General features: G+C 44.9%; 3 protein-coding genes across 22 annotated transcripts; 2 read left to right on the top strand and 1 right to left on the bottom strand.

Moving 5' to 3' along the window:
• The first annotated feature begins 26,907 nt into the window (after positions 1-26,907).
• Positions 26,908-33,203, top strand: LOC119974538 (gap junction delta-2 protein). Of its 3 annotated transcripts, XM_038813514.1 has the most exons (4): positions 26,908-27,047; positions 27,473-27,527; positions 27,727-27,899; positions 29,315-33,203. In XM_038813514.1, exon 4 carries the CDS (start codon positions 29,322-29,324, stop codon positions 30,402-30,404), a length of 1,083 nt encoding a protein of 360 aa, XP_038669442.1. In that variant the 5' UTR covers positions 26,908-27,047; positions 27,473-27,527; positions 27,727-27,899; positions 29,315-29,321; the 3' UTR covers positions 30,405-33,203. The 3 variants fall into 3 exon arrangements, with proteins under 3 accessions (XP_038669442.1, XP_038669443.1, XP_038669444.1); XM_038813515.1 differs by lacking the exon at positions 27,727-27,899 and having other exon boundaries at positions 27,473-27,550; XM_038813516.1 differs by lacking the exons at positions 26,908-27,047; positions 27,473-27,527 and having other exon boundaries at positions 27,694-27,899.
• Positions 33,204-70,568: 37,365 nt separating this feature from the next.
• Positions 70,569-370,051, top strand: myo18ab (myosin XVIIIAb). Of its 18 annotated transcripts, none has more exons than XM_038814283.1 (48): positions 70,569-70,733; positions 80,003-81,152; positions 163,691-164,359; positions 165,023-165,115; positions 166,902-166,976; positions 169,801-169,923; positions 172,444-172,512; positions 176,832-176,919; positions 192,190-192,302; positions 193,344-193,520; positions 197,942-198,152; positions 200,950-201,092; positions 205,509-205,609; positions 207,534-207,597; positions 209,119-209,263; positions 219,009-219,020; positions 232,085-232,258; positions 237,847-237,937; positions 240,059-240,251; positions 241,272-241,358; positions 241,876-242,017; positions 242,248-242,407; positions 242,610-242,796; positions 249,312-249,552; positions 254,080-254,189; positions 257,421-257,486; positions 272,448-272,576; positions 274,634-274,777; positions 276,411-276,500; positions 277,529-277,648; positions 287,257-287,368; positions 289,459-289,586; positions 292,966-293,120; positions 298,333-298,456; positions 303,470-303,670; positions 316,345-316,455; positions 320,047-320,151; positions 322,287-322,433; positions 327,048-327,161; positions 330,405-330,521; positions 332,592-332,675; positions 334,008-334,145; positions 344,527-344,712; positions 345,938-346,077; positions 349,725-349,769; positions 362,900-363,022; positions 363,438-364,831; positions 368,107-370,051. In XM_038814283.1, the coding sequence occupies exons 2-47, from the start codon at positions 80,145-80,147 to the stop codon at positions 364,825-364,827; spliced, it is 8,445 nt and encodes a 2,814-aa protein (XP_038670211.1). In that variant the 5' UTR covers positions 70,569-70,733; positions 80,003-80,144; the 3' UTR covers positions 364,828-364,831; positions 368,107-370,051. The 18 variants fall into 18 exon arrangements, with proteins under 18 accessions (XP_038670211.1, XP_038670214.1, XP_038670213.1 ...); XM_038814290.1 differs by lacking the exons at positions 70,569-70,733; positions 80,003-81,152; positions 368,107-370,051 and adding exons at positions 140,365-140,490; positions 160,416-160,621; positions 161,467-161,562 and having other exon boundaries at positions 363,438-364,827; XM_038814286.1 differs by lacking the exon at positions 349,725-349,769.
• Positions 370,052-404,322: 34,271 nt separating this feature from the next.
• On the bottom strand, positions 404,323-529,133 carry pipox (pipecolic acid oxidase). The gene is made up of 9 exons (XM_038814279.1): positions 529,048-529,133; positions 486,926-487,074; positions 468,771-468,919; positions 456,401-456,614; positions 440,354-440,536; positions 429,426-429,575; positions 418,569-418,724; positions 415,795-415,870; positions 404,323-405,507 (listed from the first exon to the last, which is right to left on the bottom strand). The coding sequence occupies exons 1-9, from the start codon at positions 529,130-529,132 to the stop codon at positions 405,377-405,379; spliced, it is 1,293 nt and encodes a 430-aa protein (XP_038670207.1). The 5' UTR covers position 529,133; the 3' UTR covers positions 404,323-405,376.
• Between the last annotated feature and the right edge of the window lie 7,209 nt (positions 529,134-536,342).

Genomic DNA, 536,342 nt, shown 5'->3' with positions numbered 1-536,342 from the left:
ATTAATTGTTGGGAATTAATATTGAGGAAGGTTCCACAAACAGCAATGAGATTAATGAGCAGAATATCTCTTTTAGAAATTGTTAAGAAGAGAAATACAACTATTTGTGTACTTCACTCTCCCACTCTTGAGAAACTAGGGGGAGATTCTTGGAGTTTCAAACAAAGCCTTTATTATGAGCTATAGGAAGGGCACCAGTGCTCCAACCTGTGGCACACTAGAGAGTTTTGATCAAGAATTACACAGTTCAACTAGGATCAACTACAAGAAATGAGCATATACCAATTAAAGGTTTACATTTGTTACTAGTTCTCTATGTCCTATCATGACTAATGATTAAGTTTACACCGTGCAAAATATGAGTACTATTGATCAATTGCAGTGTGTGCACAGCCACTCGATTATAATATCGAATCAGTGCAAAGACATGTACATGTTGTCTAACAAATTATTTATATCACTTGTATGTTATCTGGCTTGTGCATATCAACCAACCTCCCTTGTCTGGTTCTCCTGGTATTTAATGGCTTCTCTCAAGGTAATGGGGCGCGATTCTCCGCTCTCACGCCGGTTCGGAGAATAGCGAGCCGCGCAGATTTTCACGGCGACGCCGGTCCAACGCCTCCCGCTATTCTCCGAACACTGCACAAACTACACGTCGGCATTCCTGGCAAAGGCCTCGAAAGACCCCCCCCGGCACGACCAGAATCCCGACTTTTTGGCCCACCGCTATTCTCCGGCCTGGATGGGCTGAAGTCCCGACGTCATCACGCCATGTTTTCACGCCGGCCAACACACCTGCTTTTGAAGTTTGTCAACCAGTCATGCTGGCTGACGAGAGCTTCGAGGAGGTGAGCGCACCGCTCAGCGCACTGCTCAGCGCACTGCTGGAGTCTGGCCACAATGGGGAAGGCACCTCTGAGAACGGGAGGGGGGTCCAGAGCGGGGGGGAGTGTGGGAGACGGAGGGGGGGAGTGTGGGAGATGGAGGGGGTAGTGGGGGAGACGGAGGGGGGGGGTTGTGTGGGAGACTGAGGGGGGGAGTGTGGGAGACGGAGGGGGGCGTGGGGGAGACTGAAGGGGGGAGTGGGGGAGACGGAGGGGGGAGTGGGGAGACTGAGGGGGGAGTGGGGGAGACTGAGGGGGGAGTGGGGGAGACTGAGGGGGGAGTGTGGGAGACGGAGGGGGGAGTGGGGGAGACTGAGGGGGGAGTGTGGGAGACGGAGGGGGGAGTGTGGGAGACGGAGGGGGGAGTGGGGGAGACGGAGGGGGGAGTGGGGGAGACGGAGGGAGGGAGTGGGAGTGGGGGAGACGGAGGGGGGAGTGGGGGAGACGGAGGGAGGGAGTGGGAGTGGGGGGGGGGGGTAGGGAGAGAGTGAGCGAGTGACTCGTCCAACCCCGGTTACAAAATGTCTGCCACCATGCCATGGTGTGCCGGTCACGAGTACACGGCCGCTGGTTGCCCTGTGGCTTACAGCCACAGGCCACTGACGCACCGGTGAAGAGGACGTAGTTAACTGCCCGTTGGATGCAGAAAGTGACCAGGGGTTAGGCTGCCCGCGTGTCAGCAGCGCGACCAGGCCACCGGGACACACAGGTATCCCGTGGCAGGCGGCTGCCGAGGTGTCGACTAACCTCCGTCTAACATGTCCCGTTTCTCCGCCCCCCACCACCCTTCTGTAGGTTAGCACAATGTATGTGAACAGAATGGCTATGTTCTGCGCAGTGGTTGGGGCCGCTGCACTGCATTTGGAGATGGAGCAGCATCCACAGCCACAACCCGCAGTGGATGCAGGGCCAGCTGCAGCAGCAGAGAGAAGGGCCGAGGAGTTGCCAGTCGTCGAGCAGCATGGGGGGGGAGGAGGATAGAGTGAGGGTGCAGCCACGGACCCAGAGGCGACGACCAAGGCCGAGGGTATACCGTGTCCGGATCGCTTTCCAGACAATGACGGACATCACCTGCAGGAGAAGACTCCGGCTGAGTAGGGGGACGGTGATACATATCTGTCACCTCGTGGCGCACCTCGCCCCACGTGGAACGGGGGGAGGACACGCGATCCCAGTTGCCATCAAGGTGACGGTCGCTCTTAACTTCTATGCGACCGGCTCCTTCCAGTCTCCGAGCGGGGACCTTTCCGGGATCTCCCGGTCATCAGTCCACAAGCGCATCCGGGATGTGACCGACGCCCTCTATGCCATCGCGGACCGCTACATCACCTTTCCCGAGGACCGAGCAAGTCAAGATTCACAAGCTCGTGGATTTGCCAGCGTGGCCGGGATACCGATGGTGCAGGGGGTAATCGATTGTGTTCACGTCCCCATGCGCCTGCCTGCAGGGGACAGGGAGGTGTTCACAAACAGGAGGGGGACATACTCCATGAATATCCAGCTGGTATGTGACCACCACATGACGTTCATGAAGGTCTGTGCAAGGTTCCCAGGGAGTGTGCATGACTCCTACATACTGGCACAGTCGTACATCCCTACGATGTTTGAGGGACGTCCTCCCCGGCTGAGGGGCTGGTTGCTAGGCGACAGGGGTTATCCGCTGAGGTCTTGGCTGATGACGCCTATACGGAGGCCTCAGACCAATGCGGAAACCCTATACAACGAGGCCCATGCAGCAACCAGGGGTGTGGTGGAGCGCTGCCTTGGCCTCCTGAAGATGAGATTCAGGTGCCTGGACCGCTCCGGAGGGGCCCTGCAGTACCAGCCCGATAGGGTCGCTCGCATTGTTGTGGTCTGCTGTGCGCTGCACAACATCGCGATGCAGAGGGGAGATGACCTGCTGCAGGAGGCGGAGGGAGAAGCCAGTGGCAGTGGTGCCAGCACAGAGGAGGAGGAGGAGGAGAGGGAGGAAGAGGAGGCTGGCGGAGTGGCGGGCGCAGCACGCAGACACGACCCAGGTGCTGGTGATGTCCAGGAGGCGGCACGACGGACCCAGCGAGGATGGCGAGCACGCGACGCCTTGGTGGCAGCACGGTTCACGCGTCGCATGCGACGTCCCCGCTGAACACCAAACCACCACCTGCATCGCTAGTTGTGCAGAGGGTCAACACACAACTGCCACCACCACAACCCACCCCCCCCTCTCAGTGTACACTGCTCCACTTCGACATCACCCTTACCACTGGGTCCAGACGGTATGGCACAACATTGATGGCTGTGTCAGCGGGTGTGATCAGTGCCATGTGGAATGATGACAGCCCGCTCTGCGATGAGCTGTGAGCTCAGAATCGTTAGAGAGAGTCTGACCCATAGCAATAGCTGAACCATCCACCTTGGTGGCCGCTGAGTTCGTCACGGACACTCCATCACGTGCCCGCGTGGGGTAGCTGTGGGAGGGGGTGGGGGGAGGGGAAGGGACGGCACACCCGGCACCAAAGTTTCACCGCTCGTCAACCCCAGCGACACTCGGTCACCATCATGATTCCTGTGGCCGTGGAACAATCACATGGTATTACAAGTAAGGTGGAAAAGTGCGTTTAATGTTAACAATAATTTACAGATGCCCTAGCCCCTACAACTAAACTGTGCCCTTCACCCGTGCCAACTTACTCAGTGTCTCTCTTTGTTGCCTTACGGGCCCTACCACTACGTCTAAGTGATTCCCCAGATGATACAGCAGGAGTGGAGGAGGACTGCTGCGAATCGCCCCCTTCGACTTGTTTCTCCTTCGGCAAGCGTTTCCTGGGGCGACCCGGCCTTGATGGGCCAGGCTGCTCTGCGGGCGTCTCGGGTGACATTGTGCCACCCTGCTCTGCCTGCTGCCCACCCGATGCACCAGGGATGGGACGGGGGGAGGCCGAGAATTCCGGGACGTCCCGTAATAGAGTTAATGGGACGGGCCCCGAAACCTCCTCCTCCCTCGGGGAGCCCGATGGCCCCCGGGCCTCACTTTGGGACAGAGGTGCGAGCGGGAAGGTGCCCCGTCGCGCCACCGACACCTGGCGCTGCCAGTCCTGGAGGCCTACAACGGTATCCACCAGGATCCAAAGCTTTGCAGAGAGTCCAGGGAGTTAGACATTCCCGCCAGGGACTGAGCGATCTCAACCTGTGAGTGCACGACGCCATCCAGCACGTGTGTCAGGCGGTTGATGCTCTCCGTGACTGACTGCTGGGACTGTGCCATTGACTGCTGTGACTGTGCCATGTCGTGCTGCGACTGGGCCATGACCTGCTGAGACTCGGCCAAGGCCCGCAACGCGCCGGCAATGTTGTGTTGACTCTGGCGCATTGCTGCCTGTGAGAGGGCAACCCTGTCCAGGGCCGAGGATGACGCGTGCACATTAAGCCCAACGCCTTGCATAACCTGACCCATTGCCTCCACCGCGGATGCCACCCTGGTGCGGTGTCGGCCTGGGTTGCTGCCATGAGCGGCACCACTCCCTGCTCCTGGACGCGGTTCGACTCCTCTAATAGCGTCTGCAGAGTCTGGAAGACAGCCCTCATCCCGTCATTGTGTCCCTGGGTTTCTTGATGCATCGGCTGTGCGGGTGGGTTGAGAAACTCCAGGAACTCGGAAAACATCTGTGAGCCAGCTGGATGCTGGGCCTGGCCTGCCCTCCGCCAGTCCGGGCCCTCGGCTGCTCCGACCTCCACCTGCTGTACCTGCTCAGCTATGATGTGCGACCCAGACTGTGACCCAGGAGCCTCATCACTAAATAGGCCAACCGGGGTGAGTGTCTCTGGGATGGTGGATGGTGTGGGAGAAAGCTGTGCCGCAAGCTCGAGGTCGTCTTGGGTGCACGCCTCCTCTATGTCATCGGCCCGCTGAGAGGCCGCAGGGCGTTCGCGGGCCATTTCTCTCTCTTTCTCTCTCGCCGCCCTCTGGGCGTCCTGCTCCACAGATTCTGTTGGGGAGGATGAGACTCCCCGCTGATCAGGCACCCTCTGTCGTGCGGCCCTGGGTGCGGTGGGGGCAGATGCCTGTGTCCGCCTGGAGGCAGACGGCCCTGGTCGTTCGGCATCACGTCCTAGGGAAGAGAATGAAACGGGTTATTTAGAGACGCTCGGCCGGGCGCTGGACGGTCCCAGTGGGCAGGGTGTGAAGGGACAGAGGATGGGGGAGGTGTTCCAGTGGGCAGGGTGTGTGAAGGGACAGAGGATGGGGGAGGTGTTCCAGTGGGCAGGGTGTGTGAAGGGACAGAGGATGGGGGAGGTGTTCAAGTGGGCAGGGTGTGTGAAGGGACAGAGGATGGGGGAGGTGTTCCAGTGGGCAGGGTGTGTGAAGGGACAGAGGATGGGGGAGGTGTCCAAGTGGGCAGGGTGTGTGAAGGGACAGAGGATGGGGGAGGTGTCCAAGTGGGCAAGGTGTGAAGGGACAGAGGATGGGGGAGGTGTCCAAGTGGGCAGGGTGTGAAGGGACAGAGGATGGGGGAGGTGTTCCAGTGGGCAGGGTGTGAAGGGACAGAGGATGGGGGATGTGTTCCAGTGGGCAGGGTGTGAAGGGACAGAGGATGGGGAGGTGTCCAAGTGGGCAGGGTGTGAAGGGACAGAGGATGGGGGAGGTGTCCAAGTGGGCAGAGTGTGAAGGGACAGAGGATGGGGGAGGGGGGGTGTTTGTCATGCAGGGTTGTCTCACTTGTTGCAGCTCCGCCAACCTCGCATTGCGCGATCTCCCGGGTGGCAAATCCCCCAACAAGGTCCAGTGCCCTCTGCTCAAACGTGGTGAGGGGGTGCAGGATGGACGAACCGACTCCAGTCTTGTTCCGCTCACGAGTGTTGTGAGCGGTCTTGTCCTGTTGGGGGAGGGGGCATAGGTAGATCATTATAATACGGCAGGTATCAGCAGTCCGTTCAGATACTGGCACAGTTTGGGGGTCAAGTTGTAATAAGACCATTGCATCTCTCCGCGGGGGCCAGAGCGCTGGGTCTGTGACAACTTTGTGAACCACCCTCAACTCACTCTGCCCCAATCCCCCTCCACCCCCCGTGCCGGGGGAGGGGGGGGGGGTGGGTGATTAAGTAAAGGGGGAGGGATGGTTGTGACCCGGGGGCACCCTCTTGGCACTTACCCTGGCAGCCCTGGTGAGGTCGTGCATCTTCTTCCGACATTGCTCTGCAGAGCGAGGGGTCTGCCCCACAGCACTGATGGCAGCAGCCACCTCATGCCAGGCCTGGCGCACCACGCTGGCAAGGTGGCGATGCCCTCTACGCGGGCAGATGATGCCCCTCCTCTGCTCGAATTGAATCCAGCAGCGTCTCGACGCCAGCCTCCAAGAATCGTGGGGCTGCTCTCCTTTGCTCCGACATCCTGGCCTACAGTTTCTGTGCTCGCCCGTGCCTTTTTACGGCGTCGGGCGGCCTCACGTGGGCGTGTTCGTGTCGTCGTCACGTTCCGGCGTCATCGCGCACGTGATTTACGCGGCCCTGTTCCTAGCCCATTTCCCGGACGTGAATACGTCGGGAACTGGGCCGTGTCGGGCCGTCGCAAAAGTCGGCCGTTTTCACGGCCAACTTCGCGATTTTCCGCGGGTGCGGAGAATCGCGCCCATGATGTCTCAATAGTAAACAGCTTTGTGTGATAATTGCTTCCCTCTGTCATCTCCAGATAGTTTGGCAGCAGAGAAAATGGTGCAAGATCGCACAATGTTATTGCATTGAGAGTTACCATCTGTGGCAGCCCATTTCTGAGAACCAACCATTAGCAGTTTGTTCCCTTGGAGGTTTCCATACAGCTGGCAGCTTTTGCTTCACAGATCAAACTGAAGATTTTAACTCTTTCAGGAACTGAAGATTCAGGAACTGTGGACGGTACGGTAGCACAGTGGGTAGCACTGTTGCTTCACAGCGCTAGGGTCCCAGGTTTGATTCCAGGCTTGGGTCACTGTCTGTGCGGAGTCTGCACGTTCTGCCTGTGCGTGGGTTTCCTCCGGGCGCTCCGGTTTCCTCCCACAAGACCCAAAAGACGTGCTGTTAGGTGAATTCGATATTCTGAATTCTCCCTTTGTGTACCCGAACAGGCACCAGAATGTGGCAACTAGGGGCTTTTCACAGTAACTTCATCGCAGTGTTAATGTAAACCTACTTGTGTCAATAAAGATTATTATTATTAAGATGTTCAAGACATATGACTAGATCTTTAAAACTAATTCCAATATAATCTATAAAACTGACTCCCTTCAGTAAAGGTGGTTAAGGATAAATATTAATCAGATGAACAGGAGAATTCTAATGCTCTTTGATTGGTGCTGTGACAACTCTTGTGCATCTGAGAGAGAGAGATCGGGGCTGTCGTGAAAACTGTGGTCTTTTACGGCAGGAAAACTGGCGTCAAAAGGCCAACGATTCCCCGTTTTGCTGGGGGCTAGCAGGCAGCCGTCGTGGAGCTCGCAACTCTAGCTGCCGATACGGCCCCATGCACTTCCGGTTCAGAGGCTGCGCATGCACACGGCAATGGTCTGCAGCGGCCACACCGTGCTCCATGGCGGACTCAGCCCGTGGACCTGGACCGCCAAAGTAGTGCTCTGCATCGCCTGCTTACACGCCCCGGATCGCATTCCCACATGGCTCCCTGCCCCAAATGAAGCCTCCCCTGACCACCGTTCGGTCCTGCTCCAACTGTGGCGGCCCTGGACTGGGTCCGCAGCCACGCGAGGATCCCGGATGATGTGAGCACACGTAAGCCACTGCTGTCGGGAATTCTGCCGGTCAGAGATGGAGCATCGCAGGGCGGGCCTCAGGCAATGGCCGGAGGCGGTGGATAATCGGTGCGGCGTACTCCTCGAGTACACCGATTTTCAGGGGGGCGGAGAATTTTAAAACCGATGCCATTCCTGATTTTGGCGGCAAAACGGATTGTCCACCCCTTTGCCGAATGCGATTTTGGTGTCGGGGAGCAGAGAATCCAGCTCCATGGCTTTGGGTTTAATATGTCTTCTCAAGGTTGAAACCTATGATGGTGTGACACTAAAGTATCACACTAGATTATAGGCTCAAGTCTCTGCATAAGGGCTGGTACCCACAGCCTTCAAGAGTGCTACCACTAAGCCAAGGTAGAGTATCCATCTGAAGTAACATTGGCACGATACAACCAAGCTCACTAAAGGTATGATATACAAAACCACTCCAGAAAACTGTTTGACACATGTTTGCAGGATAAATCCATGCTTTCTGATACCTTTTTAAGTCTCTATCCTTCTTGCAAAATGTACATCATATTGCAAAATGTATGTCAGATTTATGTATTTAGTACAGTTCTGTCCACTCAACTAGTCTGTCTATGTCCTCCTAGAGTCTCCCATGTTCTTTCAGAGTTGGCCATGCCTCTCAGCTTGGTACCATCAGTAAGTTCTGATAACTCTCCAAGAAAACTCCAAATAGATCCCTGGCTACACTGCAAGCTTCTCCTGCCAACCAAACTTTCTATCCATTCTGTCACTTTACCTTTAGGGCATGCCTAAATCTTTGTAACAAAGATTATGCAATGTTCATTTCCATGATCTAGGTTACAATTCAGCCCAGATTAAACAGACAAAAGTCATTTTTATTTGCTTATTCTAAAGATTTTTCGCGTCTTTCTTGACGATATTGATTGCTTGCTTATGTTATGGATAGTAGAGAAACTGCCCTGATTTTCCCCCTCTCCGCCCATCGTAAACAAAAAGGTGTTTTGATTGATTTTCAAATCACAAATGGTAGTGCGCTTCCCAGCCACTCGGTTTTGAGGTGATTCGAATAAGCCCACAGCAAATTTAAGAGATAATTAATTTCGAGGGATAATTTTGTTTGAACACACAGACGCTGGAGGAGGGCTTCTTTTTCACTCGTACTATAAAAAGGGGGGAATAGAGAAAAAGATTTACAGGGCAAAGTTCACATATGTCCAGAGTCCAGAATCAAAGTCCAATGGGGTATTCCTTCAGTGGTCGGCAGGCTGAACTCAGACAGGATAATTCACTTTTCTAGTGGCAGGGACTTCCATGCTTAGATAGGCACACAGAGATTAATCAGTCTTGTAGGCAATGGTACAGAAGTTCCAATAGAAAGTGTAGATGGGGCTTGGCATTCAAAGCTGGACTGTGCTGCTGCGTGGTAGATTGGAAGATGGCAGACTGAGCTTTGCAGATCACATGGCAAGATTACAGGTTACACCATTTGGGGGGGGTTCATGACACATGACTCCCGCCTCTCTACCTTGGCTTGAACAAAGGGTTCATAGCTCTTTATCTGGGTTCCTGAGGTTGTTAAGGTTCCAACTATTGCGAATTTGAAAAGAAGGTTGCATGGCTCTTTGTCCCAGCAGACTACTCATCTCCAGTTGGCCGGCCTGGGTTCTGAAGTGCAGATGACTTTGGTATAGTTCCGTTTAACTCACTGGGCTAAATCGCTGGCTTTGAAAGCAGACCAAGCTGGCCAGCAGCACGTACCAGCCTCCCCGGGCAGGCGCCGGAATGTGGTACTAGGGGCTTTTCACAGTAACTTCATTAAAGCCTACTCGTGACAATAAGCGATTTTCTTTTTTTTTTCATTTTTCAATTTGGTGTCTGCAGCCCACGGGGGCCATTAATGCATTGTTATGGGTCTAGACCAGAACCCCCAATCTGTTTTGGGATTCCAGACGGGAACCCAACATTTTACTTTGGAAAATTGTGAGGAAATGTTACTTCTCCGCAGGAGTGATAACACTGATCAGCAAACAGCTTTTATGGGAAAACTAAGTGTAATTTAAACACAGAAATAGCATCAAAGTACCATCTTTCATTTAACAGTCACAACATTCTACTTACTTTCTCACCCCGACGATATATATTTTCCAATTAAGCAAACCAACATATCTTGAATACCACTCATTAATAAAAGTTAATCAACCAGGGGTTTTCATGCTAATATTGGTGTACAACATTGTAGGGAGAGATTTCTTCAGAACCAAATTGAACCATGTTGGTCCAGCTTGGTGTTTTAGAAGCAACTCACTAACATGGACCCTCCCATTAACTATGGCCTCTGCAATCTAAATGCACACCACATTCTTGTGTCTTGTTACAAAAGGTTACATTGCCCCAGCAAAAAGCAAATGATTCTGTCCCTTTGTGATCACAGCAAACAAAATCTGAAAATTTCTCATGTTCATGACACTATCTTCAGAGATAATGAGGCAGGAGCTTGTGTGATTCTGCTAAAAAGCTCTCATTGTTCAAGGGTCACATCCAGACATTGTTCCAGGTCATTTTAAAAGGTATTGTCCTGTTTTAAAATTTTAGAGATTAGCCGTGATGACATATATGAAAATAAAGGGGGATCTTATAGAAACATATAAAATTATGAAGGGAATAGATAGGATAGATGCGGGCAGGTTGTTTCCACTGGCAGGTGAAAGCAGAACTAGGGGGAATCGCCTCAAAAAATGGGGAAGTAGATTTAGGACTGAGTTTAGGAGGAACTTCTTCACCCAAAGGGTTGTGAATCTATGGAATTCCTTGCCCAGTGAAGCAGTTGAGGCTCCTTCATTAAATATTTTTAAGGTAAAGATAGATAGTTTTTTGAAGAATAAAGGGATTAAGGGTTATGGTGTTCGGGCCAAAAAGTGGAGCTGAGTCCACAAAAGATCAGCCATGATCTCATTGAATGGTGGAGCAGGCTCGAGGGGCCAGATGGCCTACTCCTGCTCCTAGTTCTTATGTTCTTATGTTCTTATCTCAGCCCAGTTACAACAGCATAAAATTTGTTGAGTTTTGAGGACACGCCGGTTTCTTACCCAAGTGCATTTATTTATTGCTGACCCATGATAATAATTATCAGCAACCTATTTGACTGTAAGAGGGTATGGAGTCAAACAGAATCCTTGTCTTTGTGCCTTCCATGTCCCACATTTGAAGGATATGGGCAGCAGTTCATGGGAACACTACCACCTGCAAGCTCCCCTCCAGGCCACACTTCATCTTGACTGGGAATTATATAATCATTCCGTCACTGCCGCTGAGTGAGTGATGGAACTCCCTTGTGAACAGTCCTATGGGTGTACCTAGTCGACATGGACATCACCATTTAAGAACATTACCATCTTTTCAAGGACAATAACATTGCACAAATGAACAAGAAAATTAATCACGGCCAATTTCTCTCTTCCTAACCCAGGGTATCAATGAAAATTATATTGTCGCACCTGCTGCCCCCAATGTGACGAGCTAATTCAGCAGAGACTGGGAATCAAAGTAGAGATGTTCCTGAGTTTTAAAGCTTAGCTACTCACTGGTTGAACTCACTGAGTCAGTTAAATATTTCACAAATAAACTTAGAAGTATATTGTTACATGTAACTCCATAAAAATACATTGGTAAATGTGTCTAAAGTACCCACACACTGAGAAATTTCACAATATTTTCTTACAAACAGATCTAGCAATTATTCATTTCCTCAAGATGAACTAATATGGAGACAGTTAACATCGTGAAAATAGTACACCAGCTGCTTAAAGGAACAAAAGAATAATCTGATGCTAAAATTGAGGTAATCCAAGTATGTTGTTACACTATCGCTTTATGCAGCAACACAAAGGCTGGAGATTTCCAAGGAAAGCATTAAACTATTACTGACAATTTTAGAGAAAGGAGTAGAAATAAAAAAAGAAAACTAGATGTCACTATGACAGTATGGAGATGATTTTAATCCACACTGTCTGGGTGAGACATAGGGCTGGAATTTCATCGAGAGAGTCGGGTATCTTCCCAACCCAACAATCCTCCCTCCATCCTGGAAGTGCTCACCTGCCCTATTGCCCACCCTATATTCATGTCAAAAAGGCAGGCATGGTTAGGAAATGTTACTCACACCCACACAAGTTGGTGAACTGAAAACAAAAACTCAGCTGCTGGTCCAAGTTTATTGACTTTGTTCACAGTCAACACAACACCCGCCCACCAGTGTCCCAGCTATCCCCATTTATAGATTTACAAATACCCATTGTTATATTACCACTTGTGGTAATATTTTGTGTTCTTTGTCTTTTCTTCCAGAATGATCCGATGTGTTGACAAAGAATCCACCAATCAAAAGATTGAAACAAAACTATTTTATTATAATACTATTAATTAAATGAAGTTCGCACACTCTACTGAGCTACAGATAATAATTAAGTAATATTGAATCTGTCTAGCAGTACTCAATAATCTAAATAGTCACTAACTACACTATGGTCTAACCTTGTGTTAACTCTGTCTAATCTAATCTTCTAATGCTTTCTCCTTCTGCTACTCCCAGAATTCCCTCAGGGTCTGACTTAAATACAGAGAAGTGGTAGCGCCCTCTCGTGTTTGATTTACACAGACATGTAATAACTAACCCTTAACTAACCTGACTATATACATATCATTACACCCATCACCTGTTTAACAATGTAGTTGCAATTAACCTTAACATGATTATCATTAAAACTGAACAATAGGGTTGCCATTAAACCTTAACAATATAATTAATGAGACATTGACAGATTTCTTTCAAATGAGAACCTTCAAAAACTTAGGAGCAAACTTTCAAACTAATCAAAAAGAAAATGATTTTTCTATGGGTATTAAATTATAACCAATAGATCCCACATTCTCCTAACATCTTTTTTTCCCTCACATATAAATAATTACAAAGCAATCGAAAAAAACATTAGTTTTCCCATATCCTCAGTATGACACTCTCCCAGTACATAAAAGCAACACTCTTTATAAAAGTTTGCGCAATTGGTGACTTGCATCCACTCATTTTATTTCTGAAATCTCTCTATTTTCCAACATCAATACTCAACCTTTTTTCAGTGTCAAATGAATATTGTCTGAAAGAGAATGTTTATTCTCATAGCATTCTATGGGCAAACGTTTCTCAGATTGCCCTTTGTATAGTACTTTCTTGAGTATATTAGACAGGTACACCCACATACCTTTGCTTCTACTAACACCAGTGTTTTAGCAGCTAAGATGCTTTTAACTACCCCCTATATTTTTCACTTCCTGGGCCAATGGAAAGCATTTGTTACCCTTTCCCACCAAGAATATGATGAACCCTGCTCTGCCAGAACATACATCTAGAATATTAGAATCACTAAAAATGACTAATCTCATATTTCCTGGATCACCCAAGGCTAGAAACCAGAGGGTGCATTTTCTCAGAATTTAATGCCTTCAATGTTTTATTTGCTGTCAGAAATTCCTCAACTGCTGCGTGTTTCAGCAGGTCCAATACATCATCATAAGTATCTGGTCTAGTCTGAGCACACAACCAGTTCAACTGTCCAATCATACTTCTTAATTTGTCTGTTCCTCTTTTTGTCAGAACCTGGAACAATTTATTAGCATACAATTAATGTTTTTTGAACAAGACTCTTGATTCAAGGTCATTCCCAACTTATTTTGCTTAATATCTAACCATATTTTTTAAAGACCTTCAAAGCCGGACTTCCAACTTTAAATTCCTTCTTTATTTTATCAATCACACAATGCTCAAATTTTGCTGAACCTCCCCACAGAAAATCATCAACATGCAATATAAAATGCCTGCGAGTTTTTCAATAGAAGATTGCAGAGTATACCTTTAGCTGAATACAACGTGTTTTCAAAAGGACACACCTAATAGAGAAATCTTGGGCTGGATTCTCTGTTTTTGGGATTAGGTCCCTGCGCCGCCGTAAAACTAGCAGCTTCTGCTGCAGATACAGGCCCCCACACTTCTGGGTCGGAGGCCGCGCATGTGCACGGCGGCGGCCTACAGCGGCCGCACCGTGCTCCATGGCGGACTCAGACCACGGAGCTGGACATTAAAAATAGACCCCCTCAATTGGCTGCACGCCCGACCCTGACTGCCCACCCAAACATTGCTCAGTCACGTGTAAGGACCCCCCGCTGTCCGATCGGCCCGCCCCCAACCAGGGCAGCTGCAGACTGAGTCTGCAGCTGCCATGCTAGTAACCCAACCGGCAGGACCATGTTAGATCCACGCTGTCGGGACTTCGGCCGGACGGGGGCAGAGAATGGCGGAGCGGGCCTGTAGCAATGGCCGCAGGTAGGTGATATGAGACGCGCCTTACTCTCCGATTATGCCACTTTTCGGGGCCCGTGATTTCGCCGTTGGGGTGTGGAGAATCCAGCCCACTATACTTGTAGTAGTTATCCCCTTAGTAATTAGCCGCCGAAGGGTCATGTGACCCGCTCATTCATTCGGTAATAAGAGAGTGGGAATTACCAAGCAAGAGTGTGGGATTTTGCTCAGTTTGGCCCAGGAGGCAGACTGGCAGTATCGTGTCGGCACTGCTCTGGAAAGACCATGTTGTGTAAATAAACATTTGTTGTTTATACCTAACTGGCGGATTCAGGTTACTACATCTGTTGCTGAGGTAAAAGAAAGCAGCAAGTGTGCTTGCGAGCTAATCAGCTCAGTACCTAGTTCAGTCAAAGTCAGGCTTGCGAAGTAGAAGGTAGCAGCAGACATGCCTGTCTTTGGAAAAGTGGATCCTTTCGATGCCTGAGCTGAAGATTAGTGGTAGTACGTTGAGCGACTAGAGCTTTTCATCAGAGCAAACAAAGTTGAGAAGGAGGGGAAGAAGAAGGCGACATTGTTAAGCGGATGCAGCACCCAAACTTATTATTTGGTTCATAGCCTTATATCCCCAAATGCATCCGATGCAAAGCTCGTTTATAGAGATTGTGAAATTAGTAAAAGGGCACTGTGAAAATGAAATGAAAATCGCTTATTGTCACGAGTAGGCTTCAATGAAGTTACTGTGAAAAGCCCCTAGTCGCCACATTCCGGCGCCTGTCCGGGGAGGCTGATACGGGAATCGAACCGTGCTGCTGGCCTGCTTGGTCTGCTTTAAAAGCCAGCGACTTAGCCCAATGAGCTAAATCAGCCCCTTCTATCACCCAAAGCCCTCCGTGATCTTGCAACAATTCAAATCCAATTCCACGGGAAGAGTCCCAGGGTAGACCATTGCAACATTCATAGCAAGGCTTAGGAAAATTGCAGAACACTGACTTTGGGACAACACTAAATGATATGCTGAGTATCTGATTGGTTTGTGGAGTTAATCATGAGGCCATACAGAGGAAGTTGCTGGCAGAAACAGATAAATTTTTAAAAAGTGTTGAGTATACACGCTTGCCTTTCAATGTTTCATCAGTTTGCGCCATATTTCAAAGAACCACGGACAGCTTATCACGGGGCTTGCTGTGTGTCAATGTATATTTGGATGACGTATTGGTTACTGGCGCAACCGGAGAAGAAATACTGAGGTTTCAGGAGACGGGAGTTCACCCAAAAGGCAAAAGGGGCACTTTCCTAGCCAGCGAAGTAGCTTACCTCAGTTACTGTGTGGATGCCCAGGGACTGAAGCCCATAGAGGACAAGGTAAGGGCAATAAAAGAGGCACCAGCACCTAGGAACACCTTGGAGCTTAAATCATTCCTAGGGATAATTAATTATTCTGGACATTTCCTTTCAAATCTGTCAACACTATTAGTCCCATTTACATGTGTTCCTGAAGAAAATACAGGGATGATTCTGGAAAGCACCACAGAGAGAAACATTCAATAAGTTCAAGCACCAATACATTCAGTTTGCCTACTGATACATTTTGACCTGTGTCACATCTCCATAAGGGTAGTTTTCTCTCAGAACGGATGATAGGTCCGAGAGGTCTATTGCATGTCAAAAACCCTTTCATCGGTAGAAAAAGAGCAGCTGTCTGTTGCATGTGGAGTGAGAAACTTTCACCTGTATTTCTATGGAAGACATTTTATTGTGGTAAAGGACCACAAACCACTGTTGAGTGTTTTCAAAGAGTACAAGGCTATTCTGCCAATTGCAGCGGCCAGGATTCAGTGCTGGGCATTGATCTTGTATTGTTCTTTGATTATGCTAATGTTGAATCTTGATGTGGTAATGTTAACAAAGAACATTAGACTTTGTGTTACAACAAAACTATTTATTACTAACATTACTCTAAAGGATTACCAGAATGTCTAAAATTAATACAGTTGAAAATAATGATCTCACACTAACTTACACTAAGATACTACAGAGCTACTCTAATATGCGACAGCTATCAACTCCTTACTTGCATCCTGTCCCGGAACACATGGTGCAACCGGGTCATGTGCCTGCATAATCGCACTGCCTGCTGGTCGGATGCTAGAACTACAACAGTAAAACATATAACTTATAATACACATATAGATAATGATAATTTCGTAGATTTCATAGAATTTACAGTGCAGAAGGAGGCCATTTGGCCCATCGAGTCTGCACCGGCTCCTAGAAAGAGCACTCTACCCAAGATTAACACGTCCACCCTACCCCCATAACCCAGTAACCCCACCCAACACTAAGGGCAATTTTGGACACTAAGGGCAATTTATCATGGCCAATCCACCTAACCTGCACATCTTTGGACTGTGGGAGGAAACCGGAGCACCCGGAGAAACCCCACGCACACACGGGGAGGATGTGCAGACTCCGCACAGACAGTGACCCAAGCTGGAATCGAACCTGGGACGCTGGAGCTGTGAAGCGATTGTGCTATCCACAATGCTACCATGCTGCCCCTTATGATCTACTCATATTATATACAGATGATAGTCTACTATCATCACACTTATCAGCTTATGAATAAACATTTGAACATGAACCATGGACACAGATAGCCAACGCTGCCAGAGAGTACATCATCCCGCTCCCCAGAGCCACAAGAAATCATGATGGTAATGAATTTTCTACACACTTTGCTAGTGGCAGCACAGAAAATGAAATTGTGGACCAGCAGAGACCTGCTGTTATCAAAGAGAAGACATACGATATTAGTAGGTTGGCAGAATGAGAGGATTCTGAAGATCTGAAGCAAAACCATGTTAGGAAAGATGAGCTAAGCTGTGAGCACAGCATCCTCCAATGGGGAGCAAGTGTAATTGTCCCAGGGCAGGGGTGGGAATTCCTCCTTACAGAGTCGCATAGTGCCCATCTGGGCGTGACAAAAATGAAGATATAGAACATAGAACAGTACAGCACAGAACAGGCCCTTCGGCCCTCGATGTTGTGCCGAGCAATGATCACCCTACTCAAACCCACGTATCCACCCTATACCCGTAATCCAACAACCCCCCCCCCCCCTTAACCTTACTTTTTAGGACACTACGGGCAATTTAGCATGGCCAATCCACCTAACCCGCACATCTTTTGACTGTGGGAGGAAACCGGAGCACCCGGAGGAAACCCACGCACACACGGGGAGGACGTGCAGACTCCACATAGACAGTGACCCAGCCGGGAATCAAACCTGGGACCCTGGAGCTGTGAAGCATTTATGCTAACCACCATGCTACCGTGCTGCCCCTAGCATGAAGATATGTTTGGTGGCTAGGCATCAACGGCGATCGAGAGATTGGTGAAGCACTGCGGTCAGTGCCAGTTACAGAGAAGCTACTTGCTGCCAGCCCCTTTGCATCCATGGGAATGGTCAGGTCGGCCAAGAGTGCCAGCTCATGGATTATGTAGGACCATGTTTTGGCAAGATATTTCCTGCTATTGGTAAACACCAACTCCAAATGGTTGGAAGTATTTGAGATGAGTTCCGCAACCACACACTCCACAGTCCAGAAGCTTCGCCAGTGCTTCGCGCTTCCTGGCTTACCTGAAGTGCTCTTGTCAGATAATGGAAAAGCTTCCACAAGTATCAAATTTCAAAGTTTCATGTCTTCTAATGAGACAAAACACTTCAGAACTGTGCCATATCATCCCTCATCAAATGGAGTCACTAAGTGGGCAGTCCAAACTTTCAAGGCCGGCTCAAAGAAACAGCCATCTGAGTCATTGGAAACAAAAGGCATCTCCCCTCCTCTTGGTGTACAGGACCATCTCTCATTCAACCACGGGTATATTTCCAGCAAAGCTATCGACAGTTAAGGACCTGGCCAAGCCTGAGGTTCCCAAATTTAATTGGGAGGCTAGTGGCAAAACAGTGCAACCAAAAGAGGAACCATGATTCAATCAGAATGCAAAATCTTTGGAATTAGATGACTCAGTCTATGTGAGGAATTTCGGGAGTGGCCCATGCTGGGTTCCAGAAATTGTTGTGGCCAAGACAGGATGGTTATCTTATGAAGTGTGTGTACAGGGCAGCACCTTGAGGAAACACGTGGACCATCTGTGCGGGCGAGAGCCATCCTTGGTGCCAGTGTTACAGCCTCAATCATTGTTGCCAGCTGGAGGTGCTGTTGGCTGCCCGAGAAATGAAATTTCCAACATGGCTGTGACAGGCAAGAGATTGGTTTCAACCAAAACAAAAGAGGTTGAAGCATCAGTTCCAGAAGAGAGATCAAGGGCGCGATCTTCCCAAAAGGGAGCAAAGTCCTCTCACGAGCGCGGTTTAGCCGTGTGTTTCCCGGCACTCGCAGTGTCGAGCGACATGTGACTCATGGCGACATGTGGCATTCAATGCTACTCATGCTCTGCTCGTTGTAGCGAGAAATCGGGACGCCAGTTAAAAATGGTGTCCCGATCTACCAGGACCACAAATAAAATCCCCGACCTTCCCCAGATTGAATGCAAAATGGGAAGGTCCCCTGGTCCACTGCACCCTCTAATACCCCTGGTGGCCGATTCTAGCCCAATCGCAGGTGCGCAAAAAATGCCAGCTTGGCACTGCCAACCTGGCACCTTGGCAGTGCCCCTGCCAGCTGGAAGTGCCACCTGAGCACCTTACTGCCTCGCTCTAATATGTAGATTTGCCAAAAGGTGATCCCACCCATTGTGGGCGGGATTCTCTTAGCAACGTCTCGCGAGAGTGTGTTGAATTCCCGTTGCTGGTCCTCAACAGAATGGAGGATCCTTGCTGTGCAGTCATATTATGTACCAGTCTCTGTCCATGACCCTCCATTGCAGAGGCCTTCCTACATGGCCTAATTTCATCAGAACCAAAGCCTGGTATCACATGGTCCACTGGCATTCAGGGTGCAGCAAAACAGCCTTGACGTCCAGCGTATTTGACTCGCGGTGATGAGCTAGTCGACACGCTCGCAATAAAATCACCAGCAAGCTGCAAAAGCAACTCTTCAACACCTTAATCAAGTTGCTTATTTGGATCAACCTGCCACTCTCTCCCCCTCTTGCTGCTCCCAGGAGTAGACTCCTCAGCAGTGGAAAATTGCACTGGCCCATAGCGTACCAGAAAAAAGAAAGAGCTCACCTTCCCCTTCTCCAGCCCAGGCAACAGGTCATCTTCCCATCCTCCCTTTCCCTACTCCAGGCTGCAGAAAAAGAAGGAATCAGCAGGAGCAACAGCCTCTAGGCGTTTGCAGTCACAAGCAGCAGCAAGTAGCAATCACAACCTGCAGCACCACTTGAGAGCTGTTGTGCTCAAATAACTAACAATGCCAAATCCTTATCAGCAATAGCCTTTAGCTGTGCAGCCGGAGGCTGCTCACAGTCAAAGGGAGTTAAAGTGGCCTTCATTGTATAACCATGAACACGGTTCATTCCTGGAAACGTTAGGCAGGGCAGACATGAAGCAGCTGTAGCTGCCCTGTTACAGGCATATACAATTCAGAGGATAGCCTGTGGGACCTGCAGGCACTGAGCTCCTCACCTCCTCAGCCCAGGGCCGAAGGCGGCTAATTCCCTGACCAGGCTGTGCCCCAGGGCTGCATGCCCAAAAATGAAGATGGTTACTCACCTCCCTCCGATCCCCCCAGCAGCCATCGCTCCATGGGTGGGATTCTCCCGCACTTGGCGCAATGGCCCAACGCCGACGCCAAGAATGGTGCGAACCACTCCCGTGTCGGACCACCCGGAAGTTGCGGAATCCATCGCACTTCCGGGGGCTAGGCCGGCGCCGGAGGGGTTGCCGCCGTGGTCCCACGAATGTGCAGAAACACCGCCGTGTTCTGGCGCATGAGCAGGACCGCCGGCGTGTTCTTGCCCATGTGCAGGGAGTTCCTTCTCCGCGCCGGCCATGGTGGAACCCTACAGAGGCTGGCGCAGAAAGAATGAGTGGCCCCATGGCACAGGCCTTCCCGCAGATCGGTGGGCTCCAATCGCGGGCCAGGCCACCGTGGGAGCCCGCCCTGGGGCCAGATCCCCCCGCAACCCCCCAAGGACTCCACTAGACGGCCGACAAGCCAGGTCCCGCCGTGATGGACCATGTCCATTTCACGTCAGCGGGACTGGCCAGGAAACGACGGCCGCTCAGCCCATCAGGGCCCGGAGGATTGCCGGGGGGGGGGGGGCGAGCTGTCAACGGCCCCAGACCAGCGCGGCATAAACCCCACCCCCTCCCGCAAACCGGTGCCGGAGAATACGACAGCCAGCGTCGGAGCCGCGGGGCGGGATTCATGCCCCCTGATGGAACCATCAATTCAGCGAACACGTGTAGTTGGATCTGAACAGAGGCTTTAATACACTTACAACAGAGCCAGCCAGTGGCAGAAGGTTTCTTTCGCCTCTGCATCCTGCGGATCGAGTTCTAGACGTCCTGGTTTTAGAGCGGATTCCATGCTTTACTTCGGCAGCTTCTTAAGTGTATTAAATTGATGGAACCACCAATTCAGCGAACATGTATAGTTGGATCTGAACAGAGGCTTTAATACACTTACAACAGAGCCAGCCTATTCGTCATTGAACTCCAGATGACTGCAGGCTGGCTCTAAGGCACTGATCTTTATACATCGGTCCCAGGGGGAGGAGTCCTGGGCGGAGCCAAGGGAGGAGCCCAGTACAAACTCTTGCGTACTCCCAGAGCGACTCCCCTGGTGGTCGGATAGTGCAACTGCACTTACAATGGTGGATAGTGAACATATATACACGGAGTTGTATTGGCAACTATACACAGCATTGATCTTACAAAGGGTAGATACCGAACATATATACATGGAGTGATATTGGCAACTATATATAGTGTGAATCACATTCACCACATTCACCCCCTGTTAAAAAAACCAAGTCCGGCGGGGGTGATGGCTCAAAGAGTCAGTCTGTCCAGTGGACGAATTGTCCGTTTTGATCTGCGGAGCACCGGGGTTGCAGCCTCTTGCGGTGGCTGGGCGGGCGTCGAGGTCTGGGGTATGGTTGCTGGCTCCGGGGCGAGCCTTGTCCGAGCCTCATACACCTCCTGGTCGAATGGAGACGGGGCGGGGGGGGCGGGATGGTGCTGGCGCTCGGGACTGGTGGGGTGAGCTCGCAGAAACGGGGGCGCAAGGGGGCGGCCGCTAGGGAACGGGGAAAGGAGTTCCTCGGTGGGGGTAGATGGGGGGCTGGATCCAGCGGGTGCCAGGTCCCGGAGGGATACTGTGTCCTGGCAACCGTCCGGGAACTCAACAAATGCGTACTGTGGGTTTGAATGAAGCCGGCGCACCTTTTCAACAATGGGGTCGGTTTGGTGCGCCCTGACGTGCTTCCTTAGGAGAACCGGGCCTGGCGTCCTCAGCCACGCCGGAAGTGAGACCCCTGTGGTAGTGCCCCTGGAAAAAATGAAGAGCCGCTTGTGGGGGGTTTGGTTCGTAGCTGTACACAGGACGGATCTAATTGCGTGGAGCGCGTCAGGGAGGACTTCCTGTCATTGGGAAATTTGGAGCTTTCTGGACCTGAGGGTCAGTAGGACGGTCTTCCAGACCGTCGCGTTCTCCCTCTCCACCTGGGGTTGTAACTGGTAGTCCTGCTCGAGGCGATGCCCTTGTCGAGCAGGTACTGACGCAGCTCGTCAGTCATAAAGGACGCACCCCGGTCGCTGTGCACGTAGCTGGGGAAACCGAACAGGGTGAAGACACTATGCAGGGCCCTAATGATTGTGTGGGAGGTCATATCGGGGCATGGGATGGCGAAGGGGAATCGGAAGAACTCGTCAATAATGTTAAGGAAGTAAATGTTTTTGTTAGTGGAGGGGAGAGGCCCTTTGAAATCGATCGCAATGCGTTCAAAGAAGCCTTGACCAGGTGGGCCCTGTCTGGTCTATAGAAGTGTGGTTTGCACTCTGCACAGATCGGGCAGTCCCTGGTGACCGCTTTTACCTCCTCGTTGGAGAAAGGCAGGTTTCGGGCTCTAATGTAGTGGACGAGCTGGGTGACCCCTGGGTGGCAGAGGTCATCGTTGATGGCTTTTAGGCGGCTGATTTGCGCGCTGGCGCATGTCCCGCGGGATAGGGCATCCGAGGGCTCGTTGAGCTTCCCCAGTCGATATTTGATATCGAAATTGTAGGTGGAGAGTTCAATCCTCCACTGAAGAATTTTGTCATTTTTAATTTTGCCCCTTTGCGAGTTGTCGAACGTGAAGGCGACCGACCGTTGGTCGGTAATGAGGGTGAACCTCCTACCTGCGAGGTAGTGCCTCCAGTGTCGGATAGCCTCCACGATGGCTTGTGCTTCCTTCTCGACTGAGGAGTGTCGGAGTTCTGAAGCGGAGCGGGTACGGGAGAAAAATGTAACGGGCCGCCCTGCTTGGTTTAAAGTGGCTGCTAGCGCTACCTCTGAGGCATCGCTCTCAACCTGAAAGGGAGTGGATTCATCCACCGCCCGCATGGCTGCTTTGGCGATGTCGTCCCTGATGCAGCTGAAAGCCTGGCGCGCCTCAGCAGACAGGGGAAATAGTGTGGCCTTGAAGAGTGGGCGGGCTTTGTCCGCATATTGGGGGACCCACTGGGCGTAGTACGAAAAGAGCCCCAAGCACCGTTTGAGGGCCTTGGGGTCATGGGGGAGGGGGAGTTCTAAGGGGCGCATGCGGTCCGGGTCTGGGCCCAGGACTCCGTTCTCCACGACGTAGCCGAGGATGGCTAGTCTGTTTGTGTGGAACACGCATTTCTCCTTGTTATATGTAAGGTTTAATTTTTGGGCCGTCTGGAGAAAACGGTGGAGGTTGGCGTCGTGGTCTTGTGGTCATGGCCGCAGATGGTAACATTATCCAGATACGGAAAAGTGGCCCGCAGCCCGTACTGGTCTACCATTCGGTCCATTGCTCGTTGAAACACCGAAACCCCGTTAGTGATGCCGAAGGGAACCCGGAGGAAATGGAAGAGGCAGCCATCGGCCTCGAACGCCGTGTAGTGGCGGTCCTCCAGGCGGATTGGGAGCTGGTGGTATGCAGACTTCAGATCCACCGTGGAAAATACCCGATATTGGGCGATCTGGTTTACTATGTCTGCAATTCTGGGGAGGGGATACCCGTCTAGGAGCGTAAAGCAATTGATGGTCTGGCTATAATCGACGACCATGCGGAATTTTTCCCCCGGTCTTGACGACCACCACCTGAGCTCTCCAGGGACTGTTACTGGCCTCTATGGTCCCCTCACTGAGCAGCCTTCGGACCGCCGTTCTGATAAATACCCTATCCTGCAGGCTGTACCGCCTGCTGCGGGTGGCTACCGGTTTGCAATCCGGGGTGAGGTTGGCGAAGAGAGGAGGGGGGCGATGCGCAGCGTGGCGAGGCTGCAGATAGTGAGTGGGGGCAGGGGCCTGCTGAAGCTGAGGGTGAGACTCTTGAGATTACATTGGAAATGAAAGCCTAAGAGGAGTGGCGCGCAGAGGTCGGGCAAGACATACAGTTTAAATTTGGAATAGCTCGCGCCTCGAATCGTTAGCGTTGCTGTAGTGCGGCCTTGGATTTGGATGGAATGGGAGCCCGAAGCGAGGGCGATAGTTTGGTTGACGGGATAACTAGGGAGGGAACAGCGTCTTACCAGCTCTGGGTGTATGAAGCTCTCTGTGCTCCCACAGTCGAAGAGGCATGACGTGTTGTACCCGTTGATCTGGACCTCCGTCATCGAATTTCTCAGATGCTTGGGGCGAGATTGGTCGAGGGTGACCGTGTTGAGTTGTGGGCCGCGTGGTGGGTGCCCGGGGGAGTCGAATTCTTCCGATCGGGCGTCCTGTCGAGTAGATGCCGCTGCGTTCTGGCGAGCTTGATGCAGGAACACTGCGCTGAGTTGCGGGCCATGTGGTGACTGCCCGGGGAGGTCGTACTCCTCCGATGAGCTGTTTGAGCCTGGGGATGCAGCTAGGGCCCGTGGATTGCATGTGGAGGGTGGTGATGAAGATGGCGTCCAAGATGGCGGCCCCCATGAATCGCACGTGGCCGGCCACATGGTGGAGATTTGCCAAGATGGCGGCCCCATGGATGGCACGTGGCAGGAGGGGGTGGAGCCTGAGCGTAGGCCACAGCGTTTCAGGCCCCGCGGGCCTGCTGATGCTGGGGGTGATGTTTTTGGACTGTTGGGGTGTTGAGGGCTGGGGCCCTTCTGCCGAGGCACACTCTAGCATAGTGGCCTTTCTTCCCGCAGCTGCTGCAGGTCGCGGATCGGGCTGAACAGTGCTGCCGCGGGTGCTGACTTTGTCCACAGAAGTGGCAGGCTGGAGTAGTTGAATAACTGGTTTGGGGAGCTGAATAGTGGCAGGCTGGAGCAGTTGAATAACTGGTTTGGGGAGCTGAATAGTGGAAGGCTGGAGCAGTTGAATAACTGGTTTGGCGAGCTGAGTAGCTGGCTGGGGGAGTTGAGTAATTATCTGGAGCAGCTGGATAGCTTGAGTAGTTGACTGGGACAGTAGGGCGACCGGCTGTGGCAGCACGATAGCTGGGGGGCCTTGCGGCACAGGCTTGAGGGGGTCCTCAGGTCGGGGGCCCATGCGGGGTTAGCGGGGTCCGTGGGAAACGAGTTGAGGCTGCGGAAGGAAACTTCCATTGTGATAGCAGCCTCTACGGTAGTCTCTAAGCCCTGGGCCCCATTTTCTAATAGTCTCTGGCGTATATAGTTAGATCGAAGGCCCGCTACAAAAACGTCCTGCACAGCAAGCTCCCTATGTTCGGCCGTGGTTACAGCCTGGTAATTGCAGTCATTTGAGAGAGTGTTCAACTTGCGTGCAAATTCAGCTAAAGTTTCAGTCGACCATTGTCGGTGAGTCGTGAGCACATGGCGGGCAAAGACCGTGTTCATGGGCCTAATATACATTGTGTCCAAAATCGCCAGCGCTGCGGTGTAGGAACCGGCTGGATTTAGTTGTGTCGAAATTCTGTGGCTTACCCTCGCGTGCAGTAGGCTGAGCTTTTGTTCCTCCGTAGTTTCAGCGGTGCTGATCTCGGCCAGGTAGGCCTTAAAACATTTCAGCCAGTGGCAGAAGGTTTCTTTCGCCTCTGCATCCTGCGGATCGAGTTCTAGACGTCCTGGTTTTAGAGCGGATTCCATGCTTTACTTCGGCAGCTTCTTAAGTGTATGGAACCACCAATTCAGCGAACATGTGTAGTTGGATCTGAACAGAGGCTTTAATACACTTACAACAGAGCCAGCCTATTTGTCATTGAACTCCAGATGACTGCAGGCTGGCTCTAAGGCACTGATCTTTATACATCGGTCCCAGGGGTAGGAATCCTGGGCGGAGCCAAGGGAGGAGCCCAGTACAAACTCTCGCGTACTCCCAGAGCGACTCCCCCTGGTGGTCGGATAGTGCAACTGCACTTACAATGGTGGATAGTGAACATATATACACGGAGTTATATTGGCAACTATATACAGCATTGATCTTACAACGGGTGATATTGGCAACTATATATAGTGTGAATCATATTCACCACACCCCCCTCCCGGGGGTTCCCTGACCCAGCGGGAGGTCGGAGAATCCCGCCCCATGTTCCTGTTTTTAAATAGGAGAGCTAAACGGCGCTCGCGTGAACTCTTGCTGGAGAGCAGGCCATTAGAGAGGATGTCCATCTCGTTAATTTGATGGAGATTGCCCTTAATGGGTGATAATCAGTGTCTCACCACGCCTAAGCGGGATCTAGAACTCACAAATGGGAGCGAACTGGTTAGATCACAAACTGATCAGCGCTCGGCGTGGATCATGTTTCAGCCTCTCCCGTGATTTAATCGCCGCATCTGGACCGTAACTGTGTGCAAGGCGGCCATTAAATCACGTCCATAATGTTAAATCAGGGTCAAGATTAACAAATTAGAACAAAGCAACCTCTTTCCTCAGGAAAGCTGATTTCATATTTTCAGATAGAAACATTTTTGAGAATAAAAATATTACAAAGTGTATATTTAAGGCATCAGATTGATTAAATTAAGAAAACAGAGGTTAGAGATTAATACAATCACAGGCATTTTGTGGCATCACTCATTAAATCAAATGGACTGACCAATTGCATGCATGGATTGACTAACATTCCAACCACGATATGTAATCCCTCCTTTCAGCACTTCAATTTAACCAAACAATTAAAACTCAGACTGGCAGATTGTATACACATGTTTCTGCAGCAACCTCTGATATTGTTAAAACAAAATAGCTGAGATTCCAGTACAAAACTCGAGAAAACTTTGACATTGTTTTTCTGGCTATTCTTTATTATTATTCATTACATCCATATTTATGTTCCTTGTAAACAAGATACATCTGTGCAAAAATAGAAACATGTAAATGGCATCCATGATTTTCAGTAGGCATACACAGTACATATTCAATAAAAAATATGCTGGATATTTTGGGCAGAATAAGTCCCTCAAACAAGTGGATTTTACATAATTGCCATTCATTGAATTCTGAATATAGACAGAAAGTCCTATCCAGAGAATAGCAAACTACTTTGGTTCTTTATTGTTCAATTGTCTGCCTTATTGTTTTGAAATAAAATTCAATGCGATGGGAATGCATATATTTGTTCATACATGCTATTTGTACAAATGTTTACATGATCCAATATGTTCTGTTGCAGTAAAATTGATGAAATGAGAAAAAGCCATCATGTTAATCATAGATGCAAATGGTATAGTGTTTTGCAACACTCCAGAGAGCACATTTGCTGCTTTTAATCATTTCCAGAACATTCTTTGTTTTCAGCTGTGAATGGTTCAACAGAGAAGTTGTACAATTCATCCTGGATTATCTGTAAACACTTTTTTGTCATTTACAATACAGTAACAGTTTTCGGGACAGTTTTAGTTTGACCTATGTAATGTCAGCCCAGACCAATCATCAAAAGCCCAAACGGTATCATCGAAACAGCAGTGTTTCTGGCTCTACTACTGCCAGCCAACTTGGCTCTTTTTAAACTCTTTCTGGACATTTGGAGAAGCTAGAGCAAAACGTAATTCCTATCCAGGTGAGACAATTTTGGTCAGCTGTAAATTCGAAAAAGGCAAACTTGGAAGTAGCCTGTATTTGCAGTTTAAAAATAATCTATGTTCTGACTATTCAACAGTAATATTGTTGTAAGTTAACATATATCCTGCACTAGCTTCCTTTTATCATGCTACACGTGATTATATTTAGTGATTTAAAAGCAACTGATACTAATTATCCAAATGTTAGTACATCATTTCAAATACATTGCAGTAGAGTAACATTTATCTTATGTAATGCAATCCAGCAGTTTATACTATGTTTAAAAAAATTAAGCTTACTATGTTGCAAAGAAATGTTAGTCTAAATGTACCAAATGTATTCTCAACTATTTTATTTAAGTCTGCAATGTCTATTTCATGTTTATAATGTTTTGGGCTGCTGTGTTTTCCTATATTACAACAGTGACTACAATTCAAAAGATCTTCATTGGCTGTAAAGCACTTTGGGACATCCTAAGGTCGGGAAAGGCGCTGTTTAAATGCAAGTTTTTCTTTTTTTTGGTGTGGTTATATGAAGTGCATTGGATCTGTTCTAGTGTTTCATAAGGGACTGTCTGGGTGCTTGAAGTTGTACTACCAGTTTTAATCATTTAAATATTGATTTCCCTTTTAATTATTTGTTCACCCAAACTGCCTTTCCCGACTGACTGCGGGTAGGCAACCTGGATAACTTACAGCACCTGGCCTCCATGCTACACCTCGCCTCCATTCCAGACAGCTTGACAGGACTTCCTATTTGTGGAATCCAAATAAATATGCAAAGAAAGGAAAAATGGAAGTCTGAAATGAAAAAAAGCAGGTAGTTCAAAGTCTGGAAACAGAAAAGACAGGTAAATGTTTGGCAAATGATCTAAACCTGAAATGTCAATCTGTCTTTTCTCTTTTCTGATGTTAATAGACTGTGTATTTGCATAATTCCCTGCTTTTAATTCCCGTTAATACACCTTTGTATTCTCTATATTGTCATATAGGAACATTTGTAGAGCTAATCTTCCAAGTACAACTGTTATGTTTCACTGTACAAGGTTTTCCAGGGATCATTTTCCTTGGCACCTCATCAAAGGAACCCATTGTAAATGAGAACAAATCCAGTTACTGTTTACCATCAATATTTTGCATGTGCCATTTGCAGTCAAATTTATTTGGGGTATAAATTTCAAAATGTTTAAAAATAAATCCAAGGAGATAATGTTCATGAGGAAGCAACAATTTGGGTGGACGTACCTGATTGAAAAATTACAATTTCGAATACTCCAACCAGAAATGTAAAATATATTATACTGTCTACACAGGCAAAGTCATTGTACTAACTTTATCTGTTTATTTTTTGAATTTGCCATTTTATGATGCAAACTGGTTTGGTATCATTCATCGCCTGGGCATTTTAACAACTTAGCAGTAGTACATGTAAAACTGCATTATGGGTTTGTTTTGGGTGGTGCTTTGTGTCGGGCGGTGTTTTGTGTCTAGGTAAGCAAATGCATACATGGAAGCCTTGATTTTAAAAATATTATAGTGAAGCAAATTGAGTGTGTTGTAATGGAAGTGCTGACATTATTCATCATGTTATTTGTATGATTGCTTCTAATAGCATTATTCATAGAATTTTATAGAATTTACAGTACAGAAGGAGGCCATTCGGCCCATCGCGTCTGTACCGGCTCCTGGAAAAGCACCCTACCCAAGGTTAACACCTCCACCCTATCCCCATAACCCAGTAACCCCACTCAACACTAAGGGCAATTTTGGACACTAAGGGCAATTTAACATGGCCAATCTACCTAACCTGCACATCTTTGGACTGTGGGAGGAAACCGGAGCACCCGGAGGAAACCCACGCACACACGGGGAGGATGTGCAGACTCCACACAGACAGTGACCCAAGCCGGAATCGAACCTGGGACCCTGGAGCTGTGAAGCTATTGTGCTATCCACAATGCTACCGTGCTGCCATGATTCATATCATTCGTGAACTCAGTTGAAAATAATATTGTGCAGTCATTTCCATTACCATGGCACTAAGCTATATGGATATTTTTTTAAACCACCTTAAATTTTTGATGATTAGCGTTACCAAAAACTCAAATGTCCGTGACATAGTACTCTTGAGTTAACATAATTAATAACTTAATGAAGGGCATTTGCAAATAAAAGTTTATCTGCAGTCACTCAAGTAATGTTGTGTAAAATTAATATTGTACCACCATTTGGCTGATGTCAATATGTCCTTCTTTCTTGCCCACAGATAGAAAATGGGTGATTGGTCATTACTTGACCGTCTCCTAAATGAAGTTCAGAATCATTCTACAGTGGTTGGGAAGATCTGGTTGACAATGTTGCTAATCTTTCGTATTCTGCTGGTCACACTAGTGGGTGATGCAGTGTACAGTGACGAGCAGTCCAAATTCACTTGTAACACCCGCCAGCCAGGCTGTAACAACGTCTGCTACGACACCTTTGCACCCATCTCTCACCTGCGGTTCTGGGTTTTTCAAATTGTCCTGGTTTCAACACCATCCATTTTCTACATAGTGTATGTCCTGCACAAGATAGCAAAAGATGAAAAACATGAAATGGAAAAAGTGAATCCACTGGAATCAGCAAACAATCTTATAACAAGAGGACACCTTCCGGAAGATGATACTTTGAATCAAAAATCTCTTGTCAGCAACTCTCAGGAAATTGAGTTTTACCGGAGTGATGGAGATGATGAAGTTGAACATATTAAGAGCATTAGAGACAGTGACCCAATCTATCTATCAAATAAGGTTTTAACTGTGTATGTTATACACGTGATTCTGAGGGCAGTTATGGAGATAACATTTTTGCTGGGACAGTACTATCTGTATGGATTCAATGTTCCTTGTTTGTTTGTGTGTTGGACCTATCCATGTCCAACCAAAACAGACTGCTTCATATCGAGAGCAACAGAAAAGACGATCTTTTTGAATTTTATGTTTGGTGTCAGTCTTGCGTGCTTCTTGCTGAACATTGTTGAGCTCCATTATTTGGGTTGGGTCTACATTGCTCGTGTGTTGTGCACTACCTGTTCGCCGTGCTGCAAGAAGAAGAAGCAAAGGGAAGCAATATGTCAGTATTCACAGCAAAACCCTCTTATATTAGCACTAAAAGATTCATTTTATGACAACCTCATACTAAAATCATCAGCAGAATTACTGGAGCAGAGACCAGACTTTCTCCCAAGTCAAGCAGCAATATCATTTGAATCTAAATCAGTGGAAAGCACAAAAATGTATTGTGATGAAAAAGAATGTGGCAAGTTGCAACATGGAGATCCTGATAAGCCCAGGACAAGCAAGGAGGCTTGGCTTTAAAACGAAAAGAGATTTTGGAAACAAATGTACCTACATTCTGAAATTAATGTTTAAATTCAATTACATTCAAAACAGTAACAGGTGGTTTTCTAGCAAATATCATCAGGGCTGCACGGTGGTGCTGTGGTTAGCACTGGTGCCTCATGGCGCCGAGGTTCCGGGTTCGATCCCGGCTCTGGGTCAATGACCGTGTGGAATTTCCACATTCTCCTCGTGTTTGCATAGGTTTCGCCCCCACAACCCAAAGATGTGCAGGTTAGGTGGATTGGCCATGCTAAATTGCCCCTTAATTGGAAAAAATGAATTGGGTACTCTAAATTTTTTTAAATATGCAACAGCGTGCCCCTGAAAAGTAGTAATTGGTAGTCAAAGTAGCTAAATCTGAAGTCTGATCTGATATTGGAATACACCGTCATGTTGTTGCAAAAAGCAGTTCAGCTAATCAGAATGAAGGAAAATATTCTCATTTGAACATACTTCTAAAATCTAAGTAAAATTGTCATCCTGTGTTAATTTCGCACTTGCCCCTGGTGTATGACAAGCAGTAATGCCCTTAAACACCTAAATTACCACTTTGTTGGCTTTGCTGAACAGGAAAGTTGTAACTCAATCATTTCTAATTGTAAGGTTTCTAATTCCCCTTTTAAAAAAAAAAATTAGAGTACCCAATTCTATTTTTCCAATTCAGCGGGTAGTACAATGTAGCCAATCCACCTCCCTGCACATCCTTTTTGGTTTTGTGGGGGTGAGATCCATGCAGATATGGGGAGAATGTACAAACTCCACACAGACAGTGACCCAGGGTTGGATCGAACCTGGGTGTTTGGAGCCATGATGCAGCAGTGCTAACCATTGCACCATCGTGCTGTCACCCTTCTAGTTCCATTTTGCAATTACTCAGTATGGATACAGCTGGGAATTCTTCCCGCCATGTCAATTCTTGGATAAGGATAAAATGCCCTTTATAACCCTATTACTCATCTGCATCCAACTTCAACAAGCCATTGTATCTGTAATGGTAAAATACTAAAAATCAATACCAAATATTTAAAGGTGGTGGTTGGCATATCTCATCATTAAAACGATCTGATGATATATAGTTATAGGAAAGTAAGCCGTGAAGAGGATGAAATCTGCAAAGAGATGAAGGAGGTTAAGTGAGTGAGCCAAAATTTGGCAGATGGAGTATGATGTGGGATAATGTGAAATTGTCCACTTGGGCAAGGAAAATAGAAAAGCAGCATTTTGCTGAAACAGAGAGAGATTACGGAACTCTAAGGTACAGAAGCATCTGGGTGTCCTGGCATATGTATCGCAAAGAGTTAGTATGCAGGTATAGCAAATGATTAGGAAGGCAAATGGAATGTTGTTGTTTATTGCAAGGGAAATGGAATATAAAAGTAGGGATGATTTGCTACAGTTGTACAGGGCATTGGTGAGACCACATCTGGAGTACTGTGTTCAGTTTTGGTCTCCTTATTTAAAAAAGGATATACAAAAAAGGAAGCAGTTGAAAGAAAGTTTACTCGACTGATACCTGCCTGTGATGGGGAGGTTATCTTATGTGGAAAGGTTGAGCAGGTGAGTTGAGAGTGATTTTCCTTGACATCAAGGCAGCTTTTGATTGAGTATGGCAGCAAGGAGCCCTAGCAAAAGTGGAATCAATGGGAATCAGGGGGGAAACTAGCACAAAGGAATATGGTTGTTGGAGGTCAGTCATCACAGCCCCAGGACATCGCTGCAGGAGTTCCTTAGGGTAGTGTCCTGGTAGATTAAAGGAGTCAAAGGTTATTGGGGGGTAGAACGGAATGTGGAACTGAGTCCAAAATCAAATCAGCATGATCTTATTGTAAGACAGAGCAGGTCAGAATGGTGAGGGGACAAATGCCTGACTCCTTCTCCTAATTCATATGTTGATATATATGTTTTACTTACCTCACTATACTGCAACTCTAATAACAATGTTCTTTTATATGTTTCTAATTCTAGATATGCCAATTAACGTCCTAAACAAATGGCCAGTTCCTAAAGAGATCCAAATTATTTTTCAAAGATTGACTGCATTTAGCATAGCCAGCACCAAGTATCTATGTGGGAAATTTATTATGAAAACCAATAAGCATATTCTATTCATATTTTAACTAGGCAGATTAAGGGATGATCTAATTGAAGTGTTTAAAATGATTAAAGGATTTGAATTGGAAATAGGGATAAACTATTTGGTCTGCTGCACGCAGTCCAGAACAAAGACCATAGCCTGAAAATTAGGGTTAGGCTATTCAAGGTTGAGGGTGAGATCTACTGGCTGTGTCGCACTGAAACAGAAGAGTGGCGCGGCCTATAGTTGCCGGGTGAAGCCTCCCACGGGCTTTCTGGCAGTCACTACACCTCGCGGAGTTTACCAAGCCCTGCGAGGCGTCGAGATCAGGGACCCGCCCACAATGGCTGTGGCCAAGCCGCGCTCGCGTATGTAGGCTCTTAAACATAGAAAGGCCTACTCACCTGGAACCCTCTGGCCTTCCGTCATCTAATGGCCTTCCCAGGGAGTTTCCAGCTGGGAGCCGTTCAGTACTGATTCACACAAACGCGGACCAGGTGCAACAGCACCCAGGAGGCCTCCCAAGCAATCGGAGGCCCCTGCATGGTAAGGGATAGGGCAGGGTGGTCCCCTCATCCTCTCCCTGGAACATGGGTGCTTTGGCACTGCCCAGCTGGTACCTTGGCATTGTCACCCAGGGATTGCCAAGGTGCCTTGGTGGCCCGGCCAAGCTGGCAGTAGCATTGCCAGGGTGTCAGGGTAGAAGTGCAAGGGTGCCCAGGTGCCCATGAAAGGAAGGTGGAGGGATGATGTGGAGGTTGGGGTGGTTGCAGGGCAAGTAAGACAGGGCATCTGGGAGGTTGGGGGGGGGGGTGATGGGTGGGGGATGGAAGGGGGGGCCTGTAAAGGTGATAGTTTAATTCAGATATGCAGTTTGCTGAGGTAACCAAGGCATTGTGATCCAACTCCTTCACTTTGGAAACCTTAGGCCAATGGCATTCAATTGGTCTCCATGAACAGGACCAGTTGAAAGGCACTCGTGGGTGTCTCCCAGGGGATTAGAGACCCTCAGCTGATTGCTCATTGGGCTGTGTGGCACCCTTGCATTGCTGGTGACAGCTGGGCACTCTGTCAGTGCCGCCTTGGCGCTCTGGAAGTGCCAAGGTGCCTGGGTGGCACTGCCAGCTGTGGCACTAGCAGGGTGCCAAGATACAAGTGCCAAGCTGACATTTTTTGCACAGCAGTGATCAGGCACAGGCTGCCCTGTCCATGTGAGGTGGGGTGCGGGTGGGGTGAGTTGAGCTTTTGGGGAGTTTTGGGGGTCCGTGCCCAGGGGGGTCAAGAGATTGGGACGCCATTTTTAAAATTTCTTTCCAATCTCTCCATGCCCTGATGGAGTTTCAGCAAGTGGGCCTCCTCAGTGCAGGAAATGGGACCAAGTACGACCTCGTCCATGCATGCCCCACTGAGGCCCCCTATCTAATTGGAGTTGCATTAGATAGCATTGTGATTCTGAGCGCTGTGAGCGCCAGGAAACACGTGGCTAAATGTACTCGCTATGGGACATAGCTCACATCGGTTTGATCGCGCCCGATGTGTGGGCTAAACCGGTGAGAAACTACCCAGGGCTCAAAAAAGTGACAAAGTGTCGTTAGATAGTGGTGATGAACTCACAGCTGGCGGGAAACCTCCAGCAAAACCTGTCACAAATGACATTTAGAAACTTTCTGGTTAGATCACACCCTTAATGTCTGGAAACACTTCTTCACACAAAGGGTAGTAGAAATTTGAACCTCTTCCCCAAAAAACTTTTGATGCTAATTGAACAGAAAATTATAAAACTGAGTAGGCCATTAGGTAAGGGTATGCTAAAAGACAGATTAATCATGATCTGATTTAATAGGAAAACAAGCTTGAGGGGCTGAATGGCCTACTGCTCTTCCTATGTTCCTTTTCCATCTCCGGCCTTAGGTTTTTGGATGACAAATGATAGCAATGTCTGAGAAAAAGGTTCAAACCAACCATTTAAAGTTTTTATTAGTGGGCGGCATGGTGGCGCAGTGGTCAGCACTGCTACCTCACAGCACTGAGGACACGGGTTCGATCCCAGCCCCGGGTCATGATCCGTGTGGAGTTTGCACATTCTCCCCGTGTCTGCGTGGGTCTCACCCCCATAACCCAATGATGCGCAATTAGATGGACTGGCCATGCTAAAATTGCCCCTCAATTGGGAATAAAAAAGAATTGGGCACTTTAAATTTAAAAAAATAAAGTTTTTGTTAGTTAGCACACTATTATTTTGACTGTGGGATCTTGGGCGAAATTCTCCGACCCCCCGCAGAGTCGGAGAATCGCCCGGGACCGGCAAAAGTCCCGCTGTGGCCGGAATTCTCCGCCACCTGGGAATTGGCGGGAGCGGAAATCGTGTTGCACCTATCGGTGTGTCCTCCGCGCCAATCGGCGAGCCCCTTACGACGAATCTCCGGCCCGCGATGGGCCGAAATCCCGCCGCTGACAAGCCAATCCCGCTGCTGTGGTTTCGACCACCTCTGGTGGCGGCGGGATTGGCAGCGCAAGCGGGCCCCCGGTGTCCTGGGGGGGCCCTGATCGCGGGCCTGGCCACCATGGGGGCCCCCCGGGGTCCGATCGCCCCATGATCAGGGCCCACCGATCAGCGGGTGGGCCTGTGCCGTGGGGGCACTCTTTTTCTTCCGCTGCCGCCACGGCCTCCACCATGGCGGAGGCGGAAGAGAACTCCCCTACCGTGCATGCGCCGGTGGTGACGTCAGCGGCCACTGACGCACCAGCGCATGCGCGAACCGGCGAAGGCCTTTCGGCCAGCTCTGACGCCGGCCGGGGGGCTTCAAAGGCCGTTGGCACCGGTTTTAGCGCCAGTTGGCGTGGTGCCAACCACTTCGCCGCGGGCCTAGCCCCCAAAGGTGCGGAGAATTCCGCATCTTTGGGGAGGCACACGCCAGAGTGGTTGGCGCCACTCCGCTACGCCGGGACCCCCCGCCCCGCCGGGTAGGGGAGAATCCCAGCCCTTAGCTTTAATCCAGCCATTATTGGTAAGTATCCATCTGAAATTAGTTTTGGGCTGTCACAATGTACTTCCATGTCATTTAAATCTGCGGTACAATATTGTATATAATTTGACACAAAATTTGTATCGGCAGGACGAAAAATGGTATGTGTCAGAAAGCTGTAACAATGTAGTGTTGAGGGTCAGCAAATATCCGGTGTTTTACTCAATAATTGCTATACCCGAACTAGGAATTCCTTTCTATGTTGACAAAGCTCGAGCCTTGTGTCCAGTTCCAGCCACCATTTTTCAGGAAAGATGTGTGGGTATTGGAGTGAATGCAGAAAGGATTCAAGAAAATTATTCCAGAAATGAGGAACTGCATTATGTTTTCTTTGGGGAATTGAAGGCCGACAGGAGGTCTGATAGAGGTATTCAAGATCATAAGGGATATGGATAGAGTAAATTGGGGAAAATTGTTCTCACGTGTGAAAGGATCGAGAACGAGAAGGTACAGATTTAAGGTAATTGCTGAACAAAGCAACAGTAACATGAGGAGGAGGTTTTTCACACATCGAGTGGTTAAGGTCTGGAATGCACTGCCTGAGAATGCGGTGGGGCAGGTTCAACCGAGCGAATTAGACTCTTATCTGAAAAGGGAGAATGTACAGAGTTACTGGGAGAAGGCGGGTGAATGGGGCTAGGTATATTGCTCATTGGGAGAGCTGGTTTAGACACGATGGGTTGAACAGTTCCGTGATTCTGTGACAGCTGACACCCAAAGTATTCCACTCCCTTGCTCTTGTCTTTCTCATTTTGATACAATTGAATTAATAATCTTTATTGTCACAAGTAGGCTCATATTGCAATGAAGTTACTGTGAAAAGCCCCGAGTCGCCACATTCCGGCGCCTGTTCAGGTACACTGAGGGAGAATTCAGAATGTCCAAATTACCTAACTGCACGTCTTTTGGGACTAGTGGGAGGAAACCGGAGCACCCGGAGGAAACCCACGCAGACATGGGGAGATTGTGTAGACTCCGCACAAACAGTGACCCAACCTGGAATCGAACCTGGGACCCTGGCGCTGTGAAGCCACAGTGCTAACCACTGTGCTGCTATATATACTGAAAAGAATCAAAATAGTCATCACAAGAGAATAATGCCAATTAAAATCACCAATTAAAATAAGAAATAAGAAATGTCAGCAATTGCAATCTTTCAACCTTTGATCCATCTGTGGGTGTTTAAAGCTGAAAATGAATTGGAAACAAACAAATCAATATAAGCTAGAAAGAAATTAAAATTATTGGTAACATTTGATACATTTCTCGACTTGTTTCTTTGTTGTATTGTTGCATCAAAAATCTTTTATTATTATATGAGTTTACACTCATTCATCAATGTAGAAAATTCAGGTAACGAGAAGGAGCTTGCATTCATATAGCGCCTTTCATGATCACAGGGCATCACGAAACATTGTACAGCCAATTCAATACTCTGGAAGCATCATTGTTGCAATGGAGGGAATCTCTGTAACATCCCATCTGCAACGTAGATTGTATTCTGGTCACTAGACTGGGCCTTGAATGCATGATCTTCTGACTCTGAGATGCAGGAGTGTTACTACTGGGCTAAAACTGCATCAAAGCCATTACTTTTTTTTAATGATGATCAGACTTTTTGAACTCAATTTCTTCCTTTGTACTTTTCCTCTTTTTCCAAGGTAATTTTTCTTCACATGTACTTTTGGATGAGAATGTAGCAAGGAATAATTGAACAAGTAATGCAGAAAGTTATCATGCAGGTGCAGCAAACCATTAGGAAGGTAAACAGCTGTTATTGTAAAGGGATAGGAGTAAAGGAATAAAGATTCTTTGATGCAATTGGATAAAGTTTTGGTGAGAAGCATCCAAGGACTTTGAAGGAAGTGAGAATGGAAATTGCGGGGGCGCTGGTCATGATTTTCCAGTCTTCTCTTGATTCAGGGAAGGTGCCAGAGGACTGGAGAATGCAAATGTTATGCTCTTGTTCAAAAAAAGTTGTATCGATAGCCCCAGCAATTACAGGCCAGTTGATTTAACATGAGTGGCGGGCAATCTTCTAGAAACAATTATTTGGGATAGAATTAGTAGTCATATGGGAAAATGTGGACTGATTAGGAAGACCAGTATGGATTTCTAAAGGGGAAATTGTTTTTAACTAACTTTCTGGAGTTTTTTCATGACATATTAGAAAGGCTGGATGAGGGTAATGCTGTTGATGTGATGTACATGGACTTTCACAAGGCATTCAATACAGTGTCACACTACAGACTTGTGAGTAAAATTATAGTTCATGGAATAGAAGGAAAGGGAGCAGCGTGGATACAAAATTGGCTGAATAATAGGAAACAGAGAATAATGGTTAATGGATACTTTTTGGGCTGTAAGAAGGTTTGTAGTCGTGTTCCCCAGGGATCAGTATTAGGACCCTTACTTTTCCTGATATCTATTAATGATCTAGATCTTGGTGTACAGGAGAAAATGTCAAAGTTTGTGGATGGTACAAAACCTAGAAATATTGTAAGATGAACAACATAGAACTTCAAAAGGACATAGAGAAGTGTCCGTGTTTTACTTAAAATTCATCTTACGGGCATCCCTGGCTAGGCCAGCATTTACTGCTCATCACTAGTTGCCCTTCAGAAGATGGTGGTGATCTGCATTCTTGAACCGCTGCAGTCCCTAAGGCGTAGGTACATCCAAAGTGCTGTTAGGGAGGGAATTCAAGGATTTTGACCCAGCGACAGTGAAAGAATGGCGATATATTTCCAAGTTAGGTTCATGAATGATTGAGGGCCCCTTGGAGTGGAATCTCCACGCGGTGGTTTCCCAGATATCTGCTCCTCTTGCCTTTCTAGGTGGTAGTGGTCGTGGGTTTGGAAGGTACTGCCTGAGAAACCTTGGTGAATTCCTGCAGTGCATCTTGTAGGTGGTACTCACGGATTCAAGTTAGTGTTACTGCTGGACAGGAAGATTCCAGAATGGAACCCTGCTCAAAATATCGTAACTTTTATTGTTTTTTTAAGAAAAGATAGAGGAACAGAGTCACAGGGCCACTAATTATTAAACATGAAAAGTTTGATCATGTTACAGTACTCCTTTAGTCACCTTTTAGCTTCACAAATATATATATATTGCGTGATTTATCAGCCTCGTCCTGCCCAACCCGTGACGTGATAATGCCTGTAAATTTATTGGTCTCGTTACACCTCGTGAGATCTCGCGAGGCATCACGATTTGGATCCTGCCCATTAATGTCTGGATTCAAATTTGCAAATTCGAGTGAGTAGTTAGTCTCATTTGAATATGTCTACACCAGATCTCCCCAGCACCCGGGATCAAATGGCCTCTCCTCGGAGACCCCGAGTGGGCGCCATTTAGTATTGGTTTCCATAAACATGGACCAGGTGTACTGGCACTTGGGGGGAGGTCTCCCTAGTGATCAAGGGCCCCAGGGTGGTCTGGGCAGAGTGGTACCCTGGCACCCCTGATGCCACCTGGGTGCCACCCTGGCACTGCCAGGATGCCCAAGTGGCACTGCCAGGCTGGCAAGGGCACTGCCATGGTGCCAGCCTGGTAGTGCCAAGATGCCCAGGTGGCATCTTGTCCTTTCCGGGGACCAGGCATGGAGGTGCCTTCCCTTTTGAGGTGGAGTGCAGGGGGCTCACTGGCCTCCTAATTGGTGAGTTAGGGCATGGTGGGGGGAGGGTGGGTGGGTCCGAAGGCTGTGGTGGGGTGTCTAGAGATTGGGGAGGCATTTTGAAATGACACCCGATATGTTCCTGCATTGGTGAGCAGAGTGTAAACGTGGCCTCTGTGGAGCGTTCCTCGCCCGAGGCACAGAAATGAAGCAGAGTCCCATTTTATAGCAGGGCCATTCTCAGCATTGCAAGCGTTGGGAAACACCCAGCTGAACGTGCCCGACATGGGACTCTTTTTCATTTCCGTTAAATCGCACCCATAGTTTTCAAAGGTAACAGCCCACTTTGAAATCAAATGCCTGATGCCACTCAAGTTATCTTCTGCGTTTTTCTCTCATAATACCCCCAGGTGATTGTAACATGAGAGTTTCCAAATTTCACTCTCAAAAAGACAAGCTAAAAAATCTTCTTTCAAACCATGCTTTGTATCAGCTGTTTGTATTAAAAATCCATTCCACGTTTTCCAAACTATCCTTTCAACCAAAGCTTCCACTCCACTTTTAACAAGAAATCCAGCACCAGGTTTACCTTCTCTCCTTTCAGGTTTCTTTTCTCTTAAATGCTTTTACACAAACTCTGAGATCCATTCACCTATTTCCATAGCCATTTCAACTCACATTCCATGGGCTGTAGTAAAACTCATGAAACTAAAAAATCACATCAGGTATCTTTCTGGCTTCTTAGCCTGCTTCTCTGCTCTGTCTGTCTTTACTGAACAGTTCTCTGTTCTAGGACCGGTTTCCTCTTTTCCTTTAACCTCAGACTTCTTGGAAACATCTCTTCATTTCTTTAGTTTCTGTAACTAGCTGTTCTTTAGGTTTCCTGCACTAGTTTTCTTAACCATTACTCCATGGTATGGCTTTTCTTCTGACAAAGCTGAGAGAAATGTTCCCTCTCTAGCCGGCTATAACCAACTGCGATAAAATCAGCTAAAGCTATGCTCAAAAAGCATTTCTGCACTAAAGGTGCCCCGGTTGTTAAGCAACAGCTTGCTATTTCTCCTGGCTTGTTTACTTTTCATGCCGTAACCCTCTCGAAGCACAATAGAAGTACAGTTGTAGCTGAAACCAAAACCCCCGAGATGCAAACACCTTTGTCTATCATTAATCTAACTATAGGTTTACATTTCCTGACACACCAACATTAAATTAAACGTATTTAAAACTATACCTTATTTCCAATATTTAACATTACAAATATAGATCACTTAAAACTACTTCTATTTTCCTGACAGCAGAGAGATGGCAGATGCCGCTCAATGTAGAGAAGTGTGAGCTAATGCATTTTGGAAGGAAGAACATGGTGAGGCAATATAAAATAAGGGGTATAATTCTTAAGGGGATGCAGGATCAGAGGGACCTGGGTGTATATATGCATCGATCATTGAAGGTGGCAGGACAGGTGGGGAGAGCAGCTAAAAAAGCATATGGTATCCTGGGTTTTAGTAATAGGGACAAAGAGCATAAGAGCAATTAGGTTATGCTGAACTTATACAAGACATTAGTTATAGCTCAGCTGGAGTATTGTGCACAGTCCTGGACACCACACTATAGGAAGGATGCGAACGCATTGGAGGGAATGCAGAAGAGCTTTACAAGATTGGTTCCAGGGTTAAGAAACTTGTTATGAGGAAACAATGTGAGGCTAAAGAAATTGGACCTATATTTTCTGGCGTTTAGAAGAATAGGAGACAATTTCATAGAAATCTACAAAATTCAGAAGAGGCTTGATGGCTAGATGATGAGAGATGGTTTCCACTTGCCAGTGAATGTAAAATACATGGGCACAGTCTCAGGATAAGGGGACAAGCATTTAGGACTGGGATGAAGAGATATTACCTCATTCAATGGGTTGTGAATCTTTGGAATTCTCAATCCCAGAGGGTTATGGAGGCCTCATTTTGAATACATTTAAGGATGGAATAGACAGAATGAAGGGATATGAAAAGCAGGTGCAGCCCAAGGTCAGCTATGATCATGTTGAATTGTGATGCAAGTTCATCAGACCAAATGGTCGACTCCTGGTCCTAGTTCTTGTGATTGCTTTGTCATAAGTGATCTCAAGCTTCTTGAATGTTGTTGGAACCACACTCATCCAGGCAAGTGGAAAATATTCCATCACACCCAGGACTTGTGCCTTTGAGATGGTGGGCAGGCTATGGGGAGTTGGGAGACTGAGTTACTTGCTGCAGAATTCCCAGTTTCTAAATTACCCTTATTGCCACAAAATCTTTATGGCGGTCCAGTTATGTTTCTGGTCAATGGTAATGCCCTGGATGTTAATCCTGGGATGCCTGCAATGGCAATGCTATTGAAAGTCAAGGGTAGTTGGTTTGACTCCCTCCTGTTGGAGATGATCATTGTTTTGCAATTGTGAGGTATGAATGTTTCTTCTCACGTATCAGCCCAAGTCTGAATGTTTCAAAGTGTTGCTGCATATACTGATGGACTGCTTTAGTATCTGAGGAATTATGAATGGGTGAATGGTACTGAACACTGGGCAATCATCAGCAAACATCCCCACTTCTGACCTTATCATGGAAGGACCTCAGGGGGAGGTCAAGATGGATCATCCACTTGGCACTTCTGACTGAAGATGGTTGCTGAAGCAAGTGAGGAATTCTATGTTTTTGATAAACCTGCATCTTTGAGAAGCTAGTCAGAGATACTGACATCAAAAGACATGTTGCGTCCTGACGTCTTTTGTCAATCTTGACCCTTTCACAGACCTCCTTTTTGGTTCTAAAAATTGACATTTCTATCTTTGTTCAGTTCTGATGATACGTCACCTCGACCTGAAGTGTTGGCCAAAGTTTTGCAGAGTCATGGAGATGCCAAATCTGAAAGTCCTGCCCCCCATTTCCAACACATTATTTTTTGCTGGGGGCCGGGGAGGGGCAGGAGAGGACTCAGGCAGGGACAGGATGTGATTCATACATGGGGGAAAACCAACCTCAAAAGGGTCATTTGAACTCAGTACAGAGTTTGAATAGATCCCATTTTTGGCTTGAACAAGGTCAGTTTCCCATAATGTATGATTATTTTTTTAAGAATACATGTGAATATGGATAAAAGGTGGAATAGGGTTTTGAACTGTCAATCTATCAGAATTTTTAAATTTTGAAAAAACCTGCTGTATCTCTGAGTTGGAAAGAAATGATACCTGCAGTTTCAACAGCTGTTTGTTGACATATACCTGAGAGCTGTTAATATAGTATTAGTACTGGTTGACATAGACCTGTGTTGTGGGCCAGGGTTTAGAGAATCCCAAAGTGTCTCATGGAGTTCACCTGACCCACAACTTTTAATAGATTGTGGTATGGGGAGCACACGGCTCACTCTACAGGTATGGTATAGCAGAAAATGGACCAGTGGGTTTTTAAAACAATACAATGTTTATTCTATGAACTCAAGTTAACCTTTTTAAAACAAACAATGAATATCTTAGCAACCAGTAAATCAAATACACCTCCCAAAGAATACAGCACTAAATAACCCGTATGCTGTTCTTTTAACATCCAAAAGACTTAACAAACCTTCAAACAGGAGCACATTAGATTTATATTCAATACTGAGACCATTTTACAATTCTGAGTTCACCCAAATGATCCATAGATAGTCTTTTGATGGCAGAGATCAATAGCAGTGCAGCTCACTTTTAACTTCAGATTCAGCTCACTGAAAAACACACCCACCCAAGCTTTCTCAAACTGAAACCCAAAAAAAGCAGAAGTAGAGCCCAACTCCACCCACACTCTGACATCACACCAGTAACATGAGCAGCTCCATTTCTTAAAGGTGCATTTCTTAAACACCCATTTCTTAAAGGGTACTCTCACGTGACACCTGAGAGCTATCAATATGGTATTAGTACTGGTTGACTGCTTTCACAACCTTTCATTTAAATTCATGGTTTGATTGACAACTCCAAGAGTTTATTAAGGGATTAGCTGTCTTTGATATGGGGTTGTGAATGCAAATGTTTGTTTATATAGTGGATGAAGTACATGGAAGAATTTAAATGTATTGAGTGGACTTTATCAATTAGTAAATTGTAAAATCTGTAATAGATAATTAGAAGCATATTTTATTTAATCTCAGCATGGTTCTGAGGTCTGCCCATGGTGGATACTGGGTGAGTTAGCATGAAGGGTATGAGGGCAAATAGTGAAGGGTGGGGCATGGGTTGGCATAAGTTGGCACAAATTGATACGGTGCTATAAGGAACCGTGGGAGACATGGATAGGCATGGAAGACGAAGGATTGGGATGGGACATAAGTTGTCATGGATGGGGAATGGGTGAAGAACGTAAGTTGGCTTGAGGGATGAGGTGTAGAGGGTCAGTTTACATTTTATTACAACTGGAGCACTGAGGCGGTCCTTTTAACCAGCCAGCCTTGGCACTTGGCAGTCTTGTGACTGCCTCCACACTGTTACCAGGTGCAGAGGGTCAGATTCTAGCATACACCCACTCTCCTGGAACAAAGATTCCATTATTTGGGGCTGGTTTCCCTGAGGTGGCTGTGCCGAGCCAGGAAATTCCCTGAAACTATGCACTCATTTGGCGAGTGAAAATTGGACGATTGCCCTTCAGGCCTCCAAGCCTGTACTGGTCATGATAACAACCTTGGCCAAAACCCTCAGCATCCCTCTATATCCACCCTATCAATGAATTTGTCATATCCCTCTATACCCACCCTATCCATGTATTTGTCAAGATGCCTTTTGAATGCTGTTAATGTATCCGGAGGCACAAAGTGTTTGAAGGTGGTGGCCGCTTTCACAGCCACTGGCAATACATGACACCTTGAGCAGGAAACAGTTATTCTTCTCGGAATCTATAGCTATCAGCCAATCACAATCCACAGAAGCAACATCTTCCAAGATGTCTCAGAAGTAGAACCTCTGCTTGCACACTGTGCTATGAAGATACTGCATCCTGCCAGTTTGACCCTTATATTGCTCCCCTTTCTCTTGCTCCCCTCTCTGCTTATCATCCACAGGTTTTATCAGACTGCTGCTGCTGATGATCATCTTGCCACTCATCCAAAGTCCAACCTAACGCATCCAAGTCACCACCAACCCTGATTCGAGTTTCAAAAGTTCTAAAACATAGGAACTAACCTCTCATCACAAGTACTCTGAACAAATCCTTTCTCAGTGGAGCTAAGAAAACAATTGTGAACATTGAACGCTTGCTTGTAATATTATTTGCCTTTTAATGAGACCTATGAGTTACCATTGTGTTCTTGCTTGGTTCCATCTTAAGTTCAGAAAGCCCAGGAAACCCATTGATGTACCTCTAAATTCAACATTACATTGAAATATCACTCTAATGCAGCTAATGTGAAGCCAAAGTATTTTGAGAGTAGCTCCTTGGACTTATTTCAATCTCAAGCTGCTTGTCTAAATTTGAACTTCTCATCCAAGGTCCTTTATCAATTTGCCTCAATCCTAAGTTGATATTGTAGCCATCTAAGATGGACACTGGGCTACAAAATGGAGAACTGCTAAGACTGCAGGGAAAAACAGTCATAGTGAGGACAAACAGCTTGCAGAAGACTGTTTTGCATTCTGCACGTACAGAAATCAGTTTCTGGCCAGGTGCAGAGTTTCAGCCAAAGGTGCAAATGGGAAACAGATCTGCATAGTAATGAGGTGATCCAGATCCAGACCCCGGACAATAGAAACATTTAAGGATCAATGGATACTTGTCCATAGATGCCCAGACAGAATGGCGCCAAAGCAACCAACACAAAGAGCCGTAGGAACCACCCCACCCATCGAGGAACGACCCTCAGATTGGGGGAGTTTGAAAGATATCGATTGGGAAAGACCCAATCGATACCTAGCAGGTGAAAGAACCCGCCCCCAAGGGGCACGGACTTCTAGGACCTATAAGAATAGATCCCGCACATGGTTCGGTCTGTTTTGCTCCGGCCCAGACCTGTTACATCGCATCCTGACTCCAGTTTCATCACCGGCCGTTGAGCATCAGCCATCGAACTGTAAGTGCCAACACAACGATCGCTACGTGATCCAGACCTTGCTAGCCTTGACAACTTTGCGAATCAGAAAGTTACAGACCAAGAACGGGACGAAGGCCTTGCTCCCTGACCTTGCCTGTTCCTGTCTAGATAAGTATTTAGTTGTTTAGTATTAGAAGTAAGTTAGTCTCTTTAGCGTGTGCATGTGTATTTATTATATTTGTTATAATAAACACCAATCGTTTGGACTTACTAATCGGTGTACGGATTTATTACTTTGAACCTGACCTTGATATACTTGTGACGGTGTCTTAATACGGCACCTGGCGACTCAGAGCATAATTACAAATACAGAGCCATAGTAATGTTAAGCACACGGCCTTTAAACGGAGGCGTGTTAATCACACTCCAGTAAAACGAGCAACAATATCCAATTTGCATTCATTATTTGTAGATGAATAAAAATAGAATATGGTGTTTTTCTTGACAGAATATATAAAACAGTAGCTTATTTTGAAGATGAAAAGTTGCAAGTTGCTTACTATAGATTTATGTACATATTGAACCTCCTACTATTTGCAGGGACAAATTCGTCAAAGAACACAACCGGTTGACAGCTATCGAAACACTCTACTGCCACAGGACCTCAAAAATCGCAACACACTTTTCTGAAATCCTGTACTCCCTACTGGAACACATTCCACACCCTCAAATCGGATGACAGCCTCACCAATTGATGGTGCTCCTCCTGGGTTAACTGTAAACATCAGCAACTGCAACCTGGCAACTTAACCCAAGTGGTGAAGTCCCAGGTTTTAAGCTTCCATGGAAAAAATGCACAATCATCAATCGGTTGGGCCAGGGCCGAGGTGGGCAATTGTTCCACAAGTGGAACTTGAGGTGTAGCTCAAATTGTGACCGTGGCCATCCAAGTCAGGCCATCGTTCATTCACTGAACTTTTGCCCTGAAAGATCCATTTCTCTGACTTTGCAACCATTCACACTGGATCCATGGAGCAATTGATTGGATTGATAAACTCAACATTGAAATATAACTGTTTCCCTAGCTAGATGAGCAAAATAAAAATGAAAAGAGAGAGCATGCATTGAAGGAAAATAGGGATTCCTGTCCTAATCAAATCAAAATACCAGAGAGGATAGAATTCTGAAACAAAAAAAATCTGGAAGCACTCAACAGTTCAGTTGGCACTTGTAGAGAGAACAGAATATTCAATATTTGAGGTTAGAGAATTCACTCTTTCCACAGATGTTGTGATGTTCTTGCCTTACACAATTTATGGGAGTAAAGCCCACCCCTCCATTTGAACAAAATCAAGCATTCTACCTTTCTGGGATGACATTAAATTAACTCAGTAATTTAGGCTCTCGATAACTTTCTTAGACCTGCAGTGATACCATAAGGATAAAGTTAATAAAGAATAAAAGCAAATTACTGCGGATTCTGGAATCTGAAACCAAAGAGAAAATGTTGGAAAATCTCAGCAGGTCTGGTAGCATCTGCAGGGAGAGAAAAGAGCTAACGTTTCGAGTCCAGGTGACCCTTTGTCAAAGTTAATGAAGAAGTTTGTTATATTAACCAAGTTTTTCCTTGAAAGTAAGAATATTCAGCTCACATATTATGTAATTAAAGCAAAAACATTAATAAAGAAAGAATGTGAGGAGAAAGGTTAGAACATAGAACAGTACAGCACAGAACAGGCCCTTCATCCCTCGATGTTGTGCCGAGCATTGTCCAAAACCAAGATCAAGCAATCCAACTCCCTGTCATTCTGGTGTGCTCCATGTGCCTATCCAATAACCGCTCGAAAGTTCCTAAAGTGTCCGACTCCACTATCACAGCAGGCAGTCCATTCCAGACCCTAACCACTCTCTGAGTAAAGAACCTACCTCGGATATCCCTCCTATATCTCCCACCCTGAATCTTATAGTTATGCCCCTTGCAACAGCTACATCCACCTGAGGAAATAGTCTCTGAACGTCCACTCTATCTATCCCCCTCATCATCTTATAAACCTCTATTAAGTCGCCTCTCATCCTCCTCCGCTCCAAAGAAAAAAGCCCTAGCTCCCTCAACCTTTCCTCATAAGACCTATCCTGCAAACGTTAGCATTTCATAGAATTTATCAGAACAGACAAAGGACGATATCCAAAACATTAACATAAGTTTTTAAACATTAGCCTGTCTCTTGGTTTCAGATGTTAATGTGTTACTGAAATAGCTACTTGCCATGTTAAAACCTGCCTTTTACCGTGCAGCATAAACATAAAAAAAGATTAAATAGTGATATGCTGTTTGTGCTTTCCTTATATTTACCTCACTGTGGGGATTTCTTGGAAATTTTAAACTATACATGCATTTGTTAATAAACAGAATTCAAAAACAACACAACCCCAATATACTTCTGTCATATTAGGGTTGCCATCCTTTCAATAGTCTAAATTTACCAATATTTTAGTGAAATGATAAATTATTATGACAATTTTCAAATACATTTACTTGCAAAGAACGAATCTATTATCCTTCGTAACTTGGTATTTAGAAACTGTAAAACATAACCATTTATAAATAAGACAGAAAAATGTGCAAAATCAGTTTTGTTTTCTGTTGAAGAAGCCACATTAATTGTAATAAACAAGTTGATTCTTCAATTTTGTCATTTATTCCGTTTCCTGTCTTTAGACCTCAATGGAAAAAAGCATAAAACCATCCTAGAGTAAGCACACTAGTGCTATAATACTGTATAACTGGGTGCAAGAGAACAACTTGAATTGACGGGCTCACTGATATTCTTATTCTAATGGCACAGTCAAAATTGTGAATTTGCAATTTGGGGCCATGCAGAGTCCATGACCCTGTACGAGTGGCCAGCTGTTCAAAGGCATTTATTTTTACATTCAAAGATTAAAGACATCTTCTGTAGTCTTGTAGATCAGCATCAGACTATCTTATCAAGATTCCTGGATCAATCATAATCCATGCAACTCTATGGTTTAAAAGATGATTTAATCACATCTGTCTTGACTGAGTGCCATGGAAGTACTTCATGTTGCATGCTATTTAAAATTGCAGAATTTACAGACACATATTTAAGGAATTGTTTCAAAATGGTTTAAAATGTTATATGAAAAAGTTAATTTTAATGAAGTTTAAAAACTGGTCGTTGACAAATTATTATGCATTTGATCAAAATACTATGGTAAAACATATGTTGTTTCTAAATTTTATGGCACAAAAATGTATTTCCACAAAATTGAGTCAAAGAGTACAAAAGGAGGCCAGGCAGCCCATATATCTGTGCTGTACATTTGAAGGATCTTTTCACATCTCTGCTCTTCCAGACAGGTCTGCAGATTTTCTTTTCAATACACATTTTTAAGAACGTTTCAAGTTCAATTTTGAAAATTACTATTGAATCTGCTTCCACCACCCTTCCAGATAACGTATTTTAGCTCACCTCTGCTATGTAAACAAATTCTCCTAATTTGCTCCATCCTTCTTTTGCCAATTATTTTAAAGCTTTGACTTTTGATTATGACCCTCCTGCTGATGAAAACAATTTATCTTTATTTATTCTATCAAAATAAGTGGCAACATGTTAAATCTCCCTTTAACCTTCTCTGCTCTAAGTAGAGCAATCCTGGGCTGGATTCTCCGCTGGCGGGATGTTCCATTTTGCCGACAGCCCGGGGGTTTCCCAATGGCGTGGGGCTGCCCCACAATGGGAAACCCCATTTATTGGCCGGCATAACGGAGCGTCGCGCCGGCGGGGTGAAACGGAAATGTGGCGCGGCGGGGCATAGAATCCAGCCCTCTGATTTCTCTCCACATAACTGAAGTCTCTCATCCCTGGTATCAATCGAGTAAATCTCCTCTGCACTCTTTCCATGCTGCCTTTACATCCTTCTGTAATTTGGTGCCCAAGATGAGATTGAAATTGTAAGAAGTTTACCATAAATTACTTGCTTTTAAATTTGATATCTCTTTATACTAAACCCACTATGGTGGAGAAGATGGTGTAATAGTATTGTTGAAATTCATCCTAATTCTCCGGTGTCATGGGTTTAAATTCCGCCATGGCAGCTTGTGAAATTTCAACTTAGTTAATAAATCCGCAATTGAAAGCAGTAAAGGTGACAATGACAACTATCATCGATTGTTGTAAAAAATCTATCGGCTTCACCAACGCCCTTTAGGGAAGGAAACCTATCCTTACCTGGTCTAGCCAACATATGACTCCAGATGCCCAGCAATGTGATTGACTCTAAACTGCTCCCTGCAATGGCCTCACAAGCCACTCAGTTCGAGGGAATTGAAGGATGGGCAACAAATGCAGGCCTTTCCATTAATGCCCACATCCCTTGAAAACAAAGAAAATTTAGCCTGTATGCTCTTTGACAACTTTATCAACTTAAAGTTTCCTTCAAAGGTTAGTGTTTGTGAACTGCCAGGCTTCTGTTCATGCAACCCCTATTGAATTATATCATTCATTTTATATTACCACTCCTCAGTCTTTCTCCCAAAACGCGTCCCTTCACACTTCTACATATAGTACAGTAAATAACAACTTAAATTGTAATAAGAACGAGTAAGTTTCAAGCTGGAAGCATCTTCCACCAGGGGGTGCTAGGTTTTTCTAATTTTATAACAGCTGGCATTTCTGACTGTGCAACCAGCATTTTAATGTAACATATTCTTCATTGTACAATACATCACCTATTCTGGAGAAATATTTTTTTAAAATTTAGAGTACCTAATTATTTTTTTTCCAATTAAGGGGCAATTTAGCGTGGCCAATCCACCTAACCTGCACATCTTTGGGTTGTGGGGGTGAAACCCACACAGACACAGGGAGAATGTGCAAACTCCACATGGACAGTGACCCAGAGCCGGGATTTGAACCCGGGTCCTCAGCGCCTAGGCAGCAATGCTAACCATTATGACACGTGCCGCCCATATTCTGGAGAAATCTGACCTGCAAGTCTTGATTCTATTCGAACTCTATAAATGTTGCCAATTGAGTGAAGTTCAATTTCCTAATTCCAAACTTGATTTTACTGACCAACATATTCAACAGTTCATGTGTGTATACTTCCGCCTTTCGTAAGAGCTAATATGAATAGTGATATATCTTCAATTCACCGAGAGGCAGAGAGAGTGAGTGAACATTAGGCTTTATTAATCATGAACTTGCCTAGCCAGAGTCAGTTGTACAGATGAATGCCGCCCACAGGTGGCCGGTCTATATATGGCCCCGGTGAGGACGGAGCCAGAGGCGGAGCCCACCGGGGTTACAGTACAGTACCTGGAAGCAGCTTGTATCACCACTTCTAGGTCATAGGTCATAGGTTACAGTATCATACATGCATGAGGTGAATACATCCACCACAAATAGCTAATCATCTCTTTGCAAAAACAAACATTGTAGCTTGTTTTGAACTCTCTTCAATTGCCAGGAAAGAAGTGGAAGAGCGGTCAAAGTGGGGCATCTCCATTTTGTATTGCGTTTCGCTGCTCTGCAATTTTTACACAGTTGGTTTTGGCATCAGATGAAACTCCCGTTGAACTTTGGAAGGAACCTCATTAAAAAATGAATTAAATTCCATCAAAGTTCAGTGAAATAATTGGGCCTCTAATGTAACTTTAACTCAGTCCTGAGTGGATGCCAACTGAAGTCACCCCTGACTCCCACTCCCATGTGAGGTTACTATTTGCTTCTGATGGCTATCCGCCAGGAGTTAATATCAGCCCTTCTGTCGTCAACCTAATATTTTTGGTAACCTAACTAAGTAAACAGTCTTTGTTTACCTCAGCAATTGGAGGTTAGAATGGACACAAAATTTACCAGCATTATTTCAGTACTCTGAATTGGTCCCAGGATAAATTAAAGCAAGCCATTTATATAGTGTCACTTATGAAATAAAACATTCCACAGCACTTCATGTAAGTCACATCAAATAAAATTTTATTCTAAGCCACATAATATTTAGGTCAGATGACCAAACGCTTAGCGGAGAGGTTTAGGAAGAGAATTCCAAACCTTTAGAACCACAGCAGCTGAAGGAATAGCAGCCAATAGTGGTAGAATTAAAATCAAGGATGTGCATGAACTGGACGAGCACAGATATCTTGGAGAGTTGTAGGGATGGAGACAATACAGACAGGTGAGGCCATGGAGGGAACTAAAACATGTATCAGGGCAGCACGGTGGCGCAGTGGGTTAGCACTGCTGCTTCACGGCGCTGAGGTCCCAGGTTCCATCTCGGCTCTGGGTCTCTTCTCCATGTGGAGTTTGCACATTCTCCCCGTGTTTGCATGGGTTTGGCCCCCACAACCCAAAAATGTGCAGGCTAGGTGGATTGGCCATGCTAAATTGCCCCTTAATTGGAAAAAAAATGAATTGGGTACTCCAAATTTAAAAAATAAAAAAATAAATAAAAAAACATGTATGACAGTTTTAAAATTGAGGCATTGCTTGACTAGGAGCCAATGTAGAACAACAAGCCCAAGGTGATAGGTGAACAGGATTTGGTGCAAGTTAGGATACTGTTCTGGTCAGGGTGGGGAGAGAACTGAAACCTTTGTACCTTTTTGGTGTTGGTGCAGACTTGATGGGCCGAAGGGCTCTTCTGCACTTTATTTTCTATGATTCTGTGATTTCCCATACTGAGTGGAATCTGTATATTTTTGGAAAGGAAGATGTATATCTTTCTCAATGCCTGAGTGGGCAGTCGATTTTCAGACAATCAGCAGCAAGCGTTATTTCGCTTAAATAAAGAGTATTATTTATTCACACCTTTCCCCCAAAAGTCTAAACAATATTGTCACTCACTCACATACGCTCAAGAAAGATACAATTCAACAGAATGATACAGTTTTACAAGTTGTAAACAAAAGAATAGTTCACAGTTCCTGTGTTTGGCTTGTTGGAGGAAAAGCAGCCATTGTGGGCCGGTCAAAGAAGGTGATTCATTCCGAAAAAGTAGTCTAGATGGCTGGGTGTTGTATATCAGCATTGTTGCAGCATTCCCATGAAGACTTTTTCAGCAGATCACAAAATTGATTGCTTGTGGGTTTTGTTTTACCAGGAGGACAAGTTTCTGATCTGGTGGATATGGAAATAGGAACCACTTGGAAGACCTTTAAAATGCACCAGTCTCTTTTTAAAAAAAAACATTGGTGATATTGTCTTGGTTTGCAGGTGCTGTTCTGCAATTGGATTTCATTGGTTTTTGCACTAGAGCGCTGAACTTGTGGCATTTGAGTGCGACAGTGAGTTTGGTGACTGAGGGAGTATAAGGGTTCATTTTTATTTAAAGTCTAGTATTTCTTTTATTTAGTTAATTAACTTAAAAGTTGCTGTTTGGTCTATAAGAAGGTGAATATTTGAATCAGCTTTAAACAAGGTTCTACTTGTACTTACTTGCAGCTGGAGCTTGTTAATTAGTTAATTGCATTAGGCCACTTTTCAGAGGCTAGAGGCACAGCATAAATAGGAGCTAGTCACAGTGCAGACTTTGTTTGCACTAGAGTGCTGAACTTGTGGCAGTTGAGTGCGACAGTGAGAGTTTGGTGACTGAGGGAGTGCTGAACTTGTGGCAGTTGAGTGCGACAGTGAGAGTTTGGTGACTGAGGGAGTGCTGAGCTTGTGGCAGTTGAGTGCGACAGTGAGAGTTTGGTGACTGAGGGAGTTAGGTGAGGAGGGAGTAAGGTGCTCCTGACATTTAATTTCCTATATCTATCAAAGAGCGTGAAGGGAGCCAGGAGTTTAGAGTACAACTGACTGGAAGCAGAGTCAGTGGGCAGAGGTCCAGGGCAGCTAATTCTGTAAAATAAGAGGGGATGGAGGCTAGGGCAGTTGTATGCTCCTCCTGTAGGATGTGGGTGGTGAGGGATACTGCTGGTGTCCCCGCTGACTATACCTGCGGGAAGTGCACCCAGCTCCAGCTCCTCAGAGACCGTGTTAAGGTACTGGAGCTGGATGAACTTTGGATCATCCGGGAGGCAGAGGGGGTTATCGAGAAGAGTTACAGGGAGGTAGCCACACCAAAGGTACTGGACAAGAGTAGCTGGGTTACAGTCAGGGGAAAGAAAACTAACAGGCAGACAGTGCAGGGATCCCTTGTTGCCGTTCCCCTTCAAAACAAGTATACCATTTTGGATGCTGTTGGGGGGGATGACCTACCGGGGGAAGGCCCCAGCGGCCAGGTCTCTGGCACTGAGTCTGGCTCTGGGGCTCAGAAGGGAAGGGGGGAGCACAGAAAAGCAATAGTAATAAGAGATTCAATGGTTAGGGGAATAGATAGGAGATTCTGTGGTCGCGAGCGAGACTCCCAAAAGGTATGTTGCCTCCCGAGTGCCAGGGCCAGGGATGTCTCGGATCGTGTCTTCAGGATCCTGAAGGGGGAGGGTGAGCAGCCAGAAGTCGGGGTGCACATTGGTACCAACGACGTAGGTAGGAAAAAGGGTGTGGAGGTAATAAACAAGTTTAGGGAGTTAGGCTGGAAGTTAAAGGCCAGGACAGACAGAGTTGTCATCTCTGGTTTGTTGCCAGTGCCACGTGATAGCGAGGCTAGGAATTGGGAGAGAGTGCAGTTGAATGCGTGGCTGCAGGAATGGTGTAGGAGGGAGGGCTTCAGGTATTTGGATAGTTGGAGTGCATTCTGGGGAAGATGGGACCTGTACAAGCAGGACGGGTTGCATCTGAACCAGAGGGGCACCAATATCCTGGGGGGGAGGTTTTCTAGTACTCTTCGGGAGGGTTTAAACTAATTTGGCAGGGGAATGGGAACCAGATCTGCAGTCCAGCAACTAAGGAAGCTGATATTCAGGACGCCAAAGCACGCAGTGATGCAGTGGGGAAGGTAACACTGACAAAGGAGAGTACTTGCAGGCAAGGAGATGGGTTGAAGTTTGTATACTTTAATGCAAGAAGCATCAGGAATAAGGTGGGTGAACTTAAGGCATGGATCGGTACTTGGGACTATGATGTGGTGGCCATCACGGAAACTTGGATAGAAGAGGGGCAGAAATGGTTGTTGGAGGTCCCTGGTTATAGATGTTTCAACAAGATTAGGGAGGATGGTAAAAGAGGTGGGGGGGGGGGGGGGGGGTGGCATTGTTAATTAGAGATAGTATAACAGCTGCAGAAAGGCAGTTCGAGGGGGATCTGCCTACTGAGGTAATAGGGGTTGAAGTCAGAAATAGGAAAGGAGCAGTCACCTTGTTGGGAGTTTTCTATAGGCCCCCCAATAGCAGTAGAGATGTGGAGGAACAGATTGGGAAACAGATTTTGGAAAGGTGCAGAAGTCACAGGGTAGTAGTCATCGGTGACTTCAACTTCCCAAACATTGAGTGGAAACTCTTTAGATCAAACAGTTTGGATGGGGTAGTGTTTGTGCAGTGTGTCCAGGAAACTTTTCTAACACAGTATGTAGATTGTCCGACCAGAGGGGAGGCCATATTGGATTTAGTACTTGGTAATGAACCAGGGCAGGTGATAGATTTATTAGTGGGGGAGCATTTTGGAGGTAGTGACCACAATTCTGTGACTTTCACTTTAGTTATGGAGAGGGATAGGTGCGTGCAACAGGGCAAGGTTTATAATTGGGGGAAGGGTAAATACAATGCTGTCAGACAAGAATTGAAGTGTAGAAGTTGGGAACATAGGCTGTCAGGGAAGGACACAAGTGAAATGTGGAACTTGTTCAAGGAACAGGTACTGCGTGTCTTTGATATGTATGTCCCTGTCAGGCAGGGAAGAGATGGTCAAGTGAGGGAACCATGGTTGACAAGAGAGGTTGAATGTCTTGTTAAGAGGAAGAAGGAGACTTATGTAAGGCTGAAGAAACAAGGCTCAGACAGGGCGCTGGAGGGATACAAGATAGCCAGGAGGGAACTGAAGAAAGGGATTAGGAGAGCTAAGAGAGGGCATGAAAAATCTTTGGCAGGTAGGATCAAGGAAAACCCCAAGGCCTTTTACACATATGTGAGAAATATGAGAATGACTAGAGCGAGGGTAGGTCCGATCAAGGACAGTAGCGGGAGATTGTGTATTGAGTCTGAAGAGACAGGAGAGGTCTTGAACAAGTATTTTTCTTCAGTATTTACAAACGAGAGGGGCCATATTGTTGGAGAGGACAGTGTGAAACAGACTGATAAGCTCGAGGAGATACTTGTCAGGAAGGAAGATGTGTTGCGCGTTTTGAAAAACTTGAGGATAGACAAGTCCCCCGGGCCTGACGGGATATATCCAAGGATTCTATGGGAAGCAAGAAATGAAATTGCAGAGCCGTTGGCAATGATCTTTTCGTCCTCGCTGTCAAAAGGGGTGGTACCAGAGGATTGGAGAGTGGCGAATGTCGTGCCCCTGTTCAAAAAAGAGAATAGGGATAACCCTGGGAATTACAGGCCATTTAGTCTTACTTCGGTGTAGGCAAAGTAATGGAAAGGGTACTGAGGGATAGGATTTCTGAGCATCTGGAAAGGAACTGCTTGATTAGGGATAGTCAGCACGGATTTGTGAGGGGTAGGTCTTGCCTTACAAGTCTTATTGACTTCTTTGAGGAGGTGACCAAGCATGTGGATGAAGGTAAAGCAGTGGATGTAGTGTTCATGGATTTTAGTAAGGCATTTGATAAGGTTCCCCATTGTAGGCTTGTGCAGAAAGTAAGGAGGCATGGGATAGTGGGAAATTTGGCCAGTTGGATAACAAACTGGCTAACCGATAGAAGTCAGAGAGTGGTGGTGGATGGCAAATATTCAGCCTGGAGCCCAGTTATCAGTGGCGTACCGCAGGGATCAGTTCTGGGTCTTCTGCTGTTTGTGATTTTCATTAACGACTTGGATGAGGGAGTTGAAGGGTGGGTCAGTAAATTTGCAGATGATACGAAGATTGGTGGAGTTGTGGATAGTGAGGAGGGCTGTTGTCGGCTTCAAAGAGACATAGATAGAATGCAGAGCTGGGCTGAGAAGTGGCAGATGGAGTTTAACCCTGACAAGTGTGAGGTCGTCCATTTTGGAAGGACAAATATGAATGCGGAATACAGGGTTAACGTTGGGGTTCTTGGAAATTGGAGGAGCAAAGAGATCTTGGGGTCTATGTTCATAGATCTTTGAAAGTTGCCACTCAAATGGATAGAGCTGTGAAGAAGGCCTATGGTGTGCGAGCGTTCATTAGCAGAGGGATTGAATTTAAGAGCCGTGAGGTGATGATGCAGCGGTACAAAACCTTGGTCAGGCCACATTTGGAGTACTGTGTGCAGTTCTGGTCGCCTCATTTTAGGAAGGATGTGGAAGCTTTGGAAAAGGTGCAAAGGAGATTTACCAGGATGTTGCCTGGAATGGAGAGTAGGTCATACGGGGAAAGGTTGAGGGTGCTAGGCCTTTTCTCATTAGAACGGAGAAGGATGAGGGGCAACTTGATAGAGGTTTATAAGATGATTAGGGGAATAGATAGAGTAGACAGTCAGAGACTTTTTCCCCAGGTGGAACACACCATTACAAGAGGACATAAATTTAAGATAAATGGTGGAAGATATAGAGGGGATGTCAGAGGTAGGTTCTTTACCCAGAGAGTAGTGGGGGCATGGAATGCACTGCCTGTTGAAGTAGTTGAGTCGGAAACGTTAGGGACCTTCAAGCGGCTATTGGATAGGTACATGGATTAGGGTAGAATAATGGAGTGTAGGTTAACTTCTTAAGGGCAGCACGGTAGCATTGTGGATAGTACAATTGCTTCACAGCTCCAGGGTCCCAAGTTCGATTTCGACTTGGGTCACTGTCTGTGTGGAGTCTGCACATCCTCCCCGTGACTGCGTGGGTTTCCTCCGGGTTCTCCGGTTTCCTCCCACAGTCCAAAGATGTGCAGGTTGGGTGGATTGGCCATGAAAAATTGTCCAAAATTCTTTGATTAACCTAGGACAAAAGTTCGGCGCAACATCGTGGGCCGAAGGGCCTGTTCTGTGCTGTATTTCTCTATATTGCAAACTGCCTGGTTTCTATTTGGTTCTTGGGATTTGTTATCTGCAGCCGGTTTCAGTCAAGTCTCAGTATATTCCATTGTCTACATAATGGCTTGGAACCAGAGAGATTGATATGGGAAAATGATTGAAAATACATCAACATTTTACAATGATTAGTTAACTGGAATTTTAGTATGTTATCCTCATGACTCAGTTGCATCTGACAGCCATTGTTTGTTAGATTGTTTCCACTGAGCTGTCACTTTGCACCTGATAAAACCTTTCGAGAACTTTCCAGAAGCATTTTCAGAAATGAGTTAATCCTTTGTCTAGAAATAGCAACATCATCTAGCCCTTGGCAGCCATCTTAGCCACCTTATTAGAGTCCATTATTAAATAAAATACAGTTCCAGAAAATTATAGACAGAATGCTGTCCATGTTTAAAGATATAGGACATGCCTTCACCGGATGTATGTTAGGGATTGGGGAAATTTAAGATTAACAAATGAAATTGGGATAACATAAAATAAAACAGGAAGTTGATAAGGGTAGCTGTCTGAAGAGATTTTGAGGTGTGAATTAGCATATCAGTGAGAAAAGCAAGTGTTTACCTATGTGACCAGAGGAAAACAATATGGTATAGAAGAGGTAACTTAAAAAGTGGAGAGATAAGGAAATTGACACGTACATGCTAAAAGCCTACTCCACTGGGTGGATAACATCAAAGGGAAAGATTGATATATCCATAGCATAATGACTGAAGAAAGGAGACATAGTAGTGGTTACCATCACAGCCACACACAGCTGTAGAAACAGGCTCCCGTAAAGAAGTTATTGCTAAACAGTCATCGGTTAAGTTCCTAAACTCGAACCAAACAGATTTCGCCCTCACTGAAACGGAATTTTCCCAAATGTGGCCACATAACCTGTGTGTGGTCATAATTTGTTGGACTTAGCTCCTGGTGTTATATAGTATTGGATGCTGCTTGGGAACAAAGGTGCATCTCAGAGTTCAGGGAACACAGGTAGTTGGGAATCAACAGGGCAACTTCATGCAACACTGTCTATGAATAGCCATCAGTGTAATTAAGTTCTGTAGCATATTATAGCCTTCTTGTCATATGTTTTTTCTTTTCAGTTATTAAATATTCTTTGTTAGTTGTTCACACAACTGACTTTTCCCTCACTGGTTCGTGTATTTTTTCACACAGCATACCAAATTGAAAATATACACCACTAAGAAACAGTGTTCCATGTTACCCTTCTGGATTTTAAGATAGTTGTTAATACCAGCAGGGTCTTAACAAAACTCGAGGCCCGTTTGCAATTTTGAAAAGCATAATTCTTTGGGTGGAGGGGAATTTGTGACTTTTAAACATAATGAGTGTGAAGAACGCATGGAACCAAGTGAGGAGGTGTGTAATTTAAAATAATGACTCTTGAAATGGCTGAGGCCTTTCTAAAGATGGAAGATGTAACTCTGTCTGGTATACAGAAAGTAGCCAAACTCAATTAACTCAATTGGCAGATAAATTGGAATAGCAATTACCTACAGAGGTAAAGAAACCTGAGATTATTGAAAACATAGCAAAATATTAAAATTGCAGGAATTCCCAGTTCTCCAAAAGGAGAGACAATTGAATTACTAAAATTCAATTGTAATAAGAAATAGAAATTAAGAAATTAGACATGCAGGAAAAGGAAAAAACAAATTTAAAAACTTGAACTAGAGATGCAGCGAAAGGAAAGAGACAAAGAGTGAACTTTTCAAAGGGAGTTGGAAGTGGAAAGGTTGGCAATGGCAGAAAAGGAAAAAAGAAAGGGAACAGTTCAACTTAACAGGCTGGAAGTGTGAGCAGAGACACGAGAGCATGGGGAGGGAGGGGTTAGGCCTAAACATGAAGCTAGGGGGAGATGTAGGGGAGATTTGTACAGTTGCCTCCAAAATGTGATGAAAAAGATGTTGAAGCATTTTAAAATGTATTTGTGAAAATAGCGAGACAAGTGAAATGATAACAAAGATATTTTGACAGAGCTCTTACAGAGTAAATTTGTAGGTCGGGCTAGTAAAGTCTATGTGTTTTTGTCAGAAGAAATGATCGGGAGTAAAATAAAGCAAACAATGCTTTATTGAGTGCTTTTGAGTAGTACCGAAGGCTTACAGACAAAAGTTTTGAAATGTACAAAAACAGTCTGGACAGGCTTATATTGAATTTGAAAGGGTTAAACAAAGTAATTTTGATAGGTGGGTGAGAGAATAAAAATAGAAGAAACCCAATGAGACATTTAGAGAAATAATTTTGTTGGAAGAATTCAAAGATTCGCTGCCAGCAGTGATAAGAACTCATATGGAGGAACAAAGAGTTAAAATTGTGAGGCAAACTGTGGAGCTTGCTGATGACGATGAACTGATTCATAGGTGAAATCCTTTTTTTTCAATATACTTTCAAATCTATAAAAGGTAGAACATTGGAAGGTGTAGACAATTAACCAGGAGAGGGAGTGGTTGAAAATTCCAAGGAGACTTTATCTCAAAGTAAAAAAGATGGTGTTGATGGAATGGAATGAGAGATATGAGGAAAGGTAGATACTTTTATTGTAATAAACTGGGCCACACCAAATAATTATGCTGGGTGTTAAATGGAATGCCGGCTGTAGTTATAAATGAAAAAAAATGTCAAATCAGAGCTGGAGAACAAGAGAAGCTGGTAGAATTTGTACACAGAGAAGAACAAACAACAGGAGTGAATAAAGGGTGGAAATGTGTATAAAACCTCTACAGAGGCAGAGGCTGATTTGTTTAAGAATTTTGTGTGTGAAGGTGAAGTCCTTTCACGTTTACCGAATGGAATGAAGAAAGATAGTCAAACTTTAAGAGATACAGGAGCAAGTCAATCCCGATTTGTTCTGCAGAAGGGATATTGAAGGAAGAGTTCTGGTCAGCATAGTCATGGCAAGATGAAAAAGATTCCTCTGGTAAAAATAAACTTAAGGAGTAGCTTGAAGATGGGAGAAGTGGTTTTAGGAATGTTAGAAACATTGCCCATTGTCGGGATTCAAATCATTCTCGGGAACAATATAGCACATAGTAAAAAAAAATACAATAAAAAATAAAATAGAATAACTGGTAGGGTATTGTGCACCAGCTTGGCAGCGGCAGCTCTATACACCTGCCAAAATTATTTACAATGTTCCGGGGAGATAATTAAAGTGTGCGATACTTGGCTGTGTTTCTTGTTGTTGTCGCCTGCTTCTCCTGGGGCATTGGGACCGGTTCTGGGGGAGGTGGGACCAGTACAAACCGGACGGTCTGCACCTGGGCAGGACTGGAACCGATGTCCTAGGGGGGACCTAGGGGGTCCTAGGGGGAACCGGTGCTCTAGTGTTTGCTAGAGCTGTTGGGGAGGGTTTAAACTAATGTGGCGGGGGATGGGAACCGATGCAGGAAGTTGGAAGGTAGTAAAACAGGGACAGAAGCAAAAGGAAGTAAGGGGGAAAGTGCAAAACAGAGAAGACATAGTCAAAAATCAAAAAGGGTGACAGTACAAGGTACAGTGACAGAGGGAAGCTCAGTGAATAGGCCCAGTAATACTAAGAGGAGTAAAACTGGAGATGTTAAGATTCAAAACAGAGGTAAAAAAACCAACATAAGTGTACTTTCTCTGAATGCTCATAGTATTCGGAATAAAGTAAATGAGTTGATGGCGCAAATCATCGTGAATGACTATGATTTAGTGGCCATTACTGAAACATGGTTAAAGGATGGTCACGACTGGGAGTTAAATATCCGAGGGTATCAAACTATTCGGAAGGACAGAGTGGATGGTAAGGGAGGTGGTGTAGCTCTGTTATTTAAGGATGACATCCGGGCAATAGTTAGGGATGATATCGGTGCTATGGAGGATAAGGTTGAATCCATTTGGGTGGAAATCATGAATAGTAAGGCGAAAAAGTCACTGATAGGAGTAGTCTATCGGCCACCAAATAGTAACGTTATGGTGGGGCAGGCAATAAACAAAGAGATAACTGATGCATGTAGAAATAGTACAGCAGTTATCATGGGGGATTTTAATCTACATGTCGATTGGTTTAACCAGGTCGGTCGAGGCAACCTTGAGGAGGAGTTTATAGAATGTATCCGCGATAGTTTCCTAGAACAGTATGTAATGGAACCTACGAGGGAACAAGCGGTCCTAGATCTTGTCCTGTGTAATGAGACAGGATTGATTCATAATCTCATAGTTAGGGATCCTCTCGGAAGGAGCGATCACAATATGGTGGAATTTAAAATACAGATGGAGGGTGAGAAGGTAAAATCAAATACTAGTGTTTTGTGTTTAAACAAAAGAGATTACAATGGGATGAGAGAAGAACTAGCTAAGGTAGACTGGGAGCAAAGACTTTATGGTGGAACAGTTGAGGAACAGTGGAGAACCTTCCAAGCGATTTTTCACAGTGCTCAGCAAACGTTTATATCAACAGAAAGGAAGGACGGTAGAAAGAGGGAAAATCGACCATGGATATCTAAGGAAATAAGGGAGAGTATCAAATTGAAGGAAAAAGCATACAAAGTGGCAAAGATTGGTGGGAGACTAGAGGACTGGGAAATCTTTAGGAGGCAACAGAAAGCTACTAAAAAAGCTATAAAGAAGATTAAGATAGAGTATGAGAGTAAACATGCTCAGAATATAAAAGCAGACAGTAAAAGTTTTTACAAATATATAAAACAAAAAAGAGTGGTTAAGGTAAATATTGGTCCTTTAGAGGATGAGAAGGGAGTTTTAATAATGGGAGATGAGGAAATGGCTGAGGAACTGAACAAGTTTTTTGGGTCGGTCTTCACAGTGGAAGACACAAATAACATGCCAGTGACTGATAGAAAAGAGGCTGTGACAGTTGAGGACCTTGAGAGGATTGTTATCACTAAGGAGGTAGTGATGGGCAAGCTAATGGGGCTAAAGGTAGACAAGTCTCCTGGCCCTGATGGAATGCACCCCAGAGTGCTAAAAGAGATGGCTAGGGAAATTGCAGATGCAGTAGTGATGATTTAACAAAATTCACTAGACTCTGGGGTGGTCCCGGTGGATTGGAAATTAGCAAACGTGACACCACTGTTTAAAAAACAGGTAGGCAGAGAGCTTAACTTCGGTAGTAGGGAAGGTGCTGGAATCTATCATCAAGGAAGAAATAGCGAGGCATCTGGATAGAAGACTGACATTGGGCAGACGCAGCATGGGTTCGTAAAGGGCAGGTCGTGCCTAACTAATTTAGTGGAAATTTTTGAGGACATAACAGTGCAGTAGATAACGGGGAGCCAATGGATGTGGTATATCTGGATTTCCAGAAAGCCTTTGACAAGGTGCCACACAAAAGGTTGCTGCATAAGATAAAGATGCATGGCATTAAGGGTAAAGTAGTAGCATGGATAGAGGATTGGTTAATTAATAGAAAGCAAAGAGTGGGGATTAATGGGTGTTTCTCTGGTTGGCAATCAGTAGCTAGTGGTGTCCCTCAGGGATCCGTGTTGGGCCCACAATTGTTCACAATTTACATAGATGATTTGGAGTTGGGGACCAAGGGCAATGTGTCCGAGTTTGCAGACGACACTAAGATGAGTGGTAAAGCAAAAAGTGCAGAGGATACTGGAAGTCTGCAGAGGGATTTGGATAGGTTAAGTGAATGGGCTAGGGTCTGGCAGATGGAATACAATGTTGACAAATGTAAAGTTATCCATTTTGGTAGGAATAATAGCAAACGGGATTATTATTTAAACGATAAAATATTAAAGCATGCTGCTGTGCAGAGAGACCTGGGTGTGCTAGTGCATGAGTCACAAAAAGTTGTTTTACAGGTGCAACAGGTGATTAAGAAGGCAAATGGAATTTTGTCCTTCATTGATAGAGGGATGGAGTTTAAGACTAGGGAGGTTATGTTGCAATTGTATAAGGTGTTAGTGAGGCCATACCTGGAGTATTGTATTCAGTTTTGGTCTCCTTACTTGAGAAAGGACATACTGGCACTGGAGGGTGTACAGAGGAGATTCACTAGGTTAATCCCAGAGTTGAAGGGGTTAGATTACGAGGAGAGGTTGATTAGACTGGGACTGTACTCGTTGGAATTTAGAAGGATGAGGGGGGATCTTATAGAAACATATAAAATTATGAAGGGAATAGATAGGATAGATGCGGGCAGGTTGTTTCCACTGGCGGGTGAAAGCAGAACTCGGGGGCACAGCCTCAAAATAAAGGAAAGTAGATTTAGGACTGATCTTAGGAGGAACTTCTTCACCGAAAGGGTTGTGAATCTATGGAATTCCTTGCCCAGTGAAGCAGTTGAGGCTCCTTCATTAAATGTTTTTAAGGTAAAGATAGATAGTTTTTTGAAGAATAAAGGGATTAAGGGTTATGGTGTTCGGGCCGGAAAGTGGAGCTGAGTCCACAAAAGATCAGCCATGATCTCATTGAATGGTGGAGCAGGCTCGAGGGGCCAGATGGCCTACTCCTGCTCCTAGTTCTTATGTTCTTATGTTCTTATTAGTCGATGCGTCGCTATGTCTGGGATTTCTGCCATGGTCTTCTTGATGAAGGTCATGTCGTCCCAGTTTGGTTCGTACACATTAACTAGTACTACCGGTGCCCGATCCAGGGCCCCGCTGACAATGACGTACCGTCCCCCCGGGTCCGTAACCGTCTTTGTCACCCTAAACATCGTGCTCTTGCCGATCAATATCGCCTGGGCGAAGCTAGCGCCCTTGCCCTTGTCCCATAGCAGGAATGGTAGGCTTGTCCCACCCAGCGCTTTCTTACCCGCAGTCGGTCCTGCTCTCTCAGGTGTGTCTCTTTGAGGAAGACTATGTCGGCCCTCATATTTCTTAGGTGGGTGAGGACTCAGGATCTCTTCACTGGGCCGTTGAGTCCTCTTACGTTCCAGGTGACTATCCTGGTGGGGGGGCTTCTGCCCCCTTGCTCCTGTGGGATTAACCATACTTATCTGGTGGGCGCGCCCCTGCCCTCCGGGGTTTCCCTTTGTTAGGGGGCCGACCAGGATGGCCGCTGTCGCTGCTCTCTCCATGCGGTCGGGTCCCTGCGCTCCGGGGTTTCCCTTTGTCCCGGGGGCACCCTCCATGGCCGCCCACTGTGCGTCCGCCACGCGGGTAGTCCCCTGCACTCTGGGGTCTTCCTTCGCCCAGAGGCCGTACTGGGTGGGTGCTTGCAGCGGTTCCTTGTTTCGAGCCCTTGGTTGTGGCACTTTGTAGCCCTGTTCCTTTTCTAGCCTCGTTTGTCCCTCCTTCCCTGCATCCCCCCTCCCCGGTCTCTCGCTCCCTGTGTACCCCCCGCCCCCGGTCTCTCCCTTTTCCCTCCTCCCCCGTATACCCCTCCTTTGTCCCTCTTTCCCCTGTTCCTGTCCCCGTTTGCTCTCCCGACTCTGATGGGTGGTCCCCCCCATCCCCTGCCTGGCGCCTTCCCCACTGTTGGGGGCACGCTGCGGCCCTGCTTTGTTGTGTGCCCCTGGCGCTAGCTTTCCTGCTAGTACGGTTGCCCCCCTCTCGGGAGTTACTGTCTCGCTTCTCCCCTGCCTGGCCTCTGCGGTTTTCTGCCTGCTCTTCCCCCATCCTACCCTGCACCCCTCTTGCTTGCTCTCCCTTCTCCACTACTCTCGTTCCCTTGTGCTGGGGCCTGGCCTCCCACCTGGAGCTGTCCCTCGGGCAGTGGTTTGCTCTTTGCTCAGGGTGCTCTTGCTGTGGCGGGGTCGGGGGGCCTGGCATTGCCTCACCCCTCCCCACCCCCCCACCCCCCGTCGGCGTATTGTTGCCCCTTGCCGGGGGCCCCTCATCCCTACCCTCACTGGTGGTTTTCCAGCCCGTGTTCCTCAACAAACTTGTTTGATTCAGCGGGGGCTGTAAAGAAGTATTCTCTTTCTTGGTATGTGACCCAGAGTTTCGCTGGGTACAGCATACCAAAACGAACATTGCTCCTGTGAAGAGCTGCTTTCGCTCTATTGAACTCGGCCCGTCTCCTGGCTAAATCTGCCCCAATGTCCTCATAAATTCTAATGGCATGTCCTTCCCAATTGCAGGCTCTATTTTTCCTTAGCCCAGCACAGGATTGTTTCCCTATCCTGGTACCGGTGCAGTTTAGCTATGACTGCTCTTGGGTGGTCTCCTGCCTTGGGCTTCGGGCGCAGCGACCGGTGTGCTCTGTCCATTTCTGGTGGGTTGGGAAAGGTTTTCCTCCCCACTAAGTTGCCCAGCATCTCGACCACGTATGCTGTGCGGTTTCTACCCTCGATCCCCTCTGGCAGGCCCACTATCCTGACATTTTGCCTTCTCGAGTGGTTTTCCTGGTTGTCTACTCTGCCCTTCAGGCTCCCCTGTGTTGTACCCAGTCTCGTCACCTCCCTCTCCAGGGCCGTGATCCGGTCGCTCATGTCAGTTGCTGCTGTCTCCAGCTCCTGAATGGTCGCCTCATGGGCTTCCAGTTTCTCCCCTTGGGCATCCAATTTCTCCTCATATCTGGCCAGGGCCTGCTGCACCTCTGTCAGGGCCATGGCCACTGCCGCTGCTGCTGCCGCCGGATCGCTCCGCTGCCGAGGGCCCAGTTCCCCTGCCACCGATTTTCCGGGACTTAGAATTTTTTTTCCCCCTTCCCGCCTCCTCCCGTTGTGGAGAGACCCCCTGAAAAAAGCCCCGACTTCGTTGTCCTGTGGGAGCCCCTTTTTTTTGCGGCCGCTCCGCTCGCGAACCGGAAGTCGTCCGTGTTTTATACAATTTTAACATTATATCCTTACTTTTATATTCTGTACCTCTGCCAATGAAGGAGAGCATTCCAAATGCTTTCTTTACAACCTTGTCTACTTGAACTGCAGCATTTAGGGTTCTGTATACCTCTTATTTCATCTAACCCTCTTAGTATGTTCCCATTTATTGTGCACTCGCTATAATTCTTTGACCTCCCTAAATGCATGACCTCACACATCTCTGTGTTAAATTCCATCTGCCATTTTGCCGCTACCTCACCAACTATACCATTTTTGAGATTATATTGTCCTCTACACTGTCTACCACTTGGCCAATCTTTGTGTTGTCTGCAAATTTCCCAATTATGCACTCCATGTACACTTCCAAATCATTAATAAATAACACAAACAGTAAGGGTTCAAACATGTGGAACACCACTTGAAACAACTTCCCAATTGCAAAGGTAGCCATCAACCATTATCCTTTGTTTCCTGGTACTAAGCCGACTTTTTAGCCAGTTTGCCACATTTCCTTGTATCCTATGGGCTTTCACTTTCTTGACCAATCTGTCATGTGGTACTTTTTCAAACACCTTGCTAAAATCCATGTACACAACATCCACTGAACTACCTTCATCAACCATTCTTGTCACTTCCTCAAAGAATTCACTCTAATTTGTGAGGCAAGACCTTCCTTTAACAAATAGATGCCGGCTATCGCTGACTAATCCATGCCTTTCTATGTGACGGTTAATCCTATCACTAAGGATTGATTCTACTAATTTGCCCACCACCAATTTAAGACTAACTGGCTGATAATTGTTTGGAATTTCTTTCAATCCCTTTGTAAACAATGGAACTACGTTTGCATTTCTCCAGTCCTCTGGTATCTTCCCTGGGCAGCACGGTAGCACAGTGGTTAGCACTGACGCTTCACAGCACCAGGGGCCCCGGGTTCGATTCCAGACTTCGGTCACTGTCTATGTGGAGTCTGCACGCTCTTCCCTTGTCTCCGTGGCTTTCCTACGGGTGTTCCGGTTTCCTCCCACAGGCCCTGAAAGACCTGCTGTTAGGTGAATTGGACATTCTGAAATCTCCCTCTGTGTACCTGAACAAATACCTGAGTGTGGCGACTGGGGGATTTGCACAGGAACCTCATTGCAGTGTTAATGCATACCTACCTGTAACACTAATAAAGATTATTCTTATTAGTGAGGATTGGAAAATCATACTCAGAGCATCTTCTATCTCCTCCCTGACCTCCTTCAGTAGCCTTGGAAAAACTCCATCTGGCCCTGCCGACTTATCAACTTTCAGGAATTGCAACCCTTCGAGTACTTCCTCTCTCTTTATGATTCTCCCATCCAATGTTTCACAGTGTTCCTCCTGGACTACATTATCTGCATCATCCATTTCCTTTGCAAACACAGAAACAAAATATTCATTTGAAACCTTTCCCACAGTCTCTACATCTACACACAGGTCCCCTTCTTCATCTCTGATAGGTCCCACTTTTTCCTTAACTAATCTTTTACCATTAATATATTGGTAAAACATCTTTGGGTTTTCTTTAATTTTACTTGCTAAACATTTTTCATGGCCTTTTTTTGAGAGACCTAGGTACCTAGGTAGAGATCAATCTCGTTATGCCTCAAGTAGCTCAGATAAAGGGATGTAGTCAGTGGTTGAGGAACAGAATTTGTGGTGAAGGTCAAGGACAATGGCTTCAGTCTTTCCAATAATTAGTTGAAGGGTATTTCTGCTGATTATATACTGGATCCGGACAAGCAGTTTGACAATTTACAGAAAGCAGAGAGATGAAGAGAGGTAGTGGTGAGGCCGAGCTGGTTGTTGTCTGCATACATGTGGAAAAAATTGTATAAATTAAAGCATAACGAAGTAATGAAATATAATGATTTTGAATTTTCAATGATAACTTGACCATTGGGTGAATAGGACACAGTAAAGAACAGGATATGGGTGTTGGATATGGGTGAAAATATTAAGTATGTACTGAATGAGTATTTAAACCATTCTATTCAAAATATTGCTTGGCACACTCCAACAAGGTGTAACTTTGCGAGTATACAACTTACATATTTATTGGTGTGTGACTCACAGCCCAATTTCACAACCATTGTGAAATGAAAATCTCTAAGTCACTCAACGTAATGTCTTGTGCTAAGGAGTGGTTAGATCTGTGTTCATACCCGTGATTCCCCACAAAATGAGCTCATAATCTAGCCTTTTACATCGACAGAATGGTATTGACTGAAGCATAGATGTTTTCCCTGCAGTGGGGAAGAAAAATGCCAGAGGACAAGTCACCCTTTACTGTTTGTGACTGGCTCAAGAACAAAACTTGGAACAGCTGTTCTCTCAGCTGGAAATAGAGGGAACAATAAAACAATCCTTATTTTATTTTCCTCCCTCACTATTTTCAGAGACATTAACAATGCACACCATTATATACTAATGGTTCCAACTTGCACTGTCCAATGAAGTGTTTTGAATATCAGATTTGGCCTAGATATTGCCATGCGAGTCAAAACCTAAATCTCTAATTCTGTGCGTTATTCTTTTGACTTCATTCATCTTGCCTCACTTTCAACATGTACTTTCCTTCCTGTTGCGGTTGGACACCTGGCATTCCTGTACTAGGAGGCCAAGTGAAAAGCTCCTTCTGTTTGCCAAACTTTGTCCAAAATTGGGCATTAGGAAGTGCTGAGGCCTGAGGGTAGTCTACGTTATCTTGTTTTCCTTCTGCTATTTGTTGCCTTCTTTACTTGTAACTCTTCCTGGCAGGATTTTCAACATTCCCAAGATTATCCCAAATTCACTCAGAATTAAACATTACACTCCTGGACACTGCTGTGAACAACCTAGGAGAAAGGTCGTCGGGAGAATTTTTTAATCAGCTTTCTTTGTTTCATTTTGTTTTTTTTTATAAATTTAGATTACCCAATTATTTTTTCTATTAAGGGGCAATTTAGCGTGGCCAATCCACCTACTCTGCACATTTTTGGGTTGTGGGGGCGAAACCCACGCAGACACGGGGAGAATGTGCAAACTCCACACGGACAGTGACCCAGAGCCGGGATCGAACCTGGGACCTCAGCGCCATGAGGCGGTTGTGCTAACCACGAGGCCACCGTGTTGTTTCATTTTCTAAGGGCACTATTATTTATTATACACACATTGGAGGTGGTTAAAAACAGCAGGCGAGATGGGAAACCTCCAGGAATATGTCCAACCCTACTTTTTGACAGCACATTTTAGTACAGCAATTTGCCCTGTGGGGAACAGAGCCGGTGAAATGGAAATAATGTAAAATTCCTTCCCATTGCAAAATTAACTCCACAATTCGGTGATATTGTATTGCATTAGTACCAAACGTGCAGCATAATTTAGGCACCATTTGAAACAGGTAGATCTGCTGAAAACACTAAATTTATCTTAAGTGCGAGAATAAAAAAACTTAAATATAGAAGTAATTGACCCAGATTCAGTAATTGTTTCACAGCTTATCTCTGAAATCCTTGTCAAGATATGATATTGCTCAAGAGTGGAATCCCTAGTTTGACTGGAAGAACGCCAAATAATTTTAAGACAGGCTGTGCCTCACTGATTCTGAAATGCATTTTCGCTACATTGAGCTCTTAAGGATACATCCCCCATACAGGAGTTGAATTTTAATTTGTGGAGTGACAGGCTTTAAATCAAGATGGAAGACATCAGTATCTATCTAATATCCGCCTCATGAGTCGTTTGACGTCTTTTAATTTGAAGGCAGCAGCATTTTTGACAACTATTGATGGCACCAAATCCATCTGCTGACAGATCTGCTTATATTGCCAGGGAATCTTTCGACCGACCAACTATCTATCTCTGTATCTGCGACCACCTATTCCCAACGCCTCTTTTGCTGCCGAGTATTGTTTTCACTGCTACTTCAGAAATAAGAACTTCCCTTTGTCACCATCTGCTTAAAGCGATAGTCACCACCTGCTTAAAGTGACAGGCACCATCTGTTTAAAGGGACAATCATTGTATGCTTGTGGCACATGCTACCACATAATCTGAAGGTATTTTGTGATTTCAACAGCACGGTTCTCTACTGTCATGTCGCATCAATTTCTGATTTCTCACTCCAGGGCTACCTTTGGCGCGATGGGATGGGTTCTCGTTCAAAGAGGTTGGGTGGGGTCATGGGGGTGGGACAAGGGTGTGGACCTAGGCAGGATGCTCTTTTGGAGGGTGGGTGTCCACTCGATGGGCCAAATGGGATGAACACTCCAGGCGGGGTCATTGCTGTCTGTGCGCTAATTCATTCTTTGCAATAAAAGCAAAAACTTTTCTCTCCCTACAGATGCTGCCAGACCTGCTGAGATGTTCCAGCATTTTCTCTTTGGTAATTAATTATTTGGGTCAGGTAGAGAGAGAGAGAGAGAGGGAGTGGACTGGCATGGATTCAGGGTGGGCCGAACGTCCCCCTTCCGCCTTGGTTTTGTGTGGAGGGAGGGAGGCGGGGCGACGCATAGTCTCGAGCTGCCTGGGCGCCGGGGGATCGACTCGATGCGCTGTCCAAGGAGGGGCGCGTGGCCTCAGCCGGCAGCTGCGCGCGCGTTCGCGCGTATGTTGACGGGGCGCTCCCTCCCTCGCCCAAGCCGGCGGTGCTTCGAGCGAGCGCGCGCACGCACGCACGCAGCGCCATTTTAACCGTCTCGGAGTCGCGCGACGCTGGCCGGACAGAGGCTCGCGCTGTCAACGGCTGCCCAGCAGCGAGACCCGCAAATAATGCACGCTCCTGTTCCCCTTGGTGAGTCTCGCTCGTTGCTTTCAATTCAGCTGGCCCCCACCCCGTCCACCGACTCTTATTTTATTCCTAGTATTTTTTTCCTACCCTATCTCTCTGTCGGTTCCATTCCAAAGAGTGTCTGCCATTATTAACACATTTTTCAATGATGTGTATGTGTTTGCTCCCCTCCTTCCCCACCCCACGTTGGGTTCTTTTTGTGGATGGAGGGGAGGTTCGAGTTTTCAGGAAGCGAATGCCAAGCGTTTCATGGAGGATCCAGCAAAATCGGGGGGAAAAAAGGGGTGGCGAGAGGGGGCAAAGACACCGATGAAGCTGCGACCCACCAGGGAAATTAAAGCCCCTGCTTCGACCGATTTGACACACGCACAAACAAAAAAAACTCGTGCTTTTTTTTGGTGTGTGCAGATCTTTCCCTATTGTTTGTGGAATGCATCTATTGTGTCACTGATTTCGATTGTAGGCCAAGCTCAGTACTGCATCTCCAGCCTTCCTTTCTATCTGGGAATGGGAATTTCGCAAGGTAAAAGGTACAAATCGAGCTCGACCTTTAAAGGCACAGTGCACTGCAAGGGAAGACTGTCGCCAACAAATGCGACCGATTTTCTGTCCACATTGCATTGTTTACCCCTGCATTGTTTGCATACATTGCAAATTACGTCGCCTCGTTTCCCCTTTTAATGCCAAGACTAAAAATTGAGTATCTGCAAACATCTGTGGCGAATTTGACGTATTGGTGATTGATTTGTTTTCGAGCCATAAGGTCCATCGTTTGTTTTTAACCAAAGAACACAACTTGGGTTTGCCACCACCCAAGGAGTGGTGTTAGATTGCCCTGTACTGGCGAGTACGCTTTGCATGGGCAACCGTGCGGATTACTCCTTCAGTTTATTTAAAATTGTGTTGAGTTATCTTTCTCCAGGACATTGTACTGTAGATGAATGGCAGTTATGTCAATTTTCCTCAGTTTCCTTCTTTAAACATGTGTTGTGTTTTTTTTTGTCAGACATTTGAGAATTATTGTTTTGAGTTCCTTTTTATATTACATACAGAATTTACAGTTTTTGTCCATTAACTTGTAACAAATGAAATGGGGGGAAAAAAAATAAAAATTGCTTATTGTCACAAGAGGCTTCAAATGAAGTTACTTTGAAAAGCCCCGAGTCGCCACATTCCAGTGCCTGTTAGGGGAAGCTGGTACAGGAATTGAACCCGTGCTGCTGGTCTGCCTTGGTCTGCTTTAAAAGCCAGCTATTTAGCCCTGTGCTAAACCAACCCCATAATGTTAATACTGCAAAATGCCATTTCGGTTGAGAAATAGATTAAGTTTGAACTTTGCTGTTCAATGCTCAAAGCACTGAGACAAGGTTGCACTTTGTCGCAACATAAATCCATATTACAAATAATTTGATATTTATTGGCTAGTTAATTTGCTACTCCTTGCCCACACTTTCAAACTTTTGTTTCCAACTGTTATAATTACTAAATGTATAATAGTTTTGGGATTCCCCTTTTTCATTTATACAACCATTGCAACACTAGTGGACATCTCTAGTTTTCACCACTTAATCTTCAATACACACTTAGGTGTGACATTCTTTTTAGTGATAAATGTGAGAACATATTTTTCTTCATAATTAATGATCTGCTGACAAAATAAAATGTTCATCCAGAATTTTTTATATTGAAGATACTTGTTATAGAAAAACTTAAGTTGGATACTGATTTAAATGAGGTGCAGCAATGTTTTACTGTCTTCATCAGTCAAATTTGTGTTTAGTTATGTAACTTGCTTTTATTGCTGATTTGCACCAGAACATAAACACTGTTCACAAAGTAACTTTTTATTGAGCTACAGATATGAGTCGGTGTTCATGTCTGTAACAAAGTTTTTCTATGTTTTATTATTGATGCTCCCTTTTGAAATATTGTTACATTGCAGTGTTCTGCAATGACAAAACTTTTAGACATTTTGGTCCCCTTTTGAAAATGTGTTGTGCCAACATAGCACATTATGCTCCCAATATATTGCATTATAAGTAGTGTGATATATCTGTGACTCACTTATCCATGAGTTCCACATATTAGTTATGGAGAAAAAGGAGTTCACAGATAAGTTACCTTTGACTTGAAAACTTTTTGTAAGTAGCTGAGTCCTGTTTGGATTGGCAGAAGTACACAATCAAGTCTACTGGACTTGTCTACAAGGGGCTGGATGGCTCACTGGGCTAAATCGCTGGCTTTTAAAGCAGACCAAGCAGGCCAGCAGCACGGTTCGATTCCCGTACCAGCCTCCCCAGACAGGCGCCGGAATGTGGTGACTAGGGGCTTTTCACAGTAACTTCATTGAAGCCTACTCGTGACAATAAGCGATTTTCATTTTCATTTCATTTTCATACTTGTGTGTGATGTCTGGGAGCATCAAAGTGAAAAAAACAAATTAAAAAAGAGCTGCCTGACCAGCAATTTGGAGAATGTTGTGACAGTCACAGAAGCTCTCACATTTTTAAATGATAGATAACATAATATAATTTTTAAATGATTAATCTTTCAAATATCCAAATATGCATTAAGAATGTTGAATTTGGCTGTATAGCTTGTTTACTGAGAAAGTGCAGTTATTTGCTACTTTTCAGAAACAATTTAAATCATTTTTACATGTTTGTTGTTCCAATCGTTGTAATTTGGCAACGCAGGCAAATGGCATTATTCCAGAACACATACAGAGCATTTGGAAAATGGTTACATTTTAAATAAAAATACAAACCTGGCTCTGATCTTAAGGATAATAACTTAAAGAAACTTTGGGTCCTCAATGAGAAAAGCTAATCTCTGGAATTAAGTCGAGACCAATCTGTGGACACAAGTTATAATTTTTACATATGCACATATTTTGAGAAGGTCTACTGTGAGGGAGCAAATTAAATATTTGTTTTTTACAAATCACTTTTTAAAAAAATAAACAGAACTGTTAACATACATCCTTGGATAATTCTGTTCAAGTTTCAACAGTTTGGGTTTGAAATTTTTATTAATATTGAGTAGATGTGCATGCAAATATATTCCTCATTAATGTTCAACTTGTTTGTATTCTGGAATTTCAACTTTTTAAAAACTCATTACAGTAAGTCTCTTTCATTAAGTGACATAAACTAGTCATTGAAATGAGATGGGAATAGACCAGTGGTGTAAACACAGAAAGATGCTTGTTGCTCTTAAGAGCTCTAGCATTCAGATTAAAAAATAAATGACAGCTTAGTTCAATTAGTATATCCTCACCTTCTGTTAGGAATTGATGGGTGGGGCTGATAGCCCACTCCAGTGTTTTAAGTGTGTAATATATACTCACACTTCAGCTCAGTAGGGAGGGAGTGCTGCATTGCATTGGTTACTGTCCTTTGGGTGAAACCATTTAAATTCAAGATCTGTATATCTCAAGTGGTTATGAAGTATCCCATGGCAATAATTGAAGAACAGCAAATTATCTTCAGTGTCCTGTCAAGATTCATCACCCAGCTCCTGACCAAAATGCATCAATTGGACAGGGTGGTTTTTGTTCTTTGGAGGAACTTGTCGTACACAGGTTAGCTCCTGAGATATTAGAAAAGAGGGAGCAAGGTAGTCAGCTCTTTGCTATCTTTGGAACATTGAAATTCAGTGAATTGTATTATGAACAGCTCAGTGATGTATATTGATTTCTGTTGTGTTGAATCAAACTTTGTTACAATCTTTGTAGAGTCAGATAACATTTAAAAAAAAAAAAGATTCAAACTTCCAGTTAGTAGCTGAAAGAATGACACTTCAAGATTTCATATTTAAAAATACTTCCTGTTACCAATGACGAATGGCACTGTTGACCAAATGCTATTTTCTTTCTTGTAGATAACTTGTACTTTCCACTCGGGAGAGGAACATTTCCCTTTTACACTTATTACACGCCACACACTCCACGGAATTAGTCATTAGAGCAAACAGCCTACAGTTGCTCCTGGCTTCCAGTAGGTTCCCAGAGCCTGCTTCATAGAAATATAGGGCGCAATTCCCCCCCCCCCCCATGCCGGTTGGGAGAATCGCTGGGACGCCGGGCGAGTCCCGCCACACCGCCCCGGCACCCGCACGCGAATCTCCCACCCCCCCCCCCCCCCCAAAACCGGTGCGGCGAGATTTGTGGCTGGCCGCTCGGAGAGAATCGCCGCTCACCATTTGTAACGGGCGAGTGGCGATTCCCCGGCCCGGATGGGCCGAGCGGCCTGCCTAATACGACGTATCGGGGCTGTTCAGCACACTGGACTAAATCGCTGGCTTTGAAAACAGACCAAGGCAGGCCAGCAGCACGGTTCGATTCCCGTAACAGCCTCCCCGAACAGGCGCCGGAATGTGGTGACTAGGGGCTTTTCACAGTAACTTCATTGAAGCCTACTCGTGACAATAAGAGATTTTCATTTAATTTTCATTCCCACCGGAGCCGTCCACACCTGGTCGCTGTCGGCGGGAACAGCGCGGGAACGCTGGGTGGGTGGGGGGGGGGAACGGCCTGTGGTGGGGGGGGGGGGGGGAGAGGGGTCCAGCATAGGGGGGGCCCAAAAGGGGTCTGGCCCGCGATCGGTGCCCACTGATCGGCGGGCCGGCCTCTCTGAAGGAGGACCTCCTTTCCTCCGCCGCCCTGCAAGATCTATCCGACATTTCTTGCGGGGTGCCCGCGGGGAGGACGGCAACCGCGCATGCGCATGAGAGGGTCTCCCTTGACCCTCTTCCTCATGGCAACATGAAACACATTAACTTTGTGTCCAAGTAGAACTGCTGATTAGCTATCATTGACCCAGTTCTCTTTCATCTTTTAAAAGTAAATAGATGGTTTACAACACAATCGTTTACAACCTGACACCTATAACAACTCTCTGAGACTTTGGGAGACTTGTAGTTTACTTATTTTAAACTAGAGATGATTGCTGTTACCCCCAGATATAAATACATTGCATCTTTTTTCAGTTAAACGATCTTTGATCTCTAACAAGAAATGATCTCTAACAAGAAAACCAGCCAGGCTTACTGCCAGGAATATGATGAATTGGTCACATGACCCCCTTCATTTATCCTAAACCTAAAGCTACAGTTCCAAAATATAATCATTTTATAGTGTTGCAATTATGAGTTTTATGTTGGAAGCCTGTGCATTTAGCTTTTCAGAATTTGGGCACATTTATTATTTTGCTGTTTTGGCCATTGACTTAATCTGATGTTGGGAGTGTAGAGGCCATGATTGTTGGTTTGTAAAGTAAGCTATGCATACGTTATGTGGACAGAAAAATCATAATGGTGAACTTAACTGATGTTCTGCTGCATGTATTATTTGTTGGTGGGTGTTTGGGTTGCAGATGAGAAAATTGTAATTGCTTCTGATGCAAGATTATTGGCCTGTTACTAAGAAAGATGTGCAGGTTAGGTCGGATTATGGGCATAGGTGGGGGAGTGGGCCTAGCAAGTATGCTCTTTCAGAGGGTTGGTGCAGACTTGATGAGCTGAAAAGCCTCCTTCTGCACTGTAGGGATTCTATGGATCCTAAAACTTTTGGGATGGCACAGTGGTTAGCACTGCTGCCTCACAGAGCTAGGAACCTGGGTTCAATTCTGGCCTTGGGTGACTGCCTTTGTGGAGTTTGCACTTTCTCCCCATGTCTGCGTGGGTTTCCTCTGACTGCTCCAGTTTCCTCCCACAGTCCAGAAAGCTGCAGGTAAGATGGATTGGCCATGCTAAGTTGCCCCTTTGTGTCCAAAGATGTGTGGGTTATGAGGTTGTGGGGATAGGGTCGGGGAGTGGGTGGGGTGCTCTTTCGGAGGATCGGTACAGATTTGATGGGCCGAATGGTTGGCTTCTGTACTGCAGGAATTCTACGGTTCTAAGATTTCTGCTGGCATAGATAGCACCGTTGAGTCATAGAAGTTTACAGCATGGAAACAGGCCCTTCGGCCCAACTTGTCCATGCCGCCCAATTTTTATCGAGATGTTTAAAGGAAGAAAAAGTTGTGCATTTAATGTAAAACTGAAACTTGTGTGCAAACCATGTTGATGCCAGCTTGGTTGCAGCTTTGTTGCATCAACTCAAAACTGTCAACACAAAACTGCAAGTTTCAGTTGTATAAATATGTGATATAAAGAATGAGAGATGATCTTATTGAAACATATAATGTTCTGAAGGGACTTGACTGAGGGGATGTTTCCCCTCATGGGGGATTCTAAAGGTAAGATGCACAGATTCAAAATACGGAGTCTCCCATTTTAAGATGGAGAAGTTGAGGAATTTCAACTCTTGAGTGTTGTTAATCTTTGGAATTCTCCATCCAGAGAGGGCAGGCTGGTTCAATCAGTGTATTCAAGGCTGAGTCAGAATTTTGATCTACAGAGGAGTTGAAGATTATGGGGAGCTGACCAGAATATGGTCCTGAGGGACAAATTCTCTTTGTGATTTGTTTTGAAGTTGTCAATATTTTCTTTAATAATTGTGTGTACAATTTTACTGTGAAATAATCAGGAATAAATATTCCCCCCGTGAGTAAAACTGCCATTGATCTTGAACTATTATAAGCCTTCCGGCTAGTTCTATACCTCACAGGTCAGTGATTTTATGACTATCTGCTTCCAATTGTGCTGTACAAATATAATCTGACATTAGAGAAGTTTGTATTATTGTGAAACATGGAAGTGGCTCTAATTATAACCTGTCACAGTTGCAGAAGTTTGATTCAGTTTTAAAAATCTGTTATGAACGTTTTGAATTATTGTTCCTCAAAGTTGACCAGATAATTAGTAGACCAAGTAATGATTAAAATTGCACTGTCATTTTGGCGGAGGAAGGATCATTATTTGGATTATTGTGCATCAGAATGGGAGAGTGCAAGTATTAAATGTGGCCATCAGGCATCCTTCATTTAAGGGAAAACAAACCATATAAAACTTTTAATTGATCTTTTTGTTCTCTCCATTTTACTGCATTCATGTAATTAGGATACTAGCTCAAGAGCCTTGAAAAGTGAAGGATGTAATACAATACGTGGTTGCTCTATTGCAGGGGTGGGCAAACTTTTCCGTGCAAGGGCCACATTCAGAAATTCACAATTTTAAAGGGCCGCATAGTATTAATAGTCCCGGTTGTAACCAATTAGCGTGCGGCATATACCTCAGCGCTTCCCCCGGCGGCATCCTGCCTTTAGCCCTCTTTATCTCTACTTTTCAAAAATGGCGCTTCACTCGGTTATGATTCTGGGCGCCTCATATAGAACATAGATCAGTACAGCACAGAACAGGCCCTTCGGCCCTCGATGTTGTGCCGAGCAATGATCACCCTACTCAAGTCAACGTATCCACCCTATACCAGTAACCCAACAGCCCCCCACATTAACCTTATATAAAAAAAAATTTTTTTTTTTAAATTTAAAAAAAATGTTTTTTTTTAATGACTTGATCTTGGTGGGCCGCATAAAGACCTTTGCGGCCTGCGGGCCGTAGTTTGCCCACCCCTGCTCTATTGTATTTGCATTTAATGATGTGTCTGAACTGCTATTTATTTCTGAATCTTTTTCTGATCTATATTGCCATCAGCACTCATTGCTTTAAATAATTAAAACTGTCACATGCAAGTTAAAATAATTATCCTAATTTATTTTCAAAATTATCATTGCATTCCCTTTTTCCTCATTTTGCTTTTTCCATTGTTTTCTGAAATTTTCTAGAAAATGTGGATGGGAAGGCCATTTGCCTATTTTAGTTCATCCATTCAGAGAGGTCCTAATATACCCTGTATCTCGTTGTTTCTTAAATAATTTCAAGATTTGCCATCATTATTCTACCTGAGGTTTGTGCATCACTCTTACATGAAGAAAGTTTTCCTGTCATCGGTCTTAAATTTACATTTTTATTAATTTGAGTCTATGTTAACTAATTCTGCTGTTTAGTTTAATTATAATTAAGATTAACTTTTTTACCTTTTTTAGCCTTCTTGTATACCACTATTAGATCAACCCTCAACACTACCTTTCTTGGCTGATAACCTGACTTTCCACCACCCAACACAAGATTGGAATCAGTCAAATTTCTTGGCAACCAAAAAGGATGCAATATGTAGGATATGGTCTGAATGGTGCAATATAAAGAAGATTATTGCCTCCTTTGACTTGTTTTTCGCTAATGTCGTGTGGATCTGTCATTGCTCCACATCATTTGGATACATTTGGCTTATTGGTTGGTTATTAAGATTCTCAAATGTTTCTTGGGTTCAATCTTTGCTATTTTTAATGCCATCCTTGATGATTTCTTGTTACTTTTCTTCCTCACTTGCTGCACTTGTTTGCATCAAATTTCAAATGCTATTATTCTGTTCATTTGAATGTACTGTCCAACACTCTATATTGTCAGTGCTTTCTCCATTGATTCTGCAGTCTTTTTTGCTTTGGTATTGTGCAATTTGGCATCTTTACATGAGCTTTTGAATCCAGATCACATGTAAATTAGCAACTGTAGTTGTTCCTGCATTGAGCTCTGAGGCACCCCCTCAGCTCTTCTTTTCCTTCCACCTCTTCTCCATTTACACATTCAATTTTTTATCCTTCAGTCAGTTTCTTATCCATACTAAATCCCCACAGCTTATTTGTTTAAATATTAGTCTGTCATGTGGAATTTTGTCAAATGCATTTTGGAATTCGAGGTACATGTGACCAAAATTTTTCAAATTTGCCTTATTGGATTTACACATGCCACTACCTGTTGGTACCTCACCCATGACCGTTATTCATTTTTGAACACAGATGGTAAATTCAACTGTGAAGAACTATCACAGCTGAAACCCAGCTACTGCTCACTTGGTACCCACATAGTTTTTTCCATCAGGAATTACTGAGGATGATGATTGAGGGAAACTTAGCTGGAGCATATTTCCACTTCCCAATAGCTAAAGAGCGCAAACCAATTGTGGCAGTTCCGTCAGTCATCTGCCTCTTTACAGATCAGGCATCGAATCTAGGATCTTTCTGGCCTATGTGACTTACTTCTGTACTGACTAACAAGCATAGCAACTGAGCAATTAAAAGATAGTTATGCATTTGGATACATGTTCATATTTGTCATCTATATTATTTTGCTATTTGTAATTGCGGTGATGTGTACAATAAAATATTTATTTCTTGAAGTAGTAATTTTAGAAAAATGAATATTGAAATTGAGTACTGAATAGTTGAGTTATATATATTTCTCTTGTAACTATCATTTTGATTTAATTTCAGACACGCACGATTACAGTTGGCCATACCTGTTTAAGAAGAAAAGTGATTTGTCCCTGATTGCAGCTGGACCATTGAAAGATTCTATCTTTATTAATAACTTTTTCACTCGTTAATAATTTTCACACAAAAGAAAACATTGAAAATGTTTAACTTAATCAAAAAAGACAAAGATAAAAAGGAAAAGAAAGAAAAGAAGGAAAAACGGGAGAAAATGTCTGTCGCGGAATTGAAAAGTCTTGAGGAAGTTGGTCTTCGTCGAGGACTCTTTAATTTGAATCGATCGTCGAAGCGGGAATCAAAGACTAAACTGGAAATTTCTGCTCCAATCCCAATTAAAGTAGCTAGTAGTTCAGATCTTAATCTTACCGATATTGATTCAGACACTGTTAGTAACCGAGGAAGCATGATTTTTGATTCCGAGCAGTTGAGTACTGCCAGTTCCAGCGATGACCTCAAAATAGATGATAGTAGTTTGAAGGGATCTGTACTCCAGAGAGCAGCTTTGTTTGGCTCTCTTGCTAAACAAAATTCAGTCCAACTAGTAAAGAGGTTCTCTTTTTCACAAAAGAGCCGAGAAGAGACGTCCGAAGTGTCATCTCCATCAGAAAACTCTGCAACTCCTTCACCACAAGTAGAAATGAGAAATGAAGGCTTGCTACTTAAGTATCTGGAGGAAATTCCCAAAAATATATCCGATTCAGTGTTCCTGGCAAGTTCTAATACTCCGATTCCGGAAATTGTAGATAAAAGTTTTGTTGCTGATCTACGGCTTCCTCCTATGGTACCACCTTTACCTACCGAACCCAGAGATCTTGTTTTGCAGAGAAGAAATACAGGAGACTTTGGATTCTCTTTGCGGAGAACTACCATGCTGGACAGAGGACCTGATGGGCAAGTTTACCGCAGAATGGTTCACTTTGCAGAACCTGGTGCTGGCACCAAAGATCTTGCATTGGGCCTCATGCCTGGTGACAGACTAGTGGAAATTAACAGTAAGAATGTTGAAAACAAATCACGAGATGAAATAGTTGAAATGATCCGTCAATCTGGAGACACCGTAAGATTGAAAGTGCAGCCAATCCTGGAGTTGAATGAGCTGAGCCGATCTTGGTTGAGAAACCATAAAGGAATTCGCAGAGATACTTTTGGTGTAAGTACTTAAAATAAATCAACTCTCATCTTGCTTCGATTAGGTGTTGTAGCTCACTTGTAGCTCCAAATTACTGGAGGGAATTTATTTAATTGCAATTGCAGATGTTTAAAAAATGATGTGGTACCAGAAACTGTTATGCCTCAGGAGCATGGCCAGCAAACTTGATTTGGTTATCAATAATTATAATTAATGAGGAGAGCATTAACATAATAGGGTTTATATTTACAATAATACTAGTGTGCTTCATGGTATTTTGTAGAGATTAGTTTTCTTTTTGAACCAACTACTCCTGACTGGTATTAGTGTGATTTGAATAATGTAAGATTAATGAAAATGTAGCAATATAATTGTTTGGAAAATTAGTTGTAAGTATGATCTGAAAGAGCTTTGCTGCCTGCAACTTTGTATTGCTATCTTCAAAATTTCATGCCATGTTATGGCATGTTTAATGGTTCATTTGTTTTTGGTGTGGTGTGATTATGATGCGAAACTGGTGTCAGGTATAGCTTAACACATGCCAGTGAATAGATAGCCCTTTTTACATAATAAAACAGAAAATGCTGTAAAACCGCAGCTGATCTGGCAGAATCTGCAGAGAGAGAAACAGAGGGTTTCAAATCCATATGACTCTTCTTCAGAGCTTAGGAGAGTAGAATAGTGATAGATTTTATACTGTTGAAGACGGATTGGAGCAGGTGGAGAAAATAGAAGGTCAGGGATAGCTGGGAGCTTGGGAAAAATTTGACAGATGTCGTGGACATAATGTGAAGAAAGTGTTAATGGTAGTATGAAAGACTAAAGAAGATGGCAAAAATATGAGATAGCAGAATGTGTTAATAGCAGAACATAGGTCGGCATTCTGTGGGCGAAACATAAGAACAAGTTATAGGTGGTCCTATGAAATGAGGGGGTGGGGAGGTGGAAGAAAAATAAGATTAAAACATTTTTTACATAGCATTTTACAAAGTACTCAATTTTCTTTTTCATTTGGCTCCAAAAGGTGGAGAGTGGGGGTGAATCAAACATAGTGTAAACGGGGCTAAAAGACCCAATTATTCTTTTATTGTATTTCTGAATTATACACGTCGTACATTTTTGTTTGTGTTTGTTAATTTGTTTGACTGCACTATGGCTTGGCCATTGTCGCAATTCTCCTGCGAAAAGAAATGTGCTCCTTCACTGCTTAAGACAGAATTTCAATATCAAAACCATGTCATGGTGGAATTTCCTGTATATTTCAGTTTTGAGATAAGCATAATTGTGATGCAAGACAAATACTCATGGTAAAAGATTGAGGAAGCTCTGGTACAAATATGTTGTGCATGTAGTTACCATATACATCAACATCTTTTATTTAACATTCCGCCAAGATGCTCGTTATCTCTTTAACCAAACTTTTTATCACTGTTTTTATTAATTCATGGGATGTGGTCGTCGCTGGCTGGGCCAGCATTTATTGCCCATCCCTGAGTGTATTTAAGAGGCCTGTCTAATATTTCTGCATGCAGCTCAGTGTCATATTTTGTTTTATATGGCTCATATGAAACACATCAGGAAGACAGTTGTTACATTAAATAAAAGTTGTTCAGAATTACAACTATTATAGCGCAGAGGAGGCCATTTGGCCCATCCTGTCGGCACTGGCTCTCCGAATGAGCTATTCACTTAGTTCATTATAATACTCAGTTGCTCTCCAGGCTCGAGCCCGACATGCAAATTTTCTGCAGTTATGCAGATTCAAAACAGGTGTGAAATCAAGTCTAGAAAAATAATAGTTGGGGTGCTTAATTGCAATTGATTAGTTTTTGACTCAATCAGCTTGTTTCCTATTCTTCGCAATACATTTAATGACCTCGGTGTAAGCCACTTTAAAAGTTGCAGTTTTGTGATTGTATAACCTTGAATTTCCATCAACTTTTTTGTCCAGAGATGTGTGTAATCTAGGTGCAAATCAAATATGTGCCTTGAAATTTGTGGAATTTTGGGTGTGAATGAGCTACGTGCTGAACCACAGTATGATCAAATCACCTGATCATTAACAATTGTTTATTGATTCCACCATCCGACCACATATTTCACCCTTGGAACTAATTGCAGACCCTTTATGCTTGCTCATTTTCTTTACGTCTTAATAATATTTTCAGGAGTAGCAGGAAAAGATCATTTTTTAGGTGTTTCTCCAATATGTTTTGAGCTTTATTTGTATCATCTCTTGGGATGTGTGCTATATCGTTTAAGTAGCCTTAAAAACTGAAATGTTTTCCTGATTGATCGTAAATATACTGTCTGGTCTTAAATATATTGTAACAATTATGCAAATTGTTGGTTAAATTGAAACTACTTTCGGCATATTCTATAATGAGATCAGCAGGAAATTTGCATTCAATTTGACAGTAGCAGCAGAATGGATGCTGGAGTGGGGCATTTTCAGGTCTAATTCTGGGTTACATCAGAAAATATCAGGCCAATATGTTGTGCATGTTATATATCAATAATACTCGGATAGCATGAAACTTTAGTTTCATTGTGAAAAGAAGATGATGTACCTTGAATTCAACATTTTGGTTCCTTTTTTTTACACTGAGTTCAGCTTTATTTGTGCCTCTTTTTGTTAATATCCATATGAGACATTTAAAGAACATTTAACCTTGCATACAGGTTTTAAGCTACATTTCAAAATTACTTCATTGTCTGTTTTAAAAAAAAAGCTTTTGGAAGTCTTGAGGTTGTGAAAGACATTCTAGAAATGTAAGACTTTTTTGTTCTCTTCTAAACCTATCCTTCAAATCCTGTGACTCTCCTATTAGCCCAGAAAGTATTTTCTAAAACCCAGTGCCTTTGCTCCAGGAGGTAAATATTCTGAACCATAGAAATCCTACAGTGCAGGAAAAGGCCATTTAGCCCATCTAGTCTGCACTGACCCTTAATTATTTTTTAGTGCCACTTCGGTGTTAATATCTGTTCCAAGTTTACTTTCTTTTAAAGTTTTATTCACAATTTATCCTGTTATAAGTTTAATATCTTAATGGGGTGCTTTAATCATCTTCTCTAGTAACTCTAAAGTTCCCCAGTCTTGTTCTGAACCTTTGCTCTCTGTTCACATGTCACACACCACATGCTGGGACAGGTTGAAAGAGTTGCTAAAAGTGTAAGTCCTATGGGATTTATTAATAGGGTTATAGAGTACATGAGCAAGAAGGTTATGTGAACTTGTATAAAATCATGAGGGGCCTGGACAGATTAGATAGGGAGAAACTATTCCCATTTATGAAAGGATTAAGGATGGGAGGGCACTGATTTTAAAGTTACTGGCAAAAACAACATAAGAACGTTTTCACGAGTGAGTGGTTAAGGCCTGGAATGCACTGCCTGAGAGTGTGGGCGAGGTAGGTTTAATTCAGAGTTATATCACAGAATTTACAGTGCAGAAGGAGGCCATTCGGCCCATTGAGTCTGCACCGGCTCTAGGAAAGAGCACCCTACCCAAGGTCAACACCTCCACCCTTTCCCCATAACCCAGTAACCCCATCCAACACTAACGGCAATTTTGGACACTAAGGGCAATTTATCATGGCCAATCCACCTAACCGCACATCTTTGTGACTGTGGGAGGAAACCGGAGCACCCGGAGGAAACCCACGCACACACGGGGAGGATGTGCAGACACCGCACAGACAGTGATCCAAGCCGGAATCGAACCTGGGACCCTGGAGCTTTGAAGCGATTGTGCTACCCACAATGCTACCGTGCTGCATGAAGCATTAAGAAGGGATTTAGATTGTTATGTAATTGTGCAGCAGCTGGGGCAATTTCTGTCGCAGCAATTTGAGGACACTCTAGTCCAGGGGTGGGCAAACTTTTCCGTGCAAGGGCCACATTCAGAAATTCACAATTTTAAAGGGCCGCATAGTATATTAATTGATAGTCCCGGTTGTAACCAATTAGCGTGCGGCATATACCTCAGCGCTTCCCCCGGCGGCATCCTGCCTTTTGCCCTCTTTTTCTCTACTTTTCAAAAATGGCGCTTCACCCGGTTATGATTCTGGGCGCCTCATATAGAACAGTACAGCACAGAACAGGCCCTTCGGCCCTCGATGTTGTGCCGAGCAATGATCACCCTACTCAAGTCAACGTACCCACCCTATACCAGAAACCCAACAGCCCCCCACATTAACCTTATATAAAAAAAAATTTTTTTTTTTTAAATTTAAAAAAAATGTTTTTTTTTAATGACTTGATCTTGGTGGGCCGCATAAAGACCTTTGGCGGGCCGCATGCGGCCCGCGGGCCGTAGTTTGCCCACCCCTGCTCTAGTTCCTCCTGGTTGATGGAATTGAAGGCCTTTGTGAAGTCAAATAAGGCCAAGAATTGAGGTTGCTTCTGCTTTCTGCATTTTTCTTGGGCTTTCTTTTTGTGATGATCACTGTGACTCTTGATGGACAGAATACATTGTCAAATTGGTCGGAGCTCTTTGACTGTGAGAAGACAATTGAGAAGGACTCTTGGAGTCACCTTCTCTGTGATGGAAAGCAGAGATATGTCTCTGTAGTTGCGGAATGGCTGACACTTGCGTATGCGCTCACTCGGAGACTGAGTTCCAAACTATTGTCGATGTATTCATGGAGACATATGGAAGAATGGGCCTTGAGCTAAAAATCTAGACAACAAAGGTCCTCTATTGGCAAAGAAATTCTCTCAAACAAGAGTTTGGACTTAAACATGGGTAATCTTTATTCATGTTGGTTTTACTTGCAAGGAGACATCGCTTTTAACAACAGAGAAAAATATTCTTTCTGCTTTTCTTCAGCTCAGTCTGTCCAAGCTTTGGAGTGGGGATCTTTATACAGAAAAAAGGCAAGCTGTGGTGTTTACTGACACAAGAAGCATAGTGCATTGGCTTAATCTAATTTCCTATGTAAATGCTGTAACATTGATACGGATAAGGAAACTGATAAAATTCCTTAAACTACAAAGATCCATGCAGGTGTCATAATTTTACATAACAGAACAGTTGGAACCCAAGATGGATAGACACATTAATAATCAGTCAACACACCATAGATTTGAGCCAGGGAAGTGGGATGGAAATTTTCGGAATTGGGAGGAGAAAGGAATTAGCACACTAAAAGATTATTTCTTGGGGGTCGTTTTGCGTGATTGAAGGAGCTGGGAGCGAAGTTTGGGCTGGAGCATGGGGAAATATTTAGATACATGCAGGTTCGAGACTTTGCCAGAAAGTAGATACAGAGCTTCCCAGTAGAGTTGGCTTCCACATTGCTGGAGAAAGTGCTGACGATAGGGGGACTGGAGAAGGGGGTAGTATCGGCGGTTTATGGGGCTATTGTGGAGGAGGAGAAGGCGGCGCTAGAAGGGATCATGGCAAAGTGGGAGGAAGAGTTGGGAGAGGGTATGGAGGAGGAGTTCTGGTGTGAGGTCCTCATGAGGGTGAACGCCTCCACCTCGTGGGCGAGTTTGGGGCTGATACAGCTGAAGATGGTGTATAGAGCGCACGTTACAAGGGTGAGGATGAGCCGGCTCTTTGAGGGGGCAAAAGATGTGTGTGTGTGGGGGGGGGGGGGGGGGGGGGGGGGGGGGACGCAAACCACATACCACATTCATATGTTTTGGTCCTGTCCAAAACTGGAGGATTACTGCAAGGAGGTTTTTAGGGTAATGTCTAAAGTGCTGCATGTGAAACTGGACCCGGGCCCTCGGGAGGCCATATTCGGGGTGTCGGACCAGCCGGGGTTGGAAACGGGCGCGGGGGCAGATGTTGTAGTATTCGCCTCATTGATTGCCCGAAGGCAGATCCTGATGGGGTGGAGATCAACCTCTACACCCTTGCCCTGGTGTGGTGGGGGGACCTTCTGGAATTCTTAACGCTTGAAAAGGTCAAATTTGAACTGAGGGGAAGGATGGATGGGTTCTACAATTCATGGCCGTTATTCATTATGCACTTTCGAGAATTGGATCACATCGAACATTAGGGGGGTTGGGGGCTGGGAGGGTTGGGGGAAGGGGGACTGTATGTGTTAATATGGGTGATTCCTGATTCTGTTTTGTCATTTGTTTATGTTAACATATGGGCCAATGTCTGGGGTTTGGTGGGAGGATAGGATCGTTGTTATTGATATTACATTCGTTACTGATTATTGTTTATTGTTGGGTAAATTTGGGAGATGTGAAAAAGGAGGAGAATAAAAAAAAAATATTTTTAAAGTTTAAAAATAAATAATCAGTCAACAGATTTCATGTTGCCCCAGGAGGCATTTGCATAGCAAAAGCACTATTACACAGATGGCTTTGATCCTAGGAAGCTTACTTTAAGACAGTGATTCTCCCTTGCCACAGGGATGAGTGCTGTCTAGCAAGGTCAACAATTTTGAAATTTCTTTAATCCTTTTATTGATGAATATTCTTTCATACTACCAGCTTTCTCAAGGAGACAGTGAATTCCATCGCAACTTGCTGTGTCACAAAAAATCCCTCTAGTTTTTCTGTTTATTATTGTAATCTGTGTTCTCTGGCTGTGACCTTTCTACAGTTTCTTCTTATTTGCTCTATCAAAACTCTTTCATGACAATTCTGAACACTTCCATTAAGTTCTTCCTTTGCTGTCTACTCAAAGGAGAGCAACCCCAGCTTTTCTAGTCTCGATGTAATTTGTACTGCCATCATTAAAGATTTGTATATGTACCCTCCAAGTTCTTTCTGTTCCTTTGAGCCCTTTTACAGTTGTACTCTTTAGTTTATATTGCTTCTCATTGTTCCTACTTAAATGCATCACATCACAGATCTGTATTTAAATTTAACTTGCCATGTAGGAGGGTTTGTGGTACAGTGGTAATGCATCTACTTCAGGACCAGAAACTTTGGGTTTAAGTCCAACGCCAGGGCTTGCTGGCTATGGAAGTAGCATATAACACAGCTCAACTAGCTCTTGATCAGCTCTGAAATCCTTCCACCACGTCCCCCACTACTCATCAAAAGGAAAAACAATGTGGGTGTGAAGTTTGCTTAAAAGAAATTCACCAGTGTTTTTGTGTCCATTTGAAGTCTGTTGCTACATTTCCAAGTAAATAATATGGCAAACCTAAACCTTTTGCAAATGCGTGCAGGCCTTCTTCGTAATGCTGATGCCATTTAATTCCTGTGATCCAAGCGACATATTTTCTCATATTCCATGGATCCTTTTTTCCAGCAGATGGTTTTATTTAATTTTGAAATTCAGAAATTGTTTATTCCTATATGTCAAATTGCAATCATGAATGCCAACATTTCATCTTGACTTTGAAAGCTATGCTATTTATTAATAAAAAGCAGATTGTGCAGTGAGTTCTTCAAACATGTTTTAACTGGAAAATTGTGTTCTCAAGAGTTCAGTCAAATTGCCCTACATAGAACTGTGACAGATTTAAATAGCAAAAAAGGGTGTGGATGCATGTGTTGAAGTCATTTCAACTCTGTTCTGCAACTTACAGCATTGCTGCATTTAAAAAAAAAAAATCCTTTCTGGTATTTGTGGAATTCCGAAGGCAGGTGGTTTTTAAATTCTTTTTTGACTAGATTTGTCATGATGCACATTTTCATGGAATCCCGTACAGAAATGAGGTGTGTTAATAGTTTGACTAAACTGCTGATAATAGAGGAATACACATTGGAAGTCGGGCACTCTTGTAATGATAATTTCAAAAACCCTTGGTGGGTGTGCAGTTGAGCCCTCTTCGGCTTGCAGGAAAGGTTTTATTAGCCTTTGTATGTTTTCTAGCTTAGAAATCGTTTGTAAGACCGGTAGAAGGTATAAAAACTGAAATTCATACTTCAGGCACCTGAAGCTTGCTACAAACCTTTTCAAGATCCGGGATTAGATTATAGATATATTTGCACATCAATTTTGTTATTTATATTCATCATTTTCCTTTTTCTTTAATGTTTAGAATGTTTGGTATTGCTTTGATTCACATTTTTGATGCTTTCTGATCAGAGATGTTAAAAAGAATTTGGTCACTTTTCTAACACATTGCAAAAATGAATGCAGATGTGTAATATTTAGAACCAAGTGTTAAACAGCTCTTCTATATCATAGAATCATAGACTTTACAGTGCAGAAGGAGGCCATTCATCCTCTGAGTTTGCACCAGCCCTTAGAAAGGGCACCCGACCCAAGCCCACACCTCCACCCTCCCCAGTAACCCGACCTAACCTTGGCATGGCCAATCCACCTAACCTGCACATTTTTGGACTGTGGGAGGAAACCAGAGCATCCGGAGGAAACCTACACAGACACGGGAGAAAGTGCAAACTCCAACGCCAAGTCTTTTTTGTCTTATGCCGGAAATCTGAGTTTGAACTGCTGAATACAATTCTACATTACTTATTTATTTCCTAAAACATCATTAATTTCGGTACTAGAGTTATATCCACTTTTGGAACTAATTGAGCAGAAATCAAGTTACTGCTATTTTTAACTATTAAACAAAAATGCATGTCTCCTTCATGTAGATGTTTTAAAAATTGTAGGAAGTAGGGTAATTTTGACTTGACCACTATAAACTGCCTTTGAAGTCTTTTTTTTGTCCTTTGCAGTCTTCTTTGAGGTCTTTCAATTGCATTAATCAGATGTCGCGTTTTTGAGAAAAATCCTTTTTAAGAATTGCACGTGCAACACCTTAAATTTGCAATTTAAAACATGTTTGTACATTGTAAATGGGAGAAATTTCCCCCCCCCCCCCCCCCCCCCCCCATGGCCCTCAGCAGCACATCTCTTCACTATCTGCACAGTTTATTTGGAATCACCCCAGATCCATGCTTCTTTCTCATTCATGTATTGTCCCTTGATGTCATCTGCAGACATTGAGTCGGCTCTCACATATGTATTAATACTGAGTTCTACCACTCCACCTCTCTCAACTGTATGCAGTGTTTATGCTATTAGATTGGTTGTCTGACATCTTGTCACCATGAATCATTTCGAAAGAACAATGGTGAATTGCATTCTTAACGTGATATAATTATTTCGGCATGAAGACTTGGCAAGGTGTCTAATCTTGATGTTGCTCGAGAGAAGCCAAGATTTAAGCCACTGAGTTTTTTTAAAGTGGGCACATTAAAGTTTTTATAAAGATTGTTTGCCTGTAGGGTTATTTTTGTTCCAACCTCTTAAGGAGAGAAAGTAGTTATGGGAGGAAACTCCAAATTCCATATTGAAATGTGTTGACATCCATATTTAGTCTAGCTGATGAGTTTTGTATGCAAGTTTCCTGAAGTGTGCCATTTTTGTCTTGTAATATAATTGCCACGTGTGAGAAGCATGGAATTAAATCCTGGTTCAGTAAAGAATTCTTTAAGTTAACTAGCTATTTGATTTTATTCATTTGCCATTTTCAAGGGGCGGTGGAAAGAACCTAGGCTAGTTATCTGCCTGAGAAAATCTAGTTCTTCAATACCTTTAATTGAAAAAGGTTTTTTCATTGTAATCATAATGAGAATGGTACTCTTTGGGAGAAAGTGCTTTCAGTCTAAAATGCATTCTCATTTGCTACTCTACGAAATAGATTAATATATAAAATGTTTCCTACTTCATAAAACTTCGTAATCTCATTACAGCTTTAGTTCAAACATGGACGAAAGAGCTGAACTCCTGAGGTGGGTTGAGGGTGACTGTCCTGACATCGAGGCAGCATTTGATTGAGTGTGACATCAAGGAGCTCTAGCAAAAACTGGAGTCAATGAGAATCCTGGAAAACTCTTCAGGCTGGAGTCATACCTACCACAAAGGAAGATGGTTATGATGGTTGGAGATCACTCAGATCATTTCAGGACATCACTGCAGCAGTTCCTCAGGATCGTGTCCTAGGCCCAACCATCTTCGGCTGCTTCATCAGTGACCTTCTTTCCATCATAAGATCAGAAGTGGGGATGTTTGCTGATGATTGCATAATGTTCACCATTTGCAATGCCTCAGATACTGAAGCAGTCCATATCCAAATGCAGCAAGCTCTGGACAATATCTTGGGCTTGGACTGACAAGTGGCAAGTAACATTTGCATCACAAGTGCCAGGCAATGATAATCTCCAAAAACAGAATTTAACCATCACTCCTTTACATTGAATGGTATTACCATTGCTGAACCCCCACTGTCAACATTCTGAGAGTTACCATTGTCTAGAAACGGAACTGGACTAGCCATATAAATACTGTGGCTTCAAGTGCAGGTCAGAGGCTATGAATTTTGCAGTGAGAAACTCATCTCCTGACTCCCCAACAAAAGTATCTCAACTATAAGGTAGAAATCAGGAGAATGATGGAATACTCTCCACTTTTCTGGATGAATGCAGCTCCAACAGCACTCAATTAGTTTGACACTATCAAGCACAAAGCAGCCTGTTTTATTGGCACCCCATCCGCAAATATTCGCTCCTTCCACCACCACACAGTGGTAGCAGTGTGTACCATCTACAAGATATACTGCAGGAACTTTTCTTTGAAAGCACCTTCTAAATCCACAGCAACTACCATCTGGAAGGACAGGAGCAGCAGATACATGACTAGACCACCTCGAAGTTACCTGCTAAACACCAGCCTGACTTGGAAATATAATCACCATTCATAGAATTTACAGTGCAGAAGGAGGCCATTCGGCCCATCGAGTCTGCACCGGCTCTTGGAAAGAGCACCCTACCCAAGGTCAACACCTCCACCCTATCCCCATAACCCAGTAACCCCACCCAACACTAAGGGCAATTTTGGATACTAAGGGCAATTTATCATGGCCAATCCACCTATCCTGCACATCTTTGGACTGTGGGAGGAAACCAGAGCACCCGGAGGAAACCCACGCGCACACGGGGAGGATGTGCAAACTCCGCACAGACAGTGACCCAAGCCGGAATCGAACCTGAGACCCTGGAGCTGTGAAGCGATTGTGCTATCCACAATGCTGCCTTGCTGCCCCTTCACTGTGTGGGTGTCAGTGTATCAGCAAATACATTGTATAGCAATTGCTTTGTTAAAACTGGTGATAAGTATTGGCCCAACTGGCTTAGCACTCATCCCATGAATGAATTAAGAATAAATGTGACCAGTCAAAAAGATGGCGACAGAATAACCACTTGTATTAGGTTTCCTGGAAGGGGTCTGTTTGAATGGTTTGTTTGTGTATTATGCTGGGTATTGTGTGCAAATGTAAATGTATGTTTGTGTCATCAAATTCTGCATATGTAGCCTCATATTTGAAGCTTTTAAGGAAAATTAATACAAAAGCTTCTTAATTATGCATATTATTTGAGAAGTTGTAGGATTTTAATGGTGAGGATGTGGGTTTGTCTTGTGGTTTCAGATAATGAAATCTATGCTGTGTTCAGAGTTGAATTTCCCTTCAAATTCAGATGTGGTTCTACGATTTCTTAACTGTGGGTTTTTAAAGCTGTTTTGTTTTTGTACATTGAGTTGTATTTCATCTCTTGTTTATAACATAACAACAAATTCCTGACTATATTAAAAAAAGCAAACACTCCTTTAAATCTCTGCAATTTCAGCACATACAGTATTTAAAAAAATCTATTTCCAGTTTGATGAAAAGAATCTCTGAATAGTACTAAACTGTACCATACCAGAATTCACAAGTTTTTTGTGTGTTGGCGTCAAGGCCAACATTTATTAATCATCCCTAATGTCTTTGATAAGCCATTTTCTTGATGCATTCTGATGTAGGTATACCCATGGTGATGTATGCACATTCACAGTGCTGTTAAGAAGGGAGTGCCAGGGTTTTAATCCAGCGGTAGTGAAGGGACAGTAATAAAGTTCCAAGTCAGGATGGTATATGGCTTGGAGAGGAATTTACAGGTAGTGGTGTTCCCACGTGTCTGCTGCCCTTGTCCTTTTAGGTAGTAGAGGTTGCTGATTTGGAAGGAGGCGTGGCCAGTTGCTGCTTTGTAGATGGGTGTACACTACTACTGGCTGTTTTAGGTCCATTGGCTGGACAGCCAATTTGTGAGGCAGGACAAGGCCAGCAGTGCAGGTTCAATCCCCGTATCGTGTGGTTATACATGAAGGCCGTGCCTTATTAACCATGCCCTTCGCCTGAGGAGTGGTGATCATCCGGTTAAATCGCCAGCATTCAGCTCTCTCCCTCAAAGGAGAATGCACGGATTCTGGACACTTTTTACTTGCTACCACTCTCTCAGCTGGCCAATCTGAGTTCTGGAGGTCACTTAATGACCTTTGACTGAGATCTTCTTGGTTCCCTGGGGCACGTTCTGTCTTTCTGGAGCACTGCTAGTCGATAGGTATGTTCTGTCTTCCTTCTGGAGTGCTTCACATGGGCCTTTTTTTCCCAGGGCTTTGCATTAGGAGTACAAATTTTGTAAAAGCTCATACACCATCCTCTTCTGGGTACAGATTGATTAATTGTGTGCATGTTTGGTCAACATGTTCCTAAGTTATCCTCCATTAGGATAGCCATCTAAGGAGTTCTTCCTGCCTTCTGTAATTAGCTGTCTGGTTTCAATTGGCCTCTGCTGATTTCAACCACCATTAACAGATGTATTCAATTCAAACTGTTCTATTCAATTCAGCAGTACCATTGCAGTTAACAAGTATTGATGTAATTAGCAAGTATTGCACCCATACACTTTCCACAGAACAAACATTGCTCAGATCTCATCGTTAGTCTGTTAACTTTTTTTACAAAAATAACTAGCTAGCTGGTGATAGGAGATTACGGTTGGTGAAAGTGAATAGGAGCAGGAAACAGCAAAGACCAAAATCTATTAAGAATGATCCCCAAATTAATTTTGGGAATCTGTGATAAATTAATTAAGCAGCACCCCAATATCCTAATTTCTCCAACCACCATTGTTTATTTTGACTTCTGTAAAGCACTTTAGGATGTTTGTTAAATTAAAGGCCCCCCATAAGTGTAAGTTCCAATTTTAAAGAAAGGATTGGTAATTGTGAAAAAAATATTGTTTTAAATAACAGTCGAAAAGATGTTGTGACAAAATCTTTCACAGGACCTTCGTGATCCATGGAACATGTTTGCAGACTAATTGTTTTCAAACAAACCACAAGCGTTGCAATTTAAAGTCATTTTAAACCTTTATTTAGCCCTGATGTGCTTGAGAATATGGACTGCTGCACAATGTGAGTCAGGGTGTTGGGGTGGGGAATTTGCGATTGGGAGGTTTTGGAGCATAGGCAGTCACCTAGTTGGACAGGGATCATGACATGAGGCTGGTATGAAGGTGTAACAGAATCTACGCTGCTCTCCAGTACGATGCAGAACATTGGGTGGGGGAGGTGGCCGGTGGGAAGGAAGAACTGCTGAAACCAATTTTGTTTAGGTTTTTTAAGGATGCTGGTTGCCACAGCAATTCTAGAGTGAATCATTGCATGCCCTGTTCGGATCCCTGAAAAATGGGGACTGTGGATGTACCAACATCACGTGGACTGCAGGATTGGTTCAAGGCGGCAGCTCACATGCATCTTCTTAGGACATTTGGGGATGGGCAGTAAATGCTCATCTTGTTAATAACACCCACATCCCAAGAAAGAATGGAAAAAAATTGAAATCTGGCATTGGACCGTAGTATAATTTTCGTAGACCATTTGGGAATGTGTACCCATTTTTCTGGGATCCGAACAGTGTCTACAATTTAAAGTTCATGGAGTGCTGTGGTAACATGCAATTTTACATGCGCATTGTAGTCTGGAGCTGTAGATAGTAATGAGACAAGGCTCCAACATTCTTTCCATTACATGGAGCTGGGCATCGCATGAACTGTAAACCACATGGCTGACCTGAAATTTCTTTTGCTCTCAACACTTGCCATTGGCATATATTGAAAGGACTGCACTCAACATGCATGGTCACATTATAAACTCACATCCTTGGGCAGGACTCAAACTTGGATCATGTGGCTCAGAACCAGGATTGCTACCCTCTGTGCCAGAAGACCTCAAACGAGTTTATATCTCTTAATCTATCAGATTAAAGAATCTTTACTGAGACGCACATAATTTGAACCAGGTAGTGTAGGTTAAAAGAGTTACTTTCCGCCCATGATTTTTAAGTGAATTCGAGAGAGATGTAAGAGACAAAAAAATGAAGTTTATTTAATTTTTGATTATTAAAATTCTCCCATAATTAAAAGCTATTTGGACATTTTAAATTCTCCCACTGTGAAACCGAACAGGCTCCGGAATGTGGCGACTACGAGCTGTTCACTGTGGCCTCATTGCAATGCAAGCCTACTTGTCACAATAACAATTGTATAAAAGAAAAGAATGTGCATCCACACATTTTAAATGTTCTCTTTCAGTACAAGAGAGATTGAGTGGCAATATTTAAAAAATAAATAAAAAATTTAGAGTATCCAATTCATTTTGTCCAATTAAGGGGCAATTTAGCATGGCCAATCCACCTAGCCTGCACATCTTTGGATTGTGGGGTGAAACCCACGCAAACACGGGGAGAATGTGCAATCTCCACACGGGCAGTTACCCAGAGCCGGCATAGAACCTGAGACCTCGGTGCCGTGAGGCAGCAATGCTAACCACTGCGCCACCACGCTGCCCTGAATGGCAGTAATTGTGACTTAACATGCTGTTTAAAAATTCACTGCTGGAAGGGACATGCCGTGACTTTTTCTGGTGAGTCTGTTCACTCTATTCATTAAAGAATTTCCCTCCAAATTCCTGACTTGATTTCTTAGTGACTGTCTGGTACTTATGGGTACCAATTTTGGGTTGTCCTTCAGTGGAAACATCTCCATACCGCTATTAAACTCCTTCCTAAGTCTAAAGACCTCTAGTGGCTCACCTTTAATCTTTTGTTAAAAGAAAATCCCCAGCTTGTTCTTCGCTGATAATTAATCTTTCTTATTTCTAGTATAATTCTTGTAAATCGTATTTTGCATTTGTTCCTATGTTCTTTTTGTAATATGATTCTTTTATCTCTCTGAGCTCCATCCAGCCCCTCAAACAATGGTTCTGTCCAGGGGTGTTTGGAGTTTAACTCATCCTCGCTATCTGGACTTTGATTACCCATTCCCTTTTATGATATGAATATGCAACTGACCTCTAATTTATGGACAAAAGAGGCCATCAAAACCATAATGGACTAATGGCTGGTCAGGCAAAAATGTACGGGACGACAATGGATCTTGAGTGAATTACTCAGGCTGAACAAGAGTACCCTGTTTATTCCCATTAATGAGTCTAAGTCTGAATGGGACAATGTAACCCAGGCTAAGTGTAGGTGTATACCTCTGACTCAGTGCTAGCAATTTTACCCTCCGGCTGTTGACCACTACATCCTTGATCCAGTATCCTAACATCTCACAGGAGGGCAGGTTGAAGTGGGAAAAGTAGTCTAACTAATTGTTCAAAAACAAATAAAGGAAGAGAGCTGAGTACCAGTCAGAAATGGTGCTGTTAGCATGACAGGTAAAGTTATAAAGTAATTAAACCACAAATTTGTCTGAAATTTGGGGTACAACAAGTGCAACTGCATCAAGCTGGTACATTTTTGTGCAGTGTAACTTTACTATTTTTATCAGGAATGTATACTCTTCTCAAGGCTTGAAAGTCAAGTATTACAAATTGATAACAAAGGAACAATGGCCTTTTGTCTGAAGCAAAATACTGTAAATGTGAAATAAAACATTGCGCATACACTCACTTGATCGGCTATTGTTTGTTGAGAGATAAACATAGTTTTAGTGTTTCAGGTTGATAACTGGTTATTTAATGGCTTATTGTCTGTTCTTTAATAGAGTAAGAGTAGGTTTTCAGATTATATTTGTATTGCTTCATTAACAATTCTTGGATGTAACTGGCGGTATCATGTTACATTTCATAGTAATTTGTGAGACATTAAAAAACTTGTATTTGCATAGTACCGTATCAAATCCCAAACCTCGCAAAAGACATCACCTGAAATGAACTTTGAAGTGACTGTCAAATGTAGCTAAAGGCAGCAGTGCACTTACTCATTGCAGGCAGCATTGGAATAAATTACTAGTTGACTTTAAAAAAACAAAATGCCAATTGGGAGTTGAGCCGGACACTATAAACAGTCTCTTTTTTGAATTTTTAAAATAATATATTTTTATTCAAGGCTTTTTACATATATACACAAATATACCCCCCCACCCTCTGCTCACCGCTCCAACCACCGTGAACAAATCAATGAACAATTTCCACCTCCGAGGTCAACCCCTCTGACGACCTCTGCAAAGCGAACTTGACCTTCTCCAACCGCAAGAATTTTGCCATGTCACTCGCCCATATCCCCACCTTCGGCAGCTGTTGAGTCCCGCCAACACATCAAAATCCATCTCCGGGCTATTAGGGAGGCAAAGGCCAGCACATCAGCCCCCGTCCTCACTTGAACTCCTGAATCTTCTGACACACTGAAAATTGCCATCTCCGGATTATGGGCCATCCCACACCCATACTTTCGGAAATGACATCCGAGAGCCCCTGCCAGAACTCCCTTCATTTTGAACATGTGGACATGATTCGCGGGCCCCCCGCACATTGCCCACATCTATCTACCACGCTCGCAAAGAACAGGCTGATCCTCGCCATCATCATGTGGACCCTATGCACCACCTTAAACTGGATGAGGCTCAATCTCGCACATGACGAGGACGCGTTCACCCTCCACGAGGCCTCTACCCACCTCCCGGCCTGCACCTTCCCAGTTCCTCTTCCTATTTGTGCTTATTCTCCTCCACCGGAGCGCACTCCCCCCTCCATCCGGGAAGGACGGCACTTCTCTCTCGTCACAAAATCTCCCACCTGAAGGTACTTAAAAGACCCTTGGGCAACTCATACAATTGCTCCATCTCCTCCAACCCCGCAAACTTGCCCGCTATACACAAGTCCCTAAAGTGCTCTCTCCCCACCTGCTGCCACCCTGGAATTTCGCACCCAGTCCCACTGGGACAAACCTATTGTTACACAACGACATGCTCTCCACCCCAAATGTTGCCTGCACTGGCTCCACACCCATAATGCCAAAACCACCACTGAGTACCTGACTGGTGAGAACGGAAGAGATGCCAGCAATTTTTTTAAGTTAACGTTGCTCCTCATCGCCAAACTCTAGCCAGGATCTTCCAGGAACATAGTACAAGGCATATATATCAAAAGCAAGTAATTTTAGGATGCCCATCGGGATAAAAAACAATTGAATAGCGCCAGAGCTCTCAAGAATGCAGCCGTTCCTGCTCTTTCATCATGTGACACCCGTGTCTTATTTTGTATTGTAATGAAACAAACTGATTGTTGGTGAGAAATATTGGGTGTATTTGGCATGATGCTCTTATCGTTGATCTGAATATTATATGAGTATTTTACTTGACTCCACATGGATTCAGATTGAAACCCAGCTATTTGTTTTCGATTTGCGTGATTACAAACTTAACATCCACTCTATTTTTCATCCTTTCCTGAAAGAATTTTTTCTGAAAGCATTGATGCATGCTTGAATCGAGTTTAGCATGATTGTGTTATTTGATATGCTGAGTCTCATACTGTTTTTCATGTTGTGGCCACGTGAAATTCTTGCAGGTATCACTGAATAATAGTCATGGGCTATTTATTTTCCTCTGTCTAGTACAGAAGGATTCCATACTGACTTTGTAAACACAGTCATTGGGGAGCACCAGCAAATTTATTTTTCAAGTTCAATAGTTGCACTCTTGCGAAACTATTGACTTTGCAACCTTTTGTAGCACTGAATTCTAGGCCTCCGTTCAGTTTTTAACTTAACAGTAGCAATAACACAGCTGTGACCCATTCTGGCAATAAGCTCTTCCCCTTTTTTCATTGCCAATGTCAGTTAACATTCCTGTTACAAAATAGCTGTTACATATGGAGTTATGTAGTGCTGCTGATTCTTTCAAATGCCTAGAGTGTGGTCTCAGATGAAGCTATGTTTGATAGGGGATGCAATCTGTACCTCAAGCATGCCTCGTAACCCACAATTAACCGGCAACTCTTCAGAATTTCATACTTGGTCTGACCACCTTAAATAATTGTACATTCTATTCATTTTTTGCATTTTTAAACAGACTTCCAGATTTAACATTTTCATGGTTTCTGTATCAGCCATGGCTCAGTGGGCACCACTGTTGCCTTTGGGTTACTAGATTTTGGGTTCAAAGCTCAAGATAACAATATTAATCGACACTCCAGTCTCTTTCCCTCTCTCGCAGCCGTGCATGTGCGCGCACACATTTTCTCTCTATCTCAATTTCTCTTTGACGCTGAGCCTTGTTTCGCAAGATATTCATTTTAGCCTTCTGGCCTTGTTCAGTAATGTGTTTGATCTATTTGCTTTTCACTGCCTGGATTTTGTTTTTGCTTTGACCCATGTGTGACACCTGTCATGTGAGAGTACCTTTAAGAAATGGGTGTTTCAAAGTGGCGGTTGATGCGAGTGATGTGGGTGTAGGTGCGGTGCTTCTACAAGATGACGACGAAGGGCTAGAACGGCTTATTGGTTATTTTTCAAAGAAATTGAATTCTCACCAGAAAAAGTATTCCACGATTGAGAAGGAGACTTTGAGTTTGCTGCTGGCTTTGCAACATTTTCACATTATGTGACCAGCAATCCGTCTGATACCATTATATATACTGATCATAATCCGTTGACATTTTTGGAGCGATTCTGGAATAACAATGCACGGCTGTTTCGTTGGAGTTTAAAAATAGTACATGGGGCAGGACGAGAAAACGTGATAGCCAATGCTTTGTCACGAATGTGATGAATGAAAGCAATTTCAGTTGGAGGAAGAAAAACAAAAAAAAAGGACTATATTATTTTACCTGTTTGTGTGTGTTGTTTATTGAAATGCAAAAGTATATTTACTGTGTGCATTTCTTAAAGGATAGTGAAAAGGTGAAAAATAAAACCATGTTGAAGTTGATTTTTTTTTTCTTGGGGGGAGGTGTAATGTGAGAGTACCTTTAAGAAATGGGTGTGTATATAAATATCTGTAGTGAGAGTACCTTTAAGAATTGGGTGCTTACTACTGCAGTGATGTCAGAGAGTGGGTGCAGCTGGGCTGTCAGCTTTTTACTTTCGTTTTTGAGCAGGCTGCAGGGTGTGTTTTAGTTTTGTTTTCAGTGTTAGAGCTGAAGCCAGACCAAGCAGGTGAACTACTGTTCTCTTTGCCATCAAAAGACTTATCTCTTGATCATTTGGTGAATTTAGAATTATAAATGTTCTCAGTAGTGAATGTAAACCTAATGTGCTTCTGTTGAAAGGTGTTTCTTCTGTCTTCTGGATGTTGTTTGGGAAGCTTAAAGGATTACCTAGTGTTGTATTCTTTGGGGCTGTGTTTGAATCAATGGTTGCTAAGATGTTCACTGCATGTTTTAAAAAGGTTAACTTGAGTTCATAGAATAAACATTGTTTTGTTTAAAAAAAAAATACTTTTCCATTTCTGCTATAACACACCTGTGGAGTGGGCCGTGTGCTCCCCATAGCGCAATCTATTAAAAGTTGTGGCTCAGTTGAACTCCATGATACACTTTGGGATTCTCTAATCCCTGGCCCATATGACACCCTTGTTGCATGACCTGTGCAATAATTTTGGCCAAAATTTATACTCCTTAGTGGTTTAGCACACTGGGCTAAATCGCTGGCTTTTAAAGCAGACCAAGGCAGGCCAGCAGGACGGTTCAATTCCCGTACCAGCCTCCCCAAACAGGCGCCGGAATGTGGCAGCTAGGGGCTTTTCACAGTAACTTCATTGAAGCCTACTCGTGACAATAAGCGATTTTCATTTTCATTTCAAATTTTGTGCTGTTTCTCTGCCCTCTGTGGTTAACAACATTAGCTGGTTAATAACCATGTTTCAGAACATACAATGCTCTTTTATTCCTTCCTGAGCTTCCACATTTCCTTCATTCTAAACTTAGTACAGCATTTTAATAAAGCTGATGAACTGTGACTTCAGTTCGATTTTCCACTATTATTGGGGTTACTGGAGAGGAGACCAGAACAGCCTCCCCCCCCCCCCCCCCCCTTGCCAAAATCCCCGGCAACCGTAGCAGTCCAGCTCATGTCCTGACTCCTTCCCACTACTTGGGTTCTGGTCCTTTCCCAGGACTCTGTCTGGTTCTGCACTGTGCGTGTTGCTCCTGCCGCAGACCTTGCAGCCATAACTGGTTAACCTCCGCTTCAGCCATGCTTTGAAGCTCAGTGGTGTCTTTTTGGGGCACTCTGTCTCCTGAGCTGTCTCGATCGTTTTTCCAAAAGTAATTGTGGTGTCTGCCAGAAGCTTATTTTGGATATTAAGGTTATGACTTCCACAAACCAGCCGATTAATGCGACATTTCACGAAGCGCAGTCTCCAACTCGCAATATATCACAAAGCGCAGTCCCTAACTCGCAGTGCTCAGTAAGCTGGTGAAACCTGGCTATGAAGGCCTAGGATAATCATTGGAGGATAATCGAGGGCCTGGGGCTGAAATATTCTTTAACTCAGAACTTCTCCCACAAACTCCCCATTGGTCAGGGTTTGCGCGCTCAGTCTGAGCCGGTCATGTGGCCTGTGGAGCCCACATCTTTAAAGGGGCTGCGCGCTACCACAGATCCTGCAGATGTTCAACTGGGCATCTTTCCTCGAGTATCTCAGTCAATATTCCTCCTAATTGTAAAATGGCTGATTAATTGTATCATTTTGTATTTTGCAAAGACTAGCATGTGTAGTCATTGAACGTGAAACTGTTTTAATTTTGACAATGTCGGTAATTGTACTGTCAGTGGTTTTGAAGTATCTTGATTTATTGATTTTGGTGTGTTGCTACATGTTGCAAGCTGTGTTGCTTTGGTCAGGGGTGTCTTGGTTGGTTTTCATCGTTTTGGGCTTCTTCACCAATTCTATTTCCCTGACTTTTGTTGATTAAGGCTTATGAAAACAAAAAAAGTATTAAAATTTGAATTTTTTTCTTTGCTCGATAAATTAAACTGCAAACTTCAGTTTTCATTCATCTGACCCCTCAATAAATTCTTGTTCAGCAAGAGAAATGGCATCATGTTTCCTTCTTGCCAAGAATTGGATGCAATATTGCATCAATCACTTCTCCTATTAAGCTGTCCTCACTGCCTCCTGCTAACTTGTGTGTGTTTGTCTGTTGCTTATCCAAGAAACTCTTTGTCTTCCTCGGTACCTTTTATTATCAACACGGTCTTCAAGTAGTGCGGTCTTCAAGTAGTGCGCAATGTATTTTGTTGCACTTTTATCAGGTGGCCAAAATAATAATATTTTTGATTGTTGATGTCTATCATACCTCTTCTAGATACATCTCCCAAAGACGCTCTCATTGTTTACCTTCACTTTCTAAGATATTCCAACCATTTTTCAGTATTCCCACATTTCAAAGCCATGGAGAAGTACTCATCAGACATAACATTTGATCAAACTTTTTTTACACTGCTTTCTTGTTAGAAACCAATTCATTGAAAGTGCCTCTTCCTATTTCAATTCTTATATTCTCAGTGTTCCATTTAGCATTAGATGGAATTTGTGAGCTCCAGGATCTGAGTTAGTTGGTGACCTAGTCCTGCCAAGGGACACAGGACATTGTATGGGCCCTTCCTATTGATTCCCTTCTTTCCCATTTCTTTTATTGTGCTCTTATCATCTTTGATCCATGGATATTTAAGTTGCGCAGAGGAAGTGAGGGACTCATACCAACATGTCTTTAAGGCAGTGAAGTTGGAAAATGTTCAGTTTCAAAGATTGATACTAGATGATGAGGGTTACTCATTGAAGCTGTGGCTTCTATTCTTGTGAGGTACCTCAGCAATACTGCAGAGGAGAGGTACCAATCTTGTCATAGAACAACTGGTGGAGACCTATGGGACATCCAAGCAAGGGTCTCACTCTTTGTTGTTATGTGCTCGGCCCTTCACAACTTGGTGCAATAATCTGAAAAATGAGGGTGTTGCTGACTACACTGCCTCTGACTATGAGGTAATAGAGGAAGATGTTCAGGTGCAGGATACTGCAGAGTCCCAAGAATCACAGACAAGGTGCCATGATCTCGTTGAAACCTACAATGTACTTAAAGGGATAAACCGGGTAGATGCAGGTAAGATGTATCCTAAGTTAGGGAGTCTAGAACCAAGGGACACAATTTCAAAATGAGGGGGAAGCTACTTGGATGAGGAGAATTTTCTTTACTCAGTGGGTTGTGAATCTTCGGAATTCTCTATCTCAGAGGGCTGTTGAAGCTCAGTCTGTTTAAAGCAGAGATTGACAGATTTCTAAACATCAGTGATGTAAAGCGATATGAGGGTAGTGTTGCAAAAAGTTATTGAAGTGGATGATAAATCAAGATCAGATTGAATGGTGGAGCAAGCTCGACGGGTTAAATATTCTACTCCTTACTTGTATGTTAGTTGCCTGACAACGATGCTGTTTCACCTGTGCTGCTGTCCGCCAGACTGTTTATGATGTTTCTACATGCATGCCTCCTGCATATTCCATTCAGAAGCACCACACCTGCAATTAATGTGCCCATTCAATCATGTGCTTATATGGTATCATAGGAACAGGAGGAGGTCATTTAGAACCTTGAGCTTGTCCCGCCATTGAATGAGATCATGGCTGATCTGTGACCTAGCTCCATGGAGGCGATTCTCCCAGCCCTGCGCCAGCCGGAGAATCGGAGCAACGCCACGACGCCCCAACACCGGCGTGCGATTCTCCAAGGTGTGGAGAATCAGCGCCATTTGCACCGGCGCGTTTGGCGCGGCGCAGGCCACTGGAATCGCCGCGACTGCCGATTCTGAAGCCCAGATGGGCCGAGCGGCCGCTCCGACATGACAGTGTCCCGCCGGCGACGTTCACCCCTGGTCACTGCTGGCGGGAACTCAACAGGAACACTCGGGGGCACGGCTTGGGGGGGGGGAATCCCTCACTGGGCGGGGGGCCTCTGATGGTGTCTGGCCTGTGATCGTGGCCCTCCAATCGGCGGGCCGGCCTCTCTGTCGGCGGGCCTCCTTTCCTCTGCCGGCAATGTTATCTCCCTGCGCCATTTTTCTGCGGGCCAGTCTGGGGGAGGACAGCCACTGCATGCACTAGTTGGTGCCTGGCCAACTGCGCATGTGCGGGGTCCAAGACGCCGCCTATTCGATGCCGCGCATAGGCCCCGCCCCCACAAATCGCGCCACCCCCCCTGCCTGCCCCATGGAGGCCCCAGAATGGGGTCTGGGAACGGGCGCCGATGTCGGAGTAACTCCGGTTTTTACTCCGGCGTCGGCACTTAGACTCCCGTTGGGAGAATCCCGCCCCATGTACCTGCATTTGGCCCATATCCCTTCATATTTTCGCTCAACAAAAATCTATCCATCTCGGATTTAAAATTAACAACTGATCTAGCTTCAACTGCCATTTGTGGGAGAGAGTTCCAAACCTTTACCATCCTTTGAGTGAAGAAGTGCTTCCTAACATCTCTTCTGAATGGTCTAGCCCTAATTTTTAGACTATATCCCCTTGTGTGGAAATAGTTTATCTTTATCTCTCCTGTCTTTTCCTGTTAATATCTTGACTACTTTGATCAGATCACCCCCATAGCCGTATAAATTCTAACGCAGTGTTCTTCAAACTTTTTTTCCGGGCACCCACTTTTACCCGCCGGCCGACCTGAGCGGCCCACACCGGCCGGCCTGAGCGGCCCACGCCGGCCGGCCTGAGCGGCCCACGCCGGCCGGCCTGAGCGGCCCACGCCGGCCGGCCTGAGCGGCCCACGCCGGCCGGCCTGAGCGGCCCACGCCGGCCGGCCTGAGCGGCCCACGCCGGCCGGCCTGAGCGGCCCACGCCGGCCGGCCTGAGCGGCCCACGCCGGCCGGCCTGAGCGGCCCACGCCGGCCGGCCTGAGCGGCCCACGCCGGCCGACCTGAGCGGCCCACGCCGGCCGACCTGAGCGGCCGACCTGAGCGGCCCACGCCGGCCGACCTGAGCGGCCCACGCCGGCCGACCTGAGCGGCCCACGCCGGCCGACCTGAGCGGCCCACGCCGGCCGACCTGAGCGACCCACGCCGGCCGACCTGAGCGACCCACGCCGGCCGACCTGAGCGACCCACGCCGGCCGACCTGAGCGACCCACCATTTTCTCTTACCTTGTGTGCTGCTGATAAAAATGGAGGAAATGGTTTGGGGTCCCTTTGGCCCTTGAACACGCTCCTCCAATGGAACCTGTTCGATGAAGGTTTTGTTTTTTTGCTTTAAAATTTTATCAAACAAAACCCCCCCCGAACTTGTTAAAAAAAATAAAATAAAATGAATAAAATAAATGAATAAAATAAAAATAAAATGAATTAAAATGAATAAAAACCGCCTGAACTGGTAAAACAAAGCTGCGAAGATCGTGAGTGCATGTTGAATGCGGCCAATTTTTTTTCTTTTTTACATGTTCACAGCCATTTTAAAGGCCGCTTGCAGCCAGCGTTAATAAAAGCTGGCTGCTGTGCGGGGATTTGCGCGATCGGGAGCGTCGCGAAGGATGCCCCACCGACGACGACCCCCCACCCCCGGACACCCGCCCCGCGACCAACTTTGAAGAACACTGTTCTCACGTAAACCGATCTAATTTGAATAATCTCCCCATAACTGCTGTAATCGGGTATAATTTTTGTAAACCTATGTTGCACTCCCTCCAAGGCCAGAATATCTTCCCTAAGATGTGGTGCCCAGAACTGCCCACAGTATTCCAAGTGCGGTCTAACCATGGTTTTGTATAGCTTTGGTATAACCCCTGTGTCTTTATATTCCAATTCACTAGATATAAAGGCTAGTATTCCATTCACCATTTTGAATATTATTTGCTTGTCCCTGCATTTTAAGGACGTATGCACTTTGACGCCAAGTCTCTTTGACATCCACTGCACCCACTGTCCATTTAGAATGTACTCTGCTGTATTTTCTTTGGTCACACTTGCTTACATTAAATTCCATCTGTCACAATTTTGCCCATTCACCTCGTCTATCAATATCTCCTTGCAATTTTGTTCTATCATCTAGGTTGTCTACAATGCCACCTAACTTGTATCATCCGCAAATTAATTTTGTGCTATCATCTAGGCTGTCTGTAGTGCCACCTAACTTTGTATCATCTGCAAATTTGGATATAAGCCTTTCTATGCCATCATCCAAATCATTAATGAATAGTGTGAATAATTACTGCCCCAACACCGATGGGGCACCACGAGTCACCCCCTGCCAATTTGAATAACTACCCATGATCTCTACACTCTGCGCCTACCACTGAACCAGTTTCCTAACCAAGTCAATTTGCCACCAACTCTGTGAGCTTCCACCTTCGTTAACAGTCTCTTGTGTGGAACTTTATCAAATGCCTTTTGCGCATCCATACAAATGACATCCATAGACATTCTCCTGTCCACTACCGTAGTCACCTCCTCAAACAAAAATCAATAAGATTAGTCAGGCATGACCTTCCCTTTTATGCTGGCTCTCCCTGATCGACTGAAATTTTGCAAGGTGTTGTTACCTCAACCCTAATTATAGACTCCAGCAATTCTGCCACACAGACGTTAGGCGAACAGGTCTGTATTTCCCTGGTTTCCTCCTTTCACCCTTCTTAAAAAGTGGAATGACATGCGTTTTTCCAATCCAGAGGGACTATTCCTAAATCTAGGGAACTCCTGGAAGATTATAGTTAGGACATTTACAATGTGCTTCCCTACTTCCTTTAAACCCTCGGATGGAAATCACCAGGTCGTGGGGATTTGTCACTCTTGGGTTCCATTAGTTTCCTCGTGAGTGATGCTGTACTTGCAGTAATTGTGTTAAGTCCCTGCCGTCTATCGACTAATAAGCCTTTTGGGACACAAGTTATCCTCCTCTTCTACTGAAAACACTGAGGCAGGGCAGCATGGTGACGCATTGGTTAGCATGGTTGCCTCATGGTGTCGAGGACCCGGGTTTGATCCTGGCCCTGGGGGAAGTTTGCACTTTCTTCCCATGTCTGTGTGGGTCGCACCCCCCCCATAACCCAAAGATGTGGAGGGTAGGTGAATTTGGCATGCTAAATTGCCCCTTAATTAATAATTTTAAAAATTCAACATGTCTGCCATTTCTCCATTATCACTGACATCTCGATGTTCTGCTTTTAGTGAGCCTACATTGTTCTTCATGACCCCCTTGCCCTTTATGTAACTACAACATTTCTTCCTATTGCTTTTGATGTCTTTTGCAAGTTTCCTTTAATAATTCCTTTTAGCAGCTCTTATGAGCTGCTTTGTGACACTTTGCTGGTCCTTGTACCTTTCTCATATATCCAAATGTGTTCTTTGTCTTGCATTTTTGTAAGCCTTTTTAGGTTTATGCTGCCCCGTACCTCTCTAGTTGTCCACGGCTGTTTTTTTGTGTGAAGCGGAGCGTTTTCCTCTCGGGGGTTATATACTTGTTCTGTTTCTCATTAAATGTTACTTTAAATATTCCCCACTGATCTTCAGTCATTTGACACATTAACAGATCTTCCCAATTTACTGTGGACAGCTCATCCTCTTAAAGTCAGTCGTACCCAAGTCTAAAATTCTAGTATCTGAAGCCTGCTTTTCATTTCAAACACGACACTGAAGTCAATCATGTTGTGATCACTATTTGCTGGGTGTTCATGCACAGTTAGGCTACTAATTAAATTGGGCTCATTATTCATAACCAATGATCTAATATTGCATGTCCCCATGTTGCATCTAGAATATATTGCTACAGGAAACTATCCTGGACACATTACAGAAATTCTCAACCTTCCTGACAGTTGCTTGTCTGCCCCTCCCAATCGATGTGTAGGTTGAAATCCCTATTAATACTACTCTGCCTTTGCTACACATGCCTAATTTCTGCCATTATATAATCTAGCACCTCCGAACTGCTACCAAGGGATCGAGGCGCAACACCTATTACGGTTTTAGATCCTTTTTTGTTCCTCAGTTCCAACCATATGGTCTCCACTAGATGCTTCCCCTCATTATATCCTTTCTCACCATTGAAATGATAGTATTTCTAATCAGTAAGGCTACTCCACCCCCTCTATCATATTATCTGCTCCTTCTGTTCACGTTATAACCAGGTATATTTAGTTCCCAACCCCGACAATCCTACAGCCATGTCTCTGTAATGGCAACTACATCAATGTTGCCAGCTCCTGGAAGCGTGACCTCATTCCACCAGCAATCCCTATTTTAGTGTTTTTCAAACTTTTTTTGCCTGGGATCCATTTTTACCAACCGGCCATCTTCGGGACCCATGCCGGCCAACCCGTGCGACCCACGCCAGCCGACTTTCGCAACCCACGCTGTCCAAATCTCGTGACCCACAATTTTCACTTAGTGACAGGGGGGAGCCTGTTTGGTCCTCATGACCTCACTTGCTTTGTTAGTCAAAGTTACATTTCTGATAATAACTTCAGCTGATAAAAAATCAAGAGGTTTGTCCTCTGCCTCGCCATGCTTAGTTTTCAAATGTCTTTGATGTTTTGAGGGTTTTAAATTTCAGTTGCCAGTGCTTTCCAGCATATAACACACATGAACTTTGCAGTGGAACAATTAATAAACCCACACCTCAAGTAATCATCTTTATGCTGCTTTGTTACTGTTTTCAGCTTCTTCATGGGTTTTACACCAGAGGCCCTGGAGTTCACACAAGCACTGCTGGCAGCTGCAAAATGGAGGAACCTCTCTCGCGCCCAGAACATGTGACATCAGGTTACAGGGTGCGCGCTGCCGCTCCAGGCAGGAAGATTCCAGCGATTTATTTTTAAAAATTGCTTCTAGGTCAGCACGTTGACGTAGGAAGAGGAGGTCTGCCCACTGAGCTCCGGGCCTGCACACTGCTCAGGGAGCACGCATGCTCGTAACCGGCGGCATTCTGAAAGCCGGTTGCGGCTGGCATTTCTAAAAGCTGGTTGACCCATTGGGCATACTTCCTGCAATCAGGAGTGCTCCGATGCATGGTCCTGTATCAGGAACACTGCAACGCGTGGCTCGCGACCACCCCAAAACCTGCCCATGACCCACCCATGAGTCGCGACCCTGGGTTTGAAAATGACTTCTTTTGCAAATTAACTCTGCCTACCTGCGTGCAGCAAAAGTGGTGCACTAAGAAAATTGGGTACAGAAATTTGATTTTGCAAATGAACAATTGAGATTTTTAAAATATCCCAGCTTACATTAAAATCTTGTTGGCTTTTGTTAACTTTGGTTGGTTTCTAAGAAATGTAGCCATGTTAACAGGTTTAAACGAGCAGGCCATCCAAATGAAAAAGCCAAGTGTGTACTATGTGAGGGGCAAGGGTGTACTATGTGACTGCCAATGTGCCGGGAAAAGCTTCTTTCTTTTGTGTGATTCGGAAGTATTTGAAAGATGGTTAATTTTTCCCCTGATTATGACATAATTTGTTTCCAAGAAATGCCCTTGTGATTTGGGTTGCCATGGGGAGGAACAGCTAATCAGCAAAGTGTAAATAGAATCTGCAATAAGTTTTGTTTTACTTTCAGCCCACCTTTTTAACAGACTGTTTAGAAGATCACTCGTGAAAAGAGAAAACAAAGAAGGATTTCCATATTGAACAGTTTACTGTTTACTGTTTAGCAATCTTCAAACAGATCCTGGTGTTGAAGCAGGTCTCCAAGAATAAAGCAGAGACTATGTTTTGTTTGAGGGGGCGGGGGTGGCAGGAGCGGGAAATACCATGGGAGTCCCAAAATGTGGGATTTCCGGTAGCAGTTACTATCCCCCCACCCCAAATGGTATAAAGGGAATCTTGAAGTTCAATATTACGATCCCCAGTTGAATACATTTAAATGTCATTATCAGGCCTTTTCCCCTGATAATCTCCCTCCCCAACGTGAATCATGACGGGTCTCTCAGGGCGTACATCTGGTAATCAGAGCATGCCAGAGAACAGATTAGTTGTGTGAGTGGGGGGTACTATTTCTAATTTCCTGTATTAAGGTGCCCTTTTTAAAGTGCCCATCATGTGGGACCCACCCGTCCCTAACACTACGGTGGATGAAGCCACTGTTGGGACTGGCAGCTTCCATGCAATTTTTCTCACATGCTGCCACACTGCAAAAATGAGGAATTTCTACCCAGTGTTACTGTGTGTTGTACAGTTTTGAGGGGCAGAACACTGAAGGCAGAGAGGGGGATTGTGGATTGGACAATGGCCATTTCTGCTGTTGAAGTGGTACCAGAGTCCACTTTAAAGGCAGTGGAGAAGGGAGTCTCTGAAGATTTTGTGAGTCGCGTCTGTGGTGATGCTAGTTGGAAGAGGGTTCATTGACCCGAGTCTTGTCAATGCTAAGCATGCCTTGGGACTTGGAATGAATACTGCTGCTGGTAAATGTGACTTAAGGTACTAAATCGTTGGCTGGGATGTGAGAGATCCTACAACACAAAGATTGAGTTGGACAAACTGAGATTGCACTTGTTGGTAGTGCTTGTAACTACATGAGATGTGTCGTTGCCTCATCCGCTTTTCCGCCTTTGCTCCACTGCTCACCCCTTCTTGTGCAGTATATAACCCATCATATTTCTCCCTCTCTAACTCTAAAGGATCAAACAACTCAAAACTTTAACTGTTTCTTTCTCCACAAATGCTGCCAGACTTGTTGAGTTTTTTTCTTTGTTATATTTGCTTTTTAAAGTCAAATTTGCCATTCTTTTACTTGAAATCCTCACCTGTTAATATTTGAATTATGTGCATATACTTGGTTTATTACAGTAAAAGTTTTAAAAAGTGAAATCTTGTTATTCGTTTTTTTCCCGTTGGCATTGTGGGAATTTCCTTTCTTTTTAGAAAGATATTGGTCTCTATGCAGATTGTAACAACTAACGTAAGGTACACTTTATCTGCAACTTCATGCTTGTATATCCGCCCGCAGAATATACACATTGCTCTTGGTCACATTTGACAGTTCAGCAGTTCAAAGATGCCTGGAGGTTTATCTGTTAAGGGAATAGAACATTTATTCCTTGTGAACTTGGCTACTGGGCCATTACTATTATTGTGTAGTTTTGATGTGAACGTCCTGTATAACCAACTCATTTTGAGATTGGATTCATCAGTCCTTTACTTTGGTCAAATTGTAGGATTGGCAATAAGGTGTTGCAATCTACTGAATGCTTTGAATTATTTGCTTTGCTTTGAATTCGTTGTGGATGTTAGTGGAGATCATGTTGCAAAAAATTCCTAGAATTTAGCATCATCGTTCAAAATTGTAGAGTAATTCTAAGTCACATAGCTGCATTTTAGTCTTGTGCAATTAATTGGACTCTAAAACTTGAAAAAAATGCATTGAATTTTGTTTTTTGTCTGAGACACCATCACAGACATTGGGTGCGATTCTCCGCAAATGCGGCGAGTCGTAAAGGCTGCCGTGAAACTGGCCGTGTTTCATGGCAGCCTCCGCGCCCCCTCCCGGGACCCGATTCTCCCCCCCGGGCGGGGCTAGCAGCGCGGCCCCGTGAAGCACGGCATCGTGGGCGTAGCGACCGTCGCTAAGCCCGCGCGCCAAGCGTCACGGCGGCTGACACGCACTATGACGTCAGCCGCGCATGCGCGGGTTGGACGGCTCCAACCCGCGCATGCGCGGATGATGTCAGCACGCATATGCGTCAAACCCGCGCATGCGCGGGCTGTTGTGCCCCTCAGCCGCCCCGCGGACTGATCCTGCGGGTCGGCGGAGGAACAAATAGTGCGCGGGTATCGGACCCGCTGCCCGCGATCAGTGCCCACCGATTGCAGACCTATGCCACCCTTGCCATGGTTGTCCGGGACGGCACTTTGCGGCCGTTTTCATGAACGGTGAGAGCAGGTGTGTTTGCGTTCGTGAAAACGGCCATAAAGGCCTGGGAACTCGGCCCATCGGCCTGGGGGGAATCGCTGTTCGCCGTAAAACACGGTGAGCAGCGATTCATGTCGTGGGCCGGCCGTGGTGGTGGGGGGGGGGGGGGGGGGGGGAGAATAGCGGGAGGTCGGGAAAAATGTCGGCAAGGCCCTCCCGCTATTCTCCGACCCGTCGTGGGCAGCGGAGAATCGCGCCCATTCTGTCTCAATAAGACTGGGGTCAAACAACACTCACCGATCTTCCTCTCCATCTTTCTGCACCCCACAGGAGTGCAGATAATTTACTGGACAGACTAGAAATTATTCAACATTGTTGCCTCCACTCCAAAACAAAAGTCACTCCGACCTGAGTCATCAGACTTCCGTACATTCAATGGACAATGCTTGAGCACAGTCATCACTGACTCCTCCACCGAAGCATACAGGAAGATGGATTTAACTTTAAACACCTGGCAAACTAAAGTCCCCTTACAGCCTGATCTTGGAGGACACCATCACTCCTCATTGGTCAAGATCCATGGCTCAACCCTGGAGAACATGGACCACTTTCTATACCTCAGAGAATCCTCTCAATAAAGGCAGGAAACAATGAAATTCAATACTGCGTTCAATGTGCCAGCTGAATTCAACCACCTGTTGAAAAATGTATTTGATGATTAGGACCTTGAAACTTGGACTAAAGTAAAGGTTTAACGAGCAGCAGTGATTTCCATGCGCCTCTTTGCTTTGGAGACTTGGACAATCTACAGCACCTCAAGGCATTGAAGAAACACCATCAACACTTGTCTCCATAAGATCATTCAAATTTGTTGGCAGAATAGGTGGCCTAGAGTTAGTATCCTCTCCCAAGCCCAGCATTCTCAACATCGAGATGTTAAACCGCTCAAAAACAGCTTTGCTGAACTGGTCACATTGCTCGTATACCTGACAGCAGGCTCCCAAAACGACTGCTGTATTCCAAACTTCGTAACAGGAAGAGACTCCCAGGAGAGCAAAGGAAACGCTTTAAGGATGTTCTCAAAGCATCCTGGAATAGATCCAGCATTTGCATGGATTTGTGGGATCCCCTGGCTGGTGACTGCCCAAAATGGAAAAGGAGCATTTGCGGTGGTGATGTCCAAGCAACAGAAGGAGTGCAATCTCCCCTTCCCCAGTAACCCGTTCCTTCAAACGCCACCTATGGTAAAGTATGCAAATTGTGCATTTGACTCATTAGCCATATTAATACAAAGAACCAGAAGTAAGTCTTCCTCAATCCTGAGAGACTGTCTAAGAAGAAGAATTAAGATTTGAACACTCTGGAAGGAACATGCATTTTTTTTTTGAAGATACTTGTTGCAGGCTTATCTAATGATATAAATTAAACACTCACCAACAATAAGGCTTTCATGATCTGGAGTGAATATTGTCTTTCTCATGTACCTCTGCATACACATCTCAACCTGTTTGATGGTAGGCTGAAACATTTTGTAAAATGAAGCTAGATAAAAATGATGAACTGCTTCATTTTTCAAACAGAAAATGAACATTTTAATCAGATCTCATTTTGGTTTATCTAAATATAAAATCTTTAAGAACAAGAAGTTGTACTGTACCATTGTGAACTTACTTAACTTTCTTTGTGATCAACTTTCTGATCCTGTTTGTCTCTGGGCTTGAAATGAAATGAAAATCGCTTATTGTCACGAGTAGGCTTCAATGAAGTTACTGTGAAAGGTGTTTCTGCACCCACTGCCAAAATAGATTTTGTTTTGTGCATTTGCAGAAAGTGAAGGCTGTCTCTTTGACTCCTCCTGATGTCAGCCATTTACCAGTAAGCCCATCAATAAAACTTGCTGTCTCTGTTTTCCCATCTCCTAAGTTCAAAAGAAAACTTCTATTTCAAAATGAATAGGGCCGAATGGACTCTTTAGTATGACAACCCATGTTTTAATCAGCTTTGAGTAGAGCGGTAACATTCCACACATTTGCTTATCCGATCTTGCAATGAAGATGTGTATTGTGTGGCTTTAATAAACCTTTGCAAATTCATTTCATTTTGAAATGGAGCACTCAAGAAGGACTTGCTCTTCAATGGATTTTGAAGAAAGCAAAGCAAAATCCTCAATTTGACTGCTCTTAATTCAACAATGCCGAATATTCATTGTTGTTTCATTCAGTATTTTTGAGAAAAACAGTTGTATTGGCAAGAGATGGGGCGTATTAAATTTGTTACATTATTTCTGTTATTTTTGGAAAGTAATGCTAGGAATCAATTTCCAGGATATGGTGCAGAAGGGAGAGTGCTGATTGATTCAAAGTTGAACTTGTGAATTATGGGACAATTCTAGACATCTCTCAAAGCTAAATTCATATTTGGAACTCCAAACATAGGATGAAACATGCATCCAGAAGCAGCTGTCTTCCATCTTATTAAAAGTCAGCTATGTTATGTTTTAGTTCAAAATTTTGTATTACTTCCAATGACCATAGAAAAAAAATGCTTGTTTAAACATTTAATTTTATTCATCTAGATTTCTTAACTCTTGCTGTCAAATACCTACAGAAGAAACTTGCATTGCTCAATTTTACTTGCAGTTGACACTTAGTTCAATTGCTTTCGCTGTACATGCTATCCTCAAACTGTAAGGTTAAGGTAAGGTAAAGTTGCAATCGTCCCAGTGCTGTAGTTGTTTTCGGACTGGTGTCCTCAGTGTGGACAACCTGAGCCGTTCCGTCGATATACCCAGCGGGTGCAGGCTTCGCTGCATAGACTCTGGATAAGCCTTTGTGTCCACTGGTAAGGGACCTGTAGTAGTTGGTGGCGTTTTTATGTATAATGGATGTCATCGAGGCTGCCATGCAACTGGCTGCAGGATATTGCTATGTATCACTGCTAACTTGTCATGTCCATGTATGGTCTGAATTCTGACTGTTTGGCCAGTTAATAGAGGGCCAGTGTCTAGGCATTGTAATCCTAGTGCATTTTGCTTCTTAATCAGCGTTGCATGAGTGTACCACTCACGTTGGTTTCAAGTCTGGGCTGCAACAGAACCTTGGCAGTGTAGGAATTGTGATCCTGGTGCACCTGGATAAGAGTCACTGTACTCAAGAGGGTAGACCCTGTCTTGGCATGTTTCATAGGCTGAGGAGGCCAATTTGGTAATCTGTTCGATCCTAGGCACATTTCTCTAAAAGATGCTTAGTTGAGCGAACCGCCTGTTTTCCCCAGCTATTGGACTGTAAGTATAGGGGGCTGCTTGTGATGTGTGAAGTTCCTAAATTCAGTGGCGATGAATTGACGACTGATATCTGTCATGAGTCTCTGAGGGATGCTTTGTGTGGATAAGTGTCTCTTTAGATGACTCCGTTGCTTGTCATGTTTGGCAGGTAGTAGAGATCAAACCACCCAGAATATGAGTTGACTAAAACCAAATGTTGTTTACCATTTCATTTGAAGGAGGCTAGGGAGCTCATGCAGGTGCAGTGGTTCTTTTATTTGATGTGGCTCGAGTATAGTGCATGATGCATATCTGGAGACCTCCCTCTCCACATTAGCAATGGAGGGTCAGGATATTGGATTTCAAGATCCTGGATCTGATTGCTTCATAACCAGGGTGTTCCTGGTGAAGTTGCTCTGTGTAGTACTTCTGAAGATGAGCAGGGATGATGAATTGCTGGGCACACAGTATTTATCCATCCAGTATGGTTATTTCAGGTCTGATGTTGAAGAATGTGTGGAGCTTCTGCGGAAGCTGCCTTGAGGATTCAGGCCAGCACTTCATGATGATGTAGTGCAGTTGTCTGCATGTGATGTCCATCTGTCAGGCATCTTTGAGTTCCTAGATTCTACGATAATAAAGCATCTCTATTATCGTAGTGTACATGTCTTCTTCACGATCTGCCTGGTCTGTAGTGGGTGGGAAGGCTCTGGAATGGACATCAGCCAATTACAGCTCCCTGCCACATTTGTAGACGACACTGAGATTATAGTGAGATTTATCATCATGCTTGGTAGTTGTGCAGACAGTGTGAAGAGACTTTTTTTAGGATAGGTATGAGTGACTGATGATAAGTTTCAACAGTTGCAAGATGACCACTTGTGAAGTCATGAAATTCTGACAGATGAAGACTCAACCGAGGAGATTCTTTTTGATTTGTGCATAACGCATCTCCGTGTCAGTGAGGCCTGTCATTCGGTACAAACTGTGCCAAGTCCATGCTGGGAGGTATCTGCTGATATAAGTATAGGTGCACAAAAATTAAAGTATTGTAGCATCTGTAAGGCTGAGTGTGCCTGTTTTGAGTATGTTGAAGACTATTGTTTGGTGTTCCTGCCCGCACCATTCAATGTCCTGATGGAGGAGCTGTCAAAGAGGCCCAGTGACCTCATTATAACAATGAATGAATATGGAAAGATAGTTTGTCACACGGAGGAAACACGTTACTCATGGGGATGGCCATCTGCCATATGGCCATTGTCTTGTCTAGCTTCACTTCATCAGCTGTGAGTAAGTGACCCATGTCGGGAACCCAGTTGACCCTGAATTTGCATTTAGCATAGTTAAGTTCTAGCTCTATGTTCCTGACTCTGTTGAGGTCGACACAACAATGTGTACCATGTTCTTGCATAGCATGAACCAAAACCAGGATGCCATAGCGATGAGTTAGCAGGGTCAACCTGCAAAAAGTTGCTCTGTATACCACTGGAAGATCTTGTTGCTAGTGGGGATCCCACAGCGCATATGAAGAAAATGATATCTGTCTACTGGAGACAAGAATGTGGTAAGTTTTGAGAATTCTCCATCTAGCGAGATCTGCCAGAACCTACATTTCGCATCCAGAATGTTGAAACCCTTGTAAGAAGTCTTACAACACCAGGTTAAAGTCCAACAGGTTTGTTTCAAACACGAGCTTTCGGAGCACGGCTCCTTCTTCAGGTTGAAACCCTTAGCATTGAGATGTCTGCTATCACCTGTTCCACTGTCTTCATAGGGTGATGAAATCTGAGCACCACCTTGTTCAAGTGTACTAATCAATGCAAATGCTGACTGTGCCACCTTTCTTTACTATAGCTGCCATTACTGCAACCATTCTGTGGCCTCGTCTATGGGAGTTATGATACCCAGTGTCGTCATCTGCTGTAACTCATTGATTACTTCTGCTTCGTGGCTGTTGGTACTCTTTTCGGAGCACAAACTGTTGGTAGTACGGAGTAATCTATTCTCATGTGTTATATTACTTGTAGCTTCCCAATGATGATGCAGATGAAAAGATCTTTATTCTCTCATTTCTGGGGCATGGGGTTGCAGAGTCTTGATCTGGACCAAGTTGGATGAGCCCCAATGTAAAGCTGTTCCTTAAGACCTAGCAGTGGCCTTTCATTCTGGTCAACTATCTGAAACTTTAAGCTGTCTTGTGTACAATGGAGAGTGGTTACACCTTCCACGCAGCTAATTTGTCCGCCAGAGGTCACAAGGTCCACCTGGGTACTGGGTCCTGGTGCTGCACATGGGTCTTGTTTCCATAGCATTCAGCTGGGCTATGTGTTCCTCTTTGCTCCAGTGTCAATCTTTACCTTCAGTTTTGTGCTGCTGCAAATCATGTTCAGGGAAATGATGTGATCACCCTTTACTGTGACAGTCTTGATCCTCTCTCAGAAGAGAATTGTTGGAGGCTCAGTGGCTTGGTTGATCTGGCTGAGCTCTAGTTTGTTTGCCTAACCTTGGAGGACTGACCAGCTGCAATGTGGCTGATGGCAAAGGAAGGCTTCTATGGTTTCGATCTGCAGTATTTTGCAAAATGATTCCGCTGGCTACATTTATTACAGCATTTACCATACTGCAAATGTACTGTTCTGTCGGTGAAGGCCATTGCAGTTGGGACAGGGCATGACCTGTATCGTAGAAACTTCTGCTTCCTGCTTTAATTCCTTGCTGCTTTTTTCAGATTGTTCATTTAGCATGCAGATGCTAATGGTTGTATTGTAGTGTTAAATCTTTCTCTCCTAGGAGCTGCTTTTGGACAAGATCACTGGATCCCGCAGACTATCGCTCTCTGACTAACTCATCAATAAAGATGTCAAATGCACAGTTTGTTTTACCAAGATTTTCGAGGTTGACGTATATGATTATTTGATTCATCTGATTTTCAGTTTATAGAGTTAAATGCATGCCTGTCAATTTATTATGTCCTTTACAGGAAGGAAATATTTTTGAATATTGTTTTGAATTATTTCGGGGACCTACTTCTCCTCCTCCATTTCAAATACAAACAATTCAAACTTCTTGATAGCCTTGGGATCCTTTAGGTTTAATAAGGTGTAAGCTTGTATCTTTAATTTGTCAGATAATCCAGCACCGCAGTAGATACACCACTTCTTTTCAAACTTTGCCAACTGTTCGCAATGTTTTCGTCAAACTCTAGTGAGTTGATGTGGCAAAGTCCTTGTCCCATACTGCCAACTCCTGACACCAAATGCAAGTGCTGGGTTCTAATAACTGGCGACCAAGGGTGTAGAACACAATGTTTTATTCACTAGTCTGAACAGCAGTAGATGCTTGTACTCCCGCACTCCTGTCACGTGGCCCATTAAGTAGCCATGTAATCACATGGCCATTTGGCGTACAGTGAGCGTTGGTTGGGAAAGACTGGGTTACAACTATGGACAGATATTTAACCAAGCAATCGACTATTCTACCATTGGCCTTCCCAATGGTATGCAGAAGATTACACCGTGAGCAGTGAATGCATTATACTAGATTAGAGAAAAGACAGATGAATTGTTGTCTGTCATGGAAGGAATGTTTCCTTTTATAAATTTAGAGTACCCAATCATTTTTTCCAGTTGAGGGGAAATTGGCCAATCCACCTGCCCTGCACATCTTTGGTGAAACCACGTGCAAACTCCATGCGGACAGTGACACAGAGTCAGGATCGAACCTGGGACCTCAGAGCTGTGAGGCAGCAATGCTAATGGAAGGAGTGTTTGCAATCCTTGCTCCATTATTCCACATACACTGAAAGCATTTTAAGTATATGTCAAACTGCCAGTAAAATCTTCTGTAGGTATTTGATAGCTACAGTTAAGAAATCTAGATTAATAATGTAAATATTTAAACAGGTAGTTTAAAAAAAAAAGTAATTGGAATGAATGCAAAACTTTGGACTAAAATCACAGCTGACCTTTATACGATAGAATTTGCACGGAAGAAGTAGATTGGTGTAACATGTTTTGCAGTTGCATAGGAAAGTGGCAAATGTAATTGGGATTCTGCAAGATCAAAAGGAATTTGAAGGGGGAATGGTCCTTTTTAGAAAATGGGAATGTAATGGGAAAATGTGATTGGTAAAATCCATTTTGGAAGGTAGAAGATAATTTTCCAATGTGGAGATTGGTTTATTGGTAGGTGAGGTTGGAGGTGGGTTGAGAATGTGGACCTGCGAAATGAAAAAAAAAATGGGTTGTACAGATCCAGCCCCACAAAACGAGAACTCTTAGGTGACATTGAGAGTATTTAAGAAACTTTGCTGTGGAAATTGGAATAAACAACAAATGTGATCGAGAAATGATTTTTCCCCCCAGTTAGCACTTTGGAAGAAGTGAACTGGTTGAGAGTCGATGGGCCAATGAATGGGTATTTTCAGAAACCGATCTTTAGATTATATTTGAATAGTTCCATGAAGGAAAAACTGTGCCATTGATCGTATTTACTTTTTATCTCTGCCACCAAAATTATGTTTGTTCTCTGCACTTGGTTCAGAGGTGATTTTCAATTTTGATCCGTATCTGACAAATCCAGAATTACTTTCCGGTCACTGGTTTAATGAATGTACGTGAGATGTATTAAAATAATGAATGCACCGATTTCTCCTATCGTCTCGGAAACTTTAATGTCTCCATTAGCAAGCACTAATATTTATGTACTGTGTGTGGAGTATCATGTAAATTAAGTTTTGAGCATTAACGTGCCATTCCACTGACTGGTGTGCATACTTGAACAAATTATTGAATTTGTCTTGGATTATCTATATTGCAGTAATGAGAAACAGAATTGCATTTTTACTGAAGGGGTCCTGAGAGTCCTGTGAAACATTTGCATGCTTCTAGTTGAGAGACAGCAAAAATGACCTCTGAACATGTTTCAATGCTGCATACAGCATCATATCTTCAACCTTCCTCTGAACGTGTTGGAATCTAGAATTATGTTCTCAAGTCCTTATTCTGAAAATATTGACCAGTGTTGATATGTAGTTTAAAGTTGAAGAATTGCTGCAATATTTTGGTTAATTCTCTAGAGGCATGCTGGATAATTCTGTTATTCAAGTTCTTGCATGAAGTGACTGAGAACTGGACAGTTATCTTTGATGATTAAATCAAGCAATGTTTTTGTTTATATGTATCCAAGCTCTGGGGAGTGAAAGAGAATTTGTAAAGTAAAAATCACTGTTAAGAGGTTCAAGAGTTTAAACTTTGGAATTTTCTAATGTTTTCCTGTAAAATGGAATGCCTGAACCTATGGGAGTTGCATTGGAAGTACAGTATTGTTACAGAAAAACTATTATAAAGCTTTGGCGATTTGATTGGAGCAAATGTATTTTATTTTATTTTGCGTAATTGCAGAGCTTTTCTCATCTAATGAGATATATCTACAGATTTTTTTTTCTTTGCTATGCTGTTTTACTCATTTTCTGTCCCTTAACTAAACCTTTCTCTGAGGGCGAGTGTGAAAAGGAATCAAAAAGATGAAGTAAGAAGGGTCACTTTGGGATTAAATTTGCTTCAAAATGATGCTTGGTGATTGGAACCAGATTAATTCTGTGGCAGAGTTAACTCTTGAAAACTTAAGGTGTAGGTTTTTCCTGTGTCTGAGCTGCTTCTCCCATTTGGCATAGATAATTCATACACCATCCTGACTGGATCCAAATTTTGGAGCTATTACTTCCTAACAGCACTGTGGGTGTACCTGGACTGCAGCGATTCAGGAAGATGACTCATCACCACCTTCCCGGGCAAATAGTGATGGGTAATAAATGCTTGCCTTGCTAGTGATGACTGCATCTCATGAATGAATTTAAACATTCTGTTGAGTAACTCCCTAACTGCTATTATGGGTATACATGTGTCCTACTGCAAACAGTAGGAAGCTTACCAGTGTTCTGGATTGGTGAACTGTATATTTTTGGTTAAGCTCCACCAGTGTAATCCTCTTGGAAATGGGAGGAGATTCTGAATCTTTTGCTGATGAGATCTTCATTCCATATCAAGAAAATATAAACTTAGCCAAGTAACTTTTTTATGGGGCACTGAATTATATTATATTGTATTATATTATATTTCCAGACCAAATTGTAAAATGGAGAAGCAATAGATTTCCCTTGATAAGATTATAAAAATGCTGAAGTCAATTTTTTAAAAACAATTCAACAGGGGTTGTTTAGCACACTGGGCTAAATCGCTGGCTTTGAAAGCAGACCAAGCTTTAAATTATATGTTATCTGAATATTGTCGGACCTTTTCAGTTAGGATGAAGCAACAGTTGGCTTGAAATAGATTTGGTAAATTAGCCTTTGAACAGAGGCCCGCCTTTGCAACCTTGACCCTCGCCTTTGCCTGAAGTGTGGTGATTCTCAGGTTAAATCACCACTCGTCAGCTCTCCCCTTCAAAGTGGAAAGCAGCCTATGGTCATCTGGGGACGATGGCGACTTTACTTTATCTTCATTTTGGCACAGCACCTATATTGATCATTTAATAACATTTAATGAAGGTTTGCTGCTTGGCTTTTATAAGACCATAAGACCATAAGACATAGGAGTGGAAGTAAGGCCATTCGGCCCATCGAGTCCACTCTGCCATTCAATCATGGCTGATGGGCATTTCAACTCCACCTACCAGCATTCTCCCCGTAGCCCTTAATTCCTCGCGACATCAAGAATTTATCTATCTCTGCCTTGAAGCCATTTAGCGTCCCGGCCTCCACTGCACTCCGCGGCAATGAATTCCACAGGCCTACCACTCTCTGGCTGAAGAAATGTCTCCGCATTTCTGTTCTGAATTTACCCCCTCTAATTCTAAGGCTGTGCCCACGGGTCCTCGTCTCCTTGCCTAACGGAAACAGTTTCGTTGCGTCCACCCTTTCTAAGCCATGTATTATCTTGTAAGTTTCTATTAGATCTCCCCTTAACCTTCTAAACTCCAATGAATACAATCCCAGGATCCTCAGCCGTTCATCATATGTTAGACCCGCCATTCCAGGGATCATCCGTGTGAATCTCCGCTGGACATGCTCCAGTGCCAGTATGTCCTTCCTGAGATGTGGGGCCCAAAACTGGACACAGTACTCCAAATGGGGCCTAACCAGAGCCTTATAAAGGCTCAGTAGCACATCGCTGCTTTTATATTCCAACCCTCTTGAGATAAATGACAACATTGCATTCGCTTTCTTAATCACAGATTCAACCTGCATGTTTACCTTTAGGGAATCCTCGACTAGCACTCCCCGATCCCTTTGTACTTTGGCATTATGAATTTTCTCACCGTTTAGAAAGTAGTCTATGCTTGGATTCTTTTTTCCAAAGTGCAAGACCTCACATTTTCTGCAAGACCTCACATATAAGGTGTCATACCAGATGCAAAGTCTGTATTTAGGTCAGCAACTGGTCTAAATTTCTAAAACATGACTTCTGGAAAAAATGTGCTTGTGTCTATGTTGTAATCTGATTCTTGTTCAATCATTTGCTTATCATGATTCTTAAGTTAAAAGAAGTTGCACTATGTTTTGGTTAATATCATGATGCTTTTCGAATACTAAATTTTTACTACTAACCTTGGGGAAAATAATCTCTGGATTGTAACTAAAGTTCATAAATGTGTACCTTATCTTTAGCAGAGTTATTTGAAAGTGAGTATTTTTCATTTTAAAAGTAATTTACGCCCATAAAAAAAATTGTGATGGAATTATTTGGACATGTGTATCGTAAAGCATTAGGCATTGCTTTTCTTTCCATATTTTGCTGGTTACACATGCTTTATGGAATATTTTTTCATTAATGCTATTTGTTTAATGAATAATACATTTGTATGCTAAGGGAATTGTCATGAATTGATCTTTATAGTATAACTATGCAGATGCCTCCCTCAGTTCTACCTTTGTTTCATCAATATGAAATCCAGTTGCTAATTATCTTCCTATGATGCCATGAAGGAAAAAGAAAACTGCTCTGTTGCAGTATAACAGAAATTGATTTTTTTTTTGTTGATACAGTATTTAAATGAAGGCTGCAAGCTATATAGAACTCAGTTGGACTCTGAGATTTGCTAATAAATGTTCAGCTGCCATTTTCCAACATGTGTAGATGTTGTGACATGTGACATGTCAATCTTTGACATAATTATGCCTATACTCTCATCCATATCTTTGTCAATAATTTATAGATCTAAGAATGGTGTTCTTTTAAAGCTGGATTTCAGCCGCATTGGACGTGGCAAAGAGTAAACTCTGCACCTGACCGCAAGACTGCATTAAGAAGTTTTCAAGCCCTAGGCACAAACCTTCACATCACACTCCCAGTACATCTATTGAAACATGAAAGTTGGAGTCTAATGCATCTATCATCTGGCTGTGAGGTGAAAGTAGCACCTTCCTCTCCCCCTCTCTCTCTCCTCTTTCTCTTCCCCCTGCAGAAATTTTAGCCACTGCTATATCATCAGGCAGCACTGTTTAATTTCATCTTTCACTCTGTTCATGGACCCTTTGATATGGTTCAATTTTTGGGTAGGATCTCCGGGCACAGTATATGCATTTTAATGTGGCTCTGGCTGGAAATACGAATCTCAGGATTGCTGCTGTTCAAATGTCCCAATCTGCATCATGAAAAATTGTTTCAAGGTTTCCTGTTTTTTTTTAATTAGTTCATTGCACGTAGGTGTGCCAGCATTTATTGCCCATGAGGGGCAGTTAAGAGCCAACCACATTGCTGTGGGTCTGGAGTCACATATAGGCCAGACCAGATAAGGAGTTTTCTTCCCTAAAGGACATTAATGAACCAGATGGATTTTTACAACAATCGACAATAGTTTCATGGTCGTTTTAATTCCAGATTTTTATTGACTTCAATAAAAGTCATCTGCAGTGGTGGGATTTGAACCTGGGACCCCAGAGTACTCTGAGTCTCTGGATTACTAGGCCAGTGACAATACCACTATCCCACCACCTCCCCATAGCTGTAGTAATCACACAACCACTAATACTGGCAAGAACCTACAAGTGCCCAGCTGCCAGTTTGCCATCAACGAATAGCAATTTGGTATTAATTGTTCTTTGTATTCTTCGTGCAAAGTTCTGATACTGCACTGTGTCTGTAGAGAACATTCTGGTCGTAGTGTTTGGAGAAGGAAGTGTTATTTATGAAAACAGAGGAACCGCCACAGTTTTTCAATAAATTTCTACTTAAATATTTTAAATATTTTTGCAAGATGTTTTGAATGTGGAAACCATATGATTGTGTAACTGTTACCAAAAGACTCAGCTGTCTTTGCCAGAACTGTGCAATATGAATTTTCTTCCATTGAAAATAACAGTGGCCTTAGTATGAAGGAAAATGTGCATTTCAAAAGTCCTGTATTGTGTTACGATCCCTGTTGATGTTATAACTGGACAGGAAGATCCCAGAATAGAATCCTGGCTCAAAAGCCCTTAATTTTGATTTTTTTAAAAAAGTCACATGTGGAGGACCAGAATCACATGACCACTAATTAATTTTAATAGCAATGTTTTTAAACATGGAAATAAATGGGTGATAATACAAAACGCCTTTACACGCCCTTTGGAATAACAATTACACACTGGTTTTAAGATTAGCATAAATTACACAGTACATTTGAAGCTACAATGGTCATCAGCACACAGAACTGTTCTAAAACACACAGATTGGCTGTGGTCAAACACAGACTCTACTCTGAACCCAAGTTAGTGTCTGTGGATTTCTCCTCAAACCCCCCCCCCCCCCTTCCCCAGATGATTGTCACATGAGAGCTTCCAAGCTCCACTCCCTAAAACACGTTTTAAAACCTCATGCAATAAGGCTTTCCATTAGCAGGGTGCATTCTGAAATCCACTCGTGTTTTCCAAATGACTTTTTTGAACAGAGCTTCTGCTCCTCTTCTACCAGAGAATCTACTACAGGTTTTACACCAACTAAAGAACCCTGCTAAAACTAAAGAAAGTTATTCCCCCTTACAAATGCTTCCACTTGGCAAGCAATTTTCTTTACTCTTTATGCAGTAGCTCCTTCTATAATAGTTGGAACTTAAACAACCCGCACACAAACACCCTTGTCCAGCATGAATCTAACTATAGATCCCTTCGAGGCACAGATATTAAATTAAATACACCTAAAACTATACCTTATTTCTAATGTTTACCAATACAAAAACAAATGCCATAAAACTACCTTTGTTTTCCTAATAACATCGTTATCAATGTCATGCATGAAGTTTAAAATCTCATGCAAGTTGCAGAGTTTTCCTTTTGAAGATGAATTGTTCCCTCACTTGCTCCGAAAGGCTTTAGAACCTTTGGGAACAAGGCAAGTGACTGGGAATTAGTCAATGTTATACAGCAATGACGGGTTTGACTTGCTGTCCTCTACTTGTGTTATCTTCGAGTTGGATGAGGTTTCTCTTTCACCATTGAACTTGTATATAATAGTTTTAAGAAAAAGTCAAAACCAACGTAATTACAACGATTTACACCAAAGCTCTCATGGTAAGTACATTATTCTCTGGACACAGCATGCTCTGTGTCTTGCTCCCAGAGTCTCTTGGTCATCTAGCCATGATATATATCATGCTTTCATGATCATTGACCCTTACTTGTGACAATAAGCGATTATTATATTATTATTTATTATATTGACCACAGCTATGGAGCTGATATATTGTACAATATACATGCAGCTGCTAAAAAAGTGAATAATTATGTTTTTATTTGGTGCTTCTATGAGCTACTTCATGAGATCAGGGTTATTTTTCTTTGCTCATATAATGAATATGTTGTTGACCATGCCTATCGCTTGTAATTTGATCTTTGGTGAGGTTTTCGAGATCCTTCAACACTACATGAACAGCACAAAATATTTCTGTGAAATGAATTTGCTTTCTTTTAAGTAATTTTTTTAACTTGCTGATCTGTATTAAACACAGGTTCACAATAAGTCAGTTAAACTCCGTGAACTAACTCCTTTGAACAGGCTATACATTTGCTTGAACAATGGCATTAGGCGTTTGAGTGAGCCACTGTTATTTTTACCTTTATACTATTATGGATATGTGCTATGCTGATTGCTTAAAAACACCGGTGTTTGAATACCTGTGCTCAGATAAGGATCATAGACACAGATTGTCTGTCTTTATCAAACCCAAAGACATCACTAATGTAATCCTGTTGGATCTGTGTAAAAGTAGGCCACCAATTACTTTAGGGAGGAGAATTAAACAACATTTTCCATGGGTATCTATAAGGTCACATTCTTGAGTTTCATGTCGTCAATTATTGACATCAAATGAAGACATCTACTGGTAAATTACGGGTAGTTATAAATGTACTTTATTTTGCATTGTACACTGACTGGAGTTCAGAATAAAGTATTTCTGTATCCTTTTTAATATATTATGAAATCTCTAGTGCACTGTCAGCATGATTCTGCTGATGCTCAATTTTATAAAGAGAGCTTGGTATCCTGCGATACACAATGAGTTTGACTGCTAAGGTAAAATTCATTTTATTGTCACGAGATTCAATCCCCGGAATATGCTCAAGTCAGTTACAGCTGATTTTCATTTGTGTATTGTTTCCTTGCAGATTGATAGGCAGTTGGAACTTCTTGGCTCTTTCTTGTAAAATTATTAGCTTTATCTTTGAATATATATCTCTGGTTTATGGGTAATATCTCGAGTATGATGGGCTAGAAATTTACATCCAGATGTTACTATCGGGTGGTTCTAGATCTAGAGCGGGTTCTGATGTTTCACTGCAGCATACAGGTAATGGTGGGTTCTTCCTTTATGGAAGTGCAGTGAAATTACTGAATATATAATTTGCTGTTCAAAATTTTACATACATCCATGATACTGAGACAGTCCCATGAACATTGTAATCGCAGAAAATGGTTCTTAAGGACTAAGAACTGAAAGACACTATCCCTTAAAGGCACTCTGCAATTCCTGGAAAAGAAAAGGTTAGTAAGCAGTTTCAGAGCAGCTAGAAACCTCTTGACCGTGTGTCAAACTTTTAAATTTATGGTGCAAACTGTGAAGTAGTGGGATTCATCAAACTGCGCACTCTTCCATTCCTCCCATTCCAATCATCATAACCTCAAAAACATAGTTTTAATAATCCCTTTACCTGCCACTGAACAGGAACTGTTTTGTCTTCATTTTAATACTTTGGCTCAGATTTTGCTTTTGCTAGGAAACAGCACTCTCTGTTCACTGTGCTGATAATTGTCCGCAGAAATATGTAGATTTTTTCTAATCTGGTGCCTTTTCCAGTGCACGCCCTCTACAGGGGCTCTGCGGCATGTGTGAATAAGGATTATCAATGTGCCATATTAAAGAATCTTCACTGAGAGGTGTAGAGTCAAAACCAGAAAGCATAAAGCATGAAACATAAAATGGATCATGTGGTGATATGCATCACTGTAAATACACAAGTGCATAATGTAAATACATGTAGACTAGCTAGACACTAGAGGGAGCACCAGAGACATGACACACAGACACTCAACCAATAGATCAGTTAGATAGGACACGACCAATGGGCAATCACGATACACACAAAGGTGACACTACCACAGGAGGGCATTACATCAACCCATATATAAAGGACACAACACGCATGATCTTCCTCTTTCCAGTGGAGACAGTCAGTGAGTAGAGACACAGGGTTGATTCAATATCACATCCACCACGTGGATTGTAGCAGACTGGTTAGTCAGTCTGAGTAGCTACAGAAGGATTAACAGTAGTGGCGAACCCGAGTAGGAGAATTGTAAATAGTTTAATAAACGTGTTGAAGTTATCTCCACGTCTGAACCCTCCTTTGTCAAGTGCACATCAAGGAAGCCGCTTATGTTACGCTAAGAGCATAACAAGATAGATCACAGATTGGGAAATACAGAGGAGATTAAGGGAATGAGAAATAAGAAATGGAAACTGTAACTTTATCAATGTAGCATTAATTTTCTTTTACAACTCTACAGTTGTAAAAATCAAATCTACAGGGCAAAGGTGTTTTTCAACAATAATTGTCACATTACGGTGTTTTAACACTGATTACTTCAAAATGTGCCTCGCTTAAATGCACAGCAATGTTTAGTGCAGAACCAGTGGGCAAGAGCAGCATGTTCATGCCATTTCAGTCATTTCAATGCTGAATGCACCATTTTGACCAGCAGGGTATCTCTAACAGCAACTTCCAGATTTTTTCATTTAACTTTGCCTGTGTGCTGCCGACGTTCCCATCAGATTTCCTCTATTATGATAGAGTGATGGCAACCTCAGACAGTAGAATTCTTCGTGATGTCCTGACCAAATTCTTTAATGGATGCCACTAAATCAGATTATCTGGTAATTATCTCATTGTTATTTGCTGTGTACAAATTGGCTGCTGTGCTTCTTGCATTACGGTGGTGACTACACTTCAAAAGCACTGAATTGGCTGTAAAGCATTTTGTGATTTGTGGTAGCCTGAACCTTCAAAGGTGTTGTATAAATGCAAGGTCCTTTTTAGAATTCCACAGAAATACAACTTAACTTGTAAACGACTTTGTTCCTTTTCCAAAATGTAGTTTTCCTAGTTATTTACATTGGTACTGCATATGGGTAAGATAATTTTTTTCAAACACTGTCTCTGTCTGGTTTATAGAGCAGTAGATGCAGGATGCCACACCAAACACTGGAATGCCATGATACAGCTGAGTCTCTTAGGCCACTATTGAGGGCAGTTGAGTCAATATGCTGAATTTTCAGTGTCCAGTATGTGTCAAAACGAATATAGGGCAGTAGCGCCCTCTAGAGTTGGGCAATAACTAGTTGGTGCTGTGACTGTGCTATGTGCTGCTGAATCCACCACTGCTTGTCTGGAGTGCTTCTGAGTTGGGTAATAGGCTTATTTAAGAACATCAGAAATAGGAGCTGGAGTCGATGCCTCAAGACTGCTTTGTTATTTACTGACCCAGAAACAAAAGTGTTTATCACCGACTTGAATAAATCTGCCCACAAAGCTCTAGCAACCTGTTATGGCGTGCATTTCTCAATAGCAGTTTAAATCTGACACCAAGTCAACGGATGTCTTGGCATGTAACAACAATATTGCCAGAAAGCAAGTAAAGAGCCCATCAGGTTGAAGCATTCACAAATAGCAAGCCAACAGTTTAAAACACTTTTTTAATTTATTTTGCTCTTTGAAAATGTTTATGATTGGATTAAGTTAACTAAAACCAGAATGAACAAACTTTTTGCAAACATATGAATGTATTGTTCTAAAAATATAAGGAGTTTTTGAAATTTCTCAAATATTTCATTAGCTAGAAAAGCTAATCACGCTGTTCAGAAATAATTATGAAGTTTGCATCCTATTTTAAAAAAAAACCCAGCCATGTCTCATTCAACAATGTGCAACTCTTTGAGGGTTATTGCAGTGAGACCTAACAACGTAAGAATAGAAGTTCTTGAAAATTCCATTTAATTCAGCATTTGATACTGCAGATACTTAACAGCATACCTGTGGGGAAGTGTATGATCACTAACAGTTACCGTGGATTTCTGTGTTATTTGCTGCAAGTGCAGACTTCAAAGGTTGCTGTCGGTTTCAGTGGAGTAAAGATAGTAAATCCTGTCGGTTTTGCTGTTATTACTACCACAGAATCCAGGTCAATAATCCATGGCTGATCTTCTAGCTCCACTCCACCTTTCCATTATATCCCTTGATTTCTTTTGTGTGTAAAAATCTATCTGTTTCAGTGTTGAATTTGCTCAGTGCCTGATGTTAGGATCCCGGATGAAAATTCAACTATTTACAATTTGTAAACTGAGGAAATGTGACTGCACCACAGGAGTGATAACACTGATCAGTAAGCACCTTTCATGTTAAAACAAACTTTAATTTAAACATAATTAATCGCAATTGCAACAAAAGAAGCCTTACCGTTAACAGTTCAACTCACTTCCTAAATCTGTCACTAAATATTCTAATTAAGCAAACCAACAGCCAGGTTGTACCTTTCTCTGTGCAGTCCTTGAAGAGAACCTCAGAAAAGCTTTTCGGAGAAAACTAAAGCCACTTGTCAGGCTAAAATCCTGTGGCAAACTGAAACTATGGACAGACCTGGCTCCTTCCCTTAGTTACATCATTTGTACCCAGAGTCCTCCAAACCAAAACAATATTCCATTAGCCATCTATCTGTGCACATGTAAATGCTTCTCAAATCTATCAGCAGGATGCTCCCCCTGCAAAATCGAGGATTATCTCACTTTTATGACACCTTAATCACAGCTTTAGCAGATATACTGGCTGTATTCATCTTAAACCCTTCTTTTTAACAATATCGCTGCAACAAATATAAAATAAAACAAATTCTTGCATCCATCACACTTAAGCATCTAGCATCTACTGTACCCCTATCGGGCAGAGAATATCAAAGATTCACAATCTCTGAATGAAGATTTCTTCCCTCAACTTGGACTTAAATTGCTGACTTTATCTTAAGCTCCCCACTCTCCCGTTAGGGGAACCCCCCCCCCCCCCCCCCAGCATTTAGATCCATCACTGGTGGATTATGTTTTGGAGTTCTAAGCCGTCATAACACTACTATATAGGATTACTTCACATTTGCACCACACAAACAGGCCATTTGGCTAAATTGTTCTACACTGGTGTATGTACTTCTATTCCTTTCTCAAATACATAAAATGGTAATTGGGAACTCATCATATATATCGGACCTTTTAATTTCTATTTTGGCTGAACTGGCTGGTGTTGGTGCAGTGTACACATTCTGATCATTCATAGTGCTGCCTGCCGATGTGGATTCCAAAGGTAAGCTTATCCTAGTTTTTGTGGGATTGGGTAATAGAGGAATGCTCCCCTAAGCTCCACAAAGCTTATTTGAGCTTCTTCCACTCTGACTTTCCTGCCAATATCAGCCCTCACACTCATACACCCTTTCCCCCACAAATCTATAGTCTAGTGCAGTGTTTTACCAACCAGCCATTCTTCGGGAGCCATGCCACCTGAACTTTGCAACCCACCATTTTCACTTAACTTTAATGTGAAGGTGAGCTTGCTTGGTCCTCACGATCTCACTTGCTGGTCCTCACGATCTCACTTGCTTTGTTATTTAATGTTACATTTCTGATAATTACTGCAGCTGCACTGCATCCATTGAAAAAAAAATCAAGATGTTTGTCCGTTTAACTCACCATGCTTAGTCTTCAAATGGCTTTGAAGCTTAGAGTTTTAAACTTTCATTCGCTAGTGCTTTCCTGTGTATAACACATGAGCTTTTAATCCTGATTTACAATGGCACAATTAATAAACCCACACCACAATTAATAAACCCACACCTCAAGTAATCATCTTTCTGCTCCTTTGTTCCTGTTTTCAGGCTCTTCATGGGTTGTTCACCAGAGGCCCTGAAGCTACAAAATGGAGGAATCTCCCTTGCGCCCAGAATGCTTGACGTCAGTATACGTGGCGCGTGATCTGTTCTCTGCCACCGCTCCAGGCAGGAAGAGTCCTGTGATTTTAAAAAAAAACTGCTCCTGGGTCAGACGCGGCCTGCGGGAAAAAAAACTGCTGGGTCTCCCCAATGTCAGGAGGAGGCATTCTGCACTGCTGGGCTTCGGACCTGTACATTGCTGAGGGAGCACTGTCTCTTACCGCGATCCGAAACCCTGCAAAGCATAGCCCCGTGACTGGAACTCCGCGTTACATGACCCTCCCCGACACCCGTCTGTGACCCACCCGTGGGCTGCCACCCTGGGTTTCAAAATGAATGTTCTAGTGGCAAAGGTACTAGTAGCACAGTGACTCTGAGCCGTTTGTTGTAAATATCCTGTTCATGAGTTTTAGGAATTACTATAGAAAATGAGGCCAACTTAATGAAAGCAAGCTTGGAATCTATTACACTTAAAATGGTGGGGCCCTATTGTCTCCGAAGGTAAGCATAATATAATAACAGGTAGGCCTACTGAGTTAAATAACTGGAGATGTGATGTCTACAATTCTTGCAGTAATGACATCAGGAGGAGGCGTGCTGCGCCATTGTGCTATGGGCCTGCGGAAAAAAAACCTGCTAGATCTGTGCGCCAATGTCAGGAGGAGGCGTTCTGCGTCACTGGGCTCCGGACCTGCACACTGCTGATGGAGCACGCATGCGCGGAATGGCCGGCATTCTGAAAGCTGGTTGCAGCTGGTATTTTTTTAGTGCCTGGCGCAGTTTCTGATTTTGGCCTCTCCTGCAATCTAACAGGCGTGCTCAGATTCGCGTCCCGCGCAATGCAGCAGGGATCGTGCCCTCTGTTCTCCCATGGATAACTGGGGAGGAGGATTATTCTACTCCCCTCCCCGTCAGAACGAGTGCACACATAGAGAAAGTCAAGACTTCTGATATGGACTGTAAATATATATATATTCAAATTACAGGCACAAAACACTAATGCTCCAATGACGTACCTTTGCCCCAACAGCCCGTTTTACCTAAAGACTATTCCCCATGCCTTTTCCACTTTTCCTCTCTTAACTGAACTCCACTGGGACCTGTTTCTGTTCCTTGTCGTAATTCCTTATGTGAGACTTGCTTTTTAAAAAAATAAATTAGTACCCAATTTTTTTTTCCCAATTGAAAGGCAATTTAGCGTGGTGAGTCTACCTACCTTGCACATATTTGGTTTGTGGGGTGAGTCACACGCAGACACGGGGAGAGTGCAAACTCCACATGGACAGTGATGAACCCGGGTCCTTGGTGCCGTGAGGCAGCAGTGCTAGCCACTGTGCCACCATGCCGCGTGAGACTTCCTTTTGGGACAAATCCCTGTGCCCTACTGGGACAGTTGCTCTGTACCCGCTCACCTGACTTGGGTTCTTGGGCCTATCTTTTCTCTATGCGCGGAGTTATAATTCAGTGTCCTGACTTCTCTTGCAGGATTCTCCTAAACAGCTGAGAATTGTGTAGACCAAAGCTCTCCTTTTCTCAAGTCTACAGTACAGAAGCAAGCCGTTCAGCCCAAATAGTCTCCCAAAAGCTTGCATCATACCACCATTTTCAAATCATGGCTTTGCAGAACTGCTGGCTGAAAGTGGAATATTACCAGAGAGCCAAACCTGTCATTCTACTGAACCATAGAACTTGAAAGGTTATGGTGCAGAAAGAGGCCATTCAGCCCATCCTGTCTACGCCAGCCAAAAAAGAAACCAGCCGCTCATTTTGATCCCACTTTCCAGATGTAGAACCAGATATCTTTTAAATGAGTTGAACATTTTGGCCTCGACCACAAACATAATTAATCCTTCGCTCAGGGAAACAAGTCTTTGTTGTCTCCCTTATCTAGCCCCTCATAATTTTGTACACTTGAATTACATCATCCCTTGGCTTCCTTTGTTGTCGGGAAAACAACCCTAGCTCATCCAATCTCTCCTCGTAGTTGAAATTTTCAAGCCGTGGCAACATTCTTGTAAATCTCCTCTGCACTCTCCAGAGCAACTATATCCTTCCTGTAATGTGACCAGAATTGTACACAAAATTCCAGCTGTGGCCTAACCATCATTTACACAGTTCCATCATTACATCCCTGCTTTCATATTTAATTCCTCACTTAGTAATGGAAAGCATTCCATATGCTTTCTTGGCCACCTTTTCCACCATTCTTCCACTTTCAAGGACCTGGGGACATGCATCCCAAAGTCTCTCCTTCCTAAATGCCTCTCCATTTCTTCACATTTATTGAGTATGCTCTTGCTTTGTTAGCCCTCCCCAAGTGCATTACCTCACGCTTTTCCAGATTTAATTCCATTTGCCACTTTCCTGCCCACTCAACCAAGCCACTGATATCATTCTGGAGTCAACAGCTATCCTCTTCAGTGTCGACTACATGACCAGTTTTTGTGTCATCTGCAAATTTCCCAGTCATGCCACCCACATTTAGGTCTAAATTATTCTTCTATACAACAAACAGTAAGGGCCCCAATGCTGAGCCCTGTGGAATACCACAGGAAACTTCTCTATTTGCAAAAAATCCATCAACCATTACTATTGGTTTCCTGGGTTAGGACTCCCATATAAAAATCCCAACAATTTGCAATTTGTAAGACTGTGAGGGAAGACTACAAAACCACAGGACTGATAACACTGACCGATAGGTATCTTTTATGTTACAACAAGCTTTAATTTAAACACAATCACATTAGCAACATAGAAAATCTTTCCAATTAACAGTTTAAAAAGTGCTTAAATAAAGGGAAAAAGTACTTTAACTCATTATCTACACCTGTCACTATATAGTCGAATTGAGCAACCCAATACAGTTCAAATGCCACATTTAAATAAAGTTAACAATCAAGGTTACTTGCTTTTCTGTGCAAAACTTGAGGACACCCTTTTCAGGAACAACCTGAAAATTGTTCTTGTTAGACTTGAATCCTATGGTGAACTGCTGTTCAACTTAAAATCTTATATCAGACTTTGGCATCATGGTTGCACTGTGGGTAGCACTGTTGCTTCCCAGCTCCACGGTCGCAGGTTCAATTCCCAGCTTGGGTCACTGTCTATGTGGAGTCTGCACGTTCTCCCCGTTTCAGCATGGGTTTCCTCCCACAAGTCCCGAAGGTCTGCTGTTAGGTAATTTGGACATTCTGAATTCTCCCTCTGTGTACCTGAACAGGTGCCGGAATGTGGCGACTAGGGGCCTTTCACAGTAACTTCATTGCAGTGTTAATGTAAGCCTACTTGTGACAATAAAGATTATTATAATAAAACTACAGACATATCTGGCTCCTTCCATTAATTAATCTGCATCCCAAGCATTAGGCAGCACGGTAGCATTGTGGATAGCACAATCGCTTCACAGCTCCAGGGTCCCAGGTTCGATTCCGGCTTGGGTCACTGTCTGTGCGGAGTCTGCACATCCTCCCCGTGTGTGCGTGGGTTTCCTCCGGGTGCTCCGGTTTTCTCCCACAGTCCAAAGATGTGCAGGTTAGGTGGATTGGCCATGTTAAATTGCCCTTAGTGTCCAAAATTGCCCTTAGTGTTGAGTGGGGTTACTGGGTTATGGGGATAGGGTGGAGGTGTTAACCTTGGGTAGGGTGCTCTTTCCAGGAGCCGGTGCAGACTCGATGGGCCGAATGGCCTCCTTCTGCACTGTAAATTCTATGTAAATCTATGTAAGCATATCCACTAAGATGTCCCATGACCTGCTCAGCTAGGACTGTTCATAATGCCTCATAAATTATCCACACCCAGGGAACTTCCTAAACCCAAATAACATTCTATTAGCCATCTATATGTAAACAAGTAAATGGTTAAAATCAATGATTACCTCCTCTTTATGATCCCCTATTCAAAGCTTTAGTAGACACACTGCCTGTATTAGTTTTACCCAGGGTTTGTGTAACATTACTATGACAAAATATAAAATATATTGTATAACCATTTCTCGCAATCCCCACAGTTGTCACTGAGCCACTTTTGGATCCAACCTGCCACCTCCTCCTGTATCCCAGGAGATCTCGCGTTTCTGACCAGTCATGTGGGACCTTGCCAAATGCCTTACTGAAGTCCACATAAATAATATCCACTGCACTACCCTCATCAATCCTCCTTGCTACTTCCTCAAAAAATTCTATTTAGTTAGTAAGGCACGATCGTCCTCTAACAGAACCATGCTGATTATCCCTGATCAATCCGTGCCTTTCTAATTGACAGTTTATCCTGGCTCTCAGAATCATTTCCAATAATTGGCCCACTGGTGAAGTCTGAATGACTGGCCTATAGTTTTCTGACCTATCACTTGCACCCTTTTAAAATAACAGTACAATGTTGACAGACAATCCTCTGGTACCTCATCTGTATCTAGCGAGGATTGGAAAATGATCCTCAGAGCATCCACTATTTTCTCCCTTCAGCAGCTTGGGATACAATCCATCTGGCCGTGATAAGTTAGCCAGTCTCTCCAGTACTTTCTCTCTCACTATGCTTATTGGATCTGATATTTTACACTCCTCTTCTAGAATGTCTGCACCATTCCTCTCTTTAGTGAAAACAGGCAAGTACTCTTTGAGAACCCTGCCCATGTTTTCTAAATCAACCCACAAGTTAAAATGCACATCTCTGATAGATCTGATCCGTTCTTTGTTATTTTCTTGCTCTTAATAGAACATAGAACATAGAACAGTACAGCACAGAACAGGCCCTTCGGCCCTCAATGTTGTGCCGAGCCATGATCACCCTACTCAAACCCACGTATCCACCCTATACCCGTAACCCAACAACCCCCCCCCATTAACCTTACTTTTATTAGGACACTATGGGCAATTTAGCATGGCCAATCCACCTAACCCGCACATCTTTGGACTGTGGGAGGAAACCGGAGCACCCGGAGGAAACCCACGCACACAGGGGGAGGACGTGCAGACTCCACACAGACAGTGACCCAGCCGGGAATCGAACCTGGGACCCTGGAGCTGTGAAGCATTTATGCTAACCACCATGCTACCCTGCTGCCCCATAATGTATTTGTAAAATTTCTTGGTACTTTCTTTGACTTTACCTGCCAATATTTTTTCATATCCCCTCTTTGCTTTCCTAATTTCCATTTTTAATCCACTCTTATACTTCCTATAATCTGGGTTTTCTACTGAATTAAGTCTTTTGTGACTGTTGTAAGCTTTATTGTTCTGTTGGCTTGAATGCTTCTGGATAACCAGGGTGCTTTAGATTTAGTAGTGCAGATTTAGTAGAACCACGCAATGTGCCTCAATGACTACCGCCCGGTGGCCCTGACGTCAGTTGTAATGAAGTGCTTCGAGAGGCTGATCATGAAGCGCATCACCTCCATACTCCCGGAACACCTTGACCCACTTCAATTCGCATACCGTCGCAACCGGTCCACATCAGACGCCATTTCCCTCATCCTTAGAGCATCTCGAAAACAAGGACTCCTACATCAGACTCCTATTTATTGACTACAGCTCCGCCTTCAACACCATAATCCCAGCCAAGCTCATATCAAAGCTCCAAAACCTAGGACATGGCTCCTCACTCTGCAACTGGATCCTTGACTTTCTGACCAACAGACCACAGTCAGTAAGAATGAACACCAACACCTCCTCCACAATAGTCCTCAACACCGGTGCCCCGCAAGGCTGCGTACTTAGCCCCCTACTCTACTCCCTGTACACACACGACTGCATGGCAAAACTTGGTTCCAACTCCATCTTCAAGTTTGCTGACGATACGACCATAGTGGGCCGGATCTCGAATAACGACGAGTCCGAATACAGGAGGGAGATAGAGAACCTAGTGGAGTGGTGCAACAACAACAATCTCTCACTTAATGCCAGCAAAACTAAAGAACTGGTCATCGACTTCAGGAAGCAAAGTACTGTACACACCCCTGTCAACATCAACGGAGCCGAGGTAGAGATGGTGAGCAGTTTCAAATTCCTAGAGTGCACATCACCAAAAATCTATCCTCGTCCACTCATGTCGACGCTATCACCAAGAAAGCACAACAGCGCCTTTACTTCCTCAGGAAACTAAGGAAATTTGGCATGTCCACATTAACCCTTACCAACTTTTACAGATGCACTATAGAAAGCATCCTATCGGGCTGCATCACAGCCTGGTATGGCAACTGCTCGGCCCAGGACCGCAAGGAACTTCAGAGAGTCGTGAATACCGCCCAGTCCATCACACGAACCTGCCTCCCATCCATTGATTCCATCTACACCTCCCGCTGCCGGGGGAAAGCAGGCAGCATAATCAAGGATCCCTCCCACCCGGCTTACTCACTTTTCCAACTTCTTCCATCGGGCAGGAGATTCAGAAGTCTGAGAACACGGACGAACAGACTCAAAAACAGCTTCTTCCCCACTGTCACCAGACTCCTAAATGACCCTCTTATGGACTGTCCTCATTAACACTACACCCATGTCTGCTTCATCCGATGCCAATGCTTATGTAGTACATTGTATATATTGTGTTGCCCTATCATGTATTCTCATGTATTTTCTTGAATTCTGTTCAACTCCCTTTTCTTCCCATGTACTGAATGATCTGTTGAGCTGCTTGCAGAAAAATACTTTTCACTACCTCGGTACACGTGACAATAAACAAATCCAATCCAATCCAAAACACTTTTTTTTGTGTGGATATGTCTACACTGCCACAGAATTTCATCTTTGAATGCTTCCCACTGATTTAACAGTTTTTTTTCTTTTAATAGCTGTGTCCTGTCCACTCTTGCCAGCTCATCTCTTCAGCTTTGCAAAATTTGTCTTCTCCCAATTTAGAACTTTTACTCCTGTTCTATCTTTGTCCTTTGCCATAATGATTCTAAATCTAACTACATTATTGCCACAATCTCCAAAATGGTCCCCACTGCTACTTTATCCACTTGCCCAGTTTCATTTCCGAAGACTAAATCTAGAATGACACCCCCTCTCTTGGGCTTGTTACATGCTGGCTAAAAAAGCTTTCGAGTGCAGTTCAAAATTGTGCGGCCTCTGTCCTTCACACTCTTCATATCCTAATTGATATTAGGGTAGTTGAAGTCCCTAAAGATTACTGCCCTATTGTTTTTGCACTCGGAAATGCTTCTACATATTGGCTCTTCTAACTCCCTTCCACTATTTGGGTCAAGAATAAAGTCCTGGTGGGCAGCACGGTGGCTCAGTAGGTTAGCACTGCAGTCTCACGGCGCTGAGGTCCCAGGTTCGATCCCGGCTCTGGGTCACTGTCCGTGTGGAGTTTGCACATTCTCCCCGTGTTTGCGTGGGTTTCGCCCCCACAACCCAAAGATGTGCAAGGTAGGTGGATTGAACACGCTAAATTGCCCCTTAATTGGAAAAAATTAATTGGGTACTCTAAATTAAAAAAAAAAGAGTAAAGTCCTGGCAATGTGGCTGCCTCTTTTCTATTTCTAAGCTCAATTTATCTGGCTTCATTTAGTACATCATCCTTCATTACAACTGCAATTGTTTCTTTAACCAATAATGCTCCATCCTCACCTTTTCTTTATACACGCTTGCATGTGGAACTGGGAGTAAACTTGAGATTACTGCTTTTAGGTCATGTTTTTCAATCTCTTTCCGAGCCCCCTGAAGACTGCTTTCAGGACCTCATCCCCTTTCCTATGTAAGTTATTCCCGGCCTTTTGTTCTGCTGAACCCTTTGCTAAACCTAAGGTTTTCTCCCATAGTAATACTAAATCACATAACTAATCCCTCCAAAACTGCTAACTATAAATTGTTTGGCTCCAACTGGTGAATCTTGAATACATCTTGCTGTTCATCATGAAGTGCCGGTCTTTGCTCATTGATAACACTCAGCTCTACGCTGGAGTTTTTGGGATCAAGCTCTGCTCCAAAACTTTAGAAAATTGACACTCCAATGCAGTATGACTGTGGCTATAATGGGACAAGCCAACAAATGTAGGACTAACTTTCCCATAGAAGCCAAATAATGCATGACATGACATAACGGGCCTGTCACTCTAAAATCATGCATTAGCCATTTTACACTGAGCTATTAGTATTTTTAGTAATGCAACTGACGATGCATTTTAATACCTATTACTTCATTTCATTTAGAGCTTTTAACTGCTACTTTAATCTTGTTTGTGTTGCAAAGTGTGAAAAAAATAAAGGAGAGCCTAAAGGGTTAACAGCTATATCTGTAAAACATATGTTGCAAATTAGTTCTGAACAGGAAAAGGGTGGGGGTGGGGGGTGGGGGTTTTGTTTTTCCTCTGAATGGAAATATCGTCAAAGATTACCAAGGTGTTGTTTTTTCTGAAAAGGAATAAGAGCACCAGAAATATGACGTAGGCAACCAGACGACAACATTTCTTAGTGTAATGTTTTCTACACGCCGCTGTTTTTTAATGACTTCATAAGGGAAGATTAAAGTCAAATAAAATTACGGTGAAACACCAACTGTTGGAACTGAGCATACATTCTTTGGGTATTTTTAGAAGGCCTGTAACTTCACAGCTGTCTGGCTGCAGTGTCAGTGAAATGACACTTTGACAACCTATCACATTTCTCCTTCACTCTGAACGGAAGCGTGCATCAGTAGCTGGGGTAGTTCTTCAAAACTGCTCTGTTGGGAGAGTTTGTAGTTGGCGGCTCGAGTTTTATTTTTAAAGCTAGATGCAGGAAGATAGAAACCAGGTATTTGTAACTTAGTTAATTCATTTTTTGCTTCCTGTGTTGTTGGATAATGTAGCCGATTAATACCAATCTTTCTTATCTATAAGTTAAGAGTGTTGCCCTGTTTAGGCCAAAGTTGGTGCCTGTGCCTATTTTTAGTGGGAACAGAAAGTGGCGCAGGCATGTCTGGTTCTATTGCTGAATCACTTTGTTCAAAATGATTTTGTGAGTTTGCCTTCAATTTAATATTTTTCTATTTATTAATATTGCTATATGTAAATTGCTTCTACATTTAAGAGTTACTTGGACCAAAACAAAGAACAAATGCATGTATGCCATTTCAAAGCTTTGTACATAATTTAAAATATGTCTAATGAAGGAGAATACTTATACATTATAACTTTAATTTCTTGTATGCCCTCATTAACTATTAAAATTGGTAATGTTTACAAAAGTATCTTATGCTGGTTTTGAACCCATGCTAATTGTTGGACAGTGCATAAGTTTCATTTTAAAAATTTGTCCTTGAGATGTGCGTGTCACAGGCTAGGCCAGCACTTATTGCCTATCTCTAACTGCTCTTGAGAAGGTGATGTTGAGCCACCTTCTTGAACTGCTGCAGTACATGTGTCTTTGTACACCGTTGGTACTGTTAGGAAGGGAGATCCAGCATTTTAACCCAGTGACAATGAAGGAATGGCGTGACATTTCCAAGTCAGGATGGTGAGTGGCTTGGACAGGAATATCCAGGTGGTGGTGGTCCCTGGGATCTGCTGTCTTTGTCCTTCCATTGTCCGTGATATTGTCCGTGAGTTTGGAAGATGCTGTTTAAGGAGACTTTGTGAATTCAATCTTGTAGATGGTACATACTATGCCACTGTGCGTTGCAGCTGGAGGGAGTGAATGTGATGGTGTGCCAATCAAGTGGGCTACTTTGCCCTGTATGGTATCGAGCTCCTCGAGTGTTGTCTCAGCTGCACTCATCCAGGCAAATGGGGAGTATTCCATCACAACCTGACTTGTGCCTTGTAGGTGGTCAACAGGGTTTGGGGAGTCATGTGGTGAGTTAGTATAGTTATCGCAGGAATACTAGCTTCTAACCTGCTCTTGTAATCAAGGTATTTACATGGCTAGTCCAGTTCACTTTCTGGTTAGTGGGTAACATTCAGGATGTTGATGGCGATGGCAATGACATTGAATGTCAATGGCCAATGGTTCGATTCTCTTTTATTGGAGATGGTCATTGCCTGGCACTTGTGTGATCTGGGTTACTTGCCACTTGTCAGTCCAAGCCTGGATAATGTCCAGGCCTTGCTGCATTTGGACAGTGACTGCTTCAGTGTTTGAAGGGTCTTGAATGGTGCTGAACATTGTGCAATAATCAACAAACCTTCCCACTTCATACCTTATGATGGAAGCAGCTGAAAATGGTTGGGCCGAGGACACTACTGTGAGGAACTCCTGAAATTTGAGATGATTGACCTTCAACAACCACAACCTTTGTGCTAGGTAAATCTCCAGCCAGCAGAGAGATTCCCCTGATTCCTATTGACCCCAGCTTTGCTCAGTCTCTTTGACTTCCCACTTAGTCAAAAGCTGCCTTGGTGTCCAGAGCAGTCACTCTCGCCCCCAGCTCTTCAATTGAGCTATTTGTCCATTTTTGAGCCAAGGCTTTACTGAGGTCAGGAGTCGAGTGGCCCTGGCAGAACCCAAACGGAGTGTCAGTGAGCAGGCTATTGCTAAACAAGTGCTGCCGTTGAGTACCTCTTCCATTACTGATAACCGAGTGTAGGCTTCTGGGCTGTCATTGACCGGGCTGGATTTATTCTGCTTTTTGTGTACAGGATATATCTGGGCAATTTTCCAAATTTCTGGGTTGATGCCGATGTTGTAGCTGTATTGGAATAGCTTGACTAGTGGCACGACAGGTTGTCTTCAGTACCATTGCTGAAATGTTGTCAGGGCCCATAGCTGTTGCAATATCCAACAGCCGTTTCCTAATATCACGTGGAGTGAATCGAATTGGCTGAAGACTGTTATTTGTGATGCTGGGGAACTCCAGAGGAGGCCAAGATGGATGATCCACTCAGCACTTCTGGCTGAAGGTTGTTGGAAATGCTTCAACCGTATCTCTTCTGCTGCTGTGCTGGGCTCCCCAATGAACTTGTGGAGCCTCCCCTCCATTGAGTTTTTAAATTCCCCAGCACCATTCACATATGTGTCAGGACAGTAGAGCTTAGATCTGATCTGTTTGTTCCGGGGTCACTTAGCTCTGTCGATCGTTTGCTGCCAGAGTGAATGTACATCTTTTGAGGGCCCTGCTCTCTCCCTCTCTACGGGAGCCCCAAGTCACACCCCACCCCCGGTGACATGGCAGCCCGTCCACAATGATTTGCAGCCCGCCCCCAAATGGCATCAATGCCTTCCTGATGCCTCACACTCTCAGCTCTCACAATTCAAGGCACAGAAACCCAAAATCAATGCTTGACAGACTGCTGTAGTGCTCTTTAACTTATGATAACAACAAGCCTGTACTAATTGAAAAACGTAATTGCCTGGCCATTGCGTGTCCCGACTGCTGCACTGTTCAGCTTTCTGCTCTCGCTTGGGTGGCCATACCTCGAGCCTTGATGACTGCTTGTGCTTCTGGCTGCTTGCTGTTGATCTGACCTGGGTTCTGCTCTCTCTCTCACCCTTGCTCCTGGTCTGATTACTGCCCAGCCCAGCCCTCTCACTCAGATCTGCCTGGCTAGCCTCTGGCTCTGGTGAGTCGCCCCTCTCTCAATAGCCACTGCTTCCTGATACCCCGAGACACAACGTTGGTGCTTGCCTAGCCTTCTTCGCACCTCCCAACTTCATATCTGCTCAACTCTTGGCTCTTGCTTGGATGGCCAGGCCTCGAGCCTCGCTCAGGTGGCCAGACCTTGAGCTTTGACCCTCGACCACTGCATGAGCTTCTGGCTGGCTGCTGACTATCTGGCTTGGTGGCCCTGTTCTTTTTTGGCTGGTTGATTGCTCACCCTCCTCAGCCCTGGCCTGGAGATTGAGAGTCACTCTGCTGCTCCCCTTGACAGCTGTTGGCCAGTACCTAATAATAATAATAATCTTTATTAGTGTCACAAGTAGGCATACATTAACACTGCAGTGAAGTCTTCCTTGCGTCGCTGAAGGCTTTGCAGACTTGCACCCCAAAGTCAGGTCGACAACTTCACTTTTGTCTCCGGCTGCCCACCAGACCGAATGACGGCCTCTTGTTCTTTTTGGTTGGTTGCTCACCTTCCTCAGTCCTGGCCTGGCCTGGAGATTGAGAGTCACTCTGCTGCGCCCCTTGTCAGCTGTTGGCCAGTACCTGATAGTAATTACAATCTTTATTAGTGTCACAGGTAGGCTTACATTAACACTGCAATGAAGTCTTCCTTGCCTTGCTTAAGGCTTTGCAGGCTTGCACCCCGATGTTAGGTTGCTAACTTCACTTTTGTCTCATGCTACCCACCATACTGAATGGCAGAAACCTGGCTGCTGCTTTGCATCTTTACCCAATGAAAGTTCAGAAACTTCACACCAATTCAGGAGATTCTCCTGAATTCACGGTCTCCATCGTCTCTCAACGTCTGGCAAACTGTTTTCCTGCTCTAAAGGGGAGGCCACCAATCAGACCTCAATGTTCTTCTGATAGGCTTAATGAGCCTATCAGGAAATTTAGAGCTACCAAGGCTCTGATTGGTGTTCCCACTACAACAGTCACTTCTCCATTTAGGGCCTTCCTCATTGGCTGGGACCTCGTGCTGTAGTACTGTCTGTTTCATTGAAAGTCCACCTCTGCTTGCTGCTTATGCTGTTTGGCGCACATGTAGTCCTGTGTTGCGGCTTCTCCAAGTTGACACCTCATTTTTAAATATGACTGGTATACCCTTCTATACTCTTCATTTTGAACCGGAGTTGATCCCCTGGTTTGGTGGTATGGTAGAATGCGGCATACACCAGCCCATGAGGTTACAGATTGTGGTTCAGTATATTTCTACCGCTGCCCCAAAGCACTTCATGGATGTCCAGTTCAGAGTTGTTAAATCTGTTCGACATCTATCCCATTTAGCATGGTGGTAATGCCACACAGCACGATGGAGGGCATCTTCAATGTGAAGATGGGACTTCATCTCCACAAGCACTGTGCGGTGGTCACTGCTACCGATACTGTCATGGTCAGATGCTTCTACAGCTGTGGTGAGAATGAGGTCACGTATGTTTTTCTCTCTTGGTTCCCTCACCCTGCCGCAGATCCAGATTAGTAGCTATATCCTTTTGGACTCGGCTAGTTTAATTTGTACTGATGCTAATGAGCCACACTTGGTGCTGGACATTGACACCCCCTACCCAGGACACAACCGCTGTGAGATTAAGCTATTTTTAAAATGACTGAACTTAAAAATACTTTTAGATAAAACAAACAATATCTCTTAGTGTATGGGTAGGAATTTTGACTAACTTAATAGCATGGATATGTCTGCCTGGCCTCAGCCTACCTTCCGCGGAAAACACTCTTCAACTCCAGATTTAACAAGTCAATGCTCTTCTAGCTGGTCACCCATCATCCACTCTCTGCAAACTTGAACTCATTCAAAACTCTTTGCCGTTTTCTGTGCTGCATGGTGGCACAGTGGTTAGCTCAGCTGCCTCACACTGTCAGGGACCCAGGTTCAATTTCAGCCTTCGGTGACTGTGTGGAGTTTTCACGTTCTCCCCGTGTCTGCATGAGTTTCCTCCAGGAGCTCTAGTTTCTTCCCACAGTCCAAAGATATGTAGGTTAGCTGGATTGACCATGATAAATTGCCCCTTAGTGTCCAACGGTGTGCAGCTTAGGTTATGGATCTATACAGAGTGGATCGGTGTACTCAATGGGCCGAAAGGCCTCCTTCTGCACTGTTGGGATTCTTCTGCACTGTTGGGATTCTATGTAGGGATTCTAAAGGCAGAAGCAAGTGATTCATATTCTGGATAGCAGGGAGCACTGACCGTCACACTGCAAGATTCAAGACTGCATATTCAAGTATTTTTAAGGAATTATTTTGAGAACAAATCTGTTACCCTGAGTTTATTCACCAAGGGAAAACCCCATCAGTTTTGGATAGTTTAAAGGTCTCATTTTACCTATTGCTGCAGAGATAGAAGTTGGACTGCACCTTGCTTATATTTGCTCTATTGTTATGTAGGTGCAGTGGCTGTTCTGATATTGCTGATCGATAATGGCCGGGATTTTCCCTTCTGGGAACGAAGTCCCCACGCCGGCGGGAGAACCAGCGCCAACCACTCCGGCGGGCCAGGCCTTGGGTCGGATTCCTTCCCCCCCCCCCCTCCGAGGATCGCCCCCACCGACTTACCTGCCAGGTCCCGCTGGTACGTGGGTTGAGTGATTCACGCCGGCAAGACTGGCCAAAAATGGATGGCCACTCAGCCCATCGTGGCCCGGGGAATCTCCGTTGGCACCCTGACCGGCGTGGCGGGAATCCCGCACCACCCGAAAAACGGCGCCGGAGAATATGGCAGCCGGCGTATATGGCAGCCGTCGTATATGGCAGCCGGCGCCGGGGTGGGATTTGCGCCGCCTCCTGGGGATTCTCAGACCCTGCGGGGGTCGGAGAATCCCGCCCAAAAAGTTGGGAGTTATGTTTAGAGCGTATCTATTGTAAAAGCTGATCTGGGAGCAATTTTCTTCTTGTATGTGGGTTGGTTATGAACATTCCAGCTTCTTCGGGCAACAGTTTATCCTGGAGAAAGTGTCCGTGAATAGGTGACGGGGTGGACAGGGGAATGGAACTGGGTAGAGTGCTCTTTTGGAGGGTCGGTGCAGACTCAATGGCCAAGTAGCCTCCTGCATTGCAGGGATTCTATGATTCTAAGTATGGTGATGCTGCACAGTTGTACTTCTGGACCAGCCATGTCTTGGTGGATCTGCATTTTGGATTTTCTTAATACCTTCAATTTAGTAGTCTGGATTTTCACAGTAACTTCATTGCAGTGTTAATGTAAGCTGACTTGTACCAATAATAAAGATTATTATTATTGTAATCTCCTCTACAAATTTCCCAATAGCCTTTTGTGCATACCGTTCGCTCTCTTCTCACCATTGACTGTGCCTTCAGCTGTATACTCCCATACTCTGGAATTTCCTTCTCAAACTCCATTTATTATCCACCAGCCTCCTCCATCCTCTGGCCAACGAGGGGCCAGAATTACTCCTGGCAGCAGCCTGTTCACACCGTCGTAAGATGCGATGGCATTTACGACGGCGTGGACACTCTGCCGCGGATAGGAGCATCCCGCCCCTTACTCTTGTTTTCCACATCAAAGGTGCTGTTTAAATATAGGTTCTTCCTTTTATGCCTTCATTGTGTGTGTTTTTCCTGGAGACAGTTATCGAGGAAAAAAGATCAACAGTCAGTTTCTTGAGATGATGAATTGAATTCGAAATTTCAGACAAAAGGAATGATCAAATTGAAGAGCAAATTCCTGCTTTTGGACAATATAGATAATCATTGCAAGGAAGTAAAAGTAAATAAATCCAAAACAAGGGCAATAACTATAAACAAATGCATTTTGTACAGGAACAAAAAAGGAAGAAATTGTTTAAAACAGAATAGAGCTAAATACATAGGTAGTAAATTGTCATTCTGTGGTTTTAATAGTGTAGTTCCTTTGAATTGGGAACAAGCAAAGGATGATCCGTTTCTATATCCCCATCAATTGAATCATCTTTCTTTTGATAACTAGAGGGTTTTATGGCAAAAGAGCATGAGGAAGTTTATCAATTACACAAATCAACAAAACAAAGAGGAAATCCTGCATTGGATTGGGTATTGTATGCTACAAAGACATTTGCCCCCTATAAAAGAGAAATAGCCTTGTATGAGAGTTAAAGGTGAACTCCATTGCGAGCCAAAGACATTGAAATTCCAGTTCAAAAAAGAAATGTTGACATAAGTCTTCCGATCAGTTCTGGAATAGCTCTGTTCTGCGCTCTATCCTGATTATATTTTTAAAAAGGTCTGACTTCCAATCTACAATCTAGAACTTGCTCATGGCAGGAATCCAGTAAAGAGCTAGAGATCTGTGAAGAAGCCGAGCGCAGAAGGCTACCCTCACAGGTCCAAGCTCTTCTAACCAATAATCTAACCCCCCAAACCTCTGCTGACAGTTTTCTCCAAAGGAGTCGACAAACGATGCCACCTCCGGACGAACCATTGCATTGATCTTCTTTGGGCGAAGTTTATTTTCTCCAGTCTGAGAAACCAAGCCATGTAACTAAGCCAGATCTCTTAATTCAGGGGCTTCGAGTCCCTCCATGCTAACAATACCTGTCTCCGGGCTACCAAGGAGGCAAAGGCCAAGACATCAGCCTCTCTCACCCCCTGGACTCCCGCATCTTTCGACACTCTAAAAATCTCCACCTCCGGACTCGGCACCACCCTTGTTTTTAACACTGTGGACATGACATCTGTAAAACCCTGCCAAAATCCCCTAAGCTTCGGACATGCCCAAAACATATGGACATGGTTTGCTGGCCTTCCCGCACATCACGCCACCTGTCCTCTATCCCCAAAATCTTGCTCATCCAGGCCACCGTCATGTGTGCCCGGTGAGCGACCTTAAACTGAATCAGGCTGAGCTGGGCATGATGAGGACATATTGAGTCTGCTCAACGCATCCGCCCAAAGACCTGCCTCCATCTCTCTTCCCCTCCCCCCAACACCAGCTCGTCTTCCCATTTGCGCTTTAGGTCCTCTGTCTGCCTTTCTTCTGACTCCGAGTTCTTTATAAATATCCAAAACCTTCCCCTCTCCCACCCCCATTCTGGAAACTACCCTGTCCTGCATCCCTGTGGCGGTAAGAGCAGAAAGGTCGAAACCTGCCTTTGCAAAAAAAATCCATACCTGCAGATATCTGAATCCATTTCCTGCTGGTAGTTCAAATTTCTCCTCTAAATCCTTCAAACAGGAGAAGCTCCCACCTATAAATAGTTCCCCAATCTCAATCCCTACTCTCTGCCATCTCCAAAACCCCCCATCCAGCCTTCTCGGTACAAACCGATGGTTATTGCTGACTGGTGCCCAGACCGATGCTCCCTCCACTCTCGTATGCTTCCTCCGCTGCCCCCAGACTCTCAGCACCGCCACTACCAGTGCCCATTTCCTAATCATGGCTATATTTGTCACCCAGTAATAGTTGCTAAAGTTCAGCAGCGCCGACCCACCCTCCCCCCGGCCACACTCCAGCAATACTTTCTTCACTCGCAGGGTTTTACCCGCCCACACAAAACTCAAAATCACCTTGTTTACCCGTTTAACAAAGGCCCTTGGGATAAAGATGGGGAGGCACTGAAAAACAAACAGAAACCTCAGGAGGACCGGCATGTTCACGGTCTGTATTCTCCCTGCCAGTGACGGTGGGAGCATGTCCCACCTTCGAAAGTCTGTGAAATTGATTATTGACTGTTCGTTGGCCATATTACCTACAGTTTGTGCCAATAACTATACAATAAAGCTGTATCAGCAATCAATATTTTTTTTGTTGTATTCAAGAACAAATATATGGCCATTTATTTCTGGGAGAATTTAGAGAAAGGTGCACTTCAAAAAAAATATTATTGGTTTTGTCCCAAATTTTGGAGACAGTATTGTGAGGGATGCATTTGTGAGGCTTAAACAAGAAACAACTAACTGCATTCAATGTTATCACTTTATCCACAAGAGAAGGAAGAAAGACTTGCATCTACATAAAGTTTAGTTACTGTTATGATATAGGAAATGCAGTAGCTAATTTGTGCACAGCAAGCCACCAAAAACAGCAATGTGATTATGACCAGATAATCTGTTTTTGTGATGCTACTTGAGGGATAAATATTGACTGCGGCATTTGTAATAATTCCTCAACTCTTCAAAATAGTGCTATGGGATCTTCCTCAGAGAGGCCAGATAGAACTTTGGTTTAATGTACCATCTGAATGATGGCACTTTCAATGGTACAGCACTCCCTCAATACCAGGCTGAAATGTGAGCCTAGGTTTTCATAGTCCAGTTCTGGAGTGGGTCTTGAACCTGGAACTTTTTGACTCTGAGGTGAGAATGCGGCTTTGATAAGTGTTTTGTTTAGTGCAACGCCTGACCTTCAACATAGAAGAACCATCTTCAGGAGATGTTATAGATAACGTTGAGGTTTTTAGACATAAAAGGTATAACTAATAGGATTGGCTATTGCACTGTAAACCACTTGGATACCACCCTGACCGAAGTAAAGAATTTTGTAAAGTTGCAGTATTGTTTTTAATCACTGTATGTTTCTTTAGTATTTCATTACCCTGATAATATTGAAGAAATATGCAATTATTAAAAACAATACTGTAATTTTACAAAATTCTTCAAGAGTTCAAAGGCAACTTTTTAAAACCATCAATGTTTGTAAGAACACATTTTCTAAAGAACCTCATTGTCCCTAGAATAGAGACTGACATCACAAAATGCTGACCTTTATGCACGAGCTCATGAAAGCAGCACCAACTGGCATGATTACTAACTGTGATAACTTGCTAAGTTATGACAATGACCACACTACAAAAATACTTAATTGGCTGTAAAGTGCTTCTGGGTCATCCCGAAGTTATGAAAGTCTCAGTATAAATCTTTCTTTCGCCCTTTCACTATATTTTTTGCTCACCCACCCTCTTGCTCTTCTCGCGATTTGAAAATCTGCCATAGATGTTAGGATCTCTCAAAGCCAGCACTTTTTGAAGGATAAATTAATAAATTAAAATGTGCCTGAATAGTGACTTTTATGTTTCAGTGGTTAGCACTATTGCTTCACGGCACCAGGGTCCCTGGTTTGATTCCCAGCTTGGGTCACTATCTGTGTGGAGTCTGCATGTTCTCCCTGTATCTGTGTGGGTTTCTTCCGGGTGTTCCGGTTTCCTCTCACAAGTCCCAAAAGACATGCTGTGAAGTAATTTGAACATTTGAAATTCTCCCTCCGTGTACCCGAACAGGCGCCGGAATGTGGCTACTCGGAGCTTTTTACAGTAACTTCATTTAATGTTAATGTAAGCTTACTTGTGACAATAAAAGATTATTTTTATATTGCCACATTTGGAGGCCAGCATTGTGGCTGAAAACAACAATGTGGTTTTGGCAGAGGTAATTTTTTCTTAAGCTTCATCATTTTGATAAGATTTAGTCTATATTTAAGAACATGAAGTTTGAATACAGTTACAATCCAACAGTGTATGTAAGCATAATGACTATGCTACTGAACTGACTCTAGAGGAAGTCAGCCAGTGCCATGAAATTCAATTGGGGATATAAACTGTTCTGGCGGTACTCAAAATTACCCTGAAAGGTGCTGAATTGTCATTAAAAACCTGGCTGAGTCACTGCTGCCATTGAAGAAAGGTTCATACTATCACTCCCTGGTCTGGCTTGCATTTAAGCTCAGTCCACAATTGGAACTAGGGACGGACAATGAACACTTCCCACACCCGAAGTGTATTTAAAAAAAAAACATTCACAAAAGCTATGAGAAAGAAATAGCACCATAGGTTACAACTGCTTTTGTTTAGGGGCAAAGGACAATCTCAATAAGGTTCTCATTTAATTATTATTGCTGAATGCCACAAGGCATTAGAAAAACTTTTACATGCTAATTTATATGTAGCTATGTGTCAATTGTGAACATACCGAAGTGTAGTGTGTTGTGGTAACTTGTGCAATTAACCAGTTACCAAAAAAATATGTATTAATTGCTGAAGTAGGCTGGGATTAATTGACAGGCTTAGTTAAATGTTTTGTCATTCAGCACTTAAAAGGCTCTATATCATTGAAGGTTGGGCAGTACCTGACTGGTAATAAAATTAATTGCATCTGGCTGGCCTGTAATTTCTGAAATTAAAGCTGATTTATCTCTCTCTCACTCTCTCTCTCTCGCTCTCTTTACCCCCCCCCCCCCCAACTAAAAGACAGTGCTTTTGTTGTAAAAAAATAAATTGTATAATTGGGTGTCAACATTATATACGTGATGTGGAGATGCCGGTGCCGTTAGGCTGGGGTGAGCACAGTAAGCCTTACAACACCAGGTTAAAGTGCAACAAGTTTGTTTCGGATCACTAGCTTTCGGAGCACTGCTCCTTCCTCAGGTGAATGAAGAGGTAGGTTCCAGAAACATTTATATAGACAACCTGCTTTTGTTGTAAGACTTCTTACTGTAACATTATATACATTCAAGATTATTTAATATTAGTTGCTTAAGTTTCACTAGTAAGAATTGAATTATTTAAAAAATGTGGTATGGCAGGGTTCTTCCTACTGACTTTTGAGAAACAAAATGTGTAGTAGAAGTGGGCAAATTTGAAGGTGAGTAACCAGAATTTCTTTAAGAAACTACTCGAAAGACAGAGACTTGAGGTTCCTTTGAGGACTTGAGTGGAAAAACTGAAATATAGAGTGCACTGTAAAAATCAAAGAAAAGGGCAGCATGGTAGTGCAATGGTTTGCAGTGTTGTCTCGCGGCGCCGAGGACCCAGGTTCGATCCCGGCCCCGGGTCACTGTCAGTGTAAGTTTGCACATTCCCCCCATGCCTGTGTGGGTCTCACCCCCACAACCTAAAGATGTGCAGGGTAGGTGGATTGACCATGTTAAATTGCCCCTTAATTGGAAAATAAAAAATAAAATCAAGGAAAAAATAGGAGACAAATAAACTTAGAAACAAAATCTAAAGTTGCAGCATTAAACAGAAAATTAACATGCTCCATAATGTTATCCTAATTGTCTGTTCATTCCATTTCCAATACCTGAGCCAATAGTCTCTTATGTAATGTGATGAAATGTATGGTTTGGTAATCATCTCTCACTAAATTTTAATTTCCGTTTTAAACGTTTCATGACCTGGAAGAACAGATTATATAATGTAATTACAGTTGTTTAAATCGCACATGAATAAAGGTGATATAATCTGGAGGGAAAATAGACACTTATTATTTGGACTGTAACGAAGAGGACATAGTGACTTCCTTTCAAGCTTTGCCACTGTAGAAGCCCTGTGAGCTATCCATATTCATAGCAGTTGATTTGAGATTGGGAACTCGATGGTGTGTGGGATCAAACTTATGCAGTCTCATCCTGATGGTTCAAAGTGGACTTAATTCACAGGATTGAATACATAACAGAGTGAAAAACAGTTTGAGTTAAAAATTGGCAAATGTGCAGCTTTGAAACTCAATGCATACCTGGGAGGTCGGCGAGTGGGGGAGTTAAAAGTATTAATCTATAATTAGCAGTAACTGGAAAGTCCTTTAAGTAGACTAAGTTTCTTTATTTCTTCCAGCCTGAGACAGGGTAAACATACTCTCCTGAGAGAACTGAGCAGTTAATTTAATTAACTGATAGAATCTGGGGCTGGGTTTCTCCGGGAATCAGCGGGGCAGGCAGAAACGGCACAATGGACTGGCGGGAACCACTCCGGCGTCGGGCTGCACCTTCAGGGGCTAGGCTGCTGATGTCATCCCCGCGCATACGCAGGGGTTGTTCACCTTAGCGCCGGCCATCGCGGAGGCTTACACGGCCGGTGCGGAGGGAAAGGGTGTCCCCATGGCACAGGCCTGCCCCCCGGATCGGTGGGCCCCAATTGCGGGTCAGGCCACCGTGGGGGCACTCCCCCCGGGGCCAGATCCCCCCCCTCCCCCCCCCCCCCTCCCCCCCCCCAAGGACCCCGGCCACGCTGCCAGGTCCCGTCGGTAAGGGACCTGCTCCAATCTACGCCGACGGGACCTGCATAGAACGGGCGGGACTTCGGCCCATTGTGGGCCGGAGAATCACCGGGCAGGCCGCTACGAGCGACCGGCGCGGCGCGATTCCCACCCCTGCCAAATCTCCGGTGGGGGGGGGGGGGGAAGAGAGAGAGAGAGAGAGAGAGAGGAGAGAATCCCACCCCTGATTTCTCTAGCTCCAGTTCAGTTAACTATAAATTTAAGGTTCAGGATGGCAGCCTCTGATTAGTGATGTGCCTCAGGGCCCTGTGCTGGGACCACAACTTTTCACAATATACATTAATGATTTGGATGAAGGAACTGAAGGCACTGCTATGTTTGCAGATGATACAAAGATCTGTAGAGGGACAGGTAGTATCGAGGAAGCAGGGCAGCAAGGTGGCGCAGTAGAATGCACTGCTGCCTCACGGCGCCGAGGTCCCAGGTTTGATCCCGGCTCTGGGTCACTGTCCGTGTGGAATTTGCACATTCTCGCTGTGTTTGCGTGGGTTTCGCCTCCACAATCCAAAGATGTGCAGGTAGGTGGATTGGCCACGCTAAATTGCCCCTCAATTGGAAAAAATTAATTGGGTACTCTGAATTCATTTTTTAAAAAGTATTGAGAATGCAAGGGGGCTGCAGAAGGATTTGGACAAGCGAGGAGAGTGGGCAATGAATTGGCAAATGAAATACAATGTGGAAAAGTGTGAGGTTATGCACTTTGGATGGAGGAATTTAGGCATAGACTATTTTCTAAATGGGGAAATGCTTAGGAAATCAGAAGCACAGAGGGACTTGGGAGTCCTTGTTCACGATTCTCATAAGGTTAATGTGCAGGTTCAGTTGTCAGTTATGAAGGCAAATGCAAAGTTACCATTCATGTCAAGAAGGCTAGAATAAAAGACCAGGGATATACTTCTAAGGCTGTATCAGGCTCTGGTCAGACCCCATTTGGAGTATTGTGAGCAGTTTTGGGCCCGTATCTAAGGAAGGATGTACTGGCCTTGGAAAGGGTCCAAATGAATGAGCCCTGAAATAAAGAACTTGTCATATGAGGAATGGTTGAGGACTCTGGGTCTGTACTCGTTGGGGTTTAGAAGGATGAGGGGGGATCTTATTGAAACTTGCAGGATACTGCGAGGCCTGGATAGAGTGGACTTGGAGAGGATGTTTCCACTTGCAGGAAAAACTAGAACCAAAGGACACCATCTCAGACTAAAGGGACGATCTTTTAAAACGGAGATGAGGAGGAATTTCTTCAGCCAGAGGGTGGTGAATCTGTGGAACGTTTTGCCGCAGAAGGCTGTGGAAGTCAGATCACTGAGTGTCTTTAAGACAGAGATAGATAGGTTTTTGATTAAGGGGATCAGGGATTATGGGGAGAAGGCAGGAGAATGGGGATGAGAAAATATCAGCCATGATTGAATGGCGGAGCAGACTCTATGGACTGTGGCCTAATTCTGCTCCTATGTCTTATGGTCTTATGGTTCCTTTGTGCTGTCGAGGCAACTGAGTGCACCTTTGGAACTGAATGCTTTCCCGGGAGTTTGGTGTGTGGGGTGTTCCTTTCCTTTTGCTTATTCTACCTGTAGAAATTGGTTCTTGCTCTACTACAGGGAACGGAGTTTGCTGTTTGATGAGTAAATACAGTAAGAAGTCTTACAACACCAGGTAAAAGCCCAACAGGTTTGTTTCAAATCACTAGCTGTGAGTAAGTGGTTAGGGTCTATTCCAGATGTAAGGGGCGGGATTCTCCGACCCCCCCTGCCAGGTTGAAGAATCCCCGGGAGGCGGCGCGAATCCCGCTCCGACGCCGGCAGCCGTATGTTTCACCGCTGGTTTTCCGGCGGGGGTGGGGATCACGCCATGCCGATCAGGGGCCATTGGCAGCATCGGCAATTCTCTGGGCCCCGATGGGCTGAGCGGCCGTCGGTTTCTGAACAGTCCCGCCGGTGTGGATTGGATATGGTCCCACACGGCGGGACTGGCTGGTGCGGTCTTCGGGGGTGGGGGGTGGGGGGGGGGGGGGGGGGGGGGGGGGGGGCAGGCGATGTGGGGGCATCTAGCCCGGGGCCCCACGGTGGCCTGGCCCGCGATCGGGGCCCACCGATCTGTGCCGTGGGGCATTCCTTCCTTCCACGCTGGCCCCTGTAGGGTTCCGCCATGGCCGGCGTAGAGAAGACCCCCCCCCCCCCACCCCCAGCGCATGTGCATACGCTGGCCACTCTGCACATGCGCTGAACCATGCCGGTGGTGGTTCTGTGCATATGCTAGCTCGCGCAGCCCCTTCGGCGCCCCTCTGGCTCTGACCTAGCCCCCGGAAATGCGGAGAATTCTGCAACTTCCGGTTGGTCCGACGCCGGAGTGGTTCCTGCCGTTCTTGCCGCCGGAGTCGGGCCAATTCACCGATTTGCGGTGAATCGCGCCCAAGGTTTTTAGTAGTAATGAACTGGTAGTAAAGTTCATTTAAAAAAAAATGACTAAGATAATTATGTAACTACATTAAAACATATAGAGGATGGCAGGACAGATGATATGTCAACGGTGCAGCATGTGGGAGCTTCAGGATGCCAATGCGATCCAAGTCAAACATGTCTGCAGTCAATGTTTGTGGCTCGAGGAGCTTTGGCTCAGTGTCTTTGAGCTGAAGACTGATCTTCAGACACTGCAGCACATCAGGGAGGAGGAAAGATACCTGGATGCTTTGTACAAGGAGGCAGTCACACAACTTAGGGTAGGGACTTCTGATTTGGTATGTGGTCAGGAACATGAGGGTGTAGGGATCCTCAGAGATGAGGAATGAAGGAGCCTCAACCTTTGCAATTTCCCAATAGGTTTGAATTTCTCTCGGCTTGATTGGATGTGAGTGGAGGCTGCAGGGTGGATGTGTAAACTGACCATGGCACTCTGGTACAATAAGCCATTAAAGAAAAAAGGAAATGTAGCGGCAGTACAAGGGAATAGTACAGTGAGGGGGATTGACACTGTTCTCTGCAGCAAAGGCTATGTTGCCTGCCTGGTTTCCAGTTTGGGACATCAGCTTGGGGCTGGAGGAGGAACTTACAGTAGCAGGGGGAGGACCAGTTGTCATGGTGCATTTAGGTACCATAATAATCTTTATTAATGTCATAAGTAGGCTTACACTAACACTGCAATGAAGTTATGGTGAAAATCCCCTAGTCGTCACACTTCGGCACCTGTTCGGAATAGTGAGGGAGAATTCAGAATGTTCAATCCACCTAACAAGCACGTGTTTTGGGACTTGTGGGAGGAAACCGGAGCACCCAGAGGAAACCCACACAGACACGGGGAGAACATGCAGACTCCGCACAGACAGTGACTCAAGCATGGGTAGAACTAGGAAAGAGATTCCGCACAGCGAGTAGAAGCTGGGCAGTAACTTAAAAAGCAGAACCTTGAAGGTAATCTATGGATTATTTTCTGGGTTATGTTCAAATTGGCATAGGTACATAAAATTAGAGAGGTGAATATGTGGCTCAAAGACGGTGCGAGTGAAATGAACAGGTGCCGAAGTTTGATGACTAGGGGATTTTCACCATAACTTCATTGCAGTGTTAGTGTATGCCTACTAGTGACATTAATAAAGATTATTATTATGGTACCTAAATGCACCATGACAACTGGTTGGGGACATTGGCACAGTACTGGGGAAACGGGGACTGTAAAGTTTTGACAGTCAACACCTCAACCAAGCCGGGAACAGTGTTCTTGTGAGCCGCATAACTGGGGAAGGAGAGAGGGTTTAAAAGTAAATAGTGGGAGCAACGGATTAAATTTGGGGAGATGTGGTATCTCAGAAAGGGCAAGAAAGAAAGGTATTAATGTGCAAAATGATAACCAGACCGTGACCAGAAGAAGAAAGAGTGCAGGAATTACAAATCTATGAGAGAGGCTAGAGATCACAGAAATAATAGGACAAAAGTAGAGGCTTTGTTTCTGAATGTCCATAGCATTTAAAACAAAGCAGCTGAACTGAGAGTGCAAACAAATAATAAGTACGATCTGATGGCCATTGCAGAGATCTGACTGCAGGAGGACATATATTGCTACCTGAATATTGAAGGGTATGTGACATTGAGTAAGGACTGGAAACTGGAAAAAAAGTAGGAATGTGGAGTTGAGATTGCAATCCAATCAGCCTTGAACTTATTGTATGGTAGAGCAGACTTAAAATAATTAAAAGGCTACTCCTGCTCCTGTTTTGAATGAGTTAACAGATTATTTGATTTGCATAAAAGTATTCCACCCCTTTCATAGCAAAGTTTGCTATGCCTGAATGCGATAATTTATATAATAATTTAAATTACATTTCAACTTTTGGTATTGTTGTGAAGCAAACTCTTCTGGTTGACTGGCAGCTGGACAATTCATTGGAAAAATACCCTCCAAATTTAGTTTTAATGGTGCAATACTTTCCCCATAATTAGAAGTCTTATAATACTTCAAATGAAGTTACTGTGAAAACCCCGAGTCGCCACACTTTGGCGCCTGTTCGGGTACACGGGAAATTCAGAATGTCCAAATCACCTAACAAGCATGTCTTTCGGGACTGTGGGAGGAAACCGGAGCACCCGGAGGAAACCCAAACAGACACGGGGAGAGCATACAGACTCCGCACAAACAGTGACCCAAGCCTGGAATCGAACAAGGGACCCTGGCACTGAGACAACTGTGCTAACCACTGATCTACCGTGCGCCCATAAACAGATATAGTAATCAGATGAGTCTCACCTGATGAAGAAGATACGCTCTGAAAGCTCGTCATTCCAAATAAACCTGTTGGACTTTAACCTGCTGTTGTAAGACTTCTTACTGTGCCCACCCCAGTCCAATGCCTGCATCTCCACATCATGGGTTGGGTCTGAAAGCCATAGACACACAACTAATGTACATTGTTTGTGGTTGTCTTTGTTTTACAAACCTGTATAAGCCTTGGTATTATGGTAACTTAACGGATGAAAGAAGAATAAATTGGTTTGTTCCAAAATGTGTGTTCTTGTTATTTTTAACACCAGATTACTGGTGGCAACTAGGGGATTTTCACAGTATTAATGTAAGCCTATTTGTGACACTGACAAAGATTATTATTATTATTCTCATCAAGGCTATTTTTAATGCCTACTTGCATAATGCACATTAACGTATTAATGTTATGATCCCTGGGGTACTGAGAATCAAAATAACCAAATTAATCAAACTACACTCAAATGAACTAATTACCAACAAGATTGCACTTTTTTAATAGCTTTTACTTTGCTATGAATCAATCCAAATGACATATGAATTAACAGACAAATTAAATCAAACTAAATGGTAAATTTCACTAGTCAATATAAGAAAAATATATTTTGCACAACGAGGAGCACCCACAACACTTCCTACACAAATGTCTCATGATGAGCAATCTCAGTTTTTCCAACTCTGCCTCTGGTATGTGGGATCTCAATTTCCCACTCTTGAATTGCATTCCATCTGAGTTCCCCAGATATGGTTAACACTGATAAGGTACATGTCAATGAACCTTAATCATAAGAGTTCTAGGTCCATGCCATCCTGATTCCCCAGCATTGCCATTTGGGGAATCCTCAATGATGCACTGGGGAATCCTTCTCGAATGTTCCGATGTAAGGGTTTAGTTGGCAATTGCCCAGAAATGCTGACTTCCTCTGGACAATGGCGCTGGGCTGATCCATCTGGCAGAAGCAATTTAAATCATCAACTTTGGATAGTTCTGTCAGTGTAACCCTGATAGTTACTCTGAAGAGTTGGAAGAAAAATGTAACTTTTAACTCCAGAGTAACTATTTCAAAAATAATCCAGACCCAGCCTCGCATGGGGACATCCCTCACACATACTACGCTCCAGGCCCCCCCACTCCTTTGGAACTTACCGTCTCCCTTTAAAGTGATCTTTTAAACAAACGTTTACAGCAACTTGTGCCATAAAAAGGGGGTGTTTCTTTCTTCTCTGTGCCCCAGATACTTCATGCTGATGCGGCCGGGGGAGTGGAGTGCTTCGCTGATCCTGTCTCATTCCACCCGAGTCAGGAAGTTTGGGCGAGGCGGGAGGGGACTTTGGAACATCAAAATGTCCGTATTTGATGACAGTGATTGTATGGAATCTTCCATCAGTTTGAACTATGTGGAAAGTAATTGAGCGTATACCATACCAAATAAGTGGCATGGTAGCACAGTGGTTACCACTGTTGCTTCACAATGCCAGGGGCCCGGGTTCAAAACCTGGCTTGCGTCACTGTCTGTGTGGAGTCTACACGTTCTCCCCGTGTCTGCGTGGGTTTCCACCGGGTTCCTTCCACAAGTCCCGAAAGACATGCTGTTGGGTGAATTGGACATTGTGAATTCTTCCTCTGTGGACCCGAACAGGCGCTGGAGTGTGGCGACTAGGGGATTTTCACAGGAACTTAATTGCGGTGTTAATGCAAGCCTACTTGTGACAATAATAAAGATTATTTTAATTCACATATCAAAAAACTTCTGCTGTTTTTGTCCTTTAGAAATCCAAAAGATTTTGCTATTGCTACTTAAATTTTCAATAAATGGGCATCATAATTTCAAAACCTCTCTTCCATCCAGATGTAGTAATCCAGTAACTTAAAATAAAAGCTACTGTAGTTGAGAAGAGCAATTGCTTTTGTAAAAAGTCAGTTTTGCTAATATAAATTCACAGTTTGAGTTTAATTGCCTGGCAGGTACGTGGACAACGTCTGAGCAATGTGCTTCGGAAATTTTTTAGAGTTCAATTTTTCATATCTCAAATCTAGTTTTAACATTCCCATTTCAAATTGATCTATATTTTATCTGATTGCCCATTGACAAACAGGTGAATTTCTTATTAATATCTTTGTAAAACTCTGTGTCTGCAGTTTAGGTATCCTAACTGCAAAAGGTTGTTCCATTATAAGAGTGGTCCACTTTGAGGCAGTAACCGCCAGTCAAATATTTTGGCCTCATGGTATTATCCTCTCTACTGTACTGAATTCACTCTGCAGTACTTTTTACTACTTTAAAAAGTCTGCTGGATGGAATTTAGTTTTGCTTTTGGATGAAATAATTGCAATAACTGTTTAGTTTTCTATTATATGATTACTGTAATTTTGTACTTTCCACTTTTCTGTACCTACAGTATCCATCACACGTCTGTCCAGTTCACGTTGCTTGGTCATTGTCCAGGGCATTCCAAACTGCCCCACCAATTTCAATTACTGGGAAGAACTTTGGCTCCAGGCAAACTTCAGTTCTATAATAGACTACATCTTTTCATAATCCCATTTAGCAATTCATGACCGCAGCATGGCTTTCTCATCACGTTTTGCTTTCTGGGAGCAAAAGGAAAGTGTTTTTTTAAACTCAAATTATTCAAATTACAAATACCAAAAATAACTTGCAGTCAAGTTTGGTTTACAATACAATCTTTATCAAGGATTTTCTGTAATGTAGCTATAAGAAATAACTTAAGAACATTTATTTTCCCCAAAAGGTTTAAATTGTTATCTGTAAAGTAGAAAGAGCAATTCTGAGTGACACAGATCTTTTATTGCAAAAGCTTGCATGTTGTAAGGATTTCCTGTGATTGTGCAAAGACCTGTTCTAGATTTGGACATTATTATCAGTTGTGTTACTCGTTCAGTTTTGTATGTAAAGAGAAAAAAAAGTTGCATCTGTCAATTTGCAGCTATATTTTCAAAATAAAGATTTAAGTATAACTATTGCTAAAGCTCATTCTGTGGGAAATCGAGACCCCTTTGGGAAATTATTACTGCTGGTGCAAACCCCAAGCATTCCATTATTCAATTCGGCTTGCTATAAAATAGTTAGTTGAATTCTACTTCATTCAAACTTCACTCACAGTGCTTTGGAAATAATAATAATACTTAAGTTTATAGAATGCAGAAAAATGAGGTGTCATAAAAATGTGCAAAAAATGTCCAAATTTATTTTCACTAGAAAAGTAATGCTTCAATCAAGTGAATATTTTTTTTCTTTGAGATAATCTGGCACGTTTCTGCTGAAGAACAGTGGAATTTACAGCTGGGGTTTCCCTTCAATTAAATATTTAATTGAACATGTAATGCCCTATCTTGAATTTTGCTGAATTGTAATGACAGGCCGCATTGTTGCATGTATCATTGAAATTTTGGATTGTGATGTTGCATCCTCATCCTATAAATAATTAGGTTAAAGAGGAAAAGCCTGTTGCAAAGAAAAAATCAATATCTGTTCTCAAATCAGAAAATCCAGATCAAGACCAAGAAGCAAACCTTGAAATATCTGTAAGTTACTTCAAGTGCTAGTTAGTTACTTGAAAATAATTCGCTATGGTCAGTGCAAATTTGTTTTTGGATTAATCATTTAAAGTAATTACACTTATATTTTTGCAATATTTGTACAGAAAGGATGGGGTGATGTAATGCTGCAAAATGCTCAGCAATATACTTGGCATAATTTAATAAAATATTAAAATATATAATAATGGTGAACAAAAATATACAGTTATCTAGAACTGTACAAGTACATTTTCAACCAAGTCACAGGAATGGTTTATTTGTTGTAATACCGTTTATAAAATATATACTCACTGGGCAGCACAGTGGTGCAGTGTTTAGCACTGCTGCCTCACGGCGCTGAGGTCCCAGGTTTGATCCCGGCTCTGGGTCACTGTCCGTGTGGAGTTTGCACATTCTCCCCGTGTTTGCGTGGATTTTGCCCCCACAACCCAAAGATGTGCAGGGTAGGTGGATTGGCCAGGCTAAAATTGCCCCTTATTTGAAAAAAAGAATTGGGTACTCTAAATTTATTTTAAAAAAAACATATATATATACACTCACCTTTGTTTAACACAAACTAAGAGTATTTTGGAATTAATGAGAAGACAATTTGGTTAAAAGCAACCGAAATCTTGTTTTTCTGTACTTGATTTTTTAAAATATGTGCCACAGCAGCATTGTTATAGTAGACCTTCTTTCATTGGAAATACTGACTGATGCAGCATCAGCCGATGCAGTGGTTGTGTTGATTTCATTTGGGCCTGGAAAGCTTTCAAAGATCCTCCTCTAATCATCTAGATCATAGGAATAAAATGAAGGTTGGCTGAATACATTTGCTGCAAAGCTTTAAATTGGAGCTGTATGCTTGATTTAGGCCACGTTGTGAACAATAATGTGATTTTACAATATAAAGTAATGTTCTATGGTGTTAGGAAAAGATTGGGGGTGTTGCAGCATTTTTTGTCCATGAAATAGCTGTTAGTGAAAATGGTATTTAGTTTGGCTGTCTGTTGAAACTAAAGCTAGCATTGAAGATCTTGATATTCTATAGGAAAAAAATATTTACGTTCAGTATTTATGAAAAAGTGTTAGCCAATGGTAATGTTATTAAAACAGTTTTAATTAGCAAGCAAATGTAAAATTACTTGCCTGAAGATAAATGTTGACTTTTTATTGAAGATTGTTGGTTTAGTTAGCGGTTTTTAACCAATTTAAAGCAGCAGAAGAAATGCAGTTAGATATTCTGAAAGTAAAACACTTCCTTTCCTTTAAAGAAAAAGTCTGAATAACTTGTCTGCTTTATATAAATAGAGGCCACATGCCTTGCTGCACTGCAGCATATTATTGACTCTCCTATATGCCTTTTCAGCAGTTTATGATTGAAGAATCATTTATACTTAAAATTTCATATTAATTGAACTTTCACAGGAGCGTTGACTTTTCAGAAAAAGATGTTAAGGTTCTATTTGCATAATTTCAATTCTGTAAAATCTTAAAAACAACTTGCACTGGCCTGTTTACTGAGCTGCATGCATATCTTGATCTTTAAATTTAAAAAAAAAAACACCGTTAGTAACACAACAAAAGCATTATTTTGTATATTGTCACTTCTAATTCTTTGGGTTGTTTTTGTAGTTTTAACAGTTGGAGCCATTATTTTGCTGTTAAATCTACAATAAATATAGTGGATTCATGCTGCACATTTCTGACCCTGTTAGAATAGTAATGCTAACCACCAATAGAAAGTGTGTAGGGGCTGTTTGCCACTTTTAAAATATGCACAAATACATACAGAGGAGCCTTTGCACGGATAATTTTGTCCAAACGTACAACTGCTTTTGTAAATTTTATACGTTACTACAAATATATACTCTAATGCATTTGATGCTTCATTTTTCTTTATTCCATATTTCAGTTACTACAGTAATGACCTGGTAGGACCATCCTACCATCTGGTACAATTTTAATGTAACTTTTGCATGGGCTGGTTGGAGATAAAACTGGGATTTGTTGTCCCAATGGTTTGAGTCCTCATGATAGCACATTTTCTGGTTCCTTTTGCTTTGCTACCACCAATATTTTTACTGCCATTTTAATTAATGTAGTATTTTTTTCTTATGCTGCATATATATAGTCAGAAAGAGGTGAAAATCACAATGCAATGAAAGTCAGGACTGAAGAGATCTGTGGTCCACAACCAGAAATAAACGGAGAAAGTACATGTTCAACTGGATATTTTGAAAATGTACAAGAGGAGCTGAAGCAAAATATGAATGCTGCAAATCAGGAAGAGTTGCCTCAAGAGAGTGAGGGATTTCCGAAGAAAAAAGTGATTAAAATGGTCAGGAAAGTGATACGGAAGGCTTTACCAGGCGAAAGTGGAGGTAATAAGGAAAAGGTCATGGAGTCGAAGTGTAAAGAGCAAGCAATGAAAAAGAAGATGGAAAGCAAAACAGCCCTGGAAGCAAAAGCAGGAGCCAGAACTGAAACTGGCAAAGCAACAATATTAAAAGTTGAGAAAAATGTTCCTAATGCCCCTAAAGGAGAAGCAGCAATTCCAGCAAAGGCAATAGCGAAAGATGATATTTCAATGGGATTGACTAATCTCATGACTAGAGGAAAAACTAAAGATCATAAGCCTCGGTTAAAACTACCAGAAAAAAAGGAAGATATTTCTGATATTGCTTCTAATAAAATGCCCACTATGCTGCATTCACCTTCCTTGGAGCACATGGAAAAACAAAATGAAGGACACATGGAACAACAAAATGAGCTACAAATGCCAGAACTGGCAAAAAGCGAGGTAATCGACTAACCAGAGCATGCATGCCCTAGGTTGGAGAAAGAGTTTCTGCCATTTCTAATGCACCTTTTAAAACCTGCCACAGTACTCACCAAAACTGTTTTAGACCAGTGAAGAGAGTTATGGCTTTCGCTTAAAATTAGTTGGCTTGCGATTATCACAATGGCACATTGGCAAATAACTATTGTGTGCTGTACACATCTGGTTTGTTTAATTTGTTGTGAATATGTTTATTGCAAAATTCAGGAAATTGTAATTTTTCGAGGTAATCAGATTATTGGTTGCCATAGTGTTTTATGAAAGGCAACCTTATTCATTAACCATTTGTGCACGGAAAATTATTAATTAGAGTATTTGTAATTTGGCACTTTATTTTCTGATTGAAACATAAACGCATGGAAATGTAGAACCTAGATGCATGGATTGTGAAAGTTAGAAGTAGTGCGTCTTTGTTGGGAATAACTTTGGAACCAATGCGAGTTATATTGTGCTACACTAATACTATAATCTTGTAATCTGAATTCATTGTGACAATCTAGCCAGATTAAATCCAAATTAGATAATCTAGTGGTGACCGAGTTTGAAGCATGATTTTAAGTTTCCAACTGATTAAGCCACCCATATTATATGCACATGCCGTTTCCTTTTTTGACCTATTTAAAGGAGACTGCACGTTCCAATACACAACAAATTCCAGGTCAGGAACAGTTGCCTTCTCGTGTTGCAGAAGTGTTTCCACCAGATCTCAGAACGCAGGTGTGTGGCTATGGAAATAATAATATATGATAATATCTGGGGGAGGGGAAAGAGCAATAAACAGTGAGAAGACTAAACAAAATGCATACTGTGAAAATTGTAGGTTAGTTGTGACTTTGTGTAAAGTTATAATATGTCTGCATATTTATACCTATATGTATAGGGGTTATTCACAGTAACTTCATTGAAGCCTACTCGTGACAATAAGCAATTTTCATTTCATTTCATTTCATTTCATTTCATTTCATATTTATACCCATGTGGAAATTGTGTGCATGTTTTACACTTCGAGTAACCAATTTTAGCAAGTTATGATTCCTGCAGTTTTCGGAAAAAAACCTTTTGAGAGAGAATTTTGAACAATGCACTTCCTAACCACCAATTATAGAAAAGGCAATTAGGATCAGGCCATAAAATTCCATTGGTCTTGTTGAAATTAGACTCGTTTATATGGAGTGTAAATTTACAGGCAGTCATGTGCATTCTAGGTTTGGGTGGCTTTGAAGGTATGGTGTCATGCCTCCTGCTTTTTATAATGGTCCTGGGCGGGCATACATGTAATTGAGGCCAACTGAGATCCATATTTACATATTTAAGGGAGCAGTTCGCCTCAATTAAATATGCCAGCGCCTGATGTTCCCGGGAAGCAGGAACGAATGCCCTTGCCCTGGAAACCTCACCACGGTGCTGTTCAGCACTGTTCCACACAAATGTCGACCAGCCATAATGAGAACTCCTTGGGGGGGGGGGGGGGGGGGGGGTAGGCAATCTGAGGCTCCCAGTGTTTGGGCGGTGGGCAGGGTGGTATCTTGACACTGCCAGCCTGACACCCTGTCAGTGCCACCCTGATACTGCCAGAGTGCCTGGGTGACACTGCTAGGCTGGCAGTGTCAAAGTGCCTGAGTGCGAGGTTGCCCATGCAAGGGCTGGGGTTTGGGGGGGTGCCCTATCCAAATGAGAGGGGGTAGGGAGGGCTTGAGGCCTCCCTAACCGATAAGTTGGGGAGTCAAGGAAGGGGAGGTTGTCTGGGGGCCACAGTGGGGAGTCCGAGGGGGGTCGCGAGATTGGGACGGCATTTAGAAATGGTTTCTAGATCTCTTTCTGCAGCCCAGGTTCCGAGCAACGCCTCACAAAATGGGACTTCTCCCCCGCCTCCCCCTCGTTAAATTGCACCCATAGGCACTGTTGTAATATAGAACCAGTTTGTTCACCGCAAGGCGCCAAAACAATACTGAGATTTCTTTAAATTTCGAATACCCAATTCTTTTTTTTCCAATTAAGGGGGAATTTAGCATGGCCAATCCACCTACCCTGCATACCTTTGTGTAACTTTGGGATTTCCACATTTAACTATGCATGTGTGATGCTCAAAATGGCTATCTGTTTCACAGTTGTAATGATGGATAAGCACCAACAGTTGCACTGTCACTACAAATGCAAAATCCAGGGGAATGGGTACAAGACATGAATAGTGGTTTTTCTGCAGGACTGAGAAGTAAAATTACCAACCAGGTCACAATCTTTAGGAAAGCAGTGAAAACATTCTGAAACTAATGCATTGGTTACCATACTGCAGAAACTATTTTTGCAAAACATATTACTGTTTGCATTGCTTAGACATAAAACCTAAAATGCATGCTTCAGGCCTAATTGTCATGGTGAACCAACTGTCACATTAATATTAGCTTGTACCTAATCCCAGGCACCCAACAAGATTTCAAGCCCAGTCTAAATAGATAAGAGCTGGTAATTAGAAAATTAATATTGCTGGTCGTGTGATCTTTAGGGTCAATGGATACCACAACAAATGACTCATACAGATGAAGCTCAGATGAGACTGGAGAGAATCTTCAATACTTCAGTAAATAAACATGCCATGCTATGATTGTTGTTTGTGTTGGGCTGTTGGCATGTTGATCCTGAAAGAAGAACCTTTTTAAACTTTCAGACATTTCATCCTTAACCCTTTACTTTTGTGCAGATGATACAAACAATTAATTTTACTAACCGGTCAGTGATGTGCCAATGACATCATTATAAAATATAGGTTGTATTTAAATATTTCAAAGACAAAAGTTGTTTAATGTATTCAAGTGTAAAATGTAATATCTTGCAGCAAGATTAAGTGATTGGTTGCATGAATACAAACCTATCTGATCCAAAACAATTTTGCTTTGTAATGCATTGCCTAACACGGCAATTCGGTAAGAAAAGACCATTTTCCCCACCCGGTATCATTCTTGTAATATCTGATGAATGATGTAATTCATTCTCATTATTGTTGTCTTTAATTTCTGTCTTGAATCCTAACGGCAGCTAAGTTGAAACTAATATCCAAAGAGAAATCTACTTTTAAAATTGCTGTGGGCAGCACGGTAGCGCAGTTGCTTCACAGCTCATAGTCCCAGGTTCGATTCCCGGCTTGGGTCACCGTCTGTGCGGAGTCTGCACGTTCTCGCCGTGCCAGCGTGGATTTCCTCCGAGTGCTCCGGTTTCCTTCCACAGTCCAAAGATGTGCCAGTTAGGTGGATTGGCTGTGATAAATTGCCTTAGTGTCCAAAAAAGGTTTTGTGGGGTTACTGGGTTACGGGGATAGGGTGGAGGCATAGGCTTAAGTAGGGTTCTCTTTCCAAGGGCTGGTGCAGACTGCATGGGCCGAATGGCCTCCTTCTGCACTGTAAATTCTATGATAACCTTTTCCACTTCAATTTTCAAGTGATCATGTAGTAGGTTGACAATACCATAATCCCAAGTATGATTCATTTCTTTCCTTTTGGGTGGTAGTGTTCTGGGGGACTATCATCACTTGGGACAGGTTAATATAGTAGTTCACAGAACCGTGCAGAAAGAGGCCATTAGCCCATAGCGCCTGCGATTGCTCTTTGAAAGGGTATCCAATTTGTTCCTCCCCCCTGCTCTTTCCTTATAGCCTTGTAATTATTTTCCTTCTCAATTGCATGTCGAATTATCTTCTAGAATTTACTCCTGAATCTGCTTCCACCACCTTTTCAGGCAATTATAACAGCTCTCTGAATTCTATTGCCACATTACCTTAAATCTTTGTCCTAACTGTCTTGCCAGAGAACTGTAAAGCCATTGGAAACAATTTCTCACTATGTACTGTAATAAATATCCAAAAAATATTAGAGCATTTTCATTTTGATAGATGTGATGCTATGGCAACAATAATTTTGCATGAGTTTCATTTTACATTTGCATTTACCAAAGCTGTATAAAGTTTTTCAGTATTGTTATTCATTAACACTAGCTTTGAAACTTAGTCAGCATTGTTACCTCTTACCATAGAGTTACGTACTCATGGAATCATAGAAAATTACAGCACAGAAGAAGGGCAGTTGATTCATTGTATCTGTGCTGGCTCTTCAGGAATGTTTTGACAACTGATAAGGTTAAATAGTGACCTAATAGAGGTTTTGAAAGTAAGTGGTTTTGATAAAGAAACATCATTCCCTGGTGAATGGGCCAGGAATTATTGTCCATAGATTTAAAATAATTGGAAATTATCTGGAGGGCAGAAAGGAGAGATTTTTTCCACTGAGTTGTTGAGATCTATGATAGATAAGAAAATTGTGAAGACTTTGACCATGCTGCAAAGACTTGTGAGCAGAATACAGTAACCAAATTGCTCATTAATATCTACAGGCACTTGCATATTCTGGACATTAATTCACCAAAGTTTAGTTTCATCCTATTGTTTATTGTAATATGAGAAATGGTATTTCATAAATTTCTGCATATTTAACATGAATAGATTTAAAAATCAGAAGATTACTGTAGTTACACTAAGCAGAATCCACATTTATAAATTTCAGTTTACAAACCATGCTCAAGAAGTATATCAGAGTTTGCAATTTTTAATGTTGTCCGCAGAAATTTTGGTGTCAAAGTTGCAAGAGGAAAGTCTTTGCACATTTAATTTTTAATATTTGCTTTCAGTCTGTGCTGCAAGTGGAGGCTTAAACTGGCCAAGTGACTTCCTGGAGAAAACTATCAACCTCTGTCGAGCACTGTTTGAATATTCACTAGTTTTAGTAAATCTACGACTGAGTTTAGTTTTTAAAAAAAATCACCACTTTACTTCAAATAAATGCATTATTAAGACCTAGTTCTCACGGGTATTGCAACAAAATTAAACATCATATAAACAAAATTAAGCATTAGGCATCTTTCTCGTCCATTAATGATGGTAGCCCTGTTTGATGCAACAGTATTCATGAGAATCCTGTATTGAATATCTTGGTTTGGTCTAAATATTAATAACTTGCAGCCATGGTACTAGCATTCTGATAACAGCAAGTCATTTTATTTATTCATCAAGCAACTTCCTCTACAATCTGAAAAACCTATTTTCATATATTGTCTTCACTGAAGTCTGTAAACTTCAGGTGGCGAACATTGGAGATGATAGTGAAGAAATTATCTCTACTGATGAGAAACTGGGAAAAAAAATGTAAAATTTAAACCTTAGGATTTTTGGTTGGCGTGCTCAAAAGACTACAGTAGCCCATAAGCAGATGTGCTATAATAATGGTTATTATTATATTGTGGTTTTTTTTTGGCTGTATCTGTATCTTGTGCAGTTATTTGCTTAATGATTTCATCTCTTTTCATTCTCATTTTTTACATCTGGATCTTGTTTCTTTCACATTGCATTGTTGTCACAGCTGGAACCTGCGGTCCCACCTACCCAGAGCCTTGTTCCCTCTCAAGATTCCTCCGTTCGCACCAACGATCTCACACAGGCAGGTGCCTGGGCTGGTGTCTGTGCCCGTGTGTCATGCTGGACTGTAAGGCTGCCTTCATGTCTATCCTCTGATTCCCACATCTCTGCTACAGCCCTTTTTTGTCTTGCTTGTTTTTTTTCTTGCTAATGTGTTTCTCCAGTGGTTTATTGATAGAGTGAACAATGTCTCAGCTAAGATTGCTCACCTACTTATCTGGTTTAAATTAGATAAAGGTTGGGGGAAAATGTGAATATCAAAAGAGAGGATTTACTGAAGATTGGGAGCATTATATTTAAATAACATACTGTCTTTTGTTAAATTTAGAATTTTAATCAGTTGCTTTTTAGGATGATTTTCATCCTCTTTGTCTTGGGTTATAAATATCATACAGTAATATTGTGTGCCTGGTAATAAACCATTTTGAAACAATAATTATATCTTATCAATTTGAATTAATCCACTTATTGAACTGTTGTTGGGCAGTCTCAACAGCTTGCAAAAGTGACGTGTTTGACGTTCAATTAAGTGTTGCATTTTGCGTACTAAAATAATCTGCATCAGTGTTTTGAGCCTAACTTAGTTTTGGGATGTTTTCTGAACTGAAACATGAGTCTTTCGTTTTCCATCCTAGCAATGTCCTTCCAAATACTCGCACCTTGTTCATAAGACCATAAGACATAGGAGCAGAATTAGGCCACACGGCCCATGAGTCTGTGCCACCATTCAATCATGGCTGATATTTTTCTCATCCCCATTCTCCTGCCTTCGCCCCATAACCTCTGATCCCCATATTAATCAATCTAATGCCACTTCCTGTTTCTTTAAATTGGGATTTTAAAAAGTGGGGAAAAAAAAACATTCTGTTTTTCAATATGATGTTTTTCATTATCGGTCTGAACTTCTGTTTCTTTTTGCTTTCACATAAAGCTAATTATTGCAGCATGTAATTTTAATATAAAATAACTAGTGTACACAAACTGTAATTTATAAAAACAACGTGCGTTTCAAGGAAAATCGTAATTTTGCTTTTGGAGGCTCTTGAATTTGTTGATTCACTTCAGACTAGAACTTTGTTGAAGTTGAAAATATAAGGTAATAGTGGTGGATAATTTAGCTTACTTGAAGAGCACATTTGTTTCTCCTATTCTGGTCTTTTCAGGGCCACTTGTCCTTTTGTAGTTCCTGAACACTTCCTTGCTCCTCCCATTTTCTTTTCTGTGAATTTCTATTTGTAAGCTGAGATGGTAATGCATGCAAAAGCTGGCAAATATTTAAATCAAATTTTGAGGAAAGGGCAGTCTTATTTATGACTCGCATTGTATGAGAGAACAGGTACTGTCCAGTATTGAACATGTACAGTTCCTATCGAATCTGGTGTGTCACTGCTTTTAAATTAACACAAGACCAAGACTAACGTTGGCTGCTGACATGGTTTTGCACAGTTGACTGCAACAACAAATGTAAACTTGCCAGGACTTCTAGTAGTCGGGAAGACCTATTTTTAATTAATCCTGTTTAACTTTACATTTAGGTTTATAGCTGTTAGCTATAGATAATGATGTTCAGAAATTGGTGCCAACAGTATGTATTTAATACAAAAGAAACTAGCTTTTACAAATTTTCAGTTGTTATAGAACTAACTTTAATGTAAAAAAAAATTATGATAGTCACCTTGCTTTACATTGTGTTCATATGTGCATAAACATCAGATTTTACATTTTTGCTTTAATTTGTTCTGCAGATATGGGTGATGAAGGCAAAGCCAATAGTACTGCCCATCTCTCAATGATTGGGGTGGCTGCCCCCAACTGCAGCAGGCCTTGCCATGATCACTTATAAAACTGAACGGCTTAGTGGGTCATTTCACAAGGCATTACGAGTGAACCATGTAAAATTGGCTGGTTACATATAAACCATATGGAGTAGGATCATTGGTTCACTAATGCCCTTCAGAGGAAGACATTCCTTTGGTTTACACATACTGAACTACTAATATCAGCTATGCAATCTCCCAACTATTAAATGGAAACCGCCAGAAATATTCAGCATTGCACTCAAAATTGCGTAGTTATTTGTTCCCACATGATTTTGTTTATGATGGTGTGGGGTTGGGTTTGGGGGTGCGGGGTTCAATTACCACTGAGTCCAGATTGAAATAATTTCTTAAAAATACAACCTTAAATCACTTTAACCCGCACTTTAATTTTGCATCAGTTTTCAAGTAACTGATAAAATTTGCAACATTTGAACATTTAAAGTTAAGTTTTCTCCCCTTTGATTTTCTCCCTTTTATCATGTGTTGACCCATTAACTACTAAACATGCAAAGGTATAGTTCCAGTGTGCCACTTAAGTGTCCATTTTTTTGTCAGAGTTGGGGTAGTGAGAGATTCATCAACATAATGTTTTATTTAAAGAAATTAAAATACCAAGTAGCTCAAGTGCAAAATGGAGCTACATGTGTTCGTATCAGAAACTGGAATAGAATATTTCTGAATGTTATAGGTGAGAGATACAAAATAGCATTCTTTAAATCTTGGTTTGCTTTTCTTTGCTGTGCTTGGCTTATGCTGCTGCTCACCAGAATCAGGTTGAAGAGGTGCCAGCAGCTGTGCTACAATCTTCCTCAGCATCTACTCCTACTCAGCCGCAGGTTGGCATTTAAATCTCAACACTGCTTTTGACAAGGTGGTGTCTATGAAGTACTTGCATGTTGTATAATATTGAAGCTGTTACATTTTTATTTTATGTTTTTCCAAACTTTAGCACTAGTGTTGGTATTTCCATTTTATAGCAATCCACTTTAATAGAATTCCATGAAAAACAGCAATTTTTAAAAAACAAAATTTTAGCTTAATTAAAGATGTTACTGATTAAGATTGAAGTGCTTTTTCATTTCATTCAGAAAGGTGAAGTGATTTACTTTTTGATCTGAAGAACATGATATCAAGTATTGTAGTATGTTAATCTTTTTCACTGTATTAGCTGACAAAAAAATCCTATATTAAGCCATTATATTTCCAAATATTTAGAGTAAGAGTTGTGAGGAAAAACAAAATATCATAATTTAATTGCTGAGAATGTGTCATGAATTATCTTAATTTTCAGCTCATTAAAGACTAAGAAAAGAGCATTGCTGTTACATTAATTACAACAGTTTAGATGCAGAGATGGATTACTTAATGCAACTTAATGTAATATTTATAGATTGTCTGTTTGGATTCTTACATCATTTTAATACCAACACTATTGTTATATCTGAAACTATTTCAAATGAAAAAATAGTTTTCAATCTTTGCTTTTTTTCCCATTGGCGAGCTGTGTGTTGTGCTATTAAATCTTACTAATTCACTTCGCCTCTGACGTTGTTGAAGTTTTTCAAACATAATGATGCGATATATTTTCATCAGTGTTCCATGCAAACCTAAATCTGGAAGCAGCTGATCTGTGGCTTTACAAAGTGTATTTAAGTAACCATAATGTAGAATTATACATTAATAATTTAGAATTTGGCCATTTCATGCCCCTGAGGTTATTGGTAGACTATTCCTGTTTTTTAAATATAAAATTCAAGCAGTGCCAAATAGACCGATTATCTGGGTTTCCATTTTGCATGGACAAAGTCAAATCTATTTTACAATAATTGACAGATCATATTCTCTTATCTAACACAAATTCGTACTTCGATGTTTCCAAGCAAAGACATATATGCATGCAAAGACATAAACTACTTACCGGGGCTGGCAGCATCCCAGAATCCATAGAATGCCTGCAGTGCAGAAGGAGGCCATTCGACCCATCGAGTCTGTACCAACTCTCCAAAAGCCCATTTCCCCTCTGTCCCTGTAACCCGATGCATTGGCCATGGCCAATCCATCTAACTTGCACATTTTTGGACACTGGGCAATTTAGCTTGGTCACTCCACCTAATCTACATATCTTTGGACTGTGGGAGAAAACTGGAACACCCAGAGGAAACCCACACAGACACCAGGGGCACATGTAAACTCCACACAGCCACCCAAGGCCAGAATTGAACCTGGGTCCCTGACGCTGTGAGGCAGCAGTTCTAACCACTGTGCCGCCGTGGAGAGGGAAACTGTTAACTTTTCAGGTTGATAGGGTGTGACAGTGGTGCGATGGTTAACACTGCTGCCTTACAGCACCGAGGGCCTGGGTTCAATCCTGGCCCTGGGTCACTGTCCGTGTGGAATTTGCACATTCTCCCCGTATATGCGTGGGTCTCACCCCCACAACCCAAAGATGTGCAGGGTAGGTAGATTGGCTACGCTAAATTGCCCCTTAATTGGAATTTTAAAAAAAACTTCAGGTCGATGACTGTTTAGAAGAAGGGTCTAATGAAGAGTCATAGACCTGAAACATTAATGTTGTTTCTCACTCCATGGGTGCTGTCACACTTGCTGAGTATTTCCAACATTTTCTGGTTTGCTTTCCAGCATTTACAGTAGTTTGCACTTGACCTACAAAAGGGTTTATCTGCACTGTTAACCACATTTATAGTGGGAAAACCTTTAACTAAGGTAAATATCAGGCCACTAAATCTGCATTTCATTGTTGAACTAATCTTGAACAGGTTACTTAGATAATGCCAGCAGGACTTGTTGCTTTAGGTTGATAAATCCAATATGCAAGATTTCTGACTTTGTGTTTTCTCATGACTGATGTTAAGAGACCCTGGGCTAGTGCGTGATCAATTCCAGGCCCACTTGACCCAGAGTTGTAACACAGTTGAAATTAACTCTTAATTTTAAAAATACCCAACGTTTTTGATCTTTGGCTGCCCAATAACTATAGTCAACAGGTTTGTAAATTTAAACACAATAAATTTTTATTAATAACAATAACTAAAATTAAATCGGCAGAAAATACAACTGGTTAACTATTATCTAATTTCCAACACCCTCCCTCTTTAACGCGCTCCACCCTCTACACACATGCAAGACAGACAAACACAGAGGGGAAAGAGACATGTAAAAATAATACTAAAAGTCAATGGACAAAAGTCTGTTTCAGATGCTGTATTCCGGCTAGATTCTGTCAGTCAAGGCCTTCAGTTGAATGTCTTTGCTTTCAGTCTGAAATGGTTTACACTGTAGGCTCATCAGGGACTCGAAACTGTGCTGCAGACTCAGAAACAGCAGGCAGGAAACATTCGGGAGAGAGAGAAAGAGAGCAACACACACCCTTTCCTCTCAGCATCCAGGAGCTTTCTGCTTGGTTCTCTGAAAACCCCACGTGGCAGGACCCAATCGCTGTCTGTTGCGAGGCAGGATACAATCCATTGGCCAACAGCCAGCCAATCAAACTGAATCCTTCCAATGTCGCAGGTGCCTTAAAGTCTGAGCTCTTCTGTTCAATATCTATATCTTCATAGCACACTGTACTATTGCAAATTTTGAGTTCCTCACTTTCCCTGTGCAATTTCAAGTTATGACTCCATTTATTAAAGATCAATGGACCAAAACGATAAAGGCAAAGTAAAAGAAATGGGAAATAAGGGAATCAACAGGAAGGGCCTTTACACTGAGAATCCTCTTCCCATGAACAACTTGTTCAGATTTCTGCAATATTTGTTGGTGTGTGGAAAGAAGAGCTTCCAAACCAGCTATATACTCTCTTGGGAGTGATGTGTATTATTTCATTCCAATTGGTGATCAAATGTATTTTTACCCAAAGACCTCCTGTCTGCAAGATTGATAACCAGGGCTGGCTGCTTAAGTTCAAGTTAATGTGGGTGGCACAGTGGTTAGCACTGCTGCCTCTCCGCTCCAGGGACCCGGGTTCAATTCCGGCATCAGGTGACTGTCTGTATGGAGCTTGCACTTCCTCCCCGTGTCTGCATGGGTTTCCTCCAGTTTCCACCTACAGTCCAAAAATGTGCAGGTTAGGTGGATTGGCCATGCCAAATTGCCCCTTCGTGTCCAAAGGTTAGGTGGGCTTACTGGAATAGGATGGAGATGTAGGTTTAAGAACGATGCTCTTTCTCTTTTTTTTTTCTTTTTCTTTTAAATTTAGAGTATCCAATTCATTTTTTCCAATTAAGGGGCAATTTAGCGTGGCCAATCCACCTACCCTGCACATATTTGGGTTGCGGGGGCAAAACCCACACAAACACTGGGAGAATGTGCAAACTCCACACGGATAGTGACCCAGAGCCGGGATCGAACCTGGGACCTCAACGCCACGAGGCAGCAATGCTAACCACTGCGTCACGTTGCTCTTTCAATCAAGGGCCAGTGTAGACTCGATGGACCGAATAGCCTCCTTTTGCACTATTGATTCTTTGATTCTAACAGATGAAACTTAGAAATAAAAGCTACCAGCAAAATCCTCCAAAACATCTTTCTAACACATGTTCAGTCATGTAGTCAGGAGTTTCAATTGCACTGTTTCTCACCTTTTCTCCACTCAACATTTAAATACCTGTTTACCGATCCAACCATTCAGAATTTAAGTAAAAACATATGTTATTTGATGCATATTTCATCCAACCATGTCAAAATGTAGCTGTGCAGATAATCATAGCACCATGGCAAAGCAATATCAGATATTCCATTCAACCAATTAAAGTGCTTCTGATTTCTGCATCACATTTTCAGCTTCCTTGATATAATAATACACAAATGTATTTGTGACCTAAATGTTAGCATTGTGTTGCATCTTTGCATCCTGGGAGAACTCAACTAGGGAACCTTTGGCTCAGAAATGGATGATAGCTTGGCCAAATGGAAAATTGGATGATCTGACCAAAAACAAGATAGGTGATAACCAAATAGATAACTATCTTTGTAGGTATCTGATACAAAGATTTGTGTTCCATAAGAGAATATGCAATGAGATGACTTTTTAAATGTTGTGGTCTTACGATATTGTAATGGGTGATAAGATGTCTATCTTTGTCTTATTCTCTCAAGTAATTTGACATTTTTGTTTCCACATTTTTAATTTCAGTCCAAGACCGAGGAGCAAATAGCTGCAGAACAAGCATGGTATGAAGCAGACAAGGTGTGGCTGGTTCACAAAGATGGCTTTTCATTAGGTAATCTGAAATTGCAGTTCTTATTAATTATTGCTTCTGGAGTCAGTTTCTAATAGTCATGCAACAATGCTTTATTTTACAGGAGTTGGCCATTTATCCTTTCAAGCCTGTTCCACCATTCATGGTGGATCTGCAACCTAGTTCCATATACCCACCTTGGGGCCCCATATCCCTGAATACTTCTGGTTAACAAAAATCTTTCAAGCTTAGTTTTAAGATAAAGAATTGATCAATTGCCATTTATGGAAGAGAGTTCCAAATTTCTGCCACTTTTTATGTGAAATAGTGTTTCACAATTTCACTCTTTAAGGGTCTAGCTCTAATTTATTTTACCTCGTGCCCTGGTCTGTGACTCCCCAGCTACTGAAATAATTTTCCCCAATATTTCCTTTTATACCTTGAAAGCTCCAATTAAATCAGCTTTTAATCTTTTAAAATCCAGGGAATATAATCCTACTTTGTGTAATATCTCCTTGTACTTTAACCCCTTCCACATATCAATCTGGAAAATCTACATTGCTCTCTTCCTTGGGCCAATATATCTTATGAAGGTATGATGCCTGGAACTGCCCTTTGGACCACAGTTAAGTTTAACCAGGGCTTTGTATAGCAGAACCATAACTTCTACTCTCTTGTATTCCATTCCTCTAGATATAAAACCACTATTCCATTAGCTGATTTATTATTTTCCATATCTGTTCATTATATTTAATGATGTGTGCATCTGGACTCCCAAGTCTCTTTGAACCTTCCCTGATTTTAGCTTTTCCTCAATTAGAAAATACCCTGTTAATTTTTTTAGGTCCAAAGTGGATGACCTGACATTTGCCTACTTTGAAATCTATTTACAAGTTCATAAGATATAGGTGCAGAATTCGGCCATTTGGTCCATTGAGTCTGCTCCACTATTTGTTCATGGCTGATCTCATCCTGGCCTTAACTCCACCATCCTGCCCGTTCTCCATAACCCTTCAACCCATTTCTGTAATATTATACCACCATCCAGACAGCTGCTCGGTCTTTTTTCTCAATAAGTTTAGATATGTGGCTCTCGATCCCATCAACCAAGTAACCAGGATGTTAATGAATACAGTGAATAATTGAGGCCCCCACACAGATCGTTGCAGGTCACTGGTCATAAATTGCCAATTAGAATATCTAACCTGGTCTGTGGATTGTCATAGATGGGACGTAGGTTGGGAGATGAGTTTTGACCCACAGGTGTAGGCAGAAATTGACACGTACGTCCAAACGTCTGATGGCTGAGCTAGGGCAGAGACTTGGGCCAGATACGCAGGATGTACTGGCATACTCCCCCCCCCCCCCCCGGGCCACCACCCCTCCCAATCAGACCTGACTAACACCCGGCCCCAACAGGACCTGACTATTCAACTCGCCCACCTACCTCCTCCATCATACATGTACTCACTCACTCTTTAACAACTTAACCTGAATAGACCAGCCATTAACCTCCAATGGTATTTTTTAATAAGAACCAAAAAGCAGGTCTTGACGACTTCAACTACGATTTTATTGTGTTCTACAACCTCTTCTCTTTCAACCCCACAGTACCATCATACCCCTTTATGTATATATACATATGTGCGGTCTATCAAACAAAAAGTGTGGTCTGTTAAACAATTAAAGCTCCAATTCTAACTTCAGCACTGGGGAATAGTTTTAACTCTTTTCCAACAGAATCTCTTAAGACAAAAACTGAATCTTTTAGGTTGATGTAAATTACCATAACCCAAATGTATGTATTTTCTTTTCTGAAGTGTTGGCTAGTGTAGGCTTGAGAGATGAACAGACACTTCCAACACTGATGAAGGTTCAACTCAATTTTATTAACTACTTCTAATTAGCTTACACACGATGACTGTGGGTCTAAATGATGCTACCTTAAACTAGAGACCTAAGCCTTGTTCGAACCAGTTGATTCTCTCAGCACGTGGTGCGAGTCTGTGCTGGGCTGGATGAGTTCCTGTTCCACTCAGAGGCAGCACCCAGAATGAGCGGGAACCGTGGTGCCCTCTGCCTTTATAGTGTGTGTATTCTAACTGGTGATTGGCTGCGGTGTTTGTACATGTTGATTGGTCCCTGTGTCTGTCCATCAGTGGGTGTCTGCACCATGATATACTGGTGTATATTATGACAACCCCCCTTTTATAAAAAAATGGTGAAATAGGCATGTGATAATAAATAGTGTGGGTGTGTGGAGAATGTACCTAGCTACGTGTGAGGTGTGAAGCCATATGTACAAAGCTATATACAGGGAACAAAGCTATTTACAGAGGAAGGTGCCTGGTGCAGATGACTACCATGAACTGGAACAACCAACGAATCTATTTACAAATCATTGGATAACGAATGCAACAATGAAGGATATAGAAAAAAAAAACATTTCAGAAAGTCCACATGTGTACAGAGTTCATAAGCTCAGTCTCTGAGGTGGGCGACGAACTCTGGTTGACCGCCTCAAGGGAGGGGCAATGGCCGGCGCATCAGGAGCCTGAAGGGCTGCAGCACCGTCAGGGGCAGGTAGAGTGACCGGAAGCGCCACACAGTCCACGGCGGGATCAGTAGAAGATCTGGTCGGAGGATCCCGTGACGACCCTGGAACCAGGCGAAGAGCACGCCTGTTGCGGTGCCGAATGGATCCATCCGGTTAGCGGACCAGGAAGGAGCGGGGGGGGCCACCTGCCTCAGAACGACAGCAGGCGTAGACCAGCCACGATCCGGGATGTGGATGCGAACCTTGTCGCGTGGATGGACGTCGGGAAGGTCAGCAGCCCGTGAGTCGTAGGAAGTTTTCTGCTGCAGTTGAGACATGTGCATGCGGTGGAGCACGGGGACATAATCGAGGTTGGGAGTGAGAATCGATGGCACCGTCGTCTTGAGGGTGCGGTTCATTAGTAGCTGAGCAGGCGACAGGCCGGTGGAGAGTGGGGCGGAGCAATAGGCTAGCAGATCAAGATGGAAATCTGAGCCGCCGTCGGTGGCTTTGCTGAGGAGCCGCTTGATGATGTGGACCCCCTTTTCCGCCTTCCCATTGGATTGGGGGTATAGGGGACTGGACGTAACGTGCTCGAAGTTATAGTGTCGGGCGAAGCCGGCCCATTCCTGGCTCGCGGAACAGGGGCCATTGCCTGACATGACCGTCAGCGGAATGCCATGTCGGGCAAATGTCTCCTTACACGCCCTGATCACAACCGAGGATGTGAGATCGTGCAGCCTGATGACCTCCGGGTAACTGGAGAAGTAGTCGATGATGATGACGTAGTCCCTGCCCAATGCATGGAACAAGTCGATGCCCACTTTGGTCCAAGGCGATGTGACAAGCTCATGGGGCATCAGGGTCTCCCGTGGTTGGGCGGGCTGAAAACGCTGGCAGGTAGAGCAGTTGAGCACCACATTGGCGATGTCACCATTGATGCCCGGCCAGTAGACGGCTTCTCTGGCCCTGCGGCGGCATTTCTCAACTCCTAAATGGCCTTCATGGAGTTGCTCCAATACTAGCTGGCGCATGCTTTGTGGAATGACGATGCGATCCAATTTCGGGAGCACCCTGTCGACAACCGCCAGGTCATCGCGGACGTGGTAAAATTGCGGGTATTGGCCCTTGAGCCACCCATCTGACATTAGACGCACCACCCGCTGCAGAAGTGTATCAGCTGCTGTCTTGCGCCGAATTTACATCAGTCGTGCATCCGAAGCTGGCAAATGGGAGGCTGCAAGCTGAACTTGAGCATCTATTTGGCAAATGAAGCCGTCGTGATCACACGGAGTTGTGATCGACCTTGAGAGGGCATCAACAACGACAAGGTCCTTGCCAGGGGTATAGATCAGTTGAAAGTCGTACCTGCGCAGTTTGAGTAGGATACGTTGGAGGCGAGTCATTCAAGTCCTTTTTGGTAATATTTACAAGCGGGCGGTGGTCGGTTTCAACCGTGAACTGCGGAAGTCCATAGGCGTAGTCGTGGAAGTTCACGACTTCAGTGAGAAGGCCGAGACACTCCTTCTCAATTTGCGCATAGCGCTGCTCTGTGGGGGTCATCGCACGCGACGCATACGCAACGGGGGCCCATGACGAGGCCTCGTCTCGTTGCAGGAGCACGGCACCAATCCCCGACTGACTGGCATCAGTAGAGATTTTGGTCTCTTTGGTGGGGTCGAAAAAGGCCAACACTGGGGTCATGGAAAGGTTGGCCTTCAGCTCCTGCCATTCACACTCGTGAGCGGGGAGACATTGGAAATCTATGGTTTTGCGAATCGGGTCTCTGAGGGCCGTGGAGTGTGAGGCGAGATTCGGGATGAACTTCCCGAGGAAATTCACCATACCCAGGAACCAGAAGACCGCTTTCTTGTCTTCGGGCGTCTTCATGGACGTGATTGCTGCAATCTTGTCCTCGTCCGGACGCACCCCCTGGTGGGAGATGTGATCCCCCAGAAACTTGATACTCGACTGTCCGAAGGAGCATTTGGCCCTATTGAGGCGGAGGCCGTGTTCGTGGATGCGCCTGAAAACGCGCTTAAGACGGGCAACGTGTTGTGGTTGACCAGATTATAATGTCGTCGACATATACCCGGACGCCGTCGATCCCCTCCATCATCTGCTCCATGATCCGATGGAAAACTTCGGACGCAGAAATGATGCCGAATGGCATCCGGTTCTAGCAGAACCTGCCAAAGGGTGTGTTGAACGTACACAGCTTCCTGCTTGACTCATCTCGTTGAATCTGAATAGTTTGGCGTGGGCCATCTCGGACGTGAGCTCCTCACGTTTCGGAATCGGGTAGTGCTCCCGCATGATATCCTGATTCAGATCTTTAGGATCAATACAGATCCGCAGCTTGCCGGAAGGTTTCTTGACGCAGACCATGGAGCTTACCCAGTCAGTGGGCTCCGTGACCCTAGAGATGACTCCTTGGTCCTGGAGGTCCTGGAGCTGTTGCTTGAGGCGGTCCTTGAGGGGCGCTGGGACTCTGCGAGGTGCGTGAACGACAGGCGTGGCGTTGGGCTTGAGTAAGATTTTGTACGTGTACGGGAGCCTGCCCATGCCTTCGAAGACATCATGGTATTGCTGGATGATGGAGTCGAGTTGCGCCCTGAAGTCTGTGTCAGAGGATGCAGACACATCTCTTGAAGCGAGAGAGTGTACTCTCTGCACTAAGTGGAGCAGCTTGCCTGCCTGCGCACTAAGCAGGGAGGCTTTTGAGGCAGCAACAATCTCAAACGGGAGAGTAGCTGTGTGAACACGATGTGTCACCTCAAGGCAGCAGGAAGCGCTGGCGGCGAAGGCATTGCCATTGTAGTCCAGAAATTTGCACGCAGATGGCAGGACAACAGGCTGTACGCAGAGCTTGCGAAAATCAGACGACGTGATGAGATTGGCAGAAGCGCCAGTGTCCAGGCGGAACCTGACAGGGGACCGGTTGACCGTAAGGGTGGCACACCACTCATCATCCTGGTCGACGCTGTGCACGTGGACGGGTTCAGTGCCATGCTTGGGGGACATCCTGTTCGTGGTAACGACGCCGATTTGGAACGGGACCTGTGGGTCATCGCAGGCAGTCGGAAGCAAGGTCTGGAGTAGGTTCATTGATGGCAGGCTGGATAGCGCTGACGTCTCTGTGGAGCTGGGTGGACCTCCTAAAAACAGCAGGCAGGGAACATCTGCACATAGTAGCGTAGTGGCCTCGTTTGCCACACTGCAGGCAGCGTCGGGACTTTGTGGGACATTACCGCTTTAAGTGGGCGGAGCCGCAGTTGCCGCACGCCAGAGCGTCGGGACGTTCGTCGCGCCACCGCGCATATGTGGGGCGATCCAGCATGGTGTGCACCTGCGCGAAGCGGTCCATGACATCAGCACGCTCGCTGCGTGTAAGCGCGGGACTCCGCGAAAAGCGTGCGAAATGGCCGCCATTGTTCAGATCCAGAGCCTGAAAAAATTTCATAATTTGGACCCGTTCTGCCTCGTAAGGGGCTTGCTGCGCCGTTTCAGCGGCCTAGATGCAGGAGTAGCGCGTGGAGGCATGTTCATGAAGTACACAGGTCTCAATGGCTGTAGAGAGAGTGAGCTGCTTTACTTTTAGTACCTGCTGGTGCAGGGGCTCAGATTGAACACCAAAAACAAGCTGGTCACAGAGCATGGAATCAGGTGGACCCGTAGTTGCAGGACTGGGCAAGGACGCGGAGGTGGGTAATAAAGGACTGGAAAGGCTCATCCTTACTCTGAATTCGCTGCTGAAACATGTATCTCTTGAAGCTCTCGTTGTGGCTGTCGAATTTCAGAATTACGGTCTTGAACTTCGATTTGTCCTCCCCGCCTCATCGAAGGTGAGCGAGTTGAAAATGTGCAGAGCGTGGTGTCCGGCTGTGAAGAGGAAGAGACCAATCTTTTGTGCGTCCGAGGCAGCATCCAGGTCCCTAGCCTCGAGGTACAGCTGGAAGCGCTGTTTGAAAAGTTTCCAGTTCGAGCCCAGATTCCCGGCAATGCGGAGAGGCGGCGGCGGGCGAACGGAGTCCATTCTGTAGGATGGCACGAGACTGGTGGAAGGCAGATCACTGAAAGGTAGGTCTCAGAAGTGGTAGCATCCCTCAACTTCTGGTACCATGAAGTGTTGGCTAGTGTAGACTTGAGAGATGAATAGACACTTCCAACACTGATGAAGGTTCAACTCAATTTTATTAACTACTTCTAACTAACTAACACATGATGACTGTGGGTCTAAAAGATGCTAACTTAAACTAGAGACCTAAGCCTTGTCCGAACCAGTTGATTCTCTCAGCATGTGGTGCGAGTCTGTGCTGGGCTGGATGAGATCTTGTTACACTGAGAGGCAGCACCCAGAATGAGCGGGAACCTTGGTGCCCTCTGCCTTTATAGTGTGTGTATTCTACTGTGATTGGCTGCGGTGTTTGTACATGTTGATTGGTCCCTGTGTGTGTCCATCAGTGTGTGTCTGCACCATGATATGCTGGTGTATATTATATTTTCTACAATAAATAAACCCTACTCTCCCATCTTAGAAATGTATTTTTAATATCCCCCCTCACATTCTTTTCCTTCTAGGAAAAGACATCCCTCTCACAATTTCTAATAACTATTTTGAGCGAATCCCTTTTTCGTCAGTCAGATAATTGATAATTGTTATCATAGAATTTACAGTGCAGAAGGAGGCCATTCCGCCCATCAAGTCTGCACCGGCCATTGCAAAGAACACCCTACTTAAGCCCACATCTCCACCTTATCCCTGCAACCCAGTAACCCAATCTAACCTTTTGGACACGAAGGGGCAATTTAGCATGGCCAGTCCACCTAACCTGCACATCTTTGGACTGTGGAGGAAACTGGAGCGCACCCGCAGGAAACCCACACAGACATGGGAAGAAAGTGCAAACTCCACACCTCACCTGAGGCCGGAATTGAAATTGAGTATCTGGAGCTGTGAGGCAGCAGTACTAACCACTGCCACGGTGCCACCCACTTGATCTTGTCAATCTCCCTGTTCCCTACTATGTGTTTTTGGCTTGCTAAGTCAATTTCTAGTCTCTTTTCATGATGCTTTTTGTAGAGTGGACATTCTCTCAGAGGGACTTATTGTCTGTGTGATATTCTACAGATACTGTTGAGTGCCCCGCTCCATTCAGAATTTCAGTAAGGATCCTGGATATAAAAAAGGCCATAATCTACTGTCCCCACTAGGGCAAGTGTCTCCATTACTTTTTCCCACTCTTCGTATCCTTTTAGTTTCCCATGCCAAAGAATAACATTTACCTTTCGTCCCAGGAGAAAATTTATAAATCCTCCTGCACTCAGCGGTCACCGAGATTAGCATAAGATGCATAACATTAAACAATCAGTTTCAGTTGACTAATGTCACCTAAAGTTGGGGATTTCTCCAAATATAATTTTGCCAATGTTTTGTTTGTTCAAACAATTTTTTTTAGCTTTGGGATGGTTCATTTTAGTGCTTAGTTCTAAAAATTCAAAACTGGCATCCAGTCTTTTTGCCTAGCTAACCATTTCAGCTACCCAATTAAACTTCAAACTTCCTCTTTCCATTTCAGAAGATGCCGCATCCTTTTGTGAGTCTCTATCATGAGTAATTGCTTTGGGTTTAATATTCTCTAAATAAGGCCGATGATGTAGAGTGACATGCGAACCACTCTCCCTGATTTCTAACTTAATTAATTTGAATGCCTGGCTTCCAATCTTGAACTCTGTTCTAAGCCCATTAATAACAGTATTTTTAAATTCGCTACTACCGCCACACAAAAAATCTTCTATAAGTACCATGAAGATACCCAAAAGTATTCCTCCATGGTGTCATAGAGTCTGGAACCAGTGCTGACAGCATTTGAGAATGGAAGGCATATCCCTGTAAGCGCCGATTTGCGACAGTCATAGGTTTGCCCCGACAGGGTTGGATGCAAGGTACCAGGGATGGCAGTAGTTGGGGACTTTAGGAATTTGTTTGTCAGAGGGAAGTTTGCAGAGATGGAGAGGCTTATCAGTTACCGAAGGGAAATGGTTTCCGATATCTCTAGGTCAGGGACTTCTTGAGGAAGGAGGTGCCTTTGTTTCCGCTGCTGCCAACCCCCATGCTGCAAGACAAGCTCCTGTCCGAGGAGGAAATAGGAGAGGACAAGGTATCGGATATATATGGGGAGTTGTTGAAGAGAGAGAGAGTGCCCTGGTCGAGGAGGGTTATGTGCAAGTGGGAGAGGTGCTGGGTGGGGTGCTGGGGGCTGGAGTTTGGAGTGAGGCTTTGTAGAGGGTTGATGCATCCTCGTCGTGCTCAAGACTGTGTTATCTGATTCAAAGTGGTACACAGGGCCCACATGACGGTGTCCAGGATGAGTCAGTGTGCAGAGAGGCCAGCGATATGTCCATATGTTTCGGGTGTGCCTGAGGTTTGGGGGGGGGGGGGGGGGGGGGGGGGGGTGTTCGTTTTGGACCAGATTTGCAGATATAGTGTTGAGGATTTTGGGGGTAAGAGTAGCTCTGAGTCTGGAGTTGGCCATATTTGGAGTGATAGAGGATCCAGGAGTGCAGGCGGGGAGAGAGGCCGGTGCGTTGGCCTTTCCCTCCCTAAAAGCCCGGAGATGAATTTTGTTGTGCTGGCAGGACACGGAGCCACCACGTGCACCAATCTTCTCTGGATGACCCGGCTGCCCCTGCGATGGATAAAATGGCTGAAAAATCTTTGTGGACAGCGTCAGCGTGCTTAGCATCAATGCTGATTGAAAGATTTTGGCACATCTCCAACAGCTCCATCAATTTTCTAACTAGGTCAATAATTTGCCTTCATTCCCATGAGCTTCAACTATAGCTAACAGTTTCTTTTGCCAAAAGTTATCAAATATCTTTTGAAAGTCTGTAACTAACATCCATAGACATTCCCTTGTCAATTGGACTCTAGAGGTGACCTAGCCTGGACGAATGATTTTTAGCAATTTTCTGAACTTAGATGTTAAGCTAACTGATCAATATTTTCCTAGCTTGTCTTTGTCACCGTCCTTAAATAACAGATTAAGTTATACAATTTACTAATCTGGAGGAGTAGTTCCTAAATCAAGAGAACATTGACAGATTATAATTAGGGCATCTGTAACATTCTCAGATACTGGGATTGAACCATCTAATACTGGGGAGTTGTCACTCTTTCATGCCATTAATTTCTCCATGACTGTTATTTTGCTTAAATTAATTTTGAGTCCTGCGTTTGATTCAATAATAGTTTCCTTGGGATAGAACCATAGAGATGTTACAGCGCAGAAAGAAGCCATTCTGTCAATTGTGTCTGCACAGGTCAAAAAAGAAACTAGCCGCTCATTTTATCCCTATTTTCCAGCACTTGGTCCACAGGCTTGCAGGTTACAGCAGTTCAGATTCAGATCCACGTAACTTTCAAATGAATTAAACATTTCAGCCTCATCACCAAGTTAGGCAGTGAATTCCAGATGCCCACGACCCTTTGGGTGAAAATGATTTTCCTCATGTCCCCTCTAATCCTCCTACCAATCGCCTTAAATCTATGTCCCCTAGTAATTGAGCCCATAGCTGGGAAAACCAGTCTTTCTTGTCTACCCTCTCTAGGCCTTTCAGAATTTGGTACACCTCAATTAGGTCACCCCTTAGCCTCTCTCCTGTTATAAGGAAAAACCCTCGCATATTTAATCTCTCCTCATAGCTCCAATGTTCAACCCCTGACAACGTTCTTGTAAATCTCCCCTGGAATCTCTCCAGAGCTGTTATATCCTTCCCATAATGCGGTGACCAGAACTGTGTGCACGACTCTAGCTGTGGCATAACCAGCGTTTTATACAGTTCCATCATTACATCCCTGCTTTTTTACTCGATACCTCCCCCAATAAAGGAAAGCATTCCAGGTGCTTTCTTAACCACCTTGTCCACCTGTTTTGCCACCTTCAAGGACCTGTGAACATGCATTCCAAGTTTCTCACTTCCTCAACCCCTATCAATATTTTCCTGTTTATTGAGTATTTCATTGGGTCGTTCTTTGTACAATGTGTGCAGGAGGGTTTCCTGACACAATATGTTGACAGGCCTACAAGAGGCGAGGCCACATTGGATTTGGTTTTGGGTAATGAACCAGGCCAGGTGTTAGATCTGGAGGTAGGTGAGCACTTTGGAAACAGTGACCACAATTTGGTGACCTTTACGTTAGTGATGGAAAGGGATAAGTATACCCCGCAGGGCAAGAGTTATAGCTGGGGGAAGGGCAATTATGATGCCATTAGACATGACTTAGGATGCGTAGGTTGGAGAAGTAGGCTGCAAGGGTTGGGCACACTGGATATGTGGAGCTTGTTCAAGGAACAGCTATTGCGTGTTCTTGATAAGTACGTACCAGTCAGGCAGGGAGGAAGGGGTAGAGCGAGGGAACCGTGGTTTACCAAAGAAGTGGAATCTCTTGTTAAGAGGAAGAAGGAGGCCTATGTGAAGATGAGGCGTGAAGTTTCAGTTGGGGCGCTTGATAGTTACAAGGAAGCGAGGAAGGATCTAAAGAGAGAGCTAAGACGAGCAAAGAGGGGACATGAAAAGTCTTTGGCAGGTAGGATCAAGGAAAACCCAAAAGCTTTCTATAGGTATGTCCGGAATAAAAGAATGACTAGGGTAAGAGTAGGGCCAGTCAAGGACAGTGGTGGGAAGTTGTGTGTGGAGGCTGAGGAGATAAGCGAGATACTAAATGAATACTTTTCGTCAGTATTCACTCAGGAAAAAGATAATGTTGTGGAGGAGAATGCTGAGACCCAGGCTATTAGAATAGATGGCATTGAGGTGCGTAGGGAAGAAGTGTTGGCAATTCTGGACAAGGTGAAAATAGATAAGTCCCCGGGGCCTGATGGGATTTATCCTAGGAATCTCTGGGAAGCCAGCAAAGAGATTGCTGAGCCTTTGGCTTTGATTTTTATGTCATCATTGGCTACAGGAATAGTGCCAGAGGACTGGAGGGTAGCAAATGTGGTCCCTTTGTTCAAGAAGGGGAGTAGAGATAACCCCGGTAACTATAGGCCGGTGAACCTCACGTCTGTTGTGGGTAAAGTCTTGGAGAGGATTATAAGAGATACGATTTATAATCATCTAGATAGGAATAATATGATTAGGAATAGTCAGCATGGTTTTGTGAAGGGTAGGTCATGCCTCACAAACCTTATCGAGTTCTTTGAGAAGGTGACTGAACAGGTAGACGAGGGTAGAGCAGTTGATGTGGTGTATATGGATTTCAGTAAAGCGTTTGATAAGGTTCCCCACGGTCGGCTATTGCAGAAAATACGGAGGCTGGGGATTGAGGGTGATTTAGAGATGTGGATCAGAAATTGGCTAGTTGAAAGAAGACAGAGGGTGGTGGTTGATGGCAAATGTTCAGAATGGAGTTCAGTTACGAGTGGCGTACCACAAGGATCTGTTCTGGGGCCGTTGCTGTTTGTCATTTTTATAAATGACCTAGAGGAGGGCACAGAAGGTTGGGTAAGTAAATTTGCAGACGACACTAAAGTCGGTGGAGTTGTAGACAGTGTGGAAGGATGTTGCAGGTTACAGAGGGACATAGATAAGCTGCAGAGCTGGGCTGAGAGGTGGCAAATGGAGTTTAATGTACAGAAGTGTGAGGTGATTCACTTTGGAAAGAATAACAGGAATGCGGAATATTTGGCTAATGGTAAAATTCTTGGCAGTGTGGATGAGCAGAGGGATCTCGGTGTCCATGTACATAGATCCCTGAAATTTGCCAGCCTGGTTGATAGGGTTGTGAAGAAGGCCTATGGTGTGTTGGCCTTTATTGGTAGAGGGATTGAGTTCCGGAGCCATGAGGTCATGTTGCAGCTGTACAAAACTCTGGTACGGCCGCATTTGGAGTATTGCGTACAGTTCTGGTCGCCTCATTATAGAAAGGACGTGGAAGCTTTGGAATGGGTGCAGAGGAGATTTACCAGAATGTTGCCTGGTATGGAGGGAAAATCTTATGAGGAAAGGCTGATGGACTTGAGGTTGTTTTCGTTAGAGAGAAGAAGGTTAAGAGGTGACTTAATAGAGGCATACAAAATGATCAGAGGGTTAGATAGGGTGGACAGTGAGAGCCTTCTCCCGCGGATGGAGGTGGCTAGCACGAGGGGACATAGCTTTAAATTGAGGGGTAATAGATATAGGACAGAGGTCAGAGGTAGGTTTTTACACAGAGTGGTGAGGCCGTGGAATGCCCTACCTGCAACAGTAGTGAACTCGCCAACATTGAGGGCATTTAAAAGTTTATTGGATAAGCATATGGATGATAATGGCATAGTGTAGGTTAGATGGCCTTTAGTTTTTGACTTCCCATGTCGGTGCAACATCGTGGGCCGAAGGGCCTGTACTGCACTGTATCGTTCTATGTTCTATTGCTTTGTATGCCCTCTCCAAATGCGTTACCTCACACGGATTGAATTCCATTTGATACTTCTCTGCCCACACCAAACCATGGCATTGTTCTGGAGTCCACACCTATCCTCTTTACTATCAGCTACATGGCCAATTTTTGTATCATCTGCAAATTTCCCAATCGTGCCACCCACATTTAATTCTGGATCATTAATATATATGACAAACAGTACAGGCCTCACTACTGAGCCCTAGGGGACACCACTGGAAAATGTTTTCCATTTGCATGGATGGGATCTATGGCATCTTTCTCTACTTTAAATACTGGCAACAACAATAAAAATGTTTAAAATATATTATTTCCGAAGTCTTGAATTGAGTTAATCCTCTTTGAGACACCATTATTAAGCATTCATATTTCAAAAGCTTTAAGATGAAAATGATTCTCCCTCAGACCAGTCACTTTGTACTTCGTGGACACTATGTCTTCTTCGTTACTGGTTGGTCCTGTGGTGCACACAGAGACTTAATAGTCACAGCAATATTCATTTAAGCATAAAGGAAGTGAAGTAAAATAAAGCTCAATTAATTCTCAAAAACACAACTTAATTTGAAGAATGAAGATAGCTTTCATTCACACTCTGGATCGGAAGCTTTGCCATTCTCTACCTCAAGGCCAAAATCCGGGCAAAAAGTCTCACGAGGATTGAGAAACAGTTGTTTCCACCATCTCCCAGGCACCAGTCAGGAGTGCAATGGAATACACTTACCTTGCCTGCATGAGTGCAGCTCCAACAAAATTCAAGACGTTTGACACCAATGAAAACAAAGCAGACCACTTGATTGGCACCCCGTCCACTACCATGAACATTCACTCCCTCCACTACCGATACACAGTGGCAGCTATTTGGAGACGCACTGTGGTACCACACCAAGGCTTCTTTAACAGCACCTTCCAAATCTGTGACCTCCAGCACCTTGAAGGTCAAGGGCAACAGGTGCATTGGAACAGCACCACCTGCAAGTTCCTCTCCAAGCAACACAACGATCTGACAGAACCATATCACTGTTCCCTCACTGCCCCGGAGTCAAATTCCTGGAACTCCCTCCCTAACGGCACTGTAGATGTACCTGCACCAGCAATTTAAGAAGGTGACTCACAACCACATCCTCAATGGCAATTGGAGATGGGCAACAAATGTTGGCCTCGCCAGTGGTGCACATATCCTGTGAAAGTTTACATCGGCAAGGTTGAAACACATGAAAGTTTCTCAGTGGGTTAGAAACAGAATTTCAAGTCTGTTGGAAGGGAGTTCCTCAGTGGAGGAGATGTTGCTGTGGAACAGGAATTCAGGTCACTGGGGAAAGGAGCAGATTGAAGTCAGCCCCATGGGATGGATAGAGCGGGAGAGGGGATGATGCTGTGAATTGCAGATTAAGTCAGCAGAAGCAGAGGTGGAACATGGGATGCACTGAACCAGAATTATTGCCAATTGCTCTGGGGTTATTGCACTGGTGCAGTATGGAACAGGGAGGATTGTATGGTTCTCCTGAGGCTACTGCAAGCAAGGTCTTAATTGTTCTTAATGTTGACCATTTAAAAATGTGCTTATCCCAGGACATGTGGAAGATATAAAATCATTTAAAATATATATATATATATATATACATATCTGAACATTGTAGTTACTTGAAACTCCTGATCAATAATAATAATCTTTATTATTGTCACAAGTAGGCTTACATTAACACTGCACTGAAAATGAGTTTTTGTTCTCTTTTCATAGTCTCCCTCTTAATTTTTATCTTCCCTTCCTTTCCTATTTTGTTTCTCCCGCATAATTCCTGGGCCAAATTAATAATCAAAATAATAACTGTATTTGAGTCTGCCTATCTTCAGGAAAATGCCACATGGCGCAACCAAGATCTGGAAAGTGAGGCTGTGGCCTACTGCTACAAGGATTATCTGATCTCTTCAATTTCTACTTTATTCTGCAAATATCTAATTTTCACAACAGTAATTCTGATGGAGTAGATGAACTGAAGGAGCTCCTTTATTAAATATCTTCAGCTGTTTAATTGTCTTCAATTTTCATTGTCTCCAATTCATAAAAGTCCTGGATTTAGTGACCTGTAAAATCGAAATGTTTTGCATATGTTTATAAATTAATATAAACTTGAGTTTTTCAAACTCTTTTCTACAATAATTTGGTACAGCAAACCGAAATTTGGTACTAAAATTAGTACTTTGGATGGTATGCCAATTATGCAAGTGGAATGGCAGACATTGCAACTATTCTAATATTAAAAATAAATAATAGTTATGTTTTTGTACATGTAATGCAGTGTACTGAATATTCTAAACTAATGTATTTTTGCTGAAGCTGCTTATTTGAAAACTGATGCTGAAGCCTCCAACCTCCCTGAAGGGAAAGTGAAAATTATACTGGATCATGATAGAACAATACTTGATGCGGATGAAGATGATGTGGAGAAGGCAAGTCCGGTATATTGTAAGAGTATAATTGACTAGAATAATTTATTTTCAATTATTGACATTATTCTAAACTAAATTTCGACACCCTTCAATATACAGCCTTATTCGACATACGCTTGCTTCCAATTGTGGGTAAATTGTTAAATGTACAGAATATAGAATAATCCTCAATACATATATCTGTAAACAAACTGTAATTAAGATCTAATTAAATAATGAGTTTCAAACTGGTATCTATAAAGCCATAGCAGTTCTCACAAGGTTACATTGTTAAATCTGAGTTTCAAAGAGTATACTTCTAAATCAATACTTTAGTTCAATGTTTCAGATGCCAATACAAATGAGACTTTTTCTGCCTGTCAACAGCAGCCGTGTCAATTTACTGAATTTTTTTTAGTTGGGTTAAGGCCAGGACTGCTCCTGTGTAAACTTAGTGGCAGTTCCAAACTCTTGTCTCAGCTAACTTTTTTTGTCCAAAAAGGTTAAGAGGGGTTATTGGGGTACGGGGATAGGATGGAAGTGAGGGCTTAAACTGGATCGGTGCAGACTCGATGGCCTGAATGGCCTCCTTCTGCACTCTATGTTCTACGTTCTAATGTGCACCTTAAGCTCTTTGTTTTATTTAAGTGGGGTGTGTTCTAGCAAATGAATAGAAATGCCATTTGTATATAGATTTATTGAGCTTAGTTGAAAATCTTGGGTATGGCAACGTGTGTCTGTACATGAGGTACTCGCTTTTCTTTTAACTTTCTCCCTAAGAGCAATAGGCTAGTTGGTCACTGAAATTCCTCTTTTGTCCACTGTCTTAGGAACAGCTCTGTGATTTTTAGAAAGGCATAAAGAAACACTTTGAGCTTTGACGTGGAGTCATCCAGACTCGAAACGCTAGCTCCCTTTTCTCCATAGATGCTGTCAAACCTGCTGAGATTGTCCAGTATTTTCTGTTTTTGTTTCAGATTCCAGCATCTGCAGTAATTTGCTTTTATATTACAAATAAATGCTTGTTTTCCTTCCCTTCATACTTATTGTTTCATTTAACAGGCAAATCCACCGACCTATGACCGAGTGGAAGATCTTGCATCCGTGTTGTATCTTAATGAATCCAGTGTTCTTCACACATTACGCCAACGTTATGGGGGTAACCTAATTCATACTTATGCAGGATCAAATATGATAGTGGTGAATCCCCTCAGCTCTCCTTCAATGTACTCTGAGAAGGTATGTGTTTAGAATATTCCTTTTTGATGTTCTTTAACAATGTTGATTGCCAAAGCAGCTTCAATTAATTTCAGTGACTTATAGATAAAGTGGAAAATATGATTTTTAATATGGGGGAGCATATTGTCCAAAGACTATATGATAGTCGTACAATGTACTATTATTTCAAAGCCGTTTTGCTTTCAAAAGTTTCAAATTGACCGAATTAAGCAATTTAAATGGCAGGTAGCTTTTGCTCGAAAAAGATATGATCAACAATGAAGCAAATTTGAATTGAAAGTATTCCACTTTAGTTGCATAATAATATAGTTGACTCTTTAATATGATGTTGGCATTGAATTGTTCATGTGGTCAAATTCCTGTAACTCCCTCCCTAACAGCACTGTGAGTGTACATACAGCAATAGTTCCAAGAAGATGACTCACCACTACTTCCTCCAGGGCAATGAGGAATGGGCAACAAATGTTAACGTTGCCAGCAATGCCCATATCCCAAGGACTAATTTTTTAAAAAGCCGTGCTTAAAACCCTTTTACGTGAAAATAGATACTTGCGTTGTTAGTGTTTCACAAGCCTAAATTATCTGAGAATTTATACAAGCTACTTTTAATCTCTGACTTTAGAAAATTTAGTGGCTGAAGTGCTTATTACTGTGGATATCACTTCACGAACTTTGTGTAATATAAGTGCACATACCATAAAAACTCCATTATGTCATAAACTGATTTAAAATAGTTTCAATTTATGAAAACAAAATTCTCTGCAATCTGTAGACTATCAGTGGAGAAATTATAGTTATTTTGTGCAGGCTATTTTTATGACATAAATGGTGAATGAATAGTAGTAAAATTACTCGAACACCAATAATCATAATTTTTTGTGATTTTTTTTTTTCTTTCTCCAAACTGTATTCAACATTTTAGGCTAATTCCCGACTGAAAGTTTAAAATATTAAGCCTCCCCTTTGTTCTGCCTATTTCCTTCCAATGTTCACATTAGAAGGTAGTCACGAAGGCATACGGCATGCTTGCCTTCATTGGCCGGGGCATCGAGTATAAGAATTGGCAAGTCATGTTGCAGCTGTATAGAACCGTAGTTAGTCCACACTTGGAGTATAGTGTTCAATTCTGGTCGCCACACTACCAGAAGGCTGTAGAGGCTTTAGAGAGAGTGCAGAAGAGATTTACCAGGATGTTGCCTGGTATGGAGGGCATTAGCTATGAGGAGAGGTTGAATAAACTTGGTTTGTTCTCACTGGAACAAAGGAGGTTGAGTGGCGACCTGATAGAGGTCTACAAAATTATGAGGGGCATAGACAGAGTGGATAGTCAGAGATTTTTTCCCAGGGTAGAAGGGTCAATTACTAGGGGACATAGGTTTAAGGTGTGAGGGGCAAGGTTTAGAGGAGATGTACGAGGCAAGTTTTTTTACACAGAGGGTAGTGGGTGCCTGGAACTTGCTGCCAGAGGAGGTGGTGGAAGCAGGGATGATAGTGACGTTTAAGGGGCATCTTGACAAATGCATGAATAGGATGGGAATAGAGGGATACGGACCCCGGAAGTGTAGAAGATTTTAGTTTAGACAGGCAGCATGGTCGGCGCAGGCTTGGAGGGCTGAAGGGCCTGTTCCTGTGCTGTACTTTTCTTTATTCTTTGTTCTAAAAATAAATGAGATGTGCCCTCCTAAAAGGTATAAAAAAAAAATCTTTGATCAGTATCGGTTTTGCACAATTTAGCACAAAAAAGTCAATTTCCATTCAAGCTAAGCAGCATCGTTCTAGTAATGCCTGCTGTTTGGAAATTATCCATCTTGTAAGCCTATATATTTTTAGGTGTAAATGTTGTCGGCATTTAATTCTGTTAGTAAGTTACTTAATAGTTGGTGATTTGATTTATTACTGAGAAAAGTACACTTATTCGACCCATTCATGAGAAACCAGATGAAGACTCTTGGAATAAAGGATCCAGTTTCATTATAAGCTATAGCGAGGGCTCCTGGTATTCCAAGTGGGACACAAGAGAAGCCCAGATTTTATGACAGTACAGACAGTTATACTTCAAGGTTCGATACAAGAAATTAGCATATACCAATAATTTGTAACTCATTATCTATGTCCAATCATGACTATTGATTATGGCCACATCATGCATAGTATATGAAAATAAGTAGCCAATCACATTAAAAGTACACATGATTAATTAAACTAACCAATCATTACAAAGGCATGTATATTAGGGGCAGCCAGGGTAGCATGGTGGTTAGCATAAATGCTTCACAGCTCCAGGGTCCCAGGTTCGATTCCCGGCTGGGTCACTGTCTGTGTGGAGTCTGCACGTCCTCCCCCTGTGTGCGTGGGTTTCCTCCGGGTGCTCCGGTTTCCTCCCACAGTCCAAAGATGTGCGGGTTAGGTGGATTGGCCATGCTAAATTGCCCGTAGTGTCCTAATAAAAGTAAGGTTAAGGGGGGGTTGTTGGGTTACGGGTATAGGGTGGATACGTGGGTTTGAGTAGGGTGATCATGGCTCGGCACAACATTGAGGGCCGAAGGGCCTGTTCTGTGCTGTACTGTTCTATGTTCTATGTTCTATATTGCCTTGCAATTATTGATACCAGTCGTCTGATATCGGGTGTAGCCGTCAATCCGTTCCCTCCCTACTGCTAACAGCACATATACTGGAACAATCACAATGGTACCCTGTTGCACATTGTAGAATAGATCTTGGATTCTAACACCTGCAGTTTTGATGCCTGAAGCTGGCCTATCAGAGACACAGTATGTCCTTGTTATATCCGTTACAATTAGCAGTTCCCACAGTCCAAACTGAAGATTTTAACTTCCTCAGTAAATAATGGAACTGTAGGTTTTAAACTAGGTATAGTATAATATCCAAAGATGCCCAAATTTTCCTCTTCAGATTGTTTTATCTGTCCTGTAGTAATGTATATTAAAATAGAGCCGCCCTGGTTCTGGCGTTGCCAATAAACAATGCCTGTTTTGCTGTCATTATCAATAGAAATTAACTTTACAAATTATTGTTTAATTTTATGGAGAGACCAGGAAAACATTTGTATGCTTTTCCATTGTGAATTTTCAGTTTCTCAAATAACATTTCCATCTAAGTTCATATTTTTAATTTGTGAATACCCAAATGATGCATTCATATTGGTGTACTTGGATCCATAAAATTCTCTGGACATATTTTGAGAATACTATAGCCATTGTTTAAAAATAAGAAGTTGCCCACTTAAGAGATGAAGAGAATTTATCTTATCAGAAGTTTGAAAGTCTTTGGAACTCTTTTCTTCAAAAAGGTGGTGAAAGCAGATTCTTTAAATATTTTTAAGGCAGAGATGGATAGATTTGTGAGAAGAAAGGATATCAGGGGAAAGGTAGGAATGTGAATTGAGATTGCAGTCCGATCAGTCATGATCTTCTTGAATGGCTGAACAGTCCTGAGGGGTTGAGTGACCTATTCCTAGTTCGTATGAAGCAGACAGGACACAGAATAAAGGGAGCAAAAGGTTTCCATGATGATCTCAAGTTGTTGGCATGTTATTTGGTCAGGGTAGCGTGCTGCAGTTTGTTGTATGTTACTTTCAAAAACATCTAATGACAACACAAGTTTGATTTGAAATAATAAACTGTCCAGAGACATTTGTCAATTTTATTTAAAGGCAAATAAAAGTTCTGCCTAAGATCTTTTGGTGGATGAATAAATATATAGTACGGGATTCTCCACCCCAGTTTTCTGGTGCGACCTGCCCTCTCCAGCAGCGGGATTCTCCGTCCCGTCAGCCGGCCACTGGAGATTCCCATTGTGGGCAGCCCCACGCTGTTACAAAATCCCCAGGTGTGGGCGTGCTGCCGGCGCAACGGAGAACCCCGCCAGCGGATAATCCAGCCCATAGTGTTGTACTCCAGAAACTCTGGTGGTGAGGAGAGAACTGGAGTTTATCTTTGCACACTTTTATAAGTGTTTACAGAGATGCACATTGCAAACATGCACCTCTGAACCCCAACCACCATCCTTCCAATCTATTCCTATTTATAGTAACATGAGTGAATTACCAGTTCATGTCCATCACCTGCATGTAATTAAGCACAATTAGTACACAATTAACATACAGAACAAATATTTATGGTGCTTAATGGAAGGTATTGTTGAACTGCTTGTGAGTTAACGGATCCTTACCAGGGCAGTGTCGCTTAAGCTGAAGCTGATGTTTTAATTTTTTTTTGTGTAATGAACAAAACAAGGCCAGAATAAATTGATGTCTATATCCCTTAAAAATGAATTTGATCTGAAATAGCTGATTGTGAAGCACTATACATGCCAGTACAGCAATTCATGTTGTCTTATTCTGAACATTTTTGCAATTTACTTATTAATCTATACAAAATCTCATTGTATATTCATTTTAGGTAATGCACATGTTTAAAGGGTGTCGCAGAGAAGATACCTCTCCACACGTGTATGCTATTGCACAGGTTGCCTACAGAAATTTGCTGACCACCAGGCAGGACCAATCTATTGTTCTTTTGGGCAGAAGTGGCAGTGGAAAAACTACTAACAGTCAACACCTTGTTCAGTATCTGGTCACAATTGCTGGGAGCACAGGAAAAAACATGACTGGTAGGGGAAAACAAAGCTGCAAACGTTTAATTCTTGGTAGTCTGAAACTTGGTATTATTTTTATAATAAAGCAGTTGGAATGTAAATCCTCCATAGCTTTATTTCTGGTTATATTAACCCCAATGTAATTTAAATTTTTCCGTAACCAATCCAAACAAGGAAGAACATTTTCTTAACAAGAATTTACTAATTCTAAAAAGGAATAAAACTGATCCATGCGTCTACAGATGTGTGTTGCATCAATGTCCTGCAAAATAGAAGTTAAATTCACACCTCCCTTCTATGATGACCTGTAAAACAGCCAATAAAAATGTAGGAGGAGGTTCATGACATCTTATCAACCTCTGACCTTTTCCGAGAGGAAGTGACCTCTGGATCACTACCTGAGCCGCAAGCAAATTGGTGTCAGGTAAATAAGATCGGAGAGTTGAATGTGTGGGAGGAAATGGGTTTTGATTCATAGAATCCCTACAATGCAGAAGGAGGTGATTTGGCCCATCGAGTGTGCACCGACCCTTGGAAAGAACACCCTGTCCAGACCCATTCCCCCGCCTTATCCTGTAACCCAGTCTAATCTGCACATTTTTGGGATGTGGGAGGGAACCGGAGGAAACCCACGCACACACGGGGAGAATGTGCAAACTCCACACAGTCACCCAAGTTCGGAATTGAAACCCGGGTCTCTGGCACTGTGAGGGCGTTAAGTTCACCTTTTGTCCTCCACCTTGGAGATAAACCTGCTAATTCAGGTTCTGGTTAGATGTGCTCCGTGTACTATCTTTAGCTGCATTAGGCTTAGCCTTACACATGTGGAGGTGGCATTGACCCTGTTCAATGCTTCGCTCCAGAATTCCCACCCTATTTCAATCCCTAGCTCTTCCTCCCATGTCTCGCCCAGTGGGGAGTGTGCCTTTCCCAACAGTCGCCCGTACAGGTCTCTGCAGTCCTGTCTCCATCTTTTAAAGGTTGCGTCCATTTTGGCTGGCGCAAGCCTGTGATTTTTTGCAGATGGGGGCCACAGTGGGCATTGCGGTGAGACCGAAGTGTTGTCTTAGCTGGTTCCAGGTCCGGAGCGTGGCTATTACCACTGGATTTGTCGAGTGCTTGGCTGGTGGGGACGGGAGCACTGCTGTGGCCAGGGCCCGGAGGGATGACCCTGTGCTGGAACTCTCCACCATTCTTACCCATTCTGCTTCTGTTGTTCACTGTTGATGAGGTTATGGATTTTTGTAACGAGTGCCTTTCCACCCTATTTTAATACTTCTGTGGAAATTCCATTTGCGCTAGAGACTTGGCAACCTTATTGGCTCCACTCTACATACTGTTGAAGAAGGACCAGAAGTGGTTCTGGAGTGCCTCACAAGACAAAAGCATTCGCCAGAGTAAAAGAGCATCTGTCGTCCACACAGTTCCTTGCTCACTATGATCCTGCTCGGTGATGCCTCCCCCTATGGCATTGGGGTGCTGCCGGTCCACAGATGGGATGACAGCACAGAATACCCCATTGCTTTCGCCTAGAGGACCCTGCTGGACGATGAGCGACAATATGTTCAAATCGAGGAGCGCCTGGCAGTAATATTTGGTGTCAAGAAATTCCACCAATACGTGTATGGGAAACACTTCTCTATTGTGACTGACTGCAATACCCTGCTTGGCCATTAGCCATTTTAGTGAGAATAAGGGAACCCCACCTATTACATCAGCTAGAATTCAGCGTAGGGCACTTCTACTCGCTCCGTATGAATATTTGTCTCGGAGCTCAGCACGGAGGATGATTTCATGTTGTGAGGAGCTTACGTAGTAATCCCACCGCAGGGTCAGGAGCCCCCGCTGAAGAATCTACACAGTGAGAACCCAGGTATCTCTTAAGATATCTTGCATCTGGTGTCCTGGTGTCAAGTGTGAGAGGGTCATACATAGCTGCCCGGTATGCCAAGAGCATAAAAAGCTCTTGGCGGCGGCCTCCTTTCATCCTTGGGAATAACTTCGCTAGGCATTTAATGGGGTCCATGCTCCTCATCATTGTAGATGCGCACTGAAAGTTGCTTGATGTGTACAAGATGGCCTCGACAACATCCAGGACCACGGTAGAAAAATTTAGTTGCTCGTTCAGCACCCATGGAATCTCGAGGTCCTGGTAATGAACAATGGGATACCCTTCGTGAGTGAAGTGTTTGCCACGTTTACAAAATGGAACGACATCCGGCATATCAAAACCGCCCCGTACCATCCCTCATCCAATGGCCTGACTGATGGGGCGGTCCAGGCTTTCGAAAGGGGCATGCAAAAATCAAACCACGGACTCCATGGACACGCGACTGGCGCAGTTCCTTTTTAACTATCTTTCGAGGCCGGGCACTTTGACTGGTCTCCTACAAAGCCTCCTTTGTCAGCCGGGGGGGGGGGGGGGGGGGGGGGGGGGGGGGCGGGGGGCAGGGGCGGGGGCAGGGGCGGGCGGGCGGGGGACTAATACCATGTACTCGGTAAACACAAATATTTCCCTGCCTTTGACCAATCTGGATTGGTATACGTGCTTTTCAAATCATTCACTTGTATGTTAATGCATCAAGCTATTCACATGCATGAAAACATTGTTGATATGTTGTATAACAACAGCAGTGGAAAGGGAGACCAGAAGAGTGAAATTCTTTGCAGCAGAAGTTATTCACGGAACTGAAGCTTTTTGCTGTTTGGTAATAAAAATAATCACATCATTTTATTTAGTGTTTCATTGAAACTACCTCTCCTTTTAAACTTTCACTAATATGTGTCTTTCTATCATTTTCTAAATGTACAGTGGAGAAATGGCAGGCTGTGTATTCTGTTTTGGAAGCCTTTGGTAATAGCACCACAAGTATGAACAGCAATGCCACACGTTTTTCACAGATTGTCTCACTTGATTTCGATCAGGCTGGGCAGGTGGCTTCAGCTTCAATACAGGTAAGAAATACATGACCTTTCTGTCCTATTGTTGCCATGTGGAAAAATATTCAAACAGTAAATATTGATCACCCCAAATTTTTATTAGGTACTGTTATAAGATGTTTGTTATGGTTCATTATGTCCGAAGACTTAGTAGTCATATGCCATTAACTAAGTTTTTATTGACTCTCGGTGCTATTTACAAATAAATAGTAAAGGGTGCAAGCTCGGAGCTGCCTCTATGCTTGCTGGTTCACATGGCTCTGCCAACACGAGACTGGCTCTGAGCATGGGTCATGTGCTCCCTTGCATCACTGTGTGGACGGTACTATACTAAGTCCCACATTAACCCTATATGTACCAGACCCTTATGTTATTTGTTCCTTTGCAAACTTTCCAGAAGACTTGCAGGCAAGGAATGTGCAAGGAAATGATTCTGACCTTTTATCCTTCACTTGCCATCAATTCAATGGATCCAGGGTGCAGCCATTCACATTCTCTTTGGCACTAAGTTCCACTTGTCCATTACTACTCTCCTTACTAATGAATCCCTTTCCCCCTTGCATTAAATTCAAAATCCCTGTATGGTGTGACCCCTCTTGATTTTTGCAACTTCCTCCAGCCTGCTTTCCCTCCTGCACCCTTTTCTCATCTGTTCATTTAGGTATTTCTTTCCCCCTTCATTTTTCATGACAGACTGTCAGCCCTGTTCTGGATCTCCATCCCTCAATTCCTTCACTTCTCTTTTTTATTTCCAATCTTTTGGACATCATTCTTAATTTCTCCATCTATGGCAAGGTGTAATACCTTTATTTAGTCACATTTCCCCCTCCTTTTCCACTCATTATAAAAAGCATTCCAAGTGCAAAACAGTGGCAAGTGTTTCTGCCTTTAATGCATAATATTGCCGTTTTTGAATTCAGGAGGGAAAAAAATGTACTTGATTTACACATTTAAAAAAAAAAAATTTTTATTGAAAAATTTTAAATTTACACAACATCAAACCATACTGAAATACCAACGATAACAGTAATAACAACAATTATAAACCTTCGCCCCTCCTCAATGAACAACCCAACATATTAACAACAACTTAAGTTAACCCAGTGTTAAGTTACATAACCGTAGCAAAAAAGAAATATAGAAACTATAGTTAGGAACCCCCCCGGGTTGCTGCTGCTATTGACCAAGATACCTATCTTTGAGCCAGGAAGTCCAGGAAAGGCTGCCACCGTTTATATAACCCTTGTACTGATCTTCACGTCTCCACACTTGGGGGCCTCACATCCTTCCACTGTAGCAAGATCCTCCGCCGGGCTACTAGGGACACAAAGGCCAGAACACCGGCCTCTTTCGCCTCCTGCACTCCCGGCTCCACCGCAACTCCAAAAATCGCGAGTCCCCACCCTGGTTTGACCCTGGACCCAACCACCCTCGACACCGTCCCCGCCCCCCCCTTCCAGAATTCTTCCAGTGCCGGACATGCCCAGAACATATGGGCATGATTCGCTGGACTCCCCGAACACCTGGTGCACCTGTCCTCAACCCCAAAGAACCTACTCATTCTAGTCGCGGACATGTGGGCCCGGTGCAGCACCTTAAATTGGATGAGGCTAAGCCTCGCACATGAAGAAGAAGAGTTGACTCTCTCCAAGGCATCCGCCCAAGTCTCGTCCTCTATCTGCTCCCCAAGTTCCTCCTCCCATTTAGCCTTCAGCTCCTCCACTGACGACTCCTCCACCTCCTGCATTACCTTATAGATGTCAGACACCTTCCCCTCTCCGACCCACACCCCCGAAAGCACTCTGTCCATCGTCCCCCGCGAGAGCAGCAAAGGGAATCCCTCTACCTGTCGCCTAGCAAACGCCTTTACCTGCAAGTATCTGAACATGTTCCCTTGGGGAAGCCCAAATTTATCTTCCAGTTCCCCCAAACCTCCCGCCAATAAACAGGTCCCCCAATTTACTGATGCCCACCCTTTGCCACCCCCTAAATCCCCCATCCTTGTTCCCCAGGATGAACCGATGATTGCCACCCAGTGGGGCCTCCATCGAGTCCCCTGTTTCCCCTCTATGCCGTCTCCACTGTCCCCAGATTCTTAGGGTCACCGCCACCACCGGGCTCGTGGTAAACCTCTTAGGGGAGAGCGGCAGCGGCGCCGTTACCATGGCACCCAGGCTCGTACCTCTACATGACGCCATCTCCATTCTTTTCCACGCCCCCCCCCCTCCACCATCACCCATTTACGCACCATTGACACATTGGCCGCCCAATAGTACCCCAAAAGGTTGGGCAGCGCCAGCCCGCCTCTATCCCTCCCTCGCTCCAGGAAAACCCTCTTCACTCTCGGAGTCCCATGTGCCCACACAAAGCTCAAGATACTGCTAGTCACTCTCCTAAAGAAGGCCCTGGGGATGAAGATGGACAGGCACTGAAAGAGGAACAAGAACCTCGGAAGCACTGTCATTTTGACGGACTGCACCCTCCCCGCCAACGACAATGGCAACATGTCCCACCTCTTGAACTCCTCCTCCATTTGATCTACAAGTCTGGTGAAATTATGTTTGTGAAGAGTCCCCCAGTCCCTGGCCACCTGCACCCCCAGGTACCTAAAACTCTCCCCTGCCCGCCTAAGCGGGAGCCTACCAATTCCTTCCTCCTGGTCTCCAGGGTGCACCACAAACACCTCACTCTTGCTTAAATTTAGTTTAAAACCTGAAAAGGTCCCAAACTCAGCTAGCAGCTCCATCACCCCCGGCATCCCTCCCACCGGGTCCGCCACATACAGTAACAGGTCATCGGCATACAACGACACCCTATGTTCCTCCCCACCTCGCACTAAACCTCTCCACCTCTCTGAATCCCTCAACGCCATCGCCAGCGGCTCGATTGCCAATGCAAACAACAAGGGGGACAGGGGGCAACCCTGCCTGGTCCCTCGGTAAAGCCGGAAGTACTCCGACTTCCTCCCATTCGTGGCCACGCACGCCATCGGGGCCTCGTATAGCAGCCTCACCCATCTAATAAACCCTTCACCAAATCCAAACCTCCCCAACACCTCCCTTATGTACCCCCACTCCACTCTATCGAAGGCCTTCTCCGCATCCAGCGCCACCACTATCTCTGCCTCCCCCTCAATCGCCGGCATCATGATGACATTCAACAATCTCCGCACATTCGTGTTCAGCTGCCTTCCCTTCACAAAACCTGTCTGGTCCTCGTGTACAACCCCTGGCACACAGTCCTCTATCCTGGTGGCCAGGATTTTTGCCAGCACCTTGGCATCTACGTTGAGGAGAGATATGGGCCTGTATGAACCACACTGCTGGGGGTCCTTGTCCCTCTTTAAGATTAACGAGATCAGCGCCCGCGACATCGTCGGGGGCAACGTCCCCCCTTCCCACGCTTCATTAAGTGTCCGCACCAGTAAGGGGCCCACTAGGTCCACAAACTTTTTATAAAATTCCACCGGGAACCCATCCGGCCCCGGTGCCTTCCCTGACTGCATCTGCCCGATCCCCTTAACTAGCTCCTCCAGCTCAATTGGCGCACCCAACCCCTCCACCTGCTCCTCCTGCACCTTCGGGAAAGAAAGCCCATTGAGGAACCTCTTCATTCCCCTCCTCTCCTCCGTTGGCTCCGACCGGTACAGTTCCCCGTAAAAGTCCTTGAAGACCTCATTCACCTCTACCCCCTTCCGCACCACATTCCCACTCTTGTCTCTCACTCCAGCAATTTCCTTTGCCGCATCCCGCTTGCGGAGCTGATGAGCCAGCATCCTACTCGCCTTTTCACCATGTTCGTACACTGCCCCTTGTGCCTTCCTCCACTGTGCCTCCGCCTTTCTAGTGGTCAGCAAATCAAATTTAGCCTGCAGGCTGCCCCTCTCCCCCAACAGTCCCTCCTCTGGTGCCTCTGCGTACCTCCTGTCTACCTCCAGCATCTTTCCCACCAGTCTATCCCCCTCACTCCTCTCGCTCCTCTCCCTGTGTGCCCGGATGGATATCAGCTCCCCACGAATCACTGCTTTCAGGGCTTCCCAGACCGCCCCCACCTGAACCTCCCCCGTATCATTCACCTCGAGGTATCCCTCAATACTTGCCCGGACCCTCCTACACACCTCCTCCTCCGCCAACAACCCCACATCCAACCGCCACAACGGGCGCTGGTCCCGCCTTGATTTACACATTTGAGTATATTTTGAAAGAGTCTGTAGTTAGGACTACACTTCACTAGATTCTAATGCGGTTTTGGGAATTATAGCCATAGTATTGCTCCCCAACCTATGCTGTGTCTGACATGGCTTCCAGATTTATCTCCATAAAAAGAAAGATAGGTGCGGTCGGTTAATTTAGGTTGATGCTAGTGAATTGATTCCATAAACTTGTTTCATATTATTTATAAAATGCTTTATGTAGTTTTTTCTTTTCACAGACTATGCTTTTGGAGAAATTTAGGGTGTCGAAGCATCCAGGGAATGAGGGGACATTCAATGTGTTCTACTACCTGATGGCTGGCGCTGACAATGCACTCAGGTACAGTAATGCTTTTGAAGCTTATTATTGTTTGGATTCTGTGATTTAGTTGCTTGGGGATGAGGGTGTTGCTTATTTTTTGCTACATTTTTCATGATTAGAACAAAATCTGTTGAAATTTTAAGCAAGCAATAGCTTTGATCTTAATTCTGGCTTTGAACATAACATTGCTCAAAATGTCAAAACTACAATATTAAACAAAATCAGACTTCAGGAGAAAGGTAAATTCATCATAGACTTGGCCATAAATGGGAAATTTTACCAATTTGGCACACCATGGATGGTTTCTTTTGATTTCATAGAATCATAGAATTTACAGTGCAGAAGGAGGCCATTCGGCCCATCAAGTCTGCACCGGCCCTTGGAAAGAGCACCCTACTTAAGCCCACACCTCCACCATATCCCCGTAACCCAGTAACCCTACCTAATCCTTTGGACACTGAGCAACAATTTTGCATGGCCAATCTGCCTAACCTGCACATCTTTGGACTGTGGGAGGAAACCGGAGCATCCGGACCCACATTCCTTAAATAAAATAAATTGCTGAAAAGGACCTGTTTTATAATCCTTTAACTGATAGAATGGACTTTGATTTTGCAATTTAAAGATGACCTGACTCTTTGAACATTCAATTTGATAGTCAGTTGGTGATCATTTTGAAGGTGAGAATGAAGCTATAGTTTTGCAGCTATAGTGATTTAACATATTTTTAATAAAAATAACTTTGATTGCTAGAACCAAAACCAACTTACGTTCCCAAATGACACACACCTGGCAAGTTCTTGAACATTGTGAATGTTTTTTCAGGCCATACAAAACCCTTACAAATTCTTACAAATGTTCTCAGTTATTTTCAGCGATAACCGAGACCTGTTATTAAAGAGTTAACAAATTTTCTCAGTTATTTTCAGCGATGAATGACACCTGTTATTACAGATTTCTGACTGCTTGTTCTTCAACTCTGTTGGAATTTGTATCACATGGAATGTGTTTTTCAATCTTGTTCTCTTATTTCTCTCATGTGGCAGACAGTGTGACTCTGTGGATGATGTTGATGTATATGGAATTTCAGTTTGTACTTCTTTCAGCAAATAGGCAGTTTTGACTCCAGCACTGTAGACAAGGGTGCATCAAGTGTGTTATGCTCTGGTTCATTTCCACCAGGCACTGCCTTTGAACGCCTTTGAACGTCATGACCAAGCAGCTGTTAGTAACGCGGGAACCGTGACTGGGAGTTTCCACCAACAATTTGATCACTTGAGCAATAGAGTCTGTCCTTGTCAGCATCAATATATCCACTTGTAATGGCAGTATGATAATAAGTGGGTATCATAGTCAGTTTTCCCACCTTTATAAGTTATAAATGCCCTTTGACTACACCAGTAAGAACAGTTAACTCATCACTGACCGGGTTTCAATCCTGAGACCGTGCCGATCTGTGTGGCACAGGCACAGGTAAATTTGTTCAAACATCAAGCTCTGCAACAAATAGCTACTCTAAGTAACAATATGGCTGAAGCTTCTCAATCACTGTGTCTTTTCAAATCCCCTTGCTGCAATCTTGTAGTTTAGAACAATGTATTGAAGTAGAGTAGATAATTCCATCTAATTTTATGTAGCTTTGGAAATTTCCATCAACTCATTGTTGGCAATGAGTGCAGCATTGAAATTAAAGGAACTTCCTTTAACAGTCTGAAAATTGAGATTGAGTGCACAAAACTGACGCTCTCTTAAGGTACATTCACTGTGGGAGTCATTTTAGTTTTATTTTGAAGTCAGTCGAACGAAGAATTTGGGTGGAATGAATGATGTGCGATCAGTTTTGCCCATTTTAGACCTTTGTTGTAAGTTCAACTATCTTCTGTATGCTAACTTTGCAAATTTCTGTGAAAAAACCCAGTTTTCATCTGCTTGTTACTTACAGAACTGAGCTTCATTTGAATCACTTTGCAGAAAACAATGCTTTTGGCATTTCACCTTTATCAAAGGTAACTTTTGGCATTTAAAATCATGAGTTTTATTTTGCTACAACCTTCTTTAATATGTGGCAGCTTTTTTCTCCAGTTTTATTCGCTTGAATAATAATGAGTATGATAGTTTGTCAAATTACGTGGGATACTTGAGAGTTAAGTGTTGGGAGAAAAAAGAGAATAATTTGTTCAAGGTTCGTTTCTGGTGCCATTTTATGCAGTATGATAATGAAATAGAGGTAACAATTCTGTATTTTAAAGATGCAGACATTAGTTTACATTTCCAAAAGTTTTCACCTCCAAAATGAACCTGGTGGGTGTATTGAGTTGAAAGATTTATTGGTTTGAAAGGATTTAATGTAGTCATGCAGCACGTTGGGGCAAATTTGAACAAATGAAAAAAGCTAGTTTTCCAGCTAAAAGTAAATCAGAAAGAAGCTATAAAACTTGAAGGCAAAGCATTTGAGAGGTGAACAAAAAATGAAATACTGCAAATACTGGAAACACTTTCTGGAACAAAGTGACAAGTTAACATTTAGGACATGAGAGCGTGTCACTTTTCTCCTCAGATGGTGTGTTTTCAATATCTTCTGCAATTAGATGCCTTCAGAAGGATTTTGAATTGTACTGCATTAAACTGCACTCTTCGTTAATAATTAGAACACCATGTCTTGAAGTATATTACGAAGCAGAAACAGATCTCTGTTTTGAGATGTTTGGTTATCATCTTGCACATTAATGCAATGTCAACTTATTCACCCATGTTATAAAACCACTTGAGACTTCAGTTACTTATTCAAATTATATTTATGTTGTTTTCTGTGACAATTTAAGCAGTGTTCATTTAAACTCATCAGATTGGAGATGTAAATGTGAGGCATTTTGGCAAAACAGCCTGTCACCACGTAAGGTTAAGTGTGTGTGTGTATGGATTTTCTGCCCATTCATTCCAATGGGTTCTTCCAGTCCTGCCAACGGCAAATTCCGAAGACCAGGCCAACGGCGTGCTGCCTCCTGGTGCTGCAAAACGCACAGCGGGAGAGCAAATCCCACCCCAGGTTTCTGTTGTGTTTATAGTTATGAAATTTTTACGAGAAATAATTGCTTGCTCTGTGACACTCAACAAGTGGAGGCACTTTTATAAAAAGGTCCATTTTTTGGGGGGATTTTTCCTTTTAACTCCCCACCCCAAAGGTGTGCTGCACCTGTGCTCAGAGGACCAGCAACAAACGGGCTTATTAGACTTTGTTCATCAGATGGAAAAAATTGAATGTGGGTTCATTGCCATTTTATATATTTACTAATTTGAAATATGACTTTTCCAAATTACAATATCTGAAAGCTTTCATTCCTTCCTGTGGTAAGGCACACCATGCCAGTGTGCTCGACTACCAGGGCAAACAAATTATATTTTTATTCGTATATAAACTGAAAATATGTAGTAATGATAATACTTAGTTCATATATAGTTCTTTTTTATATGTGTGTGTTATGTGTTCGCCTGACTCAAATATGGTTTTGTTTTAATTGCTTTTGTAGCCCGAAGAGAAGCAAAAGGCAGCTCAACAATTTAACAAACTTCAGATTGCTATGAAAGTGCTTGGGATTTCAGTTGATGAGCAGAAGGCTCTTTGGCACATCTTGGGTGCAGTCTACCACTTGGGGGCAGCAGGAGCCACAAAAGGTAGTTTGATGAATTCAGAAACGTATGATAATATGGGTCATACGCAGAACTACACAAGAGTTGATTTTATTTAACAGAATTTTCATTAGCATGAAAATATAGGCAATATTTTAAATGTATCATGATCACAGTTTCACAAACTCATACATTGCTTTTGTGAGACAAATGCAAGGCTAAGGACGCGATTCTCCCAAAAGGGAACAGAGTCCCCTAGCGAGCCTGTTTAGCCGTGTGTTTTCCCATGCGTTTCATGTGCTGAGAAACACATGGCTACTCAATGCGACTCATATTGCATAACGGGCCTGAATGGAGAACGCGCACGACTGAGGCTGCACATAGCCCTCTTTTGTATAGTGGTGAGATCCGCTCGCCGTGACTCCACAGTGTAGCAAGGCCCCCGAAATGACACCTTGGCAGTGACAGACTGGCACCCAGTTGGCGCTGCCAGGGGCCCCAGGTGGCACCAGCAGTGCCAGGGCACCACCCTGCCCAAAGGGCATGCAGCTAGGATGCCGAACCCCTGGGAGACCCCCACGAGTGCTGTTCTGTCTGGTTCCCGTTTGCTAGGACCAGTGCTGACTGGCACTTGCCCGAAATCTCTCGGGAATCAACACATTGTAGTGAGGCTTACTACCTCGTTCTAATATGCAGATTTGCCAAAAAAGTGATCCTGCCTACAATGGGCAGGATTCATATCGCAACGTCTCGCGAGGCATGGCAAGCCGGGTAGGTCTCGCGAGCGGGGCTTCTCGGCATTCATCAGCCCTCTGTGCCGTGGCGAACTGCCTTTCTGGTGCAGCGTGGCCGTTGGATCGCCCCTATATCTTTTCAAATCGAAGTATAACGGGTGAATTTCAACTGCGGTTTCCCACTTCTCTACCCTGACTTTAGTAGAAGAACCATGGAACCCCAAGTAGAAGAGGCATGGAACCCCAAGTAAAATTAATATATTTCCCGAGATTTTCTGGAGCTCTTCATAAAGTTATGACAAACAGATGAGAGAATCTCCATGGGCATTTATTTCCACTGCGTTTTAAATCCCAGTTTTATAATTGCAAACTGCGAATCTGAAAATAGTCAAAGTTGTGTTTTCTTGTAAAATTATTCCTTGAACTCATTGAGTTTATTTGTTGCAGCTTAAGATTTTGAAAACACAAATATATTAATTTTCATCAAGTGACTTTTTTATTATCCCTTACAACCAAAGACAGTCGAAGATACATTTAGCTCACTGCTGTCTGTTTTGTGCATTAAAAGCTGGCAGCCAGAAGTTAAAACTGTGATTGACACCCAATGTCTGCCTGGTGCTGATGCTATATTCAAGTGGGCTCGCTTGCATGAGATATGTGCAAGCGACAGTGTAAACAACTGTTCTTTGCCAGTTGTTAGGACTTAGATGCAAAATTTAGGTGCAAAGGGTGATTCTGCATTATGCAAGCTCTGCTCAGTTATACCTGGTTTCGAGTGGTTTTGGTGCTGACAATCTCCAATTGGCACACTACATTGAGGTAGTGGCTTGGTGTCTGTGCCTACTCTCGTTTGTTCAAATGGACCGATGTGGAAAGAGTCATTCCACAGACATGCTGTCTCTTTGAATTTCATACAATTACTTACATAGGGTAAACAGCATAGAAACGGGCCATTCGGCCCAACCAGTCTATGTTGGTGTTTATGTTCCACCCGAGCCTTCTCCCATCTTTTTTTATGTAAATCTACTATCATAACCATTAATTCCTTCATATTTTTCTAGTTTAAAAAAAAAATCTATGCTACTTGCTTCAACCACTGAGTTCCACATTCTTCTACTCTTTGGGTGAAGACATTCTTCTGAATTCTCTATGGATTTCTCGGTAACTATATTAATGACCTCCAGTTATGTTCTTATCCACGAGTGGGAAAACAAGTGGCAGGAGATGCAAAAGTCTGAAAACACGCATGAACAGACTCAATAACAGCTGCTTCCCTGCTGTTCCCAGACTCCTAAACGACCCTCTTATGGACTGACCTCATTAACACTACACCTCTGTACGCTTCACCCGATGCCGGTGTTATGTAGTTACATTGTGTATTTTCTATTATTTCCTTTTCGTGTACTTCATGATCTGTTGAGCTGCTCGCAAAAAAATCCTTTTCACTGTACCGGTACACGTGACAATAAACAAAATCCAAACCAATTCTCCCGTAATCCATTTTATCAAAACTTTTAATAATTTAAAAGATTAGGTCACCATCAGCCTTCTTTTATCAAGAGACAAGCGAATCGGGTCAATCCTTCTTGACGTTTACCCATGCATTTCTGGTGTCATGCGTCTAAATTTTCTCTGCACCCTCCCTATTCCACTGTATCCTTTTTATAATATGGTAATCACAACTGCATGCAGCATAAGCGCGCTCCAACCAAGATTTGTTATGGCTTTAGCATAACCTCCCTGCTTTTAAATCATCCATTTCTAGAAATAAAGCTTAGTGCTTGGTTTGCTTGTTAGCCTGTGTAACAACTTTACCAATTGGTGTATTTGTACTTCAAGATCTCCTTTGTTCCTCCACCCCACCCAGACTTACAACTTCCAAGCAATAAGCGACCTCCCTATTCTCTCTACCAACATGTATTACCCCAAAGTTATGTGTTAAGCTTCATTTGCCAATTATTTGCCCCTTCTTTAAGTTTATTAATGGTCCTTCCATAATTTGTTACAGTCCTCCTCAGTATTGACTTTCCTCCTCAATTAGGTGTTGTCTCAAATTTAGAAATTGTGGGGGCGATTCTCCAAAATGGAGACAAAGTGTTTGCAACACGACGGCGGGAAACGGGCACGGGGACAACCGATTCTGTCCCCCACAGGGGGCCAGCACAGCACTGGAGCAGTACACGCCGCTCTAGCCTCTCTTCCGAACGCCAAATGGGCACCGCGTCAACCCGCGCATGTGCAGGGGGGCTTCTTCAGCGCGCCGGCCCTGACGCAACATGGCGTGAGGATTCAGGGGGCGGCCGCGCAACAAAGTAGGCCCGGGGGGCCCGCCAATCGGTGGGCCCCGATCGCGGGCCAGACACCATCAGAGGCCCCCCCCCTGGGGTGAAGGAGCGCTGTTCCCCGCCCCACAGGCCGCCCCCCCCCCCCCCCCCCCCCCCGGACCCTTTGCGCAGAGTTTCTGCCGGCAGCGACCAGGGGTGAATGGCACTGGCGGGACTCTGCTTGGCCCATCCGGGCCGGAGAATCGGCAGCCCCGCCGATTCCAGCGGCCGGCACCGCATCAAACGCGCCCGCGCAAATGGTGGCGATTCTCCGCACCTCGGAGAATCGCGTGCCGGCGTCGTGGCGCGGTTGCGGCGATTCTCCGGCCTGGCGGGGTTCGGAGAATCACCCTCTGTGTTTTTGATTCCAAAGTATAAATCATTTAATGTAAATTATAAACAATGGTGATCCTTGTGGAACACCACTTTCCACCTCCTGCCACTTTGGATATGTACCATTTATCCCTGCTCTCTGCTTTTTGTCTTGAAACCAGCTAGCAATCCATTCTACCACCTGTTGCCTGACTCCACATTCTCTGACCTTATTAGTCCAGTGTAGGGCACCTTAATGAAGGCTATTTGAAATTCAAATTTTCTCTATATAACTTTTGGGGGAAATTTTAATGCAGCTGTAATGCATCTAAATTGTGCAAACAAAATTTACAGCTTGGGCATATGGCTGTTTCATTAGTTTGATCATTCAGTAATAGCAGACTAAAATTAAATAGCATTAAAGTTGATTAAATAACACTAAATTATTTATTTCCATTAATAGAAAAAAGCATCTTAATTTTTGGCAGATATTGGCATGTAGTTATGTTAACATTGTTGCAAGACTGTTTTCACTATGGAGACCCACAAAATTACCCTCCAACAGTGTAGTTTAAAATGATGAAACATTGGGCTGAATTTTACATTGTGGACAATGGTCTTGCTCTCTCTGCTGAAAGTCTGGGGCAAATCCCTCTGTTCAGTGCCAGCTCTCCTTGCAGCCATTTAATGACTGTTGAACTGTTAGTTGACTTTGTGTAGATCTTCTGTCCCATCAGTGAAGAAACCCTGCCTCGGAGATCTGCCAGACAATCGAATGGCTGGCAGCTCTCTTGTCCCAGCAGTTCCACTGGGAGGGATGGACGCTGCTGGATTGCAGGCAGTCTCAGAAGAATAGGGACTATGAAGCCGAGATTTACAGTCACGTCCAGGGTCTGACTGGGGCCAGCTTGGTAGGCCCAGGCGAGGGAGTTGGGGCCTGTGGGACTCCCACAGTGGGAGTAAGTGGTAAATGCAGTTGGGAGGAACACCTTGAGGGGAGGGGAGGCTCTGATGGGCATATGATTTATGTGGTGGCCTGATCATTTTGTGCCATGGGAAAAATCCACCTAATTGGCCTAAAGCCGAGCAGGCCGTATAATGGCACACCATTGCGGATAAAATACCCACAGCGGTGGTAAAGGACAGGCACTATGCTGCTGCCATTATGCCCAACGTTAAAGGCATCGTATGAATGCAGGTCGTTGTTGGGAATCTGACACGTGGGCTCGATTCTCCGCCCCCACGTGCTCATGCGCTAATTGCACCAGGAAACTGTGGGGGAGGGACCATAGTGCATTTGGTGCCGGGTAGATCCCCTTTTGGTATTCTCCTCACCCCTGTGCCCTGACAGTGAGGGTGTGAGCCAGATTAGCATATTTAAATCTGCATTTAAATGTTCTCCATCGGTTTTGAGATGGATTCTGCCTTCTGCAGGGATTTTCTGACCCTCAAGAACCTGTCACGAATTGAAAATGGTAAACCAGTCATGATGGCCACTTGGGGAGTGAGGGACTTCGGAGGCCATTGAAGCCCCAGGGTGGCACTAGCAAGGAGCGGGCCCTAAAGGAGGGGCCGCGGCCTAGGGTGACCCCATAGCGGGGTAACGCTCACTTGGCTTCGGAGGGGGTGGAGAAGGGTTGGGTCACCCTCATACTTGTCTGGGGGGATGGGTGACCCAAACAATTAGCGATGTTGAGTAGGGAGGGGGTGGGGAGGGGTTGTGCTTCTGGGTCAACCGTTGGGGGTTTTGCGTATGTCTGCAGGGGTTTGCTATGTCCATGGAGAGTGGGACGAACTTAGCTTTGAGAACCTGCGCCCTGATCTCTGATGAGTCGGTCTTCCCATTTTTTTGGAGAACTCCGTCCTTTATTCTTATGGAATGCTGGTCTCTAATTGGCTCCAGCCTCTTTACTACTGGAGCACGTTATACTAGCTGGCGGTCCAAAATGTAAAATCTTTTCTGCAGTTTCAAGTCCCCTGCAACATATCATCACGCAATATTTATGCACAATAAATTTACTTTTCCCTGACAATTAATTTATTTTGATCTCTTTCAATACCGGCAGGATAGCACAGTGGTTGGCACTGTTGCTTCACAGCGCCAGGGTCCCGAGTTAGATTCCCGGCTTGGATCACTGTGCGGAGTCTGCACGCTCTCCCGAGTCTGTGAGAGTTTCCTTCGGGTGCTCCGGTTTCCTCCCACAAGTCCTGAAAGACGTGCTGTTAGGTAATTTGGACATTCTAAATTCTCTCTGTGTCTCCGAACAGGTGCTGGAATGTGGCAACTCAGGGATTTTCACAGTAACTTCATTGCAGTGTTAATGTAAGCTTATTTGTGACAATAAAGATTATTATTATCTCCAAAACCCTTACTCTATATTGAATGCAGTGAATTATCCAGGGATAAAAACAGATTTTTTTCCTTTTGCTACATATGATAAAAGTATGCAAATGATTTCCTCTCTCTAGAAATGGAAGGAGTGAAATAAAGTTCAGCAAGTTAACGGCAGGTTCTATTTAAATATCGGGAATGTGCAGTTTAAGGTGGAATGGCCATGATCAATGCACGGGGTTATAGGGATATAGCTGGGGATATGGCTGAGATACAGTGCTCCTTTGGAGAGTTGGTGCAGACTCGATGGGCCGAATGGCCTCCTGCATTTTAGGGTTTCTATGAAATACCTTTAATTGTGTTAAATGGATCCAATCCATGGCAGAAAGCTTTTCTGGACCAGTAAAAAAAAAAAGTTAATGTTTGTGCAGACCTAGACATTGGTATTCAAAGCATTAATTTGAATTGTTAATTATTTACACTTTTTTTAACATATGGTAGTAGATAACAGCATTTCACATTCAGTGTGAATTAAATATTGCTCTTTGGAATTATATTTAATTACTCTATGGGTGAAAATTGAATGCTTTCCATGTAGATTCCTATTATGCATTATAAAGGGAAGCATAATAATTAATATTTGCAAGAGCTGAGAGTCATTTTATATTCCTACCATTGTTTGGGAACATTTTAATATCCCATGATTTGCAATACTATGCTATATGAACTGTATGAGGCTTATATTTTAATTTTCTGCTTTGATTGGTAGTTGGCTTCTAGGCTGCATCTTTTCTATGGTTTCAAAGTTGAAATCAGCAGTTTATAGTTAAAGCCCCTAACCTTGTTGCCTTGGATATAAGTATGGTGCTTAGCTTAGTTAGGTGCTGAATATGTGATATGAGATAAAAGGAGTTAGATTTCATTGTCTGGTGGAATAGGCTCCGGGGGCTGGGTGGCAATCTCCTGTTCCTATGTTCTCATTCAGATGGGATGCCTCAAGCTTGGGAGGGAGCAAGTAGTATTCAGTCTTCAACTATGTTCAATGATCCTCTGCTGGGGAGCATGTGGGTTAGAATTTTCAGTATTTACATCCATAAATGCACTTAACCTGGGTATTAAAAGATTACATAAATTTGTCCTCCTTTCCAGTTGTTTTGTCCACAAAAGTCAGTAGGTTGCCCTCCATAAAGTTTAAAAACTCTGGGTGGGATTTTCCTTTGGCTGACGCAGGAATCGTGGAACATGATTTTATGGAGGATTCGGCATCAGCCGAAAATCGAGGTTGGCGCCAAACTGAATGTCATCCTCAACAGCGGCGTGAATGCGTTCTGCGGTGCATGCCGGCGTGGCTATGCAAATTGTACAGTAAAGGCCATTGTCATATCATTAACGGGCCTGACCCGGCATTTTCAGGACCTTCTGTGATGTTCCACCCCACTAGGAGGAATGACTGATGGCGAGGTTCACTTGTGGTATTTTAAATCTGGAAACGGGCGCCACGGCTGCTGAGAGTATGGGTGGGGGACAAACCATGTCCAACATCACTATTGTGTGATCTGCCAGGGCTGGGAGGGGGTAGCAGGAGATGGCCCGGACCGTGGAGCGCTGTGAGTTCATGGTAGCTGGGCATGGACCGTCACTGCCGCAGTCTGCAAGGCAGCCATGCAGCAGCGTGCGCCACTGACTGCCCACTGGGAACTTAACACCAGGGGTTGTATTGGTATCCCCCCAGACCATCCCCCTATGTACTCTCTAGCCCCAGCCAACTCAGCAACAGGATGGCTGTGCTTCAGCGCAACCAGTGCCATCATCCCTGGCTGGGATAAGGGTTGGCATGCATTGGAATTTTGCTATTTCTACCTGGTGCCAGTACTAGCCCATTAACGGGACCTGAATCGCTCCGGGATTGGCACCTCTTGCATCCACGTAGATGTCTCGCTATTAGGTCCCAGCATCGGCACTTAGTTTCTCAAGTGGCGAATTCGCCCCCCTATTCCTGACAGCCTTCTCTTGTGAATCTGCTGCATTCTTTCTGAGAAGGGAAAGATTTAGTCGATGGTTACTGTCAACTGAGCAATTTAAATAAATTAATTTTTAAATCTTTAAAATCCTTTCTCCCACTTGCCTTGCATTTCTGAACCTCACTCTTGAAGGAAATTCTTCCCCACAACTTATGATCGATCCTAATATTTTGAGGGATGGAGTTTAAGATATTAGTGAGGCCACACCTGGAGTATTGTGTGCAGTTTTGGTCTCCTTACCTGAGAAAGGACGTACTGGCGCTGGAGGGTGTGCAGAGGAAATTCACTAGGTTAATCCCAGTGTTGAGGGAGTTGAATTACGAGGAGAGGTTGAGTAGACTGGGACTGTACTCGTTGGAATTTAGAAGGATGCGGGGGATCTTATAGAAAAATATAAAATAATGAAGGGAAAAAATAGGATAGATGCGGGCAGGTTGTTTTCACCAGCGGGTGAAAGCAGAACTAGGGGGCATAGCCTCAAAATAAGGGGAAGTAGGTTCAGTACTGAGCTTCGGAGGAACCTCTTCACCCAAAGGGTTGTGAATCTATGGAATTTCTTGCCCAGTGAAGCAGTTGAGGCCCCTTCATTAAATGTTTTTAAGATAAAGATAGATAGTTTTTTGAAGAATAAAGGGATTAAGGGTTATGGTGTTCGGGCCGGAAAGTGGAGCTGAGTCCACAAAAGATCAGCCATGATCTCATTGAATGGCAGAGCAGGCTCGAGGGGCCAGATGGCCTACTCCTGCTCCTAGTTCTTATGTTCTTATATGTGTGGGTATTAGAAGAATTGATGCTATGGATAGGTCAGCTAAACTTTTCGGAATGCCAGCCATTACTTACTATTTAGGTTTGACGGAAAAGTGCCGATCTGGAAAAAGTGCTGTAGGTTTGTGAGTGCTATGGAGATATGTGGTAGAATGAATTGTTCGCTTTAGCAGGGGAGGGTGCGAACGGACAGCTCAGGATATTATACTAAATTGAAATATTACTGTTTTATATTCGAGCCTTACTTCATGCTGCCTTTGTGAATTGTAACTCCTCCACAGGATGGCGCTGCAACAGCGCTGTTTAAGAGTTTTCATGTAATTCTCTGTTACATTTTGGACTATAGCGAAATCTTGAAATCCAGCATAATTTAAGTCTCATTCTCTCCTTAAACAAAACAGAATTCCTAAAATAATTGTGACTGCTTCAACTTGACAGCATATCTTCCCAGTGCAGTGTTAAACTTCTTCCTCAGCGCAAAGAAACCTGAGCAGACTATTTTAGTATTTTAAGGAAGGAGACTTTATTGCCCACAATTACAAAACTTCATAAAACATATTTACACTGAAACAGTGTACAAATATGTTTACCCTCCTGTACAGAAATTTTTTTTGTGGCAGCATGAATGCAAATCAAAGCATTCAGTGGACCAGGCCATGAATCTACACTCTGCATGATAATTTCAGCATCCATAGTTAAATGCACTCAGCGATTTCAATGCCGCAATACAATAATGAATCATTTCTCTCACTTCTGATGCAAATTAGATCTTTAGACCTGCAGTAGAATAAATTTGTGACAATTTTGAAATGTTAATGTTAAATTTATGTTGATTTGTCATTTTTAAAGCATCCTTTTTAAAACTAGTAAGCGTTCAAAGACATGGCTCTTAATAACATCATTGTTCAACCAGCACATGGTTATCTCAGAGCCTTGTGACCTAGTTGATTATTGCAAGCAACAGTGCCACCTAACATATATTTATGCTGTAATTGAAGTGTTTAATGAGCTACTTGATGACATTGGCAAATACATTTGATTAGAATTTGCTTTCTATGTTAAGGGACAGGTATGCAAAAGTGTTGTCTTATTATGTTCATTTTGGACAATCACATGTACTTTTTATTGAACTAATTTCTGTAAACATAGATTGTTGGTCTAAGTGATTAACCATGAAAACATTATCCTGCTTGTCTTGCAGTGCCATAATTTTGTTTTCTTGACTGATGAATATTCTAAGTGAAACTGCCTTCTAACACTTTCTTTTGTTTGCATGTTGCATGCTGTTCCATTACAACACAGATGGTGACGAAGGTAAAAATGTTCATTAAATATGTCTATATTCTATACAAAGCCATTTTCTTGAAAATATTAATTTTATACAGGCATAGGCCTTCATAGAGGTTGTGATTGGGCTTTTTTAACTCCATTTCCTTTCATTTTTAAATGTCAACAACCATTCATCTAATGTCTTCGGTGAAGCCCTCCTAATGCCTATACTCATTTAATTTCATTTTCAAATGTTTAATGCAAATTGCCAGTTTCTGTTAGAATGCTGGTTTGCCCCCAAGTGATTTAACCAGTATATCTATACTCAGAAAGAGGTCTATAATAAATAGGACAACCCTTTTTGTATTGCCCATTTTTCCCACTGGTTTTCTTACTTGCCTTCCTCGGAGATGATAGTTTGTATTGGAATGCATTGAACTGCAGTTACGTTGATCTATTGCTTTGCTCCAGTCAGCTGATTAAGCTCCAAATCCTTTGATATGTTTATCAAACAGAAATCTATTGATTTCAGTGTGAAAGCACCGATGCATTGAATATTCATGGTCCGGGATTCTCCGATCCTGCGCCGGGCCGCCTATTTCTCCGGCGACCGGAGAATTGGCAGCAATCGTGCTGATGCGGCCGCTGCGGCGCCGGTCGGAGGTCATTGAAAGCGCCCCCCCCCCCCCCGGCGATTCTCTGTGCTCAACGGGCTGAGTCCCACCGGCATCGTTTACGTATTGTCCTACCCGGTGGGACCTCAGCGTTGAGGCTGCGGGGGCCATCCTGGGGGGTGGGGGGGGGGGGGTGGGGGGGGGGGGGGGGAGCCGACTCCTGGAGGGGCCTCCACGGTGGCCAGGCCTGCGATCGAGGGATAGCCGATCGGCGGGCGGGCTCATTCCGGGGGGGCTGGCTCCCTGTTCCTCCTTGCCAGGCCCCTGTAGGGCTCCGCCATGTTGCCTGCGGGCCGCGCGGAGACAGCCGTGGCACAAACCTGCGCCGGCTGTGGTGCGCCAGCTTTCACCGCCAGAGCAGCGGAAAGCACTCCGGTGTCGTTCTTGCCCCCTAGGTAGGGATGAATGCTGGGTCTGGAGCCCTGTTGAAGCCGGCGTCAACACTTGGCTGGGAATTCGGAGAATCCCGGCCCAGGTCTTTTGTGAGAAAGTATTCCAGATTTTTACTGCACTTTTGAGTGAAAATGTGCTTACTGATTTCATTCCTAAATGGACTGATTCTAATTTTAAGATCACTTTGTGATTTCCTTTCCAATATTCTAAACATTTGGATCAGATAATTCCACAATCTTCTTGATCTAAAACTAAACACTGTACTTCAAATGGAATCTACATAACTGAACATAACTTCCTCCCTTAGTAATCCAACTTCCCATTCACCTTTTTGATTGCATTTAACACCTGAATGCTAACTTTAAATGATTATGCACTTGAAATCCCAACATCTCTTCACTTCTATGCAGTTGCTAGTCTTTCATCATTAGGAAAATACTTCAATTTAACTTTCTTGAGCTTTCTTAGGCTTTCTTGAGCCTAAAAGCTTCACACTTGCCGACATTAAATGCCATCTGCCATTTTATGGTCCACTCACTTCATTGGTCTATTTTCCTATCTCTATTTTCTGCATTACTTGCATCCTTTCTAATGTGATACATTTTTAGGAGTCATCAGCATCTTCTATGGTACAGGCAGTTTGATTGTTGGTAATACCATCTTTCATTCTTCCAGTTCAGAGAGAAAATAATTGCTCACCCATAAACCTTTCTTCTGGTTCATTCGATAATTTATGAAGCAGCAAAATGTCCTAAGTAAGTTAAGTATTTGGTCAGTGTTGTGGAAGAGGATATAGCTGTTTGGCTATCGTGTACTTCATTGTCACTCATGAGTAACAATGAGATGAAGATTCTTGGGAGTTTTAAAATAAACTATTTGTTACGAGCTAAAGCAAGGGCTCCAGTACTCCAACCAGTAGCATGCTAGAGAGCACTGATCCAAGGATTACACAGTCAGTTACACTTTTGGATTTGGTTACAAGAAATTAGCATATACTAATCAAAATTGTACATTTCTTTCAAAAGTGTACATTTGTTTCAAAATTATCTATGTCCATTAACAAATAATTGGATTCCATTATGTGTAACATCTATATAGTCATCCAATTGCAATTTGGATACATCTACTTATTTATTAATCACCAAGCATGTATTTTTCTGTTTATCTACTAATTTCCAGACATAGGTATGATAAGAATATATTTTCACCAGCGATGTATCAACTCCCTTCCCCATTGTTCCTTCTTGAAGTGGACACATGCTACAGTTGAAGAGTGTTTAATTGAACCCTTGTATGTGAATTGTGTAAATAAAGCGTTCCCTGTAATTTGGCCCTTGACTGTTATCTGTAGACAATCTGGGCTAAGGCCACTGGACTCGCTTGTTAATGATTCTCTGTCTTTGAGAATATACTAGCCTGTGTGATTTTTAAGATTGTATGCTTTTGGACTATTTCATGGAGCCGCCAATCATGTGGCCATTCTAATCCACTGGAGTATGACGGGGTGCTGTCAAGCGAATCCAGTATCCAGTTAACTGCCATGTTATTTCAGAAATATTGTTAATCTGGAAATTGACCAAGTTTAATACAGGCTAAATGAGACCCTCCTAGTTTATAAGTCAAAGTTACACAAGGGCCGGGATTCTCCCCTACCTGGCGGGGCGGGGAGTCCTGGCGTGTCCGAGTGGCGTGAACCACTCCGGCGTCGGGCCGCCCCAAAGGTGCAGATGTCTCTGCACCTTTAGGGGCCAAGCCCTCACATTGAGGGGCTGCTGAAGTCATACCGGCGCATGCGCAGGGGAGGGGGTCTCTTCCGCCTCCGCCATGGTGAAGACCATGGCGAAGGCAGAAGAAAAAGAGTTCCCTCATGGCACAGGCCCGCCAGGCACCCCCTGGGGTCAGATCGTCCCCCGTCCCCCCCCCCCCCCCCCCCCCCCCCCCCCCCAGGACCCCGGAGCCTACCCGTGCCGCCAATCCTGCCAGTCAGGTAGGTGGTTTAATCCACGGCGGCAGGAGAGGCTCGTCAGCGGCGGGACTTCGGCCCATCGCGGGCTGGAGAATCGCTTGGGGGGGGGGGGGGGGGGGGGGGGCGCCGCCGACCGGCGCGATTCCCGCTCCCGCCAAATCTCGGGTGGCGGAGAATTCGAGACACGGCGAGGGCGGGATTGATGCCGGCCCCGTGGAATTCTCTGACCCGGCGGGGGGATTCGGAGAATCCCGCCCAACATCTTTAATTGCCCTCTTCATATCATGCCAGAGCAGCTTTCGTATGTATTCCTTTTCCTCAAATTCCGATAGTTATCGTAAAAGGTGATGGAGAGGAAAGCAGATTTGGTCCTCAATAAATTTACGACTCTCCCGAAACAATTCAACAGTGTGTTCTAGCTAGGCATAAATGATTGATGTACACATGTGGATCCAAAGCCTGCACTCCACTTGATTAATAACACACAATATGTAAATGGAGCAATTTGCCATTGTGTTGCCATGGAAGAGATATCATTGGGTAAAATTATTGAACCATGACTGAAGTAGAATCAGCTGCTTGAAGGTTTTAAACTTAATTTCATCATGGATTTGTCTCCAATGTAGGCCGGGAAGTATTGGTCTTGTGTGAATGAACCATGGCTACATTTGAGAAAAATCTATTCATGCGTACCCTAAAAAATAAGAACATTTGTGCAACCTACTGCAGCTGCAGGAATCTAGTTTTGCAAAACCTTTTGTAAGCCTATGGGTGGGATTCTCCCTATTTGAGATGAACTGCCATGGTGGGTGTTGGAGCATGGCGTGCTTAACACTGCGTGGCCAGTGGGGAACCACGCCAAATCTTTCAACAGCAACCTCCTTAATCATGCAGCCGAGTGTTTCACACGGTATTCCGTGGAGGGCCAGATCTGAATGGTGTACAGTCTGCCATCGGGTCTGGCTGCTGTATTGAAAGGCACACAACGTCACTGGCCCACTATTGAAGATAGAGGGTGGCATCTTGAAAATGAAGGTCTCCTGGAGCATTCTGATGGTGAAAGATGGACCCTTCCAGGACACCTGATTTGGAAGGTTCACCTGTAATGGTGACCTCCATCCCAAACTCCAGAGGTAGCACACATTGTTCAGATGAGTTCCGACATCTGCCACCACGTTCAAATGTGTTTCATGCTCGCATTGTGGAGAATCTGACGTGGGAGATCGGGCCTTCATCTGCATCCTATTAACAGAATGCAAATGAGATTCATGCCGGACTCTGGTGGATTTTCCAACCTGCCAGGCTGGGCACCAGTGAAGATCACGCTGCCAATTCATCCCAGTGTGAAACAAATTCCTAGCCCTCATCATATTCTCTCACTGTGCATGCCATCAAACATGCCGGTGTTGAATTCCGGAGTATTCAACTTAATTTGAATTGGGAGAATTCCGCTCTATTCTCCGAACAGATTTCTGCGCTCATTGTGGCGGGTTCTTCAGGGAGTTTCCCGGAGTTCCCCACCACTAGTCAATGACACTTTAGTCATTTTTTGGGGCCCTGGCAGTTTTGCACTGGTTTAGTCCTCACTTCAATTTTTTTTTTAGCAGTGGGGAGCTGAACTAAGAGATTGGGCCGCCATTTTGAAAGGGTGCCCCGATCTCTAATTGAGCTTGTGCCCCCACCCCCCCATGAACAATGCCAACCCCCCCCCCCCAATGAGTACTACGCCCCAAGTGAAGATACCCCACTATGGGGTCCCCCCAGGCCCTCCTGCAGCATCCCCTCACTTCCAGGACCCCCACCCCTCAATTTCCAGAGGCCCCTACTTACCTGTCCTGCACACCCCCACCCTTCAAACCCCCCTCCGCCCTCATTTCATGGGCATGGGCCCCCCTCGGCCCTGACCCTTGGCAGTGCCACCCTGGCACTCAGACACCATTGTACTACTGCCCTAGCACTCAGACAGTGCTCCTCCTGTTTGGCAGTGCCACACAGGCACCTTGGCAGTGCCAGAGTGGCAGTGCCAAAATGCCAGGTGGACAATGCAAAGGTGCCCACGTTCCAGGGGTAGGGCCAGGGTGCCACCCTGCACTGACTCTGACTATCCAGGATTCTCTAATGGACTTGGAGACCCTCTGGGTGCCATTCCGCCTGCTCCACGTTTCTGTGGACAAGTGTAGAATGGCGCACAGCTGCAGACTCCCTGGGGAGGCTGAATAATTGAGCGAAATGATGACACTATTCCGCAAGTGTCATTTGGTCCCACCCCTTTGTGGGACCTGGGTAAATCCTGTGAGGCTCGCTGACAGGCCGCCGGAGGGCTCTCCCGAGATTCTCGCGCCGCGTTGTGCTCTTGCTTGAATGCAACACAGCAAGAGAATCGCGCAATATGTCTTCGAGCTTGACATGATGTTATATGTATGATGTCAGTCGTGTCAGTTCATGGGGTGATTTATTTGGCTAATACTCAATTCAGTTTGAGAAAGGAAAAAGCAATGCATTAAATTAATTTCAAATTGTGGCAACAACTGTGCCTTGCACTGCAGTTTTGCTATTTTGTATTGGTATGTGCTTTATTCGTCTGCATCGATAGTAAGTTGGAGCCCAAACAAGGGACAGGATTCTCTGATCCTAAGGCTGAGTGTTAACGCCGTCATAAATGCCGTTGCGTTTCCCGACGGTGTCAACATGGCCTCAGGAGCAGCAATTCTGACCCATACAGGGGGCCAGCACGGCACTGGAGCGGCCCACGCCGCACCAGCTGCCGATCCCGGCGTCAGATGGCTGGCATGGGGCTGCGCATACGCAGTGGGACCAGCGCAATTTCCGCACATGCGCGGTGTCCACCTTCTCTGCGTCGGCCCTGATGCAACATGGCGTAGGGCCACAGGGGTCAGCACAGAACAAAGGAGGCCCCCACCCCGAGAGGCCGGCCAGCCGATCGGTGGGCCCCGATCGCGGGCCAGGCCACAACAGAGGCCCTCCCCCGGGGTCCGCCCAAATCGCCCCAGGATCCATCCACGCCGAGGTCCCGCCGGGTAAGACCAGGTTAGAATGGTGCCGATGGGACTCAGGTTTTTTTGTACGGCTGCTCAGACCATCCCGAGCAGAGAATCGCTGGGGGGCGGTCCCAACCGGCACTGCGCCTTGGCACCGATTCTCCGCTCTCCTGAGAATCACGTTCCGGCGTCGGGGCGTGTGGCGCGATTCGCGCCGGTGGCGGCGATTCTCCGGCCCGGCCCTGGGGTGAGAGAATCCCGCCCCAGATGTCTGAGGCAATGATGCCAAATTATTTGAGATTCTTTTAAGGAGTTCATTCTCCTTTACTTGTTGGGAAGTAAAGATAAAACAATCAAATGTATTAACAGGCGTATACCTGAGGATTACCGATTTGATAATAACCAGCAGTCACCATGAGTTCAATAGAAGAGGCAAAATACTGCAGCAAATGCTGGAAATATTAGCAGCTCAGGCAGTATCTGTAGAGAGGAGACATTTTTCCTGACTACATGATCTGCTTAGTATGTCTAACATTTGCGTTATGTTTCAGTTGAGAAAGATTGTTTTTGATGACTCTCCTTCACTCGTATGAGGAACTGAAGTCCTAAATGGATTCTGGCATTTCATATGATGATGTGTGCCTCGATTTTTAAAAAAAAGGGAAAACATTTAATCACAAAAGTTCAAAGCAATAAAATTCCAGGATGGGTGAAAGGTTGGCTAATTAGTAAACGGCAATATTATTTTTTAGCACAGTTAACTTGGAGGAGGAAGGGGAGGAGTTTTGAATAGAATGCCTTGTGACTTCTTGTTGAGACCCCCTATTGTCATTAATTGAACAGACCAACTTGGTGCAAATTGGTTAAATTGGAGTGTGATAGTCTTATGTGTTTTAAGGAAAAAATTATGGCCGTCCTCCTTGGCAGTGCATTCCAGACCATCATCACCCTCTGGGTAAAAGAGCTTTTCCTCACATCCCCCTTAAACCACCTGTCCCTCACTTTGAACTTGTGTCCCCTCGTGAATAATCCTTCAACTAAGGGGAATAGCTGCTCCCTATCCACCCTGCCCATGCTCAGTGTAACCTTGTACACCGTTATCAGGTCACCCCTCAGCCTTCTCTACTCCAACAAAAACAACCCAAGCCTATCTAACCTCTCTTCATAGCTTAAATGTTTGATCGCAGGCAACATTCTGGTGTATCTCCTCTGCATCCCTCCAATGCAATCGCGTCTTTCCTATAATGTGGAGACAAGAATTGCACAGTACTCCAGCTATGGCCTCACCATGGTTTTATGCAACTCCAACATGACTTCCCTGCTTTTGTAATCTATGCCTCGATTGATAAAGTCAAGTGTCCCGCATGCCTTTTTCACCACCCTATTAACCTGACCGTCTGCTTTCAGAGATCTATGGACAAACATGCCAAGATTCCTTTGTTCCCCTGAACTTCCCAGTGTCTTGCCTTTCATTGACAAGGCGGTCAGGAGGGCTGAAAGGGGTCACGAAAAGTCATTGGCAAATAGGGTTAAGGAAAATCCCAAGGCTTTTTACACGTACATAAAAAGCAAGAGGGTAGTCAGGCAAAGGATTGGCCCACCGAAGGACAGGGGAGGGAATCTATGTGTGGAGCCAGCGGAAATAGGCGAGGTACTGAATGAATACTTTGCATCAGTATTCACCAAAGAGAAGGAATTGGTGGATGTTGAGTCTGGAGAAAGGCATGTAGATAGCGTGGGTCACATTGTGATCCAAAAAGACGAGGTGTTGGGCGTCTTGAAAAATATTATGGTAGATAGGTCCCCTGGGCCTGATGGGATCTACCCTAGAATGCTGAAGGAGGCAAAAGAGGAAATTGTGGAGGCCTTGACAGAAATCTTTGGCTATTCTCCAGTCCTCTGGGACATCACCTGAAGACAGTAAGGATCCAATGTTGTTCCTTTGTTTAAGAAGGGTAGAAAGGATAATCCAGGGAACTACAGGCCGGTGAGCCTTATGTCAGTGATAGGGAAATTACTGGAGAGAATTCTTCGAGACAGGATCTACTCCCATTTGGAGGCAAGTGGTCGTATTAGCAAGAGGTAGCACATTTTGTGAAGGGGAGGTCGTGTCTCACTAACTTGATAGAGTTTTTCGAGGAGGTCACAAAGATGATTGATGCAGGTAGGGCAGTGGATGTTGTCTTTCTGGACTTCAGTAAGGCCTTTGGCAAGGTCCCTCATGGCAGACTGGTACAAAAGGTGAAGTCACACAGGATCAGAGATGAGCTGGCAAGATGGATATAGAACTGGCTAGGTCATGGAAGGCAGAGAGTAGCAACGGAAGGGTGCTTTTCTGATTGGAGGGCTGTGACTCGTGATGTTCTGCAGGGATCAGTGCTGGGACCTTTGCTGTTCGTAGTATATATAAATGATTTGGAGGAAAATGTAACTGGTCCGGTTTGCGGACAACACAAAGGTTGGTGGAATTGCGGATAGCGATGAGGACTGTCGGAGGATACAGCAGGATTTAGATCATTTGGAGACTTGGGCAGTGAGATGGCAGATGGAGTTTAATCCGGACAAATGTACGGTAATGCATTTTGGAAGCTCTAATGCAGGTAGGGAATATACAGTGAATGGTAGAACCCTCAACAGTATTGGCAGTCAGAGAGATCTTGGTGTACAGGTCCACAGGTCACTGAAAGAGAAGGTAGTTAAGAAGGCATACGGCATGCTTGCTTCATTGGCCGGGGCATTGAGTATAAAAATTGGCAAGTCATGTTGTAGCTGTATAGAACCTGAGTTAGGCCACACTTGGAGTATAGTGTTCAATTCTGGTCGCCACACTACCAGAAGGATGTGGAGGCTTGAGAGGGTGCAGAAGAGATTTACCAGGATGTTGCCTGGTATGGAGGGCATTAGCTATGAGGAGCGGTTGAATAAACTTGGTTTGTTCTCACTGGAAATTGCCCTTAGTGTTGGTGGGGTTACTGGGTTATGGGGATAGGGTGGGGGGTATGGGTTTGGGTAGGGTTGAGGGGCGACCTGATAGAGGTATACAAAATTATCAGAGGCATAGACAGAGTGGATGGTCAGAGACTTTTTCCCAAGGTAGAGGGGTCAATTATAAGGGGCATAGGTTTAAGGTGCGAGGGGCAAGGTTTAGAGGAGGCGTACGAGGTAAGTTTTCTACACGGAGGGTAGTGGGTGCCTGGAACTCGCTGCAGGAGGAGGTGGTGGAAGCAGGGACGATAGTAGTGACGTTTAAGGAGCATCTTGATGAATACATGAATATCATAGAATTATAGAATTTACAGTGCAGCAGGAGGCCATTCGGCCCAACGAGTCCGCACCGGCCCTTGGAAAGCGCACCCTACCCAAGCCCACACCCCCCACCCTATCCCCATAACCCAGTAACCCCACCAACACTAAGGGCAATTTTGGACTAAGGGCAATTTAGCATGGCCAATCCACCTAACCTGCACATCTTTGGACTGTGGGAGGAAAACAGAGCACCCGGAGGAAACCCACGCACACACGGGGAGAACGTGCAGACTCCGCACAGACAGTGACCCAAGTCGGGAATCGAACCTGGGACCCTGGAGCTGTGAAGTAATTGTGCTAACCACTATGCTACGGTGCTGCCAATAGAGGATGGGAATAGAGGGATATGGACCCCGGAAGTGGAGAAGATTTTAGTTTAGATGGGCAGCATGGTCGGTGCGGGCTTGGAGGGCCGAAGGGTCTGTTCCTGTGCTGTACTTTTCTTTGTTCTTTGTCAAATCTCTCCTTCCAAAGTGTATCACCATGCACTCGGGATTAAATTCCATCTGCCGCTAGTTGTCTGTTTGACCATCCCGTCTATATCTTCCTGTAACCCAGACACTCAACCTCACTGTTAACTAGCTTGCCAATCTTTGTGTCATCTGTAAACTTACTGATCTTACCCCCCAGATAGTCATCTATGTCGTTTATATGAATGACAAATACTAGGGACCCAGTACAGGTTCCTGTGGTACTCCACTGGACACTGACTTGCAGTCACTAAAACTGCCATCTGTCATCACTCTCTGTCTCCTACAACTAAGCCAATTTTAAATCCATCTTATCAAGTTACCCTGTATTCCTTCTTTATTAGTCTCCCATGTGGGTCCTTGTCAAAGGCTTTGCTGAAATCCATGTTAACTACATCAACTGCACTACCCTCATCTACACATTCGGTCATCTTCTCAAAAAGTTCAGTCAAAATTTGTTAGGCCTGACCTCCCTCTGACAAAGCCATGCTGATTATCCCTGATCAAATCTTGCCTTTCCAAGTGGAGATACATTCTCTCCTTCTGAATGTTCTCCAATAGTTTCCTTACCACTGACGTGAGACTCAGTGCTCTGTAGTTCCCTGGCTTATCTCTACAACCCTTCTTACGTGGTGGAGCCACATTAGCTGTTCTCCAGTCCTCTGGCACCTCCCATGTGACCAGAGAGGAAATAAAAACTTGGTCACAGCCCCTGCAAACTCCTCTCTAGCCTCCAAGAACAGCCTGTGACAGAATTCATCCGCGCATGGAGATTTGTCCACTTTTAAGTCTGCCAACACCTCCAATACCTTGTCACTCCCAATGTCAATTTGCTCAAGAATCTCACAGTCTCTCTCCCTGAGTTGCATACCTTCATCCTCATTCTCTTGGGTGGACAGATGTGAAGTATTCGTTCAACACCGTATCAATGCCCTCTGGCTCCACCCACAAATTGGTCCCGAATGGGCCCTACTCTTTCCCTGGTTATCCTCTTCCCATAGATATACTTATTAAATATCTTGGGATTGTCCCTACTTTTACCTGCCAGAGCTTTCTCATATTCCCTCTATGCTCTCCTAATTGCTTTCTTAAGCTCCATACTGCACTTGCTGTACTCCACTAATGCCTCCGCTGATTTGCTCCCCTTGGGGCTTTGGACTCTTTTTAAAAAAAAAGTGAATATTTGTTACTGGTCTCTAATCGGTTCATAATAGGTGATTCAAAACTAGGAAGGTTATTTGATGCTAGAGGTGGCAGAAATACTACAAAATCAATTGTACAAATATATAATTGCGTAAATCCATGGTACAAATGTAAAATAATATGCAAGATGGTGTGCATGAGTGGTATTAATAGGTTAGGATGAAATTGAGATGCGTTTTGAGTATTTGACCTGATGCTCAACAAAGTTGACCACTGTAGAGCAGCAATCATTTGGTAAAATAAAATTATATAGCCAAAGCAATGGAATGAAAATTAGATCACATCTTGAGTACTATCGCCAGTTGTGGTAATTCAGACAAAAGGGAGCAATTCAGGAGAAAGAGCACAAGAAGTTAAGTGTAACAAAAGACTGGTAAAATCTTGAGTATATTCAACCTTCACTACATAAATCAGGAAAATCATTTCACTCTAGTTTGATAGTTAAAAAAAGTGGCCAAAGGTTCCAACTGGTAAAAGGGAAGTTCGGTTTTGATGTTGAGAATTTCTTTACACAATTAACAATCAAAAGGTAGAAAGGAGTTCTGAAAGCAATAATTGTTTTTAAAATTGTGATGTCCTTTTGTTGTTCTGGTAAGGTTAATTTATTGAAATCATTTTCTTTGTGTGTTCTATGAACTTTGAAATTTTTAATGGAATTTGTTTGAAAAGTGAACTCCCACCTTCTCTATCCTAATATTAAAAATGTTGGTGGGCAGCACGGTGGCACAGTCCTACGGCGCTGAGGACCCGGGTTCGAATCCCGACCCTGGATCACTGTCCGTGTGGAGTTTGCACGTTCTCCCCGTGTCTGCGTGGGTTTCACCCTCACAACCCAAAAGATGTGCAGGGTAGGTGGAGTGACCATGCTAAATTGCCCCTTAATTGGAAAAAATAATTGGGTACTCTATAAATTTAAAAAAAAAGGTTGGCTATCTGGCCAGCGTATTCAGAAATGTGTATGTTGAGCTTCATTGCAATCTAAAGGGAGTGTTAGTGGACAGTAAATGACCTGGTTTTCTGAAACAGTTGCAATGCAACCTTATGTTCAACAGAGTAAATGTGCTATTTTGTGAGAAGTGTTCTCTGCTGTTATGAAGGCACAGAAATGTTAACATATCCAAATTGTGGAACCAAAACTTCAACTTACCACAAAACAAGAAGTCGGAAGTTGTAGGCGATAGTGCTATAAGTTATGAAGAAAAAAAAACTTTGAGAATGCTGAAGGTTAATTTATAGAAATAAACCTGTGATAAGTGACTTTGATAAGGGATTTTCTGGCCTTCCTGAGGCATGTTTTACGCCAACGGCTGATCATTTGCTGCTGGTGAGATCATTTGGTTCTGTTGATGTCTATGGCATTTTGCATGGCCTGTCCATCCTTCTGCCGGGGAGTGCGCCGCATGACGTCGCCTTTGTTGGACAGGAAGAGAAGACCCTGCCGGCGGAAAGGGTTGGAAAATCCTGCCCTTAGTATTAATCATATTTACTTTGAGAACATTTTTAAGATTCCTCCAAGTAAACAGTTCTCGCTTCTCCTAACAAGTGTTTATCCCTCTCAAAAACAAAACATTTGCTAACTTTTACTTAACTGTTTTGCACTTCAAGTTTTTTTCACATTATATCTGTATATGTATGTGTTTCTGTTCGTCTGAAATATATTGTCATCATTCTTGCTGTTCAAATCTGTTTCTGTATAGTACAGTTTTAAATTGGGGTGTATTAAATTTCAGTGGAATTCTAAACCTTATTCAATATCAGCTTTTTTATGTTATATGGTTGGTACCCAATGAGTACCCAAATTTTAAGTGAATTGCCCCGGAATTATAATGAAAGGACCCCATATCAGTTGTCTTTCCCTCCCACTACAAATAATATACATTTCACAAAATGCCCTGACTTGAAGCATGAATGCAAGTGCCAGTCAGGTCTGAGTATTAAATAATGTCCTCTAGTTAACAGTTCCGTTCATGTTGTCCGTTTTTGTTATTTTCTTCAGTTTAATTTCCCCCCCCCCCGATATTTAATGCATGTCTTTGTTTACATTGTAGTGATTTGAGCATGGTCACAAAACTGATCTTTTTATTATTGTAAATTCAAGCTGGGAGGAGACAGTTTGCCAGACATGAATGGGGCCAGAAAGCAGCATACCTGTTGGGTTGCAACTTAGAAGAATTGTCCTCTGCACTCTTTAAGCACCAGCCAAAGGGTGCACTTCAGAGATCAACTTCCTTCCGCCAAGGCCCAGATGAATGTGGACAGGGAGATGGATCAGGTAAAACCCTAACAACATATTGATCAATGTTGCTCGTTGTCAAAACAGTTGATTATATGGTTTCAGGAAATGGCCTAACTTTTAAATGAGGGTTTTGTGCACCTTTTATTTAACAAATGTGCAGAATAAAATGTGGTTAGAGTGATTGATTTGTACACATTCCTGTTTGGTTAGTGCAATATTGCCACATGGAAGTACATGTTTATATTTTGCTGTGTCATTTGCAGCTGGGATTCAGTTAAGCATAAATAAAGGAAAAATAAGTAACTTGGAATTATATAGACATACAAAGTGCTTTACAGTCAACAGATTATTTTGGAATGTTGCAATGATCTATAAATGTTGCAGCCAATTTTAATACAGCAAAGTCCCAAAAATAACAATCTAATTTTGCTGGTATAGGTTAAGGGAGCAATGTTGGCTAGGCTACCAGTAGAATTTATTTGATACATTTCAACCAATGTCTTGATATGTTCGATGTTTACCAAGGCATTGACTTGGTTTAACTACTGAGCTGGAAGATGGCACACACCTCTGGCAATTCAATACTCTTCAATACAGCATGAATTGTCAATCTAGATGATTTATCAAAGTAAATACTACTTGCTTGACCCCAAACCCAGCTCTAATCTTGATGCCCGAGCCCAATAAAACCAAGGTAACTCCCTCACCTTGGCAGTTATCCTGGTATGGCCCTCATCTCTGCTTTTTTCAGTCCAAGGGATGCAGACTTGAAAGCATAAAGCGGGCAACTGGTTTAGCCATCCGCCACCAGATCTGGTTGGTCCATGTAAAATACTATCTGGTCCCTCCTTCATCTGCTAAAATTCTATCCCAGGATCATCCTGGAATGCAGAGGTAGCACTGACATTTTCCTACTACAAACCATCTTCTTTATTACCTTTCCCCTGCCCCACTACCTTCGCTCCAACAAGAAATGCAAGGAGATCATGGACTTCTTTGTCGCTAAAATTAAGACCTCAGTTGCCTTTGCTGCATCTTCCCTAAGCACAGCGTTAGTTTTCACTTGTGCACTGATGGCACCAATCTCGCCACCACCTCCGTCGACTTCAGACTGTTCATATTACATTCAGTACTGGATAGACATAAATTTCCTACATTAAATATTGCAAAGGCTGAAGCCATTGTTTTCAATCACCGTCTAAACACTCCTATTTTTGATCCCCATAGAGACCAATGACTTAACTATGAATTTCCCAAACGACAAATGAAAATAACTAGGAATAAGGACTGTAACAAATAAACTAAAATCAACACGGATCAAACATTGATTACCAGTCAACTAATACTCCAAACTAAAGAAAAGGTACTTCTAACATAATCGAGAAAGATCTTGCAACTATTTTTGTTGTGCACCGTGTTTCTGGCAGAATTAACTATTCGTACACGTTCCTGGCTAGTCTCCCACGTTCTGCCTTCCGTAAACGTGAAGTCATCCAAATCCCACTTTTAACTTTCACATGTTAATTAATCACCCTGTGCTCACTGATCTACTTTGGCTCCCAGTAAGGCAATACATTGATTTTAAAATTTTCATCTTTGTTTTCAACTCACTCCATGGTCTCATCCTTCCCCCTTCTCTATAATCTCCTGCAACCCACAGAGATACCTGTGCTGCTTTAATTCTGGCTTCTTGAGCATCCTCAATTTGAATTGCTCAACCATTAGTGGCCACGCCTTCAATTGCCTAGGCCCTAAACTCTGGTATTCCCTTCTTTACACCCCTCTCCCTGACTGCCTAGTTTTCCTCCTGTCCTCCTGATGGCGGCACAGTGATTAGAACTGTTATATCACAGCTACAGAGGCCCCTGCTCAATTCTGGCCTCGGGTGACTGTCTGTGTGTAGTTTGCACTTTCTCCATGTGTCTGCGCAGGTTTGGATTCCTCCCACAGTCCAAAGATATGTAGGTTAGGTCAGTGTTCTTCAAACTTTTTTTCCGGGGACCCATTTTTACCAACCGGCCAACCTTCGGACCCACGCTGGCTGACCTTCGCGACCCACGCCGGCCGACCTGCGCGACCCACCATTTTCTCTTAACTTGTTTGCTGCTGACAAAAATGGAGGAAATGGTTTCCGGTGTCGGAAAGCATGGAGTCTCCATCTGTCCAAAGTTCTGCATATGTTTCCTGTAAATTTTTATCAAATAAACCCCCCCCCCCCTTCCGAACTTGCAAAAAAAATGAAATGTGTAAAATAAATGAAAAAATGAATAAAGCCCCCCCTGAACTTGCAAAAAAAATAAAATGAATAAAATAAATGAAAAAAAAATTAAATGAATAAAATAAATGAATAAAAACCACTGCAGAACTTGTAAAACAAAAAGTTGCAACGGTTTTTAAAAAAAATGGCGGCCGCACTGTGCATGCGTGCCCGATTATCGGCGTGCATGCGCATTCTGCGAACATGTAAAAATTTGGCCGCATTGATTGGGCACACATGCGCAATGTGGCCAATTTTTTTTTACATGTTCGCAGAATGCGCATGTGCGCCGGTCATCATGCGCGCATGCGCAATGCGGCCGACTTTAAAAAAAAAAAAACAGGTTCGTGGCCGCTTGCAGCCGGTGTTATTAAAAGTTGGCTGCTGCGCGGGGATTTTCGCGATCGGAAGCGTCGTGGACAACGACTCCGCAACCCACCCGTGACCCACGCGCGGGTCGCGCCCCCGACTTTGAAGAACACTGGGTTAGGTGGATTGGGCATGATAAATTGTGTCTCAAAGGTTATTTATTTATTTTTTTAATACTCTTTTTATTGTCACAAGTAGTACATTAACACTGCAATGAAGTTACTGTGAAAAGCCCCAAGTCACCACATTCCAGTGCCTTTTCGGGTACACGGAAGGAGAATTCAGAATGTCCAATCCACCTAACATCACATCTTTCGGGAATTCTGTAAACCGGAGCTGCATTTACAGGGTTAGGGTGGAGGCGTGGGTTAAGTAGGGAGTTTCTTCCAAGGGCTGGTGCAGACTCGATGGGCCAAATGGCCTCACCTGCACTGTAAATTTTATGATTCTATAAGACACGACTTAAAACCTACCTGTTTGAGCAAACTTTGGTTATCTAACCTACCATCTCCTTTATGTGGATTGAAGTCTTATTTTGTTTTATACTGCTCCTGTGAAGTGCCTTGGGGCATTGTATTACTTTAACGACACTAAATATAATTTGTTGTTCTTGAAATCTGGAGTAAAACTTTCCATTTTAAAACTTCTTTTACAAGTACATTAAGGGTAAGAGGACAACTAGGAGAAAGAGGAGGCACGAACAGTGCTACTTTGTATGTGGAGCCAGAGAACGTAGTTCGTAAGAAATGCACACTTTGTGTCAGTGTTCACTAGTGAGAGGAAGTGTGGGTATAGAAACCGGGGAGAAGACTGTGACAAAAGAAATTAACATTGAGAGGAGGTTCTGAGTAGTCTGGCAGGCTGAAAAGTAGATAAATAGCCAAGGCTGGATGAAATATATCCCAGGCTGTTGAGTGAAGCAAGGAAAGAAATAGCAGGGGCGTTGGCAATAATTTTCAATTCCTCTCTGGCCATAGGAGAGGTGCCGGAGGATAGTGGAGGCTAAAATGCGGTAGCATTATTCAGGAAGGGAGGAAGGGATAAACCATTAAACTACAGGCCAGTCAGTCTGACCTTAGCGGTGGGGAAACAATTGGAAGCAATTCTGAGAGACGAAATTAATTTGCATTTGGAGAGGCAGCATGGTTTTTGTTAAGGGGAGGTTATGTCTGACCAACTTAATTGAATTTTTTGAAGAGGTGACCAGGTGTGTAGATGAGGGCAATACATTTGACGCAGTCTACTTGGACTTCAGCAAGGCTTTTGATAAGGTCCCACATGGAAGACTGATTGTAGAGGTAAGAACCCATGGGATCCAAGGAAATTTGGCAAATTGGATAATTGTCTGAGTGGCAGGAAGCAGAGGGTGATGGTCAAGAAGTGTTTTTCTGACTGGAATTCTGTATCCAGTGGGGTCCCCCAGGGATCAGTTTTGGGGCCCTTGCTGTTTGTGGTTTATATAAATGATTTATACTTGAATGTTGGAGGGTTGAACATTCAGTTCGTGGATGATACGAAAATTGGTGTGTGGTAAATAGTGAGGAGGATAGCCTTAAATTACAGGATGCGCTGGTCAGATCGGCTGATCACTGGCAAATGAAATTCAATCCAGATAAGTGTGAGTTAATGGACTTGGCTGGACAAACAAGGTAGGGGAATATGCATGATGAACTGCATGATGCCAGGAAACACCAAGGATGTGAGGGATCTTGGTGCGTTTGTGCATCAGTACCTTAAGGTAGCAGGGCAGTTGGATAAAGTGGTTAAGAAGGCATATGGTATAATTGCCTTTATTAGCCGAGGCATAGAGTTTTAGGACAGAGGAAGGTAATGCATGAACTGTATAAAATGTTGGTTAGATGACAGAGTACTATGTACAGTTCTAGAATCCACATTATAGGAGGGATGTGATCGCACTGGAAAGGGTGCAGAGGGGATTTACCAGGATGTTGTCTGGACTGGAGAATTTGGTTGTGAAGAGAGATTGGATAGAGTGGGGTTGTTTTCCTTGGAGCAGAGGTGACTGAGGGAGGATATGACATGATTAAGACGTATAAAATTATGAGGGGCATAGATAAACAGGAAGAAACCTTTCCCCTTGGTGGAGAGATCAATGACTGGTGGGATAGCTCTAAGTTATGGGGCCGGAGGCTTGGAGGGGCTGTGAGGAAACACTTTCATCCAGAGGGTGGTGGGAGTCTGGAACTCACTGCCTGAAAGGGTGGTGGCGGCAGAGATCTTCAAAACATTTAAGAAGTATTTAGATGTGCATTTGCGATGTCAAGACATGCAAGCCTATGGGCCAAATACTGGAAAATGGGATTAGAATACTTGGATGGTTGTTTTTAACTAGCACAGATGCGATGGGCCGAAGGTTCTTTTCTGTGCTGTAGGCCTCTATGACTCTGTGATAGTGCCACCAAGTGAGTCAACTGAAACTATACTCAGCCAATTTTGCCAACATTTTGAACATTTTTGGAACTCAGTTTTTGTCTAATACATTTCTGTGAAATATATTGTGACTTTTTCCTTTGTTAAAGACATTATATCAATGCAACTAGTTGGGGATAGTGTAAAGTTGTCATCGGCTTGTGTAATAAGTCTGTTATCTTGCCATTCGGTACTGCAAAGCCATGCTTGCAGAGGTGGTTAATGACAGAGGCCTGTGAAATTACCCCCCAAGTTGTTACAGCCATGGATGTTAGTCAGTGTATTTCCACATTGGACACTCTTGAGTGCTAATCTCAGAAATACAACTGAACTCCAATGATTTGTGAATGGATACAATTGCATAGATGCATTTGGTTTACCAGGTTTGGTAAAGCGAGGTCGACCATTAAAAGGAAACTATTAGTACACAGTGATCACGAAACACAAATTTGAGTGTGTTTGACATTCATTGTCGGGAAGTTATAATACACTTGTATTTTTATTAAAAGGTACAAGACTGTGCATGGTGTAACTATTATATTTTCATTATATATATGTGCTTTGATAGGCCCTAGGATAACAGCAATAGAATGTCTGGAAGGAATGGCATCCGGTTTATATGGAGAGCTGTTTATTCTGCTAATCTCACTCATTAACAGGTGAATCTTTCATAACGTTCAACTGTTCGAGTTGCATATAATGTTTTTGTTACTGAAAATAAGTGAGTATTAAATAGACATTTCTAAAATTCATACAATTCATAATTGTTTAATCCATGAGTATTAATTTTGTTTGTATCATTTAAAATCTGCACAATTACTGGATAATATTTACAAACCCTTATAAGAAGTTTAAAAATGTGATCCCTCTAACCTTCTCAGCTTCACATACTCTATTTTGAATTATTTTCCTCTGATTTTGCCCTTTTGTTCATTTCACCACCTTTCACCTCATCTTTGGTGCAATGTAGCCACCTGGACCCCATGCTCTGAAATTCTCCCCCGAAGCCTTGTTGCTTTGTCTCCTCAATTTCCTCCTTTTAATATTCTCCGCATTTTCGGGGGCTAGGTGGACGCCGAAGGGGTTAGCGTCGCTCCAGCCGGCGCTAAAGGGCCGCCATGATCTCGCGCATGCGTGGAACCGCCGGCGTGATTCCGCACGTGCGCAGACCGGCTGCCGTATTTTGGCGCATATGTGGGGGGGGGTCTCTTCTCTACGCCGGCCATGGCGGAGCCCTACAGAGGCCAGCGCGGAAGAAAGAAGTGCCCCCACGGAACAAGCCCGCCCGCAGATCGGCGGGCCCCGGTCGCGGGCCAGGCCACCGTGGGGGCTCCCCCCCGAGGACCGGCCACGCATACCCTCCTGCCAGGTTCCGCCGTGTGGGACCCGAGTAACCCATGTCGCCGGGACTGGCCAAAAATGGACGGCCGCTCGACCCGGAGTATTGCTTTTGGGGGGGGGGGGGGGGGGGGGGGCAACGGCCCCAGACCGGCATTGGCGGGAATCACACCCCCGCCCGAAAAACGGCGCCAGAGAATACGGCAGCCGGAGTCAGGGTGGTGGGGCAGGATTCGCGCCGCCTCCCGGGATTCTCTGACCCGGCGAGGGGTTGGAGAATCCAGCCCAAGGTCTTCCTCAAAACACAACTCTTTGAGCAGAACTTTGTCCACTCCTCCAATAGCAACTTTTAGTTCAGCAATCATTTATTTTTCTGCATGCACCTATATAAATGGAATTTTTTCCTTCATTGCTAGAGGGATGGAGTTTAAGAGTAGGGAGGTTATGTTGCAATTGGATACGGTGTTAGTGAGGCCACACCTGGAGTATTGTGTTCAGTTTTGGTCTCCTTACTTGAGAAAGTACATACTGGCACTGGAGGGTGTGCAGAGGAGATTCACTAGGTTAATCCCAGAGCTGAAGGGGTTGGATTATGAGGAGAGGTTGAGTAGACTGGGACTGTACTCGTTGGAATTCAGAAGGATGAGGGGGGATCTTATAGAAACATATAAAATTATGAAGGGAATAGATAGGATAGATGTGGGCAGGTTGTTTCTACTGGCGGGTGAAAGCAGAACTAGGGGGGATAGCCTCAAAATAAGGGGAAGTAGATTTAGGACTGAGTTTAGGAGGAACTTCTTCACCCAAAGGGTTGTGAATCTATGGAATTCCTTGCCTAGTGAAGTAGTAGAGGCTCCTTCATTAAATGTTTTTAAGATAAAGATAGATAGTGTTTTGAAGAATAAAGGGATTAAGGGTTATGGTGTTCGGGCCGGAAAGTGGAGCTGAGTCCACAAAAGATCAGCCATGATCTCATTGAATGGCGGAGCAGGCTCGAGGGGCCAGATGGCCTACTCCTGCTCCTAGTTCTTATAAAGCATCTTGGAATGCTTTACTAAGTTTAAATGCTCAATACATTTGCAACTTGTAAATGTAAAATTGAGGACGGTAGACAAATGTTTCATTAGTGAAATCCTTTGAAATAAACAAAGCTTTCCTGATGCAAATGCAGTGACATATGTGTTCAGTTCAGATTACTACAGATTTATTTCTGATTTGTTTGTTATGCAAGGCACTGTAGAATTGTTTTCATCAATATGTGTTTGATATGCATGGAAGCCTGTCATATTTAAGAATTTCTCATCAAACTCCTGAAAAAATCTATATGTGCAATGTATCTGTTGTCCAATATTAAAGTTATTAAAAGTATGTAAAGTAAAGAAATATGCAATATAACATTAACAAGATTTGGTGTTCCTGACAATACTTTTCATGCATACTAGGGCGCTTAAATCGAGTCAGAATTCACTTTGTTCAATAATGATAGTGGACACCCCTGGATTTCAGAATCCAAAGAACACATCACACGACAGAGCTGCAACTTATGAAGAACTCTGCCACAATTATGCACAGGAACGTCTACAGATGCTCTTCTATGAGCGAACATTTTTGAAAGAGCTTGATCGATACAAGGAGGTATTCTGTTTGCCTCAAACCATAAAATTAAGCATGACAACTGTTATAATGGGCTGTGGTCAATAAATAATGAACTGTACACTTTAAATAATATTGATGGATTTGCATACAAAGTTCTTGGGTGGCATTCTCCGCGAACCGGCAGGGCGAGCCACTCTGGTATCGAGGAGTGGTGTGAACCACTCCAGCGTCGGGCCGCCCCGCACCTTCTGGGGCTAGGCTGGCGCCAGAGTGTTTGGCACCGCGCCAGCCGGCGCGGAAGGGCTTGGCGCCACACCAACTGGTGCCGAAGGGCCTCCGCCGGGCGGCGCGAGTTGGCGCATGCGCGGGAGCGCCAGCGTGTGCTGGCATCATCCCAGTGCACGCGCAGGGAGGTTCTTCTCTGCACCGGCCATGGTGGAGGTTGACAGCGGCTGGTGTGGAGGGAAAGAGTGCCCCCACGGCACAGGCCCGCCCGCAGATAGGTGGGCCCCGATCGCAGCTCAGGCCACCGTGGAGGCACACCCTGGGGCCAGATCCCCCCGCGTCCCCCCGAGGACTCTGCAGGCTGCCCGTGGAGCCAGCTCCTGCCAGTAAGGACCTGTTGTGATTTACGCCCGCAGGACCCACCGAAAACGGGCAGCCACACGGCCCATCACGGGCCAGAGAATCGCAGGAAGACCACTACTAGCAGCCGCCGACCATCGCGCTGCGATTCCCGCCCCCGCCAAAACCCCGGCGCTGGGATTCACCCCCCCCCCCCCCCCCCCCCCCCCGGCGATTCTCTGACCCGGCGGGGGGTCGGAGAATCCCGCCCCTTATGTTCAGATAATCAAGTAGACTCGAGCATTTGTTTTGAGTTAAAAGGATATTGGTAAACTCTGTAATCTCCAAAATGTTAATAGATTAGATTTTTGAACACAATTACTTTATTCTTCATATCTTACTGTGCAATAAATCTATACTCGTCAACTGATGGTTGTCTAAAGTTGTAACTGTAATCAGAGTTAAGCCTACTAATATGTCTTCTATCCTCTCTAGGAAAACATAGAGGTTGAATTAGATGATGTGGAATCCAGTCCTTCTTTTTCTGTAGCTGCCATAGATCAAGCCTCTCATCAGGCACTGGTAAGAAGCTGACGCATGATAATTTAAAATACAAGTATATATATATATATTTGTCACGCTATTTCATACCAGATATAGAAGGTTTATTAACATTTCCCTGATGAGCACAAAGAGCCTTTACAGAAGCCAACCTGGCTTAGTAATAATGGAAAGTACACTTAAATTCACTTATTGAAGCGTGTCTTAAATAGTGTGGTTAAATAATTGATCAATAGCAGCCATTAAGTATGGTGCTATCAGGACTTTTAAAAAGTCATATGCTATTAGTATTACCATTAATATGGTGGGTTTTTTTAAATGCAGGGTACTGGTGTTTGTGCATACACGTCTATGATGCATTAAAATGCACTTTTCATTCATCATTACTCCTAATGAGCCAGAGATTGCTTTTTCTCATCTAGAATTGAGTGTCTCTGCTGCAACATTATTAAAGGAATGAAAAGCTTGTGTGGCTCACAAAGCTAAGCAAGAGAGCACATTCCAGAAGTACTGAATTGCTTTAAATTTCTCCTGATAGGTTCGAACTTTGGCTCGAACAGATGAAGCAAGAGGACTGCTTTGGCTGCTGGATGAAGAAGCACTACAGCCTGATGGAAGTGAAGATACACTTTTAGAACGGCTGTTTACATACTATGGTCGAAAAGATGGTGATAAGCATGGTGAAGTACCAGAAACAAAATAATTGAACTCTAAAGAACAAATAGTTTCTGAATGCATGTTTGTGACAGTCAGATCAGTATGCAATCCAGTGCAATTTTTTTTTCTTCGTAAAAGTTCAGCAAGATATGTTGAATACTTTGCTATCTACATAACTAGTTTTAATTGTTTGCTGAGCAGAAGTAGAAAAAACTGCTAAAACCGTACCTGAATTTGTTGCCTTGCTTTACAGGCCAGAGCCCATTGCTGGAAAGCAATAAACCACATCATTTCATCCTAGGACATTGTTACAATACCAATTGGGTCGAGTATGATACAACTGGCTGGCTGAATCATGCAAAACAGAACCCTGCCTCCCAAAATGCAGCTATCCTACTGCAGGATTCACACAAGTAAGGGGAAGCCGTTTTTACCAAGTGTTTGTGACAGTATTTGTAAGATGCAAGTAATATCGATCCAATATGTAGTTTTTGTGAAATGTAGTTTTTGTGAAAGAAAAAACATATTTTTGTGTAGGTGGTGGTTCAGGTCTGGATATGTAATGTATTCTTCTGCTTTTTTTGTATTATAGTACAATTGCAATTTGTTTTCCAGGAAAATCATTAGCAATCTGTTTATGGGCAGAGCTGGAACAGTCACAGTATTGTCTGGCTCAATTGCTGGCCTAGAGGGAGGATCCCAGCTTACCTTAAGAAGAGCCACAAGCATGAGAAAGACTTTCACCACCGGTGTAGCTGCTGTGAAGAAGAAATCATCTTGCATTCAGATTAAGCTCCAAGTGGTGAGTAAATCAATAAACCAGGTTTAACATTTAGGTATCATTCTATTTAAGATTACGTTGGATGCATGTTTTCCTGGAAAGAAATGTTTTACATTTAGCGGTTGTAATGGTTGTATAAAGGATGATTTATTTATTCAGTTATTGCTCGTTGTAATTTTTAATCACGGCAATAGTAATTTGAATTGCTTCATAAAACACCATAAAACTAAAAATCATATGTGTTAATAGGTTTAATTTTTCTTGACTTTAAAAAATATTCGAGATTCTTTAAAAATTAACCTTCAGTAAATTATAATTCTCACTAGAGTAGATTCTATTTAGAAGCAAAGCCCTTTAAAATATAATAGAGAATAATTTTATTAATCCAAAACTGTACAATAATGATCCTTTATCTATTGCTAGTGCTAATATTTCAACAAATCTTACTTTAGTTTTTTTTTTAAGCATTTTCATTGACGTTTTTCATTTTAACGAATAATGCAACAAAACCCAAGAATGGTACAGCTCAGCACAAAATAAAGGTCTCAACATTTTTTTCATAATAATCTTTATTGTCACAAGTAGGCTTACATTAACACTGCAATGAAATTACTGTGAAAAGCCCCAAGTCACCACATTCCAGCACCTGTTCAGGTACACAGAGGGAGAATTCAGAATGTCCAAATTACCTAACAGCAGGTCTTTCAGGAGCACCTGGATTAAACCCACGCAGAGTCAGGGAGAACGTGCAGACTCTGCACAGGCGGTGACCCATGCCAGGAATCGGACCTGGGACCCTGGCGCTGTGAAGCCATAGTGCTAACCACTGTGCTACCATGCTGCCCACCAACATAAATGGATACAGAGGGGAACAGGAGAGCAGCAATATAATTGGCTCAGTACAATCATTCAACTCACTTTGATGCCTCTGTACAGACCACCAGAGAATAAGGGAGTGAAGGATAAAGCCACAAAAACATGGTCAAATTGTGCACACCCTCCCATGCGGTGATTGCTCGCAACAACCACGAGAGTTCAGGATAATGTTTTCAAGCCATGTAAGGCATGCACCAGAACAATCTCCCTCAACTCCAGCAACACCAGAGGCACCAATGACATGCTGTAACCCCTCCTCCATTCAGATATCAGACTCGTATGTACCCCTGCATATGCCAATCACAAATTCTTAAACTCCACTATAACAAAAATAGAAAAATACAGAGAAAATACGCAAGAAACCCAGTTCTAGAAGGATGCTTTACAAATCGCACACAAAGCCACATAATCCCAACTGCAGGAACCGGACAGAATGATCGTTATTCCACATATTTCTACAGAAAGGACAAGGAACTATAAATTTGGATTATGGTCAGTGTAATGAGCACTTCCCAAAAACAAAACAAGATAAAAATGGGAGGGCTATCAGGAGCTAAAGACCACACCCAGGCATGTGCCAACACTCATTTCCCCCTACCCAATAGCCTTAAAAAAAGCCAACCACAAAAAAGAATCAGAGGGTTTCCCCTACAGGATACATGATGTGCACAGACCATTGAAGGAGACAAGTACGGATTCACAAAGTTCAAGAAGACCAAGATACAATGAAAGTCGTATTCCCAAGACCCCCAGCACACGCCAGGACCCACCACCAAGCTGGCCCTGCACCTCACTAACCCCATCCAGGCCAGCGTGCCATCCCACTGGCCAAAGCAGGGCTTATAACAGCACATTGCTCACCCCGATGAAGAGGAGGATCCACCAACCCCACCAAGGGAGGAACATTGGAGTAAACCCAAGAACATTAGACACAGACTAGCACTGTATGTCCTCGCAACAAGGTGTTGCTCGTTCTGGTGAGTGTGCTTAACACTCAATTGGCTCTGTTTTATTCCTTAGCTCTAGAGTTGCCAGGTATCCTTATGATACCACCACAAGGTTCAAGTTCAAGTTCAGATCAATGACTCAATACACCAGTTAGTAAGGTTCAATCAAACACATTTATTATTACACAGTAAATCGATACTCATGTAACTAATACTAACGGACTAACTATTCCTACCACTATAAGCCAATACTTATCCTCGATAAGGGAACACACTGGATCAGGGAACAATGGCCTCTTGTTCTGTCCTGAGACTGCAGGCTTCCCAGTTGGTACGGGCTAAGGGGTCAGGAGTGTCTATTCTCATAGCGAGCGTTTGTTGGACACTTACTTGTCGGTGTAGCTGTTGGCCAGGCCTCTCCTTCTCACGTTAGAGAGCTGCTGCAAAGGTGTTCTGCTGGGAGGGCCGACTAAGAGAGCGAGCTGGACTTGGGATCTGTCCTTTATAGGTCACAGGGGCTTCGCGCCCATCTGGGCGGACCCTATACCTGCTTGCAATCGATTGGACCTCATACCAATTGATTAGTTTGAATTCCCCAATACTGGGGCTGTTTCCTGATCGCAGGGCGGTTCTTGGGGCTGTTTGTAACTTATTGTCCGGGACTCCTGCTGGCGCCTAAGAGTCTGGCTTGACCTTTGTTATTCTCGATTGTGTCCACTGTGCCCGGGAATCACCGGAAATCGCTCAATTAATATGTGCAACTGTTAGTTTCAGTGCTGTCTGGTTTCGTTGCAGACAGAATACACAGGGAGATTCTGCAGCCTGCCTGTTTTCCTTATATTGTCCTGTTTTCCCTGCATGCATTTCAATTCTCCATTTTGTGTCGGGCAGTGGCCATCTTCGGTGGCTACAAAGGATATTAGGGGACAGGGCAGCGCTGCCTCAACAGAGACAAATTAACTGCTTCCATGGAAAGCCAACCACAACGAGGAGGACATTCATGAGATCAATATATAAGACCACTCTGAGGAGGGCACTAGCTCCCCCATCAAGCCTACCCCCAAAATGAAGAAGGGCTCCGTCAACGCAAAGAAATAGCTTATAGACTCTCACTCCAACAAATCGAACAGGGATAAACCGACCACAGCCAGGCATGCGCCACCACTCATTTCCCCCTACCCAATAGCCTTAAAAAAAGCCAATCACAAAAAAGAATTAGAGGGATTCCTCTCCAGTATACATGATGTGCACAGACCATCGAAGGAGACAAGTATGGATTCAAAAAGTTCAAAAAAAAATTGAAAATTGAAAACTTGATACAATTAACTCTTAACTGGAGACTATTCTCAATTCGAATGAGGACTAATTTAATCCTACCACACACAATTGCACCAACTATCCACCCATCACCCTGCCGTGGTTCCACTAAGCTTCCCTATAAGCAAGATGCGCTGTGTCTAAAATAAACCCCTTCTCATGGATGCAAGGATTACAGCACATAAAAAAAGGATAAGACTGCACAAACCTCATATCACTTTTCCAATTCACTATGGTTTTTACTAAAACAGACTTTCGCTCTCATGTTTAAACATTATGCACCATTGACTGGAGAAAAGACAACGTGAAATTAGCAGTGTAATCACACAAGGAAATAAAGTCCCTTGATGAACTGATGAATTGATGAACTGCAGGATAATAACACCATCTATGTCACTTGGAAAGGCAAAGTACTGATAGGATCGTCGAACAACACAAGATCTTTCAAAAGTTCCAACGAGCAAAGTGTCTTCACCTTCGCTGTGCAGTTGCCCAGGTGGCCAGAAACCCAGGCCCCAGATGGGAGGGGTGGATGACTCGTCATGACCAGCCACCTCCTAACTCTTCATGATGAGCATCGCGGACAGGACAGCATAAGACCCCAGGCCTCTGAGACCGGATACAATGCGCTCATTTGAACCTTTTCTCAAAGATACTTTGGGATTCATGAATGTGAGCACCAAAAACCCGCACCATGAGCTGAAATCATCATCCATAACATCATTCACAATGGCAGTCATCACCTTGATGCATACAGCACTGCCGAGGCGTCGGCCTGCTCACCAGCAAAACTGCCACTGCTAGCTGGGCCCCACTCGAGCCATCTCCGACCACTCCAATCAAACAAGGATTCTCTCTGATACAACTGTGTGCTTCACCACCAAACTTGGACCAGGATCATCCAGGGACATAGCACAGGACATATATTCCCCCCCCCCAAAAAGATAATTATGGAATATGTAATAGGATAAAATGAAGGTTTAAAAGACGAATGGAGCCAAAGCTCACAAAAACTCAGCTGCTCCCGCACTCAAATCACATGTTCCCTGCTAGCTTTACCCTTTGATGGACTTGTAAATTTTTGACTGGCCATTTTTAATTTGACTCCTGATCAGTGTGTAAGATAAGGGCCGAAATTGCGTTTGGTGCGGGGGCGGACAATCAACTTTGGCGCCAAAATCAGACCCGGTGCCACTCCGACGATTCTCCGGGACCCGAGAATCAGCGATTTACTCCACGCGGCTGGGGGACATTGCCAGAGGCCCGACCAGCGATTCTCTGCTCCCAGCCGGCCGAGTTCCCGAGTAACCACCTATTGCTATTGGGGAACCGCGCACGGTGGCTGAGAACTCCGTCTGTGGCTGCCCTGGTGGGGGGCGGGGGGATCGGGCATCGGCCTTAGGGGCAGCTGGGGCACGGGTGGCCGGGGCACAGATCGGGCCGGTCAAATGCAAGGACGTGCGGTCGATCGGGGGTGGGGCCTACATTTCGGAGCTGCCTCCGCAGTCCGAGTCCTCCATGGCGCTCAGCGCGGCCGCTGCAGGCTGCCGGCGTGCACATGCGCAGACTCGAAACTGGAGGTGAGGGGGCCTGAATCTGCAGCTAAAGATATGTGAATCACTCTGGGTCATTGCTGGCCCCCCTGAAGGTAAGTGAATCAACTGATCTTTATTTGAGGAAACTCTGGAGTGCAAGGCAAGTGTTTTTACGCCGGTGTGGGGACATAGCCCCATTTTGGGAGAATCCAACTCAAGGCTTGCAGTAATGTTTAAAATGTTAATGCTGCCATGGTAACGGTGCCGTTGCCGCTCTCCCCTAAGAGGTTTACCACGAGCCCGGTGGTGGCGGCGACCCTAAGAATCTGGGGACAGTGGAGTCGGCATAGGGGGGAAACAGGGGGCTCGATGGAGGCTCCACTGGGTGGCAACCATGGGTTCATCCCGGGGAACAAGGATGGGGGATTTAGGGGGTGGCAAAGGGCGGGCATCAGCAAATTGAGGGACCTGTTTATTGGCGGGAGGTTTGTGGGCCTGGGGGAACTGGAAGATAAATTTGGCCTTCCCCAAGGGAACATGTTCAGATACTTGCAGGTAAAGGCGTTTGCTAGGCGACAGGTAGAGGGATTCCCTTTGCTGCCCTCGCAGGGGACGATGGACAGAGTGCTTTCGGGGGTGTGGGTCAGAGAGGGGAAGGTGCCTGACATCTATAAGGTAATGCAGGAGGTGGAGGAGTCGTCAGTGGAGGAGCTGAAGGCTAAATGGGAGGAGGAGGAACTCGGGGAGCAGATAGAGGACGGGACTTGGGCGGATGCCTTGGACAGAGTGAACTCTTCCTCCTCATGTGCGAGGCTTAGTCTCATCCAATTTAAGGTGCTGCACCGGGCCCACATGTCCGGGACTAGGATGAGTAGGTTCTTTGGGTGTGAGGATAGGTGCACCAGATGTTCGGGGAGTCCAGCGAACCACGCCCATATGTTCTGGGCATGCCCAGCAATGGAAGAATTCTGGAAGGGGGTGGCGGAGACGGTGTCGAGGGTGGTCGGATCCAGGGTCAAACCAGGGTGGGGACTTGCGATTTTTGGAGTTGTGGTAGAGCCGGGAGTGCAGGAGGCAAAAGAGGCCGGTGTCCTGGCCTTTGCGTCCCTAGTAGCCCGTCGAAGGATTCTGCTACAGTGGAAGGATGCAAGGCCCCCAAGTGTGGAGACCTGGATCAGTGACATGGCGGGATTTATAAAACAGGAACGGGTCAAATTTGCCGAGAGGATCAATACAAGGGTTCTATAAACGATGGCAGCCTTTTCTGGACTTCCTGGCGCAAAGATAGGTATCTTGGTCAATAGCAGCAGCAACCCCGGGGGGGGTGGGGGGGGCGCTCCTTATTGTAGTTTCTATTCTGTAACTTTATATTCTGTTAATTTGCGTTGTTAAAATGCTGTGTTGTGCATGGGGGTGGGGCGAATGTTTATGATTGTTAATATTATTGTTATTTTTGGTATTTTACTATGGTGCGTTATGTTGTGTAAATTCAAAATTTTTCAATAAAAATTATTTACAAAAAAAAATAAAAAATAAAAAATGTTAATGCTCCAGCCCAAGGCTTGCAGTAATGTTTAAAATATTAATGCTATAGCCTTGTTCTTGTTAAAGCTGGCATTCTTCAAACAAACTCTTAAGTTTTGTCATGGTGCTGGCTATATTAATCAACTTGTCCATTTCCAAATGCTTGGTAATTTTACCTCAAATTAACGATTCTAAATTTATCTTCTACACTCATTCGAATATGCAAGAATGTTTAAATAACATTCAAGAAAAGTACAAGAAATGCTTTTTTTTCATTGCAACTTTTATAGAAAGAATGTATAAACTATGATACCTGAATTCAGTTTTTTCTTCACAGGATGCTCTCATAGACATAATCAAGAAGTCCAAAATTCATTTTATCCACTGTTTGCTGCCAAAAACTGATGCCTTTACTGAAACAAAGGTGTCCCCAACTCCTTCTTTCAAGTCTGGAATCACAGAAGCTGATGCCCAGGCAGAAAACTTTGAAGCAGGTCTGATGCAGTTGGATGTACCACTGCTTCGAGCCCAGATTAGGGGCTGCAAACTTCTTGATGCCCTTAGAATATATAGACAAGGTAGATTCTGTTAAATTTCAAGTTTATTGATGAGTTTTCACAATCTGAATAATGTCTTTTTTTGGTTTTCCAAACATAGGAAAAACCATTAAAAGGTGTAAGACTGAATTTTATGTGCCCCCAGAGAGGTGTCTCCCACGGGGTGGGAGAAAGTGTAAAATGGGATGGTCCATTCCATCACCCCTAACCTCACCCCCCATAATACTGGGGGATGGGAGGGTGCTGAAATTGACAGTCCACCTGCCATATTAAAATAACCAATGAAGGATTGATACCTTGTTATCAAACCTATTTACCCAAATAATACATTACATTGCCCACACCATAACATGTTTGGCATGGGCGGGGCGGGGGAGAGGAGGGGAGGGGAGAAGCAGGAAGCCTGGTTTTTAACCTCAACTGGTGAAAGGGCAGGAAGGAATTGGGGGGGAGAGGGGTTTCTTCTTGGGTTGCCCTATATCAATCACAGTCCACCCACCCTTCCAGATCCATTCCCTCCCAAATAAGGCTTTGGGTTTCTCTCTTCAGCTACAGTCCCGGCAGCCGCCACTGATGCCTTCCTGATGGAATTGCAGGCCAATCCGATTTTCCAGCAGCTCCCGAGGACAGGATTGTCACCCAATTGAGGTGTGGTTGTCCAACTCTGCCCTCATTAATGAGCCCCACAACACTTTATCACTGCTAGGCTGGTCAGTGTGTAGCCAGTTGACTTCTTGACGGTGTGGTTACCAGGAGGGTGGGCACACCGTCCACACACAAGGTGGCGATGGAGGGTGGGGAAGAGATCCCTATTCTGCCCTGGGCCAGTTGTTTGACATAAGCAATGCTGTAAAGAGACTACTGTCTATACAAAACTGTCTCACTTCCCTTCAGTTGTTGGATTTCCCTGGCCCTGTTCAGTCTGGCCACCCACTAAAATTTGCAAACATGTTAAATCATTGCTTACTAGTTTTATTAAAATATTTTAAACTGGCTACTTGCCTCTGTTGAATATGGATGCGGGTGGGTTAGGGTTATGTTTCAGATATTTTAATTTTACATCTGACCCAATCCGAACTATACCAGCTTTCACTATTAAAACTGTGCCCATTTTCTTCCATACCCATTTAAATAACACAGTATAAAGTTTCAAAACTGCTCCCGGCTGCTTATTTTAGTTTTGAGAACTCCTTGCATGTGTAACTATAATTTTAAGATGTTGATTCATAATTGTTCATGAAGCTTTTTGGTATTTAAGTGTTTTATTTGTTGAAAACGTTTGATAACTGTTGACTAGGAAGGACTTTTTTGCCTTAATCGCATTTCCTTTTATCGTCAATAAATATTTAATGTTAATTGTACTGATCATTTTATGTCTAATTGCTTTATTCATTATCGGGATTGTAAAGTTTTTTTTTTCTATCGGAGGAGAATAAGCTCTTTGCACTAAAATACAGTTCCTTAGTGTTTGAGGATTGAGAACAGACAGTGGATACATATTATATAACGTTTCTACAGCTACATAGTGAGATGCTGGGAAATGGTGAAAGCCTTCTCAATAAAGTTATCTGATGATGCTTTGTTCACAAAGTTTCTAAGTAATTATTTTCTCTGTAGTTGGAGAGATAATCTGAAAAGAGTGCAAGGATGGAGTCTGAAAATCCAAGCCAATCAGTTTAACCTCCTGAGAGGAAGGTTTTTGGAAACGATAATCCACATAAACGGTCACAATCACTTAGATAAATATGGATGAATTAAGGAAAGCCAGCGCTGATTTGTTAAGGAAAATTCATGTTTAACTATTTCGATTGAGATTTTTGATGCGGTAAGAGAGGGTCGATGAGGTTAATGTGGTTGACACAGTTCTCATGGACTGGCAAAAGGTGTTTGATGAAGTGACACATAATAGGCTTGTCAGTAAAGTTAAAGTCCAATGAATAAAAGAGACAGTAGCAGCATGGATGTAAAGTTGGCTGAGTGGCAGGGAACAGAACAGTGGAGAACACTTGATTTTGGACTTAAGGGAGGTATAGAGTGGGATCCCTCAGGAGTTGGTGTTAGGAACACTGGTTTTCTTGATCTGTATCAATGACCTAGACTTGTGTGTGCAGGGAACCAGCTCAAAATTTGCAGATGACAAAACTTGGAAGCATTATGAACTCTTGAGGATAGTGATAGACATTAAGAGGGCATAGAATGGCTGGTGGAATGGACATACACATGCCAGATGAAATCTAGTACAGAGAAATGTGAAATTATGTGTCTTGCTAGGAAGAGTGGGTAAAATAAAGCATACCACTTTAAAGGAGGTGTAGGGATGGAGGGACCTTGTGGAGTATTTGTGTACAAACTGTTGAAGGTGGAAGAGCAAGTTGAGATAAAGATTAATAAGTGTACAAGATCTTGGACCTTATAAATAGAGGGGCAGAATAAAAGAAAACAAAAGAATTGGTTCAGCCTCAACTACGGTATGGTCCTCCATTCGGTAGGCACACTTTAGGATGGATGTGAATGCATTTGAGAGGGTTCAGATAATATTTGAGAGAATGGTTTGGGGCAGCACGGTAGCACAGTGGTTATCACAGTTGCTTCGCAGCTCCCTGTCCCAGGTTCAATTCCCGGCTTGGGTCACTACCTGTGCGGAGTCTACTTGTTCTCCCCGTGTTGTGCGTGGGTTTCCTCCAGTTGGTTACAGGAAACTTTAACCACTTGTGGCTGTGGAGTGTTGCAAGCTGCCTCCAGGTCAGCTGAAGGTGGCAACGATTTGTTTGACTGACGCACAATCAATGCATCCTGAAATCAATTATCGCACTTGTCTCGTAGGCCGATAAAAATGATTTGAGAAAAAATCCCTCTGCTGTCAATGTATCAGCAAGTGCAGATACAAAACAATCAGCAGAGAACTAAAAATATCCACAATACACAAAAAACAGAAACCAGTGAATGATCAACAAGAAGACAAAACCACCAGCTTTCAAGCCAGCACACGTAGCCCTCCCCCTCTCCTGCAATGGTAGCCCCACATCGATGGAAAGGCATCTAAACGAGCAGCGCAGACCACTGGAAAAGGACATGGCAATGCAGGGTACGCCAGGAGAGAGAGAGAACACCCCTCCCCTCCCAAGAGAGTACACAGTCAAACCCCCCAAAAAACAGTTCCAATAAACAAAACCACCAGCTTTCAAGCCAGCACACAGCCATCTCCCCTTGCACAACCCCTGCTCCCCACCGCCCAAACGGTTGCCCCACATTAGTGGAAAGGTGCCCAACAGAGAGCGAGAGAGAGAAAACACCCCTCCCACGAGGGGGCACAGTTCAATCTTAAAAACAGTTCCATTACACAAGATGGTAGCACAGTGGGTAGCACTGTTGCTTCACAGTACCAGGGTTCTAGGTTCGATTCCCAGCTTGGATAACTCTCTGTACGAAGTCTGAACGATCTCCCTGTGTCTGCGTGGGTTTCCTCCGGGTGCTCCGGTTTCCTCCCATAAATCCCGAAAGACGTACTGTTAGGTGAATTGGACATTCTGAATTCTACCTATCTGTACCTGACTAGGGTGACTAGGGCCTTTTCACAGTAACTGCATTGCAGTGTTAATGTAAGCCTACTTGTGACGATAAAGATTATTTATAAAAGAGAGACCAAAACAAAATACAGGCTAACCATAAAAAAGCACAGAACAAGCAGCACGGTGGCACAGTGGTTTGCACAGTTGCTTCACAGCTCCAGGGTCCCAGGTTCGATTCGTGGCTTGGGCCACTGTCTGTGTGGAGTCTGTGCGTTCTCCCCGTGTCTGCGTGGGTTTCCTCCGGGTGCTCCGGTTTCCTCCCACAGTCCAAAGATGTGCAGGTTAGATGGATTGGCCGTGCTAAATTTCCCTTAGTGTCCAAAAAGGTGGGGTGGGGTGGGGTCACTGGGTTATGGGGATAGGCTGGAGGTGTGGGCTTGGGTAGGCTGTTCTATCCAAGGACCTGTGCAGATTCGATGGACCGAATGGCCTCCTTCTGCTCCGTAAATTCTATGATGAAAGATTTCAGTTGCATGGATAGATTGGCAAAGACAGGGTTTGTTTCTTTGGCAAAGAGAAAATTGAGAGAAGATTTAATAAAGATGCTCGAAATCAAGGGGGAACTAGACAGAGTAGATAGGGAGAAACTGTTCCCGCTGGCAGAAAGGTCAAGAACCATGATTATCGATTTAAAGTGATTGGCAAAAGCACCAGAGGCGATATGAAGAAAGCAGCAAGTGGCTAGGATCTCGAATGCAGTGCCTGACCGTGGGGTAGGGCAGATTGAATTGTGGTTTGCAAAAGAATCGGATGGTTTTCTGAAGATAAATGATTTGCAGGGAAAAAAATGGGGGTGTGTGGGACTAGCTGAGTTGCCCTTCGAAAGTCAGCATGGGGATGATAGGCTGAATGACCCTCTGCTATAAGCATTCTGTGATCCTATAAACCATATAATAAAAGGTTTCATGTCTATTTGATGAGCTGGAGTGTGTAAATTAAAACAAAAAGTAAGCAGTGCCCTTTTTGTTGCAATCTGCAGGTTATCCAGATCATATGGTGTTTTCGGAGTTCAGAAATCGTTTTGACGTTCTTGCACCACATCTAACAAAAAAACATGGACGTAACTACATTGTTAAGGATGAAAAACGGGTGAGTAACTCTGACAAGACATTTTAATTAATCAAAATTGAGCATTGGTTTTCTGACTAGGCATATTCTATCCTATTAATTTTAACCTTCCCATTTTTATGGAAGGTATGTACTGTTGAGTGATACAAAATTTAATGGAAATATTAATTAAAAATGTGTAAAAAGGACTGGATTCATCCATCACAAAGCACTGTTAATGAGGGTTATGGCCAAGCTCTCACTAATTAGTCACGAAAATAAATGTTGAAGCAAAATGTTGGTTAGCAGACGTTTCATACAAGTATTAAAATGTTCTTCCAAAATAATTAATTGTACCATAATATTTTCCGAGCCTTGAAATACTATTATTTGAATGTGCAAAGTACTAGTTTCTGTGATTTTGATATGCAAAAAAAAGATATAGAGCTCCATAGATTACCCCAAGCAAGTAATGTTTATTCTATTTACACATAGCAAAATTAGACAGAAACAGATTTTGCAGTAGCAGTGTCAACATTTCTAAGATAACAAATGAATTAATGGTCTCGAAGAGGATTTCCTAACCTTTTCCAGCTGTAGAACACTTTTGACCTCTCAAGAAGGAACCGTTGAGAAATATTCTTATATTATTGGAGAATTAAACCACAAAATTTGATTATTATTGTGCAATAGGTACAAACATAAAAATAAACTTAAAAGATGTTTCAATGCCTTATATGAATATAATTATTATAATAAAAAAGTTCTGGTATTCAACAAATACTTCCGAGTCTTGCCTTATTGTTATTTTTAATGTGAGTACCCGAGGTGGCATGGTAGCACAGTGGTTAGCACTGCTGCCTCCCAGCACCAGTGACTTGGGTTCAATTCTGGCCTTGGGTCACTGTCAGTGTGGCATTTGCCTGTTCTCCCCATGCCTGCGTAGGTTTCGTCCAGTTGCGCCAATTCCCTCCCACAGTTCTAAGATGGACAGGTTGGATTGATTGGTCATGATAAATTGACGCTCAGTGTCCAGTGATATGCAGGTGGGATACGGGGATACGGCGGGGTGGACGAGTGAGTGGGTATGGGTAAAGTGTTTGTTCGAAGGATCGGTGCAGGCACGATGGGCCGAATGGCCTCTTTCTGCACTGTTGGAATTCTATGATTACCGACTTACCCCTGCCTATTGTACCCCCCACCTCTCCCTGGTCCTCGTGCCCCCAGCCTCGGTTCTTCTCAGGTCCCCATGACCCTGGCTCTTCTTGGATCCCAGTTTGGGAATCCCTAACCTAGAGCAAAATCATTCCTTCTGCGTGGACTGATGTGATTCTCTTGCTTCACAGTCTTTGACGTCAAGCTACTACAAACAACTGACCTAAGTCTCCTTAAGTGTTTCTTGTTCTAAGTTAAACGTTGAATCATATATGTAGGCAGTTTGCCTTCAGATACACGGGTTTCTTGGAGAAGCATGTTTAGTTTGCCTCATCCTGATCCAAAATGGAGAGGATTGCTATGAGACAGAAACTATAAAAGCTAATTTTAGCTTTTTGGGGGGGGGGGGGGGGGGGGGGGGGGGGGGGGGGAGAGATCCCATATTTTTGTCACTTGTTTCTGGTTAAAGACTGGAAAACCTTATTCGCAGTTGCGACTGGCTGGCCTTTTTAAACTATATTTACGTAGTATTAAAGGATTAAATCACAGAGTAATGTTTGACATTGGAGTGGTCAGATGTTGTGTATCTTGCCACTTTCTTAAAAATAAAAGTAATTGTTAGAACAGTTAAATGATGAAGTTGTAGATGTTGACCAATACCCCATTCATATGGTGCAATATTGAAATGCTAACTGGAAGATTGTTTTTGAAACTGCAGCACACAATACCAGTGAAAAATGATACCTTTTATGTAGCCTCCAAATAAGGCAGTACATATTGTGTAGTGAACTCATCACTGTGGCAACGAATGAACACAAAATCTCTTAGTATGCAGTGTTTGGACCCTCAGTTTAAAAGTATAGCATTGTAAAATGATCACAAACAGCTTATGAGAGGCAAACTTAAGTATTGCAAGGAGGACTTTCAGGCATTCTATTTGATTCAAGCTACTGCATTTGTCTTTTTCACTTGGAGACGTTATAGTTGAAATGTTTCACCAGTAAGCTCAATTTTAACTGTTTTATATTTAAAAGTAATGGAGAGTTGCCTATCAGCTTCTTTTGAAATCTGTGTTTGTGCATAAACTATTTGAAAAATGAAAATGAAAATCGCTTATTGTCACGAGTAGGCTTCAATGAAGTTACTGTGAAAAGCCCCTAGTCGCCACATTCCGGCGCCTGTCCGGGGAGGCTTGTACGGGAATAATTTAAAGTGATTATTTAGCAGTACTATAATTTTTCATACTGAAACCAGTTTTGATATATTGGTTCTTACTATTGTTGCAGAGGTGTAACAATAAAATTCAATAAAATTAGATGAAACTGTAAATAAAGAATATAAAATATAAATATTACAGTGTACTCTGTATCCAAAGAGAATGATAGTCTTGCCACTGTTATTTTAAATTGCTAGTTTTTAAAGAATATTTTAGGATAGAATCAAATTATAATTTGTTAATATATTCTTAACTTGTCAAAACTTATTTATTTGTTTCAATAACAGACGTGAACCATGTTTTTGAAACTAAATGCAATCCACATAGGCTGAAAGTTATATTTATGGCTGGTTCTGCTGGGAATGCAGACAGAGAATCAGAGGCAGAATAATCTGTACTCCATGCATCTCCAAAGTCAAACTTTTGGAGGACTATACAACCACAATTTTTGGCCACAATGCATGACTTCAGCACAAGCAGGCAAAATTGCTTGAATAGCTAAGATAATTTTTGCAAACTATTTTTAATTAATCGTATCCTTAAGAGTAAGATTCTGACCTGGATGTTCTAACCTTTTTAGAGAATATACACTACATAAAAAGGATACATTTAGGGCAGCACGGTGGCACAGTGGGTTAGCCCTGATGCTTCATGGCGCCGAGGTCCCAGGTTCGATCCTGGTTCTGGGTCACTTCACTGTCAAATTCTCCCTGTGTTTGCATGGGTTTCGCCCCCACAACCTAAAGGTGTGCAGGGTAGGCGGATCGGCCATGCTAAATTGCCCCTTAATTGGATAAAAATTAATTAGTTACTCTAAATTTATTTTAAAAAAGGATACATTTATTTTTTTTTGTATTTAATCCACACTTGATATTCACAATATGTTTCTTTTTCACTTTTAGGCAGTAGATGAACTTCTGGAGTCATTGGATTTAGAGAAGAGCAGTTACCACATTGGCCTTAGTCGGGTAAATTATATTTAAAAAAATATGTTGTTTGAGCAGATAAGTGGGATAAATTGTCACAAATGTTTATTTCACCATTTTGTCTGAAAGGAACAGGGAATCGTAAGAGCAGCGGCACCTGACCCAATCGTGAGGGGGTGATCCAGACTGGCATATTTACATGATTCTTTTAACTCTTTTAAATATGCTCAACTCCATTTCAGACTGGTGTCTCCCAGCTTCCGGGATTCACCAGCCCCACTGGTGCAGCATGAACTACTGGTTTCCAAAAAACGGAAACCAGACATGATGATCACGCAGGGGAGGGGGCTTCATAAAGAGTGTGGGGGGGGGGCTCGTGAAAGAGGGGGAGGGAGATGGTGAAAGAGGGAGGGGATGACTGAAACGGCGTTAAAAGCGAGGTGGGGGGGGGGACCCTGACAATCCCATAGTGGGATATATTCATAGTGGGGGGGGGAGAGGGGTGTTGACGATCCGGGTTCAAGGGTTGCGCATGTCTGTGGGGGCTCACCATGTCCGTTAGTTGGTTGTGGGGGACCGTCAACTTAACTTTAAGATCTGGGCACCTTTAAAAAGGGCACCCGAATTCTGAGGAACCAGTCTTGCTGGCAGCTTTAGTTCCCCACTCCAGAATTCCAAGTGTGGTAGAATTCAGTGAGAATCTCTGAAAACTCCCAAAAAATGACTTAACAGTGGGTGAATTGCGATGGGAATCGTGCCAAAACATAGCCCTGTTTAGTGCCTTGAGCAGCTCCGCGAGAAATCAGGACACCATTTTTAAATTGCATCCTGATCTCCGTGGCCCCTGAATCAACCCATGACCCGCGACCCCTCCGAGCCCCAACACATAGGCCCCCGCACCTCCTGCAACAGTGCAGGGCATCCCTGGTCCAATTGCCAATGCAGAAAATGTCAGTGTGACACCCTGGCAGTGCCCCTGCCAGCTGGCAGTGCCATCTAGGCACCTTGGCAGTACCAAGTTGGCATTTCCAGGTTACCTGGTTGGGGATGCCAGGCCAGCAGTGCCAGGAGCTCTCAAGTGGCACCAGCAGTGCCAGGGTACCACCCGGCCCAAAGGGGCCTTCAACCCCCTCGGAGACCTCCACGTGTGCCATTCCATCTGGTCCCTGTTCGCCAGAGGTTTCTGATCCCAATGCCTCAGGTACCTTCGGAATCTTCACATTCAAGTGAGTCTAGCTGTTTTGTTGTAATATGGAGATTTGCTAAAAAATGTGTCTGGGATTCACGTCCTAACGTCTCGTGAGAGTGCATTGCATTTCGTGAGGTGTTGCTAACAGGTCGGAAACTGTGTTTCCCAGCTTTTATCAAGGCACAGTGTGGCCATTAAACCAGAAAATGGTCATTTTCTGGGAGAATTTGGCTGAAGGTGAACATTTCATGGGTGAGCAAAACCAGTGGCATAATTGGATACTTTTAACAGTTGAAATAAAAATAGAAAATATTGGAAATATGCAGCAGGTCTATTGGTGTCCAGAAAGTAACAATCGTTGAGACATCGGGCGGGATTCTCTCGGGCCAGGCCGGAGATTTCCTGTGACCGGCGCGAATCGCACCACGCCGCCCTGACGCCGGGACGTGATTCTCCGCAGAGCAGAGAATCTGCGTCATTGGTGTTGGCACGACGCTGGTCGTGGGCAGGATGGGCCGAGTGGCTGTCGTAAAAAAAACCGGAGTCCCCCTGGCGCTGTTCGCAGCTGATCTCAGCCGGTGGTCCGACTCCCGGGGTGGGGTGGGGGAGAGCCTCTGATGTGGCCTGGCCCGCGATCGGGGCCCACCAATTGGCGGGCCGGCCTCTCTGGCTGGGGGCCTCATTCCTTCCGCGCTGGCCCCTGTAGCCCTGCGCCATGTTGTGTCACAGAATCCCGCTCATCATTCCTGGGACCTTAATGTCCTTTTTCCTGTCTATTTAAATGGCATTGATTTGCTTATTTAAAAAATTGATTTCCTGTGTTTGTAACTTTTATCTTCACCAATTGTAGTTGATGTATACTTGCATTTCTGTACAGCTAATGCATTGACTTTGATCACAATTAAGATTTTTGTTTTTGTTTCATTTTGTATCTGAATAGTAGTATTGGATGGTTTTACGATTAAAATATCTGAAGTCAATTTGTCAGATTAGGCTTGAGTACATTTTAAATTATGAAATTCTCCTTGTCATTTTCTGTTCTTAAGAATCAAACTCCTTTTTAAAAAAAAAGTCGACGCAGTTTAAATTACTTTGAATTCGGCATGAAAGGTGTTGGTTAATACTGCAGGTTAATCACGATTAAGTGGAATTAGGCCTATAGTAGCAAAAGATATTAGAGATGCATTCCTTGTTCCAGTTCTACTCGGGCCCCTCCCCCAATTCTTTTTCTGGTACATTGATCAATGCCGTAACTAGTTCTTGCCAGGAACATGAAAACTTAATCAATTTTGCTTCGAATTTCCAGCTATTTTTTACCTTCACGTGGTCCATCTCTAACACTTCCTTTCCATTCTTTGACTTCTCTGCCTCCATTTCTGGGGATAGCCTGCCTACTGATATTCAATATAAGCCCTCGGGTATCTCAACTATACTTCCCCAAACCCTGCCTCCTGTAAGGAGTCCATTCCATTCTTCTAGTTTCTCCTTCTCCATTTCATCTGTTCTGATGATCCAACCTTCTACAACAATGCTTCTGATATGTTTTCCTTTTTCCTCAGTTGAGGCTTCCTCCAACTGTGGTTGATAGGGCCCTCAACCATGTCTGACCCATTTCCTGCACTTCTCAAACCCCAACCTCTCCCTCGCAGAATCGCTGTAGGCTTTCCCTTGTCTTCATTTCCATCTCATCAGCCTCCACTTTCAAAGTATCATCCTCTGCTATTTACGTCTTTTCCTGCATGATGGTGCCAGACACATTTTTACCTCCCCTTCTCTGCCTTCCTTGCCCTTTCCCTTGCCTGGGCCTGCCTGATTGACCCAGTGATCCCCAAGCTGGTTTACCTTAGCTCCAGGCCTGCTCTGGAGATGCTGCAATTCTAGCAGTGACCACTGGTTTAGCACATTGATTGACCAGCAGTTCCTGGAGGCAGGATAAATTGCAGTGATGGTGGGAAGTGGCCCTTAAACTGCCATTGTTTGGCACCTAATGGTCTCAATTGACTTTATGGATGAGCAGGCTGCGCACCATCTCCTCCGCCACTGGCAAAAGGTGTATATAACATCCATTACATATCCATTATACACCAATTTTGTCAAAATATTAAATTTAAGTACAATTTGTATTTTATAAATTCATATTGATTGCCCCTAATTTATTCCCGCCTTTTCAAGTGTTCACCAATTTTATCCCACATAATAGATGTAATGGTTGTAATGTTATCCTCTGGCCCATTGCAAGAATATTTTTGGAAAATATATGGTTATTGTCTTTATTATGACTTCTCGAGCATGTTTTAATATTCTGGAATTCATAACACCTGGACGTAGTGATATCCATGTAATCAAGTTCAAAACAACTTATTTTGCATATTTATCTCCGGTGTCCTCTAAACCTTGCATCAATACAGCAATAATTATATTTTTGTTTTTCTGTAAAAACTGAATCAAATTAAGTACCACCACTGTTCCATTTCAGTCAATTACAGCTGTTTCTTTTGTGTAAGTCATTCCATTCATTATCTGATTGTCTTTTTGCTTCCATGGTGCTTGTTACTGTTTCTAATGTTATGAATTCCCACATGACTGCAACATTAGCACTTTCCATTCTCTTCACAAGCCCAGCCACTGTATTCTCTCTTTCCACTAGTAGGCAATTTGTTTGTTTCCTTGAAACATCTCCCCTCAATTCATATGTAATTTTCCCACAGTAAAGATTCTCCTGCTTAAGACTTTGACCTTTTATTAAGAAACAAGTTGGTCAGTTCCTTTTTCTAGACAGGGCAGATTGTTTGTTCTGGAGACCAAATGCTCCCACTAGCAGACTATTTTGGGGGCAAGGTGTCCCTGTTTGGGGGGTCTCTCTCTGTTTTGGGGGGTCTCTTTTGTTGGGGTTCTTTCTGTCTGGTGGGAGGGTGTCTCTGTTGGAGGGGTATCGGGTGGAGAAGGGGGCCTTCTGTAGGACTTTGGGGCACCTCCGTCATGCACTGAACCCCTTGATCCAACGTGAGGTTACCGCATCAGGGCCACGCTTGAAAATACTTGAGCCAAATCGTGCTCTTGTGACTCGTGGTTGAGAGGCCTAGAGCATCACGGGGAGGGGGTGGAGGGTGGGAGTTGGTGAATCAGGCTTCCAGCCTGTTAATCGGGTGCAAATTGGTGCAGAGCACAGATTTTCATGTTACACAGGCAAGGATTTGACTTTTTTTTTAAGTATTCAAAACTGAAATATATTCAAAAGGCATCTTGACAAATACGTGGATAGGATGGGTTTTGAGGGATGCGGCACTAGGATGTGCTGAGGGTTCTGGCTAAGGGTGGTATCATGACCGGTACAGGCTTGGAAGGTCGAAGGGCCTGTTCCTGTGCTGTATTGTTGTTCTTTGATTTTAAAACTTTTTAATGTCTTTACATTGATCAATATCCAGAAAGATATCACTAAACGTGTTTGAGAAAGTCATCATTTTAAGTTGTTCCTTTAGAAATTATTTCATACATCTTTTGTGGAATCACAGATAGTATGTGCCACTGTTTTTTTCCTAAAGCTTTTACATTAAGACATCAAACCTAGCATCTATCTACGTTAAGCTATGATCCGTTCTAGCACCATCTGTGTTAAGCTATGATCTGATTGTATGGTGAAAGCAATATTTCAAGCCTGGTTTTGATTACTGAATTTAAACCTATATGGTTGCTGGCAAGGAATCCTTGCTTAAGACAGCAATATCTTGAGCATTCCTGTCTTTCAAAGTGCTTGTACATACCGTTGACTTTGTAACATTTTTGAATTGCAGTTATGCTTGTGTTTTTTGGGGAGGAAATTAATAGTAAACTAGCTAAACTTTGTATTTTCTTAGTGGTCAGAGACTTATTCTCTGTGCAACTAAAAAGAGAAACCAAACCAATGGAGGTGCGAGAATGATATCACAAAAATAATTTCTACTCAAAACAATTTTGTTATTGTAGAAATTTGTCAATTTTATTGTGCTTTCTGTTTTTCGTTTCCTATAATAATTATATCCTTAATGGTTCTCTCATCCCATCTTCTTTCCCAACCCTTCCAAATACTTAGATAATTATTTAATAGCTGAAAAGGATCTTCTGATTTTGAAGTCTGCTCTTTGTGGCTTTGTAAAGCCTGCCTGCCTTTAAAAGCCTTCTCCATTACTAATAGGCAGGATTACCTTTTTTTGGAAGTTCATCCTCTTGGTGTGATTTGCTAATCATGTTGATAACAGATTAGGCATCACATGAAACAAATTATCATGCCGTTGTCACTTCTTTCCTTTGCTTCCCTTGATACTATGGTCAAGAGCACTGCACAAAAGGTTCTGTGCTAATTTACGACCAGTTATGATCAATTCACATACACCTCTGAAAAAGAATACAAATCTTGGCCGGGATTCTCCCCTACCCGGCGGGGCGAGGGGTCCCGGCGTGAACCACTCCGGCGTCGGGCCGTCCCAAAGGTGCGGAGGTCTCCGCACCTTTAAAGGCCAAGCCCTAACATTGAGGGGCGAGGTCTGCGCCGGAGTGGTTGACGCTCCACCGGCTGGCGTGGACGACCTTTGGTGCCACGCCAGCCGGGGCTGAAGGGACTTCACCGGCCGGCGGAAGTCCGCGCATGCGCCGGAGGATCAGCGGCTGCTGACGTCATGCATGCGCAGGGGAGGGGGTCACTTCCGCCCGCGCCGCCTTCTCCTGCCGGTAAGGTAGGTGGTTTGATCCACGCTGGCGGGAGAGGCTTGACAGCGGCGGGACTTCGGCCCACCGTGGGCCGGAGAATCTCCCGGGGGAGGGGGCTTGCCGACTGGTGCGGCGTGATTCCGGGATTGACACCGGCCCCCGGCGATTCTCCGACCCGGCGGGGGGTCGGAGAATCCCGCCCCAGGTTTCTTTCTATGTTTTTCAAAAATAAACCTCAAGGCATTTCAGTTTTAGTATTAATTTTATTTTTGCATGTACACAATTTCAACAAAATCTTTTTGAAACATGTTCAGTTTTTTTTTGTTGATTCAAGACAACAATTGTGGAATACTATTGTTGAAAGATGCAAGCATGGGAACTGCCAATCATACCTCTCTAAAGTTGTTACGTTATCTACAAATGGAACTTTCATTTACTGATTCAGATATTGAAGCAACTAATTGCATGTTCATGATGTTTTAATTAAAAGCATGAATGGGATGTGATACAAGTCACAAAACTACACTATTGCTATTGTGAAAATATTCAGAGCCTGCAATTTCAGTGGTCAGAAATCTTCTAGTATTTCGGGTATATCAATTTCTCTGAAGTTATTTGTAGGTGCATCAACATTAATTTGCTAGAATTTTTAAGGGCAGCATGGTGGCGCAGTGATTAGCACTGCTGGTCCACCACTCCAAGGACCCGGGTTCGATACTGGCCCCAGGTCACTGTCCGTGTGGAGTTTGCACATTCTCCCCATGTCTGCGTGGGTCTCACCCCCATACCCAAAAAGATGTGCAGGGTAGGTGAATTAGCCACGTTAAATTTCCCCTTAATTGGAAAAAAGAATTGTGTACTCTAAATTTTAAAAAAAAAATTGAATTTTTAAAAATATGTTTTGTACTTCAATCTTTCTAAAATGTAATGACCCAGTCTCAATACATATTGGCAGAATTGAAGTGCATACTATAAAATAAATTATTTTATAGAAACTCCCATCACATACTTTTTGTTGTTGCTTACTGGACTTTTCCGGGCATATTTGGAATAACGGCCACAAATGTTAACCTTTGAAATTTCAATAATGCCCTATAAAACGTTGAAAGAGATATACAGTTGCGGTTATCACTTTGTTATACAGCTAACATAGTTGATAGCTCAAACATTAATCAGCACTGTTGAATATTATAATGTAGATGTTCAGAACATGTAGGGTGGGATATTCCACTCCCTCCATGGCCTGTTCTGCAGCAGTGGACAACAACTGGTCAGTGGCAGGATCTTCTGGTTCTGTCCTTGTCAGCAGGGTTTCCAGTTGAATGCACCCCTCGCCACTACAAAACCCATGCCATCGGTGGGACAGTATGCACCCCTCGCCACTACGGAACCCACGCCATCGGTGGGACCGTATGCACCCCTCGCCACTGAAACCCACGCCATCGGTGGGACCGTATGCACCCTTCACTACTATGAACCACATGCCATTGGTGGGACCGGATGATCCCACCACGTGAACAGCCAGAAAAACCCATCCATTGAGGTTAATTGATTGTAACATGAATACTTTTAATTTGAGCATATTAAAGAAAACATAGTTAAATTATATTATTCATGATAAAGTATTTATTATTTAAAATATTGCAGATTTTTACAGCATTATTTTTCTGACAACTCTATTTAAGTGTATGTACATGTGTATGTATTATGTATTTGTGCTTAGTTATTTGTACAATAGTGCAAATTCCATGAAGCAAGAAATAGGATGCAAATTGTTCTGTGCTCATCATCTTATGACTAACAAGCTTTGTATACCAAGCTGAAATATTTGAAAAGTACATTTCTTCGTTCGCCCATTTCCTGTTTGTGGGATTATAAAGAAATTGGTTGCTGTTTTTGCCAACATAACCAACGATGCCCTTCAAAAGTAATCCAACATTGTAAAACTCTTGCATGCTCTGAGAATACAACAAGTGCTCTTTTTTTCTTACTCTTTATGGATTTGCATTCTGCTGATGTTTGTTAAATGTCATTGCATAATTTGGAGTAAGAATGCTTTTAATATTTTCATGAAAACCAATTCCCAGGACGGCACGGTGGTGCAGTGGTTAGCACTGCTGCCTCATGCCACTGAGGATCCGGGTCCAACTCGGTCCCGGGTCACTGTCAGTGTGAAGTTTGCACATTCTCCCCGTGTCTGCATGGGTCCTGCCCCCACAACCCGAAAAGATATGCAGGGTAGGTGAATTGGCCACACTAAATTGCCCCTTAATTGGAAAGAAAATAATTGGGCACTCTAAATTTAAAGGAAAACAACTCTCTGGGAGTCATTGCTTTCATGCACAGATAAAATGGAGTATAAGAGGGTTTCAAATATTGTTTTCAATTGAAATGGAGCTTACACTGGTGCAAGACTCGGTAGCTAAGGTCTTGGGGGCTCCAAAGGGAGATCAACTGTATTTTTCAAACCTAAATATTGTTAATACAAGTACATTTTTTGACATTGTACAACTATGAAATACTTCTGAAATGAGAGATGGTGCTCAAAAATAGTGCGGAATGAGTTAACTATCTCATTCTCACTGACTTTTTGGTTGTCCCTCTTTTCCTTAGGCCCTCCTACTGGCCGGCTAATGCACCCACCTGAGTAGTTTTTAATTTTCCAATGGAGTCATTACCATTTTATTGTTATCTTGGGCTGAGCTAAACTGTGGACATCTCCTCCCAGAAACAGTTGGCAGTCCAGCGGATAAGTAAAAATATATTTAAATACCCTCTCATTAGGGGCTGGTTTAGCTCACTGAGCTAAATCGCTGGCTTTTAAAGCCATCCAAGCAGGCCAGCAGCACGGTTCGATTCCCGTACCAGCCTCCCCGGACAGGCGCCGGAATGTGGCGACTAGGGGCTTTTCACAGTAACTTCATTGAAGCCTACTCGTGACAATAAGCGATTTTCATTTCATTTTTCATTTCATTCTCCAAAAAAACCCAACTGGACAACAGCAACACCGTGCTCCTCTCAGACACACCTATCGTTTGGCCTGGAGGCCAGCCAGTTTGGTTGACATTGCAGTGGCCCAAAGCCAATGGACTGTCCTGGAGTGCTTGTTTTCCACCTGCAGCCCTCCAACCCATTTGAGGCACAACCATCAAAGTGGGCAGGATAACCCATTATAATTATCAGATGGCTTGAGACCATTCTTTGCTGGCTGAAAGAGAGGGGAATAGAAATCTACCACAGTATGTCAGGTTTAGTAATGGAGTTGCACTTTGTATTATATCCAGATATTTTACAAGTTCATTGTATTTTTCAGTTATAGATTCCTTTACTTATAAACGCTGCTACCAAAAACCATTATGCACAATCAAAATAAATACTGTAATAGAACCCAATATATGGGATGTAAAAGGTGACACAGAATCTTATCAACTTTTGGCTGAAGAAATTTTAATATCATTTGAAGTGATTTAAATTAGCAGTTTTGTTGCAATAAATTGGTGATTCCTGATGTGTAATACTCAAATGAGCTTAATGCAAATTGCACTAATTACTGCTAACAATTTTGAGGGGTTTCATTGTATTCATTATATATTCTGAACTATATATAAAACATGTTCTGAACCATATCTTGATTACCCAAAAATCTACAATTTCTGCATGTGTTTGGTAAGTAACACCCGTTACACATAGAAGTCTCAGAGACTAAGGGTGGGATTTACCAACCAACCCGCCTCATGTTTTTTGGCGACGGAGGTGGCCCGCCAATGGGATTTTCTGGTCTCACCGTTATCAATGGGAATTCCCGTTGACTGCACCCCTCGTTGGCAGGAAACCCAAACGCCGTTGGTGGGGCCGGAATATAATCATAGAATTTACAGTGCAGAAGGAGGCCATTCGGCCCATCGAGTCTGCAACGGTCCTTGGAAAGAGCACCCTATTTAAGCCCACACCTACGCCCTATCCCCTATCCCGTAATGCTGTCGTGAACAGCTGGTAAATTCCGCCCTATGTTATCAAACCTATATGTAGCCCGTGTTGTATAGACCAATGTGAATGTGACATAAATCCCCCTTGTTTATGATTAAACATTTGTTTCTAAAAAATCTTGGTATTTTTGTGGTGGGTTAACGAAACACAGTCAGTATTTTACTAGCAAATGCATGCATCTAGCTATGATTGATGTTCCCATCTTTTTAAAAGTAATATTTGCTGCAGGGCTTAAAATGTCGCACTTCACTTGGTGGGAAACATTCACATTCTTTTATGTTTTAGTCTGCTATGAGTTTTGACATTTTAAATCTTGCTGATAACAATGGTGCTATTTTACTGGCAATCCCACTCATCTAATTCTAAATGCATAAGTATTTAATGAGGAAAGACAGCAACCCTGCATAAAGCCTTGGAATGTTATTGAGTACTGTGTATTAGAATGCAGACAGGAGAGCATGTTAATTGGATTTTGTTACAGGTGGTAGATCCTTCTATCCATTAATTCTCATAGGTGTAGAGATGATGGCATGATGGTAATGTGCTTTCAAATTCTGTTGCTGTATTCTGTTGTTTTTGAATTTTAGCAATGTGTCTGAAATCTTTTGAAATCAAATAGTTGAATTGTTTGATGTTCTTTAGTTATTTTTAATGAAGCACAAGCTTTATTCTGTTGCATAAATTGCATAACTTTAATAGTCGTAGACATTACAATGCGAAACAGTACCTAGTAAAGGCATGGCATAATATTGTATTTTGTTCAGGTGGTTAGATACAACTTCAGAATTACCAAAGTTTAAAAGATTAATAGATTAAATCTGTTTAAACGTGTTAAAATTATAGATTTTAAAAGAATATATTTTCATTTCTGTTCAGTGATGAAACAGAAATAAATAAGTGATGCGGTAAAGCATGTTTTTTTTTCCACAATTGCAACCAAATCTATTCTGGATAGTATATTTAGATGTGCTATCACTTTGGATAGCAACATAGTAGATTGGGAAATAGCAACTGGAGAAGGCTATTCAGCCTCCCCGAGTCTGTTCTACTATTCCATTAGATAATTCATTTGTATTTGCCTGCATGTTATCCATATAAAAACATAAGGAATAAGAGCAAGCGCAGACCAAATGGCACTTCCAGCTTGTCCCACCATTCAATGTGATCATGACTAATCTGGCTCAATTCCAATTTCTTGCCTGCTTCCCATATTCCTTGATTCCCTGCAAGACCACGTGTACCGAGGTAGAGTGAAAAGTATTTTTCTGCGAGCAGATCAACAGATCATGAAAAGAAAAGGAAATAAAAAGAAAATACATAATAGGGCAACACAAGGTACACAATGTAACTACATAACACCAGCATCGTGTGAAGCATACGGGGCTGTAGTGTTAATGAGGCCAGTCCATAAGAGGGTCATTTCGGAGTCTGGTAACAGGGGAAGGAGTTGTATTTGAGTCTGTTCGTGAGTGTTCTCAGACTTTTGTATCTCCTGCCCGATGGAAGAAGTTGGAAGAGTGAGTAAGCCAGGTGGGAGGGGTCTTTGATTATGCTGCCTGCTTTCCCAGGCAGCAGGAGGTGTAGATGGATTCAATGGATGGGAGGAAGGTTTGTGTGATGGACTGGGCTGAGTTCACGACTCTCTGAAGTTTTTTGCAGTGTTGGGCCAAGCAGTTGCCATACCAGGCTGTAATGCAGCCAGATAGGATGCTTTCTATGGTGCATCTGTAAAAGTTGGTAAGAGTTAATGTGGACATGCCGTATTTCCTTAGTTTCCTGAGGAAGTATAGGCGCTGTTGTGCTATCTTGGTGGTAGCGTCGACATGGGTGGACCAGGACAGATTTTTGGACATGTGTACCCCGAGGAATTTGAAACTGCTATCTCCACCTCGTCCCGTTGATACTGACAGGGGTGTGATCAATACTTTGCTTCCTGAAGTCAATGACCAGCTCTTTAGTTTTGATGCCATTGAGGGATAGATTGTTGTCGCTGTTTATGTTGGCCTTAAATATACTCAACTGTCGAGTATCCACAGTCTTTTGAGTAAAATAATTTCTCCTCCTATCAGTCCTAAATAATTGATCCCAAATAATTGATCACCTATCTGTGATTGTTTTCTAGATTCCTCAGCCAAGGGAAACAATCTCTCGGTGTCTACCTTGTTAAGTATTTTCTAAATTTTGCATGTTTCAATAAGATCACATCTCATTTTTTGAAAATCCAGAGAGTATAGACTTGATTTACTCAGCCTCTCATGAAACATCCCTTTCATCCCAGGAATGAATCTAATGTATCTTCACAGAACCACCTTCAGTGCAGGTATTTCCTTCTTTGGACCAAAACAATATTTCAGGTGTAGTGTTGCCATAATCTTACAATTGAATAGAGTTTCCACATTTGTGCACCCTAATCCCCTTTCAATAAAAGATAACATGTCATTTGCCTTCCTAATTGTTTGCTGCACCTAATTAATAATCTTTATTGTCACAAGGAGGTATACATTAACACTGCAATTAAGTTACTGTGAAAAGCCCCTAGTCGCCACATTCCGGCGCCTGTTCGGGTACACAGAGGGCTGTGTACACACAATTGTGTACACACAATTGTGTTCAGAATGTCCAATTCACCTAACAGCACATCTTTCAGGACTTGTGGGAAGAAACCAGAGGAAACCCACACAGACACTTGGAGAACATGCAGACTCCGCACAGACAATGATCCAAGCCGCAAATCGAACCTGGGATCCTGGCGCTGTGAAGTCATAGTGGTAACCACTATGCTACCGTGCTGCCCACATGCTAACTTTCTCTTTTCCATGTACATATACATCCAAATCTCTCTGAACATTACCATTTAGAAGTCTCGTGACTTTTAAAAAGTATCAAAGGCCTTCTTGAACCATGGACATGTGCAGAGTTTTTCAAGTCTTTCACCTTCTTGGCAACTGGACCTTCATAGAGTGTTGTTGCTACTGTGATTGTGGGCCTTCTGGAGCACTGGACATGTGCACAATGCTGCTTATGTTTTAGAGTGGACCAAAGACCTACTCATGCATTCAGTTTCAATTTTGGAATCTTTTGTAATTGTGTTCACAATAAGGATAGGTATCGACAATTCTGGCCAACTACTTTATAGTGGGGTAAGCATTCAGGAACCAAATAAATTGATGATTTTATCTATAAAACAAACCTATGCAATTCAGGACTACTTAGTGAGGTATAGATGTATTGGAGATGCATTTGAAAGTAGAAGGAAATATTCTATTTGTATATGATAAAGCTTGGGCTTGTAGGTAAATATGGATAAAATTGTTTTACAAGTAATGCATCCATTGTGGTTATTTTGATGTAGCCTTCCCATATCTTTTTATTAAAACAGTAAAAAAAATCTACAAGGCCAAACAGTATAAACACAAATTTTGTGTTGGAGGGTACCCTCCCCTCAGTACCAACATACGGGGAGGGGGGCTGGATACCCTGATTATTAAAACAGTTCACAACACGTTTCTACAAAAAACAAATGGTACAAGCACTAAACTTTGCGCTGGAGAGACCAGATACCCTCGCCTCTGTACGAACAGAAGGGAAAGGAAGGAGGGTGGTAGGGAGAGAGGAGAAAGGAGGCTAGTGGGGAGGGAGGGGAAAGGAGGGTGATGGGGAGGGAGGGAGTCGGAGTGTTGGTGAATGGGGGGCAAATAGGGCACTGCCTGAGCTATCTACAGAGGCAGAAAAATAAAATAACTTTCAATTATGATGTGCCAGATTCTGGGAGTTCCCCAGAGGGTGTGAGGGGCGACACAGTGTCAGGCATGAGTGAGCCCCGCACCCCGCTACAGAGCGCCTCATGTGTACCCTGTGCTCCCGACACTGGGTGGCTGACAGCTTTCGGACAGTCGCCCCCCAGGCCTGAATCCTCCACAACACTGAGTGCGGCGGGCGACACGAGCCCACCAACCAACTCGGGCTGCCTTGACCCCGCCACCAGGATCATCGACAGGCGGGATCTCCTCAGGCTCCTCCTGGGGCCCTGTGCCAGTGGGAGGCAGGGGTGCAGATGCCTGCTCAGCCCCTGTCGCCTGGTCACTGGAAGGCCCCGAAAATAACTCCCGAAACAGTTCCAGAATGGTGGCAGAGGTGCCCAAAGACATGGGTTGGGACAGAGGGTCTTCCAAACTATAACGCGCTAAGAACCTAAGAAGCAGGGGGTTATTGCTGACCCTCCTCCCCTGAGAAATTAAACAAGTCCGGGGTGCTAAATTGTACTGGGTGGAACGGGTCCCGTCCGACCCAAATGGGTTTCACTATATTCTGAGTTTGCCAGTTAAGCGGCCCAACTGATCTCTTTGCAAATTAGGCAAGTTCAGGAGATTTATAGTAAACTGCTAACTTCAATCACTGAGTGATTCTTGAGACTCGTACTGAATTTGTACATCTTTAGATGTGAGCCTGAATTAAATCTGATTGTGTGTTTTGCAAATAGATTATAGTCTTGCATCTGGTTTCAAGCAAGTTAATTGGAATTATCATCCTTTAAAAGTGAAATTAAGATAATTGATCAATAGCAGCCATACTTAACACTTGTTGCAGGAAGTGTTGGTTTCCATTGACTAGTAAGCTAAACAAAAGACTAGTGCCTCAATGTTTATTATTGGAGTGCAGAGTAATTTTGCTTGAGCTGGAATATTATTCATTTAGTTGTATGGTAAATAAAAGGGACATTTGAATCTTTTGTGATATTGAATCTTTTCTGATATTAGTTTGTTATAAATGAGTTTCAATATATTAAATTGCCTTGTACTAAAGCAAACAACTTTGAAATATTGCATCCATGATTTTTTGAATCAAAGAATTTTACATTTTAGCTAGAATGATGTTGTAGAAAGTTAAATCACTTGTAATTTGAAAGTGTAAGATATCAAATCTTGTTTGAATGTTAGTACTGCAGATAACTGCAGTTGGAATTGCAACCTTTTACTGTCAGCTAAAAAGATGTAACGATTAGTTGCGTTTTGCACCTGAATTGAATTGAAATCCAGCCAGGTGAACATTTAATTCTAACCCTATCAGTTAGTAAATGAACGCAAGTCCTGCGCCCATGTGTTGGATATAATATTTTCTAACTTTTTGAATTGTGTTGGTCTCAGGTGTTTTTCCGAGCAGGAACTCTGGTTAAATTGGAAGAACAAAGGGATGAACAGACCAGAAGGGATATCACACTTTTCCAGGCAGCTTGCAGAGGATACCTTGCAAGACAGTATTTCAAGAAGAGAAAGGTACAATGTCTACAAAGCTTCATAAACCAAATGCAGAGCTCATTCTAAACACAGTCATATTCGTATTCATTTTCCATTATATAACATGGCTGTTTGGCTCAGTAATTCTGTGCTGGCCATAATAAAGAGCAAAATAGTAGCCTCACGTCCGTGATGTTCCCCCATATTTCTGCAATATTTTCTCTTTCAAGTATTCTCCAATTTTCTTTTGAAGGCTCCTTTGAATCTGTGTCAATCACCAAAAATGCTTTCCTCATGATTTTAAACTGCTTTATCAAATCTCCTTTTCGATTTCTCTGCTCAAAACAGAAAACCCCCAACTTCTCTTGTCTATCCAAATAACTGTAGTCCTCCATCCCCGGAGCCACCCTAATAAATCTCTTCTGCACCCTTGCCAAAACTTTGTCTTTCCCAAAACAATCATCCACTAAAGTAGAACTCTTATGAGTTCTACTTTAGTGGATGTAGTATCCCCCAAGTCTTTGTACCATCCTAAAGTATGGTGCCTATAGGATGCAGTGATCCAGTTGGGCTGAACAAGTATTTTATAGAGCTTGAGCATAACTTTCTGGCTTTTGTATTCTGCCTCTGTTGATAATGTCTAGGATCACATTTGTTTATTAACTGCTTTGTTAACCTGGCCTGCCCAACTCAAATTTGTGAGCAACACGACGCCAGTGTCTCTGTTCTTGCACTCCCTTTAAAATTATACCACAGAAGAATGTGATGTTCCTTGAGAGTGTGCAAAAGAGATTTACTACAATTATTTCTCTTTTTGGGGCGGCGGAGTTTGAGTAGAGATCTGGGAAGGGGTTCTTTGTTTGTTCACAGCAGCGGGATTCTCCAGTCCCGCTGCTGTGAATGGGAGATTTGGCTGAGCGCCACATTTTCCCTCCTCACTAGCAGCGGTAGTGGGGTGCACTGGGATTAGAGAATCTCGGTACTTATTAAGAGGTACACGATTATCCCAGGCTTAACTGAGGTGGACAAAGAAAAGCTGTCCCCATGAGTTGATGGTACAAAGACTTGGGGGTTTGGGGGTAAGGATGCAGGGGTGACATGTGAGGAAGAACTTCTTTATGCAATGAGTGATAATGACCTGGAATTAGCTGGCTACAAAGGTGGCGGAAGAAATTATTAATGTTTTCGAAAGGAAGTGGATAGGCACTGTTGTGTTCTGTGTTCTTGTCTTGCAATGAATCTACAAAACTGCTGGTGACTTAGCCAAAATGATGATTTATTAATGTACACGTGGTATGGTAATGATCAGAATCTTATACAGACCAAGTTATTACAGAGTTACATGAGACTCTCCTGGAGCTACCCTTATCTGCGGCTGTCCTCATGTACACCTTACAACCTTCTGTTGGTAGCTGAATGTCACCTGACTAATGTCTGATGCCACCTGCTGGTGGGAGGTCACACTACTGAGTACATGTAATATTATCTACAGGCATATCACCACTTGAGAGAAATAAACTTTGAGCTATGGGGACAGAGCCAGGGTGATGGAACAAACTGGTCTAGAGAACTGGCATAAACTCTACTCGTCGTCTCCTTGTTCTGTAATGCCTATGATTTTATCATTTAGCTTGTTTTGAAACTCCTCATGTTTCTTACCTCACTCTTCTGTTGAATTTCACCTGCCACATGCATGCATTCCTCCAGTTTATGTCCATGAACTGTCTTAGTAAGTTCCTTGCCATTTACTACACTTCCAGATTTTGTCATCAGTAAATTTTGAAATTATGCCTTGTCCCATCAAGCTCAAGTCATTGGCTTTAGTTCTTATCCCAAAAATTGGCAGTTAAACATTATAACTTATCAGTGGCAGCCAGACTGCACGCTTGAATAACACGTTGGCACAACTTAAACGTAGAATTTGCAACTTGCTGTTGTTTAGCATGGAATGTTGCACTATAATTTGTCCAATTTGTATTGCAATTGCAAAGAAAGTTTCTACTTTTCTTTTAGAGAGGATCTTCTGGAAGGTTTGTGATTCAGCTGATAGGGTGGGAACTATTTGATTAAAGCTAATTTAGTTCATTCTCTTTCAGATTCAAGAACTAGCTATTCGTTGCATCCAGAAAAATATCCAAAAGAACAAAGGAGTCAAAAACTGGCCGTGGTGGAAACTGTTCACTACAGTTCGCCCACTAATAGAGGTTCAGTTAACAGAAGAGCAATTACGGGGCAAAGATGTAAGTAAGCATTTTAGAAGCTTTGTTAATTTGATGTAACATTTAGTTTCGGTAAGTCTTAATGTGTTACTGATTTTTTTTTTAGTGTTTTAAACTTAAGCTTTCATTTTTATCATCAAGGATATGTTTTCTGTTCTAACTGTTTAAAATTGTGACTGTTTGGTAGTGAGTGCCATTCATTTTGGTCACAATGAAGCTTAATTCCATTTGCTCCAGGATCACTTTCTCCCGTGTCTGCATGGGTTTCCTCCCAATTCTCCGGTTTCCTCCCACAGTCCAAAGATGTGCACGTTAGGTCGGTTGGCCATGCTAAATTGTCCTTTGGTCTCCAAGAATGTGTAGGTTAGGTTAGGTTGGGTTACAGGGATAGGGTGGGGGAGTGGGTCTAGGTAGGGTGCTCTTTCAGAGGGTCAGTGCTAACTTGATTGGCTGAATGGCCTCCTGCTCTGTAGGAATTCTATGGTTCTATTATTATTCATGAGATCTAATCCTGGTCTCTCAACATTTTTTAATATAAATGTTAACATTTTATTTGATTGCATACACCACTTTTTGTATGTATTCTGGCATCTCATCACCAAACACTGCCACTGCTTGTGTTGGAGACATGCCACCTTTGGCAAAGTGTTAACGTCTTTAAAGAACACACCATTATTGGCCCATACTTTATGCTAACCTTGAAGAAAGCTACACAGAGATCTATCATTTCGGTGACGAGAACTTTGTTTTTGTTAACATGCAACTATTTTTGACATTGTTTAATGAGGATAACTCATTAAACATAGAAACTGAATAGCATGAACAAACCTACTTAAGAATTCAGTTGAAAAAGTTTAATAATTATGTATAATGGAAAAAGTACTTTTTAAAGGCCAGATCTGTTATTCAGCATAAGTTATTACTCAGATTACCATTAAAATCCCAATTATACCTCTTTGAGCAAGACTTAACTTTTAATGGGTTTTCTAACCATGATATTAAAAAGAAAGTTCTCACCAAATCAATTGATTTATCTCATTGCCCTCTCTAGGAGTGGAGGGGTAGGATGTTGGAAAAGGGGGTAGTACCCACAGTAGAGGCCATGCAGGAGCAGTGAAAGGCTGGCTGCAACTTTAGGACTTTCATATTAATCTGTGCTTGTGCTAAATCCTAAAGTCTCGGTCAGACTGAGGGGGATAATGATCCAAAATGCTGCCAGTTGGCTGTCAGAACCCCACAAATTATGGGTCAATGAAAATTAGCTTATTTATGTCAATGCGGATTTCAATGTTATAACTCTATTTTTGTGTGAAAAGGAATGCTTCGAGATATCTTTTAAAAACTGAACTGACATTTATTTGAAGATTGTCAATAGTATTCACATTTTCCATCAAATTGTCATGTATTAAGGTGCACCTGTAATATAAATTGATTTGTAAGAAATTGTGTCCCTTGAATTTTAAGAAGACGAGAAATCTAAAACATTTTACATTTACTGCAATTTCAAATCTGTTTAACTACCCTAGTACATTGAACAAAAGTTGTCTAAATTTTCCATTAAAATATCTTCATATATTGGGAGTTGAGGTTAAAGTTTCATTTCATTTTGCCACTCATTAAAATAAGAGCTAACTCGGATGTTTCACTGTATTAGGATGAGATTCAGCAGCTACGCAGCAAAATAGAACGGGTTGAAAAGGAGCGCACTGAGCTACGACTAACCAGTGACCGCTTGGAAAGCAGGGTAAGATAATACCTGGAAAACTTTTGTACATCTGGTATTGCAGTCTGTGCAACAATCATTATTTTGGAATTCACAACATAGTTTATTTGGTGCAGTTTATTTGGTGCAGTACAGCCAATGATATATGGATTTAAAATACGGACCTTTCCAAACATTATGGCAAAATTGAACCAGGAACACCATTCTGAACTTCAAAATGAATGAAATAGAACAGTGTAGTAAATACTAAGTGACAATTGACATAAAATGAATCAAAATCAAGTTCAGTTAAGATCAACAGCTCCAAGTGACTTTGTACTTTCATGTAAGGGCAGCACGATAGCATAGTGGTTAGCACAATTGCTTCACAGCTCCACGGTCCCAGGTTTGATTCCGGCTTGGGTCATTGTCTGTGCGGAGTCTGCACGTCCTCCCCGTGTGTGCGTGGGTTTCCTACCGGGTGCTCCGGTTTCCTCCCACAGTCTAAAGATGTGCAGGTTAGGTGGATTGGCCATGATAAATTGCTCTTAGTGTCCAAAATTGCCCTTTGTGTTGGGTGGGGTTACTGGGTTATGGGGATAGGGTGGAGGTGTTGACCTTGGGTAGGGTGCTCTTTCCAAGAGCCAATGCAGACTCGATGGGCCGAATGGCCTCCTTCTGCACTGTAAATTCTATGACTATGAAAGATATCAAGGCTGCATTTTATTTTAGTATTTCAACAATTGCAGTTAAAAACTAAAATACAGATAACTTGAATTGAACATGTGATCCAAATCAATGTCACAAGATGCAAATTAAGGGCGTCAAAGTAATTTTGTGCAACCTGTAATTTAGTCAATGAATAGCTACATGATTTGTCAATGAATAGCTACATGATTTGAACATGCTAAAACTGTTGCAAGTGTAATGTTTAGTGGTATGCTAAATAATGGATTACAGATACTGCTTCTGCAGATTAATATCTGTATTACTATCTTACGATGATGTACACTTTTAAAAGAAAAATGTGGGATGGACAGAAGTATTAATTCTTCTGATTTCAATAACAGGTAGGAGACCTGACATCAGAATTAACAGATGAGAGAAATACTGGTGAATCAGCATCTCAACTTCTAGAGGCAGAAACTGCGGACAGGCTTCGATTAGAGAAAGAAATGAAAGAATTGCAGGTGCGTTAAACATCTGCAATATTGAAACTCTGCAAACATTACAGCACTGTATTTTTGATCTGTATCATGTTATGCAATTGAAAATTATGTGATTTTAAATGAAGATTTTGTTGTAGAACTAGTTTTTAACTTGGGGAAAGAATTCCAGAACTTGGGCCATAAGCAACCAAAGGTAAAACTGACAACAGTGGAGGGATTAAAATCTAAAATTGCAGAATTAGAGGAGCATGGGGACAATGGAAAATGGAATTGATAGAAGCTTGGCTAATCAAAGCAGTCGAGCTAAATGTAGACCTGGATGTTGATGACTGGTTTGTTGCTCAGTTTCACCACATAGCCTATTTTTGTGCTGTGTATTCTATTTGGTCCAACCATTTCATGCTAGCATTTATTTATGCTCCTTTCATGACTCCTCTCATTTCCTTCATCTAACTATTAGCCTAACTCTCCAATCCCTTCTCTGTCGCATGAGACCATGGAAGGATTTAAAAACAAGGGTAACTACTTATAAAATAGGGATATTGTCAGGAGTTAACCTTACCCAAAGGTTTTTTAAAAATATATCTTTATTAGAGTTTTATCATTTCTTTTACAAGTAATGCCTCAATATAGGTGAGGACCCATAAGGATAACCTACGCATTTTGAATCCACCGAGCAATGATGCCACTAGGTTCTGTCATGACAAAAAAGAGTAGCATCAGAGACTGTTGAAAAATCTTTTAACATTGTTTTTGCTTTCACGTATACTTGATGCTCTGCATTACAGCTTGACATCAGGGGCTGGATTCTCCCCTACCCGGGGGGGGGGGGGGATCCCGGCGGGATGGAGTGGCGTGAACCACACCGGCGTCAGGCCGCCCCAAAGGTGCGGATTTTCCTTACCTTGAGGGGCTAGGCCCGCGCTGGAGTGGTTCCAGTCTCACCGGCTGGTGTGGAAGGCCTTTGGCGCCACGCCAGCAGGTGCCGAAGGGACTTCGCCGGCCGGCGGAAGTCCGCGCATGCACGGGTGCGTCAGCGGCTGCTGACATCATCCCCACGCATGCGCAGGGGAAAGGGTCACTTCCGCGTCGGCCATCGCGTAGTCTATGGCTGACGCAGAAGGAAAAGAGTGCCCCCTGGCACAGGCCCACCCGCGGATCGGTGGGCCCCGATCGTGGGCCGGGCCACCGTGGGGGCATCCCCTCGGGCCAGATTCCCCCCCCCCCCCCCAGGACCCCAGAGCCCACCCGCGCCGCCAGTCCCGCCGGTAAGGGAGGTGGTTTGATTCACGCCGGCGGGACTGGCATTACAGCAGCGGGATTTGGCCCATCACGGGCCAGAGAATCGCGGGGGGAGGGGGGGCGCGACCGACGCGACGCGATTCCCGTCCCTGTCAAATCTCTGGTGCCGGAGACGGCAGGGGCGGGATTCACGCCGCCCCCCGGCGATTCTCCGACCTGGCGGGGGGTCGGAGAATCCAGCCCCAGAAGTTATAATTTGATATGAATTTGACGTCAAATTTGATAAGACGCCGATTCTCAGGGTTTAACCTTTTCCAGTCTCAACTCTCTTTCCCCTCACCCTCCCCTGCCACCCTACCTATGAACACTCATGCTTCTCTGTCTTCTCTTCAGTCTCTGATTGCAACCTCCCCTCCCCCATACCACCTGATGTTCCCCATGACTTACCCAGCTCTCCTGCTGTGATCTCGAACCTGCAGCAGGGCTGGCTAGGAAATGTCACTTCCAGTCACTTTCTCGGGAGGGAGGGTGGGGGAGAGAGATAAATTGCTTCGTGGGGAAAGTTGGGGAGAAAATTACTGATGAGCGTTGAGGATGCCTGGTCAGATCCCAACTCTGGCTAAGATGCTGGTCCAGAGCAGCAACGTGTTAAGCTTTAAGATGCTGTGGAAAGATCGATTCATTCCAGGAATGGTAATATAAGAAACCCGGATAGCTTATTTTATAAACTATTTTTATTAAAATAAAATAAAAGAAAATAATATTTAAACCTTTAAACTTCGACCCTAACAATAACAGATTACATGCAGTTTCTTAACGTTAACACACTAGTTCCCATCAAACAGCTCTTTAACCAGAACATGCAGCTTTAACCAGAGCCCTGCTATTGATATGCAACCTCCCATTGAAGGACAAAGAGGTCATCAGACTCTATAATGGGCTAATAGCTGGTCAAATAGGAGTGTCCCGAAGAGCAATGGATCTGGACCACCCTGTGTATTCCCACAAACAAGTTTAAGTGTGACATGGACAATGTGACTCAGCCAGGTATGGGTGTATCCCTCTGACTTTGTGCTAGCAGGTGTTTTCCTGAAAGGATATACATCATTGGATAAAGAGAAAAAGGTAGGTTTATGGCTGATATCGAGGGCTCAAAATAACAGAAGCCCGAGAGGAATATAGAATGTGCAGGAGGAAACTTAAAAGAAATTAGGAGTGCAAAAAGGGGACGTGAAAGAATACTGCAAGGTAAACTCCTAAGTTTTACAAGTACATTAAGGATAATAGGATAACTAGGGAAGGAGTAGAATGAATAATTTGTGTTCACTAATGAGAGGGACGATGAGGGTACAGAGGCCTGGGAGAAGGACTGTAATAAAATCAATGAAATTGACATAGACAGAGAGGAGGTTCTGAGTGGTCTGGTGGGCTTAAAAGTAGATAAATCTCCAGGGCCGGATGAAATGTATCCCCAGCTGTTGAGTGAGGCAAAAAAGAAAATACCAGGGGCTCTGGGAATACTTTTCAATTCCTCTCTAGCACCAGGAGAGGTGCTTGAGGATTGGAGGATGGCCACTGTGTTATCATTATTCAGGAAGGGAGGAAAGGATGAACCAGGAAACGACAGGTCAGTCAGTCTAACCTCAGTGGTGGGGAAGCTATTGGAAGCAGTTCTGAGAGACCTGATTAATCAAGAACAGGAGCATGGTTTTGCTAAGGGGTGGGGGTGGTGTAGATGAGGGCAATGCATTTGACATCGTCTACTTGGTCTGCAGCAAGGCTTTTGATAAGTTCCCACATGGGAGACTGTTAGCGAAGCTTAAAGCCCATGGGACCCAAGGAAATTTGGCAAATTGGATGCATAATTGGTTGAATGACAGGAAGCCGAGGGTGATGGTCGAGGGGTGTTTTTCTGACTGGAAGCCTTGTGTACAATGGGGATTAGTGTTGGGGTCCTTGGTATTTGTAATTTACATAAATTATTTAGACTTGAATATAGGAGGGTTGATCAGTAAATTCACGGGTGATATGAAAGTTGGTGGGGTGGATTACAGGAGAATATAGATGGGCTGATCAGTGGCAAATGGAATTCAATCTGGATTAGTGTGAGGTGATGTACTTGTGCAGGACATACAAGGTAAGGGAATACATGATGAATGTCAGGATAACCACTTAACTATCCTAATCCCATTTTCCTGCACTTGGCCCATAGCCTTGTATGCCTTGGTATCGCAAGTGCACATCTAAATACTTGCGGGTCTCTACCTCCATCAACCTTTCAGGCAGTCAGTTCCAGACTCCCACCACTCTTTGGGAGAAAAGGCTTTTCCTCACATTCCTTTTAAACCTCCTGAAGCACAAAGTTCAGAGGGACCTTTCTGTGCATGTCCCTTAAGGTAGCTTGGTGGCAGGATCAGTGACCAGGAGGCATAGATTTAAAGTAAGGGGAGGTGGTATATGCCGAGCTGCCCAGATTTAGAAGGGAAACTTGAAACAGTTGTCAAAATGTTTTTTGCAATTTTTATACTGGAAGAGATTTTCTGAAATCCGGAAATAGACTCTTCTGACAGATTGTGATGATACATTAAAGAAAATGTTTATTGAATTTTAAAAAGCACTTAACTGTAAGTTAACTTTACTTCAAAGCAATTCCAAAAGGATATTAGGTTAAACTGCACTCAGAGCTAACCTTCACTTTCTGATGACAGTAGTCATCATCATAGATTTTTAAATCTATAGAATTCCAGTAACTTTACCACACAGTGCCCTATTACTCTTGGGATGTTCTCTGAGGATCTTAGCAAACTCGTTCTCCAGGTCTGGCCTATTCCACACTGTCGTTTAGCCATTACACTGTCTGTTTGGATATGTTACTGGCTTCCACACTGTCTTCTGGCAGATCTAAGCAGCTAGCCCCTCAAACAGGCTTCTCAAACGTATACCATCCTTTTGATCTTTCTGTCCTTGAGTGTTTCATACAGTCTCTCAAAGTTCTATTTTTCCAGAACTGATCAAACTCCTTTCTTTTGCTTTAAAGCTCCTATATCTAGAAAGTAAACTTACCCTATTATGTTTCACTTACTTATAATTTTACAAATTGTATCTGTTCCCATTTGAACTAAAACAGTCCACTTCAAAATTACTGATTTTATTGCCTTATGTAAATTCTTATTTAAGTTTCTCTTGGTTCCTTTTGTTCATTGACATAATCAAACCTACTTCTTTCACACCTCCTTACTGATGTTTAGACCCTTCTGGTCTCTGTCTCTTAATCCAATTACGCCAGTCACCAGTCAATGTGAGAAATATGACTCGTGTTATTACAAAAAAGAAAAATATTATAATTCCTTGTTTTTCTGACTCTACCATTGATGTGAAATGATAGCTAACTGATTGCTTTTGAGTGCAACTGATATCAAATGGGTGAAAATGCTGAGCACAAATGGTGTCCAACTTTTCAGGCAAGGAATGTGGTTCAGAGACCACAAGGGTGATGGGTGAGTAGGTCTTGATGCAAGTTAGAATATCATAGAATTTACAGTGCAGAAGGAGGCCATTTGGCCCATCGAGTCTGCACCAGCCCTTACAAAGAGCACCCCACTTAAGCCTACACCTCCACCCTATCCCTGTAACCCAGTACCCCCACCTAACTTTTTTGGACACTAAGGGCAATCAGTAGCTGCATTTTGGATGAGCTTACATATTTGGAGAGTGGAAGATGAGTGACTGGTCAGAAAAGCACTGGAATTGGCAGGCCTTGAGAAAACAGTGGATGAGGGTTTCAGCAGCAGATGAGCTCGGGGGTGGAGATGGGCCAAATATGGAGATTAAATTAGGCAGGTTTGGTGGAGGAGCATATTTGTGATTGGAAGCTCATATCTGGGTTAAATAGAATGCCTATTAGGATAAAAACAGTTTCATTGTTACCAGGACATGCACTTATAATATCAAATATTGGTATGAAATTGTGAAAAAATAAATGCCATTTATTTAAATATTTATTTAGATTCTGAGAACAATTAATCGTTATTGTAACCATCGTGGATTACCTACTTTTGTATACTTCTGACCTGCTGGGAGGGAATTGGAGAGATTATGGGAATCCTAGAGGAATTCGGCTGGTTTTCGGGGTATAAATTGAATATTGGTAAGAGCAAGGTCTTTCCGATTCAAGTTAGGGGACAGGAGTGGAGATTGGAACAGATGTCATTCTCGGTGGTGGGAGGGAGCTTTTGGTATCTGGGCATCCAGGAGGCGTGGAGGTGGAAGCAGCTGCACAATCTGAATCTGGCTCGGTTGGTGGAGCAGGGGACTTCAGAAAGTGGGATATGCTCCCGTTGTCACTGGCGGGGAGGGTACAGACAGTAAAGATGACGGTTACATAGAACATAGAACAGTACAGCACACAGCACAGAACAGGCCCTTCGGCCTCAATGTTGTGCCGAGCATTGTCCGAAACCAAGATCAAGCTATCCCACTCCCTGTCATTCTGGTGTGCTCCATGTGCCTATCCAATAGCTGCTTGAAAATTCCTAAAGTGTCCGACTCCACTATCACAGCAGGCAGTCCATTCCACACCCTAACCACTCTGAGTAAAAAAACCTACCTCGGACATCCCTCCTATATCTCCCACCCTGAACCTTATAGTTATGCCCCCTTGTAACAGCTACATCCACGTGAGGAAATAGTCTCTGAATGTTCTATCTATCCCCCTCATCATTTCATAAACCTCTATTAAGTCGCCTTTCATCCTCCTCCGCTCCAAAGAGAAAAGCCCTAGCTCCCTCAACCTTTCCTCATAAGACCTATCCTGCAAACCAGGCAGCATCCTGGTAAATCTCCTTTGCACCCTTTCCAATGCTTCCACATCCTTCCGATAATGAGGTGACCAGAACTGCACACAATACTCCAAATGTGGTCTCACCAGGGTCATGTATAGTTGCAGCCTAACCCTGCGGCTCTTAAACTCAAGCCCCCTGTTAATAAACGCTAACACACTATAAGCTTTCTTCATGGCTCTATCCACTTGAGTGGCAACCTCCAGAGATCCGTGGGCATGAATCCCAAGATCTCTCTGTTCCTTTACATTCCTTAGTACCCTGCCGTTGACCCTGTAATCCGCATTCAGATTTTTTCTACCAAAATGAATCACCTCGTACTTATGAAATGAAATGAAGTGAAATGAAAATCGCTTATTGTCATGAGTAGGCTTCAACGAAGTTACTGTGAAAAGCCCCTAGTCGCCACATTCCGGCGCCTGTCCGGGGAGGCTGGTACGGGAATCGAACCGTGCTGCTGGCCTGCTTGGTCTGCTTTAAAAGCCAGCAATTTAGCCGAGTGAGCTAAACCAGCCTTATCAGGGTTAAACTCCATCTGCCATTTTTGGCCCAGCTCTGCATCCTATCAATGTCTCTTTGCAGCCTCCAACAGCCCTCCACCTCATCCACTACTCCACCAATTTGGTGTCATCAAATTTACTGACCCACACTTCAGCCCCCTCCTCCAAGTCATTGATAAAAATCACAAATAGCAGAGGGCCCAGCACTGATCCCTGAGGTACACCGTTGGTAACTGGTCTCCAGTCTGAAAATTTTCCATGCACACCACCCTCTGTCTTCTATGTGATAGCCAGTTACTTATCCAATTGGCCAAATTTCCCTCTATCCCACACCTCCTTGCTTCATGAGACGACCATGGAGAACCTTATCAAACGCCTTACTAAAATCTATGTATACGACATCAACTGCTCTACCTTCATCTACACACTTAGTTACCTCCTCAAAGAATTCAATCAAATTTGTGAGGCAAGACTTATCCTTCACGAATCCATGTTGACTATCCTGGATTAAGCTGCATCTTTCCAAATGGTCATAAATCCTATCCTTCAGGACCTTTTCCATTAACTTATCGACCACCGAAGTAAGACTAACTGGCCTATAATTACCAGGGTCATTCCTTTTCCCTTTCTTGAACAGAGGAACAACATTCACCACTCCAGTCCTATGGCACTATCCCTGTGGACAGTGAGGACCCAAAGATCAAAGCCAAAGGCTCTGCAATCTCATCCCTACCCTCCCAAAGAATCCTTGGATATATCCCATCTGGCCCAGGGGACTTGTCGACCCTCAGGTTTTTTTCAAAATTGCTAATACATCCTTCCTCAGAACATCTACCTCCTCCCGCCTACCCGCCTGTATCGCACTCTCATCCTCAAAAACATGGCCCCTCTCCACTGAATAAAAGTATTCATTCAACACATCCTATTTCTTCTGACTCCATGCACAAGTTCCCACTACTGTCCTTGACCGGCCCTACCCTCACCCTGGTCATTCTTTTATTTCTCACATAAGAGTAAAAAGCCTTGGGGTTTTCCTTGATCCGACCCGCCAAGGACTTCTCATGCCCCCTCCTAGCTCTCCTAAGCTCATTTTTTTTAGCTCATTCCTTGCTACCTTGTAACCCTCAAGCGACCCAACTGAACCTTGTTTTCTCATCCTTACTTACTCTTCCTTTTTCCTCTTGACAAGACATTCAACCTCTTTTGTGAACTATGGTTCCCTCACAAAGCCATTTCCTCCCTGCCTGACAGGGACATACCTATCAAGGACATGCAGTATTTGTTCCTTGAACAAGCTCCACTTTTCATTTGCGCCTTTCCCTGACAGTTTCTGTCACCACCTTATGCTCCCTAATTCTTGCCTAATCGCATCATAATTACCCCTCCCACAATTATAAACCTTGCCCTGCCATATGGCCCTATCCCTCTCCATTGCAATAGCGAAAGACACCGAATTGTGGTCACTATCTCCAAAGTGCTCTCCCACAAACAAATCTAACACTTGGCCCGGTTCATTACCCAGTATCAAATCCAATGTGGGCCCCCCCCTCTTGTCGGCCTATCCACATATTGTGTCAGGAAACCCTCCTGCGCACACTGTACAAAAACTGCCCCATCCGAACTGTTCGACCTATAGAGGTTCCAATCAATATTTGGAAAGTTAAAGTCACCCATGACAACTACCCTGAGACCTCCACACCTATCCATAACCTGTTTTGCAATTTCTTCCTCTACATCTCTATTACTATTTGGGGGCCTATAGAAAACTCCTAACAATGTGACCGCTCCTTTCCTATTTCTAACTTCGGCCCATATTACCTCAGTAGGCAGATCCCCTTCGAACCGCCTTTCTGCAGCCGTTAAACTATCCTTGATTAACAATGCTACTCCTCCACCTCTTTTACCACCTTCCCTACTCTTACTGAAACATCTATACCCCGGAACTTCCAACAACCATTCCTGTCCCTGTTCTAACCATGTCTCCGTAATGGCCACAACATCGTAGTCCCAAGTACCAATCCACGCTCCAAGTTCACCTATCTTATTCCAGATGCTCCTTGCATTGAAGTAGACACACTTCAACCCACCTTTCTGTCTATCAGTACACTGCTGCGACCTTGATACCCTCCTCAGTTCCTCACTACTCTCAACACTGGCTTCTGGACTACAGCTTTTTTTTCCCAGCCCCCTGACAAATTAGGTTCCCCCGAGGTTTTTGTTTATATTTCAGTGCCTGTCTATTATCCCCAAGGCTTTCTTTAAGGGGTGAATGTGGTGATCTCTGGGTTTGTGTGGGGGGGTAAAACCCTGCAGGTAAAGAAGGTGCTGCTGGAACAGGGTCGAAGGGAGGGGGGGTCTGGCCCTACCGAATTTCAGAAACTACTACTGGGCGGCGAACATAGCAATGGTCAGGAAGTGGGTAGTGGGGGGAGGGGTCGGTGTGGGAGCGGGTGGAAGCGGCCTCCATATAGGGGCACAAGTTTAGGGGCACTGGTAACGGCACCTCTGCCATTCCTGCCGGCTCAGTACTACTGGTAATAGTGGCTGCTCTACAGGTGGTTCCAAGTCCAGAGGTGACACTTGTGTGTGTCGGAAGACCCGGGAGTCCAGGAGGCGAGAAAGGCTGATGTTTTGGCCTTTGCCTCCCTGGTAGACCGGAGATGGATCTTATTGGCGTGGAGGGACTCTGATCCCCCGAAGTCGGGAGTATGGGTAAGTGACATAGCCGGGTTTCTCAGGCTTGAGAAGATCAAGTTCGCTTGGAGGGGATTGATGCTAGGGTTCACTTCTTCGACTATCGACTTCTTTGCAGAAAATTAAGCTGTCAGCAGAGTTGGGGGGGGGGGGAGAAATGAAAGGAAAAGAGGGAGGCATGGGTGGGGTTTGGTTGAGGTGCGAAAGGGGGATTGGGGAATTGTGTATGTAAGCCTTGTTGGTTGGGTAGGTATTATTTGCCTTGTTATTTTTCCTCTTGAAAATTGTTAAAATTATACATGCCTTAATAAAATATATTTTTTTTATAAGCTATTGTAACCATCTTGCGTTTAAGGCCAAATATGATGGAATGAAGAAGCAAATGGAGTCAATGGAAATGGAAGTGATGGAAGCTCGGCTTATCAAAGCAGCAGACCTAAATGGAGACTTGGATGATGATGACTCTGGTTAGTTGCTCAGCAATTGCCATATATCGAATATACAGCACAGAAACAGGCCATTTGCCCCAACCATTCCATGGAGGCATTTATGTTCCACACGAGCCTCTTCCTATTTTCTTCGTCTAACCATCAGCATAATCCTCTATTCCCTTCTGTCTCATATCTAGTTTAATCTTAATTACATCAGTAGTATTTACCTTAAATGTTTGCATGGTAGTGCGATCCACGTTCTCATCAGACTCTTGGTAAAGACATTTCCTTTGCATGCCTGTTTGATTTCTTGGTGAATATCATTTATTGGTGGCCTCTAGTTTTGCACTTCTCTGTAAGTAAAAACAGTCTGTGTCTGCTCTGTAACTTCCATAAAGACCTTTAGTAGGTCCTCTTTTCAAGAGAAAAGTAACCCACTTATTTATAGTTTCCTGATGGGTATAACTTCACAGTTCTGGCATATATAATATGTATTTTGCACCCTCTCCAGTGTCTCTACATGCTTTACATAATTTGGTGGCCAGAGCTGTACACAGACTTTGGGAGCAGTCTGAGATTGCAAGATGGACTTCCTGAGAAGGAAGATGGGCCCCTTCCAGGACACAATCTGGAATGTCCACCTGCAGATGCATGCCCGACCCACTGCTGTGGTGCTCTGGGGTTTCGGCTGGCCTGAAATTCAGAGGCAGCCCCAGGCTTTGTTCAGATGAGTCCCGACATCTGAACACCACATTGTTCTGAGCATGTTTCACACCAGTGTGTTTTCCCACTGGCATCGCAAGAATCTGATGTGGGGGTTGGGCCTTCATCTGAATGGCATTGATGGTATGCAAATTCGGTTCACGCCAGCCTCTGGCAGGTTTTCTGACTCTCCATGGCATGACATCGGCAGAAGATACCACTGTAAATTCACGTAGACATGAAATTATTTCTGGTCATCGGCCATATTTTTCCCTCCAATCCCACCATCGAGCATGCCGACAAGGCTTTGAGAGAAAACCACCCCTAGTGTTTGGTTTACTTTGTTAATTGTTATGGGCTTTCAGTGATATCTCCAAAATGTCCTTATTCCTCTACCTATTTATATTATTATTTTTCATGTAACACATGACCTAATTTTATTTTGCCAAAATCTAACACATCACACTTGGCTACATTGAAATTAATTTGTCAATTACATAGAATCTACAGTACAGAAGGAGGCCATTTGACCCATCGAGTCTGCACCGGCCCTTGGAAAGAGCACCCTCCCCAAGCCCACACCTCCACCCTATTCCCGTAACCCAACCCCACGTTTTTGGGCACTAAGGACAATTTAGCATGACCTAACCTGTATATCTTTGGACTGTAAGAGGAAATCGGAGCACTCGGAGGAAACCCATGAAGACACCGGGAGAGCGTGCCGACTCCGCACAGGCAGTGACCCAAGCCGGGAATCGAACCTGGGACCCTGGAGCTGTGAAGCAACTGTGCTAACCACTATGCTATCGTGCTGCCCCTAATGACAATATTGCCAGCTTATTAATATTGTCTTCTAATTTGTCACAGTTTTCCTCTGTATTAATTATCTTTCCCAATTTGGTGTTATTCATGAGTATTGTTTCACTTCTTTTTAGACACATTTCTTTAAACAAAGCACATGGGGCTCTCCCCCACATCTTCCTCATTCACATACCACAAATGCTTTTTACCTCAGCCCTGTCCCTTTGCAGTCAAGAAGCAAACGTTATTCAAGTGTGTTTCTCAACCATTTCTTCACCAACTCTAGTTCAGATACTTGAGTAACAATAGATGCAACTTCAGATCTTTTTGCCACACAATAATAGCCTCTACTTTCATCAACTCTTGAGCTTTAGGCAAATTTGAATATTCATCTAAGCGGAGATTCAAAACTAGGTCCTTCAGTTCAGGACAATAGTTTTTTGCTGTCTTAAACTGTTTTTTTTACTTAAATGTATTTCTTCTTTTGTATGATGCATATGCTTTGAATTATTTATTCTGCTTCTTTTGATATTTATATATATATATATATATATATATATACACGTGAATTTAAATGACAAAACTTTCAGTTTTTAGCTGTTACTTTTATTTATCTTCCATAGGTGGAGAATGGAGACTGAAGTATGAGCGTGCAATTAGAGAGATAGATTTCACCAAAAAGCGAATGCATCAAGAATTTGATGACAAACTAGAGGTCGAATTACAGAGCAAGAGGCAATTTGAGCGAAAAGTAAGGGGAAAATGCTTTAAACTGTCATCATTTTTGTATTAATTGGATATAAAAACCAAGGTGGTGCGATGCCTTTGGAACACCATGAAATGGAGGAACAGAATTATAGAATCATAGAATTCACAGTTCAGAAGGAAGCCGTTGGGCCCATCGAGTCTGCACCGGCCCTTGGAAAGTACACCCTACTTAAGCCCACACCTCCATCCTATCCCCGTACCTAGTAACCCACCTAATCTTTTTGGACACTTTAGCATGGCCAATCCACGTAACCTCCACATATTTAGACTATGAGATGAAACAAGAGCACCCGGAGGAAATCTATGGGGGGACCGTGCAGATTCCTCACAGACAGTGACCCAAGCCGGCAATCGAACCTGGGACCCTGGAGTTGTGAAGCAACTGTGCTAACCACTGTGCTGCCCACCAAGGTGGAATCTACCATTTTATTCTAGTGCTACAGATAGGAAATCTATTAAAAAAAAAATCTGGTTTAACGTGATTTTGTATTTAAAATTGCTAATTTCTTCATTCACGTTCCTTTATTCCGAATTTGAGTTTTCATGTCCAGTATTTAAAACTAGTACAGGTTATTTGTACATTTCTGGAAAATGCTTCTCATTCATATAGAACATGAAGCTCAGCTGGTGATGGAGTCAGTTGTGTGTGTAAGGAATTAACTTTCTCTTCCTGAAAGCATTCACTCATCTATTTTAAAGAAATTATGGATACTGGTAATATTTAAATGTTAGTAATGTACCGAGAAAGCTTCTGTTCGCAGTTAGAGATGTGGACTCTAAATAATTTATTGCAGTGCATTATATTTTTATGAGTGCTCTTTCGCCGATTGTTTTTGGTTGAGTGGATTAACCCATATTTTGCTGAACAAGTAGCAGTACAGTATTATAAACATAACAGTACCATACAGTTAACAGCCTAAATTTTGCAGTAGAACATCAATTGTCTAAATTCCTATTATTCACCTTCTGATTCAGAACGTTGTGCAACATGGCTTCAGTTGAGATATCATCTCACTACACAGCTTTCACGACGGTGTGAACGGGCCACTGGAAGTACCGATTCTGGCCCCTACAGGGGGCCAGCACAGCGCTGGAGCGGTTCACGCTGCTCCAGCCGCCCATCCCGGTGCGAACTGTGCGCCGCGCCAACCTGCGCATGCGCAGTGGCCTCCCTCAACGTGCCGGCCCTAACGCAACATGGTGCGGAAGTTCAGGGGCCGGCGCATACGAAAATAGACCCGGGGAGCGAGAGGCCAGCCCGCCAATCGGTGGGCCCCGATCACGGGCCAGGCCCCATTGGAGGCAGCCCCCGGGGTCATGGCCCCCCTAACCTCCCCCCCCACCAGCCACAGGGCGCCCTGCGACCCTCCACACACAGTTCCCGCCAGCTGTGACCAGATGTTGACGGCACTGGCGGGACTCTGCCTTTTTAGAGCGGCCCACCCGAGCCGGAGAATCGGCGGCCTGGTCGCGTACAGTGGCCCCGACCGGCACCTCGCCAAACGCGCCGGCACCAATGGCGCCGATTCTCCGCTCCACGGAGAATCACGTGCCGTCGTTGGGGCGGCGTGGCCCGGTTGCGTGGATTCTCCGGCCTGGCCCGGGCTGGAAGAATCCCGCCCCTTATATTTTATATCATACTATGATTGAAGAAAACGTGTTAATCTTTATTTTATCTGCAATATGATTACATGTACAAGATTTCAAACCCCATAGCCTATCCATCATTAAAGCTGCTTACTTCCACCACAGAAAATAACTTGAGTGCATTTTAAGCCTGCCTTCACTTCCACTATAACTTTTAACCACACTTTTGTCACATTCTGTTTAATATGGCATGAATTTTCATTCCTGAGTTAGGGCTGAAGAGGTGGAAAAATTCCTTTAAGAAAGTGCCTCTAATTATGATATTGAGATTTTAATTCTGGAAGGTGGGACGGTATTGGCGGGAGTCGGGTCAGACCCACCGCCTCCTGAAAGGCCATGAAAGGTATGGAAAGGCCACCCTCAGTGCTCTGGCAGTTTGTCCCAGATGTAAAAAAAAAAGCTCACACTCCTTGTCCCCCATACAAACTCAATGTCACCTAATGCCCCCCCCCCCCCCCACACCTCACACAAATCCTTCACACCTTCCATACCAACCAATGCCCCTGCACCAACTCTCAAGTCTCCCCATGCTCACCATGCAAAACTATGCCCCCTCTACCCATGCCCTTGGCTCCTTGTATCCTTCATGTCAACTGAGGTCCCTCCAACCCTACCCCATATCTTCTGCGCTCCATGTCAACCTATGCCGCTATGCCCAACCCTCATGATCCTGTATTAACTCATGCCAACTTAGTGCCTGCTCATACCACCACCCTTGTTGACGTCGAAGCGACGCCGGCGTCAACGTTGCCCCCGATCGCGGGCCTGGCCACCCTGGAGGCCCCCCCAGAGTCTGCTCCCCCTGCCCCAACCAGAACATCCTCCCGTAGCCAGAACGCCGAGGTCCCGCCAGGTCGGACCACACACGAATGACAGTGGCGGAACTCGGCGGGCACTCTCACTAAATCCTGCATTCTCCAATACTTCTGATTTGTGTCCTCTTTTTTTGCTCCTGCTGGCTTGGCAGTGCGTGGGTAACAGTGCCAAGGTGCCAACTGGACAGTGCAAAGGTGCCTATGTTCTGAGGGAGGACCAGAGAGTCACCCTGCCCTATCCCTGACAACCCAGGAATCTCTGATGGCCTTGGTGAGGTTTGTGTGGAGCAGTACTGAATGGCGCCTGGCTGCGGACACCCTGAGGAGGCCGGAAGATGCCCGGAGATCCCTGGTGAGTAGGCCTTAGTAGGTCTGAGGCCTACTTACTCGAGAGTTGCTTGGTCACGTCCATTGTAGGATGATTCCTGATCTCGATGCCTTGCGGGATTTGGATAGATCCTGCAAGGCGTAGTGGCTGCCAGAAGGCCATGGGAGGCTTCACCCAGCATCTACCTGCCGCACATCTACCTGTCGCACTCCCAGTCAAGCACAATGCGGTTAGTAGATCTCGCCCAAAGTGTCAGACGTTCTGGTGAGTAAACCGGGGAGAAACATGCAAGTTGTCAGTCAGAACCTGACACTTTCCATTTTCTTTGAAAATTCCACCCAAATACTTCAAATTTCTACTGCAGGTTTACAGTTAAGGCTGTTGTACTTTATACAATATACAGATTATTTTCCAAAATAAAGTATAAACTTGGAACATCACACCTCGTAAACTTGATGCCTTTTTCAAAGCAATTTGAACCTCGACTTGTAATAACATTGTTATTTTTTTAAAATAGACTAAATGTACAAGTGTTAATATCCAAGAATTGAGACTTGGTCTTGTGCCTGCAGGTTTCAGATTTGCAAGCTGACAATGAAGAAATGCAACGCAGTGTTCAGCAGTTGAAGAAAAAATCCCAACGACTAACAGCAGAATTGCAAGACACCAAGCTGCATCTTGAAGGCCAACAAGGGCGTAACCATGAATTGGAAAAGAAGCAGAGAAGGTGAGTTAATTGTTTCGAATAAGGGAATATAATCTCCTTTGAAGTGAATTGTTGGGTGGCACAATGGTTAGCATTGTTGCCGAGGGCCCTGAAGACTTGGGTTTGATCCTGGCACTTCCAGTGTGGAGTTTGCACATTCTCCCCATGTCTGCGTGGGTTTCACCTCCACAACCCAATGATGTGACGTTGGGTGAATTGGCCACACTAAATTGACCTTAATTGGAAAACAATAATTGGGTACTCTAAATTTTTTTAAAAAGAAGCTAAATTGTAAATGTCTATTTACCATCGGATAAATCTTGCATTAATTCTAAATTATTCATATCAATTTACCAATAGTAGGGACATATAAAAAGCTGGATGTTAGCTTATGTACTTGGAGAGAAAAAAACATTTTCTTGCCACATTTGTTTTTATTTAACTCTTCTCCATACATGGCCTTCTTCCTGCATCACTTTCCTTAATGAGCAGCAACACAGCAAACTGCAGCCAATTCAATGAACCTGTTCCAAAATTCCACTCTCCTCCCTGAATGGCAAAATTCAGGAAGCCCAAGTCCTTTAGTTATTCCCAGAACATTTTTTTGTTACTTTCCTTCTACTATCATTGTGTTTTTCCAAACTGTATCTGCTGCCTTAAAGAACTGCAAGAAGTCAGTACTGACTACCAACTCCAGGATTTTCTGCGGGGAAAGCTACATTTTAGGATATCCAAGCTGCCGCTCTCCGAATTCTCAATTTAATTCTCAATTTATAGTTTGAAAACTGCCTAGCAAAACCACAAGTATGAGGAACCTGATGAAAAATAGATTGGCTTTATCTTGCATTTAAAAATGACATATGATACTATTGAGAATACTGGTTGTTTTATGAAACCTGAACTGTTGATAATCCAGTGTAAATGGGGCAGTACAACCACATTATACATTCATGAAACAATGAAGAAACCTTTATGAATTATGTATATTTTAAAAATGTAGTAGCCTTTAATTCGGAACAGGTATAGGCAATGTAACATTTCTCATTCAATAAGCTTGTGGTGATCTGTATCCATGCTCCATCCACATACTTTGACTCCATTTCCTTTTAATATCCTAATTTAGCAAAGTCGTATGAAAAAATGAAAATCGCTTATTGTCACGAGTAGGCTTCAATGAAGTTACTGTGAAAAGCCCCTAGTCGCCACATTCCGGCGCCTCTTCAGGGAGGCTGGTATGGGAATTGAACCGTGCTGCGGGCCTGCCTTGGTCTGTTTTAAAAGCCAGCGATTTAACCCAGTGTGCTAAACCAGCCCCTTGCTAATCTAGACCCTTATCTATCTACAACTTGATATTCTTGATTAAGGTAACACCTTTTTGAGAAAGAGTTCCACTCTTTCATAATGTCTTCTGAAGATATATTTCCTAACTGCTGTCATGAATGGCCTGGCTCTTATTTTAAGGTTCTGTTCCCTTGTCCTAAATTCCACCTATCGGGGGTGAAATAATATCTACCATTTTAGCTATTCCTTTCAAAATCTTAGCCCTAATCAAATTGCCCATAGCCTTTGAATGTTCCAGGGAATATAAACATAGATCATTTTATATCTCCTCACAACCTAACCCTTGTTGCTTTGCTAATATTTGCTAATATTTGTGTGAATTTCCGCCACTCACCTTCAAAGACCTAAATATCCTTTCCGAGTTGCAGTGCACTGAACTGGATGCTTTTTGCTTGTATATCTAAAATATCGAAATGTTAAAATGACTTGAAACACTTCTGCCACAAGGACTTTAGTGATGAGTTGTCCTCTAAAAGTGGAGGGTTGAGAGTTTTGCCCATGTCTGCAGGCGGGGTCACGATATCAGTGGATAGGGGATGTGGGGGACCTTCAACCTCACTTTGAGATATGAGCACCCTTTAAAAACAGTGCCCCGAACTATGAGGAGCCAGTTTTACCAGCGCCTTTAGTTCCCCACTGCAGAAAAAAATTCTAAGTGTGGGAGCTTCCAGTGAGGAACTCATTAGCTCCAGAAAATGACTGTGTGTATGAATACATATCTGGATCCCGCCCAAACAAGCGCCAAGAATCACCTGCAAAACCCGCACAAAATAACACTTGGTAATTTTTTGGGAGATTTGGGCTCTATGTCACCAAGGAGCAGTATTATAATTGATTAAGAAGAAGGACCGAGAACTTTGCAGATAACAGTAAAACAAAAGCAAAATAATGTGGATGCTGGAAATCTGAAATACAAACAGAAAATGCTGGAAAAGCTCAGCAGGTCTGGCAGCATCTGTGGAGAGAGAACAAAGTTAATGACCCTTCAGATATTGTAGGTAACAGTGCTGAGCATGGATAGAATAGCCGTTATTGTATATCAGGCTTGTCCAAACGTTTGACCTGGATGAGCCGCATTTCTATTTTTTTCTCAAGGGGTTAATGAGCAAATTTCAGAAAGATAAGATTTGGCACACCATTAAACATGAGCTTCAAATAAATTTGAGGTATGAAGAAAAGAAACAATCTGCTGAATAAAAACAAAGCAATGATGAAGTAATAAATGGTTAAAGAAGAGTAAATAGTAATGAGTGTGAGAAAAGGACATGGTCTGTTTGTCAGGCTCACTCTGTTGCTCTGTTTCTGTCCCAACAGCGTTGCCAATACTGTGAGTATTTCTATTTATCTTAGTGAACCACAAGCCTTTCCCTTATATCGATCAAATGACCATACAACCAGTTAGTTAGTTCAAAGGATGGTTTATTTACATACACAAGAGTTATCTCAACCTGCAAACACTATATCTACTCCGAGTTAAACTACACCTATCAGCTACAATAGCCTATATTTAACTTCAGGCCGACCGACACTGTGCAAATGGATAAGGCCTTTATCTGGATTTCACTTGGCTGATTCGAAGAAAGTGACTCTATCGCTGCTGGGCTCACCTGTCAGGTAGCGATCGTTGGTCTTGAACTTAGCTGGTTGTTTCTGCTGCAATTGGGTTGGCACAGGCCAGATCCAAAAGAGACAGAACACATGGCTGTGTCCTCTTTTAGCCTTCTGTGATTTCGCACTCTTTGGGGCGGTCCTCAACCTTGGACCCAATAGTTCGACAGGGCTCTGATCACAGTCTTCGATTTCAGCAAATAAAGGGGTGGGTGGCTGGGCGGGTCCTTAGCGGTCATTGACCTTGGCAGTCGTGCTTTCTGAGTAAGGGGAGTGGCGCCAATCAGTCTGTGGCTGTATCGGTTGCTTGATTGGAGTTCTATTGTCCTGGGAAAATGGGCCATTAAAATGCAAATGAGCAGGGGTTTCGATCAGGTCTGGTTACCTGTGTTTTAGATACACATCGGCTGTGTTTCCGTCTGAGTCCTGGGTTGGCCATAATTCCCATGGTCCTTTGCAAGTGGCCATCTGAGATGGCTACAACTCCCTTGATGCTCACTCAATCATTCTCACTCACTCACTCACTGTGTGTGGGTTTGATTGTGTGTTGGTATGTGGGGGTGAGTATGAGTGGGAATCTGGATGCTGCGAGTGAGCCAGACACAAACACACTCCTACTCTGAGTATCACTCCCACATTTAGGGTATCTCTCTCACTCACTCACGGTATCTCACTTACACTCTCAAGGCATCACTCACTCTCTCAAGGCATCACTCTCACTCTCTCAAGGCATCACTCTCACTCTCTCAAGGCATCACTCTCACTCTCTCAAGGTATCACTCTCACTCTCTCAAGGCATCACTCTCACTCTCTCAAGGCATCACTCTCACTCTCTCAAGGCATCACTCTCTCTCACTCTCAGGGTAGCTATCACTCACTCTGACTCAGGGTATCACTCAGGCACTCACTCACTCGGCCCCACCCCAGGCAGCAAGTATTTTCGCTCGCACCACAACATCCAGCCAATCTTTGCTGGATCCCCACCTGGCCTGGTAGCCTGCCTCTTGTGTCACTCTGCTGGCGGGCCAGCCACTCACCCTCTTACACATGCCTCTGGCTTTGGGACCCTAGGGCAACAGTTTACTGGTGGTGGAAAATTAATAGGCTGTCAGCAGGATCACCATCCAATTGAAGATGCCAGCCTGCCTCCCTGAGCTGATCATTTAGACAGCCAGCATCACTGCAATTTCAACACACCACTGCTGAGGCTACAAGGTGAAGACGAGGCTGCCTCTGGACAGGCCCCAACAGCTGGGCATGTGCCATGACTGCAAGACAATGTTGAATATACTTTCAGTGCTTTTTCCTAACATTCCTGCTTCCCATCTTATTGCTGTGGTGCTGGTTAAAGTTCAGCTCATGTGAAAGGTTGCAGAGAACAGGAAAACTTAATGCTCCTGGTTTAGCACAGGGCTAAATCACTGGCTTTGAAAGCAAACCAAGGCAGGCCTGCAGCACGGTTCAATTCCCGTACCAGCCTCCCAGAACAGGCGCCGGAATGTGGAGACTAGGGGCTTTTCACAGTAACTTTATTTGAAGCCTACTTGTGACAATAAGCGATTTTCATTTTTCATTTCACAGTAGCAGAGAATGTTGCTCATGAATTTGCTTCAGATCATTGTGTTGATGATGAAGCAGCAAAGCCTATCATTATATATTCGATTAGGTAGGTATGGATGAGATTGTGGGGCTAAGGAGAAGATTGGAACAGTGAAAAAGATTGAAGATAGAGGGGTGCAGGGTGTTTCATTTTTGACAAGAGGTTTTGGTGGCAATTTTGAAAGGGTAGGGCTGGTGCGGAGGAGAGGAACCATTTTCAAAATGTTCAGATCTGCAGGTGTGTCACTTGGAACAGGTTTGCAGAGGTGTGCACACTTCTTTTGTGTGATAATTTGAATGTGACCAATTTGACTTTCAGTTCATTATTTCATAACATACAAGTCATGCATTCCTTTAAAATAAAGCAATTATACTGCTGTGAAATTCTGTAATTTATGAAATCCTAACTAATTTAAGTGAAGAGATTATACTAGCTCTGTGTTATTGATATTGGAGCATTCAAAAAGGAGATTGGAGTCCTATATCTTTCTCATTTCAACTATAGCACATCAACTAGCCCTTCAAAATGAAGTGTTCCCTCATAAACCACCAAAATATATCAGGAGAAAATAGATTTTCAGAACACATTAGCATATGACCCAGATGGAACATTCTGCTCCAATAGCAAGTCAGAATTATGCCTTTTATTATTGTCATAATATTATCTTTAATATTTGTGTTCTAGGTTTGACGGTGAGTTGTCACAGGCACAAGATGAGGCTCAGAGAGAGAAGATTCAGAAAGAGAAACTGAGCAGAGAAAGAGATGGTTTTATAGCAGAGATATTCAGCCTAAAACAACAACTTGATGTATGTACGACCAATAATTATAATAAAAGATAACTTCAATAACTTGGTAAAACTGAGAAATAATATGTAATACATGAAGTAGAAACATGAGCTAAAACTTATTAATGGAAAATTACTCCGTATGCTTATTATTGCCTCTCTCGATTTAAGTTTATTTTTTAAACGTCTTATAACCCAACAAGAAAAATTGCATTGACTTAACGGCCTAGGTTTTGCATTCAGGAGCAAACCAAGGTTGCATGTTGCTGACCTCAAAGAAAGAAAACCTCTCTGAAAAATCTAGCAATCTATGTGATGGGAACTTTAACTGTCTTGGCATGCAGTTGATACTAAACTACCATAAAATGTATTTTGCTTGTTGATTAACTGATGAACACAACTGAAAACTCCATGCCACATTTATACTTTTAGCCAAGCTGTCAGCAGATGTGCAGCTTTCTGATAAAGTCCCATGCTCCTCCCTCTGATTCCAGATGCTCTCTTTTCCCTCCCCCACCTGGAAGAGTTATCCAGTGTCCTTTTTAAAAAAAGTACTTTTGCTCAATGTTCCTGAGTTTATTGCATTGATTTCCAACAGTAGCTCACTCTCTGCCAACTCCTGGATACATAAATCTCCACAGATCCCATCTCTTCGAACAGGGAATCTGTTCTCACTAGCATTTTTCTTTCTGGTTAAGACAAAAACAGTCTTCCCCTACATGGTATGACAGCAGTGTCTCTGCTTCTTCACCCAGCAGAATCTCTCTTTTTCTTGCTGGGTCTCTCAGACTGACCAAAACTGCGAGTATGGGTCACCAAGACCAGACTTTGTGTCAAGGTGTGAAACCTGCACTTGAGTTTCTTAGAGTTTTAACCTGGGCTTTAACCCCATTGCAACCCAATCAATGGTCATGCCTCTGGGCATATTTCAGAATCATCACCATCACAGGAGATTTTTCTTTAAAAGAAACAGTTTAAAACATAACCATCTGATAAAGACTTGCATTTGTAACACCTCCCTGCTAAAAATTACAAAAATAATTACTGAGTAAGTATTTTTCTGGAACACAGGCAAAGTACAACAACAATAAACATTTTAACAACTAACTTACTACATACAGAACACATAATATTGTTTCTTACCACAATTCACAAACATTTTGTCCTGGCAATGTTATAATGCTTAACCCTTAAAAAATAACTGAATGTGACAGTTAGATTGTAAAGTCCAGTTTGCTGGAGTTCTTTTTTAAAAATTTATTTTGCTTGAGTTCTTGGAGACATAACTCGCTTGCCAATTGAAGTTTCTTTTAGTACTGCTCATTTCATTTTTTTTTTTTCAATCTGCACAAAGTATCGTTTCTTTTATTTTGCCTAGGCTGTATAGCATTTCCATAGCCTCTATTAAAGGGGTGTACTGTGGTTTTGCATCCTTCACGGTTTTTAGAATTTGTGTCAGATTGCACACAGTCTGGGCCCTAGGGATATTATTTCCGATGGGTGCAAATATTTTCATATTTGGTGACATTTGTTTGGCCTGCTTTTTGTACAGAAGACCATTGCTCATTGCTGGCAATCTAACTGGTTTCTGCAGTCTGGCATCTGACTATAATCCAAGGAGAAATCCCCTATTGTAGAATGTCTTGCGCTATGGATTCAGCAACCCCTTTTAGTCTTCTTCAAAGTCGGACACAAAATCATCACTGGAAGTTTACTTTTTACAATGGACTCTGAGGTTTTCCATTCCCTTCCATGTTTATGCGTTTTCAATGTTCAAGTCCATGAAAGAAGTCTGCACCAGTCGAACAATTGTCCCACATATAATTTAAATTCACTTCACCCTGCTTAAATTCAGGATCATTTATATCTTGAAATTTGTGAACAAAATTTAATCCCTCCGTGTTTTTTCCAGGGGATGCAGGTTTCACACTGCCTTCTTTTATGCAAGCGGTTCATTCTTCTGTTGAGTAAAATTCTCTTCAGCTGCTTTAAGAACTTTAAGATTGTTCCAATGAACATTTAAAAAAAAATGTATACTCCTTTTTAGTTAGTTCACAAAAAGAAATTAATTTATTTTCCTTCTCTTCCCATTCAGAACAGGCTTTGTTCAATTATTTTTTTAGCAAGAGCAACTGCGTTGACGCTTTGAAGTTTTAATTTATGTTCAACAGCACATATCCTTCCTTGCATCTATGGTGCATCTGAACTATTCTGTTTTGTAGCACTGCATTCCTTTGTTTCATCATTCGCTTTGACATTTATGCTATCTACTTTATCAAACATTGTTCATGTTATGCCCGCATGTTTAATTTAGCAAGCTGTATCTCATTGCCAACTATCATTGAACCTCTGATTTCCTAATTTGGTTGCTAATAAAAAAATCATTCCAATAAATGACATAAACAACTCCCACAATTACAAGACAATAAGCCACATTTTAAATTAAATCTACACAACAGAATGGCTGGTTTAGCCCAGTGGGCTAGACAGCTGGTTTGTGATGCAGAACAAGGCCAGCAGGGCGGGTTCAATTCCCGTACCAGCTTACCCGAACAGGCGCGGAATGTGACCACTAGGGGTTTTTACAGTAACTTCATACTTGTGACAATAAAAGGTTATTATTAGAATGGTGAAGCTACTTCAATCAATAATGGGTATCATTACATTTTTGTTTCACAAATTTTCTGGAGATAAAGTCTGTCACCTGCCTGCAATTGAGCTGACTCTGTAGCAAAAATATCTGTTTGCCTGTTTCACCAGATGGACATGGGGATACTTTCATTTTAATTGCAAAACATCCATAGTTTCCTGCACTCTGTCTCCCTTTAGTGGTAAATACAAGTGAACCTCCAGGTTACCCTCTGAGACTTTTTTTTTGAAGAAGCACTGTGCAGTCTTACAAATGTTAAGACTTGCTTTCTAAAATTTCTAAAAGTCATGTGTTTTTGACAAAGGCCCCCTTGAATCAAATTTAATCTCCTGATTGTCTCTCTCACTAATCTGTAACATCTTCTCTGCTTCTTCACCCATCAGCCTCTCTCCACAGTTTTCTCTCTCTTTCCGCAGTGTTCTCTCTCCGCAGTTCTCTCTCTCCGCAGTTTTCTCTCTCTCCGCAGTTCTCTCCAACTCTCTGCAGTTCTCTGCCACTCTCTGCAGTTCCTCCCTCTCTCTCTCTCTCCGCAGTTCCTCTCTCTCTCTGCAGTTCTTCTCTCTCTCTCTCTCCGCAGTTCCTCTCTCTCTCTCTCTCTCTCTCTGCAGTTCCTCTCTCTCTCCGCGGTTCTCTCTCTCTCCGCGGTTCTCGTTCTCTCTCTGCGGTTCTCGTTCTCTCTCTTTATGCATTCCTCTCTCTTTCTCTCCCCAGTTCCTCTCTCTCTCTCTCTCTCTCTCTCCGCAGTTCCTCTCTCTCTCTCTGCACTGCTATCTCTCCACGCTTCTCTCTCTCCCCATCTCTCTCTCTCCCCCCAGCTCTGTCTCTCCATCTCTCCCCCCCCCCCAGCTCTGACTCTCCATCTCTCTCCCCATCTCTTTCTCTTATCTCTCTCTCCGCATCTCTCTCCCTCTCCGCATCTCTCACTCCCACCCCCACATCTCTCTCTTGTCCCTCCCCCCTCCGACGCGCCCCTCTCCCCTCTGCCCGCGCCATTCACCCTAACCTCTGGAGTTCCTTTCCTAAATTTTTCATCCTCTTTCCTCCTTTAAGATGATCAAGGTTTTGCCAATCTGCCTTGATATCTCCTTATGTTGCACTGTGGCATAATTTGTTTAAATTATAGTGTACCTCACTCACACGAGGCGGAGATTCTTGGAGTTTTAAAGCCGCCTTTTTTCAACCTATAGCATGGGAACTAATCATCCACAACGTGGTCTGCCAGCTCCCCGACCAAAGGAATACAGTGGCAATTATACCTCTAATTTAACTTACAAATAATTTGCATGTACCAATCAAAAGTGTACATTTGTTCTCATAATCAATATTCAATTACAGTTAGTTGTTCTGATTATTTTTATCATGCGAGTATGATAAATTTTTGCACGCTTAATTACAATATCCATTAGTTAAGGCACATACACATAGCTATACTATCAGTAAACAGACATTTGTGGCCCTTGAATGTCATGAAAGTAGAGATTTATGGGTATATAGCCCCCTTGTGGTATCAGAGTTCCTCTTTGTCCATTGTTTTCACAGCTGTAACTGCAGTCCTGACCGCTTCCCAGGAACTTTACTGCACTATGATTTTAACCCCCTCAAAGCACCATAAGACATTTTTGATCCTCTGAAACCACCAGGCAAAATGTTTTTTGGTTCTATTTTGTTCAGCAAATTTCACAGTCCTTCATCCCTGGTATCATTCTAATAAATCTCCTCTGCGCTCTTTGAAAGTCTGGTATTCTCCTTAAAGTGTGGTGTCCAATACTGGACACAATACTCTAAGGTCATCATTGAAATTGTTTTTGTTGAGTTCAGAACACAGCTTTGAAAAGAGGGAAGCATATTTTCAACACTCCAGAAGTGAATTTTGAGAAAGGAAGTAACAGCATTTGTATTTGTACATATACGTAAAAAGCTTGATGTTCCGTGCACATGGATTTGGGTTGCCAAAGCAGCAGTTACCTGTCCTTGAAGTAACCTGTTTTCTGTGTGCACAATTTTACAAAATATGAAATATTTGCTTTCTCTGGCATCTGTGTTTCTCATCTTCTATGTTCTATGCTTTTGAAAGACATAGAGAGTTGAGAGGTCGGTCAACATCCAGTGTATCCCTTCACGCTGATTTCGAAGTTCAATATAAATTAAACTCTTATGAACTGTAGAATGAATCAATTCTGCCTTTTGAGTCTTATCAATAAAACCTGGTTGTTGTAGAAAAATAATTAATTAGAGTTAACTGCTGCATTCTAAATTACATTAGCTACAGTCATTTAATTCATAGTTATATTGCCATCTGAATTGGCTATTAGATCATAACTAATTTACAGCTTTTTAAATGTAACAGTGAATAGCTATTTTTTTTTCTCTATGGTGAATTCTAGGACAAGGACTCTGAAATCATCACTATAACTCAAAAGACAGAACGTCTTGATGCAGAACTGCAGGACCTATCCTCTCAAGAATCTAAAGATGAAGCTTCACTAGCTAAAGTGAAGAAGCAGGTGCGCGAATTGGAGGCCAAAGTCAAGGACCAGGAAGAGGAGCTAGATGAACAAGCTGGAACGATTCAGATGCTAGAGCAGGTACAATCATTTTGAGGTTTTGGAATGCGTCTGGAAGCATGATTCTTATTTGTACAGTTACAGAATTGTTTCTTTAGAAGTTGGGAATAAAATGTACTGTGCAAACAAACCATAGATGAAGCTTTGACCTAAGATCTTTGACTTTGAAGTCCACAGTTTCAGCTGTAACTTTTAGTATGGTCTGTAAAGAGGCATCTTGGCACTGCTGAATATCGCAAGCTATTTTAGAATGCCTTTCAGCAGGTTTTGAAGCAGAGATCTAGAAGCATGGGTGACAGATCCGTTTGCCCAGTTGTCTTTCTGAACTCCAATTAGAATGTAGTTTTGAAACTGGGGGAAGAGGTGGGTAGTGGTAATGTCACAGAACTAGCAATCCAGAGGCCCAGGCTAATTACAATTTAAAAAAAATTTTATACATTGCATTTTCAGATGATTCCCAGCGCAGCGCAATCGCCATGGAAAAGTTTACAAACTTTACCTGTGAAGTCCAGGCAGTGTTTTCCCAGTGCATCTATGGGGAAGCCCTGCACTGGATGTTACAGCTCTAAATTTGGAAAGGAATGTTCGTCTAAGTTATGGTAACCATGAAACCATTGTTGATTGTCGTTAAAACCAATCTGGTTTAGTAATGTCCTTTAAGGAAGGAAATATGCCATATTTACCTGGTCTGGTATATGTGTGACTCCAGGATTAAAGCATTGTAGACTCTTAAATGTTTCTTGAAATGGTTGAGCAAATCACTCAGTGGGACAAGTCACCTTGAATGCGTATGTCCAAGATGATGATGGTGGTGCCAGATGTGAAAGAAAGGAGTTGCCCTGGGAGTTCTCAACATTGACTGGATGTCTGGAAGTGTAATGGCATCAGGTAAAACATGGACAAGGATACCCCCCCTGCTGGTTTCCACACATGTGCGAGACAATTCACCGGGCAGACCGCACCGTGTCATCAGGCAAAGCAAAGGGTGGAGGGGTTTGCCCCTTCATCAACTCGTCCTGGTGCTTGGATGTGGCGACCCTGGCGACCTACTGCTCCCCGGACCTGGAATACCTGACCGTGAAATGCCGTCCATACTATCTTCCACATGAGTTCACTTCAGCCATTATCACAGCGGTCTACATCCCACCCAAGGCAGAAGTGAAGAAGGCCTTGGACGAACTGTACACAGTTATAAACAACTACGAAACAGAACACCCGGAGGCGTTGTTCATCGAGGCAGGGGACTTCAACAAGGCCCAACCTCCAGAGTGTACTGCCCAAACTCCCCAGCAGCTCATAACTCACCCATACCCACCATCCCAGCTTCCGAAGTCAAATTGGTCTTCCTGAAAGTGAACACTCGGCAGGCGACAGGCCCGGACGGGATCCCTGGTCGTGCACTCAGAGCCTGCGTGGGCCAGCTGGCAGATGCTGGCATCTTTAACCTGTCCCTACTCCACTCTGAGGTCCCCACCTACTTCAAGAAGACCACCAGCATACCGGTGCCAAAGAAGAACCGGCAACATGCCTCAATGACTACCGTCCGGTGACCCTGACTTCAGTCGTAATGAAGTGCTTCGAGAGTTGGTCACAAAGCGCATCACCTCCATACTCCCAGAACGCCTTGATCCACTGCAATTCGCATACCACTACGACCGGTCCACAGCAGACTCCATTTCCCTGGTCCTACACTCATCCCTAGAGCATCTCGACAACAAGGACTCCTACATCAGACTCCTATTTATTGACTACAGCTCCGCATTCAACACCATAATCCCAGCCAAGCTCATATCAAAGCTCCAAAACCTAGGACTTGGCCCCTCACTCTGCAACTGGATCCTCAACTTTCTGACCCACAGACCACAATCAGTAAGAATAAACAACAACACCTCCTCCACAATAGTCCTCAATACAGGGGCCCCGCAGGGCTGCGTACTTAGCCTCCTACTCTACTCCCTGAAAACACACGACTGCGTGGCAAAATTTGGTTCCAACTCCATCTACAAGTTTGCTGACGATATGACCATATTCGGATCCTGAATAACGACAAGTCAGAAACAGGAGGGAGATAGAGAACCTAGTGGAGTGGTGCAGCGACAACAATCTCTCCCTCAATGCCAGCAAAACTGAAGAGCTGATCATTGACTTCAGGAAGCAAAGTGCTGGCACTCCTGTCAGCATCAACGGGGCTGAGGTGGAGATGGTTCGCAGTTTCAGTTTCCTAGGGGTACACATCACCAAAAATCTGTCCTGGTCCATCCACATCGACGCTACCACCCAGAAAGCACAACAGCGCCTATACTTCCTCAGGAAACTAAGGAAATTCGGCATGTCCACATTAACACTTACCAACTTTTACAGATGCACCATAGAAAGCATCCTATCTGGCTGCATCACAGCCTGGTATGGCAACTGCTCGGCCCAGGACCGCAGAAACTTCAGAGAGTCGTGAACACAGCCCAGTCCATCACAAGAATCTGCCTCCCATCCATTGACTCCATCTACACAACCCGCTGCTTGGGGAAAGCGGGCAGTGTAATCAAAAACTCCTCCCACCTGGCTTACTCGCTCTTACAACTTCTTCCATCGGGCAGAAGATACTGAAGTCTGAGAACATGCACGAACAGACTCAAAAGCAGCTTCTTCCTCGCTGTTACCAGACTCCTAAATGACCTTCTTTTGGACTGACCTCATTAACACAACACCTCTGTATGTTTCATCCAATGGGGTTAACATTGATCAGAAGCTGAACTGGAACAGCCATGCAAATATTGTGGCGACCAGAGCAGGTCAGAAACTTCAAATTCTGTGGTGAATAACTCATCTCCTGACTCTCCAAAGCCTGTCCACCATCTACAAGGCACAAGTCAGGAACGTGGTGAAATGCTCTGCACTTTCCTGGATGGGAGCAGCTCCAGTCACAAAGCAAGAAGCTCAACGCCATCCAAGGCAAAGCAGTCCACTTGATTGGCACCCCAACCCCTACCTTAAGCATTCATTCTCTCCAGCACTGGTGCACAGTTGCAACAGTGTGTACAGTTGTAGCTGTATACCATCTGCAAGATGCGCTGCGGCAACTCACCAAAGCTCCTTCAACAGCACCTTCCCAAAACACATGGCCTTTACCATGTAGAAGAACGAGGGCAGTAAATGCTGTTCTTCATTGTTGTTGGGTCAAAATCGTGGAACTTCTTAACAGCATTATGATGCCAAATGACAGCAGTTCAAGATTGCAGCTCAACACTATCTTCTTAAGGTCAATTAGGGATGGGCAATAAAGTTGACCTAGCCAGTGACGCCCGCATTCTCCCTGAGAGAGAAAAAATTGGTGCGCAAAGCATACCTTCAGAAATGTAATTTGTTCTGCCTTTTGTCAGCCTATCTGAGCATTCCTTGTCAGTCTCCTAAAAGTGGCACGATTGGATCCATTCATTTGGACTTCTGCCTTGCTAATTCCCATCAACTGTGGCATTGTCTCATATAGCATTAACAATTTATTAATTGAATGTCAGGTCTTCCTTATTAACACAGCATTGCTTGAAGGCACAATGGCAAACTCTTGCTCAAAGTGGTTTGTTGCTTCAGAGGTGGCAGCACTGGATCCTTGACCATGTCCGGTGCTGCTGTTCGTCAGCTCATAGAATTAACTTAATGCTGAAATCAACTGTTCCTGAATGATTCTTTTCAGACCTGAGCATTTCCCATGAACAATTTTCATTGAAAAATGTTAGGACTGTATCTGTAGCTTATTTTAATGATCAGTTTCACCAGCATCAAGTTCCTTATGAACAGGCATATATTTTCCAGCATGGAAAATTCTTCCGGGAGAAGAAAACACTATTGAGCGTGATTTTCCCACCACATTGCGCCTGCCACCAATCCTGTTGATCCTGGAGCATCCAGGAGAGACCCAGAACGAGCTTTGCACTGGATGCCAAGCCAATCATGCGTCATCAGACTTGCAGATCTGGATCATTCATTCACTGGCTGTGATCCAAATAATCATATTTAAATGATCCGTGAGGCTTATCTGAATGTGCCCGGCCGGACTGAAGTCGAAATCGGCTAGCACTCGGGAGTCACCGACCACACCAGTGAGGCCTTACCCGGGCATCAATTAGAACTGGTCTCAACAAGTAGAGACCAGGCGTGGTGGCTACTCTGGAGGATCTCGTTGGCACCCCCTGAGTGGTTGGGGATAGGACAGGGCAATGCTAACCTGACACTGCCAGAGTGCCAGGTTGGCAGTGCCATGGATCAGGGCCTAACGGGGGTCCATGAAGATTGGTGGGACTGAAAGGGAGGGCTGTAAAAGTTGAGACTCTCACTACCCCATATCGGTGTATGCTCACTTGCGTGGGGGGAGGTCAATGCCCCGATGCTCACCAGGATGGATGGGTGTGGGGCAGGTTCACGGTTATGCCTGGGTAGCGGGGGTGAGGGGGGGTGACTCGCGATAACTTTCAGTAATGAGAAGTTAACCCTTGGGAGGTGAGGATTGGTGGTGTTGCCCTTGTCTGCGGGGGCCGTATTCTTCATGGGTCAGGAGGGTTGGGGGACCTTCATGCTCACTGAGTGATCAGGGCACCCTTTCAAAATAGCATTTCGATCCCTGAGAAGACGGACTAGCTGACGAGTTTAGTTCTCCACTGCAGAAAACAATTCTTAATTTGGGGTTGACCAGTGACAAACTCCGCAAGCCCCCAAAAATGACTAAATGTGGGTAAATACAGGTCTGGATCTCACCTAAAAGGCCAGTGGGAAACAACCCGTCAAACCTGCCCAAAATGACACTGTCATATTTTGGGTTAATTGTGCCCTATAGGGAGAAAGAAAGACCAATTGGATGAAAAGAAATTGATATTTCACTTCATTATCCAAAAGTGGACAAGCATGTTCTGGTAGACCAATGTAACTTGGGAACAATACCCTCAGTTACAACTCTACCTTTTGTAACTTGCAAAGCTTGCCACTGACAGAAATTCATCCGGCTTCCTTTTGACCACTAGCAGTAAATCTGCACTTGTTTTATACGATGGCAACTTATTCCTCAGACTCTCCGCAGAAATAAGTACACCTCGCATCTAATCTAGTTGTATGCTTTTTGTTACTCGTACACCTTTTTTTCCTGTTCAATTGGAATGATTCTAATCTTTTGATTGTTAGAACTTATTCCTAAATCTTATGATCCTGGAGAGACCAATAACTTATAAAGCTTGATGAATTTCCTAGTAACTAATGGCTGTAAACCGAAGGAAAATATTTCTCACTTTAAGACTTTTACTGTAATAGCAAATTAAAATCAACATAGACCAAACTTTAATTAACAGGCAACTCCAGGTATTTCTGCAGTAACGCAATCAAACTATGTCATACAACCCCTTTTGCTGTGCCCTGCACTCCCGGCAGACGTGTAGCATTACAAGAACAAATCCAAAGTAACTCCTAACTTTCCAGGCTCACTTCTCCCTGCCACTGTCAAAACAACCAGGGTCCTGACTTCCGGTTGCGGCTATGCGGAGCTAAGCCGCATGTTCGGCAGCTCCCGCCGGGAACGGACTTTTAGGCTCTTTTAAGGGCCCCCAGCGGTACTTGCTTGACGGTTCCCGACGTGGGAAGGTGTCTGCAGCGGATCCCCAGTGGTCTATGGTCTTGACCAGGAGCGGGGCCGGCAGAAAAGCAGTGGCAGCACCTAAGAAAAAGTGGGGGAAGTGAATCAAGATGGCGGCCGGCGGAGGCCTCGAGGAATGGAGGCAGTGGGCGCAGGTGCAGCAGGAGACTCTCCAGCGCTGTTTTCAGGAGCTCAAAGTGGAGCTGCTGGACTCGCTGAAGGCGAATACGGACAAGCTGCTGGCGACGCAGACAGCCCAGGGGGCAGAGATCCGGGAGCTCCGACAACAAGCCTCTGAAAGAGAGGATGAGGCCGCGGCTCTTGCGGTAAAGGTGGAGATGCACGAGGCGCTCCACAAGAAGTGGCAGGAGCGCTTCGAGGCGATGGAGAACCGGTCGAGGCGGAAAAATTTGCAGATCCTGGGCCTCACGGAGGGGCTGGAAGGGTCAGACCTGGGGGCCTATGTGGTCGTTTTGTTGAACTCGCTGATGGGAGCTGGGTCCTTCCAGGGGCCCCTGGAGCTGGAGGGGGCCCACAGAATACTGGCCAGGAGGCCCAAACCGAATGAGCCGCCACGGGCGGTGCTGGTGCGGGTCCACCGGTTCGTTGACCGAGATTGCGTGCTTAGGTGGGCCAAGAAGGAGCGGAGCAGAAAGTGGGAGAACACGGTAGTGCGGATCTACCAGGACTGGAGTGCGGAGGTGGCCAAGCAGAGGGCCGGATACAACCGGACGGAGGCGGTGCTCCACAGAAAGAGTGTGAAGTTTGGCATGTTACGGCCGGCAAGTCTGTGGGTCACGTAAAGGACCGGCACTTTTATTTTGAGTCCCTGGAGGAGGTGTGGGCCTTTGTGCAGGCCGAGAAGTTGGACTCTGACTGAGGGTCGGGGGTTTGTAAATAACTGTGTTAACTATTGGTGGGAAGGATCTCTGTTTTATGCTGTTCCATGCTGTTTTAAGCTGGTTGTGTGGTGTTTCTAGGGTGGGTGGGGTGCTGTCTTTTTTTTTCCGGGGGCGGGGTCGGGCAGAGGGAAAGCGCGGGCTTTTCTTCTGTTTCCCGTGCTGAGGGTGGATGGGGGTGGGGTCGGAGCTGAGAAGCGCGTGCTTTTTCCCCGCACAAGAGGGGGAGGAGGAGGGTCTGCTGATGGGTCTGGGGGAGGAGGAGTAGCCCCACGTTGGGAGGGGTCGGAGGTGTGGCGGGAGCTGCTGGGGTCAGCAGAAGTTAGCTGGCTCACTGGAGTGCTATGGTGGGAGTAACGCGGCTGGGAGGAATCCTAGCCTGGGGGGGGGGGGGGTGTACCGGGTTGCTGCTGAATGGCCAGGAAGGAGCTGGAGTCTGCAGGGGGGGCCGGGGTGGGGGTTTGCCACCGTGGGGAACGGGCCGAGCGGGGACGCTGGCCTGGGGCGGGCAGGGGATGGGTTATGGCTAGTCGGCAGGGGAGGGGGGCAGAGAGCCCTCTGATCCGGCTGATAACTTGGAATGTGAGGGGGCTGAATGGGCCGGTCAAACGGGCCCGGGTGTTTACGCACCTGAAGGCGGACGTGGCTATGCTCCAGGAGACGCACCTGAAGGTGGCGGACCAGGTTAGACTGAGGAAGGGCTAGGTACGCCAGGTGTTTCATTCGGGGCTGGATGCAAAAAATCGGGGGGGTGGCGATTCTGGTGGGAAAAAGGGAGTCGTTTGAGGCGTCAAAGGTGGTGGCTGACAGTGGAGGGATGTATGTGATGGTAAGCGGCAAGTTGCAAGGGGAGCGGGTGGTGCTGGTGAATGTCTATGCCCCAAATTGGGACGATGCGGGTTTTATGCGGCGCATGTTGGGCCGCATTCCGGATCTAAAGACAGGGGGGCTTGATACTGGGGGTAGACTTTAACACGGTGCTGGATCCCCCATTGGATTGATCTATGTCCAGGAGGCCCGCGGCGGCTAAGGTGTTGAGGGGGTTTATGGACCAGATGGGAGGGGTAGCAAGGACCGTGTCGAGGGTGGTAGGATCCAGGGTCAAGCCAGGCTGGGGACTCGCAATTTTTGGGGTTGCGGTGGAGCCGGGAGTGCAGGAGGCGAAAGAGGCCGGTGTTCTGGCCTTTGCGTCTCTAGTAGCCTGGCGGAGGATCTTGCTTCAATGGAAGGATGCGAGGCCCCCAAGCGTGGAGGTCGGGATCAATGACATGTCGGGGTTCATTACATTGGAGAAGGTGAACTTTGCCCTGAGGGGATCAGTACAGGGGTTCTCTAGGCGGAGGCAGCCTTTCATGGACTTCCTGGCAGAAAAGTAGGAAAATAGGTCGGCAGCAGCAGCAACCGGGGAGGGGGGGGGGGTTTGTTTCGGGGGAAGGGAGAAATGTGTATATGTGCTTATTGAGTATGCCGGGTGTTTATCTATTTCTTCTTTTTGTAGTTACTGTGGGTGTGGGGGGGGGGGGGGGGTTTGTGTTTTGGGGGTTAGTGTGTTTTTCTTTGGTTGTTGTTAATACTGGTTTCTTGTTGTTGTTTTGTTTTGGAAAATCTCAATAAAAGTTATTTAATTAAAAAAAAACAACCAGGGTCCTTAACAAGTCATTCCACCCAACCTGAGTCTTCCAGATCAGAGCTAACCAACAAGACCCATCATGGCGACTCCTTGTTCCCTAAATCTTCAGATGTCCCATTGGTACTCTCCCCTCGTTATGAACAAAAAACTAACTTTCAAGCATCCTGCTTTGTGCTTTACTTGCAGCATCTGCTATTATATCACACAGCAATATCTGATTTCATTTTATCTCCCAAGGTAGCTGCTCCTATACTGTGAGTCACTGTGGAAACTGTCACTTGATATACTGATACATTTCTGTTTGGGATGCATGTGGAAATCCAACATTCATAACATTTTTCCCAAGTAAAAAGCCTAACTTTTAAAGGGATCTTAAACTAGATACCTTTGCAGTGAGCCTCCTCTGAACCTTTATATTTTCCGAATCCATTCTTGATGGGCCTCACCAAGTCCTTATACAAACAATGGATAGTTTTTCTTGTTTTATATTTAATTGTCCTAACAATGCATTTGAACATCATGCTTGCTTTCATAATGATCTTGTCGAACTAATCATGGACCTTCAGTGACTCGTACATTGTAGCCCCTAGATTCTGGTTGTGTTCAGGATGGGAGAACATTTTTCATGGTATATATATGCTTGGCGTTCCCCTGTTACCCATATGTCTTGAAAGAGACCTGCCAAACATGAGACCCATTTTCCCAATTCACCTATATGCACCTGCAAGGTCCTTATAGACACATGGAATGCCCTATTTCAGATAATCAGATATGTTCTTATTTTGTCCCCATTAGCACAAAGATAGTGCCAGACTACATAATGGAGGCTGCCTTAATGGTAAGACAAGATTATGTCTTCACAAGGGCTGTGCATTGTTCACTTTAACCAGTACTACTATGAACAGCTTGTTAGGATATCGGACCAGATCCCAACATTTGTTAAGATACCGGACAAGAACCCCAAACAATTGTTTTTAATTTGTAACACTGTAAAGATGGATACTTCACCCCAGGAGAGAAGACTCTGACCAATAGTTATCTTTTATGTTAAAACAAACTTCTATTTAAACACCAAATTAATCACATTAACGTCAATGAAAATAGCTTTACAATTATCAGTTAAAAAGTTCTTAAACACAAAGGGAGTGATCTGCCCAAATGGGGACAGAATCCGTGAAATTAGCCAGGTATTTCCCGGAGCTCAGAGCACCAAGAAACGCCCCGCTATCTAACACCCATCCAGGTAGGGTGGGGGCCTCAGCAAGGAACTCCTCGACAAAGCCGCAGTTAGCCCTGTTTTCTGCACTGAGGAGCTCTGCTTGCCGGAACTCCTCAGTGCAGTGAGACACCTGATCCCCAAGCCCCGACTCACTATATGGAGGACCCTGGACCTACCCCCACGCCCATCCCCATACCTAGCCCGATCACCGCCGTGTAAAAAATGCCAGCTGGCAGTGCCACCTGGGCACTTTGGCAGTGCCAGACTGACACTCGGGTTGCACTGCTGGGGTGCCAGGCTGCGTGCAAGGGTGCCCAGGTGACACCAACAGTGCCAGGGTACCACCCTGCCCATAGGGCATGCATCTGGAAGCCTCCAAAACCCTGGAAGACCCACGAGTGCTGTTCTGTCTTGTCCCCCTCTGCGCGGACCATAGAATTTACAGTGCAAAAGGAGGCCATTGGAAAGAACACCCCATTTAAGCCCACCTCCACCCTATCCCCATAACCCAGTAACCCCACCCAACCTTTTTGAACACTAAGTGCAATTTAGCAAGGCCAATCCACCTAACCGGCACATCTTTGGACTCTGGGAGGAATCCGGAGGCCCCGGAGGAAACCCATGCAGACACGGAGAACATGCAGACTCTACATAGACAGTGACCCAAGCTGGGAATCAAACCCAGGTCCCTGGCGCTGTGAAACAACAGTGCTAAACACTGTGCTACCATGCCGACCAGTACTAACCCACGCTTGCCCAAGGTGAGGGAGTTAGATCCCATGCCTTGGTTAGATCTCGGGAAGGAATATTTGAGTGAGACTAGCTGTCTCACTCTAAGATGCAGATTTTCCAAAAAGTACTTCCACCCACAATTGGTGGGATTCACATCATGACATCTCACGAGATTGCGTATGATCACATGAGGCATGGCGAGATGGGTAGATATCGGAAGTGGGATCTCCCGGCATCTACCATCCGCATTGCACCGTGCTTCGTTTCGGGCACAACGCGACCAGTAGTTCCCGCTCAAGGAAAAACTTATTGGCCGGATTCTCCGGCGTCAATGGGCCTCCTGGCCTAGCAATTCACCGGTGTTCAGGCGGCTAGCACGGCGTGGAGTGCTGCGCGTGCTCCGGCGCCGAAAGGCAGCTATTCATGGCCAGCCCGGGTCTGTGCATGCACACGACAGCCGTCTCCGCGCCGGCACATTCGTGTGGTTGTCATCACCACAGCAGCATGGAGCAACATGTCGGGAACCTAACAGCGGGCCGCACGGAAGGAGGTAGGCCCCCTCCAGATCATGGCCGCCCGCCGATCGGAAGCCTTGATCCTGGGCCTGGACCCCGGCGCGGGCTCAGAGAATCCCACCTATTATCTATATCTGCTACTAACACTAATTAAGCAACCCAATACAATTCAAATGCCAGTTATAAATAGAGTTAACAAACTGATTATTTGTTTACATGTGTAGAGACTTTTGGAGAGAGACCCTTTTCAGAAGCAGAACCAGTACACTTCTGCTGCACCTAGCAGCATTTGGCAAAAGTTTCTGTTCATCTCAAAATCCTTCTGTCTTGTGAGACTTAATCCTATGGCAAACTGCAAAACTACAAATAGAACTGGCTCCTCCTGTGAATCACATAATCTGTATCCCACTATGGTGTCACATACCTGATTCACTGGGACTAAATACAAACCCTCATAAATTATCTAGTCTCCAGGGAATCTCCAGCAATCAGAATATTCCAGTATCTCTCTATATGTAAGTAGGTAAATGGTTAGAAACCATGGTTACCCCACCATTTGCGACTTCTTAATTACAGCTTTAGCAGACACACAGTCTGGATACCTTACCATAGGTTCTTTAATAATATTACTGCAAAAATCATGGGCTGGATTCTCCATCGGCAGGTTGCTCCATTTTTCCGGAAGCCCGGAGGTTTTCCGAAGAAGTGTGGCTGCCCCACAATGGAAAACCCCATTGACTAGCTGGAGTAACGGAGCATCCCACCGACAGGGTAAAGCAGACATGTGGCGCAGTGGGGCGGAGAATCCAGCCCTATATGTCTTAACCCAGGCTTTTAGAAACCTTGCTGCAGCAGGTATAAAATATAACCTCTATCAATTTTTACATTCATGCAGTTATGCATGTGAATGGTAGGTACGTGAGGTCAAGGCCAAGTAGGTTAATTCCTTGTATTAATTCCATCAACGTCTGACACAGCCCCAGTCTGCAACCATGTTCTCTCGGTTATTGCCAGCTCAATCAGCGTGGTACTGCTAAGCCACTCCTGATGGCGAACGTGAAGTTCCCAACCACTTTCTGTGCTCTTGCCTCCCACAGAAGCGGTGTTCAATATTGAGTAGTACTGATGTATTAGTTGAGGGAATTCTAGATAGTTATCAGCCAGAGATATTATTTACCTCATTGGACATGAAGCCATGTGATTTTGTGGTTTAGAGTCAAGATTGAAGACTCCATAGGCCACTGCCACTCGACACTGCCCTAACCATTGGGTCTATTCTGCCCATGGGGCAGACCATTCCCAGAGATAATGAAGGACAAGTCTGTGATGTCGGCTGATAGCCTCATTGAGTCATATCTGTCAGACTGTTGCTAGTCTATAGATCAGCCTTGCCAACTTGTGCATCGGATCCCAACGTGTTTTTTTTTACATATTGGTGGGGCTAAAATTGCTGTAGTTTTATCATGTTATAAATATATTTTATATATATATATATATATAACATGATAAAACTATATATATATAAAGTATACTTGTCAAGTGTTTAAGCATTTAACATGAGAACAGGTTGTCATAATTTTAAAAGGGAAGATCAAAAATCAGTAATTTTGAAGTTTGATAAGCTGATTATTGCACAGATAACCTTCAAAGCAACTATTCTGAATAGGAACCTGGTGACTGTAAAATTGTACCTTGCACATAAGCATCTGAACACTGACCAGTTGTGTTCCAGTTATGAACCAGCCAGGTTACTTTTAAGTTTCTGGAATATAAGTGAGCCCAGGTTTCCTTCCACACCTGAGTGTTATTCTCTGCCCTTTGCTGGAAAGTGTAGATGTGTTGTTACTGGACATGAGCAAGATCTAGCTTAGCGAGGATGATGCATTGTTCAGTCCCTTTGCAGTGTTCACTATCTGGGTTCACGCTTAGACAAGAGACCGGAAGATTACTGACGGCTAGCAGTTAATACTGAGGCGGGAAGAGAGAACATTTTTAAATTTAAGAATTGTTTCTGTCAATGTATTTGTGGAAAATTAATTATCAAAGCAATTCAACATTTCCAGAATATAATATTTTTGCCCAAATTTAGGCTAAACTTCGATTGGAAATGGAAATGGAAAAGCACAGACAAACTCAAGCAAAGGAGATTGAGAACAAAGAGGAGGAGGTGGAAGAAATTAGACAGTCTTGCCAGAAGAAGGTAAATTTTCTTACTGTAATACCTAGTGACTATAGAAATATTTCTGTAAAATTAGTAGTATTTGAATGACTAATTGGTCTGTACATGTTGGATGCTTGTAACTGTCACAACGCATATTTAGAATCCCATAGTATTTGTCTTGTATCACATCAAAATACGATAAGTTAAAAGGAAGAAGACAATATGCAGCAGGTACTTTTTTCTGTTTGCAGTGAACATGATATGAAATAAAATTTGTGATCTCACTCAAAATGACACACATTTTCCATGAAGAAAAGTTTACTATAATTTTTTAAAGATGGTCCTCATGCTTATTGCATCATAATGTTGTAGCTTACAGCTCTGTTAAATGCTGATTAAAATAATTCCTCAATACCTCGGTTACGATCAACTCTGAAATCAAGTCTAGTTTTTAATCTATTTCATATTGATCTCAGTTACACGTAAACAGTTAACAAGATCTATGTGAACAATTCATGAAGCATTTTATGGTAAACATTACAGAATAGTTGGTAGAAGGCAACAGAAAGTAAATTGAAAGGTTGGAAACTGCAACATGTTATGTAGGGAGTATGAGTGAAACTTTAATATTACCATGTAGGTACATGATTTCAGATTCAAAGGTTAGAATACCTGATCACTTTCTGACAAGATGGTATGGCAGTAACAGTATAGAGCAAATGATCTTCCCTAGACTAGGGCGTATTCATTTTATCCATGGTGGGAGGGGTGGGGGACTGTTTGCTCAGTAATCTGATGGCCTGTTTGGATCAGGTTGGTTCCATTCTCTCTGTTGGGTACCTTCAGGATCTGCTTCCTTACCCTATCCATAGACTGCAGCTCTGTGTGTTGAACCTGCCTTTGAGCACTCAAGAAGATAAAGTGCTTATTCTTAGAGTACAAATGGCTAATGTTAACAAATGGTGGAATTATGCTAAATTTTCTTCTGTAATTCTTCTTAATTACCATTTTTAACATATTTTGGAAACACTCTGCGTTGTATTATATGTTAATTCGATAGAAGCTTTTGCAAAATTATATTTTCATTTGTATTAATGAAACTGAGCCAGATCAAATTCTGCCTATGGTTAATATTTTTTATGGCAGGTCAAGATACTGTTGCAATTAAGTTGTAGTAGAAATGACCCTGTATCTGGCTCGCACATGAAGTGAGGAAGCCTAATGATTTTCACAGCAAAACTAGCTTGATTTATTGATTCCTTTTAGAAATTAATCAATATTGGTTGAGTCATTCTCTGACCTCAAGCAACCTTTTCTATCACATTGCATTATCCAATAAACTCACTACTAAAACAAGATCAGTTGACAGTAAAATGCGCCAAAGACTTGTTTAGTGTGAGTTTTGCCAGCACCTGGGCTTGTTCGGAGGCTACTTTACACTGCATAGCCACTAGCACTTCAAGAAATGTTGAGCTTTCCAGTGTCCTGGTGCTACAAAGTAGAAGGAGTGGTAAGCAATACCAATACGATATGAAGTAAATGTCATTTGCAAAATAGAAAATTATTTTTACTTATTAACTTTTTAAAATAGATCATGTTTGTTGCAACTGTAATCAGGCCATGGCTTTTCATCTTCCTTTTTATAATCCTTTTAACCTCTCTGTTGCGGGGAAAAAGTACAGCTATTCGGCTTTAATGTCCTTCACTCTCCCACTCACGAGAAATCAGACGGAGACTCTTGGAGTTCCAAACGAGGCCTTTATTTCAATGCCAAAGCACAAGTTAATGGCATTCCAAATTGGCACGCAAAAAAGCGAATTGTACCGACAGCTATACATCAGATTTGGTTACAAGAAATTAGCATGTACCATTCATTTGTTACTAGTTATCTATGTCCAATAATAACTATCAATTAGTTTTACATCATGAATAGTATATGAGAACAATTAACAACAAGTGCATGCTCACGATTATAATAGGCAATCAGTGTAAAGACACGTCCACACTGTCTCCTAATATTTAGTACCAGCTTCCCATTATCAAGAACGTGGTTTTCAATCACCTCCCCGTCTAACTATAATGGTCTTCTCAAGATAAAAATGTGCACTGTAATAACAATTCTGTATGATTATGTCTCTCCTCCAGACAACTTGACACCAATACAAAATGGTGTAAAGAGCCCATATTCTTCATTGCCACCCTTAATAATGGCCATCTGTTGTCTGTCTCTTCACTGGGACCCCATCACCAGCTGATTTACTACAGCTAACAACTTCAGTTTTTATGTATAATACAGATCTATACAGAAGAGTTTTAACCCTTTCAGAACTTAGTGGATAACTAGAGTTATAAAACTAATTCTGCCATAATGTCTAAAACTACACCCTTTCACTCCCTGTTGTATTTTCTATATGTCTTTTGATTCTCTCCAGTGTGTTTAGCAATAATTTTATTTAGTGCCTCCTTTTAAGAATCACTTTAGTTTTAATTCCTCTATACCTGTTCTTTTGTTTGCATTCACTTTTTACCTCTGAGCATTATATTTATTTTGCTACTCTTATTTATCTTGGCTTTAAATATTTCTACCCTAAATCAGCCTGTTTACTACTTTTCCCGCAAAATTACTTTGAGCTTAATCTCCCCTTAACTCACTGAATTTTCCCTTTTTACAGCATATTTTATATTTGACTATTTATCGTTTTATATTCTTGTATTCACCCTGATCTACTGCTCTCACATGTTATTTGCACCATTTAATTTCTAGAACTAACTGAAATAATGCTTCTTCCCTGGTTGGGCTAGAGACATACTAATCCAGAACGCAGTCCTGGATGCACTCCTTAAAAATGTATTAATTCCAACTTATTTTGAGATACTTGAAATTTAATTTAATGTTTTGTTATTAAGTTGGCTCATGTTGTTCAGAAGCCTTTTTTAAAAAACATTTCTTGAGATATGATGCCAGCATGGTACCCATTCCTAATTTCCTATGAGAAGATGATGGGGTGTCTTTTTGAAATATGTGGTGTACATACATGCTGCTAGGGAGGGAGTTTGTGGATTTTGACCCAGCGACAGTGAAGAAACGGCAATATAGTTCCAAATCTGGATGGTGAGTTGTGCTGAACACACTAATCATCAGCGAAAGCTCCTATTCTGACTTTATGATGAAGAAAAGCTCATTGATAAGGCAGTTAAAGGTGGTTGGGTTTAGGATTTTGCCTTGAGAAGCTGCTGCAATGATGTCCTGGGATTGAAATGATTGGCTTTGAATGGCCATAACCATCTTCCTTTTTGCAAGGTATGATTCCAACCAGTGGAGAATTTTCTCCGATTCTCATTTACTTAAATTATCCTTGGGCTCCTTGGTACCACGTTTGCCATATGCTGTCTTGATGTCAAGGGAAGGCGTTCTCACAATGAGGTGATATTTTGCACAGGACGTTATCTTAAATATTCTACTCGATAATTGGAGTGCATGACCCTGATAATAAAGCTATTTTAATTCCAGCTCCCTTTTAACCCTGTGCAAGTTTACATTGAAGAAGTCCATAAATCAATTTGTTTTCTTAAAAATATATTCTGAAAGTTTGGAATCTAATACCATTTTGCTTATGTTCCTTTTGTCAGTTAAAACAATTCGAGCTGCAGTTAGAAGAAGAGTATGATGAGAAACAAAAAATTCTGAGAGAGAAGAGAGATATGGAGAGCAAACTGTCCACAGTCACTGAACAGGTAACATTTATAAAATCCTGCATTAATGATGTCCTTTAAGAATTGAGCAACTGTGTGCAAGCGATTTTTCAAGAGCCTAATATCAGCATTCCGTATTTGTAATCGGTAGTTAAGATCTTGACATTTTTAAGATCTTAACTACCTTAAGTAGTTAAGATAGTTGACTACCTTAGTTTAGATTCATTTAAATTAAGTTACCTTAATTTAGTTTAGGGTAAGCCATCCCATGAGAGCCTAAAATCTGAAATTAGTAAGAGTAGACCTTTTAGCTGGTTCCACTGGTGCATAAACACAAGCATGGACCAGTTGGTCATTTGGCCTGCTATTCTACAGGTGCGATTCTCCACTCCCACGCTGGGTGGGAGAATCGCAGGAGGGCCGCTCTGGCACCCACCGCGATTCTCTTCCCCCCCCCCCAAAATGGCGTGTCTCGTTTTGCGACACGCCGCTCGGAGAATCGCGGGCCACCGTTTTTCATGGCGACCCGCGATTCTCCGTCCCGGATGCCGTTCCCGACCAGTTCACGCCGGCGGCCACCACACCTGGTGGCTGCCGGCGTGAACATGGCGCCAAAAGCTGTTTTGTGGCTTGTGGGGTGCGGAGAGGGGAGTGAGCACCACGACCGTGCTCGGGAGGGGACTGGCCCGCGATCGGTGCCCACCGATCGTCGGGCCAGCATCTCAAAGGGACGCACTCTTTCCCCTACGCTGCCCCGCAAGATCAAGCCGCCACGTCTTGCGACGGCGTCGGGCCTTGCGGAGAATTCCGCCCTACATGTTCTGTGTTTAAGAAAAAATAGATCAAGTACCTTTGATGCCAAGTTTGAAGAAAGCATAATCCAAGCAGAATCAATGATAGAATCCCTACGGTGCAGAAGGTGGCCATTCAGCCCATCATGTTGGCACCGATCCTCCGAAAGAGAGCCCTACTTAGGCCTAATCCCCCACTCTATCCCTCATCTAGGGCCAATTTAGCATGGCCAATCCACATCATTGGACTGGGAAGGAAAAGGAACACCCGGAGGAAACCCATGCCGACAAGAGAAGAATGTGCAAACTCCACACAGTCACCCAAGGTCTGAATCGAACCCGGGTCACTGGCGTTGTGAGGCAGCAGTGCTAACCACTGTGCTGCTGTGCTGCCCTGGTGGACCAGTTGGTCATCTGGCCTGCTTCTATTCTATATGTTCTGTGTTTAAGAAAAAATAATTGCAGTACCTTCGATGCCAATTTTGAAGAAAGCAAGTTACTTGGAAAATCTATGGGAGTAGACTCCTTCTCCAAGCAACGTCAACTGGTAAACAATCCCAACCAGTGGCCCAATCCACTTTTGAGGGCTGGAGCTTGACACCTTTGGGTTAATGGGCTGAGGTGGGAAAATAATTGCCCTAAACAGGTCACCTGTTCCAAACATGTGCTGTATCAGGCAACCTAAATAGCCTCTGGGCCAGAAATGGGATCATGGAAAGGGGAGGATGAGAGGTACGAGGGTGATTTATTTAAGTGTGCACTCTTTAAATTTTTGTGCACAGCACAATCGTGCTTGCATGGTAATTTAAAGGGGCTGACTTCAACATGGCCTGCACAGAAGCTTTGTGTTGTCATCTGACCATGTAACTCAGAGGAAACATTGAATTGGCCCTGCTGTGACAATGACCCAGTTTGTTTTCATGGAGCCAGGAGGAACAGATTTTCTCCCAAAAATAAATTAAAACTTGCCTGCTGAGCTCCTCTTTTATCTGGATCCCCAACTGGTACTGCACAGACCTTGCACATGCACATAGTCTGCCCACTACTGACTTAAAGGGACAGCTGTGATCCTGTGTATTCTATTGACCCCTGACTTGAATGGGCCCTCTCGCCGTCCAGTTGTTGATATTGGGGAAGATCAATAGGAACAGGGAGGTAAATAATTCCATTGTTGTAAATTTTACGAAATTTAATAGAATAAATTATTTTTGATGTGTTCATTATTGAATTGGTGAAAATAAAAGTAGAACATTTAAATGGGTAATTTGCAATAAAGTTGTTTTAGTTTGATATTTATAGATGGTGCCAGAAGTTCAAATCCAGTACAGACTGAATATGCAGCCTCTTCCTAGGATTTTGCTAGCTGGATTTCTTTTTTAAAACTAGGTTAGTGAACGAGATTTTGAAACTGAAAAGAGACTGCGCAAGGATCTTCGGCGCACAAAAGCCCTTCTGGCCGATGCACAAATAATGCTGGATCACTTCAAGAATAATGCACCCAGCAAACGGGAAATCGCACAGTTGAAAAACCAGGTAACACTTTCTAATCTTCATCATTTTGCGCTGCATTTCTTAAAGTGATAAACTACTTTTGATTAATATTACTCTTTTATGGAAGATTAACTAGGGAGATAATACAAAAAGAAACTGTGTTTAAAAGTACAATCGAATTAAAAATGTAAAAGTCAATACACACTGGCATCTGACCCAGAATGATGTAGGAGATTGAAAAGATGATAGTGGAGCACTAGCTATAACGTCTGCAAATCTTTAGAAACAGGAATTGTCCAAAGCTAAGGGGTATGGTAAATGTTCCCACCATATTCAAGGACCACCTAATATCTCACCACCCATCCCAATTCCGCATACCTTGTGAATAGGTCTGTATGTCAAGAAATTCTTAACATGGAACTAATAAAAATCCAACCCCACTCTTTCTCTCCTCTCTCTCTCTCTCTCTCTCTCTCTCTCTCCCCCCCCCCCCCCCCCCCCCCCTACCCCCCCATCAAAAGGTAATACTCCTTTCTTTAAGGAAGAAAAGTCCTAGGGTAGATTATCTTTCCATATAGCTCTCACCTCTAAATTCAGGTATTCATCTTGCAACTGTCAGCTGGAATGGTATAGCATTGAAGGAGGGCATTTGGTTTATTGTCTCTGCACTGGCTCATTTGAAAGACCTAATTCAGTTAGCCCCACTAACCCACTCTTTCTCCATAACTCTGCAATTCTATCTTCAGTATTTATCCAAATCCCTTTTGGAGACGATGATTGAATCCACCTACCAGAAAGTGAATTCCAAACCAAAACTGATTCAGCGCAACCGATGTCGTCTCCTTGGATGTAAATGTTGCATAATTAACTGTACATCCCACCATTTTATTTCCTTTCTTCACCACCTGCAAATGTTGAATCAATGGTTTCAAAGAACTCCCCAGTAAAACCTTGCAGCTTCTTTACTGCTCTGCTCCTCAACCACATTGGTACTGAAACTGTGATCTATATTTTTGCTTCTACCTGGTTTAATCTTTTTATTTTATGTTAACATTGAACTCCAATTGCCTCCTCTTTGCTCGTTGCCCTTACCTTTCTCAGTCCATTTGGAATGATGCACATTGGATGAATGGGACAACAATGCTAAATTTGGTGTGCCCAGTTTTAAACCATGAACAATGTTCTGTCCTTCAAATAATTCATAAAAATCATTAATAGTAATTATAAATGGATCTCCGTTGGCAACAGGTCCCCTTTGACATCTCCCATTTGCTAGGCCTAAAACCTTACGCAGAGACCTGTTTTGTGACACCGTGTCTGATTTTTAAAAAAAATTCAATCCAGAGTTGTGGACATCTCTGGTAAAGCCATAATTTATTGTCCATCCCAAATTGTCCCTGAGGAGCTATGGTAAACCACTGCAATCCATATGGTGTAAGTACATCAATGCTGCTGTTAGCTATGGAATTCCAGGATTTGGACCCAGTGAGGAATGGCAGTGTATCTTCAAGTTAAATGGGGAACTTGCAGATGATGGTATTCCTTTGTGTCTGCTGTCCTAGTTCTTAGGCAGCAGAGACCACAAATTATTAAGGTGCTTTTGAATAAGCTTTGGCAATTTGGTGCTGTGCATTTTGTAGATGGTACAAACTGCAGCCATGGTGTGCAAGGTGGAAGGATGAATGTTTCAGGCAGTGGATAGGGTGCCATGCAAGTGGACCTCTTTGTCCGTGATGGTGACAAGCTTCTCAAAGAGTTCTTGGAGTTGCATTTGTCTAGGCAAGTGTTACATCACATACCTGACTTGTGCCTTGTAGATGATGGAAAAGCTTTGGAGAGACAGGGGATGAGTTAATGCTGCAGATTAACTAGTCCCTGGCTTGCTCTTGTAGCTGCAGTATTTATGTGGCTCATTCAGTTAAGCACTGGTCAGTTGTGATTCCCAGGATATTGATGATGGGGGCAGGAATTCAGCAAAGGTAAATTCTGTTGAATGTCATGGGGAAATGCTTAGACTCTCTTATTGAAGATAGTAATCACTTGCACTTGTGTAGTTTGGATCTTACATGCTACTTAGCTCAAGCTGATGCCTTTCTGAAGTACAAATATGTAAGTTTCTTACCCTCACCTGTTATCACCAGATTTTTAACCTTTTCTGAGAAATGTTCCTGTCTAGAGTCTATTTCTTTAATTTTCCTCTGATTATTGTTTACCTGTTCTCTCACTATCTTAATCATTAGCTCCATTATGTTTTAATGTAATAATGTGTAGTGTATCTAATGATAGATGAAAGATGATTTTCAAAATTAGACAATTGATGTCCTAAATAATACATAAGAGTTGAAAACTAGATGAAGTTTTCGCACGTGCCTTCTATAACTTCAGTGAAACGGCAACCAGAATATTGGGAAAAATAGCAGAAGTGGGCATTTAAGACCATGTGATCATTCAAAGAAAATACTTTCAAAAGAGATGGTTCTACCTTAGAGGAAGGTTCGATAATACTAATTAAGATAGGTATGAAAATGAGGAAAAATCCGCAGAAAACATATTTTTACAGTTACCAACTTCTTTACCAAGTTTAGCCTTATGCTGGGACTCAGAATATTGCAGTGCTCTGCCTCATTCTGTGCACAACTAAATATTTTCTCTAAAAAGTACAATCAAGAAAAATGGATCTAGAATTAATTAAATCGGATAAGACAAAATAGAGTGTTTCTGTACTCAATACAGGTAGATTTATTATCATGTTTTAAGCAATCTCCATTAGCTTTATAGTGATACTTTTTAGGAAGCAAAACATGAAAAAACATGTGCTTTCACAGTTTATTCACTGAAGATTGTTTTATGAGGTCTGCAGACATTAGAGGTCTCTGAATAAATATATAGGATTAATAATTGGTATTCTATAAGAGATTATGTTTGCGCCAATGCACATCTTTGAGACGTCAATGTTCATTCTACTCAGCCAAGAAAAATCTGTGTTTTCAATGGACAGAGAAAATACTTTTAAGATTGTCTTATTTGATCACACAGAGAATAAAACTATTAAATTGACTTTAAGCTAATATGCAATTCAGTGTGGTCATTCGTTGATCATAACGCCCGGTCATAATCAACAAATCGCCTTTCATTGGTGGTCCATTATGGCAATTGACTTTTCTGCCCAAAATATTATGTTGTATAAGGGCAAACTTAAATGGCAAATTCTGCTGCATGCATTTTACTTTGTGTGACTTGTGTGACTTGACTTCAGTTGGATTTTTTAAAAAGTCTTACCCATTTTCTCATTGATGAATTCAACTTTACCCTTTTTCTCGTTGATGAATTCAACTTATTCCTTGCAGTTGGTTTATTTAGATGTTGAACCCTGTGGGGATGGTTATGTGACTTTATTTTATGTTTTTTTTTGGAGAGAGACTAGAACAGCACAAGAATGAGCTATCGTTAAAAGAATGCTTTACTTTAACAATAATGGCAATTGTTAACAGATTTTGGGATATTAGCAACATTAAATGGTTCAGCAATTTTATAATAAGTGGCGTTTTTGTAAATCCACCACTCTGCCTTAGAATTCCCCCTATACCAAAAAAGGGCCAATATTCTAAAATGGTGAACAGGGATTCTCACTCCCTGACTCCGATACAGGCTTCTGTGGGTGCGATTCAGGTCAAACTCTCCTTTCAAGTTATACCCCGGTATAACCCATACCTTCACCGAAGAATTTTACCTACTTACCCCTTAATAGCATTGATGTCCTGGGTCCTGCGTTATTAAGGAAGTGAAGTAAGCTAATAACCACTTTTTCAGGTTAAATTATTTTATTATTAACATACTTTTTTTTTAAAGTTGTAATCACTTTCTTTACAGAAAGGTAAACAGATTAGTGATTTTGGATGTTGTCTGGTTGGTTGGGGACCTTCAGACCCAAACTTAACATTTTACCTTTAAATCCTAGCCTTCTTTAAATCTATTGCCGTTTACAATCAGCTGTTTGCTTTGCCTTTCCCATAACCGAGTTCTCTCTCTCTCTCTCTCTCTCTCCTCCTCTTCTCTCCTGATGCTGGTTCTCTGTTTTCTGTCCTCCTTCCTCTGAGCTCCGTTCTGACCTCTCCAGCTGCTGCTCCCTCGCGTTCTGCTTTTCTCCCGATGTCTGCTGCCTCGCGCGTGGGGGGAGTGGGAGGAGCGAGGGAAGCCCGCGCTTAGTGCTTTTTGGCGGGAGAGATCGGGACCTCCGATAGGGAATGGACTACGGGGCTTAAAGGGGCAGTCCATTACAATATTTCAACAGCACAAAGAAATCTATGCAAACTCTCTTTTTTCTTTTTCCCTTTCTCCTGCTGCAGGTTGTAATAACAATTCTGACAGACTGAAATTGACTGCATTTTTGACAGAAGAGCTGGCCACAGTTTCTGCTCTTTTCAGCTGCCACCAACCTCTTGTGGGATCTTTCCCTGCACTCTCCCAGACCAGATATTGGCAGACTTCTATGTTTCAAATGACACATTCTGTATTTTCCAGAACAGTGGTTTATTCTATAACCACTTATTCAGTTTCATCATTTACATTTTGAGATTTCTGAGGTTTTTTTGGAGTTTACCTTTTACCTGATGAGAGAATCTAAAACTGTTCCTTGAAATTGTTGTCTATTTTTAGCTTGAAGAGTCCGAGTTCACCTGTGCAGTAGCTGTCAAAGCTCGAAAAGCCATGGAAGTTGAAATGGAAGATCTGCACCTTCAGATTGAAGATATTTCTAAAGCCAAAATTGCAGTAAGTGGACTTGCTTGAAGCTGATCCAGCAAATATAAGTTTAGATTTCCAAATGGATGCAGAAATGTTCACTAAACAGTTGTGCGCCTGTTTTTGGATTTCTCAAAACCACAACCAAATATTTTGAATATCAGCAGAATGATTCTAAATGCTGTCTTTGAAGCAAAAACAATATACATCAATGTTTTTTTAAAAATAAAACATTTATTAAATTCAAAAAAATTGAATTCAATAAAAATCTGAAATGAAAAGTCTAATGATGACCATGAAACCATTGTCAATTGTTGTAAAAACCCATCTAATTCACTAATGTCCTTTAGAGAAGGAAATCTGCCATCCTTACCTGGTCTGGCTTACGTGTGACTCCAGATCCACAGCAACGTGGTTGACTCTCAACTGCCCCCTCGAGGGCAATTAGGGATGGGCAATAGATGCTTGCCCAGCCTGTGACACCCACATCCCATGACCAAAAAGAAAATTGAGTTTTGTCGCAAGATCTTATCCTTAGCCACTAGTTAATGCTGAGTATATATATATATATATATATATATATCAGTTAAAGCTGTGATGGAAATACCTTGCGTTTCAAATAAGGACACATTTAGGTTCAGCTAGTACCTCCTCTTTCCTATTTTCGCATGGCCCACTCTCACCCCTCATTCTCCTCCCCCCACCCACCCACCCACCCACCACCACTGTTGTCTACTCTGCAACACTTGGAGGCCCATGCATCAATAATAATACCATGATCAATTAATGCCTGTAGAAACATATTACAAGAATAAATTAACAGCTTGAGGAGAGAACAAGTATTGGTAACAATGATTCAATGTTTAGGACAGCTGTTTACCAGAAGTGCAATAATGATGAAGTATGTGGAAACTAGTTTTTGAATAACAGCCAATGGATTATTTTTTACCCATGAGGTGCACTGATATTTAGTAATTGTAGCTTGATTTATAAAATAGTTGGCAAATTGTAAAATGTTACTTTAATGCATTATAAGTGCTTGCAATTTTATTTCCAAATGTGTTTAAAAGACCCAAAAAGAAAATAATACTAAAGATTGTCTCGTTGATGAGTTCCAATTATAAAGCACTCTCTTACACAATGTTTTTAGCTTGAGCCTGTCCCTGTTCGAAATAAGGATGTTCAGTACATCTTCATCTTTTAGATGAGAATATTAAAACAAATGTAATAACATATAGTGTACATGTAGCTCAGTTAGTGGCAATGTCTCCCTAAGTCATAAGTTTATGGTTTCAAACTCCACTACTGATTTAGGCACATAACCTAGGCTCACAGGTACTCCAGAAGGATCCTGGTTGATGGTAAAAATCAATGACAATATTGAAAGAGGAGCAGTGAGTTCTTTGTCTTAGTCAATAATCTCCTCTTGATTAACAGCAACAATATTCACATCTGATTTGTTTAACTCATTGCTGATTGTGGGGCTATGCTGTATTCCAATTAGCTGCCAATTTTAGTTAGGTTGTGGAGATGCCGGCGTTGGACTGGGGTGAGCACAGTAAGAAGTCACCTGAGGAAGGAGCAGTGCTCCGAAGCTAGTGTTTGAAACAAACATGTTGGACTTTAATCTGGTGTTGTAAGACTTCTTACTGTGCAATTTTAATTAGATCAGAGGTTATGTTTCTAAACTAATCCATTAGTTTTAACTTGCCATGATACATGGGACAGGATTTTCTGTTCGGGAAACTAAGTGCTCCCGTCGGAGAAAAATCGCTCCTGGTCTCCGGTGGTATCGGGCTGCAATCTTGATTCGGTGGCTTGATGTAGAGTTCGGGCACTGCCTCCTCCCCTCCCCGAACAGACACAATTCAAATCAGGCCCCCTTCAGCTGAAAAGTAGGGACATCCTCCTTCTCTTCCCCCCTTCTCCCCCCCCCCCCCCCCCCCCCCCCCCCCCCCCCAGCATGGGAATAAAACTGGCCCCCGCCCTCGAGCACTGATGCATGGGGGTGGCTCGACCCCCCCCCCATCAGACCCCGAAAGCTAAGTGCTTTGACTTCTTCCTTTTCACAGGAGGAATCACTTAGCTGCTTTTAATGTGGGGATGGGCTGTCAATCATAGCAGGTGTCTTTATAAACATTTGTGGTTAGCATCAAAGCAGGGTAATGGAGATGCATTCGAGCGTGAAGGTAAAGATCAATATACAATCCACCAAGCAGTTGCTCCTGGAGTAATAAATTGTCAATCACTAGCTAATGCAATGTATTGCTGTGTAAAATTGAATGGAAGATCAGCATTTCAAAGGCTGTAAAGGGATTTCAAGATCTTTTGACTTGTACTAGGCTTTCAAGGAAGCCCCTGACACTTGCAATAGTTGCTGTCTTGAACACTTCTGTCTGCAGCAGCAGATGTTCAGAAAGGGCAAGTGAAAATACTGTAATTTTTCAACCTACTACTGAGACTGCTGTTCAGCTTTCAGGCAGGAATCTCTGTTGGAGGTGGGGGGAGGTCTCTGTTGGGGGCCTGTTTGCGGGATGGTGGTTCTCTGATGAAGGCTTAATCTCTTGACCCACAATGGGCTCCTCCGCATTAAAAGGTACCTGCGCCAATCATGCCCGTGTAAATTGCCTGGAGCATCACGGGAGCATGGAGAATGTGGCTTCCAGCCTGTTAATTGCGTGCAAATGACCTACTTGCATCCTCCCGCTGAGGGGGTGGGGGGGGGTGTAGCTCGCTGCTGCCACCGGCAGGGGATGGGCATCCGCGCCAATCCGGCCGGATCAGGAACCCCACTATGGGCGGCGGAGAATCACCCCATGATTATAAACAACAAAGTTCAAGTACTTTTTAAAACTAAAAAGTCCTATACACTTGATCCTGCACACTTGAATTCAATAACTCCATTTGGGGCTGCAGCCATAAATTCCCATATTCATTGTTCCCAGAAGTGTATTTGTTTCCCATACAGAAGCCAAAATTAAAGGAAGGATCAGCCTGACTTGGTCACACTCATCTACTAAAGGCAGATTTTTGAGTGGCGTTGATGGAGGAATAAATGAAGTGTTACCTTCCCTCTGAACTATGGATAGTGAGTTAGGAGAAATAGGGAGGGGGGGGGGATACTTCAGTAAGAGATTTAAAAACTTTCAGAGTTACAAAGTATGATTTTAAACTGGTTGACACCAGTATATAAGACATATTCTCTGCAGTAAGGATGGCAGAATCATACAAACGGTTCAAACATCATTTGTGTAATGCATTTTCCTTTTATAGTTGGAAGAGCATCTAAGCCGTTTGCAACGTGAGAAAAATGAGCTCCAGAGTCGTCTTGAGGAAGATCAAGAGGATATGAATGAACTCATGAAGAAACATAAAGTGGTAGTTTCCCAGGTAATTTATCTGATATCTATCCATGTTCCCTTCATAAAAAACAAATCGGACTGGATTTAATGTAGTCCATCACAGTAGGAAAGATGGCATCTAGGCACATTTGATCGTGAAAGAGGCCTTTCATTAATCTCCTTGCAGTGGCAAAACCTTGCCCAATTTAATTGGAAGGGTGGAAGGGGCTAATATGGGATTTCCAGCTGCTAGCAGAGGGATGTTGATTGGCTCATTGAACCAATTGGTACCCATTAACCCTGAGCACATTGCAATTTAGTGGTGGCTTTGGGATTAAATGAAAGCTACCCAGCAAACCATTGGGGAGTATTGGACCCACCCTGGTTTAGCTCACAGCTAGACAGCTGGTTTGTGATGCAGAACAAGGCCAGCAGCGCGGGTTCAATTTCTGTACCAGCTGAGAATTCTAAATTCTCCCTCTGTGTATCCGAACAGGTGCCAGATGAGGCGACTAGGGGCTTTTCACGGTAACTTCATTGCAGTGTTAATGTAAGCCTACTTGTGACAATAAAAAGATTATTATTATTAAGTAGGGAGCTCTTTCCAAGGGCTGGTGCAGACTTGATGGGCCAAATGGCCTCCTTCTGCACTGTAAATTCTTCGATTCTATGATTACAGAGAGTCTGAGGAAAGTGGGTAGCGCATGCGATACCAGAACATGTGCGAATTAGGAAAACTCATTGGGCATTAAGTGGCTCAAAGAAAGAAATGTTGAAAGACATTAATCACACATCCAATGAAAATGGTAGTGAATCTGATTCTGCTGATAGTGATGAAACATCTCTGCAAGAATGATTTCACACAAGCTTATCAAAGATAAAATGTAGTAGAAAAACTCCAATACTGGAAGTGATCCGAAGAAAGATTCGACAAAAAACATGGATATCACTCGTCTACATCATTCATCATACCTACCCCCACAGCAGTGTTTAGCTCAGGTCTCCAAAGTGCAGTCTAATAGTAATAACACTGATGAAGATTCAGACAAGAGTTCTGAATCCGATTTGGATTCTGTTTATGAAGAAATGTTAAACAACTTCTACCGAACAGACATGACACTAACTTGAACAAATGGTGAGTAATCCTTCCAAAGCTAAGAAAGAAGACAGCAAATCAGAAGAAGAAAATGAATTGGACTTAGTAACTTGTTATAGCCTCTTGCAGTAAAACCATTGCCATCAACTTTAAGTACAAATATTTCCCAGAGCATGTCTATCTTGAGGGAAAATATACATAATAGCATGGCATCAGATATTCAGGATAAGGACAGCTGCAAAATGACTATTTATCACTCTGTTTCCTGTCACTCAGCCAATTCCTTATCTAAGTGCCTACTTTCCCTTTTATTCCATGAGCTAGAATTTTGCTCACAAGTCTGTTGGAGACACCACATCAATGGCATTGCCAACCTTCTCTATTACCACCTCAAAAAACTCCCCAAGTTAAACATGATTTTCTCTTAATGAACCCATACTGGCTTTCCTTAATTACCTGCAACTTTTTAAGTGATTATTGATCTTGTCCTGAATTATAGTTTCCCGAAATGTCCGTACCACGAAGACAAACTGATTGGTCTATAGTTGCTGGTATTATCCTTGAACTCCTTTTTGAACAAGGGTGTAACGTTCACAATTCTCTGGCACCACCCTTCTGTCTAATGAATACCCCTGTGCAGCTCTAAATATGTGGTTTAAACGTTTTTAGTCACTGAATGTATTTTCAGAGTCAGAGATTTGCAGGACATATAAGAGGTCCTTTGGCCCATCGTGTCTGTGCCGGCTGTGAAGCATCTATCTATTCTAATCACATTTTCAAGCACTTGTTCCATAACCTTGTATGCTATGGTGGTTCAAGTGCTTGTGTAAATGCTTCTCAAATGTTTTATCTGAGATGGAGCCATAGAATCTTATAGCACAGGAGACGGTCATTTAGTTTGTCATGCCTGCACCTGCCCTTTGAGGAGCTGTATAATTTAATCCTACACTACAACCTTTCCCACATATCTCTTTAAGTTAGTCCTCTTCAAGTGCATAATACTCAAACATGGCAATTCTTTAGTCATCCAGGGACCTGGGCCAGATCAATGAACTACAGTCACAACTTGAAGAAGCCAGTAAAGAAAAACAAGAGCTACAAGAGAAGGTATGCAAGTTATTCCATTGTCATAATACAACTCTTTACAAGCAACTATGCTGAGCAATAAAATAATTGAATATTGCATCTGTAATTTGCCGTTAATTGATAGATAATGTAATCCAGTGTAGCAAACTATGGGAATATTTTGGACTGGATTAATGAACTATGATGGGCTGAGTCTCTGAATTCATTAATATTGATCTTCAGAGTTGGAAGTGCACTTTTGACACCATGTGCCAAAGAAAATTCAGTTGTTTATTTTGAAGGGAAAATGCAACAGGAGCAATGTAATCGAGGAAGCCTCAGTTTCTGAATTCTTAAAATATTTATCCTATTCCCAGAAACTATTTCTTGAATATTATAAGAAAGGACCTTGAAAGAGCAAAAAAGAAAAATCACTATTATGTTTCCCTATGGGCAGCATGGTAGCACAGTGATTTGCACTGTTGCTTCACAGTTTCAGATTCCCGGCTTGGGCCACTCTCTGTGTGGAGTCTGCATGTTCTCCCCGTGTCTGTGTGGGTTTACTCCGGGTGCTCCGGTTTCCTCCCACAAGTCCCGAAAGACGTGCTGTTAGGTAATTTGGACATTTTGAATTCTCCATCACCCGAAAAGGTGCCGGAATGTGGCGACTAGGGTCGTTTCACAGTAACTTCATTACAGTGTTAATGTAAGCCTACTTGTGAAAATAAAGATTATAATTATTATTGTTCAGCCTCATTGCTTTTCTCTGAGCTTCTCTGTGACTTGAATGTTTCTCCTGTTGCTTGTACAACACAAACTGAACATGCTACCCAAATGCTCAAAACACATTCCTCTGATTTGGGCACTATGTAATTTCAACATGACACAATGAAATGGGCTGTTTCACAAAGAGAAAATTACCCTGTTAGATTTTGGCTTAGAATGACTGCTGAATTGGGTCTGCTATTCTTCATTAATAAACCTTTGTGCATTGCTTGGAATTCTGTTTTTTTTAAAGAATGCACAATTTTACTGAAGGGGTCTTTCACCCATCAAGTGTGTGACTTGGAGGGGAACTCTGTGTTCTCCCAGCTACTTGTACTTGCTGGTAGCGATCTCAGGGAAGGGGTGTGTTGTCAGAATAACCTTAGTGAGTTACTGCAATGCATCTTACAGATTATTAATGGTGCAGCTACAGTGCTCTGGAGGTAGAGAATGTGGATATTGCATCTACTGGCAGAAACATCTTTCTTATCAATCTTTTTAATCAGAGAAATGTTTTACTGTTTGCACCTCGGTTTCTGCATTCAGGTTTGAATTGTTACAGCTCATTTTACATACTGATATTCTCCTTTACTATCCAACTTTCTCCAGTTACAAGGACTGCAGAGTCAGCTGGACTTTACAGAACAGTCCATGGTAGATAAATCCTTAGTGAGCAGGCAAGAAGCCAAGATTCGTGAACTTGAAACTAAACTGGAATTTGAGAAGACCCAGGTCAAACGCCTTGAGGTATGCATTTACAACTTAAAATCTCACAAGATTTGTTTGCATTCCATGCTATTGAGGAAACAAACTTCTTCCGACTGTTTACTTAGTGACAAGAAATAACTGTTCTACCTAATTTCTTCTTGGGCAGTCCTCAGGCCCGAGGGTGACTTAAAATAATTTTGTAAAGTCGTCATAGTCTTAGATGTCCATAGGCTGCTTTCCCCTTTGAGGAGGAGAGCTGACTGGTGGTGATTTAACCTGATGATCACCACACCTCCGCCAAAAAGCAAGGTTGTGAAGGTGAACCTTCATGAATAACCTAATTTATGCCAGTGAAGTGTTGACTGAACTCTTTGCCTTTGTAAATTTTGGTGGCAGGATTTGATTTCTAACTTTTGTTAAATAGAAAATGTTTCTTCTTTACTTTTAATTTTGTTGCAATAATGACGGTGTGGTGGGAGTGAGAGAACCAGGTCAAAATCTACATTTGGGTGAAAGGTAGGATCAGGGTATTAAAATAGAAATATATAAAATCAAAGCAGAAGGAGACGTTATGGTCCTTCGAGCCTGCTCCGCCATTCATTATGATCATGGCTAATCATCAAGTTCAATCACTGATGCAGTGGCAGTTATGCAGCAGTAAGCCACACATGTGGGAGCTCCCGTTTTAAAGAGATTTTTCGGCTCTTTTGAGAGCCCAAAACGGAAATTTTTCGACGTCTCCCGGTGGGGGAAGGTGTGTGTGCTGAACGACTTTCCCTGCAGTCCATGACTCGAACTCGGAGTGGAAAGGTGGAAAAAACAGCAGCAGCTCCTCAGAAAAAACGGGGGAAGGGATCCAAGATGGCCACCGACAAAGCTCCAGAGGAGTGGAGACTCTGGGCCCAGAAACAACAAACTGATCTCCTGCGCTGCTTTAAAGAATTCAAGGATGAAGTACTGAGCTCTCTGCAGGAAACAAACAGAAGGCTGTCAGAGATTCAGTCCACCCAGGGTGCTGCCATCAAGAAGTTGCAGACGCAGGCCATTGAACGAGAGGAGGAGGCCGTGGTCCTCGTGAGTAAGGTGGAGGGGCACGAAGCACTCCACAAGAAGTGGCAGGAACGCTTCGAGGAGCTGGATCACCGCATGAGGCGGAAAAACCTGCGGATCTTGGGCCTTGCGGAGGGGCTAGAGGGATCGGACCTGACAGCCTATGTGGCTGTAATGCTGAATTCGCTAGTGGGGGCCGGGTCTCTCCATCTGCCCCTGGAGCTGGAGGGAGCACACAGAGTACTGGCCAGGAGGCCTAAGGAGAATGAACCCCCGCGTGCGGTGCTGGTGAGGTTCCACCGGTTCAGTGATTGGGACTGCGTGCTGCGCTGGGCCAAGAAGGTGAAGAGCAGCAATTGGGAGAATGGGGTAGTACGGATCTACCAGGACTGGAGTGCGGAGGTGGCTAAGCGGCGGTCCGGATTTAATCGGACGAAAGAGGTGCTTTATAGAAAAAAGATAAAGTTCGGAATGTTGCAGCCCGCGCGCCTGTGGGTAACTTATTCGGAACTGCACCATTATTTCGATTCCCCGGAGGAGGCGTGGGCCTTCGTGCGGACGGAGAAACTGGACTTGAACTAGGGGTTGGGGGTTGCGAGGTCGGCTGTAAGATATTAGTGCTGGATTCGGCTGTTGCTGTGTTCTCTTTTTCTTCGGTTTTTTTCGTCTTGTTTTAGTACTTTTGCAATTTTGATATGGTTATTTACGGAGGGGTTGTTCTGCTATGTTTTTGTTTTTGTGCTTGGGGCATTGTCTGGGCTGTGTATCTTGAGGGGAGGGTCGGGGGGGTATGTTGTATTCTATGTCGGAGTGGGGGTATGGAGGGGGGCTGATATTTGGGAGCTGCGTCAGAAGGGTGTGGTGGGGCAGTGCAAAAGCGCAGGCTTTCCTCTGGTTTCCCGCGCTGCGGGGCTGGGGCGTGGAGACGGTGACGGGGGAGGTGGGGCCATAACTGGTTCTTCCCCGCGCTGGAGCGGTGCCAGGAGGAGGGATAGGATGGGGGATGATCCCACTTCGAGAGGGGTCGGGCTATTGGCGGGAGTTTCCGGGGTCAGCAGAAGTTAGCTGACCCACGGAAGTACAATGGAGGACGGTTCGCGGCTGGGAGGGTTCCTAGCCTGGGGGGGAAGGGAGGGGGGGAAAGGGGAATACCGGGTTGCTGCTGGTAGGGGCAAGAAGGAGCTGGTGGGAGTTGGGGGGACAGAGGTGAGGAGTTGTCGCTATGGGGACGGGGTCGAGCAGGGGATGCTGGCCTGGGGCGGGCAGTCGACGGGCTATGGCTAGCCGACGGGGGCGGGACGCCCTCTGATCCGGTTGGTCACCTGGAATGTGAGAGGGTTGAATGGGCCGGTGAAGCGGTCAAGGGTACTGGCTCACCTGAAGGGGCTAAAGGCGGATGTGGCAATGCTGCAGGAGACCCACCTGAGGGTGGCGGACCAGGTCCGCCTGAGGAAGGGATGGGTGGGGCAGGTTCTCCACTTGGGGTTGGATGTGAGGAACCGGGGAGTGGCGATTCTGGTGGGGAAAAATGTGTTGTTTGAGGCATCGGAGGTGGTGGCGGATAAGGGGGGTAGGTATGTGATGGTTAGGGGCAGGCTGCAAGGAGAGAAGGTGGTACTGGCTAGTGTGTATGCCCCAAATTGGGACGATGCGGGCTTTATGAGGCGTATGTTGGGACGGATCCCGGATCTGGAGGCGGGAGGTCTGATCATAGGGGGGGACTTTAATACGGTGTTGGATCCTTCACTGGATCGGTCCAGCTCTAGGACGGGTAGGAGGCCGGCGGCGGCCAAGGTACTGAGAGGGTTTATGGATCAGATGGGTGGAGTGGATCCATGGAGGTTTGTGGCGGCGACCCTAAGAATCTGGGGACAGTGGAGACGGCATCGGGGGGAAACAGGGGGCTCGATGGAGGCTCCACTGGGTGGCAACCATCGGTTCATCCCGGGGAACACGGATGGGGGATTCAGGGGATGGCAAAGGGCGGGCATCAGCAAATTGAGGGACCTGTTTATTGACGGGATGTTTGCGGGCCTGGGGGAACTGGAAGATAAATTTGGCCTTCCCCAGGGGAACATGTTCAGATACCTGCAGGTAAAGGCGTTTGCTAGGCGACAGGTAGAGGGATTCCCTTTGCTGCCCTCGCAGGGGACGATGGACAGAGTGCTTTCGGGGGTGTGGGTAGGAGAGGGGAAGGTGTCTGACATCTATAAGGTAATGCAGGAGGTGGAGGAGTCGTCAGTGGAGGAGCTGAAGTCTAAATGGGAGGAGAAACTCGGGGAGCAGATAGAGGACGGGACTTGGGCGGAGGCCTTGGAGAGAGTCAACTCTTCCTCCTCATGTGCGAGGCTTAGTCTCATCCAATTTAAGGTGCTGCACCAGGCCCACATGTCCGGGACTAGGATGAGTAGGTTCTTCGGGGGTGAGGACAGGTGCACCAGATGTTCAGGGAGTCCTGCGAACCACGCCCATATGTTCTGGGCATGCCCAGCACTGGAAGAATTCTGGAAGGGGGTGGCGGGGACGGTGTCGAGGGTGGTTGGATCCAGGGTCAAGCCAGGTGGGGACTCGCGATTTTTGGGGTTGGGGTGGAGCCGGGAGTGCAGGAGGCGAAAGAGGCCGGGGTCCTGGCCTTTGCGTCCCTAGTAGCCCGTCGAAGGATTCTGCTACAGTGGAAGGATGCGAGGCCCCCAAGCGTGGAGACCTGGATCAGTGACATGGCGGGATTTATAAAATTGGAAAAGGTCAAATTTGCCCTGAGAGGATCAACACAAGGGTTCTATAAACGGTGGCAGCCTTTTCTGGACTTCCTGGCTCAGAGATAGGTAACTGGGTCAATAGCAGCAGCAACCGGGGGGGGGGGGGGGGGGGGGGGGGGGGGGGGGGTGCATTATTGTAGTGTTTATTCTGTAACTTTATAGTGTGTTAATTAGCGTTGTTGTTAAAATGCTGGGTTGTTCATGGGGCTGGGGCGAATGTATATGATTGTTAATATTATTGTTATTTTCGGTATTTTACTAAGGTGCGTTATTGTTGTATAAAATCAAAATTTCTCAATAAAAATTATTTTTAAAAAAAGTTCAATCACTGATCCCACCACCCCCCCCCCCCCCCCCCCCCCCCCCCCCCTTCCATCCCCACCCCCAAAAATATCCCTCGATCCATTTAGCCCCAAGAGGTATATCTAATTCCTTATTGAAATTACACAATGTTTTGGCCTCAACTACTTTCTGTGGTAGGGAGTTCCACAGATTCACCACTCTCTGGGTGAAGAAATTTCTCCTCGCCTCAGTCCTAAAAGGTTTACGCCTTATCCTCAAACCATGACCCCCTAGTTCTGGACTCCCCCACCATCGGGAACATACTTTCTGAATCTACCCAGTCTAATCCTCTTAGAATTTTGTACGTTTCTATGAGATTGCCCTCTCACTCTTCTAAACTCCAATGAATATAATCGTAATCGATTTATCTCGCCTCGTATGACAGTCTTGCCATCCCAGGATTCTGCCTGGTAAACCTTTGCTGCACTCCCTCCATAGCAAGAACATCCTTCCTCAGATAAGGACGCCAAAACTGCACACAATAATCCAGGTGTGGCCTCGCCAATGCCCTATACAATTGAAGTAAGACAAGTCCTATATCACGGTCAAATATAGTCAAATCCTCTCACTGTGAAGGACAACATACCATTTGCCTTCTTTACTGCCCGCTGTACCTGTGTGCTTACTTTCAGCGACTGATGCACAAGGAAACCAAGGTCTCGCTGAGTACCCATCTCCCTCAATTTACACCCTTTGAAATAATAATCTGCCTTCCTATTTTTGCTACCGAAGCAGATAACCTCACATTTATCCACATTATACTGCATCTGCCATGCATGTGTTTACTCACTCAGCCTGTCCAAATCCCGCTGAAGCATTTCTGCATCCTCCTCGCAGCTCACCCTGCCAGCCAACTTTGTATCATCTGCAAATTTGGAGATACTTTGAACTTGATTATCATAATGAATGGCGGAGCAGGCTCAAAGGGCCGAATGGCTTCTCCTACTTTTTATGTTTCTATGTGCATTTGGGGATGTAAACTGTTATATTCTGGATGAAGAGGGAGAAATAAAGATAACGAGCAAGAAAATCATTCAAGAAATAAAGCATGGAGGTGTTAAAGCAGTGGATTAGTATTTCTGCAATGAGGTGCAGACGTTTAGGCAGAGACAGCGAGGCCTGTTAAGAGGTAAAAGGTGGTTGTTAAGGAATTGAATTTGGAAGAGAAACGGATCCTGGGCTCAAGCAGTACATCGAGGTTCTGTGCTTCTGATCTGAGGCGGAAGCTGGAGAAGTTGATGGTGCTGAAAGTGGAGAAACCTAAATATTCTCATGAGCTCAAGTTAAATGGCACAGTTTTGCCTATGTTGAACCAAAGTAAGTTACGGCTCGGCAAATGTTAATTTGAGTGCAGCCATACCATCAAACATGAAAGAGGGTGTCTAAAGATAGAGATCAATTTTGTCAGTGCATCTGTTCCCATACTTCTGAATGACACTGCTAACTGGAAGTGTATAAATAAAGAAGTGATTGGAACCATGATCATGCCCTAGGTTCAACAGAGGCAACCAAGGGAAAAGTTTTGGAGATAATAAAATAGCTATAGTGAAGCAGATACGAGTGAAATCATGAGAAAGCAATGCCATGGTAAAGGAGCATTTAAGAGTGGTGAAAAATGGAGAGAGGAAGGAAGATTAGAATGGAGCGTGCGGCAGTCTGTTGTGATTTTCTTCTGTGATCTTCGCTGTACACTATCCACACTGGGATAGCAAAACTAGATACAAAATTTTTAAGTAACAAAGTCTTGTAGTATGAAACAAGTGTGGATAATAGAGGCAAAAATATTAGCCCCCTGAGGCTGAAAAATATTAGAAAGTGAAGCAGTGGGATGGGCTGAATGGACACAGGCAGGATTTTCTTTGTAGGTTTCAGGACAAAGGAAGCAAACAGTGAAAGTGAGCGTTGGTCCCTTAGGGTGTGAGACTGCAGAATTAATAATGGGAAATTACAGGCTTTGAACAATTATTTTGTCTAAGTCTTTTCGGTAGAAGACATAAAAATCATCGCAAAAATAGGAAAACTGTAGGGGACAAAAAGGAGGGAGCACACTGAAACAATCTTGTTGCTTGCTCTTGTGGGACATTCTATAACAAGAGATCATAGTTTTAGAGTCAAAAGTAGTAAATTTAAAACAGAGTTGAGGAGAGTTGTGAATCTGTGGAATTTGCTACCCCAGAGTGTGGTGGTTGTTAAGACAGTGAGTAAATTCAAGGAGGAATTGGACAGATTTTTAATTAGCAATGGACGGGCAGGACGGTGGAGTTGAGGCCAGATGGGATCAGCCATGATTGAATGGGCCAAATGGCCTAATTCTGTTCCTGTATCTTATGACCTTATGAACCTATAATCGGGATCATTAGAGAAATAGCATTCTGAAAACTAATGGGACTAAAGGATGGCAATCTAGGACCTGATGGCGTGCATCCTAGGATCTTAAAGGAAGTGGTTGTAGAGATTGTGAATGCATTGTTGTAATCTTCCAAAATTCGCTCAATTCTGAAAGCTCCCAGTGAATTAGAAATTTGAAAATGTAACACCACTATTCAAGAAGGGAGGAGGACAAAGCAGGAAACTATAAGCTAGTTAGTCTAACACTTGTCATTGGGAAAATGCTGAAATCTATTAAGGATTAGCAAGGCATTTAGAAAATCATAATACTATTGGGATGAGTCAACATGATTTTGTGAAAGAGAAATTGTCTTTGACAATTTTTTTAAGGATGTAAACAACAAAGTGCATAAAGGTGAGCCAATAGACACAGTGAGCTGGATTCACCGTTGGCCAATGCCAAAATCGCAAAACGCGATTTACCAGGCTCGATACGTCAAAAAGCCTATTCCTGCTCCTATTTTCTGTGTTTCTATGATAAAAGCTCATGGTATTAAGGCTGGTATATTAGTACAGATCGAGGATTGGCTATCTAACAGGAAAAAGAGTTAGGATAAAAGAGTAATTTTCAGGGAGGCAAACTGTAGCTGGTGGTGTGCCACAGGCTCTGGTCTCAATTATTTATGATCTATGTTAATGACTTGAGTGATGGGACTATGTGCATTGTAGCCAAATTTGCTCATGATCAAAAGATAGGTTAAAAAGCAATTTGCGACGAGGATTCAAAGATGCTGCAAAGGGATGTAGATAGGTTAAGTAACTGTGCAAAATGTTGGCAGACAGAATATAATGTAGGAAACTGTGAAGTTGTCCAGTTTGGCAGACATAGTAGAAAAGGAAGATATTACTTAAATAGGAGATATGCAGAATGGCGCCATACAGAGGGATTTGGGTCTCCTTGTACATGTATCACAAAACATTAGAATACAGGTATAGCAAATAATGAAGAAGGCAAATTGGATGTTGACCCTTATTGTAAGGGGGTGGAGCATAAAAGTAAGGAAGTCTTGCTACAGTGTACGGAGCATCAGCAAGACACCAGAGTACTCTGGACAGCTTTGGTCCCCTTACTTAAGGAGGGATTATACTGACATTGGAAGCAGTTCAGAGAAGATTTACTAGGCTGATTCCTGGGATGAAGGTGTAATCCTATTTGGAAAGGTTGAGCAGGTAGGACGTTTACTCGTTGGAGTTTAGAAGAATGAGAGGTGGTTTTGTTGAAACATTCAATATTCTGAGGGAGGTTGACAGGGTAAATGCTGAGAGCCTTTCATGGGGAAATTTTGGAATAGTGACCACAGTTTAAAAATGAAGAGTCTCCCATTTAAGGCAGAGATGAGGAAGAATTTCTTCTCTGAGGGTCGTTGGTCTTTGGAATTCTCTTTCACAAATCAGTGAAGGCTGGGTCATTGAATATAGTAAAGCTGCAGTAAACGGATTTTCTCATTGACAAGGGGGTCGAACAAGTGTAATGGTGGTTAGGCTGGAAAGTGGAATTAAGGCCGTAAACTAATCAGCCATAATCAGCAAGTTCAGTGGGTCAACTGACCTACTCCTGCTCCTATTTCTTATGATCTTAAAACCCTACTGTCAGGTTCAAATTAATATCAGAAGCCCCCAAATTGACCATTTAATGGTCTGAGAATGGGCACTCCATCCAACTAAGGATGACAGATGAATCTTGGAGGGCTATTATGAGGCCCTCCAGCTTGGATCAGCAGCAGGGTGCCATTGAAGATAAATGAGGGAAAGGACATCCCAAGATGGAGGCGCCTCTCTCCAGCTTCTTTAACTTCAAAATGGTGCAGCAGCTGGGCTCCCATTGTGGGAGGAAAGTGTTTAACAGGGCGACCTAGGGCTGCAGCTGAGCCAAGGCAGGCAGGATGGTCTTCAGAGCCTGCCTGGTGCACTGCCACCCTCACTGGTATGTCATCAGTAGACTGCATCCAGCAGCTGCATTGTACCTTGCTGCCTGTAGGGATCTGGAACGTGATTATAAAATTCCAGTCGCCCTCCAACATTGGTCTTAAGTGCTTCTATGTTGCCATTAGAGGAGAGATTTTGTTTTCTTCAGGGATGAGTGCATGCTTATGTCTCAGGGCAATGTACCCACATTTGCATTAAAAATATTGTCCTTCCAAGATAACACACTTGCAGTCTATTTGGTCAATGGCCCTTTTTAATGGTTGTTTCTTCTGAATCGCATTCAGTAATTACTTCATACAAATCAGATTTTATTCTAACAAGGTCACATTAATTATTGTTAATCAACCTGTTATGTTTTAAAATATGGGAAACAGACTGTGTTCATGGAGATGTACTTGCTATTTATGTATCGTGAATTGCAATAGAGAAAATGTTATTAGATTAAAGTTAATCACAATTTCACCCTTCTGGTCCAATATTAATATTATTTCCCAAGTCCATGACTGACATAGGCTGGAATTCTCCGGCCGTTCTCTGGTGGTGGAATTCTCTGATCCTGCCGGCAGTGCATCCCCGCTCACGGGTTTCCCAGTGGCTTGGGGTGGCTTCAATGGGAATTCCCATTGACAGCAGCGGGAACAGAGAATCCCACTGCCAAAGAAGGGCATGTCGGTTCAGGAGCTGGAGAATTCCGCCCATAGTTAACAAACTAGCTTATATCAGCAAAGAAGCATAAGCCCATAATTGTTTTTAATAAATTTAGAGTACCCAATTTTTTTTTCCAATTAAAGGGCAATATAGCTTGGCCAATCCACCTACCCTGCACATCGTGGAGCTGTGAAACCCACGTAGAGACAGAGAATGTTCAAACTCCACACGGACAGTGATCCGGGGCCGGGATTGAACCGGGTCCTCGGCGCCATGAGGGAGCAGTGCTAACCGCTGTGCCGCCGTGCCACCCTGATAAGCCCATAATTAACTTTTTTGAAGTTGCTGACTTCAAATGAACTAGTGTTGTATTAATTCCTGCAGATCATTATGTTCCAGAGCATAAATCTGGGAAATGTGATACACGTTTTAAATGCAAGTTCTTTCTCCCTCAGCCAATTTTGGGTGGTGCATTACTATTACCCTTAGTCTCATGGAAGAAAATCAGCTAAGTTTCTATGGAAGTGGGAACTGCTATTTTCAGTGCTTTCATTTATCAAGAATTGCCCTTTCTATTTTCTGATGATCTTTATTACAAAGCGTGTATATCTGACTGCCAAGGTAGGATAGGGTTATGTTTGTCCGTTTTCCAGAATACTTCTGTCTAGGTTCACGTCCAGTATAGCCACTCAGAATGAAGGAGCAAAATAAAACAGCCTGAACTTAATTTGCATGTGCAATGGCGTTAATCCCTATTTCCCTCATATTAACCAGAAAAATAAAATTCCTGAAAATTTGAATGAAAATAAGAATGATTTACATTCTTATTAGAATAATGTTTGTGCCAGGATCCTAGAATCATAGAATTTACAGTGCAGAAGGAGGCTATTTGGCCCTTCTAGTCTGCACCGGCCCTTGGAAAGAGCATCTTACTTAACCCCACACCTCCACCTTATTTCCGTAACCCAGTAGCCCCACCTAACCGTTTTTGAACACTAAGGGGCAATTTAGCCTGGTCAGTCCAGCCAACCTGCACGTCTTTGGACTGAGAGAGAAAACCATAGCGCCCGGAGGAAACCCACGCGGACACGGGGAGAAAGTGCAAACTCCACACAGTCACCCGAGGCCGGAATTGAACCCGGGACCCTGGCGCTGTGAGGCAGCAGTGCTAGCCACAGTGCTGCCCCTATATAAATGTTGCATAAATGAGTTTGATTTTGCACACCGATTGAATTGTGTTCCAAAACATGAAAAGATGTTAAGTATGCCTCCATCAGTAGTTGACTGTGCGTCACTGCTTTGCATAGACCCTAGTTAGCCGTCTCAAGGAAAACCTGGAAAAACTGGGAGAAGAGAGAGATCAGAGGGCAGCTGCTGAAAATCGGGAGAAGGAGCAAAATAAGCGACTGCAACGACAGCAGAGGGATGTAAAGGAAGAAATGGGGGAACTTAGCAAGAAGGAAGCTGAAGCCAGTCGCAAAAAACATGAGCTAGTAAGTGAACATTTATTAATCCTCTATCTGACAATTTTTTTAACTTTCTTGCTGCTGGATTCACGATTGAAATCCATATTCAAATGCAGCTATTGAAGTCATACCGTTAAGCAATGTTAACAAAAATGCAGCTGAGCTGAGTTACTCTCCTAAACTGCCTATTTTAAGTAAGAAGTCTTACAACACCAGGTTAAAGTCCAACAGGTTTGTTTCAAACACGAGCTTTCGGAGCACGGCTCCTTCTTCAGGTGAATGGAAAGGCTTGTTCCAGAAATGTTTATATAGACACATGTGTCTATATAAACATTTCTGGAACAAGCCTTTCCATTCACCTGAAGAAGGAGCCGTGCTCCGAAAGCTCGTGTTTGAAACAAACCTGTTGGACTTTAACCTGGTGTTGTAAGACTTCTTACTGTGCTCACCCCAGTCCAACGCCGGCATCTCCACATCATGCCTATTTTAAGGAGGAATGATGTGTGAATTCATTTTTCCAATTAAGGAGCAATTTAGCGTGGCCAATCCACCTACCCTGCACATCTTTTGGGTTGTGGGGGCGAAACCCACGCAAACACTGGGAGAATGTGCAAACTCCACACGGACAGTGACCCAGAGCCGGGATCGAATCTGGGACTTCAGCGCTGTGAGGCTGCAGTGCTACTCACTGCGCCACCGTGCTGCGCTATGTATGTAATATATTGGAGAATGATCTCATACAAGCTCTGCAGATAGTTTACATAGTTTTATGACAAAGCATAGCAGAAGGATATTTGGACCACTAAGTCATGCAACTAAAAGCTCTCAAATTAAATCTGAACTGATTTGTTTGCAAGCAGCATGTAGATATTAATTAATTTTCATAACATATTAATAATACTAGTGCCTTGAAATAAAAGGCACTGCTGCATTTATTAAAGAAAACATTTGCAGGTGCTTTCACCCTGTCAGATCTTTTTTTTGCTCTCATAACAGCATGTTAGGTTAGGACGTAGCTCTGTAGATTAAAGAAGGCCTCTTGTGTCTCATCCAATTGACCATTCTTTGAGTGAACCTAATGAATTGGTGATGTGGCATGATCGAAACTTGATGGTCATCACAACCAAACCCTGTCTTGTTCAGGTGCACTTTGAAAAGTGGCTTTTAGATATCATGTAAGGAGGATTGGAAAAAGTTTTTTTTTCCCTCTTGAAGATATTTTAATAATCCGTCACTTGGGCTTGTTTTACAGGAAATGGATATCGAGAGCCTTGAAGCTGCAAATCAGAGTTTACAATCTGACCTTAAACTTGCTTTTAAAAGAATTGGAGATCTGCAAGCAGCAATTGAAGATGAAATGGAGAGTGATGAAAATGAAGATCTTATCAACAGGTATGATGTGTATCACAGGCATGTTTTAAATTTTTGTTTTTCATGAGGTATGCTGATACCTGTTGGGCTAAAGGTTAATTCCAAGGTGCAAAGATGTGCGAATAATATAAAAGATATCACCATCCTACAAATAATCTGCTGAGAAACCTTAGGCATGATCGCGGCACGGTGGCGCAGTGGTTATCTTGGAATTTGCACATTCTCCCCGTGTCTGCGTAGGTCTCACCCCCACAACCCAAAGATGTGCAGGGTAGGTGGATTGGTCGTGCTAAATTGCCCCTTGATTGGAATTTTAAAAATCATGCTTGACCTCATTACAGAAAGAAATTACTCCTATGCGCAGAATTCGAACCTGTGTTTTCAGTAACAATGATTGGGCAGCATTATTAATAGTGTTGCTACATGAAGCTCAGGAATTAATTTTGAAATAAATAAGTGAAAGATGCTAATTAATTGATAATCGATACAAACATGGAAGTGGTCTACTTTGCAAAAAGCTGATCAGCTAGTTTGAAGATTTTAAATATACTACAGATGCTGGAATCTGAAACAAAGCAGAAAATTCTGGAAATTTTCAGCAGATCTGACAGCATCTGTGGAGAGAGAAGAGAGGTAACGTTTCAAGTCTAGGTGACTGTTAGTCAAAGCTGACAAAAGAGATATCCAGCCTTTGACAAAGATGAGCCAAACTCTAAAGGTTAGCTCCCTTCTCGCTCCACAGATGCTGTCAGACCTGCTGAGATTGTCTGATTTTCTGTTTTTGTTGATGAAGTTTTTAAAGTTAGTTCGGACTTCAAATATTAGCTGCATGCAAATCAGTGCACTTTCTTCATTAAGAGGTCTTACAACACCAGGTAACGGTCGAACAGGTTATCGCTTCTCAGTCTTTTGGCTAAGATCAATTGGCTCAGATCTGGTATGTCTCTCCTGTGGGGACCATGAATTGGATTCAATTTGAATTTGAATTGGTTTTTGGAGCAGGCAAGGAGCTGGATAAGGCATTCGCCCCTGTCCACACTCTGAGCCCTGGCTTTTCAACTCAAAAAAAGTAATTAAAAAAGATCCAACCGGTTTGTTTCGAATCGCTAGCTTACGGAGCACAGCTCTTTCATCAGGTGAATGAAGAGGTGGGTTCCACAACCATATAAATAGACATATATAAAGTCAATGATGCAAGATGATACATTGAATGCAAGTCTGCAGGTGATTAGGTCTTTAAAGGTCCAGACGGACCGACTGGAGAGAGGGATAATCACAGGTTAAAGAGGTGTGAATTGTCTCAATCCAGGACAGTTAGTAGGATTTCGCAATCCCAGGCCAGATGGTGGGAGTTGAATGTAATGAGACATGAATCCAAGGTCCCTGTTGAGGCCGTACTCAAGCTATCAGTTTCTGCTTGGCGATGCTGTGTTGTATCCTGAAGGCCGCCTTGGAGAACGCTTACCTGAAGATCAGAGGCTGAATACCCTTGACTGCTGAAGTGTTCCCTGACTGGAAGGGAACATTCCTGCCTGCCGATTGTCGCAGCGTCTGCATGGTCTCGCCAATGTACCACGCTTCAGGACATCCTTTCCTGCAATGTATAAGGTAGACAACATTGGCAGAGTCACATAGTATGTGCCGCGTACCTGGTGGGTGGTGTTCTTGTGAGTAATGGTGGCACTCATGTCGATCTGGCACGGCTTGCAGTGGTTGCCATGGCAGGGTTTTGTTCTCCTAAAGGCTGGTTAGTTTGCTGCAAACAATGGTCTGTTTGAGGTTGCGCAGTTGTTTGAAGGCAAGTTGTTAGGATGGCCTTGGCAAGATGTTTGTCTTCATTGATGATGTGTTGAAAGCTGCAAAGAAAATGTCTCCTCTCCAGGGAAGTACTGGACGACTAAGGGTACTCTGTCGGTTGTGTCCTGTGTTTGTCCTCTGAGGAGGTTGATACGATTGTATGCTGTGGCGTGTTGGAATTGTCGATCGATGAGTTGAGCGCCATATCCCATTCATAAGAGGGTATCTTTTAACGTCTGTAGATGCCTGTTACGTTTCTCCTTGTCCTTACGGAGGGCTTGTCCATAGGGGATGGCTTCTTTAATGTGTTTCGGGTGGAAGCTGGAGAAGTGGAGCATCATGAAGTTATCCATGGGCTTGCGGTAAAGCGAAGTGCTGAGGTGACCATCCTTGATGGAGATGGGTGTGTCCAAGAATGCAACCGATTCTGGAGAGTAGTCTGATGATGGGATGAAACTTATTGAAGTCATTGTGTAGTCGTTTCAGTGATTCTTCGCCATGGGTCCAAAGGAAAAAAATGTCATCGATGTATCTGGTGTATAGGTCGGTTGAAGGTCCTGTGCGGTGAGGAGGTCTTGTTCGAACTTGTGCATGAAGATGTTGGTGTATTGAGGTGTGCTCGACTCATCAATCGGCAATTCCAACATGCCACAGCAAAAAAACGCACCGACCTCCTCAGAAGGCAAACACAGGACACAACCGACAGAATACCTTTCGTCATCCAGTACTTCCCCAGAGCGGAGAAACTACGACATCTTCTTTGCAGCCTTCAACACGTCATCGATGAAGACGAACATCTTGCCAAGGCCATCCCCACCCTCACTACTTGTCTTCAAGCAACCACGCAACCTCAAACAGACCATTGTTTGCAGCAGACTACCCAGCCTTCAGGAGAACAGCGACGGCGGCACCACACAACCCTGCCATGGAAACCTCTGCAAAACGTGCCAGATCATTGACATGGGTACCACCATTACACTTGAGATCACCGCCCACCAGGTACATGGTACATATTTGTGCAACACGGCCAACGTTGTCTACCTCATACACTGTAGGAAAGGTTGTCCCAAGGCGTGGTATATTGGCGAGACCATGCAGATGCTGCAACAACGGATGAACGAACATCGCACAAAAATAGGCAGGCAGGAATGTTCCCTTCCAGTCGGGGAACACTTCAGCAGTCAAGGGCATTCAGCCTCTGATCTTCGGATAAGCGTTCTCCGAAGCTTCAGGGCGCGCGACAACGGAGTATCACCGAGCAGAAACTGATAGCCAAGTTCTGCACACGAGTACGGCCTCAACCAGGACCTTGAATTCATGCCTCATTACATTCACCCCCACCATCTGGCCTGGGCTTGTGAAATCCTACCAACTGTCCTTGCTTGAGACAATTCACACCTCTTTAACCTGTGGTTATCTCTCTCTCCAGTCGCACCATCTGGACCTGTAAAGACTTAATTACCTGCAAAGACCCTCATTCAAAGTACCAATCTGCATCACTGACTTTGTCTATATATGTGGTTGTGGAACCCATCTCTTCACTCTCCTGATGAAGGCGCTGCACTCCGAAAGCTAGTGATTCAAAATAAACCTGCTGGACTTTAACCTGGTGTTGTAAGACTTCTTACTGTGCCCACCCCAGTCCAATGCCGGCATCCCCACAACATTTCTTCATTAAGACAATGGAGGTTTCATTTGGTCTACTATTTTCATATTATATTTGTCTTTATTTTCTTCATCTTTTTTCATTTATCTTTATTTGCAATAGCATATTCCTGTGTGTAATTTTCATTTGTCAATTCATCTGTCCCTGCCTCACCCCCAAACTGGTGTTGATTTTTGGGCATTGTTGTGTTTATTTTTATTTGCAGTTTGCAAGATATGGTGGCAAAGTATCAGAAAAAAAAGAATAAAATGTGAGAACCCTATCAGAATGACTTCAAACATGTATCCAAATCTAACCTAAGCATGACCTTTAACTTTTATGTTCGGTTTCTACCTGCATGGCATCACTTTTAAAACAGAAGAATGCATGCGTGTATGAACCAAAATAACTCTACAACGTTAGATCCCTGCTTTTTTGAGAAGTTGCTCCACATCGATTAATTTATTTAAGTTATACAATGGAATAATTGTTCAAATTTCAAGATATCAGCTCATGAAGCAAGTTCTAACAATTCGAGATGAATGGACTTCTGCCTAATAGTGATCCACAGAGTCTCTGTACCATGACCGATATTAATGTCTGCTAGTAAAAACCATTTGCATCATTTATTGTGATTCTGTAGAGTTTAATGAATTGTCACCAAGGACATTAATTGAGTGTGACAGCAATTGTAATTAAGTTTTCCAAACAATGCTCACAACTAACAGTTTGAAACTGCAGTGAAGTGACAGGAATTTTGGTGCCATTATGCATGGTACACCTTGAGGTTTGAAAACATATTCACAACTAATAAGTGTAGTTGATTAATTATTAATGTCATAGTATCATTTATGAAGATACTCATTTTAGTACTCAATTTATTTGTTAATTGTAGTATAATTTTTTTAAAGTAAATTCAATGGACTACAGAGACTTCTTCAAGGGCATGCAGTGGTTAGCACTGCTGCCTCATGGCGCCGAGGACACGGGTTCGATCCCGGTCCCAGGTCACTATCAGTGTGGGGTTTGCCCATTCTCCCCGTGCCTGCGTGGGTCTCGCCCCCCCACAATCCAAAAATGTGCAAGATGGGTGGATTGATCATGCTAAGTTCCCCCTTAATTGGAAAACAAATGAAATGGGAACTTTAAATTTATAAAATCAAAACAAAGACCTCTTCACATTTTTAGCACTGAATCACGGTAGTTCATCAGAAATTGCCTGCCATCTTATTAAGTGCCTTTTAAAAATGGATTGGCGGCGAATTGGGAGACTCAGTAGACAATCAACTGGCTTTTCATCTCTTGTAACCTTTGTACAAATCATCTTACGCTGATCTGATAAACGTTTCCTGTCTGCTGTTGTAAGGGCCCAGTGTGGAATGTGTTTAGACAGTCTTGCTGAAGTTCCTAGTGGGTATGGTCATGAAGCACAAAACATTACCCAATTCAGCATCTACTGAATAATCTGGGTGATTGGCCACTTGATTGTTTGGGTGAATGAGGGGAAATTTTGCAAATTGCTGCAGTTAACTGATCTCTTCTGTATCTGACACCAAATGGGAAGTGTTTAGCTGTCCAACATTATTCCTCACTTTGAGCGCAAGAAAATTATTAAAAGTAAACAGTTTACCTTTGGAGGTCAATAAAAATGGGTTAAGAACTTGTTACTAATCCAGAAGACGGGTAATTATTGCATAAATCTCAGTTAAAGTTCGAATAAAATAACTTCTGATTTTGTTCATAAGAACTTGAAACGCAAAAGAGGAAAATACATTTTGGGTCATCTCCAACAGTATGCTTTTACATCATGGCTTAATCATGCAATTAAAAAAGATAATTCCTTCTAAAGTACATCTATCTTTTGCTTTTTTTCAGTCATTTACAGGATGTGGGCATTGCTGGCTAGGCCAGGGTTAATTTCCCATCCCTAGTTGCCCATGAGAAGGTTGTGCTGAGTTGCCTTCTTGAACCGCTGCAGTCCCTGAGATGTAGGTGCATCCGCACTGCTGTTAGGAAGGGAAATCCAGGCTGGAGGGGTCAGACATGGGGGCCTATGTGGTCATCATGCTAAATTCACTGATGGGAGCTGGGTCCTTTCAGGGGCCACTGGAGCTGGAGGGGGCCCACAGAATATTGACAAGAAGACCCAAGCCGAATGAGCCGCCACGGGGGGTGCTGGTGCATTTCCACCGGTTTGCTGATCAGGAGTGTGTGCTCAGGTGGGCCAAGAAGGAGCGGAGCAGCAGGTGGGAGAACGCGGTGGTACGGATCTACAGGACTGGAGTGCGGAGGTGGCAAAGAAGAGGACCGGGTACAGTCGGACGAAGGCGGTGCTGCACAGGAAGGGAGTGAAGTTCAGCATGCTGCAGCCGGCGCGTTTGTGGGTCACCTACAAGGACCGGCACTTTTACTTTTGAGTCCCCGGAGGAGGCGTGGGCCTTTGTGCTGGCCGAGAAGTTGTACTCAAACTGAGGGTTGGGTGCGGGGGTCTGCATGTAACTGTGTTATATTTTGAGAGGGGGGTTCTCTGTTTAATGTTGGTTCTTTGTTGTTTTCAGGGCGGGTGGGGCTGTGTTTTCTGCTTGGGTTTGTTGGATGGGCTCGAGGAGGGGGGCGGACCTGCAGTGTGGGGGGCTGATGGTGTGAAGGGGGATTGGGGCCCTGCGAGGGGACCGGGCTGGTAAAGGAGCTGCTTTAGAGGAGGTGGGGTCGGACAGGTGGAAAGCGCGGGCTTTTTCCCACGCTGAGGGTTGAAGGGGGTGGGGCCGGAGCAGGGAAGCGCGGGCTTTTTCCCGCTTGAGAGCGGGAGGGGAAGGTGGAAAGCCTGCTGGTGGACACTGGGGAGGAGGGGAAGCCCCACGCTGGGAGGGGTCGGAGGAGTGGCAGGAGTGGCCGGGGTCAGCAGGAGTCAGCTGACTTGCGGGAGTGCAATGGAGGGAGCAACGCAGCTAGGTGGGGTCCTGGGGGGGAGGGTACCGGGTTGCTGCTGGAATGGCCATGAAGGAGCTGGAGTATGTAGAGGAGGTCGGGATGGGGGTCTGCCGCCGTGGGGAATGGGCTGAGTGAGGGGCGCGGGCACGTGCCGGTCTTAGGAAGGGTAATGGCTAGTCGGCGGGGGAGGGGGGCAGGTAGCCCCCTGATCCGGCCAACCTGGAATGTGAGGGGACTGAATGGGCCGCTCAAACGGGCCCGCGTGTTTTTGCACCTGAATGGGCTGAAGGCGGATGTGGCCATGCTCCAGGAGACGCACCTGAAGGTGGCGGATCAGGTTAGATCGGGGTTTGGCGATCCTGGTGGGGAAGAGGGTGTCGTTTGAGGCGTCGAATGTTGTGGCAGACAGCGGCAGGAGGTATGTGATGGTAAGCGGCAAGCTGCAGGGGGAGCGGGTGGTGCTGGTCAATGTATCCGCCCCGAATTGGGACGATGTGGGTTTCATGCGGCGCATGTTGGGCCGGATTCCAGATTTGGAGGCGGGGGGCCTAATAATAGGGGGGGGATTTTAACACGATGCTGGATCCGGCACTGGATCGATCCAGATCCAGGACGGGTAGGAGGCCAGCGGCGGCTACGGTGTTGAGGGGGTTTATGGACCAGATGGGAGGGGTGGATCCATGGAGGTTTGCGAGGCCGAGGGCCAGGGAAATTTCATACTTCTCCCATGTGCATAAGGCCTATTCCCGGATTGATTTTTTTGTTATGAGTAGGGCGCTGATTGCAAGGGTGGAGGATGCTGAGTATTCGGCGATAGCCATTTCTGACCATGCCACGCACTGGGTGGACCTCGTGTTGGGTGAGGAGAGAGACCAGCGCCCGCTTTGGCGCTTGGAGGTGGGGCTGCTGGCGGACGAGGAGGTGGGCGGGCGGGTTCGAAGATGTATCGAGAGGTACCTGGAGGCCAATGACAATGGGGAGGTCCGAGTGGGGACGGTCTGGGAGGCGGTGGTTAGGGGGGAGTTGATTTCCATTCAAGCCCACAGGGAGAGGAGAGAGCAGAGAGCAGAGAGAGAGGGAGAGACTGGTGGCGGAGATGGTGAGGGTGGACAGGAGATACGCAGAGGCTCCGGAGGAGGGATTGCTGAGGGAGCGGCATAGTCTCCAGGCTGAGTTTGACTTGTTGACCACCAGAAAGGCGGAAGCTCAGTGGAGGAAGGCACAGGGAGCGGTGTATGAATATGGGGAGAAGGCGAGCAGGATGCTGGTGCACCAGCTTTGTAAGCGGGATGCGGCCAGGGAGATTGGTGGAGTTAAGGATAGGGGAGGAAATGTGGTGCGAAGGGGGGTAGACATTAATGGGGTCTTCAGGGACTTTTATGAGGAACTGTATCGGTCCGAACCCCCAGCGGAGGAGGGGGGGATGGGGTGCTTTTTGGACCGGCTGAGATTCCCGAGGGTGGAGGAGGGACAGGTGGAGGGACAAGGGGCGCCGGTTGAGCTGGAGGAGCTGGTCAAAGGGATAGGGAGCATGCAGTCGGGGAAGGCGCCGGGGCCGGATGGGTTCCCGGTCGAATTCTATAAGATGTATGCAGACCTGTTGGGCCCCCTGTTGGTTGGGACCCTCAACGAGGCAAGGGAAGGGGGTGCTCTGCCTCCGACAATGTCTTGGGTGCTGATTTCCTTGATCCTTAAGCGGGACAAGGATCCCCTGCAGTGTGGGTCATACAGGCCGATCTCACTCTTAAATGTAGACGCCAAGCTGTTGGCGAAGATTTTAGCCACGAGGATAGAGGACTGTGTGCCGCAGGTTATCCATGAGGATCAAACAGGGTTCGTGAAGGGGAGGCAGCTGAACACTAACATACGGTGGCTCTTGAATGTTATAATGATGCCGGCAGTAGAAGGGGAGGTGGAGATAGTGGTGGCGTTGGATGCAGAGGGCAGCAGAGCAGAGCTTCTGATTGGCTGTTCCGGGGAGATTTGCATACGTGCAGTGCGGTCAGCGTAAGTTGAAGGTGCACCTGCATCAGTGACCCGAGGAGTTCGACGGAAGGTGAGCATCCAGCAGAGCAGAGCTTCTGATTGGCTGTTCCGGGGAGATTTGCATACGTGCAGTGCGGTCAGCGTAAGTTGAAGGTGCACCTGCATCAGTGACCCGAGGAGTTCGACGGAAGGTGAGCATCCAGCAGAGGGCAGCAGAGCAGAGCTTCTGATTGGCTGTTCCGGGGAGATTTGCATACGTGCAGTGCGGTCAGCGTAAGTTGAAGGTGCACCTGCATCAGTGACCCGAGGAGTTCGACGGAAGGTGAGCATCCAGCAGAGGGCAGCAGAGCAGAGCTTCTGATTGGCTGTTCCGGGGAGATTTGCATACGTGCAGTGCGGTCAGCGTAAGTTGAAGGTGCACCTGCATCAGTGACCCGAGGAGTTCGACGGAAGGTGAGCATCCAGCAGAGGGCAGCAGAGCAGAGCTTCTGATTGGCTGTTCCGGGGAGATTTGCATACGTGCAGTGCGGTCAGCGTAAGTTGAAGGTGCACCTGCATCAGTGACCCGAGGAGTTCGACGGAAGGTGAGCATCCAGCAGAGTGCAGCAGAGCAGAGCTTCTGATTGGCTGTTCCGGGGAGATTTGCATACGTGCAGTGCGGTCAGCGTAAGTTGAAGGTGGTTTGTGAAGGGGCTGTTCTCGAGTGACAGCTTTACCCGAAACACTACTTACGTAGTGTCTCCCACCCATCCTCCTCCTCTAACCAAAAAAAAGCTCTGTCCGTTGGATTGCTAAACTAACAAGCTTTTTATTTTTTTATTTTTCAGTTGTTGGGAAGTTAGTCCAGTGGGAATGGAGGCTAGGGCAGTTGAATGTTCCTCCTGCAGAATGTGGGAGGAAAGGGTCACCTCTAGTATCCCTTCTGACTACATCTGCGGGAAGTGCACCCAACTCCAGCTCCTCGAGAGCCGCATTAGGGACCTGGAGCTGGAGCTGGATGAACTTCGGATCATTCGGGAGGCGGAGGAGGTTATTGAGAGGAGTTATAGGGAGGTAGTCACACCTCAGGTAAAAGAAGAAAGTAGATGGGTTACCGTCAGGGGAGGGAGAGGGAACCGGCAGGCAGTGCAGGGATCCCCTGTGGTCGTTCCCCTCTATAACAAGTATACCGTTTTGGATACTGTTGCGGGGGACGACTTACCAGGGGTAAGCAATAGGGCGCAGGTCTCTGGCACAGAGTCTGTCCCTGTTGCTCAGACGGGAAGGGAGAAGAGGAACAGAGCACTTGTCATTGGGGACTCCATAGTTAGAGGAACAGACAGGAGGTTCTGTGGGAACGAAAGAGACTCACGGTTGGTATGTTGCCTCCCAGGTGCCAGGGTTCGTGATGTCTCTGATCGTGTTTTTGGGATCCTTAAGGGGGAGGGGGAGCAGCCCCAAGTCGTGGTCCACATAGGTACCAACGACATAGGTAGGAAGAGAGATGGGGATTTGAGACAGAAATTCAGGGAGCTAGGGTGGAAGCTGAGAGCTAGAACAAACAGAGTTGTTATCTCTGGGTTGTTACCCGTACCACGTGCTAGCGAAGTGAGAAATAAGGAGAGAGAGGAGTTGAACACGTGGCTACAGGGATGGTGCAGGAGGGAGGGTTTTGGTTTCCTGGATAATTGGGGCTCATTCTGGGGTAGGTGGGACCTCTACAAACAGGATGGTCTTCACCTGAACCAGAGGGGTACCAATATCCTGGGGGGGAGATTTGCTAGTGCTCTTCGGGGGGGTTTAAACTAATTCAGCAGGGGGATGGGAACCTAAATTGTAGTCCCAGTGTACAGGATGTTGAGAGTAGTGAGGTCAGGGATAGGGTTAAAAGTTCGAAAGAGGGCACCGGCAAGCAGGACGCTGGTTTGAAGTGTGTCTACTTCAACGCCAGGAGCATCCGGAATAAGGTGGGTGAGCTTGCAGCATGGGTTGGTACCTGGGTTCTCGATGTTGTGGCGATTTCGGAGACATGGGTAGAGCAGGGACAGGAATGGTTGTTGCAGGTTCCAGGATTTAGATGTTTCTGTAAGAACAGAGAAGATGGTAAAAGAGGGGGGGGTGTGGCATTGTTAATCAAGGAAAGTATTACGGCGGTAGAAAAGACGCTTGAGGACTCGTCTACTGAGGCAGTATGGGCCGAGGTTAGGAACAGTAGAGGAGAGGTCACCCTGTTGGGAGTTGTCTATAGACCTCCGAATAGTCCCAGAGATGTCGAGGAAAGGATTGCAAAGATGATTCTTGACAGGAGCGAGAGTAACAGGGTAGTTGTTATGGGGGACTTTAACTTTCCAAATATTGACTGGAAATACTATAGTTCGAGTACTATAGATGGGTCAGTTTTTGTGCAGTGTGTGCAGGAGGGTTTTCTGACACAGTATGTAGACAGACCAACAAGGGGCGAGGCCACATTGGAATTGGTACTGGGTAATGAACCCGGCCAGGTGTTAGATTTAGATGTAGGTGAGCACTTTGGTGATAGTGATCACAACTCGGTTATGTTTACTTTAGCAATGGGCAGGGATAGGTATATACCGCAAGGCAAGAATTATAGCTGGGGGAAAGGCAATTATGATGCTATTCGGCAAGATTTAGGAGGTATAGGATGGGGAAGGAAACTGCAGGGGATGGGTACAATCGAAATGTGGAGCTTTTTCAAGGAACAGCTACTGCGTGTCCTTGATAAGTATGTACCTGTCAGGCAGGGAGGAAGTTGTCGAGCAAGGGAGCCGTGGTTTACTAAGGAAGTTGAAGCACTTGTCAAGAGGAAGAAGAAGGCTTATGTTAGGATGAGACATGAAGGCTCAGTTAGGGCACTTGAGAGTTACAAGTTAGCCAGGAAGGACCTAAAGGGAGAGTTAAGAAGAGCGAGGAGAGGACACGAAAAGTCGTTGGCGGATAGGATCAAGGAAAACCCTAAGGCTTTCTATAGGTATATCAGGAACAAAAGAATGACTCGAGTAAGATTAGGGCCAATCAAGGATAGTAGTGGAAAGTTGTGTGTGGAATCAGAGGAGATAGGGGAAGCATTAAATGGATATTTTTCGTCAGTGTTTACACTGGAGAAAGACAATGTTGTCGAGGTGAACACTCAGGTTCAGTCGACCAGGCTAGATGGAATTGAGGTTCAAAAGGAGGAGGTGTTAGCAATTTTAGAAAATGTCAAAATAGATAAGTCCCCTGGGCCAGATGGGATTTATCCTAGGATTCTCTGGGAAGCCAGGGAGGAGATTGCAGAGCCTTTGTCCTTGATATTTATGTCGTCTTTGTCGACAGGAATAGTGCCGGAAGACTGGAGGATAGCAAATGTTGTCCCCTTGTTCAAGAAGGGGAGTAGAGACAACCCTGGTAATTATAGACCTGTGAGCCTTACTTCGGTTGTGGGTAAAATGTTGGAAAAGGTTATAAGAGATAGGGTTTATAATCATCTTGAAAAGAACAAGTTGATTAGCGATACTCAACACGGTTTTGTGAAGGGTAGGTCATGTCTCACAAACCTTATTGAGTTTTTTGAGAAGGTGACCAAACAGGTGGATCAGGGTAAAGCTGTTGATGTGGTGTATATGGATTTCAGTAAGGCGTTTGATAAGGTTCCCCACGGTAGGCTATTGCAGAAAATAAGGAAGTATGGAATTGAAGGTGATTTAGCGGTTTGGATCAGTAATTGGCTAGCTGAAAGAAGACAGAGGGTGGTGGTTGATGGCAAATGTTCATCCTGGAGTTCAGTTACTAGTGGTGTACCGCAAGGATCTGTTTTGGGGCCACTGCTGTTTGTCATTTTTATAAATGACCTGGAAGAGGGTGTAGAAGGATGGGTTAGTAAATTTGCAGATGACACGAACGTCGGTGGAGTTGTGGATAGTGCTGAAGGATGTTATAGGATACAGAGGGACATAGATAAGCTGCAGAGCTGGGCTGAGAGGTGGCAGATGGAGTTTAATGCGGAAAAGTGTGAGGTGGTTCACTTTGGAAGGAGTAACAGGAATGCAGAGTACTGGGCTAATGGCAAGATTCTTGGTAGTGTAGATGAACAGAGAGATCTCGGCATCCAGGTACATAAATCCTTGAAAGTTGCCACCCAGGTTAATAGGGCTGTTAAGAAGGCATATGGTGTGCTAGCCTTTATAAGCAGGGGGATTGAGTTTCGGAACCACAGGGTCATGCTGCAGCTGTACATAACTCTGGTGCGGCCACACCTGGAGTACTGCGTGCAGTTCTGGTCACCACATTATAGGAAGGATGTGGAAGCTTTGGAAAGGGTTCAGAGGAGATTTACTAGGATGTTGCCTGGTATGGAGGGAAGGTCTTACGAGGAAAGGCTCAGGGAATTGAGGTTGTTTTCGTTAGAGAGGAGAAGGCTGAGAGGTGACTTAATAGAGACATATAAGATAGTCAGAGGGTTAGATAGGGTGGACAGTGAGAGTCTTTTTCCTCGGACGGTGATGACCAACACGAGGGGACATAGCTTTAAATTGAGGGGTGAGAGATATAGGACAGATGTCAGAGGCAGTTTCTTTACTCAGAGAGTAGTAGGGGTGTGGAACGCCCTGCCTGCAACAGTAGTAGACTCGCCAACTTTAAGGGCATTTAAGTGGTCACTGGATAGACATATGGATGAAAATGGAATAGTGTAGGTCAGATAGGCTTCAGATGGTTTCACAGGTCGGCGCAACATCGAGGGCCGAAGGGCCCGTACTGCGCTGTAGTGTTCTATGTTCTATGTTCTATGATAGGGTTGAGTGGGGGTACTTGTGGGAGATGCTGGAAAGGTTCGTGTTTGGGGAGGGGTTTGTCAGGTGGGTGAGGTGTTATATGAGGCCCTGATGGCAGGCGTGGCCACGAATAGAGGGGAGGTCGGAGTATTTTGGATTATACCGAGGGACGAGGCAGGGGTGTCCCTTGTCCGCCTGCTTTTTGCGCTCGCAATTGAACCCCTGGCCATGGCGCTGAGGGAGTCGAAGAACTGGAGGGGGCTGGTGCGAGGTGGGGAGGAACACCGAGTGTCGCTCGATGCGGATGACCTATTGTTGTATGTGGCAGACCCGGTGGGGGGAATGCCGGAGGTGATGAAGATTCTCAGGGAATTTGGGGATTTCTCAGGGTACAAGCTCAACTTGGGGAAGAGCGAGCTGTTCGTTGTACACCCGGGGGACCACTAAAAAGGGCGTAGAGGAGCTTCAGGTACTTGGGGGTCCAGGTGGCCAGGAGCTGGGGGGCCTTGCATAAGCTTAACCTCACAAGGCTGGTGGAGCAAATGGAGGAGGAGTTTAAGAGATGGGACATGTTGCCGCTGTCTCTGGCGGGTAGGGTGCAATCAGTCAAGATGACGGTGCTCCTGAGATTTCTGTTCCTGTTCCAGTGCCTCCTATCCTTATCCCGAAGGCCTTTTTCAGGCAGGTTAACGGGAGCATTACGGTGTTTGTGTGGGAGCACGGGACCCCGAGGGTGAGAAGGGTGTTCCTGGAGCGGGGCAGGGATAGGGGGGGGGGCTGGCGTGCCCAGCCTCTGTGGGTATTATCGGGCTGCCAACGCAGCGATGGTGCATAAGTGGGTGATGGCCGGGGAAGGGGCAGCATGGAAGAGGATGGAGATGGCGTCCTGTGTGGGCACGAGCCTGGAGGCGCTGGTAACTGAGCCGCTGCCACTCCCTCCAATGAGGTATACCACGAGCCCAGTGGTGGCGGCTACCCTCAAAATTTGGGGGGCAATGGAGACGGCACAGGGGGGGAGGTGGGGGCCTTGATGGGGTCCCCGATACGGGGGAACCACCGGTTTGTCCCGGGGAGAATTGACGGCGGGTTCCTGAGTTGGCACAGGGCAGGTGTTAGGAGGTTGGGGGACCTGTTTGTAGACGGGAGGTTTGCGAGCCTGGGTGAGCTGGAAGGGAAGTTCGGGCTCCCCCCAGGGAACATCTTTAGGTACATGCAGGTAAGAGCGTTTGTCAGGCGGCAGGTGGCGGAGTTCCCTCTGTTGCCGCCGCGTGGGGTCCAGGACAGGGTGCTCTCGGGGGTGTGGGTTGGAGAGGGGAGGATCTCGGCAACGTACCAAGTGATGCAGGAGGTAGACGAGGCCTCGGTGGAGGAGCTGAAGGGTAAATGCGAGGAGGAGCTGGGTGAGGAGATTGAGGAGGGGATGTGGATGGACGCCCTAAGAAGGGTGAACTCCTCCTCCTCTTGTGCGAGGCTTAGCCTCATACAGTTTAAGGTGCTGCATAGGGCTCACATGACCAGGACAAGGATGAGCCGGTTCTTTGGGAGGGAGGACAGGTGTATTAGGTGCTCCGGGAGCCCAGCAAACCATGCCATATGTTCTGGGCATGCCCAGTGCTGGGGGAATTTTGGAAGGGCGTAGCAAGGACGGTGTCGAGGGTGGTAGGATCCAGGGTCAAACCGTGCTGGGGGCTCGCAATATTTGGGGTTGCAGATGAGCCGAGAGTGCAGGAGGCGAAAGAGGCCGGCATTCTGGCCTTTGCGTCCCTAGTAGCCCAGCGGAGGATTCTTCTTCAATGGAAGGATGCGAGACCCCCAAGCGTGGAGGCCTGGATCAATGATATGGCGGGGTTTATTAAGTTGGAGAGGGTGAAATTTGCCCTAAGGTGGTCAGCGCAGGGGTTCTTCAGGAGGTGGCAGCCATTACTGGATTTCCTGGCAGAACGGTAGAAATAAGGCCAGCAGCAGCAACCGGGGGGGGGGGGGGGGGGGGGGGGGATCCCTTTGTTTTGGGTTGAAGGGACGTGTATATTTGTTCATTGCTAATGACGGGCGTTAATTTATTTTTTCCTTTTTGTATACAAGGGGAGGGGGTTTGTTATTTTCTTAGTATTTTTTGTTATTGATGTTTTGTGAAAATTTGAATAAAAATTATTTTTTTTTAAAAAGGAAGGGAATTCTAGGATTTTGACGTAGTGACAGTGAAGTAATGGCAATATGTTTCCAAGTCAGGTTGGTGAGTGACTTGGAAGGGAGCCTCCAGGTGGGTGGTGTTCCCAGGTATCTTGTCCTCTTGCCCTTCTAAATCAGTGGTTTTCAACCAATATGCCGCAGCACACTGATGTGCCGCAATCGTCCAATGTGCCACAGCAAGGTAGCACAAGCGGATAGCATTGTGGCTTCACAGTGCCAGGGTCCCAGGTTCAATTCCCCCCTGAGTCACTGTCTGCAGAGTCTGCATGTTCTCACCGTATCTGTGTGGGTTTCCTCGGGTGCTCCGGTTTCCTCCCACAGTCCAAAGATGTGCAGGTTAGATGGATTGGCCATGCAAAATTGCCCTTAGTGACCAAAAAGGTGAGCAGGGATTATTAGGTTACGGGGATAGGGTGGAAGTGAGAGCTTAAGTGGGTCGGTGCAGACTCGGTGGACCGGAAGGCCTCCTTCTGCACTGCATGTTCTATGCACTACACTATATAGATTCAAAATCCTTTAGCATACGTGCTAATTATCCAAATAGATTGTTAATAAATCCTAATTGTTTGTCTTCCCACAACACAGGCCTTCATTAAAGGTGATCCTTTGGTTGAACTCAAGCAATTATTTGAAAATAATGATGGTCACTGGGGTTAACCAAGTGATTGTTCACAGCTGTTGCCAATCTGCTTTTGCCAGGAATCTCTCCAGGCAGGGAGATAATGTCATTGTGAGGCTTTGTGGTTTAAAATCATCAAGTTCATTGCAGTTGAACAAATATTATCAGAAATGTTATGTAACAAAACAAAATCATATTTGAAGATTCTGCAGATTTACACATTTAGTACCTTAGGCATTCAGAATAGAATTAACCCAAATTAGATTTTTGCTCTATGCTGAATTAGCTTGGACAATTGACTCCTGGATTAGATTGAGCGACCTCAATCAGGTTACCAGTTTCTCCGAGTTACTCCTGTGACTCCTGGTGGACATGAAAATGTGGACATCCAGTGAGAACAGAATTTGGCTCGCTGATCATGTCCTAATGCACAACTTATTAATGCTATTTAGGCTGACACGCGAATTATGGTTATTTGAACAATGTTTCAAAAGGGAAAACACGTAGAAAGAAAAAGGGGGTATACCTTCTTGCTCATTATAAAATCGCTGACAATCATAGAAATTATTTTTATGTTTCGTACAGATCCATCATTAGTGGGCAAACAAATAATTTGTTTCTGTCAGAATTCTAATCTGTTAGTGCCTCCATTGGCACAATTTCTAATTTTAAGCATAACTGGAGATTGTTCTATTACTTGTACTAACTGCATCTGGCACTTAAAAGTAGAAATCGGAATGTGTACGAAGTAATGCAAAAAAAAACTAACAGCTACAGAGAGCTGGAAAACGATCTATGATATTTATTTAATTTGGTCACCTTGTGTGAATGTTCTGTTCGCCCCTTCTTATAATCTAAATATATTATCAAACAAAGAAAGATTCATAAATGTTATAACATATCTTTTCAATGCATGTCTTGGAACAGTGAAGGTGATTCCGATACAGACTCTGAAGTCGACGAACGCGTGGATGGTGTCAAATCCTGGCTGTCAAAGAACAAGGGCTCAGCCAAAACATATTCAGATGATGGAAGTCTAAAAAGTTCAAGGTTAGTAGAATATAAATGGCAAGTATTTTCTATTCCAAAATTTACATAACTATAAACTAGCATATTATCTTGGTAGGAGAATATTGAATTGAATATCACTTTTACATTATTCAATAAAATGCAAAAATAAGAGGTGTTACCAATAGTTGCCAGTAATATGTATACAGATTTTCAAACACATTGGATAGAAGATGCACTAAAATTTGCAGTTTTAAAACCAAACCTTTTTATCCCTTTACCTATCACTTTTCTCATAAATTGAGCCTATCGCAACCATCTACTTCAAATACTTTTGCGTGCCGTTGCTTTTTCTTTTCCTGTTGTTGTCCGTTACTGCTGTTGATTAATTTTATACTATGTAGACTTTTTTATAATTTGATTTTCTTTCTTTGTTTCCTTGTTGCCCATTAACCAGATTTTCTGTTACTTTGGACCTGAAAGAGGGAAAGGAAGGGAAGGAATTAAAAGAAGGGAAAGAAGTGGAGGACAGTAGACCAGTTTCTGTAATGAGTTCTCTCAGCTATCGTAAAAGAGGGAATATGAAAGATTCTCTTGGTGGTAAAAGCAATAATGACTCCCTTCTGTCAGCACTTAGTAAAGAACGGTCAATGTCACCAGATAGGTCATTCCGGAGAACAAAGAAGACCACCAGTACGGACAACTTAAATGACAATTTCTCTGTTATTTCACGGAAAAACTCAAAAGGAGCTGATGACTTGGATGATAAGGGATCTGTTATTTCTCAGCCATATTCAGAGGCCACAAGTAGAGCTAGAAAAGGGTTAGACAGAAGATGGACTGCGACCAGTCCTGACTTTGACAAATCTTCTTCTGTATCAGTTCCTGTAAGTTGCATTTCCACAAGGCGGGAATTGGAAGCTGATGATGATGCCAGATCATCTGTGAGTTTTGCTATAACCAGCCTTCCATCTAGCCTGAGGCGAAGCCTGTCACGACTTGATGACAATCATAGTGATTTGTTCAGCCCAGTTAGCCCTTTGCTCAACCGTAGATCAGAAATAGGATTGCAAAGCCCTACACTTGGTAGTCGGACAGATTCAAGATTGTCTTTCACAAAGAATAGATTGGGTGAGTTTGATGATGATGATCCTGCTGTTAGTGTAGCACTAAGTGAAAGATCATCATATAGTCAGCATTCTATAGGGCGCAGTTATAGTGTTCCTCCCAGACCTAGATCATCTGCTTCAGATGATGTGCAGCCAGATAGTTCTAATGTTAAGCCTGTGGGTCACAGGAATTATTTAGATCCTGATTTAGAAGCTGCCATTAATGAGGTTCTGAATTATAAACCAATTACATTTAAAAGAACAAGTCTTGATCCAGACTCTGAAGAGGATGTGGAAGAAGTAAATAAACAGCCATCCAACCACCGGAGATCTTCCTCCTCTCTAGATTTCAACAAGTCACAAAGTAAGAAAGGCAATAGCAAGAAAAGTAAATTTTCAGTTTCTGAGTCATCTGAATCAGAAAAGGAGCCGAGAAAGAAAGGCTCCAAGAAACACTCTAAGAAGTCTAAGAAGAAATCCAAAAAGAAGGAAAGTGACTCAGAGTCATTAGAATCATCTTCCAGTTCTTCATCTTCAGGCTCCACAGTTTCATATCGAAGTACCAACAGTGTCAAACGAGGTACAAAAAAGAGAGAATCTAATTCAGAAGATGAAGGTGGTAAAGAAAGCAAAACTGGTGAAAAGTCTGGAAAGAAAACAAAAAGAAGTGACAAGAAAAAAATGAAGCCAGTAGACAGTGTGATGATGAAGTACTTATACAGACCAGAAAGTGACTAGTGAAGTAGGTTTATCTGAATTGTGTGTAATGTAGCATGAAGATGCATGATTATTATTAGTTCACTTAACTGAAGCCTACTAACGTTGAAAAATTAATTGGTTTATGCTGTAACAATTATAATGTCGTGCAAAACAGAACTGGGTAGTACATTGGGTTGAATACAAGACTGGATATAAATCCAGCCTTATTCATGGTGTTACAACACCATGAGTTAGTGTACAATCAATTCCAGCCCCACTTGACCCAGAATCACAAAACAGTTAATGAAACAATAATTAGAAAAATTCCCAAAGTCTTTTGCCCTAGGCTGCCCAGTAATTAGAGTCACCAGGTTTGTAAGTTTCAACACAATTACTGTTTATTTATAGCAAGAAATATGCAGAAATACAACTGGTTAACTATTATCTAATTCTTAATCCTCCACTTTAACTTGCTCCCCAACCTCTCCCTCTATTATATATACACTCAAGATGGGCAAACACAGAGGGGAGGAGAGAGGTGAAAATAACAAGTAAAAGGAAAAGTAGTCTTTTGTTTCAGATGGTTGTCTTTAAGCACACCTCTCTTCAAAGTTAGCTTGGACTCTGTTTACAGTCTGTAGTGGTTTCTCTGTAGATTCATTCATTCCGTTTCCCTGTAGATTCAGAAATACATCAACTCAGTCTTTCTGTAGTTCAGAGGGAGCAGCTCCTTGTCCCTTTGTCCTGGAACAAAAACTGAACTCCTTGGGTCTCTGAAAATCTTTCCAGTCAGGCAGAATCCAATCACTACCTGTTACTGGGCAAAATGCTGCCTTGTGGCTAATTCATTGGCCACCTGCCAGCCAATCGATTGAACTGGGTTCCATCCCATCTCCCGGGTGCCGAGACGTCGGAGTTCTCCCGTCCCAAAACTAGCAAAATCATATACTATGTTCAATTTCTTGAATTCCTTGTTCTCTCCGTTGTTTGACTTAAAGATACATGTCTGTTAAGCATCCATGGATCAAAAATGATAGTGGCAAAATAAAAGAAAAGGGAAATAAGGGAAGAACAGGAAACACCGTTATAGAACAGTACAGCACAGAACAGGCCCTTCGGCCCTCAATGTTGTGCCGAGCCATGATCACCCTACTCAAACCCACGTATCCACCCTATACCCGTAACCCAACAACCCCCCCCCTTAACCTTACTTTTTTATTAGGACACTACAGGCAATTTAGCATGGCCAATCCACCTAACCCGTACATCTTTGGACTGTGGGAGGAAACCGGAGCACCCGGAGGAAACCCACGCACACAGGGGGAGGACGTGCAGACTCCACACAGACAGTGACCCAGCCGGGAATCGAACCTGGGACCCTGGAGCTGTGAAGCATTTATGCTAACCACCATGCTACCCTGCTGCCCCTTATAGGAAGTTATGTTGACTGTGAGAATCTTATGTCAAAGAAGTTTGCAAGACTTTTAATAATTCCTAATGGATATTGTGTACAACAAAAATCTGGCCACTGAGTGACTAATGTGGAAAATTGAAAACATGTCTCATAGTTGGGCCGCTTTTCTGAACTTAAGGAAGAATATAAGGGGCTTTACTCTACTTTGGAGTGCTGACATGGAAGTGCTTGATGTTGATAGTAGGTGGGGGTAATTTTAACCTAACCTCCAAGGCAGTAAATAGGTGAGTTTGGGATGGGCACTCATTTTCTACCTCACCTGATCTTGCCCTCTGTTGATGTCCTGGGAGATTAATACTGGGCATGGTGCAAAAAAACGAACCCATCCATTTGCTGCCTGGCATTATAATTACCCCTGGGTTTCTGAAATGGGAAGCATTCAACACATCATCTTCATCATAATGAATGTCAAAAGTGCATGTTTTGTTTTCTTCTGAGACAACTTTTAAGTGCTCTTCACTACCATTAACATCCCTCACATTAAGTACTAAAAGTGTGTTCTAAACAGTTTATTCTATATTCCTGGTGTGAAAGTTACCAGATCTGTGTTTTCCATTTTTTTTTCTCGTATTCAGTCAAAATTTGCTATGTGTTTTTACTTGCAAAAGAGGGAAATAGGTAACCATAAAATCACTATTTGCGCCTTTGCCACAAACATACAGATTAAGTGTTTCTCTTTATGGCTTTGAAAAGGACAGCAGGCTGGCGTGCAGCATGAAATCCATTGCATGTTTGGTGGATTAATTTTCAGTCAGCACTGAAACTTTATCTCAACATGTGTTATGTTCATCAGTGTTTACTAGATTGCATTAACATTTTTTCTGAGAAAGTATAATTTTATAAGTGATGAAAAGAGAATTACTATTGTTTGTTAAATGCATCACAAAACATCTTATAATTAGTTTCCTATCACCGATAATTTCCTTGCTTTTAGTTAGTGAATTTTGGTAGTTTTTTAGTATATATGAGATGAAATCCACTGCCTGGTCAATATGCTCCAATTTGGAGAAGAGAAAAAAACGCATTCAATTATCGAAACATTTGAAGCATGACTAGTCATTCAAGCATTGTTGACCATCACTAGATAGATTGTTAATGTCTAGCCTATCAATGTTACCTGCACTCAGGACTTTGTCGGAAGAGTTAATAGAAACTAATAACTGCTGGTGACATTTCATCCATGAATTGCTAGAAAGCAAGAAAACTACTTTGAACTTGTCATAGGATCACTCCTGAACAAATTGTTAGATATCTACTGTTTGCTTTTACATGAGCAGATACAACTATTTTAAGGCTGTATTTCTGCTACGGTTGTAGCCTCAATGCAAACCAATCTAAGGAGGAAGCCTAATTCGGTAATCTACCGGGAGTCAAGCCAGCTCCAGGTTTTATGTCATAGAACTATAGAATCCCTACAGTGCAGAAGGAGGCAATTTGGCCCAACGAGAATGCACCCAACCTTCGAAAGAGCACTTTGTGTAGGCCCAACCCTCACCCTATCCCTGTACCCCCATACACACAACCTTTGGACACTAAGGGGAAATTTAGCATGGCCAATCCATCTAACCTGCACATCTCTCAACTTTTGGGAGGGGGAGGGAGACCCAAAGCACCCGGAGGATACCCACACAGACATGGGGAGAATATGCAAACTCCACACGGTCACTCGAGGTCAGAATCGAACCTCGGTCCCTGGCGTTGTGAGGCAGCAGTGCTAGCCACTTGGCCACCCTAACAAAAATGCAAGAAGTACAACTTTGTTTCTTCAAAGCAAAACAATTTACACAGTTTTAAATGTAGCATTTTTAAAAATTATAAAAACATTTCTCCCATTTGTTTCATAGCCCTCCTTTGTATCATCGGCACATCTGTGTGAATAACTCTGACGATGAGATGGACAGTATCGAAGATGCCTTGAAGTCCAGGTTGTCAACCAAACGACCGCTAAGCAACAGTGACAGTGACACCAAAATTGTGGAATTAAATGCATAGCAGCAAATGTGCTCTTATAGGCAGGTTCATACTAACTGAAAAAACTCCGCAAATGAGATTTGAATTTCTTGAGATAATACTGCAGTGTTAGGTCACAATACAAAAAAATTGGAAACTGGATGAATGAAATACAAGAAGTTCTAAATGCTTTATCATCTTGGTAATAGTTTTGCATGAAATTGATAGACTGCAGTAACTTGAAATTTAAATTAACTACTAAGCATATTATGATTGAGATTCCTTGCAACTATTGAATCTGCTGTTCTCAACTAATAGTTGAAACCCTGTAATATATATGGGTTTGTTTTGGTTTTTCTATTGCAATGGCTGAATTTTCTTACCCATACCTGCTTTCAAAATCTAATTCAAACTTGTCATCTCTGGTTGAAACCTAAGGCTGCCATCGAGCGTTTCATGCAATTATTTTTACCTGAGCCAAAGAATAGTTTTTTATTTAGCTGTTTTAGACTGGAAACATGGACTTAAATAATAGCAAAATAACAGAACTCTTTGGCTTAAAACTTTTTCTCCTATGATATGTGTGTGCATATGTTAATACTTTCTTGAAAATAAATGAATTTGGTGTTGGTAGTTCCCTAATGCCTATACTCTTACACATTCTGTTTATCTTGTATTTTGAAGCTCAAATCAGTAAGATGCAGTTAATAACCTCTTACAACACCCTTTGAAACACATAGTTAATGGACAGTTATATATTTAATCTTCAGTAGTCAAAGATTTATATTCCAATGGGACAGAAAACTAATTAGGAAGGGGAGGGTATTGGGGGAAAAATGGGCCTTTTCAAAGTAATTGTTGTGTTTCTTTAATGTATAGATTTTCTATTTATGTGTTTTGCTTTTTGCTATTGTGCTTCGTTATTCACTGGAAAAGGTGATGCACAATGTAATAAATGTCAAAGAACCTGTCGTCTTTTAATCTGGATTAAATCATAGTGTAAATCCGAACAAATTATGGATTAATATGTGTACACATGATGGCATGGAAATAATTTGGGAAGAAGCAGATACTATAGACTCATGGCTGTAGTTTTTAAATATCTCATCACTTTTTTCTTTAAAGGATGGCGGGTCACTCTTTCACAATTGTTGTCTTTGATTTTGGGTTTGCTGCTTATAAAATCAATCCCTGGAGTATTACTGTTTATCAATGTTAGTGACCACTGAAATCAAGGCTGGAATTTCAAAAATATTGATTACAAAACACCATTTTCATGTATTATATGCAACCCCACTTTAAGTTGCATGGATTGGAATATTAAGACATTTCTTTATAAAGCCAGCACAGATACCGTTCTGAGAGTTTTCCTTGAATGCTCAGTGACTCCATTATGTAATAAGTGTTGGCATGAAGTTTTATGAAGACCTATTCTTCAGAATATCACTGTGCACTTTTCAAGAATGCAGACTGTATACATCTTTAGACAGTACAGATAATTACAAACAGATTGCAGTGCTGCAAGGTTTATTAATATTTGTGCTGTTATGTTATTAAAATGGTACTGTTTTATTCATTTAGTCATAACCTAGCACTGATGTATAAAGTTCTGCAGTTAATTTCCAATTGCATTATTGCGATATCAAGAGTTCTGTAGCTTCAAAGATTTCTCATAGTTTAATGGAAACCCATTTGCCAGATGAGCAAATGTCTAAGATGAGGATGGATTTAAATTGCTTTGGAAGTTTGCAAACTTGGGAAAACCATATTGTCCTCTATTATGTGTATTTTTTGGTGACTATTTATGTGACAAAATAAAATTGTTGGTTGTCTTACACTTAGATTCCCAAACTATCTTCATTATTCTATGCTGTAGTTTTCATAAATGAAGGAAAAATATTGTTTTACTCATTGCACAGATATATTTTCCTCTTCATTTACATTGTTCTTTTGTTATCTTCCTTATGACGACTTAATTTATAGAATTTTCCACAAGAAGCAATGATGATTAATTTCTTACTTGTAAATACAGCTTGTATTTGCAGTACATTTGAGTTGAAAGACTAACCTTGAACTGAATTTGTTGCTGAAGACCAATTGATTTATAGTGCGAAAGAGCTACTGATTGAATATGTGAAGCTCAAACCTATTTTTCAATAGCTTATTATTTTACGATTGAAACAACTTGCTTTATAACTTTTTCAGAAACCACAAAAACGCTTTGTTTGAAAATGTTTTGTAAATTTTATACAATTTTCAAAAATCCGTTTTTGGGCCCCAAATTTATGAAGTTCTAAGTTTGATTTTAATTATAAAATATTAAGTGTGTGTGTGTATATCATATATATTACATATATATATGTAGCATTTACATCAAAAGTTGATCTGTATGTTCAAATAAAATAGTTAACTTCATAGAGCTATGTTGATTAGGATTTTTAAAGTATTGTAAGATTAAAACTGTCCGTTAATATTCCTTTATCAGTGTAATGATTTCTGTTAATTATTTAATATAAGATGCATACTTGTCAATCTCTTTACTGGGTAGTTATTATAATTTGAAAAATCAAGCATGGCTGTTGCAAATCTGAAGAAAATTTAGTTTGTGAAATAAGAATAATGGACCTCACACCTGTTCTTCATAGGTAACGTCAACATATTTTCCTCAATAAAAATTAAGATAAGTGAAAATAACACTAAGCTACAAAAACTATTGCTTTACACATTTTCATTAATTCATTGTAATGAGTTTTTGTAATATTAAATGCCTTTTTGTCATTTGTTGGCCTCCTTTAAACATGGATAGTTGGTGCAGAAATTAGATACGTTCCTATCAAACAAAATGTCAAACTAAGAAGCAATTCAATAGTTGCTACATTTTGTGACTGGCTTGAGTAGCTAGCATTCGTCCATTACCGAGTTATTTGCCTAACCCCCTCTGAGGAAAAGTGTGATGACAGTGTGGTTGGGGTGTAGAACGGGTTGGCGATAAGACACATTCATCAAAATTATCGGTAAGTCAGTTGTGATTACCACAAGCCAAATGCTGTTTCAGAGTTTTATGAGCCTTTGATGTGTTACAGTCTGAAATGCAAGTTCATGTACTGTCGATTCATATCTAGAATTCTAGTACATTATTTCCCAGGGAAATTGTTTGGGGGAAAAATAATGTGCATTATTAAGCACTTTTTATTGAAACTTTCCAATATTCCATACTAAGTACAGGCCCTATTGTTTGTAAGCCATGCAGCAGCTGGTTTGTGCCCAGCAGCATCCCAGAAATAACAATGACTAGACTGTTCACTTTTGTTAATGACGTAAGACATTGGCCAAAATGCTGGGAGAAATCCCCTTTTTTACAAGTGTACCATCAGATTTTCAGTATCCCTGCAACTCGCAGCAGCCTGGGCCTTAATTTAACATCTCAACTAAATGATAGCACCTCCAGCAATGAAGTATTCCCTGATCCTGCCCTGAAGTGTTGGCCAGGAAAATACATTTATGTTCTGCTTGACTGAAAGCACCAGAAAACCTCCGACCGATCTCTTTAGGGGCTGGTTTAGCACAGTGGGCTAAACAGCTGGCTTGTAATGCAGAACAATGCTAGCAGCGCGGGTTCAAGTCCTGTACCGGCCTCCCAGAACAGGCGGCAGAATGTGGTGACTAGGGGCTTTTCACAGTAACTTCATTGAAGCTTACTTATGACAATAAGTGATTATTATTATTATTGTGGTATCCTCCTCGATAGGCCTTGCTCTTCTCAAATTGTCAAAAAGATAGAGCAGTTGGATGTATCCCACCCAAATTAAACAGAGCCATTCAACATTCCTTTCAGAACTCCAGTGATTCAATTTTCGAGTAGAAAACTGTAGGGGTGGGGGATAGCTCAAGCTTTACTTACAGTGGCTTCTCAATTCATCTTGAACAGCGCTGATGAGATTCTGGTGCAGTGGATGGCATTCTCCTGTTTTGAGACTAAGTGGGGGGGGGGGGGGGAGGGGAACGTAGGGTGTTTTCTGCTGTGGAGGCCAGCAGGAAAACACACCAAATCTTCCAGCCCCGACTTCATTAATTATACATCTGGATGTTTCATGTTGTATTCATTGGCCGGGCAAGCCTGGATGGTGCGTCATGTTCAGATGCCTTATTGAAAATGCGCCCAACATCATTGATTCACTATGGAAGATAGAAGGTCGACCTCCTGAAATTGAAAATGGTTCTCCAGGAGCACCCTTAGACCAGAAGATGGACCTCCTGAGAATAGAAATATTTCGCCAGGAACATTTTGATGCTAGAAGATGAACGTCTTCCAGGGCACCTATTCTGGAAGGTCCACCTGCAGGTGCACCCTGACCCACTGCTGTGGTGATTCAGGGTTGTGGCAGCCTCCATCATGAACACCCGATGCACCCTCATGTATTGTTCTGGTAAGTCTTCACACCTGCATGCCAAGTTGTTCTGAATGTCCTTCATGCTAGCTTATTTTCCCGCTGGCATCATGGAGAATCTGGCGTGGGGGATAGGGCCTTCATCTGCTTCCCATTAGCGTGATGCAAATGAGGTTCATACTGGCCTCTGGCAGGTTTTCTAACACCATGGTGGGCACCAATGGGAGAACTGGTTATAAATTCCTCCTATTGTGTCTGCCATTGAGACACTGGTTGGTGCTTGGAAGAATTCTGTTGTATGACATCTGTAACTAATACACACACAAGCTGTCCTGATATGATTACCCTATTCACTTTTCATCTTTTAAGTGATTATATTGACAGAAAAATGACACTTGAAGGCACAAGTTGTTTCCCATCCTCAATTGACTTTGAGAAGAGCTTCCGGTGTGGATCATGGAGTAAGTGCTCACACACAAGACAGCTCCTGCCCAAGGTTACAGAAAAGAGCTATTTTTTTAATCAATACGGGGTGGAATTTTGATGAAAAGACGTAAGTGAATGTTGGAGGAGTGCTTTCCCCCAGGAATGGAATGTCTCTTGGTTACCAGACCCGGCAGAAACTGAAAGATTTGGCTGAAGCTGCAGCAAAGACAAAAGCCTCTTCCAGCATGCAGGCGGGGGAAGGGCAAGCTTAAAGGCCTTGAGCTGACTTGAGGGCCTTTATTAAAGCTGAATTCTAGCAGCAGAGGGAACAACTGTGAAAAGATCTTGCAAAGGCCATTGAAGAAGCGGTGACGAGACATCCGGTGGTGGCCATGGAGGAGTAGGTCGCGCATTCAGCAGCTCCCATCTGGAACCGACACTCGGACCTTTTTCAGGAGTTTCCACAGACTTTTTGGGGCAGATTGGTGAAGCGAACACTGCCAAAAGGATTCCCTCTGTTGTATGGATAGCTGGACCAGGAGTGGCTGGGTGAAGCGTTTAAGTCCCAGCAGACAGAAGCGTGCGGAGCGGGCGCCGAGGCACGACATGGCGGCCGGTATAGACCAGGGTCCGTGGGCACAGGAGCAACAGGAGTTCCTATGGGGCTGTTTTGCTGATCTTAAAAAGGACATGCTGGCCCCGATGAAGGCATCAATAGACCAAATGATCGCAACACAAGAGAAAGCGATGAAGGAGATGGAGAAAAAGCTATCCGACCATGAGGATGAGTTGGTTGTATTGGCCCTTAAGGTGGAGGCGCAGGATGACCTCCACAAGAAGTGGCAGAAGAGGCTGGAGGACCTAGAAAACAGATCCAGGAGACAGAACTTGAGAATTGTGTGTCGGATGCGGGAGCATTTGTGTCCAAGATGCTGGAGACGCTGATAGGGATGGGGGTATTCCCTTGACCCCTGGAGCTGGACGGGGCGCACAGAGCACTCGCAAGGAAGTCCAAGGCGAATGAACCGCCGAGGGCCATGGTGGTGAGATTTCATCGCTTCTCGGACAAGGAACTTGTCTTGCGGTGGGCAAAAAACGGAGCAGCAGGTGGGGGAACAGCATGATAAGCATCTACCAGGACCTAGGTGTGGAGCTGGCCAAGAGGAGTGCTGGATTCAACTGGGTGAAGGTGACCCTCTTCAGCAAGGGCATGAAATTTGGGATGCTACACCCAGCGAGGCTATGGGTCACGTACAAGGATCACAATTTTGAGACGTCGGACGAGGCATGGTCATTCGTCAAACAAGAAAAGCTGGACTCAAATTAAAGGACAGTTAAGCTTTGGTGGAATGCGGCGGTGGGGCTGGGTAACACGGTACTATTTCTAATATAAGATTGTATGCAATGTTGGGTGCGTGTAAGGGCTGTGGTGGTGGCTGGAGGGTGTAGTGTTTTCGGGAAAGTTGAGATACGGAGGGGGGTGGGGGCCTGTACTTAGTGCGAATTTTCAGGAAGTTGGAGTCTCCTCATGGGGCAATGTTAGTGTCTTCTGTTTATTTTTTGTTTCATATTACTATTTACTTAATGGGGCTCGAGATGTAGTTTAATTGGTTTATTAACGTGGGGAGAAGGGTCCAGACAATGAGGTGACAGTCTGATCGGCGCCTGGGTCAGCATGGGTCAGCTGACTCTCGGGAGCGTAGTGGGGGGTGTGCAAGTGCCCAGCTGGTGCTTGGCGGGGGGGGTTTGGGTCGTGGGGGGGGGGGGGTGGATGCTGCTTTGCTGACAGAAGAGGTATCAATTTCTGGGTACAAATTGAGGGTCGGGGCGGCGGCTCCCTGTGGGGGCGCTGGAGGAAGCGAAGGGTGTGGGCTTGAGGTTGGTCAAGAAAGGGTGATGGCTAGCCGGCAGCGGGGGTGGGGTTAGCCCCCCGTCCAGGCTGATCACGTGGAATGTGAGAGGTTTGAATGGGCGTTCAAAAGAGCGTTCGTGTTCGCGCATCTAAAGGGATTAAAGGCAGACATAGCAATGCTTCAGGAGACGCATTTAAAGCTCGCAGATCACACGAGATTGAGAAAGGGATGGGCAGGCCTGGTGTTCCATTCAGGGCTGGATTCGAAGATAAGGGGGGTAGCAATTCTGATCCGTAAGGGTGTGACATTCGAGGCTGGAGAATTGTGACAGATAAGGGGGCAGGTATATAATGGTGAGTGGAAAGTGGGAGGGGGGTCTGGGTGGTGTTTGTGAACGTCTATGCTCCGAATTGGGATGATGTGGAATTTGAGACGCATGCTCAGTAAAATCCCGGACTTAGAGTCACACCACCTAATCATGGGGGGAGACTTTAACACAGTCATTAACCCCGAGCTGGACCGGTCGAAGTCCAGGGCAGGGAAGTGACCAGCAGTGACTAAGGAACTGAAGGGTTTTATGGAGCAGGTGGAGGGTGGATCCTTGGAGGTTCGCGCGGCTGAAAGTGAAGGAGTTCTCTTTTCTCCCACGTTCATAAGGTTTATTCCTGCATAGACTTCTTTGTCTTGAGCAGGGCGTTAATCCCAAAGGTGGCGGGGACAGAATATTCAGCAATCACAGTCTTGGACTATGCCCTGCACTGGGTGGACCTGTGGCTTAGTGAGGAGAGAGGGCAGCGCCCACTCTGGAGACTGGATGTGGGGCTGCTGGCAGACGAAGAGGTTTGCGGGCGGATTAGCAGGAACATCCAGGATTACCTGGAAACAAATGATACGGGTGAGGTAGCAAAGGTCTGTGAGGCTCTGAAGGCAGTTGTCAGAGAGGAACTCATCTCAATTCGATCCCATAGGGAAAAGAGAAAGAGCCGAGAGGGAGAGACTGGTGGAGGAGATACTCCGAGTGGACAGGAGATATGCGGAGGGCTACTGAAGGAGCGGTGGAGTCTGCAGGCGGAGTTTGAACTGTTGACCACAGGGAAAGCAGGGAAAGCACAGCGGAGGAAGGCAAGGGGGCCAGTCTATGAGTATGGGGAGAAAGCGAGTGGAATGCTGGCACACCAACTGCGAAAGAGGGAGGCGGCCAGGGAAATCGGGGGAGTAAAGAATAAGGAGCGTAACACGGTCTTGGATCCGGGGGGGTGAACAGAGTCTTTAAGGAATTCTATAGCAAGCTATACTAATCGGAGCCCCCGACTGGAGCGGAAGGGATGAGGCAATTTTTGGACCAGTTGAAGTTTCCAAAGGTGGAAGATAACCTGGTGGAGGGGCTGGGGGCCCCGATTGAATTGGAGGATATTATCAAGGGTATAGAGGGCATGCAATCAGGTAAAGCCCCGGGGCCGGACGGTTACCAGGTAGAATTCTATAAGAAATTTTCAGAAATATTGAGCCCACTCCTGATAAGCACCTTTAATGAGGCCAGAGAGAAAGGAACCCTCCCCCCAAACAATGTCCCAGGCTTTGATCTCACTCATTCTTAAACGAGGGAAGGACCCGGAACACTGGGGGTCATACAGTCCGATTGCGCTTTTAAACGTGGATGCCAAATTGCTAGCTAAGATTCTGGCCACAAGAATTGAGGATTGCGTCCCAGGGGTGATAGAGGAAGACCAGACTGGGTTTGTTAAAGGCAGACAACTCAATACCAATGTCCGGAGACTTTTGAATATTATTATGATGCCCTCCGAGGGAGGGGAGGTGGAGGTGGTAACAGCGATGGACGCAGAGAAAGCCTTTGACCGGGTGGAGTGGGAGTACCTCTGGGAAACGCTGGGGAGGTTCGGGTTTGGTGAGGGCTTTATTGGCTGGGTGAAATTACTGTACCAGGCACCAGTAGCAAGTGTATGTACAAACCAGCTGAGGTCGGGGTACTTCGAGCTTCATTGGGGAACGAGGCAGGGGTGGCCCCTCTCCCTTAGCTATAGAACCACTAGCTATGGCGCTGAGAGCCACAAGGAACTGGCGGGGACTGGTTTGAGGTGGGGGTGGAACATCGGGTCCCGCTATATGCGGATGATTTGCTCCTGTACATTTCAGACCCTGTGGACGGGATGGGGGAGGTTCTGCGGATCCTGAGGGATTTTGGTAGTTTTTCAGGGTACAAACTGAACATGGGAAAGAGCGAGTTGTTTGTGATCCAGGCCAAGGGGCAGGAGGAGAGACTGAAAGAGCTGCCGCTCAGGATGGTAGAGCAAAGTTTTTGTTACCTGGGTATACAGGTGGCCAGGAAATGGGATGCCCTGCACAGGCTCAACCTGACCCGGTTGGTGGAGCAAATGGAAGGGGACTTTAAAAGGTGGGACATGCTCCCGCTATCACTGGCAGGGAGGGTACAGACCGTGAAAATGACTGTCCTCCCCAGATTTTTGTTTGCCTTTCAGTGCCTCCCCATCTACATGCTTACGGCCTTTTTTAAGCGGGTGAGTAGGGTCATTACGGCTTTTTATGATCAAATAAGACCCCACGAGTAAGGAGATCGCTGTTGGAGCGCAGTCGGGGGGGGGGGGGTTGGGTTGGCGCTGTCGAACCTTCGCAACTACTACTGGGCGGGAAATATAGCTATGACTAGGAAGTGGGCGAATGGGGGGGGGCGCGTGCGAGCAGCTGGAGGCGGCGTCATGTAAAGGTACTAGTCTGGAGCTTTGATAACAGCTCCTTTGCCGTTCTCACTGACCGGTTACTCCACAAGTCCGGTGGTGGTGGCGACACTGTGGATTGTGGACAGTGGAGGAGGTACAAGAGGGTGGAGGAAGCGTCGGTATATGCAACAATCACAGGTTTCTACCGGGTAGGATTGATCGTGGGTTCCAGAGCTGGCAGAGGCAGGTATCAGAAGGATGGGAGATCTCATAGACGGAAGCTTTCCCAGTTTGAAGGCGCTAGAGATCAAACTTAATCTGCCGCCAGGAAACGCCTTTAAATATCTGTAAGTACGAGCCTTCCTGAAAAAACAGGTAGTGGCCTTTCCGACGCTGCCGCCACTGAGGATACAGGACAGGGTGATCTACGGCACCTGGGTGGGGGAGGGGAGGGTGTCAGATATCTATCAGGAACTACAGGAGGCAGAGGAAATCCTGGTGGAGGAGCTCAAGGGCAAGTGGGAGGAGGAGCTTGGTGAGGAGTTGGAAGCGGGTCTGTGGGCAGAGGTCCTGGGCAGGGTTAATTCCTCCTCATCATGTCCCAGGCTCAGTCTAATTCAATTTAAGGTTGTCCACCGGGCACACATGATGGCAGCGAGAATGAGCAAGTTTTTTGGGGTAGTAGACAATTGTATGAGGTGCAAGGGCAGCCCTGCAAACCATGTCCACATGTTTTGGGCATGCCTGGAGTTTAGAGAGTTCTGGCAAGAGTTCGCAAGGGCAATGTCCAAGGTGCTTAACACATGGGTGGTGCCGAGTACAGAGATTTGGAGTGTCAGAAGACCCGGGAGTTCAGGGGGTGAAAGAGGCCGACGTCTTGCCCTTTGCCTCCCTCGTAGCCCCGAGACGGATTTTATTAATGTGGAGGGACTCGAAGCTCCCGAGTGTAGAGACTTGGGTTACTGAAATGGCTGGGTTTCTCAGCCTCGAGAAAATAAAGTTTGCCTTAAGAGGGTCTACGCTAGGGTTCTCTCGGAGGTGGCAGCCGCTTGTCGACTTTCTCGGGGAAAATTAAAATGTCAGCAACAGCAGCAATCTGTGGGGTGGTGGGGGGGGGGGGGGGGGGTGGGGGGGTGGTGAATGTTTCCTTGGGATGGTGTGGGAAGACTGGGTTGCGTGGGGTAATGTCTATTTAATAGTTATTGTATATTCTCGTTTTGCACTATGTTAATATTCACTCTAGTTTGTTTTTTGTTATAATTACTACTGTTTCATTATGAAACATGCTGCAAAACCTTAATAAAAATACTTCAAAAAAATAAATTGACATTGCCTTGAAACCAGGAATGAAGTTCATGTGAGGAAGGTACTCCACAGTGCTGTTAGAAATTTCCAGGATTCTGATTCTGACCCAGATATCTAATCTAATGACTACATTTTTGGTCTTTGGTTGCAAGTTAATCAATACAAATGTCCTGAATAGTGGGCATGATTTAATGGAAATGCAACGTCCCATGTCGAATGTGTTTAGCAGGGTGTTTCCCGGCACTTGCAACACCAAGAAAAGCCCTGCTATTAAACAGGACTCTGCATCATTCCAGGGCCTTGGCGAAGAATGCCCCGTCGAAGCTGCACTCTGTTCTATTTCCTGCACTAACGAGCTCTGCTTGTGTGCAGTAAGCGATTGGACGCCGTTTTCTAATGACATCCGATCTCTAGACCCCCACCGCCCCAACAAGGGAGTCATCGAGCCCCCAACACCCCACCTAATAAGGGCAGGGTACACCCAGTCCCAATCCCCGATGCAGGCAAAATTCCACCTGGGCACCCTGGCATTGCCATCTGGGTACCCGGGTGGAACCCTCAGGGTGCCTAAGTGGCAATGTCAGGCTGGCAAAACCTGGGTAGGACTGGGGCTGCCAGCGTACCACCCTGCCCAGAGCCCAACCACTCTGGCCTTACTGCACACTTTAACGTGCACATTTGTGGTCAGTATTCAGATGGCAATGCCTCACAAGGTCCCGTTGTGTCTCGCGAGCTGGGTAAATCTTGAGAGAAGCCCCTCGTGAGGTTTACTGGCCAAGCCATGTCCTGAACCGGACGCGGCCATTAGTTCACACCAATGTCATTATATACTGAGGATTTGTCTACAGTATAGTGATTAGACTGACAATTCTGGCAGGAAAATGTAATTGCACCTGCTGTATTGTAACTCTCCATAATAGGGTCTAAATATATGGGGCGCAATTCTCCAGAAAGATTTCAGTGTGGTAGCGAGCAGGAATTGCCGCGAGCTTCTCAGCCCAGCGAGGCCGGCAAAGCTATTCAACGCGAATTGGTCCACTTAATGAGGCTTACGTGCTTCTCGCCACAACTGAAGGCTCTCCAGCTGATTCGGCAGGACATCACTCGCCAAGCCCCACTAACAAGGTCGAACAGCATTTGCTTAGCCTACCCCATCCAGCTCGCAACAATGGTGCCAAGGAGACCAGCCCCAAGATTCGGGGACACTGATCTAGGGAGGCTGCTAGATGCCCTGCAGGCCAGGATGGATGTCCTGTTCCCCTGAGAGTCCAGGAGTGTTAGCCATAGGGAAGCCTGGGACGAGGTGGTGGCGGCTGTGAGTGCCAGGAGTGATACCAGGAGGATTCCAGTGCAGGAAGAAGGTCAATGACTTAAACAGGACAGCATGACTGAGTAGACACCATAGGAACCCCCCAACGAAACCTCTCTCTTTCCCCCCCCACCCCCCACCCCCCATGGAAACATCTGCCTCCTTAACCCTTCAACACCCCAACCGTTCCTCCACACCATCTCCCTTCAACTGCCCCCAACCCTTCCCCCATTGATGCCGTAGAGGTGAGGAACCACTGGGATCCACTCAGAGGACCTGTCAAACATGAATTGTTATTGCCTTACTGACTGACCCATCCCTCTCACTGACCACACGTCCATTCTCCCGCAGGTCCTCCCATGCGCCGGTTCATCCCGGGCAGCACCCTCTCCAGTCTCCCAGGAGATCACTTCAGGGTGTGCTCCAAGGATGCCACCATAATAGTCGCGGCACAGCTGTCATCCTCACCCTCTACCAGTGGGATCTGGTGTGCACCACACTGCTGCTGATGTACATCAGGTGGAGGCAAGAACCCCCAGACGAGACAAGAGTCAGAGGGCTGCTGGATCCCAGGACCCAACTGGGTCCCAGCCTGATGCTGAGTTTGTGGAATAGGGTTACCCAAAGCTGATTGAGACATTGGGGACTGGCCGGATGTTCATGGGAGATGTCAGCAACACTCCAGCAGGAGGGATCCCAGAGGCTACGAGCTCAGGAGAAGTCGACAGCAATGCGTGGCACCGAGAACAACAATGCAAGGGTGGCGACCGCAGTGGAGAGTCTGATGCACGATGTCAGCACCATTTGTGAAGGTGTTGAAGATGTTGTGCAGTTGATGACGGTTATTGACAGAATGTCCGCCTAGCTGGGAGATGTAACCCAGTACCTGACCTTGCTGAGCTTCTGCAGGACATGTCCCGTTCTCAGATGGGCATGTCCCAGTCGCAGGTGGGCATTGCTGAGGCGCTGCAGAGCATGTCTCAGTCGCTGAGGAGCGTCGCCAAGGGCATCAACACAATGGGGTGAACCATGGAGAACCGCCAGGGCTGGAAGAGCCAGATGATGCCGGGGCTCAAATCAGCTGCCCCTCCATCCCAAGGTGAACCCCAACAGGGAGGAGTGGGCACTAAGTGCCCAGACGCGTCCCATGGAGTGGCAACGGTGGCCACCAGCTCCCCTGAGTTCTGCCCCTCTGATAAAGCCGTGTCTTGCAGCCAGCACATGGGAAAGGGCATGTGCCACCGACAAGTGAGCTTTGGCCCTCCGGCCACAGAGCCCCCATAGAGGACACCCGCCAGAGGCTTCGAAGACCACGGGATGAGGTAAGCAGATGGCGGCCTCTACCTCTGATGTGCATCCTGGGGCCACACCTAACGGGATGAAGTAAGCAGATGGCTGCCTCTACCTCTGATGTGCATCCTGGGGCCACACCTACACCTGGTAGAGCTGGCAGGGCCAAGCACGTTGAAGATCACTGAGGGCACTGGAGGAGGGGGTAAGCGGGTATGTGGGGCTGAGGGTGGGTGGGGAAAGGAGAAGCACCATCAGGAGGGTGAGAAATTGTCAAACAAAATTATCAACTTTGTGCAGAACCAGTAGGATGCTTCTGTCACTTTCTTCCTCGATGCAGGCTGACCTCCGAACCCTTGGCCCATTTCTCCAGGCATCTTCCTCTCTCCATGGCACCCTCCGGCCGTAGACATCTCCCCATAGCTGTGCCCCATCCCCTGGGTGTTCAGATGTTGGCTGCTGCGTGTGTGGTATTGCCTCCCGCAGTGTTCAAGCACAGTGTCCAGGCATCAAGGTGTGACTGGAATGCTAGGCAATGGCTCCCACATGCTGCATGGTCCGTCCACCCACTGTAATCCACTTGGGTTCTGTGGAGTGCTCAACGAACCACGATTGCCAATTCCCTATTAGCGATAGCTTTCAGCCACGGGGCCAGAGGCCTCGCAGTCGGTGGGGTTATGGGTAGTTGGCAGGGCAGACTGGCGAGGACAAGGGTTACCCCCAGAATGGTTAAACATGATCCAGGAGTTGCTGTGGTGGTGCTGTGAGCGGTTGCCCCCTTAGCACACAGCCTCCACCCTCCCATGGTGGCCCACACCTGCGGAGGGTCCCCCACCTTCCACCCAGCACTGGGCTGGCAAGCCCAGCACCCCCGGGCTCTTTGCCTGTGAGCAAAGATGGCTACTCCCCTCCTCGGACCTCACAGAAGCCCTTCTGCCAGGTTCACATTTTTCAAAAGAAGTACTAATCAGCGCCAGCGTGAACATTTGCTGGGGAGGCCGCTGAATAATGGGAGGCCATTGGATATGGGTTGGCTCTCGTTAATTGTATGGAAATTGGGCTTAAGTGTTGATAATTGGTATCTCGCCACGCTACGGCCAGATCCCGATTCCGCCTACGGGAGTAGGGCGGTTGCATCGCAAAATGTTTGTTTGGCGCCTGCCGCAGTTCTCATTTTTGAATCTTCCGCTATTCACTGGCCTCGTTTCGCTTAAGCAAGAGCGTAACTGTGGTGAATCACAGTAGCGTAATTCACACTGTATTACACATGTTGTACTATGTCTCTGTAAGCTCGGCACACGAGCAGTTGCGCTGCTCTGCCACTAGGGGGAAATGCACTGGGAGTGTACAGGAGTTTGTACTGGGCTCCACCCACGGCTCCTCTCCCTAACCGGAAGTATAAAGATTGATGCTGAGAGCCTGCCTGCCAGTTCATCTGGAGTTCATCTTGTCACAGGCAGACTCTGTTGTAAGACGATTAAAACCACTGTTCACTTCTAACCACGTGTCGCGTAAATTGATGGTCTCATCAATTTAATCGTCTTAAGAAACAGTAAAGAACGACTATGGAATCAGCCCTCAAGCCTGATCGACTGGAACTCGACCCACAGGTTGCAGAGGCGAAAGAAATCTTTTCACACTGGCTCCAATGTTTTAAGGCCTACCTGGCTGAAGCAAGCACCTCCGAAACGACGGAGGAGCAGAAACTCAGCCTACTGCACGCAAGGGTGACCCATCATATATCTACTCAGTTAAACTGTACCGGCTCATATACAGAGGCCCTGGCCATACTCGACAAAATGTATGTGAGGCCCGTCCATGAGGTCTACGCACGCCACGTTTTTACTACTCGCCACCAGCGCCCCACAGAATCGCTAGAAGAATTTCTAAGAGACTTAAAAGCCTTATCCCGGGACTGTAATTACCAGGCAGTAAATGCTACTGAACATGGAGAACTTGCTGTCCGCGATGTCTTTGTTGCAGGCCTTAGATCGAATTACGTGCGCCAGCGACTGCTGGAGAAAGGGGCTCAAAATTTAGAAGAAAATGTTGAACTCACTACAACTATGGAGGTCTCGTTTCGTAGCCTTGCCTCATTTCCTGCGGACTCCGTGACCCCGTCATGGGCCCCCGACCAGCGACTGCCCCAGGCCTGCACCGCACGGCCGCCCAGCCACCATGCTGCCCCAGCCTGCCACTTTTGTGGCCAGTCCCAGCACCCGCGGCAGCACTGCCCGGCCTGCAAATCGACCTGCAGCAGCTGCGGGCGAAAAGGTCACTACGCCAGAGTGTGTCTGGCAAGGAAGGCCTCAGCCCCTAACCCTCCCGTGGCACAAAGCAACCGCTCTCCGCACTTGCAGGCCCCGGAACGCTGCGGCCTATACCCCGACTCCACCCCCGCCCGCCACATGCGATCCATGGGGGCCGCCATCTTGGTGGACCCCCACCACGCGGCCGACCACGTGCGACTCATGGGGGCCGCCATCTTGGATGCCATCTTCCTCACCGCCCGCTACGTGCGATCCACGGGGGCGGCCATCTTGGGCTCCATCCGCTCCAAACTCGGAAAATTTGATTGAAGACTGCGACCTCAGCGGGCACTCACCGCGGGGCCACCCCAGCGCAGCCGACCGAGCCGCCGACTACCCGCAACTCAACGCAGTCACACTGGACCAATCGCGCCCAAAACACCTCAACAACTCTATGACGACGGTCCAAATCAACGGGTACAGTACACCGTGCCTTTTCGACTCCGGGAGCACCGAGAGCTTCGCACACCCAGATCTGTTAAGACGCTGTTCGCTCCCTGTTTTTCCTGCACGGCAAACTATCTCCCTCGCTTCGGGTTCCCACTCTGTCCACATCCAAGGATGCACTGTCGCGACTCTAACGATCCAAGGCGCTAGGTACTCTAATTTTCAACTATACGTCCTGCCCGAACTCTGCGCCCCACTCTTACTGGGACTCGATTTACAGTGCAATCTCAAGAGTCTCACCCTCAGCTTCGGCGGGCCTCTGCCCCCACTCATTATCTGCAGCCTAGCCACGATGTGAATCCCCCCCTCCTCTCTTTGCCAATCTCACTCCGGACTGTAAACCCGTAGCCGCTCGCAGCAGGCAGTACAGCCTACAGGACAAGGTGTTCATTCGAACCGTGGTCCGGAGGCTCCTATGTGAGGGGATCATAGAGGCCAGTAACAGTCCCTGGAGAGCTCAGGTGGTGGTCGTCAAGACCAGGGAAAAATTCTGCATGGTCATAGACTATAGTCAGACTCTTAATCGGTTTACGCTCCTCAACGCATACCCCCTCCCCAGGATGGCAGACATGGTGAATCAGATAGCCCAGTATCGGATTTTCTCCACGGTGGATCTGAAGTCTGCATACCACCAGCTCCCAATCCGCCCGGAGGACCGCCACTACACGGCGTTCGAGGCCGATGGCCGCTTCTTCCACTTCCTCCGGGTTCCCTTTGGCGTCACAAATGGGGTCTCAGTGTTCCAACGAGCAATGGTCCGAATGGTGGACCAGTACGGGCTGCGGGCCACATTTCCGTACTTGGATAACGTCACCATCTGCAGCTATGACCAGCAGGACCACGATGCCAACCTTAATCGATTTCTCCAGATGGCCCAGAAGCTTAATCTCACGTACAACAAGGAGAAATGCGTTTTCCGCACAACCAGGCTAGCCATCCTCGGCTATGTCGTGGAAAACGGTGTCCTGGGCCCAGACCCAGACAGTATGCGCCCGCTCTTAGAACTCCCTCTCCCTCATTGTCCCAAGACCCTCAAACGGTGCCTGGGGTTCTTTTCATATTATGCCCAGTGGATTCCTCAATATGCGGACAAAGCCCGCCCACTCTTTAAGGCCACACTTTTTCCCCTGTCAGCTGACGCCCGTCAGGCCTCCAACTGCATCAAGGAGGACATCGCCAAAGTGGCCATGCGGGCGGTGGATGAATCCGTCCCCTTCCAGGTTGAGAGCGATGCCTCAGAGGTAGCTCTTGCAGCCGCACTAAATCAGGCAGGGAGACCAGTCGCATTTTTCTCCCGAACCTTCTCCACTTCGGAACTTCGACACTCCTCAGTCGAAAAGGAAGCACAAGCCATTGTGGAGGCTATTCGTCATTGGAGGCACTACCTCGCAGATAGGAGGTTCACCCTCATCACTGATCAAAGATCGGTTGCCTTCATGTTTGACAACTCTCAAAGGGGCAAAATTAAAAATGACAAAATTCTGAGGTGGAGGATCGAACTCTCCACCTACAAATACGATATTATGTATCGACAGGGGAAGCTCAACGAGCCCCCAGATGCCCTGTCCCGCGGGACATGTGCCAGCGCACAGAGCGACCGCTTAAAAGCCATCCACAATGACCTCTGCCACCCGGGGGTCACCTGGCACGCCCACTACATTAAAGCCCGAAATCTGCCTTTCTCCACCGAGGCGGTAAAAGCCATCACCAGGGATTGCCTGATCTGCGCGGAGTGCAAGCCGCACTTCTACAGACCTGACAGGGCCCACCTGGTCAAGGCATCTAGGCCCTTTGAACGCCTCGCTATCGATTTCAAAGGGCCACCCCCTCGACTAACAGGAATGTGTACTTCCTGAACGTCATAGACGAGTTCTCCCATTTTCCCTTTGCTATCCCGTGCCCCGATATAACCTCCCACACAGTCATTGGGGCCCTGCATAGTATCTGTTTGGTTTCTCCAGCTATGTACACAGCGACCGGGGTTCGTCCTTTATGAACGATGAGCTGCGTCAGTACCTGCTCGGCAAGGGCATCGCCTCGAGCAGGACTACCAGCTATAACCCCAGGGGGAACGGGCAGGTGGAGAGGGAGAATGCGACGGTCTGGAAGACCATCCTACTGACACTCCGGTCCAGGAATCTCCTGATCTCCCATTGACAAGAAGTCCTCCCCGACGTGCTCCACGCTCTTGTGTACCGCTACCAACCAGACCCCTCACGAGAGGCTCTTTAGTTTTTCCAGGGGCACTACCACGGGGGTTTTGCTCCCGGCATGGTTGAAGACACCGGGCCCAGTACTCCTCCGGAAGCACATCAGGATGCACAAAACTGACCCACTCGTAGAGAAAGTGCTCCTACTGCATTCGAACCCCCAGTACGCCTTCGTAGAGTTCCCTGACGGCCGTCAGGACACTGTATCCCTCCAGGACCTAGCACCTGCAGGATCCAACCCTCCCATTACCACCGCCGAAGTACCCCTCACACTACATCCCACCCAACTCGCCCCCCACGCCCCCGCACCTACCAGTTCGCTACATTTTTTTCATGCGCCCGCGCCAGCTAGCTCTCAGCGCCCCCAGTCCCCAGTCGAACCATACGGGAACGAAGCTCGGGCGGAATTGCCCCCACAGTCCGCCATCGTACCCCAACCGACGGTGCTCATCCAGCCACCAGAAGGGGCGGCAACCCCGGTGCTCCGCCGATCACAGCGGACAACTCGGCCACCGGACAGACTCAATCTGTAAGCCACCACCCCCGCCGGACTTGATTTTTTACAGGGGGTGAATGTGGTGAATCACAGTAGCGTAATTCACACTGTATTACACATGTTGTACTATGTCTCTGTAAGCTCGGCACACGAGCAGTTGCGCTGCTCTGCCACTAGGGGGAGATGCACTGGGAGTGTACGGGAGTTTGTACTGGGCTCCACCCTTGGCTCCACCCACGGCTTCTCCCCCTAACCAGAAGTATAAAGGTTGATGCTGAGAGCCTGCCTGCCAGTTCATCTGGAGTTCATCTTGTCACAGGCAGGCTCTGTTGTAAAACGATTAAAACCACTGTTCACTTCTAACCACGTGTCGCGTGAATTGATGGTCTCATCAGTAACGAGGCCGGAGAACTGCGCGCATGGTCTTAAAATGACTCTTGGAAATGAGTGCTTGACCCATTAGTGTTTGCCCGTATTGTAACAGCCGGATCTTTCAGTTTCAAACCTTACCAGAAAGGGAAAGCACGTTCTTTCGGGTAGAGTGGAGCACCTGATCAATTCGCTCTTGTGCAATTTATGCATAACAAAAGATAAATAACCACTTGCTTAAAATATCCAAGTATTTCTATCTGCCCTTGTGCTATCATATATGGAGATGCCCTTTTTAATCTGCATGTCAGAATGCATTTATATTCCATGTGTATGTAACATAAAATGAGCACAAACTCCAATTTCCCTTGTGGGGAATCTCAATGCTCCAGCAGCAACCCTGTCAAAAATGATTCTTTTTACTGTCGTTTTTGTGATTGCATAATTTATGTCTGTCATATTCTATTAATACGCAAAGTCCTAAATATATGTGTGTTACTTTTTCTTATTGCGAGATGGGAACATTTAGACTTGAGCTGAAATGGGTTATTGAGAATGATTGAAAATGTGATTTTTGTGTTTTGTATGTACGTGCCCATTTTTAACTTTATTACCAAGGAAGAAATGCTAGTCAAAATAGGTGCTTCTTTATTCATAGAGATGAAACACAAGTAAGGGCAGCACGGTAGCATGGTGGTTAGCATAAATGCCTCACAGCTCCAGGGTCCCAGGTTCGATTCCCGGCTGGGTCACTGTCTGTGCGGAGTCTGCACGTCCTCCCCGTGTGTGCGTGGGTTTCCTCCGGGTGCTCCGGTTTCCTCCCACAGTCCAAAGATGTGCGGGTTAGGTGGATTGGCCATGCTAAATTGCCCGTAGTGTCCTAAAAAAGTGGGGTTAAGGGGGGGGGGGTGTTGTTGGGTTACGGGTATAGGGTGGATACGTGGGTTTGAGTAGGGTGATCATTGCTCGGCGCTATATCGAGGGCCGAAGGGCCTGTTCTGTGCTGTACTGTTCTATGTAAGTCTTTTTTATTTTTTTATTGCATGTGACCAAATTCAATTACATTAAAATACTGAGATAAAAGGGGAGGGCCCAAAGGCGACATTCCTAATTTCCCACCTCGATTATTTATAACGTGCATTGGATGCTGTTAAGTGGTTCATACTTTATCTAAAGTTATTTATTTTTTATCCAAGCAGTATTTCTTTAAAAGTGCAACAATTCCAATTACAAATGTTAAATACTTAAAAATTGTAATATTTTACAGTAAATCTGATCTGACATTTAAAACCAATTCCGATGTGTAATATTACAAATTGTAACTAATTTTAGAGAGACCTGAACAGAAACTTGACAGTATTTTGCGTTGTAGATATCCACTACAATTTAACCAAATTTTTTATTGATTTTGAAATTATTGCCAAAATGGTCAGTTGAAAATACCACAATATACTTTACCAAGACTGAAAGAAAGGAGCGATGTTCTGTTCCCATGCCACTACCAAAGACACTACAAGCCAACCAAGCATTTTTTGAGAGTGACCTGGTAGAGAATTGAATTTTCTTTTCTTTGCAAATAGAAGCCTGGCCAATGCTTAGCAGATTTCTGTACTGCACAGCTGAGATCAGGAGGTCAGCAGAATGGACACATGAACTTTCTTTCTTCCCTTGACTGTACAGTATTGCTTGAATATGCTGTGCTGCAGCAGTTCTAATATTCTAAAGTTATGGGGCGCGATTCTCCGCAAATGTGGAGAGTCGTAAAGGCTGCCGTGAAACTGGCCGTGTTTCACGGCAGCCCCCTCCCGGGACCCGATTCTCCCCCCCCGGTCGGGGCTAGCAGCGCGGCCCCGTGAAGAACTGCATCGCGGGCTTAGCGACCGTCGCTAAGCCCGCGCGCCAAGCGTCACGGCGGCTGATGCGCACGATGACGTCAGCCACGCATGCGCGGGTTGGACGGCTCCAACCCGCGCATGCGCGGATGACGTCATCACACATATGCGTCAAACCCGCGCATGCGCGGGCCGTTATGCCCCTCAGCCGCCCCACGGACTGATCCTGCGGGGCGGCGGAGGAACAAAGAGTGCGCGGGTATCGGACCCGCTGCCTGCGATCGGTGCCCACCGATCGCGGGCCCATGCCACCCTTGACACAGCCGTGGTGCGGCCGTGCCAATCGGTGCCATGGTTGTCCGGGATGGCACTTTGCGGCTGTTTTCACGAACGGTTAGAGCAGGTGTGTTTGTGTTCGTGAAAACGGCCGTAAAGGCCTGGGAACTCGGCCCATCGGTCAGGGGAGAATCGCTGTTCGCCGTAAAAAACGGCGAGCAGCGATTCGTGTCGTGCGGCGGCCGTGGGGGGGGGGGGGGGGGGGGAATAGCGGGAGGTCAGGAAAAATGTCGGGAAGGCCCTCCCGCTATTCTCCGACCCGCCGTGGGCAGCGGAGAATCGCGCCCATGGTAACATCCACAACATACAAGTAGTGTTCACAATAAGCTGTTTGCTAAAATAGTCATAAATTGATGTACAGAAATTATTTTAATTACTGATTCTATGTGTTTAAAGTTTAATTTTGGTGACCGTAAGTTGTGCATGTTTATTTGTGGTTTATAGATGAAAATAGAACACATCCCCATTGTGAATATGGATTTCCAAATTATTCCTTCAACAAAATATTGCGAAGCAACTCGCATTTAAAAAAAAAACACTTGGAAGTTGTTTATGTGGGGAGTGATACTGACCTGCCATTGACTGTTAATACTGATGTTGAATATCAGTAATAAATATGTATGAGACAGCCACCTTGAAAAATGTTTTGAGTTGTACTCTGACATTACAGCATCAAACATGCAAAACCGACGAGCATTACATTTTTGGGCTGGGAATGAATATTTTGCAATCAATGCCTGAGTTGAGCAGCTTTTAGCGAGAATTAGCTGAGTGTTAGCTGAGGATAAGACTTGAGGCAATACATCATTTAATAAATTAGCTTCAAATAATCATTATCTCCACATATTCCCAGTATACACAAGTGATATAAGTTATTGTGGCACGACTAATTTGTAGTTGCCGATTATAAATCAGCGACTTACCAAAAACTCTTGTGTTTTTAACCTTCACTCAGCTGAATTATCTCTGGCTAGTTGCATCCTAAATTTTTAATATTTTTTTACTTTTGAATGTTTAAATTTTTTTAAGATTAGTTTTGTGTCCATAATGGAGAAAGTTGTCTGCTGGGAATTTAAATGTTTCCTTTTCACCCAACATCAGCATCGCTAAGTCAGCATAACTCGTACTGCACCCAAAATAGATAGTTCTGAGTTTCACCATTTCAATATGTCTAAACTCCAGCCTTATTTACACTTCTGTACAATTCCGTTTTGCACTCCACTTGACACTTAGTATAAAAGTGAAGATTTCTCCCATCAAATTGGAGCTGAACTTAATGATTCTTGCAACCAACAGAGGGGAGACATGCTATCAAGGCAATTTCATAGGTGCACTGCTATTTTATGTTTGCCATTTTACTCCTATCATTACATACAATGTGTTTTTGACATGTTACCGTGACCCTCTTGAGCAAATGAGTCATGTTGGAGTGTCACATTTAGCAGAATATCGCTTGAAGGCAATCTTTAGAATTATAGACCAGAGCATACAATACAAACTGATGAAAATTCTGTCTTTTGCCCAGGCCAGCCATAGTACACTGCAGGACAAAGGGTTACTTGAGTCCCTGGTTCTTTTTCTCCCAAAGGCAGTAGCTGAGCATCCCAGGTCTGTTTGATTTATCCAACCAATTCTTTTTTTTTAAAATAATTTTTATTCAAATTTTCACAAAATATCAATAACAGAAAATACTAAGAACAAAAAAGAAGAAATAAATTAACGCCCGACATTAGCAAAAAACAAATATATACGTCCCTTCAGCCCAAAGCAAAGGAATCTCCCCCCCCCCCCCCCACGCCCCCCCCACCGGTTGCTGCTGCTGGCCTTATTTCTACCGTTCCGCCAGGAAATCCAGTAATGGCTGCCACCTCCTGAAGAACCCCTGCGCTGACCCCCTTAGGGCAAATTTCACCCTCTCCAATTTGATTAAACCCCGCCATATCATTGATCCAAGCCTCCACACTTGGGGGTCTCGCATCCTTCCACTGAAGAAGAATCCTCCGCCGGGCTACTAGGGACACAAAGGCCAGAACACCGGCCTCTTTCGCCTCCTGCACTCCCGGCTCCTCTGCAACCCCAAATATTGAGAGCCCCCAGCACGGTTTGACCCTGGATCCTACCACCCTCAACACCGTCCTTGCTACGCCCTTTCAAAATTCCCCCAGCGCTGGGCATGCCCAGAACATGTGGACATGGTTTGCTGGGCTCCCTGAGCACCTAATACACCTGTCCTCGCTCCCAAAGAACCGGCTCATCCTTGTCCTGGTCATGTGAGCCCTATGCAGCACCTTAACCTGTATGAGGCTAAGCCTCGCACAAGAAGAGGAGTTCACCCTTCCTATGGCGTCCGCCCACATCCCCTCCTCAATCTCCTCACCCAGCTCCTCCTCCCATTTACCCTTCAGCTCCTCCACCGAGGCCTCGTCTACCTCCTGCATCACTTGGTACATTGCCGAGATCCTCCCCTCTCCAACCCACACCCCCGAGAGCACCCTGTCCTGGACCCCACGCGGCGGCAACAAAGGGAACTCTGCCACCTGACAAATGCCCTTACCTGCATGTACATAAATGTATTCCCCGGGGGGAGCCCGAACTTACCTTCCAGCTCACCCAAGGTCGCAAACTTCCCGTCTACAAACAGGTCCCTCAACCTCCTAATACCTGCCCTGTGCCAACTCAGGAACCTGCCATCAATTCTCCCCCGCACAAACCGGTGGTTCCCCCGTATCAGGGATCCCATCGAGGCCCCCACCTCTCGCCTGTGCCGTCTCCATTGCCCCCCAAATTTTGAGGATAGCCGCCACCACCGGGCTCGTGATATACCTCGTTGGAGGGAGCGGCAGCGGCGCCGTTACCAGCGCCTCCAGGCTCGTGCCCACACAGGACGCCATCTCCATCCTCCCATGCTGCCCCTTCCCCGTCCATTACCCACTTACGCACCATCGCTGCATTGGCAGCCCAATAATACCCACAGAGGTTGGGCAGCGCCAGCCCCCCCCATTCCTGCCCCACTCCAAGAACACCTTTCTCACCCTCTGGGTCCCGTGCACCCACACAAACCCCGTAATGCTCCTGTTAACCCACCTGAAAAAGTCCTTCGGGATAAGGATGGGGAGGCACTGGAACAGGAACAGAAATCTCGGGAGCACCGTCATCTTGACTGATTGCACCCTACCCGCCAGAGACAGCGGCAACATGTCCCATCTCTTAAACTCCTCCTCCATTTGCTCCACCAGCCTTGAGGTTAAGCTTATGCAAGGCCCCCCAGCTCCTGGCCACCTGGACCCCCAAGTACCTGAAGATCCTCTCCGCCTTTTTTAGTGGGAGCCTACCAATCCCCCCCTCCTGGTCCCCCAGGTGTACAACGAACAGCTCGCTCTTCCCCAAGTTAGCTTCTACCCCGGGAAATCCCCAAATTCCCGGAGAATCCTCATCACCTGCGGCATTCCCCCCACCGGGTCTGCCACATACCGCAATAGGTCATCCGCATAGAGCAACACTCGGGCTCCTCCCCACCTCGCACCAGCCCCCTCCAGTTCCTCGACTCCCTCAGCGCTATGGCCAGGGGTTCAATTGCCAGCGCAAAAAGCAGGGGGGGACAAGGGACACCCCTGCCTCGTCCCTTGGTATAACCAAAAATACTCCCGACCTCCTCCTATTCGTGGCCACGCTCGCCATCGGGGCTTCATATAACAGCCTCACCCACCTGACAAACCCCTCCCCAAACCCAAACCTTTCCAGCACCTCCCACAAGTACCCCCACTCAACCCTATCAAAGGCCTTCTCCGCGTCCAACGCCACCACTATCTCCGCCTCCCCTTCTACCCCCAGCATCATTATAACATTCAAGAGCCTCCGTATGTTAGTTTTCAGCTGCCTCCCCTTCACGAACCCAGTTTGATCCTCGTGGATAACCTGCAGCACACAGTCCTCTATCGTCATGGCTAAAATCTTCGCCAACAGCTTGGCGTCTACATTTAAGAGTGAGATCGGCCTGTATGACCCACACTGCAGGGAATCCTTGTCCCGCTTAAGGATCAAGGAGTCAGCGCCCGAGACATCGTCGGAGGCAGAGCCCCCCCTCCCTTGCCTCGTTGAAGGTCCTAATCAACAGGGGGCCCAACAGGTCTGCATACATCTTATAGAATTCGACCGGGAACCCATCCAGCGCCTTCCCTGACTGCATTTTCCCTATCCCTTTGACCAGCTCCTCCAGCTCAACCGGCGCCCCCAGTCCCTCCTCCACCCTCTGGAATCTCAGCTGGTCCAAAAAGCGCCCCAGCCCCCCCTCCTCTGCTGGGGGTTCGGACCGATACAGTTCCTCATAAAAGTCCCTGAAGACCCCATTAATGGCTACCCCTCTGCACACCACATTTCTTCCCCTATCCTTAACTCCACCAATCTCCCTGGCCACATCCCTCTTACGGAGCTGGTGCACCAGCATCCTTCTCCCCATATTTATACACCGCTCCCTGTGCCTTCCTCCACTGAGCTTCTGCCTTTCTGCTGGTTAGCAAGTCGAACTCAGCCTGGAGACTATGCCACTCCCTCAGCAATCCCTCCTCCGGAGCCTCCGCGTATCTCCTGTCCACCCTCACCATCTCCCCCACCAGTCTCTCCCTCTTTCCTCTCCCTGTGGGCTCGAATGGAGATCATCTCCCCCCTAACCACTGCCTTCAGCGCCTCCCAGACCGTCCCCACTCGGACCTCCCCATTGTCATTGGCCTCCAGGTACCTCTCGATACATCTTCGAACCCGCCCGCCCACCTTCTCATCCGCCAACAACCCCACCTCCAAGCGCCAAAGCAGGCGCTGGTCCCTCTCCTCCCCCAGCTCGAGGTCCACCCAGTGCGGGGCGTGGTCAGAAATGGCTATCGCCGAATACTCAGCATCCTCCACCCTCGCAATCAGCGCCCTACTCATAACGAAAAAATAAATCCGGGAATAGGACTTATGCACATGGGAGAAGTATGAAAATTCCCTGGCCCTCGGCCTTGCAAACCTCCATGGATCCACCCCTCCCATCTGGTCCATAAACCCCCTCAACACCTTAGCCGCCGCTGGCCTCCTACTGGACCTGGATCGATCCAGTAACGGATCCAGCAACGTGTTGAAATCCCTCCCCCATTATCAGGCCCCCCGTCTCCAAATCTGGAATCCGGCCCAACATGCGCTGCATGAAACCCGCATTGTCCCAATTCGGGGCGGATACATTGACCAGCACCACCCGCTCCCCCTGCAGCTCACCATCACATACCTCCCGCCGCTGTCTGCCACCACATTCGACGCCTCAAACGACACCCTCTTCCCCACCAGGATCGTAACCCCCCGATTTTCTGCATCCAGCCCTGAATGAATCACTTGGCCTACCCATCCCTTCCTCAATCTAACCTGATCCGCCACCTTCAGGTGCGCCTCCTGAAGCATGGCCACATCAGCCTTCAGCCCCTTCAGGTGCGCAAACACGCGGGCCCGTTTGACCGGCCCATTCAGTCCCCTCACATTCCAGGTTATCAGCCGGATCAGGGGGCTACCTGCCCCTCTCCCCCGTCGACTAACCATTACCCTTCCTCAGTCCGCCACGTGCCCGCACACCCCCGCTGAGCCCGTTCCCCACGGCGACAGACCCCCATCCTGACCCTCTCTACATGCTCCAGCTCCTTCTCGACCATTCCAGCAGCAACCCGGTACCCCCCCCCCCCAATTCCCGCCCCCCAAGCTTCCCCGCCCTTCCCCCTAGCTGCATAACTCCTTCCATTGTACTTCCGTAAGTCAGCCGACTCCTGCTGACCCCGGCTGCTCCCGCCACCCCAATGACCCTCCCCAGTGCAACACAACCCCCCCCCCCCCCCCCCCCCCCCCCCAGTGCCGGCCCCGCCCACTGCTCCTACAGTGCGGGAGAGAAGCCCACGCTTCCATCTCGAGCCCCGACCCCCCGACCCAACACGCGGGAAAAGACGGGCACATGACCCAACAGGACCGCGAACCACTCCCAAACCCTCCACCAGTGGGAAAAAAAACAGACGAAAAAGCAGAACAGCAAAAAGACATCATCAAATAAAACCGATAAAAGCGAAAGGATACCAAGGAGGACAAAGCCTCTGGGCTGTGTACACCGTTCCCCAGCCCCCAGTCCTCAGTTCAAGTCCAGCATCTCTGCCTGGACGAAAGCCCAGGCCTACTCCAGAGAGTCAAAGTAGAGCTGGCGGTCTTTATAAGTGACCCAGAGGTATGCCGGCTGTAACAGGCCAAACTTGACCCCCTTCTTGTGCAGCACTGCCTTCGTCCGATTAAAACCAGCCCTTCTCTTTGCCACCACCGCACTCCAGTCCTGGTAGATCCTGACCTCAACATTCTCCCACTTACTACTACTCCTCTCCTTCGCCCATCTCAGCACACACTCACAGTCGACGAAGCGGTGAAAACGGACCAGCACTGCCCGAGGCGGCTCGTTTGGCTTGGTTTCCTCAGCAGCACCCGATGGGCACCCTCCAGCTCCAAGGGTCCCTGAAACGACCCCGCACCCATTAGCGAGTTCAGCATCATAGTCACATAGGCCCCCAAATCCGAACCTTCCAGCCCCTCTGGGAGGCCTAGAATCCGCAGGTTCTTCTGACGGGCGCAGTTCTCCATCTCCTCCATCCTCGCTGACCACTTCTTGTGGAGCGCCTCGTGCGACTCCACCTTCGCTGCCAGGCCCAGGAGTTCGTCCTCGCTCTCCGAGGCCTTTTGCCGAAGCTCTTGGATCTCCGCACCCTGAGCCGCCTGGGTCGCCATGAGCTTGTCCAGGGAGGCCTTAAAGCGGTTCCTGGATCTCTGCCTTCAGCTCCCTCAAGGAGCGCTGAAGCAGCTCCTGCTGCTCCCGCCCCAACTGCTGCCAACCTGCTGCTTCCCCGCCCGCCGCCATCTTGCCTTTCCTGCCTCGCACCTTTCTCTGCTCCAAAGCCGATTTTTTGACCGCTCCGCTCCTGGTCCAGGCCATCCACCGGCGGAGAATCTTAGAGGAAGTGTTACCACACGGGGAAAAGTCCAACCAGTACCGCTGCGGGCCCTTAAAAGAGCCCAAAAGACCGAAAATAGCAGGAGCTACCGAACGTGCTCTGCATCACTGCAATCGGAGGTCCCCTTATCCAACCAATTCTTAACCAGGTGAAATGACAAGCTTCATGGGGACACTGCTTTGCTTAAGCACCTTTGTGATATAATACTGTATGTTATGAATTAAGTATTGTGCATTTAGTTTCTCAGTAAGGCTTGTGTTGAGTTAGAAATTCACGTTATGAAACTGGGAAAGGGTTCTCTGGGTGAACATTAGCAAAAACGGAACACGATTATATCTATAATCCTGTGTGGTGATATGAAATTGTTGTCATAGTATTTATGGTTGTAAAGTACTGTCGAGTGCATGTATAATTTATTTGAAATGGAACTATTCAATTTGAGCTCCTCTTTGCTGGGGAGACGCAACCCAAAATGAATTCCCCCAAATCAACACAATTAATTTATCCAATGGAGTCAAAGAAAACAGAAAAAAAGTTGAGTTAGTTCAGGTTCAGAAATAGAAAGCTGGGGAAATTTTAACACCTCCTCAATGAGAATGAGTACCCCTCAAAATAACATTTGGGTAAAGTAGGTGCCAAAAATGGGCAATAGGTATAAGTCATTGCTTCAACATCAACGGGAGCATCCGAATTAGTGAAATTCTCATTGCCATTTCTCTGAAGATTCAGTCCAATCACTGTCAGACTGCAACTTTAGCACAGTGGGCTAAACAGCTGGCTTGTAATGCCAGGTTCAATTCCCGTACCGGCCTCCCTGAACAGGCGCCGGAATGTGACGACTAGCGGCTTTTCACAGTAACTTCATTGAAACGTACTTGTGACAATAAGTGATTATTATTATTATTAGTTTTACACAGAGCCAGAGCTCTGCATTTCTGGTCCGGACTTCTGAACCAGGCCTCTCTGGAAATGTGGATTATACCTGTTCTGGGTGTCCATCCCAGGACTGTTGGGAGAAGCCAAGACATGACCCCCTTTTCTGCCACTCGCTGCTGTTTTTTGGTAAGTTTTCATTCCCCAACGGTAAAAAACTTTGGAAAATTTAAATAACTTTTCACTTTGTTCTTGTGAGGTAGGTTGTCGAGGGCAGTGTGGGGAGGGTGGAAGCTTGGTATGGATGGCTGGGTGGGGAGGGGGGTTGCTGGTCAGTTATATAGTCACCCAGCAGTTAGACTTTTCTGTCTAATGTTTCCTGGGTAACAATCCAGGTAAGTAAATGTGAACCCTCCAAAGCCTCTGGCTCTAAGTTAAGAGTTGGAGACTTTTTTGGAAGATCCCGGAGAGCAGGGGTATTGCCTATCTGAAGTTCAAACATGGTGAGAAATTCCCGGGGAGGGAGGCCTTGCGTTGGAACATCCAAGGGGGTCTTCTCCCAGTGCATTCTGCGAGGTAAGATCATCCGGAGACTGGAGGATCTGGGCCTTCATTAATATTTGTGTCGGCATTTGTCTTTGTAAATTGCTAATCAGTATTTCCCAATATAGTTTGTTAAATCAACTGCCATGATGTATTTGAAAGAAAGAATTTTCATTTATAGATCACTTTTCATGTCCTCATGATGTCTGAAATCACTTCGGAACTATTGAAGACTTTTGAAATGTTGTAACATAGGGACATTTGTTAGCTTTTTGCAAGCAATGAAGCCCCAAAACAGCAATGTGTTAAATGACAAGCTAATCTATTTAGAAAAGCAGAAAATGCTGGAAATATTCAGCAGGTCAGGCAGCATCTGTGGGGAGAAATTGTTAGCATTTCTGTTCGATAATGACTCAGTCATCATTGACCCAACATGTTTAAGTATGTTTTTTATCCAGCGATTCTGCCTGACCTGCTGAGTAATTACAGCATTTTCCTTTCTTATTTCAGATTTCCAGCATCTGTAGTACTTCGCTTTTATAATCTATTTAGGATGTTGGCTGAGGGGTAAATATCAGCCAAGGCAGCAGAACTCCTTTGATCATAAATTTTTTAATGCCTATTGAGTGGTTTAGCAGCTCAACTAAAATTAACACCTTAACTAAGCACCCTTCCATTGATGTGTCAATCTGAATTATGTACTCAAATCTTTGGAATGCACCTTGAAGCTACAACCTGCTGACTCAGATGGGAGTGCTACCACTGAGCTACAGCTGACACCCTCCAGGTGCCTCCCTAGCCCAATGGACACAAACATCAATTGCATTCATCCAAATACTAACCCAGCTGAGATCAGCTGTGGAATTGGACCTGGAATTTTAAACGTTCATCCTTTTCTGAAGATATTAAAATTCCTGTGCTCAGTGTGATAGTGTTTTTCATTAGTTGTGCTCAAATTCCGGAGCCAAGCACAGTCTTCTGTAACTTTCTTTGGGGGAATGGATGCTTGAGGTAAGAAAATTGCAGTTATATATAGCCAAATAAAAAGCTGCAAAACATTTCAACAAGAGGAGCTGTCAAATTTGGCATACATGGATGATTCTAGTGGCAGAAATTCAGAAATGCTGTGTTCTGCTTTAGTGCACAATGTTCCTTCAAGTTATCACTGAATTTATGTGGCATCGTGCAGTGTTTTGTAACAACAGCATGCTGAGTTATGGAGTGGTGGGTTCCAATTTACTCCGACAGCACTGGGTTGCAAATATCAGATCTGTTGCTATGAGGTGACACTGAGCAATAAACAACCTCTTCTTGGAGCTGTCAAAGGCAGCTCAATCCCCAATTCTGTAGGATTCCTTTTCAAATTGGCTGCAGACAGTTGTTATGGGCCAGGGTTTAGAGAACCCCAAAGTGTATCATGGAGTTCACCTAACCCACAACTTTTCATAGATTGTGGTATGGGGAGCACACAGCCCACTCTACAGGTGTGGTACAGCAGAAATGGAAAAGTATTTTATAAAGAAAAACAATGTTTATTCTATGAACTCAAGTTAACCTTTTTAAAACAAACAGTGAACATCTTAGCAACCATCAATTCAAATACAGCCCCCAAAGAATACAACATCCTTAATAACTTCTCAAACAACATCCAGAAGACAAAAGAAACACTTTTTAACAGAAGCACATCAGGTTTACATTCACTACTGAAAACATTTATAATTCCGAATTCACCAAATGATCAAGAGATAGTCTTTTCATGGCAGAGAGATCTGGCTTCAGCTCCAACACTGAAAAAAACGAAACCAAAAAAAAGATACACTCAAGCTTTTCTCAAAGTGAAACTAAAAAGCAAAGCCAGAGCTCAGCTCCACCCACACTCTGACATCACTGCAGTAACATGAGCAGACCGACATTTCTTAAAGTGATATTCTCATGACACAGTTCATAGCCCACATATGCTGGACTGAACCTATAGTCACTGCTTTCCATGAGTAAATTTAGCTTAAAAAACAAACTGAATCCCTTTTTGTTGGCATTGACATTAAGTGGTCACTTTGTGCAATGAGTTGACCTCTCTTTGACACCAGTTTCACAGCTTATTAAACTAAAAACCGAAAGACACGTTTGGACAATTTTGAACAAAAAATCATAATTGAGAAGGTCTTTTTGCAGCCTCTAGCAAGCTTATTTTGCAACACTTTATATATAGTTTAAGTCTGAATAGAAAACAAATTTATATGGCCCATTATTCCAAAAATATTAAGTTTCACTTTTTGTGATTGTTTTCCTGTCAGTTGGTAGGTGTCTTTTTCTACATGAACCCCAGGCACTTTGATTTTTGATTCAGTTCCTTCCCAGCAAGTCATGTCACTTTAAAAGCAGAAACACTATTCTATGCTCTCCAGCAGAACACTGCTCTGAGTTCTTTTTAAAATGTTGCCATTGAACTCCTGAAAGAAATGAATCCAAGTTTAAATTGGCCTGAGGTGTATCAGTTTTTTCAGTCAGTTGTTCAGTTGAACATTGATGGGAACAAAAAGGAAAATAAATCCGACAGTGACAATGTTCCATCTAGTGAGGATTACAAGCAAATCTAGCATTTCTGATTGATTACTAGTAAATCTAGATCCGGTCTTGATGTAAAGGGAGCATTTTGCTCATTAGATCGGCAGATACATTCAAAGCTGGTCTTATGTTGAAGAAAACAGATTGGAATTCTCCCAAGTGGCCACTGGCTGGTTCAATGGTGGGCAGCCCACAAATTGGTTCTCTGCCAGCATGAATTTGCAATGCCACCTTCCCCTGGTGCCTACCATGACGGATCAGGATACCTGCTGGCGGTGGCATGAACCTCAAAGTTCTGATTGGAACCACATGCCCGATTCTCTGCAGTGCCAGCAGGAAAACGTATGGAACAACGTGGCATGCTGATATCAGGACTCACCTGAGCAATGCTGGGGACTGCCTCCGGTGTGAAGGATAGAGGCCACCGTCAGCCTTGGACCGCAGAACACCACAGCAGTGAGTGTCCACAGGTGGACGTTTCACATTCAGTGTCCAGGAAAGGCTCCATCTTCCAGCCTCAGAATGTGGCTGGGGATCCATCTTCTTTCTCGGGGTCCATGTTCCAGCCTGAGGCTGATCGTAGAGATTAATCTTCATTTTCAGGTGATTGCCTTCTTCAAAATTGGGTCCATGATGTTGGATGCACTTTTAATATGGTGCCCACAGATGATGGCGGGCTACATGTCATCAGGCCTGCCCCGTCCCAGAATATGGCACAAAACACAAGTGCATAATTAATCAGCTTTGGGCCAGAAGCTTTGGCATGTTTACCCCCAAAAAAAAACCTTTCTTAGTTTCAAACATTTTGAAATCTCTGTTTTGATGCATCCTATTTCTTCTAGTTTCTATTTGTAATTGACATTTCTCAGGGTGGATTCTCCAATGTCGGTAGCGGGTTTCCCAATCCAGCGGAAAATGGAGCATGGGCTGAAAAACAGTATTGGTCCCTTGCTGGTAACGTCAGCAAGCTATAAGGCCAACACCGATGGGAGGATGCAAATCAGTGATAAACGGGCTGGAAGCCGCAGTTCCCCACGCAGTTATGGACCAACCTCCACAGCGGGAAGTCATCCCCATGGACCCCACGGTGAGTCAAGGGGGTCAGTGCATAATTGAGGTGACCCCCAAAGTCTATTGGAAGGCACCCCTTCCCCCACAACACAAATCCACCCACGCTGCCCATCAGTCACCCCTGCCTGAAAGCTGAACACAGTCCAGGCAGGCAGAGTGAAAAATCACTGCATTTTCACTTTCCCTTTTCCTAACATCTCCTGCCTCAGCCAAAAGTGTTCAAAGCAGCAGCTGTCACAATTGTCAGAGGCTTCCTTAAAAAGCCAAGTACATTTCAAAGGGCTTCAAATCCCTTCCATTCAATTTCATACAGCATTAACCAGTGATTGTTAGTTGTATTACACCATAGCCAGGTGCTTGGTGGATTGTTGATCTATCTTTTCCTTCATGCTTGCATGCACCTCAAGTACCCTGCTTTGATGCTAACTACAATGTTTACAACCACCTTGATTGACAGTTCCTCACCACATTAAAAGCAGCAAAGTGCTTTCTGCTATGAAAACGAGGGAAGTAAAAGCATGGCAGCCAAAATGGCCACCCAATACCGGGATTCCAATGGACTACGGTGAGTTCTCATCCATGCATAAATTAGCATGGGAAAGGAGAAGGAATTGCACCTGGGGGCTACTCCTAGTGCCTGCATCTCCAGAACAGAGAATTAAGCCCCTCATCTTTGGTATCATCTTCCTGAGTCTTTACAGTTCATTCACTAACATCTTCATATCCTTTCTAAAGTGTGAAATGTAAAACTGGACGAAATGTTTGAACTGCAAATGAGGGAATGATATGTATACCAAGTGTTTGCCGGTCTAGTGAACACCACTCTGGGGTATTCTGAATGGGGAGTTTTCCCTGCTGACTGCTTCCCCCGCAGCCATTTTGTGCTCGAATGATTGTCAATTGGCTGTAGGCAAAACGCCTTCCTCTCAATCTGACTGGCCAGCAGTTCACTGGTTCTTGCAGCGACCAAAGCTGCAGTGGACGGAAGGGGAACCTGATGAGGACGACAGAGCTTTAAGTCCTGGGTCTGGGCGGAAAGGTTAGTTTTCAGAGTCTCGGGTGGAGAGGATAGGAAAGGCCTGGGGAGGTGGATAATGAGTGTCGGGGGAAGAGACCATATGGGGGAGGGAGGTTCAGTGGCCACCAGAAATTACAAGGGGGTGGAAGTTAGAATGGGGGGGGGGGGGGAGAGAGGCCTGATGACAACGCCACCTCAGACTTCTCACAACACCTGATAAATCTGCCTGCCAGCCTATAAATTATTGCTGGGTGGGAAATTGGCCCTTAAGTGGCCTCAACTGTGGCAATGGCAGGCAGCCCATTCGAGGCCTCACCCCCACTTACCTAAAAACCCGAAGACAGGGAATGTGTAATTCAGGTACTACTGCAAACAGCCACTTTCATTTATAGAATCCAAGGTAATTAAAACAAAATAATGAATGAATGCATTCTTGCAGTTAAAGAAATGTATTTAAAGTTCTTTATTACAAAATTCTTGTTGCTTATCAGAAATATGATTTCAGATTCAAGTAAGAATAATTCTGACATGCTTTCTAAAATTGTTTTTGATTTGTCACAGGAATAGTGGGCTTGCGGCAAATGTTTAGATTGAAGAAGAGTATTCTTGTAGATCTGTTATATAAGTCTACGTTACAAAGGGAGCTACTTAACAGAGCTCGCTCTTGTTGAGAAATTTTAGAGTTCTTAGTCAGAGGCAACCAAAGAGGGAGCTTTTGAGGAGGAGGTGTTCTCCAGTTCCATTATGAATGAGGGCAGAGTACAACATTTACCATTCATCTGAATTGAAGAGGAGTTCTATTTAAGTCTTGAGTCATGCACAACAACAAAAAAATATTGTTTTTTGTCTCCCAAGCTATATTTGAACACAGAATGAAAATCAATGCACCATCACATGTGCATTTTTGTATCACACTTTTACAATAGTCCAATTATTTTACAATTTATAGAGATAATTTTCCACCGATGAGCTTTTAATTAACTTCAGCAGACATACATTTATAGCTCTAACTTTCCTGACTTTCTGCCTAAGAATAATTAGCTGCTAATTGTTTTCAACAATTAGATCTTACAGCCTTAAAGGGACACTAATTTATATATAGCTCCATTTTAGCAGGATGGTGTATTGCTTAATATATGATAATTCTGACCTTGTAAAATACTATCCTCTAACTCACTGAGCAGCATCATGGGAAATTACTGGTTTAAAAATCTACTTCATTTTACCACATTTCTAATCAGCCATTTTACAACTCTTCTGAACTGTAATATAAACCGTCATTAATGGCTGATTGAAGTGTTAACCTCATGATTTTTAGTGTCTTTGTTACTGTGTCAGTTTCATTGACACCACAGAAGCTGATCACCTCCTCCTCTGCTGTTCTCAATATAGTGGATTTCTCTGTGCAATAAGAACATCGGTATTTTTGTATTTCAAGTTTCTACAAATCAGGCAGTTTATACAGTATGGTAGCGTGTGGCCCCTTTTGAGGGACAATCCTTTGCAGACCACGTGACCCGCCTGGAATCTATGGGAATGGAGCATGGATTCGAGTAGTGGGGGAACTTCAGAGTAAGGCCGGGAGTCGAGGGAACTAGTTCTGTGATGGAGTTTTGTTGATATGTAAATATAAAGTGTTTCCTCTGTTAATAAATCACCATTGTAATTTAACACTGCCTTGTATTACCTTGCGCTACAACATGCAGCTTTTCCATTATTGGCCAAAGAATCAGCATTTTGGATATAGCGCAAGTTTCCTTTAATAGTGCTCTGTTTTTTAAAAAAGTATTTTTATTAAGGTTTGCAGAATTTTTCATAATAAAACAGTAGTAACAATAAAACAAACGAGTGAACATTAACATAGTGCAGCTAGTTATTGAGCAGTATTGAGCTGTCTTAGCTGAAAATGGCAAAACACAGGGAAATCACAGAAGTAGAAAAAAAAAAGTTGTCCTCATGATAAGTAACTTTCCAGATCCAACCATGCCGTTGCAAAATGTGCTTAACATTAGCTCATTTTCAGTAGACACAAAAGAAAAATGGCACCCCATTAACTTTATTTGCAGACAGCCTGTTTGTCTGATGTAGTGAATCAAGGCTCATTTCTTCTGACTGTTAGCAAACTGAAGTATTAGAAATTAAAATAATAAATAGATCAGAGTTCAATTTTATCTGCTGTAGTTAATTATCTTTTATGTACTGTAACCTAGCCTTCAGCTTCTCCTGCCGACTATTGACGATCTTTATCAGGGCTCTGCAGATGGAGCCTTTTCCAGCTTGTATAGCTCTCGTGTCCCTTTCTTTCAAACAATCAAATGTCCATAAATGATTCTGGCATGACCAGCTCTTAGTTTTTTTAATGCATTTAGTGTACCCAATTCATTTTTTCCAATTAAGGGGCAATTTAGCATGGCCAATCCACCTACCCTGCACATCTTTGGGTTGTGGGGGGTGAAACCCACGCAATCACAGGGAGAATGTGCAAACTGCACACGGACAGTGACTCAGAGCCGGGATTGAACCTGGGACCTCGGTGCCGTGAGGCAGCAATGCTAACCCACTGCGCCACCGTGCTTCCCGACCAGCTCTTAGTTATCTTGTTCAGAGTACGGGTTAAATTCGACCTATTTTAATTCAACCTTTTTAAGATCACTAGCTGCAGGGTTTCCTGTCCTTTCAGGATGTTAAAAGGAACACTGTGAATGCCTTCTGCCCCTCAACAAAATCTACTCTTTTGTATTATAATTTTCAGTGAGCAAATCATTTAGCCATCACATTCTCTTAGTATGATGTATTAGTCAAATCTTCATTTCTTGGCACTGTTGCCTCAGAGCAAGGATTTAAAATTTGATTGGAAGCGACGCATTCTGAAAGGAGAAAGATCATAGGATGGTGTCTTTCCAGTGCTGAGTTCACAGAGGACTTTTCCAACCACTGGGGCCAGCTTGAAACCATGACCTAAAAATAAAACAAGAGGTTCCATAATGCAAGACTCTTCCATTCAAAATCTAGGTAATGAATATATTCCACTAGTTTACCAAGTAACTGTCTCAATTATGTGCGGTGAATACTGAGACAATTTTTCCATGCTGGCTTGGTTAGACTAATTTAAAACACTCAACAATTCAACCCAACAACATAGCTGCCATTCCAGAGTGAGATAGTGCTGATAGTTGTCCTTGGAGCTGCTTGCCAGCCTCCAATTCAAATATGCCTATCCAGGACTGCTCTTCCTCCTGGCCTTGCAAAAGAAAGCAAAACTCACTCCTTTGCATCTCTTTTGAGCCAGCCCCACTCTTGAGCCTTGTGGAAAAGCAACACCGGCTTCTCCACTCAGGCGTGAGTCAAAATTATTGACGGGCCCCTAAGATTTCATCAGACTCTGGAGCCATTTTGAAGGGAACCCACCAACTGGTTATTTTACAGAAAGACTTTCACAACATTGTTATATTACTAAATTGTAATATAAATATTACTCGTTTCTCCTGCCGAGTTGTCTTGAATTCTGATGAGAAATAGTTGTAGTCTTCCAGATGATGACAAAATGTTTATTGAGTAATATATAATAAGCTAGTGAGTTCTTTCACTTCAATACTAAACTAGTAAAGCAAATATGTTTAGATTAAATTAACAAATATAATTATAATACACTGCACTCTGGTCAGATCACGTCTTCACTCTAGCTGTTCTTCACACACACTAAGAGCAAGCAGGAATCTCCTCTTTATAGGTCCTGTTAGTGTTGCCATCTAGTGATCATTTGTCTGTACTTCCTTTACATTAACTTAACATGTATTAACACATACAGAGAGCACTACAAACATTGGGACATGAAGCACTTTACAACCAATGAAATACTTTTGAAGTTTAGTCACTATTGTGATTTGGGAAACACAGCAGCCAGTTTATACCTTCCAGGCTCCCACAAACAATAACAAAATAAAGTGATGATGATCTGCATAGGTATTGGTTAAGGAATAAATATTGAGCAAGGTACTGGGATTATTCTTGTGTTCCTCTTCAAATAATGCCATGGAGTCTTTTATTTTCACCTGAAAGAACAGCAGGGGTCTTGGTTCAAAGCGCTCGCTCTATACAGCGTGCAGATGCCAGCCAAGGTTTTTGTGCTCCGTTTTCTACACTGGGAGTTCAAACTACAGCCTTCTGAGTTTCACAAACTGAGCCTTGGCTGGCGTGCACTGTGCCCTGTGTTAACTGAATGTCTACTTGGTTTACACCAGGCGAATAGGATTACAATCGTCCTGTGTGGATTGGCCTGAAATTAAACATAATTGGCAATACTTGAAGAGCTCTAATTCAGGTTCAGCAACTGCTTCAGAACTCAATGATATTCTTTACTCTCAGATACAACACCAGCATCAAATGCATGAAAAACTTGTTAACGTGCCCAACCTTAACAACTTGCAATAAAGATGTACTTCACGCACGGTACTGGAAAATTATATAAAATTGGCGCGTAATTAGTTTTCTGTCAAATAATATTTGGCAGACAGTGTATCATAGACTGTAAGAGTGAGGTTTGAGCACCAGCAGAGGTCTCGAATCTGATTACTGGGCTGCACTTACATTGTGGTACAGCTCTAAGACTATTTTGTAGACCGTGCAATTTGCAGCTGGCATGACCCCATTCTATTCTCATTACGAATCACACTGCGGCTGCCAGACACAGGCTCAAAGCTATGTTTCTGTAATTTTTCTTTTTTACGTTTTGACAGCACGGGTAGAACATTTAAACAAAAGACTCTGGGCGGACTTTTCCGGCCACACTGAAGGTGCCTACACACTGTCTCCTAATATTTATCACCAGCTCCCCATTATCAAGAATGTGGCTATCAATCGCCTGTTCTGTCAATGTATTCTGGATTCTTTGTTGGCAGGATCCTCCGTTTCATGAGCAGGGAAATCACGTCTGCCATGTCTGAGAATGTCGGCGGCATTGCCCAGGTGCTGGCTGACATGGCACAGACCCAGAGAGAGGTGTCCCAGTCCCAGAGGGAGATGGCACAGTCACTGGCTAATGTGACACAGTCCCAGAAGGTGGTGGCACAGTTAATGGGTGACGTGGCACAGTCCCAGACAGTGATGGACCACTCCCTGTTCTCCATAGCCGCCAGCATGCAGACCCTGGTCAAGACCAGTGCAGGCCTCCAGAACTTGCAGCCTGATGGCGGGGGAGCCTCAGGGGTTGGCTCCGCTCACAGCCACATCCCAAGGAGTAGCCCGAAGGCCTTCAGGCATCCCAAGTGGGGAGTTGTGATGGGGTCCCTGGCGTTGACTCACGCAGGGGAGGTGTCAGATATATTGTGCTGACTGAGCATATAGGGCCTCCATGACGGCGCGGAAGTGTGTATCGAGGTTTGGGAGATCCCAGACAGGTTCCCACTCGGCGCCTGGAAAGATCCCGTGGTGTAAAGGTTCAGGGCGACTGTCATCTTGATGGTCACCAGAAATGGGTGTCCTCCCCCATTCCCCCGTGATGTCAGATGTGCCATGATCTGGCAGATATGTCACACTGCCTCCCTGCTCAGTCGGAGTCCCCGACGGCATGCCTGATCTGGCAGGTCCTCGAATGTCAGGCAGTGCCGGTACACACGAGAATTCATGCGGTGCCTCCTTTGCAGCTCCCCCTCCTCGGCCTGTTGGCCAGCTGGCTCTCCATCCTGGGTTGATGGTTCCTGTTCCCCTGGGGCAGGCTCCCCTGGTGACTAGAAGGAAGGTTGCCATTGCTGGTTGAATTCCAATATACATTGTCTGCAGGGTGAAAGGCCGACATGTTAGCAGGATGCGTAACCCCGTGCCCAACCAGATCCAATGGCTACACTGTGGCCTCGATTGGCACTGCGGCCTCGGTTGGCACTGCGGGCTCGGTTGGCACTGCGGCCTCGGTTGGCACTGCGGCCTCGGTTGGCGCTGCGGCCTCGGTTGGCACTGCGGGCTCTGCCCCCTCATGGTCCACCTAATCTCCGCACCTCTAGAATCATAGAATTGAGTCTGCACTGGCTCTTAGAAGGAGCACCCTACTTAAGTCCATGCCTCCACCCTATCCCCATAACCCAATGATCCCAGTTAACCTTTTGGACAATCAGGGGCAATTTAGCAATGGCCAATCCACCTAATCTGCACGTCTCTGGGAGGAAACCGGAGCACCCGGAGGAAACCCACTCAGACACTGGGAGAAATTGCAAACTCCACCCAGACAGTCACCCAAGGCGGGAATTGAACCTGGGTCCCTGTAGCTTTGAGACAGCAGTGCTCGCCATGGTGCCACCGTGCTGCCTCTGGCCCTGATGCCAGGGGTACCGTCGGTTGGTGCTACCCTTGGCAGCGGTACACTCAGTGGCCCCTGCCACTGTGGGGGCTACAGTGGGCATTGCCCTGGGTGGGCCAACTGATGCTCTGCTGGAGGGCAGGAGCCAGTTGTGTGGTGGAGTGTATGGTGGAGGCGGGGGTGTGGGGGTAGGGGCACCCATACGGCTGGTGTCACTCTGCAGAACCAGGGTGCAAGGTGGGTGGTCAGTGAGGTGCGCACCAAGATGGCTGCCTTGAAAGCAGTGGCTGGCCTCAATCCCATGGGTAACTCCAGCCTCTCTGGGCCTGGCAGGGCCTCCCCCACCCCAGCCAGCACAGCCAGTGACTGGCCTGGCAGCCCACAGTCGCGCCTCTCTTTCCTCTTTTCTCCCTCTCACCGGTTGCACGATTTTTAAAAGCACAAGTGAACTGCGCTGTTGGGAATTCGGCCCTTCGGAGGCGGAGAATCGCAGAGGCCCTGGAAAATACTGGGCCAGGCCCATTAATGATATGCAAACGGTGTTTACTGAATGTGCATTCCGGAATGCATTGGGCGGAGAATACGTAAATTGTGCTTTTGCGTCAAATCGGCACCTGCCGCGATTTCTCCGACAAACGATTCTCCGCCAAATCACGTTTCCCAATTTTGATGTCGGCTAACGGAGAATCCTGCCCCCTATCAAGCTGCATCACAGCTTGGTATGGCAACTGCTCAGCCCAAGACCGTAAGAAACTACAGAGCTGTGAACACAGCCCAGTCCATTGCCTGAACCCACCTCCCATCCATTGACTCTGTCTCCACCTCCCTCTGTCTTGGGAAAGCGGGCAGCATAATCAAAGACCCCTCCTACCCAGGTTATTCTCTCTTCCATTGGGCAGGAGATACAAAAGTCTGAGAACAAGCACTGACTGATTCAAAAACAACTTCTTCCCCGCTGTTACCATACTGCTGAATGACCCTCTTGATGGACTAAACTGTTCGCTTCACATACCTTTTATACTGTGGTACGTACTACAGTCCGTACGCTCACCCGATGTCTATGTATTTACATTGTGTATTTATCAGGTGTCCTATCTTTTCCATGAATTGATTGATCTGCCTGGACTTTATGCAGAATAATATTTTTCACTGTACCTCGGTAGACATGATGAAAATCTGAATCTAATCTAACAAATCTGAACTAATCTAAGAAAATGTTCAGTCTACTTTAACAAACTTGTAAATGCCAGAAGTGGGTTAATTTATTTCCTGTCAACAATGAATAGTTCTGAAGAATGGATTTCCTTCTCCATTGAAAGGTTGAAAATGCAGTTAAATGCTTTCTCTTAGAATGCCTACATTGCAGAAGGAGGCCTTTCATCCTGTCGATTCTGCACCGACCCTCCGAAAGAGCACTACACCTGGGCCCACACACACACACACACACACACCCCTATGGCTCAACCTGCATTTCCATGGACACTAAGGGGCAATTTATCATGGTCCATCCACCAAACCTGCACATCTTTGGACTGTGGGAGGAAACCAGAGCATCTGGAGGAAACCCACGCAGACACGGGGAGAACGTGCAAACCCCACACAGACGGTCAATCAAGGTTGGAATGGAACCCGGGTCCCTGGTGCTGTGAGGCAAAAGTGCGAACCACTGTGCCGCCTACTTATGTACCATTTCTGGAAGCTAATGAAGTTATAACATCTGAGCAGGGTACGATTTTTTTTTTTCTTTCCTGAAATTTCTTAAATAATGCACGTTTAAATGTGAAGCCTCCATCCCTAAGCATCAGGCAGTAAGGTCTGGTGACAAGATACTGAAGTATTGTAAGCTTAGAGTCAAGATAAAGATCTGCACTGACGTTTGAAAATCAGCTGAAAACATGAACAGTTTTAATTGGCCATATATGTGCAGCTCATATTGTTCCAAATTATACTGGTAGTGTTCCATTGGAATGCAATTTATAGCTGCTCCTTTAAATGCCTATAAAATTGTCAAAGCAATGGTTGCAATTTCTTTAATGGTCATTTGTTATTTCTGAATGCAGTGTAATTTATAAATCCATTAGACAAGTTTGCTGGTCAGCACAGGAAACAAATATGTTGTTATATATAATAGTTGCAACGGACCTAACTGGGGGAGTCCTAATTGGCATAAAGAAATAGCCTGGAAGGGAAATCTTCAATCTAAAGTAGATTTCACATTCACAATGTTTTTACTTTTATTTAAATTATAAATTGGCTGCAGATTGGATTTGTAGCTCGAGGCGTTATTCAGTATGTGGCCTATCACAACAACATGGATGTTACTAAATTAGAACTGAGGTACAGAAACAACCAATAAATTGCATGCCTGCGATCAATTACTTCAAGCTGGTTTGCTGATAAAGGAGGCTGTTTGTGTAACATTAAAGGAAGGAGACAAAACTGAACCGAAGTCTGGTGAAATCCTGCTTATCTTCAAAAAATAATGACCACTGAAGTATATATTTAACACATAAGCACATGGCTTCCAAACGGAACGTCGGAAGTGCATGAAATCAGGCTGACCTGTCGTGATGATTCCTACATATCACTGGGGAGTGTTTCTTTTGGCGGCACGGTAGCACATGGGTGGCACGGTAGCACAGTGGTTAGCACGGTTGCTTCACAGCACCAGTGTCTCGGGTTCGATTCCCGGCTTTGGGTCACTGTCTGTGCGGGTTCTCCCCGTATCTGCGTGGGTTTCCTCCGGGTGCTCCGGTTTCCTCCCACAAGTCCCAAATTAGGTGAATTTGCCATTCTGAATTCTCTCTCCGTGTACCCGAACAGGCACCGGAATGTGGCGACTAGGGGCTTTTCACAGTAACTTCATTGCAGTGTTAATGTAAGCCTACTTGTGACAATAAAGATTATTATTTTGGTATTTCAGGAAAGCCTGAGCTCTGCCTGGCCAATTTTTTATTCAGTGCCTTTTCACCAGATTCATTCGGAAGGGGCGAAATTCTCCCCTAACCGACGGGTCGGGGGGTCCCGGCGTAGCGGAGTGGTGCCAACCACTCCGGCGTCGGGCCTCCCCAAAGGTGCAGAATTCTCCGCACCTTTAGGGGCTAGGCCCGCGCCGGAGTGGCTCCCACTCCGCCGACTGGCGGCAATGGCCTTTGGTGCTACGCCGGCCGGCGTCGGGGCTGGCCGAAAGGCCTTGGCCGTCCGGCGTGAGACCGCGCATGTGCCGGAGCGTCAGCGGCCGCTGACGTCACCACCGGCGGATGCGCGGTAGGGGGGTCTCATCTGCCTCTGCCATGGTGGTGGCCGTGGCAGCAGCGGAAGAAAAAGAGTGCCCCCACGGCACTGGCCCGTCCGCCAATTGCTGGGCCCCAATCGCGGGCCAGGCCACCGTGGGGGTACCCCCCAGGACCCCAGGACCCCGCTCACGCCACCAATCCCGCCGGCACAGAGGTGGTTTAAACCACATCGGCGGGATTGGCCTGTCAGTGGCGGGACTTCGGCCCATCGTGGGCCGGAGAATCGGCGCGCCGATCGGCGCGGGGGGCACACCGGTGAGCGGGGCGTGATTCCCGCCGATTCCCGGGTGGCGGAGAAGTCTGGACACGGCGGGGGCGGGATTTACGCCGGCCCCGGGCGATTCCCCGACCCTGCGAGGGGTTGGAGAATTCCGCCCAAGGTCACCAATAAGGGTTTTGACTGATGATTGTGTTCCCTCGAGCGTCTGGCCTCAAAAGAAATTGGAACTCAAAATGCCACCACACATTTCATATCAGAGCTTCTGTGTGATCAGCAAATTTACTTTGGGGCATCGAGTTTTGCCTTCATTTCGATTTTGCAGGACAGTGACCCAGAATAGATGATACGTCGTGGTCGCAGAAGTGTAAACTTTGGCCACCTTCTCTTCAGTTCCTCCACCACAGCTTGATACGGCCTTCCCCAAAGCAACGAGCCGTTGCAAAACTCTTCTTAACAACCATGAAGTTTAGCAATATTTCTGCTCCTGAGTGCAGCCATTGCATCTGTTTTATTCCTGCCCCCTCCAATTAGATTAACCTTACACATAGCTCTGAACTTGTCTGAAAAGACCTCAGTGGTTAGCACTGCTGCCTCACGGCGCCGAGGACCGGGGTTCGATCCCGGGTCACTGTCCGCATGGAGTTTTTTTTAAAAATGTTTTTATTCTCCATTTTCACATTTTCCTCCAAAATTCCCATCCCGCCCCCAAACAGTAAACAATAACAAATACAAAATCCTTAACAATAACAACAATCCCATCCTCCCACCACCCCAAACAACGGTCCACCTGTCAATATATGCATCCAATAAAACAAACCCTCCCATGGTGGAAACAAAAACAAAAGGAGAAAAAGAAAAAGGAGTCCGGGACCGCCTATGGTCACCATAGAGTCCACTCTTCCCCCCCCCCCCCCCCCCCCCCCCCACACACTCAACACCTCCAACCTCCGAAAGAGTACCGTATGTGATACCCAAGAGTTGTAAACCCACCCCCCCTCCCCTCCCCTCCAACTCCTCCCGTCCACTGCCTCTTGTAAAACTCCTTCCCCCAACCTCGGTTCCTTCCCTCCAACTTTCCACCCCGGCTAGACCACTCGGACCCTGTTCTGCCAGGCTCCGATGGCTGCAGCCCCTCCCCCCACCTCACTCCCGTTCACTGGCCGGTTTAAACCGGCCAGCGCGGAGGCCTCGCCCGGGTCCCTTTCCCCCTTGCCTGACCCTAGGAAAGCCCAGAAATCCCCTTTTAGCACACACACCCCGCATATCCACCTACACCCCAAAGAGCCCTCACTTCAAGTGCAAGTCCCATCACTTCCCTTGTCCAAATATATACAACGGGCGAAATTCTCCGACCCCCAGCAGGGTCGGAGAATCGCCTGGGGGTGCCTAAAATCCCGCCCCCGCTGTGGCAGAGATTCTCCGCCACCCGGGAAGTGGCGGGGGCAGGAATCTCGCCACTCCGATCGGAGAGGCCCCTGCGGCGATTCTCCGGCCCAGATGGGCTGAAGTCCCCACATCGCGCTACCGCTGCCGCTGACATCACTGCCGGTGCATGCGCGGACCGGCGAAAGCCTTTCGGCCAGCCCCACTGCCGGGGGCGCCGGTCTTCTGGTGGCAACCGCTCCGGCGCGGGGAGAATTCCTCACCTTTGGGGAGGCGCGGCCCCTGAGTGGTTGGCGCCACTCCCCTACTCCGGGACCCTCCGTCACGCCGGGTAGGGGAGAATACCGCCCAACATTGGCTACTTTAGCCCATACACCCGGACGCAGTGAAACAAAAAAGAAGAAAATACAGTCCTGAGATTACATCGGCACATGGCTATTTCTCAGTTCTGCCACAGTCCTTCTGCCTTCGCAAACTCCTCCGCTGCTTCCGCCGTTCCAAAATAAAAGTCCTTGAGCTTATAAGTCACCCTCAGCTTCGCTGTATATACAATGCCGCACTGCACCTTGCTGATGTACAGTGCCCTCTTCACCCGGTTGAAAGCAGCCTTCCTCCTCGCCAGCTCCACTGTAAAGTCCTGGTATACACGTATACCAGCTCCAGCCCACTGCACCACCCGCTTCTGCTTGGCCCAGCACAGGACCTTCTCCTCCACACTGTAGCTACGGAAGCACAGAGTCACTACCCTTGGCGGCTCACTCGCCTTTGGTACAGGCCTCCACCACCGATGAGCCCGATCCAGTTCATGTCGGGAGGGATCCTCCCCCTCCCCCAATAGCATAGCGGCAAAATACTCCGTCGGCCTCGGCCCTTCAACTCCTTCGGGCAGCGCCACAATCCTCAAATTCTGTCGCCTGGATCTGTTTTCCACGTCTTCCATTTTTCCTCGCAGATCCTTGTTAACCTCCATCTCCTTCCGCATCTCCTTCCCCATCGAGGCAAGTTGATCACCGTGCTGCGCCACCGTCTCCTCCACTACCTTCAGCGCCTCCCCTTGCGCCCGCACCTCCGCCATTGCATCCGCCACCGCCGTCGTCACTGGGGAAATTGCCTCCTCCACCAGCACACTCAAAACCTCCCTCATCTCCTTCCTCATCGACTCCAAGTGTTTACTGTCCGCGTGGAGTTTGCACATTCTCACCCTGTCTGTGTGGGTCTCACCCCCCACAATCCAAAGATGTGCAGGTCGGTGGATTGGCCAAATTTAATTCCCCTTAATTGGAAAAAAAATTTAAATTAAAAGACTTGAAAGTATCTGCAAAAATGAACCTTTTAATAATTGTGCAGTGGAACCAGATAATGCACCCACTAAAAGTTTATTTTAATAAAAAATTAAAAAGGTTGAGAGTGGCATTTTTTGGATCTTCTGCTGAAGGCTCCTTCCCCTACCCCCAACCTGCTGTGGCAGGTCCCCCGGCAGCGGGACAGGCCAGCTCCTCAGAACACCGGAGGCATCAGTGGGACTCGAAGATCCCGCCAATGATGAGCCATCTGCACTGCTGGAAAACAGGCCGCGTGGGGAAAATCATTCTGTCTCAGTCGCCATTGGCAACCTCAGTGTTGATGACACTGATCTTTTCCATTTAGCAATACAAAAGTAATCATAGAATTTACAGCGCAGAAGGAGGCCATTTGGCCCATCGAGTCTGCACCGGCCCTTGGGAAAGAGCACCCCACTTAAGCCCACACATCCACCCTATCCCCGTAACCCAGCAACCCCCACCTAACTTTTTTGGACACTAAGGGCAATTTATCGTGGTCAATCCACCTAACAGCACATCTCTGATCCGGAGCACCCGGAGGAAACCCATGCACACACGGGGAGAACGTGCAGACTCCAACAGACAGTGACCCAAGCCGGGAATCGAACCTGGAACGCTGTGAAGCAATTGTGCTAACCACTATGCTACCATGCTGCACTATGCTACCAAATCTTCCTAAAGAGAATGTATTTGTTGGAAGAAATGTACCCAGTTCATGAGTGTACCTGTACCGACCTGAGAATCCAGCTCCGATGATGATATTGCTGTGCTCTGGATGACGATCCAGAATGAAATCCTGATCCGGGGTAACCTATTAAATAAGGAAGTGAGGATCAGAGTATGAAAAGTAAAGCTTTTGATGCCATTTCTCCAGTCGGCCCAACCCATGTTTACTGATAAAGGAGCCAATTTGAACAGGGTCAATGCAGTTGAGGACCCAGGTGAATGGAAAACCATCTAGTCCCCCTCCAGCATGAGACCTGGGAGAATTTGCCTCCCAGTTTGTTGCAAATCATTCCTCTGAACATGGTAACAAATGCCAGCAGCCCAACAGGAGTGGGATTTTCGGCAGCAGGAGGTTATAGAACCCCTATAGTGCAGATAGAGGCCATTCGGCCTATCGAGTCTGCACCGACCCACTGAAGGAGTGCCTTATTCCCCATTCCCCCGCCCTATTCCCGTAATCCCACCTAACCTGCACATCCTCTGACAATAAGAGACAATTTAGCACGGCTAGTCCATCTAATCTGCACATCTCTGGACTGTGGGAGGAAACCAGAGCACCCGGATGAAACCCACAGAGACACAGGGAAAGCGTGCCACCTCCACAATCACCCAAGGCCGTTGTTGAACCCGCGTCCCTGGCGCTGTGAAGCAGCAGTTGCTAACCACTGTGTCACCTATTACGACTAGGGACTGGAAGAGGCAGTCACTGCCACTGAAGAACGTGATTTACAGGGATGCTGAGACAGGCATTCTGATCGGAGAACAGGACGTTGAAATTCCTATGCCTCCTCCCCCACTAGACCCCAACAGGTTTCATACATTTCAAAGTGCACATTTTTCCAGCCTCCAGATAAACCATAAATTTCAAAGTGACCTTTTCAAATGTTTTAAGTTTTTTACAGTTCTATTGTTTGAGGATTTCATGACGTGCCTAAATTCATTTCTAGGTGCAGATCAGTCTTGCATACAGGGGTGGACCAGAGATACAGAATAAAAAGATCTTTATTAATTGACAGCAACTAGAGTTTCCAAACTGAATGAGCTCACACTAACAAGGGCAGCACGGTAGCACAAGTGGCTTCACAGCGCCAGGGTCCCAGGTTCGATTCCCCGCTGGGTCACTGTCTGTGCGGAGTCTGCACGTTCTCCCCGTGTCTGCGTGGGTTTCCTCCGAATGCTCTGGTTTCCTCCCACAGTCCAAAGACGTGCAGGTTAGGTGGATTGAGAATGCTAAATTGCCCTTAGTGACCAAAAAGGTTAGGAGGGGTTATTGGGCTATGGGGATAGGGTGGAGGTGAGGGCTTAAGTGGGTTGGTGCAGACTCGATGGGCCGAATGGCCTCCTTTTGCACTGTATGTTTCCTGTTCTAATCAAGCATGTTGGTAACCATGAATAGCAGACCCTTAACACAGTTGAGCAGAGGCTGATTTCTTCAGTCTTTTCTCTGACTAAACTTTCATTACCGTTTGTTTATTTGGCACAAAATTATAACCTCAGGAAGCAAACCATTTCCCTCGAAACACAAGAATACATTCGGATTGCAATCCCTCACCCCGACTTAACCATAAATTAAGTCAGTGACATAGTACCACTGGATAACATTATTATTCACATGGGGTCGATCCAATGATTTTTATTTTGCTGAGGTTGAATCAATATTTCAGTGTTTTATAGCATCGTGCTTCTAACAGTTGATGTGATGCTGGTAAAAGTGAAATGGGGCATTGAATCAGCTTGAGGAAATGTCACTCAATTTTGCCAGCTTTATGATGACTACCATACAGCATCATGGACAATTAGAGATAAATCAAATGGATGAAGCGATGTCAAAATCCCTGAAAATGAAGCCCCAAGTTGATTCCAAATATCTTTTGAAACCCAAGGTTGAATTCTCACCCTTTGCTCACCTCCTCCCATCTGTTACTCATTACAATATACAAAATATTTTCAACAAAATGAGAATAAGGACAATCAGCTGTAGTAACGCCAAAGGGGCTGTTTAGCACATTGGGCTAAATTGTTGGCTTTGAAAGCAGACCAAGCAGGCCAGCAGCATGGTTTGATTCCCGTAACAGCCTCCCCGAACAGGCGCCGGAATGTGGCGACTAGGGGCTTTTCACAGTAACTTCATTGGAAGCCTACTCGTGACAATAAGCGATTTTCATTTTCAAAGGTATATTGACTAAAGGCTGAGGGAAACCAATATGATAACCTGAATGAGAAGAATATTTCTGCTAAATCATAGGAAACATATCAGAGATTTACTTACAACGCTGCAGGGAATATATTCAAGGGAATTGAGAGCCTAGCATGTATAATATTGTCCTTTTAATAACACAGGTAGTTATGCTACTGAGGAATTTAACAATGTAAATTCACAATTCTTTAGTATATTTAGAGACGATTATATCAAATTTATGCTTTGATGATAAATATAATTGTTCGTTTGAAGATTCAACATTAAAAGTAACAAGAATATTATTTTTGCATGAGTAATAATATTGGACGGGCATGCAGATCTTGAAGATCCCAACACTTCATGTGCTAATTTTATTCAAAGCTAGTATTCAAGCCCCATTGATGAAAGCTTCAACACAGCCTAAAACACCAGAAGCTGCTTTCACAGAGAGCGATTCTGAACAGACATTAATATTTATGAGAGATTATTCTTCCTTATTACAACTCAAAAGAAAATGGAAACTCAAAAATCAAAGAGATAGATTTCCAGTGCATTTTTTAAAACCTTTCCAGTCACTTGAAGGTAAGGAAAATGATGTTTTTACTGTATACATGCAGGATTCGACAATGGCAGGCTTTGGGTCCAAACCAGGAAACTCTTTGGGCAAGAAGTTGCTCAGAAGGTTTACGTCCTCCGAAGGTTGTTGAAATAGGATATCACGTTCATCTGGGTCAGCATCGCTGCCACTGTGGTAGCAGATCTAAACGGGGAATTGTTTTATGCAAGATTATGTTAATTTTCTCAACTTGTTATAGAATACATTTTATATAAACACACATACCTAAGCGTTCTTCATTTCCTTTTCCAAACCAAGGCACAATTTGTGCCACATTACCCATTGATTTCTGCGGTTGTGCGACCACATGTTCTATGAATTAGGCTGTAGCTCCTGCTCAAATTCATTTCCCTTTCAGCCCTTAAAGCTGGCAGAAGGAGGAGACCGTTATCCTGCCAGCACTGGCAATGCAGAATGAAATGTTTTATTAATTGTCGCTCCAAATTTAGTGCCCTGACTATGCTTTACAATAGGCGGCAAGAGCACAGTTATGTATCAAAATAATCACAAGCGTTTGTACGGTAATGAAAGAAATAAGACTCTAATGATTGTACCTCATTTCCATTCAAAAATGGATGGGGGGATGTCACGTGATGTGAGCACAAGAGTGGCTGACTCTGCTCATCTTTTAATCCATCTTTTCATCCTTGAGCACATTCCTTTTTTGTTGCGGTTTACATAATTTATACGAGTTCCGAGAATTTTTGGCCAGTGTTTCTGCAGGATGGAGCCGAGTTAGAATGTTTAAAATCCTTGTTTGTTTGTGGCGGCTTGGAAGGACTGGGGTGGGCCCCTGCCTTTGGTGGCACTGTTGCTATTGAGCGGGTGGCCGTCTAGACGGTGCGTCGACAGACGGCTGCCAACAAAGACGCAGGGAGCGATTCTCCGCCCCCCACGACGGGTCGGAGAATAGCGGGAGGGCCTTCCCGACATTTTTCCCGCCCTCCCGCTATTCTCCCCCCCCCCCCCCCCAACTCCCGACACGAATCGCTGCCGCCGTTTTTTTACGTCCGGCAGCGATTCACAGCTGATAGATGGGCCGAAGTCCCAGCCCTTTACGCTGTTTTTACGAACGGCAAACACACCTGGTCTGGCCATTCGTAAAAACAGCGGGAACAACTCGCTTTTTATAACCATGGCACCGATTGGCACGGCAGTACCACGGCCGTGCCAAGGGTGCCATGGGCCCGCGATCGGTGCCCGCGCACTATTTCTCCTTCCGCCGCCCCGCAGTATCCATTCGCGGGGCGGCTGAGGGGCATCCCGGCCCGCGCATACGCGGGTTTCGCGCAAATACGCGATGACGTCATCCTCGCATGCGCGGGTTGGAGTCTTCCAATCCGCGCGTCAGCCGGCGCTAACTCCGGCAAGCGGGCTTAACGAAATTCGTTAAGCCCGTGATGCCGGAGCTTACGGCGTCGGGCTGCTAGCCCCGACCGGGGACCAGAATCGGTTCCCGGTCGGGAAGGGGCGCGCTGACGCCAGCCTTACGATTTCTCCCGTTTTGGGAGAATCGCGCCCGCAGTTCTGGCTGGAAATCTCGGCTCTGAGGTACAGGAGGCAATGACGGCGCATGGGAGGGTTATTGCAATAGAGAGAGCACTGTCGCTGATGGGAGCCAACCTCCGTAGGTGTGAGTTCCTGCTGCATGGCTTGCTGTCCATCCTGATACAGTGTTGCTGGGTCCAGTTTCCGAGGTAAGGCATTGGAGAAGTTCCCAGCTGAGTTTGAGAATTGGATGCCATGTTTCGGGAATCTCTATCTGGAGGCTGGGCAAATTAAATTCAATGGAGCACACTTAATTTTGTCTTCTCGCCTGGGTTGGTGTGACATTATAACCACTTTTCCGGTGTTATCCTGTTCTGGACGTCGGTCGTGAGGGGTTGGAAGTGGCCGAGCCGCTCTAATCATTCCCCTCCTGCCTGGAGTGTAGGTTGTTGACTGCGTGGGTCTGGTGAGACGGCATGGTGGAAGTCATGGTCCCTCATGATTCGATCGTCAAAATCTTTGAGAGACCCTGACAATCCTCATTGATCATGATCCTGCTTCATCCTTGATTTTGACCTTTGTGCGCCAGTGAAGACAGCTTGTTCCTGAGGACTCTTGCATTTCTGCATCTCAGTCATGGGCGCGATCGAAGAACCACATTGCACCCGACTCAGTGACGCAACAAAGCCGTTAAATCTCGCGAGAGGCCTCACACTGCAGTCCCTTAGACAGGCAGCAGCACCTTGATCCAATCCAGCCCTCAGTCCTCATCTAAGTGAGAGATCTCATAAAAGCCTTTCACTCATCAATCACTATCATTGTGGAGAATCCTGCTTTCCGCATGAATGGGTCACATTTTGTTCCAGTAATTTAACATTGGACGGGATTTCCCAGCTGCACCAAAGGCCCCCCCCCCAACCCGGTGATGGGAGGGACAAAATGGTGTAGACCGGATGATCCTGCCAGCGGCCAATGGTGAGCCACCTCTGCTGCCCGAAAAAAACTGCGGAGTGGGAGGGGCTTGGCAAATCCCGCTCAGCGAGCGCTTGGCCTGATACTGAAATTGCAATAACCATACCGCTTCCAATAGAGGAGCTTTCAATGTTTTGGGTCACGATAAAATAGTTCCCTTCCTCGAGGAGAATCCTGCTCACTGGCACACTGCTGGAAAACCAGCAAAGTGCTCGTGCTCCGCCTCCAGACTGCTCAAATGGAAATAATTTTCATTGTTCTGAGTTAGGTGTGGCATTTCTTTTCAACAGGCCTTTTGAATTACTGGGGGTGGATAGGCCAAACCCAGTGGAAGGCGACTATTTTATAATGACCAAAACCATTGAGAGCTCCTCTACTGGTCAGAAATGGTTATTCAATAAAACCCAATGCTCATTGATTCGCTGTTAGATTGCTGGAGCAAAATGTGACCTATTCAAGCCTAAAGCTACCCTCAGAGATCAAGCAATAACACTCCATGGACACGAGACATCAGCCATTCCCAGCACTTATCCTAAGGCATTTTTGTTGATTTCTACATTCAGGATAGGAGCAACCTTCTACATTTAGTACCTAATTATCAAGTTGTCTCTGCATATGTATAGCCTAAGTGAGAGTGTAAAATGGTCCTTTCTATGCACTATGTATAAGTTTATAGAGATCAAGTGCCTTGGCATGATTCCCTCGCTACAGATGGTTTGCTTCCTTCCAGATAGCACATGTAGTAAATCTTCTCCAATGGGCCCAAATTCCAACCTGAGAAAAGTTTCATTTAATTCTTTCATGGAAAATGGGTGTAGCTGGCAGAGCCAGCATTTGTTGCCCATCCCTTCATGGCTAGTATGAGGTGACATTTTTATATCCCACACCAATTATGTTTATTGCCCTTCTGAGTGAAACAGTCAATTTGGTGTCACAGTTTGAAAAAGAACCTGACTCCAAAATGAGGTGAGGCTTCCTAACTCATTTCCATTCAGGATCCCAGCGACTGATAGTCTGAGGGCTTTCATTTTATCGTTCTGTACTGAGTTTAAACAGCAATCCCAGGCAGAATAGAAGTGTTCAAAGTCAGCCCCTTTAACGGGGTAGCACAGTGGTTAGTACTGTTGGTTCACAGCCCCAGGGTCCCAGGTTCGATTCCCCACTGGGTCACTGTCTGTGCGGAGTTTGCATGTTCTCCCCGTGTCTGCGTGTGTTTCCTCCGGGAGCTCCGGTTTCCTCCCACAAGTTCCGAAAGACGTGCTTTTAGTTAATTTAGACATTCTAAATTCTCCCTCCGTGTACCCGAACAGGCACTGGAATGTGGCGACTAGGGGCTTTTCACAGTAACTTGCAGTGTTAATGTAAGCCTACTTGTGACAATAAACATAGAACATAGAACATGCAGAAGGAGGCCATTCGGCCTATCGAGTCTGCACCAACCCACTTAAGCTCTCACTTCCACCCTATCCCCGTAACTCAATAACCCCTCCTAACCTTTTTGGCCACTAAGGGCAATTTATCATGTCCAATCCACCTAACCTGCACATCTTGGACTGTGGGAGGAAACCGAAGCACACCCGAAGGAAACCCACGCAGATGCGGGGAAAACAAGCAGACTGCGCTCAATGACCCAGTGGGGAATCAAACCTGGGACCCTGGTGCTGTGAAGCCACAGTGCTAGCCACTTGTGCTACTGTGCTGCCCCAGGATTATTATTATAACGCTTTAACGTCCAGTATTTTCAATGGCAATTCAGGTACATTTTGCGACACACATCCAAAAATGCGCACATATTCATATAAAATTACACTAATCAGCCCCATGGTGCTTATATACAGGTAACCAAGAACAAAAGTAGTCTTCAGGTGACTTTAGATTAGATGGTTGGGAATAATTGATAATTTTGTATCATTCTTAAATATTATTTGTAGTTTGATTGCAATATGGGAAGCAAAGTTATATTCGTTGGAGCTTAGGAATCTTTGGACAGACCTGGTGGCATTAAACTGAAGCCATTTGGCACCACGCCAGTGGGGGTGGAAGGTGTACATGAAACATGTCAAGTTGTGTGTGTCTGGTTCCAATATAAAAGCAGACACAAGAATTTATAGTGTGAGAGGTTGGCAGGAGGGTTATAAGCGTGTGAGAACAGGGAGTAGAGTTTTGTTGACAGGAAGTCTGCATAGATGTAAGATTTTTTACAAATTTTACATATATATTTATTGCTCCCTCAATGAGGAGGTTAAAATATTCAGGGTTCAAAATTTGAAGCTGGATTTTATTTCTCTGACTAAACCATAAGTCTGCAGCTTGTTGACACTTTCTCATTTCATAGGTTGATGTTGTTTGTACTGGCAGTACGTGCCAATGTTGCTGCTCTTGGAACTATTGTTTCACTATTGCTTAATGTGGGACGTGGCACAATTTTTTTAGTCAATTTCTAGGAAGACCGTTCACTGGAAAACAACCAATCTCTGACAATTTGGTTTGTTTAATCATCGTACACTATGAAAGCACGTGTAAACTCTTCCAAAAAGACTATTCCCCTCACTATGCAGGCTGCTGTACTCCGGAGCAAAATAAACACTACGGGCGTGATTCTCCAGCCTCGTTACGCTCTCGTGAAGCGTAATGAGGCCGATGAATAGCGGGAAAGGCCAAAAGCACAATCCATGGCAGGCGCCAAACAGTTGCGAAGCAACCGGCTCGCTCCCCGAGGCAAAATCAGGATTGCGCATAGTGTAGTGAGAAAACAATTATCACCACTTAAGCCCCATTGCCATAAAATTAATGAGAGCGACCCCATATGCAACAGCCTGCCATTATTCAGCAGCCTCCCCAGCAAGTGCTCACACTGGTGCCGATTAGTACTCCTTTTGAAAAGCGGGAACACGGTGGGAGAGCTTCTGTGGGGAGCATGGGGGTGAGTAGCTGTCTCTGCTCACAGGCAGAGAGCCTGGGGGTGCTGGGCTTGCCACCCCAGTGCTCGGTGGGGAACCCTCCGCAGGAGTGGGCTGTCATGGTGGGGGAGGGGTGCGCTGGGAAGATGGGCACAGCGCCCTTCCTACTGCATTCCTCCCGCAATGCAGTAGGAAGTGACAGAATCATCATAATGGTTTTGTGAAAAGGTGTTCAATGTGCTGTACAAACCCATCCCCGATGGTGCCGCCCCTCCCAACCCCCTCTCCACCCCCTACCTACTCCTCCAACCTCTCCCCCTCAGTGGCACTCCTAGCTCTACCACTACGTCTTGGTGTTTCTCAAGATGCACATCTGAGGTGGAGGCAGTCGTCTGCTTACCACATCCTGTGGCCTTCGATGCCCTTGGCAGGTGTCCTCTGGGGCCTAAGAGCACCGTGCTTCCCTGTCCCATGTGCTGACTGTGAGATGCGACCTCATCAGAGGGGTGGAACTCGGGAGCTGGTGCCCACAGATGCCACTCCATGGGACGGGTCTGGGTTGGCACCCGGCACACCCCCCTCCCGATCGATGCCCATGGAGCCCTGGGGTTCACCTTGGGACAGAGGGGTAGCTGGATCAAGCACCGGCTGCCCCTGCATTCTCTGGCTCTGCCAGCCCTGGCGGCTCCCCATGATCTGCACCATCTTGTCGATGAGCATCAGCAGCAGCAGTGTGGTGATCACCAGACTGTGCTCCAGAAGCCTGTTCACTAACATGTCCCACTGAGGTGCGTATATCTGCGCTGGTGGGGATGACAGCTGTCCTCCGAGGTGTTCTCAGAATCAGGAGAGGGGACCGCCCGGGATAGGCCGGCTCCTTCAGCTGGAGGACCTGCAGGAGAATGGACAGTGGGAGGGATGAGTCAGTCAGCAAGGTAATAACAACTAATGTTTGACAGGTCCCCTGGGACCCTTCTTGGCTTCCACGGCGTCTAGGAGCCTCCCCAGGTCAGCGTCCCCGAACCTTGGGGCTGGTCTCCTCGGCAGCATTGTTGCGAACTGGCTGGGGTTGGCTGAGCAAGTGCAGTTCAAGTGCTGCCCGATCTTGTTAGCTGGGGGCTGGCGAGCCCAGTCCTGGCAAATCAGCTGGCGAGCCATAATTTGTGGCGAGACGCCCATGAGGCCTCATTAAGTGGACCAAATAATGTTGAATAGCATTGCCAGCCTCACTGAGCCAATCCCACCCGCCACCATGCTTAGAAATATTTTCAGAGAATTGCGCCCTGCAATTATATAGAAGCATACAAATGTGTTCAAGAGCCACTAAACAAAATTCATAATCAGAGTATTTGATAGCACAGGCATGATACGGTGATTCTCAGACCTATAAGAGACCAGTATAATGGTTAAAATCTTGCAATAAAGACTACAAAATAGAAGATGGATTATTTATGTTACAGACACACGCATTCACATCCATTTTGATTTCAATGTAATAACGGCTGTGCATTTGTACTCGTTTCTATTCCCTGCAGCTTTACAATTTTTATGAACACATTTGCAGAGAATCTCTCAGCCCAATCAATCTCAGAATTATAATCAAAAGTTGGCTGTAATTTAAATTGCAATTCATAACTTTTATTTATACAGCACCCTTCATGTGCTAAAACATCCCATGATGCTTCACTGGAGCATTATGAAGCAAAAATTAGACATTGATTTTAAGGATGAGATTCTTTTTTTTTTGAAAATATTTTTATTGAGTTTTTAACATTTTATTCACAAGTAACAGCTAAACAATAAAGCATATATCAACAATCTCAACAAACCGTACCAACCAATAACAACCCCTCCTAGCAATTATTTCCTCCCCCCGCCCCAATAGAACTCCCACGAACAGCTAACAGTGACCAGATCCTTGAATTGCAAAGTAAACAAACGGCATCTGTGATAGAATCCATCAATCGCTCTCCTCATTGTGAACTTTAAAAAAAAATCTTTATTCTCCTCATTTTCAACATTTTCATCAATAAACAACCAAAGAAAAAAACAAACAAAAACAAACACAGTAACAATCCCCCACACACAAACCGCACCCCTGCTCAATATACAGACCCAAACATCCACCCGTACATTACAGGTAAAAAACACAAATTAACAATCAATCCGTAAACAGTGTAACCGAAAGCAACAATACCGCCGACCCCCCCTTCCTGCCGACCCCCCCCCCCCCCCCCCCACCTTCCCCACCCCCTCCCTAATGTTCAATGGCAACCAATTCTCGGAAGTGCATAATAAACAGCCCCCATGAATTGTGAAACCCTTCCTTCACCCCCTTCAGTTGAGACTTCACTTTCCTGAGAGTCAAAGAAATTCAAGTAGGTCTCCCCGCCGCTGCCGAGCCATGTCACAGGATGAAGAAGCTGACCTCCACCCAAACAGGACCCGCCTACGGGCAATCGGCAAGGCAAAGGCTAACATCTGCCCCCCGCACCCGCCTGCCACCCGAGCCGGTCCGACCCCTCGAAAAGGGCCTCTGGGGGCCCTGGTTCCAAGTTCACGAGCACTATCGAGGTGAGTTGATCATTGTGTTGTGAGAAAGCCTCTTCCACTTCCTTCAGTTTCTCACAATACCCCCGCACCTCGGCCGATGTCCTCGACACCGCCGCCTTCACTGGGGCAATCGCCTCCTACACCTTCAATGCTGCCATTGATTCCTTCCTCATCACCTCCATGTGCTTTGCAAACTGTTTTTCAAGTTCCACAGCCAACACCTCGGTCATCTTTTCAGCGGTGAACAGTGCGGGGCCCCACCCAGCAACCCAGCCTCGGCCATCCTTCCAGTTGCTGAGCCGACCCTTCCGCTCGACGGCGAATCTTCATTCGGCCCCTTCTCCATGGCAGCTTTCCTTTGGCTTTTGGACATCCTTCTTCCTCACGTCTTCCTGCACTTATTTTTCTTTTTTCTCCTCCTTTTTCACATTTTCTCCCAAATTTACACACACCAACAGTAAACAATAATCAGTAACAAATATGTCAATCCCCATATCAATAACAACAATCCCATCCTCCCACCAACCCCCAAACATTAGCTCGCATGTTCACATAAACAAATGACAAAATGGAATCAGGAATCACCCATAGTCACCATTAACACACAGTCCCCCTCCCTCTAACCCTCCCAACCACCCCCACACCCCAACTAATGTTCGATGTTATCCAGTTCTTAAAAGTGCATAATGAATAATGCCCATGAATTGTAGAACCCCTCCATCCGTCCCCTCAGTTCAAACTTAACCTTCTCAAGAGTCAAGAATTCCAACAGGTCCCCCCGCTACACCAGGACACAGGGCGGAGAGGTTGCTCTCCATCCCATCAGGATCCGCCTTCGGGCGATCAATGAGGCGAAGGCGACAACATCTGCTTCCGCACCCATTGCCAACCTCGGCTGGTCCGACACAGCAAATATGGCCTCCAGGGGACCTGGGTCCAGTTTTATGTGCACCACTTTAGAGATTACCCTAAAAACCTCCTTCCAGTTATCCTCCAGCTTTGGACAGGACCAAAACATATCCACGTGATTTGCCCCCCCCCCCCCCAACAACGTTCACACACATCTTCTACCCCTTCAAAGAATCGGCTCATCCTCGCCCTCGTGAGGGGTGCTCTGTACACCACCTTCAGCTGTTTCAGCCCCAACCTCGTGTACGAGGTGGAGGCGTTCACTCTCCGGAGCACCTCTCACCAGAACCCCTGCTCCATATCCTCTCCCAACTCTTCCTCCCACTTTGCTTTGATCCCTTCCAGTGGTGCCTTCTCCTCTTCCAAAATAGCTCCGTAAACCACCGACACTACCCCCTTCTCCAGTCCCCCTGTCGTCAGCACCTCCTCCAGCAATGTGGAGGCCTGCTCCACCGGGAAGCTCTGTATCTCCTTTCTGGCAAAATCTTGAACCTGCATGTATCTAAACATTTCCCCTGCTCCAGCCCATACATTAAGATCTGGAAGAAAGAACTGAGGGCACTGTTGCTAAGTTTGCAGATAATACGAAGATATGGAGAGGGACAGGTTGTGTTAAGGAAGCAGGGAGGCTTCAGAAGTACTTTCCAGGCTAGGAAAGTGGGCAAAGAAGTGGCAGATAGAATACAATGTGGAAATGTGTGAGGTTTTGCACTTTGGTCGGAAGAAAAGAGGCATAGACTATTCTCCAAATGGGGAACAGCTTTGGAAATCTGAAGCACAAAGGGACATTGGATTCCTAGTTCAGGATTCTCTTCAGGTTAACGTGCAGGTTCAGTTAGAAGTTAGGAAGGCAAATGCAATGTTAGCATTCATGGCAAGAGGGCTAGAATACAAGTGCAGGGATGTACTGTTAAGCCTGTACAAGGCTCTGGTCAGACCACATTTGAAATAATGTGAACAGTTTTGGGCCTCATATCTAAGGAAGGATATGCTGGCCTTGGAAAGGGTTCAGAGGCGGTTCACAAGAATGATGCCTGGAATGAAGGGCTTGTCATATGAGGAGCAGTTGGGTACTCTGGGTCTGTACTCGTTGGAGTTTAGAAGCTTCTAATTAAAACTTACAGAATACGGAGAAGCCTAGATACAGTGGACGTGGAGAAGATGTTTCCACTGGTAGCAAAGACTAGAACCCAATGGCACAGCCTAAGAAAAAGGGACAAATCTTTAAAACAAAGATGAGGAGGAATTTCTTCAGCCAGAGGGTGGTGAATCTGTGGAACTCTTTCCCGTAGAAGGCTGTGGAGGCCAAGTCACTGAATGTCTTTAAGATAGAGATAGATAGGTTCTTGATCAATAAGGGGATCAGGGGTTATGGGGAGAAGGCAGGAGAATGGGGATGAGAAAATATCAGCCGTGATTGAATGGCGGAGCAGACTCGATGGGCCGACAGGCCTAGTTTTGCTCCTATATCTTTATGATTTTATGTTCTTAGAAATTGCAGCTCCAAGTACACTCAAGGAGCTCAACACCATCCAGGAAAAAGTAGCCCACTTGATTACTACCCTTTCTACAAACATTCAATCCCTCCACCACTGACGAACAGTGGCAGTGGTATGTGCCATCTACAATTTGCACTGCAGGTGCTTACCGAGGTCCTTAGCCAGCATCTTCCAAACCCATGACCACTACCATCTAGAAAGACAAGCGCAGTAGATACCTGGCAACACCACCATGTGGAGGTTCCCCTCTTAGCCACTCACATCGTGACTTGGAAATATGTTGCCGCACCATCACTGTCCCTGGGTCAAAGATCTAGAATTCCCTCCCTAATAGCACTGTGGGTGCGCCTACACCTTAGGGACTGCAGCGGTTCAAGAAGACAGCTCATCACCACCTTCCCGCGAGCAATAAATTCTGGTATAGCCAGTGATGCCCACATTCCGTAAATGAATTTAAAAAAATACATATATATATATATATACACGTTCACAACAGAGTAGAGGCATAATCTCCATGTACATACCTTCATTAGTCCTGGATATTCATTAGAAGGAAGTCCATAGATATGATGTTGAACTGAGCCAAGAATTCTTATAAAGCAAGGAAAACCCTTGTGAATTCCATACGTTCCAGGGACTTTCTCCTTCCAGTAACAAACAACGATCCTCAGTGTCTGACAAGATTATTAAATCAACAGGTAAAAGGGTAATTTAAATCAAAGAGAAAGCTCTCCTGTGTTACACACAATACAGTAAATGTTCCAAGGCAATGTTTCACCCGAGTGAGTGACCAATAACTCAGAAGTGACAAAGAAGTGAGAGAGTAATGTATGTCTTTTATAGTAAAATACAGTGTGGTGGAACAGCATTGCCAGATATAATGGAACCTGATGCAACCTTAATTGAAATGAAAAATGAAAATCGCTTATTGTCACAAGTAGGCTTCAAATGAAGTTACTGTGAAAAGCCCCTAGTCGCCACATTCCGGCGCCTGTTCGGGGAGGCTGTTACGGGAATCGAACCGTGCTGCTGGCTTGCCTTAGTCTGCTTTCAAAAGCCAGCAATTTAGCCCAGTGAGCTAAACAGCCCCTAGTTACAGGTAACCCTGGAGATGGAAGCACTTCTTCATGTAATGTACAAGGTATTGGTACTCAGCTGAAACACTACTAGATGTCAGGCCTTTTACACTGATGTAGATAACAGAAGAGATTATTTTAATATAATAAAGTCAGAAATGCTGTATAAACCTAGCAGGTCTAGCAGCATCTGTAGGGAGAGAGGTAAGAGTTAACATTTTGAGTCTAACATGACTCTTCTACAGACAGGTTGGTTCGTGGCAACGAGGTCCCTCACCGTCTCATCGCGCCTCCTCAGGCTTCCTCCCACCCAGAGAAGGAGTATATAATATCCCAAAAACATCAATTTCTGGAGGTGACAAATCAGTAAACTATTGAACTCCTACAATGCAGGAGACTGTTCGGCCCATCAAGTCTGCACGGACCAGTTAATGGTGACTATGGGTGATTCCGGATTCCTTTTTGTCATTTGTTTATGTTAACATGCTGGTTAATGTTTGGGGTTTGGTGGGAGGATGGGATCATTGTTATTGATATGGAGATTGACATTAGATTCGATACTGATTATTGTTGGTGGGTGCAAATTTGGGAGAAAATGTGAAAAAGGAGAATAAAAATATATATTTTTTAAAGTCTGCACCGAGCCTCTCAGAGAGCACCCTACCTAGGCCCAATCCCCTGCCCTATCCCCGTCTGAGAGAGCACCCTACCTAGGCCCTATCACCGTCTGAGAGAGCACCCTACCTAGGCCCAATCCCCTGCCCTATCCCCGTCTGAGAGAGCACCCTACCTAGGCCCAATCCCCTGCCCTATCCCCGTCTGAGAGAGCACCCTACCTAGGCCATATCCCCGTCTGAGAGAGCACCCTACCTAGGCCCAATCCCCTGCCCTATCCCCGTCTGAGAGAGTACTCTACCTAGGCCCAATCCCCTGCCCTATCCCCGTCTGAGAGAGCACCCTACCTAGGCCCAATCCCCTGCCCTATCCCCATCTGAGAGAGCACCCTACCTAGGCCCAATCCCCTGCCCTATCCCCGTCTGAGAGAGCACCCTACCTAGGCCCAGTCACCTGCCCTATCCCTGTCTGAGAGAGCACCCTACCTAGGCACAATCCCCTGCCCTATCCCCGTCTGTGAGAGCACCCTACCTAGGCCCAATCCCCTGCCCTATCCCCGTCTGAGAGAGCACCCTACCTAGGCCCAATCCCCTGCCCTATCCCTGTCTGAGAGAGCACCCTACCTAGGCCCAATCCCCTGCCCTATCCCCGTCTGAGAGAGCACCCTACCTAGGCCCAATCCCCTGCCCTATCCCCGTCTGAGAGAGCACCCTACCTAGGCCCAATCCCTTGCCCTATCCCCGTCTGAGAGAGCACCCTACCTAGGCCCTAACCCCGTCTGAGAGAGCACCTTACCTAGGCCCAATCCCCTGCCCTATCCCCGTCTGAGAGAGCACCCTACCTAGGCCCAATCCCCTGTCCTATCCCCGTCTGAGAGAGCACCCTACCTAGGCCCAATCCCCTGCCCTATCCCCGTCTGAGAGAGCACCCTACCTAGGCCATATCCCCGTCTGAGAGAGCACCCTACCTAGGCCCAATCCCCTGCCCTATCCCCGTCTGAAAGAGTGCCCTACCTAGGCCCAATCCCCTGCCCTATCCCCGTCTGAGAGAGCATCCTACCTAAGCCCAATCACCTGCCCTATCCCTGTCTGAGAGAGCACCCTACCTAGGCCCTATCCCCGTCTGAGAGAGCACCCTACCTAGGCCCAATCCCCTGCCCTAACCCCGTCTGAGAGAGCACCCTACCTAGGCCCAATCCCCTGCCCTATCCCCGTCTGAGAGAGCACCCTACCTAGGCCCAATCCCCTGCCCTATCCCCGTCTGAGAGAGCACCCTACCTAGGCCCAATCCCCTGCCCTATCCCCGTCTGAGAGAGCACCCTACCTAGGCCCAATCCCCTGCCCTATCCCCGTAACCTCATAACCCCACCTAACCTGCACATCCCTGGACATTAAGTGGCAATTTAGCGCGGCCAATCCACCTAACCTGCACACATTTGGGCTGTGGGAGGAAACCGGAGCACCTGGAAGAAACCCACGCAGGCATGGGGAGAAAGTGCAAACTCCACACATTCACCACAGACAGATGGATTGGCCGTTCTAAATTACCGCTTAGTGTGCAGAAGTGAGACGGGTTAGGTGAGGTTGTGGGAATAGGGCAGGGGATTGGACCCGGGTCCCTGGCGCTGTGGTGCAACAGCGCTAACCACTGTGCCACCGTGCCATCCATGGCACTGTCCCACTACACTCATATAGCCACCTAAATTTTAAAAAGGTCTGCACTTTATTAGATGCGCTTCAGGAGCAGTTACTAAAATTCTGTGGCAATGAGGGCCCAATAATGTTCTTTCTACATGTGTTGGCCAGAGATCACATTACCTGTACCTGGATGAGTCAAGCACTGGGTAGGTTAATATTTTAGGTGCAGGCACATAGGAAAGCAGGAGTTTTATAGTTTGGAGGGAAAAAATATTGAAGGAACAGCTTGTGTACAAATATTGGTGGTGAAGTCATATAAGAGATGAGAATGTTTTCCCCTTTTATAGTTTGGCAACCAGAGACAACATATTGGGTGCGACATTCTGTGCGCTGATGTAATTATGCTACTTTGAAGTATAGGATGGGGATAAATGGGAAGCCACGATGGTCGACAAGAGGATGAGACAGTATCTGCGTGTGTGTATGTGATGCGTCCAAAATGGTGGATAAAACGTGGTTATTTCGAGGATCAATGAGGGTATATGGCCTCTTGACTGAGGCCATAGGGCAAGGAAGGCTTAGAACACAACGACAGGATTAGCAGCGCTTCCCATTTTACTGTCACAATAACAACTGCTTTGAGCTTCCACATAAGCTTTTTGGAAGGAACAGGTGATTTAAGCAACATTGCTTCTGCACTGCAGATATGGATGTACTGTTCTAAAGTCTTTCAATCATATGGTTGGTTTTTGCAGATTCAGAGCGTAATAAAAGATCCTCTCGATAACTGAGTAGAGTGCAACCCTAATAAATTTCACACCTCCCTCAATCCCTCCCTCTGCAGTTTAATGCCATCTCTATTCGGATATAAAATGAACTGTGCAAATAGATGGGTAATATTTTACTTGTCCTATTGGGCTTTTCCTCCTGACTTCATGCATCATCCACTGTCCAGAACTTCTCAGGCTCTTCATAGAATTTACAGTGCAGGAGGAGGCCATTCAGCCCATTGAGTCGGCACCGGCCCTTAGAATGAGCACTCTACTTAAGCCCGTGCCTCCACCCTATCCCCCTGTGACCCAGTAACCCCACCTAACCGTTTTGGACACTAAGGGCAATTCACCATGGCCAATCCACCTAACCTGCACATCTTTGGACTGTGGGAGGAAACCAGAGCACCCAGAGGAAACCCACGCAGACGCGGGGAGAATGTGCAGACTCCGCACAGGCAGCGACCCAAGCCAGGAATCGAACCTGGGACTGTGGTGCTGTGAAGCAACAGTGCGAACCATTGTGCGACCATGCACCTCTTGAATAATTGGTGAACCAATTCCAATGATGCTTTTCACTCAGACAAGTGTGGATGCACTTCCTATTGTAGCCATCTAAGGTGGCCACCCGCAAAGGACCATGGGAATTATGGCAAACCCAGGACTCAGACAGATACACAGCTTATGTGTATCTGAAACAAAGGTAATCAGACCTGATCGAAACCCCCGCTTGCTTGCATTTTAGTGGCCCATTTTCCCTGGGCAATAGAACTCCAATCAAGCAACCGGTACAGCCACAGACTGATCGGCGCCACTCCCCTTACTCAGAAAGCACAACTGCCAAGGTCAATGACCGCTAAGGACCCGCCAGCCACCAAGGCAGCTGCCCCTTTATTGGCCGAATTCGAAGACAGTGATCAGAACCCTGTCGAACTATTGGGTCCAATGTTAAGGACCACCCCAAAGAGCGTGAAATCCCAGAGGGATAAAAGAGGACACAGCCATGTGTTCTGTCTCTTTTGGATCCGGCCTGTGCCAGCGCAATTGCAGCAGGAACAGCCAGCCAAGTTCAAGACCAACGATCGCTACCTGACGGATGAGTCCAGCAGAGACACTTTCTTCAAACCAGCCAAGTGAAATTCAGATAAAGGCTTTATCCATTTGCACAGTGTTGGTCGACCTGACGTTAAGTACAGGTTATTGTAGCTGATAGGTGTAGTGTAACCCGTAGTAGATATTGTGTTTGCATGTTGAGATAACTCTTGTGTATGTAAATAAACCATCTTTTGAACTAACTAACTGGTTGGGTGGTCATTTGATCGATATAAGGGAAGGCTTGTGGTTCACTAAGATCAGTAGAACTACCCACAGTATTGGCGACGCTGCTGGGTGGGACTGAGAAATACCAACATTGTTGGCAACACTATAAGATTAATTGGTTGAAATTTCAGCTCTGCACTTTCCTACACACACACTCATTCATGAATATGGTGATCTCACTGCGTACGGTTAAATGATGTTTTCAATTTCATATTTATGGCAGGGCAGGGAAATCAGAACTAATATTGGGATGTTTATTGCAGTCACTCGTTTTCTTTTGAAGCAATTCAGCACATTTGTTGATTTGCAATTGGTCTTTGTGCATCCAGTAAATGCAGACAGCATTTGTCACCGTGAATGAAATATGGGAGATTATGTTCTGAGACACTCTTTTCCGCTAACAGGCCTATCTCCTCTGTGCAGAAGTCTTCAGCTGAGCTTAAGAGGGAATGGGTCGTAAATCCTTCTCTGATTTCTGGTGTGATACTATTGCAAACTCTGTGAAAAGATAGGGGAAGAAGAGGCTCCAAAGGCATCAGTTTTTATTGAGCAATACTGTTTATTTTTTTAAAGAGTGCTGAGGGGAATTTGTTTTTATCATTAGTATCTGGGGAGAAGCAGGTGAGGTGCATCAGGATTTATATAGAACCACAGAATTCCTACAGTGTAGAAAGAGGCCATTCAGCCCATCACGTCTGCACCAACCCTCTGAGAGAGTACCCCACCCAGGCCCAAGCCCCCGCAACTCCACCTAACATTTGGGCAATTAGGGGCTGGTTTAGCACAGGACTATATGGCTGGCTTTGAAAGCAGACCAAGGCAGGCCAGCAGCACGGTTCAATTCCCGTACCAGCCTCCCCGAACAGGCACCAGAATGAGGCGACTAGGGGCTTTTCACAGTAACTTAATTTGAAGTCTACTTGTGACAATAAGCAATTTTCATTTCATTTTCTCACTTAAGGGGCAATTTAGCATGGCTGCTGAAGTGTTGGCTAGTGTAGACTTGAGAGATGAACAGACACTTCCAACGCTGATGAAGGTTCAACTCAATTTTATTAACTAACTTCTAACTAACTAACACACGATGACTGTGGGTCTAAATGATGCTAACTTAAACTAGATACCTAAGCCTTGTTCGAACCAGTTGATTCTCTCAGCACGTGGTGTGAGTCTGTGCTGGGCTGGATGAGTTCCTGTTCCACTCAGAGGCAGCACGCAGAATGAGCGGGAACCGTGGTGCCCTCTGCCTTTATAGTGTGTGTATTCTAACTGGTGATTGGCTGCGGTGTTTGTACATGTTGATTGGTCCCTGTGTCTGTCCATCAGTGGGTGTCTGCACCATGATATACTGGTGTATATTATGACAGCTACTCCACCTTACCTGCACATGTTTGGAATGTGGGAGGAAACCAGAGGAAACCCACGAAGACACGGGCAGACTGTACAAACTCCACAGTCACCTAAGGCCAGAACTGAACCTTGGTCCCTGGCGCTATGAGGCAGCAGTGAGAACCACTGTGCACCATGCTGCCCTCACAGTGTTCTGTGTTCCTCATTTAAGTTCCAGCTATTTTCACATATGTGTATTTGGCTTCACTGCTCAGTTTAATGGATATTGAGAGACTGGTGCTAAGGTTTCTAGTCTCGGGTAAAGGGATTGGTCATTTCAAACAGAGACATGGAAAAATGTCTTCACTTGGTGTTGTGGAATCTTTGGAATTCTCCACTCGAGGGATGTGGATGCTCCACCGTGGAGTATATTCATGAATAAGCCCAATAGATTTTTGGATGTCAAGGGAATCACAGGGTATGGGGATAGAGCGGGAAAGTAACTGAACTGGAAGATCAACCCTGATCTTATTAAATGACGGCGTAGGCTCGAGGGGCCGTATGATCTACTTCTACGTCGATTGCTTATGATCCAGCATTCACCAAGAGTTGATTGAACTGATCCTAAAGGTGCAGCTGAATTTGTGTTTCCTGCGCAGAGATTCCACAGTTTCACCTGAACAGTTAACTGTCCCGCAAACCGTTAACTGTTATGCAAACCGCTCTGCAGCCTCTCCCGACATGGTTCTTAAGTGGCAATCAAGGAGTTATGGGCCATTAAACTCCCTCTTTCTCCATCTGGAGAAGCTCCCGTTTTCTGCATTGTAGCTCAACTAATAATACAGCTCAAATCATATTGTGGAAACAAACAGATGTTCCCATGCATCATTACTTCATAGCAGACCATATGACTGTATTAACATACATTGCCAGAAGGTTGGCATCATTTAACACTGAAAGCCCAGAAACCTGGAGATATGAAACACAAAACACGACTATCCCCAATCCGCGAACAGGTTTAGCCAATGTCTGAGCCACACAGACCATGTAGGCCCAAGGCTGAATGTCCGTTTTGTGATGGTTTTATTTATGGTCTTTGGTGACCTAGATTAGAAGGCAGAACATCAGCCAGAACACCCAATGACCACTAGCTAGTATTCTGGAGGATATGTGTGGGGATGTTGAGGCTAAGGAGCATTGTGGAAAGGTTTGCAATGCACTAAGGGGCTGGAAAACCACAATAAAGGCTCAACCTCTCCAGAAGATGAAAATTGATGACGGAAAATAGAAGTTATTACTGCCACCCTCTTATTCATAATAAAAAAAACGACCACCGCCTTTTGGCAGTACATTTGTTTCCAGAAAGGATATTGCTTCGCATACTGAAAAGAAAAACATCAAAAAAAGATGATTACGTAAACAAAATACCAAAGGAAAATGGAGGAAAACTCTTCATTTAGGGTTCTGATGACAAGGTCCTCGATCTGAAATGTTAATCCTGATTCTCTCTCCACAGATGCTGCCCGGCCTGGTGCGTTATCTGGTGTTCTCGGTTTTCATTCATTCAGCGAACGTTATGAAAATAGGACACCTATAGGAATGTTTATAAGGCAATAAGCTCATGATATGAATTGCAGGCAGCAGGGTGGCGCAGTGGTTGGCACTGCTGCCTCACGGCGCTGAGGACCCGGGTTTGATCCCGCCCCTGGGTCATTGTCCGTGTGGAGTTTGCACATTCTCCTCATGTCTGCCTGGGTCTCACTCCCACAACTGGAAGACCTGCAGGGTAGGTGGATTGGCCACGCTAAATCGGTCCTTAATTGGAAAAAAAAATAATTGGGCACTCTAAATTTATTTTAAATAAAAAATAATATCATGAATTGCAATTATGAAGCTTGAGTCATAATTGTGATGTCAGGATGAGCCAATGGGCTTGCAGTCACCTTCTCATTCACACTTTTATTTCGAGAAGGTGACTCCTCATGGCGTCAAAATGTTAGAAAAAACGTTTGACTTTCAGCAACTCTTGAAAGAAGCTGTACATTGTCAGTTAATATATCAAGACACGTTGGAGATTTGTTAAGTAATTGGAAAGAATTTTGTTTGTGTGAAGTCTTGGGATTACGTTTTGTCTGCACCTGAAATTGAAGATCATTGTACAGATTGCCGCATTCACAATTATGTGGCTGTTGTTCTTTTTTTTTTATAAGGTTTTGGAGTGAGGACATAAGTAAATTTGAGATAAAATGAAGACTGCACTTTGAGATGAAAAAATAACATAAAACGCTTGAAGTACTCAACAGTTCTGCCAGCACTTCTGGAGAGGTTAAAACAGAATTTACGCTTCAGGTCAATGACCTTTCCTTAGAATCGGCCAACTCTACCATTTTTGCTGGTCAAACTCCAGCCCTTTGCATGCTTGTCGAGTCCCTGAGGTCTGGGGTTAGATTTTATATATTGACACTCTCGTCATGCAGAGCAGCGCATTCCAATAGCATCAAAGGGAATCTGACCATAGAGTCCCACTCTCTCGGAACAAGTTACTCTGTTCAATTTTATGGGTGATAAACTTTGCATCCACTATTTCTGATCCTCTTGCCAGCCATGCAAAACTCTTTGGTAGGAATGCTAATTTATAAACCTCGACCCCCCTTTGTTCTTTTCAACCTCTCTGGATTTGGGGAAATGGAGCGAATCACCCATTTGGAAAGCCAGGCATGTGCAAGCTGTATGTTTTTGCTCTGGAAACTCATAAGCATGGCAATAGGTTTGCATGCATCTGGCTGGGATTGCCAACTCTGGTTTGACATATTCCTGGGAATTTGATCATGTGACATTGGAATACATGGTTTGTAATCACATGATACTGCTCTGATTTCCATGCCCCATGACTAAAGCCCAGCATCAGGGGAGGTGAGGCTCTGTCCTCAACCACACAGAGGAAATGGTGAGGTAGCATAATGTTACTGGACCAGTCATTCAGGTTCATGCTCTGGTGGTCATGAGTTCAAATCCCACCATGGCAGCTGGTAAGAATTTAAATTTAGTTAATAACATCTGGAAGTCAAAAAAGCCAGTCTCAGTAATGGTGACCATGAAACAGTCATGGTTTGTTGCAACAACCCATCTGGTTCACTAATGTCCTTCAGAGAAGGAAATCTGCCATCCTTACCCGGTCTGGCCTACATGTGACTCCAGACCCACAGCAATGAGGTTAACTCTTTGCTGCCTTCTGACAAGGCCTCACAAGCCACTCAGTTCCAGGGCAAATACTGATGGGCAACAAATGCAAGCTTTGGTGTAGGCACCACATCCCATGAAAGATTACATTTTTAAAAGCACATCTGCCCGACTCCTGCAATAAACCACGTCATACAGTAGCCCAGCATGAACTCTCCCTCCCCAGTTTGTGTGTCTCGCTCCCTAGTTCATTCTTCCTCAGATTGTACCGCTCTCTCTTTCCCCCATTCGGTGCCGTTTTCTCTCTCCATCTCTCTTGCGTCCTCACCAAACCATCTCCAGGTTGTTTTTCTCTCTCCCTTCTCCACTCTGTCATTCTCTCTCTTTCTCCATCACATCCACCCTCCCCAGGTTATGTTGCTCTCTCTTCCCTCCTACTCCCATTTATTCTCATAGGCCTAATTTTCCAGGTAATTTTGTTGGACCCAATATCATCATTGATGTGTTAGGCAGGCTGGGTCGATGTGGACTGCACTTGATGCAGTGTAGCGAGAGACAGTCCTCCAACACTTGATAAGATGCAACATGATTTTATTTAACGTCTTAACTATTATACATGTTCAACTGTGGGTTGACACTATGCTGACTTGACTGGAGACCTGGTACTAGCCTGACCAGACTTACTAGCTACCGCATGGTGTTGGCACTGGCTAGTTCACGAGCTCTGACTGTCTCAGAGGCTGGGTCCCGAGAGAGCGGGAAACCTGGTGCCCTCTGGCTTTATAGTGGTCGTGTCTTGTCTGGTGATTGGCCGCTCTGTTCTGTGTGCTTACTGGTCATCCTGTGTGTCAATCACTGCCTGGCTGCACTCCATTATATACATAGATGTATATTATGACAATCATCGCCAACTTGCTCCCATCTGGTGCTTTTAATTTAGTAAAATGCTTCAAAGGACTTAAAACATCACAACTGGCAATAAAGCAGTGCCTTCCAAACATCGAGGAGACCAACAGATTGGTTTAGACAACACCGCTTGCTTGCAAGCCACAAAAGGCAGGGTGGCGCACAATAGTGAACTGCTCATATGAGGGCGACTATTTTTGAAACAGCAGCAGCGCGATCAGTTGCCTATCCCAGTGGTGCCAAATGGTGCAGATTGTATACTAAACATGGAACCTGTGCAATGATGAGGGCTCAGGGTACGGCTTGAGGGGTGGTAGGGTGGGGGAATAGATAACGAGAACCAGCCAGGGTTCCATTATTAGTGTGTGTGTGTGTGGGGGGGTACTGTATTAATGATCACAGCAATCACTGCAAAGTTTATTGACTGATAATTCCCCCATTGATCACCAAGAGTTCAGCACTGTCAGTGTCTATTATGTCCAAACCAAATTCCTGGAACACATTACTCTAATGCAGCTTTGATTGGATTGATGTACTAGGAGGTCACTTTATACTGAGCACCATAGTAGGATGATGTTACTGCAAGCTGATTGAGTGAGATTTATTAAATACTCTGTACCTTCAGAGGAAGTTGTAGACTCAGCTGGTTCAATAATTTATTTGTCCAAGGTCCAGCAGTAATCACCAGATTTTTTGCTCTGTAAATTCTTGCAGTGGTTGTCACGGTAACCAGAGATCCAGGCTGTATATCAACAACTTTTTCACCGTCGCAAATAGTTCCTCCAAATCTCCGGAACAAATCCTGCAAAATATTTAATTTTGCCTTGTGAAGCCATGTAGAACACGCCATTATTTCTGGTAATTATTTCTCTGTGATCCAGAAAATATATTTACAAATATCAAAAGGAGCAGGAGAGATCTATTTTTCACCCTTGCTCTGAATATCTATCTCCTATTTTAAATGATTAAACTTTTCTCAATTCCAGTTATCTGCTGACCGGTTTCTCTGACCTGTATCTCTTTGACCTATTATCCCACTGGAACAGAATTAGTTAAAGGCATCCTATCTATTAATACATTTTGTCCACACTTAACTTTACAAAATCTTGCTTGAGCAGTGGAAGATTCAAAAGAGAAATAGGTATGATTGATCTTTAAACGCAGTGCATAATTCAGGTTTAAGTCTAGTCTCAGGGATATTTTTTAATATGTTTATAAAAAGCTAAGCTCTATCACATCGAAGTATGAATGGGTCCACTATTCACTGTTAGAATTGGTAGTCACCCCTCCCCTCCAACCACCACTGCCAATGATGAAGTGTTAGCCGCTAATGCCAGGAACATTCAGCTGTTAACATGTACAACTGCAGCTTTACATATTGATGTCTGTGCCCTCTACAATCCACAAGATCTGCACAGGAAGAAAAAGGACGGAGCTGAACCTAAATGTAACAAACGAGGCCTACTCAAAGGCACCAATATCCTGTTGAGGATCTGGCAAATCCTTGTGCCACATGTTTTCTTGCTTCTCCCTCCTCCTGCTGAGGAGTGTTCTCGCTCCCCGTGCTACCACCACATTCTCCTCCGCCAAAGTCCAAAAACGTGCGGGTTAGATGGATTGGCCATGCTAAATTGTCCGACTGTCCAAAAGGTTAGGTGTGGTTATGGGGATAGGGTGGAGGCGTGGGCTTAAGCTTAAGTAGAGTGCTCTTTCCAAGGGCTGATGCAGACCCGATGGGCCAAAAGGCCTCCTTCTGCACTGTAAATTCTATGATTTGTATGATAACCAGACTGGCTCTGAAGACTGACTGCACTTGACCTTAACTCTGTGAGCAACGCCACAGGAGATCAACTGGCACTCTCTGCGATGCAAGATTCAGTCTGGGTAGCAACCTCCCCACCTACTGCATATTGCACATAACAGTGGGTGGGATTTACCAGCTGGACATACCGGCAGGGTATTCTGGTCCCTCGACGGCGCGTGGGTTTCCCGGCGATGAGGGGTGCAGTCAACGGGAAATCAGTAAAGACCAGTAAATCCCTCTGGCGGGCCGCTTCCACCACCGAGAGACATGCAGCGGCGGGTTGGTTGGTAAATTCCGCCCAGTGGTTCAGACATCCAGCCCCAACATCCAGCAGAAGCCACACCGAGGCAGCTTAATGGAGGCACTTTAATTGTGGTTGGCATTGCCGCAATGGTGTTGTGTTCTTTTATTACTCTGCATTAAAGGCAGCAGCATGGACATCAATTACTGGCTGGTTAGACTCCACAGACTGGTACATTTTAATAGTTGAGTGTAATGTTTTTTTCTGAGTTCACGTTCGCTGATTGTTTGGAATACAACACGTCCTGATTCAACAAGTGGTGGAATAAAATGAAGTGTAGGGAGGTAGACTCCAATCTCATCAACACCCTTCACCCCTGCTTCCCACTCTGTCTGTCTCTCTCTCTCGTTTTTGACCTCAGGAAAATAGCCCATGTCGCTCTCAGGAAACAGGCAAATTAGGAGAGTCATGATGTAACTCCTCGGGGCTGCATTAACGGAGGATTGAATGTAGGTTGTCCAAACTCCTGCTCTCGGAGATGAAACTCAAAGTGTTCAGCTCCTTCCCAGATGCTTTTCCTCCACTTTGGGCGGCCTTGAGCCAGGAATTCCCAGATGTCGGTGGGGATGTTGCACTTTTTCAAGGAGACTTTGAGAGTGTCCTTGAAGTGTTTCCTCGGCCCTCCTGGGGCTCGCTTGCTGTGTCGAAGCTCCAAAGAGAGCTCTTGTTTTGGGAGTCCTGTCAGGCATGTGAACAATGCGGTTCGCCCAGCAGAGCTTCTTTTTAAAATATATATTTTAATCCAAACACAATCAATATATCCGGCAAATAGCGCCTCAATAGCGCACACAGTTTGTCAATTTTCCTCCTTTTTCACCCCTAAATTCCCCCAAACGCCTCCCTCCCCACTGGCAATAAGTAAGTCCTCAAAACACGGACTGAAAAGGCCTCCACTGCCTGTAAAATCTCTCTTCTGACTGTGATATTATGCGTACTGTCTGGCACATTACAAATTCATGTACTATTGTATTCTACCACCAGATGGAGCTGGGGAGCAGACCTATAAAACCAAATGCCTCTCAGGCTTCTGGGAGTGTGGAGAGTACAGAGAAGGTTAGAGAGACTAGGAGCAGAGAACAATTTAAGATTGTGTGCATGAGACAAGTGTTAGTATAGTGTAGATTGTAGGTTTAGTTATAACATTGCTTGCTTTAGGAATAATGAGCAAACTGTATACTAAATAGTAACTTTGTTTATTTGACTTCACTTTTTATGGTTTTTGTGTACGCTATAAATCAATCCTGAGTATAAGCAACACGAAGAATACCACACCGACTCCCTAAGGGCAAATTTAATTTTTTCCAGTCTTAAGAATTCGTACAGATCCCCCAACCGTTCCGTGACCCTTAGCAACACCACCGACCTCCAATTCTGTAAATTTCACCACCGGGCAATCAGAGGCAAAGGCCACATCATCAGCTCCCTTCAACTCCGACATCCCAAAAATTGCCACCAAAACACACGGCGTCATCCTGACCACCCCTCACTACACCCGACAGAGTCTCAAAAACCGTCTCCCAGGAATCCTCCAGATTTGTACGCCCCAAAAACATATGAACGTGAAAAGCTGTCCCCCTCCCATACATCCTCCACTCCCGGGAAAAATCCATTCATTCGGCTCCGTGTTGGGTAGACCCTATGTACCACCTTCTATAAGGCTCATCCTCGCATAAGAGGTTGAGTTGACCCGATTATTTCACTCCAGGCCCCCCACCCCAGCTCGATCCCCAATTCTTCCCCCCACTTCCGCTTAATCCCTTCCACAAGTGCCTTCTTTTTCCCCCACAATCACCTATAGATATCCCCAATCTACCCCCCCCCCACACACACCCAGAGTCAGCAGCTTTTTTGACAACGTATACCACATAACAATTACAAACACAAAAAATGAACATAATAAGTTGTAAACAATACAAAAGTCCAAACAGTAGCCCTCCCCTAACATCTAATTCGCCTCTTCCAGAGTCAAAAAGTAATGTTCCCTACCCTTAAAAATCGGCTAAAGTTTGGCTGGGTACAGCACCCCAAACCGAATCTTGCTTCGAAAAAGGGCTGTTTTGGCCTTTTTGAACCCCACCCATCACTTGGCCAATGTCTTGATAGATCGGATCAGATTCCCCTCCCAGTTACAATCACGAGTTGCCTTAGCCCACCTCAGAATCTTTTCCTTGTCCTGGAATTTGTGCACAATTACTGCCTGAGGCAGCTCCCCTGCCCTTGGCCTCTGTCTCAAGGATTGATGGACATGATCCACCTTTGGGACCTCATCGAAGATCCTCTCCTCCACCAACTTCTAAAACATCCTGGCAATGCAGCCCATGGCACTCGTTCCCTCTACTTCCTCCGGCAAACCCAAGATTCGCACATTTTGTCGCCTGGACCAATTCTCCTGGCCGTCCATCCTTGCACGCAGCACCTTGCAGGCTTCCCAAAGCATCGCCATCTCTGCCTCCAATGAAACAATCCGGTCACTATGGTCCAACACCGCCCTTTCCACCTCTTGGATCATTGCACCTTGCGATTCTAAGCACTTCTCCACATGATCCAAAGTCCACTGGTGAGGGCCTCCTGCTCCCTCAATTGCTCTCGACCAGTCTCTCTGCATCTCCTTTCGCTGTTGCCATAATTCCCTTTAATGAACTCCATCAACTGCTCCAGTGTGTCAGACGGTGATGACCCTTCCCCCTCTGCCATTTTTTCCAATGGTGCTGTGCCACGACTGTCCTCCAACCCCTGAGCTACCCCTGCTCTCACCAACTTATTCTGGGTCTGATACCCTGCCGACATTCCAATGTGGGAGAGAAACCACCACCCTCCTCTCACTTCAAACTTTATCCACAAAGATCACCCCTCAAATGGACAGAAAGGGCCAAAACTAACACCTCCATGGAGGGGTCATCTTGTGTGCGCCCAGTCAGACCATGGCTGCCATTGGAAGGCCACCCAGCAGAGATTTTTTTTTTTTTAAATTATTTTTATTGGAATTTTTTTTACAGAAAATATAACAAACAATGAAATGCAACAAAATAACCCCATAATAACTGTAACACCCCCCAGACCGTATCAACGCATGTATCACATCCCCCCCCCACCCCAATGAACAAGTGAACTTAAAAACAAATTAAAATTAAATAAACAAACATAGTCATCGTCCCCCCCCTTTCCCTCTCCCCCCCCCTTTCCCTCTTCCCCCCCCCCTTTTCCTCTCCCCCCCCCTTTTCCTCTCCCCCCCCCCTTTTCCTCTCCCCCCCCCTTTTCCTCTCCCCCCCCTTTTCCTCTCCCCCCCCCCTTTTCCCCTCCCCCCCCTTTTCCTCTCCCCCTCCCCCCTTTTCCTCTCCCCCTCCCCCCTTTTCCTCTCCCCCCCCCCTTTTCCTCTCCCCCCCCCCTTTTCCTCTCCCCCCCCTTTTCCTCCCCCTCCCCCCCGGGTTGCTGCTGCTGCTGTCCCAGTACCCTATCGTTGAGCCAGAAAGTCGAGGAAAGGTTGCCACCGCCTAAAGAACCCTTGTACCGACCCTCTCAGGGCGAATTTGACCCTCTCTAGCTTAATGAAACCCGCCATGTCATTGATCCACGTCTCCACGCTTGGGGGCCTCGCATCCTTCCATTGTAGCAAGATCCTTCACCGGGCTACTAGGGACGCAAAGGCCAGCACACCGGCCTCTTTCGCCTCCTGCACTCCCGGCTCCACCCCAACCCCAAAAATCGCGAGTCCCCATCCTGGCTTGACCCTGGATCCCACCACCCTCGACACCGTCCTCGCCACCCCCTTCCAGAACTCCTCCAGTGCTGGGCATGCCCAGAACATATGGGCATGGTTCGCTGGACTCCCCGAACACTTGACATACCTGTCTTCACCCCCAAAGAACCTACTAGACCCGGACATGTGGGCCCGGTGCAGCACCTTGAATTGGATGAGGCTAAGCCGCGCACATGAGGAGGAAGAATTAACCCTCTCCAGGGCATCAGCCCATGTCCCGTCTTCGATCTGTACCACCCAGCAGAGCTGATAGACAAGTGACCAATGTTGTGGATGTTGATGTGAACAAGAACACTGACATTAGTACGCCTATCCTACCAATGGATATTCAGGATTCTGCACATGCAGCGCTGGGGGCATTTTGCCAGGGTTGTGAGGTGCCTGCTGTGTATAGTCCACATCTCTGAGCCACATTGGATGGCAGGTATCATTATTGCCCTGTAGACCATGAGCTTGGTGCTGGGACTGAGGTCCTGGTCTTCAAAGACACTTCCTCAGTCGACCAAAGGCTGTGCTGGCACACTGAACGCAGGGTTGAACACCATTGTCTGCCTTTGTTGACAGTAAGCTCTCAAGGTATTGAAAATGGTCCATGTTGTCCAAGGCCTCATCGTGGGGCAGTGCTGTATGGCAGAGGCAGGTTCACAGAGGTCCTTTGTCTTACCGATGTTTAGTGTAAGGCCCATACTCTCGTATGCCTCAGTGAAGCTGTTAGCGATGGCTTGGAGCTTCAAGTGCATGCAAACGCAAGCATCATCTGCATTCTGTAGCTCAATGACAAAGGGTGGGTTGGCTATTGATCTGGCCTGCAGGTGGAGGAAATTGAACAGGCTCCCAGTGTGGTGAATCCATTGGTCATGATCACGACTGGCACATCATCAGAGCAGGCAGAGTTAGATGGGAATGGTGAACCAACAGATCAGCCACAATCTTATGGGATGGTGGAGCAGGCTTGAAGGGCCAAATGGTTTACTTTGTTCGTACATGTTCGTCTAACTTCAACCAACTTTTTTTCAGAAACAAAATATGTTGGACAGTTGAAGGATTCCTCCGGTGCTCCGGTTTCCTCCCACAAGTCCCAAAAGATGTGCTTGTTAGATTAAATGGGCATTCTGAATTCTCCATTTGTGTACCCGAACAGGAGCTGGAGTGTGGCGACTAGGGGATTTTCACAGTAACTTCATTGCAATGTTAATGTAAACCTACTTCTGATAATAATAAAGATTATTATTATTATGTCCTTTAATGGTTTCCAAGAAGCAGCACTAATATGTGGTGGCTGATCTTTATTATGCTCAAGAACGGTGTAGCCTGGCTGTGCAAAGGTCAGTCAATCAGTGTCCTTTCAGAAGAATGAGCAATCCTAATGAAAATGTCGAATAAACAGGAGAAAATCAATCATTGTCAAAATTTTTACTAACCCTATGAACAAAACAGTGCATTGACGGTGAATAAATCAATACCCTGTACTGAGGTTACTCTCTAATTTTATATAAACAATAAAGAGTCTTGTAACTCTACTTGACCAATTTAAAAATAAACACATTACTAATTTACTCACTTGCAGAATCCGATGTGGAAATCTATGTTCTGCATTAAAATGTTGATAGAAATGACATTTTAGTTTCTCAGCAACTCTGAACTATTAATTAAAATATAGTTGCCAACAAATTAAAGCGCAATAGATAAACATTAACCTCCAATAAATTACTATTTAATTCTTACCTTTTAAGCTTTCTAAACGTGACAATATTTTAAATGAACACAGGGCTGAATTATACACCACTTTCAAAAATCAGTTTGCTCTCTTTTGCACCATTATTACCAATGTGAGGTTATAAAATGGTTATGTTTTAAACTGTCTGTTTTAATTCAAGGTAAAATGGCATATGATCTCCTACTGGTTTTGCCCAGAGATAGGCCAATGCCATGAGGACCGGGGACCCAGCTCAAGTCTTTTTCAAATCTTTTTCAATTGTCAGATTTAATATCTGAAACAAAGAGAGGCACAGCTGCCCTTAATGCTTGCAGGCTTACTGACTGAGAGACCCCAGATAGAGAGAGGAGGTCCCAGAAAGAGAAACAGGAAATAGCAGCTGCTCCACACGGCAGGGGAAAAGATTGTTGGCCGCCATTCAGAATTCAGCTGGGACACATTCTAGGGTCTGTTGGAAGCTGGGAGTAACTTTGGACTGACTTCTATAACTTTGGACTGGTAGCAGGGTGGGGGAGGTTAGTGTATCGCACTCTGTGCCATCCTATTCTAACATTTTCTGTTTTCACTTTAGACCAAAATGACCTTCCAGGACTCGCAACAGACCTGCCAAATTTTCCCTTTGATTCTCCAATCAATATCAAGACTAAGTAGGAGTTTAGGGGCAAGAGTACATTATCTGAACTTTGGGGTTGTATCATTATTGCTCAGTTCTCTTCAACCGATCCACATATCCAATTTATTAATACAAGGAGTACAGTTTTCATTTGTATTGATAGATACCGTAAAATACCTCAATTAATAGGTATTAAAACTGTCAGTTTCTGATGGAGTCAATACCACCGAGTGCCCATTATAACCAACACATAGATGCTGCACGACATTCCCCATGTTATTGGTCAAAGGATTATCATTTATAGTTTAAAATGTGCAGGTGACGATACTTATGTTTGTATATGCTCAGAATTTGACCCTTTCGCATCTTAACCTGGAAAGTTGTGCAGGGAGACGAACTATGACCAAAGTGGGAAAACAGGAATGCTACTCCTAGTCCCAAAGCCCAAGAGAGGGAGGTGCAGATAGTGCTAAAAAGCAGGGTCCTTTTAAGGTTTTGTACTACATAATTAAATAAATTACTATTTCGACTTTTAAAAATTCTTTCATGGGATATGGACGTCACAGGCAAGGCCAGCGTTTGTTACCCTTCCCGCATTGTCCTCGAGCTGAGTGGCATTTAAAAAAAAACAATTTTTATTCAAATTTTTGCATAATATCAACAACAAACAGACAGATTTAAAAATTTTTTTTACAAAGAACAGAAAGAACAGAAAGAACGCGGAAGAGATAAACGAACACCCATCATTCCCCCAAAACATCTGCCCGTCCCTTCAACAAACAGGACAGAACCCCCCCCCCCCCCCCCCCCCCCCCCCCGCGTATACACAGAAGAGGAAATGAATTAATGCCCGACATTGGCACAGAACAACTATGCCCGTCCCTTTAGCACAAAACAACAAAACATCGCCCCCCCCCCCCCCCCCCCCCCGGATGCTGCTGCTGCTGCTGGCCTGTTTCTATCGTTCTGCCAGGAAGTCCAGGAATGGCTGCCACCTCCTGAAAAACCCCTGCACTGACCCCCTTAGGGCAAATTACACCTTCTCTAGCTTGAGAAACCCTGCCATGTCGTTGACCCAGGCCTCCACGCTTGGGGGCCTTGCGTCCTTCCACTGAAGAATCCTTCGCCGGGCTACCAGGGACACAAAGGCCAGAATACCGGCCTCTTTCGCCTCTGCACTCCCGGCTCCTCCGCAACCCCAAATACTGCGAGCCCCCAGCCCGGATTGACGCTGGATCCTACCACCCTCAACAACGTCCCTGCCACGCCCTTCCAAAATTCCCCCAATGCTGGACATGCCCAGAACATATGGGCATGATTTGCTGGGCTCCCTGAGCACCTAATACACCTGTCCTCACTCCCAAAGAACCGACTCATCCTTGTCCTGGTCATGTGAGCCCTGTGTAGCATCTTAAACTGTATGAGGCCAAGCCTCGCACAAGAAGAGGAGTTCACCCTCCCCAGGGCGTCCGCCCACGTCCCCTCCTCAATCTCCTCACCCAGCTCCTCCTCCCATTTACTCTTCAGCTCCTCCACCGAGGCCTCGCCTACCTCCTGCATCACTTGGTATGCCGCCGAGATCCTCCCCTCCCCAACCCACACCCCCGAGAGCACCCTGTCCTGGACCCCACGCGGCGGCAGCAGGGGGAACCCCGCCACCTGCCGCCTGACAAACGCCCTCACCTGCATGTACCGAAAGGCGTTCCCCGGGGGGAGCCCGAACTTCCTCTCCAGCTCACCCAGGCTCGCAAATTTCCCATCTACAAACAGGTCCCTCAACCTCCTGATACCTGCCCTGTGCCAACTCAGGAATCCGCCATCAATTCTCCCCGGAACAAACCGGTGGTTCCCCTGTATCGGGGATCCCATCGAGGCCCTCACCTCCCCCCTGTGCCGCCTCCATTGCCCCCAAAATTTGAGGGTAGCCACCACCACCTCGTTGGAACGGCAGCGGCGCCGTCACCAGCGTCTCCAGGCTCGTGCCCACACAGGATGCCATCTCCATCCTCTTCCATGCTGCCCCCTCCCCCTCCATCACCCACTTATGCACCATCGCTGCATTGGCAGCCCAATAGTACCCACAGAGGTTGGGCAGCGGCAGACCCCCCCCCCTATCCCTGCCCCGCTCCAAGAACACCCTCCTCACCCTCGGGGTCCCATGTGCCCACACAAACCCCGTAATGCTCCTGTTAACCCGTCTGAAAAAGGCCTTCGGGATAAGGATGGAGAGGCACTGAAACAGGAACAGAAATCTCGGAAGCACCGTCATCTTGACTGACTGCACCCTACCCGCCAGAGACAGCGGCAACATGCCCCACCTCTTAAACTCCTCCTCTATTTGCACCACCAGCCTTGTAAGGTTAAGTTTATGCAGGGCCCCCCAGCTCCTGGCCACCTGAACCCCCCAAGTACCTAAAGCTCCTCTCTGCCCTTTTCAATGGGAGCCTACCAATCCCCCCCTCCTGGTCCCCCGGGTGTACCACAAACAGCTCGCTCTTCCCAAAGTTGAGCTTGTACCCCGAAAAGTCCCCAAATTCCCGGAGAATCCTCATCACCTCTGGCATTCCCCCCACCGGGTCCACCATATACAACAATAGGTCATCCGCATAGAGCGACACTCGGTGCTCTTCCCCACCCCGCACCAGCCCCCTCCAGTTCCTCGACTCCCTCAGCGTCATAGCCAGGGGTTCAATTGCCAGCGCAACCAAAAATACTCCGACCTCCTCCTATTCGTGGCCACGCTCGTCATCGGTGCCTCATATAACAGCCTCACCCAACTGAAAAACCCCTCCCCAAACCCGAACCTTTCCAGCACCTCCCACAAGTACCCCCACTCAACCCTATCAAAGGCCTTCTCCGTGTCCAGTGCCACCACTATCTCTGCCTCCCCTTCTACCGCTGGCATCATTATAACATTCAAGAGCCTCCGTATGTTAGTGTTCAGCTGCCTCCACCTCACAAACCCCGTTTGATCCTCGTGGATAACCTGCGGCACACAGTCCTCTATCCTCGTGGCTAAGATCTTTGCCAACAGCTTGGCGTCCACATTCAAGAGTGAGATCGGCCTGTACGACCCACACTGCTGGGGATCCTTGTCCCGCTTAAGAATCAGGGCGATCAGCGCCCGAGACATCGTCGGGGGCAAAGCCCCCCCCCCCTAGCTGAGTGGCATTTTTTAAGAGACATTGCTGTGCATCTGGAGTCACATATAAGCCAGATGAGGTAAAGATGGCAGAAATGCTTCCCTCAAGGACGTTAGTTTTTACAACAGTCAACAATGGTTTCATGGTCACCATTAAACTTTTAATTCCAGATATTTTATTGAGTTTAAATTCCACCACCTGCTGTGGTGGGATTCGAACCTGGGTCCCAGATCATTATCCTGGGTCTCTGGATTACTAGTCCAGCAGCAATACCACTACACCATCGCCTCCCCACTTGCTGATGAAGAAAACACAGATACAATTGTGAACCATTTGGCCATTGCCTTCTGGCCTCTTTGCGATTACGTTGTACAAAGACACCGGAGAGCTCCAATGCATCTCACTGACACCGAAGACATTGGTTATTCAAATCATTTCACTTTGTTGCTCAGGAGTCATTTGATCTTTTTACCCAATGAGGTTACTGATAAAATAGAATCCAATTACACCCCTTATATGAAATGATTATATTCAATAATATCATTCACAGATTAAAGTCTTCTCCTACAGAATTGACAAGACCTTGGGTGGGATTTTACCCGAAGCCAGTCGTGCAGAGGTGACTTGCCATTGGCCGGCTGCATCCCCAGTGTGAACGGCCAAAAAATTCCAGCCCTTGTGTAGTTTATCTGGGTTACAAGTATTGAATCTTTTCCTCAAATATGAATTTGCTCTCACTGTGTCCATATTGCGCAATGTGCAGAAAATATTAATGTGGACCAAGGCAGTCACTGAAATCAGTGTCATCGCCTGCACAATGTTTTAATAAATAATACAATATTTTCCTGTCAAATTAACAATATTGCACGATGATGTTGAAGTAAAATTTGCAGTTTCTGGTTTGTTTAATTGTCGTGGTGAGATCACCAATAGGGTGCAATCAAATAGACACTGCATTATATTGTTGCTTCTCTTAATATTAATGACACTTCCTGCATATATATTGGACAATATTTTTAACCAGATGCCAACAAAGGGCACTATCATGTTTGGTGAATTGACTGTTGGAATCCTGAAAGGTTAAAAAATATCCTGCATGATTGAGAGGGTCAAAATGGGACGAGGGAAATAAAGGGTCCAGAAACAGTAGAAGTAATAGGGCCCATGATGACTGTCCCTCCTGACCATTCCCCCACCCTATTCACCCCCGAACCCCACTCGCTGTGATTTACCCGATTGCTGGTTAGCATTGCAATGGGGTCAGACAGCTACTTTTGGCTGCCTGAGCTTCCTCTCCCAGACAGCTGATCCAGGTCCAGGAGCGAAGACCTGGGTCGGCGAATGCGCCCCACACTCATTCTGGTCCCGCAGCCCAAAAACCATCCGATCATGTCAGGAAGAAGTCAGTGAGGACGATTCATTTGCACGCTTTCTGCTGAAAGGAAATTTGGGCCCCCGAGGAGAGTTTTAAAATGCAAGAGTTGTACAATGACCTCGGTGAGTACAAAATAGGCTCTTTGCAGACTTTCATGCTCAGATACCCACGTTAATAACCAAGTCTTAAGTATCTAAATGAATTCATGAGCATACACTTCTGTAGAAAGTAGTTATTTCCACACCGCTGTCCTAATATTGAACCACCACCTGAGTAAGTTTACTATAGATTAATTTCAATCAGCTGCTGTTCAGACAATGTCAGGGTAGTGCCTGTTTAGCTAAAGCATAAGAATTCTGCTTTGGGGACGACTAATAAAAATAGCTAATGAATCCATCAAATTGGGTGAGGAAACTGTCCAATAGCCCAGGCAAATCTGAAACGCAAGAGGCTATTATCCAGATATTGGGCGAAATTCTCCGACCCCACGCAGGGTCGGAGAATCGTCCGGGGCCGCCGAAAATCCCGCCCCCGCCGTGGCAGAAATTCTCCGCCACCACGTCGAGCCCCCTGCGGCGATTCTCCAGCCCGCGATGGGCCGAAGTCCTGCCGCTGGGAGGCCTCTCCCACCGCCGAGGTTTGAACCACCTCTGGTGGCGGCGGGATCGGAGGCGCGAGTGGGCCCCCGGGGTCCTGGGGGGGGGGGGGGGGCGCGATCGGACCCCGGGGGGTGCCCCCACGGTGGCCAGGCCCGCGATCAGGGCCTACCGATCGGCGGGCGGGCCAGTGCCGTGGGGGCACTCTTTCTCTTCCGCCGCCGCCATGGCCTCCACCGTGGCGGAGGCAGAAGAGAATCCCCCAGCGCGCATGCGGGACCCCCCGCCCCGCCGGGTAGGGGAGAATGCTGCCCATTATTACTGCTGAAGTGAGGTAGATGTAGATTTAAGTAGTTTATAAATAAATTATAAATAAATAATCTTTATTATTGTCACAAGTAGGCTTACATTGACGCTGCAATGAAGTTACTGTGAAAATCCCCCAGTCACCACATTAAAGGTGCCTGTTCGGGTACACAGAGGGAGAATTCAGAATGTCCAATTCACCTAATAGCACGTCTTTCAGAACTTATGGAAGGAAACTGGAGCATCCGGAGGAAACCCCCGCAGACACAGGGAGAACGAGCAGACTCCAAACAGACAGTGACCAAAGTGGCAATCAAACCCGGGACCTTGGCGCTGTGAAGCGACAGTGCTAACCGCTGTGCGACCGTATGCTATATACCCTTTCTCCCATTCCTACTCTGGTCCCTGTCTCAATGTAATTGAGCTCTAATCAGAGTTGAAAATGATGGCGTTAAACACAAACAAAAATGAACAAAGGAACTAAATAAAAGAACGCGAGATGGGATCAATTAACTGTTACTCTGTTAAAGAAATGAACACACTTTTTTTTAAAAAGCCAAAAGCAGTAGTTCTCTTAGCTTTCTCCTATTTTCAAAAGTGAATACTCCATTGCTTCCTTGGGGCTTTTATTCTATTTTTTGTTTGTGAATAACTTTCACAAAGTTTTTATCAAATGGTTCCATTTGATACTCTTTCTCTCCCACTCCCCCGCACTTTCTGAAATACCCATTGTCCCAAACAAAGTTTATGGGTACATTCATATATCAGAAGATAAAGAGGAAAAAGGCTCAACGTGGAGATAGCCTGTCGGAAGCACAGTTTGGATCTATTGCTTCCCAAATTACGTTTCCTAAGCTGGAGGTGATTCAAAACGTCGAACAATAACTTCAACATATGCTACAAAGAGGACTTTCCGCAAGTGTTAAGCCAAAAAAGCGAACAGACAATATTGTAATGATCTCCTGCCACTTGCACATTAAGTATTCCTTGATTGCTTCACATTTCAGTTAGTGCAAGTGTTTCAGATACTGCTGTGGCACCACAGAGTTCATGAAATTGGCACCACTTCATACTCTGATTCCATGACTGTTAGCAGCGATATTGCTGAATATCCTGACATTTCCTCTTGGGTTTGCTAGCTAAAGGAAAACTAAGGAATCTTTGTAAATTATTCCAGGCTTTGGAAACCTACTGCTCTAGTCCATTCAGGCATCTCAAGGGTTGCTACCTATGACTGACACCTTTGTGCCTGTATTAGTTTGCATATCCAACAAAGGGAATCACAGAGAGCTAACCTGGAGTATGTTAATACAACTAACCCTCAGAAATAGAGTCCTCACACTAAAAATCAGGTGAGAATGCATGATTGGATAATTGAGCCTCCTATGCTTACCGCTGATCATTAATTATTTTAGAACACTGATTTTATTCTCTGTCCTTTACTTATGTCGTTATCATAGAACATACATCGAATTCTTACAGTGCAGAAGGAGGCCTTTTGGCCTGTCAAGTCTGTATCAGTCATCCGAAAGATCACCCTACCCAGATCAGCTCCCCTCCCCTTTTGCCCGTAACCTAACCGGTACATCTTTGGACACTAAGGGGCAATTTAGCATGGTCTATCTACCATGTGGGACAGTGGGAGGACACCGGAGTAACCGGAGGAAACTCATGCAGACACAGGGAGAATGTACAAACTCCAAACAGTCACAAGGGTCAGACTCAAACCTGGATCCCTGGTACTGTGAAGCAGCAGTGCTAACCACTGTGCCACCATGCTGCCTGGGTCACTTTTATCTTTCTTTGTTTAAGCAGGAGTTTCATTAAATACATTTTTGTGAAGGAAGAGCAGAGGCAGGGCGGCATGCGGCACAGTGGTTAGCACTGGCACTGCGCCGCTGAGGACTCAGGTCGAATCCCGGCCCTGGGTCACTGTCCGTGTGGAGTTTGCATATTCTCCCCGTGTCTGCATGGGTTTCACCCCCACAACCCAAAGATGTGCTGGTTAGGTGGATTGGCCGTGCTAAATTGCCCCTTAATTGGGAAAAGAAGAAAAAGGAAGAGCCGAGACAGTGATAGCAAGTTGTTTAATTTTTCTTGGCATGGTCAGCATTTATTTCCCACCCCTAGTTGCCCTTCACAAGGTGGTGGTTGGATACCATCTTCAACCATTGCAGTCCATGTGATGCAGGTACACAGTGCTATTGGGAGGGAGTTCCAGGATTTTGACCAGCCACAGTGATATATTTCCGAGTCTGAATGATTACCTCCAGGTGGTAATTTCCCCCATGTGTTTGCTGGCCTTGTTCTACTCGGGTTGTGGGTGCCTTTCGGAAGTGATGAATATAAAAGATTCCATGATACTATTTGGAGCGCAGGAGTTTCTCTTCTGTGTCCTGTCCAACATTTATCCCTCAACCAAAGTTAAAAAACAGATAATCAGGTTTTCAGTCCGATTGCAGGTCATGGGATCTTGCTGTGTGCAAATGGGACACCTTTCCTACTTTACAACATTGATCACCATTCAAAAAGTACGTTTATCAGCTGTGAAGCACTTTTGGACACCCTTGGATTGCGAAAGATCCAAGTTTCTTCTCACGATCATGACACTTGAAACTTTGTGCAGCCGTTACTCAATATCGAAACATGCAAAGCACAACGAGTGTTAACCAGAAATGAAGGCCGTGACCTTTTGTTCGCCATCCCAAGGCGAGGCAAGCCGAGGTCAACCGTAGAACCCATACACTGACTCAAATCACTCACCATCAACAAGGTAAAAAATCCAAGATCCTTCTGGTGCTGCATAGTGCATTACAGTAATCCCATGAACTGTGTGAGGACCCAGAAGGCACTAAAAGGGGGGAATGGTCTACCATTCTACAACAAAACACACAAAATGAATACACTTGACAGAGGTAGTGTCGAATCAGTTGTTGAAATGTATGACTACAACAGGAATTGGGACTCTGACTATCCTAGTTTCCACTATTTTCAAACATTGGAAATGATTTTTAGCCGGTGTGACAATCCATGAAAGAAGGTACCAGATGTTACCTGAAGGGCCTTTAAAGCTCGATCAGCGTACAAGATTCCAGCTGATTTGTCAAGAATGGCAGATTCTTCTTCCGGAAGGTTCACAACTGGAAACCTCCTTGAAAATTCTTCAGATGTCAAACTCTCCATCGGAATCTTATTTTCAACCAACGTTGACTTCATCGTTTGAAATTCTGGGTTCCCTTCTTTACCCAGAACCAACAAACCTGTTTGTCTACAGATAAACACAAGATTAATTGTATTACAATAGAATTACTACTTTTATATACTTCCCTAAAGCACATCAGTGAACCAAATGGGTTTTTACAACAATCGACAATGGTTTCATGGTCACCTTTTAAACTTTTAATTACAGATTTTTTTGTTGAATTCAAATGTCACCACCTGCCTAGGTGGGATTTGAACCTGGGTCCCCAGAGCATGACTCTGGGTCTCTGGATTACTAGTCCGGTGATAGTAACATTTTGCCACTGCCTCCCCACTGTCCAGCCAAAGTCACTTATTATTGATGGATTTGATTTATTGTCATGTGTACCGAGGTACAGTGAAAAGTATTGAAAAGCATGAAAAAAAAACATAGGGTGTACATAAATACACAATCTAAGTACTAGTTGCTAGCGATCAGGTGAAATGCGAATAGAATCCCTAGTAGAATCTTCCTATTCTAATCCAGAGGCAAACTTTCAATGCCCTGTGTGAGATTGGCTAACGGCACAGATTAGGGATTGAACGTCCGGATTTTCTGATTTGGGGTTTCAGCCACTCACCCAGCCGAGTCATCGGGGAGCATGTGATTTGTATGTTTCATTTGCTTCCTGTTCTGTTTCTCCTCACGCATTCAGATATGTCCAGGCTGCCTGGCGAACAACTGTGGGTTTGCACCCTTTCTGGGAAAGCACAATTCAATCTTCCAGGCAGAACTGCCTTGAACTTTGGCCTTGTTCAACCCACAACATTCCTTACTGGATAAGTTTCCTTTCTGGTTCAGGGATGTATGGCTTATGGTATGACCGTTTGCACACAGAGGGAGGGAAAATGTAAATGGAACATTTTGCTACTCTTTCAAGGAGTTACAATGACAGTGCCGATGCACATTTGGTCAGCAAAGCAGCAAATTCTGCTACAGCAGAGAGGACACTGCAGAAAGAGAAGGCAATAAGATTTAATGGACTGGATTCGCCACCACATCGGGAACCCTGCTACCCTTGCTGGAGAATCCTGCCTCAGGCAGAAAAGAGGATCAGCCCCCGGCGCCGATCCTGTTCCGAAGCTCTGGTTCCCCCACTGATGCGGGCTCAAGGTTCGTGCCTCGCGAGAGGAGGAAGATACAAATGGGTTAACCGGGCCCACGTGATTATCCGGTCCTCTGGGCCAGGAATCACATGGGCAACAATTGGTGCAGATCTTGCCAAACGTGACGCTGACATGGTGGACCTCGCAGTGGGCCCTCCATCGAAAGGCCACCCTTCCCCCACAATGCAAGACCCGACCATCCACCATACCCCCCTACTGCCCCCTCCCCACCATAGGCCCCCCCAATTAGAGAGACTAGCACCAGAGACCCCCATAAGAGAGGCCCATGCCTGGAAGGGACCCAGAAGAGAGACCCCTGTCTGGAAGGGCCCCAGAAGAGAGACCCCTGTCTGGAAGCTAGAGAGCAGTTTAGACAGAGACAGTGAAAACATTCACTGCTTTAAAACTCACCTGTGCAATACACCTGCTAGCTCAGGCAGAGGAATAATAATCTTTATTGTCACAAGTAGGCTTACATTAACACTGCAATGAAGTTACTGTGAAAATCACCTCGTCGCCACATTCCGGCACCCATTCAGGTACACAGAGAGAATTCAGAGTGCCCAAAACATCAAACAGCATGGGCGAGATTCTCCCATCGGGAGACTAAGTCCCGACGCCAGAATGAAAACTCCGGCGTCGGAGGTTGTTTATCGCCCCTATTCTCCCACCCCCGGGGGGCTAGGAGCGGCACCGCGTCATTTATGCGCGCTGGGCCTTGGTGCCGCGTAAAAGCGGCGCTGCGTAAATTACGCAGCCAGTGCTGTCCTCCCCGCGGGCACCCCATAAGAAATGTCAGATTTATCTTGCGGGGCAGCAGAGGAAAGGAGGTCCTCCTTCAGAGAGGCCGGCAGTGGAAAGGAGGTCCACCTTCAGAGAGGCCGGCAGTGGAAAGGAGGTCCTCCTTCAGAGAGGCCGGCCCACCAATTGGTGGGCACCGATTACGGGCCAGGCCCATTTTGAGCCCCCCCCCCGGGGCTGGATCCACCCCCCCCCCCCCCCCCCCCCCCCGGCAGCGACCAGGTGTGGATGGCGCCTGCGGGAACCTATCATATTGGGCAGGAAGTTCGGCCCATTCGGGCCGGAGAATCGCTGCTCGCCCATTACAAACGAGCAGCGATTCTCCGAGCGGCCAGCCGGAAATCTCGCCATGTCGGTTTGGGGGGGGGGGGGGGGGGAAGAATCGAGTGCGGGTGCCGGAGCGGCGTGGCACGACTCGCCCAGAGCCCCAGCGATTCTCCCACCTGGCGTGGGGGGGAAGAGAATTGCGCCCCACGTTTTACGGGATTTGTGGGAGAAACCGGATGACCCGGAGCAAACCCACGCAGACACGCGGAGAACGTGCAGACTCCACAGACAGTGACCTTAGGTGGGAATCCACCTGGAATCCACCCCAGACCCTGTGAAGTGCTGACCACTGTGCTACCGTGCCACCCAGAAAGCACCACTTGTCAATTCCCGGAAAGAGAAAACCAGGTGTGCAAGCCTTTAATTCATCCCTCTGTTAAACTGCTTTCCCTAGTCTGTGATTGACAGCTTCCACACATACCCAGCTCTCTGCATTGTTTAATTCATCTGCCTTCACCATCAAGAGGCTTTGAAGAACCCAGCTGTGAAACTAATGGCAATGTTAAGAAACTCAAAAAAGGGTGGCATGTGGCGCGGTGGATAGCACTGGGACTGCGGCGCTGAGGACCCGGGTTCGAATCCCGGCCCCGGGTCACTGTCCGTGTGGAGTTTGCATGTTCTCTTCATGTCTGTGTGGGTTTCACCCCCACAACCCAAAGAGGTACAGGTTAGGTGGATTGGCCATGCTAAATTGCCCCATAATTGGGGGAAAAAATAATTGGGTACTCTAAAAAACATTTTTTTAAAGTAACGTAAAACTATGATTGGCAGCCCTGGACTACATCAAAGAGAGTCAAGTGTTAGTTTCACAGCTAGGTACTGCAAAGTCAAAGCAGGGATCTCTCCTCTGGAGAGCTTCCAAGCAGGGGTCGCTCTTATGGGGTGGATGGGGGTCGCTGGTGCGCACCCTTTCTGGGAGCACACCCTTACAAGGTCTTTCGAATTGGGGGGAGTTGAGTTATTCCTGTGCTGTGGCCGGGGGGGGGGGGCGGGGGGGGGGGGCAAATTGCACTGCGGGGGGAGTGGTGCTCAGCCACCGGACCACGCCTCTCGGTCGCCCACTCAAAATGGAAGCCCGTTAGCGTGAATCCCTTGGGAATCCCTCGCACTCCTCGCCATGCATAAATTGGCCCAGCAAAGTATTGGGACTAACTTCCTGATTTGCACTCCCATCTTGAGCACAAATTGAGTGTGATTTACTCTGGCGGGAGAACATAGTTTCCTGTCGGAGAATCCTGCTCAATATATTATTTAATCCAACCAGCTGTTCAGTAAAATTAATTGTTGACTTTGGTGAAATTTTCTGTGAGAGAGGTTGGATCAACAAGGAATAATACAAGGTGTAGACAACAAAAAAAATTGTCAATGCTGTGTGGAATGACCAGCGGTGATAGAAAGGCTAGTCAGGGAATTTATATCGGAGTACAGCATGAAGATTATTGAAATTGTCTCTCAGGATTACTGATACACTGCAATATAGAAATGGAAAGTATAACATGATAGATTGTGGCCTAAAGCAGGCTAAGTAGGAATTGGTTTGGCATTTTGAATTTACATTATAATGAACTGCAAAGCAAAACATTTGAGATTGCTACAACAAATTCATCAAAATGTACATTGCAACAATGCAGAAAACAAATCGCTTTAAAACATTGTTGTTTTCCACAAATCAGATTAGGGATAAAGAGTAGTTTACTTCACAAAGACATGCTTCATTAATTACATTTACAAACTGTTACTAATGAGACAGTTATGGAACAGAATAAAATTCTATTCACCCCACTCCTTCTCACCTCCCCCTCTTGAAAAACTGCTCATGTTTCCACCATCACACCATACATCTCATTCGACTCAATGGGCCGAATGGCCTTCTTCTGCACTGTGAATTCTATGATGCTCTATGATTGTATCTTACTGCTCAATAAATAACACATTTATTTATTTATACACACATATATTTAAGTGCTGATTAATGGCTTTCAAAGGGCATTTTGACAAATACATGGATAGGATGGGTATAGAGCAGGGGTGGGCAAACTATGGCCCGCGGGCCGCATGCGGCCTACCAAAGGTCTTTATGCGGCCCACCAAGATCAAGTCATTAAAAAAAAAAAAATTTTTTTTTAAAAATAATTTTTAAAATTTTTTTTAAATATAAGGATAAGGGGGGGGGGGGGGCGTTGGGTTACTGGTATAGGGTGGATACGTTGACTTGAGTAGGGTGATCATTGCTCGGCACAACATCGAGGGCCGAAGGGCCTGTTCTGTGCTGTACTGTTCTATGTTCTATATGAGGCGCCCAGAATCATAACCGGGTGAAGCGCCATTTTTGAAAAGTAGAGAAAAAGAGGGCTAAAGGCAGGATGCCGCCGGGGGAAGCGCGGAGGTATATGCCGCACGCTAATTGGTTACAACCGGGACTATTAATTAATATACTATGCGGCCCTTTAAAATTGTGAATTTCTGAATGTGGCCCTTGCACGGAAAAGTTTGCCCACCCCTGGTATAGAGGGATACAGCACACGATAGTGCTGAGGGTTTTGACCAAGATTGGTATCATGACCGGTATAAGCTTGGAGGGCTGAAGGGCTTGTTCCTGTGCTGTATTGTTCTTTGTTCTTTCCGTGATCCTGCAGAACTTGGTGCTGACCTCAAAGAAAGTTGCCCACAGAGATTTAGCAATCATTTTGACAGGAATTTCATCTTTTTCCCTTCATTTTACAGTGGCTATAGGGGACCTCTGACATCCAACAACAGTGAGGTAATCAAGTAGGGGAAGTAGCCAATCACACTGAGGTTTTCTCACAGGCAGTAAGCCAGAAAGTAAATTTGATTTGATTTAGTATTGTCACATGTATTAGTATACAGTGAAAAGTATTGTTTTTTTTTTTTAAGAACAGTACAGCACAGAACAGGCCCTTCGGCCCTCGATGTTGTGCCGAGCAATGATCACCCTACTCAACCCAACATATCCACCACCCCCCCCCCAATTAACCTTATTTTTGTTAGGACACTAAGGGCAATTTAGCATGGCCAATCCACCTAACCCGCACATCTTTGGACTGTGGGAGGAAACCGGAGCACCCGGAGGAAACCCACGCACACACGGGGAGGACGTGCATACTCCGCACAGACAGTGACCCAGCCGGGAATTGAACCTGGGACCCTGGAGCTGTGAAGCATTTATGCTAACCACCATGCTACCGCGCTGCCCAAATTTCTTGCATGTTGTACAAACAATGCATACCGTACATAGCGCAGGAAGGAGAGACTGCAGAATATAATATTACACTTATAGCAAGGTGTAGAGAAAAGATCAACTTAATATGAGGTAGGTCCATTCAAAAGTCTGATGGCAGCAGAGAAGAAGCCATTCTTGAATCGGTTGGTTCGTGACCTCAAACTTTGGTATCTTTTTCCTGACGGGGGAAGGTGGAAGAGAGTATGTCCGGGGTGAGTGGGGTCCTTAATTATGCTGGTTGCCTTTCTGAGGCAGTGGGAATTATAGATAGAATCAATGGATGGTTTGCATGATGGACTGCGCTACATTCATGACCTTTTGTAGTTTCATGTGGTCTTGGGCACAGCAGGCTCCATACCAAGCTGTGATACAACCAGAAAGAATGCTTTCTAAGGTGCATCTGTAGAAGTTGGTGAGGGTCATAGCTGACATGCCAAATTTCCTTAGTCTTCTGAGAAAGTAGAGTTGTTGGTGGGCTTTCTTAACTATAGTGTCGGCATGGGGGGGGGACCAGGATAGGCTGTTGGCGATCTGTACACCAGCTTGAAGCTTTCGACCCTTTCTACTTTGTTCCCATTGATGTAGACAGGGGCATGTTCTCCACTACGCTTCCTGAAGTCGATGACAATCTCCTTCGTTTTGTTGACTTTGAGGGATTATTGTCGTCGCACCAGTTCACCAGATTCTCTATCTCATTCCTCGAGCTGTAGCCGATAAATTGGAGTCTGACATAGGTGTCTTTGTTATCTGGGAACAAAGAACAAAGAAAAGTACAGCACAGGAACAGGCCCTTTGGCCCTCCAAGTCTGTGCCGACCATGCTGCCCGTCTAAACTAAAATCTTCTGCACTTCTGGGGTCCGTATCCCTCTATTCCCATCCTAAGACCCTGAATTTTTCACTTATTAATTAACATTTTACACAGTGACATAAATGATTGGGATATGAAATGGGATTAAGATGGACATTGAAATATCATTAGAAAAAAATCTTTAAAAAATATGAATCTTTTCATAATGGAGAAATTTGACAGTCCACAAATATAAAATTATTTTTCCACGGCCAGTAAAGCTGTTTAGCAGTAATTGTGAACTTGTTTTATTGTAAATTCATTTATGGGATGTGGACGTGACTGGTTAGGCCCAGTATTTATTGTTAATCCCTAGTTGGCCTTGGGTAGGTGGTGGTGAGCCACCTTCTGGAGTATGCCTTCTTGGTATGCTGCTTAAAAACCCACTTACAGTTTATTCAACCCGGTGTAACTTTTTCATAGTGGCAGAGTCACTGGACTAGTAAATCCAGAGGTCTGCAGGCTAATTCTCCAAGGACATGGGTTCAAATCCCACCATGGCAGCTGGTGGAATTTAAATTTAATTGGTCAATGAATTTGGAATATAAAGCTAGCCTCGGTAGCGATGACCATTGATTGTCATAGAAACACAAGGAAATCTGCCATCCTTAGCCAACCTCAAAATCTGAAATAAAAGCAGAAAATGCTGGAATGGGTCTGGTGGAGGATCATCGACCTGATAGTTTCTTCCCTCCTCAGATACTGCCAGACCAGCTGAGGATTTCCAGCATTTTTATTTTCGCCCTAAAATCTGCTGTTCAGAGTTGAGCACAATACTGGGGATGAATTAATGTTTTATATGCATTTAATGTAGCTGCTTAGTTTTCGTACTCTTAAGGCTCTATTTATAAAGCGCAGCATCCCATGTTTTATTAACTGCTTTGATATATGTATCCTAAAGTTCATGCACAAAGCACTCAGTCTCTCTCCTCTTACATTCCCATTAAAATTGTACCTTTCAGCACATACTGCCATTCTTACCAGCAAAATATATCACCCCTCGCTTCTCGCCTGACATGTGCCCACCCATTCCACCAGCCTGTCTACATCCTCTTGACATCTATAACCATATTCCTCAGTGTTCCTTTCCAATTCACTTCACTTAAGCAGTAGTTGGGCTGTGCAGGAGACAACGGTTCTGCTAACCATGGTTTTACATCTATCACGGAGAAAGTTAAAATGCACTAAATGTCTGATAATTCTGTCAAAACACGTGGCCCATACCACCTACTTAACCTTTACTTTAATGAACACTATGTTCCTTTCCCGATCCCTACCAATCAATGCGAATAATGTCTTTTGTAATCCTCAGTCTTCCATCTCCACAGATATCAATACAGTTATCTTTCAAAGTGCCAACTGACCCCAATGGCAATTACCTTCTTTGGGAATCTACACCACAAATCCACGATGTAATCTCTAACAATTAATCAGTATGAGCCTTGACATATAATAAGTCGAGCAAATAATCCTGATTTATATTACTATGTTTTCCAATGCCCCACTAATTTCAATTAAACACTGTTTTAAACCATGCAACTGTTGTCTCTCGTACATTTTGTTAAGTTGAGTCAGTATTGTTGGCTTTGAAAAGAAGCATGTGACATGAAGCCCGGGTCAGGGATGGCTCATGGTAGTTGTGGAGCCAGAAGGAGAATCCTTGCTCTTTCTGATGAAGAAAAAAAACTTTTAAATAGTGTAACCATCACTTTCCTTAGCTATGGTCAGTCCCAGTGGTTAAAATAGTGTGTACCTTTAAATTAGGCCCCTCATCTCAGGAGGGGGTGGCCTTCCCATGCCCCACCTTCAGGTGACTAAAAATAGAGGGTTACGGACCAGCTGATATATGTTTTTCTGGCTCAATTTCACACTAAGTGGTACACTGATACACTTGATGAGTCTTCCAGATTATTGTGGAACTAATATTTTAAAATCCCCTTACGAGCAGAAAATACGTTTGAATGGAAGACATTTGTTTCAAACTAGCTTGACAAAGCTAGATGGGGTGGTATCCGGGTGAGGGAGGAACATTGGCGTTACTTTAACTGAGACGAGGCCGCTAGTCCGTGTGGTTTTGGCTGTACGTCCCCTTTATTTGGGAGTCTGAAACTGAGTTTGGGAGTTTAATGAAGAAAATTCAAAGTAAATCAGAATTTAAAGTTCTTACTTTCCTGTGATGTGCACTGAATAAACCAGCCTACTGTAAACCATATAAAAACCTGCAAACACAATGACTGAGGATTAGTACTGAACAGTGAGATCGCAGGCAAGCTTAATTAATCAGGGGAATTGAACAATACCAGTGGTGCAGTCACATAATTAGAGGACATGGGGTTTATTCTGCAGGTTCCTTGCAATACCAGCCGTTTTTACAAGATGCCTTTCTCTAGCAGTAATGGGAGTCTACCTGTGGACGTGAGATGGTGTAGCTGCCCACTACAAATGTATACGTGAGGCAGCCCTGGGGAATGCGTCTGTAAGTTGAATTGTAAGACAAGCGCTATGACCTCTGACCTCTCTCCTTCTGCAAGTCTGTTTTCTAAATTCAAAGTCTACCTTTTGGCAAACTCAGTAAACATGCTTGCAAAGTACATTGAGGGACTGCTGAAGTGAGCATTCAATAACAGTCTTCACCCGGTTAAATATTAACCATAACTGTTAGCTTATGAAAAATAAATGCATTCTTATCACATTTCACATCTGGTACATTAATGTTTTCAACTGAGTATTTATTAGAATGTGAACTGTTACTACTTTACAGTTTGAAGAATAATGATTTAAGTAACACAGAAAGTGAGTGAATTTTCTATTAGCAGCTCAAAGTAACCTACTTTAAAAGAAAAAAAATCATTTGAATTGAATTTAATGTGCAATGCCCACTATGTCCCCCTTAGTAATCTGTGCTTCCACTTTCTCATCTTTTCCATTCTCATTTATCGCCCAACCTTTCCTCTTGCGACCGATCCTATCTGGTTCTCTCAAAATTCATTTCCCTTTCTCTGCTGGCAGTCCAGGGATTTCTCGACGGTGTGGGGCTGCCCACAATGGGAAGGCCCGTTGACCGGCTGGTGAGACGGAGAATCCCGGGGGAACACCACAACAGAAATCTGGTGCAACGGGACGGAGAATCTTGCCTCTGGTTTTCTTTTATACTCCACGATTCCGGCCATCTTCAACATTGACTGCTGTTGGCCAGAATGGTTGGCATGAGTTTAAGCGCTTTTGTGAAGAAATTGTCCAAGTCATTATAAGTGGGAAGGTGGATGGTGCTCGCAATCTCTTCCCCCTCACAGAGCATAGCTGAGTCACAGTTAATGGCACACAGGGAAATGTGAGTGCATCGAGAGCCACTCAGTTGGAATGGGCTGAAGAGTCAGAGATCAGAAATCTGCCATTTGCCCCAGGGCCGGCTCAAGGCACCGGCAACTCGGGCTGCCCCCCCCCCGGCGCCACGTGCTCGGGGGCGCCAGAGACTCGGGTCCCGCGCATGCACAGTTGGGCCGGTGCCAACCAGCGCATGCGCGGTGGCCGCCCGCCCCCAGGGCGGCCCCCCGGCTCGGTCCGCCCCCCCCGCTCGGTTCCCCCCCCCCGCCCCCCTCGGGTCCGCCCCCCCCCGCCCTCGGGTCCACCCCCGCCCTCGGGTCCCCCCCCCCCCCCGGCCCCCCCCCCCGCCCCCCCCGGCCCCGGCCCCACCCCACCCCCCGGCCCCGCCCCCCCCCCCGGCCCACCCCACCCCCCCCCGGCCCCACCCCACCCCCCCCCCCACCCCACCCCCCCCCCCCACCCCCCCCCCACCCCACCCCCCCCCCCACCCCACCCCCCCCCCCACCCCCCGCCCCGCCCCCCCCACCCCCCCCCCCCCCCGGCCCCACCCCACCCCCCCCCCACCCCACCCCCCCCCCCCCCCCACCCCACCCCCCCCCCACCCACCCCACCCCCCCCCCCCCCCCCCCCGGCCCCGCCCCCCCCCCCCCCCCCCCGGCCCCGCCCCCCCCAAGGGCGCCGAAGTTCAGCTTGCCCGGGGCGCCAGCAACCCTAGAGCCGGCGCTGTTGCCCGTGGAACAATGTAGTCAGTGACGAATTCTCTCAAAGTCTGACGATTTGCCCGCTTCTAAGAATACTTGGTATCGAGACAGCTTGTGAAATCTTGGAAAAAGTTGTGCAAATTCCCAGCCTGCTCCTGTTTATGGTACATTTGTTCCGTTGATGCACTGCAGTTCTACAGCACAGCAAATGTTGCCTATGGGGAGCGGAGGTCAAATAAAATTGAAGAGCAACCTGTAACTTCATGAGACTAAAAGCCAAATGCTGCGAATGAAGGAAACCTCAAACATAAATAGTAAATGCTGGAAACACTCAAGCTGGCCACCTGCCAAGTGTCTAAATTCATATAATTGTTGTGTCTCAGTTTCTTTTCTTTTCTTTCTAGTTTATCTCAGGCAGAAGCAAACAAAATGAATCGTAGTACAATGTCCAATACTAGATGCCTGCTGCTGGATACATTAAGTAACTAGATAATCAGAGACACCAGTGCGAAACCTTGATGGTTGCCGTGAGCTTTCTGAGGGCCTGGGCAGCAGCTCAGAGCTTTTTGACACAAGTCAGCACAGCATGAACCCACTTTGCCCGCTTTCTCTCCAGCCTTAAGTGATTCGTGTGCAGGCTCCGTCTCTTCATGTTACTCTCAACACCATCAGGTCCCAGATTGTCACCTCGATATATTGTAGGCTTTAACTCTCAGTCAAGGAGAATAGGAGTTCTTGCCTTCAGTATACAAAGGCAGGAAGTGTGAAGGGGAGTGGAGCCTGACTAGTGCATTAGCCATCAGCTTCTGGGAGATAGGAGCAAGGAAAATGAATGTTGAGAGAACCAGATAGGATCAGTTGCAAGGGGGATGTTTGGGAGGTAGTTGAGAATGGAAAGGGTAAGGGCAGAATTGCAAGGGGGTGGGTGTGTGAGGGGGATGAGCATTACACATTACCAGATGAAGTGGTCAGGAGGAACGGTAAAGTACAAGGAGCAGAAGAAAAATGAATGGCTATTTGGTCAGGAACTTTCTTAATTTCCAGGAAGAAAAGGTAACCAATAGAACATACAGTGCAGAAGGAGGCCATTTGGCCCATCAAGTCTGCACCGACCCACTTAAACTCTCACTTCCACCCTATCTCCATAACCCAACAACCCCTCCTAATCTTTTTTGGTCACTAAGCGCAATTTATCATGGCCAATCCACCTAACCTGCACGCCTGCCATTTTATTTCAGCTAAGGATGGGCTGAGCTCTCCTCTCAACCAGATGAACATTCAGGTTTCTCATTGGGCAGCACGGTAGCACAAGCGATTAGCACTGTGGCTTCACAGTGCCAGGATCCCAGGTTCGATTCCTGGCTTGGGTCACAGTCTGTGTGGAGTCTGCACGTTCTCCCTGTGTCTGCGTGGGTTTCCTCCAGGTGCTCTGCTTTCCTCCCACAAGTTCCGAAAGACGTGCTATTAAGTGAATTGAACATTCTGAATTCTCCCTCTGTGTACCCGAACAGGTGCCAGAATGCGGCGCCTAGGGGCTTTTCACAGCAACTTCATTTCAGTGGTAATGTAAGCCTACTTGTGACAATAAAGATTATTATATTATATATATTATATTATATATGCACATTATGCCAGATTTTGCAGGCAGAAGCGGTGACTTACTGTGGGATATTCCCCTGATTTTCGCTGTGATTAAGGCCACTTAACTCTTGTAATGCCGAACCATTAACATGCCCTTAAAAGTCCATTTTCTTATCCATTTATGCAGCACTTAATTCCATTTTTCATCTTTCTGGGATGTCCCAATCTGGGAAAGTCTGAGGGGGCTTATTTACCTGAAAATTTCAACATTCGCTTCATCTTCCAGTTGCTTCCAGAGCTGGTAGCACTCGGTCATCATCTGTGTGTAGTAAGGTTTGAAATAGCTTTTCCGAATAATTCGCGTTTGCCCATGAGAACTTCCCCGGGAATGTGGCAAGGTAAACTGGAAGCAGAGAGATCAATACCAATTTACTCAAGAATGGGGATTAGCTTTAAAAACATATTTATCAAAAAGGAAAACAGACACCTCTTGCTACATGTGGCCATGACTACAGATCACAAGTTCAATCAGTTGATATCTTAAATCTGTTCCCCATAGATTATGGTTCGACAACACACATAGTACAGGAAATTAGATAAAAGCTGTACTTTACCTCACCAAGTACAAATGTGGTGTGGATTTATTTACTTTTTTTTTAAGTAGGGCAGAATGGAACAAAACTTACACGATCGTTCTCTGAGCAATTATTTTGTCTGTGAGTAAAATTGAAAAATGCTGCACTATGTAACTGCACTATATGTGACTGTTGTATGGTAGCAATATTTCCATTCTTTCCATATGGATAGAAGTAGGTTCAGAAGAGAAAATATATATAGTTTTTAAGATTTGTCTTCCTTTCTCAGAGTAACAAAGCCAATGCGCAGAGTGGACAGGACGAGCCCCATCTTGTTGCTGGCTTGAAAAACCAATTCAAACTGAATCCAATTCATGGTCCCCACAAGAGAGACCTACTAGATTCAAGCTGATAAGAACAGGCATTACACCTGTTCGCAGGCTTGATCCTATTCTTGATCGTAAAGGCCAAGAAGCACGGCGACACAGTGGTTAGCAATGCTGCCTCATAGCACCAGGGACCTGGGTTCAATTCCAACCTTGGGTGACTGTGGAGTTTCGTCCGGGTGCTCCGGTTTCCTCCCACTGTCCAAAGATGTGCAGGTTAGCCGGATTGTGAATGCTAAAATTGCCCCTTAGTGTCCAGGGATGTGCAGGTTAGGTGGGGTTGCAGGGATAGAGTGGGGAAGTGGCCCAAGGAAGGATGCTCTTTCAGAGGGTCGGTGCAGACGAGATGGGCTGAATGGCCTCCTTCTGCACTGTAAGGATTCTAAGCGAGGAGAAAATAAGTTTGTCAACTTTCACATAGAATCTTGCCACCCTCTAAATCTATTGCAGATATCTTAAATACTAACTTACATCTGCTGCATATCACGTTGCAAAGCACCTGTGCCCACTGTGAAATTAGAGCTTGTTAATCTTCCCGACCTTGCCGCTATATCCTGATCCATCTCCAACATCCACAGCAGAGGTGGAGGCAGCCTGCTCAGCTGCTTGCCACGCCCTATTGTCTGTGATGCGTGTAGTGGAGAAACATACGGCTATTCGGCTATAGTGTACGTCACTCTCCCGCTCTTGAGAAACTAGACCAAGACTCTTGGAGTTACAAACGAGGCGTGTATTGAGATATTGCACAAGCCACTGATGTTCCAAGCAGGCATGCCAGAGAGTCCTGATTCAAGATTACACGGACAGTTATGCTGCAGATTTGACTACAATAAAGTAGCATATACTAATCAGTTGTTATCTATGCCCAGTCACAGCTATCGATTAAGTTTACATCATGCATAGTATATGAGAAGAATGCCTCCTGTTTCTCAGGCTCCGGCCACGCACTAATCAACTCTCCTTTCTTTTGTAAGCACATCTGGGAAGCAGATGAGATGGTCCACCAGCCACATTCTCTTCTCCAGCTCTGACAGGAATGCGGACCATGAGGTCTCAGAGCCCAAAATGGAAGAGCGCCACTGCCACTGCACGGAGCGCCTACATGAAAATGTTTGGCACTAAGCGCCGCACAATGCAGCAGGAAAAACCACCATTGCCATTGGCGGGCTAAACAATACTTTTCTCACCTGCCATTAAGCCTTTGCCCATTGCTGGGACAGTCTCGCCCTTTGTATTCACACTGATGAAGCACCGTGTGCAGTTCTCAGCCTCTGAAAAGTGAAGGGCTTGGTGGTATTATCATAACTGTCAGCACTGCAAGGTTTAATGAAGTGTCGAGAGTAGCCACTAGAGGGAGCTACAGTTACAACTATATAAGGCAGTGATGCTAAGCCTTGGGGGAGAGTGTGTGCAGGAGTTAGCTAGTGAGTGCAGATCATAGTTTAAACCAGTAGTGAGGTTAGCAGTAGATGAGTGTAGTTTAGATGTTATTAATCAACTGTGTATTCTTTAGGTGTAAGCGTCGAATCCAAGTTAGTGTTAATAAATTTATAGCTTTGTTTAAGATAAAGTTATTTTGTGGTCTTTGTAAACACTACGCCAAACATCCTGAAATAAACAACACAAAGAACACTACAGGTTTGTTTGTAATTTGTATTAAGCCAGTTACTGGTCCCCATGTGACTGGATCAAAGTGATCCAGGAGACATAAAATGATTTTCGTGTGTCACCCCCGACTTATACAGAGCCATGAATAAACACTGATGTTGGCTTGTGCTTTCTGACAGAACACTTTGAAGGACATCATGGCTTTTGAAAATTCGATGAAATACAGCTAAGAAGTATTTTTAAATCAGGTTTCTAGATGTAGGATTTGCCTGAAGCATTGAAAAGACTATCCCCTGAAGTCGTGGGGGTGAAATTGGCTTATACAGAATTAACAGCTGTTTCTTTTTCACCATGCCCCACCTCTTTCCACTGAAGCTCACAGAATGATAGCTCAAATGCTTTTGGAGACCCGATTCCTCGTTTCACTGTCATTTCTTCTTGATGTGGAATTAAAACGCTTGGCAGTATTTACTAAGTCAACGAGAAATAATAGCTGACGCGGTGAAAACTGATTCTTGCTTCGCTACTTTCAATACAGACCAATTTCACTCCCAAGATTCTAAACAAATGAGGTCAATTTAACTCAAGTCGGTTATGTGATTAAACACACTAACATCATACGGCCAGATTCTGGAGAACTGTTTAGATTCCACCAAGGACTGTCCATAACAGCAATTGTAGCACATCCCATTTAGCAGCATTATGGAGACGGAATCGGAATTATAGGACAGTACTGGGTACTAATGCAGTACAAATTAAATGTGTTGCTGGTGTTATTGTCTAGATGGGAAATTTAAAAAATAATTACCACTATTTAGTATGATGAACATTGAAATTTTGAATTGTGTAGAAGAAGATATTAAGAGCACGATATAACGGGACAGAAACAGAGTCCAGTTTTGGGCGCATTTAGTGGGGTGTTTCTCAGCCCCGAGAAAGATACCGCTATTTAACAGCACTTTCCTGTTTTTTTGGCCTTGGAGGGGAAGGCCTCTGAACGTAATTTCCTGTACTGACGTGTTCAGCTCACATTTTAAAAATGGTGCCCCGATCCTCGAAGACCTTTCCTGCACGAGCTCAGTTTGACAGCGCAGGAAGAGTATTCACAGGTCGGGTGCCATTTCTAAACGCTGCCTCGGTTTTTTGACCCCCCCTCAGCCACCCCACCACAGTCTGCGTGACACGCCCCCCTCAACCACCCAACGCATCCTGGGTCCTCGTGACCCCCTCCCCTCCCCTCACCCCTGGGCCCGATCCCCGTCACAGGCAGCTTGTCATCAGGGCACTTGGCACTGTCGGCCTGGCACCCTAGTAGTGCCCCTGAAAGCCTGGTGGTTCCACATGGGCGCCACTGCTAAGGTGCCAGGCTGGCACTGCCAAGGTGCCCAGGTGTCAGACGGATTGCAGGGGTACCACCCTGCCCAGTGCCCGACCACCCAGGAGTCTTTAATGGCTTGGGAGACCCACAGGTGCCATCACGCCTGGCTCACATTTGTGGAAACCAGTGCTAAAAGGTGCCATGGCGAAGTCTCCAGGCATGGCCGTACGCTCCAGGGCCCCGGAAGAATACAGCACAGACATATTTAAATGAGCCTAATATTTAATATATTTAAATCTCACTGGGCAGATTCAAATCGCAACGTCTCCGTTAAATCTCGTGAAACGTTTCGACCATCCTGAAACTCGCAAGAAGCCTCTTACGAATATAAACTGCCTTGTCACATCACCAGGTCGGGCGTGACAATAATAATAACCTTTTATTGTCACAAGTATGTCACAAGAAGTTACTGTGAAAAGCCCCTAGTCGCCACATTCCGGCATTTGTTCTAGGTCATTAAATCGCGCTCTTTATTTACTGAAGCAAAATTTTAAAATCATATTTTAATCAGTGATAATATATAATGTGAGACGAAAGGATTTTTGTATTGCCACTTTTTTTTTAGGTAATCACTTGATTGCAATAAATTCACAAAACTCGCATGTTGCATTGTGCAAGGACATGGGCCATTGCCAGTGATTTTGCAAATGGTGGGTCGATGTTTTAGCTGTGCTGTTGTGGGAGACATCTGCCAAAGGGATAATGAGTCACCTTGAGAAAGTCCTGTCTAACTCTTAATAACTGGTGATGGATCGGCATTCACAGATGCCAGGAAATGGCTAAACTACCTGCCAGCACGGAGATTGGTTGGTGTGTGAAGAATAAACCAAAAAAAAAAGAAAACTCTTATAGACCCTTTAATCAAATATTTGCAACAGATTAAAAATGGTATTCTTCAATTGCTGCTACTGGTCCTGCATGTGAACAGTTCCATATTTAATAGAAGAATAAATACAAGTGCAAAGTCAATTAATACACCTGGCTGTATCTGTATTGTAACTGATGCCATGATTATAACATGTAGTAAATTATAATATTTATTATCATTCTTTTCCCCTCTTTTACTGTACACAAGGTGGGGGCCAGTTAGCTCAGTTGGCTAACATGTGGTTCAGAATAACGGCACAGGGAGGCACGGTGGCACAGTGGTTATCATTGCTGCCTCACGGCGCCAGGAGCCCAGGTTTGATCCCATTCTCGGGTCACTCTGTGTGTGGAGTTTGCACATTCCACCCGTGTCTGCTTGGGTCTCACCTCACAACCCAAAGATGTGTAGGGTAGGTGGATTTGCCATGTTAAATTGCCTCTGATATGGAAAGCAAAATAACTGGGAACTCTAAATACATATATTAAAAAAGAATAACGGCAACAGTACGGGTTTAAAACTCGTTCTGCTGATGTAGACTAGGAAAGTGCCTCATCTCCCTGCTTCTGAGTGACGACATAAACTGCCAAGAAATCGGCTCAGGATTAAAAATTCAAATTAGCCCGGAGCCTGCCTTCAAACAGAGCATCTATGAAATGCACAACTCTCCAAAAGATATCTGCTCCGAAAACCAAATAATTTTTCCAACTGCCCAATAGGAGATGAGTGAAAGTCGCCTGGGTGTCCCCGATTTTCCCCATTGAAAATGAAATGAAATGAAAATCGCTTATTGTCACGAGTAGGCTTCAATGAAGTTACTGTGAAAAGCCCCTAGTTGCCACATTCCGGCGCCTGTCCGGGGAGGCTGTGTTTTGTCACTGAAATCCAGTTGGACTTACCACGAGAATCGACAGCAAATCCACGTCAAATCAATGCTCTGAAACCTGTTGTTACCAATGAGACCATTGCTATGAGATTGCTTGGTCTGGAATTTTATCTTTTCCAGATCCTGCACTGAGCCATCAGAACCAGACCTGGAGAGGGAGAATATTACACACTGAGCCAGCAGAACCAGATCCGGAGAGGGAGAATATTACGACCCTTTTTGTTACTGTGTGTTCAGTGAGTGTTACTGAAGTAGCTGATGGCCATGCAATGCTGGTTGTCATGAGTTGTAACATTATCTTTGGGAAGATGCAGTTTATTGGAGTGTGAGCAGACTGGGAGACATATTGGACGTGACTGTTAATGTAGGGGAGCAGCGATTGTTCTGTTCAAGTTCACTGAGCTGCTGCAAAGTAAATTGGCTGCAGGCCATCGTTAGAGCTCTCTTGCTTTTCACCATCCTCTATCATCAGTGTCTGCTCCCTTATCAGACTGGAGATTACAGTCAAATCCTCACTCTGTTGCTGAGCAAAGTTGTGCAGCGTACAACAAGAGGCATTGATATACATGTGTGTGTGTGAGCGTGCTTCTTGGTGGGGGTTGGGGTCCATCTTGCAGCACGGGGTGGGCCTTGCTACCAGGGAGGCCCACCGTGGGGGATAGGGTGCCCAATCAGGAGGGCTTGTCACTCCGAGCCAGGAAGGGCCTTTTCATCCACCAGTGATAAAATACCAGCCCTGAATTGAACAATTTTAAGGCCCTCAATTGGCCACAAGCTGACAGGCGGTCCATCACCCTCCCTACAGCTGGCAAAATGCCAGTGGCAATGGGGAGATTTCAATGACAAAACACAAAGGGGAAAATCAGGCGACTTTCACTCATCTCCTGTTGGGCAGTTGGAGGTTAGCCCCCATTGCGGAAGAAAGTGACAGAGGCGTCATAATGGTTGTGAAGAAGGTGTTTAATGTGGTTTACAATTCCCCACTCTCCTGATGGTGTCGCCCCCTCAATCCCCACCCCCCACCTACCTACCTCTCTCAACCCCTCCTTCCCCGGTGCCCCCAGTGATCCTAAAACGTGCTGGGCTCTACCACTACGTCGAGGTGTTTCCCCAGGATGCACATCTGAAGTGGAGGCAGCGAGCTCCTTACCTCGTCCCATGGTCTTCGATGCCCCTGGCGGGCGTCCTCGGAGGCCGAATGGCCCCGGCTCACTTGTCAGTGGCACGTCCATAGCCATGCCACCCTGTCCCGTGTGCCGACCTCGAGAGGCAGCTTTATCAGAGGGGTAGAATTCAGGGGAGCTGAGGCCACTGTCGCCACTCCATGGGACGGATCCACCTTGGCACCCCATGCCCGCTCCGCCAGGCCGGTGCCCACAGGGCCCGCCTTGGGAGAGAGGGGCAGCTGGTTTGAGCCATGGCTGCCCCTGCATCATCTGGCTCTGCCAGCCCCGGCGGCTCCCCACGGTCTGCACCATTGTGTCGACGCCCTCGCCGATGCTCTTCAGTGACTGGGGCATGCTCGACAGCGCCTCAGCAATGACCACCTGTGACTGGCGTAAGCTCCACAGCGCCTCGGCCATGCCCATCTGAGAGCGGGCCATGTCCCGCAGAATCTCATCAAGGTCGGCCTGGTACTGGGTCACATCTCCCAGCGAGTCGGACATTCTGCCGAGACCCTCAGCCATGGCAGTCACCGAGTGCGCGATGCTGTGGACACCTTCACTAATGGTGCTGACGTCGTGCACCAGGCTTTCAACTGCGGCCCCCAGCCGAGCAGTGTTGTGCCTGGTGCCACGCATTGTTGGCATCATCTCTTACGCCCGTAGCCTCTGGGACTCCTCCAGTGGCAATGGACCTGCTGGAGTGCCGCTGACATCTCCCTCTGAATGTCCCAGCTGCTCTCGATCGTCTTCAACAGCTCTGGATACCTCTGTACCACAGGCTCAGCATCAGGCTGGGACCCAACTGGGTCCTAGGATCTAGCAGCCCTCCGACTGCTGTCTCACCTGGGGGTTCCTGCCTCCACCTGATATACATTGGCAGCAGTCTGGTGCTCACCAGATTGTGCCCCCAAAGCCTGTCCACTAACATAACCCCATTGAGGTGTGTATCTGCACTGGTGGAGGGTGGGAATGACAACTGTGCTGCAACTATAACGGGTGCATCCTCTGAGCTCTCCTCCGAGCTGGTCTCATGGGAGGCAGGAGAGGGTGCAGCCCAGGATGGGTCTGCGCCATTTGCTGATGACGTGCAGGAGAATGGACATGTGGTCAGTGGGAAGGATGGGTCAGTCAATAAGCCAATAACAACTCATGATTTCCCCTTCATGAAGCCATGCTGACTTTGGCTCATTATTTATGTATTTCGAAATGCCTATTACTCCCTTTATAATGGGCTCATAACATCTGTCATTGGAAAAATGTTAAGCTAACTGGCCATATTTTTGTCTCCCCCCACACACCGTTTCTGAATAAGGGTGTTAACATTGGCAGCTTGACAATTGTCTGGGACTCTTCCAGAATTTAAGGATTCTTGGAAGTTTACTACCAGTTCATCCACTATTGCTGCAGATACTTCCTTTAATATCCTGGGATGCAGCCCATCAGGTCCAGGAGACTATCAGTGTTTAGCCACATTAGTTTACCTCGTAAGTTTTCTCTAGTGATGATTTTGTATTTGCTTCCTTCCCCCTTTATTATTTAGTACTTTTGGAATGTTATTAGTGCTTTCCACTGGGAAGACTGACATAAAAGTATTTTAACTCCTCTGTAATTTTTTCGTTTCCCATTATTGTTTCCCCGGCCTTATTCTCGAAGGGGCCTATGTTCATTTTGGCCTCTCTCTGCCTTTTTCTATGTATTTAAAGAAGCTCTTGCTGTCAACTTTATATTTGGTGTTTACTCTCATTTCATCTTTTCCCTCAGTATTACTTTTTTAAATCACCTTTTGTTTGTTTTTAAAACTTTCCTAGTCATCTGGCTTGCAATAATCTTTGCCATATTGTCTGTTTTTTCTTTCAGTTTAATGCTATCCTTAATTTCTTGGTTAACCATGGTTGTTCGATCCCCTTTCTAGAATCCTTCTTCCTCACTGGGATATATCTTTATTGTGAGTCGTGAACTATTTTCATAAATGTACGCCATTGCTGATCAACCAACTTTCCTGCTAAACTCCTTTCCCAGTCCACTCCAACCAATTCTGCCCTTATTCCTTTATAGTTACCCCAATTTAAGTTTAGCCCAGTTGTTCCGGACCCAGGTTTCTCACTCTTAAACTGAATGCTGAATTCTACCATGTTATGGTCACTTTTTCCGAGAACTTACTTTACTCATTACCAGATCCAAAAGAGCCTAATGCCTGGTTGGATCCACAACATATCGTTCCAGGAAACTCTACCCAAACACACTCTATGAATTCTTACTCATGGCTACCTCTGCCAATTTGATTTTCCCAATCTACATGAGGATTAAAGTTACCCATGATTAAAGTACTGCCTTTTTTTACATACCCTCATTATCTCCCAATTTATTCTCTGACCTACAGTTTAGCTACTCTTTGGAGGGGGGGGGGGGGGGGGGGGCGCGATAGACTATTCCCACCAGTGTCGTCTTCTTGTTATTTCTTGCCTCCAACCACGTGGATTCTACATCTTCTGATCCAAGACAATTTCTTGCTATCGTACTTATTCCATCTCGTACTAACAAAGCTACCCCACCACCCTTTCCTTCGTGCCTGTCCATACAAAAAGTTGCATGCCAGACACCAATATTAATTATTGAATTTAATTTTCAGTTTTGATCTCCTTGTAACCACGCTTCCGTAGTGGCTATCAGGTCACACCCATTAACCTCAATTTGTGCCATTAATTCATTTATTTTGTGCCAAATACCAAGTGCATTTAAGCAAAGAGCCATTAATTTTGCCTTGTTTCCATTATTTCCCAATTTGTTGCTTTTTTAATATTTATACACGCTGTCCCTTTCTGTCACACTCTGGGTATCATAAACAGCTGTCTTTTAATGCTGTCATAACCTTTTGCTTTGTAAGCCTACATATCCTCTCTCCAGAACTATTCTTCTCTTCCCCTACTCTATTTAGTTTAAAACCCTCTACTTTTCCCTAGTTATGTGGTTTGTAAGAACACTTGTCCCAGGTAGGTTCAGATGTAGGTCATCCCAACAGCACAGCCCCAGGGCAGCACGGTGGCCTAGTGGTTAGCACAGCTGCCTCACGGCGCTGAGGTCCCAGGTTCGATGCCAGCCCAGGTCACTGTCCGAGTGGAGTTTGCACATTCTCCCCGTGTTTGCGTGGGTTTCGCCCCCACAACCCAAAAATGTGCGGAGTAGGCGGATTGGCCACGCTAAATTGCCCCTTAATTGGAAAAAATAATTGGGTAATCTAAATTTTTAAAAAAATAACAGTATAGCCCCCACTTTCCCCGTACAGATGGGGCAGTGCCACACGAACCAAAACCCATTTCTCCAACACCAGTCTTTGAGTCAAGTGTTCATCTCTCTAATTTTATATACCCTATGCCAATTTGCATGCAGCCCTGGTAATAAACCAGAGATTGTAAACTCGAAGGTTCTGTTGCTTAATTTAGTGTCAAGTTCCTCAAAATCTTCGCACGTTCTACTTATGTCGTTGGCACCTACGTGGACCACGACAATGGGATCCTCCCCCTTCCGACTGAAAGTTCCTCTCCAGCCCGGAGCAGATGTCCTGAGCCCTGGCACCAGGCAGGCAACACAATCGCCTGGACTCCTTGCTATAGGGAACAGTGTCAATAACCCTCACTATACTGTTCCCTACTACCATTCCTTCCTATGTGCTACCCCCCCCCACCCCTTGAAGGGCCTCCTGTACCACAGGGAATTTTGGAATCTATGAAACTATTTAACTCCTTCCTGTTGCTTCAGGATGTATATGAGGAAAGCAACTTTAGCAAACATGACAATGGCCAGCAGCTTTATGCTGGCATGAAGTCTGCAAACTGGGTGATACTTCTATCCTCCGTCACAGCTTAGAGTTAGCCAGAGGCAGATAATCAGAAGGTTGCAGTGACCTCGACTGCAATAGAAGGTGCGGTATCACTGCAGCAGTTAACTGTAAGCCCTATTTATGGTGGTGATGCAAGTCTAGTCATTCTCCCAGTGAAGCCCAATCTCCTTATGTGTCACTCATGAGGGAACAGGAATAATGTCATTCTGGGCCTGTGATGCCTTTGAGTAGGCTTCATTCCATTGCTCTCCCCCATGCTTTCCCTCCTTCTGAGGTTTTTACTCTGCATACTGCTAAAACAGGTTTAGTAAAAGATGAAAAAGAATAGGTTACCAAGAATGAGCGCAGAACATTCAACAAGCACCACACAAGGCTTAAAAACGGTCAAAGTACGTAAAAAAAAAGTAGTCTCTTAAAGCCTTGTGCCAATGTATCCAGTGGTAGTTGAGAATGCCTTTAAATACCAAGGAAATGTTTGCTTCAGGACTACAAGGCTAGTGGGTGATTTGAGAATCCGGATTTAACAATGCAGTTAGAAACACAAAAATGGCATTGTGGTTGTAAAAGTGTATCAGGGAACTCAGGTTAAATGTATTCATTATGCTGCCCTGCCACTGTGCCTGGTAGAAATAGAGGGCACGATCTAACCAAATTGGAACAGAGTCCGTGACGAGCACGTTTAGCCGGGTGTTTCCCAATGCTTGCAGTACCAAGAAACAATACATTATCTATTGGGACTCGGGGTCTCAGCAGGGAATGTACCGCCAAGGCCACATTCAGTCCCGTTTCCTGCACCGAGGAACTTCACTCGCTGGAACTCCTCAGTGCAGGAAGAGATCGGAAAGCCATTTGAAAATGGCATCCCGATCTCTTGACCCCCCCCCCCCCCCCAAACACAACCCTCAAACTTGGCAGTGCCAGCCTGGCACCCTGGTAGTTCCCCTGCCAGCAGTAAGTGCCAAGGTTCTCAGGTGGCGCGAGCACCTGGGGACCTCCAATTCCCTCGGAGACCCCCACATTGCTGTGCTGTCTGGTCCCCGTATGTGGAGACCAGCATTGAATGGTGCTGCCCGAGATCTCCGAGGCGAAGTGGTTAAATCCCAGGGCCTCAATAGATCCGGCGGGTCCATATTTGAATGAGACTAGCTCACTCACTGTGACATGCAGATTTGCCAGACAGTGATCCTGCCCACCATGGGCGGGATTCAGATCGCGACGTCGCATGAGATTGTGCTAGATCTTGCGAGGCATGATGAGCCAGGAAGATTCCGGAAGAGGGATCTCCCAGCATCTATCGGCTGTGCCGCCTTTCAGACGCAACGCGGCCCGTGGATCGCGCCCAAAATGACTAAATTGAGGCCCGCTTGAAAATCAAATCTGATGTGAAAATGAGTTGTTTTGTCTGACTGCTACCCATTCACATTGAAAATCAGGGAAATAAAGCAACAAAAATCACCCCAACCGCATCTTCAATGAAAGCTCTGATGGTGTATTGGAGCTGGCTCTCCCTATATGCTCCTTTATTTCTCATTGTAAGCCAGGAAGAGAAGTCTGATAAGAGAAGATTGATTCAGGAATATTTACCGCCTCTCCCCTTATCGCAAAGCTTTACAAGTACCAGTACGGCTACTCGCTATCTCTTTCCGTGTGGAAAATGTTCTATTTGGCCTGCTTTGAATCCAAAATGGGTACACAACCCACCTCAATAATATAAAAACTGAAAAGCTGAGCCCTCTCCCAACCTGTACAGATCCTTTGAAGGAGCACGTGGCACATTCCACCAACCCGATTCACTGTCACCTACCTCTCAACAAATTGTTAAACGGATGCCACAATGCCCCTTATATTTTGGGGAGTGCGCTCATACTGGCCTATCATGCTATTTACTCTTGCTATTCAATGTTGAAGAAGATCAAAGTGGTAGCTCGGTTGATCTGCGATGAAAAATGATTACTGATGAATGTGCGGGTAGAAAAATAGAAACAGAAATAATCTTTATTGTCACAAGTAGGCTTACATTGACAGGGCAATGAAGTTACTGTGAAAAGCCCCTCGTCGCCACATTCCGGCGCCTGTTCAGGTACACAGGGGGAGAATTCAGAATGTCCAAATTACCCAACAGCATGGGTGGGATTCTCTGATCCTGAGGCTAAGTGTTGACGCCGCCGTAAACGCCGTCGTGTTTCTCGATGGCGTCAACATGGCCTCAGGAGCAGATATTCTGACCCCTAGAGGGGGCCAGCACAGCACTGGAGCGACCTACACTGTTCCAGCTGCCGATCCCGGCGTTAGATGGGCGCTGCGGGGTCCGTGCATGCGCAGTGGCATTGGCACAATTGCCGCTCATGCGCGGTGGTTCCCTTCTCCATGCGGCCCCGACGCAACATGGCGTAGGGCTAGCGGGGCCGGCGTGGAACAAAAGAGGCCCCCAGCCTGAGGCGCCGGCCCGCCGATCGGTATGCCCCGATCACGGGCCAGGCCATAGCGGAGGCCCCCCCCCCTTCCCCCGGGGTCGAACCCCCCCCCCTCCCCCCCAGCAGGCCGCCCCCAGATGCATCCACGTCGAGGTCCTGACGGGAAAGAGCAGGTGTGGATGCTGGCGGGACTCAGCTTTTTCAGCGTGGCCGCTTGGCCCCTCCCGGGCCGAGAATTTCTGGGGGGGGGGGGGCGTAGAGCAGACCCATACCGACACTGCGCTGACCGCTTCGGCGCCAATGGTGCCGATTCTCCGCGCACCGGGGATTCGGCAGACCAGCGTCGGGGCGGCGTGGCGTGACTCGTGATTCGCGCCAGTCCCGATTCTCGGGCCGGGCCCCGGGGTGAGAGAATCCCAGCCCACGTCTTTCATGACTTGTGGGAGGAAACCAGAGCACTCGGAGGAAACCCACGCAGACACGGGGAGAACGTGCAGACTCCGCACAGACAGTGACCCAAGCCGGTAATCAAACCTCGGACCCTGGCACTGTGAAGCAACAGTGCTAACCACTGTGCTACCTTTGCTGCCTAAGTCAATGTCAGGAGTGGGATAGTGCACAGGTTGACAATGCAGTTCATTCCTAATTTGGAAGGGGGCATAAAATGAAGCACTGAGGGTGGAGGTGACCTTGATTACCATAAACAGCGTGGTGCCTTCGGTACAGGCTGGCTGCATGTGTCACTGTACAGCCCTGCAACCGTGTCCTTATTGACACTGAGACAGCAAACTATTTTCCTTCTGGCAATTTCAGGTCATCCGGTTCTGATGTATGCCAACCTCCTGATCATGCCTTATTCAAGTTGCATAGTTTATACCCATAAATCCTGCAAATACACAAATGCAGCATGAAAGAAACTGATCAATAATCTTAAATTTGACTTGCTGGCAACCCCAACTCTGTTTAGATTCCATTTGGATGCCTCGCGATCCCTTGAACATCCCTATGTACAATTCCATTCAACGATCTTCTCTTTTTACAGCTTCTCCTGTCAAAGCTTTGCAATGTTTCAATGTCAATCAGCTTTCGGATAGATTAGTAGAGAGTATACGATTTTAGGTTCCATAAACAATAAACTCCAATCGAATTTCTTAAGTTCAGAGAAATTACAAAAAAAAATGAAGGGTGTCCTGTAAAACTGGAAAGGAAAAATAGCTCGTAAGCCTCCGCCCACATTTGCAGCTCATTCACATGCGTCCTCTCGGGAGCACCCTCCAGCAGGACATAAATAGAAGCAGCCAATGCAATCTTTTCCTGAAAGAGTAGAAAATAACGCTGTGCTTGATTTAAATATACTATTTAAATGAAGCTTACTTGTTCTTTGCAAAACCATTTTATGGGACTAAAGGGCTGGGCGGAAGATTGTCACAGAATTGTTCTGCTGCCATTCGGCCCATCGTTTCTGCACCTGCCCTCCGGATGTGCATTTTGATTCAGTGCCATTCTCTTGCCTTTTCCCCTGCACATTTTCCTGAATCGAGACAATCATCTAGTGTCCTCTTGAATACCTCCATTGGGCCTGCTCCATCACACTTCCAGGCAGTGCATCCCAGACCCGAACCACTCACTTTGTGAAAATGTTCTTTGTCACATTTGCTGCTCTTGCAAACCACCTTGAATCTGTGCCCTCTCTTTCGTGATCCTTTTATGAGTTGGAACAGTTTCTCCCTGTCTAATGTTTAGTACCATTCACAATTCCCCAGATGCTGGAGCAGTCCAGGCCTGCACAAGACAAGACCCGAACAACATTCAGGCTTGGGCTAATAAGTGGCATTTGCCAAGTAATGACCATCTTTAATAAGAGAGAAACTAACCATCTCCACTTGATATTCAACAATATTACCATCACTGGATCTCTCGCCATTAGCATTCTGGAAGGTTACCATTGGGCAGAAACTGAACTGGATCAGCCATCTAAAGAACAGATCAGAGGTTGGGAATTCCGCACTGAGTAATTTGTCTCCTGATTTTCCAAAGCCTGTCCACCATCTATAAGGCACAAGTCAGGAGTTAGACTGAAAACTCCCCATTAACCTGGATAAATGCAGCACCAACAACCGTCAAGAAATCTGACACCCTCCTGGGTAAAACAGCCCGCTTGATCTGCATTCCATTCACCACAGGCACAAAGTGGCAGCAGTGCGTGCCATCAATCGCACAGTAACAACTTGCCAAAGCTCCTTCAGCAGCATTTTCCAAAGCTGTGGCCTCTGCCAGTGAGAAAAAAATGTGGATACAGAGTCATTGAAGCACCACAGCCTGAAGGTTCCCCTCCAAGCTACACAACATCCTGACTTGGAATTATATTATTGTTCCTTCACCGTCAAAACCTTGGAACAGCCAACGTAATAAGAACCTTTATTGTCACAAGTAGGCTTACATTGACACTGCAATGAGGTTAATGTGAAAAGCCTCCAGTCGCCACATTCCGCCGCCCGTTCGGGTACATAGATGGAGAATTCAGAATGTCCAAATTGCCGAACAACGCATCTTTCGGGACTTGTGGGAGGAAACCGGAGCACCCCGAGGAAACCCACATCGACACAGAGAGAACCTGGCACTGTGAAGCAACAGTGCTAACTACTGTGCCACCCATAATGACATTCTGGATAGACCTGTGCCACATGGACTGCTGCAGGAATCTTTATCTTCATTGGTGTCACAAGTAGGCTTACATTAACACTGCAATGAAGTTACTGTGAAAATCCCCCTACTCGCCACACTCCGGCGCCTGTTCAGGTACACAGAGGGAGAATTCAGAATGTCCAATTCACCTAGCAAGCACATCTTTCGGGACTTGTGGGAGGAAACCGGAGCACCCAGAGGAAACCCACACAGACACGGGGAGAACACGCCGCCTCCACACAGACAGTGACCCAAGGCGGGAATCGAACCAGGGTCCCAGGCGCTGTGAAGCAACAGTGCTACCCTGATTACCATTGACTTCAACTTTGCCAGGGCTCCTTAATGCCATACTCAGTCAAATGCTGTGGTGATGTCAAGGGCAGTCACTCTCACCTCACCTCCCCAGTGGTATTCAGCCCTTTTATCCATGTTTAGATCAAGACAGAAACGAATCCTGAACCTAAACTGAGTATTGGTGAGCAGGTTATTGCTGAGTAAATGCAGCTTGATAGCATTATCCATGACACCCTCCATCACTTGGCTGATAATTTAGAGGAGACAAATGGGGTAATAAATGGTCAAATTGGATTTTTTTTCTTTTTGTGGATATCACATACCTAGACAATTTTCCACGTCAGGTAGATCCCGGAGTTTAGCTGCACAGATTGGCTAGGAGGACAGCCAGTTCTGGAGCACAAATCTTTAGTCATGCAGCAAGGGTGTTGTCTAGGCCCAATGTCCCAGTTCTGTTCAGAGTCCTTGTTTCTTCATGTGGAGTGAGTCAAATTTTCTGATGGTGGGGACCTCTGTAGGAGTGATGAGGTGGATTAAATATTTGGCTCTTCTTACCAAAACCCCTGGCTTGATGTTTGCGCTGATGTGCTGGGCGCCCCCATCAGGGAAGGTGGGGAATTTCTAGGAGCCTCCTCCCCCTCCTCTGTTCCTCATTGAAACCTGATCGGTGCCCAGTAATGGAAGAGTGAAGGATAGGCCAAGCCACGAGGTTCCAGATTGTGGTTAAATACAATTCTGCTGCTGCCAATGCCCCACAGTGCCTCATGGATGCTCAATTTTAAGCTGCTTGATCTAGTGAGCCTTTCCCATTTAGCATAACGGTAGCACCACACAACACAATGGAGGGTTTCCTCTGTGTGAAGGCTTTGTCTGCACAAGGATTGTGTGGTGGTCACTCCCGCCAATACTATCATGGACAGATGCAGTTGGACAGGTAGTTGGTGAAGATGAGGTCAAATAGATCGTTCCACTTGCTCATTCCATCTCATCTTGCCACAGGCCCAATCTGACAGATCCTTCAGCACTCGGCCAACTCCATGTTGTGCTACTGACTTTTGACGGGCATTGAAATATCCCACCCAGAGTACATTCTGTGCCCTTGCCACCCGCAGTGCTTCATCTAAATGGTGTTCAACATGGAGGAGTACTGATTCACCAGCCAAGGGAGGATTGGACATGCTAATCATCAGCTGTTCTTGCCTGTGTTTGACTAAATGTTGCAGATCAATGTTTCTTTGTGTAAACCAGATTAAAGATAAACTGATTTGAAAGGCTAAGCTTACCTTCCTACTTCCACTGTCTGAACTGCTGAGTAATTCCAGCATTTGTTGCTCTTATTTCAGCTGATTAGATTCTGCCTCATCATCTGTTCCACACTGTTGTGCAACTGGCACCAATCCTATGCGCCCCCCCCCCCCCCCCCCCCCCCCCCTTGTATTCATGGGCATGAGCAACATGTACTCTGGAATTCTGAGGTCACCGTGACTACAGTGCAAGGACCTGATTGAATATCGCATTAGACCTGACCCTTGGATCCACAGCCTTCTTTCACAGAAGGTAAGAGGGGCAAGCAATGAATCCAAGGCTGGCATTTGAGCAAGATAAATTTAAAAAGGGTGTAAAGGAAAGGGCAGGGGAATACGAAGAAGCAGATGGGTCTTTCAGGGAGATGTCACACACAAAGCTTGACCGCCCTCTCCTCGAAAACTTCACAGTTGACAAAATGAAATACACCTACAGTACAGAGAAGACGATTGGGTCGTAGTCCAAAGTTGCCGATTTACACTTTCAGAAAAATAAACAGAATTGCTAAACTTTTTCAATTCCCATGTGGTAAAAGGTGAATTTGACCCAGTCATTCTAAACTATTCTAAATACTTCAGAACCACAATACAGCTCCCAAAACAATGGTAACCTCCCTGGAGTTCCACTGGTAAATGATTGAATTCTATCAATTCCCCAACTTTATGCAAATCTCACAGCATGAGAGTAACTGAGCTGCCAACACAGCAGTTGTGTAATTTACACAATTTCACTGAGTGCATAGTCCTCGCTTTACCGTTGTCCTTACTCAGGATAAATAGGTAATATAGTTTAATGTTTCTCTTGAAGCAGCTGATGGAAAATGCACATGTACATTTGGATTTTCAACTTAAATATTAAAGCTGTCATGTTTCCCTCCTACTTAAATTCCCAGGCACTGCGCAGCGTCAATAACACCGTCACTTTGACTTGCAGCTGACTGGAGAGTTGTTGAGTCAAACGTGGATGAAATTCCACACCTCAGCAAATGACTTCTCTGGAGCAGACATACCTGATCTATTAGCAGCGTCTTGCTATTTTTGCAGAGATGATAGGCTGTGTAAGAGCCCTGGATTCCTGCTCCAATAACGATCGTATCAAAGTCGCTGCACACGCCATTCCCTTCCGCCGCCATCTTCACCTCAAGTTTGGCAAATGGCCCTTTAAAGGGAAGTCGAAGGTCACCTTAATGAAAGCGGTAGCTATTGATTTAAACGACAGGCGCAAAGTTCTAATTTCTGCGCGCTCATAAAATTGACAAGAGTCATTTAAATGCTGAAACGCCCTGAAGGAAAAGCAACAGTTTGTGCTTTGTGCTTTGTGCCAGCAATCTTATCCTCCCGGCATCAGGAAATGAATAACTAATTCTCTCAGTCAGGGAGGGTTCTCTCTCTCCGAGGGAAGGGTAGGCCATTTGTACAGAATAAGCAGTGTGTGTGGTGGTTTTCTCAGGGTGTCTCACTGGCCCTCTTGTGCCACCCTGCCCTTCTGCAAGAGGGGATCTCTTCAGAACACGAGAAGGATAAATCTCTTGAAAGCAAACACAGATCCTTGACAGCAGAGCTGGCAGTTACAGGAAAGCAGGTTAACATTTTCCTCCCTAGCAGTTGGACCTGCTGAGTGTTTGTCACAGTCTCTGTATTTCCCCCTTCCACATTGATGTTAGATTTATTTTAAATTCTGTTATAATAGAGTCCCAATGCCGATGCCATTTGGGGACCTGTTATAAAGACTGTTATTTGCAAACAAAAACCAGTTTGTTTTTGTTTGCTAGGAGAATCGGCGCTCGTCGTTTCTAACGGCGACCGGCGACTCTCCAGACCGGATGGGCGGAGCGGCCTGCCGAACCCGACCGGTTCACGCCAGCGCCAACCACACCTGACCGCTGTGTGTGGGGCCTGTGGGGGGCGGAGCGAGGATCGAGCACATATATATACAATATGTACATCAGTGGGGACTACCACAATAATGTAACCTCTACAAAGCAGAGTTGTTTCAGAATGTCTTTGTACTTATTTTTTAATTAAGGGAAGACTCTGTGGAGACCTGGGTCAGTCTCCTGGGGACATTTAATTTAAAAAGTATTAAAAGCTGCTGCTGATGGGATAAAGTTTTGACAGGGGATTGTCTGGATTGGAGCCCTGTGTAGGTGCGGATTGGCCGATTGTTTTGATGGGAGAGTGATATATTATGTTTTATTCCCACAATGGAAATCAGAACACTAAAAAAAAAATCTTAAGATTTAGTGGACATTTAATTCACCCCTCCCCCTGGTTTCAGGTTAAATCTCAAATCTCTTCCCAATGCATTTGTTCTAAATTGGAGGGGGAATTTAAAAAATGCACACACAGGCCTTTTGGTCAGGGACACAGAAGTTTTTGGATTATCTGTGTGAACAGTTTTAAAATTTCTGTCAAAAGCTTTGGGCGCAATTCTCCCAAAGGGAGACAAACAGCCGACGCTGGAGTGAAACCCGGAGTGTTTCACTCCGGCGTCGGAGGCCGCACCTCGCCCTCTATTCTCCCCCCCCCCCCTCCCAGGGGGGTAGGAGCGGCGTTGCAAGAATTTTGCGCACCGGGCCTTGACGCTTGCGTCAAAGCGGCGCGCCGGGAATGACACGGCCGGCGGCGCGTGCGTGGTTGCCGTCTTCCCCTTCGCTACCTCCTGTGCACGCACGTGGTGCTCGATCCTCCCTCCGCCCCCCACAGGCCCCACACACAGCGGTCAGGTGTGGTTGGCGCTGGCGTGAACCGGTCGGGTTCGGCAGGCCTCTCCGCCCATCCGGTCCGGAGAGTCGCCGGTCGCCGTTAGAAACGACGAGCGCCGATTCTCCGAGCGGCCTGTCACAAAATGTGACACGCCATTTTGGGGGGGGTGGGAGAATCGCGGGGGGTGCCAGGGCGGCGTGGCGTGATTCGTATGTTAACCTGTGCAGAGGTGGAAGTAGCTTTGTGCAATGGCAATGATGGGCGACACGGTAGCACAGTGGTTATCACTGTTGCTTCACAGCGCCACGGTTCCAGGTTCGATTCCCGGCTTGGGTCACTGTCTGTGCGGAGTCTGCATGTTCTCCCCGTGGCCGCGTGGGTTTCCTCTGGGTGCTCCGGTGAACTCCCACAAGTCCCAAAAGATGAGCTTGTGAGGTGAATTGGACATTCTGAATTCTCCCTCAACCTGAACAGGCGCCGAAATGTGGCGACTAGGGGGATTTTCACAGTAATTTCATTGCAGTGTTAATGTAAGCCTACTTGTGACAATAATAAAGATTATTATTATTGCTGTTTGATTTCCAATGGTTGTTGTATGTGTTGGTTTGTTTACTTTAGCAAATGTAGAGTGTATTATTCCTTCCACATTGCTTTTGCTTTGTGCAGTCTTGTGCTCACTTCAGCTGTCAGGTTTTCAGAGTGCTTCGTGGATGCTGACACAAGCTTTATATTGGGAAATGCTGAATTCTAACTTCATTAGGATGTGGATGGATAGGTCTGTAATTAAATTTGTCCTGAGTAGGTTGACACCCAAAGACTAATGGTGAATTTGTCATATATTTCTCAAATGACATTCATAACCTTGCAGGGAACACATTCAATTTCAGCATTATTATTCCTGTTCCTTTCATAAATCAGAAACATAACACATGGAAATTTGGGCAACGCCTTTACTTGAGTTGTAAATTTAACATTAAGTGCAAACAAACGTACAGTTGGAAAAAGATGATCTGATTTTACTATTATATTCTATTTCACCACCATGAATAATTTCCCTTTCAATTAGTTCATCCTCACAGAATCTTGCGGAACATCTGTTTGGCCAGAGTATTTCAACAAGACAATAAAATGTGATCTCAGTATTGAACCGTATCCGCTTTTCCAATTCACTCATTGACTGCTGTCGCCAGTGACAGGCTTTCCCACTAATGAAGTGAAGACCTGATAACAAAGATATCAAACACCAATCCACTGTTAAAGAAACAATGCATGAATGTATTCGGGGGTTTAAGTTACCCTTTTGCCCTCACATAGAGAAATAATAAGGACTATCTGAAACAATTGTTGATTTTTAAACCCAACTAGATTCGGCCATAATCAGGCCAGAATCTGGGCCACATGTTGTTAAATTTGACAATAAAGTCGAGACAAGTGAGCAAGAAATGGAGATAGAGTTTTAATATTAGTGTGATCATTTCTATCTCTCCAAAAATGGTGAATGGACATAACTGAGAAGTTTGATTCAAGAAAAGATACATTTTGCTTCACATTGTAATGAGGTGATTTGCCTTTTCTGAACCTAGTATTAGCTCAAGGGGAAGATGTTAAAATATCAGCACAGACAAAGACCATCGATGAACTATCCTGGCTACCAGAAATGGTAGCACTTTAGGATTTGGAAGAAAAAGAAAAAATTGTTTGAATTAAGTCATTTAGCAAACTGATGACTATTTTTACCTATTTCAAAAGCAACTGCCTAGCACTGGCAGATGTAAACCTTTCTGAAGGGGGATGGAAGCATTGAAGTCATAGAATTTGTTTTTCTGGAGTTCTGGAGTATTATCCCACGGTCGCATTGTGGATAACACAATTGCTTCACAGCTCCAGGGTCCCAGGTTCGATTCCGGCTTGGGTCACTGTCTGTGCGGAGTCTGCACATCCTCCCCGTGTGTGCGTGGGTTTCCTCCGGGTGCTCTGGTTTCCTCCCACAGTCCAAAGATGTGCAGGTTAGGTGGATTGGCCATGATAAATTGCCCTTAGTGTCCAAAATTGCCCTTAGTGTTGGGTGGGGTTACTGGGTTATGGGGATAGGGTGGAGGTGTTGACCTTGGATAGGCTGCTCTTTCCAGGAGCCGGTGCAGACTCGATGGGCTGAATGGCCTCCTTCTGCACTGTAAATTCTATGAAAATCTATGAAAATATGATAATGTATTTGCTTGTATTTCTAACATTGTCATGGAGTCACAGACACATTGGGCTGGATTCTCTGTTTGGGAGACTAAGACCCCCATGCTGGCGTGAAAACGCCAAGAAAATTGGGCAAAACAGCCACCAATTCCCTGTTTTGCTGGGGGCTAGCAGGGAGGCAGTGTAGAGCTCGCAGCTTTAGCTGATGATCTGGCCCTGAGCACGTCTGGTTCCGTGGCAGCGCGTGAGCACGGTGACAGCCTACAGCGGCCACGCTGTGCTCCATGGCGGACTCAACTCGCGGACCCGGATTGCAAAAGTAATGCCCCCCTTCAGCTGCTTGTGCGCCTCGGTCCATCTGCCCACAGTGCCCCCTGCTCGCGGATTGGCCCTCCCCCGACTGTGGCGGCCCCGAACTGAGTACGCAGCCACCACGCGACATTCCCAGGCGGTGTGAGCACACGTGACTCACGCTGTCGGGAACTCGGCCGGTCGGAGACGGAGCATCATGGGGCGGGCCTCAGGCAATGGCTTGAAGCCGTGGATAATCGGCGCGGCGTGCTCCTAGAGTACGCCGCTTTTCAGGGGCGGAGAATACAAAAACTGGTGCTACTCCCGATATTGCCGTCAAAAAGGATTCCCGCCCCATTGCCGAACGTGATTTCGGCGATAGGGCGCGGAGAAACCAGCCCCTTACCTTTATTGGAAAGTGAGGCATATGCATTTCTCATTTGTCCCGACCAAGTTATGGAAAAGATAAAAATCAGATATATAAAAACTTATGACCAAATAGGTGTGGCAATCTAAAATGGCCGCCCACAAAGGATAATGGGAATTCTGGTCAAGTTGGGACACAAACAGTACACAGTCCCTGTGTATCGGGCAAAGGAAAACCAGAGCGCACTGAAACTTGCACCTGGTAAAGGTCAATCACTGATTTCCCCAGGACAATAGACTCAAATTAAGGAATAGCATCAGTAGCAGACTCCCCGGCGTCGCTTCTCCTCATTTGAAAAGGCATACGTACTTGGGACAATGGTAACTGGGACCCGCCCAGCCATCGAGGTACCCGCCCTTAATTAGCCAGAATCGATTAGGATGATCAAGACCCTATCGATTCATTGGATCCTGAGTTAGTACAGCACACAAGGGCGTGAAAGAGGAGAAGGGTAAGAGGCCCTGCGCAATGGGGAACGGTCTCTTTTAGGACCGGCCTGTGCCGACAGCAATTGCAGCTAACGACCAGCCAGGTTCAAGACCCGTGATCGCTACCTGCGCCGAGCCGCAGCCGAGACGAACCTGACGACTGCCAGCCCACACACGTGGAGACTCAGATAAAGGCCTTATCTACTCGCACAGAGCCGGTCATCCAAATGTTAAGTCAAGATCATCTTAGTTGATAGGTGTAGTTTAATGCGTAGCCGCGTGTATCATTGCACATAGAGATACGTCTTGTGTTTAATAATAAACTGTCTTTTGAACTAACTTACTGGTTGTGTGATCATTTGGTCAATACAAGAAACATACTCGCAGCTTGTGGTTATTATTAGCAACATTATTGGCGACTCTGGCGAGACTCGATTAGAAGTGACTTTGGTACTCCGAAAGAGTCCACAACTTGAATTAAATTGGAAAAATCAAAAACAAACCACAAGCGCAAATTTTGTATTGGCCAAATAACCGAATTTCGGAAGTGTGCACTAACCACCTGCGTAACTAACAGGGAAGGGTAAGGTAAACTCATCAGACATGCATGCAGATCTAGAGGGATTGTGAACCGGAATACAGCCACAAGCCGTGCCCATTGTTTGATCGACTCCTTATTCCCCTGTTCCTAATTAAAAGTAGAGAAGAGATGGCAGTGCAATTAGTAGAGAAGATGATGAATCCGCAGCAGCCAATCGAGGTTATAGTAGTTGACAAGTCAGAGCAGTGCCCCATATGGGAGGATGTGTTGAGGAAGTATTTAAAGGGGAAAGGATGGTCCCTTTGGTCGAATTTTTGTACAAACACCGAGTCAGGTCCAGGGAAGATGGGACAAACTTGGTGGGAGAATCTATGTGGGATTTACAAGAAGTAGCCGATGGCAATAGTGTGCTGCTTGGCTCAGTTCCGAGGAACCGAGGTGGTCGTAGAGAAACTCCGTGGTCAGTTAAGAGAGCAGGAGGAGGAAAATAAGAGAAACAATGAGGAACTCCGGGAGATGTTAGCCGTTAAGGAAAGAGAAATCGCCACTGTTAAACGCACCCACCAGTCCTGTATAGTGCACCTCAGCAGCTTCCGAACCCAGTACAACAAGGCCTATCAAGACACACAACGTGCGGTCTTGGTAAGAGAGGAGAATAGCAACAGTAGCAGACTCCCCGGCGCCGCTAACAAACTAACAAACAAATGTGCCGATTTAGAGGCAGCTTTAAGAGCGCTCCACCAGTCCACTAAGGCAAAGTACCGCTGACCACACCAAGTGCCAGCGAGAGATAGACAGACTTCAATCACTACTTTCAGTTCAAAATGGCTTTAATTGTACCTTCAGGACAGTAGGGAAAGAGGAAGAGATGGCTGATTGGGTAGAGTTAAAGGAGAGCGCGCACATGTACGTAGACAGAACTGAAGGTCGAAAGCAACCTCCATCCATTCCAAAAAGAAAAGCACCAGCGGCCCCGACTGAACAGGTCGCATCAAACCCAACGAGTAGTGAAACTGCCCCGGCACCCATGAATCCGGTCACTGCAGAAAGAAGGATAAGGGATCATATAGGTCCAGCTATCACCTACACCATCCCACTCATGATAACCCAGTTAAGGGACGCCTGCAATAAGATCACATCAATTGAGCCCACTGCAGACCCGCATAGCTTCTTTGTGGAGGTGCGCCAACAGGAGGTTATGTATGGTTTCGATGAGAGGGAGGAAGCAAAATTAATTGTAATGAGCCTTAGCCAGTCCGTAAGATCAGCTTTACCTGAACCCCAAAATGTAGGAGGAGGAACCCTAGACGAAATGAGGAACTCCATATTAGCTGCTATCGGCTATAATAAAGGAGATCCAGTAGGGGGTTTGAACAAATGTAGACAGAAGAAAGGGAAACATCCGACTGCCTTTTCCAGTCACCTCCGGATACATTTCAAGGCAGTTTTTGGGGAATTAAACTGCGCCAACGTCGATGCTGAGGACATCACTAAATGGCACTTTAGTTTTGCATGCCACAGATGCAGGCAAAAGGGCTTCTGCAAACTATAATCCAGCAGATCACACATACAATGAGGCATGGGTACTCAGATGTCTCTCTGGGGCATGGGAACAGTCACTACAGGAACAGATAGAACAGAATGGATTAGAAGGCACCATGCACCCAGTAAGACGTAGTCAGGAACCCGCATGGATAAATGATGGCAGGAGAGAGGAACAATACCCCAGAGAACAGTATCCCAGAGCACAGGGTTCACCCCATGCACCACGAGGGTCATGTTATATTTGTAGACAAACAGGACACTTCGATTGTAGACAAAATCTCCCACCCTCCAGTCAGGATACCACCGAGCAGCTATTAGAGATCGAGGCCAAAACCCCCACCTGGTGGGAAAACTTTGTAAAACAGAACCCCCTCTCCTACATGGTCGAGACCCTCCTCCTGATTACAGTAATATACATTGTCATCCTCATATTCCAGCTCCGCAAATGGAAGGCAAAAGACTCCCACCCCCCGATATACACGGTCCGAGCCCCCCTTTTCGGAATTCAATAAAAAGGTACCCTGAAAATGTACAACTTATAATCGAATGTAACAACCGCTGCTGGAATGAGCCTTTTGTGCCTTTGTATTAATAATAAGGATAAGTAGAATGAATGAGGTGCTGCTGCTTTAAATTTTGTGTTGTAAATAAAGTTCTTTAATGTGTGAGCAAGCAGCATGAGTGTAGGTTAGTTTAGAAAGGTTAGTTAGAAATGAACTGTCTGTATATGAATTTAATTTAAATGAGACAATAATTGGAAATGGATTTAATGCTGATAAACTGTATGTAATCATAATGAATTAGGTAAAACTGTGCAATGAATTTTAGGGCAGAGTAGAGTAGGACCTGAACTGACTGACAGGTGGCCGGCACAGTAAGGTAGAGATGGGCTCTAGTCTGTGATCCATCACGCTCCGCATTCAGGATTAAGAGGATGGATATGTGGCCATCTAAAATGGCCGCCCACAAAGGATAATGGGAATTGTGGTCAAGTTGGGGCACAGACGGTACACAGCCCCTGTGTATTGGGCAAAGGAAAACCAGACCGAACTGAAACTTGGATCTGTTAAAGGTCAATCACTGATTTCCCCAGGACAATAGACTCAAATTAAGGAATAAAAACAGTAGCAAACACCCCAGCACCGCTTCCCCTTATTTGAAAAGGCATACGTACTTGGGACAATGGTAACTAGGACCCGCCCATCCATTGAGGTACCCGTCCTTAATTGCCCAGAATCGATTAGGGTGATCGAAACCTCATCGATCCATTGGATCCTGAGTTAGTACCGCACAAAAGGGCGCGAAAGAGGATAAGGATAAGAGGCCCTGCACACGAGGGATCGGTCTCTTTTGGGACCGGCCTGTGCGCACACCAATTGCAGCATAATGACCAGCCAAGTTCAAGACTGCGATCGCTACCTGAGAGATACGAGCCGCAGCCGAGATGAACCTGGCGACTTCCAGCCAACACATGCAGGCCTCAGATACAGGCCTTATCTACTCGCACAGTGTCGGTCACCCAGAAGTTGAGTAACGATCATCTTAGTTGATAGGTGTAGTTTAATGCGTAGCTGCGTGTATCATTGCACATAGTGATAAGTCTTATGTTTAATAATAAACTATCTTTTGAAGTAACATATCAGTTGTGTGGTCATTTGGTCAATACAAGAAACATACTGGCAGCTTGTGGTTTGTTAATAAAAGGAGCAACATAGGGAAGAAAATCTGAAAGATTTTTCTTATTCTGCTAGGCAATCCAAATTAGTCCAGGTCGAATCCAGGGACAGCACGGTAGCACTGCTGCCTCACAGCGCCAGGGACCCGGTTCCATTCCAGCCTTGGGTGATTGTCTTTGGGGAGTTTGTACGTTCTCCCTGTGACTGCATGGAGTTCGCCCGGGTGCTCCGGTTTCCTCCCACTGTCCAATGATGTGCTGGTTAGGTGGATTGGCTATGCTAAATTGCCCCATGGTGTCCAAAAGGATAGGTTGGGTTGTGGGGGTGTGGACCAGGGTAGGGTGCTCTTTCAGAGGGTCAATGCAGACTCAATGGGCTGAATGGCCTCCTTCTACACTGTCGGGATTCTATTATTCTATGAAATACAACTTATATTACTTGGTATAAAAGCAGAAGGGCATCGGTTAGCTCAGTTGGCTGGTTAGTGATGCAGACTAACGCCAACAGTGCAGGTTCAATTTCTGTACCAGCTGAGGTTATTCATTAAGGCCTGGCTTTCTCAGCCTTGCTCCTTGTCTGAGGTGTGGTGACCCTCAAGATAAATTACCACCAGTCAACTCTTAAAAGGGGAGAGCAGCCTATGGTCCTCTGGTGATATTTACAGAAAAGCAGAAACTGCTGAATAAATACAGCAGGTCTTGAGCATCTGTAGAGAGAGAAGCAGAGTTAGCGCTTCAAGTCCATGTGACTCTTATTGACCTCCACCCTCGCCAGAACCCTGTACAGCTCTCTTTTAAAGGCATCCTATTATTTTACTGACCTCAAATTGAATCAAGTCAACATTTCTCCAAAGCATAGAGAGATAGGCCTTAAGCTTAGCTGGTTAGCTAAGGTGTGTTAAAAGGGGAAATCATCCTAGAGGCTTTTTGCTGAACATTTTCTGAAGCTTCAATGGCATCCATTATGTGGGCATAAGTATTCTAAATTAGGTCTAACCTTTTTCAGTTTTGTACAAGTACAACGTAAGCCGGAATTTTACAGTGCCTCCTGCTGGCAGGATCTTTGGTCCGGCTGAAGTCAATAGAGTTTTGAGTGGTTCACTGCATCCTCTGGCCCCACCCCCAATGCGATGGTCCCAGAAAAATCCCCCCAGAGAATATTTTGTTTTATAATGAATAGTCCTGAGGATGCCGTCCAGATCCCTATGCTTTAAATGTACAGCAATGAAGATATACAGCTTCATTGCACTGATAGTGACCCTTAAGAGATTATTGAACAATGATAATATGATCTTTTTCTTCTATGGACGTTCTGTTCTCTGTAAGATGGTATGTATATTTAGAATTGATCCTGTCTACATGCAAAACACTGCACTTGTCTAAGTTAAAGACTACATGCCAAATGCAGGCTTATTCTCACAACATGTTTGCAGTTGTTGATTCTCTTCTACAGTTCCAATACTTCCACATAGCTGCTGAAAAACCTAACATCGTTAGCCCAGCTAATAAGGTATATATACATTATTAGTATAGCTAAATTAAAAGCAATTCTGATAACACTGATGGAACTTGTGAGGCCACTTTAAGTCCATCTTGAAGCATATTCACAGCCATTGATAACAACTTTCCATCTTCAACCAGGTACACAATTCTTCATTTAGGAATAGATTCCCATTGGCCCTCATATTCTGTCTTCTGGAGTAGCCTATTGTGAAATGCCTTATCAAATGCTTTCTGAACTTACAGGTGGTCTCCTTATCCTCTGGGTTGCTAGCTTCTTCAAAGATGTATTAAAATTGCCAGACATGGTCTTTTTCCCCAGCACAGTGCTGAATGTCCTGAATGACACCTTCACAGTCAAGGTGATCGTATAGAGCTTCTCGTGATCCCTTGCAGCATCTGTCTGATAGCTAAACTGAAATGAATATCCCTATAGCTCTGGTTCCGTCTTGTCATAATCTTTGAAAATTGGAGCCACACATGCATCCTTCCAGTCCAAGGGAACAATCTCTTGACTCCAACAAGCTATTAAAGATGTAGGCAAGTATCTCCTTAAGGACCTTCAGATGCGATTGCAGATACCATTCGCACTGACAAATGGTCACTAGCTGCAGTGAAGGTCACTATACATGATATCATTTATGTGGATGGGAGCATCGCATAATCAGGTGGTGAGACGACCTTGTATTGTCATATGCAAAGAACCAAGTGAATTCACCACACTTTCCTCTTGCCGCATCAGCTTCTATTTCAAAGCAAGTCCAAGAACGACTGATTCAGAATATAAGTTAGAAACAGAACTCCAACATGTTTGGCCTTGGCTTTACTTCAAAAGACCCTTTATTCACAGCTGTCATTCTTTCATTAGCACCATCTCTGATTCCTGAACTCCTCTGAGGTGTATGCAGAGGTGTATGCATTCAGTGTGGAGGATATTGGACCCACTGTAGTGGATATTGATCATCCAGATCTACTGAAGGTTGATTACAATCTTCGTGCTCCAAAAGAAGAGCAGATGGTGCTCAATGAGTAAATAAACAGCGCTATCCATATGGGTTCTGCTGCATTATTTACCGGGTGTAATAAAATGTTATTATTTAAGTTACATTTTTTTAAAATGGGGAAGCAATGGTGTAGTGGTATTGCTGCTGGACTAGTAATCCAGAGACCCAGGATAATGATCTGGGACCCAGATTCGAATCCCACCACAGCAGGTGGTGGAATTTAAACTCAATAAAATATCTGGAATTAAAAGTTTAACGGTGACCATGAAACCATTGTTGACTGTTGTAAAAACTAACGTCCTTGAGGGAAGCATTTCTGCCATCTTTACCTCATCTGGCCTATATGTGACTCCAGATGCACAGCAATGTCTCTTAAAAAATGCCACTCAGCTAGGGGGGGGCTTTGCCCCCCGACGATGTCTCGGGCGCTGATCGCCCTGATTCTTAAGCGGGACAAGGATCCCCAGCAGTGTGGGTTGTACAGGCCGATCTCACTCTTGAATGTGGACGCCAAGCTGTTGGCAAAAGATCTTAGCCATGAGGATAGAGGACTGTGTGCCGCAGGTTATCCACGAGGATCAAACAGGGTTTGTGAGGGGGAGGCAGCTGAACACTAACATACGGAGGCTCTTAGGGCAGCATGGTAGCATGGTGGTTAGCATCAATGCTTCACAGCTCCAGGGTCCCAGGTTCGATTCCCGGCTGGGTCACTGTCTGTGCAGAGTCTGCACGTCCTCCCCGTGTGTGCGTGGGTTTCCTCCGGGTGCTCCGGTTTCCTCCCACAGTCCAAAGATGTGCGGGTTAGGTGGATTGGCCATGCTAAATTGCCCGTAGTGTCCTAATAAAAGTAAGGTTAAGGGGGGGGGGTTGTTGGGTTACGGGTATAGGGTGGATACGTGGGTTTGAGTAGGGTGATCATTGCTCGGCACAACATCGAGGGCTGAAGGGCCTGTTCTGTGCTGTACTGTTCTATGTTCTAAGTTTTTTGGTGTTTATTGCGTTATTCTGTAAAGCTGGTTTGTGGGGGCGTGTGTGTGTGACAGTGCAGAAAATCTTTGTAACAGCAGTTTTAAAATATCTTCACTGGACCATGAAAAAGACGGTTCCCAGATTTGGGTATCATCCCTGTGTTCTATAGGTTGATCTTAGATTAGGATAAATGGTCGGCACAACATCCTGGGCCGAAGGGCCTGTACTGTTCTGTACTGTTCTATGTTCTATGTTGTATGGTAACTATAGCTATTCAATTTGAATGTTGTTTGAGGAACAGCAGAAGTCTTACAGATTTCAGGTATTGTAGATACATGTTCCATACAAACTATGTGTGTTTGGCAATTCATCCATCTTAATTGCGTGAGAGTAGAGTCATCTGGTTTGTGTGTATTTGTCTTTTTAAAAAAACTTTAATAAATAATCTTTAATAATTGTCACACCACGACTGGGCTATTTATTCTCACTGGGGTTTTACTTGTCTCTTCACGCTGAAACAAAACAAAACACAACTCTACACCCCACGAACCGGTGTTCCAAGTAAGGGTATTCTCGCAGATAACATTAGTGTGCGTCGTGACACATGTAATTAAGACACGGTGACACAGTGGTTAGCGCTGCTGCCTCACAGCGCCAGGGACCTTGGTTCGATTCCGACCTCGGTGTCTGTGTAGAGTCTGCACGTTCTCCTCGTGTCTGTGTGGGTTCCCTCCGGGTGCTCCTGTTTCCTCCCACAGTCCAAAGATGTGCAGGTTAGGTAGATTGGCCATGCTAAATTGCGCCGAATTGTACAAAGGTTAGGTGGGGTTACAGGGATAGGAGATTGGGTCTGTGTCGGGCGGTGTTTCAAATGGTCCATGCAGTCTCAATGGGCCAAATGGCCTTCTTCTGCACTTTTGTAGGCTTGTGTATTTTTCAGCCGAAGAAAATAAAATGTAATCTGGTCACTAAGTATGCAGTACCAGTTACAACCTCTTGATGGCCTACTCCTTCCAGGCATCCCTGAATAGAGGTAACATAAGTGCTATGTTTGCTCAGGGGCTGATTTGTTCCCACAACAATACTACACATGCATTCACAGCAGGCTCACTAAGTGGTGGAGAATCAACATGCGTTTATGTGACAATGTGAACATTTCTGATGGGTTTTATCAAATATTGTGTTTGCAATTAGCACGATAACAGCAAATTCTCTCATTGTGGTTCCAGTAGATACTAGTATAAACACAGAATGAACACTCTAACTTAGATAGGGAAGATTTCAAAGGTCACTTTGATGGTTAAAATTGGTGCCAACATCAATTAGGGACTGCACAATCTCCTGCAATGAAGGCAGAGACTGTTTTAAGGTTAATCTCCCAAAAACAGGCAAGGCAGAAATATTTTATTCAAGAACAGTGCCAAGACAGGCACAAGACAGATGAGATGGGCGGATTGTTTAAGGAGAATTTCTGCTCCATAAGGCATGACTGAGAATTAATAGGCGTGCCTAAACTCCTAAATAGGTGGGATAGATTTTACTATCAGGATGGGCATGAGAGGGGAGAGATGGGGTTAGCCTTGCAGAGAGTTTACAACCTGATAAGTCAAGTGAAAACTGCTAAACCAGGCATGGTATGAGCCCATCTAGGCATAGGACATATGTGAGAGACTGAGTAATAAGCCTGGCAAAGTTATTAGGGGACTAATCTTACAGGTTTTGAAAAGAGCACACAGATCATGATGCTCAAATAACAAACTAAGCCCATTCAATGGAACACAGGAAGTACTTCAACTACGTGCTACCTGCTCATTTGATTGCTAAGTGCAGTCAGTACTAAGGCATTGTTCATTGGCAGTAGCATCAGTAGAAGGTGCAAAATAATAACTTGTTAATACAGATGCTGGCAGTCATCGAGGAAGTGAATCTAACCTGGGACATGGGGAAGGATAATACAACCTGGGAAAGAGCTGGCTGCAAGGGCCTTGGTCTCTGCATTGGAAGTCTTGATGGAGAAGATGGAGTGTAGGAGAGATGGCCTTCATCAGCAGGGACCCAGGAGGCCCTCCAGATACATGATGGAAAGGCAATGGGAACAGATAGCTGTGAAAGTCATTCCCAAGAGTCAAGTTCAGAGAACCCAAATGTAGTTCACAAGAATGACCTCACATGTCTGGCCAAGGGCAATGAATACATCTTCAAATGTCACATCCGACCAAGCCTCAACAGTTACTCAAATTACCACACAAAATCATCTCCCAACAATATCTATCAATCAGCACTCAGACTCATACCTAACATAGTCATAGCTTCATCTCACCCTTATACTCAATAGGGAATCCCATTGGTAATGGTGGACCTCTGTGAAACGTGCCGTGGGGGGGGCAGAAAATTTTCCATATACCTCCAAGTCAGGTTGGTGTGTGGCTTGGAGGGAAACTTACAGGTGGTGGCGTTCCCATGCACCTGCTGCTCTTGTCCTTCAAGGTGGCAGAGGATGTGAGTTTGGAAGTGGCTGTCAAAGCAGGCTTCAGGGGCACGATTCTCCGACCCCCACGCCGGGTGGGAGAATCGTGGGAGTGCCGGGTGATTCACGCCACGCCGCCCTGGCACCCGCCGCGATTCTCCCACCCCCCCAAAACGGCATGTCGCGTTTTGCGACAGGCCACTCGGAGAATCGCCGCTCCAGTCGAGCGGCGATTCTCCAGCCCGGATAAGCCGAGCGGCCTGCCTAATCCGACCAGTTCATGCCGGCGCCAACCACACCTGGTCGCTGCCGGCGTGAACGGCGTGCGACTGCTGCGTGTGGGGGGGCGGAGGGAGGATCGAGCACCAGGGGGGTGCTCAGGAGGGGTCTGGCCCACGATCGGTGCCCATCGGTGCCCACCGATCGTCGGGCCAGCGTCTCTGAAAGACGCACTTTTCCCTCCGCCGCCCCGCAAGATCAATCCTCCATGTCTTGCGGGGCAGCGGAGGGGAGGACGGCAGCCGCGCATGTGCGGGTTGGCACCGGCCAACATGCGCATGCGCGGGTGATGTCATTTAGGCGCCACTGGCCGCGTCATTCAGGCGGCGCCACTTTGACACGGGCATCAAGGCCCGGCGTGCGAGATTGATGTGCCGCCGCTCCTAGCCCCCTGGAGGTGGGAGAATAGGGGGCGAAGAGCAGCCTCCGACGCCGGAGTGAAACACTCCAGTTTTCACTCCGGCGTTGGCACTTTGTCTCCCTTTGGGAGAATCGCGCCCCAGGAGTTGCTTCAAAGTATCTTTAAATGGTACACACTGCTGCCACCATGTCGTGGGAGTGAATCCTATTGTGTTGGATAGGATGTTTGATCAAGCAAACCTCCTTGTCCTGGATGCTGTTGGCTGTAAACCGAGAGGTCACGTGAGAACATGATGACCCGGCGACATAAGTGTTCATGTGGCGGGAGCACGAGAGTTATCCCGAGCAGAGCATAAATACTGTACGTAACTGTTGAGCCGAGCCTTCCAAAAATATGAGTTGTTTGTCTTCCAGACAGGAGGAAAAGGAGACCCTGCTGTCATCCTAAAACAATTTGAGAACATTTGCATGCATTCAATTCCATGAACCAAAGAGCAGATGAGTCAATAATATAAATTTAGAGTTCCCAATTCATTTTTTCCAAGTAAGGGGCAATTTAACGTGGCCAATCCACCTTCCCAGCACATCTTTGGGTATGGGAGCGAAACCCACGCAAACACGGGGAGAATGTGTAAACTCCACACAGACCGTGACCCAGAGCCGGGATTGAACCTGGGACCTCGGCGTCTTGAGGCAGCAATGCTAACCACTGTGCCATCAGTCAATATAATCTTCCATCGCCATCCTAAAAATAGTGGCAAAGAAATGTACTCTCCGAACTCTCACTGAAGACCTAATCAGGGGTTGCATAGTTTGTGGAATATATAGCAATATAGTCCACAAGCAGCTCCTGCAAGAAAAAGACTTAAACATTACAAGTAGCCATCAATATCTATGTTAAATGAACAATTGGAGAAGCAAAGCAGAGAGTTTAGATGGGACACCGAGATTTTTGCAGTACAGGAGGCACCCGTCTCCGACAGAACAGCTTGTTTAGCATATGGTAAAACATGCAGGAAATTGAACCACTTTGCTAAATGCTGCAGATCTAAACTACATCAGCCACCCTCTCCTGTCAGGAGCATGGCAGATGATTGATCCTCGAGGGCTAGGCGCCTCAGGAAGGTCAATGAATTGGAGTTCAACCAAACCAGTGAAGTTAGAGAGCCTCCAACAACACTCTATTGTGACAGTGTCACGGTAAAGTGTGAGATCTTTATCACTCTCAACATATTTAACAGTAAAGCCAGACTTAAAGTTAAGATTAATACTGGAGTGAAGGACAACGTACTATCCAGCCAAAGGTTATGGGAAGTTGACCCAAATGCGGCACCAGATCCCAGCACCCAGATGCACCTTGTGGCTTATTGTGGACAGACAATCCACACTGAAGGTGTAGCAACCCCCCACTGCACACAAGGAAGTTTCAAGTTCCATTTAGCTGACCAGAACTTAACGTCTCTACTAGGACTTCAGGATCACGTTGCATTGGGGCTCATTTAGCTTTGCCCAGAAGTGCATGCTCTACAACGCCAAGCCGCAGAGATGACAGCGTATAGAGGTCTCCTCAACTCTGACATCATTGGTAAGCTACCAGTTGTATACCATATGAGACTAGATGACTAGGTACCACCAATGGTCTGTGCTCCAAGAAGAGTACCGGTAGCCATGAAGCAAAAAGTCATTCATGGGCTGCATCGGATGATGGCACTCGGTGTCATAACCCCTGAAGACGGAATGGGTTTCAGCAATGGTGCGGCCAGGATATGCATTGACCAGCACACCTAAGCAAAGAGCTGCTTGGGCCACATCACCCTATGAAGACAGTGGAACAGGTGATGGCAGACATGCAAAATGCTGAGGTGTTCAGCATTCGCAATGCGAAATATGGGTTGTGGCAGATCCCATTAGAACAATCCTCAAAACTAACCACATTCATGTCTCCAAAAGGCAGATATCATTTTCCTGTCTGCTGTATGGGATCTCCACCGGCAATGAGGTTTTCCAGCGGTGCATGGAGCAACTCCTTGCAGACCAACCTTGCGAGATCATTGTTGATGAAATTCTTGTTTGAGCTCACAGTATGCAAGAGCGATGCACGTTTTTGTCCTGTCCTTGACAGAATCAGGACCACCCGATTAAAACTGAATCCTGCAAAATGCAGATTCCTGGTCAACCAGGGACCTGATGTGGGCCATTTACATACAGCCAGTGGTGTAAAGCCTGATCCAGCCAGGGAAATGGCAAATGATAGATGGCCACATCTCTGGACTTTACAGCCCTTTGTGAGCATGGCAGATTTTCTTTCTAAGTTCATTCCATGCTATAGTAGACCTCTGTTAACTCTTCCACAAGGACATCAAATTGTGCTGGCAAGAGAACCATACAAAGGTCTTCAGCAGACTCAGAATAATCTTTTGCAGCCCCACTGGTATTGCAATATTTTGACATTCGAACACCCGTGCTCATATCAGCAGAGACCTCCCAGCACAAACTTGGTGTGGTCTACATCCAGAATGGCAGACAAATAAGCTTTGCTTCAAGGGGCCTCACTGACATTGAGACTCGTTATACACAGATCAAAAAAGGAGCATCTTGCTTTAGTCTTCGCCTGTCAGAAATTTCATGATTTCATATGGTCACACTGCAACTGCTGAAACAGATCACCATCCACTCATAACTATCTTAAAGAAGCCTTTCCACACTGCATCTGGTGGCTGATGCTAAAGTTGCAACACTACAACCTCAGCATCGTCTACAAACATGGCAAGGAGCTGTATTTGTCTGATACCTTCTCTCAAGCTTTTTTACCTCCCACAGATTAGGCGATTGTGAGGAAGACATTATGGCAATAGAAGTGCTGTTCTCTTGTTGAATTCATGAACTCAAATACGGCTTACAGATATCAACATGCAGGCAACTGCACAATGTCATCGTACCATCATGGCCAAAATCCTCAAGGGAGCTGCCCCACAAGCTTCACACATCAGAGTTGAGTTGCCAGTACAGGATGGACTAATATTTGGTGGCTAGCGATTTGTCATCCCTACTACCCTCCAGAGGTACCACACACAACTGCACCAGGGCCACCCTGGGTTGGAAGCAACCGGATACAGAGTGAAATTATCACTGTACTGGCCATCCATATATGCTGACATGGAAAGGGGAATTTCCAGATGAGCACTGTGCAATGCAGTCAAGCTGCATCAAGCAAAGGAACTGTTGAATCTTGGCAGTATTGTGGATAGCACAATTGCTTCACAGCTCCCAGGTCCCAGGTTCGATTCCGGCTTGGGTCACTGTCTGTGCGGAGTCTGCACATCCTCCCTGTGTGTGCGTGGGTTTCCTCCCACAGTCCAAAGATGTGCAGGTTAGGTGGATTGGCCATGATAAATTGCCCTTCGTGTCCAAAATTGCCCTTAGTGTTGGGTGGGGTTACTCGGTTATGGGGATAGGGTGGAGGTTTTGACCTTGGGTAGGGTGCTCTTTCCAAGAGCTGGTGCAGACTCGATGGGCCGAATGGCCTCCTTCTGCACTGTAAATTCTATGATCTCGACGAGGTCCTGGACCTCCCATGGTAATTCACAACAGCCGACATCTTCCGAGTGGAATGGTAAACAACGCTAAGTCCGGATTGACTCAAACTCCGGGTGGTTTCAACTCGACCACCCGCCAAACATGCTAAGTAAAATAGGAATCAAGACACATTTCCCTCAGAGACAATGTTCATCAATTATTCTCCAGTGAATTTTGTAACTTTGTAAGCAGTGAAGTTACTGTGAAAATCCCCGAGTCGTTGTCATAATATATATCCATGTATATGATGGAGTGCAGACAGGCATTGATTGACACACAGAATAACCAGTGAGCACACAGAACACACCAGCCAATCACCAGACAGGACACGACCACTATAAAGTCAGAGGGCACCAGTTTTCCCGCTCTCTCGGGATCCAGCCTCTGAGACAGTCAGAGCTCGTGAGCATTAGCCAGTGCAAACACCATGTGGTAGTCAGTTAGTCTGGTCAGGCTAGCCTCAGGTCTCCAATCAAGTCAGCAGAGTGTCAACCCACAGTTGGACATGTAATATAGTTAGATGTTAAATAAAATCGTGTTGCATCTCATCAAGTGTTGGAAGTCTGTCTCTTGCTACACTGCATCAAACGCAGTCCACATAGACCCAGCCTGCCCAACACATCAGTCGCCACATTCAAGCACCTGTTCGGGTACACAGGGAGAATTCAGGATGTCCAAATAGACCAATAACACAGACACGCAGACACAGGGAAAACGTGCAGACTCCTCACAGTCAGCAACCCAAGCTGGGAATCGAAACTGGGACCCTGGTGTTATGAAGTAACACTGCTACCCACTGTGCTCCCGATTTCTTGTGATGTTGCTATGATTTAACAAGTATGCTGTGCTTTCCAAAGTTATTTCATGTAATGGCAAATCTACTGGGAGTAATATGGCAGATGCTGAATTAAAATTAATTTTAAAAAAATACTGTTACAGACAGGAGAGGCAAATTGATTTTGTTTGTCCTCTCCCCATCTGACTGTAACAAGAAGTGTTTTTGAATTATTTTTAAAGTTGGTTGCAGCGTGCTTTCCCTAAATCCTCAGTTTGTGTGGTCTAATTTTATAGGTAACATGCAGCATTATAATTAACTCAGGTTAGTTTAATTCACATTCAAACCCGGGGTGGGAATTGCTTCCAACTACATGCACACACACAGACATGCACCCATGCGGCCACAAACCCAACACAGGGACATCCACACATGCACATACCCCCATCTATGAACACACACATGGATCCACAAGCACATGCACCCGCACCCACAACCCCCCCCCCCCCCCCCCCCCCCCCAAACACACACATCCCAAAACCCACACCGACATATACACAGTCACACACTTGAAAAGAGGGAGTTTTTACAACTATAGGTAACAAAAGTAAAAGAGCCACAGAAATGGGTATTGGTTCACAGGCCAAAAAGTTGAAATCCAGAGTGTATTTCCTTTGTGGTGGAGTTCAGTCCAGAGTTTCTGGTTGGATACAGCAACACGGAAAACTTTGAAACAAGTGACAATGCAACACAATGGGATTTCTGTGCTCAGGTCGCTTGGCAAGCGATGATCAGAAACATTGAAACTCAAACAGGCTTCAAGGGGTTGAGACGCAGTGACCAGCTGCTTGGTCAGTTGGGAGTCCCACTACAGGTCTCTTCGATTAGTTGGCAATTCAGCAGACTGAGGGTTTCTCAGTTCTCGAAGGAAAAAAGAGATTTCATAATGGTCACCCAAGTCAAGTGGCCTGGTTTCTCCAAAATGATTTCAAAAGGGATATTTATCCATTGTCCGGCGCTGGCTTTGGTTTCATGACTGATAATTTGCCAGTCATTAGCTTTTGAAAGAGTTACTATCCATGTTGAAGGTCTTGTGTCAGGAAGCTTTTGGCTGGGCAGACTACCTGACTCCGTGAAACGGGTAATTTTATCGAGATGCAAATGGAATCCATTCTCCCCTCAGTGGTCCCATTTTGAAATGGACCTAAAAAAATCATAGGCGTGAGATGGATCTGTTCACAAGTCTGCAGGAATAACAAGTTTCAATCTGCAAGTCCCCTGGTTTTGTAATATTCCCCTTCCAATTGGGTGTGATATTCCATGATGGTGAGGGGAGGGTTATTTTGTTCTTCTAACTCCTGTTGGCTTCGTCCAGAACACACGGCAAATGCTGTACTCATGTGACTTGTAGCAGCCATCTTGTTGAGTTCAGCAGAAGGCCCATTTTAAAAAGAGCAATGAAAGAATAAAGCCTGATGTAAACACTTTGGATCCTTTCATGTCTTATTGACCTTACACAACCAATGACACTTAAACCATGTTGCGTGTGACTAGCAGCCATGTTACTTGTGAGAATAAATCTTTTGTAGGCAATGGATTATAAACTACAGTGTCCTTTTCAGGGAGATTGCATTACATTGAAGAATTATATTAAAGACTGAAGATATCATCCAAATATCAATGTCTGGGTCCCAAGTTCTCACTTTCCTCCTTTAAGACACATCTTAAAACATATCTCTTTGACTCAGGTTTTGTTTGTCTGCAATTTAACGGGAAACAAGTCCCGTTTTGGGTGCATTTAACGGGGTGTTTCTCAGCACCTACAGCACCACTCGAGCACTCTCTCACCACACCTCATAAGGGCAGGGCACCCCAGGCCTGATCCCAGGCACCGCTAGCCTGGTATCCTGGTAGTGTCCCTGCCAGCCTGGGTGGCACTGCCAGGGTGCCTGATTAGCTGTGCCAAGGTGGCAGTGGGTGTGCCAGGGTACCACACGACCCAGAGCCCGACCACCCAGGGGGCTCCATTGGCCTGGAGACACCTCCCCCTCCCCCCCCCCCCCCCTCCCCCCGCCCAAGGAGGTTTGTGTGGACCAGTACTAAACGGCTCGATGACGAGGACTCCCAGGTGTGGCCATTAGTTCCAGGGTCTTGGGCGAATCCGGCGGTGACATATTTAAGTGAGCTTAACTGTGCACTTAAATATGTCAATCTGGATCACAGTCAATGGATCCAGATCACGGTGCTTCGCAAGATCTCATTAGATCTCACAAGATTTTTGATGCTCGGAAACGCCTCACGAGATCTCACGGCCTTGCCGTGTGACCGGTTCAGGTCCAACGAGGCTGTACGATCACGCCCCTGAACTAACTTCTCGTGTGGCTCACTATCGTACCTTGTTTTATAACGCTCCTGTGAAGTGCTGCGGGACATTTCATTATGTTAAAGGTGCAATACAAGTATAAATTGTTTCTATTGTTGGGTTTTGGGTGCAAAAGTGGGTCTGGTGGTCTAAAAACATCGGGCTGGATTCTCTGTTATTGGGACCATGTCCCCACGCCGTTGTAAGTTAAAAACTGTGGACTTTCATGCCTGAATGGCCACATATTCCTAGTCCTGCAGGGGGACATCAGTGAACTAGGGTGCAACTAGCAGTTTTTGTTGCAGATAAGGACCCCTGCATTTCTGGGTCAGAGGCCGTGCATGCGCACAGCGGCGGCTTCCAGCGGTCGCGCCGTGCTCCATGGCGGACTCAGATCGCGGAGCTGGACCTTAAATATAGTGCCCCCGATCGGCTGTGCGCCCGATCCAGACCACCCGCCCAAATATTCCCCGGCCGAGTATTAAGCCCCCCCTGCCCTCCGATCGGCCTGCCCCCGACCAGGACGGCTGTGGACTGAGTCCGCAGCCGCCACGCTAATGCCCCGACTGGGTACACTGCTTTTCGGGGCCCGGAGAATTGGGGAACCGGCACCGGTCCCGATTCCATGCGGGGAAATGGATTCTCTGCCCCGGTGCTGGCCACGATTTCGGCGTCGGGGTGCGGTGAATCCAGCCCCTCTTCTCTGCTGGGTTGACGTATTTTTGCGAGATGTGTTTGCAGCTGTGTCAGGGAATACACACATCTGTACCATGGAAGGATGGCTGCGTGGGAAATGCAAGGAAGGAAATAGTACTGGTACGGCAGGCATCATCGTCTCAGATGGCGAGATAGGATGCATTGCTAAGTAAGGCAGAGAAAATTTTAACTTTGTGCATAGGCATACCTAACTTAAATGGAACTGCTCAGAATAGATAACTGCTCAGTTTTCAAGTGAAATCTCTCACATTTGCAAAACAAAGCTGACATTAAAATTCTATTAAGAGTGGATTTAAGTAATCTGCCCACCAGATGTTTTGTAATTACTGACAAAATAATTGTTCAATCTGGAATCAATCTTTGCTCACTCCATAAGCATGAGCCTGACCTCCTGCCATTCCTGCTAGTTCAACTCATCATCTTGCGCTCATATCCACATGTGTGTCCTTGGCCTGCTGCAATGTTCCAGTGAAGCCCAACGCAAACTGAACATTGAACATACAGTGCAGAAGGAGGCCATGTTCACATGGAGCAATAAGCTCACTTCAGCAAACTGAAAGAACTACGCGTCATCTTCCACTTAGTAACGTTAGTTTTCTGAACCCAACACTGAGTTCAACAATTTCAGACCAGGAACTCCTCCATCTTGATCCTATTTAAAAAAAAAAAATCCAATGCCCCCCCCCCCGGCCCACCAACACACACACACACAAACACATAGTGTCCTCTGTCGCTAGTTCTTAAGATGTGGAGATGCCGGTGTTGGACTGGGGTGGGCACAGTAAGAAGTCTTACAACACCAGATTAAAGTCCAACAGGTTTGTTTCAAATCACTAGCTTTCGGAGAACTGCTCCCTCCTCAAATGAATGAAGAGGGAGGTTCCAGAAACATATATATAGACAAAGTCAAAGATGCAATACGATACTTTGAATGTGAGTCTTTGCAGGTAATTAAGTCTACATGTCCAGGCAGAGCAATTGGAGAGAGGGATAATCACAGGTTAAAGAGGTGTGAACTGTCTCAAACCAGGACAGTTGGTAGGATTTTGCAAGCCCAGGCCAGATGGTGGGGGATGAATGTAATGCAACATGAATCCAAGGTCCTGGTTGAGGCCGTACTCAAGTGTGCTGAACTTGGCTGTAAGTTCCTGCTTGGCGATTCTGCGTAGTCGCGCGTCCTGAAGGTCACCTTGCACAACGCTTACCCAGAGATCAGAAGGGTGTTCAAACCCTTTTTAAACAGTATAAAATCCATCATCTTTCTCCCTCTCTCTAGCTCTGAAGAGTTATACAGACTTGAAACGTTAACTCTGATCCTCTCTCGACAGCCTGCTGAATCCTTACACCAATACATCTACATAACAGACAGGTATGGATACTATGGCTCGGGAATACCTGCTGCTTTTATAAGCAGATAAATATATTACTTTTATTTGCCTCATGTTCTAAAGGAGGCACTAACAAAGTTAAACAAATAGAGAAATAGATTAATGAATACCGACAGTAAAATGTCCAGGGAATGTCATGCATGCATGACTTGTATTCATCAGCAAAGTGACTGTCAGTAATTTTTAAGTATAAATGCGGAAATAGTTCCTCCATTTCCAAGCTGAAATCGCATGCAATGAAAGGATCCTTGGAGACATAGTTCTCATCAATCTGTGTTTTAATAATTTCATCAATAGATGCTTCAAACCTGAAATGATTATTGAATTGCATCTGCTTTGCATTCAATTCAGGACCTCGTCAGATGCCAAAGCAGAATTTATGATAGAAACATAAGGAATTGTCAGTGTGAAGCTGCAAACAAATGTGTTGTTGTTGAGGAAGCATTTTGTTCAAGCCCCCGGTATATAGGTTAACAATTCAAGAGCTAGAATTGATAAGGGATTCTGTTAAATATTATTCTGAGCACGTATTTTTATACCCACTTCGGGAACTAAGTGCACGTCCAATGAATACCAGTAATGTAGAGTTTAGTGAGTGAGAGGACCATAGCATTTCAAGTCTAGTCAGGTGCTAGCTTTTTTAAAAAACATGCCCCCTTGTGCATGTCTGGTACAATTATTAGGGAATTACGCTGCACATAACACTGTAAACCGAAGGCAGTGTATATATAGTGATTAGCTGCTCATTTTAAAATAGATGGACTTTGAGGATAAATGGAGCAAAAGCCATAAACTGAAATTGGAAGTGGAACAGTGATTCACTTCCTGCCAGCTAAGGTTTGAAAGAAATCTGTCAGCAGTGCCATTTATGGTAAAATAGTAGATTTACATCAAATATATCAGGCAGAATTACAGATTCATCCAAAAGACAATTTTTTGACAGTTACACCAGCTACGCTCCGGTCAATAAGAATGGGGGAAGAAATTAATGACATTCAACAATCTTCAAATTTTGAAAATGCGAGTAGCGGTTAATTGTTTTTGTCCACTTTCATGATTTGACTTTGCAACGTGACTTTCTGTGGATGTCCACATTTTTTCTCGGGATTCGGTTTAGTCTCATATCGCAACAACTTACTGGAGCTAACTAATCAAAGTTTCGAAGAGACATAGATTTGTTGGGAAAAAGCTTAGGCATGTTCCAGCAGATGCGTGTCCAGTTAAATGATGACTATTTAATTTATGATGAAAACATAAGGCACTATCCGTGTGAACCTGAAAACAGATTGATGTTCATAGAATCTCAAAAGTGCAGAAAGAGGCCATTCGGCCCATTGAGTCTGCATAGACCCGACAAACGAATACCCACCCAGGCCCACATTCCTATAATCCCACCTAACCTGCACATCGTTGGAGTGTGGGAGGAAACCGGAGCACCCGGAGGAAACCCTCACAGACACTGGCAGAACGTGCAAACTCCACACAGTCACCCAAGGGTGGAAATGAACCTGGGTCGCTGGCGATGAGAGCCAGCAGTTCTAACCACTGTGCCGTCGTGCCACTGTTCATGGAATCCCGACAGTGCAGAAGGAGGCCATTCGTATCATCGAGTCAGCACTGGCCCAGGCTCCGATAGAGCACCCTTCCTAAGCCCAATCCCATGCCCCTATCCCCATAACCCCACCTAACCTTTTGAGCAGCACGGTAGCACAAAGTGATCAGCACTGTGGCTTCACAGTGCCAGGGGCCCAGTTTGATTCCCTGCTGGGTCACTGTCTTTGTGAAGTCTGCACGTTCACCCCATGTCTGCGTGGGCTTCCTCCGGGTGCTCCGGTTTCCTCCCACAGTCCAAAGATGTGCAGGTTAGGTGGATTGGCCATGATAAATTGCCCTTAGTGCTCAAAAAAAGGTTAGGAGGGGTTATTGGGTTACCAGGATAGGGTGGAAGTGTGGGCTGAGGTGGGTCGGTGCAGACCCGATGGGCCGAATGGCCTCCATCTGCACTGTATGTTCTGTGTTCTATTAGGATGGCCAATTCATCTTACCTGCACATCTTTGGACTGTTGCATAGGGACTATTTTGTCCAAGCTCCCTGTTTGCAGGTCTAACAATTCAAGAGCTAGAATCGACTAGAGATTCTGCCACATATTAATAATAATAATGATAATAATAATAATAGCTTATTGTCACAAGTAGGCTTCAATGAAGTTACTGTGAAAAGCCCCTAGACGCCACATATTATTCTGAGCACGTGATTCTATACCACTTTGGGAGCCAAGTTTGGGAACACGCAAGTAGAATGTTCAAGGCAAATGGAACAAACTAGAAGTGAGGGCCACTCACACAGGAAGAAAGCAAGGGCTGGATGGAGTTCGATGTTGGGAAGCTTTACCTTTTTTTCAGAGACTGACCAACTGGGGGAGCAACATTCTGCAAGTGACAATGCGGTCTAATTCCTCTCAGAACTTCGAGAACATCACGTTTTCAGTAAACATGGTGACCGTGTGGCAAAATGGAATACAAGCCTCTCCGTCGCTGCGTCTGCCGCACATGCGTTGCGTGCCGACCCGGCAGTATGGGCATGTGCACGGCGTTCAAACTCCCGGCCCTTTCTCTGTCCCGCTTGAAATCATGCACATGCGCTGTTGCTGCGAAATGAACAACACAACCACGCGGTGCTGACCTGGACTGCTCACCCCCGACGTGAGGTGGGCTTTTTAACACCTCTTTATTTGCACTTTTATTTTTCAGTCCAGCGGAGGCAGGAGACATCGGGAGACATTTTTCTTCATGGCTGAATGTTCTATATTTGTAGTGTTTAGCGTTCATGTATATGTTTAAAATGAAAATAGAATCAAAGGAAGATTCATTTTTTTAAAAAAGTGTGGTTTGCCTGGATGACGATAATTCCATTAAAGGAACTGTAATGAATAGGATGCGGTGGTCACCCGTTAACGGGTGTGATTGTCCACCTAAAATGCTCAGCGTTACTCGCCATGGGTTCTGTGTGCCCTTGCTTGGCTGAGGAGCCCGATCCTTTAGCCGCAAGGGTTTTCAAAAGGCATCAGTCCTTGGATGCTGGGTTGCGGATATTCCTTTCCCAGGCTCCTTTTCCGGGCCTCCCCTTGCCGTCAGATGTTCTCGAAGAATTGTGACCCTTCAATCAAGAGGTTCCTCCAAGTTGGTCTCTTCTGAACAAAGGTCTCCCAGGCATTGATGTGTATGTTCTATTTCTTGAGGTAAGCCTACGAGGTATCTGACAAGCTTCCTCTGTCCTCGTCTTGTACTGTATCCTTACTTGAGCTGGGTGAAGCAGATTTGCTTTGGCAGCCGGGGTTCTAACATCCCAAGCGGAGTTGGTTTTGGATGATCATGGCCTTGATACTGGTGCTCTTGACTCCTTCAAGGACACTGATGTCAGCATGCCTGTCCCCCCATTTGATTCAGAGCTAAAGTGCATTTGGATTTTGCAATGTATTTTGAGATCCAGGATTATATTCATTGGTGTTTAGAAGAGTGAGGGCGGGGGACCTCATAGAAACTTCAAAAACTCTAACAGGATTGGACAGAATAGATTCAGAAAGGATGTACCCGATGGCGGGGGAGTCCAGAATTACAGGTCATAGTTTGAGGATAAGGGTTAAACCTTTTACGATTAAAGTGAGGAGAAATTTCTTCACTACAGATAAAGTAGTTGAGATGGAAACATTGTGTCATTTCAAGAAGGAATTCGGGGCAAAAGAGATCAAGGGATATAGGGGGAAGGTGAGATCAGGATATTGAACTTGATGATCAGTCAATATCATAATAAATGGCGGAGCTGGCTCGAAGGGCCAAATAGCTTCCTTCTGCTTCTATATTATATGTAGGTAAGCTGTGTAGTTTAAGAGTCTCCCTGATGTAATGTTCATCCTTACAAGCGTAAGGATTTGAAGTGATAACTTCAAATGCTTTACCAAAGTTTAATGCCTTAGTTGACATATGCAAGCTCCTGTAAGCTAATGTGAACTATCTCTCTGACAGGTATTGCAGTGAACGAATTGCCCACCCCTGAGAGTATACTGCCAAAGGACATCCCGAATTGATGTCAGAGGAGATATGTGCCAGGACACTGTGCTTCAGCAGCTGCTGCTTTCGGACTTTGAGCTTGTCACATTAACAACTGATATTTCAAAACCCTCCCCTTCCCCCCTCCTCTTCACAAATGGACAGAACCATTGTGTTTATGCTGGGAACTATATTTTATTGACCCTTGTGCTTAAGTGAGAAAATATATTTTGTTGCAAGAAATTTGCAAAACTTGAGGTAGTTTAATGTCATTGTTCAGCTGATAAAGTTAAATGTTAACTGGTTTCAAAGTTGTGTATTTATAAAATTATTTTGTGAATAAGTGTTTAACATTAAACTTTACATTTAATTATGAGATAATTCTAAATGAATAAGATAAGTGAAGTAAACAAGGCAGAAACATAATAACACATGGCACACTGGTTAGTACTGCTGCCTCACAGTGCCAGGGACCCATGTTAAATTCGGACGTTGGGTGACTGTGGTGTTTGCACATTCTCTCTGTGCCTGCGTGTGTGTCCTAGAACCATGGAATAAAACCTAGAATTCCTACAGTAAAAAAGGAGGCCACTAGGCCGATCGAGTCTGTATCAACCCTCTGAAAGTGTACCCTACCTAGGCCCACTCCCTCGCCCTATCCCCAGAACCTAACTTGTACATCCCTGGACATCAAAGAACAACTTAGCATTGCCAATCCACCTTACCTGCACATCTTTCGACTGTAGGAGGAAACCCACACAGATACTGGGAGAACATACAAAGTCCACACAATCGGTCCCCCAGAGCCGGAATTGAGCCTGGGCCCATAACACTGTGAGGCAGCAGTGCTAATCACCGTGCCACTGCCGTTTCCTCCGGGTGCTTTGATTTCCATCCACAGTCCAAAGATGTGCCGGTTAGGTGGATTGGCTGTGCTTGATTGCCCCTTCGTGTCCCAAGGTTAGGTAGGGTTATGGGGATAGGACGGGGCCTGGTAGGGTGCTCTTTCGGAGTGTTGGTGCAGGCTCGATGGGCCAAATGACCTCCTTCTGCACTGTAGTGATGCTATGATTGTATAAACACAAATCAAAGAAAAATGTCAGATATTACAAGTTTTTTCACAGGGGGTGAATGTGGTGAATATGATTCACACCGGATTATAATCTGTATATACATGTGTCTGTATTCTAAGTGCAGTTGCACTACCTGTCCTCCAGGGGGAGTAGCTCTGGGAATGCTCGAGTTGTACGGGGCTTCTCCCTTGGCTCTGCCCAGGACTCCTCCCCCGGAAGCTGCTGTATAAAGATCAGTGCCACATGGTCAGCTGGCCAGTTCACCGAAAGTTCAATGGCTAATAGGCTGGCTCTGTTGTGAGTATATTAAAACCGCTATTCTAATCCTACAAGCACGTGTCCGTAGAATTGTTGGTTCCAACAGTCCTGGGCATTCCCAAGCTGGGCCCGTCCTGAGGGGCCAGGCTGCACTCTTCCTGGGCTGTACTGGAGCCTGACCAGATCGGAGTGCTGGAGGCCCGAGGCTGCCACACTGAGAGGAAGGTTGGACATGATATCCAAACGCAGGTAACGGCGCAATATTCCCTTTTAAAATTGGCGGCCTGTGGCTTCCCTGCCGCTAGCCAGATGTTTACGGGCCAATTCATGTTCATTGATGTTTGGACCAAGACTAATAAGGTCAGGTGAACCGCAAACTGAGCGTTAATCAGCCGGTTATTGCTGAGTATCTGCCACTTGACAGCACTGCTGATACCTTCCCTCACTTTGCTAATGATTTAAGAATAGCTGGATGGGACGGTACTTGGCTGGATTGGCCATGTCCTGTTTTTTTTGTAGAAAGGACGTAGCCGGGCAACTTTTGATCTCTCAAATCTGGAATGAGAGTTTCCGCATTTCAGTGAGCATTTGGTGGGTTAGTTTTTTGCTGGCATTGGGCCTCATTAGTATGATGCTCTGCAGGCATTTTGCAAATAATGCAGCGACTTGGTGTCGGAACGAGGCCGTTGAATCTCGCAAGAGGCCTGGATCAAAGTTCCCGATGCCCGAAACGTCTCTCGAGATCTCGCGGTGCGGCAAGATCCATGCGTACATAATGGCTCATTTAAATATGCAATTGCCCAATTCAGCCCAAGATTCCACAGCCTTGCCACCAGCCTCACCTGGCACCGTTTGGTACTGCTTCACAAAGTTATGAACTGGTCATGATGGCACCTCGGGTGGGGTGGGGGGGGGGGGGGGGGGGGGGGGGTCTAGCTGGGGAGTTGAAGCCCCGGGTAATCGGGGACAGAGCAGAGTACCTGGGCCGCTTGGCACTGACAGCCATGTGGGTGGCTAAGCAACCTGAAAGTGCCAGATACTAGGTTGCCCATGCCAGGGGTCAGGCCCCGGGAGTGGTGCCTTGCCCATAAGAGGTGGAGTGAGGGGGGCTCGAGAATCCTGGAAGAGGCAAGTTGGGTGAAGTGAGGGGGGGATCCTGAAGCTGCAGTGGGGGAGCAGAGGGGGAGTCGAAAGATCGGGGCTGCCTTTAAGAATGGCACTCCGATCCGCGAGCGTCTTCCTGCTCTGGTGAATGAATGGCCTCGATGGGGCGTCCCTCACTAAGGCCAAATGCCATTGAATAGCAGGGTTTTTCCAAGCCCTGCAGGAGCCAAGAAACTGCAGGCCCAACATGCCATTCAGCGGACTTTAACGCGAGTCTGCTGAATCGCCCCCAGAATTAAACACAAGCTAAATAAGTCCGTCATTGCTCGGAGACATTCTTTGAAATAAAACAACTCACAGTATCATGAATTGAACTGGGAGAGTTGGCACAAAATTGCAATGTAATAACCTTGGCGCTAAATACCAGGTGGGAAGATGACAAGGAATGCTAATCTGCAGTTGGGCACAGCCCACCTATTCCATGGAAATCCCATGGATCTGTTGAAATGGTGGAAGTGGCTACACGCTGCTCTTCAGCTTCAGGAAAATGAATAAGTCTCAAAGTGCTCACAATCAGTGCACCTGCACACAGCTCAATATCGTGAAAAATGAGATGCCAGTGGAATCACTCCCTGGTGTCTTGAAAGGATCTGTGGCACAAAATTCAGAGCTGCAGTTAGCCTCACAGCTTCAGGTAAAACTGCAGCTATTAGCAAGGTGATTCCAGGTCAGCACTTTCGCACATAACAGAAATCAATCAAAATACATTTTTACTGAGATGAAAGTCGCCGAAATATTGTCAGTGACGCGATGCTTACTCTTAACTACTTAACGAGGCCCCACAGTCTTCTCGCCGCAAATTCACCAGCTGATTCTCCGGGACCGTGCTCGCCAGCCCCCCGCTAACATGGTCGAGCAGCACTTAAACAACTCTAGCACAGCCAACACCACTCAGCTCACAGCCATAGCACCGAGACACCCTGGCCCAAGACTTGCAGATGGGGACTGGGTGAGGCTCCTAGATGTGGTCGAGGCCAGGAGGGATGTCCTGTTCTCCCGAGGGTCCTGGAGGGTGAGCCACAGGGCAGCCAATGCCTCCTGGCATGAAGTGGCAGCAACCATCAGCTTCGGCAGTGTGGCCAGGAGGATTGATCACCAAAGCCGCAAAAAGATCAACGACCTACACCAGGCGCACCCTGGACCCCCCACCCTGAAACCTTCCCACCCCCACATGACCAACCCCACTCTCACCCTCCCTTCAACCCCCTTCCCTTCATTCCCCCAATCTTTGCTTCACACAGACCCTGCCCCACCACTGTGAACCACGCACCTGGCTAACGATGCCCTCTGTGTCTCTGCAGGGAAGCTCTCCCACAATCGTTGGGAGGGGGCCAAGAATCCTCATGACCTTCGAAGAATGGACCCTTGAGGTGATGAGGTGGCCGAGTAGAGCAGTCACGCAGAGGTCGGCGCACCAGGCCCCACCTGGAGGACCTGTCAAACGTGAGTTGTTATTGACATACAGACTGATCCATCCCTCCCACTGACCACATATCCATTCTCCCACAGGACCTCCAGCTGATGGCGCCACCCCATTCGGGTGGTTCCCCTCTTTGCCTCCCGTGAGATCACCTCAGAGGAGACCTCCAACGATGCTTCACAACTGTCATCCCCACCCTCCACCAGCGTAGAGACACACACCTCGGTGGGCAACGTTAGTGGTCAGGCTTCTGGTGAGCACAACAGAGTTACTGATGCACATCAGGTTGAGGCAGTAACGCCCAGGCGAGATAGCAGTTGGAGGGTTGCTGAATCCCAGCTAGGTCCCAATCAGATGCTGAGCCTCTGGAACAGGTTTACCCAGAGATGATGCAGACATTAAGGTTCGGCCGGGACATTCAGAGGGAGATGTCAACGACACTCCAGCAGATCCATAGTTGATTGGAGGGGTCCAGAGGCTACTGGTGCAGGAGATGTCGCTGGCAGTGCATGTCACCAAAGCCAACACTGTTGGGGTGACGACCGCAGTGGGACGCAATGTGGCCTGTAGATCGCTCCCAAAGCTTTTGGTTAACTCTTCTGCCATTTATTTCCCATCTCATTCTCTAATGGGGCCTATGTTCACTTTGGCCTCACTCTTCCTTTTTATATATTTAACAAAGCTGTGCTGTCTATTTTGTATTATTTGCTAGTTAACTCTCAATTTATCTTCTCCCCATTATTACTTTTTTTTGGTTATCTTTTGTTCCTTTTTGAAACTTTTCTTGTCATCTGGATTACAAATATTTTTGCCACGTTGTATGTTTTTCTTTCAGTTAAATGCTATCCTTAATTCCCTTGGTTAACCATGGATTACATTTTGGGATGCTTTACTTCTGCAGTTGAGGTACCAGAGCAAGGTCCCATCTGCCTGTTCGGGCTGATGTCAAAGGTTCTGTAGCAACATTCAAAGTGCGGAGTATTTATCCTGTCCTCTCAATCAATACTACCAAAAACTCATTCATTGATCCTTGCCACCTGTGGGATCCTGCTCTGCGCAATTGCCGACGCACCAACAGTAACTGAATGTCTTCCATGCACGATGGGCACCGCAGGGACCCTCTCAACCTCATTTTGATAGACTGCGGGATTCTCTGTTGCGCTGGTAGCGCACCCATGCCCGTGGGTTTTCCAGTGGTATGGGGTGGCCACAATGGGAACAGAGAATCCCTGCTGCCGGAGAGAACCCGCCGCCGAGGAACATGCGGCTCACAAACCGGGGAATCCAAACCATAATGTTTTAAGTTTCCTTTGTGATTTGTCTTCTGTTTAACACAGTATCCTTTTTCCTTGAATTTGTCCCTCAGTTTGTTTGATTTTGTTCAATTGGTTAATGATTATTTAAAAATAGGCGTAACTGCACATCACAAGTATTTCATTCGTTGTGAGGCTGATACAATATTATGATGCGTTACACAAATTCACGCTGTTTCTTTCCCAAGTTGGAGCCTCAGTTGACACAGGACTCTAGGTGAGAGGATCTGGCAATAAGGCTGTGGGGTTCACCTCATTGCCCTCTCTGTGGAAATCTTTAGCCCATTACATTCATTTGATATTTACAATCATTAAGACGATAATGATTTCATGTCAAGACTCTGCTTGCAATAGCACTTCTTAAAATGGAGCTGGCATTTTCATTTTAGAATACAGACTCTGAACAGTTGTTCCATCAGGAAACCAATCTTTCATTTTTTAAATTAAAGAACATAATAATAAAGCTGCTGATAAAAGATGCTGCTGCAAAAAAAATACAGAGAGTAATCTGGCAGTTTGGCAATTTGTTCTGTTTAAATTATCTTAGATCTGCCGCATGTGTACAAATTGCATTCTATTTTATACTTTATTGAGTAGGTTCCTATAGAACCTACATGCAAGAAAATCTGAGCTGTTAAAACTAAATACCGAAGTGGAGTGTATGTGACACAAAGGAGTGTAATGAGTATTTTGAATTTCACCGTGTCAATCAGTATTCACCAGATCAATACCTTTATAATGTGGATCTTTTAAACACGCATATTTCAACTCAATGTACCTGGGAAAGGTGATTCTCCAAATTCTACCATATAACTTACTGACAATGTGCTGGGTCGCTCACATCCTCAGAGTGTGAGAAAATGCAGGGGGCCAGAACTGGGCTCCAACAACATCCAATTTATCACCATCTCCTCTGTTGGTCATTCACAGGGGCTTGCACAAGACCGGAGATAGAAGCAAGTTTGGTTTTCCTTATATACCCTAGTTCCAAGAAGATTTTTCACTTTGTAAAATCACATTGTCAAATATTGTTACAAGAAGACTGAATTTTCCTCACATTTTCCGCCCATTTCTGTGTGAAATTGCGGACAGGAGATTCTGTGCAGGCTCCATGTCCCATGGAATTGATGGCAGACGCCAATTATGCCCACCGATATTTGAGATTGGAAAGGGGTAAAGGGTGTCATTCAGATCAGAATTTGATGAAAGAAATAAACCAGAGTAATTTCCTTATTCATGACCTGAACAATATTAGGAGTGCATAGAATTGCCTAGAACATTCAGCATAGAAATAGGCCATTGGGACCAACAAGTCTTATGATCCATTTAAACTTCCTGCCATCCTTTTCTCATGTTGTTAGGAAAACAAAAGGTAGCTTCAAGGGATTTATATTTGTATTGGTAAACACTAGAAATAAGGTATAGTTTCAAGTGGGTTTAATATGTTTCTGTGCCTGGAAGGGTAAAACCTAGTGTTAGATTAATGCTGGACAAGGGTGTTTGTATGTGTGGGGGTTGGTTAAGCTCCAATTGTGTTTCTATCGGGCTTAGTGAGGGCTATGGCGTGAAGAATAAATAAAAGTCATAAGCATGTGGGGGTTGCTTAGCAACTGGAGGCCATTATCAGGATAAAAAAAGGTTGAGCTAAATTTGTGGGTAATTGGAGGCAGGATCTCAAGGAGTGAACTTCTCAACATTTGTTTTTAGTCCAAACAAATGGAAACCAAGTTATGCGCTTTAACATTATAGATGCCATATTCCCTTTTCTATTGTTATATACACACACATGATTACAAAGCAACAATTAGCTTTCCATTTTGTCATCATCACAGTGCATCTTGTTTTTATAACAAGGCAGCACATTTCGCAAGTTCTTGGAGCAGGCATTCCTTTTGAAAAATAGTTTGACAATTGGTGACATATCTACCCATCATGTCTTAGAAACCGACACAGCAACACAACCTATGAAAACCATATCAAAGACAACGACACGATGCATACCAAAGGCAACATCGTCGACAGCAAGCACGACAAAGACTACACCAATGGAACTATGACTGGTCCGACATGGTACAACTCTGCCCATGAGGGACACTGTTACTGCTCAACTCAGTACAATGACATACCATGGCAGGCCAGTGGCGTGCAGAGGGGGGGGGCCGACGGTGCATTGGCCCCGGGCATCCATTGGATGGGGGCATCCAATCAGAGAAGGAAAAAAAAAAAAAAAAATTTTTTTTTTTTTTTTAAATTTTTAAAAAAAAATTTAGATTACCCAATTATTTTTTTCAATTAAGGGGCAATTTAGCGTGGCCAATTCACCTACTTTGCACATTTTTTGGGTTGTGGGGGCGAAACCAACGCAGACACGGGGAGAATGTGCAAACTCCACACGGACATTGACCCAGAGCCGGGATCGAACCTGGGACCTCAGTTCCATGAGGCGGTTGTGCTAACCACTAGGCCACCGTGCTGCCCCAGAGAAGGAAATAAGATAGTAATTTTAAAATTTCAGCGGTGATAAATCAATTTTTGGAGGCTCACCACACTGCAGAGGCAGTTGTTAGCCCTTTATTCCTTTAACATGGTGTACCGTTTCTGTCTAGAGAAAATGGTCCTTCTCCCCATCCCCCCCACACGCATGCGCATGATGTACGTGGTGCAACCATCAAAAGCAACAAGCAGACGTGGCTGTTCGTTCCTGCGTTTCCTCGAGTCATAACTCGTCTTTTCTTCAGCTTTTTGTACATCTAGATTAGTTCTTTTACCTACTCAGGTCAGTGAATAGCTCTAGAACAGGTGCAACTACGGTTTTTATAGGTTTTTTGGCGATATTTAATGAAATATTTACGTGGGATGTAGTAAGAGTGAAGCCTGGATGATCAGAGGACTGCTATGGCATTTAATCTCGGAATAGGAGACATTTATTCCTTAACATGCTAATATTCGAATACAGATACCACTAATTTGCAAGTCTATGATATAAATTGCACAAAATTATCAGTGGAGAATCAGTGTGAAATAATTTGATACGAAGGAACAAAGAAATGAAATATGGTTTATCCGTCTGCAACTGACCGATTGTTTACCATTTTCTTCCCATTTTCTCATGCGTCTTACGGTTTTTGAGATAGAAAATGAAATGTTACGAGTATTTTGTGTACAACCGAGTGGAGCACAGAACAGGAAAAAAAAGAGGGCCAGAGTCGAAGAAGAGTCCCATCAAAGAGGGGCATTAGATGCATGGATAAAAAGAAGTAAAGAAGAAGTAGGAGAACCTGGAGAAGTAAAAGATGATGTGGGTGCAGAGAAGGATTTTTCTGATACGGATTCAGCTCGGTCAGAACATAATACTCTCCTCAGTCTCGTTGTCAGGATGATGATCCATGTGAAGAAAATAAAGAAGATATTTGCATATTTTTGCAAAGAAGCGATTTTGGCTGTTTGAAGAAACCGATTCCAGATCATTTGAAGATGACAATATTACAACATGGCCCTGAAAGATATCAGAATAAAAGTGGTCCATTTGCTGAGAAGGATGGGAGATCATTTTCCAAACAGTGGTTTGATAAAGTTTCCACAAACGGAGAAATTGTGGAGAGAAAATGGTTGTTATACTCTCCATATCGGAAAGCATGCTACTGTTTTGTTTGCTTTTTGTTTTCAAAGGAGCATTTGTTGTCTGTGTCAAACTTTGGAAAGGAAGACGGTTTCTCCACTTGGAGAAAATTAAATCCAACAATACCTGACCATGAGAAAAGCCCTTCTCATAGAGCTCACATGAGGGAATACCTGAACCTTGTAGTTCGACTCCATCATTCAACTACGATAGATGCTGAACTTCAACAGCAAATGTCTGCTGAAAAGAAAAGATGGAAAGCTATAACTGAACGGATTGTCGAGGTTATATCCTTTCTGGCAAAACAGAATCTGGCCTATCGTGGACATCGAGGAGAAGGAATATCTGGGTTATCAGAGCCAGGGGAGAGAGTCAGTGAAAATACAGGAAACTTTCTAGCAACAATCAGACTTTTGGCCAAATATGATGACATCTTAGCAAAACACTTGCAGAGAGGGAAAGAGAAACCAAAAAGTGTCACCTACTTGTCCAACAGAATGCAAAACGAAATAATCAATCTTCTTGGTGAAACTGTCAAGAAAAATATAATTTCTGAAATTAAGGACGCAAAATATTTTAGCATAATGCTGGATTCAACTCCAGATATTGCCCATGAAGATCAGGTTTCTGAAATTCTGCGTTACGTTCATATTGATGAAAACAGAAAAGTAGAAATAAAGGAGACATTTCTGGGATTTTTTCAAGTCAACAAGAAAGATGCAGTCAGCCTGGTAAATAAAATTCAGGAAAAATTGGAAGAAGACAAAATTTCCATGAATGACTGTCGTGGTCAAGCATATGATAACGCAGCAGTTATGGCTGGAGTGAGAGGAGGTGTTCAACAAAAAATTCTTGAAGTTAACCCAAAAGCTGTGTTTGTGAACTGCGAGAACCACAGCCTCAATTTGTCCTGTGTCTATGCAAGTGAGGTGCAACCTGTTGTTGTTACATTTTTTGGCATTCTAGAAAAACTCTACTTTTTTTTCTTCATCTACTTCTCGTTGGGAAGTGTTAAAATCATTTGTCACTCGGACTGTGAAAAGACAGTGTGACACAAGATGGAGTTCCAGCCATGGTGCTGTGCAAGTAATCCACGAAGAGTGTGACAACGTTATTGCAAGCCTTCAACACCTGCTGGAAGGAGAATTTTCAAGGGAAACTAAATCTGATGCAGGATCGCTACTGAACTCTATTCAACAGTTCCCGTTTATAGCTTTATTAAGTTTTTGGTACTCAGTTTTATCATCAGTGGATAAAGTCTCAAAACGTTTGCAGGATCTGAAAATGGGGTTCCATGAAGCTTCTTGTGATCTGAGAGGACTTATTCATATCTTGAATTTGAAGAATGACGAAATTATCCACAATGCAATAGATTTAGCCAATGAATATTGTCAAAATTGGGGAATACCAATTGCACGAACAAGGAGAAGAAGAATAATGCCTGGAGAGTCAGCAAGAGATAGTGGACTGACGGCACAAGAAGAAATGAATAGAGTAATGGTAGAGATTGTGAACAGATTAAAAACTGAAATTGAAGACCTCAGTATCTGTCTTCAAAGACTCAGTGACCGATTTTCTTTTCTTCTGAACTTGAATTCAGGAGTGATTGAAGATGAACAAGAAAGAGAGAAATTAAAAAAGGAATGTTCAGACGTTGCAAATTATTATGACAATGATGTGGTTGCAATTCAGTTATATGACAAAATTATTGATTTTGTGATGCTCCTTCGAGCTGGAGGGAATAGAGTTCCCCCTGATCCTAAAGATGCTCTGGAGTCTTTACTGCAGTATGGGAGGGATGTCTTTCCGACGCTGTGTGTTTCATACAGATTACTGCTTACAATCGCATTTTCAGTCGCAAGCTGTGAAAGGTCATTTTCAAAACTGAAATTAATAAAAACATATCTGAGGTCTTCTATGTCACAGGAGCGACTGACCAAACTGGCTTTAATAAGCATTGAAAAAGAATTTCTCACAGCTGATGTAAAAAGTGAAGTAGTTCAGGTGTTTTGTGACAGGAGGTATCATTTGGGGAAAAGAACTTAATAAATTTGATTGATTTATGTTAAAATCGAATAAAGCGTTTATTTCATGTTTCATCTGTGTTTATATATTCAAAATGTTTTCCTTTCTCATAATATTTCTCAGTATATTAGGCCTTATACTTGAGTCTTTGGGGCATACAATCAAGATTTGCCCCGGGCATCACCAGACCTCTGCACGCCACTGTGGCAGGCCGATGCATCTTCCCAATTCATATTTGCTGCACTACCAACAGGCAACCTGGCTCTCAGGACAGATGCCATCAAACATCGCTACCACAAGCATCGGAATAAAAAAAGACTCCAAATCAGACAACAAAGTGATTTGACCACTTCTTGGTTCCTCATGCACAGGGACAAGGATGGCGTTTACAATGCAATGCCACCATCAACATCACCACCTTATCAACCCAACAAGAAAGACATTCAACCATAATAATTAATGAATTTTGGACTCATGAATATGATTTGGACTTATTGTTTAGTGACACCTGTTATCATGATTTCTACATAGCATCATTTATCTACCTGTTTTTGTTCAACTTTCTTTAAAATACTGTACAGAAAATCTGTAACACGACCGATCTCATGGAAAAATACCGTACTCTTGATACATCATTCAGTCCGTAAACACACTTGTTTAATTTCCACCATTTTCCGTTTATATTGGAGGCTTCTTTTGGTGGTTTCAAAAGTGCTTCTCTTTGAAACTGTTCACCCTACATAACTCTGCTTTTATATCTGTCAATTTGCACTCCCAGGAGCATGGTGCCAAAATGGACAAAAGGTTTTCAAGCTTAGGTACCATGCAGTTGGGGAGTCCACTCTGATATCTTGATCTGCAAGTCTTTTCTCAAAATCCTGAGCTACCAGTCTAGATTTAGCCTTGTACGTGATGTCAGAGAGCACCTTTTCGGTGCATATCCACCTGTGAAACAAGGCTGACTGTCTACTGGCTGGAATTTCAGCATATACTCCAATTTCTTTCCATCTCTTTGTTTTGCCTCTCTTAACATGCTTGTTAGGTGAATTGGACATTCCAAATTCTCCCTCAGTGAACACCAACAGGCACTGTAGTGTGGCGACGAGGGGATTTTCACAGTAATTTCATTTCAATGTTAATATAAACCTACTTGTGACACTAATAAAGATTATATTAGCCTATCTTACAATTTATTGGCAGCTACAAACATTTCTCAATCAGGAGGGCTTCCACTTCTAGTGACATTCCTAGTTGGTTTTCTATCTGCTGAAGTTACAACCGTTACTCTCCCCTTCTCTCTTTCTGGACTCTGATCCAGAAGGACCATGCAGATCTTTCCCGCATGTGAGCAGAGTACTTCCTGCCAGTCGGGCATCTTTTCTTGATATCATGCCCCCTTTCTGGTTCACTGTTAGAACTTATACTGCCTTTTCTGACCTTCCCCCGACCTTCATCCTGCACATTTAATCAATGATTTTTTTTTTTACCAGCGTCTTTCCTGCTCTTTCTTATGATGGTGGCATCCCTCCACACATTGGCCCCTTCTCGCATGTATGTTACCCTTGTTCCTACTTTGTGTAGTTGTCCTTTTGAATAAATAGCCTTATCCACTGTTCCTTTGTTCATCATGATGCTCATCAATCAATTCTTTGTTTACCATAGTCACTAGCCTGTTCCTGATAATTGCCCATTATGTGCATATGTGAAGTGCACGGCACTTGTTCACTCTTTACATCTTGTTCATAATCAGGAAAAGTATAGTCTGTGCCAATTAGCCTCAGTGTGATTTGATTCCCATGTTGTACATTTACTACTTCACCGCCTATCACTTTGCCAGGACTTTTTCACTCTCTCTGCCCTTCTCTTTTGTAATATACCAGTTTCCCTTTTCTAAATTGTATATCTGATGGCCTTAGGCGATGCCTAAGGCTTGCTGGGTTTTTCATCTTTAATTAAAGTCATTCTGCTTGCATGCAAAGCATTCAGAGGAGCAGGAAAATGTAGCACTAATGCGAACCCTTTCTGGAGCAGAATCTAACAGGACTGAAGGCAACTTTGGATTTCTGTCTTACACCAATTGGTATGGACTGTTCCTCCCAACCATTTGCAAAGTGTGCTTTGCATGCACTGCCCATGCTGTTTGCAAATTACAATCTGGTTGATCAGCCAATATTTTATGTAACATGTCATCTTTCACTGCGTGGTTTCTCTCACACAAACCATTACTGAATGAGCTCTCAGCCACAGTATGCAGTACCATGATGTTCAGATTTTCACTCATTTGAAAAAATCATCTTTGGCAAATTCCCCATCATTATCTGTCAGAAATTTTGTTGGTGTCCCGAATCCGATTCCCACCCCTTTCTCCACAACCTTATCAACAAATGTTTGTTTGTCCTTACCTCGTATTACAGTGGATAAGCTAAATCTGGTCGCCATACCTATAAAGTGCAGCAGGAAAATACTCCTATCTTTGTCCCATATTTTTAAGGGCATTGTCACTGCATTGATAAATTCCCTGGCTATTGGCAAGCTCCAAACAGGACATAGGAAAGCAGTTGGAAAAGACTGTCTTCCCAGAATATTTATTAGGAAAGCAGCCATTTGGTCTTAAAGAGAGACCTTACTTTGGAATTGAACCTCCATCAATACTAAAAGTCTATTGACATGAGAAATGTGTGCACAATCAAGTAATTTAAATGCCAATACAGGCTGTGGGATGCCAATCTCAAATTTCTTCAGTCTCTTATACCATCTGTCAAAGTCCATGAAATATCCCTACACAGAGTGATCATCCATCTTGTTTTCTTAAATCTGCCAAAGGATGAGCAAGCTTCATATGTTTCCAATAAGCTATCCATTTTAGTAGAATTTATCCAAAAACTGTAACAGAAAGCCCAGTCCCTATTCTTTTCCCAAATAATTTATATCCCACTCTGAAAACACTTTACTCCTAATTTTACTCTTTGCTAATAATGATAAAACCAAAGCCATACCTTCCTTGTCCATACCTCACCTTCAGTTTTCCATTGAACATCTGGCTCCGCTTCTGGGAAAATTGGATGATCAAAGCATGACTCCCTGCTTCTTTCTTCTACCATCCTGTAACGTAAACTTGTCAGCAGCAACATATTTATTTTCCTTCAGATGGTGAAGACAAAAATCTTCTTTTCCAGCAACCAATCATCAAGGCTGAACATGCATCCTCTGTCACTATTTTATTTTCAATGCAGGTATTTAGTGGTTGAATAATGCAGTAGCTTGTCATTTACCTTCAGCAAGTTTATTCTACATGCAGCTTCAGTAAAGCGACAAACTCCTCTGGTTCCCTCATGCCAATTGTTCCACCTTTGTCCATTTATACTCCGTTGGAGGTTGAGCCAATAATCATCATTTGTCTTTAATCAGGTGTAATGACCTCCAATTAGCATTATTGGTTGGCCAATTGGAGTATGAGCTCCCTCAATGATAGCTCATTGAGGGGGCCCATATAAGCACCTGTGTATGCTTTGTGATCTAGTCTTAAGTTGAATGGACTGCTAGCAGCACGGTTGGAGCTGCTCTTGTATATAGTTATTGGAAATAAATATTGGTGTGGTGACGGGACTCCTGCCTCCTGTGGATTATTACATCAGGCAAATAGCTTAATGATGTAATTGTCAAAGCTGCACTTGCTGCTGGCTGGAGATTGTGTTTCTCGAGCTCCTGCTGTTTTATTTGTAACACTGGTTCCTGACCTGGGGCAGGATTCTCAGTCCCGCCAGCCCTGTTTTCCAGGGTCCCCCCATCAGCAGCGGGATCCGCTGTTCCAGTAGCCGGACAATGGGGTATCCCATTGGGGCCATCCCACACTGTTGGGGAACCCACGTGCGTGGGTGCGCTGCTGGCAATGCGGAGGATCCTGCTGACGGACAATCCCGCAGCTGGTGTTTTGTATGCTGGCTGCCTTTTTTTGGACTTTGCAGTGTGGACTGAGGCAGGGAAGAACAAACCTGCTACCTGTTGGATGAAGGGGAAGAGGAGCCTGCTGCTGGAAGTTGCTAACCGGGCAGAGAGAGGAGTGAACCTACCTGCCTGTTGCTGGAATGCCTTGGGCTGTGTATCTGGTTATAGCTGCCTTTTTATGCTGTTTGGACTTGGAGTGAAGCAAGGGGTGGATTTTGGTTGGCCTGCTGCTGGGATGAAGGTGGAAGAGGACTCGCTCTTTGAGTATTTGAACTGGATGGTGTCCGAAGACCGGATGCTGGTACTGGGGGAGCGGCAGGGTAGTGGGCCAATTCAATGTGTAACTCTTTGCACTTATGTTCAACTTTGTCTTACTGAGGGCAGCACGGTGGCACAGTGGTTAGCATTGTTGCCTACGGCGCTGAGGACCCAGGTTCGAATCCCGGCCCTGGGTCACTGTCCGTGTGGAGTTTGCACGTTCTCTCCGTGTCTGCGTGGGTTTCGCCCCCACAACCCAAAGATGTGCAGGTTAGGTGAATTGGCCACGCTAAAATTGCCCCTTAATTGGAAAAAATAATTGAGTACTCTAAATTTATAAAAAAAAACTTTGTCTTACTGGTGGGTAATTGTATTCCTGTTGTTTATTGTTTTTGTGCCTAGCGGCTGGGTTCTCACCAGTTGTGGTCTTCATGCTTCTGTGCACTGAGGATTCAGGAATACTCCTGGTGCTGGTGAGGGGGAGGGGTGTTTTCTCTTTCTCCGTGCTCCGCCAGTCCCTTTCTGGTGGGATGTGTGGGCACCTTTCCACCGAAATGGGGCTACTGCTGGAGCCCGGGAGGGGTGGGGGGGGGGGGGGGGGGGGTGAGCATGCACTGGCTTGAGTGCTGACGTCTTTGTCTTCTTCTTGATTGTTGGATTTTGTTTCGTATTGCGCCTGATCATAGAATCATAGAATTTACAGTGGAGAAGGAGGCCATTTGGCCCATCGAGTCTGCACCGGCTCTTGGAAAGAACACCCCACTTAAACCCACGCCCCCCACCCTATCCCCATAACCCAGTAACCCCAGCTAATGTTTTTTGGACATGAAGGGCAATTTATCATGGCCAGTCTAACCTGTACATCTTTGGACTGTGCAAAGAAACTGGAGCACCCGGACGAAACCCCCGCAGACACGGGGAGAACGTACAGACTCCACACAGATAGTGGCCCAAGCCAGGAATCGAACCTGGGACCCTGGAGCTGTGAAGCAACTATGCTAACTATTGTGCTGCCGTACTGCTTGTTCTGTGCTTTTTTTATGGTTAGCCTGTATTTGTATTGGTCTCTCTTTTTTTAATAATCTTTATTGTCACAAATAGGCTTACATTAACACTGCAATGAAGTTACTGTGAAAAGGCCCTAGTCGCAACACTCCAGTACCTGTTCAGGTGCACAGAGGGAGAATTCAGAATGTCCAATTTACCTAACAGCATGGGCGTGATTCTCCGCCCCCCACGCCAGGTGGGAGAATAGCGGGAGGGCCTCCCGACATTTTACACGCCCTCCCGCTATTCTCCCCCCCCCCACGCCCGACCCACGCCACGAATCGCCGCTCGCCGTTCTATTACGGCGAGCGGCAATTCTCCGAGGCCGATGGGCCGAGGGGCCGGGCCTTCACGCCCGTTTCAACATGGCAGCAAACATACCTACTCGCTGTCGTCGTGAAACGGGCGCCAGATGCATGCGCATGCGCAGGTTGGGCAACACCAACCCGCGCATGCGCAGTTGGCGTCTTTTTCCTCCGTAACGGACGCACTCTTTTCCCTCCGCCGCCCCGCAAGATCAAGCCGCCACGTCTTGCGGGGCAGCTGAGGGAAAAGACGGCAACTGCGCATGCGCGGGTTGGTGTTGCCCAACCTGCGCATGCGCGGCAGACGTCATCGGCCGCATCAGCCGGCATGACGCTTGATGTACGGCCTTGACGACCGTCGTCAAAGCCGCGCCGCCGTGACGCAAGGGGCCGCGCTCCTAGATCCACCCGGGGGGGGGGGAGAATCAGCCCCGGAAGTGGACGTGAAGGCTGCCGTGGTTCACGGCCTGTCCCACGGCATCCTTTACGAGTGGTGATATGATTTGCATAGCTGTCTGCCATTGAGGCAGAACACCGGCTTACCATTGGCCCTGGTCGGTCATGTGCCTCTCAACCGATTGGTTAAGACCAGTCATGTGACAGCTCAGCTCTCCAATTGGTCGAGAGGCTGAACTTAACCACGCCTCCTTGCCGAGGTATAAATAGCCAAACGCCCGGCGGTCGTCCATTTTATTGTAGACAACCGCAGGGCTAAGTTCTAGTTTATTAAAGCCTAACTTTTGTAAAGCAACTCGTCTCTCGTGCAATTGATGGCACATCAAGAATCTCGCCCCACGTCTTTCGGGACTTGTGGGAGGAAACTGGAGCACTTGGACGAAACCCACGCAGATACAGGGAGAACGTTCAGACTTTGTACAGACAGTGACCCAAGCTGGGAATCGAACCTAGGACCCTGGTACTGTGAAGCAACAGTGCTACCCACTCTGCTACTGCCTTGTGTAATGGAACTGTTTTTAAGATTGAACTGTGCCTCTGCGTGGCAGGGGTGTTTTCCCTCTCTCGTTCTCTCTCTCTCTGTTGGGCGCCTTTCCATTGATGTGGGGCTACCGTTGCGGGACAGGGGGGGCTACGTGTGCTGGCTTGAAAGCTGGTGGTTTTGTCCTCTTGTTGATCATTCACTGGTTACTCTTTTTTGTGTATTGTGGATATTTTTAGATTTCTGCTGATCGTTTTGTATTCAGCTGTGTTCTTTTGTATGATGGAGTTGTTTATGAATTAAAATATCTGCACTTGCTGATACATTGGCAGCAGAGGGATTTTTTCTCAAATCATTTTTATCGGCCTACGAGATAAGTGCGATAATTGATTTCAGGATGCATTGATTGTGCGTCAGTCAATACACTAAACAAATCGTTGCCACCTTCAGCTGACCTGGAGGCAGCTTGCAACACTCCACAGCCACAAGTGGTTAAGCTTTCTGCAACCAACATTTCTGCCCCCCACACAGAGGTAGGCACAGTTATAGCTAGAAATCCTTGCTGGAGCCCAGCCAAAATGCAAACTGCCAACTGTTTGTATAGGTAACATCTAAAGTAAAATGCAGTGGAGAGAGGATCATTAGAAAATTCGTTCATTCCTGCTGGATCCACAAGTTGCTGCTCACATCTAAACTTCATTTGTAATATGCCAAATTGTTTTACTTGTTTTCCTCATTCACCTTTTTAATACTGGTGCAATTATTGGTAGCTGTAAGGTTTTCTTCATAATATGACTTTTATAACAGCAGTAGTAAAAAATATTAGGGGAAGTAGATTTTAATTAAAATAAATAAATATTGATGAATAAAATAAAGACTTAAAACATGGGCGGGATTCTCCCATCAGGCGGCTCAGTGCCGACGCTGGCGTAAAAATGGTAGCGTTTTACTCTGGCGTCGGCGCCTGTTCCGGAGCCCCATTCTGTGGCCCATAATGGGGTAGCACGGCCCACGGCTCCAGCTGCCAATCCCGGTCTGAACCTTGCACCGCGGGGTCCAGGCATGCACAGTTGGGTCGGGGCCAACTAGCGCAAGCGCAGTGGCCTTCTTCCCCACGCCGGCCCCGACGCCAAATGGCACAGGGCTACAGGAGCCAGCGCGGAGGAAAGGAGGCTGGGGAACAGAGAGGCCGGCCCGCTGATTGGTGGGCCCCGATTGCGGGCCAGGCCACTACGGAATTCCCTCCCCGGGGTTGGAGCCCCCCCCCTTCATCGCTGAGGTCCTGCCGGCTCAGAGGATGTTAGAACGGCGCCGGCGGGACTCAGCTTTTTGGTCACGGGCCCTCGGCCAATCCGGGCTGGAGAATCATCGCACCGGCCAACGCCGGCCTGGGCCGGAGAGTCGCCGCATACCCCGACCGGCGCCATGCCGACCACACCGGCCCCAGTGGCGCCAATTTGCGTCTCGGCATCGGGGCGACATGGCGCGATGCGCGCGGCCCGCCGGCAATTCTCTGATCCGGCGGGGGGTCGGAGAATTCCGCCCCATATCTGTGAAATTAAAAAATGTTGTACTTTTAGTTGTAGCTGGTACTAGCTTTGACAAGCGCAGTAAATTGTAATATACATAAACGTGAATATTTATTTTGTTTTCCCCATTTGAAGACGATAACAGTCCCAGCAATATATGAATGGCTAAACATTTTCTGTAACTCATTATGAAATATTCAGTGTGTTTTAAATGTGTCAATCTTATTCATGGGGTTATGATTAGGGAACAAGCCTGATTTCAATCTTGTGGCCCACTGAGATGAAGGGGGGCTACTTAGACAGCCCACTCACTAGCCTAGCTTGCCCATCACTGGCCCGGACCCTTCATGGTTTGGGGCACCTCTATCAAATTTCCTCTCAAACATGCCTGTGAAGCTGAATTGCTGAAACATAGATGAATAAAGCTGTTTCTTTAAAAGGCAGCATTGCTACAAAAGATGGGGGCCTTTATTGTGTTCCTTAAAGAGCTAGTCACGGTCACCCCTTAAGGGGGTGGGGGTGGTATTGATGCTGCTGTGTTTGGCTGTTTGTTTTGTTTTATGGTTGTGTATTTATTAAAAAAGGTTTCATAAAATATTATTTAAAAAAGGGCACTATTCAATTTTTCCTTGTGCAAAAAATCTAAGTAGGCATATTCTAAGGTCAGATAGATGTTAATAATTTATGTAAGCAGCTATTTGTAAAACCCCAACTCATGCACTTAGAGTTGCCAAGTCATGACAAACAAGCAGGACATGGTTGGCTTTCTTTCTCCTTTATTTAGATGTTTGGCACTCTGAGTACATATTTGATACAAGATTTATGCCGAATGTATATGAAAGATTTATGTCTCAATGTAACGTTGACAGGTTATTTCCCATTATAAGTTCCTTTGTCCCTATTTATAATGGAAACTGGCTATGTAAACTTGTTCTGCTGTAATTGCACCCTCCATCAGTGGGAACAATGCACAATCATGAACCAAGTGGGGACAGACGCACTGGGCTGGACAACAGGGGACATTGGGAGAGTTTGCTCTGGTTGACTAAGACTACAAAGATGTCAGGAAGAGTTGTTATTCATCACGTGTGTTCAATGATTTTGGTTTCAAATATTCACAGCTTTAGTTTTCCTCCGTTATTAGCAATATGTTTATACGTAGTTGAACCATTCCATATGAAAGCTGTCCTGCACAACAACATGGATCAATTTCAATTTAGGCTTAACTACATCTGCATTTCTTTCCAAGCCTCCACCTAATAATAATCTTTATTAGTGTCACAAGTAGGCTTACATTAACACTGCAATGAAGTTACTGTGAAAAATCCCTAGTCGCCACACTCTGGCGCCTGTTTGGGTACACTGAGGGAGAATTTAGAAAGTCCAATTCACCTAACAAGCGCGTCTTTCGGGTCTTGTGGGAGGAAACCGGAGCACCTGGAGGAAACCCACGCAGACACGAGGAGAACGTGCCGACTCTGCACAGACAGTGACCCACGCCAGGAATTGAACCTGGGTCCCTGCCATTGTGAAGCAACAGTGCTAACCACCTGTGGGCAATGTAGAAAGTGTTTCCAATCCTGTTTACAAGCTTTCACATTGAAACGCTGAACTCACTACTAGATTGGGCCCAGTGACCACCAAAGATTCTACTACCCATTTTTCTTTTTTGGAGACAAGTACCTAGCCTCTGCTTTATACCTGCCTATGGTGAAGGAACAGAAACCGAAAACTCAGCAGTTTGGAGCAATGATATATGCTTTTGTTTCACTGCTCTGAAGTGATCTGCTTAGCTGTGGTTAAGTAAAAGTACATATTTCTTTCATGATCAATGCATGTCTAAATCCACTCAGAAATAAGAATTGTTTCAGACAGTTTGACAAATCAATCTCCTTGCTGTTAAATACTTATGGCTTGACTAAAGTACTCTCATGTGTACCACATCCTGTAACGTAATGCACACTTTTAATAGTTCCTTCACAAATATGAAACTCATAAATCACCACCATTAATAAAGGAACTCTCTTGATACATTTTTTCACAGGGTTCCCTAATGCAATGTAAATAATAGGGCCTTCATGAATATGATGCTTTAATAAACTGGATTTCAACTAATTTGCTTATCTTTATTGAATCTGACTGCAGTACACGCAATTATATTAGCCTTCTAAATTGTCTTTGACCAGCCGCAATTCCAACACAAAAGTCTTTACTTTGAACTATTTCTGTTCTCTGAGTCCCATTGTAATCCTATATTTTGAAGATTGCTAACAATTTGTCAAAGAGATCA

This window comes from Scyliorhinus canicula, chromosome 12, assembly GCF_902713615.1.
Source record: "Scyliorhinus canicula chromosome 12, sScyCan1.1, whole genome shotgun sequence".
Taxonomy (NCBI): Eukaryota; Metazoa; Chordata; class Chondrichthyes; order Carcharhiniformes; family Scyliorhinidae; genus Scyliorhinus; species Scyliorhinus canicula.
The sequence above is the reverse complement of the archived record's forward strand: the minus strand, read 5'-3'. Positions and strand labels throughout refer to the sequence as shown.

Bases quoted from the DNA above. Each gene is read 5' to 3' on its own strand.
- LOC119974538 (XM_038813514.1), top strand. From the start codon at position 29,322: ATGGGTGATTGGTCATTACTTGACCGTCTCCTAAATGAAGTTCAGAAT.
- myo18ab (XM_038814283.1), top strand. From the start codon at position 80,145: ATGTTTAACTTAATCAAAAAAGACAAAGATAAAAAGGAAAAGAAAGAA. The intron at 242,797-249,311 runs GTGAGTAAATCA...TTTTCTTCACAG, and splicing joins TTCAGATTAAGCTCCAAGTG to GATGCTCTCATAGACATAAT. The intron at 332,676-334,007 runs GTATGCAAGTTA...AACTTTCTCCAG, and splicing joins AACAAGAGCTACAAGAGAAG to TTACAAGGACTGCAGAGTCA.
- pipox (XM_038814279.1), bottom strand. From the start codon at position 529,132: ATGGTAGAAGAAAGAAGCAGGGAGTCATGCTTTGATCATCCAATTTTC. The intron at 487,075-529,047 runs GTGAGGTATGGA...TTCCCTTTAAAG, and splicing joins TGTTCAATGGAAAACTGAAG to GGCCATTTGCCAAACTTGAG. The intron at 415,871-418,568 runs GTAAAAACATCA...CTTATTTAATAG, and splicing joins TCGAATCCTGCATGTATACA to GTTACCCCGGATCAGGATTT.